Source organism: Heteronotia binoei, chromosome 17 (assembly GCF_032191835.1).
Source record: "Heteronotia binoei isolate CCM8104 ecotype False Entrance Well chromosome 17, APGP_CSIRO_Hbin_v1, whole genome shotgun sequence".
NCBI classification, from domain to species: domain Eukaryota; kingdom Metazoa; phylum Chordata; class Lepidosauria; order Squamata; family Gekkonidae; genus Heteronotia; species Heteronotia binoei.
Genome location: NC_083239.1, coordinates 45545441 through 46049474, shown reverse-complemented (window position 1 = coordinate 46049474; position 504034 = coordinate 45545441). Strand labels below are relative to the sequence as shown.

Below are 504034 nucleotides of genomic sequence, written 5' to 3'. Positions count from 1 at the left end.
AGGCCCAAAGGCACCCGGGAAAACTTCACGGTTAGCTGGGAATTGAACCCGGATCTCCCAAGAACTGCTCAACTTCACATTGGCTCGGCAGTGTTTTCTGACACCCGTGAGATCAAGCTGGGGTCAAAGGCACAGGAGCACAGTCTGGGAAAGATGTTGGCAACTCTTCCCCCTGGCAGGGAGCTGGTATGGCGTCGTACTTAATGTGGTGGACTAGGCCTTGGGAGTCTTGGGCTCAAATCTCCACAAAAAGCTCCTTTGGTGCCTTTGGTCAGTTTCTCTAACCTGCCTCCCTGCCTCACAGGGTTATTGTGAGGCTAAAAGAGAAGGGAGAAGGATGTTATAAACTGCTTTGGGTCATCCTGGGGGAAAAAACGGGGTATCAATATGAAAATAATTTTTTTAAAAAAATACCGTTTGGGGGTGGGCGTTTCTCATCCTGCACTGCCAACAGGCCCGTAGCCAGAAAAATGTAGATGTGGGGGCCCAGGGGGATAAAAAATTAGGTAGGGAGGGCTGCAGGGCGAGTGAAAAGGTGGTGGGTGACTGAAAAAAGCAGTGGGTGGGCGAGAAGTCTGTGGGCGAGCGAGGAGGGTGGCAGGAGAGCAGTGGAGGGGCCAGAAAGGTAAAGCTAGGGGAAGATTAGTGGGGTCCCCCCATACCTATGAGCCTGGCTGCCAAACCTCGAACCAGTTGCTTATTAATGCAGAATTATTCTCAAAGGGGTACATCAAGCAATGATATCCTTCTCCTGCTGTCTGGAGCAGTGTTCCCTCTCAGCTGAGTTAGCGCGAGCTAGCTCACAGAATTTTAGCCTCCAGCTCACACATTTTTGTCTTAGCTCAGGAAGGATGACCCCCCCCCCCCTCCCAGAGCACACTAATTGATGCAGCAGCTCACCACCGTAATCCCAGGAGCTCACGAAGTCGAACTTTTGCTCGCAAGACTCTGCAGCTTAGAGGGAACCTTGGTCTGGAGAGGTGCAGGCCGCTCGACCGAGCCCTTCCGCCCGGCAGGCTGAAATCCAACAGGTGCTGCCTTTCTACAGCCCGCCGCAGCATTGGAAAACGAGCTGCAGGTGTCTCCGAGCAGCCTGGCTCACCGTCTTCCTGCACCTTAATGCCTGCAGCCACCCCACCTATCCTGTCTCTCTCTGTCGTCCCACGGTCTGACCAGTCGGGTCAGGTTTTGGATGTGTGGGTGAAGCAGCTCCAGGGAAAGGAAGACGGGGAAAGAGACGGAAGGAAAGAAGCAAACCCAGCGAGCCGCCGCCGCCAGGGCGCTCCGGGGGCTGTGTTGATCCGACCTTCTGCAGTGCAGGTGAGCGAGAGAGAAAGCGCTAGGGAGAGCAAAGGGGAGTGAGACATAGTGGTTATAGTAGGGGGGGGGGAGAGGGCGCTCTCTGTGGTGCAGTCCAATGCTCTGCTTTCCTTAGAAGTCATCTCTGCTGCGTTTTGAAGCATGAATTTCTGGGTCGCATTTCTGTGTTGAGGACTAGGGAAATTTGCCAGCTTCTGGCGATGGAGCAGGGGGTCACCGGGGATGTGGGGGGGGGAGGCAGTGGTGAGATTCTTGCATTGTGCAGGGGGTTGGACTAGATCAGGGGCAGCCAAACTTGCTTACTGAAAGAGCCATATAGAATAGATATCAGATGTTTGAGAGCCATGAGACAGGAAAGTCAAATGTTTGAGAGCAAGCAGGAAGGAAGAAGGAAAGAAGAAAAAGAAGAAGAATTGCAGATTTATACCCCTGCACAATGCGGGAAATTCACAGCTACCTCCTCCTCCACTTCCCTGGTGACCCCTGCTCTATGCCAAGAGGAAGGCAGAGAACTTCCAGGATCCCTGAGCCAATTTGGCTTGGAGGCAGATTCCTTCCCATCCCCAAAGTGGTGATCGCCAATCGGCATTACCCAGGGCATCCAAAATATCCCAGTCCTTCCTTCCTCCCTCCTTCCCAGTCTCCCTCTCTTTCTTTCTTTCTTTCTTTCTTCTTTCTTTCTTTCTTTCTTTCTTTCTTTCTTTCTTTCTTTCTTTCTTTCTTTCTTTCTTTCTTTCTTTCTTTCTTTCTTTCTTTCTTTCTTTCTTCCTTCCTTCCTTCCTTCCTTCCTTCCTTCCTTCCTTCCTTCCTTTCTTTCTTTCTTTCTTTCTTTCTTTCTTTCTTTCTTTCTTTCTTTCTTTCTTTCTTTCTTTCTTTCTTTCTTTCTTTCTTTCTTTCTTTCTTTCTTTCTTTCTTTCTTTCTTTCTTTCTTTCTTTCTTTCTTTCCTGACATACCAGTGGACCAGACCTCTCCAAATGTGAAGTATTAACAGACAACGGGGCCCCAGATCAGAGCACTTGTTTTTACCCACAAGTCATTGTCTCCTCTTCTTCCTAAAGGCCTGTTTTTGCAAGGCTAATGCAAAAGAGAAGAGAGGCCCTGGCTAGGGTAGGAAGGAATCCTGGTCAGATCCTAATCACCTTCTGGTGTTCCCTGCCTTGTAACTGGGGGAGGGCAGGAGAGCCTAGTGGCTAGAGTAAAGACCAGGGCTCTTCTCGGGTTCCAGAAGAGGGGATTAGGGTCTAGAATCCAGGGATCCAGGAGGAATCTTGACTCCCATTTCTGAAAAAGCAACTTCCCCGTGATTCTACCTCCTTGCCTCCTTTGCTCACCCTGGGGGCATAGAGGCCAGAACGCTCTTCGCTGGGGCAATCTGACTGTTTAAATATTCCAGGCTGTTGCTGGCAGCCTATGAGTCAGGCTCGAACGGGTTTGACGGCCTCAGTTGACGTTACGGATGCTTTTCTCACGCAGTCTGGCAAATACCCCACCACGAGAGCAGCCGGGTGGAAACAGCTCAGAGATTGGAGAGGGCATCGCCGTCCGGGATCGGGACCCGTCTCGCTGGAAGTGCGGAGCGCTGGATTCCCTGGGAGGATGGCACGAGGAAAGGACCCAGGCGTCCGGCTGGCCGCAAGGGACCACTTTTCTCTGTAGGGCCTCGCTCTTCCCTGGCTTGGCACCGAAGGTGGGCCTGGATTTACCTGTAACAAGGACCATGCGAGGATTTCAGAGCTGGGACCTCTTTGAGAAGGGGTTTCTCCTAGCAGGTGAGTGATAGACCCAGGGATAAGTTGACTTGGGGAGGGGCATCATTGGGTGGAGCTGACACAAGTGTTCCTTGCCAAATAGCTTGCAGGACTCCAGTGCTTTGAACAGGAACACGCTGTATAGGTGTTTGTCGGGGCAAATTTTCATGGCACGGAGTTTAACTTTAATTAATAGCTGGTCTACCCGTGGCACAGAGTGTTAAACCTGCAGTACTACAGTCTTAAGCTCTGCTCACGACCTGAGTTCAATCATCGGTGGAAGCTGGTTTTGAGGTAGCTGGCTCAAGGTTGACTCAGCCTTCCATCCTTCCGAAGTCAGTAAAATGAGTCCCCAGCTTGTTGAGGGGGAAGTGTAGATGACTGGGGAAGGCAACGGCAAACCACCCCGTAAAAAAAAAGTCTGCCGTGAAAACTTTTGAAAGCAACGTCACCCCAGAGTTGTTAATTTTCAATTTGTATCCTGCCTTTCTGCCCTCGCAAGGTCTAACGAGGTGGCTAATGATTAAAAACTTAACATGATTAAAAAACACATTCAGATAACTTTAAAATCAACACCCCCGACATGCATCCTTAAAATAACAACAAAAAAGTTAAAATGTACACAAAGACCAGGGCTTTTTTAAAAAAAAGCAGGAGCGCACAGGAATGCAGTTCTGGCTGGCTAATATGCAAATGAGCTCCTGCTGGGCTTTTTCTATACAAAAGCCATATGCACAGCAATGGTGACACCAGGGGGTGTGACCTAATATGCAAATACATTCATGCTGGGCTTTTTCTACAAAAAAAACACCCTGACACAGACATTAACACATAAGGAAGAGGGATTGCTGAGGGATATTGAGGCAGAAAAGTCTTCAGCATGGGTGGAATATAGCAATGGGAAAGGGAGAGACAAACCTCGCTGGGGAGAGAGTTCCAGAGCTTTGGGGCCACCACCAAGAAGGCACTGTCCCAGGTTGGCATCTTCCTAATCTCAGAAGGCGGGGGCTCTTCAAACCAGCCCTCTGAAGGAGACCATTGTTGTTGGGCAGGTTGATAAGGGGAAAAGGAGATCTTTGGGGTATGATCCCCTTAAGGCGCTACTGGGCTTGCCTACCAATTAATGGTAAGTACGCAGGATGAGCTGATTTGGGGTTGGGATATGGTGGCTGCAGGAAATACTTTCGGGTTTGGCATGTATTTACTTCTGACACCGTCAGATCTCTGGATCTGGGCTCCGTGAGCAGGAGTGTGTGTAGCAGAGTTGGCGGCACTCCCCTGTTTGATCAATCACCTTGGATGTGTAATAATTTCCATTGGTAAAAAGTCACAAAATCTGCATTTTATCTGAGAAAGAGACAAGGCAGGGATCCCCAACGTGGTGCCCGGGGGCGCCATGCCATCTACCACCTTTACTGAGCCTACCAAGTTTTTTTAGAAGTGGAGGAGCTAGGTGGGGTGTTTGCCCTGATTGACTGTATAGATTAAAAAGCATCCTGCTAAACAGAGGTTCTGCCTGAAATGCTGAAGAGGTGCTATTACAGTTATAGATATGGCTTTTTTAAAAGCAGGAATGCAGTTCCAGCTGGCTTGGTTTTAAGGGGTGTGGCCTAATATGCAAATGAGTTCCTGCAGGGCTTTTTCTACCTCAAAAGCCCTGTGTGGAACACTGGTGACACCAGGGGGTGTGGCCTAATATGTGAATGAGTTCCTGCTGGCATTTTCTACCCCAAAAGCCCTGGTTATAGATAACCTTGCTCCCTGACATTTTGTAGTTGGCTCCGCCTGCTTTGGCAGCCATTTTGTAATTGCGCTCACTGGCCTGTGCTAGAATTCCAAAGGTGTCTATGAGCTCTACGAAGCTCTTTTTTGTAAGCTCTTGGAGGATTGGTTACATCAAGGGGTGTGGCCTAATATGCAAAGAAGCTCCTGCTAGAATTTCACCCCTGCACAGGACTACAATTCCCAAGAGCCCTTGTTGGGAAGCCATGATAAACTGGATTTAAACTGGTATAAGGCTGCCCGTGCAGACGTGCTATATCCAGAAGCCCTCCCAGCAGGACATGGAGAATAAAACACAGAGGATCAAGTGTCACCAGGGATATGACCAGGTCTGGAAATGGGAACCTGAAGCTATCTTCTCTCCCTCCACAGCCTTTCTCCTGTGCTTCTGTCTTCTGCCTGCCCAAGGAGCCGACAACCTTCCCATTGTACTTATCCCTGAGAACCCAGTCGAAGGCCAGAATGTCACATTCTCTGTGGAAAACGTGACAGGCAACATTCGTCAGTTCGACTGGTATCGTGGGCTAGTGACGGACGGGGGAAGCAGGATTTTCACCTACTTTATCGGACAAAACAGGCGCCGCAGCGGAATGGGGTCCGCTCCACCAGCCGGGAGTTTGGCTACCCCAACGGGTCGCTTCTCATCCAAGGAGTCCAACAGAACGACAGCGGGTCCTACAGCGTGGTTGTTCTGGTCCGTCCAAAGGGAACCTTCAAGGGCACCGCTGTGCTTCAGCTGGCTAGTAAGCGGTTTTCTCTTTTGCTTCATCGCCGGATTTTGTGCCCCTCTCTCTTCCTTGTCTGGGGTTGCCTCTGTGCTGCAGGTTGAAATGACAATTTCCACTGCAATCCAGGACTCACCACCATGTGGTCCCAGATAACCTCTTAGCATCTGGACTGCAAGTGAAATGATAAATGTGTTCCTGAGCATGTACAAAGTGCCTTCTTCTTACTGCTGAGTTCCCCATATACCCGGGCTGGAGGGAAAGGACTTCCTGTAACTCTTAAGGTGGAGTCTCACCTTATTTGAGAGTTCAGTGAGGGTATTACGGTTTCCCCGCCCTGATTCTTGGGCTGGGAGCTGACAGTGACGCCCCACAATCCCCATTTCCCCGAGTGGAGAACAGTTCCTTGAAAAGGTTTCCACATTTGATTTGTGTGAGGCGAGGCAGCACTGAACAATGAAGACGTATTAGTTCTATTTCCTATTATTTAGAAACATGCAACTAGAGCCTCCCTGGAGAGCAGCTGCCAGTCAGAGCAGACAGGATTAAGCTTGTTGTGGGGTCTGATTCAGTTGAAGGCCGCGTCTTCATGTGACTACTGTCTAGCTGGTGCTGAAAACTGGCTTAATAAATTGGGCCAACTGTATTCTTGTCGGCGGCAGCTCCTGTGAAGCGCCAATCCCCTCAGTGGTGGCTCTTGTGAGGGGTCACTGTGCCAATCCCCTCAGTGGCAGCTCTTGTGAAGGGGTGCTGTGGTGATCCCTTCAGTGGTGGCTCTTGTGAAGGGACATAATGCTGATCCCCTCAGTGGCAGTTCTTGCGAGGAGTCACTGTATCAATCCCCTCAGTGGCAGCTTTTCTGAAGAGGTGCTGTGGTGATCCCCTCAGTGGTGGCTCTTGTGAAGGGCATTGCACCAATACCCTCAGTGGCAGCTCTTGTGAAGAGTCACTAGGCTCTTGTGGTCACTCTGCTGATCCCCTCAGTGGTGGACATGGTAGCTCTTGTGAAGGGTCACTGTGTGGATTCCCTCAGCAGCAGCTCTTGTGAAGAGTCACTATGCCGATCCCCTTAATGGTGGCTCTTGTGGTCACTCTCCTGATCCCCTCAGTGGTGGACATGGCAGCTCTTGTGAAGGGTCACTAGTGGATTCCCCCAGTGGCAGCTCTTGTGAAGGGTCACTAGCGGATTCCCTCAGCAGCAGCTCTTGTGAAGAGTCACTGTGTGGATTCCCTCAGCAGCAGCTCTTGTGAAGAGTCACTGTGTGGATTCCCTCAGCAGCAGCTCTTGTGAAGAGTCACTATGCCGATCCCCTTAATGGTGGCTCTTGTGGTCACTCTCCTGATCCTTCAGTGGTGGACCTGGTAGCTCTTGTGAAGGGTCACTGGTGGATTCCCTCAGCGGCAGCTCTTGTGAAGGGCCACTGTGTGGATTCCCTCAGCGGCAGCTCTTGTGAAGGACCACTGTGTGGATTCCCTCAGCGGCAGCTCTTGTGAAGGGTCACCGGTGGATTCCCTCAGCAGCAGCTCTTGTGAAGAGTCACTGTGTGGATTCCCTCAGTGGCAGCTCTTGTGAAGGGTCACTGGTGGATTCCCTCAGCGGCAGCTCTTGTGAAGGGCCACTGTGTGGATTCCCTCAGCGGCAGCTCTTGTGAAGGACCACTGTGTGGATTCCCTCAGCGGCAGCTCTTGTGAAGGGTCACCGGTGGATTCCCTCAGCAGCAGCTCTTGTGAAGAGTCACTGTGTGGATTCCCTCAGTGGCAGCTCTTGTGAAGGGTCACTGGTGGATTCCCTCAGCAGCAGCTCTTGTGAAGGGCCACTGTGTGGATTCCCTCAGCGGCAGCTCTTGTGAAGGGTCACTGGTGGATTCCCTCAGCGGCAGCTCTTGTGAAGAGCCACTGTGTGGATTCCCTCAGCGGCAGCTCTTGTGAAGGGCCACTGTGTGGATTCCCTCAGCGGCAGCTCTTGTGAAGGGTCACCGGTGGATTCCCTCAGCAGCAGCTCTTGGGAAGGGTCACTGGTGGATTCCCTCAGCAGCAGCTTTTGTGAAGGGCCACTGTGTGGATTCCCTCAGCGGCAGCTCTTGTGAAGAGCTACTGTGTGGGTTCCCTCAGCGGCAGCTCTTGTGAAGAGCCACTGTGTGGATTCCCTCAGCAGCAGCTCATGTGAAGGGTCACTGTGTGGATTCCCTCAGCGGCAGCTCTTGTGAAGGGGCACTGTGTGGATTCCCTCAGCGGCAGCTCTTGTGAAGAGCCACTGTGTGGATTCCCTCAGCGGCAGCTCTTGTGAAGGGTCACTGGTGGATTCCCTCAGCGGCAGCTCTTGTGAAGGGTGACTGTGTGGATCCCTTCAGTGGCAGCTCATGTGATCCCTTCGGTGGTAGCTCTTGTGATGGTTCACCATGCCAAGCCCAAACTTTCTTAAAAGTTGTTTTTGCTGCGGCAACTTCATGCAGCCTTCCAGAGTCACATCTTGGGAGTCTGATCCTCTTCCTGGGCCCCCAATTCCGAATCCTAACGCCTGCTTTCCTTCTTGCTTTTTAAAAAATAGGCTCAGCAACCGACGCACCTCCGACATCCCCACCCATGACAACTCTGCCGGCAAAGCCCCCTTCGATGCTGGGGTGGATTGTGGCTGGAGTCTTGGTTGGGATCCTGCTGGCAGGGGCATTGGGGGCCATCCTCGTATACCGATTTGTCTTACAGAAGGCAGAACCAGGCACCGGGTAATGGGGGCCATGGGGATTGTTTGGGGTGGTCAAAGAGGGAGCTCTCAGCAGGAACCAGAAGTCTTGGTGCCTCTCTCTCTCTCTGTCTATCATCTGTCTGTCTGTCTGTCTGTCTGTCTGTCTGTCTGTCTGTCTGTCTGTCTATCTCTATCTATCTATCTATCTATCTATCTATCTATCTATCTATCTATCTATCTATCTATCTATCTATCTATCTATCTGTCTGTCTGTCTGTCTGTCTGTCTGTCTGTCTGTCTATCTCTATCTATCTATCTATCTATCTATCTATCTATCTATCTATCTATCATCTGTCTGTCTACCTGTCTGTCTGTCTGTCCGTCCGTCTGTCTATCTACAGGGCTTTTTTTTTAGCAGGAACACACAGGAACACTCTTCTGGCTGGCTTTGGCGTCATGCGGTATGGCCTAATATGCAGATGAGTTCCTGTTGAGGCTTTTTCTACAGCAAAGCCCTGTGTGAAACAACGGTGATAACAAGCAGTGTGACCTAATATGCAAATGATATCCTGCTGGGCTTTTTTTTACAACAAAGCCCTGTCTGTCTGTTCATCTATCTATTGCATCATCATCATCATCAACTCTCTCTCTCATTCTCTCCCCCCCCCCCCCCTTCTTACTGTAAGATGTTTTAAAATTGGTTTAATAATTATGCTTTCTCCCCAGAGAATCTTGGGGACTGTAGTTTGGAGAATGTCCAGGGGGATCTTTAACAGATAATTCTCAGCATCCCCTTGAAACTACAATTCTCTTGGGCCGACCATGCTTGGTATAGAGCCAAATATAAATTTTGTAATGCCGCTCTGCTCTTAGGCACTGTTCTGATCACTATGACAAGAAGGGCTTTTTAAAGGATTGCCAGTTGGGTTTGGAAATACCTGGAGATTTGGGGGGGTGGAGCCTGAAGACAGCAGGGTTTGGGGAGGAGACAGACTTCAGTGGGATTCAATGACAGGGAGTCGACCTTCCATAGTGGCCATTTCCTCCAGAGGAACTGATCTCTGTTGCCTAGAAATCAGTTGTAATAGTAGATCTCCAACCACTACCTGGAATTTATTTTACAGCAACCACAGTTTCACATAGACAGGAAATATTAGCAAACTGTGTAGCACTATAATAGCAATTATATTATGACGACAACAAAGTCCTTAAAGGGAACCGTCCATGTCCAATTAGAAATACATTTTGTCTTGCTGCATAGAGAGTCTCATTACAAAGCCCAACAGAAGAATCAAGTCAATTTAAGGGACCGGTTTCGATTTCAAAGACCTTCATCAGGCAAGGCTTTAGCTTTGCAGTTTAGTGTATCATGGCTTCAAGCCACATAAAGAAAAGATAACTGGCTATTTGAAGCACTATTTGAAGCAATTGCCAGCCAGAAAACTTTTGTCCTAAACAGGAAGGACCTGTGCTTCAAATACCAAGTTACCTTTTCTTTATGTGGCTTGAAGCCATGATGTACTAAACTTGCAAAGAAGAAGAAGAAGAAGAAGATATTGGATTTATATCCCGCCCTCCACTCCGAAGAGTCTCAGAGCGGCTCAGAATCTCCTTTACCTTCCTCCCCCACAACAGACACCCTGTGAGGTGGGTGGGGCTGGAGAGGGCTCTCCCAGCAGCTGCCCTTTCAAGGACAACCTCTGCCAGAGCTATGGCTGACCCAAGGCCATTCTAGCAGGTGCAAGTGGAGTAGTGGGGAATCAAACCCGGTTCTCCCAAATAAGAGTCCGCACACTTAACCACTACACCAAACTGGCTAAAGCCTTGGCTGATGAAGGTCCTTGAAACCGAAACCGGTCCCTTGAATTGACTTGATTCTTGTATCGGGCTTATTTACATCGTGATGGAAGAAGACGAAATTTGAGATGAGATTCTCTGTGCAGCATGACGAAATGTATTTCTAATTGGATATGGACGTTTCCCTTTAAGGGCTTTGTTGTTGTCATAATATAATTGCTATTATAGTGCTACTACCTGGCAGGTGTTAGCTTTTTTGCTTTAGAGAGATTAAAATCTGTGCAAACACTTAGGAAATCATTGCAAATGAACTCTCACATTTCAAAGTTGCATCCCAAAATGTGATTAGCAATCTTGACTTTGGGACTGATGAAGAGCTACAGGAATTCTAGCTCTTACCTCTCCCCCTCCCCCCCCCCTCCCACCACAGAAAGGTTTCATCAGTGTAAATACAATTCTTTCATTATCTGGCCTCATGGAGTTTTGAATACTTTGCTGTAATGCGGAGCTGTAGAATTTTCCTTAGCCATAGAAGCAAATGCCTGCTTTCTTACATGAATGTCTGTGTGTGCGAGTGTGAGCATGATGTGTGTAAAGTTTACATATATGTGGAACTTCAGTTTGGTGTACTAGTTAAGTGTGCGGACTCTTATCTAGGAGAACCAGGTTTGATTCCCCACTCCTCCACTTGCAGCTGCTGGAATGGCCTAGGGTTAGCCATAGCTATTGCAGGAGTTGTCCTTGAAAGGGCAGCTGCTGGGAGAGCCCTCTCAGCCCCACCCTCTCACAGGGTGTCTGTTGTGGGAGGAGAAGATATAGGCGATTGTAAGCCGCTCTGAGTCTCTGATTCAGAGAGAAGGGCAGGGTATAAACCTGTAGTCTTCTTCTTTAAGGACAACTTGCTCATTTCGATTTCTCTTTAGGGTGCCAATTAAACTGGATCCGAGGGTGAAAAAAAACCCAGCATCCAAACGTGGTAAGTCAATGAAACTTGCTTTTAAACTACAGGGAAAGGGATAAATATTACAATGAATGAAAGGTTAGCAAATTTCCTGACCCTTTGAGGTGGTGGTGGGCAGTGCTGTTAAATCGTAGCCAACTTAATGGCAACTCCATGGGATTTTCAAGGCAAGGGTCATTCAGAGATGGCTTTTCATTGCCTGCCTTTGTATAGGGGCCATGGTATTCTTTGGGGGTCTCCCATCCAAATACTAGCCAGGGCCAACTCTGCTTGCAAAGGCTGATATCCTGGGATCAGAATATTAACCTAGTAACAAGCTACGTGGACAAGCCCTTAGAACAAAGGATTCTGGGAGCAAAGGATTCTGTGCACCCGTTTAGAAGAGGTCATCCAATGTTCCGTCTAATAGGGTTGCCAAGTCCAATTCAAGAAATATCTGGGGACTTTGGGGGTGCAGCCAGGAGACATTGAGGGTGGAGCTAGGAGCAAGGTTGTGGCAAATAGAATTGAACTCGAAAGGGAGTTCTGACCATCACATTTAAAGGGACTGCACACCTTTTAAATGCCTTCACTCCAATGGAAATAATGAATAGGGGTATTTCTTTTTGGGCTCATAAGACTGGACCCCTGGGTCCAATCCTTTTGAAACTTGGAGGGTATTTTGGGGGAGAGGCACTGAATGCTAAGCTGAGAATTTGGTGCCTCTCGCTCAAAAACCAGCCCCTCCAGAGCCCCAGAAACTAGCGGATCAATTCTCCATTATACCCTACAGGAATTGGTCTCCATAGGAAATAATGGGGTGCCCAAGAGACATTTCCCTCCCCACCACTTTTTGATGACCCTCCAAACTGAAGGATCCCCTGCCCCCACTTGGGGATTGGCAACCCCTACCCTCTAAGCCGAGTTAGTGTGAGCTAGCTCAGTATTTTAGCCTCCGGCTCACACATTTTTGTCTTAGCTCAGGAAAAATGCCCCCAGAGCAAGCTAATTGATGCTGTAGCTGACAACTTTAATGCCACAGTAGCTCAGAAAGTAGAATTTTTGCTCACAAGACTCGGCAGCTTAGAGGGAATGTTGCATTGTTGTGATCGACTGAGCAGAATGCAGCTCACCAGCCAAGTACGGCGGCCATTTTTGTGAAAAACAAGACCCAACCTGTCTTTCGAGTCACCTCTGGGCCACCTTAAGTTGCACACCTCCAGTGATCCAAAAGATATGGGTCCGGATTAAACAGCGAAGGCAGTGAGAGAAACTTTTATCGCCTGGCCTTTGCAGATGACACGGAGCCCATCTACGAGGTGATGGATTCGCCACTGGAATCGCCCCAGATGGCAGGGAAGACTCCGCCCCCCATTCCGGGACCCCTTCCTGTAAGTTCACGTGCTGACTGTAAGTATGGCCGCCAAGATGGAGGGACTGTGGGGGCAAAATTCTCAGGGCCCGCCCCAAGTCATCTGGCGCGCCTCTAAAACCAGCATGAATGCATCTTGATTTATTTGTAATGCAGTTCTACGCTGCAGCCGCTAGGGGCGCAACTTCAGAGTAAACAGCAGTGGCTCTGTTTTCTGATTGGCTATACCTTTCTACCAAGATTACTGTAAGGTGACAAAGACTCGTGTACCCAGGTCTGACTCAGGAAATATCTGGGGACTTCAGGGGTGGAGCCAGGAGACTTTGGGGGTGGAGCCAGGAGACTATGGGGGTGGAGCCAGGAGCAAGGGTGTGACAAGCACAACTGAAGTCCGAAGGGAGTTCTGGCCATCACATTTAAAGGGACTGCATGCCTTTTAAATGCCTTCCCTCCATTTGGAAACAATGAAGGATAGGGGCACCTTCTTTGGGGGATCGGAGAATTGGACCCCCTAGTCCAATCTTTTTGAAACTTGGGGGGTGTTTTGAGGAGAGGCTCCAAACGCGAAGTTGAAAATGCGGTGCCTCTACCTCAAAAACAGCCCCCTGAGCCCCAGATACCCGCAGATCAATTCTCCATTATGCTCTATGGGAACCGCTCTCCAAAGGGTATAATGGAGTGCCCAGTGGACATTCCCCCCCATTTTCTGATAATCCCTCCACGCCAGGGGATCCCCTGCCCCCAACTGGGGATTGGCAACCCTCATACCTTGCTTAAACCCATCAACCAAGCTGGTGCTGGAGGAAGGCGAGACCAGCCAGCGCTGCTCAGGGCTGCTGCAGTCATAGCCCAGCTGCACCCGCCTAACAAGGCTGTGGTTTCCAGCCGTCTGTTTCCCTCTTCCTTTTCCTTCTGCCCAGCTCCCTAGTTTTGTCTGCTCATCCAGATCTTCCGTGCTAGCGCATTTTCAAAAACAACCCTCTTTCTTTTATCCTTAATTCCTCTCCCTCTTTCCCACGCTTTTCTCCTTCCTTCATTTTGCTCTCTTCTTTTCATGATATGCCTTCATTTCTCTATCCCCCATTTCTAATTCCACTCCCCGCCCCCCTCCCCGTTTATCAGCCTTGATCTCAACTCATCCCTGTTTAGAGTTGCCTAGGGCTGCTAAGCCCCTGGGCGGGGCAGCGGTTCTCCCGCCCTGGAGGTTCCTGCCGGCCCACATTGGGCCAGCGGGGGAACCTCCCCTGACATCGGCAGCACAATGATGTCACCCGGAAGTGACGTCATTGCATGGGCGCTGTTGTTCACCGGCCGCTCTAGGCGTTTCTGGGAAAACTATATGGTTTTCCTGGACGCTCTAGTGATTTGGGAGGGAAAACTCTATGATACAATAGGTACCATAGAGTTTTTCTCTCCCAAATCACTAGAGCGTCTGGGACAACCATAGAGTTTCCCCAGAAACGCTTGGAACGACCGGTGAGCAACATTGCTAGTGCAATGATGTCACTTCTGGGTGACATCATTGTGCCGTGTGCACGAGAAAAGCCCCCCACCAGAGGCTGCGGGGGCTTGGGAACCCTAGAGTTGCCAGGTCCTCCTTGGCCCCTGTGAGGGGGGTGCTGAGATGGGGGGTAGCGTTGCCAGAACCAGATTTGGGAACTCCTGGAGATTTGAGGCTGGAGGCTGTGGAGGACAGGGACCTCAGTGGGATGTAATGCCATAGAGGCCACCCTCCAAAGCAGGGGTGGCCAAACTGTGTCTTTGGGAGCCACATGTGGCTCTTATATTGTGTTGCTCTTGGAGCCCCCACCACCCCATCGACCGGCTTGGAGAAGGCCTTTAAAGTCTCTTGAAATCACGTCTCCAAGCCAAGCTAGCTGGCGGCTTGGAGAATGCATTTTAAGTTAAGGTTGCTTTCATCCCCCTCTCTCTTCCTCCCCCATCTATTTGCTTTCCTTCCTTCCAGCTGTCAAACATGTGATGCTCACGTCTTGCAGCTTTCAAACATCTGATGTTTATTCCATGTGGCTCTTACCTTAAGCAAGTTTGGCTACTTCAAAGCAGCTGTTTTCTCCAGGGGAATTGATCTTTGTAGACTGCAGAAGAGCTGTAATTCTGGGGGATCCCCAGGTCCCACCTGGAGGCTGGCATAGCCATTTAAGTATAGCTACTATTATGATATAGTACACTTTATTAGTATGGTAGTATAGTTAATGCTAATAGTTAATATCAGCTCCCCTACCTCGTCCATTGAATAGTAGGTGCAGCTGCATAACGATCCCTGGATTAGGAAAGCGGGCAGCCAGCCAGCCACCAGGGGCTTTGCCACACCCCCAGCAGCCCTCATTAACCCCCGGAGAAGCCCGCAACACCCTTTCTCCACTTCTGATGTGATTTTTGGCTTGCTGGTCTTTTGACTGGGAGGGAGGGGAGTGGCCCAGGAAAGCCCCAGGCGAGCTGAGGTCTCTAGCCAGCCCAAGCAGACCTCGTTCACCCGGGGCTCTCCTTTCTTGCATCAGGTTGCTTTTGGCTGGGGGTGGTGGTGGCATATGCTAATGAGTTATGCTAATAAGCTCCGCCACCTATTTTTCTACAAAATGACCCCTGAACAGAAGTGTGTGTATGTCAATATTACCCCGTAATATTTCAGATTAGTAAACGAATACCCCCCTTACATGTATGGTGATGGAAAGTTAATCTGTTTTAACGGTTACCCATGAGGAACAAAAGTTTGAACTCCTTCTTCCCTGGATTAGATTTAATTACATTTTAGAAGAAGAAGAAGATATTGGATTTATATCCCGCCCTCCACTCCGAAGAGTCTCAGAGCGGCTCACAATCTCCCTTCCCTTCCTCCCCCACAACAGACACCCTGTGAGGTAGATGAAGATATTGGATTTATATCCCGCCCTCCACTCTGAAGAGTCTCAGAGCAGCTCACAATCTCCTTTCCCTTCCTCCCCCACAACAGAGGTGGGTGGGGCTGGAGAGGGCTCTCACAGCAGCTGCCCTTTCCAGGACAACTCCTGCCAGAGCTATGACTAACCCAAGGCCATTCCAGCAGATGCGAGTGGAGGAGCGGGGAATCAAACCCGGTTCTCCCAGATAAGAGTCCGCACACTTAACCACTACACCACACTTACTCTCCTCTTGCTTAAACACTGTTCAGGCTACGAGTTGTTGTTGTGCTGGTGGGCCATCTAACGTCCCTTTGGAAATACTGCTTTGCTGCCGTAGAGATTAAGCTGCACGTTATGTGACAAAGGGCATCATTTTTAAAAGCTGCGTCAGCCAAATCAATTCCAGGGACGGCAGTCCTTCTCAACCAGCGCCACTCCCTAATCCGTTTGCCCTGGCTTTTGTGCCAGGTAAAGGTAAAAGGGTAAACAGAAATAGGTTTCTTACTGATTTACTTACGAAAGATTTCTTGCGATGGGAAGTTTGCTGGGAACGACAGTCCCCTTCACCCTGTTTTGGTACGGAGAGGTATATGTGCACAAAAGTAAAATTACAAATTTAGTCATCACACAGGGCTTTTTTTTGTAGCAGGAACTGCTTTGCGTCTTAGGCCACACCCACCTGAGGTAGCCAATCCTCCTGGAGCTTAAAGTTGGTCTTGTACTAAGAACCCTGTAAGCTCTTGGAGGATTGGCTACATCAGGGGGATGTTGCCTAGAATCATAGAGTCGTAAGGGACCTCCAGGGTCACCTAGCCCAACCCCCTGCACAATGCAGTAAGTTCACAAATACAAAGGTAAAGGTAGTCCCCTGTGCAAGCACCAGTCGTTTCCGACTCTGGGGTGACGTTGCTTTCACAACATTTTCATGGCAGACTTTTTATGGGGTGGTTTGCCCTTGCCTTCCCCAGTCATCTACGCTTCCCCCCCAGCAAGCTGGGTACTCAGTTCACAAATACCTCTCCCTAAATTCACAGGATCTTCATCGCTGTCAGATGGCCATCCAGCCTGTTTAAAAACCTCCAAAGAAGGAGAGCCCACCACCTCCCAAGGAGGAAGCCTGTTCCACCGATTAGAGCGGTTCACTCTAATGGTCAGGAAGTTCCTCCTAATGTTGAGCCGGAAACTCTTTTGATTGAATTGCCTAATAGGCAAGGGAGTTCCTGCTACAAAAAAAAGCCCTGGGTGTCAGGGTTTGATCAGGGTCATAAGGAGGGGCCCAGGAGGAATCTTTGTCCAGGGACCTGTGGTGGTTCTCAGCGGCCCTGTCTGTACATCGCCACCAGTTATGTTCTCCTGTGTAAGGACAATTGGTCCAAACTAGGGATGCCAAGTCCCCTGCGTTCTCCAGCGGGGGGGGGGGGGGGGGGCTTTCGGGTGCGCTGCAATGACGTCACCTGGAAGTCCCGTCATCGCGCTGGCAGTGTTGCGCACGGCTACTCTAGACGTTTCCGGGAAAACTCTATGGTTTCCCCGGATGCTCTAGCCATTTGGGAGGGAAAAAACTCTATGGTACCTATTATAACATAGAGATTTTCCCTCCCAAATGGCTAGAGCGTCCAGGGATACCATAGAGTTTCCCCGGCAACACCTAGAGTGGTCACTGCGGGATGCCGCCAGCGTGATGTCACTCGCAGGCGACGTCATCGTGCCGGCGATGTCCGGGGTGGGGGCTGCCCGGACTGGACTGGGGGCTTAACAGCCCTAGTCCAGACTCGTTCTTGCCTACCATGTATCTCTGTGCCCTATTGCTTGACTTACAATATTCATCTCTCTCTGTTTTTATAGCCACTTGCTGAACCCTGCCCCAACCTAGAATCAAACTATATGGTAAGTGCATGCTGAAGAGCAGAGGTGTCAAACATAAGGCCCATGGGCCGGAACACTCCTGCCTGGGGTTCTGATCCCGCCCCCAAGCAGTTGAGCATTAGCTTTATTGCCAGATGACAGACACTGTGTATTCTTTCCTTGTATACTGTCCCAGCAGTAATGAGAAGAAGACTGCAGATTTATACTCCACCTTTCTCTCTGAATCAGAGACTCAGAGCAACTTACAATCTCCTTTGTCTCCTTCTCCCACCACAGACACCCTGTGAGGTGGGTGGGGCTGAGAGGGCTCTCACAGCAGCTGTCCTTTCAAGGACAGCGTCTCAGAGGGGCCTACAATCTCCTTTCCCTTCCTCCCCCACAACAGACACCCTGTGAGGTGGGTGGGGCTGAGAGGGCTCTCACAGCAGCTGTCCTTTCAAGGACAGCGTCTCAGAGGGCCTACAATCTCCTTTCCCTTCCTCCCCCACAACAGACACCCTGTGAGGTGGGTGGGGCTGAGAGGGCTCTCCCCGCAGCTGCCCTTTCAAGGACCCCCAGCCATTGGCCATGCTGTCTGGGGCTGATGGGAGTTCTAGGCAAAAAACATCTGGTGAGCTACCCTTGGCCAGCCCTGCGCTACCACCAAACTGGCTCTCTTGCCTTTACCTGCCTCACAGGTGGTCGTGAGGATAAAAAATGGAGGAAGCGAGGAGCATGGCTGCTTCCCGAGCTTCTTGAAAGCAAGGGCGAGATGAAAAACCCGTACCAAGCGAATACATATTGATGTTTGTTGGCCGTGACCAGGCAAATGGAGACGCTTCCGTGCCAGGAGCAGTCTAGCTGCAATTGCAATCGGGCACGGCTCTTTCCAGAAAGCGGGCCTTCCAGAAGCCAGCCGCTGCCGGGAGCAGACAGCAGGACTGGGTGAGCCCCTTCCCAGCATTGTCACGGTTGAGCAACACTGGAACTTGGCACTTCCCGGCTCCTGCTACTCCCTAACGCTGGCTCGATAAATCTTAACCTGCCACCAGAAGTTAAAAGGGAGGGCACCGTCTCAAAAGAGTGACTGGGTGCCAGCTCACTTCTATGCACAATTAAAGGCAAGGGCTATTGCTTGTCAATCCTTAACCGGATGAGAACCTGGAGGCTGCAAGAACCACCTGTTCCCATTTGAATGTCCAGAGGTGAGCTGGGATGCTAATAACACCTTGGAGAATTCTGAGTGGTTTCCATGTAAGGTCAGGGGTCCCCAAACCCCCGGGCCATGGACTGGGACCGGTCCGTGGCCTGTTAGCAACTGGGCCGTGAGTTGTATAATTATTTCATTGTATATTGCAATGTAATAATAGAAATAAAGTGCACAATTGTATAATCTTGAAACCATCGCCCTCCCCCCCGATCCGTGGAAAAATTGTCTTCCACGAACCGGTCCCTGGTGCTAAAAAGGTTGAGGACCACTGCTGTAGATCACCTGGAATAACAACTGGACTCCTGCTGACAGGGATCACTTCCCCTGGAGAAAATAGGGGAGGAACGGTGGCTCAGTGGTAGAGCATCTGCTTGGTAAGCAGAAGGTCCTAGGTTCAATCCCTGGCATCTCCAGTTCAAAAGACCAGGCAGGAGGAGATGGGAAAAACCCAGCCTTGAGACTCTGGAGAGCCATGAAGTGGGGGCTGTGGCTCAGTGGTGTAGAGCCTCTGCTTGGCATGCAGAAGGTCCCAGGTTCAATCCCGGCATCTCCAACTAAAAGGGGGTCCAGGCAAGTAGGCGTGAAAAACCTCAGCTTGAGACCCTGGAGAGCCATGAAGTGGGGCTGTGGCTCAGTGGTGTAGAGATTCTGCTTGGCATGCAGAAGGTCCCAAGTTCAATCCGCGGCATCTCCAACTCAAATGGGTCCAGGCAAGTAGGCGTGAAAAACCTCAGCTCGAGACCCTGGAGAGCCGCTGCCAGTCTGAGTAGACAATACTGACTTCGATGGACTGAGGGTCTGATTCAGTAGAAGGCAGTTTCATATGTACCACAAAAGGTAATTGTGACAAATAAAATATTGTGACCACAATTACTATGGATAATTATTGAAAACTGCAACAAACATCACTGTAATGATGATAACCCAAGCAGTCTGTAGAACAGGGATGGGGAACCTTTGTCCTGGGGGCCGTATACGGCCCTCGAGGTCACTTGGTGTGGCCCTTGGAGATTGCTGGGCCGAACCGAGCCATGTGGCAGCCTCCCTGGGGTCTGGCTGGCCAGTGAGGATCATGGGGCCCAGCCGCGCTGTGCAGCAGCCTCCTCAGGGCCAGGCAGGGATCACAGGGCCCAGATGTACTGTGCAGCAGACTCCCTGGGGCCTGGCTGGCCAGAATTGCTGCAGGGCCTGGAAAAGTGGCTGCCACAGTTCAGTTTGCACTTCATTATCCCAGAGGGTGTGGCCTAATATGCTAAAGAGTGTGACCTTATATGCTAATATTAGAGGATGTGGTCTAATATGCTTCTGAGTTCCTTCTGGGCTTTTTCTACAAAAAAGCCTAGGGTGGCGGGCCGGGTGGGTGTGGGTATGCCAGATTAGGCTCTCCCCACACGACTTCAAATAAAAGAAACAATTATTTGCATTAATTTTGCTGGCCTGAATCGTTCTCCCTCAGCGGAGCACTGTTTTTTAAGTTGTTAATTTTTTATGGCCCACGAATGATGTTATAAATATCCATATGGCCCTTGGCAGAAAAAAGGTTCCCCACCCCTGCCATAGAAGATCCTAAGCACTCACTCCCACCGTGCAAACAAATCAATTGGGGGATATCGTGCTTACAAACATCAGTGTCCATACGGCTCCCACGGCTTTTTTTTTGGGGGGGGGGGGTAGCAGGAACTCCTTTGCATATTAGGCCACACCCGCTGATGTAGGCAGTCCTCTTGGAGCTTCCAGTAGGCCCTGTACGAAGAGCCCTGTAAGCTCTTGGAGCATTGGCTACGTCAGGAGAGGGTGTGGCCTAATATGCAAAGGTTTCCTGCTACAAACCCCCCCCCCCCCCGATGGCTCCTGTTCAAAGCCTCCAACCCCGATGTCCAAATTCGGTCATAAAGGGATGTGCAATCCTCATTCCATGAAATGATAATGCAACCGGGATGCCGACTTTTTCTCCCGTTTCCAGAATCCTTCCTCAGCAAGGGATTAATCACGAATCCAATGCGCAGTAAAAATTCACTCGGGACCCAAGGTCTCTGCAGAGTTTCTATTCAGGCAACGCGCTTGAGCTGTTGCCTGTATGTTATTTCATGGGATTAAGGAACAAGGGCTGCACGTCCTTTTATGACGATTTCTTGACTTGGGTTGGGCAACCCCTAACCCTTGCTTGTCTCTTTTCATTTGAAAGGACTTGCTGCGCAGAGCAGAATCGATTTATTCCGAGATCAAAAGGTGATGCTGCAGTTTGGAAGAGGCCGCTTTCCCCACCCATCTCCCTCCCGGGGAAATGACCCTTTCCAGAATTTGGGGCTGTGAATTCTAATCCAACTCCTTTTTTTTCCCCTTGAGTTTTTCCCCTGGTGAGAGTCTCACAGGATTGTTTCCCCCCCGCCTCCCTTAAGACAGCGAATAAGCCGAGAAATAGGACAAGACCAGAAGCCGACCTGCCTGGCATCGTCTGCTAATGGAATGGAAGAGCTAAAATGGACTTTTCCTGGTGTGGGGCAGCTGACTTCTCTGCCCTGGGGAGGGTGGGGGGCTTTCTAATTCGGGGAGGCTGCGGGGAAGGGGGAATGCGTCCAATCCCTTGAAATGTGATCACAGACGATCGTTCCGGGTCCCGGATCACCCACGCCGAAACAGTTCGGGGTTCTTGTTCCTTGTGAGTGAATCTGGGGCAGACACCACTCTCCGACTGCTTGTTTTCCCTGGATGGGTAACTCAGAAGCAACAGAGGGCCAACAGCACCTTGGTCTCTGCCCCGAGTGCGAGTTCTGCTGCCTTGGACACTGCTTTGGCTACAGATCTTTGTAGCAGCCATGCCATCTTTTGGGGGTGGCGGGGGAGTGGATTTGGCAGAAGGGCCTGTCGTGGCTGATTTTTAGCGTCAAGCAGTGCGGGAGTGGGGGCTGCAGATGAAGTTTAAACCAGCTTTCCCCTGGAATCAACGTATATCATGCAAATGTAAAATATATTTACAGAGAGACATTCCTTTTGTCTTCTGCCTTCTTCCCTGTGTTCACGTTTGCATGCAATGGGGGGAGGGGACTACAATTCCCAGGATTCTCTGGGAAAGATTTTTGAAGGAGAGACCATAGTGCCCTGACCTGGATGCAGAGTTGCCAACCTCTAGGTGCTACCTGGAGATCTCCCACTGTTATAACTGATGTCCCGGTGACAGATATCGGTTTCCCGGACAAAATGGCCGCTCTGGAGCAGGGGGTGACCAAATTTGCTTAATGTAAGAGCCGCAGAGAATAAGCATCAGATGTTTGAGAGCTCAAGACATGAACATCAAATGTTTGAAGGAAGGAAAGTAGGAAGGGAGGGAGGGGTGGAAAGAAAGCAACTTTAAATGCATTCTTCAAGCTGCTGGGTGGCTTGGAGAAGTGATTTAAAGAGACAAGTGTGTGAAAGAGCCACATGTGGCTCTCGAGCCACGGTTTGGCCACCTCTGATCTGCAGGGTGGACTCTGGTATTCTACCCCACTGAAGTTCCACTCCAAACTCCACGCATTCCAGGCTCCTCTCTCTCAGTCTCCAGAAGTTTCCCTTTTATAATCCGGGTCGATTTGAGTATCTATATTCAGTCTAATTCAAATTGTTGCCAAAGCTCAAAGTTGCTCTTTGTCTTTTCGAAGCCGCATTCATGGGAAAGTTGGGGAGGGGGATCTGCCTCTTTCCCTTCCTTTGAACTGTCCCGTTTGTTGTTATGCAAAACGACCCATTAGCCGGTGGTATTGAAAGCAAGCTTACTTGCCGAGTAGAATTGCCGTGCTTGAGGTAGGAAAGCGATGCATCAGAAGCTTGTTAATTAAAAAAAAGAGCAAGCGGTCGGATGTTCACCTCTTCCTGCCGCAATGGCAATCACGGCAGCGGAGCTTCGGGGCATACAAGAAGGACAGGAACTGCGGCCGCTATGCCCCTGGCTTCTTGCAAAGCCCCATGTCGAAAGGAAATCCCTTCAGGGTCTCCCTGGAGATGCCACGTCTGTGGCACCTCTCCAACCACTTGATTCAAGGGGGCCGCTAGAGACGAGCTCCGCAGACCCCCACTGAGCTCAAGGCGACATAACCCAGAAGGCTCCAAGAGTTTCCCAACCTGGATCTGATGACACCCCCCCCCATGGGCTCTTTTGCATATTAGGCCACACACCCTGATGTAGCCAATCCTCTTGAAGCTTACAGTAGGCCCTGAACGAAGAGCTCTGTAAGCTCTTGGAGGATTGGCTATATCAAGGGGGAGTGGCCTAATACGCAAAGGCGTTCCTGCTACAAAAAAAGCCCTGTTGCCAGTCCTTGGATGGGAGCCCGGCAAGGAACTCTGGAGTTGCAGCGCAAAGGCAAGCAGTGGCCAACTCCCTCTGCTCGTCTCTTGCCTTGGAAACCCCACAAGGTCCCTTTTCAGACGGTTGTGACTTGAGGGCAGTTTCCACCACCAGGAACTGTATCGTCTTGCGGCGTCAACAGACTCTGCCTTACAAACCTCTCTTTCCCCAAGTCTCGCTTCAGGCTCTAGTTGCCAGTATCTGCACAACGAGCTCTCCCTGGGCGTCACTTTTCTCTGCTCCTAACTGCAACCTGCCTTCTTTTCCCCCCTCTGCAACTGTAAGTGTTGTTTTATCGGGTTAACCCTCAAAGCATCTTCGGAGCGGTAGTTTTATGGCGCATTTGAGCATTGAAGAGCTACAATTCCGAGAGCGGGGTGAGAGACAAATGACTCCTCAGCCTGCTGAAGTCTATATCGGGGGTCCCCACACTTTGGAGCCCATGAGCACCTGGGGAATTCTGACCCAGGTAGGCTTGCCGAGTCCAATTCAAGAACTATCTGGGGACTTTGGGGGTGGAGCCAGGAGCAAGGGTGTGACAATCATAATTGAACTCTAAAGGGAGTTCTGGCCAGCACATTTAAAGGGACCGCACACCTTTTTAAATGCCTTCCTTCCATAGGAAATAATGAAAGATAGGGGTACCGTCTTTGGGGGCTCATAGAATTGGACCCCCTGGTTCAGTCTTTTTGAATCTTGGGGGGTTTGTTGGGGAGAGGTGTTGGATGCTATGCTGAAGCTATGGTGCCTCTACCTCAAAAGACAGCCCTCCCAGAGCCCCAGATACTCATAGCTCAATTCTCCATTATTTCCTATGGGAATAAGTCTCCATGGGGAAGAATAGAGTTCCCAAAAACATTTCCCTCCCCTCCCCCTGCTTTCTGATGACCCTGTAGCGGGGGGGGGGAGGGCCTCCAAACCAGGGGATCTTCTGCCCCCACCTGGGGATTGGCACCCCTAGACCCAGGGCAGTGGGCACAAGGGCTTTTTTTGTAGCAGGAACGCCTTTGCATATTAGGCCACACCCCCTGATGTAGCCAATCCTCCACAGTAGGCTGTGTAAGAAGAGCGAGGTTTTATACATAACTATAAAGGAAATTCTTCAACATTTCAGGCCGAAGCCCTGTTTAAGTGGAAGCCGATTATTATGTACAGCTGATCAGAATCCGTGCTGGGCAAACACCACACCTAGCCCCTCCCACTTTCTAAAAACCAGGGCTCATTTTGTAGTAGGAACTCCTTTGCACATCAGGCCACACACCCCTGATGGAGCCAATCCTCCAAAAGCTTCCAGGGCTTACTCTAAGCGCCGGGAGGATTGGCTACATCAGAGGGGTGTGGCCTAATATGCAAAGGAGTTCCTGATATTTTAAAAAAAACCCTGCTAAAAACATTTGACAGGTACCAAGAAAGGTATTAGTTAGGCTTCCCAACCCTCCCGCCCTGGCGGGGGACCCCCCGAATTTTCAGCCTCCTCCCCCGCTCTTAAAAAATCTGGGGGCGGGGAGAGAACAGACCTGTAGGCATCATGTTGTTTTACAGCTTGGGATCCGTTTTTAAAATGTGTCCCTTTAAGGCTGCACAGGAAACAGGAACGGCCCCTCCCTTTCTTTTCCTGTGCAGCTTGCTTTCATTTTCACAGCGAGCAAATTCTGCTGGAAGAAGACCAAGTACGGTAAGTATTTGCGTGTGTGTGTGTGAGAGAGAGGGAGGGGGCAGGTAGGGGGGATTCCCTGGTATGGAGCCCCCCCCTTTAGAAATTGTGGTGGGGAGGGAAATGTCTACTAGGCACTCTATTATTCCCTATGGAGAACGAATCCCATAGAGAATAATAGGAAATTGATCCATGGGTATTGGGGGCTCTGGGGGGGGCTATTTTTTGAGATAGAGGCACCAGATTTTTAGTATAGCAGCTAGTGCCTCTCCCCCAAATACCCCCCAAGTTTCAAAAATATTGGACCAGAGGGTCCAATTCTATGAGCCCCAAAAGATGGTGCCCCTATCCTTAATTATTTCCTATGGAAGAAAGGCATTTAAAAAGGTGTGCTGTCCCTTTAAATGTGATGGCCAGAACTCCCTTGGAGTTCAATTATGCTCGTCACATCCTTGTTCCTGGCTCCGCCCCCAATGTCTCCTGGCTCCACCCCCAATGTCTCCTGACTCCACCCCCAAAGTCTCCTGGCTCCACCCCCAAAGTCCCCAGATTTCTCTTTAATTGGACTTGGCAACCCTAGTATCAGTAGATGCCTTTGGCGCCCACGGGCCCCAAGTTGTTTTTATTGTTTCTTGATCTGCTGGGGGGTGTGTGTGTGTGTGTGTGTGTGTTTTAATTTGGCAGCTGAGCCTGTCTTTTGGGAACTGGTCTTGATTGCATCTTTCCAGAAACAAAAAAGGGAGTCTACTGTGGCATGCATATGCCTGCTGAGGATATGCTTCACGCAGTTGCCAAAGAAGGCTTTGTAGCTCACAGGTGTTTCTGCCCCGATAAATATTTCAGCTTCTTCAAGTGCCATCAGCCGCCTCTTCAGTTTTGATGCCCGCGATAGGCTAACCCGGCCTGCCTTCTCTGGCGTTTGCATCCCTGTTCACAGAAGTTTCCCAAGATGGTTTGGAAGTCAACGAGGGCTGCTATTATGCGTCATCGGCTGCCTACAAAAACCAGCGGTCTTTGCTGTGGAATTTGGCACGGGCGATTCAGAGATAAGGAATGCTTGAACAGGTTCACAAAGCGTCAAGAGAATGATTCACTGAAAAGAGCTCTCTTTTTTTAAACATGCAGAGAAAGACAATTCCTTCTTGCAGGCCGGAGAGATGATAAAGGGACTGGTGGAAGGCCGCGAGGTAGGGTTGCCAGGTCTGTGTTGGGAAATATCTGGAGACATTGGGGGTGGAGCCAGGAGAGGGCGGGGCTTGGAGAAGGGAGGGGCCTCAGCAGGGTCCAATGCCATAGAGCCCACCCTTCCAAGCGGCCATTTTTCCGGGGGAGCTGATCTCTGCCAGCTGGAGATTAGTTGTCAAAGCGGGAGATCTCCAGCCTCTGCCTGGAGTTAGGGTTGCCAAGTCCGATTCAAGAAAAATCTGGGGACTTTGGGGGTGGAGCCAGGAGACATTAGGGGTGGAGCCAAGATCAAGGCTGCGACAAGCATAACTGAACTCCAAAGGGAGTTCTGGCCATCACATTTAAAAGGACGGCACACCTTTTCAATTCAATTCCTTCCTTCCATAGGAAATAATGAAAGATAGGGGCACCTTCTTTTGGGGCTCATAGAATTGGACCCCCTGGTCCAATCTTTTTGAAACTTGGGGGGTATTTTGGGGAGAGGCTCTAGATGCTATACTGAAAATTTGGTGCCTCTACCCCAAAAAACAGCCCCCCCCAGAGCCCCAGATACCCGCAGATCAATTCTCCATGATTTTCTATGGGAATAAATCTCCATAGGGAACAATAGAGTTCCCAGCAGACATTTCCCTCCCCTCCCCCCCCGCTTTCTGACAACCCTGAAGCGGGGGGAGGGCCTCCAAAGCGGGGGATCCCCTGCCCCCATTTGGGGATTGGCAACCCTACTGGAGGCTGGCAACCCTACTGCAAGGTCAGGTTTCAAACTGTGTCCTGTTTTTTTTCGTATTTAGGTCTTCTGTTCCCTATAGGGTTGCCAAGTCCCCAGCCTTCTCCAAAAGTGACATTATTGCGCCGGTGCCGTTGCTTGCGGCCGCTCTAGGTGTTTCTGGGAAAATCTATTGTACCATAGAGTTTTTCCTCCCAAATGGCTAAAGCGTCCGGGAAAACCATAGAGTTTTCCCTAAAACGCCTAGAGCTGCCGCCGCGCAACATCACAATGACGTCACTTCCGGGTGACGTCATTGTGCCGACGATGTTGGAGGAGGTTCCCCCCGCAGCCCAATTTGGGCCGGCAGGTTTGGAACCTCCCGGGTGGAGGAACCCTAAGAAACATGCAGTTTGGAGCTCTGAGGTGCTTTTGAGAAGGCTTTCCAGAGAGGGATTGGAAGAGTCCGTTGCTGATTGGTGGTAAGGAGGGGATGAAAGAATGTGCACAAACTGATGTCAGTTTGAAGAGGGTGGTGGGGGGGAATTGCATGAAAGCCAGACTACACTTAAATGTAGGAGAGGTTGTATGCAATTGAATGGGGGAAACATGAGAACACCCAACACACTAGAAGCAGAGAGAGGGGTGTGTGTGTGAATCCTACATTTCGTGTTTTCAAGGGCTTTTTTATAGCAGGAACTCCTTTGCATATTAGACCACACCCCCTTGATGTAGCCAATCCTCCAAGAGCTTCCAGGGCTCTTCTTACAGGGCCTACTGTAAGCTCCAGGAGGATTGGCTACATCAGGGGCTGTGGGCCTAATATGCAAAGGAGTTCCTGCGACAAAAAAAGCCCTGTGTGCAAAGTTCCCTCTTAACTGCAGAGTCTTGTGAGCAAAAATTTTACTTTGTGAGCTACTGGCGTTAAAGTTGCGAGCTACTGCATAAATTATTGTGCTCCGGGGTCATCCTTCCTGAGCTAAGACAAAAAGGTGTGAGCTGGAGGCTAAATATCTGTGAGCTAGCTCACGCTAGCTCAGAGGGAACGCTGCCTGTGTGTAAATAAACCTGCATTAAGCACAGAACCTGCTGTTCAAATACGCAGGCTCATTTGAATAATAAGCCACACCCCCGGTGCCAAGCCAATCGGAGTTGCGTTCCTTTGCTTACTGCTCAAAAAAGCCCTCCAAATATGCAATCTTTGTTCAAATCAGGGGCGGAATTCTAGCAGGAGCTCCTTTGCATATTAGGCCACATAGCCCTGATGTAGCCAATCCCCCAAGAGCTTACAAGGCTCTTTTTTGTAAGCTCTTAGAGAATTGGCTACATCAGGGGGTGTGGCCTAATATGCAAAGGAGCTCCTGCTAGAATTCCACCCCTGGTTCAAATAATCCAGCAATTTTATTAGGGGAGGGACAGTGGCTCAGTGGCAGAGCATCTGCTTGGGAAGCAGAAGGTTACAGGTTCAATCCCCGGCATCTCCAACTCAAAAGGGTCCAGGCAAATAGGTGTGGAAAACCTCAGCTTGAGACCCTGGAGAGCCGCTGCCAGTCTGAGTAGACAATGCTGACTTTGATGGACCAAGGGTCTGATTCAGTATAAGGCAGCTTCATATGTTCATATTGACGGCTGTCCATTGTGAAAATTCAGCTGGTAAAGGGTTACTGTTTTCCTGCTGGGAAAAGCCTCCTTGCCTGAGGGAGTTTTCGAGCAGAAAGGTGCCCCCCTCAAACTCCAAATTGCACTGTTATCTCCCGCAAATAGGGTAAAGTCCAGCGACCTGAGATCATAATGCCCATGAATGAATACATCTCCATTCCAGAACGAGCATTTCCTGCATTCCTCAGGTTTGGGTTAAGCAACCACCTCTGCGCTCCAGAGGTTTGCTTCTGGAATTTATTAACTGGCTCCGCTAATGATCAGCACCTCCCAGGCAATGAGGAAACTTCCAGGCGGGCGGGCATGAGTTCGAGGTTTCTTCCCGCTCTTTCTTGCTGCTGCAAAGCCGAGGAGCGGATCAGACAGACAGGTTTCCCCCTCCGATCTTCCAGTTTCCAGAAGGAGAGATTATTTTGGCCCACGGGCAGCTGGAAACTGGGCAATTGGTTTGCAAGAATTCTTTCCTCGGGCCTGGAAACAGGCTGCGAAAAGCTGCGCGTTGTAGATTTTAATAGGCCCCAATGCTGCTGAAGGCAGAAGTGCGGGGTAGGGTTGCCAATCCCCAGGCGGGGGCAGGGGATCCCCCGGTTTGGAGATCCTCCCCCCACTTTAGGGTCATCAGAAAGTGGGTGGGGAATGCCTACTATTATTTCCTATGGAGACTGATTCCCATAGGGAATCATGGAGAATTGATCCACGGCTATCTGGGGTTCTGGAGGGGGCTATTTTTTGAGGTAGTAGCACCAAATTTCCAGCATAGCATCTGATGCCTGTCCTCAAAACACCCTCCAGGTTTCAAAAGGAATAGGCCAGGGGGTCCAATTCTATGAGCCCCAAAAGAAGGTGCCCCTATCCTTCATTATTTCCAGCGGAGGGAAGGAATTTAAAAGGTGTGCGATCCCTTTAAATGAGATGGCCAGAACTCCTTTTGGAGTTCAATTCTGCTTATCACATCCTTGCTCATGGCTCCACCCCCAATGTCTCCTGGCTCCACCCCCAAAGTCCCCAGATATTTTTTGAATTGGACTTGGCAACCCTAGTGCAGGGCTAGGAACAAGAGAAGGGGTACGATTACAGGGTTGCCAACTGCCTGGAGGGGAAAAGGTCCCTTTCGCTTTTGCAGATCGTTTAATGGGATGCTATTTCCTGGCTGACTGTTCTTTACCTCCGCGCCCTATCCTTGCCGATTTCCACACATTAAGCCACAGTCAAAAGGTCAGGAGCCTTTTCTCCAGGCCTGCTGGCAGCTCTAGATAGGAAAGGCCATAGTGGCCAGAGCTGTGTTCGGATTCACCAATCATCCATCCAACTCAGTGGATAACCTCTGTCTGAATGTTCTAAGGCAGGGGTGTCAAACATGCTGCCCAAGGGCCGGATCAGGCCCCCGAAGGGCTCCTATCCTGCCTGCGAGCAACTCCCTGTCATCTGCTTCCTTCTCTCTCTCTTGCTTCCTTCTGCATCACAACTTCATCTGCCAGGCTTGCTCAATCACACAGCTGACTTTGTTTGCATTAAGTCACAGGTGACCCCTAGTGGCATATTCAAGGCCAGAGACAGGGCCGGATTAAACCCTGTGGAGGCTCCTAGGCGGTCGAAATCTTGGGGGCCCCCTCGCAAATTATCTCAGTCTGAGCACCTGCCCCACCGCCCACGGCCCCTGCTGCAGCCTGCAGGCCTCTTCTCAAAAGCCCCTTTGACTAAGCTGCGGGGAAGAGGCAGAGAGAGGCAAACTTGGCGAAGACACCAGCAGCCGCACCAGGTAAGTCGGGCAAAGAGCAGCTCAGTTGCTGGCTGTGCGTGCAGGCTGGGAGGGCTGCAAGCAGGGGGAAGAAGCTGCCCCAGGGCCCCTAAAAGCATGGGGGCCCGCAGGCCAGTGCCTACTTGGCCTCATTGTTAATCCGGCTTTGGCCAGAGACGTTTCAGAGGTGGTTTGCCATTGTCTGCTTAGCTTCTGAAATCTGATAGCAGCCTAACTGGGCCTTCCACGTCTGTTTCTAGAAGGTTTGCCAAAGAATTACAAAGGGTTACTGCGATCCCTTGTGTCAACTTCTTAAGTGGCAAAGGAACTGATGGTTCTGGGTCTCCTCAACACTTCCCGCTTCTGTTGAGCAAAGGACAGGATTGCAAATGTGGGGACGGGAGTCGGAAACTGGCTTGAGAACAGTTAAAGGGGGGGGGGGGGGGCAAAGTTGCAAGCCAGATCCCCTTCTGTGCCCTGAAATCTGCCACAGATGGGGCAGGTAGGCAGCCTAGACAAGGTTGTCCTAGAAGACATGGGAGGGGTGCAGGTTGGATGGCTGGACACGGTACGTCCCCTTTCCCCCAGAGCTTTTTTTGTAGCAGGGACTCCTTTGTATATTAGGCCCCACACCCCTGATGTAGCCAATCCTCCCAGAGCTTACAGTAGGCCCTGTACGAAAAGCCCTGTAAGGAATTCTAGCAGGACCTCCTTTACATATTAGGCCACACCCTCCTGATGTAGCCAATCCTCCTGGAGCTGTCAGTAGGCCCTGTACTAAGAGCCCTGTAAGGAATTCTAGCAGGACCTCCTTTGCATATTAGGCCACACCCTCCTGATGTAGCCAATCCTCTCAGAGCTTACAGTAGGCCCTGTACGAAAAGCCCTGTAAGGAATTCTAGCAGGACCTCCTTTACATATTAGGCCACACCCTCCTGATGTAGCCAATCCTCCTGGAGCTGTCAGTAGGCCCTGTACTAAGAGCCCTGTACGGAATTCTAGCAGGACGTCCTTTGCATATTAGGCCACACCCTCTTGATGTAGCCAATCCTACCGGAGCTTACAGTAGGCCCTGTACGAAGAGCCCTGTAAGCTGTTGGAGGATTGGCTACGTCAGGGGTGTGTGGCCTAATATGCAAAGGAGCTCCTGCTAGAATTCCACCCCATGTGGCCTAATATGCAAATGAGTTCCTGCTACAAAAAGAAGCCCTGCCTGCTCCGAGTGGTAGTTTTAAAAGAGAGCCTGTGCCTGTTGCATTACCAGGTAGGAAGAAGGCATACCTGTGAAAGTTCTCCCTCTTTGCCCTGACCTGGATGACCCAGGCTAGCTGATCCCGTCAGATCTCGGAAGCTAAGCAGGGGTCGATCCTGGCTAGTATTGGGGAGGGCAACCACCAAGGAATATCAGGGACACGACACAGAGACAAGCAGTGGTAAACCACCTCTGAAACATCTCTTGCCTAAAAAAACACACCAAGTCTAGTTCGCCACCTAGTGGCGCATAACGATAAAAGAAGAGGTGTCAAACGTCTGGCCCAGGGGCCAAATCAGGTCCCCGGAGGGCTCCTACCAGGCCCGCAAGCAAGTCTGCTTCCTTCTCCCTCTCTCTTGCTTCCTTCAGTTATCAAAGACTGTTAAATACATAAGAACATAAGACGGGCCATATTGGATCAGGCCAATGGCCCATCCAGTCCAACACTCTGGGTCACATAAGAACACAAGAGAAGCCATGTTGGATCAGGCCAAGGCCCCGTCCAGTCCAACACTCTGAGTCACATAAGAACATAAGAGAAGCCATGTTGGATCAGGCCAAGGGCCCATCCAGTCCAACACTCTGTGTCACATAAGAGAAGCCATGTTGGATCAGGCCAATGGCCCATCCAGTCCAACACTCTGTGTCACACAGTGGCCAGAAAAACCATGTTAAAACCATTATATATATATATATATATATTGCAAGAGTGCTAATCTTTTGGGCATGTATTACTTTTAGAGTTTAAAAAAAAATCTTTGTGTTTGTGTCTTTTATAAAATTCATGTCTCCGCTACCTGGTATTACATTTTATGACACACATGGTTCAACCTGACAAGGTCTCATTTATGTCAGATCTGGCCCTCATAACAAATGAGTTTGACATCTCTGAGCTAGAACTTCTGGCTGCCGGACAATCTTAGGAGCTCCTGGCTAGGCTACACGTAATGCCCTATGATAATTAATGAATTCTCCCTCCTTCCAACGCAACATGTTACCGGCCTCCTCCCTTCATTCCATCCCAGTGCTATAAACAGGAGTGGCCAACGGTAACTCTCCAGATGTTTTTTGCCTACAACTTCCATCAGCCCCAGCCAGCATGTAATCTCAAACGGAAGGGGTATGTTCCCTCTTGGGATGCTTTTTAAAAATCTGCAGAGCCAATCAAATCTCCAATAGCCAATCAGAAGCCTTGTTTGGCAAAAGTCCCACCAGGCCCTCCCACTTTCGGAAAACACTTTGCAGGCTTCAGGAAAGATACAAGCAGGCGTCCCGATTTCATATTTAGGTTTATTAACGACGCATGGCCAGTATGCACAAAAAGTACTACAACAATCGCACACAAAAAAGAAAACATTCTTACAGTTAAAAACACAAATTTACAACCAGGGGTGGAATTCTAGCAGGAGCTCCTTTGCATATTAGGCCACATACCCCTGATGTAGCCAATCCTCCAAGAGCTTACACGGCTCTTTTCTGTAAACTCTTGGAGGATTAGCTATGTCAGGGGGTGTGGCCTGATATGTAAAGGAGCTCCTGCTAGAATTCCACCCCTGTTTACAACTCTAGTAAAACAGATTGACAAATCAGGATCCCATATTTACTTGAGAATTATATACGGAGCAAAATTTTATTGCTTGAGCTCAAAACTTTGCTATTTTCTTCGTAGTCTCCATGTTCACATCAAAAAGAAGTTTATTAACTCATACAGAACCACCAAAAGCCCCCGTTGACCGTCCAGTTTGGCACTTGCTAGGCTTTGCAGATAACAACTTTAATTGGGGAAAAGCACTTTATTTTGGGGGGAAAGATCGGGACACAGCAAAAGAACAACCCAGCGCCGGATCTCTGTTCTTGCTTCGTTTTGGCTCATAAATAAAGACAGGGCAAAACTTCTTCTGGTTGTAGCAAGCCTCTTAAGTGGGAGAAGAAACTGTGGAGGAAATGCAGAGATTAGGAGGAAGAAATTAGGAATTGCGCAGACAGGTCCGGGGCTAGGGGTTCTGCCGCTCCTGACAGACCCCCGCGCCACCCCCCACCAAACTCCCTTTTAGATTTTATTTCTCATGCGCGTGTAGCACACCGATGACATCACTAGTGACATCATTGTGCAGGGTGGCATGCGGGGAGAGAGCAATGGGCGGCACACAAGAATGCTGCCACGCCACCGCTTTCCCCCTGCACTGCCTGGCTGCTTTCAAGCCAAAAGTGGCCGCCGTGCTCTTTGGAGTCTTCCTTGGACTAATAAACTTTTATTTGTATCCCGCCCTCCCCGCCAAAGCAGGCTCAGGGCGGCTAACAAGACATGGTATCCCATGATTTACATAAAACAATTTACATAAAACAGGAAGGAAGGAAGGAAGGAAGGAAGGAAGGAAGGAAGGAAGGAAGGAAGGAAGGAAGGAAGGAAGGAAGGGAGGGAGGAAGGGAGGGAGGGAGGGAGGGAGGAAAGAAGGGAGGGAGGGAGTAAGGAAGGGAGGAAGGAAGGAAGGAGGAAGGAAGGAAGGAAGGAAGGGAGGGAGGGAGGGAGGGAGGAAAGAAGGAAGGGAGGGAGGAAGGAAAGAAGGGAGGGAGGGAGGAAGGAAGGAGTAAGGAAGGAAGGAAGGGAGGGAGGAAAGAAGGAAGGGAGGGAGGAAGGAAGGGAGGGAGGGAGGGAGGAAGGGAGAGAGGGAGAGAGAGAGAGAGAGAGAGAGAGAGAGAGAGAGAAACTTTAATTTGAATGCATTCTCCAAGCTGCTGGCTGGCTTGAAGAAGTGATTTAAAGAGAGAGATGCCTTCTCCAAGCTGGCTGATGGGATGGTGGGACTGTGGGGGCTTTGAGGGCCACACAAGATGTGTGCTAGAGCCGCATGTGGCTCCCGAGCTGTAGTTTGGCCACCCCTGGTCTGTAGCATTGCTAAGTCCTGGCTGGGAAATACATGAAGTTTTTTGGGGTTGAGAGATTTGGGGAGGGGAGGGGCCTCAGTGGGATATAATACTAATATGATGGCCCATCTTCCAAAGTGGCTGTTTCCACCAGGGGAACTGACCTTTATCATCTAAAGATCAGGTGACAGGTCTATTTCTGGGAGATCACTGAGTCCCACCTGGAGATTGGCACCCCTTCTAAAAAAAAACTTCCCTGGCTGATTTCTTGCAGCTTAAGCAGGTGTTCAAGGCACAAGGACAGGTGAGGTCACTTTAGTTCTAATTCGTTGGCAACCCCAAAATTATGCTTTTATCAGCTGCATTTGGGGATTTGAGGACAAGGCTGCCACCTGGTGGCTATTATAGGACCTGCTGCCGGATACAGGGTTTTTCTCCAGTTATCAGTGACCAGATTTCTGCAATGTGAAGTGGACAAAGTTTGCATCTTTCTTTTGATGCAGAAGATTTGCCCCCAATTTCAGGTGTGTTCTTTGCTGATGCACTCTGTGCATGCTCAGAGGACCTGCAGAAGCTTTGCCTCACAATCCCAGGTGTGTTCTTTGTTGGTGCACTCTGTGCATGCTCAGAGGACCTGCAGAAGCTTTGCCCCACAGTCCCAGGTGTGTTCTATGCTGGTGCACTCTGTGTATGCTCAGAGGACCTGCAGAAGCTTTGCCCTGCAATCCCAGGTGTGTTCTTTGCCGGTGCACTCTGTGCATGCTCAGAGGACCTGCAGAAGGTTTGCCCTGCAATTCCAGGTGTGTTCTTTGCGGGTGCACTCTGTGTATGCTCAGTGGACCTGCATCATTCTGTGTTCTAGGTACTGGGCTCAGGTTTGGCTCTGAACGAACTGGGTTGTTATAGGGGTAGGATGAGGATGAAGCCTGCTGGCTCTCTTACCCATTTAGGAACAACTGTAATGGGGGAGGGGGCTTTGGAGTCATGGTTGGAGTGTTGGACTTGGATCTGGAAGCCCCAGGTTTGAATCCCCACTCATCCCAGCTTGCTGGGTGACCTTGGGTTGATCACACACTCTCAGCCTAACCTACCTCACAGGGTTGTTGTGAGGATAAAATGGAGGCGATGGGAAGGAGGTATACCACTGTGGGTCCCCGTTTAGGGGAAAGGCAGGGTATAAGTAAAGCAAATAATAAACAGACAATAAGTTTGCTCAGGGTAGAATTCTAGCAGGAGCTCCTTTGCATATTAGTCCACGTCCCCCTGCTGTAGCCAATCCTCCAAGAGCTTACAAAGTAAGTCAAAGTCTCCCAAAGTGTCCTGACTCCACCCCCAAAGTCTCCTGGCTCCACCCCCAAAGTCTCCTGGCTCCACCCTCCAAGTCCCCAGATATTTCTTGAATTGGACTTGGCGACCCTATGTCAAACTGGGTCCCCCACCAACATACCTTCCCAGCACAGAGGTTGTTGATCTTCACCTTTGACCTTCATCACAGAAGATGCCCAGGCCGAGATGAAGAGGCTGTAAAAGCAGGGAAATCGGGCTCATGCGCCTCGCTCATATTCTGCCCTTTCTCTGAGGAGCAACGGCCTACAGGCATTCTTATCCTATGCCTTTTTCATCTTCACAACTGCCTTGCGAGGTAGGCCTAGCCCCGAGAACTTCACAGTGGAGTGGCACTTCGAATTTACCTCTCCCTGGGCTAGGTCAAATGCTCTGTCTAGGGTTGCCAATCCCCAGGTGCGGACAGGAGATCCCCTGGTTTGGAGGCCAACCCCCCCACTTCAGGGTCATCAGAAAGCTCAGGAGGAATGTCTGCTGGACACTCCATTATTCCCTATGGAGAGTGATTCCCAGGGTATAATGGATAATTGATCTAATGGGTATGTGGGGCTCTGGGGGGGGCTGTTTTTTTGAAGTAGAGGCACCAAATTTTCAGCAGAGCATCTGGTGCCTCTCCTCAAAGCCCCCTCCAAGTTTCAAAAAGATTGGACCAGGGGGTCCAATTCTATGAGCTCCCAAAGAAGGTGTCCCTATCCTTCATTATTTCCAATGGAGGGAAGGCATTTAAAAGGTGTGGAGGAGAAGAGGCAGGATTTGGGAAGGGGGTGGGGACTGCAGTTGGGGACGGTGCCCTAGAGTCCTCCCTCCCTCCCTCCTAGGGTTGCCAAGTCCACTTCATGAAATATCTGGGGACATTGGGGGTGGAGCCAGGAAACGTTGGGAGTGAAGCCAACAGCAAGGTTGTGACAAGCATAACTGAACTCCAAAGGGAGTTCTGGCCATCAGATTTAGAGGGAGCACACACCTTTTAAATGCCTTCTCTCCACTGGAAATAATGAAGGATGGGGCACCTTCTTTTGGGGTCTCATAGTATTGGACCCCCTGGTCCAATCCTTTTGAAACTAAGAGGGTATTTTGGCGAGAGGCACTGGATGCTATGCCGAAAATTGGGTGCCTCCACCTCAAAAAACAGCCCCCCCCCAGAGGCCCAAATACCCGTGGATCAATTCTCCATTCTATCATATGGGAATCAGTCTCCATAGGAAATAATGGGGTGCCCAGGAGACATTTCCCTCTCCCCCCCTCCTTCCTGATGACCCTGAAGCAGGGAGAGGGCTTCCAAACCGGGGGATCCCCTGCCCCTACCTGGGGATTGGCAACTCTGCTCCCTCCCTCCCTCCCAAGCAGCTCTTTCCTCCAGGGGAAACTGATATCTGTCATTTGCAGATCAGTCATAATTCTGGGAGAGGGCCAGGCTTCACCTGGAAGTTGGTGTCTGGGAATCCTCTTCCGTGTACAAGTGGTGGGGGTGATACTCACAGCGGAGCCCATGGAAGAGGGAGGGAAACGTGTCCGTCCAGGTGAGAAAAACCAGCAAGGCTCCCACAACGATTCCTGCTGAGCAGCTCAGGCCGGCAGCTCCGCCTTTTTGCTGGTTTGTATCTGCAAGAGGAAATGCAATTGATGGAGTTGTTATCTGCACACCAACATTTATTTAGAATCATAGAATCCTAGAGTTGGAAGGGACATTCAGGGTCATCTAGTCCAACCCCCTGCGCAATGCAGGAAACTCACAAACGCCTCCCCCTAAATTCACAGGATAGAATCCTAGAATCATAGAGTTGGAAGGGACCCCCAGGGTCATCTGGTCCAACCCCCTGCACAATGCAGGAAACTCACAAACGCCTCCCCCTAAATTCACAGGATAGAATCCTAGAATCACAGAGTTGGAAGGGACCTCCAGGGTCATCTAGTTCAACCCCCTGAACAATGCAGGAAACTCACAAATACCTCCCCCTAAACTCACAGGATCTTCATCGCTGTCAGATGGCCATCTAGCCTCTGTTTAAAAACCTCCCAGGAAGGAGAGCCCACCACCTCCCGAAGAAGCCTGTTCCACTGAGGAACCACTCTAACGGTCAGGAATTTCAACCCATTGGTTCTGGTCCTACCTTCTGGGGCCACAGAAAACAATTCCACCCCATCCTCTATAGGACAGCCCTTCAAGTCCTTGAAGATGGTGATCGTATTTCTGTATTTGCTTCACTGAATCCCCGCCTTTCTCCTCAGTGGGGACTCGGCATAGCTTCCACTGTTCTCATTTTAGCCTCACCACAACTCTGTGAGGTAGGATAGATGGACAGAATGTGACTGGCCCAAAATCACCCAGCAAACTTCCATGAGAAGAGTGGGGATTTGAACCAGGGTCTCCCAAGAGCCCTGTGGTGCAGTGTTAAAGCTGCAACACTGCAGTCCTAAGCTCTGCTCACGACCTGAGTTCGATCCCCGGTGGAAGCTGGGTTTTCAGGTAGCCGGCTTGAGGTTGACTCAGCCTTCCGTCCTTCTGAGGTCGGTAAAATGAGTCCCCAGCTTGCTGGGGGGAAAGTGTAGATGACTGGGGAAGGCAATGGCAAACCACCCCGTAAAAAGTCTGCCGTGAAAACGTTGTGAAAGCGACGTCACCCCAGAGTTGGAAACGACTGGTACTTGCATAGGGGACCTTTCCTTTCCTCCCAATCCTAATTCAACGCTCTGACCTTGGGGTTCCCAGTGTGGTGTCTTTGGATGTGACAGAGCCCACTGACACTTTTAGAAAATGGGCAGGGCAGGGCTGCCAGCCTCCGGGTGGGCCCTGGAGATCTCCTGCTTTGACAACTGATCTCCAGCTGGCAGAGACCAGCTCCCCTGGAGAAAATGGCTCCTTGGGAGGGCGGGCTCTTTGGCATTGGGCCATGCTGAAACCCCTCCTCTCCCCAAACCTTCACAACTTGGCCTTGAGCCATTTCTGAGCTGCCGCCTGTTTGAATTTAGTTGGCTCTATGTCCCGTGATGAAACGTGGTGCGATTACTTTAGCGTTACATGGAAGAGGTTGTTGATACTGATTCACTGTGAAGCTGTATGAATTGTGGTTCGTGGATTATTTGATTTGAAGGAAAGGGGAGTAGAGCTTTCCATTGCTTGGTCGAAACAGGAGCTACAAGTTAACTCCCTGCAGTTTGGTGCTCTGCTATCTTCTGTGAATGCACTCTTCGAGAGTTTGGTCTACGTCTCTATGTATTTGTGTATTATCACCATTATCACATTATTGTATTGCTATATAGTCTTAGTAACTGTTGGTCACTATAACCATTTGTGGTTGTGTGTTTATTCAGTCCCCAGGTGGGGGCAGGGGATCCCCCAGTTTGGAGGCCCTCCCCCTACTTCAGGGTCATCAGAAAGCAGGGGAGGAGAGAGGGAAATATCTACTGGGCACTCCATTATTCCCTATGGAGACCTATTCCCATAGGGTATAATGGAGATGAGAATTGATCTGCAAGTATCTGGGGCTGTATTTTGAGGCAGAGGCACCAAATTTTCAGTGTAGCATCCCGTGCCTCTCCTCAAAACACCCTCCACGTTTCAAAAAGATTAGACCAGGGCATCCAATTCTACGAGCCCCAAAATTAGCTTTCATTATTTCCAACGGAAGGAGGGCACTTAAAAGTTGTGCAGTCCCTTTCAATGTGATGGCCAGAACTCCCTTTGTAGCTCAATTGTGCTTGTCACGACCTTGCTCCTGGCTCCACCCCCAAAGTCTCCTGGCTCCACTCCCAAAGTCTCCTGGCTCCACTCCCAAAGTCTCCTGGCTCCACCCCCAAAGTCTCCTGGCTCCACCTCCAAAGTCCCCAGATATTTCTTGAATTGGACCTGGCAACCCTAATAACAGGAGATCTGCAGGTGTCCCCTGGAAGTTGGCAACCCTCAGCTGCACTCACCTAAGGAAACTTTGTGCTTCAGGACAGCAACCTGAATTTGGGGACATCCTTAACTCCCAAACCATGGTGGCACGCTTCTGTGACCTTTCCCCCAAAACGTTGCGGGTCCCTGAAGGGACGGGGTACTTACTAGAGGGTTGGTTGACCCATAGTTCTACCTGGCCCCAATATTCCTGGATTCCACTGGGCTCCTGGGGTCGGCTTCCTGGGCCCGGCTGTTGCTGCCCCCAGCCCAAAAGAGCCTGGATCTTCACCGTGTAAGTGGCCGAGTCGTCGGCAGTGAGCTTCTTCATGCGCAAAGAGCAGTCTTGTCCCACGGTCACCCTTTCGTGCCTGCTGCTGTCGTCTCTCTGGGGATCCTGCTCTCTGGGAGTGTACCGGATGAGGGATTGGATGTTCCCGGAAGATCCCTCCTTGAACCACTCGCAGAACTCGATATCGCGGGGAATTCCTTGAGGGGTCAGGGTGACTTCCCCCCCTTGGTTGGGTTGCTGCGGGACGGCCCGGATAGTGATGGTGATTTGGTTTGTTGCTGCCAAAACAATCAAGAAGAATTTCACATGGCTTAGGAGCTGAGCAGTATTTCACACACACCAGACTTTGCAAAATTTCAAAGCCCTCTATGGGGTTTGGGAACAACGTATCTAGGTAGGGTTGCCAAGTCCAATTCAAGGAATATCTGGGGACTTTGGGGGTGGAGCCAGGAGACATTGGGGGTGGAGCCAGGAGAAAGGTTGTGACAAGCAGAATTGAAATCCAAAGGGAGTTCTGGCCATCACATTGAAAGGAACCACAGACCTTTCAAACACCTTCCCTCCATTGGAAAGGATGGAGTGAGGCACCTTCTTTTGGAGCTCATAGAATTGGACCCCCTGGTCCAATCCCTTTGAAACTTGGAGGGTGTTTTGAGGAGAGGAACCGAATGCTCTGCTGCAAATTTGGTGCCTCTGCCTCAAAATACAGCCCCCCTCCCCCGAGCCCCAGATACGTAAGGATCAGTTCTCCATTATTCCCCATAGGAATCAGTCTCCATAAGGAATAATGGAGTGCCCAGCAGACATTTCCCTCCACCTCCCCCCCCCCCGCTTTCTGATGACCCTGAAACGGGGGGAGGGTCTCCAAACTGGGGATCCCCTGCCCCCACCTGGGGATTAGCAAACACTATAAATAAACCACTGCGTTTTTATGATGCAAATAAATGCTTTCATAATGATGCAATTATATTATCATCATCACAAACCAAAATTCATTAAATGTCCATAGAAAAATCAAAAAGTTATGTGAAATCACATTCTGATTTTGGAAGTGCTACCTTACAAGAGTGGTGTGAAATAATATTCTGATTTTGGAAGTGCTACCTTACAAGAGGGGTGTGAAATCACATTCTGATTTTGGAAGTGCTACCTTACAAGAGTGGTGTGAAATAATATTCTGATTTTGGAAGTGCTACCTTACAAGAGGGGTGTGAAATCACATTCTGATTTTGGAAGTGCTACCTTACAAGAGGGGTGTGAAATCACATTCTGATTTTGGAAGTGCTACCTTACAAGAGGGGTGTGAAATCACATTCTGATTTTGGAAGTGCTACCTTACAAGAGTGGTGTGAAATAATATTCTGATTTTGGAAGTGCTACCTTACAAGAGGGGTGTGAAATCACATTCTGATTTTGGAAGTGCTACCTTACAAGAGTGGTGTGAAATAATATTCTGATTTTGGAAGTGCTACCTTACAAGAGGGGTGTGAAATCACATTCTGATTTTGGAAGTGCTACCTTACAAGAGGGGTGTGAAATCACATTCTGATTTTGGAAGTGCTACCTTACAAGAGTGGTGTGAAATAATATTCTGATTTTGGAAGTGCTACCTTACAAGAGGGGTGTGAAATCACATTCTGATTTTGGAAGTGCTACCTTACAAGAGGGGTGTAAAATCACATTCTGATTTTAGAAGTGCTACCTTACAAGAGGGGTGTGAAATCACATTCTGATTTTGGAAGTGCTACCTTACAAGAGTGGTGTGAAATCACATTCTGATTTTGGAAGTGCTACCTTACAAGAATGGTGTGAAATCACATTCTGATTTTGGAAGTGCTACCTTACAAGAGTGGTGTGAAATCACATTCTGATTTTGGAAGTGCTACCTTACAAGAGTGGTGTGAAATCACATTCTGATTTTGGAAGTGCTACCTTACAAGAGTGGTGTGAAATCACATTCTGATTTTGGAAGTGCTACCTTACAAGAGGGGTGTGAAATCACATTCTGATTTTGGAAGTGCTACCTTACAAGAGGGGTGTGAAATCACATTCTGATTTTGGAAGTGCTACCTTACAAGAGGGGTGTGAAATCACATTCTGATTTTGGAAGTGCTACCTTACAAGAGGGGTGTGAAATCACATTCTGATTTTGGAAGTGCTACCTTACAAGAGGGGTGTGAAATCACATTCTGATTTTGGAAGTGCTACCTTACAAGAGGGGTGTGAAATCACATTCTGATTTTGGAAGTACTACCTTACAAGAGTGGTGTGAAATCACATTCTGATTTTGGAAGTGCTACCTTACAAGAGGGGTGTGAAATCACATTCTGATTTTGGAAGTGCTACCTTACAAGAGTGGTGTGAAATCACATTCTGATTTTGGAAGTACTACCTTACAAGAGTGGTGTGAAATAATATTCTGATTTTGGAAGTGCTACCTTACAAGAGGGGTGTGAAATCACATTCTGATTTTGGAAGTGCTACCTTACAAGAGCGGTATGAAATAACTCTTCAGGGATTGGCTACCTCAGTGGGGTGTGGCCTAACATGCAAAGGAGTCCCTGCTACCAAAAAAGCCGTGGAGACAATCATTCATAGGCAGGAGTTGTTTAATAGCAAAAGAGGTGCCGGAGCTCATTAGCATAAGTCATTTGCGTGCTTCATTTGCATAGATGCCCTGCACTCCTGACATCACCGGAAGGTGTACTAAATGACATCAGCTCAGCATCTCCCTTCAAAGGCTTCTTGAATTAAATGGTCGTAATGAACCGTGACTCCTACTTCCTTTTTAAAATGACTTTCTGCTCGGTGGCCGCAGCGGCAGGAGGAAGATTTCCATCTGTCTGCTTTATACGTTTTGGTGATTTCTCCATTTTTTTTGTGTGTGTGGGGGGGGAATATTCGACAGTTTGTCCAGGCTTAGAGTTCAGCAAAAATTCTCCCAGGAGGTTTGAACCATGGAGCCCAGAAGCAAGTATTTTTTTTTTGTGGGGAGGGGGGGGGGTTAAGAAAGAAAGAGCACAGGGGAATGTAGAGGGTCCGGAGCTCTGCTCCTTTGAGCTCCTGCTCAAAACGAGGCCTGCTTATAGGGTTGCTGTAAGTGCCTTGTACTTAACACACATGTGCAGGGAATAGGGCTGCCAAGACTCCGGTCCGGTCTCCTGATCAGGAGGTTCTCAACCCGCCGCCCCACATTGGGCCGGCGGGGGGAACCTCCCTCGACGTCGTCGGCGCGACAGTTGGTCCCCTTCCTCGACCGTCGTGACCTGGCAACTGTGATCCATGCAATGGTTACCTCGAGATTGGACTACTGTAATACCCTCTACTTGGGGCTGCCTTTGTTGTGAACCCGGAAACTCCAGCTAGTGCAGAACATGGCTGCTAGGCTACTATTGGGGCGGCCCAAGTGGGAGCACATACAGCCAGCGCTGCAGGAACTGCACTGGCTACCAATAGCATACCGGATTAATTACAAGGTGCTAGTTATTACTTTTAAAACCCTGTATGGCCGAGGACCTGTTTACTTGAGGGACCGTCTGTCCCCACACGTTCCCCAGAGGATACTAAGATCTGGATCCCAACATCTCCTAGTGATTCCCGGGCAGAGGAAGGTGAGATTAGTGACCACCAGGGATCGGGCCTTTTCAGTGGCAGCCCCGTCCTGGTGGAATCAACTGCCGGAAGAGGTTAGGGCCTTGCGGGACCTCGCCCAGTTCCGCAAGGCCTGTAAGACCGTTCTCTTCCGGCAGGCCTTTAACCTACTGTAGGGGAATTCTGGAATATCCGCCATCCTGGAACTTTGAGGAACATCTAATGTGTTAGCACCAAGCTGTATATTGTTTTAATCTATGGTCATTTTCGCACTCACCTCCAGCCGGCGCGACCCCCCTCTTCACCGTGCAGGATCTGCACGGATTTCCCACTAAATGCCACGGAGCAGCCTTTTGCGCCGGAAACTCCCGGCACAAAAGCCGCTCAAACGTAAACCTCCAAAAAGCAGTTTCCGGCGCAAAATGCTTTTGCGACGGGAGTTTCCGGCGCAAAAGGCTTTTGCGACGGGAGTTTCCAGCGCAAAAGGCTGCTCCACGGCATTTAGTGGGAAATCCGCGCAGATCCTGCGCGGTGAAGAGGGGGGGTCGCGCCGGCTGGAGGTGAGTGCGAAAACGACCTGTGTGTTTTAACTTATATATTTAAATGGTTTTATTGTTTTTATGACTGTGATCATAGCATGCTATGACTCTGATGTAAGCCACCCTGAGCCCGCCTTGGTGGGGAGGTCGGGGTACAAATCGAATTCAACATAAACATAAACAAACCTGCAAATGCCGTCATCATGCTGGCAACGTCACAGGCCAACCGCTCTAGGCGTTTCCGGGAGAACTCTATGGCTTTCCCAGATGCTCTAGCCATTTGGGAGGGGAAACTCTATGGTGTACCATAGAGGTTTTCCTAGGGTTGCCAAGTCCAATTTAAGAAATATCTGGGTACTTTGGGGGTGGAGCCAGGAGACTTTGGGGGTGGAGCCAGGAGACATTAGGGGTGGAGCCAAGATCAAGGCTGTGACAAGCATAATTGAACTCCAAAGGGAGTTCTGGCCATCACATTTAAAGGGACGGCACACCTTTTCAATGCCTTCCTTCCATAGGAAATAATGAAGGATAGGGGCACCTTCTTTTGGGGCTCATAGAATTGGACCCCCTGGTCCATTCGTTTTGAAACTTGGGGGATATTTTGGGGAGAGGCACAAAATGCTGTACTGAAAATTTGGTGCCTCTACCTCAAAAAACAGCCCCCCAGAGCCCCAGATACCCGCGGATCAATTCTCCATTATTTTCTATGGGAATAAATCTCCCTAGGGAATAATAGAGTTCCCAGCAGACATTTCCCTGCCCTCCCCCCGCTTTCTGACGACCCTGAAGCGGGGGGAGGGCCTCCAAACCGGGGGATCCCCTGCCCTCACCTGGGTATTGGCAACCCTAGGTTTTCCCCTCCCAGAATGCTTGTTGTTGTAAGCCGCCCTGAGCCACTTGTGGGAAGGGCGGGATAGAAGTCACCAAATAAATATAAATAAATAAATAAATAGAGTGTAGAGTTTTCCCAGAACCATAGAGTTTTCCCGTGGGGGACTTGACAAACCCTAGCAGGAAACAGTATTCCCCAGCCTTGGCAACTCTAGCAGGAATACAGTATTCCCCAGTATTCGAAGGTAATTCATGCTTACCGGACACTTGCAGATAAACGGAACCTTCGTAAAACTCATCTGGTTGTTGGTCCGGTCTATGACCCGGTTCTTGCTTGGTCCGGTCCACTTCGAAGATGACAGTATAGTTCCCCGTGTCGGACTGTCTCAGATCGGTGATGCGCAAGGAGCAGTCGTCTCTCACCGTCTCCCGCCCGCTGCGGCCTGTGCCGTTTTTGTGCTGGGGGGACTGGCTCGGGGTATATTCGAGGATGATTTCGGCATCCCTGTTCCGGAGCTGTCGGTTCCACTCACACAGCTGGAACTTCTGGGGGCCGCGCCGCACGGCCAGGGTGACGTCCTGCCCCGCTTGAGGATTTGGGGGTTCCAGGATCAAGGAGACCTGTTTCTGCGCCGCCCCCAGGTGCAAAGCGCAGCTAAAAAGGATGCCTGCCGGAAGAACAGAGAACGGGATTCAATTGTATAATCTTTTAATTCTGCAGATGAAGGGTGTTTTGCTCACTTTGGACAACCTGCCTGTGTGCCACTGTGAAACGCCAGGTGGCAAACTGAAGGTTCCCAGGATTTCTCCCATCTAGGCACGATGGATCGATTGATTCAATTTATAAACAGCCCTCCCCTCAAGGGCTCAGGGCGGTGAAACAATGGGGTGGCCAAACAACAGCTTGGGAGCCACATGTGGCTCTTTCACACATATTGTGTGGCTCTCGAAGCCCCCACCGCCCCATCGGCCAGTATGGAAAAGGCATTTGTCTCTTCAAGTCACTTCTCCAAGCCAAGCTAGCCAGCGTCTTGGAGAATGCATTTCAAGTTAAAGTTGATTTCATTCCACCTCTTCCTTCCTCCTCGCTCCCCCCATCTATTCTCTTTCCTTCCTTCTTTCTTTGTTTTGTGGCTGACAAACATCAGATGTTCATGTCTTGCGGGCTACCGCTCTCAAACACCTGACGTTTATTCTGTGTGGCTCTTGTATTAACCTCCGGGGCGCAGAGTGTTAAAGCTGCAGTACTGCAGTCCTAAGCTCTGAGTTCGATCCCTGGCGGAAGCTGGGTTTTCAGGTAGCCGGCTAGAGGTTGACTCAGCCTTCCATCCTTCCGAGGTCGGTCAAATGAGTTGTAGATGACTGGGGAAGGCAATGGCAAAAAGTCTGCCGTGAAAACGTTGTGAAAGCAACATCACCCCAGAGTTGGAAACGACTGGTGCTTGCACAGGGGACCTTTCCTTTTCCTTGTATTAAGCAAGCTTGGCCACACCTCGACTGATTCATACCTCAGTCACTAGAGATCACACATGAACATACATGAAGCTGCCTTAGGCTGAACCAGACCATTAGTCCATCATGGTCAATATTGTCTACTCAGACTGGCAGCGGCTCTCCAGGGTCTCAGGATGGGGTCCTTTCATTTCACCTCCCACTTGACTCCTTTATCTGGAGATGCTGGGGATTGTACCTGGGACCTTCTGCCTGCCAAGCAGATGCTCTACCACTGAGCTACAGCCCCACTGCATGGCTCTCCAGGGTCTCAGGCAGAGGTCTTTCCCATCACCTACTGCCAGATCTTTTAACTGGAGATGCCGGGGATTGAACCTGGGACCTTCTGCCTGCCAAGCAGAGGCTCTACCACTGAGCTACAGCCCCACTGCATGGCTCTCCAGGGTCTCAGGCAGAGGTCTTTCCCATCACCTACTGCCAGATCTTTTAACTGGAGATGCCGGGGATTGAACCTGGGACCTTCTGCATGCCAAGCAGAGGCTCTTCCATAAAGCCATGGTCCCTCCCAAATATAGTAGCCTTATTGTGAGCCATACACTCGGTCTCTTAAGGATGATCTTGTCTGTTCTGACCAGCAGCCGTTCTTCAGGGCTGTCAGGCAGGGGTCCTTCATATCACTTGCAACCTGGTCCTTTTAACTGGAGATGCCAGGGATTGAACCTGGGACCTTCTGCATGCCAAGCAGAGGCTCTACGCCTGAGCTACAGCCCCACTTCATGGCTCTCCAGGGTCTCAGGCTGAGGTCTTTCCCATCACCTCCTACCTGGTTCTTTTAACTGGGGATGCCAGGGATTGAACCTGGGACCTTCTGCATGCGAAGCAGAGGCTCTACCCCTGAGCTACAGCCCCACTTCATGCCTCTCCAGGGTCTCAGGCTGAGGTCTTTCCCATCACCTCCTACCTGGTTCTTTTAACTGGGGATGCCAGGGATTGAACCTGGGACCTTCTGCGCACGAAGCAGACATTCTGCCACTGGGTCACAGCCCCACTTCATGGCTCTCCAGGCTCGGGGATTGAACCTGGGACCTTCTGCATGCCAAGCAGACATTCTGCCACTGAGCTACAGTCCCACTTCCTGGCTCTCCAGGGTCTCAGGCTGAGGTCTTTCCCATCACCTCCTGCCTGGTTCTTTTTAACAGGAGATGCCGGGGATTGAACCTTCTGCATGCCAAGCAGATGCTCTACCACTGAGCTACTGCCCCGCTTCATGGCTCTCCAAGGTCTCAGGCTGAGGTCTTTCCCATCACCTCCTGCCTGGTCCATTCAACTGGAGATGCTGGGGATTGAACCTGGGACCTTCTGCATGCCAGGCAGATGCTCTACCACTGAGTCATAGTTCTCATATCCCCCCTACCACACACACTGCCCCAAAGACCATTTTCAAAGGTTTCTTCCAAACCTAATTGTGCAAAAAAAAACCCAAAATACTAAAGGCAGGTTTATTACATGGGCAATCTGTGATCAGATCTTCCAGTTAAAAAAAAAATTAAAGCCATTGGGAGAAGAGTTCAAAGAGGATTTAGTCATCTCCTCCCATTTTCTCACTGCCCTGTTCCAAAGCAGTCTCCCCCCGTGGTTGCATTTCAATATTTTTAAAAAAATATATAACATGCCATGTGTGAAAATTCAAGATGCCCACTGCTTCTGGTGATGGGTACTGAGTTCGAGTCTTGCAGGGGGCTGATCTGAAACCACACCAAACCTTGTACTGGAAACGTCTCTAAAGGTTAAGCTGGTTTTAAATCTGTGGTATGGCTAGGTCCAGAGAGAAAAGAGGGGGGACAAAGTTAATCCCTGCAGTGTTGATAGAAAGCAGCTCCTGTGGCACAGAAGTCGGGAAACACATCTCTGGTCTGGAGGAGGAGGAGGAAGAAGAAGACGACGACTGCAGGTTTATACCCCACCCTTCTCTCTGAATCAGAGACTCAGAGCGGCTTACAATCTCCTTTACCTTCCTCCCCCATAACAGACACACTGTGAGGTGGGTAGAGCTGAGAGGGCTCTCACAGCAGTTGCCCTTTCAAGGACAACCTCTGCCAGAGCTATGGCTGACCCAAAGCCATTCCAGCAGCTTCAAGTGGAGGAGTGGGGAATCAAACCTGGTTCTCCCAGATAAGAGTCTGCCCTTTCAAGGACAACCTCTGCCAGAGTTATTGCTGATCCAAGGCCATTCCAGCAGATAAGAGTCCGCACACTTAACCACTACACCAAGTTGGCTCTCCTTTCTGAGTAACTCACCTGCCAGAACGAAAGCCTTTTGGGATCCCCTCCATCCCTTGAGGAGCTCTATCATCTTGGCTGCGCAAAATGAGCTGGTGATGCCTGCAGCAGAAAAGGGTAGCTGGAGCCTCCTTTCTGAGATCCTGAGTTCCTCTGGGCCAGAGGTCCCGTGGGCTGCCCTCTTTGTTCTTTCTGCTTCCTCTTTTCAGCCACACAGGAAGCCAGTCTCACATGTGATGTGCCGGTGTGCAAGAGCGCCACGGTCTTTTGCCTTCTTTGGTCCTCTCGGGACTTTGGGAGTTACATCATGATGAAGTGACGAAGGCGGCGTGGTGGAGGTGATGGTGCTGGCGGCGAAGGAGGAAGAGAAGTCCTGATGGGGAAGTGGTCACGGCAGGTTCCCAGATTTTTCTGGGGCACAGAGCTATCCCCACACCAAAGGTTTGCCCCCTAATTCCACACACACACACACCCCGCATCATTCCGTGAGATAGGTTGGGCTGTGTGCTTGGTGGTTGAGGGGGGATTTGAACTCGAGCCTTCCCACTCCAAGTTCACCCTGAAGAAGTAGGCAGCGATTCCCAGAAGCTCCTTCGCTGCCATAAAGGTTGTTAGTCTATAAACTGCTACTGAAGCCTTGCTCTTCTCGCCAAGTTCACCTTGTCTGAGAGTCAGTTTGGAGTAGTGATTAAGAGCAGGACTCTTATCTGGGAGAACTGGGTTGGATTCCCCACTCCTCCACATGCAGCTGCTGGGGTGACCTTGGGTCAATCACAAGTTCTCTCAGAATTGTTCTCTCAGAGCTCTCTCAGCCCCATCTACCACACAGGCTTACTGTTGTAGGGAGAAGAAGGGAAGGGGACTGTAAACTCTCTGAAACTCCAAGTGAAGGGTGAGGTATTAATCCAGCTCTTCTTCTTTTCTCCCCATAGAGTCCATTCCCACCAATTAGGGTTACCAACCTCCAGGTGGGAACCATAGTTCTCCCAGATTTGTAATTGACCTCCAGGGTATGGAGACCAGTTCCGCTGGAGAAAATGGCTGTGTCAGGGGCTATAATAATAATAATAATAATAATAATAATAATAATAATAATAATAATAATAATAATAATAATAAATTTAGAGGAGGAGGGGATTGGATTTATACACTGTCCTTCACTACCTGGAGTCTCAGAATAGCTTACAATCTCCTTCCCTTCCCCTCCCCACAACAGATACCTTGTGAGGTAGGCAGGGCTGAAAGAGCTCTGACAGAAACTGCTCTTGAGAGGGACAGCTCTGCGAGAACTTGTGACCGACACAAGGTCACTCCAGCAGGTGCACGTGGAGAAGTGGGGAATCAGACTCAGTTCTCCCAGATAAGAGTCCACGCACTTCACCACTACATCAGGGATGGCCAAACTTGCTTAATGTAAGAGCCACATAGAATAAATGTCAGATGTCTGAGAGTCACAAGACATGAATGTCAGATGTTTGAGACCTGCAAGGCACCTGGCCCGAAGCTTGCCAAGTCCAATTCAAGAATGATCTGGGGACTTTGGGAGTGGAGCCAGGAGCAGGGCTGGGACAAGCACAATTGAACTCCAAAGAGAGTGCGAAACGTCCTAGCTTGCGTAGTTGCCAATTCTGGGCTTGGAAATGCCTGAAGGATTGGGGGTGGAGTCAGGGGAGGGCAGAGTTTGGGGAGGGGAGGGTCTCACCTGCTAGAATGCACCTGCTGGAATGGCCTTGGGTCAGCCATAGCTCTGGCAGAGGTTGTCCTTGAAAGGGCAGACTCTTATCTGGGAGAACCGGGTTTGATTCCCCACTCCTCCACTTGCACTTGCTAGCATGGCCTTGGGTCAGCCATAGCTCTGGCAGAGGTTGTCCTTGAAAGGGCAGACTCTTATCTGGGAGAACCAGCTTTGATTCCCCACTCCTCCACTTGCAGCTGCTGGAATGGCCTTGGGTCAGCCATAGCTCTGGCAGAGGTTGTCCTTGAAAGGGCAGACTCTTATCTGGGAGAACCGGGTTTGATTCCCCCCTCCTCCACTTGCAGCTGCTGGACTGGCCTTGGGTCAGCCATAGCTCTGGCAGAGGTTGTCCTTGAAAGGGCAGACTCTTATCTGGGAGAACCGGGTTTGATTCCCCCCTCCTCCACTCGCAGCTGCTGGAATGGCCTTGGGTCAGCCATAGCTCTGGCAGGCCTTGGGTCAGTCATAGCTCTTGTCCTTGAAAGGTCAGCTTCTGTGAGAGCTCTCTCAGCCCCACCTACCTCACAAGGTGTTTGTTGTGGGGGAGGAAGATAAAGGCAGGGCCAGCGCATGGGAGTAGGCCAAGTAGGCAGCTGCCTAGAGTGCCACTTGAACTTGGGGCGCAACGAGGCGCCCCCTCTCCTCACGCCCACTGCCTTCCTGACTTCGCCGAGGCCTCCTGAGGCTCAGGAAGCCTCAGTGAAGTTGAGGGAGGGCGTGATGTCATCGGAGCGCATGCGTAAAGTGTGTGTGAATGGAACACTTGTGGTGGGAGCAGAGGTGCAGGGTTTGGCCTGAGGCGGAAGAACCCCTAGCTCAGGGCCTGGGTAAAGGAGATTGTGAGCCACTCTGAGATTCAGAGTGAAGGGCAGGGTATAAATCCAACATCGTCATTGTCTTCTTCTTCTTCTTCTTCTTCTTCTTCTTCTTCTTCTTCTTCTTCTTCTTCTTCTTCTTCTTCTTCTTCTTCTTCTTCTCCTTCTCCTTCTCCTTCTCCTTCTCCTTCTCCTTCTCCTTCTCCTTCTCCTTCTCCTTCATGCTACAGTATCAAACTGGGATCAGGGATTCCCCAGGTTCAACACCCCACCCCCGCCATAGGAACTCCCTGGATGGCCCAGGGTCAGTCACATTCGCTCAACGGAACCTACTTTGCAGGATTGTCATGAGGATAAAAAGGAAGGCAGGGAGTAAACACACTCCTTTGTGTTTCCGCTCCTTTGCGGAATGACAGGATAAACATGCACTTGATCAAAAGGTCCAGGGAGGGGAGGAAACGACCCGTACCCCACTTCATGTCAAAAGCAATGCTCCCCCCTCTAGTTAAGAACAGAAGAGAAGCCATGTTGGATCAAGCCAGTGGCCGATGCAGTCCAACACTCTGTGTCACGCAGAGGCAAAAAAAAAAACCATGTGCCATCCGGAGGTCCACCAGTGGGGCCAGGACACTAGAAGCCTTCCCACTGTCCCCCCCCCCAAACACCGAGAATACAGAGCATCACTGTCCCAGACATAAGGACATAAGAGAAGCCATGTTGGATCAGGCCAATGGCCCATCAGGTCCAACACTCTGTGTCACATAAGAACATAAGAGAAGCCCTGTTGGATCAGGCCAGTGGCCCATCCAGTCCAACACTCTGTGTCACATAAGAGAAGCCATGTTGGATCAGGCCAATGGCCCATCAGGTCCAACACTCTGTGTCACACAGTGGCCAAAAAAACAGGTGCCATCAGGAGGTCCACCAGTGGGGCCAGGACACTAGAATCACTCCCACTGTGCCCCCCTAAGCACCAAGAAGACAGAGCATCACTGTCCCAGACAAAGAGTTCCAACTATATCTTATGGCTAATAGCCACCGATGGACCTCTGCTCCATATGCTCATCCAATCCCCTCTTGAAGGTGTCTATGCTTGTAGCCTCCACCTCCTGCGGCAGTTCTCTTTCCTGTTGTTGTAGCAAATTGTGAAACAATAGCAACGTTGCGATGCCTTTACGGGGAAGGAATTTGGAAATTTTTGTTCGCTTGTTGCTCCATCTCAACATCAGCCGGCAGGTCAAAAATGGAGCAACATCCCATGGACTGAAGTGGCCAAAATAAAGGGGACAGAAGGGGACAAAGGAGCACTACAAACATGGAGAGTGGGCGACTGGGGTTCTGTCCCTCTCTGCTGCCACCTCCGAAAGGGCCTCTTGCTACGGTCATGTGCATGAAAGGCTCTCAAGTCACATTTGACTTCTGGCAACCCTATGAATGAAGGTCATATGAACATATGAAGCTGCCTTATACTGAATCAGACCCTCGGTCCATCAAAGTCAGTATTGTCTACTCAGACTGGCAGCAGCTCTCCAGGGTCTCAAGCTGAGGTTTTTCACACCTATTTGCCTGGACCCTTTTGAGTTGGAGATGCCGGGGATTGAACCTGGGACCTTCTGCTTACCAAGCAGATGCTCTGCCACTGAGCCACCGTCCCCCCCAAGGTCCTCCAAAACGTTTGGTCCTTAACCTCCTATTGCTCAGGTCTTGCAAACCGAGAGTCGCAGCTTCCTTGATTGGATCGTTTCATCTCCTGCTGGGTCTTGCTCTTTTCCGGCTGCTTTTGACATTTCCTCGCATGAGTGTCCCTTCCGGTGACTCACGTCTTCTCATAATGGGATCAAAGTACGATAGCCACGGTTGAGTCACTTGGGCTTCTGGGGAGAGTTGATTGGATCTAGAACCCCTTTCTGTGCCTTTTGGGTGGTCCACCACAGTATCCTAAAAACAACAACAACAACAGGGTTCTTGTCTTATGTTCAGAGTAAGAAAAAGAGCAAGGACATGGTAGGCCCATTGCGAGGGCAGGAAAGTGAAGTTGTAACAGGTAATGAAGAGAGGGCGGAACTGCTCAATTCCTACTTTTCCTCAGTCCTCTTCTGAGGGAAACGGTGCTCAACATGGCAAAAACAGAACATATAACGAGGGTATGAAGTTCCAACCTAGTTCCAGCATAGGGGTAGTACATAAACACCTAGTTTCTTTAAATGAAACTAAGGGCCAGATGAACTGCATCCAAGGGTTCTAAAAGAGCTTGCGGATGTAATTTCTGAGCCTCTGGCTATTATTTTTGAGAATTCTTGGAGAACAGGAGAGGTGCTGGAAGATTGGAGGCGGGCGAATGTTGTCCCCATCTTCAAGAAGGGGGAAAAGGAGGACCTGGGTAACTACTGACCCATCAGCTTGATGTCTATACCTGGAAAAGTTTTAGAACAAATCATCAAACAGTCAGTCCTGGAATATTTAGAAAGGATGGCTGTGATTACTAAAAGCCAGCGTGGTTTTCTCAAGAACAAGTAATGTCAGATTAACCTGATCTCTTTTTTTGAGAAAGTCACTACCTTGATGGATCAGGAGAATGCTGTAGACATCATTTATCTTGATTGCAGTAAGGCTTCTGATAAGGTTCCACATACTAACCTGGTTGACAAGTTGGTAAAATGTGGTTTGGATCCTGTTACCATTAAGTGGATCTGTAACTGGTTGACAGATCACACCCAAAGAGTGCTTGTGAATGGTTGCTCATCCTCTTGGAGAGGAGTGGCAAATGGAGTGCCTCAAGGATCTGTCCTGGGACCTGTTTTGTTCAACACTCTGAGTCACATAAGAACATAAGAGAAGCCATGTTGGATCAGGCCAATGGCCCATCCAGTCCAACACTCTGAGTCACATAAGAGCATAAGAGAAGCCATGTTGGATCAGGGCAATGGCCCATCCAGTCCAACACTCTGAGTCACATAAGAACATAAGAGAAGCCATGTTGGATCAGGCCAATGGCCCATCCAGTCCAACACTCTGAGTCACATAAGAACATAAGAGAAGCCCTGTTGGATCAGGCCAATGGCCCATCCAGTCCAACACTCTGAGTCACATAAGAACATAAGAGAAGCCATGTTGGATCAGGGCAATGGCCCATCCAGTCTAACACTCTGTGTCACATAAGAACATAAGAGAAGCCATGTTGGATCAGGCCAATGGCCCATCCAGTCCAACACTCTGAGTCACATAAGAACATAAGAGAAGCCATGTTGGATCAGGGCAATGGTCCATCCAGTCCAACACTCTGTGTCACATAAGAACATAAGAGAAGCCATGTTGGATCAGGGCAATGGTCCATCCAGTCCAACACTCTGTGTCACATAAGAACATAAGAGAAGCCATGTTGGATCAGGGCAATGGTCCATCCAGTCCAACACTCTGTGTCACATAAGAACATCAGAGAAGCCATGTTGGATCAGGGCAATGGTCCATCCAGTCCAACATTCTGTGTCACATAAGAACATAAGAGAAGCCATGTTGGATCAGGGCAATGGTCCATCCAGTCCAACACTCTGTGTCACATAAGAACATAAGAGAAGCCATGTTGGATCAGGGCAATGGTCCATCCAGTCCAACACTCTGTGTCACATAAGAACATCATCATCATCATCATCATCATCATCATCATCATCATCACTTTATTTTTATATCCCGCCCTCCCCCACCAAAGGCGGTCTCAGGGCGACTCACAGACATGGAATTCCATGATTCAAGTAAAACAATGTAGACAGTTTTAAATATAATCAATTACATAATAAATTTTAAAAATAGATAAAATATATAAATTAGGTGCTAAATACTGTAAATCATAATATCCACAAGATGGCTGGGTGGCCACACATAAGAGAAGCCATGTTGGAGCAGGCCAATGGCCCATCCAGTCCAACACTGTGTCACACAGTGGCCAAAAAAATTATATATATATATATATATACACACACACACATATATACACACTGTGGCTAACATGGCTTCTCTTACGTTCTTAATGCAAGGGTGCCCCTCATGAACTTTGAAACATTTTGTGAGAATTTTGTTTCCCAAAGAGGTTCCGGAACCCGTTCCACTGTGTCTTGCCCAGACGAAGTCATAGTGCTGCCAAACTTGTTGCAAACTTATTGAGCAAAGACAGTTGGCGTTCTTACCCATAACTGAAATTCTTTATGTAAAGCTTGAAGAAGCAAAAAGTGAAACGGGGAAATTAGTACAAACCTGTTGCACTACGGGCTGACGGGCTGCACAGCCTAGTGAATTTCTGGCTGTACACACTTGTTGCAATAGAACGGACTGAACGCTACTTTATTTCACCGGAACATTCCCAATCGAGCTACGACCTGTTTTGTGTGAGATAAAAAGGGACTGGCGTTCTGGTGGAACCGTTCCTTAGGTTGCACAGAAAATCTTATATTTGTTAAAATCAATACATGGATTTATTTTCTTATTCTGGACTAATTTGTATGATTTTCTGATAGAGGCTGGACTTCGCGGTAGCTTTCGCTTTGGATCACCTTACCTCGGTTTGCCACGGTTCTCTTTTGCGGTTGCACAAACTCCAGGCAGCCCCAGGAGGCCTCCCACAATCACAGCTCGTCTCCAGACTAGGGAGATTCCCTTGGAGAGAGGGGGCTGCTATGGAGGGAGGACTCTTTGGCATTACACCCCACAGAGGACCCCCCACTTCCCAAGCCCCATCCTCCCCAGGTCCTCCCCCAAGTCTCTTAACCCAGAGTTGGCAACTCCACATTCAAAACTGGTCCCTTGCAGCTGGCACTGACGGAATGCCCTCGCGCTTGGCTTTCTGAAAAATGGAGATGGCATGCAAAGCTCAGGGTACACAAATGCTGGATCTTTGTCGGATTTGGACAGCGTTGAAGGATGGCCTTTGGCCGGCCGTGTTTGCCAGGGCGTGGCACACCTGTTGCACCGTGTAGCAAAATGCCCTTTTTGTGCAGACGGCTTTTGCTTTGCATAGAGGGGACAGGTTTAGTTCATTTGCCTAGGCCTTTGGGTGGACGGCTAAGGTGGGACCTGGGGTATCTTATTTTCTCATCTGTCACACACACACCCCACCCCCCCCAAGAAGAAATCCGCCCCTCACACCTTAGCCGAATCTCTCAACAAACCGGGTGAGATGAAGCGAAACGGGCTCCCAGACTCCGTCACATGCTAATGTGTCAGGGAGGGGGCCTGTTAGATGAATGGCAACTCTGTGTTTCATCCCTGGGGATGTGAGAAGGGGAAAGAAGGGAAACTGGGTAGAGCGGCTTCTGCGACGGGTTTGGCCAGTTGGAACCCATCTTTGCTGGATCCGGACCCCCTCTGCTCTGACTGGAATCGCCCGGGCAGCGGGTGGGATGGCGATGAAGTGGCTCCTCAACTGCCTAAGGAAGAGCTCTTGGGAAAAGGCTCTCTTTGCAGGTAAAGGGGAGTGTTTGCTCCAGATGGACAAAGCAGAAAGTTATTAGGAAAGGAAAAAGATCAGTCAAATCCTTCCTTCCTCCCTCCCTCCCTCCCTCCCTCCCACCTTTCTTTCTTTCTTTCTTTCTTTCTTTCTTTCTTTCTTTCTTTCTTTCTTTCTTTCTTTCTTTCTTTCTTTCTTTCTTTCTTTCTTTCTTTCTTTCTTTCTTTCTTTCTTTCTTTCTTCCCTCCCTCCCTCCCCCCTCCCTCCCCCACTCTCTCCCTCCCTCCCTTCCTCCCCACTCCCTCCTTCCCTCCCTCCCTTCTTCCTTCCCTCCCTTCTTTCTTCCCTCCTTCCCTCCTTCCCACCCTCCTTCCCTCCCTGCCTCCCTCCCTGAGTCCCTGCCTCCCTCCTTACTTCCCTCCCTGAGTCTCTCTGTCTCTCCCCTGCAGCTTTGTCAAAGGGGCTTTTAAGAAGGTTCCTGCAGGCTGCAGCGGGGTCTGGGCTATGGGTAGTGGGGCAGGCACTCAGACTCTGAGATAATTTGCAAGGGGGCCCCCAAGATTTCAACTGCCTAGGGCAGAGGTATTGAACATGCAGTTTGGGGGCCAAATCAGGCCCCTGGAGGGCTCCTATCAGCCCCCTGAGCAATTGGCTGTCATCTGCTTCCTTTTCCCTCTCTCTTGCTTCCTTCTGCAACACAGCTTGCTTTGCAAGGCTTGCTCAACTGCACAGGTGCTACAGAGCAAAACCTCTATTTTCTCCACTGGCTGAGACTCCTCCCTTGGGGAGGAAAAAGGGAGGGAGAGTTTGCTTTGCCAGGCTCTCTTAATTGCACTGCAGAGCTACTGAGCCAAGCCTCTCTTCCTTCAATTGGCTGAGGCTCCTTCCCCCCCCCCCTCCAGTCCCCTGGGGAAGGAAGGAAAGAGCCAGAGCTTCCTTTGCCCACTTCCCTGGATCCCCTGGGAGAAATACAAAGAAAGCATCTTTAAAACCAATGAGTGCTAACATTTTAAGTATGTTTTAAGTTTTTAAAATATATATATATTTGTGTTTGTCTGCGTTCTTTTCAAAATTTTTATCGCTGCTACCTAATCTGAAATAGATACACACATGGCCTGGCCCAGCATGGCTCGGCCCAACCCAGCATGACCCGCCCCTCAAGGTCTCATCTATGTCAGAACCAGCCCTCATAACAAATGAGTTTGACACCCCTGGCCTAGGGGCCTCCACAGGGTTCAATCCGGCACTGCCTAGCCAGGGCTGACCCTTCATCGCTTCCAAGATCTGATGAGATCCGGCTAGCCTGGGCCGCCCAGGTCAGGGCTTTCCAAGGTGTGGATCACGGAATCTCTTTCCTTCATCCACCTTTTCTTGTATTCTTGCAGCTGCGACTCTTCTGAGCTGCTCCTTCGCCACCGTTCTGGCTCCAGGACGAGATTGCCGAGGTGGGCCATTTTTCTCAATTCCCCCCCCCCCGCCCCCCCGTCCAAGGATGTTCTTCCTTTTCATGCACAACTTCCATTTTTCATTTAAAACATCAATCACTTTCTTTAAAAAAAAAAGAAACGATTTGAATGGAAAGCCTGCTTTGGTGTTCCACCCAGTCTGGGTGAAATTTCCTGGGATGGGTTCCTTTTCTGCAAAGGAGGGGGTTTTTTTTCTGGTAGCAGGAACTCCTTTGCATATTAGGCCACACCCCCTGATGTAGCCAATCCTCCGAGAGCTAACAGTAGGCCCTGTATGAAGAGCCCTGTAAGCTCTTGGAGAATTGGCTACATCAGGGGGTGTGGCCTAATATGCAGGGGTGGAATTCTAGGAGTTCCTTTGCATATTAGGCAACACCCCCTGATGTAGCCAATCCTCCGAGAGGTAAAAGTAGGCCCTGTAAGAAGAGCCCTGTAAGCTCTTGGAGGATTGGCTACATCAGGGGGTGTGGCCTAATATGCAGGGGTGGAATTCTAGGAGTTCCTTTGCATATTAAGCCACACCCCCTGATGTAGCCAATCCTCCGAGAGCTAACAGTAGGCCCTGTAAGAAGAGCCCTGTAAGCTCTTGGAGGATTGGCTACATCAGGGGGTGTGGCCTAATATGCAGGGTGGAATTCTAGGAGTTCCTTTGCATATTAGGCCACACCCCCTGATGTAGCCAATCCTCCGAGAGCTAACAGTAGGCCCTGTAAGAAGAGCCCTGTAAGCTCTTGGAGGATTGGCTACATCAGGGGGTGTGGCCTTATATGCAGGGGTGGGATTCTAGGAGTTCCTTTGCATATTAGGCCACAACCCATGATGTAGCCAATCCTCCGAGAATGGAAAAACATCCAAAATTTTTCCACATCAAGACTATATCATTCAGTGTGATATTAAAAATTCATCTTTCCCAACCTTAAACGAGACCCCAATGTTAAACGGAACATAAGTGTGCACTGAACTCTAACCCTAACCCTTACCCTATGGGCCCATTCACTCTAATGAATCTCATAGGCTATAATGGAGAATGGAAAAACATCCAAAATTTTGCCCCATCAAAGGTATACCATTCAGTGTGATATTAAAAATTCATCTTACCCAACCCTAAACCAGACCCCAATTTTAAATGGAACATAATTGTGTCCTGATCTCTAACCCTAACCCTAACCCTTACCCTATGGGCCCATTCACTCTAATGAATCTCATAGGGTATAATGGAGAATGGAAAAACATCCAAAATTTTTCCACATCAAGAGTATACCATTCAGTGTGATATTAAAAATTCAACTTTCCCAAACCTAAACGAGACCCCAATGTTAAATGGAACATAAGTGTGTCCTGAACTCTAACCCTAACCCTAACCCTTACCCTATGGGCCCATTCACTCTAATGAATCTCATAGGCTATAATGGAGATTGGAAAAACATCCAAAATTTTTCCCCATCAAGGGTATACCATTCAGTGTGATATTAAAAATTCATCTTACCCAATCCTAAACCAGACACCAATTTTAAATGGAACATAATTGTGTCCTGAACTCTAACCCTAACCCTAACCCTTACCCTATGGGCCCATTCACTCTAATGAATCTCATAGGGTATAATGGAGAATGGAAAAACAACCAAAATTTTTCCACATCAAGAGTATACCATTCAGTGTGATATTAAAAATTCAACATTCCCAAACCTAAACGAGACCCCAATGTTAAATGGAACATAAGTGTGTCCTGAACGCTAAAACTTACCCTAACCCTTACCATATGGGCCCATTCACTCTAATGAATCTCATAGGCTATAAAGGAGAATGGAAAAACATCCAAAATTTTTCCACATCAAGAGTATACCATTCAGTGTGATATTAAAAATTCATCTTTCCCAACCCTAAACGAGACCCCAATGTTAAATGGAACATAAGTGTGTCCTGAACTCTAACCCTAACCCTTACCCTATGGGCCCATTCACTCTAATGAATCTCATAGGCTATAATGGAGAATGGAAAAACATCCAAAATTTTTCCCCATCAAGAGTATATTATTAAGTGTGATATTAAAAATTCATCTTTCCCAACCCTAAACGAGACCCCAATGTTAAATGGAACATAAGTGTGTCCTGAACTCTAACCCTAACCCTAACCCTAACCCTTACCCTATGGGCCCATTCATTCTAATGAATCTCATAGGCTATAATGGAGAATGGAAAAACATCCAAAAATTTTCCACATCAAGAGTATACCATTCTGTGTGATATTAAAAATTCATCTTTCCCAACCCTAAACGAGACCCCAATTTTAAATGGAACATAAATGTGTCCTGAACTCTAACCCTAACCCTAACCCTTACCATATTGGCCCATTCACTCTCATGAATCTCATAGGCTATAATGGAGAATGGAAAAACATCCAAAATATTTCCACATCAAGAGTATACCATTCAGTTTGATATTAAAAATTCATCTTTCCCAACCCTAAACGAGACCCCAATGTTAAATGGAACATAAGTGTGTCCTGAATTCTAACCCTAACCCTAACCCTTACCCTATGGGCCCATTCACTCTAATGAATCTCATAGGCTATAATGGAGAATGGAAAAACATCCAAAAATTTCGCCCCATCAAAGGTATACAATTCAGTGTGATATTAAAAATTCATCTTACCCAACCCTAAAACAGACCCCAATGTTAAATGGAACATACATGTGTCCTGAACTCTAACCCTAACCCTAAGCCCTACCCTATGGGCCCATTCATTCTAATGAATCTCATAGGCTATAATGGAGAATGGAAAAACATCCAAATGTTTTCCACATCAAGAGTATACCATTCAGGGTGATATTAAAAATTCATCTTACCCAACCCTAAACCAGACCCCAATTTTAAATGTAACATAATTGTGTCCTGAACTCTAACCCTAACCCTTACCCTATGGGCCCATTCACTCTAATGAATCTCATAGGCTATAATGGAGAATGGAAAAACATCCAAAATATTTCCCCATCAAGAGTATACCATTCAGTGTGACATTAAAAATTCATCTTTCCCAACCCTAAACGAGACCACTATGTTAAATGGAACATAAGTGTGTCCTGAACTCTAACCCTAACCCTAACCCTTACCATATTGGCCCATTCACTCTAATTAATCTCATAGGCTATAATGGAGAATGGGAAAACATCCAAAATTTTTCCACATCAAGAGTATACCATTCAGTTTGGTATTAAAACTTCATCTTTCCCAACCCTAAACGAGACCCCAATGTTAAATGGAACATAAGTGTGTCCTGAACTCTAACCCTAACCCTTACCCTATGGGCCCATTCACTCTAATGAATCTCATAGGCTATAATGGAGAATGGAAAAACATCCAAAATTTTTCCACATCAAGAGTATACCATTCAGTGTGATATTAAAAATTCTTCTTTCCCAACCCTAAACGAGACCCCAATGTTACATGGAACATAAGTGTGTCCTGAACTCTAACCCTAACCCGAACCCTTACCCTATGGGCCCATTCACTCTAATGAATCTCATAGGCTATAATGGAGAATGGAAAAACATCCAAAATTTTTCCACATCAACAGTATACCATTCAGTGTGATATTAAAAAATTCATCTTTCCCAACCCTAAACGAGACCCCAATGTTAAATGGAACATAAGTGTGTCCTGAACTCTAACCCTAACCCTTACCCTATGGGCCCATTCACTCTAATGAATCTCATAGGCTATAATGGAGAATGGAAAAACATCCAAAATTTTTCCCCATCAAGAGTATATTATTAAGTGTGATATTAAAAATTCATCTTTCCCAACCCTAAACGAGACCCCAATGTTAAATGGAACATAAGTGTGTCCTGAACTCTAACCCTAACCCTAACCCTACCCTTACCCTATGGGCCCATTCATTCTAATGAATCTCATAGGCTATAATGGAGAATGGAAAAACATCCAAAAATTTTCCACATCAAGAGTATACCATTCTGTGTGATATTAAAAATTCATCTTTCCCAACCCTAAATGAGACCCCAATTTTAAATGGAACATAAATGTGTCCTGAACTCTAACCCTAACCCTAACCCTTACCATATTGGCCCATTCACTCTAATGAATCTCATAGGCTATAATGGAGAATGGAAAAACATCCAAAATATTTCCACATCAAGAGTATACCATTCAGTTTGATATTAAAAATTCATCTTTCCCAACCCTAAACGAGACCCCAATGTTACATGGAACATAAGTGTGTCCTGAACTCTAACCCTAACCCGAACCCTTACCCTATGGGCCCATTCACTCTAATGAATCTCATAGGGTATAATGGAGAATGGAAAAACATCCAAATTTTTTCCACATCAACAGTATACCATTCAGTGTGATATTAAAAATTCATCTTACCCAACCCTAAACCAGACACCAATTTTAAATGGAACATAATTGTGTCCTGAACGCTAAAACTTACCCTAACCCTTACCATATGGGCCCATTCACTCTAATGAATCTCATAGGCTATAAAGGAGAATGGAAAAACATCCAAAATTTTTCCACATCAAGAGTATACCATTCAGTTTGATATTAAAAATTCATCTTTCCCAACCCTAAACGAGACCCCAATGTTAAATGGAACATAAGTGTGTCCTGAACTCTAACCCTAACCCTTACCCTATGGGCCCATTCACTCTAATGAATCTCATAGGCTATAATGGAGAATGGAAAAACATCCAAAATTTTTCCCCATCAAGAGCATATTATTAAGTGTGATATTAAAAATACATCTTTCCCAACCCTAAACGAGACCCCAATGTTAAATGGAACATAAGTGTGTCCTGAACTCTAACCCTAACCCTAACCCTAACCCTTACCCTATGGGCCCATTCATTCTAATGAATGTCATAGGCTATAATGGAGAATGGAAAAACATCCAAAAATTTTCCACATCAAGAGTATACCATTCTGTGTGATATTAAAAATTCATCTTTCCCAACACTAAATGAGACCCCAATTTTAAATGGAACATAAATGTGTCCTGAACTCTAACCCTAACCCTAACCCTTAGCATATTGGCCCATTCACTCTAATGAATCTCATAGGCTATAATGGAGAATGGAAAAATATCCAAAATATTTCCACATCAAGAGTATACCGTTCAGTTTGATATTAAAAATTCATCTTTCCCAACCCTAAACGAGACCCCAATGTTAAATGGAACATAAGTGTGTCCTGAACTCTAACCCTAACCCTAACCCTTACCCTATGGGCCCATTCACTCTTATGAATCTCATAGGCTATAATGGAGAATGGAAAAACATCCAAAAATTTCGCCCCATCAAAGGTATACAATTCAGTGTGATATTAAAAATTCATCTTACCCAACCCTAAAACAGACCCCAATGTTAAATGGAACATAAGTGTGTCCTGAACTCTAACCCTAACCCTAACCCCTACCCTATGGGCCCATTCATTCTAATGAATCTCATAGGCTATAATGGAGAATGGAAAAACATCCAAATGTTTTCCACATCAAGAGTATACCATTCAGGGTGATATTAAAAATTCATCTTACCCAACCCTAAACCAGACCCCAATTTTAAATGTAACATAATTGTGTCCTGAACTCTAACCCTAACCCTTACCCTATGGGCCCATTCACTCTAATGAATCTCATAGGCTATAATGGAGAATGGAAAAACATCCAAAATATTTCCCCATCAAGAGTATACCATTCAGTGTGACATTAAAAATTCATCTTTCCCAACCCTAAACGAGACCAGTATGTTAAATGGAACATAAGTGTGTCCTGAACTCTAACCCTAACCCTAACCCTTACCATATTGGCCCATTCACTCTAATTAATCTCATAGGCTATAATGGAGAATGGGAAAACATCCAAAATTTTTCCACATCAAGAGTATACCATTCAGTTTGGTATTAAAACTTCATCTTTCCCAACCCTAAACGACACCCCAATGTTAAATGGAACATAAGTGTGTCCTGAACTCTAACCCTAACCCTTACCCTATGGGCCCATTCACTCTAATGAATCTCATAGGTTATAATGGAGAATGGAAAAACATCCAAAATTTTTCCACATCAAGAGTATACTATTCAGTGTGATATTAAAAATTCTTCTTTCCCAACCCTAAACGAGACCCCAATGTTAAATGGAACATAAGTGTGTCCTGAACTCTAACCCTAACCCTAACCCTTACCCTATGGGCCCATTCACTCTAATGAATCTCATAGGGTATAATGGAGAATGGAAAAACATCCAAATTTTTTCCACATCAACAGTATACCATTCAGTGTGATATTAAAAATTCATCTTACCCAACCCTAAACCAGACACCAATTTTAAATGGAACATAATTGTGTCCTGAACGCTAAAACTTACCCTAACCCTTACCATATGGGCCCATTCACTCTAATGAATCTCATAGGCTATAAAGGAGAATGGAAAAACATCCAAAATTTTTCCACATCAAGAGTATACCATTCAGTTTGATATTAAAAATTCATCTTTCCCAACCCTAAACGAGACCCCAATGTTAAATGGAACATAAGTTTGTCCTGAACTCTAACCCTAACCCTTACCCTATGGGCCCATTCACTCTAATGAATCTCATAGGCTATAATGGAGAATGGAAAAACATCCAAAATTTTTCCCATCAAGAGTATATTATTAAGTGTGATATTAAAAATTCATCTTTCCCAACCCTAAACGAGACCCCAATGTTAAATGGAACATAAGTGTGTCCTGAACTCTAACCCTAACCCTAACCCTAACCCTTACCCTATGGGCCCATTCATTCTAATGAATCTCATAGGCTATAATGGAGAATGGGAAAACATCCAAAATTTTTCCCCATCAAGAGTATACTATTCAGTGTGATATTAAAAATTCATCTTTCCCAACCCTAAATGAGACCCCAATCTTAAATGGAACATAAGTGTGTCCTGAACTCTAACCCTAACCCTAACCCTTACCATATGGGCCCATTCACTCTAATGAATCTCATAGTCTATAATGGAGAATGGAAAAACATCCAAATTTTTTCCACATCAAGAGTATACCATTCAGTGTGATATTCAAAATTCATCTTTCCCAACCCTAAACGAGACCCCAATGTTAAATGGAACATAAATGTGTCCTGAACTCTAACCCTAACGCTTACCCTTACCATATGGGCCCATTCACTCTAATGAATCTCATAGGCTATAATGGAGAATGGAAAAACATCCAAATTTTTTCCACATCAAGAATATACCATTCAGTGTGATATTAAAAATTCATCTTTCCCAACCCTAAATGAGACCCCAATGTTAAATGGAACATAAGTGTGTCCTGAACTCTAACCCTAACCCTTACCCTATGGGCCCATTCACTCTAATGAATCTCATAGGCTATAACAGAGAATGGAAAAACATCCAAAATTTTTCCCCATCAAGAGTATACCATTCAGTGTGATATTAAAAATTCATCTTTCCCAACCCTAAACGAGACCCCAATGTAAAATGGAACATAAGTGTGTCCTGAACTCTAACCCTAACCCTAACCCTTACCCTATGGGCCCCATTCACTCTAATGAATCTCATAGGCTATAATGGAGAATGGAAAAACATCCAAAATTTTTCCCCATCAAGAGTATACCATTCAGTGTCATATTAAAAACTCATCTTTCCCAACCCTAAACAAGACCCCAATGTTAAATGGAACATAAGTGTGTCCTGAACTCTAACCCTAACCCTAACCCTTACCCTATGGGCCCATTCACTCTAATGAATCTCATAGGCTATAATGGAGAATGGAAAAACATCCAAAATTTTTCCCCATCAAGAGTATACCATTCAGTGTGATATTAAAAATTCATCTTTCCCAACCCTAAACGAGACCCCAATGTTAAATGGAACATAAGTGTGTCCTGAACTCTAACCCTAACCCTAACCCTTACCCTATGGGCCCATTCACTCTAATGAATCTCATAGGCTATAATGGAGAATGGAAAAACATCCAAAATTTTTCCCCATCAAGAGTATACCATTCAGTGTGATATTAAAAATTCATCTTTCCCAACCCTAATCCAGACCCCAATGCTAAATGGAACATAAGTGTGTCCTGAACTCTAACCCTAACCCTTACCCTATGGGCCCATTCAATCTAATGAATCTCATAGGCTATAATGGAGAATGGAAAAACATCCAAAATTTTTCCCCATCAAGAGTATACCATTCAGTGTGATATTAAAAATTCATCTTTCCCAACCCTAAACGAGACCCCAATGTTAAATGGAACATAAGTGTGTCCTGAACTCTAACCCTAACCCTAACCCTTACCCTATGGGCCCATTCACTCTAATGAATCTCATAGGCTATAATGGAGAATGGAAAAACATCCAAAATTTTTCCCCATCAAGAGTATACCATTCAGTGTGATATTAAAAATTCATCTTTCCCAACCCTAAACGAGACCCCAATGTTAAATGGAACATAAGTGTGTCCTGAACTCTAACCCTAACCCTAACCCTTACCCTATGGGCCCATTCACTCTAATGAATCTCATAGGCTATAATGGAGAATGGAAAAACATCCAAAATTTTTCCCCATCAAGAGTATACCATTCAGTGTGATATTAAAAATTCATCTTTCCCAACCCTAGACCAGACCCCAATGTTAAATGGAACATAAGTGTGTCCTGAACTCTAACCCTAACCCTTACCCTATGGGCCCATTCAATCTAATGAATCTCATAGGCTATAATGGAGAATGGAAAAACATCCAAAATTTTTCCCCATCAAGAGTATACCATTCAGTGTGATATTAAAAATTCATCTTTCCCAACCCTAAACGAGACCCCAATGTTAAATGGAACATAAGTGTGTCCTGAACTCTAACCCTAACCCTAACCCTTACCCTATGGGCCCATTCACTCTAATGAATCTCATAGGCTATAATGGGGAATGGAAAAACATCCAAAATTTTTCCCCATCAAGAGTATACCATTCAGTGTGATATTAAAAATTCATCTTTCCCAACCCTAGACCAGACCCCAATGTTAAATGGAACATAAGTGTGTCCTGAACTCTAACCCTAACCCTTACCCTATGGGCCCATTCAATCTAATGAATCTTATAGGCTATAATGGAGAATGGAAAAACATCCAAAATTTTTCCCCATCAAGAGTATACCATTCAGTGTGATATTAAAAATTCATCTTTCCCAACCCTAAACGAGACCCCAATGTTAAATGGAACATAAGTGTGTCCTGAACTCTAACCCTAACCCTAACCCTTACCATATGGGCCCATTCACTCTAATGAATCTCATAGGCTATAATGGAGAATGGAAAAACATCCAAATTTTTTCCTCATCAAGAGTATACCATTCAGTGTGATATTAAAAATTCATCTTTCCCAACCCTAGACCAGACCCCAATGTTAAATGGAACATAAGTGTGTCCTGAACTCTAACCCTAACCCTTACCCTATGGGCCCATTCAATCTAATGAATCTCATAGGCTATAATGGAGAATGGAAAAACATCCAAAATTTTTCCCCATCAAGAGTATACCATTCAGTGTGATATTAAAAATTCATCTTTCCCAACCCTAAACGAGACCCCAATGTTAAATGGAACATAAGTGTGTCCTGAACTCTAACCCTAACCCTAACCCTAACCCTTACCCTATGGGCCCATTCATTCTAATGAATCTCATAGGCTATAATGGAGAATGGGAAAACATCCAAAATTTTTCCCCATCAAGAGTATACTATTCAGTGTGATATTAAAAATTCATCTTTCCCAACCCTAAATGAGACCCCAATCTTAAATGGAACATAAGTGTGTCCTGAACTCTAACCCTAACCCTAACCCTTACCATATGGGCCCATTCGCTCTAATGAATCTCATAGGCTATAATGGAGAATGGAAAAACATCCAAATTTTTTCCACATCAAGAGTATACCATTCAGTGTGATATTCAAAATTCATCTTTCCCAACCCTAAACGAGACCCCAATGTTAAATGGAACATAAATGTGTCCTGAACTCTAACCCTAACGCTTACCCTTACCATATGGGCCCATTCACTCTAATGAATCTCATAGGCTATAATGGAGAATGGAAAAACATCCAAATTTTTTCCACATCAAGAATATACCATTCAGTGTGATATTAAAAATTCATCTTTCCCAACCCTAAATGAGACCCCAATGTTAAATGGAACATAAGTGTGTCCTGAACTCTAACCCTAACCCTTACCCTATGGGCCCATTCACTCTAATGAATCTCATAGGCTATAACGGAGAATGGAAAAACATCCAAAATTTTTCCCCATCAAGAGCATACCATTCAGTGTGATATTAAAAATTCATCTTTCCCAACCCTAAACGAGACCCCAATGTAAAATGGAACATAAGTGTGTCCTGAACTCTAACCCTAACCCTAACCCTTACCCTATGGGCCCATTCACTCTAATGAATCTCATAGGCTATAATGGAGAATGGAAAAACATCCAAAATTTTTCCCCATCAAGAGTATACCATTCAGTGTGATATTAAAAATTCATCTTTCCCAACCCTAAACGAGACCCCAATGTTAAATGGAAGATAAGTGTGTCCTGAACTCTAACCCTAACCCTAACCCTTACCCTATGGGCCCATTCACTCTAATGGATCTCATAGGCTATAATGGAGAATGGAAAAACATCCAAAATTTTTCCCCATCAAGAGTATACCATTCAGTGTGATATTAAAAATTCATCTTTCCCAACCCTAAACGAGACCCCAATGTTAAATGGAACATAAGTGTGTCCTGAACTCTAACCCTAACCCTTACCCTATGGGCCCATTCACTCTAATGAATCTCATAGGCTATAATGGAGAATGGAAAAACATCCAAAATTTTTCCCCATCAAGAGTATACCATTCAGTGTGATATTAAAAATTCATCTTTCCCAACCCTAAACCAGACCCCAATGTTAAATGGAACATAAGTGTGTCCTGAACTCTAACCCTAACCCTTACCCTATGGGCCCATTCAATCTAATGAATCTCATAGGCTATAATGGAGAATGGAAAAACATCCAAAATTTTTCCCCATCAAGAGTATACCATTCAGTGTGATATTAAAAATTCATCTTTCCCAACCCTAAACGAGACCCCAATGTTAAATGGAACATAAGTGTGTCCTGAACTCTAACCCTAACCCTAACCCTTACCCTATGGGCCCATTCACTCTAATGAATCTCATAGGCTATAATGGAGAATGGAAAAACATCCAAAATTTTTCCCCATCAAGAGTATACCATTCAGTGTGATATTAAAAATTCATCTTTCCCAACCCTAAACGAGACCCCAATGTTAAATGGAACATAAGTGTGTCCTGAACTCTAACCCTAACCCTAACCCTTACCCTATGGGCTCATTCACTCTAATGTATCTCATAGGCTATAATGGAGAATGGAAAAACATCCAAAATTTTTCCACATCAAGAGTATACCATTCAGTGTGATATTAAAAATTCATCTTTCCCAACCCTAAACGAGACCCCAATTTTAAATGGAACATAAGTGTGTCCTGAACTCTAACCCTAACCCTAACCCTTACCATATGGGCCCATTCACTCTAATGAATCTCATAGGCTATAATGGAGAATGGAAAAACATCCAAAATTTTTCCCCATCAAGAGTATACCATTCAGTGTGATATTAAAAATTCATCTTTCCCAACCCTAGACCAGACCCCAATGTTAAATGGAACATAAGTGTGTCCTGAACTCTAACCCTAACCCTTACCCTATGGGCCCATTCAATCTAATGAATCTCATAGGCTATAATGGAGAATGGAAAAACATCCAAAATTTTTCCCCATCAAGAGTATACCATTCAGTGTGATATTAAAAATTCATCTTTCCCAACCCTAAACGAGACCCCAATGTTAAATGGAACATAAGTGTGTCCTGAACTCTAACCCTAACCCTAACCCTTACCCTATGGGCCCATTCACTCTAATGAATCTCATAGGCTATAATAGGGAATGGAAAAAGATCCAAAATTTTTCCCCATCAAGAGTATACCATTCAGTGTGATATTAAAAATTCATCTTTCCCAACCCTAGACCAGACCCCAATGTTAAATGGAACATAAGTGTGTCCTGAACTCTAACCCTAACCCTTACCCTATGGGCCCATTCAATCTAATGAATCTCATAGGCTATAATGGAGAATGGAAAAACATCCAAAATTTTTCCCCATCAAGAGTATACCATTCAGTGTGATATTAAAAATTCATCTTTCCCAACCCTAAACGAGACCCCAATGTTAAATGGAACATAAGTGTGTCCTGAACTCTAACCCTAACCCTAACCCTTACCATATGGGCCCATTCACTCTAATGAATCTCATAGGCTATAATGGAGAATGGAAAAACATCCAAATTTTTTCCTCATCAAGAGTATACCATTCAGTGTGATATTAAAAATTCATCTTTCCCAACCCTAGACCAGACCCCAATGTTAAATGGAACATAAGTGTGTCCTGAACTCTAACCCTAACCCTTACCCTATGGGCCCATTCAATCTAATGAATCTCATAGGCTATAATGGAGAATGGAAAAACATCCAAAATTTTTCCCCATCAAGAGTATACCATTCAGTGTGATATTAAAAATTCATCTTTCCCAACCCTAAACGAGACCCCAATGTTAAATGGAACATAAGTGTGTCCTGAACTCTAACCCTAACCCTAACCCTTACCATATGGGCCCATTCACTCTAATGAATCTCATAGGCTATAATGGAGAATGGAAAAACATCCAAAATTTTTCCCCATCAAGAGTATACCATTCAGTGTGATATTAAAAATTCATCTTTCCAAACCCTAAACGAGACCCCAATGTTAAATGGAACATAAGTGTGTCCTGAACTCTAACCCTAACCCTAACCCTTACCATATGGGCCCATTCACTCTAATGAATCTCATAGGCTATAATGGAGAATGGAAAAACATCCAAATTTTTTCCACATCAAGAGTATACCATTCAGTGTGATATTCAAAATTCATCTTTCCCAACCCTAAACGAGACTCCAATGTTAAATGGAACATAAATGTGTCCTGAACTCTAACCCTAACGCTAACCCTTACCATATGGGCCCATTCACTCTAATGAATCTCATAGGCTATAATGGAGAATGGAAAAACATCCAAAATTTTTCCCCATCAAAAGTATACCATTCAGTGTGATATTAAAAATTCATCTTTCCCAACCCTAAACGAGACCCCAATTTTAAATGGAACATAAGTGTGTCCTGAACTCTAACCCTAACCCTAACCCTTACCATATGGGCCCATTCACTCGAATGAATCTCATAGGCTATAATGGAGAATGGAAAAACATCCAAAATTTTTCCCCATCAAGAGTATACCATTCAGTGTGATATTAAAAATTCATCTTTCCCAACCCTAAACCAGACCCCAATGTTAAATGGAACATAAGTGTGTCCTGAACTCTAACCCTAACCCTTACCCTATGGGCCCATTCAATCTAATGAATCTCATAGGCTATAATGGAGAATGGAAAAACATCCAATATTTTTCCCCATCAAGAGTATACCATTCAGTGTGATATTAAAAATTCATCTTTCCCAACCCTAAACGAGACCCCAATGTTAAATGGAACATAAGTGTGTCCTGAACTCTAACCCTAACCCTAACCCTTACCCTATGGGCCCATTCACTCTAATGAATCTCATAGGCTATAATGGAGAATGGAAAAACATCCAAAATTTTTCCCCATCAAGAGTATACCATTCAGTGTGATATTAAAAATTCATCTTTCCCAACCCTAGACCAGACCCCAATGTTAAATGGAACATAAGTGTGTCCTGAACTCTAACCCTAACCCTTACCCTATGGGCCCATTCAATCTAATGAATCTCATAGGCTATAATGGAGAATGGAAAAACATCCAAAATTTTTCCCCATCAAGAGTATACCATTCAGTGTGATATTAAAAATTCATCTTTCCCAACCCTAAACGAGACCCCAATGTTAAATGGAACATAAGTGTGTCCTGAACTCTAACCCTAACCCTAACCCTTACCATATGGGCCCATTCACTCTAATGAATCTCATAGGCTATAATGGAGAATGGAAAAACATCCAAATTTTTTCCTCATCAAGAGTATACCATTCAGTGTGATATTAAAAATTCATCTTTCCCAACCCTAGACCAGACCCCAATGTTAAATGGAACATAAGTGTGTCCTGAACTCTAACCCTAACCCTTACCCTATGGGCCCATTCAATCTAATGAATCTCATAGGCTATAATGGAGAATGGGAAAACATTCAAAATTTTTCCCCATCAAGAGTATACCATTCAGTGTGATATTAAAAATTCATCTTTCCCAACCCTAAACGAGACCCCAATATTAAATGGAACATAAGTGTGTCCTGAACTCTAACCCTAACCCTAACCCTTACCATATGGGCCCATTCACTCTAATGAATCTCATAGGCTATAATGGAGAATGGAAAAACATCCAAAATTTTTCCCCATCAAGAGTATACCATTCAGTGTGATATTAAAAATTCATCTTTCCCAACCCTAAACGAGACCCCAATGTTAAATGGAACATAAGTGTGTCCTGAACTCTAACCCTAACCCTAACCCTTACCATATGGGCCCATTCACTCTAATGAATCTCATAGGCTATAATGGAGAATGGAAAAACATCCAAATTTTTTCCACATCAAGAGTATACCATTCAGTGTGATATTCAAAATTCATCTTTCCCAACCCTAAACGAGACTCCAATGTTAAATGGAACATAAATGTGTCCTGAACTCTAACCCTAACGCTAACCCTTACCATATGGGCCCATTCACTCTAATGAATCTCATAGGCTATAATGGAGAATGGAAAAACATCCAAAATTTTTCCCCATCAAAAGTATACCATTCAGTGTGATATTAAAAATTCATCTTTCCCAACCCTAAACGAGACCCCAATTTTAAATGGAACATAAGTGTGTCCTGAACTCTAACCCTAACCCTAACCCTTACCATATGGGCCCATTCACTCGAATGAATCTCATAGGCTATAATGGAGAATGGAAAAACATCCAAAATTTTTCCCCATCAAGAGTATACCATTCAGTGTGATATTAAAAATTCATCCTTCCCAACCCTAAACCAGACCCCAATGTTAAATGGAACATAAGTGTGTCCTGAACTCTAACCCTAACCCTTACCCTATGGGCCCATTCAATCTAATGAATCTCATAGGCTATAATGGAGAATGGAAAAACATCCAAAATTTTTCCCCATCAAGAGTATACCATTCAGTGTGATATTAAAAATTCATCTTTCCCAACCCTAAACGAGACCCCAATGTTAAATGGAACATAAGTGTGTCCTGAACTCTAACCCTAACCCTAACCCTTACCCTATGGGCCCATTCACTCTAATGAATCTCATAGGCTATAATGGAGAATGGAAAAACATCCAAAATTTTTCCCCATCAAGAGTATACCATTCAGTGTGATATTAAAAATTCATCTTTCCCAACCCTAGACCAGACCCCAATGTTAAATGGAACATAAGTGTGTCCTGAACTCTAACCCTAACCCTTACCCTATGGGCCCATTCAATCTAATGAATCTCATAGGCTATAATGGAGAATGGAAAAACATCCAAAATTTTTCCCCATCAAGAGTATACCATTCAGTGTGATATTAAAAATTCATCTTTCCCAACCCTAAACGAGACCCCAATGTTAAATGGAACATAAGTGTGTCCTGAACTCTAACCCTAACCCTAACCCTTACCCTATGGGCCCATTCACTCTAATGAATCTCATAGGCTATAATGGAGAATGGAAAAACATCCAAAATTTTTCCCCATCAAGAGTATACCATTCAGTGTGATATTAAAAATTCATCTTTCCCACCCCTAAACGAGACCCCAATGTTAAATGGAACATAAGTGTGTCCTGAACTCTAACCCTAACCCTAACCCTTACCATATGGGCCCATTCACTCTAATGAATCTCATAGGCTATAATGGAGAATGGAAAAACATCCAAATTTTTTCCTCATCAAGAGTATACCATTCAGTGTGATATTAAAAATTCATCTTTCCCAACCCTAGACCAGACCCCAATGTTAAATGGAACATAAGTGTGTCCTGAACTCTAACCCTAACCCTTACCCTATGGGCCCATTCAATCTAATGAATCTCATAGGCTATAATGGAGAATGGAAAAACATCCAAAATTTTTCCCCATCAAGAGTATACCATTCAGTGTGATATTAAAAATTCATCTTTCCCAACCCTAAACGAGACCCCAATATTAAATGGAACATAAGTGTGTCCTGAACTCTAACCCTAACCCTAACCCTTACCATATGGGCCCATTCACTCTAATGAATCTCATAGGAAATAATGGAGAATGGAAAAACATCCAAAATTTTTCCCCATCAAGAGTATACCATTCAGTGTGATATTAAAAATTCATCTTTCCCAACCCTAAACGAGACCCCAATGTTAAATGGAACATAAGTGTGTCCTGAACTCTAACCCTAACCCTAACCCTTACCATATGGGCCCATTCACTCTAATGAATCTCATAGGCTATAATGGAGAATGGAAAAACATCCAAATTTTTTCCACATCAAGAGTATACCATTCAGTGTGATATTCAAAATTCATCTTTCCCAACCCTAAACGAGACTCCAATGTTAAATGGAACATAAATGTGTCCTGAACTCTAACCCTAACGCTAACCCTTACCATATGGGCCCATTCACTCTAATGAATCTCATAGGCTATAATGGAGAATGGAAAAACATCCAAAATTTTTCCCCATCAAAAGTATACCATTCAGTGTGATATTAAAAATTCATCTTTCCCAACCCTAAACGAGACCCCAATTTTAAATGGAACATAAGTGTGTCCTGAACTCTAACCCTAACCCTAACCCTTACCATATGGGCCCATTCACTCGAATGAATCTCATAGGCTATAATGGAGAATGGAAAAACATCCAAAATTTTTCCCCATCAAGAGTATACCATTCAGTGTGATATTAAAAATTCATCTTTCCCAACCCTAAACCAGACCCCAATGTTAAATGGAACATAAGTGTGTCCTGAACTCTAACCCTAACCCTTACCCTATGGGCCCATTCAATCTAATGAATCTCATAGGCTATAATGGAGAATGGAAAAACATCCAAAATTTTTCCCCATCAAGAGTATACCATTCAGTGTGATATTAAAAATTCATCTTTCCCAACCCTAAACGAGACCCCAATGTTAAATGGAACATAAGTGTGTCCTGAACTCTAACCCTAACCCTAACCCTTACCCTATGGGCCCATTCACTCTAATGAATCTCATAGGCTATAATGGAGAATGGAAAAACATCCAAAATTTTTCCTCATCAAGAGTATACCATTCAGTGTGATATTAAAAATTCATCTTTCCCAACCCTAGACCAGACCCCAATGTTAAATGGAACATAAGTGTGTCCTGAACTCTAACCCTAACCCTTACCCTATGGGCCCATTCAATCTAATGAATCTCATACGCTATAATGGAGAATGGAAAAACATCCAAAATTTTTCCCCATCAAGAGTATACCATTCAGTGTGATATTAAAAATTCATCTTTCCCAACCCTAAACGAGACCCCAATGTTAAATGGAACATAAGTGTGTCCTGAACTCTAACCCTAACCCTAACCCTTACCCTATGGGCCCATTCACTCTAATGAATCTCATAGGCTATAATGGAGAATGGAAAAACATCCAAATTTTTTCCTCATCAAGAGTATACCATTCAGTGTGATATTAAAAATTCATCTTTCCCAACCCTAGACCAGACCCCAATGTTAAATGGAACATAAGTGTGTCCTGAACTCTAACCCTAACCCTTACCCTATGGGCCCATTCAATCTAATGAATCTCATACGCTATAATGGAGAATGGAAAAACATCCAAAATTTTTCCCCATCAAGAGTATACCATTCAGTGTGATATTAAAAATTCATCTTTCCCAACCCTAAACGAGACCCCAATGTTAAATGGAACATAAGTGTGTCCTGAACTCTAACCCTAACCCTAACCCTTACCATATGGGCCCATTCACTCTAATGAATCTCATAGGCTATAATGGAGAATGGAAAAACATCCAAAATTTTTCCCCATCAAGAGTATACCATTCAGTGTGATATTAAAAATTCATCTTTCCCAACCCTAAACGAGACCCCAATGTTAAATGGAACATAAGTGTGTCCTGAACTCTAACCCTAACCCTAACCCTTACCCTATGGGCCCATTCAATCTAATGAATCTCATAGGCTATAATGGAGAATGGAAAAACATCCAAATTTTTTCCACATCAAGAGTATACCATTCAGTGTGATATTAAAAATTCATCTTTCCCAACCCTAAACGAGACTCCAATGTTAAATGGAACATAAATGTGTCCTGAACTCTAACCCTAACCCTTAACATATGGGCCCATTCACTCTAATGAATCTCATGGCTGTAATGGAGAATGGAAAAACCTCCAAATTTTTTCCACATCAAGAATATACCATTCAGTGTGATATTAAAAATTCATCTTTCCAAACCCTAAATGAAACCCCAATGTTAAATGGAAGATAAGTGTGTCCTGAACTCTAACCCTAACCCTTACCCTATGGGCCCATTCACTCTAATGGATCTCATAGGTTATAATGGAGAATGGAAAAACATCCAAAATTTTCCCCCATCAAGAGTATACCATTCAGTGTGATATTCAAAATTCATCTTTCCCAACCCTAAACCAGACCCCAATTTTAAATGGAACATAAGTGTGTCCTGAACTCTAACCCTAACCCTTACCCTATGGGCCCATTCACTCTAATGAATCTCATAGGCTATAATGGAGAATGGAAAAACATCCAAAATTTTTCCCCATCAAGAGTATACCATTCAGTGTGATATTAAAAATTCATCTTTCCCACCCCTAAACGAGACCCCAATGTTAAATGGAACATAAGTGTGTCCTGAACTCTAACCCTAACCCTAACCCTTACCATATGGGCCCATTCACTCTAATGAATCTCATAGGCTATAATGGAGAATGGAAAAACATCCAAATTTTTTCCTCATCAAGAGTATACCATTCAGTGTGATATTAAAAATTCATCTTTCCCAACCCTAGACCAGACCCCAATGTTAAATGGAACATAAGTGTGTCCTGAACTCTAACCCTAACCCTTACCCTATGGGCCCATTCAATCTAATGAATCTCATAGGCTATAATGGAGAATGGAAAAACATCCAAAATTTTTCCCCATCAAGAGTATACCATTCAGTGTGATATTAAAAATTCATCTTTCCCAACCCTAAACGAGACCCCAATATTAAATGGAACATAAGTGTGTCCTGAACTCTAACCCTAACCCTAACCCTTACCATATGGGCCCATTCACTCTAATGAATCTCATAGGAAATAATGGAGAATGGAAAAACATCCAAAATTTTTCCCCATCAAGAGTATACCATTCAGTGTGATATTAAAAATTCATCTTTCCCAACCCTAAACGAGACCCCAATGTTAAATGGAACATAAGTGTGTCCTGAACTCTAACCCTAACCCTAACCCTTACCATATGGGCCCATTCACTCTAATGAATCTCATAGGCTATAATGGAGAATGGAAAAACATCCAAATTTTTTCCACATCAAGAGTATACCATTCAGTGTGATATTCAAAATTCATCTTTCCCAACCCTAAACGAGACTCCAATGTTAAATGGAACATAAATGTGTCCTGAACTCTAACCCTAACGCTAACCCTTACCATATGGGCCCATTCACTCTAATGAATCTCATAGGCTATAATGGAGAATGGAAAAACATCCAAAATTTTTCCCCATCAAAAGTATACCATTCAGTGTGATATTAAAAATTCATCTTTCCCAACCCTAAACGAGACCCCAATTTTAAATGGAACATAAGTGTGTCCTGAACTCTAACCCTAACCCTAACCCTTACCATATGGGCCCATTCACTCGAATGAATCTCATAGGCTATAATGGAGAATGGAAAAACATCCAAAATTTTTCCCCATCAAGAGTATACCATTCAGTGTGATATTAAAAATTCATCTTTCCCAACCCTAAACCAGACCCCAATGTTAAATGGAACATAAGTGTGTCCTGAACTCTAACCCTAACCCTTACCCTATGGGCCCATTCAATCTAATGAATCTCATAGGCTATAATGGAGAATGGAAAAACATCCAAAATTTTTCCCCATCAAGAGTATACCATTCAGTGTGATATTAAAAATTCATCTTTCCCAACCCTAAACGAGACCCCAATGTTAAATGGAACATAAGTGTGTCCTGAACTCTAACCCTAACCCTAACCCTTACCCTATGGGCCCATTCACTCTAATGAATCTCATAGGCTATAATGGAGAATGGAAAAACATCCAAAATTTTTCCTCATCAAGAGTATACCATTCAGTGTGATATTAAAAATTCATCTTTCCCAACCCTAGACCAGACCCCAATGTTAAATGGAACATAAGTGTGTCCTGAACTCTAACCCTAACCCTTACCCTATGGGCCCATTCAATCTAATGAATCTCATACGCTATAATGGAGAATGGAAAAACATCCAAAATTTTTCCCCATCAAGAGTATACCATTCAGTGTGATATTAAAAATTCATCTTTCCCAACCCTAAACGAGACCCCAATGTTAAATGGAACATAAGTGTGTCCTGAACTCTAACCCTAACCCTAACCCTTACCCTATGGGCCCATTCACTCTAATGAATCTCATAGGCTATAATGGAGAATGGAAAAACATCCAAATTTTTTCCTCATCAAGAGTATACCATTCAGTGTGATATTAAAAATTCATCTTTCCCAACCCTAGACCAGACCCCAATGTTAAATGGAACATAAGTGTGTCCTGAACTCTAACCCTAACCCTTACCCTATGGGCCCATTCAATCTAATGAATCTCATACGCTATAATGGAGAATGGAAAAACATCCAAAATTTTTCCCCATCAAGAGTATACCATTCAGTGTGATATTAAAAATTCATCTTTCCCAACCCTAAACGAGACCCCAATGTTAAATGGAACATAAGTGTGTCCTGAACTCTAACCCTAACCCTAACCCTTACCATATGGGCCCATTCACTCTAATGAATCTCATAGGCTATAATGGAGAATGGAAAAACATCCAAAATTTTTCCCCATCAAGAGTATACCATTCAGTGTGATATTAAAAATTCATCTTTCCCAACCCTAAACGAGACCCCAATGTTAAATGGAACATAAGTGTGTCCTGAACTCTAACCCTAACCCTAACCCTTACCCTATGGGCCCATTCAATCTAATGAATCTCATAGGCTATAATGGAGAATGGAAAAACATCCAAATTTTTTCCACATCAAGAGTATACCATTCAGTGTGATATTAAAAATTCATCTTTCCCAACCCTAAACGAGACTCCAATGTTAAATGGAACATAAATGTGTCCTGAACTCTAACCCTAACCCTTAACATATGGGCCCATTCACTCTAATGAATCTCATGGCTGTAATGGAGAATGGAAAAACCTCCAAATTTTTTCCACATCAAGAATATACCATTCAGTGTGATATTAAAAATTCATCTTTCCAAACCCTAAATGAAACCCCAATGTTAAATGGAAGATAAGTGTGTCCTGAACTCTAACCCTAACCCTTACCCTATGGGCCCATTCACTCTAATGGATCTCATAGGTTATAATGGAGAATGGAAAAACATCCAAAATTTTCCCCCATCAAGAGTATACCATTCAGTGTGATATTCAAAATTCATCTTTCCCAACCCTAAACCAGACCCCAATTTTAAATGGAACATAAGTGTGTCCTGAACTCTAACCCTAACCCTTACCCTATGGGCCCATTCACTCTATTGAATCTCATAGGCTATAATGGAGAATGGAAAAACATCCAAAATTTTTCCCCATCAAGAGTATACCATTCAGTGTGATATTAAAAATTCATCTTTCCCAACCCTAAACGAGACCCCAATGTTAAATGGAACATAAGTGTGTCCTGAACTCTAACCCTAACCCTAACCCTTACCCTATGGGCCCATTCACTCTAATGAATCTCATAGGCTATAATGGAGAATGGAAAAACATCCAAAATTTTTCCCCATCAAGAGTATACCATTCAGTGTGATATTAAAAATTCATCTTTCCCAACCCTAAACGAGACCCCAATGTTAAATGGAACATAAGTGTGTCCTGAACTCTAACCCTAACCCTAACCCTTACCATATGGGCCCATTCACTCTAATGAATCTCATAGGCTATAATGGAGAATGGAAAAACATCCAAAATTTTTCCCCATCAAGAGTATACCATTCAGTGTGATATTAAAAATTCATCTTTCCCAACCCTAAACGAGACCCCAATGTTAAATGGAACATAAGTGTGTCCTGAACTCTAACCCTAACCCTAACCCTTACCATATGGGCCCATTCACTCGAATGAATCTCATAGGCTATAATGGAGAATGGAAAAACATCCAAATTTTTTCCACAACAAGAGTATACCATTCATTGTGATATTAAAAATTCATCTTACCCAACCCTAAACCAGACCCCAATTTTAAATGGAACATAAGTGTGTCCTGAACTCTAACCCTAACCCTTACCCTATGGGCCCATTCACTCTATTGAATCTCATAGGCTATAATGGAGAATGGAAAAACATCCAAAATTTTTCCCCATCAAGAGTATACCATTCAGTGTGATATTAAAAATTCATCTTTCCCAACCCTAAACGAGACCCCAATGTAAAATGGAACATAAGTGTGTCCTGAACTCTAACCCTAACCCTAACCCTTACCCTATGGGCCCATTCACTCTAATGAATCTCATAGGCTATAATGGAGAATGGAAAAACATCCAAAATTTTTCCCCATCAAGAGTATACCATTCAGTGTGATATTAAAAATTCATCTTTCCCAACCCTAAACGAGACCCAATGTTAAATGGAACATAAGTGTGTCCTGAACTCTAACCCTAACCCTAACCCTTACCCTATGGGCCCATTCACTCTAATGAATCTCATAGGCTATAATGGAGAATGGAAAAACATCCAAAATTTTTCCCCATCAAGAGTATACCATTCAGTGTGATATTAAAAATTCATCTTTCCCAACCCTAAACGAGACCCCAATGTTAAATGGAACATAAGTGTGTCCTGAACTCTAACCCTAACCCTAACCCTTACCCTATGGGCCCATTCACTCTAATGAATCTCATAGGCTATAATGGAGAATGGAAAAACATCCAAAATTTTTCCCCATCAAGAGTATACCATTCAGTGTGATATTAAAAATTCATCTTTCCCACCCCTAAACGAGACCCCAATGTTAAATGGAACATAAGTGTGTCCTGAACTCTAACCCTAACCCTAACCCTTACCATATGGGCCCATTCACTCTAATGAATCTCATAGGCTATAATGGAGAATGGAAAAACATCCAAATTTTTTCCTCATCAAGAGTATACCATTCAGTGTGATATTAAAAATCATCTTTCCCAACCCTAGACCAGACCCCAATGTTAAATGGAACATAAGTGTGTCCTGAACTCTAACCCTAACCCTTACCCTATGGGCCCATTCAATCTAATGAATCTCATAGGCTATAATGGAGAATGGAAAAACATCCAAAATTTTTCCCCATCAAGAGTATACCATTCAGTGTGATATTAAAAATTCATCTTTCCCAACCCTAAACGAGACCCCAATATTAAATGGAACATAAGTGTGTCCTGAACTCTAACCCTAACCCTAACCCTTACCATATGGGCCCATTCACTCTAATGAATCTCATAGGCTATAATGGAGAATGGAAAAACATCCAAAATTTTTCCCCATCAAGAGTATACCATTCAGTGTGATATTAAAAATTCATCTTTCCAACCCTAAACGAGACCCCAATGTTAAATGGAACATAAGTGTGTCCTGAACTCTAACCCTAACCCTAACCCTTACCATATGGGCCCATTCACTCTAATGAATCTCATAGGCTATAATGGAGAATGGAAAAGCATCCAAATTTTTTCCACATCAAGAGTATACCATTCAGTGTGATATTAAAAATTCATCTTACCCAACCCTAAACCAGACCCCAATTTTAAATGGAACATAAGTGTGTCCTGAACTCTAGCCCTAACCCTAACCCTTACCATATGGGCCCAATCACTCTAATGAATCTCATAGGCTATAATGGAGAATGGAAAAACATCCAAAATTTTTCCCCATCAAGAGTATACCATTCAGTGTGATATTAAAAATTCATCTTTCCCAACCCTAAACCAGACCCCAATGTTAAATAGAACATAAGTGTGTCCTGAACTCTAACCCTAAACCTTACCCTATGGGCCCATTCAATCTAATGAATCTCATAGGCTATAATGGAGAATGGAAAAACATCCAAAATTTTTCCCCATCAAGAGTATACCATTCAGTGTGATATTAAAAATTCATCTTTCCCAACCCTAAACGAGACCCCAATGTTAAATGGAACATAAGTGTGCCCTGAACTCTAACCCTAACCCTAACCCTTACCCTATGGGCCCATTCACTCTAATGAATCTCATAGGCTATAATGGAGAATGGAAAAACATCCAAAATTTTTCCCCATCAAGAGTATACCATTCAGTGTGATATTAAAAATTCATCTTTCCCAACCCTAAACGAGACCCCAATGTTAAATGGAACATAAGTGTGTCCTGAACTCTAACCCTAACCCTAACCCTTACCATATGGGCCCATTCACTCTAATGAATCTCATAGGCTATAATGGAGAATGGAAAAGCATCCAAATTTTTTCCACATCAAGAGTATACCATTCAGTGTGATATTAAAAATTCATCTTACCCAACCCAAAACCAGACCCCAATTTTAAATGGAACATAAGTGTGTCCTGAACTCTAACCCTAACCCTTACCCTATGGGCCCATTCACTCTATTGAATCTCATAGGCTATAATGGAGAATGGAAAAACATCCAAAATTTTTCCCCATCAAGAGTATACCATTCAGTGTGATATTAAAAATTCATCTTTCCCAACCCTAAACGAGACCCCAATGTAAAATGGAACATAAGTGTGTCCTGAACTCTAACCCTAACCCTAACCCTTACCATATGGGCCCATTCACTCTAATGAATCCCATAGGCTATAATGGAGAATGGAAAAACATCCAAAATTTTCCCCATCAAGAGTATACCATTCAGTGTGATATTAAAATTCATCTTTCCCAACCCTAAACGAGGCCCCAATGTTAAATGGAACATAAGTGTGTCCTGAACTCTAACCCTAACCCTAACCCTTACCCTATGGGCCCATTCACTCTAATGAATCTCATAGGCTATAATGGAGAATGGAAAAAACATCCAAAATTTTTCCCTATCAAGAGTATACCATTCAGTGTGATATTAAAAATTCATCTTTCCCAACCCTAAACCAGACCCCAATTTTAAATGGAACATAAGTGTGTCCTGAACTCTAACCCTAACCCTTACCCTATGGGCCCATTCACTCTATTGAATCTCATAGGCTATAATGGAGAATGGAAAAACATCCAAAATTTTTCCCCATCAAGAGTATACCATTCAGTGTGATATTAAAAATTCATCTTTCCCAACCCTAAACGAGACCCCAATGTTAAATGGAACATAAGTGTGTCCTGAACTCTAACCCTAACCCTAACCCTTACCATATGGGCCCATTCACTCTAATGAATCTCATAGGCTATAATGGAGAATGGAAAAACATCCAAAATTTTTCCCCATCAAGAGTATACCATTCAGTGTGATATTAAAAATTCATCTTTCCCAACCCTAAACGAGACCCCAATGTTAAATGGAACATAAGTGTGTCCTGAACTCTAACCCTAACCCTAACCCTTACCATATGGGCCCATTCACTCGAATGAATCTCATAGGCTATAATGGAGAATGGAAAAACATCCAAATTTTTTCCACAGAGTATACCATTCATTGTGATATTAAAAATTCATCTTACCCAACCCTAAACCAGACCCCAATTTTAAATGGAACATAAGTGTGTCCTGAACTCTAACCCTAACCCTTACCCTATGGGCCCATTCACTCTATTGAATCTCATAGGCTATAATGGAGAATGGAAAAACATCCAAAATTTTTCCCCATCAAGAGTATACCATTCAGTGTGATATTAAAAATTCATCTTTCCCAACCCTAAACGAGACCCCAATGTTAAATGGAACATAAGTGTGTCCTGAACTCTAACCCTAACCCTAACCCTTACCATATGGGCCCATTCACTCTAATGAATCTCATAGGCTATAATGGAGAATGGAAAAAACATCCAAAATTTTTCCCCATCAAGAGTATACCATTCAGTATGATATTAAAAATTCATCTTTCCCAACCCTAAACGAGACCCCAATGTTAAATGGAACATAAGTGTGTCCTGAACTCTAACCCTAACCCTAACCCTTACCATATGGGCCCATTCACTCTAATGAATCTCATAGGCTATAATGGAGAATGGAAAAGCATCCAAATTTTTTCCACATCAAGAGTATACCATTCAGTGTGATATTAAAAATTCATCTTACCCAACCCTAAACCAGACCCCAATTTTAAATGGAACATAAGTGTGTCCTGAACTCTAGCCCTAACCCTAACCCTTACCATATGGGCCCAATCACTCTAATGAATCTCATAGGCTATAATGGAGAATGGAAAAACATCCAAAATTTTTCCCCATCAAGAGTATACCATTCAGTGTGATATTAAAAATATATCTTTCCCAACCCTAAACCAGACCCCAATGTTAAATAGAACATAAGTGTGTCCTGAACTCTAACCCTAACCCTTACCCTATGGGCCCATTCAATCTAATGAATCTCATAGGCTATAATGGAGAATGGAAAAACATCCAAAATTTTTCCCCATCAAGAGTATACCATTCAGTGTGATATTAAAAATTCATCTTTCCCAACCCTAAAAGAGACCCCAATGTTAAATGGAACATAAGTGTGCCCTGAACTCTAACCCTAACCCTAACCCTTACCCTATGGGCCCATTCACTCTAATGAATCTCATAGGCTATAATGGAGAATGGAAAAACATCCAAAATTTTTCCCCATCAAGAGTATACCATTCAGTGTGATATTAAAAATTCATCTTTCCCAACCCTAAACGAGACCCCAATGTTAAATGGAACATAAGTGTGTCCTGAACTCTAACCCTAACCCTAACCCTTACCATATGGGCCCATTCACTCTAATGAATCTCATAGGCTATAATGGAGAATGGAAAAGCATCCAAATTTTTTCCACATCAAGAGTATACCATTCAGTGTGATATTAAAAATTCATCTTACCCAACCCAAAACCAGACCCCAATTTTAAATGGAACATAAGTGTGTCCTGAACTCTAACCCTAACCCTTACCCTATGGGCCCATTCACTCTATTGAATCTCATAGGCTATAATGGAGAATGGAAAAACATCCAAAATTTTTCCCCATCAAGAGTATACCATTCAGTGTGATATTAAAAATTCATCTTTCCCAACCCTAAACGAGACCCCAATGTAAAATGGAACATAAGTGTGTCCTGAACTCTAACCCTAACCCTAACCCTTACCATATGGGCCCATTCACTCTAATGAATCTCATAGGCTATAATGGAGAATGGAAAAACATCCAAAATTTTCCCCATCAAGAGTATACCATTCAGTGTGATATTAAAAATTCATCTTTCCCAACCCTAAACGAGGCCCCAATGTTAAATGGAACATAAGTGTGTCCTGAACTCTAACCCTAACCCTAACCCTTACCCTATGGGCCCATTCACTCTAATGAATCTCATAGGCTATAATGGAGAATGGAAAAACATCCAAAATTTTTCCCTATCAAGAGTATACCATTCAGTGTGATATTAAAAATTCATCTTTCCCAACCCTAAACCAGACCCCAATTTTAAATGGAACATAAGTGTGTCCTGAACTCTAACCCTAACCCTTACCCTATGGGCCCATTCACTCTATTGAATCTCATAGGCTATAATGGAGAATGGAAAAACATCCAAAATTTTTCCCCATCAAGAGTATACCATTCAGTGTGATATTAAAAATTCATCTTTCCCAACCCTAAACGAGACCCCAATGTTAAATGGAACATAAGTGTGTCCTGAACTCTAACCCTAACCCTAACCCTTACCATATGGGCCCATTCACTCTAATGAATCTCATAGGCTATAATGGAGAATGGAAAAACATCCAAAATTTTTCCCCATCAAGAGTATACCATTCAGTGTGATATTAAAAATTCATCTTTCCCAACCCTAAACGAGACCCCAATGTTAAATGGAACATAAGTGTGTCCTGAACTCTAACCCTAACCCTAACCCTTACCATATGGGCCCATTCACTCGAATGAATCTCATAGGCTATAATGGAGAATGGAAAAACATCCAAATTTTTTCCACAAGAGTATACCATTCATTGTGATATTAAAAATTCATCTTACCCAACCCTAAACCAGACCCCAATTTTAAATGGAACATAAGTGTGTCCTGAACTCTAACCCTAACCCTTACCCTATGGGCCCATTCACTCTATTGAATCTCATAGGCTATAATGGAGAATGGAAAAACATCCAAAATTTTTCCCCATCAAGAGTATACCATTCAGTGTGATATTAAAAATTCATCTTTCCCAACCCTAAACGAGACCCCAATGTAAAATGGAACAAAAGTGTGTCCTGAACTCTAACCCTAACCCTAACCCTTACCCTATGGGCCCATTCACTCTAATGAATCTCATAGGCTATAATGGAGAATGGAAAAACATCCAAAATTTTTCCCCATCAAGAGTATACCATTCAGTGTGATATTAAAAATTCATCTTTCCCAACCCTAAACGAGACCCAATGTTAAATGGAACATAAGTGTGTCCTGAACTCTAACCCTAACCCTAACCCTTACCCTATGGGCCCATTCACTCTAATGAATCTCATAGGCTATAATGGAGAATGGAAAAACATCCAAAATTTTTCCCCATCAAGAGTATACCATTCAGTGTGATATTAAAAATTCATCTTTCCCAACCCTAAACGAGACCCCAATGTTAAATGGAACATAAGTGTGTCCTGAACTCTAACCCTAACCCTAACCCTTACCATATGGGCCCATTCACTCTAATGAATCTCATAGGCTATAATGGAGAATGGAAAAACATCCAAAATTTTTCCCCATCAAGAGTATACCATTCAGTGTGATATTAAAAATTCATCTTTCCCAACCCTAAACGAGGCCCCAATGTTAAATGGAACATAAGTGTGTCCTGAACTCTAACCCTAACCCTAACCCTTACCCTATGGGCCCATTCACTCTAATGAATCTCATAGGCTATAATGGAGAATGGAAAAACATCCAAAATTTTTCCCTATCAAGAGTATACCATTCAGTGTGATATTAAAAATTCATCTTTCCCAACCCTAAACCAGACCCCAATTTTAAATGGAACATAAGTGTGTCCTGAACTCTAACCCTAACCCTTACCCTATGGGCCCATTCACTCTATTGAATCTCATAGGCTATAATGGAGAATGGAAAAACATCCAAAATTTTTCCCCATCAAGAGTATACCATTCAGTGTGATATTAAAAATTCATCTTTCCCAACCCTAAACGAGACCCCAATGTTAAATGGAACATAAGTGTGTCCTGAACTCTAACCCTAACCCTAACCCTTACCATATGGGCCCATTCACTCTAATGAATCTCATAGGCTATAATGGAGAATGGAAAAACATCCAAAATTTTTCCCCATCAAGAGTATACCATTCAGTGTGATATTAAAAATTCATCTTTCCCAACCCTAAACGAGACCCCAATGTTAAATGGAACATAAGTGTGTCCTGAACTCTAACCCTAACCCTAACCCTTACCATATGGGCCCATTCACTCGAATGAATCTCATAGGCTATAATGGAGAATGGAAAAACATCCAAATTTTTTCCACAAGAGTATACCATTCATTGTGATATTAAAAATTCATCTTACCCAACCCTAAACCAGACCCCAATTTTAAATGGAACATAAGTGTGTCCTGAACTCTAACCCTAACCCTTACCCTATGGGCCCATTCACTCTATTGAATCTCATAGGCTATAATGGAGAATGGAAAAACATCCAAAATTTTTCCCCATCAAGAGTATACCATTCAGTGTGATATTAAAAATTCATCTTTCCCAACCCTAAACGAGACCCCAATGTAAAATGGAACAAAAGTGTGTCCTGAACTCTAACCCTAACCCTAACCCTTACCCTATGGGCCCATTCACTCTAATGAATCTCATAGGCTATAATGGAGAATGGAAAAACATCCAAAATTTTTCCCCATCAAGAGTATACCATTCAGTGTGATATTAAAAATTCATCTTTCCCAACCCTAAACGAGACCCAATGTTAAATGGAACATAAGTGTGTCCTGAACTCTAACCCTAACCCTAACCCTTACCCTATGGGCCCATTCACTCTAATGAATCTCATAGGCTATAATGGAGAATGGAAAAACATCCAAAATTTTTCCCCATCAAGAGTATACCATTCAGTGTGATATTAAAAATTCATCTTTCCCAACCCTAAACGAGACCCCAATGTTAAATGGAACATAAGTGTGTCCTGAACTCTAACCCTAACCCTAACCCTTACCATATGGGCCCATTCACTCTAATGAATCTCATAGGCTATAATGGAGAATGGAAAAACATCCAAAATTTTTCCCCATCAAGAGTATACCATTCAGTGTGATATTAAAAATTCATCTTTCCCAACCCTAAACGAGGCCCCAATGTTAAATGGAACATAAGTGTGTCCTGAACTCTAACCCTAACCCTAACCCTTACCCTATGGGCCCATTCACTCTAATGAATCTCATAGGCTATAATGGAGAATGGAAAAACATCCAAAATTTTTCCCTATCAAGAGTATACCATTCAGTGTGATATTAAAAATTCATCTTTCCCAACCCTAAACCAGACCCCAATTTTAAATGGAACATAAGTGTGTCCTGAACTCTAACCCTAACCCTTACCCTATGGGCCCATTCACTCTATTGAATCTCATAGGCTATAATGGAGAATGGAAAAACATCCAAAATTTTTCCCCATCAAGAGTATACCATTCAGTGTGATATTAAAAATTCATCTTTCCCAACCCTAAACGAGACCCCAATGTTAAATGGAACATAAGTGTGTCCTGAACTCTAACCCTAACCCTAACCCTTACCATATGGGCCCATTCACTCTAATGAATCTCATAGGCTATAATGGAGAATGGAAAAACATCCAAAATTTTTCCCCATCAAGAGTATACCATTCAGTGTGATATTAAAAATTCATCTTTCCCAACCCTAAACGAGACCCCAATGTTAAATGGAACATAAGTGTGTCCTGAACTCTAACCCTAACCCTAACCCTTACCATATGGGCCCATTCACTCGAATGAATCTCATAGGCTATAATGGAGAATGGAAAAACATCCAAATTTTTTCCACAAGAGTATACCATTCATTGTGATATTAAAAATTCATCTTACCCAACCCTAAACCAGACCCCAATTTTAAATGGAACATAAGTGTGTCCTGAACTCTAACCCTAACCCTTACCCTATGGGCCCATTCACTCTATTGAATCTCATAGGCTATAATGGAGAATGGAAAAACATCCAAAATTTTTCCACATCAAGAGTATACCATTCAGTGTGATATTAAAAATTCATCTTTCCCAACCCTAAACGAGACCCCAATGTAAAATGGAACATAAGTGTGTCCTGAACTCTAACCCTAACCCTAACCCTTACCCTATGGGCCCATTCACTCTAATGAATCTCATAGGCTATAATGGAGAATGGAAAAACATCCAAAATTTTTCCCCATCAAGAGTATACCATTCAGTGTGATATTAAAAATTCATCTTTCCCAACCCTAAACGAGACCCCAATGTTAAATGGAACATAAGTGTGTCCTGAACTCTAACCCTAACCCTAACCCTTACCCTATGGGCCCATTCACTCTAATGAATCTCATAGGCTATAATGGAGAATGGAAAAACATCCAAAATTTTTCCCCATCAAGAGTATACCATTCAGTGTGATATTAAAAATTCATCTTACCCAACCCTAAACCAGACCCCAATTTTAAATGGAACATAAGTGTGTCCTGAACTCTAGCCCTAACCCTAACCCTTACCATATGGGCCCAATCACTCTAATGAATCTCATAGGCTATAATGGAGAATGGAAAAACATCCAAAATTTTTCCCCATCAAGAGTATACCATTCAGTGTGATATTAAAAATTCATCTTTCCCAACCCTAAACGAGACCCCAATGTAAAATGGAACATAAGTGTGTCCTGAACTCTAACCCTAACCCTTACCCTATGGGCCCATTCACTCTAATGAATCTCATAGGCTATAATGGAGAATGGAAAAACATCCAAAAGTTTTCCCCATCAAGAGTATACCATTCAGTGTGATATTAAAAATTCATCTTTCCCAACCCTAAACGAGACCCCAATGTTAAATGGAACATAAGTGTGTCCTGAACTCTAACCCTAACCCTAACCCTTACCCTATGGGCCCATTCACTCTAATGAATCTCATAGGCTATAATGGAGAATGGAAAAACATCCAAAATTTTTCCCCATCAAGAGTATACCATTCAGTATGATATTAAAAATTCATCTTTCCCAACCCTAAACGAGACCCCAATCTTAAATGGAACATAAGTGTGTCCTGAACTCTAACCCTAACCCTAACCCTTACCCTATGGGCCCATTCACTCTAATGAATCTCATAGGCTATAATGGAGAATGGAAAAACATCCAAAATTTTTCCCCATCAAGAGTATACCATTCAGTGTGATATTAAAAATTCATCTTTCCCAACCCTAAACGAGACCCCAATTTTAAATGGAACATAAGTGTGTCCTGAACTCTAACCCTAACCCTAACCCTTACCATATGGGCCCATTCACTCTAATGAATCTCATAGGCTATAATGGAGAATGGAAAAACATCCAAAATTTTTCCCCATCAAGAGTATACCATTCAGTGTGATATTAAAAATTCATCTTTCCCAACCCTAAACGAGACCCCAATGTTAAATGGAACATAAGTGTGTCCTGAACTCTAACCCTAACCCTAACCCTTACCCTATGGGCCCATTCACTCTAATGAATCTCATAGGCTATAATGGAGAATGGAAAAACATCCAAAATTTTTCCCCATCAAGAGTATACCATTCAGTGTGATATTAAAAATTCATCTTTCCCAACCCTAAATGAGACCCCAATCTTAAATGGAACATAAGTGTGTCCTGAACTCTAACCCTAACCCTAACCCTTACCATATGGGCCCATTCGCTCTAATGAATCTCATAGGCTATAATGGAGAATGGAAAAACATCCAAATTTTTTCCACATCAAGAATATACCATTCAGTGTGATATTAAAAATTCATCTTTCCCAACCCTAAATGAGACCCCAATGTTAAATGGAACATAAGTGTGTCCTGAACTCTAACCCTAACCCTTACCCTACGGGCCCATTCACTCTAATGAATCTCATAGGCTATAATGGAGAATGGAAAAACATCCAAAATTTTTCCCCATCAAGAGTATACCATTCAGTGTGATATTAAAAATTCATCTTTCCCAACCCTAAACGAGACCCAATGTTAAATGGAACATAAGTGTGTCCTGAACTCTAACCCTAACCCTAACCCTTACCCTATGGGCCCATTCACTCTAATGAATCTCATAGGCTATAATGGAGAATGGAAAAACATCCAAAATTTTTCCCCATCAAGAGTATACCATTCAGTGTGATATTAAAAATTCATCTTTCCCAACCCTAAACGAGACCCCAATGTTAAATGGAACATAAGTGTGTCCTGAACTCTAACCCTAACCCTAACCCTTACCCTATGGGCCCATTCACTCTAATGAATCTCATAGGCTATAATGGAGAATGGAAAAACATCCAAAATTTTTCCCCATCAAGAGTATACCATTCAGTGTGATATTAAAAATTCATCTTTCCCACCCCTAAACGAGACCCCAATGTTAAATGGAACATAAGTGTGTCCTGAACTCTAACCCTAACCCTAACCCTTACCATATGGGCCCATTCACTCTAATGAATCTCATAGGCTATAATGGAGAATGGAAAAACATCCAAATTTTTTCCTCATCAAGAGTATACCATTCAGTGTGATATTAAAAATTCATCTTTCCCAACCCTAGACCAGACCCCAATGTTAAATGGAACATAAGTGTGTCCTGAACTCTAACCCTAACCCTTACCCTATGGGCCCATTCAATCTAATGAATCTCATAGGCTATAATGGAGAATGGAAAAACATCCAAAATTTTTCCCCATCAAGAGTATACCATTCAGTGTGATATTAAAAATTCATCTTTCCCAACCCTAAACGAGACCCCAATATTAAATGGAACATAAGTGTGTCCTGAACTCTAACCCTAACCCTAACCCTTACCATATGGGCCCATTCACTCTAATGAATCTCATAGGCTATAATGGAGAATGGAAAAACATCCAAAATTTTTCCCCATCAAGAGTATACCATTCAGTGTGATATTAAAAATTCATCTTTCCCAACCCTAAACGAGACCCCAATGTTAAATGGAACATAAGTGTGTCCTGAACTCTAACCCTAACCCTAACCCTTACCATATGGGCCCATTCACTCTAATGAATCTCATAGGCTATAATGGAGAATGGAAAAGCATCCAAATTTTTTCCACATCAAGAGTATACCATTCAGTGTGATATTAAAAATTCATCTTACCCAACCCTAAACCAGACCCCAATTTTAAATGGAACATAAGTGTGTCCTGAACTCTAGCCCTAACCCTAACCCTTACCATATGGGCCCAATCACTCTAATGAATCTCATAGGCTATAATGGAGAATGGAAAAACATCCAAAATTTTTCCCCATCAAGAGTATACCATTCAGTGTGATATTAAAAATTCATCTTTCCCAACCCTAAACCAGACCCCAATGTTAAATAGAACATAAGTGTGTCCTGAACTCTAACCCTAAACCTTACCCTATGGGCCCATTCAATCTAATGAATCTCATAGGCTATAATGGAGAATGGAAAAACATCCAAAATTTTTCCCCATCAAGAGTATACCATTCAGTGTGATATTAAAAATTCATCTTTCCCAACCCTAAACGAGACCCCAATGTTAAATGGAACATAAGTGTGCCCTGAACTCTAACCCTAACCCTAACCCTTACCCTATGGGCCCATTCACTCTAATGAATCTCATAGGCTATAATGGAGAATGGAAAAACATCCAAAATTTTTCCCCATCAAGAGTATACCATTCAGTGTGATATTAAAAATTCATCTTTCCCAACCCTAAACGAGACCCCAATGTTAAATGGAACATAAGTGTGTCCTGAACTCTAACCCTAACCCTAACCCTTACCATATGGGCCCATTCACTCTAATGAATCTCATAGGCTATAATGGAGAATGGAAAAGCATCCAAATTTTTTCCACATCAAGAGTATACCATTCAGTGTGATATTAAAAATTCATCTTACCCAACCCAAAACCAGACCCCAATTTTAAATGGAACATAAGTGTGTCCTGAACTCTAACCCTAACCCTTACCCTATGGGCCCATTCACTCTATTGAATCTCATAGGCTATAATGGAGAATGGAAAAACATCCAAAATTTTTCCCCATCAAGAGTATACCATTCAGTGTGATATTAAAAATTCATCTTTCCCAACCCTAAACGAGACCCCAATGTAAAATGGAACATAAGTGTGTCCTGAACTCTAACCCTAACCCTAACCCTTACCATATGGGCCCATTCACTCTAATGAATCCCATAGGCTATAATGGAGAATGGAAAAACATCCAAAATTTTCCCCATCAAGAGTATACCATTCAGTGTGATATTAAAAATTCATCTTTCCCAACCCTAAACGAGGCCCCAATGTTAAATGGAACATAAGTGTGTCCTGAACTCTAACCCTAACCCTAACCCTTACCCTATGGGCCCATTCACTCTAATGAATCTCATAGGCTATAATGGAGAATGGAAAAACATCCAAAATTTTTCCCTATCAAGAGTATACCATTCAGTGTGATATTAAAAATTCATCTTTCCCAACCCTAAACCAGACCCCAATTTTAAATGGAACATAAGTGTGTCCTGAACTCTAACCCTAACCCTTACCCTATGGGCCCATTCACTCTATTGAATCTCATAGGCTATAATGGAGAATGGAAAAACATCCAAAATTTTTCCCCATCAAGAGTATACCATTCAGTGTGATATTAAAAATTCATCTTTCCCAACCCTAAACGAGACCCCAATGTTAAATGGAACATAAGTGTGTCCTGAACTCTAACCCTAACCCTAACCCTTACCATATGGGCCCATTCACTCTAATGAATCTCATAGGCTATAATGGAGAATGGAAAAACATCCAAAATTTTTCCCCATCAAGAGTATACCATTCAGTGTGATATTAAAAATTCATCTTTCCCAACCCTAAACGAGACCCCAATGTTAAATGGAACATAAGTGTGTCCTGAACTCTAACCCTAACCCTAACCCTTACCATATGGGCCCATTCACTCGAATGAATCTCATAGGCTATAATGGAGAATGGAAAAACATCCAAATTTTTTCCACAAGAGTATACCATTCATTGTGATATTAAAAATTCATCTTACCCAACCCTAAACCAGACCCCAATTTTAAATGGAACATAAGTGTGTCCTGAACTCTAACCCTAACCCTTACCCTATGGGCCCATTCACTCTATTGAATCTCATAGGCTATAATGGAGAATGGAAAAACATCCAAAATTTTTCCCCATCAAGAGTATACCATTCAGTGTGATATTAAAAATTCATCTTTCCCAACCCTAAACGAGACCCCAATGTTAAATGGAACATAAGTGTGTCCTGAACTCTAACCCTAACCCTAACCCTTACCATATGGGCCCATTCACTCTAATGAATCTCATAGGCTATAATGGAGAATGGAAAAACATCCAAAATTTTTCCCCATCAAGAGTATACCATTCAGTATGATATTAAAAATTCATCTTTCCCAACCCTAAACGAGACCCCAATGTTAAATGGAACATAAGTGTGTCCTGAACTCTAACCCTAACCCTAACCCTTACCATATGGGCCCATTCACTCTAATGAATCTCATAGGCTATAATGGAGAATGGAAAAGCATCCAAATTTTTTCCACATCAAGAGTATACCATTCAGTGTGATATTAAAAATTCATCTTACCCAACCCTAAACCAGACCCCAATTTTAAATGGAACATAAGTGTGTCCTGAACTCTAGCCCTAACCCTAACCCTTACCATATGGGCCCAATCACTCTAATGAATCTCATAGGCTATAATGGAGAATGGAAAAACATCCAAAATTTTTCCCCATCAAGAGTATACCATTCAGTGTGATATTAAAAATATATCTTTCCCAACCCTAAACCAGACCCCAATGTTAAATAGAACATAAGTGTGTCCTGAACTCTAACCCTAACCCTTACCCTATGGGCCCATTCAATCTAATGAATCTCATAGGCTATAATGGAGAATGGAAAAACATCCAAAATTTTTCCCCATCAAGAGTATACCATTCAGTGTGATATTAAAAATTCATCTTTCCCAACCCTAAAAGAGACCCCAATGTTAAATGGAACATAAGTGTGCCCTGAACTCTAACCCTAACCCTAACCCTTACCCTATGGGCCCATTCACTCTAATGAATCTCATAGGCTATAATGGAGAATGGAAAAACATCCAAAATTTTTCCCCATCAAGAGTATACCATTCAGTGTGATATTAAAAATTCATCTTTCCCAACCCTAAACGAGACCCCAATGTTAAATGGAACATAAGTGTGTCCTGAACTCTAACCCTAACCCTAACCCTTACCCTATGGGCCCATTCACTCTAATGAATCTCATAGGCTATAATGGAGAATGGAAAAACATCCAAAATTTTTCCCTATCAAGAGTATACCATTCAGTGTGATATTAAAAATTCATCTTTCCCAACCCTAAACCAGACCCCAATTTTAAATGGAACATAAGTGTGTCCTGAACTCTAACCCTAACCCTTACCCTATGGGCCCATTCACTCTATTGAATCTCATAGGCTATAATGGAGAATGGAAAAACATCCAAAATTTTTCCCCATCAAGAGTATACCATTCAGTGTGATATTAAAAATTCATCTTTCCCAACCCTAAACGAGACCCCAATGTTAAATGGAACATAAGTGTGTCCTGAACTCTAACCCTAACCCTAACCCTTACCATATGGGCCCATTCACTCTAATGAATCTCATAGGCTATAATGGAGAATGGAAAAACATCCAAAATTTTTCCCCATCAAGAGTATACCATTCAGTGTGATATTAAAAATTCATCTTTCCCAACCCTAAACGAGACCCCAATGTTAAATGGAACATAAGTGTGTCCTGAACTCTAACCCTAACCCTAACCCTTACCATATGGGCCCATTCACTCGAATGAATCTCATAGGCTATAATGGAGAATGGAAAAACATCCAAATTTTATCCACAAGAGTATACCATTCATTGTGATATTAAAAATTCATCTTACCCAACCCTAAACCAGACCCCAATTTTAAATGGAACATAAGTGTGTCCTGAACTCTAACCCTAACCCTTACCCTATGGGCCCATTCACTCTATTGAATCTCATAGGCTATAATGGAGAATGGAAAAACATCCAAAATTTTTCCCCATCAAGAGTATACCATTCAGTGTGATATTAAAAATTCATCTTTCCCAACCCTAAACGAGACCCCAATGTAAAATGGAACAAAAGTGTGTCCTGAACTCTAACCCTAACCCTAACCCTTACCCTATGGGCCCATTCACTCTAATGAATCTCATAGGCTATAATGGAGAATGGAAAAACATCCAAAATTTTTCCCCATCAAGAGTATACCATTCAGTGTGATATTAAAAATTCATCTTTCCCAACCCTAAACGAGACCCAATGTTAAATGGAACATAAGTGTGTCCTGAACTCTAACCCTAACCCTAACCCTTACCCTATGGGCCCATTCACTCTAATGAATCTCATAGGCTATAATGGAGAATGGAAAAACATCCAAAATTTTTCCCCATCAAGAGTATACCATTCAGTGTGATATTAAAAATTCATCTTTCCCAACCCTAAACGAGACCCCAATGTTAAATGGAACATAAGTGTGTCCTGAACTCTAACCCTAACCCTAACCCTTACCATATGGGCCCATTCACTCTAATGAATCTCATAGGCTATAATGGAGAATGGAAAAACATCCAAAATTTTTCCCCATCAAGAGTATACCATTCAGTGTGATATTAAAAATTCATCTTTCCCAACCCTAAACGAGGCCCCAATGTTAAATGGAACATAAGTGTGTCCTGAACTCTAACCCTAACCCTAACCCTTACCCTATGGGCCCATTCACTCTAATGAATCTCATAGGCTATAATGGAGAATGGAAAAACATCCAAAATTTTTCCCTATCAAGAGTATACCATTCAGTGTGATATTAAAAATTCATCTTTCCCAACCCTAAACCAGACCCCAATTTTAAATGGAACATAAGTGTGTCCTGAACTCTAACCCTAACCCTTACCCTATGGGCCCATTCACTCTATTGAATCTCATAGGCTATAATGGAGAATGGAAAAACATCCAAAATTTTTCCCCATCAAGAGTATACCATTCAGTGTGATATTAAAAATTCATCTTTCCCAACCCTAAACGAGACCCCAATGTTAAATGGAACATAAGTGTGTCCTGAACTCTAACCCTAACCCTAACCCTTACCATATGGGCCCATTCACTCTAATGAATCTCATAGGCTATAATGGAGAATGGAAAAACATCCAAAATTTTTCCCCATCAAGAGTATACCATTCAGTGTGATATTAAAAATTCATCTTTCCCAACCCTAAACGAGACCCCAATGTTAAATGGAACATAAGTGTGTCCTGAACTCTAACCCTAACCCTAACCCTTACCATATGGGCCCATTCACTCGAATGAATCTCATAGGCTATAATGGAGAATGGAAAAACATCCAAATTTTTTCCACAAGAGTATACCATTCATTGTGATATTAAAAATTCATCTTACCCAACCCTAAACCAGACCCCAATTTTAAATGGAACATAAGTGTGTCCTGAACTCTAACCCTAACCCTTACCCTATGGGCCCATTCACTCTATTGAATCTCATAGGCTATAATGGAGAATGGAAAAACATCCAAAATTTTTCCACATCAAGAGTATACCATTCAGTGTGATATTAAAAATTCATCTTTCCCAACCCTAAACGAGACCCCAATGTAAAATGGAACATAAGTGTGTCCTGAACTCTAACCCTAACCCTAACCCTTACCCTATGGGCCCATTCACTCTAATGAATCTCATAGGCTATAATGGAGAATGGAAAAACATCCAAAATTTTTCCCCATCAAGAGTATACCATTCAGTGTGATATTAAAAATTCATCTTTCCCAACCCTAAACGAGACCCCAATGTTAAATGGAACATAAGTGTGTCCTGAACTCTAACCCTAACCCTAACCCTTACCCTATGGGCCCATTCACTCTAATGAATCTCATAGGCTATAATGGAGAATGGAAAAACATCCAAAATTTTTCCCCATCAAGAGTATACCATTCAGTGTGATATTAAAAATTCATCTTACCCAACCCTAAACCAGACCCCAATTTTAAATGGAACATAAGTGTGTCCTGAACTCTAGCCCTAACCCTAACCCTTACCATATGGGCCCAATCACTCTAATGAATCTCATAGGCTATAATGGAGAATGGAAAAACATCCAAAATTTTTCCCCATCAAGAGTATACCATTCAGTGTGATATTAAAAATTCATCTTTCCCAACCCTAAACGAGACCCCAATGTAAAATGGAACATAAGTGTGTCCTGAACTCTAACCCTAACCCTTACCCTATGGGCCCATTCACTCTAATGAATCTCATAGGCTATAATGGAGAATGGAAAAACATCCAAAAGTTTTCCCCATCAAGAGTATACCATTCAGTGTGATATTAAAAATTCATCTTTCCCAACCCTAAACGAGACCCCAATGTTAAATGGAACATAAGTGTGTTCTGAACTCTAACCCTAACCCTAACCCTTACCCTATGGGCCCATTCACTCTAATGAATCTCATAGGCTATAATGGAGAATGGAAAAACATCCAAAATTTTTCCCCATCAAGAGTATACCATTCAGTATGATATTAAAAATTCATCTTTCCCAACCCTAAACGAGACCCCAATCTTAAATGGAACATAAGTGTGTCCTGAACTCTAACCCTAACCCTAACCCTTACCCTATGGGCCCATTCACTCTAATGAATCTCATAGGCTATAATGCAGAATGGAAAAACATCCAAAATTTTTCCCCATCAAGAGTATACCATTCAGTGTGATATTAAAAATTCATCTTTCCCAACCCTAAACGAGACCCCAATTTTAAATGGAACATAAGTGTGTCCTGAACTCTAACCCTAACCCTAACCCTTACCATATGGGCCCATTCACTCTAATGAATCTCATAGGCTATAATGGAGAATGGAAAAACATCCAAAATTTTTCCCTATCAAGAGTATACCATTCAGTGTGATATTAAAAATTCATCTTTCCCAACCCTAAACGAGACCCCAATGTTAAATGGAACATAAGTGTGTCCTGAACTCTAACCCTAACCCTAACCCTTACCCTATGGGCCCATTCACTCTAATGAATCTCATAGGCTATAATGGAGAATGGAAAAACATCCAAAATTTTTCCCCATCAAGAGTATACCATTCAGTGTGATATTAAAAATTCATCTTTCCCAACCCTAAACGAGACCCCAATTTTAAATGGAACATAAGTGTGTCCTGAACTCTAACCCTAACCCTAACCCTTACCATATGGGCCCATTCACTCTAATGAATCTCATAGGCTATAATGGAGAATGGAAAAACATCCAAAATTTTTCCCCATCAAGAGTATACCATTCAGTGTGATATTAAAAATTCATCTTTCCCAACCCTAAACGAGACCCCAATGTTAAATGGAACATAAGTGTGTCCTGAACTCTAACCCTAACCCTAACCCTTACCCTATGGGCCCATTCACTCTAATGAATCTCATAGGCTATAATGGAGAATGGAAAAACATCCAAAATTTTTCCCCATCAAGAGTATACCATTCAGTGTGATATTAAAAATTCATCTTTCCCAACCCTAAATGAGACCCCAATCTTAAATGGAACATAAGTGTGTCCTGAACTCTAACCCTAACCCTAACCCTTACCATATGGGCCCATTCGCTCTAATGAATCTCATAGGCTATAATGGAGAATGGAAAAACATCCAAAATTTTTCCCCATCAAGAGTATACCATTCAGTGTGATATTAAAAATTCATCTTTCCCAACCCTAAATGAGACCCCAATGTTAAATGGAACATAAGTGTGTCCTGAACTCTAACCCTAACCCTTACCCTACGGGCCCATTCACTCTAATGAATCTCATAGGCTATAATGGAGAATGGAAAAACATCCAAAATTTTTCCCCATCAAGAGTATACCATTCAGTGTGATATTAAAAATTCATCTTTCCCAACCCTAAACGAGACCCGAATGTAAAATGGAACATAAGTGTGTCCTGAACTCTAACCCTAACCCTAACCCTTACCCTATGGGCCCATTCACTCTAATGAATCTCATAGGCTATAATGGAGAATGGAAAAACATCCAAAATTTTTCCCCATCAAGAGTATACCATTCAGTGTGATATTAAAAATTAATCTTTCCCAACCCTAAACGAGACCCCAATGTTAAATGGAACATAAGTGTGTCCTGAACTCTAACCCTAACCCTAACCCTTACCCTATGGGCCCATTCACTCTAATGAATCTCATAGGCTATAATGGAGAATGGAAAAACATCCAAAATTTTTCCCCATCAAGAGTATACCATTCAGTGTGATATTAAAAATTCATCTTTCCCAACCCTAAACGAGACCCCAATTTTAAATGGAACATAAGTGTGTCCTGAACTCTAACCCTAACCCTAACCCTTACCCTACGGGCCCATTCACTCTAATGAATCTCATAGGCTATAATGGAGAATGGAAAAACATCCAAAATTTTTCCCCATCAAGAGTATACCATTCAGTGTGATATTAAAAATTCATCTTTCCCAACCCTAAACGAGACCCCAATGTTAAATGGAACATAAGTGTGTCCTGAACTCTAACCCTAAAACTAACCCTTACCCTATGGGCCCATTCACTCTAATGGATCTCATAGGCTATAATGGAGAATGGAAAAACATCCAAAATTTTTCCCCATCAAGAGTATACCATTCAGTGTGATATTAAAAATTCATCTTTCCCAACCCTAAACGAGAACCCAATGTTAAATGGAACATAAGTGTTTCCTGAACTCTAACCCTAACCCTAACCCTTACCATATGGGCCCATTCACTCTAATGAATCTCATAGGCTATAATGGAGAATGGAAAAACATCCAAAATTTTTCCCAATCAAGAGTATACCATTCAGTATGATATTAAAAATTCATCTTTCCCAACCCTAAACGAGACCCCAATGTTAAATGGAACATAAGTGTGTCCTGAACTCTAACCCTAACCCTAACCCTTACCATATGGGCCCATTCACTCTAATGAATCTCATAGGCTATAATGGAGAATGGAAAAGCATCCAAATTTTTTCCACATCAAGAGTATACCATTCAGTGTGATATTAAAAATTCATCTTACCCAACCCTAAACCAGACCCCAATTTTAAATGGAACATAAGTGTGTCCTGAACTCTAGCCCTAACCCTAACCCTTACCATATGGGCCCAATCACTCTAATGAATCTCATAGGCTATAATGGAGAATGGAAAAACATCCAAAATTTTTCCCCATCAAGAGTATACCATTCAGTGTGATATTAAAAATTCATCTTTCCCAACCCTAAACCAGACCCCAATGTTAAATAGAACATAAGTGTGTCCTGAACTCTAACCCTAACCCTTACCCTATGGGCCCATTCAATCTAATGAATCTCATAGGCTATAATGGAGAATGGAAAAACATCCAAAATTTTTCCCCATCAAGAGTATACCATTCAGTGTGATATTAAAAATTCATCTTTCCCAACCCTAAACGAGACCCCAATGTTAAATGGAACATAAGTGTGTCCTGAACTCTAACCCTAACCCTAACCCTTACCATATGGGCCCATTCGCTCTAATGAATCTCATAGGCTATAATGGAGAATGGAAAAACATCCAAATTTTTTCCACATCAAGAATATACCATTCAGTGTGATATTAAAAATTCATCTTTCCCAACCCTAAATGAGACCCCAATGTTAAATGGAACATAAGTGTGTCCTGAACTCTAACCCTAACCCTTACCCTACGGGCCCATTCACTCTAATGAATCTCATAGGCTATAATGGAGAATGGAAAAACATCCAAAATTTTTCCCCATCAAGAGTATACCATTCAGTGTGATATTAAAAATTCATCTTTCCCAACCCTAAACGAGACCCCAATGTAAAATGGAACATAAGTGTGTCCTGAACTCTAACCCTAACCCTAACCCTTACCCTATGGGCCCATTCACTCTAATGAATCTCATAGGCTATAATGGAGAATGGAAAAACATCCAAAATTTTTCCCCATCAAGAGTATACCATTCAGTGTGATATTAAAAATTAATCTTTCCCAACCCTAAACGAGACCCCAATGTTAAATGGAACATAAGTGTGTCCTGAACTCTAACCCTAACCCTAACCCTTACCCTATGGGCCCATTCACTCTAATGAATCTCATAGGCTATAATGGAGAATGGAAAAACATCCAAAATTTTTCCCCATCAAGAGTATACCATTCAGTGTGATATTAAAAATTCATCTTTCCCAACCCTAAACGAGACCCCAATTTTAAATGGAACATAAGTGTGTCCTGAACTCTAACCCTAACCCTAACCCTTACCCTACGGGCCCATTCACTCTAATGAATCTCATAGGCTATAATGGAGAATGGAAAAACATCCAAAATTTTTCCCCATCAAGAGTATACCATTCAGTGTGATATTAAAAATTCATCTTTCCCAACCCTAAACGAGACCCCAATGTTAAATGGAACATAAGTGTGTCCTGAACTCTAACCCTAAAACTAACCCTTACCCTATGGGCCCATTCACTCTAATGGATCTCATAGGCTATAATGGAGAATGGAAAAACATCCAAAATTTTTCCCCATCAAGAGTATACCATTCAGTGTGATATTAAAAATTCATCTTTCCCAACCCTAAACGAGAACCCAATGTTAAATGGAACATAAGTGTTTCCTGAACTCTAACCCTAACCCTAACCCTTACCATATGGGCCCATTCACTCTAATGAATCTCATAGGCTATAATGGAGAATGGAAAAACATCCAAAATTTTTCCCAATCAAGAGTATACCATTCAGTATGATATTAAAAATTCATCTTTCCCAACCCTAAACGAGACCCCAATGTTAAATGGAACATAAGTGTGTCCTGAACTCTAACCCTAACCCTAACCCTTACCATATGGGCCCATTCACTCTAATGAATCTCATAGGCTATAATGGAGAATGGAAAAGCATCCAAATTTTTTCCACATCAAGAGTATACCATTCAGTGTGATATTTAAAATTCATCTTACCCAACCCTAAACCAGACCCCAATTTTAAATGGAACATAAGTGTGTCCTGAACTCTAGCCCTAACCCTAACCCTTACCATATGGGCCCAATCACTCTAATGAATCTCATAGGCTATAATGGAGAATGGAAAAACATCCAAAATTTTTCCCCATCAAGAGTATACCATTCAGTGTGATATTAAAAATTCATCTTTCCCAACCCTAAACCAGACCCCAATGTTAAATAGAACATAAGTGTGTCCTGAACTCTAACCCTAACCCTTACCCTATGGGCCCATTCAATCTAATGAATCTCATAGGCTATAATGGAGAATGGAAAAACATCCAAAATTTTTCCCCATCAAGAGTATACCATTCAGTGTGATATTAAAAATTCATCTTTCCCAACCCTAAACGAGACCCCAATGTTAAATGGAACATAAGTGTGTCCTGAACTCTAACCCTAACCCTAACCCTTACCATATGGGCCCATTCACTCTAATGAATCTCATAGGCTATAATGGAGAATGGAAAAACATCCAAAATTTTTCTCCATCAAGAGTATACCATTCAGTGTGATATTAAAAATTCATCTTTCCCAACCCTAAACGAGACCCCAATGTTAAATGGAACATAAGTGTGTCCTGAACTCTAACCCTAACCCTAACCCTTACCATATGGGCCCATTCACTCGAATGAATCTCATAGGCTATAATGGAGAATGGAAAAACATCCAAAATTTTTCTCCATCAAGAGTATACCATTCAGTGTGATATTAAAAATTCATCTTTCCCAACCCTAAACGAGACCCCAATGTTAAATGGAACATAAGTGTGTCCTGAACTCTAACCCTAACCCTAACCCTTACCATATGGGCCCATTCACTCGAATGAATCTCATAGGCTATAATGGAGAATGGAAAAACATCCAAATTTTTTCCACAAGAGTATACCATTCATTGTGATATTAAAAATTCATCTTACCCAACCCTAAACCAGACCCCAATTTTAAATGGAACATAAGTGTGTCCTGAACTCTAACCCTAACCCTTACCCTATGGGCCCATTCACTCTATTGAATCTCATAGGCTATAATGGAGAATGGAAAAACATCCAAAATTTTTCCCCATCAAGAGTATACCATTCAGTGTGATATTAAAAATTCATCTTTCCCAACCCTAAACGAGACCCAATGTTAAATGGAACATAAGTGTGTCCTGAACTCTAACCCTAACCCTAACCCTTACCCTATGGGCCCATTCACTCTAATGAATCTCATAGGCTATAATGGAGAATGGAAAAACATCCAAAATTTTTCCCCATCAAGAGTATACCATTCAGTGTGATATTAAAAATTCATCTTTCCCAACCCTAAACGAGACCCCAATGTTAAATGGAACATAAGTGTGTCCTGAACTCTAACCCTAACCCTAACCCTTACCATATGGGCCCATTCACTCTAATGAATCTCATAGGCTATAATGGAGAATGGAAAAACATCCAAAATTTTTCCCCATCAAGAGTATACCATTCAGTGTGATATTAAAAATTCATCTTTCCCAACCCTAAACGAGGCCCCAATGTTAAATGGAACATAAGTGTGTCCTGAACTCTAACCCTAACCCTAACCCTTACCCTATGGGCCCATTCACTCTAATGAATCTCATAGGCTATAATGGAGAATGGAAAAACATCCAAAATTTTTCCCTATCAAGAGTATACCATTCAGTGTGATATTAAAAATTCATCTTTCCCAACCCTAAACCAGACCCCAATTTTAAATGGAACATAAGTGTGTCCTGAACTCTAACCCTAACCCTTACCCTATGGGCCCATTGACTCTATTGAATCTCATAGGCTATAATGGAGAATGGAAAAACATCCAAAATTTTTCCCCATCAAGAGTATACCATTCAGTGTGATATTAAAAATTCATCTTTCCCAACCCTAAACGAGACCCCAATGTTAAATGGAACATAAGTGTGTCCTGAACTCTAACCCTAACCCTAACCCTTACCATATGGGCCCATTCACTCTAATGAATCTCATAGGCTATAATGGAGAATGGAAAAACATCCAAAATTTTTCCCCATCAAGAGTATACCATTCAGTGTGATATTAAAAATTCATCTTTCCCAACCCTAAACGAGACCCCAATGTTAAATGGAACATAAGTGTGTCCTGAACTCTAACCCTAACCCTAACCCTTACCATATGGGCCCATTCACTCGAATGAATCTCATAGGCTATAATGGAGAATGGAAAAACATCCAAATTTTTTCCACAAGAGTATACCATTCATTGTGATATTAAAAATTCATCTTACCCAACCCTAAACCAGACCCCAATTTTAAATGGAACATAAGTGTGTCCTGAACTCTAACCCTAACCCTTACCCTATGGGCCCATTCACTCTATTGAATCTCACAGGCTATAATGGAGAATGGAAAAACATCCAAAATTTTTCCCCATCAAGAGTATACCATTCAGTGTGATATTAAAAATTCATCTTTCCCAACCCTAAACGAGACCCCAATGTAAAATGGAACATAAGTGTGTCCTGAACTCTAACCCTAACCCTAACCCTTACCCTATGGGCCCATTCACTCTAATGAATCTCATAGGCTATAATGGAGAATGGAAAAACATCCAAAATTTTTCCCCATCAAGAGTATACCATTCAGTGTGATATTAAAAATTCATCTTTCCCAACCCTAAACGAGACCCAATGTTAAATGGAACATAAGTGTGTCCTGAACTCTAACCCTAACCCTAACCCTTACCCTATGGGCCCATTCACTCTATTGAATCTCATAGGCTATAATGGAGAATGGAAAAACATCCAAAATTTTTCCCCATCAAGAGTATACCATTCAGTGTGATATTAAAAATTCATCTTTCCCAACCCTAAACGAGACCCCAATTTTAAATGGAACATAAGTGTGTCCTGAACTCTAACCCTAACCCTAACCCTTACCATATGGGCCCATTCACTCTAATGAATCTCATAGGCTATAATGGAGAATGGAAAAACATCCAAAATTTTTCCCTATCAAGAGTATACCATTCAGTGTGATATTAAAAATTCATCTTTCCCAACCCTAAACGAGACCCCAATGTTAAATGGAACATAAGTGTGTCCTGAACTCTAACCCTAACCCTAACCCTTACCATATGGGCCCATTCACTCTAATGAATCTCATAGGCTATAATGGAGAATGGAAAAACATCCAAAATTTTTCCCCATCAAGAGTATACCATTCAGTGTGATATTAAAAATTCATCTTTCCCAATCCTAAACGAGACCCCAATGTTAAATGGAACATAAGTGTGTCCTGAACTCTAACCCTAACCCTTACCCTATGGGCCCATTCACTCTAATGAATCTCATAGGCTATAATGGAGAATGGAAAAACATCCAAAATTTTTCCCCATCAAGAGTATACCATTCAGTGTGATATTAAAAATTCATCTTTCCCAACCCTAAACGAGACCCCAATGTTAAATGGAACATAAGTGTGTCCTGAACTCTAACCCTAACCCTAACCCTTACCATATGGGCCCATTCACTCTAATGAATCTCATAGGCTATAATGGAGAATGGAAAAGCATCCAAATTTTTTCCACATCAAGAGTATACCATTCAGTGTGACATTAAAAATTCATCTTACCCAACCCTAAACCAGACCCCAATTTTAAATGGAACATAAGTGTGTCCTGAACTCTAGCCCTAACCCTAACCCTTACCATATGGGCCCAATCACTCTAATGAATCTCATAGGCTATAATGGAGAATGGAAAAACATCCAAAATTTTTCCCCATCAAGAGTATACCATTCAGTGTGATATTAAAAATTCATCTTTCCCAACCCTAAACGAGACCCCAATGTAAAATGGAACATAAGTGTGTCCTGAACTCTAACCCTAACCGTTACCCTATGGGCCCATTCACTCTAATGAATCTCATAGGCTATAATGGAGAATGGAAAAACATCCAAAATTTTTCCCTATCAAGAGTATACCATTCAGTGTGATATTAAAAATTCATCTTTCCCAACCCTAAACGAGGCCCCAATGTTAAATGGAACATAAGTGTGTCCTGAACTCTAACCCTAACCCTAACCCTTACCCTATGGGCCCATTCACTCTAATGAATCTCATAGGCTATAATGGAGAATGGAAAAACATCCAAAATTTTTCCCCATCAAGAGTATACCATTCAGTGTGATATTAAAAATTCATCTTTCCCAACCCTAAATGAGACCCCAATCTTAAATGGAACATAAGTGTGTCCTGAACTCTAACCCTAACCCTAACCCTTACCATATGGGCCCATTCGCTCTAATGAATCTCATAGGCTATAATGGAGAATGGAAAAACATCCAAATTTTTTCCACATCAAGAATATACCATTCAGTGTGATATTAAAAATTCATCTTTCCCAACCCTAAATGAGACCCCAATGTTAAATGGAACATAAGTGTGTCCTGAACTCTAACCCTAACCCTTACCCTACGGGCCCATTCACTCTAATGAATCTCATAGGCTATAATGGAGAATGGAAAAACATCCAAAATTTTTCCCCATCAAGAGTATACCATTCAGTGTGATATTAAAAATTCATCTTTCCCAACCCTAAACGAGACCCCAATGTAAAATGGAACATAAGTGTGTCCTGAACTCTAACCCTAACCCTAACCCTTACCCTATGGGCCCATTCACTCTAATGAATCTCATAGGCTATAATGGAGAATGGAAAAACATCCAAAATTTTTCCCCATCAAGAGTATACCATTCAGTGTGATATTAAAAATTAATCTTTCCCAACCCTAAACGAGACCCCAATGTTAAATGGAACATAAGTGTGTCCTGAACTCTAACCCTAACCCTAACCCTTACCCTATGGGCCCATTCACTCTAATGAATCTCATAGGCTATAATGGAGAATGGAAAAACATCCAAAATTTTTCCCCATCAAGAGTATACCATTCAGTGTGATATTAAAAATTCATCTTTCCCAACCCTAAACGAGACCCCAATTTTAAATGGAACATAAGTGTGTCCTGAACTCTAACCCTAACCCTAACCCTTACCCTACGGGCCCATTCACTCTAATGAATCTCATAGGCTATAATGGAGAATGGAAAAACATCCAAAATTTTTCCCCATCAAGAGTATACCATTCAGTGTGATATTAAAAATTCATCTTTCCCAACCCTAAACGAGACCCCAATGTTAAATGGAACATAAGTGTGTCCTGAACTCTAACCCTAAAACTAACCCTTACCCTATGGGCCCATTCACTCTAATGGATCTCATAGGCTATAATGGAGAATGGAAAAACATCCAAAATTTTTCCCCATCAAGAGTATACCATTCAGTGTGATATTAAAAATTCATCTTTCCCAACCCTAAACGAGAACCCAATGTTAAATGGAACATAAGTGTTTCCTGAACTCTAACCCTAACCCTAACCCTTACCCTATGGGCCCATTCACTCTAATGAATCTCATAGGCTATAATGGAGAATGGAAAAACATCCAAAATTTTTCCCAATCAAGAGTATACCATTCAGTATGATATTAAAAATTCATCTTTCCCAACCCTAAACGAGACCCCAATGTTAAATGGAACATAAGTGTGTCCTGAACTCTAACCCTAACCCTAACCCTTACCATATGGGCCCATTCACTCTAATGAATCTCATAGGCTATAATGGAGAATGGAAAAGCATCCAAATTTTTTCCACATCAAGAGTATACCATTCAGTGTGATATTAAAAATTCATCTTACCCAACCCTAAACCAGACCCCAATTTTAAATGGAACATAAGTGTGTCCTGAACTCTAGCCCTAACCCTAACCCTTACCATATGGGCCCAATCACTCTAATGAATCTCATAGGCTATAATGGAGAATGGAAAAACATCCAAAATTTTTCCCCATCAAGAGTATACCATTCAGTGTGATATTAAAAATTCATCTTTCCCAACCCTAAACCAGACCCCAATGTTAAATAGAACATAAGTGTGTCCTGAACTCTAACCCTAACCCTTACCCTATGGGCCCATTCAATCTAATGAATCTCATAGGCTATAATGGAGAATGGAAAAACATCCAAAATTTTTCCCCATCAAGAGTATACCATTCAGTGTGATATTAAAAATTCATCTTTCCCAACCCTAAACGAGACCCCAATGTTAAATGGAACATAAGTGTGTCCTGAACTCTAACCCTAACCCTAACCCTTACCATATGGGCCCATTCACTCGAATGAATCTCATAGGCTATAATGGAGAATGGAAAAACATCCAAATTTTTTCCACAAGAGTATACCATTCATTGTGATATTAAAAATTCATCTTACCCAACCCTAAACCAGACCCCAATTTTAAATGGAACATAAGTGTGTCCTGAACTCTAACCCTAACCCTTACCCTATGGGCCCATTCACTCTATTGAATCTCATAGGCTATAATGGAGAATGGAAAAACATCCAAAATTTTTCCCCATCAAGAGTATACCATTCAGTGTGATATTAAAAATTCATCTTTCCCAACCCTAAACGAGACCCAATGTTAAATGGAACATAAGTGTGTCCTGAACTCTAACCCTAACCCTAACCCTTACCCTATGGGCCCATTCACTCTAATGAATCTCATAGGCTATAATGGAGAATGGAAAAACATCCAAAATTTTTCCCCATCAAGAGTATACCATTCAGTGTGATATTAAAAATTCATCTTTCCCAACCCTAAACGAGACCCCAATGTTAAATGGAACATAAGTGTGTCCTGAACTCTAACCCTAACCCTAACCCTTACAATATGGGCCCATTCACTCTAATGAATCTCATAGGCTATAATGGAGAATGGAAAAACATCCAAAATTTTTCCCCATCAAGAGTATACCATTCAGTGTGATATTAAAAATTCATCTTTCCCAACCCTAAACGAGGCCCCAATGTTAAATGGAACATAAGTGTGTCCTGAACTCTAACCCTAACCCTAACCCTTACCCTATGGGCCCATTCACTCTAATGAATCTCATAGGCTATAATGGAGAATGGAAAAACATCCAAAATTTTTCCCTATCAAGAGTATACCATTCAGTGTGATATTAAAAATTCATCTTTCCCAACCCTAAACCAGACCCCAATTTTAAATGGAACATAAGTGTGTCCTGAACTCTAACCCTAACCCTTACCCTATGGGCCCATTCACTCTATTGAATCTCATAGGCTATAATGGAGAATGGAAAAACATCCAAAATTTTTCCCCATCAAGAGTATACCATTCAGTGTGATATTAAAAATTCATCTTTCCCAACCCTAAACGAGACCCCAATGTTAAATGGAACATAAGTGTGTCCTGAACTCTAACCCTAACCCTAACCCTTACCCTATGGGCCCATTCACTCTAATGAATCTCATAGGCTATAATGGAGAATGGAAAAACATCCAAAATTTTTCCCCATCAAGAGTATACCATTCAGTGTGATATTAAAAATTCATCTTTCCCAACCCTAAACGAGACCCCAATGTTAAATGGAACATAAGTGTGTCCTGAACTCTAACCCTAACCCTAACCCTTACCATATGGGCCCATTCACTCGAATGAATCTCATAGGCTATAATGGAGAATGGAAAAACATCCAAATTTTTTCCACAAGAGTATACCATTCATTGTGATATTAAAAATTCATCTTACCCAACCCTAAACCAGACCCCAATTTTAAATGGAACATAAGTGTGTCCTGAACTCTAACCCTAACCCTTACCCTATGGGCCCATTCACTCTATTGAATCTCATAGGCTATAATGGAGAATGGAAAAACATCCAAAATTTTTCCCCATCAAGAGTATACCATTCAGTGTGATATTAAAAATTCATCTTTCCCAACCCTAAACGAGACCCCAATGTAAAATGGAACATAAGTGTGTCCTGAACTCTAACCCTAACCCTAACCCTTACCCTATGGGCCCATTCACTCTAATGAATCTCATAGGCTATAATGGAGAATGGAAAAACATCCAAAATTTTTCCCCATCAAGAGTATACCATTCAGTGTGATATTAAAAATTCATCTTTCCCAACCCTAAACGAGACCCAATGTTAAATGGAACATAAGTGTGTCCTGAACTCTAACCCTAACCCTAACCCTTACCCTATGGGCCCATTCACTCTAATGAATCTCATAGGCTATAATGGAGAATGGAAAAACATCCAAAATTTTTCCCCATCAAGAGTATACCATTCAGTGTGATATTAAAAATTCATCTTTCCCAACTCTAAACGAGACCCCAATGTTAAATGGAACATAAGTGTGTCCTGAACTCTAACCCTAACCCTAACCCTTACCATATGGGCCCATTCACTCTAATGAATCTCATAGGCTATAATGGAGAATGGAAAAACATCCAAAATTTTTCCCCATCAAGAGTATACCATTCAGTGTGATATTAAAAATTCATCTTTCCCAACCCTAAACGAGACCCCAATGTTAAATGGAACATAAGTGTGTCCTGAACTCTAACCCTAACCCTAACCCTTACCATATGGGCCCATTCACTCTAATGAATCTCATAGGCTATAATGGAGAATGGAAAAGCATCCAAATTTTTTCCACATCAAGAGTATACCATTCAGTGTGACATTAAAAATTCATCTTACCCAACCCTAAACCAGACCCCAATTTTAAATGGAACATAAGTGTGTCCTGAACTCTAGCCCTAACCCTAACCCTTACCATATGGGCCCAATCACTCTAATGAATCTCATAGGCTATAATGGAGAATGGAAAAACATCCAAAATTTTTCCCCATCAAGAGTATACCATTCAGTGTGATATTAAAAATTCATCTTTCCCAACCCTAAACGAGACCCCAATGTAAAATGGAACATAAGTGTGTCCTGAACTCTAACCCTAACCCTTACCCTATGGGCCCATTCACTCTAATGAATCTCATAGGCTATAATGGAGAATGGAAAAACATCCAAAATTTTTCCCTATCAAGAGTATACCATTCAGTGTGATATTAAAAATTCATCTTTCCCAACCCTAAACGAGACCCCAATGTTAAATGGAACATAAGTGTGTCCTGAACTCTAACCCTAACCCTAACCCTTACCCTATGGGCCCATTCACTCTAATGAATCTCATAGGCTATAATGGAGAATGGAAAAACATCCAAAATTTTTCCCTATCAAGAGTATACCATTCAGTGTGATATTAAAAATTCATCTTTCCCAACCCTAAACCAGACCCCAATTTTAAATGGAACATAAGTGTGTCCTGAACTCTAACCCTAACCCTTACCCTATGGGCCCATTCACTCTATTGAATCTCATAGGCTATAATGGAGAATGGAAAAACATCCAAAATTTTTCCCCATCAAGAGTATACCATTCAGTGTGATATTAAAAATTCATCTTTCCCAACCCTAAACGAGACCCCAATGTTAAATGGAACATAAGTGTGTCCTGAACTCTAACCCTAACCCTAACCCTTACCATATGGGCCCATTCACTCTAATGAATCTCATAGGCTATAATGGAGAATGGAAAAACATCCAAAATTTTTCCCCATCAAGAGTATACCATTCAGTGTGATATTAAAAATTCATCTTTCCCAACCCTAAACGAGACCCCAATGTTAAATGGAACATAAGTGTGTCCTGAACTCTAACCCTAACCCTAACCCTTACCATATGGGCCCATTCACTCGAATGAATCTCATAGGCTATAATGGAGAATGGAAAAACAACCAAATTTTTTCCACAAGAGTATACCATTCATTGTGATATTAAAAATTCATCTTACCCAACCCTAAACCAGACCCCAATTTTAAATGGAACATAAGTGTGTCCTGAACTCTAACCCTAACCCTTACCCTATGGGCCCATTCACTCTATTGAATGTCATAGGCTATAATGGAGAATGGAAAAACATCCAAAATTTTTCCACATCAAGAGTATACCATTCAGTGTGATATTAAAAATTCATCTTTCCCAACCCTAAACGAGACCCCAATGTAAAATGGAACATAAGTGTGTCCTGAACTCTAACCCTAACCCTAACCCTTACCCTATGGGCCCATTCACTCTAATGAATCTCATAGGCTATAATGGAGAATGGAAAAACATCCAAAATTTTTCCCCATCAAGAGTATACCATTCAGTGTGATATTAAAAATTCATCTTTCCCAACCCTAAACGAGACCCAATGTTAAATGGAACATAAGTGTGTCCTGAACTCTAACCCTAACCCTAACCCTTACCCTATGGGCCCATTCACTCTAATGAATCTCATAGGCTATAATGGAGAATGGAAAAACATCCAAAATTTTTCCCCATCAAGAGTATACCATTCAGTGTGATATTAAAAATTCATCTTTCCCAACCCTAAACGAGACCCCAATGTTAAATGGAACATAAGTGTGTCCTGAACTCTAACCCTAACCCTAACCCTTATCATATGGGCCCATTCACTCTAATGAATCTCATAGGCTATAATGGAGAATGGAAAAACATCCAAAATTTTTCCCCATCAAGAGTATACCATTCAGTGTGATATTAAAAATTCATCTTTCCCAACCCTAAACGAGACCCCAATGTTAAATGGAACATAAGTGTGTCCTGAACTCTAACCCTAACCCTAACCCTTACCATATGGGCCCATTCACTCTAATGAATCTCATAGGCTATAATGGAGAATGGAAAAGCATCCAAATTTTTTCCACATCAAGAGTATACCATTCAGTGTGATATTAAAAATTCATCTTACCCAACCCTAAACGAGACCCCAATGTTAAATGGAACATAAGTGTGTCCTGAACTCTAGCCCTAACCCTAACCCTTACCATATGGGCCCAATCACTCTAATGAATCTCATAGGCTATAATGGAGAATGGAAAAACATCCAAAATTTTTCCCCATCAAGAGTATACCATTCAGTGTGATATTAAAAATTCATCTTTCCCAACCCTAAACGAGACCCCAATGTAAAATGGAACATAAGTGTGTCCTGAACTCTAACCCTAACCCTTACCCTATGGGCCCATTCACTCTAATGAATCTCATAGGCTATAATGGAGAATGGAAAAACATCCAAAAGTTTTCCCCATCAAGAGTATACCATTCAGTGTGATATTAAAAATTCATCTTTCCCAACCCTAAACGAGACCCCAATGTTAAATGGAACATAAGTGTGTTCTGAACTCTAACCCTAACCCTAACCCTTACCCTATGGGCCCATTCACTCTAATGAATCTCATAGGCTATAATGGAGAATGGAAAAACATCCAAAATTTTTCCCCATCAAGAGTATACCATTCAGTATGATATTAAAAATTCATCTTTCCCAACCCTAAACGAGACCCCAATCTTAAATGGAACATAAGTGTGTCCTGAACTCTAACCCTAACCCTAACCCTTACCCTATGGGCCCATTCACTCTAATGAATCTCATAGGCTATAATGGAGAATGGAAAAACATCCAAAATTTTTCCCCATCAAGAGTATACCATTCAGTGTGATATTAAAAATTCATCTTTCCCAACCCTAAACGAGACCCCAATTTTAAATGGAACATAAGTGTGTCCTGAACTCTAACCCTAACCCTAACCCTTACCATATGGGCCCATTCACTCTAATGAATCTCATAGGCTATAATGGAGAATGGAAAAACATCCAAAATTTTTCCCTATCAAGAGTATACCATTCAGTGTGATATTAAAAATTCATCTTTCCCAACCCTAAACGAGACCCCAATGTTAAATGGAACATAAGTGTGTCCTGAACTCTAACCCTAACCCTAACCCTTACCATATGAGCCCATTCACTCTAATGAATCTCATAGGCTATAATGGAGAATGGAAAAACATCCAAAATTTTTCCCCATCAAGAGTATACCATTCAGTGTGATATTAAAAATTCATCTTACCCAACCCTAAACCAGACCCCAATTTTAAATGGAACATAAGTGTGTCCTGAACTCTAGCCCTAACCCTAACCCTTACCATATGGGCCCAATCACTCTAATGAATCTCATAGGCTATAATGGAGAATGGAAAAACATCCAAAATTTTTCCCCATCAAGAGTATACCATTCAGTGTGATATTAAAAATTCATCTTTCCCAACCCTAAACGAGACCCCAATGTTAAATGGAACATAAGTGTGTCCTGAACTCTAACCCTAACCCTTACCCTATGGGCCCATTCACTCTAATGAATCTCATAGGCTATAATGGAGAATGGAAAAACATCCAAAAGTTTTCCCCATCAAGAGTATACCATTCAGTGTGATATTAAAAATTCATCTTTCCCAACCCTAAACGAGACCCCAATGTTAAATGGAACATAAGTGTGTTCTGAACTCTAACCCTAACCCTAACCCTTACCCTATGGGCCCATTCACTCTAATGAATCTCATAGGCTATAATGGAGAATGGAAAAACATCCAAAATTTTTCCCCATCAAGAGTATACCATTCAGTATGATATTAAAAATTCATCTTTCCCAACCCTAAACGAGACCCCAATCTTAAATGGAACATAAGTGTGTCCTGAACTCTAACCCTAACCCTAACCCTTACCCTATGGGCCCATTCACTCTAATGAATCTCATAGGCTATAATGGAGAATGGAAAAACATCCAAAATTTTTCCCCATCAAGAGTATACCATTCAGTGTGATATTAAAAATTCATCTTTCCCAACCCTAAACGAGACCCCAATTTTAAATGGAACATAAGTGTGTCCTGAACGCTAACCCTAACCCTAACCCTTACCATATGGGCCCATTCACTCTAATGAATCTCATAGGCTATAATGGAGAATGGAAAAACATCCAAAATTTTTCCCTATCAAGAGTATACCATTCAGTGTGATATTAAAAATTCATCTTTCCCAACCCTAAACGAGACCCCAATGTTAAATGGAACATAAGTGTGTCCTGAACTCTAACCCTAACCCTAACCCTTACCATATGGGCCCATTCACTCTAATGAATCTCATAGGCTATAATGGAGAATGGAAAAACATCCAAAATTTTTCCCCATCAAGAGTATACCATTCAGTGTGATATTAAAAATTCATCTTTCCCAATCCTAAACGAGACCCCAATGTTAAATGGAACATAAGTGTGTCCTGAACTCTAACCCTAACCCTTACCCTATGGGCCCATTCACTCTAATGAATCTCATAGGCTATAATGGAGAATGGAAAAACATCCAAAATTTTTCCCCATCAAGAGTATACCATTCAGTGTGATATTAAAAATTCATCTTTCCCAACCCTAAACGAGACCCCAATGTTAAATGGAACATAAGTGTGTCCTGAACTCTAACCCTAACCCTTACCCTATGGGCCCATTCACTCTAATGAATCTCATAGGCTATAATGGAGAATGGAAAAACATCCAAAAGTTTTCCCCATCAAGAGTATACCATTCAGTGTGATATTAAAAATTCATCTTTCCCAACCCTAAACGAGACCCCAATGTTAAATGGAACATAAGTGTGTTCTGAACTCTAACCCTAACCCTAACCCTTACCCTATGGGCCCATTCACTCTAATGAATCTCATAGGCTATAATGGAGAATGGAAAAACATCCAAAATTTTTCCCCATCAAGAGTATACCATTCAGTATGATATTAAAAATTCATCTTTCCCAACCCTAAACGAGACCCCAATCTTAAATGGAACATAAGTGTGTCCTGAACTCTAACCCTAACCCTAACCCTTACCCTATGGGCCCATTCACTCTAATGAATCTCATAGGCTATAATGGAGAATGGAAAAACATCCAAAATTTTTCCCCATCAAGAGTATACCATTCAGTGTGATATTAAAAATTCATCTTTCCCAACCCTAAACGAGACCCCAATTTTAAATGGAACATAAGTGTGTCCTGAACTCTAACCCTAACCCTAACCCTTACCATATGGGCCCATTCACTCTAATGAATCTCATAGGCTATAATGGAGAATGGAAAAACATCCAAAATTTTTCCCTATCAAGAGTATACCATTCAGTGTGATATTAAAAATTCATCTTTCCCAACCCTAAACGAGACCCCAATGTTAAATGGAACATAAGTGTGTCCTGAACTCTAACCCTAACCCTAACCCTTACCATATGGGCCCATTCACTCTAATGAATCTCATAGGCTATAATGGAGAATGGAAAAACATCCAAAATTTTTCCCCATCAAGAGTATACCATTCAGTGTGATATTAAAAATTCATCTTTCCCAATCCTAAACGAGACCCCAATGTTAAATGGAACATAAGTGTGTCCTGAACTCTAACCCTAACCCTTACCCTATGGGCCCATTCACTCTAATGAATCTCATAGGCTATAATGGAGAATGGAAAAACATCCAAAATTTTTCCCCATCAAGAGTATACCATTCAGTGTGATATTAAAAATTCATCTTTCCCAACCCTAAACGAGACCCCAATGTTAAATGGAACATAAGTGTGTCCTGAACTCTAACCCTAACCCTAACCCTTACCATATGGGCCCATTCACTCGAATGAATCTCATAGGCTATAATGGAGAATGGAAAAACATCCAAATTTTTTCCACAAGAGTATACCATTCATTGTGATATTAAAAATTCATCTTACCCAACCCTAAACCAGACCCCAATTTTAAATGGAACATAAGTGTGTCCTGAACTCTAACCCTAACCCTTACCCTATGGGCCCATTCACTCTATTGAATCTCATAGGCTATAATGGAGAATGGAAAAACATCCAAAATTTTTCCACATCAAGAGTATACCATTCAGTGTGATATTAAAAATTCATCTTTCCCAACCCTAAACGAGACCCCAATGTAAAATGGAACATAAGTGTGTCCTGAACTCTAACCCTAACCCTAACCCTTACCCTATGGGCCCATTCACTCTAATGAATCTCATAGGCTATAATGGAGAATGGAAAAACATCCAAAATTTTTCCCCATCAAGAGTATACCATTCAGTGTGATATTAAAAATTCATCTTTCCCAACCCTAAACGAGACCCAATGTTAAATGGAACATAAGTGTGTCCTGAACTCTAACCCTAACCCTAACCCTTACCCTATGGGCCCATTCACTCTAATGAATCTCATAGGCTATAATGGAGAATGGAAAAACATCCAAAATTTTTCCCCATCAAGAGTATACCATTCAGTGTGATATTAAAAATTCATCTTTCCCAACCCTAAACGAGACCCCAATGTTAAATGGAACATAACTGTGTCCTGAACTCTAACCCTAACCCTAACCCTTACCATATGGGCCCATTCACTCTAATGAATCTCATAGGCTATAATGGAGAATGGAAAAACATCCAAAATTTTTCCCCATCAAGAGTATACCATTCAGTGTGATATTAAAAATTCATCTTTCCCAACCCTAAACGAGACCCCAATGTTAAATGGAACATAAGTGTGTCCTGAACTCTAACCCTAACCCTAACCCTTACCATATGGGCCCATTCACTCTAATGAATCTCATAGGCTATAATGGAGAATGGAAAAGCATCCAAATTTTTTCCACATCAAGAGTATACCATTCAGTGTGATATTAAAAATTCATCTTACCCAACCCTAAACCAGACCCCAATTTTAAATGGAACATAAGTGTGTCCTGAACTCTAGCCCTAACCCTAACCCTTACCATATGGGCCCAATCACTCTAATGAATCTCATAGGCTATAATGGAGAATGGAAAAACATCCAAAATTTTTCCCCATCAAGAGTATACCATTCAGTGTGATATTAAAAATTCATCTTTCCCAACCCTAAACGAGACCCCAATGTAAAATGGAACATAAGTGTGTCCTGAACTCTAACCCTAACCCTAACCCTGAGCCCGCCTTCTGGTGGGGGAGGGCGGGATATAAAAATAAAATTTGCTTTGCTTGCTTTGCTTTGCTAACCCTTACCCTATGGGCCCATTCACTCTAATGAATCTCATAGGCTATAATGGAGAATGGAAAAACATCCAAAAGTTTTCCCCATCAAGAGTATACCATTCAGTGTGATATTAAAAATTCATCTTTCCCAACCCTAAACGAGACCCCAATGTTAAATGGAACATAAGTGTGTTCTGAACTCTAACCCTAACCCTAACCCTTACCCTATGGGCCCATTCACTCTAATGAATCTCATAGGCTATAATGGAGAATGGAAAAACATCCAAAATTTTTCCCCATCAAGAGTATACCATTCAGTATGATATTAAAAATTCATCTTTCCCAACCCTAAACGAGACCCCAATCTTAAATGGAACATAAGTGTGTCCTGAACTCTAACCCTAACCCTAACCCTTACCCTATGGGCCCATTCACTCTAATGAATCTCATAGGCTATAATGGAGAATGGAAAAACATCCAAAATTTTTCCCCATCAAGAGTATACCATTCAGTGTGATATTAAAAATTCATCTTTCCCAACCCTAAACGAGACCCCAATTTTAAATGGAACATAAGTGTGTCCTGAACTCTAACCCTAACCCTAACCCTTTCCATATGGGCCCATTCACTCTAATGAATCTCATAGGCTATAATGGAGAATGGAAAAACATCCAAAATTTTTCCCTATCAAGAGTATACCATTCAGTGTGATATTAAAAATTCATCTTTCCCAACCCTAAACGAGACCCCAATGTTAAATGGAACATAAGTGTGTCCTGAACTCTAACCCTAACCCTAACCCTTACCATATGGGCCCATTCACTCTAATGAATCTCATAGGCTATAATGGAGAATGGAAAAACATCCAAAATTTTTCCCCATCAAGAGTATACCATTCAGTGTGATATTAAAAATTCATCTTTCCCAATCCTAAACGAGACCCCAATGTTAAATGGAACATAAGTGTGTCCTGAACTCTAACCCTAACCCTTACCCTATGGGCCCATTCACTCTAATGAATCTCATAGGCTATAATGGAGAATGGAAAAACATCCAAAATTTTTCCCCATCAAGAGTATACCATTCAGTGTGATATTAAAAATTCATCTTTCCCAACCCTAAACGAGACCCCAATTTTAAATGGAACATAAGTGTGTCCTGAACTCTAACCCTAACCCTAACCCTTACCATATGGGCCCATTCACTCTAATGAATCTCATAGGCTATAATGGAGAATGGAAAAACATCCAAAATTTTTCCCCATCAAGAGTATACCATTCAGTGTGATATTAAAAATTCATCTTTCCCAACCCTAAACGAGACCCCAATGTTAAATGGAACATAAGTGTGTCCTGAACTCTAACCCTAACCCTAACCCTTACCCTATGGGCCCATTCACTCTAATGAATCTCATAGGCTATAATGGAGAATGGAAAAACATCCAAAATTTTTCCCCATCAAGAGTATACCATTCAGTGTGATATTAAAAATTCATCTTTCCCAACCCTAAATGAGACCCCAATCTTAAATGGAACATAAGTGTGTCCTGAACTCTAACCCTAACCCTTACCATATGGGCCCATTCGCTCTAATGAATCTCATAGGCTATAATGGAGAATGGAAAAACATCCAAATTTTTTCCACATCAAGAATATACCATTCAGTGTGATATTAAAAATTCATCTTTCCCAACCCTAAATGAGACCCCAATGTTAAATGGAACATAAGTGTGTCCTGAACTCTAACCCTAACCCTTACCCTACGGGCCCATTCACTCTAATGAATCTCATAGGCTATAATGGAGAATGGAAAAACATCCAAAATTTTTCCCCATCAAGAGTATACCATTCAGTGTGATATTAAAAATTCATCTTTCCCAACCCTAAACGAGACCCCAATGTAAAATGGAACATAAGTGTGTCCTGAACTCTAACCCTAACCCTAACCCTTACCCTATGGGCCCATTCACTCTAATGAATCTCATAGGCTATAATGGAGAATGGAAAAACATCCAAAATTTTTCCCCATCAAGAGTATACCATTCAGTGTGATATTAAAAATTAATCTTTCCCAACCCTAAACGAGACCCCAATGTTAAATGGAACATAAGTGTGTCCTGAACTCTAACCCTAACCCTAACCCTTACCCTATGGGCCCATTCACTCTAATGAATCTCATAGGCTATAATGGAGAATGGAAAAACATCCAAAATTTTTCCCCATCAAGAGTATACCATTCAGTGTGATATTAAAAATTCATCTTTCCCAACCCTAAACGAGACCCCAATGTTAAATGGAACATAAGTGTGTCCTGAACTCTAACCCTAACCCTAACCCTTACCATATGGGCCCATTCACTCTAATGAATCTCATAGGCTATAATGGAGAATGGAAAAACATCCAAAAATTTTCCCCATCAAGAGTATACCATTCAGTGTGATATTAAAAATTCATCTTTCCCAACCCTAAACGAGACCCCAATGTTAAATGGAACATAAGTGTGTCCTGAACTCTAACCCTAACCCTAACCCTTACCCTATGGGCCCATTCACTCTAATGAATCTCATAGGCTATAATGGAGAATGGAAAAACATCCAAAATTTTTCCCCATCAAGAGTATACCATTCAGTGTGATATTAAAAATTCATCTTTCCCAACCCTAAACGAGACCCCAATTTTAAATGGAACATAAGTGTGTCCTGAACTCTAACCCTAACCCTAACCCTTACCATATGGGCCCATTCACTCTAATGAATCTCATAGGCTATAATGGAGAATGGAAAAACATCCAAAATTTTTCCCCATCAAGAGTATACCATTCAGTGTGATATTAAAAATTCATCTTTCCCAACCCTAAACGAGACCCCAATGTTAAATGGAACATAAGTGTGTCCTGAACTCTAACCCTAACCCTAACCCTTACCCTATGGGCCCATTCACTCTAATGAATCTCATAGGCTATAATGGAGAATGGAAAAACATCCAAAATTTTTCCCCATCAAGAGTATACCATTCAGTGTGATATTAAAAATTCATCTTTCCCAACCCTAAATGAGACCCCAATCTTAAATGGAACATAAGTGTGTCCTGAACTCTAACCCTAACCCTAACCCTTACCATATGGGCCCATTCGCTCTAATGAATCTCATAGGCTATAATGGAGAATGGAAAAACATCCAAATTTTTTCCACATCAAGAATATACCATTCAGTGTGATATTAAAAATTCATCTTTCCCAACCCTAAATGAGACCCCAATGTTAAATGGAACATAAGTGTGTCCTGAACTCTAACCCTAACCCTTACCCTACGGGCCCATTCACTCTAATGAATCTCATAGGCTATAATGGAGAATGGAAAAACATCCAAAATTTTTCCCCATCAAGAGTATACCATTCAGTGTGATATTAAAAATTCATCTTTCCCAACCCTAAACGAGACCCCAATGTAAAATGGAACATAAGTGTGTCCTGAACTCTAACCCTAACCCTAACCCTTACCCTATGGGCCCATTCACTCTAATGAATCTCATAGGCTATAATGGAGAATGGAAAAACATCCAAAATTTTTCCCCATCAAGAGTATACCATTCAGTGTGATATTAAAAATTCATCTTTCCCAACCCTAAACGAGACCCCAATGTTAAATGGAACATAAGTGTGTCCTGAACTCTAACCCTAACCCTAACCCTTACCCTATGGGCCCATTCACTCTAATGAATCTCATAGGCTATAATGGAGAATGGAAAAACATCCAAAATTTTTCCCCATCAAGAGTATACCATTCAGTGTGATATTAAAAATTCATCTTTCCCAACCCTAAACCAGACCCCAATGTTAAATGGAACATAAGTGTGTCCTGAACTCTAACCCTAACCCTTACCCTATGGGCCCATTCAATCTAATGAATCTCATAGGCTATAATGGAGAATGGAAAAACATCCAAAATTTTTCCCCATCAAGAGTATACCATTCAGTGTGATATTAAAAATTCATCTTTCCCAACCCTAAACGAGACCCCAATGTTAAATGGAACATAAGTGTGTCCTGAACTCTAACCCTAAAACTAACCCTTACCCTATGGGCCCATTCACTCTAATGGATCTCATAGGCTATAATGGAGAATGGAAAAACATCCAAAATTTTTCCCCATCAAGAGTATACCATTCAGTGTGATATTAAAAATTCATCTTTCCCAACCCTAAACGAGACCCCAATTTTAAATGGAACATAAGTGTGTCCTGAACTCTAACCCTAACCCTAACCCTTACCATATGGGCCCATTCACTCTAATGAATCTCATAGGCTATAATGGAGAATGGAAAAACATCCAAAATTTTTCCCCATCAAGAGTATACCATTCAGTGTGATATTAAAAATTCATCTTTCCCAACCCTAAACCAGACCCCAATGTTAAATGGAACATAAGTGTGTCCTGAACTCTAACCCTAACCCTTACCCTATGGGCCCATTCACTCTAATGAATCTCATAGGCTATAATGGAGAATGGAAAAACATCCAAAATTTTTCCCCATCAAGAGTATACCATTCAGTGTGATATTAAAAATTCATCTTTCCCAACCCTAAATGAGACCCCAATGTTAAATGGAACATAAGTGTGTCCTGAACTCTAACCCTAACCCTAACCCTTACCATATGGGCCCATTCGCTCTAATGAATCTCATAGGCTATAATGGAGAATGGAAAAACATCCAAATTTTTTCCACATCAAGAATATACCATTCAGTGTGATATTAAAAATTCATCTTTCCCAACCCTAAATGAGACCCCAATGTTAAATGGAACATAAGTGTGTCCTGAACTCTAACCCTAACCCTAACCCTTACCCTATGGGCCCATTCACTCTAATGAATCTCATAGGCTATAATGGAGAATGGAAAAACATCCAAAATTTTTCCCCATCAAGAGTATACCATTCAGTGTGATATTAAAAATTCATCTTTCCCAACCCTAAACGAGACCCCAATGTTAAATGGAACATAAGTGTGTCCTGAACTCTAACCCTAACCCTAACCCTTACCCTATGGGCCCATTCACTCTAATGAATCTCATAGGCTATAATGGAGAATGGAAAAACATCCAAAATTTTTCCCCATCAAGAGTATACCATTCAGTGTGATATTAAAAATTCATCTTTCCCAACCCTAAACGAGACCCCAATGTTAAATGGAACATAAGTGTGTCCTGAACTCTAACCCTAACCCTAACCCTTACCCTATGGGCCCATTCACTCTAATGAATCTCATAGGCTATAATGGAGAATGGAAAAACATCCAAAATTTTTCCCCATCAAGAGTATACCATTCAGTGTGATATTAAAAATTCATCTTTCCCAACCCTAAACGAGACCCCAATGTTAAATGGAACATAAGTGTGTCCTCAACTCTAACCCTAACCCTAACCCTTACCCTATGGGCCCATTCACTCTAATGAATCTCATAGGCTATAATGGAGAATGGAAAAACATCCAAAATTTTTCCCCATCAAGAGTATACCATTCAGTGTGATATTAAAAATTCATCTTTCCCAACCCTAAACCAGACCCCATTGTTAAATGGAACATAAGTGTGTCCTGAACTCTAACCCTAACCCTTACCCTATGGGCCCATTCAATCTAATGAATCTCATAGGCTATAATGGAGAATGGAAAAACATCCAAAATTTTTCCCCATCAAGAGTATACCATTCAGTGTGATATTAAAAATTCATCTTTCACAACCCTAAACGAGACCCCAATGTTAAATGGAACATAAGTGTGTCCTGAACTCTAACCCTAACCCTTACCTTATGGGCCCATTCACTCTAATGAATCTCATAGGCTATAATGGAGAATGGAAAAGCATCCAAATTTTTTCCCCATCAAGAGTATACCATTCAGTGTGATATTAAAAATTCATCTTTCCCAACCCTAAACGAGACCCCAATGTAAAATGGAACATAAGTGTGTCCTGAACTCTAACCCTAACCCTAACCCTTACCCTATGGGCCCATTCACTCTAATGAATCTCATAGGCTATAATGGAGAATGGAAAAACATCCAAAATTTTTCCCCATCAAGAGTATACCATTCAGTGTGATATTAAGAATTCATCTTTCCCAACCCTAAACGAGACCCCAATGTTAAATGGAACATAAGTGTGTCCTGAACTCTAACCCTAACCCTAACCCTTACCCTATGGGCCCATTCACTCTAATGAATCTCATAGGCTATAATGGAGAATGGAAAAACATCCAAAATTTTTCCCCATCAAGAGTATACCATTCAGTGTGATATTAAAAATTCATCTTTCCCAACCCTAAACGAGACCCCAATGTTAAATGGAACATAAGTGTGTCCTGAACTCTAACCCTAACCCTAACCCTTACCCTATGGGCCCATTCACTCTAATGAATCTCATAGGCTATAATGGAGAATGGAAAAACATCCAAAATTTTTCCCCATCAAGAGTATACCATTCAGTGTGATATTAAAAATTCATCTTTCCCAACCCTAAACCAGACCCCAATGTTAAATGGAACATAAGTGTGTCCTGAACTCTAACCCTAACCCTAACCCTTACCCTATGGGCCCATTCACTCTAATGAATCTCATAGGCTATAATGGAGAATGGAAAAACATCCAAAATTTTTCCCCATCAAGAGTATACCATTCAGTGTGATATTAAAAATTCATCTTTCCCAACCCTAAACGAGACCCCAATTTTAAATGGAACATAAGTGTGTCCTGAACTCTAACCCTAACCCTAACCCTTACCCTATGGGCCCATTCACTCTAATGAATCTCATAGGCTATAATGGAGAATGGAAAAACATCCAAAATTTTTCCCCATCAAGAGTATACCATTCAGTGTGATATTAAAAATTCATCTTTCCCAACCCTAAACCAGACCCCAATGTTAAATGGAACATAAGTGTGTCCTGAACTCTAACCCTAACCCTTACCCTATGGGCCCATTCACTCTAATGAATCTCATAGGCTATAATGGAGAATGGAAAAACATCCAAAATTTTTCCCCATCAAGAGTATACCATTCAGTGTGATATTAAAAATTCATCCTTCCCAACACTAAACTAGACCGCAATGTTAAATGGAACATAAGTGTGTCCTGAACTCTAACCCTAACCCTTACCCTATGGGACCATTCACTCTAATGAATCTCATAGGCTATAATGGAGAATGGAAAAACATCCAAAATTTTTCCCCATCAAGAGTATACCATTCAGTGTGATATTAAAAATTCATCTTTCCCAACCCTAAACGAGACCCCAATGTTAAATGGAACATAAGTGTGTCCTGAACTCTAACCCTAACCCTAACCCTTACCCTATGGGCCCATTCACTCTAATGAATCTCATAGGCTATAATGGAGAATGGAAAAACATCCAAAATTTTTCCCCATCAAGAGTATACCATTCAGTGTGATATTAAAAATTCATCTTTCCCAACCCTAAACGAGACCCCAATGTTAAATGGAACATAAGTGTGTCCTGAACTCTAACCCTAACCCTAACCCTTACCCTATGGGCCCATTCACTCTAATGAATCTCATAGGCTATAATGGAGAATGGAAAAACATCCAAAATTTTTCCCCATCAAGAGTATACCATTCAGTGTGATATTAAAAATTCATCTTTCCCAACCCTAAACGAGACCCCAATGTTAAATGGAACATAAGTGTGTCCTGAACTCTAACCCTAACCCTAACGCTTACCCTATGGGCCCATTCACTCTAATGAATCTCACAGGCTATAATGGAGAATGGAAAAAACATCCAAAATTTTTCCCCATCAAGAGTATACCATTCAGTGTGATATTAAAAATTCATCTTTCCCAACCCTAAACGAGACCCCAATGTTAAATGGAACATAAGTGTTTCCTGAACTCTAACCCTAACCCTAACCCTTACCATATGGGCACATTCACTCTAATGAATCTCATAGGCTATAATGGAGAATGGAAAAACATCCAAAATTTTTCCCCATCAAGAGTATACCATTCAGTGTGATATTAAAAATTCATCTTTCCCAACCCTAAACGAGACCCCAATGTTAAATGGAACATAAGTGTGTCCTGAACTCTAACCCTAACCCTAACCATATGGGCCCATTCACTCTAATGAATCTCATAGGCTATAATGGAGAATGGAAAAGCATCCAAATTTTTTCCACATCAAGAGTATACCATTCAGTATGATATTAAAAATTCATCTTACCCAACCCTAAACCAGACCCCAATGTTAAATGGAACATAAGTGTGTCCTGAACTCTAACCCTAACCCTAACCCTTACCATATGGGCCCATTCACTCTAATGAATCTCATAGGCTATAATGGAGAATGGAAAAGCATCCAAATTTTTTCCACATCAAGAGTATACCATGCAGTGTGATATTAAAAATTCATCTTACCCAACCCTAAACGAGACTCCAATGTAAAATGGAACATAAGTGTGTCCTGAACTCTAACCCTAACCCTAACCCTTACCCTATGGGCCCATTCACTCTAATGAATCTCATAGGCTATAATGGAGAATGGAAAAACATCCAAAATTTTTCCCCATCAAGAGTATACCATTCAGTGTGATATTAAAAATTCATCTTTCCCAACCCTAAACGAGACCCCAATGTTAAATGGAACATAAGTGTGTCCTGAACTCTAACCCTAACCCTAACCCTTACCCTATGGGCCCATTCACTCTAATGAATCTCATATGCTATAATGGAGAATGGAAAAACATCCAAAATTTTTCCCCATCAAGAGTATACCATTCAGTGTGATATTAAAAATTCATCTTTCCCAACCCTAAACGAGACCCCAATGTTAAATGGAACATAAGTGTTTCCTGAACTCTAACCCTAACCCTAACCCTTACCATATGGGCCCATTCACTCTAATGAATCTCATAGGCTATAATGGAGAATGGAAAAACATCCAAAATTTTTCCCCATCAAGAGTATACCATTCAGTGTGATATTAAAAATTCATCTTTCCCAACCCTAAACGAGACCCCAATGTTAAATGGAACATAAGTGTGTCCTGAACTCTAACCCTAACCCTAACCCTTACCCTATGGGCCCATTCACTCTAATGAATCTCATAGGCTATAATGGAGAATGGAAAAACATCCAAAATTTTTCCCCATCAAGAGTATACCATTCAGTGTGATATTAAAAATTCATCTTTCCCAACCCTAAACGAGACCCCAATGTAAAATGGAACATAAGTGTGTCCTGAACTCTAACCCTAACCCTAACCCTTACCCTATGGGCCCATTCACTCTAATGAATCTCATAGGCTATAATGGAGAATGGAAAAACATCCAAAATTTTTCCCCATCAAGAGTATACCATTCAGTGTGATATTAAGAATTCATCTTTCCCAACCCTAAACGAGACCCCAATGTTAAATGGAACATAAGTGTGTCCTGAACTCTAACCCTAACCCTAACCCTTACCCTATGGGCCCATTCACTCTAATGAATCTCATAGGCTATAATGGAGAATGGAAAAACATCCAAAATTTTTCCCCATCAAGAGTATACCATTCAGTGTGATATTAAAAATTCATCTTTCCCAACCCTAAACGAGACCCCAATGTTAAATGGAACATAAGTGTGTCCTGAACTCTAACCCTAACCCTAACCCTTACCCTATGGGCCCATTCACTCTAATGAATCTCATAGGCTATAATGGAGAATGGAAAAACATCCAAAATTTTTCCCCATCAAGAGTATACCATTCAGTGTGATATTAAAAATTCATCTTTCCCAACCCTAAACCAGACCCCAATGTTAAATGGAACATAAGTGTGTCCTGAACTCTAACCCTAACCCTAACCCTTACCCTATGGGCCCATTCACTCTAATGAATCTCATAGGCTATAATGGAGAATGGAAAAACATCCAAAATTTTTCCCCATCAAGAGTATACCATTCAGTGTGATATTAAAAATTCATCTTTCCCAACCCTAAACGAGACCCCAATTTTAAATGGAACATAAGTGTGTCCTGAACTCTAACCCTAACCCTAACCCTTACCCTATGGGCCCATTCACTCTAATGAATCTCATAGGCTATAATGGAGAATGGAAAAACATCCAAAATTTTTCCCCATCAAGAGTATACCATTCAGTGTGATATTAAAAATTCATCTTTCCCAACCCTAAACCAGACCCCAATGTTAAATGGAACATAAGTGTGTCCTGAACTCTAACCCTAACCCTTACCCTATGGGCCCATTCACTCTAATGAATCTCATAGGCTATAATGGAGAATGGAAAAACATCCAAAATTTTTCCCCATCAAGAGTATACCATTCAGTGTGATATTAAAAATTCATCCTTCCCAACACTAAACTAGACCGCAATGTTAAATGGAACATAAGTGTGTCCTGAACTCTAACCCTAACCCTTACCCTATGGGACCATTCACTCTAATGAATCTCATAGGCTATAATGGAGAATGGAAAAACATCCAAAATTTTTCCCCATCAAGAGTATACCATTCAGTGTGATATTAAAAATTCATCTTTCCCAACCCTAAACGAGACCCCAATGTTAAATGGAACATAAGTGTGTCCTGAACTCTAACCCTAACCCTAACCCTTACCCTATGGGCCCATTCACTCTAATGAATCTCATAGGCTATAATGGAGAATGGAAAAACATCCAAAATTTTTCCCCATCAAGAGTATACCATTCAGTGTGATATTAAAAATTCATCTTTCCCAACCCTAAACGAGACCCCAATGTTAAATGGAACATAAGTGTGTCCTGAACTCTAACCCTAACCCTAACCCTTACCCTATGGGCCCATTCACTCTAATGAATCTCATAGGCTATAATGGAGAATGGAAAAACATCCAAAATTTTTCCCCATCAAGAGTATACCATTCAGTGTGATATTAAAAATTCATCTTTCCCAACCCTAAACGAGACCCCAATGTTAAATGGAACATAAGTGTGTCCTGAACTCTAACCCTAACCCTAACGCTTACCCTATGGGCCCATTCACTCTAATGAATCTCACAGGCTATAATGGAGAATGGAAAAACATCCAAAATTTTTCCCCATCAAGAGTATACCATTCAGTGTGATATTAAAAATTCATCTTTCCCAACCCTAAACGAGACCCCAATGTTAAATGGAACATAAGTGTTTCCTGAACTCTAACCCTAACCCTAACCCTTACCATATGGGCACATTCACTCTAATGAATCTCATAGGCTATAATGGAGAATGGAAAAACATCCAAAATTTTTCCCCATCAAGAGTATACCATTCAGTGTGATATTAAAAATTCATCTTTCCCAACCCTAAACGAGACCCCAATGTTAAATGGAACATAAGTGTGTCCTGAACTCTAACCCTAACCCTAACCATATGGGCCCATTCACTCTAATGAATCTCATAGGCTATAATGGAGAATGGAAAAGCATCCAAATTTTTTCCACATCAAGAGTATACCATTCAGTATGATATTAAAAATTCATCTTACCCAACCCTAAACCAGACCCCAATGTTAAATGGAACATAAGTGTGTCCTGAACTCTAACCCTAACCCTAACCCTTACCATATGGGCCCATTCACTCTAATGAATCTCATAGGCTATAATGGAGAATGGAAAAGCATCCAAATTTTTTCCACATCAAGAGTATACCATGCAGTGTGATATTAAAAATTCATCTTACCCAACCCTAAACGAGACTCCAATGTAAAATGGAACATAAGTGTGTCCTGAACTCTAACCCTAACCCTAACCCTTACCCTATGGGCCCATTCACTCTAATGAATCTCATAGGCTATAATGGAGAATGGAAAAACATCCAAAATTTTTCCCCATCAAGAGTATACCATTCAGTGTGATATTAAAAATTCATCTTTCCCAACCCTAAACGAGACCCCAATGTTAAATGGAACATAAGTGTGTCCTGAACTCTAACCCTAACCCTAACCCTTACCCTATGGGCCCATTCACTCTAATGAATCTCATATGCTATAATGGAGAATGGAAAAACATCCAAAATTTTTCCCCATCAAGAGTATACCATTCAGTGTGATATTAAAAATTCATCTTTCCCAACCCTAAACGAGACCCCAATGTTAAATGGAACATAAGTGTTTCCTGAACTCTAACCCTAACCCTAACCCTTACCATATGGGCCCATTCACTCTAATGAATCTCATAGGCTATAATGGAGAATGGAAAAACATCCAAAATTTTTCCCCATCAAGAGTATACCATTCAGTGTGATATTAAAAATTCATCTTTCCCAACCCTAAACGAGACCCCAATGTTAAATGGAACATAAGTGTGTCCTGAACTCTAACCCTAACCCTAACCCTTACCCTATGGGCCCATTCACTCTAATGAATCTCATAGGCTATAATGGAGAATGGAAAAACATCCAAAATTTTTCCCCATCAAGAGTATACCATTCAGTGTGATATTAAAAATTCATCTTTCCCAACCCTAAACGAGACCCCAATGTTAAATGGAACATAAGTGTGTCCTGAACTCTAACCCTAACCCTAACCCTTACCCTATGGGCCCATTCACTCTAATGAATCTCATAGGCTATAATGGAGAATGGAAAAACATCCAAAATTTTTCCCCATCAAGAGTATACCATTCAGTGTGATATTAAAAATTCATCTTTCCCAACCCTAAACCAGACCCCAATGTTAAATGGAACATAAGTGTGTCCTGAACTCTAACCCTAACCCTTACCCTATGGGCCCATTCACTCTAATGAATCTCATAGGCTATAATGGAGAATGGAAAAACATCCAAAATTTTTCCCCATCAAGAGTATACCATTCAGTGTGATATTAAAAATTCATCCTTCCCAACACTAAACTAGACCGCAATGTTAAATGGAACATAAGTGTGTCCTGAACTCTAACCCTAACCCTTACCCTATGGGACCATTCACTCTAATGAATCTCATAGGCTATAATGGAGAATGGAAAAACATCCAAAATTTTTCCCCATCAAGAGTATACCATTCAGTGTGATATTAAAAATTCATCTTTCCCAACCCTAAACGAGACCCCAATGTTAAATGGAACATAAGTGTGTCCTGAACTCTAACCCTAACCCTAACCCTTACCCTATGGGCCCATTCACTCTAATGAATCTCATAGGCTATAATGGAGAATGGAAAAACATCCAAAATTTTTCCCCATCAAGAGTATACCATTCAGTGTGATATTAAAAATTCATCTTTCCCAACCCTAAACGAGACCCCAATGTTAAATGGAACATAAGTGTGTCCTGAACTCTAACCCTAACCCTAACCCTTACCCTATGGGCCCATTCACTCTAATGAATCTCATAGGCTATAATGGAGAATGGAAAAACATCCAAAATTTTTCCCCATCAAGAGTATACCATTCAGTGTGATATTAAAAATTCATCTTTCCCAACCCTAAACGAGACCCCAATGTTAAATGGAACATAAGTGTGTCCTGAACTCTAACCCTAACCCTAACGCTTACCCTATGGGCCCATTCACTCTAATGAATCTCACAGGCTATAATGGAGAATGGAAAAACATCCAAAATTTTTCCCCATCAAGAGTATACCATTCAGTGTGATATTAAAAATTCATCTTTCCCAACCCTAAACGAGACCCCAATGTTAAATGGAACATAAGTGTTTCCTGAACTCTAACCCTAACCCTAACCCTTACCATATGGGCACATTCACTCTAATGAATCTCATAGGCTATAATGGAGAATGGAAAAACATCCAAAATTTTTCCCCATCAAGAGTATACCATTCAGTGTGATATTAAAAATTCATCTTTCCCAACCCTAAACGAGACCCCAATGTTAAATGGAACATAAGTGTGTCCTGAACTCTAACCCTAACCCTAACCATATGGGCCCATTCACTCTAATGAATCTCATAGGCTATAATGGAGAATGGAAAAGCATCCAAATTTTTTCCACATCAAGAGTATACCATTCAGTATGATATTAAAAATTCATCTTACCCAACCCTAAACCAGACCCCAATGTTAAATGGAACATAAGTGTGTCCTGAACTCTAACCCTAACCCTAACCCTTACCATATGGGCCCATTCACTCTAATGAATCTCATAGGCTATAATGGAGAATGGAAAAGCATCCAAATTTTTTCCACATCAAGAGTATACCATGCAGTGTGATATTAAAAATTCATCTTACCCAACCCTAAACGAGACTCCAATGTAAAATGGAACATAAGTGTGTCCTGAACTCTAACCCTAACCCTAACCCTTACCCTATGGGCCCATTCACTCTAATGAATCTCATAGGCTATAATGGAGAATGGAAAAACATCCAAAATTTTTCCCCATCAAGAGTATACCATTCAGTGTGATATTAAAAATTCATCTTTCCCAACCCTAAACGAGACCCCAATGTTAAATGGAACATAAGTGTGTCCTGAACTCTAACCCTAACCCTAACCCTTACCCTATGGGCCCATTCACTCTAATGAATCTCATATGCTATAATGGAGAATGGAAAAACATCCAAAATTTTTCCCCATCAAGAGTATACCATTCAGTGTGATATTAAAAATTCATCTTTCCCAACCCTAAACGAGACCCCAATGTTAAATGGAACATAAGTGTTTCCTGAACTCTAACCCTAACCCTAACCCTTACCATATGGGCCCATTCACTCTAATGAATCTCATAGGCTATAATGGAGAATGGAAAAACATCCAAAATTTTTCCCCATCAAGAGTATACCATTCAGTGTGATATTAAAAATTCATCTTTCCCAACCCTAAACGAGACCCCAATGTTAAATGGAACATAAGTGTGTCCTGAACTCTAACCCTAACCCTAACCCTTACCCTATGGGCCCATTCACTCTAATGAATCTCATAGGCTATAATGGAGAATGGAAAAACATCCAAAATTTTTCCCCATCAAGAGTATACCATTCAGTGTGATATTAAAAATTCATCTTTCCCAACCCTAAACGAGACCCCAATGTTAAATGGAACATAAGTGTGTCCTGAACTCTAACCCTAACCCTAACCCTTACCCTATGGGCCCATTCACTCTAATGAATCTCATAGGCTATAATGGAGAATGGAAAAACATCCAAAATTTTTCCCCATCAAGAGTATACCATTCAGTGTGATATTAAAAATTCATCTTTCCCAACCCTAAACGAGACCCCAATGTTAAATGGAACATAAGTGTGTCCTCAACTCTAACCCTAACCCTAACCCTTACCGTATGGGCCCATTCACTCTAATGAATCTCATAGGCTATAATGGAGAATGGAAAAACATCCAAAATTTTTCCCCATCAAGAGTATACCATTCAGTGTGATATTAAAAATTCATCTTTCCCAACCCTAAACGAGACCCCAATGTTAAATGGAACATAAGTGTGTCCTGAACTCTAACCCTAACCCTAACCCTTACCCTATGGGCCCATTCACTCTAATGAATCTCATAGGCTATAATGGAGAATGGAAAAACATCCAAAATTTTTCCCCATCAAGAGTATACCATTCAGTGTGATATTAAAAATTCATCTTTCCCAACCCTAAACCAGACCCCATTGTTAAATGGAACATAAGTGTGTCCTGAACTCTAACCCTAACCCTTACCCTATGGGCCCATTCAATCTAATGAATCTCATAGGCTATAATGGAGAATGGAAAAACATCCAAAATTTTTCCCCATCAAGAGTATACCATTCAGTGTGATATTAAAAATTCATCTTTCACAACCCTAAACGAGACCCCAATGTTAAATGGAACATAAGTGTGTCCTGAACTCTAACCCTAACCCTTACCTTATGGGCCCATTCACTCTAATGAATCTCATAGGCTATAATGGAGAATGGAAAAGCATCCAAATTTTTTCCCCATCAAGAGTATACCATTCAGTGTGATATTAAAAATTCATCTTTCCCAACCCTAAACGAGACCCCAATGTTAAATGGAACATAAGTGTGTCCTGAACTCTAACCCTAACCCTAACCCTTACCCTATGGGCCCATTCACTCTAATGAATCTCATAGGCTATAATGGAGAATGGAAAAACATCCAAAATTTTTCCCCATCAAGAGTATACCATTCAGTGTGATATTAAGAATTCATCTTTCCCAACCCTAAACGAGACCCCAATGTTAAATGGAACATAAGTGTGTCCTGAACTCTAACCCTAACCCTAACCCTTACCCTATGGGCCCATTCACTCTAATGAATCTCATAGGCTATAATGGAGAATGGAAAAACATCCAAAATTTTTCCCCATCAAGAGTATACCATTCAGTGTGATATTAAAAATTCATCTTTCCCAACCCTAAACGAGACCCCAATGTTAAATGGAACATAAGTGTGTCCTGAACTCTAACCCTAACCCTAACCCTTACCCTATGGGCCCATTCACTCTAATGAATCTCATAGGCTATAATGGAGAATGGAAAAACATCCAAAATTTTTCCCCATCAAGAGTATACCATTCAGTGTGATATTAAAAATTCATCTTTCCCAACCCTAAACCAGACCCCAATGTTAAATGGAACATAAGTGTGTCCTGAACTCTAACCCTAACCCTAACCCTTACCCTATGGGCCCATTCACTCTAATGAATCTCATAGGCTATAATGGAGAATGGAAAAACATCCAAAATTTTTCCCCATCAAGAGTATACCATTCAGTGTGATATTAAAAATTCATCTTTCCCAACCCTAAACCAGACCCCAATGTTAAATGGAACATAAGTGTGTCCTGAACTCTAACCCTAAAACTAACCCTTACCCTATGGGCCCATTCACTCTAATGGATCTCATAGGCTATAATGGAGAATGGAAAAACATCCAAAATTTTTCCCCATCAAGAGTATACCATTCAGTGTGATATTAAAAATTCATCTTTCCCAACCCTAAACGAGACCCCAATTTTAAATGGAACATAAGTGTGTCCTGAACTCTAACCCTAACCCTAACCCTTACCATATGGGCCCATTCACTCTAATGAATCTCATAGGCTATAATGGAGAATGGAAAAACATCCAAAATTTTTCCCCATCAAGAGTATACCATTCAGTGTGATATTAAAAATTCATCTTTCCCAACCCTAAACCAGACCCCAATGTTAAATGGAACATAAGTGTGTCCTGAACTCTAACCCTAACCCTTACCCTATGGGCCCATTCACTCTAATGAATCTCATAGGCTATAATGGAGAATGGAAAAACATCCAAAATTTTTCCCCATCAAGAGTATACCATTCAGTGTGATATTAAAAATTCATCTTTCCCAACCCTAAATGAGACCCCAATGTTAAATGGAACATAAGTGTGTCCTGAACTCTAACCCTAACCCTAACCCTTACCATATGGGCCCATTCGCTCTAATGAATCTCATAGGCTATAATGGAGAATGGAAAAACATCCAAATTTTTTCCACATCAAGAATATACCATTCAGTGTGATATTAAAAATTCATCTTTCCCAACCCTAAATGAGACCCCAATGTTAAATGGAACATAAGTGTGTCCTGAACTCTAACCCTAACCCTTACCCTATGGGCCCATTCACTCTAATGAATCTCATAGGCTATAACGGAGAATGGAAAAACATCCAAAATTTTTCCCCATCAAGAGTATACCATTCAGTGTGATATTAAAAATTCATCTTTCCCAACCCTAAACGAGACCCCAATATAAAATGGAACATAAGTGTGTCCTGAACTCTAACCCTAACCCTAACCCTTACCCTATGGGCCCATTCACTCTAATGAATCTCATAGGCTATAATGGAGAATGGAAAAACATCCAAAATTTTTCCCCATCAAGAGTATACCATTCAGTGTGATATTAAAAATTCATCTTTCCCAACCCTAAACGAGACCCCAATGTTAAATGGAACATAAGTGTGTCCTGAACTCTAACCCTAACCCTAACCCTTACCGTATGGGCCCATTCACTCTAATGATTCTCATAGGCTATAATGGAGAATGGAAAAACATCCAAAATTTTTCCCCATCAAGAGTATACCATTCAGTGTGATATTAAAAATTCATCTTTCACAACCCTAAACCAGACCCCAATGTTAAGTGTGTCCTGAACTCTAACCCTAACCCTTACCCTATGGGCCCATTCACTCTAATGAATCTCATAGGCTATAATGGAGAATGGAAAAACATCCAAAATTTTTCCCCATCAAGAGTATACCATTCAGTGTGATATTAAAAATTCATCTTTCACAACCCTAAACGAGACCCCAATGTTAAATGGAACATAAGTGTGTCCTGAACTCTAACCCTAACCCTTACCATATGGGCCCATTCACTCTAATGAATCTCATAGGCTATAATGGAGAATGGAAAAACATCCAAAATTTTTCCCCATCAAGAGTATACCATTCAGTGTGATATTAAAAATTCATCTTTCCCAACCCTAAACTAGACCCCAATGTTAAATGGAACATAAGTGTGTCCTGAACTCTAACCCTAACCCTTACCCTATGGGACCATTCACTCTAATGAATCTCATAGGCTATAATGGAGAATGGAAAAACATCCAAAATTTTTCCCCATCAAGAGTATACCATTCAGTGTGATATTAAAAATTCATCTTTCCCAACCCTAAACGAGACCCCAATGTTAAATGGAACATAAGTGTGTCCTGAACTCTAACCCTAACCCTAACCCTTACCCTATGGGCCCATTCACTCTATTGAATCTCATAGGCTATAATGGAGAATGGAAAAACATCCAAAATTTTTCCCCATCAAGAGTATACCATTCAGTGTGATATTAAAAATTCATCTTTCCCAACCCTAAACGAGACCCCAATGTAAAATGGAACATAAGTGTGTCCTGAACTCTAACCCTAACCCTAACCCTTACCCTATGGGCCCATTCACTCTAATGAATCTCATAGGCTATAATGGAGAATGGAAAAACATCCAAAATTTTTCCCCATCAAGAGTATACCATTCAGTGTGATATTAAAAATTCATCCTTCCCAACACTAAACTAGACCGCAATGTTAAATGGAACATAAGTGTGTCCTGAACTCTAACCCTAACCCTTACCCTATGGGACCATTCACTCTAATGAATCTCATAGGCTATAATGGAGAATGGAAAAACATCCAAAATTTTTCCCCATCAAGAGTATACCATTCAGTGTGATATTAAAAATTCATCTTTCCCAACCCTAAACGAGACCCCAATGTTAAATGGAACATAAGTGTGTCCTGAACTCTAACCCTAACCCTAACCCTTACCCTATGGGCCCATTCACTCTAATGAATCTCATAGGCTATAATGGAGAATGGAAAAACATCCAAAATTTTTCCCCATCAAGAGTATACCATTCAGTGTGATATTAAAAATTCATCTTTCCCAACCCTAAACGAGACCCCAATGTTAAATGGAACATAAGTGTGTCCTGAACTCTAACCCTAACCCTAACCCTTACCCTATGGGCCCATTCACTCTAATGAATCTCATAGGCTATAATGGAGAATGGAAAAACATCCAAAATTTTTCCCCATCAAGAGTATACCATTCAGTGTGATATTAAAAATTCATCTTTCCCAACCCTAAACGAGACCCCAATGTTAAATGGAACATAAGTGTGTCCTGAACTCTAACCCTAACCCTAACGCTTACCCTATGGGCCCATTCACTCTAATGAATCTCACAGGCTATAATGGAGAATGGAAAAACATCCAAAATTTTTCCCCATCAAGAGTATACCATTCAGTGTGATATTAAAAATTCATCTTTCCCAACCCTAAACGAGACCCCAATGTTAAATGGAACATAAGTGTTTCCTGAACTCTAACCCTAACCCTAACCCTTACCATATGGGCACATTCACTCTAATGAATCTCATAGGCTATAATGGAGAATGGAAAAACATCCAAAATTTTTCCCCATCAAGAGTATACCATTCAGTGTGATATTAAAAATTCATCTTTCCCAACCCTAAACGAGACCCCAATGTTAAATGGAACATAAGTGTGTCCTGAACTCTAACCCTAACCCTAACCATATGGGCCCATTCACTCTAATGAATCTCATAGGCTATAATGGAGAATGGAAAAGCATCCAAATTTTTTCCACATCAAGAGTATACCATTCAGTATGATATTAAAAATTCATCTTACCCAACCCTAAACCAGACCCCAATGTTAAATGGAACATAAGTGTGTCCTGAACTCTAACCCTAACCCTAACCCTTACCATATGGGCCCATTCACTCTAATGAATCTCATAGGCTATAATGGAGAATGGAAAAGCATCCAAATTTTTTCCACATCAAGAGTATACCATGCAGTGTGATATTAAAAATTCATCTTACCCAACCCTAAACGAGACTCCAATGTAAAATGGAACATAAGTGTGTCCTGAACTCTAACCCTAACCCTAACCCTTACCCTATGGGCCCATTCACTCTAATGAATCTCATAGGCTATAATGGAGAATGGAAAAACATCCAAAATTTTTCCCCATCAAGAGTATACCATTCAGTGTGATATTAAAAATTCATCTTTCCCAACCCTAAACGAGACCCCAATGTTAAATGGAACATAAGTGTGTCCTGAACTCTAACCCTAACCCTAACCCTTACCCTATGGGCCCATTCACTCTAATGAATCTCATAGGCTATAATGGAGAATGGAAAAACATCCAAAATTTTTCCCCATCAAGAGTATACCATTCAGTGTGATATTAAAAATTCATCTTTCCCAACCCTAAACGAGACCCCAATGTTAAATGGAACATAAGTGTTTCCTGAACTCTAACCCTAACCCTAACCCTTACCCTATGGGCCCATTCACTCTAATGAATCTCATAGGCTATAATGGAGAAAGGAAAAACATCCAAAATTTTTCCCCATCAAGAGTATACCATTCAGTGTGATATTAAAAATTCATCTTTCCCAACCCTAAACGAGACCCCAATGTTAAATGGAACATAAGTGTGTCCTGAACTCTAACCCTAACCCTAAACATATGGGCCCATTCACTCTAATGAATCTCATAGGCTATAATGGAGAATGGAAAAACATCCAAATTTTTTCCACATCAAGAGTATACCATTCAGTGTGATATTAAAAATTCATCTTTCCCAACCCTAAACGAGACCCCAATGTTAAATGGAACATAAGTGTGTCCTGAACTCTAACCCTAACCCTAACCCTTACCATATGGGCCCATTCACTCTAATGAATCTCATAGGCTATAATGGAGAATGGAAAACCATCCAAATTTTTTCCACATCAAGAGTATACCATTCAGTGTGATATTAAAAATTCATCTTACCCAACCCTAAACGAGACTCCAATGTAAAATGGAACATAAGTGTGTCCTGAACTCTAACCCTAACCCTAACCCTTACCCTATGGGCCCATTCACTCTAATGAATCTCATAGGCTATAATGGAGAATGGAAAAACATCCAAAATTTTTCCCCATCAAGAGTATACCATTCAGTGTGATATTAAAAATTCATCTTTCCCAACCCTAAACGAGACCCCAATGTTAAATGGAACATAAGTGTGTCCTGAACTCTAACCCTAACCCTAACCCTTACCCTATGGGCCCATTCACTCTAATGAATCTCATAGGCTATAATGGACAATGGAAAAACATCCAAAATTTTTCCCCATCAAGAGTATACCATTCAGTGTGATATTAAAAATTCATCTTTCCCAACCCTAAACGAGACCCCAATGTTAAATGGAACATAAGTGTTTCCTGAACTCTAACCCTAACCCTAACCCTTACCATATGGGCCCATTCACTCTAATGAATCTCATAGGCTATAATGGAGAATGGAAAAGCATCCAAATTTTTTCCACATCAAGAGTATACCATTCAGTGTGATATTAAAAATTCATCTTTCCCAACCCTAAACTAGACCCCAATGTTAAATGGAACATAAGTGTGTCCTGAACTCTAACCCTAACCCTTACCCTATGGGACCATTCACTCTAATGAATCTCATAGGCTATAATGGAGAATGGAAAAACATCCAAAATTTTTCCCCATCAAGAGTATACCATTCAGTGTGATATTAAAAATTCATCTTTCCCAACCCTAAACGAGACCCCAATGTTAAATGGAACATAAGTGTGTCCTGAACTCTAACCCTAACCCTAACCCTTACCCTATGGGCCCATTCACTCTAATGAATCTCATAGGCTATAATGGAGAATGGAAAAACATCCAAATTTTTTCCACATCAAGAATATACCATTCAGAGTGATATTAAAAATTCATCTTTCCCAACCCTAAATGAGACCCCAATGTTAAATGGAACATAAGTGTGTCCTGAACTCTAACCCTAACCCTTACCCTATGGGCCCATTCACTCTAATGAATCTCATAGGCTATAATGGAGAATGGAAAAACATCCAAAATTTTTCCCCATCAAGAGTATACCATTCAGTGTGATATTAAAAATTCATCTTTCCCAACACTAAACGAGACCCCAATGTAAAATGGAACATAAGTGTGTCCTGAACTCTAACCCTAACCCTAACCCTTACCCTATGGGCCCATTCACTCTAATGAATCTCATAGGCTATAATGGAGAATGGAAAAACATCCAAAAATTTTTTCCATCAAGAGTATACCATTCAGTGTGATATTAAAAATTCATCTTTCCCAACCCTAAACGAGACCCCAATGTTAAATGGAACATAAGTGTGTCCTGAACTCTAACCCTAACCCTAACCCTTACCATATGGGCCCATTCACTCTAATGAATCTCATAGGCTATAATGGAGAATGGAAAAGCATCCAAATTTTTTCCACATCAAGAGTATACCATTCAGTGTGATATTAAGAATTCATCTTACCCAACCCTAAACCAGACCCCAATGTTAAATGGAACATAAGTGTGTCCTGAACTCTAACCCTAACCCTAACCCTTACCCTATGGGCCCATTCACTCTAATGAATCTCATAGGCTATAATGGAGAATGGAAAAACATCCAAAATTTTTCCCCATCAAGAGTATACCATTCAGTGTGATATTAAAAATTCATCTTTCCCAACCCTAAACGAGACCCCAATGTTAAATGGAACATAAGTGTGTCCTGAACTCTAACCCTAACCCTAACCCTTACCTTATGGGCCCATTCACTCTAATGAATCTCTTAGGATATAATGGAGAATGGAAAAGCATCCAAATTTTTTCCACATCAAGAGTATACCATTCAGTGTGATATTAAAAATTCATCTTACCCAACCCTAAACCAGACCCCAATTTTAAATGGAACATAAGTGTGTCCTGAACTCTAACCCTAACCCTTACCCTATGGGCCCATTCACTCTATTGAATCTCATAGGCTATAATGGAGAATGGAAAAACATCCAAAATTTTTCCCCATCAAGAGTATACCATTCAGTGTGATATTAAAAATTCATCTTTCCCAACCCTAAACGAGACCCCAATGTTAAATGGAACATAATTGTGTCCTGAACTCTAACCCTAACCCTAACCCTTACCATATGGGCCCATTCACTCTAATGAATCTCATAGGCTATAATGGAGAATGGAAAAGCATCCAAATTTTTTCCACATCAAGAGTATACCATTCAGTGTGATATTAAAAATTCATCTTTCCCAACCCTAAACTAGACCCCAATGTTAAATGGAACATAAGTGTGTCCTGAACTCTAACCCTAACCCTTACCCTATGGGACCATTCACTCTAATGAATCTCATAGGCTATAATGGAGAATGGAAAAACATCCACAGTTTTTCCCCATCCAGAGTATACCATTCAGTGTGATATTAAAAATTCATCTTTCCCAACCCTAAACGAGACCCCAATGTTAAATGGAACATAAGTGTGTCCTGAACTCTAACCCTAACCCTTACCCTATGGGCCCATTCACTCTAATGAATCTCATAGGCTATAATGGAGAATGGAAAAACATCCAAAATTTTTCCCCATCAAGAGTATACCATTCAGTGTGATATTAAAAATTCATCTTTCCCAACCCTAAACGAGACCCCAATGTTAAATGGAACATAAGTGTTTCCTGAACTCTAACCCTAACCCTAACCCTTACCATATGGGCCCATTCACTCTAATGAATCTCATAGGCTATAACGGAGAATGGAAAAACATCCAAAATTTTTCCCCATCAAGAGTATACCATTCAGTGTGATATTAAAAATTCATCTTTCCCAACCCTAAACGAGACCCCAATGTTAAATGGAACATAAGTGTGTCCTGAACTCTAACCCTAACCCTAACCATATGGGCCCATTCACTCTAATGAATCTCATAGGCTATAATGGAGAATGGAAAAGCATCCAAATTTTTTCCACATCAAGAGTATACCATTCAGTATGATATTAAAAATTCATCTTACCCAACCCTAAACCAGACCCCAATGTTAAATGGAACATAAGTGTGTCCTGAACTCTAACCCTAACCCTAACCCTTACCCTATGGGCCCATTCACTCTAATGAATCTCATAGGCTATAATGGAGAATGGAAAAACATCCAAATTTTTTCCCCATCAAGAGTATACCATTCAGTGTGATATTAAAAATTCATCTTTCCCAACCCTAAACGAGACCCCAATGTTAAATGGAACATAAGTGTGTCCTGAACTCTAACCCTAACCCTAACCCTTACCCTATGGGCCCATTCACTCTAATGAATCTCATAGGCTATAATGGAGAATGGAAAAACATCCAAAATTTTTCCCCATCAAGAGTATACCATTCAGGGTGATATTAAAAATTCATCTTTCCCAACCCTAAACGAGACCCCAATGTTAAATGGAACATAAGTGTTTCCTGAACTCTAACCCTAACCCTAACCCTTACCATATGGGCCCATTCACTCTAATGAATCTCATAGGCTATAATGGAGAATGGAAAAGCATCCAAATTTTTTCCACATCAAGAGTATACCATTCAGTGTGATATTAAAAATTCATCTTTCCCAACCCTAAACTAGACCCCAATGTTAAATGGAACATAAGTGTGTCCTGAACTCTAACCCTAACCCTTACCCTATGGGACCATTCACTCTAATGAATCTCATAGGCTATAATGGAGAATGGAAAAACATCCAAAATTTTCCCCCATCAAGAGTATACCATTCAGTGTGATATTAAAAATTCATCTTTCCCAACCCTAAACGAGACCCCAATGTTAAATGGAACATAAGTGTGTCCTGAACTCTAACCCTAACCCTAACCCTTACCCTATGGGCCCATTCACTCTAATGAATCTCATAGGCTATAATGGAGAATGGAAAAACATCCAAAATTTTTCCCCATCAAGAGTATACCATTCAGTGTGATATTAAAAATTCATCTTTCCCAACCCTAAACGAGACCCCAATGTTAAATGGAACATAAGTGTGTCCTGAACTCTAACCCTAACCCTTACCCTATGGGCCCATTCACTCTAATGAATCTCATAGGCTATAATGGAGAATGGAAAAACATCCAAAATTTTTCCCCATCAAGAGTATACCATTCAGTGTGATATTAAAAATTCATCTTTCCCAACCCTAAACGAGACCCCAATGTTAAATGGAACATAAGTGTTTCCTGAACTCTAACCCTAACCCTAACCCTTACCTTATGGGCCCATTCACTCTAATGAATCTCATAGGCTATAATGGAGAATGGAAAAACATCCAAAATTTTTCCCCATCAAGAGTATACCATTCAGTGTGATATTAAAAATTCATCTTTCCCAACCCTAAACGAGACCCCAATGTTAAATGGAACATAAGTGTGTCCTGAACTCTAACCCTAACCCTAACCATATGGGCCCATTCACTCTAATGAATCTCATAGGCTATAATGGAGAATGGAAAAGCATCCAAATTTTTTCCACATCAAGAGTATACCATTCAGTATGATATTAAAAATTCATCTTACCCAACCCTAAACCAGACCCCAATGTTAAATGGAACGTAAGTGTGTCCTGAACTCTAACCCTAACCCTAACCCTTACCCTATGGGCCCATTCACTCTAATGAATCTCATAGGCTATAATGGAGAATGGAAAAACATCCAAATTTTTTCCCCATCAAGAGTATACCATTCAGTGTGATATTAAAAATTCATCTTTCCCAACCCTAAACGAGACCCCAATGTTAAATGGAACATAAGTGTGTCCTGAACTCTAACCCTAACCCTAACCCTTACCATATGGGCCCATTCACTCTAATGAATCTCATAGGCTATAATGGAGAATGGAAAAGCATCCAAATTTTTTCCACATCAAGAGTATACCATTCAGTGTGATATTAAAAATTCATCTTACCCAACCCTAAACGAGACTCCAATGTAAAATGGAACATAAGTGTGTCCTGAACTCTAACCCTAACCCTAACCCTTACCCTATGGGCCCATTCACTCTAATGAATCTCATAGGCTATAATGGAGAATGGAAAAACATCCAAAATTTTTCCCCATCAAGAGTATACCATTCAGTGTGATATTAAAAATTCATCTTTCCCAACCCTAAACGAGACCCCAATGTTAAATGGAACATAAGTGTGTCCTGAACTCTAACCCTAACCCTAACCCTTACCCTATGGGACCATTCACTCTAATGAATCTCATAGGCTATAATGGAGAATGGAAAAACATCCAAAATTTTTCCCCATCAAGAGTATACCATTCAGGGTGATATTAAAAATTCATCTTTCCCAACCCTAAACGAGACCCCAATGTTAAATGGAACATAAGTGTTTCCTGAACTCTAACCCTAACCCTAACCCTTACCATATGGGCCCATTCACTCTAATGAATCTCATAGGCTATAATGGAGAATGGAAAAGCATCCAAATTTTTTCCACATCAAGAGTATACCATTCAGTGTGATATTAAAAATTCATCTTTCCCAACCCTAAACTAGACCCCAATGTTAAATGGAACATAAGTGTGTCCTGAACTCTAACCCTAACCCTTACCCTATGGGACCATTCACTCTAATGAATCTCATAGGCTATAATGGAGAATGGAAAAACATCCAAAATTTTCCCCCATCAAGAGTATACCATTCAGTGTGATATTAAAAATTCATCTTTCCCAACCCTAAACGAGACCCCAATGTTAAATGGAACATAAGTGTGTCCTGAACTCTAACCCTAACCCTAACCCTTACCCTATGGGCCCATTCACTCTAATGAATCTCATAGGCTATAATGGAGAATGGAAAAACATCCAAAATTTTTCCCCATCAAGAGTATACCATTCAGTGTGATATTAAAAATTCATCTTTCCCAACCCTAAACGAGACCCCAATGTTAAATGGAACATAAGTGTGTCCTGAACTCTAACCCTAACCCTTACCCTATGGGCCCATTCACTCTAATGAATCTCATAGGCTATAATGGAGAATGGAAAAACATCCAAAATTTTTCCCCATCAAGAGTATACCATTCAGTGTGATATTAAAAATTCATCTTTCCCAACCCTAAACGAGACCCCAATGTTAAATGGAACATAAGTGTTTCCTGAACTCTAACCCTAACCCTAACCCTTACCTTATGGGCCCATTCACTCTAATGAATCTCATAGGCTATAATGGAGAATGGAAAAACATCCAAAATTTTTCCCCATCAAGAGTATACCATTCAGTGTGATATTAAAAATTCATCTTTCCCAACCCTAAACGAGACCCCAATGTTAAATGGAACATAAGTGTGTCCTGAACTCTAACCCTAACCCTAACCATATGGGCCCATTCACTCTAATGAATCTCATAGGCTATAATGGAGAATGGAAAAGCATCCAAATTTTTTCCACATCAAGAGTATACCATTCAGTATGATATTAAAAATTCATCTTACCCAACCCTAAACCAGACCCCAATGTTAAATGGAACGTAAGTGTGTCCTGAACTCTAACCCTAACCCTAACCCTTACCCTATGGGCCCATTCACTCTAATGAATCTCATAGGCTATAATGGAGAATGGAAAAACATCCAAATTTTTTCCCCATCAAGAGTATACCATTCAGTGTGATATTAAAAATTCATCTTTCCCAACCCTAAACGAGACCCCAATGTTAAATGGAACATAAGTGTGTCCTGAACTCTAACCCTAACCCTAACCCTTACCATATGGGCCCATTCACTCTAATGAATCTCATAGGCTATAATGGAGAATGGAAAAGCATCCAAATTTTTTCCACATCAAGAGTATACCATTCAGTGTGATATTAAAAATTCATCTTACCCAACCCTAAACGAGACTCCAATGTAAAATGGAACATAAGTGTGTCCTGAACTCTAACCCTAACCCTAACCCTTACCCTATGGGCCCATTCACTCTAATGAATCTCATAGGCTATAATGGAGAATGGAAAAACATCCAAAATTTTTCCCCATCAAGAGTATACCATTCAGTGTGATATTAAAAATTCATCTTTCCCAACCCTAAACGAGACCCCAATGTTAAATGGAACATAAGTGTGTCCTGAACTCTAACCCTAACCCTAACCCTTACCCTATGGGACCATTCACTCTAATGAATCTCATAGGCTATAATGGAGAATGGAAAAACATCCAAAATTTTTCCCCATCAAGAGTATACCATTCAGGGTGATATTAAAAATTCATCTTTCCCAACCCTAAACGAGACCCCAATGTTAAATGGAACATAAGTGTTTCCTGAACTCTAACCCTAACCCTAACCCTTACCATATGGGCCCATTCACTCTAATGAATCTCATAGGCTATAATGGAGAATGGAAAAGCATCCAAATTTTTTCCACATCAAGAGTATACCATTCAGTGTGATATTAAAAATTCATCTTTCCCAACCCTAAACTAGACCCCAATGTTAAATGGAACATAAGTGTGTCCTGAACTCTAACCCTAACCCTTACCCTATGGGACCATTCACTCTAATGAATCTCATAGGCTATAATGGAGAATGGAAAAACATCCAAAATTTTCCCCCATCAAGAGTATACCATTCAGTGTGATATTAAAAATTCATCTTTCCCAACCCTAAACGAGACCCCAATGTTAAATGGAACATAAGTGTGTCCTGAACTCTAACCCTAACCCTAACCCTTACCCTATGGGCCCATTCACTCTAATGAATCTCATAGGCTATAATGGAGAATGGAAAAACATCCAAAATTTTTCCCCATCAAGAGTATACCATTCAGTGTGATATTAAAAATTCATCTTTCCCAACCCTAAACGAGACCCCAATGTTAAATGGAACATAAGTGTGTCCTGAACTCTAACCCTAACCCTTACCCTATGGGCCCATTCACTCTAATGAATCTCATAGGCTATAATGGAGAATGGAAAAACATCCAAAATTTTTCCCCATCAAGAGTATACCATTCAGTGTGATATTAAAAATTCATCTTTCCCAACCCTAAATGAGACCCCAATCTTAAATGGAACATAAGTGTGTCCTGAACTCTAACCCTAACCCTAACCCTTACCATATGGGCCCATTCGCTCTAATGCATCTCATAGGCTATAATGGAGAATGGAAAAACATCCAAAATTTTTCCCCATCAAGAGTATACCATTCAGTGTGATATTAAAAATTCATCTTTCCCAACCCTAAACGAGACCCCAATGTTAAATGGAACATAAGTGTGTCCTGAACTCTAACCCTAACCCTTACCCTATGGGCCCATTCACTCTAATGAATCTCATAGGCTATAATGGAGAATGGAAAAACATCCAAAATTTTTCCCCATCAAGAGTATACCATTCAGTGTGATATTAAAAATTCATCTTTCCCAACCCTAAACGAGACCCCAATGTTAAATGGAACATAAGTGTTTCCTGAACTCTAACCCTAACCCTAACCCTTACCTTATGGGCCCATTCACTCTAATGAATCTCATAGGCTATAATGGAGAATGGAAAAACATCCAAAATTTGTCCCCATCAAGAGTATACCATTCAGTGTGATATTAAAAATTCATCTTTCCCAACCCTAAACGAGACCCCAATGTTAAATGGAACATAAGTGTGTCCTGAACTCTAACCCTAACCCTAACCATATGGGCCCATTCACTCTAATGAATCTCATAGGCTATAATGGAGAATGGAAAAGCATCCAAATTTTTTCCACATCAAGAGTATACCATTCAGTATGATATTAAAAATTCATCTTACCCAACCCTAAACCAGACCCCAATGTTAAATGGAACGTAAGTGTGTCCTGAACTCTAACCCTAACCCTAACCCTTACCCTATGGGCCCATTCACTCTAATGAATCTCATAGGCTATAATGGAGAATGGAAAAACATCCAAATTTTTTCCCCATCAAGAGTATACCATTCAGTGTGATATTAAAAATTCATCTTTCCCAACCCTAAACGAGACCCCAATGTTAAATGGAACATAAGTGTGTCCTGAACTCTAACCCTAACCCTAACCCTTACCATATGGGCCCATTCACTCTAATGAATCTCATAGGCTATAATGGAGAATGGAAAAGCATCCAAATTTTTTCCACATCAAGAGTATACCATTCAGTGTGATATTAAAAATTCATCTTACCCAACCCTAAACGAGACTCCAATGTAAAATGGAACATAAGTGTGTCCTGAACTCTAACCCTAACCCTAACCCTTACCCTATGGGCCCATTCACTCTAATGAATCTCATAGGCTATAATGGAGAATGGAAAAACATCCAAAATTTTTCCCCATCAAGAGTATACCATTCAGTGTGATATTAAAAATTCATCTTTCCCAACCCTAAACGAGACCCCAATGTTAAATGGAACATAAGTGTGTCCTGAACTCTAACCCTAACCCTAACCCTTACCCTATGGGACCATTCACTCTAATGAATCTCATAGGCTATAATGGAGAATGGAAAAACATCCAAAATTTTTCCCCATCAAGAGTATACCATTCAGGGTGATATTAAAAATTCATCTTTCCCAACCCTAAACGAGACCCCAATGTTAAATGGAACATAAGTGTTTCCTGAACTCTAACCCTAACCCTAACCCTTACCATATGGGCCCATTCACTCTAATGAATCTCATAGGCTATAATGGAGAATGGAAAAGCATCCAAATTTTTTCCACATCAAGAGTATACCATTCAGTGTGATATTAAAAATTCATCTTTCCCAACCCTAAACTAGACCCCAATGTTAAATGGAACATAAGTGTGTCCTGAACTCTAACCCTAACCCTTACCCTATGGGACCATTCACTCTAATGAATCTCATAGGCTATAATGGAGAATGGAAAAACATCCAAAATTTTCCCCCATCAAGAGTATACCATTCAGTGTGATATTAAAAATTCATCTTTCCCAACCCTAAACGAGACCCCAATGTTAAATGGAACATAAGTGTGTCCTGAACTCTAACCCTAACCCTAACCCTTACCCTATGGGCCCATTCACTCTAATGAATCTCATAGGCTATAATGGAGAATGGAAAAACATCCAAAATTTTTCCCCATCAAGAGTATACCATTCAGTGTGATATTAAAAATTCATCTTTCCCAACCCTAAACGAGACCCCAATGTTAAATGGAACATAAGTGTGTCCTGAACTCTAACCCTAACCCTTACCCTATGGGCCCATTCACTCTAATGAATCTCATAGGCTATAATGGAGAATGGAAAAACATCCAAAATTTTTCCCCATCAAGAGTATACCATTCAGTGTGATATTAAAAATTCATCTTTCCCAACCCTAAACGAGACCCCAATGTTAAATGGAACATAAGTGTTTCCTGAACTCTAACCCTAACCCTAACCCTTACCATATGGGCCCATTCACTCTAATGAATCTCATAGGCTATAATGGAGAATGGAAAAACATCCAAAATTTTTCCCCATCAAGAGTATACCATTCAGTGTGATATTAAAAATTCATCTTTCCCAACCCTAAACGAGACCCCAATGTTAAATGGAACATAAGTGTTTCCTGAACTCTAACCCTAACCCTAACCCTTACCATATGGGCCCATTCACTCTAATGAATCTCATAGGCTATAATGGAGAATGGAAAAGCATCCAAATTTTTTCCACATCAAGAGTATACCATTCAGTGTGATATTAAAAATTCATCTTTCCCAACCCTAAACTAGACCCCAATGTTAAATGGAACATAAGTGTGTCCTGAACTCTAACCCTAACCCTTACCCTATGTGACCATTCACTCTAATGAATCTCATAGGCTATAATGGAGAATGGAAAAACATCCAAAATTTTCCCCCATCAAGAGTATACCATTCAGTGTGATATTAAAAATTCATCTTTCCCAACCCTAAACGAGACCCCAATGTTAAACGGAACATAAGTGTGTCCTGAACTCTAACCCTAACCCTTACCCTATGGGCCCATTCACTCTAATGAATCTCATAGGCTATAATGGAGAATGGAAAAACATCCAAAATTTTTCCCCATCAGGAGTATACCATTCAGTGTGATATTAAAAATTCATCTTTCCCAACCCTAAACGAGACCCCAATGTTAAATGGAACATAAGTGTGTCCTGAACTCTAACCCTAACCCTTACCCTATGGGCCCATTCACTCTAATGAATCTCATAGGCTATAATGGAGAATGGAAAAACATCCAAAATTTTTCCCCATCAAGAGTATACCATTCAGTGTGATATTAAAAATTCATCTTTCCCAACCCTAAACGAGACCCCAATGTTAAATGGAACATAAGTGTTTCCTGAACTCTAACCCTAACCCTAACCCTTACCATATGGGCCCATTCACTCTAATGAATCTCATAGGCTATAATGGAGAATGGAAAAACATCCAAAATTTTTCCCCATCAAGAGTATACCATTCAGTGTGATATTAAAAATTCATCTTTCCCAACCCTAAACGAGACCCCAATGTTAAATGGAACATAAGTGTGTCCTGAACTCTAACCCTAACCCTAACCATATGGGCCCATTCACTCTAATGAATCTCATAGGCTATAATGGAGAATGGAAAAGCATCCAAATTTTTTCCACATCAAGAGTATACCATTCAGTATGATATTAAAAATTCATCTTACCCAACCCTAAACCAGACCCCAATGTTAAATGGAACGTAAGTGTGTCCTGAACTCTAACCCTAACCCTAACCCTTACCATATGGGCCCATTCACTCTAATGAATCTCATAGGCTATAATGGAGAATGGAAAAACATCCAAATTTTTTCCCCATCAAGAGTATACCATTCAGTGTGATATTAAAAATTCATCTTTCCCAACCCTAAACGAGACCCCAATGTTAAATGGAACATAAGTGTGTCCTGAACTCTAACCCTAACCCTAACCCTTACCATATGGGCCCATTCACTCTAATGAATCTCATAGGCTATAATGGAGAATGGAAAAGCATCCAAATTTTTTCCACATCAAGAGTATACCATTCAGTGTGATATTAAAAATTCATCTTACCCAACCCTAAACGAGACTCCAATGTAAAATGGAACATAAGTGTGTCCTGAACTCTAACCCTAACCCTAACCCTTACGCTATGGGCCCATTCACTCTAATGAATCTCATAGGCTATAATGGAGAATGGAAAAACATCCAAAATTTTTCCCCATCAAGAGTATACCATTCAGTGTGATATTAAAAATTCATCTTTCCCAACCCTAAACGAGACCCCAATGTTAAATGGAACATAAGTGTGTCCTGAACTCTAACCCTAACCCTAACCCTTACCCTATGGGACCATTCACTCTAATGAATCTCATAGGCTATAATGGAGAATGGAAAAACATCCAAAATTTTTCCCCATCAAGAGTATACCATTCAGTGTGATATTAAAAATTCATCTTTCCCAACCCTAAACGAGAACCCAATGTTAAATGGAACATAAGTGTTTCCTGAACTCTAACCCTAACCCTAACCCTTACCATATGGGCCCATTCACTCTAATGAATCTCATAGGCTATAATGGAGAAAGGAAAAACATCCAAAATTTTTCCCCATCAAGAGTATACCATTCAGTGTGATATTAAAAATTCATCTTTCCCAACCCTAAACGAGACCCCAATGTTAAATGGAACATAAGTGTGTCCTGAACTCTAACCCTAACCCTAAACATATGGGCCCATTCACTCTAATGAATCTCATAGGCTATAATGGAGAATGGAAAAACATCCAAATTTTTTCCACATCAAGAGTATACCATTCAGTGTGATATTAAAAATTCATCTTTCCCAACCCTAAACGAGACCCCAATGTTAAATGGAACATAAGTGTGTCCTGAACTCTAACCCTAACTCTAACCCTTACCATATGGGCCCATTCACTCTAATGAATCTCATAGGCTATAATGGAGAATGGAAAACCATCCAAATTTTTTCCACATCAAGAGTATACCATTCAGTGTGATATTAAAAATTCATCTTACCCAACCCTAAACGAGACTCCAATGTAAAATGGAACATAAGTGTGTCCTGAACTCTAACCCTAACCCTAACCCTTACCCTATGGGCCCATTCACTCTAATGAATCTCATAGGCTATAATGGAGAATGGAAAAACATCCAAAATTTTTCCCCATCAAGAGTATACCATTCAGTGTGATATTAAAAATTCATCTTTCCCAACCCTAAACGAGACCCCAATGTTAAATGGAACATAAGTGTGTCCTGAACTCTAACCCTAACCCTAACCCTTACCCTATGGGCCCATTCACTCTAATGAATCTCATAGGCTATAATGGACAATGGAAAAACATCCAAAATTTTTCCCCATCAAGAGTATACCATTCAGTGTGATATTAAAAATTCATCTTTCCCAACCCTAAACGAGACCCCAATGTTAAATGGAACATAAGTGTTTCCTGAACTCTAACCCTAACCCTAACCCTTACCATATGGGCCCATTCACTCTAATGAATCTCATAGGCTATAATGGAGAATGGAAAAGCATCCAAATTTTTTCCACATCAAGAGTATACCATTCAGTGTGATATTAAAAATTCATCTTTCCCAACCCTAAACTAGACCCCAATGTTAAATGGAACATAAGTGTGTCCTGAACTCTAACCCTAACCCTTACCCTATGGGACCATTCACTCTAATGAATCTCATAGGCTATAATGGAGAATGGAAAAACATCCAAAATTTTTCCCCATCAAGAGTATACCATTCAGTGTGATATTAAAAATTCATCTTTCCCAACCCTAAACGAGACCCCAATGTTAAATGGAACATAAGTGTGTCCTGAACTCTAACCCTAACCCTAACCCTTACCCTATGGGCCCATTCACTCTAATGAATCTCATAGGCTATAATGGGGAATGGAAAAACATCCAAATTTTTTCCACATCAAGAATATACCATTCAGAGTGATATTAAAAATTCATCTTTCCCAACCCTAAATGAGACCCCAATGTTAAATGGAACATAAGTGTGTCCTGAACTCTAACCCTAACCCTTACCCTATGGGCCCATTCACTCTAATGAATCTCATAGGCTATAATGGAGAATAGAAAAACATCCAAAATTTTTCCCCATCAAGAGTATACCATTCAGTGTGATATTAAAAATTCATCTTTCCCAACCCTAAACGAGACCCCAATGTAAAATGGAACATAAGTGTGTCCTGAACTCTAACCCTAACCCTAACCCTTACCCTATGGCCCCATTCACTCTAATGAATCTCATAGGCTATAATGGAGAATGGAAAAACATCCAAAAATTTTTTCCATCAAGAGTATACCATTCAGTGTGATATTAAAAATTCATCTTTCCCAACCCTAAACGAGACCCCAATGTTAAATGGAACATAAGTGTGTCCTGAACTCTAACCCTAACCCTAACCCTTACCATATGGGCCCATTCACTCTAATGAATCTCATAGGCTATAATGGAGAATGGAAAAGCATCCAAATTTTTTCCACATCAAGAGTATACCATTCAGTGTGATATTAAGAATTCATCTTACCCAACCCTAAACCAGACCCCAATGTTAAATGGAACATAAGTGTGTCCTGAACTCTAACCCTAACCCTAACCCTTACCCTATGGGCCCATTCACTCTAATGAATCTCATAGGCTATAATGGAGAATGGAAAAACATCCAAAATTTTTCCCCATCAAGAGTATACCATTCAGTGTGATATTAAAAATTCATCTTTCCCAACCCTAAACGAGACCCCAATGTTAAATGGAACATAAGTGTGTCCTGAACTCTAACCCTAACCCTAACCCTTACCTTATGGGCCCATTCACTCTAATGAATCTCATAGGATATAATGGAGAATGGAAAAGCATCCAAATTTTTTCCACATCAAGAGTATACCATTCAGTGTGATATTAAAAATTCATCTTACCCAACCCTAAACCAGACCCCAATTTTAAATGGAACATAAGTGTGTCCTGAACTCTAACCCTAACCCTTACCCTATGGGCCCATTCACTCTATTGAATCTCATAGGCTATAATGGAGAATGGAAAAACATCCAAAATTTTTCCCCATCAAGAGTATACCATTCAGTGTGATATTAAAAATTCATCTTTCCCAACCCTAAACGAGACCCCAATGTTAAATGGAACATAATTGTGTCCTGAACTCTAACCCTAACCCTAACCCTTACCATATGGGCCCATTCACTCTAATGAATCTCATAGGCTATAATGGAGAATGGAAAAGCATCTAAATTTTTTCCACATCAAGAGTATACCATTCAGTGTGATATTAAAAATTCATCTTTCCCAACCCTAAACTAGACCCCAATGTTAAATGGAACATAAGTGTGTCCTGAACTCTAACCCTAACCCTAACCCTTACCATATGGGCCCATTCACTCTAATGAATCTCATAGGCTATAATGGAGAATGGAAAAACATCCAAAATTTTTCCCCATCAAGAGTATACCATTCAGTGTGATATTAAAAATTCATCTTTCCCAACCCTAAACTAGACCCCAATGTTAAATGGAACATAAGTGTGTCCTGAACTCTAACCCTAACCCTTACCCTATGGGACCATTCACTCTAATGAATCTCATAGGCTATAATGGAGAATGGAAAAACATCCAAAATTTTTCCCCATCAAGAGTATACCATTCAGTGTGATATTAAAAATTCATCTTTCCCAACCCTAAACGAGACCCCAATGTTAAATGGAACATAAGTGTGTCCTGAACTCTAACCCTAACCCTAACCCTTACCCTATGGGCCCATTCACTCTATTGAATCTCATAGGCTATAATGGAGAATGGAAAAACATCCAAAATTTTTCCCCATCAAGAGTATACCATTCAGTGTGATATTAAAAATTCATCTTTCCCAACCCTAAACGAGACCCCAATGTAAAATGGAACATAAGTGTGTCCTGAACTCTAACCCTAACCCTAACCCTTACCCTATGGGCCCATTCACTCTAATGAATCTCATAGGCTATAATGGAGAATGGAAAAACATCCAAAATTTTTCCCCATCAAGAGTATACCATTCAGTGTGATATTAAAAATTCATCCTTCCCAACACTAAACTAGACCGCAATGTTAAATGGAACATAAGTGTGTCCTGAACTCTAACCCTAACCCTTACCCTATGGGACCATTCACTCTAATGAATCTCATAGGCTATAATGGAGAATGGAAAAACATCCAAAATTTTTCCCCATCAAGAGTATACCATTCAGTGTGATATTAAAAATTCATCTTTCCCAACCCTAAACGAGACCCCAATGTTAAATGGAACATAAGTGTGTCCTGAACTCTAACCCTAACCCTAACCCTTACCCTATGGGCCCATTCACTCTAATGAATCTCATAGGCTATAATGGAGAATGGAAAAACATCCAAAATTTTTCCCCATCAAGAGTATACCATTCAGTGTGATATTAAAAATTCATCTTTCCCAACCCTAAACGAGACCCCAATGTTAAATGGAACATAAGTGTGTCCTGAACTCTAACCCTAACCCTAACCCTTACCCTATGGGCCCATTCACTCTAATGAATCTCATAGGCTATAATGGAGAATGGAAAAACATCCAAAATTTTTCCCCATCAAGAGTATACCATTCAGTGTGATATTAAAAATTCATCTTTCCCAACCCTAAACGAGACCCCAATGTTAAATGGAACATAAGTGTGTCCTGAACTCTAACCCTAACCCTAACGCTTACCCTATGGGCCCATTCACTCTAATGAATCTCACAGGCTATAATGGAGAATGGAAAAACATCCAAAATTTTTCCCCATCAAGAGTATACCATTCAGTGTGATATTAAAAATTCATCTTTCCCAACCCTAAACGAGACCCCAATGTTAAATGGAACATAAGTGTTTCCTGAACTCTAACCCTAACCCTAACCCTTACCATATGGGCACATTCACTCTAATGAATCTCATAGGCTATAATGGAGAATGGAAAAACATCCAAAATTTTTCCCCATCAAGAGTATACCATTCAGTGTGATATTAAAAATTCATCTTTCCCAACCCTAAACGAGACCCCAATGTTAAATGGAACATAAGTGTGTCCTGAACTCTAACCCTAACCCTAACCATATGGGCCCATTCACTCTAATGAATCTCATAGGCTATAATGGAGAATGGAAAAGCATCCAAATTTTTTCCACATCAAGAGTATACCATTCAGTATGATATTAAAAATTCATCTTACCCAACCCTAAACCAGACCCCAATGTTAAATGGAACATAAGTGTGTCCTGAACTCTAACCCTAACCCTAACCCTTACCATATGGGCCCATTCACTCTAATGAATCTCATAGGCTATAATGGAGAATGGAAAAGCATCCAAATTTTTTCCACATCAAGAGTATACCATGCAGTGTGATATTAAAAATTCATCTTACCCAACCCTAAACGAGACTCCAATGTAAAATGGAACATAAGTGTGTCCTGAACTCTAACCCTAACCCTAACCCTTACCCTATGGGCCCATTCACTCTAATGAATCTCATAGGCTATAATGGAGAATGGAAAAACATCCAAAATTTTTCCCCATCAAGAGTATACCATTCAGTGTGATATTAAAAATTCATCTTTCCCAACCCTAAACGAGACCCCAATGTTAAATGGAACATAAGTGTGTCCTGAACTCTAACCCTAACCCTAACCCTTACCCTATGGGCCCATTCACTCTAATGAATCTCATAGGCTATAATGGAGAATGGAAAAACATCCAAAATTTTTCCCCATCAAGAGTATACCATTCAGTGTGATATTAAAAATTCATCTTTCCCAACCCTAAACGAGACCCCAATGTTAAATGGAACATAAGTGTTTCCTGAACTCTAACCCTAACCCTAACCCTTACCCTATGGGCCCATTCACTCTAATGAATCTCATAGGCTATAATGGAGAAAGGAAAAACATCCAAAATTTTTCCCCATCAAGAGTATACCATTCAGTGTGATATTAAAAATTCATCTTTCCCAACCCTAAACGAGACCCCAATGTTAAATGGAACATAAGTGTGTCCTGAACTCTAACCCTAACCCTAAACATATGGGCCCATTCACTCTAATGAATCTCATAGGCTATAATGGAGAATGGAAAAACATCCAAATTTTTTCCACATCAAGAGTATACCATTCAGTGTGATATTAAAAATTCATCTTTCCCAACCCTAAACGAGACCCCAATGTTAAATGGAACATAAGTGTGTCCTGAACTCTAACCCTAACCCTAACCCTTACCATATGGGCCCATTCACTCTAATGAATCTCATAGGCTATAATGGAGAATGGAAAACCATCCAAATTTTTTCCACATCAAGAGTATACCATTCAGTGTGATATTAAAAATTCATCTTACCCAACCCTAAACGAGACTCCAATGTAAAATGGAACATAAGTGTGTCCTGAACTCTAACCCTAACCCTAACCCTTACCCTATGGGCCCATTCACTCTAATGAATCTCATAGGCTATAATGGAGAATGGAAAAACATCCAAAATTTTTCCCCATCAAGAGTATACCATTCAGTGTGATATTAAAAATTCATCTTTCCCAACCCTAAACGAGACCCCAATGTTAAATGGAACATAAGTGTGTCCTGAACTCTAACCCTAACCCTAACCCTTACCCTATGGGCCCATTCACTCTAATGAATCTCATAGGCTATAATGGACAATGGAAAAACATCCAAAATTTTTCCCCATCAAGAGTATACCATTCAGTGTGATATTAAAAATTCATCTTTCCCAACCCTAAACGAGACCCCAATGTTAAATGGAACATAAGTGTTTCCTGAACTCTAACCCTAACCCTAACCCTTACCATATGGGCCCATTCACTCTAATGAATCTCATAGGCTATAATGGAGAATGGAAAAGCATCCAAATTTTTTCCACATCAAGAGTATACCATTCAGTGTGATATTAAAAATTCATCTTTCCCAACCCTAAACTAGACCCCAATGTTAAATGGAACATAAGTGTGTCCTGAACTCTAACCCTAACCCTTACCCTATGGGACCATTCACTCTAATGAATCTCATAGGCTATAATGGAGAATGGAAAAACATCCAAAATTTTTCCCCATCAAGAGTATACCATTCAGTGTGATATTAAAAATTCATCTTTCCCAACCCTAAACGAGACCCCAATGTTAAATGGAACATAAGTGTGTCCTGAACTCTAACCCTAACCCTAACCCTTACCCTATGGGCCCATTCACTCTAATGAATCTCATAGGCTATAATGGAGAATGGAAAAACATCCAAATTTTTTCCACATCAAGAATATACCATTCAGAGTGATATTAAAAATTCATCTTTCCCAACCCTAAATGAGACCCCAATGTTAAATGGAACATAAGTGTGTCCTGAACTCTAACCCTAACCCTTACCCTATGGGCCCATTCACTCTAATGAATCTCATAGGCTATAATGGAGAATGGAAAAACATCCAAAATTTTTCCCCATCAAGAGTATACCATTCAGTGTGATATTAAAAATTCATCTTTCCCAACACTAAACGAGACCCCAATGTAAAATGGAACATAAGTGTGTCCTGAACTCTAACCCTAACCCTAACCCTTACCCTATGGGCCCATTCACTCTAATGAATCTCATAGGCTATAATGGAGAATGGAAAAACATCCAAAAATTTTTTCCATCAAGAGTATACCATTCAGTGTGATATTAAAAATTCATCTTTCCCAACCCTAAACGAGACCCCAATGTTAAATGGAACATAAGTGTGTCCTGAACTCTAACCCTAACCCTAACCCTTACCATATGGGCCCATTCACTCTAATGAATCTCATAGGCTATAATGGAGAATGGAAAAGCATCCAAATTTTTTCCACATCAAGAGTATACCATTCAGTGTGATATTAAGAATTCATCTTACCCAACCCTAAACCAGACCCCAATGTTAAATGGAACATAAGTGTGTCCTGAACTCTAACCCTAACCCTAACCCTTACCCTATGGGCCCATTCACTCTAATGAATCTCATAGGCTATAATGGAGAATGGAAAAACATCCAAAATTTTTCCCCATCAAGAGTATACCATTCAGTGTGATATTAAAAATTCATCTTTCCCAACCCTAAACGAGACCCCAATGTTAAATGGAACATAAGTGTGTCCTGAACTCTAACCCTAACCCTAACCCTTACCCTATGGGCCCATTCACTCTAATGAATCTCATAGGCTATAATGGACAATGGAAAAACATCCAAAATTTTTCCCCATCAAGAGTATACCATTCAGTGTGATATTAAAAATTCATCTTTCCCAACCCTAAACGAGACCCCAATGTTAAATGGAACATAAGTGTTTCCTGAACTCTAACCCTAACCCTAACCCTTACCATATGGGCCCATTCACTCTAATGAATCTCATAGGCTATAATGGAGAATGGAAAAGCATCCAAATTTTTTCCACATCAAGAGTATACCATTCAGTGTGATATTAAAAATTCATCTTTCCCAACCCTAAACTAGACCCCAATGTTAAATGGAACATAAGTGTGTCCTGAACTCTAACCCTAACCCTTACCCTATGGGACCATTCACTCTAATGAATCTCATAGGCTATAATGGAGAATGGAAAAACATCCAAAATTTTTCCCCATCAAGAGTATACCATTCAGTGTGATATTAAAAATTCATCTTTCCCAACCCTAAACGAGACCCCAATGTTAAATGGAACATAAGTGTGTCCTGAACTCTAACCCTAACCCTAACCCTTACCCTATGGGCCCATTCACTCTAATGAATCTCATAGGCTATAATGGAGAATGGAAAAACATCCAAATTTTTTCCACATCAAGAATATACCATTCAGAGTGATATTAAAAATTCATCTTTCCCAACCCTAAATGAGACCCCAATGTTAAATGGAACATAAGTGTGTCCTGAACTCTAACCCTAACCCTTACCCTATGGGCCCATTCACTCTAATGAATCTCATAGGCTATAATGGAGAATGGAAAAACATCCAAAATTTTTCCCCATCAAGAGTATACCATTCAGTGTGATATTAAAAATTCATCTTTCCCAACACTAAACGAGACCCCAATGTAAAATGGAACATAAGTGTGTCCTGAACTCTAACCCTAACCCTAACCCTTACCCTATGGGCCCATTCACTCTAATGAATCTCATAGGCTATAATGGAGAATGGAAAAACATCCAAAAATTTTTTCCATCAAGAGTATACCATTCAGTGTGATATTAAAAATTCATCTTTCCCAACCCTAAACGAGACCCCAATGTTAAATGGAACATAAGTGTGTCCTGAACTCTAACCCTAACCCTAACCCTTAACATATGGGCCCATTCACTCTAATGAATCTCATAGGCTATAATGGAGAATGGAAAAGCATCCAAATTTTTTCCACATCAAGAGTATACCATTCAGTGTGATATTAAGAATTCATCTTACCCAACCCTAAACCAGACCCCAATGTTAAATGGAACATAAGTGTGTCCTGAACTCTAACCCTAACCCTAACCCTTACCCTATGGGCCCATTCACTCTAATGAATCTCATAGGCTATAATGGAGAATGGAAAAACATCCAAAATTTTTCCCCATCAAGAGTATACCATTCAGTGTGATATTAAAAATTCATCTTTCCCAACCCTAAACGAGACCCCAATGTTAAATGGAACATAAGTGTGTCCTGAACTCTAACCCTAACCCTAACCCTTACCTTATGGGCCCATTCACTCTAATGAATCTCTTAGGATATAATGGAGAATGGAAAAGCATCCAAATTTTTTCCACATCAAGAGTATACCATTCAGTGTGATATTAAAAATTCATCTTACCCAACCCTAAACCAGACCCCAATTTTAAATGGAACATAAGTGTGTCCTGAACTCTAACCCTAACCCTTACCCTATGGGCCCATTCACTCTATTGAATCTCATAGGCTATAATGGAGAATGGAAAAACATCCAAAATTTTTCCCCATCAAGAGTATACCATTCAGTGTGATATTAAAAATTCATCTTTCCCAACCCTAAACGAGACCCCAATGTTAAATGGAACATAATTGTGTCCTGAACTCTAACCCTAACCCTAACCCTTACCATATGGGCCCATTCACTCTAATGAATCTCATAGGCTATAATGGAGAATGGAAAAGCATCCAAATTTTTTCCACATCAAGAGTATACCATTCAGTGTGATATTAAAAATTCATCTTTCCCAACCCTAAACTAGACCCCAATGTTAAATGGAACATAAGTGTGTCCTGAACTCTAACCCTAACCCTTACCCTATGGGACCATTCACTCTAATGAATCTCATAGGCTATAATGGAGAATGGAAAAACATCCACAGTTTTTCCCCATCCAGAGTATACCATTCAGTGTGATATTAAAAATTCATCTTTCCCAACCCTAAACGAGACCCCAATGTTAAATGGAACATAAGTGTGTCCTGAACTCTAACCCTAACCCTTACCCTATGGGCCCATTCACTCTAATGAATCTCATAGGCTATAATGGAGAATGGAAAAACATCCAAAATTTTTCCCCATCAAGAGTATACCATTCAGTGTGATATTAAAAATTCATCTTTCCCAACCCTAAACGAGACCCCAATGTTAAATGGAACATAAGTGTTTCCTGAACTCTAACCCTAACCCTAACCCTTACCATATGGGCCCATTCACTCTAATGAATCTCATAGGCTATAACGGAGAATGGAAAAACATCCAAAATTTTTCCCCATCAAGAGTATACCATTCAGTGTGATATTAAAAATTCATCTTTCCCAACCCTAAACGAGACCCCAATGTTAAATGGAACATAAGTGTGTCCTGAACTCTAACCCTAACCCTAACCATATGGGCCCATTCACTCTAATGAATCTCATAGGCTATAATGGAGAATGGAAAAGCATCCAAATTTTTTCCACATCAAGAGTATACCATTCAGTATGATATTAAAAATTCATCTTACCCAACCCTAAACCAGACCCCAATGTTAAATGGAACATAAGTGTGTCCTGAACTCTAACCCTAACCCTAACCCTTACCCTATGGGCCCATTCACTCTAATGAATCTCATAGGCTATAATGGAGAATGGAAAAACATCCAAATTTTTTCCCCATCAAGAGTATACCATTCAGTGTGATATTAAAAATTCATCTTTCCCAACCCTAAACGAGACCCCAATGTTAAATGGAACATAAGTGTGTCCTGAACTCTAACCCTAACCCTAACCCTTACCCTATGGGCCCATTCACTCTAATGAATCTCATAGGCTATAATGGAGAATGGAAAAACATCCAAAATTTTTCCCCATCAAGAGTATACCATTCAGGGTGATATTAAAAATTCATCTTTCCCAACCCTAAACGAGACCCCAATGTTAAATGGAACATAAGTGTTTCCTGAACTCTAACCCTAACCCTAACCCTTACCATATGGGCCCATTCACTCTAATGAATCTCATAGGCTATAATGGAGAATGGAAAAGCATCCAAATTTTTTCCACATCAAGAGTATACCATTCAGTGTGATATTAAAAATTCATCTTTCCCAACCCTAAACTAGACCCCAATGTTAAATGGAACATAAGTGTGTCCTGAACTCTAACCCTAACCCTTACCCTATGGGACCATTCACTCTAATGAATCTCATAGGCTATAATGGAGAATGGAAAAACATCCAAAATTTTCCCCCATCAAGAGTATACCATTCAGTGTGATATTAAAAATTCATCTTTCCCAACCCTAAACGAGACCCCAATGTTAAATGGAACATAAGTGTGTCCTGAACTCTAACCCTAACCCTAACCCTTACCCTATGGGCCCATTCACTCTAATGAATCTCATAGGCTATAATGGAGAATGGAAAAACATCCAAAATTTTTCCCCATCAAGAGTATACCATTCAGTGTGATATTAAAAATTCATCTTTCCCAACCCTAAACGAGACCCCAATGTTAAATGGAACATAAGTGTGTCCTGAACTCTAACCCTAACCCTTACCCTATGGGCCCATTCACTCTAATGAATCTCATAGGCTATAATGGAGAATGGAAAAACATCCAAAATTTTTCCCCATCAAGAGTATACCATTCAGTGTGATATTAAAAATTCATCTTTCCCAACCCTAAACGAGACCCCAATGTTAAATGGAACATAAGTGTTTCCTGAACTCTAACCCTAACCCTAACCCTTACCTTATGGGCCCATTCACTCTAATGAATCTCATAGGCTATAATGGAGAATGGAAAAACATCCAAAATTTTTCCCCATCAAGAGTATACCATTCAGTGTGATATTAAAAATTCATCTTTCCCAACCCTAAACGAGACCCCAATGTTAAATGGAACATAAGTGTGTCCTGAACTCTAACCCTAACCCTAACCATATGGGCCCATTCACTCTAATGAATCTCATAGGCTATAATGGAGAATGGAAAAGCATCCAAATTTTTTCCACATCAAGAGTATACCATTCAGTATGATATTAAAAATTCATCTTACCCAACCCTAAACCAGACCCCAATGTTAAATGGAACGTAAGTGTGTCCTGAACTCTAACCCTAACCCTAACCCTTACCCTATGGGCCCATTCACTCTAATGAATCTCATAGGCTATAATGGAGAATGGAAAAACATCCAAAATTTTTCCCCATCAAGAGTATACCATTCAGTGTGATATTAAAAATTCATCTTTCCCAACCCTAAACGAGACCCCAATGTTAAATGGAACATAAGTGTGTCCTGAACTCTAACCCTAACCCTTACCCTATGGGCCCATTCACTCTAATGAATCTCATAGGCTATAATGGAGAATGGAAAAACATCCAAAATTTTTCCCCATCAAGAGTATACCATTCAGTGTGATATTAAAAATTCATCTTTCCCAACCCTAAACGAGACCCCAATGTTAAATGGAACATAAGTGTTTCCTGAACTCTAACCCTAACCCTAACCCTTACCTTATGGGCCCATTCACTCTAATGAATCTCATAGGCTATAATGGAGAATGGAAAAACATCCAAAATTTTTCCCCATCAAGAGTATACCATTCAGTGTGATATTAAAAATTCATCTTTCCCAACCCTAAACGAGACCCCAATGTTAAATGGAACATAAGTGTGTCCTGAACTCTAACCCTAACCCTAACCATATGGGACCATTCACTCTAATGAATCTCATAGGCTATAATGGAGAATGGAAAAGCATCCAAATTTTTTCCACATCAAGAGTATACCATTCAGTATGATATTAAAAATTCATCTTACCCAACCCTAAACCAGACCCCAATGTTAAATGGAACGTAAGTGTGTCCTGAACTCTAACCCTAACCCTAACCCTTACCCTATGGGCCCATTCACTCTAATGAATCTCATAGGCTATAATGGAGAATGGAAAAACATCCAAATTTTTTCCCCATCAAGAGTATACCATTCAGTGTGATATTAAAAATTCATCTTTCCCAACCCTAAACGAGACCCCAATGTTAAATGGAACATAAGTGTGTCCTGAACTCTAACCCTAACCCTAACCCTTACCATATGGGCCCATTCACTCTAATGAATCTCATAGGCTATAATGGAGAATGGAAAAGCATCCAAATTTTTTCCACATCAAGAGTATACCATTCAGTGTGATATTAAAAATTCATCTTACCCAACCCTAAACGAGACTCCAATGTAAAATGGAACATAAGTGTGTCCTGAACTCTAACCCTAACCCTAACCCTTACCCTATGGGCCCATTCACTCTAATGAATCTCATAGGCTATAATGGAGAATGGAAAAACATCCAAAATTTTTCCCCATCAAGAGTATACCATTCAGTGTGATATTAAAAATTCATCTTTCCCAACCCTAAACGAGACCCCAATGTTAAATGGAACATAAGTGTTTCCTGAACTCTAACCCTAACCCTAACCCTTACCTTATGGGCCCATTCACTCTAATGAATCTCATAGGCTATAATGGAGAATGGAAAAACATCCAAAATTTTTCCCCATCAAGAGTATACCATTCAGTGTGATATTAAAAATTCATCTTTCCCAACCCTAAACGAGACCCCAATGTTAAATGGAACATAAGTGTGTCCTGAACTCTAACCCTAACCCTAACCATATGGGCCCATTCACTCTAATGAATCTCATAGGCTATAATGGAGAATGGAAAAGCATCCAAATTTTTTCCACATCAAGAGTATACCATTCAGTATGATATTAAAAATTCATCTTACCCAACCCTAAACCAGACCCCAATGTTAAATGGAACGTAAGTGTGTCCTGAACTCTAACCCTAACCCTAACCCTTACCCTATGGGCCCATTCACTCTAATGAATCTCATAGGCTATAATGGAGAATGGAAAAACATCCAAATTTTTTCCCCATCAAGAGTATACCATTCAGTGTGATATTAAAAATTCATCTTTCCCAACCCTAAACGAGACCCCAATGTTAAATGGAACATAAGTGTGTCCTGAACTCTAACCCTAACCCTAACCCTTACCATATGGGCCCATTCACTCTAATGAATCTCATAGGCTATAATGGAGAATGGAAAAGCATCCAAATTTTTTCCACATCAAGAGTATACCATTCAGTGTGATATTAAAAATTCATCTTACCCAACCCTAAACGAGACTCCAATGTAAAATGGAACATAAGTGTGTCCTGAACTCTAACCCTAACCCTAACCCTTACCCTATGGGCCCATTCACTCTAATGAATCTCATAGGCTATAATGGAGAATGGAAAAACATCCAAAATTTTTCCCCATCAAGAGTATACCATTCAGTGTGATATTAAAAATTCATCTTTCCCAACCCTAAACGAGACCCCAATGTTAAATGGAACATAAGTGTGTCCTGAACTCTAACCCTAACCCTAACCCTTACCCTATGGGACCATTCACTCTAATGAATCTCATAGGCTATAATGGAGAATGGAAAAACATCCAAAATTTTTCCCCATCAAGAGTATACCATTCAGGGTGATATTAAAAATTCATCTTTCCCAACCCTAAACGAGACCCCAATGTTAAATGGAACATAAGTGTTTCCTGAACTCTAACCCTAACCCTAACCCTTACCATATGGGCCCATTCACTCTAATGAATCTCATAGGCTATAATGGAGAATGGAAAAGCATCCAAATTTTTTCCACATCAAGAGTATACCATTCAGTGTGATATTAAAAATTCATCTTTCCCAACCCTAAACTAGACCCCAATGTTAAATGGAACATAAGTGTGTCCTGAACTCTAACCCTAACCCTTACCCTATGGGACCATTCACTCTAATGAATCTCATAGGCTATAATGGAGAATGGAAAAACATCCAAAATTTTCCCCCATCAAGAGTATACCATTCAGTGTGATATTAAAAATTCATCTTTCCCAACCCTAAACGAGACCCCAATGTTAAATGGAACATAAGTGTGTCCTGAACTCTAACCCTAACCCTAACCCTTACCCTATGGGCCCATTCACTCTAATGAATCTCATAGGCTATAATGGAGAATGGAAAAACATCCAAAATTTTTCCCCATCAAGAGTATACCATTCAGTGTGATATTAAAAATTCATCTTTCCCAACCCTAAACGAGACCCCAATGTTAAATGGAACATAAGTGTGTCCTGAACTCTAACCCTAACCCTTACCCTATGGGCCCATTCACTCTAATGAATCTCATAGGCTATAATGGAGAATGGAAAAACATCCAAAATTTTTCCCCATCAAGAGTATACCATTCAGTGTGATATTAAAAATTCATCTTTCCCAACCCTAAACGAGACCCCAATGTTAAATGGAACATAAGTGTTTCCTGAACTCTAACCCTAACCCTAACCCTTACCTTATGGGCCCATTCACTCTAATGAATCTCATAGGCTATAATGGAGAATGGAAAAACATCCAAAATTTTTCCCCATCAAGAGTATACCATTCAGTGTGATATTAAAAATTCATCTTTCCCAACCCTAAACGAGACCCCAATGTTAAATGGAACATAAGTGTGTCCTGAACTCTAACCCTAACCCTAACCATATGGGCCCATTCACTCTAATGAATCTCATAGGCTATAATGGAGAATGGAAAAGCATCCAAATTTTTTCCACATCAAGAGTATACCATTCAGTATGATATTAAAAATTCATCTTACCCAACCCTAAACCAGACCCCAATGTTAAATGGAACGTAAGTGTGTCCTGAACTCTAACCCTAACCCTAACCCTTACCCTATGGGCCCATTCACTCTAATGAATCTCATAGGCTATAATGGAGAATGGAAAAACATCCAAATTTTTTCCCCATCAAGAGTATACCATTCAGTGTGATATTAAAAATTCATCTTTCCCAACCCTAAACGAGACCCCAATGTTAAATGGAACATAAGTGTGTCCTGAACTCTAACCCTAACCCTAACCCTTACCATATGGGCCCATTCACTCTAATGAATCTCATAGGCTATAATGGAGAATGGAAAAGCATCCAAATTTTTTCCACATCAAGAGTATACCATTCAGTGTGATATTAAAAATTCATCTTACCCAACCCTAAACGAGACTCCAATGTAAAATGGAACATAAGTGTGTCCTGAACTCTAACCCTAACCCTAACCCTTACCCTATGGGCCCATTCACTCTAATGAATCTCATAGGCTATAATGGAGAATGGAAAAACATCCAAAATTTTTCCCCATCAAGAGTATACCATTCAGTGTGATATTAAAAATTCATCTTTCCCAACCCTAAACGAGACCCCAATGTTAAATGGAACATAAGTGTGTCCTGAACTCTAACCCTAACCCTAACCCTTACCCTATGGGACCATTCACTCTAATGAATCTCATAGGCTATAATGGAGAATGGAAAAACATCCAAAATTTTTCCCCATCAAGAGTATACCATTCAGGGTGATATTAAAAATTCATCTTTCCCAACCCTAAACGAGACCCCAATGTTAAATGGAACATAAGTGTTTCCTGAACTCTAACCCTAACCCTAACCCTTACCATATGGGCCCATTCACTCTAATGAATCTCATAGGCTATAATGGAGAATGGAAAAGCATCCAAATTTTTTCCACATCAAGAGTATACCATTCAGTGTGATATTAAAAATTCATCTTTCCCAACCCTAAACTAGACCCCAATGTTAAATGGAACATAAGTGTGTCCTGAACTCTAACCCTAACCCTTACCCTATGGGACCATTCACTCTAATGAATCTCATAGGCTATAATGGAGAATGGAAAAACATCCAAAATTTTCCCCCATCAAGAGTATACCATTCAGTGTGATATTAAAAATTCATCTTTCCCAACCCTAAACGAGACCCCAATGTTAAATGGAACATAAGTGTGTCCTGAACTCTAACCCTAACCCTAACCCTTACCCTATGGGCCCATTCACTCTAATGAATCTCATAGGCTATAATGGAGAATGGAAAAACATCCAAAATTTTTCCCCATCAAGAGTATACCATTCAGTGTGATATTAAAAATTCATCTTTCCCAACCCTAAACGAGACCCCAATGTTAAATGGAACATAAGTGTGTCCTGAACTCTAACCCTAACCCTTACCCTATGGGCCCATTCACTCTAATGAATCTCATAGGCTATAATGGAGAATGGAAAAACATCCAAAATTTTTCCCCATCAAGAGTATACCATTCAGTGTGATATTAAAAATTCATCTTTCCCAACCCTAACTGAGACCCCAATCTTAAATGGAACATAAGTGTGTCCTGAACTCTAACCCTAACCCTAACCCTTACCATATGGGCCCATTCGCTCTAATGCATCTCATAGGCTATAATGGAGAATGGAAAAACATCCAAAATTTTTCCCCATCAAGAGTATACCATTCAGTGTGATATTAAAAATTCATCTTTCCCAACCCTAAATGAGACCCCAATGTTAAATGGAACATAAGTGTGTCCTGAACTCTAACCCTAACCCTTACCCTATGGGCCCATTCACTCTAATGAATCTCATAGGCTATAATGGAGAATGGAAAAACATCCAAAATTTTTCCCCATCAAGAGTATACCATTCAGTGTGATATTAAAAATTCATCTTTCCCAACCCTAAACGAGACCCCAATGTTAAATGGAACATAAGTGTTTCCTGAACTCTAACCCTAACCCTAACCCTTACCTTATGGGCCCATTCACTCTAATGAATCTCATAGGCTATAATGGAGAATGGAAAAACATCCAAAATTTGTCCCCATCAAGAGTATACCATTCAGTGTGATATTAAAAATTCATCTTTCCCAACCCTAAACGAGACCCCAATGTTAAATGGAACATAAGTGTGTCCTGAACTCTAACCCTAACCCTAACCATATGGGCCCATTCACTCTAATGAATCTCATAGGCTATAATGGAGAATGGAAAAGCATCCAAATTTTTTCCACATCAAGAGTATACCATTCAGTATGATATTAAAAATTCATCTTACCCAACCCTAAACCAGACCCCAATGTTAAATGGAACGTAAGTGTGTCCTGAACTCTAACCCTAACCCTAACCCTTACCCTATGGGCCCATTCACTCTAATGAATCTCATAGGCTATAATGGAGAATGGAAAAACATCCAAATTTTTTCCCCATCAAGAGTATACCATTCAGTGTGATATTAAAAATTCATCTTTCCCAACCCTAAACGAGACCCCAATGTTAAATGGAACATAAGTGTGTCCTGAACTCTAACCCTAACCCTAACCCTTACCATATGGGCCCATTCACTCTAATGAATCTAATAGGCTATAATGGAGAATGGAAAAGCATCCAAATTTTTTCCACATCAAGAGTATACCATTCAGTGTGATATTAAAAATTCATCTTACCCAACCCTAAACGAGACTCCAATGTAAAATGGAACATAAGTGTGTCCTGAACTCTAACCCTAACCCTAACCCTTACCCTATGGGCCCATTCACTCTAATGAATCTCATAGGCTATAATGGAGAATGGAAAAACATCCAAAATTTTTCCCCATCAAGAGTATACCATTCAGTGTGATATTAAAAATTCATCTTTCCCAACCCTAAACGAGACCCCAATGTTAAATGGAACATAAGTGTGTCCTGAACTCTAACCCTAACCCTAACCCTTACCCTATGGGACCATTCACTCTAATGAATCTCATAGGCTATAATGGAGAATGGAAAAACATCCAAAATTTTTCCCCATCAAGAGTATACCATTCAGGGTGATATTAAAAATTCATCTTTCCCAACCCTAAACGAGACCCCAATGTTAAATGGAACATAAGTGTTTCCTGAACTCTAACCCTAACCCTAACCCTTACCATATGGGCCCATTCACTCTAATGAATCTCATAGGCTATAATGGAGAATGGAAAAGCATCCAAATTTTTTCCACATCAAGAGTATACCATTCAGTGTGATATTAAAAATTCATCTTTCCCAACCCTAAACTAGACCCCAATGTTAAATGGAACATAAGTGTGTCCTGAACTCTAACCCTAACCCTTACCCTATGGGACCATTCACTCTAATGAATCTCATAGGCTATAATGGAGAATGGAAAAACATCCAAAATTTTCCCCCATCAAGAGTATACCATTCAGTGTGATATTAAAAATTCATCTTTCCCAACCCTAAACGAGACCCCAATGTTAAATGGAACATAAGTGTGTCCTGAACTCTAACCCTAACCCTAACCCTTACCCTATGGGCCCATTCACTCTAATGAATCTCATAGGCTATAATGGAGAATGGAAAAACATCCAAAATTTTTCCCCATCAAGAGTATACCATTCAGTGTGATATTAAAAATTCATCTTTCCCAACCCTAAACGAGACCCCAATGTTAAATGGAACATAAGTGTGTCCTGAACTCTAACCCTAACCCTTACCCTATGGGCCCATTCACTCTAATGAATCTCATAGGCTATAATGGAGAATGGAAAAACATCCAAAATTTTTCCCCATCAAGAGTATACCATTCAGTGTGATATTAAAAATTCATCTTTCCCAACCCTAAACGAGACCCCAATGTTAAATGGAACATAAGTGTTTCCTGAACTCTAACCCTAACCCTAACCCTTACCATATGGGCCCATTCACTCTAATGAATCTCATAGGCTATAATGGAGAATGGAAAAACATCCAAAATTTTTCCCCATCAAGAGTATACCATTCAGTGTGATATTAAAAATTCATCTTTCCCAACCCTAAACGAGACCCCAATGTTAAATGGAACATAAGTGTTTCCTGAACTCTAACCCTAACCCTAACCCTTACCATATGGGCCCATTCACTCTAATGAATCTCATAGGCTATAATGGAGAATGGAAAAGCATCCAAATTTTTTCCACATCAAGAGTATACCATTCAGTGTGATATTAAAAATTCATCTTTCCCAACCCTAAACTAGACCCCAATGTTAAATGGAACATAAGTGTGTCCTGAACTCTAACCCTAACCCTTACCCTATGGGACCATTCACTCTAATGAATCTCATAGGCTATAATGGAGAATGGAAAAACATCCAAAATTTTCCCCCATCAAGAGTATACCATTCAGTGTGATATTAAAAATTCATCTTTCCCAACCCTAAACGAGACCCCAATGTTAAATGGAACATAAGTGTGTCCTGAACTCTAACCCTAACCCTTACCCTATGGGCCCATTCACTCTAATGAATCTCATAGGCTATAATGGAGAATGGAAAAACATCCAAAATTTTTCCCCATCAGGAGTATACCATTCAGTGTGATATTAAAAATTCATCTTTCCCAACCCTAAACGAGACCCCAATGTTAAATGGAACATAAGTGTGTCCTGAACTCTAACCCTAACCCTTACCCTATGGGCCCATTCACTCTAATGAATCTCATAGGCTATAATGGAGAATGGAAAAACATCCAAAATTTTTCCCCATCAAGAGTATACCATTCAGTGTGATATTAAAAATTCATCTTTCCCAACCCTAAACGAGACCCCAATGTTAAATGGAACATAAGTGTTTCCTGAACTCTAACCCTAACCCTAACCCTTACCATATGGGCCCATTCACTCTAATGAATCTCATAGGCTATAATGGAGAATGGAAAAACATCCAAAATTTTTCCCCATCAAGAGTATACCATTCAGTGTGATATTAAAAATTCATCTTTCCCAACCCTAAACGAGACCCCAATGTTAAATGGAACATAAGTGTGTCCTGAACTCTAACCCTAACCCTAACCATATGGGCCCATTCACTCTAATGAATCTCATAGGCTATAATGGAGAATGGAAAAGCATCCAAATTTTTTCCACATCAAGAGTATACCATTCAGTATGATATTAAAAATTCATCTTACCCAACCCTAAACCAGACCCCAATGTTAAATGGAACGTAAGTGTGTCCTGAACTCTAACCCTAACCCTAACCCTTACCCTATGGGCCCATTCACTCTAATGAATCTCATAGGCTATAATGGAGAATGGAAAAACATCCAAATTTTTTCCCCATCAAGAGTATACCATTCAGTGTGATATTAAAAATTCATCTTTCCCAACCCTAAACGAGACCCCAATGTTAAATGGAACATAAGTGTGTCCTGAACTCTAACCCTAACCCTAACCCTTACCATATGGGCCCATTCACTCTAATGAATCTCATAGGCTATAATGGAGAATGGAAAAGCATCCAAATTTTTTCCACATCAAGAGTATACCATTCAGTGTGATATTAAAAATTCATCTTACCCAACCCTAAACGAGACTCCAATGTAAAATGGAACATAAGTGTGTCCTGAACTCTAACCCTAACCCTAACCCTTACGCTATGGGCCCATTCACTCTAATGAATCTCATAGGCTATAATGGAGAATGGAAAAACATCCAAAATTTTTCCCCATCAAGAGTATACCATTCAGTGTGATATTAAAAATTCATCTTTCCCAACCCTAAACGAGACCCCAATGTTAAATGGAACATAAGTGTGTCCTGAACTCTAACCCTAACCCTAACCCTTACCCTATGGGACCATTCACTCTAATGAATCTCATAGGCTATAATGGAGAATGGAAAAACATCCAAAATTTTTCCCCATCAAGAGTATACCATTCAGTGTGATATTAAAAATTCATCTTTCCCAACCCTAAACTAGACCCCAATGTTAAATGGAACATAAGTGTTTCCTGAACTCTAACCCTAACCCTAACCCTTACCATATGGGCCCATTCACTCTAATGAATCTCATAGGCTATAATGGAGAAAGGAAAAACATCCAAAATTTTTCCCCATCAAGAGTATACCATTCAGTGTGATATTAAAAATTCATCTTTCCCAACCCTAAACGAGACCCCAATGTTAAATGGAACATAAGTGTGTCCTGAACTCTAACCCTAACCCTAAACATATGGGCCCATTCACTCTAATGAATCTCATAGGCTATAATGGAGAATGGAAAAACATCCAAATTTTTTCCACATCAAGAGTATACCATTCAGTGTGATATTAAAAATTCATCTTTCCCAACCCTAAACGAGACCCCAATGTTAAATGGAACATAAGTGTGTCCTGAACTCTAACCCTAACTCTAACCCTTACCATATGGGCCCATTCACTCTAATGAATCTCATAGGCTATAATGGAGAATGGAAAACCATCCAAATTTTTTCCACATCAAGAGTATACCATTCAGTGTGATATTAAAAATTCATCTTACCCAACCCTAAACGAGACTCCAATGTAAAATGGAACATAAGTGTGTCCTGAACTCTAACCCTAACCCTAACCCTTACCCTATGGGCCCATTCACTCTAATGAATCTCATAGGCTATAATGGAGAATGGAAAAACATCCAAAATTTTTCCCCATCAAGAGTATACCATTCAGTGTGATATTAAAAATTCATCTTTCCCAACCCTAAACGAGACCCCAATGTTAAATGGAACATAAGTGTGTCCTGAACTCTAACCCTAACCCTAACCCTTACCCTATGGGCCCATTCACTCTAATGAATCTCATAGGCTATAATGGACAATGGAAAAACATCCAAAATTTTTCCCCATCAAGAGTATACCATTCAGTGTGATATTAAAAATTCATCTTTCCCAACCCTAAACGAGACCCCAATGTTAAATGGAACATAAGTGTTTCCTGAACTCTAACCCTAACCCTAACCCTTACCATATGGGCCCATTCACTCTAATGAATCTCATAGGCTATAATGGAGAATGGAAAAGCATCCAAATTTTTTCCACATCAAGAGTATACCATTCAGTGTGATATTAAAAATTCATCTTTCCCAACCCTAAACTAGACCCCAATGTTAAATGGAACATAAGTGTGTCCTGAACTCTAACCCTAACCCTTACCCTATGGGACCATTCACTCTAATGAATCTCATAGGCTATAATGGAGAATGGAAAAACATCCAAAATTTTTCCCCATCAAGAGTATACCATTCAGTGTGATATTAAAAATTCATCTTTCCCAACCCTAAACGAGACCCCAATGTTAAATGGAACATAAGTGTGTCCTGAACTCTAACCCTAACCCTAACCCTTACCCTATGGGCCCATTCACTCTAATGAATCTCATAGGCTATAATGGGGAATGGAAAAACATCCAAATTTTTTCCACATCAAGAATATACCATTCAGAGTGATATTAAAAATTCATCTTTCCCAACCCTAAATGAGACCCCAATGTTAAATGGAACATAAGTGTGTCCTGAACTCTAACCCTAACCCTTACCCTATGGGCCCATTCACTCTAATGAATCTCATAGGCTATAATGGAGAATAGAAAAACATCCAAAATTTTTCCCCATCAAGAGTATACCATTCAGTGTGATATTAAAAATTCATCTTTCCCAACCCTAAACGAGACCCCAATGTAAAATGGAACATAAGTGTGTCCTGAACTCTAACCCTAACCCTAACCCTTACCCTATGGCCCCATTCACTCTAATGAATCTCATAGGCTATAATGGAGAATGGAAAAACATCCAAAAATTTTTTCCATCAAGAGTATACCATTCAGTGTGATATTAAAAATTCATCTTTCCCAACCCTAAACGAGACCCCAATGTTAAATGGAACATAAGTGTGTCCTGAACTCTAACCCTAACCCTAACCCTTACCATATGGGCCCATTCACTCTAATGAATCTCATAGGCTATAATGGAGAATGGAAAAGCATCCAAATTTTTTCCACATCAAGAGTATACCATTCAGTGTGATATTAAGAATTCATCTTACCCAACCCTAAACCAGACCCCAATGTTAAATGGAACATAAGTGTGTCCTGAACTCTAACCCTAACCCTAACCCTTACCCTATGGGCCCATTCACTCTAATGAATCTCATAGGCTATAATGGAGAATGGAAAAACATCCAAAATTTTTCCCCATCAAGAGTATACCATTCAGTGTGATATTAAAAATTCATCTTTCCCAACCCTAAACGAGACCCCAATGTTAAATGGAACATAAGTGTGTCCTGAACTCTAACCCTAACCCTAACCCTTACCTTATGGGCCCATTCACTCTAATGAATCTCATAGGATATAATGGAGAATGGAAAAGCATCCAAATTTTTTCCACATCAAGAGTATACCATTCAGTGTGATATTAAAAATTCATCTTACCCAACCCTAAACCAGACCCCAATTTTAAATGGAACATAAGTGTGTCCTGAACTCTAACCCTAACCCTTACCCTATGGGCCCATTCACTCTATTGAATCTCATAGGCTATAATGGAGAATGGAAAAACATCCAAAATTTTTCCCCATCAAGAGTATACCATTCAGTGTGATATTAAAAATTCATCTTTCCCAACCCTAAACGAGACCCCAATGTTAAATGGAACATAATTGTGTCCTGAACTCTAACCCTAACCCTAACCCTTACCATATGGGCCCATTCACTCTAATGAATCTCATAGGCTATAATGGAGAATGGAAAAGCATCTAAATTTTTTCCACATCAAGAGTATACCATTCAGTGTGATATTAAAAATTCATCTTTCCCAACCCTAAACTAGACCCCAATGTTAAATGGAACATAAGTGTGTCCTGAACTCTAACCCTAACCCTTACCCTATGGGACCATTCACTCTAATGAATCTCATAGGCTATAATGGAGAATGCAAAAACATCCAAAATTTTTCCCCATCCAGAGTATACCATTCAGTGTGATATTAAAAATTCATCTTTCCCAACCCTAAACGAGACCCCAATGTTAAATGGAACATAAGTGTGTCCTGAACTCTAACCCTAACCCTAACCCTTACCCTATGGGCCCATTCACTCTAATGAATCTCATAGGCTATAATGGAGAATGGAAAAACATCCAAAATTTTTCCCCATCAAGAGTATACCATTCAGTGTGATATTAAAAATTCATCTTTCCCAACCCTAAACGAGACCCCAATGTTAAATGGAACATAAGTGTGTCCTGAACTCTAACCCTAACCCTAACCCTTACCCTATGGGCCCATTCACTCTAATGAATCTCATAGGCTATAATGGAGAATGGAAAAACATCCAAAATTTTTCCCCATCAAGAGTATACCATTCAGTGTGATATTAAAAATTCATCTTTCCCAACCCTAAACGAGACCCCAATGTTAAATGGAACATAAGTGTTTCCTGAACTCTAACCCTAACCCTAACCCTTACCATATGGGCCCATTCACTCTAATGAATCTCATAGGCTATAATGGAGAATGGAAAAACATCCAAAATTTTTCCCCATCAAGAGTATACCATTCAGTGTGATATTAAAAATTCATCTTTCCCAACCCTAAACGAGACCCCAATGTTAAATGGAACATAAGTGTGTCCTGAACTCTAACCCTAACCCTAACCATATGGGCCCATTCACTCTAATGAATCTCATAGGCTATAATGGAGAATGGAAAAGCATCCAAATTTTTTCCACATCAAGAGTATACCATTCAGTATGATATTAAAAATTCATCTTACCCAACCCTAAACCAGACCCCAATGTAAAATGGAACATAAGTGTGTCCTGAACTCTAACCCTAACCCTAACCCTTACCCTATGGGCCCATTCACTCTAATGAATCTCATAGGCTATAATGGAGAATGGAAAAACATCCAAAATTTTTCCCCATCAAGAGTATACCATTCAGTGTGATATTAAAAATTCATCTTTCCCAACCCTAAACGAGACCCCAATGTTAAATGGAACATAAGTGTGTCCTGAACTCTAACCCTAACCCTAACCCTTACCCTATGGGCCCATTCACTCTAATGAATCTCATAGGCTATAATGGACAATGGAAAAACATCCAAAATTTTTCCCCATCAAGAGTATACCATTCAGTGTGATATTAAAAATTCATCTTTCCCAACCCTAAACGAGACCCCAATGTTAAATGGAACATAAGTGTTTCCTGAACTCTAACCCTAACCCTAACCCTTACCATATGGGCCCATTCACTCTAATGAATCTCATAGGCTATAATGGAGAATGGAAAAGCATCCAAATTTTTTCCACATCAAGAGTATACCATTCAGTGTGATATTAAAAATTCATCTTTCCCAACCCTAAACTAGACCCCAATGTTAAATGGAACATAAGTGTGTCCTGAACTCTAACCCTAACCCTTACCCTATGGGACCATTCACTCTAATGAATCTCATAGGCTATAATGGAGAATGGAAAAACATCCAAAATTTTTCCCCATCAAGAGTATACCATTCAGTGTGATATTAAAAATTCATCTTTCCCAACCCTAAACGAGACCCCAATGTTAAATGGAACATAAGTGTGTCCTGAACTCTAACCCTAACCCTAACCCTTACCCTATGGGCCCATTCACTCTAATGAATCTCATAGGCTATAATGGGGAATGGAAAAACATCCAAATTTTTTCCACATCAAGAATATACCATTCAGAGTGATATTAAAAATTCATCTTTCCCAACCCTAAATGAGACCCCAATGTTAAATGGAACATAAGTGTGTCCTGAACTCTAACCCTAACCCTTACCCTATGGGCCCATTCACTCTAATGAATCTCATAGGCTATAATGGAGAATAGAAAAACATCCAAAATTTTTCCCCATCAAGAGTATACCATTCAGTGTGATATTAAAAATTCATCTTTCCCAACCCTAAACGAGACCCCAATGTAAAATGGAACATAAGTGTGTCCTGAACTCTAACCCTAACCCTAACCCTTACCCTATGGCCCCATTCACTCTAATGAATCTCATAGGCTATAATGGAGAATGGAAAAACATCCAAAAATTTTTTCCATCAAGAGTATACCATTCAGTGTGATATTAAAAATTCATCTTTCCCAACCCTAAACGAGACCCCAATGTTAAATGGAACATAAGTGTGTCCTGAACTCTAACCCTAACCCTAACCCTTACCATATGGGCCCATTCACTCTAATGAATCTCATAGGCTATAATGGAGAATGGAAAAGCATCCAAATTTTTTCCACATCAAGAGTATACCATTCAGTGTGATATTAAGAATTCATCTTACCCAACCCTAAACCAGACCCCAATGTTAAATGGAACATAAGTGTGTCCTGAACTCTAACCCTAACCCTAACCCTTACCCTATGGGCCCATTCACTCTAATGAATCTCATAGGCTATAATGGAGAATGGAAAAACATCCAAAATTTTTCCCCATCAAGAGTATACCATTCAGTGTGATATTAAAAATTCATCTTTCCCAACCCTAAACGAGACCCCAATGTTAAATGGAACATAAGTGTGTCCTGAACTCTAACCCTAACCCTAACCCTTACCTTATGGGCCCATTCACTCTAATGAATCTCATAGGATATAATGGAGAATGGAAAAGCATCCAAATTTTTTCCACATCAAGAGTATACCATTCAGTGTGATATTAAAAATTCATCTTACCCAACCCTAAACCAGACCCCAATTTTAAATGGAACATAAGTGTGTCCTGAACTCTAACCCTAACCCTTACCCTATGGGCCCATTCACTCTATTGAATCTCATAGGCTATAATGGAGAATGGAAAAACATCCAAAATTTTTCCCCATCAAGAGTATACCATTCAGTGTGATATTAAAAATTCATCTTTCCCAACCCTAAACGAGACCCCAATGTTAAATGGAACATAATTGTGTCCTGAACTCTAACCCTAACCCTAACCCTTACCATATGGGCCCATTCACTCTAATGAATCTCATAGGCTATAATGGAGAATGGAAAAGCATCTAAATTTTTTCCACATCAAGAGTATACCATTCAGTGTGATATTAAAAATTCATCTTTCCCAACCCTAAACTAGACCCCAATGTTAAATGGAACATAAGTGTGTCCTGAACTCTAACCCTAACCCTTACCCTATGGGACCATTCACTCTAATGAATCTCATAGGCTATAATGGAGAATGCAAAAACATCCAAAATTTTTCCCCATCCAGAGTATACCATTCAGTGTGATATTAAAAATTCATCTTTCCCAACCCTAAACGAGACCCCAATGTTAAATGGAACATAAGTGTGTCCTGAACTCTAACCCTAACCCTAACCCTTACCCTATGGGCCCATTCACTCTAATGAATCTCATAGGCTATAATGGAGAATGGAAAAACATCCAAAATTTTTCCCCATCAAGAGTATACCATTCAGTGTGATATTAAAAATTCATCTTTCCCAACCCTAAACGAGACCCCAATGTTAAATGGAACATAAGTGTGTCCTGAACTCTAACCCTAACCCTAACCCTTACCCTATGGGCCCATTCACTCTAATGAATCTCATAGGCTATAATGGAGAATGGAAAAACATCCAAAATTTTTCCCCATCAAGAGTATACCATTCAGTGTGATATTAAAAATTCATCTTTCCCAACCCTAAACGAGACCCCAATGTTAAATGGAACATAAGTGTTTCCTGAACTCTAACCCTAACCCTAACCCTTACCATATGGGCCCATTCACTCTAATGAATCTCATAGGCTATAATGGAGAATGGAAAAACATCCAAAATTTTTCCCCATCAAGAGTATACCATTCAGTGTGATATTAAAAATTCATCTTTCCCAACCCTAAACGAGACCCCAATGTTAAATGGAACATAAGTGTGTCCTGAACTCTAACCCTAACCCTAACCATATGGGCCCATTCACTCTAATGAATCTCATAGGCTATAATGGAGAATGGAAAAGCATCCAAATTTTTTCCACATCAAGAGTATACCATTCAGTATGATATTAAAAATTCATCTTACCCAACCCTAAACCAGACCCCAATGTTAAATGGAACATAAGTGTGTCCTGAACTCTAACCCTAACCCTAACCCTTACCCTATGGGCCCATTCACTCTAATGAATCTCATAGGCTATAATGGAGAATGGAAAAACATCCAAATTTTTTCCCCATCAAGAGTATACCATTCAGTGTGATATTAAAAATTCATCTTTCCCAACCCTAAACGAGACCCCAATGTTAAATGGAACATAAGTGTGTCCTGAACTCTAACCCTAACCCTAACCCTTACCATATGGGCCCATTCACTCTAAAGAATCTCATAGGCTATAATGGAGAATGGAAAAACATCCAAAATTTTTCCCCATCAAGAGTATACCATTCAGTGTGATATTAAAAATTCATCTTTCCCAACCCTGAACGAGACCCCAATGTTAAATGGAACATAAGTGTGTCCTGAACTCTAACCCTAACCCTAACCCTTACCCTATGGGCCCATTCACTCTAATGAATCTCATAGGCTATAATGGAGAATGGAAAAACATCCAAAATTTTTCCCCATCAAGAGTATACCATTCAGTGTGATATTAAAAATTCATCTTTCCCAACCCTAAACGAGACCCCAATGTTAAATGGAACATAAGTGTTTCCTGAACTCTAACCCTAACCCTAACCCTTACCCTATGGGCCCATTCACTCTAATGAATCTCATAGGCTATAATGGAGAAAGGAAAAACATCCAAAATTTTTCCCCATCAAGAGTATACCATTCAGTGTGATATTAAAAATTCATCTTTCCCAACCCTAAACGAGACCCCAATGTTAAATGGAACATAAGTGTGTCCTGAACTCTAACCCTAACCCTAAACATATGGGCCCATTCACTCTAATGAATCTCATAGGCTATAATGGAGAATGGAAAAGCATCCAAATTTTTTCCACATCAAGAGTATACCATTCAGTGTGATATTAAAAATTCATCTTACCCAACCCTAAACCAGACCCCAATTTTAAATGGAACATAAGGGGGTCCTGAACTCTAACCCTAACACTTACCCTATGGGCCCATTCACTCTATTGAATCTCATAGGCTATAATGGAGAATGGAAAAACATCCAAATTTTTTCCACATCAAGAATATACCATTCAGAGTGATATTAAAAATTCATCTTTCCCAACCCTAAATGAGACCCCAATGTTAAATGGAACATAAGTGTGTCCTGAACTCTAACCCTAACCCTTACCCTATGGGCCCATTCACTCTAATAAATCTCATAGGCTATAATGGAGAATGGAAAAACATCCAAATTTTTTCCCCATCAAGAGTATACCATTCAGTGTGATATTAAAAATTCACCTTTCCCAACCCTAAACGAGACCCCAATGTAAAATGGAACATAAGTGTGTCCTGAACTCTAACCCTAACCCTAACCCTTACCCTATGGGCCCATTCACTCTAATGAATCTTATAGGCTATAATGGAGAATGGAAAAACATCCAAAAAATTTTTCCATCAAGAGTATACCATTCAGTGTGATATTAAAAATTCATCTTTCCCAACCCTAAACGAGACCCCAATGTAAAATGGAACATAAGTGTGTCCTGAACTCTAACCCTAACCCTAACCCTTACCATATGGGCCCATTCACTCTAATGAATCTCATAGGCTATAATGGAGAATGGAAAAACATCCAAAATTTTTCCCCATCAAGAGTATACCATTCAGTGTGATATTAAAAATTCATCTTTCCCAACCCTAAACGAGACCCCAATGTTAAATGGAACATAAGTGTGTCCTGAACTCTAACCCTAACCCTAACCCTTACCATATGGGCCCATTCACTCTAATGAATCTCATAGGCTATAATGGAGAATGGAAAAACATCCAAAATTTTCCCCCATCAAGAGTATACCATTCAGTGTGATATTAAAAATTCATCTTTCCCAACCCTAAACCAGACCCCAATGTTAAATGGAACATAAGTGTGTCCTGAACTCTAACCCTAACCCTTACCCTATGGGCCCATTCAATCTAATGAATCTCATAGGCTATAATGGAGAATGGAAAAACATCCAAAATTTTTCCCCATCAAGAGTATACCATTCAGTGTGATATTAAAAATTCATCTTTCCCAACCCTAAACGAGACCCCAATGTTAAATGGAACATAAGTGTGTCCTGAACTCTAACCCTAACCCTAACCCTTACCATATGGGCCCATTCACTCTAATGAATCTCATAGGCTATAATGGAGAATGGAAAAACATCCAAAATTTTTCCCCATCAAGAGTATACCATTCAGTGTGATATTAAAAATTCATCTTTCCCAACCCTAAACGAGACCCCAATGTTAAATGGAACATAAGTGTGTCCTGAACTCTAACCCTAACCCTAACCCTTACCCTATGGGCCCATTCACTCTAATGAATCTCATAGGCTATAATGGAGAATGGAAAAACATCCAAAATTTTTCCCCATCAAGAGTATACCATTCAGTGTGATATTAAAAATTCATCTTACCCAACCCTAAACCAGACCCCAATTTTAAATGGAACATAAGTGTGTCCTGAACTCTAACCCTAACCCTTACCCTATGGGCCCATTCACTGTATTGAATCTCATAGGCTATAATGGAGAATGGAAAAACATCCAAAATTTTTCCCCATCAAGAGTATACCATTCAGTGTGATATTAAAAATTCATCTTTCCCAACCCTAAACGAGACCCCAATGTTAAATGGAACATAATTGTGTCCTGAACTCTAACCCTAACCCTAACCCTTACCATATGGGCCCATTCACTCTAATGAATCTCATAGGCTATAATGGAGAATGGAAAAACATCCAAATTTTTTCCACATCAAGAGTATACCATTCAGTGTGATATTAAAAATTCATCTTTCCCAACCCTAAACGAGACCCCAATGTTAAATGGAACATAAGTGTGTCCTGAACTCTAACCCTAACCCTAACCCTTACCCTATGGGCCCATTCACTCTAATGAATCTCATAGGCTATAATGGAGAATGGAAAAACATCCAAAATTTTTCCCCATCAAGAGTATACCATTCAGTGTGATATTAAAAATTCATCTTACCCAACCCTAAACCAGACCCCAATTTTAAATGGAACATAAGTGTGTCCTGAACTCTAACCCTAACCCTTACCCTATGGGCCCATTCACTCTATTGAATCTCATAGGCTATAATGGAGAATGGAAAAACATCCAAAATTTTTCCCCATCAAGAGTATACCATTCAGTGTGATATTAAAAATTCATCTTTCCCAACCCTAAACGAGACCCCAATGTTAAAGAGAACATAATTGTGTCCTGAACTCTAACCCTAACCCTAACCATATGGGCCCATTCACTCTAATGAATCTCATAGGCTATAATGGAGAATGGAAAAACATCCAAATTTTTTCCACATCAAGAGTATACCATTCAGTGTGATATTCAAAATTCATCTTTCCCAACCCTAAACGAGACCCCAATGTTAAATGGAACATAAGTGTGTCCTGAACTCTAACCCTAACCCTAACCCTTACCTTATGGGCCCATTCACTCTAATGAATCTCATAGGATATAATGGAGAATGGAAAAGCATCCAAATTTTTTCCACATCAAGAGTATACCATTCAGTGTGATATTAAAAATTCATCTTACCCAACCCTAAACCAGACCCCAATTTTAAATGGAACATAAGTGTGTCCTGAACTCTAACCCTAACCCTAAACATATGGGCCCATTCACTCTAATGAATCTCATAGGCTATAATGGAGAATGGAAAAGCATCCAAATTTTTTCCACATCAAGAGTATACCATTCAGTGTGATATTAAAAATTCATCTTACCCAACCCTAAACCAGACCCCAATTTTAAATGGAACATAAGGGGGTCCTGAACTCTAACCCTAACACTTACCCTATGGGCCCATTCACTCTATTGAATCTCATAGGCTATAAGGGAGAATGGAAAAACATCCAAATTTTTTCCACATCAAGAATATACCATTCAGAGTGATATTAAAAATTCATCTTTCCCAACCCTAAATGAGACCCCAATGTTAAATGGAACATAAGTGTGTCCTGAACTCTAACCCTAACCCTTACCCTATGGGCCCATTCACTCTAATAAATCTCATAGGCTATAATGGAGAATGGAAAAACATCCAAATTTTTTCCCCATCAAGAGTATACCATTCAGTGTGATATTAAAAATTCATCTTTCCCAACCCTAAACGAGACCCCAATGTAAAATGGAACATAAGTGTGTCCTGAACTCTAACCCTAACCCTAACCCTTACCCTATGGGCCCATTCACTCTAATGAATCTTATAGGCTATAATGGAGAATGGAAAAACATCCAAAAATTTTTTCCATCAAGAGTATACCATTCAGTGTGATATTAAAAATTCATCTTTCCCAACCCTAAACGAGACCCCAATGTAAAATGGAACATAAGTGTGTCCTGAACTCTAACCCTAACCCTAACCCTTACCATATGGGCCCATTCACTCTAATGAATCTCATAGGCTATAATGGAGAATGGAAAAACATCCAAAATTTTTCCCCATCAAGAGTATACCATTCAGTGTGATATTAAAAATTCATCTTTCCCAACCCTAAACGAGACCCCAATGTTAAATGGAACATAAGTGTGTCCTGAACTCTAACCCTAACCCTAACCCTTACCATATGGGCCCATTCACTCTAATGAATCTCATAGGCTATAATGGAGAATGGAAAAACATCCAAATTTTTCCCCCATCAAGAGTATACCATTCAGTGTGATATTAAAAATTCATCTTTCCCAACCCTAAACCAGACCCCAATGTTAAATGGAACATAAGTGTGTCCTGAACTCTAACCCTAACCCTTACCCTATGGGCCCATTCAATCTAATGAATCTCATAGGCTATAATGGAGAATGGAAAAACATCCAAAATTTTTCCCCATCAAGAGTATACCATTCAGTGTGATATTAAAAATTCATCTTTCCCAACCCTAAACGAGACCCCAATGTTAAATGGAACATAAGTGTGTCCTGAACTCTAACCCTAACCCTAACCCTTACCATATGGGCCCATTCACTCTAATGAATCTCATAGGCTATAATGGAGAATGGAAAAACATCCAAAATTTTTCCCCATCAAGAGTATACCATTCAGTGTGATATTAAAAATTCATCTTTCCCAACCCTAAACGAGACCCCAATGTTAAATGGAACATAAGTGTGTCCTGAACTCTAACCCTAACCCTAACCCTTACCCTATGGGCCCATTCACTCTAATGAATCTCATAGGCTATAATGGAGAATGGAAAAACATCCAAAATTTTTCCCCATCAAGAGTATACCATTCAGTGTGATATTAAAAATTCATCTTACCCAACCCTAAACCAGACCCCAATTTTAAATGGAACATAAGTGTGTCCTGAACTCTAACCCTAACCCTTACCCTATGGGCCCATTCACTGTATTGAATCTCATAGGCTATAATGGAGAATGGAAAAACATCCAAAATTTTTCCCCATCAAGAGTATACCATTCAGTGTGATATTAAAAATTCATCTTTCCCAACCCTAAACGAGACCCCAATGTTAAATGGAACATAATTGTGTCCTGAACTCTAACCCTAACCCTAACCCTTACCATATGGGCCCATTCACTCTAATGAATCTCATAGGCTATAATGGAGAATGGAAAAACATCCAAATTTTTTCCACATCAAGAGTATACCATTCAGTGTGATATTAAAAATTCATCTTTCCCAACCCTAAACGAGACCCCAATGTTAAATGGAACATAAGTGTGTCCTGAACTCTAACCCTAACCCTAACCCTTACCCTATGGGCCCATTCACTCTAATGAATCTCATAGGCTATAATGGAGAATGGAAAAACATCCAAAATTTTTCCCCATCAAGAGTATACCATTCAGTGTGATATTAAAAATTCATCTTACCCAACCCTAAACCAGACCCCAATTTTAAATGGAACATAAGTGTGTCCTGAACTCTAACCCTAACCCTTACCCTATGGGCCCATTCACTCTATTGAATCTCATAGGCTATAATGGAGAATGGAAAAACATCCAAAATTTTTCCCCATCAAGAGTATACCATTCAGTGTGATATTAAAAATTCATCTTTCCCAACCCTAAACGAGACCCCAATGTTAAAGAGAACATAATTGTGTCCTGAACTCTAACCCTAACCCTAACCCTTACCATATGGGCCCATTCACTCTAATGAATCTCATAGGCTATAATGGAGAATGGAAAAACATCCAAATTTTTTCCACATCAAGAGTATACCATTCAGTGTGATATTCAAAATTCATCTTTCCCAACCCTAAACGAGACCCCAATGTTAAATGGAACATAAGTGTGTCCTGAACTCTAACCCTAACCCTAACCCTTACCTTATGGGCCCATTCACTCTAATGAATCTCATAGGATATAATGGAGAATGGAAAAGCATCCAAATTTTTTCCACATCAAGAGTATACCATTCAGTGTGATATTAAAAATTCATCTTACCCAACCCTAAACCAGACCCCAATTTTAAATGGAACATAAGTGTGTCCTGAACTCTAACCCTAACACTTACCCTATGGGCCCATTCACTCTATTGAATCTCATAGGCTATAATGGAGAATGGAAAAACATCCAAAATTTTTCCCCATCAAGAGTATACCATTCAGTGTGATATTAAAAATTCATCTTTCCCAACCCTAAACGAGACCCCAATGTTAAATGGAACATAAGTGTGTCCTGAACTCTAACCCTAACCCTAACCCTTACCATACGGGCCCATTCACTCTAATGAATCTCATAGGCTATAATGGAGAATGGAAAAGCATCCAAATTTTTTCCACATCAAGAGTATACCATTCAGTGTGATATTAAAAATTCATCTTTCCCAACCCTAAACGAGACCCCAATGTTAAATGGAACATAAGTGTGTCCTGAACTCTAACCCTAACCCTAACCCTTACCTTATGGGCCCATTCACTCTAATGAATCTCATAGGATATAATGGAGAATGGAAAAGCATCCAAATTTTTTCCACATCAAGAGTATACCATTCAGTGTGATATTAAAAATTCATCTTACCCAACCCTAAACCAGACCCCAATTTTAAATGGAACATAAGTGTGTCCTGAACTCTAACCCTAACCCTTACCCTATGGGCCCATTCACTCTATTGAATCTCATAGGCTATAATGGAGAATGGAAAAACATCCAAAATTTTTCCCCATCAAGAGTATACCATTCAGTGTGATATTAAAAATTCATCTTTCCCAACCCTAAACGAGACCCCAATGTTAAATGGAACATAATTGTGTCCTGAACTCTAACCCTAACCCTAACCCTTACCCTATGGGCCCATTCACTCTAATGAATCTCATAGGCTATAATGGAGAATGGAAAAACATCCAAATTTTTTCCACATCAAGAGTATACCATTCAGTGTGATATTCAAAATTCATCTTTCCCAACCCTAAACGAGACCCCAATGTTAAATGGAACATAAATGTGTCCTGAACTCTAACCCTAACACTTACCCTTACCATATGGGCCCATTCACTCTAATGAATCTCATAGGCTATAATGGAGAATGGAAAAACATCCAAATTTTTTCCACATCAAGAATATACCATTCAGAGTGATATTAAAAATTCATCTTTCCCAACCCTAAATGAGACCCCAATGTTAAATGGAACATAAGTGTGTCCTGAACTCTAACCCTAACCCTTACCCTATGGGCCCATTCACTCTAATAAATCTCATAGGCTATAATGGAGAATGGAAAAACATCCAAATTTTTTCCCCATCAAGAGTATACCATTCAGTGTGATATTAAAAATTCATCTTTCCCAACCCTAAACGAGACCCCAATGTAAAATGGAACATAAGTGTGTCCTGAACTCTAACCCTAACCCTAACCCTTACCCTATGGGCCCATTCACTCTAATGAATCTTATAGGCTATAATGGAGAATGGAAAAACATCCAAAAATTTTTTCCATCAAGAGTATACCATTCAGTGTGATATTAAAAATTCATCTTTCCCAACCCTAAACGAGACCCCAATGTAAAATGGAACATAAGTGTGTCCTGAACTCTAACCCTAACCCTTACCCTATGGGCCCATTCACTCTAATGAATCTCATAGGCTATAATGGAGAATGGAAAAACATCCAAAAATTTTTTCCATCAAGAGTATACCATTCAGTGTGATATTAAAAATTCATCTTTCCCAACCCTAAACGAGACCCCAATGTTAAATGGAACATAAGTGTGTCCTGAACTCTAACCCTAACCCTAACCCTTACCATATGGGCCCATTCACTCTAATGAATCTCATAGGCTATAATGGAGAATGGAAAAGCATCCAAATTTTTTCCACATCAAGAGTATACCATTCAGTGTGATATTAAGAATTCATCTTACCCAACCCTAAACCAGACCCCAATGTTAAATGGAACATAAGTGTGTCCTGAACTCTAACCCTAACCCTAACCCTTACCCTATGGGCCCATTCACTCTAATGAATCTCATAGGCTATAATGGAGAATGGAAAAACATCCAAAATTTTCCCCCATCAAGAGTATACCATTCAGTGTGATATTAAAAATTCATCTTTCCCAACCCTAAACGAGACCCCAATGTTAAATGGAACATAAGTGTGTCCTGAACTCTAACCCTAACCCTAACCCTTACCCTATGGGCCCATTCACTCTAATGAATCTCATAGGCTATAATGGAGAATGGAAAAACATCCAAAATTTTTCCCCATCAAGAGTATACCATTCAGTGTGATATTAAAAATTCATCTTACCCAACCCTAAACCAGACCCCAATTTTAAATGGAACATAAGTGTGTCCTGAACTCTAACCCTAACCCTTACCCTATGGGCCCATTCACTGTATTGAATCTCATAGGCTATAATGGAGAATGGAAAAACATCCAAAATTTTTCCCCATCAAGAGTATACCATTCAGTGTGATATTAAAAATTCATCTTTCCCAACCCTAAACGAGACCCCAATGTTAAATGGAACATAATTGTGTCCTGAACTCTAACCCTAACCCTAACCCTTACCATATGGGCCCATTCACTCTAATGAATCTCATAGGCTATAATGGAGAATGGAAAAACATCCAAATTTTTTCCACATCAAGAGTATACCATTCAGTGTGATATTCAAAATTCATCTTTCCCAACCCTAAACGAGACCCCAATGTTAAATGGAACATAAATGTGTCCTGAACTCTAACCCTAACACTTACCCTTACCATATGGGCCCATTCACTCTAATGAATCTCATAGGCTATAATGGAGAATGGAAAAACATCCAAATTTTTTCCACATCAAGAATATACCATTCAGAGTGATATTAAAAATTCATCTTTCCCAACCCTAAATGAGACCCCAATGTTAAATGGAACATAAGTGTGTCCTGAACTCTAACCCTAACCCTTACCCTATGGGCCCATTCACTCTAATAAATCTCATAGGCTATAATGGAGAATGGAAAAACATCCAAATTTTTTCCCCATCAAGAGTATACCATTCAGTGTGATATTAAAAATTCATCTTTCCCAACCCTAAACGAGACCCCAATGTAAAATGGAACATAAGTGTGTCCTGAACTCTAACCCTAACCCTAACCCTTACCCTATGGGCCCATTCACTCTAATGAATCTTATAGGCTATAATGGAGAATGGAAAAACATCCAAAAATTTTTTCCATCAAGAGTATACCATTCAGTGTGATATTAAAAATTCATCTTTCCCAACCCTAAACGAGACCCCAATGTAAAATGGAACATAAGTGTGTCCTGAACTCTAACCCTAACCCTTACCCTATGGGCCCATTCACTCTAATGAATCTCATAGGCTATAATGGAGAATGGAAAAACATCCAAAAATTTTTTCCATCAAGAGTATACCATTCAGTGTGATATTAAAAATTCATCTTTCCCAACCCTAAACGAGACCCCAATGTTAAATGGAACATAAGTGTGTCCTGAACTCTAACCCTAACCCTAACCCTTACCATATGGGCCCATTCACTCTAATGAATCTCATAGGCTATAATGGAGAATGGAAAAGCATCCAAATTTTTTCCACATCAAGAGTATACCATTCAGTGTGATATTAAGAATTCATCTTACCCAACCCTAAACCAGACCCCAATGTTAAATGGAACATAAGTGTGTCCTGAACTCTAACCCTAACCCTAACCCTTACCCTATGGGCCCATTCACTCTAATGAATCTCATAGGCTATAATGGAGAATGGAAAAACATCCAAAATTTTCCCCCATCAAGAGTATACCATTCAGTGTGATATTAAAAATTCATCTTTCCCAACCCTAAACGAGACCCCAATGTTAAATGGAACATAAGTGTGTCCTGAACTCTAACCCTAACCCTAACCCTTACCCTATGGGCCCATTCACTCTAATGAATCTCATAGGCTATAATGGAGAATGGAAAAACATCCAAAATTTTTCCCCATCAAGAGTATACCATTCAGTGTGATATTAAAAATTCATCTTACCCAACCCTAAACCAGACCCCAATTTTAAATGGAACATAAGTGTGTCCTGAACTCTAACCCTAACCCTTACCCTATGGGCCCATTCACTGTATTGAATCTCATAGGCTATAATGGAGAATGGAAAAACATCCAAAATTTTTCCCCATCAAGAGTATACCATTCAGTGTGATATTAAAAATTCATCTTTCCCAACCCTAAACGAGACCCCAATGTTAAATGGAACATAATTGTGTCCTGAACTCTAACCCTAACCCTAACCCTTACCATATGGGCCCATTCACTCTAATGAATCTCATAGGCTATAATGGAGAATGGAAAAACATCCAAATTTTTTCCACATCAAGAGTATACCATTCAGTGTGATATTCAAAATTCATCTTTCCCAACCCTAAACGAGACCCCAATGTTAAATGGAACATAAATGTGTCCTGAACTCTAACCCTAACACTTACCCTTACCATATGGGCCCATTCACTCTAATGAATCTCATAGGCTATAATGGAGAATGGAAAAACATCCAAATTTTTTCCACATCAAGAATATACCATTCAGAGTGATATTAAAAATTCATCTTTCCCAACCCTAAATGAGACCCCAATGTTAAATGGAACATAAGTGTGTCCTGAACTCTAACCCTAACCCTTACCCTATGGGCCCATTCACTCTAATAAATCTCATAGGCTATAATGGAGAATGGAAAAACATCCAAATTTTTTCCCCATCAAGAGTATACCATTCAGTGTGATATTAAAAATTCATCTTTCCCAACCCTAAACGAGACCCCAATGTAAAATGGAACATAAGTGTGTCCTGAACTCTAACCCTAACCCTAACCCTTACCCTATGGGCCCATTCACTCTAATGAATCTTATAGGCTATAATGGAGAATGGAAAAACATCCAAAAATTTTTTCCATCAAGAGTATACCATTCAGTGTGATATTAAAAATTCATCTTTCCCAACCCTAAACGAGACCCCAATGTAAAATGGAACATAAGTGTGTCCTGAACTCTAACCCTAACCCTTACCCTATGGGCCCATTCACTCTAATGAATCTCATAGGCTATAATGGAGAATGGAAAAACATCCAAAAATTTTTTCCATCAAGAGTATACCATTCAGTGTGATATTAAAAATTCATCTTTCCCAACCCTAAACGAGACCCCAATGTTAAATGGAACATAAGTGTGTCCTGAACTCTAACCCTAACCCTAACCCTTACCATATGGGCCCATTCACTCTAATGAATCTCATAGGCTATAATGGAGAATGGAAAAGCATCCAAATTTTTTCCACATCAAGAGTATACCATTCAGTGTGATATTAAGAATTCATCTTACCCAACCCTAAACCAGACCCCAATGTTAAATGGAACATAAGTGTGTCCTGAACTCTAACCCTAACCCTAACCCTTACCCTATGGGCCCATTCACTCTAATGAATCTCATAGGCTATAATGGAGAATGGAAAAACATCCAAAATTTTCCCCCATCAAGAGTATACCATTCAGTGTGATATTAAAAATTCATCTTTCCCAACCCTAAACGAGACCCCAATGTTAAATGGAACATAAGTGTGTCCTGAACTCTAACCCTAACCCTAACCCTTACCCTATGGGCCCATTCACTCTAATGAATCTCATAGGCTATAATGGAGAATGGAAAAACATCCAAAATTTTTCCCCATCAAGAGTATACCATTCAGTGTGATATTAAAAATTCATCTTACCCAACCCTAAACCAGACCCCAATTTTAAATGGAACATAAGTGTGTCCTGAACTCTAACCCTAACCCTTACCCTATGGGCCCATTCACTGTATTGAATCTCATAGGCTATAATGGAGAATGGAAAAACATCCAAAATTTTTCCCCATCAAGAGTATACCATTCAGTGTGATATTAAAAATTCATCTTTCCCAACCCTAAACGAGACCCCAATGTTAAATGGAACATAATTGTGTCCTGAACTCTAACCCTAACCCTAACCCTTACCATATGGGCCCATTCACTCTAATGAATCTCATAGGCTATAATGGAGAATGGAAAAACATCCAAATTTTTTCCACATCAAGAGTATACCATTCAGTGTGATATTAAAAATTCATCTTTCCCAACCCTAAACGAGACCCCAATGTTAAATGGAACATAAGTGTGTCCTGAACTCTAACCCTAACCCTAACCCTTACCCTATGGGCCCATTCACTCTAATGAATCTCATAGGCTATAATGGAGAATGGAAAAACATCCAAAATTTTTCCCCATCAAGAGTATACCATTCAGTGTGATATTAAAAATTCATCTTACCCAACCCTAAACCAGACCCCAATTTTAAATGGAACATAAGTGTGTCCTGAACTCTAACCCTAACCCTTACCCTATGGGCCCATTCACTCTATTGAATCTCATAGGCTATAATGGAGAATGGAAAAACATCCAAAATTTTTCCCCATCAAGAGTATACCATTCAGTGTGATATTAAAAATTCATCTTTCCCAACCCTAAACGAGACCCCAATGTTAAAGAGAACATAATTGTGTCCTGAACTCTAACCCTAACCCTAACCCTTACCATATGGGCCCATTCACTCTAATGAATCTCATAGGCTATAATGGAGAATGGAAAAACATCCAAATTTTTTCCACATCAAGAGTATACCATTCAGTGTGATATTCAAAATTCATCTTTCCCAACCCTAAACGAGACCCCAATGTTAAATGGAACATAAGTGTGTCCTGAACTCTAACCCTAACCCTAACCCTTACCTTATGGGCCCATTCACTCTAATGAATCTCATAGGATATAATGGAGAATGGAAAAGCATCCAAATTTTTTCCACATCAAGAGTATACCATTCAGTGTGATATTAAAAATTCATCTTACCCAACCCTAAACCAGACCCCAATTTTAAATGGAACATAAGTGTGTCCTGAACTCTAACCCTAACACTTACCCTATGGGCCCATTCACTCTATTGAATCTCATAGGCTATAATGGAGAATGGAAAAACATCCAAAATTTTTCCCCATCAAGAGTATACCATTCAGTGTGATATTAAAAATTCATCTTTCCCAACCCTAAACGAGACCCCAATGTTAAATGGAACATAAGTGTGTCCTGAACTCTAACCCTAACCCTAACCCTTACCATACGGGCCCATTCACTCTAATGAATCTCATAGGCTATAATGGAGAATGGAAAAGCATCCAAATTTTTTCCACATCAAGAGTATACCATTCAGTGTGATATTAAAAATTCATCTTTCCCAACCCTAAACGAGACCCCAATGTTAAATGGAACATAAGTGTGTCCTGAACTCTAACCCTAACCCTAACCCTTACCTTATGGGCCCATTCACTCTAATGAATCTCATAGGATATAATGGAGAATGGAAAAGCATCCAAATTTTTTCCACATCAAGAGTATACCATTCAGTGTGATATTAAAAATTCATCTTACCCAACCCTAAACCAGACCCCAATTTTAAATGGAACATAAGTGTGTCCTGAACTCTAACCCTAACCCTTACCCTATGGGCCCATTCACTCTATTGAATCTCATAGGCTATAATGGAGAATGGAAAAACATCCAAAATTTTTCCCCATCAAGAGTATACCATTCAGTGTGATATTAAAAATTCATCTTTCCCAACCCTAAACGAGACCCCAATGTTAAATGGAACATAATTGTGTCCTGAACTCTAACCCTAACCCTAACCCTTACCCTATGGGCCCATTCACTCTAATGAATCTCATAGGCTATAATGGAGAATGGAAAAACATCCAAATTTTTTCCACATCAAGAGTATACCATTCAGTGTGATATTCAAAATTCATCTTTCCCAACCCTAAACGAGACCCCAATGTTAAATGGAACATAAATGTGTCCTGAACTCTAACCCTAACACTTACCCTTACCATATGGGCCCATTCACTCTAATGAATCTCATAGGCTATAATGGAGAATGGAAAAACATCCAAATTTTTTCCACATCAAGAATATACCATTCAGAGTGATATTAAAAATTCATCTTTCCCAACCCTAAATGAGACCCCAATGTTAAATGGAACATAAGTGTGTCCTGAACTCTAACCCTAACCCTTACCCTATGGGCCCATTCACTCTAATAAATCTCATAGGCTATAATGGAGAATGGAAAAACATCCAAATTTTTTCCCCATCAAGAGTATACCATTCAGTGTGATATTAAAAATTCATCTTTCCCAACCCTAAACGAGACCCCAATGTAAAATGGAACATAAGTGTGTCCTGAACTCTAACCCTAACCCTAACCCTTACCCTATGGGCCCATTCACTCTAATGAATCTTATAGGCTATAATGGAGAATGGAAAAACATCCAAAAATTTTTTCCATCAAGAGTATACCATTCAGTGTGATATTAAAAATTCATCTTTCCCAACCCTAAACGAGACCCCAATGTAAAATGGAACATAAGTGTGTCCTGAACTCTAACCCTAACCCTTACCCTATGGGCCCATTCACTCTAATGAATCTCATAGGCTATAATGGAGAATGGAAAAACATCCAAAAATTTTTTCCATCAAGAGTATACCATTCAGTGTGATATTAAAAATTCATCTTTCCCAACCCTAAACGAGACCCCAATGTTAAATGGAACATAAGTGTGTCCTGAACTCTAACCCTAACCCTAACCCTTACCATATGGGCCCATTCACTCTAATGAATCTCATAGGCTATAATGGAGAATGGAAAAGCATCCAAATTTTTTCCACATCAAGAGTATACCATTCAGTGTGATATTAAGAATTCATCTTACCCAACCCTAAACCAGACCCCAATGTTAAATGGAACATAAGTGTGTCCTGAACTCTAACCCTAACCCTAACCCTTACCCTATGGGCCCATTCACTCTAATGAATCTCATAAGCTATAATGGAGAATGGAAAAACATCCAAAATTTTTCCCCATCAAGAGTATACCATTCAGTGTGATATTAAAAATTCATCTTTCCCAACCCTAAACGAGACCCCAATGTTAAATGGAACATAAGTGTGTCCTGAACTCTAACCCTAACCCTAACCCTTACCTTATGGGCCCATTCACTCTAATGAATCTCATAGGATATAATGGAGAATGGAAAAGCATCCAAATTTTTTCCACATCAAGAGTATACCATTCAGTGTGATATTAAAAATTCATCTTACCCAACCCTAAACCAGACCCCAATTTTAAATGGAACATAAGTGTGTCCTGAACTCTAACCCTAACCCTTACCCTATGGGCCCATTCACTCTATTGAATCTCATAGGCTATAATGGAGAATGGAAAAACATCCAAAATTTTTCCCCATCAAGAGTATACCATTCAGTGTGATATTAAAAATTCATCTTTCCCAACCCTAAACGAGACCCCAATGTTAAATGGAACATAATTGTGTCCTGAACTCTAACCCTAACCCTAACCCTTACCATATGGGCCCATTCACTCTAATGAATCTCATAGGCTATAATGGAGAATGGAAAAGCATCCAAATTTTTTCCACATCAAGAGTATACCATTCAGTGTGATATTAAAAATTCATCTTTCCCAACCCTAAACGAGACCCCAATGTTAAATGGAACATAAGTGTGTCCTGAACTCTAACCCTAACCCTAACCCTTACCCTATGGGCCCATTCACTCTAATGAATCTCATAGGCTATAATGGAGAATGGAAAAACATCCAAAATTTTTCCCCATCAATAGTATACCATTCAGTGTGATATTAAAAATTCATCTTTCCCAACCCTAAACGAGACCCCAATGTTAAATGGAACATAAGTGTGTCCTGAACTCTAACCCTAACCCTAACCCTTACCCTATGGGCCCATTCACTCTAATGAATCTCATAGGCTATAATGGAGAATGGAAAAACATCCAAAATTTTTCCCCATCAAGAGTATACCATTCAGTGTGATATTAAAAATTCATCTTTCCCAACCCTAAACGAGACCCCAATGTTAAATGGAACATAAGTGTTTCCTGAACTCTAACCCTAACCCTAACCCTTACCATATGGGCCCATTCACTCTAATGAATCTCATAGGCTATAATGGAGAATGGAAAAACATCCAAAATTTTTCCCCATCAAGAGTATACCATTCAGTGTGATATTAAAAATTCATCTTTCCCAACCCTAAACGAGACCCCAATGTTAAATGGAACATAAGTGTGTCCTGAACTCTAACCCTAACCCTAACCATATGGGCCCATTCACTCTAATGAATCTCATAGGCTATAATGGAGAATGGAAAAGCATCCAAATTTTTTCCACATCAAGAGTATACCATTCAGTATGATATTAAAAATTCATCTTACCCAACCCTAAACCAGACCCCAATGTTAAATGGAACATAAGTGTGTCCTGAACTCTAACCCTAACCCTAACCCTTACCCTATGGGCCCATTCACTCTAATGAATCTCATAGGCTATAATGGAGAATGGAAAAACATCCAAATTTTTTCCCCATCAAGAGTATACCATTCAGTGTGATATTAAAAATTCATCTTTCCCAACCCTAAACGAGACCCCAATGTTAAATGGAACATAAGTGTGTCCTGAACTCTAACCCTAACCCTAACCCTTACCATATGGGCCCATTCACTCTAAAGAATCTCATAGGCTATAATGGAGAATGGAAAAACATCCAAAATTTTTCCCCATCAAGAGTATACCATTCAGTGTGATATTAAAAATTCATCTTTCCCAACCCTGAACGAGACCCCAATGTTAAATGGAACATAAGTGTGTCCTGAACTCTAACCCTAACCCTAACCCTTACCCTATGTTTATTTAAGGGTTTAAATGGTTTTAATGGTTTTATGAATGTTTATCCGTTTTAGATGTATTTAAATGGTTTTAATGGTTTAAATGGTTTAATGGTTTCAGATGTATTTAAATGGTTTATGAATATGTGTGTTTGATGTGTTGGTATGTTTGTGGAAGAGCACCTCATTTCGTTGCTCTCTTTTTGTTGAGAACAATGACAATAAATTCATCTATCTATCTATCTATCTATCTATCTATGGGCCCATTCACTCTAATGAATCTCATAGGCTATAATGGAGAATGGAAAAACATCCAAAATTTTTCCCCATCAAGAGTATACCATTCAGTGTGATATTAAAAATTCATCTTTCCCAACCCTAAACGAGACCCCAATGTTAAATGGAACATAAGTGTTTCCTGAACTCTAACCCTAACCCTAACCCTTACCATATGGGCCCATTCACTCTAATGAATCTCATAGGCTATAATGGAGAAAGGAAAAACATCCAAAATTTTTCCCCATCAAGAGTATACCATTCAGTGTGATATTAAAAATTCATCTTTCCCAACCCTAAACGAGACCCCAATGTTAAATGGAACATAAGTGTGTCCTGAACTCTAACCCTAACCCTAAACATATGGGCCCATTCACTCTAATGAATCTCATAGGCTATAATGGAGAATGGAAAAGCATCCAAATTTTTTCCACATCAAGAGTATACCATTCAGTGTGATATTAAAAATTCATCTTACCCAACCCTAAACCAGACCCCAATTTTAAATGGAACATAAGGGGGTCCTGAACTCTAACCCTAACACTTACCCTATGGGCCCATTCACTCTATTGAATCTCATAGGCTATAATGGAGAATGGAAAAACATCCAAATTTTTTCCACATCAAGAATATACCATTCAGAGTGATATTAAAAATTCATCTTTCCCAACCCTAAATGAGACCCCAATGTTAAATGGAACATAAGTGTGTCCTGAACTCTAACCCTAACCCTTACCCTATGGGCCCATTCACTCTAATAAATCTCATAGGCTATAATGGAGAATGGAAAAACATCCAAATTTTTCCCCCATCAAGAGTATACCATTCAGTGTGATATTAAAAATTCATCTTTCCCAACCCTAAACGAGACCCCAATGTAAAATGGAACATAAGTGTGTCCTGAACTCTAACCCTAACCCTAACCCTTACCCTATGGGCCCATTCACTCTAATGAATCTTATAGGCTATAATGGAGAATGGAAAAACATCCAAAAATTTTTTCCATCAAGAGTATACCATTCAGTGTGATATTAAAAATTCATCTTTCCCAACCCTAAACGAGACCCCAATGTAAAATGGAACATAAGTGTGTCCTGAACTCTAACCCTAACCCTAACCCTTACCATATGGGCCCATTCACTCTAATGAATCTCATAGGCTATAATGGAGAATGGAAAAACATCCAAAATTTTTCCCCATCAAGAGTATACCATTCAGTGTGATATTAAAAATTCATCTTTCCCAACCCTAAACGAGACCCCAATGTTAAATGGAACATAAGTGTGTCCTGAACTCTAACCCTAACCCTAACCCTTACCATATGGGCCCATTCACTCTAATGAATCTCATAGGCTATAATGGAGAATGGAAAAACATCCAAAATTTTCCCCCATCAAGAGTATACCATTCAGTGTGATATTAAAAATTCATCTTTCCCAACCCTAAACAAGACCCCAATGTTAAATGGAACATAAGTGTGTCCTGAACTCTAACCCTAACCCTTACCCTATGGGCCCATTCAATCTAATGAATCTCATAGGCTATAACGGAGAATGGAAAAACATCCAAAATTTTTCCCCATCAAGAGTATACCATTCAGTGTGATATTAAAAATTCATCTTTCCCAACCCTAAACGAGACCCCAATGTTAAATGGAACATAAGTGTGTCCTGAACTCTAACCCTAACCCTAACCCTTACCATATGGGCCCATTCACTCTAATGAATCTCATAGGCTATAATGGAGAATGGAAAAACATCCAAAATTTTTCCCCATCAAGAGTATACCATTCAGTGTGATATTAAAAATTCATCTTTCCCAACCCTAAACGAGACCCCAATGTTAAATGGAACATAAGTGTGTCCTGAACTCTAACCCTAACCCTAACCCTTACCCTATGGGCCCATTCACTCTAATGAATCTCATAGGCTATAATGGAGAATGGAAAAACATCCAAAATTTTTCCCCATCAAGAGTATACCATTCAGTGTGATATTAAAAATTCATCTTACCCAACCCTAAACCAGACCCCAATTTTAAATGGAACATAAGTGTGTCCTGAACTCTAACCCTAACCCTTACCCTATGGGCCCATTCACTCTATTGAATCTCATAGGCTATAATGGAGAATGGAAAAACATCCAAAATTTTTCCCCATCAAGAGTATACCATTCAGTGTGATATTAAAAATTCATCTTTCCCAACCCTAAACGAGACCCCAATGTTAAATGGAACATAATTGTGTCCTGAACTCTAACCCTAACCCTAACCCTTACCATATGGGCCCATTCACTCTAATGAATCTCATAGGCTATAATGGAGAATGGAAAAACATCCAAATTTTTTCCACATCAAGAGTATACCATTCAGTGTGATATTAAAAATTCATCTTTCCCAACCCTAAACGAGACCCCAATGTTAAATGGAACATAAGTGTGTCCTGAACTCTAACCCTAACCCTAACCCTTACCCTATGGGCCCATTCACTCTAATGAATCTCATAGGCTATAATGGAGAATGGAAAAACATCCAAAATTTTTCCCCATCAAGAGTATACCATTCAGTGTGATATTAAAAATTCATCTTACCCAACCCTAAACCAGACCCCAATTTTAAATGGAACATAAGTGTGTCCTGAACTCTAACCCTAACCCTTACCCTATGGGCCCATTCACTCTATTGAATCTCATAGGCTATAATGGAGAATGGAAAAACATCCAAAATTTTTCCCCATCAAGAGTATACCATTCAGTGTGATATTAAAAATTCATCTTTCCCAACCCTAAACGAGACCCCAATGTTAAATGGAACATAAGTGTGTCCTGAACTCTAACCCTAACCCTAAACATATGGGCCCATTCACTCTAATGAATCTCATAGGCTATAATGGAGAATGGAAAAGCATCCAAATTTTTTCCACATCAAGAGTATACCATTCAGTGTGATATTAAAAATTCATCTTACCCAACCCTAAACCAGACCCCAATTTTAAATGGAACATAAGGGGGTCCTGAACTCTAACCCTAACACTTACCCTATGGGCCCATTCACTCTATTGAATCTCATAGGCTATAATGGAGAATGGAAAAACATCCAAATTTTTTCCACATCAAGAATATACCATTCAGAGTGATATTAAAAATTCATCTTTCCCAACCCTAAATGAGACCCCAATGTTAAATGGAACATAAGTGTGTCCTGAACTCTAACCCTAACCCTTACCCTATGGGCCCATTCACTCTAATAAATCTCATAGGCTATAATGGAGAATGGAAAAACATCCAAATTTTTCCCCCATCAAGAGTATACCATTCAGTGTGATATTAAAAATTCATCTTTCCCAACCCTAAACGAGACCCCAATGTAAAATGGAACATAAGTGTGTCCTGAACTCTAACCCTAACCCTAACCCTTACCCTATGGGCCCATTCACTCTAATGAATCTTATAGGCTATAATGGAGAATGGAAAAACATCCAAAAATTTTTTCCATCAAGAGTATACCATTCAGTGTGATATTAAAAATTCATCTTTCCCAACCCTAAACGAGACCCCAATGTAAAATGGAACATAAGTGTGTCCTGAACTCTAACCCTAACCCTAACCCTTACCATATGGGCCCATTCACTCTAATGAATCTCATAGGCTATAATGGAGAATGGAAAAACATCCAAAATTTTTCCCCATCAAGAGTATACCATTCAGTGTGATATTAAAAATTCATCTTTCCCAACCCTAAACGAGACCCCAATGTTAAATGGAACATAAGTGTGTCCTGAACTCTAACCCTAACCCTAACCCTTACCATATGGGCCCATTCACTCTAATGAATCTCATAGGCTATAATGGAGAATGGAAAAACATCCAAAATTTTCCCCCATCAAGAGTATACCATTCAGTGTGATATTAAAAATTCATCTTTCCCAACCCTAAACCAGACCCCAATGTTAAATGGAACATAAGTGTGTCCTGAACTCTAACCCTAACCCTTACCCTATGGGCCCATTCAATCTAATGAATCTCATAGGCTATAACGGAGAATGGAAAAACATCCAAAATTTTTCCCCATCAAGAGTATACCATTCAGTGTGATATTAAAAATTCATCTTTCCCAACCCTAAACGAGACCCCAATGTTAAATGGAACATAAGTGTGTCCTGAACTCTAACCCTAACCCTAACCCTTACCATATGGGCCCATTCACTCTAATGAATCTCATAGGCTATAATGGAGAATGGAAAAACATCCAAAATTTTTCCCCATCAAGAGTATACCATTCAGTGTGATATTAAAAATTCATCTTTCCCAACCCTAAACGAGACCCCAATGTTAAATGGAACATAAGTGTGTCCTGAACTCTAACCCTAACCCTAACCCTTACCCTATGGGCCCATTCACTCTAATGAATCTCATAGGCTATAATGGAGAATGGAAAAACATCCAAAATTTTTCCCCATCAAGAGTATACCATTCAGTGTGATATTAAAAATTCATCTTACCCAACCCTAAACCAGACCCCAATTTTAAATGGAACATAAGTGTGTCCTGAACTCTAACCCTAACCCTTACCCTATGGGCCCATTCACTCTATTGAATCTCATAGGCTATAATGGAGAATGGAAAAACATCCAAAATTTTTCCCCATCAAGAGTATACCATTCAGTGTGATATTAAAAATTCATCTTTCCCAACCCTAAACGAGACCCCAATGTTAAATGGAACATAATTGTGTCCTGAACTCTAACCCTAACCCTAACCCTTACCATATGGGCCCATTCACTCTAATGAATCTCATAGGCTATAATGGAGAATGGAAAAACATCCAAATTTTTTCCACATCAAGAGTATACCATTCAGTGTGATATTAAAAATTCATCTTTCCCAACCCTAAACGAGACCCCAATGTTAAATGGAACATAAGTGTGTCCTGAACTCTAACCCTAACCCTAACCCTTACCCTATGGGCCCATTCACTCTAATGAATCTCATAGGCTATAATGGAGAATGGAAAAACATCCAAAATTTTTCCCCATCAAGAGTATACCATTCAGTGTGATATTAAAAATTCATCTTACCCAACCCTAAACCAGACCCCAATTTTAAATGGAACATAAGTGTGTCCTGAACTCTAACCCTAACCCTTACCCTATGGGCCCATTCACTCTATTGAATCTCATAGGCTATAATGGAGAATGGAAAAACATCCAAAATTTTTCCCCATCAAGAGTATACCATTCAGTGTGATATTAAAAATTCATCTTTCCCAACCCTAAACGAGACCCCAATGTTAAAGAGAACATAATTGTGTCCTGAACTCTAACCCTAACCCTAACCCTTACCATATGGGCCCATTCACTCTAATGAATCTCATAGGCTATAATGGAGAATGGAAAAACATCCAAATTTTTTCCACATCAAGAGTATACCATTCAGTGTGATATTCAAAATTCATCTTTCCCAACCCTAAACGAGACCCCAATGTTAAATGGAACATAAGTGTGTCCTGAACTCTAACCCTAACCCTAACCCTTACCTTATGGGCCCATTCACTCTAAGGAATCTCATAGGATATAATGGAGAATGGAAAAGCATCCAAATTTTTTCCACATCAAGAGTATACCATTCAGTGTGATATTAAAAATTCATCTTACCCAACCCTAAACCAGACCCCAATTTTAAATGGAACATAAGTGTGTCCTGAACTCTAACCCTAACACTTACCCTATGGGCCCATTCACTCTATTGAATCTCATAGGCTATAATGGAGAATGGAAAAACATCCAAAATTTTTCCCCATCAAGAGTATACCATTCAGTGTGATATTAAAAATTCATCTTTCCCAACCCTAAACGAGACCCCAATGTTAAATGGAACATAAGTGTGTCCTGAACTCTAACCCTAACCCTAACCCTTACCATACGGGCCCATTCACTCTAATGAATCTCATAGGCTATAATGGAGAATGGAAAAGCATCCAAATTTTTTCCACATCAAGAGTATACCATTCAGTGTGATATTAAAAATTCATCTTTCCCAACCCTAAACGAGACCCCAATGTTAAATGGAACATAAGTGTGTCCTGAACTCTAACCCTAACCCTAACCCTTACCTTATGGGCCCATTCACTCTAATGAATCTCATAGGATATAATGGAGAATGGAAAAGCATCCAAATTTTTTCCACATCAAGAGTATACCATTCAGTGTGATATTAAAAATTCATCTTACCCAACCCTAAACCAGACCCCAATTTTAAATGGAACATAAGTGTGTCCTGAACTCTAACCCTAACCCTTACCCTATGGGCCCATTCACTCTATTGAATCTCATAGGCTATAATGGAGAATGGAAAAACATCCAAAATTTTTCCCCATCAAGAGTATACCATTCAGTGTGATATTAAAAATTCATCTTTCCCAACCCTAAACGAGACCCCAATGTTAAATGGAACATAATTGTGTCCTGAACTCTAACCCTAACCCTAACCCTTACCCTATGGGCCCATTCACTCTAATGAATCTCATAGGCTATAATGGAGAATGGAAAAACATCCAAATTTTTTCCACATCAAGAGTATACCATTCAGTGTGATATTAAAAATTCATCTTTCCCAACCCTAAACGAGACCCCAATGTTAAATGGAACATAAATGTGTCCTGAACTCTAACCCTAACCCTAACCCTTACCCTATGGGCCCATTCACTCTAATGAATCCCATAGGCTATAATGGAGAATGGAAAAACATCCAAATTTTTTCCACATCAAGAGTATACCATTCAGTGTGATATTCAAAATTCATCTTTCCCAACCCTAAACGAGACCCCAATGTTAAATGGAACATAAATGTGTCCTGAACTCTAACCCTAACACTTACCCTTACCATATGGGCCCATTCACTCTAATGAATCTCATAGGCTATAATGGAGAATGGAAAAACATCCAAATTTTTTCCCCATCAAGAGTATACCATTCAGTGTGATATTAAAAATTCATCTTTCCCAACCCTAAACGAGACCCCAATGTTAAATGGAACATAAGTGTGTACTGAACTCTAACCCTAACCCTAACCCTTACCCTATGGGCCCATTCACTCTAATGAATCTCATAGGCTATAATGGAGAATGGAAAAACATCCAAAAATTTTCCCCATCAAGAGTATACCATTCAGTGTGATATTAAAAATTCATCTTTCCCAACCCTAAACGAGACCCCAATGTTAAATGGAACATAAGTGTGTCCTGAACTCTGTGTCCTTTTCCCCTTACCCTATGGGCCCATTCACTCTATTGAATCTCATAGGCTATAATGGAGAATGGAAAAACATCCAAAATGTTTCCCCATCAAGAGTATACCATTCAGTGTGATATTAAAAATTCATCTTTCCCAACCCTAAACGAGACCCCAATGTTAAATGGAACATAAGTGTGTCCTGAACTCTAACTCTAACCCTTACCATATGGGACCATTCACTCTAATGAATCTCATAGGCTATAATGGTGAATGGAAAAACATCCAAATTTTTTCCACATCAAGAGTATACCATTCAGTGTGATATTAAAAATTCATCTTCCCAACCCTAAACGAGACCCCAATTTTAAATGGAACATAAGTGTGTCCTGAACTCTAACCCTAACCCTTACCCTATGGGCCCATTCTTTCTAATGAATCTCATAGGCTATAATGGAGAATGGAAAAACATCCAAAATTTTTCCCCATCAAGAGTATACCATTCAGTTTGATATTAAAACTTCATCTTTCCCAACCCTAAACGAGACCCCAATGTTAAATGGAACATAAGTGTGTCCTGAACTCTAACCCTAACCCTTACCCTATGGGCCCATTCACTCTAATGAATCCCATAGGCTATAATGGAGAATGGAAAAACATCCAAAATTTTTCCCCATCAAGAGTATACCATTCAGTGTGATATTAAAAATTCATCTTTCCCAACCCTAAACGAAACCCCAATGTTAATAGGAACATAAGTGTGTCCTGAACTCTAACCCTAACCCTAACCCTTACCCTATGGGCCCATTCACTCTAATGAATCTCATAGGCTATAATGGAGAATGGAAAAACATCCAAAATTTTTCCCCATCAAGAGTATACCATTCAGTGTGATATTAAAACTTCATGTTTCCCAACCCTAAACGAGACCCCAATGTTAAATGGAACATAAGTGTGTCCTGAACTCTAACCCTAACCCTTACCATATGGGCCCATTCACTCTAATGAATCTCATAGGCTATAATGGAGAATGGAAAAACATCCAAAATTTTTCCCCATCAAGAGTATACCATTCAGTGTGATATTAAAAATTCATCTTTCCCAACCCTAAACGAGACCCCAATGTTAAATGGAACATAAGTGTGTCCTGAACTCTAACCCTAACCCTAACCCTTACCATATGGGCCCATTCACTCTAATGAATCTCATAGGCTATAATGGAGAATGGAAAAACATCCAAAATTTTTCCCCATCAAGAGTATACTATTCAGTGTGATATTAAAAATTCATCTTTCCCAACCCTAAACGAGACCCCAATGTTAAATGGAACATAAGTGTGTCCTGAACTCTAACCCTAACCCTTACCCTATGGGCCCATTCACTCTAATGAATCTCATAGGCTATAATGGAGAATGGAAAAACATCCAAAATTTTTCCCCATCAAGAGTATACCATTCAGTGTGATATTAAAAATTCATCTTTCCCAACCCTAAACGAGACCCCAATGTTAAATGGAACATAAGTGTGTCCTGAACTCTGTGTCCTTTTCCCCTTACCCTATGGGCCCATTCACTCTATTGAATCTCATAGGCTATAATGGAGAATGGAAAAACATCCAAAATTTTCCCCCATCAAGAGTATACCATTCAGTGTGATATTAAAAATTCATCTTTCCCAACCCTAAACGAGACCCCAATGTTAAATGGAACATAAGTGTGTCCTGAACTCTAACCCTAACCCTAACCCTATGGGCCCATTCACTCTAATGAATCTCATAGGCTATAATGGAGAATGGAAAAACATCCAAAATTTTTCCCCATCAAGAGTATACCATTCAGTGTGATATTAAAAATTCATCTTTCCCAACCCTAAACGAGACCCCAATGTTAAATGGAACATAAGTGTGTCCTGAACTCTGTGTCCTTTTCCCCTTACCCTATGGGCCCATTCACTCTATTGAATCTCATAGGCTATAATGGAGAATGGAAAAACATCCAAAATTTTTCCCCATCAAGAGTATACCATTCAGTGTGATATTAAAAATTCATCTTTCCCAACCCTAAACGAGACCCCAATGTTAAATGGAACATAAGTGTGTCCTGAACTCTAACCCTAACCCTTACCCTATGGGCCCATTCACTCTAATGAATCTCATAGGCTATAATGGTGAATGGAAAAACATCCAAATTTTTTCCACATCAAGAGTATACCATTCAGTGTGATATTAAAAATTCATCTTTCCCAACCCTAAACGAGACCCCAATGTTAAATGGAACATAAGTGTGTCCTGAACTCTAACCCTAACCCTAAACATATGGGCCCATTCACTCTAATGAATCTCATAGGCTATAATGCAGAATGGAAAAGCATCCAAATTTTTTCCACATCAAGAGTATACCATTCAGTGTGATATTAAAAATTCATCTTACCCAACCCTAAACCAGACCCCAATTTTAAATGGAACATAAGTGTGTCCTGAACTCTAACCCTAACCCTAAACCTTACCATATGGGCCCATTCACTCTAATGAATCTCAAAGGCTATAATGGAGAATGGAAAAACATCCAAATTTTTTCCCCATCAAGAGTATACCATTCAGTGTGATATTAAACATTCATCTTTCCCAACCCTAAACGAGACCCCAATGTTAAATGGAACATAAGTGTGTCCTGAACTCTAACCCTAACCCTAACCCTTACCATATGGGCCCATTCACTCTAATGAATCTCATAGGCTATAATGGAGAATGGAAAACCATCCAAATTTTTTCCACATCAAGAGTATACCATTCAGTGTGATATTAAAAATTCATCTTACCCAACCCTAAACGAGACTCCAATGTAAAATGGAACATAAGTGTGTCCTGAACTCTAACCCTAACCCTAACCCTTACCATATGGGCCCATTCACTCTAATGAATCTCATAGGCTATAATGGAGAATGGAAAAGCATCCAAATTTTTTCCACATCAAGAGTATACCATTCAGTGTGATATTAAGAATTCATCATACCCAACCCTAAACCAGACCCCAATGTTAAATGGAACATAAGTGTGTCCTGAACTCTAACCCTAACCCTAACCCTTACCCTATGGGCCCATTCACTCTAATGAATCTCATAGGCTATAATGGAGAATGGAAAAACATCCAAAATTTTTCCCCATCAAGACTATACCATTCAGTGTGATATTAAAAATTCATCTTTCCCAACCCTAAACGAGACCCCAATGTTAAATGGAACATAAGTGTGTCCTGAACTCTAACCCTAACCCTAACCCTTACCTTATGGGCCCATTCACTCTAATGAATCTCATAGGATATAATGGAGAATGGAAAAGCATCCAAATTTTTTCCACATCAAGAGTATACCATTCAGTGTGATATTAAAAATTCATCTTACCCAACCCTAAACCAGACCCCAATTTTAAATGGAACATAAGTGTGTCCTGAACTCTAACCCTAACCCTTACCCTATGGGCCCATTCACTCTATTGAATCTCATAGGCTATAATGGAGAATGGAAAAACATCCAAAATTTTTCCCCATCAAGAGTATACCATTCAGTGTGATATTAAAAATTCATCTTTCCCAACCCTAAACGAGACCCCAATGTTAAATGGAACATAATTGTGTCCTGAACTCTAACCCTAACCCTAACCCTTACCATATGGGCCCATTCACTCTAATGAATCTCATAGGCTATAATGGAGAATGGAAAAACATCCAAATTTTTTCCACATCAAGAGTATACCATTCAGTGTGATATTAAAAATTCATCTTACCCAACCCTAAACCAGACCCCAATGTTAAATGGAACATAAGTGTGTCCTGAACTCTAACCCTAACCCTAACCCTTACCATATGGGCCCATTCACTCTAATGAATCTCATAGGCTATAATGGAGAATGGAAAAACATCCAAATTTTTTCCACATCAAGAGTATACCATTCAGTGTGATATTAAAAATTCATCTTACCCAACCCTAAACCAGACCCCAATTTTAAATGGAACATAAGTGTGTCCTGAACTCTAACCCTAACCCTTACCCTATGGGCCCATTCACTCTATTGAATCTCATAGGCTATAATGGAGAATGGAAAAACATCCAAAATTTTTCCCCATCAAGAGTATACCATTCAGTGTGATATTAAAAATTCATCTTTTCCAACCCTAAACGAGACCCCAATGTTAAATGGAACATAATTGTGTCCTGAACTCTAACCCTAACCCTAACCCTTACCATATGGGCCCATTCACTCTAATGAATCTCATAGGCTATAATGGAGAATGGAAAAACATCCAAATTTTTTCCACATCAAGAGTATACCATTCAGTGTGATATTCAAAATTCATCTTTCCCAACCCTAAACGAGACCCCAATGTTAAATGGAACATAAATGTGTCCTGAACTCTAACCCTAACACTTACCCTTACCATATGGGCCCATTCACTCTAATGAATCTCATAGGCTATAATGGAGAATGGAAAAACATCCAAATTTTTTCCACATCAAGAATATACCATTCAGAGTGATATTAAAAATTCATCTTTCCCAACCCTAAATGAGACCCCAATGTTAAATGGAACATAAGTGTGTCCTGAACTCTAACCCTAACCCTTACCCTATGGGCCCATTCACTCTAATAAATCTCATAGGCTATAATGGAGAATGGAAAAACATCCAAATTTTTTCCCCATCAAGAGTATACCATTCAGTGTGATATTAAAAATTCATCTTTCCCAACCCTAAACGAGACCCCAATGTAAAATGGAACATAAGTGTGTCCTGAACTCTAACCCTAACCCTAACCCTTACCCTATGGGCCCATTCACTCTAATGAATCTCATAGGCTATAATGGAGAATGGAAAAACATCCAAAAATTTTTTCCATCAAGAGTATACCATTCAGTGTGATATTAAAAATTCATCTTTCCCAACCCTAAACGAGACCCCAATGTTAAATGGAACATAAGTGTGTCCTGAACTCTAACCCTAACCCTAACCCTTACCATATGGGCCCATTCACTCTAATGAATCTCATAGGCTATAATGGAGAATGGAAAAACATCCAAAATTTTTCCCCATCAAGAGTATACCATTCAGTGTGATATTAAAAATTCATCTTTCCCAACCCTAAACCAGACCCCAATGTTAAATGGAACATAAGTGTGTCCTGAACTCTAACCCTAACCCTTACCCTATGGGCCCATTCAATCTAATGAATCTCATAGGCTATAATGGAGAATGGAAAAACATCCAAAATTTTTCCCCATCAAGAGTATACCAATCAGTGTGATATTAAAAATTCATCTTTCCCAACCCTAAACGAGACCCCAATGTTAAATGGAACATAAGTGTGTCCTGAACTCTAACCCTAACCCTAACCCTTACCATATGGGCCCATTCACTCTAATGAATCTCATAGGCTATAATGGAGAATGGAAAAACATCCAAAATTTTTCCCCATCAAGAGTATACCATTCAGTGTGATATTAAAAATTCATCTTTCCCAACCCTAAACGAGACCCCAATGTTAAATGGAACATAAGTGTGTCCTGAACTCTAACCCTAACCCTAACCCTTACCCTATGGGCCCATTCACTCTAATGAATCTCATAGGCTATAATGGAGAATGGAAAAACATCCAAAATTTTTCCCCATCAAGAGTATACCATTCAGCGTGATATTAAAAATTCATCTTACCCAACCCTAAACCAGACCCCAATTTTAAATGGAACATAAGTGTGTCCTGAACTCTAACCCTAACCCTTACCCTATGGGCCCATTCACTCTATTGAATCTCATAGGCTATAATGGAGAATGGAAAAACATCCAAAATTTTTCCCCATCAAGAGTATACCATTCAGTGTGATATTAAAAATTCATCTTTCCCAACCCTAAACGAGACCCCAATGTTAAATGGAACATAATTGTGTCCTGAACTCTAACCCTAACCCTAACCCTTACCATATGGGCCCATTCACTCTAATGAATCTCATAGGCTATAATGGAGAATGGAAAAACATCCAAATTTTTTCCACATCAAGAGTATACCATTCAGTGTGATATTCAAAATTCATCTTTCCCAACCCTAAATGAGACCCCAATGTTAAATGGAACATAAATGTGTCCTGAACTCTAACCCTAACACTTACCCTTACCATATGGGCCCATTCACTCTAATGAATCTCATAGGCTATAATGGAGAATGGAAAAACATCCAAATTTTTTCCACATCAAGAATATACCATTCAGAGTGATATTAAAAATTCATCTTTCCCAACCCTAAATGAGACCCCAATGTTAAATGGAACATAAGTGTGTCCTGAACTCTAACCCTAACCCTTACCCTATGGGCCCATTCACTCTAATGAATCTCATAGGCTATAATGGAGAATGGAAAAACATCCAAAATTTTTCCCCATCAAGAGTATACCATTCAGTGTGATATTAAAAATTCATCTTTCCCAACCCTAAACGAGACCCCAATGTTAAATGGAACATAAGTGTGTCCTGAACTCTAACCCTAACCCTAACCCTTACCATATGGGCCCATTCACTCTAATGAATCTCATAGGCTATAATGGAGAATGGAAAGGCATCCAAATTTTTTCCACATCAAGAGTATACCATTCAGTGTGATATTAAAAATTCATCTTACCCAACCCTAAACCAGACCCCAATTTTAAATGGAACATAAGTGTGTCCTGAACTCTAACCCTAACCCTAACCCTTACCATATGGGCCCATTTACTCTAATGAATCTCATAGGCTATAATGGAGAATGGAAAAACATCCAAAATTTTTCCCCATCAAGAGTATACCATTCAGTGTGATATTAAAAATTCATCTTTCCCAACCCTAAACGAGACCCCAATGTTAAATGGAACATAAGTGTGTCCTGAACTCTAACCCTAACCCTAACCCTTACCCTATGGGCCCATTCACTCTAATGAATCTCATAGGCTATAATGGAGAACGGAAAAACATCCAAAATTTTTCCCCATCAAGAGTATACCATTCAGTGTGATATTAAAAATTCATCTTTCCCAACCCTAAACGAGACCCCAATGTTAAATGGAACATAAGTGTGTCCTGAACTCTAACCCTAACCCTAAACATATGGGCCCATTCACTCTAATGAATCTCATAGGCTATAATGCAGAATGGAAAAGCATCCAAATTTTTCCACATCAAGAGTATACCATTCAGTGTGATATTAAAAATTCATCTTACCCAACCCTAAACCAGACCCCAATTTTAAATGGAACATAAGTGTGTCCTGAACTCTAACCCTAACCCTTACCCTATGGGCCCATTCACTCTATTGAATCTCATAGGCTATAATGGAGAATGGAAAAACATCCAAAATTTTTCCCCATCAAGAGTATACCATTCAGTGTGATATTAAAAATTCATCTTTCCCAACCCTAAACGAGACCCCAATGTTAAATGGAACATAATTGTGTCCTGAACTCTAACCCTAACCCTAACCCTTACCATATGGGCCCATTCACTCTAATGAATCTCATAGGCTATAATGGAGAATGGAAAAACATCCAAATTTTTTCCACATCAAGAGTATACCATTCAGTGTGATATTCAAAATTCATCTTTCCCAACCCTAAATGAGACCCCAATGTTAAATGGAACATAAATGTGTCCTGAACTCTAACCCTAACACTTACCCTTACCATATGGGCCCATTCACTCTAATGAATCTCATAGGCTATAATGGAGAATGGAAAAACATCCAAATTTTTTCCACATCAAGAATATACCATTCAGAGTGATATTAAAAATTCATCTTTCCCAACCCTAAATGAGACCCCAATGTTAAATGGAACATAAGTGTGTCCTGAACTCTAACCCTAACCCTTACCCTATGGGCCCATTCACTCTAATGAATCTCATAGGCTATAATGGAGAATGGAAAAACATCCAAAATTTTTCCCCATCAAGAGTATACCATTCAGTGTGATATTAAAAATTCATCTTTCCCAACCCTAAACGAGACCCCAATGTTAAATGGAACATAAGTGTGTCCTGAACTCTAACCCTAACCCTAACCCTTACCATATGGGCCCATTCACTCTAATGAATCTCATAGGCTATAATGGAGAATGGAAAGGCATCCAAATTTTTTCCACATCAAGAGTATACCATTCAGTGTGATATTAAAAATTCATCTTACCCAACCCTAAACCAGACCCCAATTTTAAATGGAACATAAGTGTGTCCTGAACTCTAACCCTAACCTTACCATTACCATATGGGCCCATTTACTCTAATGAATCTCATAGGCTATAATGGAGAATGGAAAAACATCCAAAATTTTTCCCCATCAAGAGTATACCATTCAGTGTGATATTAAAAATTCATCTTTCCCAACCCTAAACGAGACCCCAATGTTAAATGGAACATAAGTGTGTCCTGAACTCTAACCCTAACCCTAACCCTTACCCTATGGGCCCATTCACTCTAATGAATCTCATAGGCTATAATGGAGAACGGAAAAACATCCAAAATTTTTCCCCATCAAGAGTATACCATTCAGTGTGATATTAAAAATTCATCTTTCCCAACCCTAAACGAGACCCCAATGTTAAATGGAACATAAGTGTGTCCTGAACTCTAACCCTAACCTAAACATATGGGCCCATTCACTCTAATGAATCTCATAGGCTATAATGCAGAATGGAAAAGCATCCAAATTTTTTCCACATCAAGAGTATACCATTCAGTGTGATATTAAAAATTCATCTTACCCCAACCCTAAACCAGACCCCAATGTTAAATGGAACATAAGTGTGTCCTGAACTCTAACCCTAACCCTAACCCTACCATATGGGCCCATTCACTCTAATGAATCTCAAAGGCTATAATGGAGAATGGAAAAACATCCAAATTTTTTCCCCATCAAGAGTATACCATTCAGTGTGATATTAAAAATTCATCTTCCCAACCCTAAACGAGACCCCAATGTTAAATGGAACATAAGTGTGTCCTGAACTCTAACCCTAACCCTAACCCTTACCATATGGGCCCATTCACTCTAATGAATCTCATAGGCTATAATGGAGAATGGAAAACCATCCAAATTTTTTCCACATCAAGAGTATACCATTCAGTGTGATATTAAAAATTCATCTTACCCAACCCTAAACGAGACTCCAATGTAAAATGGAACATAAGTGTGTCCTGAACTCTAACCCTAACCCTAACCCTTACCATATGGGCCCATTCACTCTAATGAATCTCATAGGCTATAATGGAGAATGGAAAAGCATCCAAATTTTTTCCACATCAAGAGTATACCATTCAGTGTGATATTAAGAATTCATCATACCCAACCCTAAACCAGACCCCAATGTTAAATGGAACATAAGTGTGTCCTGAACTCTAACCCCTAACCCTAACCCTTACCCTATGGGCCCATTCACTCTAATGAATCTCATAGGCTATAATGGAGAATGGAAAAACATCCAAAATTTTTCCCCATCAAGACTATACCATTCAGTGTGATATTAAAAATTCATCTTTCCCAACCCTAAACGAGACCCCAATGTTAAATGGAACATAAGTGTGTCCTGAACTCTAACCCTAACCCTAACCCTTACCTTATGGGCCCATTCACTCTAATGAATCTCATAGGATATAATGGAGAATGGAAAAGCATCCAAATTTTTTCCACATCAAGAGTATACCATTCAGTGTGATATTAAAAATTCATCTTACCCAACCCTAAACCAGACCCCAATTTTAAATGGAACATAAGTGTGTCCTGAACTCTAACCCTAACCCTTACCCTATGGGCCCATTCACTCTATTGAATCTCATAGGCTATAATGGAGAATGGAAAAACATCCAAAATTTTTCCCCATCAAGAGTATACCATTCAGTGTGATATTAAAAATTCATCTTTCCCAACCCTAAACGAGACCCCAATGTTAAATGGAACATAATTGTGTCCTGAACTCTAACCCTAACCCTAACCCTTACCATATGGGCCCATTCACTCTAATGAATCTCATAGGCTATAATGGAGAATGGAAAAACATCCAAATTTTTTCCACATCAAGAGTATACCATTCAGTGTGATATTAAAAATTCATCTTACCCAACCCTAAACCAGACCCAATTTAAATGGAACATAAGTGTGTCCTGAACTCTAACCCTAACCCTAACCCTTACCATATGGGCCCATTCACTCTAATGAATCTCATAGGCTATAATGGAGAATGGAAAAACATCCAAATTTTTTCCACATCAAGAGTATACCATTCAGTGTGATATTAAAAATTCATCTTACCCAACCCTAAACCAGACCCCAATTTTAAATGGAACATAAGTGTGTCCTGAACTCTAACCCTAACCCTTACCCTATGGGCCCATTCACTCTATTGAATCTCATAGGCTATAATGGAGAATGGAAAAACATCCAAAATTTTTCCCCATCAAGAGTATACCATTCAGTGTGATATTAAAAATTCATCTTTTCCAACCCTAAACGAGACCCCAATGTTAAATGGAACATAATTGTGTCCTGAACTCTAACCCTAACCCTAACCCTTACCATATGGGCCCATTCACTCTAATGAATCTCATAGGCTATAATGGAGAATGGAAAAACATCCAAATTTTTTCCACATCAAGAGTATACCATTCAGTGTGATATTCAAAATTCATCTTTCCCAACCCTAAACGAGACCCCAATGTTAAATGGAACATAAATGTGTCCTGAACTCTAACCCTAACACTTACCCTTACCATATGGGCCCATTCACTCTAATGAATCTCATAGGCTATAATGGAGAATGGAAAAACATCCAAATTTTTTTCCACATCAAGAATATACCATTCAGAGTGATATTAAAAATTCATCTTTCCCAACCCTAAATGAGACCCCAATGTTAAATGGAACATAAGTGTGTCCTGAACTCTAACCCTAACCCTTACCCTATGGGCCCATTCACTCTAATAAATCTCATAGGCTATAATGGAGAATGGAAAAACATCCAAATTTTTTCCCCATCAAGAGTATACCATTCAGTGTGATATTAAAAATTCATCTTTCCCAACCCTAAACGAGACCCCAATGTAAAATGGAACATAAGTGTGTCCTGAACTCTAACCCTAACCCTAACCCTTACCCTATGGGCCCATTCACTCTAATGAATCTCATAGGCTATAATGGAGAATGGAAAAACATCCAAAAAATTTTTCCATCAAGAGTATACCATTCAGTGTGATATTAAAAATTCATCTTTCCCAACCCTAAACGAGACTCCAATGTAAAATGGAACATAAGTGTGTCCTGAACTCTAACCCTAACCCTAACCCTTACCATATGGGCCCATTCACTCTAATGAATCTCATAGGCTATAATGGAGAATGGAAAACATCCAAAATTTTTCCCCATCAAGAGTATACCATTCAGTGTGATATTAAAAATTCATCTTTCCCAACCCTAAACGAGACCCCAATGTTAAATGGAACATAAGTGTGTCCTGAACTCTAACCCTAACCCTAACCCTTACCATATGGGCCCATTCACTGTAATGAATCTCATAGGCTATAATGGAGAATGGAAAAACATCCAAAATTTTTCCCCATCAAGATTATACCATTCAGTGTGATATTAAAAATTCATCTTTCCCAACCCTAAACCAGACCCCAATGTTAAATGGAACATAAGTGTGTCCTGAACTCTAACCCTAACCCTTACCCTATGGGCCCATTCAATCTAATGAATCTCATAGGCTATAATGGAGAATGGAAAAACATCCAAAATTTTTCCCCTTCAAGAGTATACCAATCAGTGTGATATTAAAAATTCATCTTTCCCAACCCTAAACGAGACCCCAATGTTAAATGGAACATAAGTGTGTCCTGAACTCTAACCCTAACCCTAACCCTTACCATATGGGCCCATTCACTCTAATGAATCTCATAGGCTATAATGGAGAATGGAAAAACATCCAAAATTTTTCCCCATCAAGAGTATACCATTCAGTGTGATATTAAAAATTCATCTTTCCCAACCCTAAACGAGACCCCAATGTTAAATGGAACATAAGTGTGTCCTGAACTCTAACCCTAACCCTAACCCTTACCCTATGGGCCCATTCACTCTAATGAATCTCATAGGCTATAATGGAGAATGGAAAAACATCCAAAATTTTTCCCCATCAAGAGTATACCATTCAGCGTGATATTAAAAATTCATCTTACCCAACCCTAAACCAGACCCCAATTTTAAATGGAACATAAGTGTGTCCTGAACTCTAACCCTAACCCTTACCCTATGGGCCCATTCACTCTATTGAATCTCATAGGCTATAATGGAGAATGGAAAAACATCCAAAATTTTTCCCCATCAAGAGTATACCATTCAGTGTGATATTAAAAATTCATCTTTCCCAACCCTAAACGAGACCCCAATGTTAAGTGGAACATAATTGTGTCCTGAACTCTAACCCTAACCCTAACCCTTACCATATGGGCCCATTCACTCTAATGAATCTCATAGGCTATAATGGAGAATGGAAAAACATCCAAATTTTTTCCACATCAAGAGTATACCATTCAGTGTGATATTCAAAAATTCATCTTTCCCAACCCTAAATGAGACCCCAATGTTAAATGGAACATAAATGTGTCCTGAACTCTAACCCTAACACTTACCCTTACCATATGGGCCCATTCACTCTAATGAATCTCATAGGCTATAATGGAGAATGGAAAAACATCCAAATTTTTTCCACATCAAGAATATACCATTCAGAGTGATATTAAAAATTCATCTTTCCCAACCCTAAATGAGACCCCAATGTTAAATGGAACATAAGTGTGTCCTGAACTCTAACCCTAACCCTTACCCTATGGGCCCATTCACTCTAATGAATCTCATAGGCTATAATGGAGAATGGAAAAACATCCAAAATTTTTCCCCATCAAGAGTATACCATTCAGTGTGATATTAAAAATTCATCTTTCCCAACCCTAAACGAGACCCCAATGTTAAATGGAACATAAGTGTGTCCTGAACTCTAACCCTAACCCAAACCCTTACCCTATGGGCCCATTCACTCTAATGAATCTCATAGGCTATAATGGAGAATGGAAAAGCATCCAAATTTTTTCCACATCAAGAGTATACCATTCAGTGTGATATTAAAAATTCATCTTACCCAACCCTAAACCAGACCCCAATTTTAAATGGAACATAAGTGTGTCCTGAACTCTAACCCTAACCCTTACCCTATGGGCCCATTCACTCTATTGAATCTCATAGGCTACAATGGAGAATGGAAAAACATCCAAAATTTTCCCCATCAAGAGTATACCATTCAGTGTGATATTAAAAATTCATCTTTCCCAACCCTAAACGAGACCCCAATGTTAAATGGAACATAAGTGTGTCCTGAACTCTAACCCTAACCCTTACCCTATGGGCCCATTCACTCTAATGAATCTCATAGGCTATAATGGAGAATGGAAAAACATCCAAATTTTTTCCACATCAAGAGTATACCATTCAGTGTGATATTAAAACTTCATCTTACCCAACCCTAAACCAGACCCCAATTTTAAATGGAACATAAGTGTGTCCTGAACTCTAACCCTAACCCTTACCCTATGGGCCCTTCACTCTAATGAATCTCATAGGCTATAATGGAGAATGGAAAAACATCCAAAATTTTTCCCCATCAAGAGTATACCATTCAGTTTGATATTAAAACTTCATCTTTCCCAACCCTAAACGAGACCCCAATGTTAAATGGAACATAAGTGTGTCCTGAACTCTAACCCTAACCCTTACCCTATGGGCCCATTCACTCTAATGAATCCCATAGGCTATAATGGAGAATGGAAAAACATCCAAAATTTTTCCCCATCAAGAGTATACCATTCAGTGTGATATTAAAAATTCATCTTTCCCAACCCTAAACGAAACCCCAATGTTAAATGGAACATAAGTGTGTCCTGAACTCTAACCCTAACCCTAACCCTTACCCTATGGGCCCATTCACTCTAATGAATCTCATAGGCTATAATGGAGAATGGAAAAACATCCAAAATTTTTCCCCATCAAGAGTATACCATTCAGTGTGATATTAAAAATTCATCTTTCCCAACCCTAAACGAGACCCCAATGTTAAATGGAACATAAGTGTGTCCTGAACTCTAACCCTAACCCTAACCCTTACCATATGGGCCCATTCACTCTAATGAATCTCATAGGCTATAATGGAGAATGGAAAAACATCCAAAATTTTTCCCCATCAAGAGTATACCATTCAGTGTGATATTAAAAATTCATCTTTCCCAACCCTAAACCAGACCCCAATGTTAAATGGAACGTAAGTGTGTCCTGAACTCTAACCCTAACCCTAACCCTTACCATATGGGCCCATTCACTCTAATGAATCTCATAGGCTATAATGGAGAATGGAAAAGCATCCAAATTTTTTCCACATCAAGAGTATACCATTCACTGTGATATTAAAAATTCATCCTACCCAACCCTAAACCAGACCCCAATTTTAAATGGAACATAAGTGTGTCCTGAACTCTAACCCTAACCCTTACCCTATGGGCCCATTCACTCTATTGAATCTCATAGGCTATAATGGAGAATGGAAAAACATCCAAAATTTTTCCCCATCAAGAGTATACCATTCAGTGTGATATTAAAAATTCATCTTTCCCAACCCTAAACGAGTCCCCAATGTAAAATGGAATATAAGTGTGTCCTGAACTCTAACCCTAACCCTAACCCTTACCCTATGGGCCCATTCACTCTAATGAATCTCATAGGCTATAATGGAGAATGGAAAAACATCCAAAATTTTTCCCCATCAAGAGTATACCATTCAGTGTGATATTAAAAATTCATCTTTCCCAACCCTAAACGAGACCCCAATGTTAAATGGAACATAAGTGTGTCCTGAACTCTAACCCTAACCCTAACCCTTACCATATGGGCCCATTCACTCTAATGAATCTCATAGGCTATAATGGAGAATGGAAAAACATCCAAATTTTTCCCCATCAAGAGTATACCATTCAGTGTGATATTAAAAATTCATCTTTCCCAACCCTAAACGAGACCCCAATGTTAAATGGAACATAAGTGTGTCCCTGAACTCTAACCCTAACCCTAACCCTTACCCTATGGGCCCATTCACTCTAATGAATCTCATAGGCTATAATGGAGAATGGAAAAACATCCAAAATTTTTCCCCATCAAGAGTATACAATTCAGTTTGATATTAAAAATTCATCTTTCCCAACCCTAAACGAGACCCCAATGTTAAATGGAACATAAGTGTGTCCTGAACTCTAACCCTAACCCTAACCCTTACCATATGGGCCCATTCACTCTAATGAATCTCATAGGGTATAATGGAGAATGGAAAAGCATCCAAATTTTTTCCACATCAAGAGTATACCATTCAGTGTGATATTAAAAATTCATCTTACCCAACCCTAAACCAGACCCCAATTTTAAATGGAACATAAGTGTGTCCTGAACTCTAACCCTAACCCTTACCCTATGGGCCCATTCACTCTATTGAATCTCATAGGCTATAATGGAGAATGGAAAAACATCCAAAATTTTTCCCCATCAAGAGTATACCATTCAGTGTGATACTAAAAATTCATCTTTCCCAACCCTAAACGAGACCCCAATGTTAAATGGAACATAAGTGTGTCCTGAACTCTAACCCTAACCCTAACCCTTACCCTATGGGCCCATTCACTCTAATGAATCTCATAGGCTATAATGGAGAATGGAAAAACATCCAAAAATTTTCCCCATCAAGAGTATACCATTCAGTGTGATATTAAAAATTCATCTTTCCCAACCCTAAACGAGACCCCAATGTTAAATGGAACATAAGTGTGTACTGAACTCTAACCCTAACCCTAACCCTTACCCTATGGGCCCATTCACTCTAATGAATCTCATAGGCTATAATGGAGAATGGAAAAACATCCAAAAATTTTCCCCATCAAGAGTATACCATTCAGTGTGATATTAAAAATTCATCTTTCCCAACCCTAAACGAGACCCCAATGTTAAATGGAACATAAGTGTGTCCTGAACTCTGTGTCCTTTTCCCCTTACCCTATGGGCCCATTCACTCTATTGAATCTCATAGGCTATAATGGAGAATGGAAAAACATCCAAAATGTTTCCCCATCAAGAGTATACCATTCAGTGTGATATTAAAAATTCATCTTTCCCAACCCTAAACGAGACCCCAATGTTAAATGGAACATAAGTGTGTCCTGAACTCTAACCCTAACCCTTACCATATGGGACCATTCACTCTAATGAATCTCATAGGCTATAATGGTGAATGGAAAAACATCCAAATTTTTTCCACATCAAGAGTATACCATTCAGTGTGATATTAAAAATTCATCTTCCCAACCCTAAACGAGACCCCAATTTTAAATGGAACATAAGTGTGTCCTGAACTCTAACCCTAACCCTTACCCTATGGGCCCATTCTTTCTAATGAATCTCATAGGCTATAATGGAGAATGGAAAAACATCCAAAATTTTTCCCCATCAAGAGTATACCATTCAGTTTGATATTAAAACTTCATCTTTCCCAACCCTAAACGAGACCCCAATGTTAAATGGAACATAAGTGTGTCCTGAACTCTAACCCTAACCCTTACCCTATGGGCCCATTCACTCTAATGAATCCCATAGGCTATAATGGAGAATGGAAAAACATCCAAAATTTTTCCCCATCAAGAGTATACCATTCAGTGTGATATTAAAAATTCATCTTTCCCAACCCTAAACGAAACCCCAATGTTAAATGGAACATAAGTGTGTCCTGAACTCTAACCCTAACCCTAACCCTTACCCTATGGGCCCATTCACTCTAATGAATCTCATAGGCTATAATGGAGAATGGAAAAACATCCAAAATTTTTCCCCATCAAGAGTATACCATTCAGTGTGATATTAAAACTTCATGTTTCCCAACCCTAAACGAAACCCCAATGTTAAATGGAACATAAGTGTGTCCTGAACTCTAACCCTAACCCTAACCCTTACCCTATGGGCCCATTCACTCTAATGAATCTCATAGGCTATAATGGAGAATGGAAAAACATCCAAAATTTTTCCCCATCAAGAGTATACCATTCAGTGTGATATTAAAACTTCATGTTTCCCAACCCTAAACGAGACCCCAATGTTAAATGGAACATAAGTGTGTCCTGAACTCTAACCCTAACCCTTACCATATGGGCCCATTCACTCTAATGAATCTCATAGGCTATAATGGAGAATGGAAAAACATCCAAAATTTTTCCCCATCAAGAGTATACCATTCAGTGTGATATTAAAAATTCATCTTTCCCAACCCTAAACGAGACCCCAATGTTAAATGGAACATAAGTGTGTCCTGAACTCTAACCCTAACCCTAACCCTTACCATATGGGCCCATTCACTCTAATGAATCTCATAGGCTATAATGGAGAATGGAAAAACATCCAAAATTTTTCCCCATCAAGAGTATACTATTCAGTGTGATATTAAAAATTCATCTTTCCCAACCCTAAACGAGACCCCAATGTTAAATGGAACATAAGTGTGTCCTGAACTCTAACCCTAACCCTTACCCTATGGGCCCATTCACTCTAATGAATCTCATAGGCTATAATGGAGAATGGAAAAACATCCAAAATTTTTCCCCATCAAGAGTATACCATTCAGTGTGATATTAAAAATTCATCTTTCCCAACCCTAAACGAGACCCCAATGTTAAATGGAACATAAGTGTGTCCTGAACTCTGTGTCCTTTTCCCCTTACCCTATGGGCCCATTCACTCTATTGAATCTCATAGGCTATAATGGAGAATGGAAAAACATCCAAAATTTTTCCCCATCAAGAGTATACCATTCAGTGTGATATTAAAAATTCATCTTTCCCAACCCTAAACGAGACCCCAATGTTAAATGGAACATAAGTGTGTCCTGAACTCTAACCCTAACCCTTACCCTATGGGCCCATTCACTCTAATGAATCTCATAGGCTATAATGGTGAATGGAAAAACATCCAAATTTTTTCCACATCAAGAGTATACCATTCAGTGTGATATTAAAAATTCATCTTCCCAACCCTAAACCAGACCCCAATTTTAAATGGAACATAAGTGTGTCCTGAACTCTAACCCTAACCCTTACCCTATGGGCCCATTCACTCTAATGAATCTCATAGGCTATAATGGAGAATGGAAAAACATCCAAAATTTTTCCCCATCAAGAGTATACCATTCAGTTTGATATTAAAACTTCATCTTTCCCAACCCTAAACGAGACCCCAATGTTAAATGGAACATAAGTGTGTCCTGAACTCTAACCCTAACCCTTACCCGATGGGCCCATTCACTCTAATGAATCCCATAGGCTATAATGGAGAATGGAAAAACATCCAAAATTTTTCCCCATCAAGAGTATACCATTCAGTGTGATATTAAAAATTCATCTTTCCCAACCCTAAACGAAACCCCAATGTTAAATGGAACATAAGTGTGTCCTGAACTCTAACCCTAACCCTAACCCTTACCCTATGGGCCCATTCACTCTAATGAATCTCATAGGCTATAATGGAGAATGGAAAAACATCCAAAATTTTTCCCCATCAAGAGTATACCATTCAGTGTGATATTAAAACTTCATGTTTCCCAACCCTAAACGAGACCCCAATGTTAAATGGAACATAAGTGTGTCCTGAACTCTAACCCTAACCCTTACCCTATGGGCCCATTCACTCTAATGAATCTCATAGGCTATAATGGAGAATGGAAAAACATCCAAAATTTTTCCCCATCAAGAGTATACCATTCAGTGTGATATTAAAAATTCATCTTTCCCAACCCTAAACGAGACCCCAATGTTAAATGGAACATAAGTGTGTCCTGAACTCTAACCCTAACCCTAACCCTTACCATATGGGCCCATTCACTCTAATGAATCTCATAGGCTATAATGGAGAATGGAAAAACATCCAAAATTTTTCCCCATCAAGAGTATACTATTCAGTGTGATATTAAAAATTCATCTTTCCCAACCCTAAACGAGACCCCAATGTTAAATGGAACATAAGTGTGTCCTGAACTCTAACCCTAACCCTTACCCTATGGGCCCATTCACTCTAATGAATCTCATAGGCTATAATGGAGAATGGAAAAACATCCAAAATTTTTCCCCATCAAGAGTATACCATTCAGTGTGATATTAAAAATTCATCTTTCCCAACCCTAAACGAGACCCCAATGTTAAATGGAACATAAGTGTGTCCTGAACTCTAACCCTAACCCTTACCCTATGGGCCCATTCAGTCTAATGAATCTCATAGGCTATAATGGAGAATGGAAAAACATCCAAAATTTTTCCCCATCAAGAGTATACCATTCAGTGTGATATTAAAAATTCATCTTTCCCAACCCTAAACGAGACCCCAATGTTAAATGGAACATAAGTGTGTCCTGAACCCTAACCCTAACCCTTACCCTATGGGCCCATTCACTCTAATGAATCTCATAGGCTATAATGGAGAATGGAAAAACATCCAAAAATTTTCCCCATCAAGAGTATACCATTCAGTGTGATATTAAAAATTCATCTTTCCCAACCCTAAACGAGACCCCAATGTTAAATGGAACATAAGTGTGTCCTGAACTCTAACCCTAACCCTAACACTTACCCTATGGGCCCATTCACTCTAATGAATCTCATAGGCTATAATGGAGAATGGAAAAACATCCAAAAATTTTCCCCATCAAGAGTATACCATTCAGTGTGATATTAAAAATTCATCTTTCCCAACCCTAAACGAGACCCCAATGTTAAATGGAACATAAGTGTGTCCTGAACTCTAACCCTAACCCTAACCCTTACCCTATGGGCCCATTCACTCTAATGAATCTCATAGGCTATAATGGAGAATGGAAAAACATCCAAAATTTTTCCCCATCAAGAGTATACCATTCAGTGTGATATTAAAAATTCATCTTTCCCAACCCTAAACGAGACCCCAATGTTAAATGGAACATAAGTGTGTCCTGAACTCTGTGTCCTTTTCCCCTTACCCTATGGGCCCATTCACTCTATTGAATCTCATAGGCTATAATGGAGAATGGAAAAACATCCAAAATTTTTCCCCATCAAGAGTATACCATTCAGTGTGATATTAAAAATTCATCTTTCCCAACCCTAAACGAGACCCCAATGTTAAATGGAACATAAGTGTGTCCTGAACTCTAACCCTAACCCTTACCCTATGGGCCCATTCACTCTAATGAATCTCATAGGCTATAATGGTGAATGGAAAAACATCCAAATTTTTTCCACATCAAGAGTATACCATTCAGTGTGATATTAAAAATTCATCTTCCCAACCCTAAACCAGACCCCAATTTTAAATGGAACATAAGTGTGTCCTGAACTCTAACCCTAACCCTTACCCTATGGGCCCATTCACTCTAATGAATCTCATAGGCTATAATGGAGAATGGAAAAACATCCAAAATTTTTCCCCATCAAGAGTATACCATTCAGTTTGATATTAAAACTTCATCTTTCCCAACCCTAAACGAGACCCCAATGTTAAATGGAACATAAGTGTGTCCTGAACTCTAACCCTAACCCTTACCCGATGGGCCCATTCACTCTAATGAATCCCATAGGCTATAATGGAGAATGGAAAAACATCCAAAATTTTTCCCCATCAAGAGTATACCATTCAGTGTGATATTAAAAATTCATCTTTCCCAACCCTAAACGAAACCCCAATGTTAAATGGAACATAAGTGTGTCCTGAACTCTAACCCTAACCCTAACCCTTACCCTATGGGCCCATTCACTCTAATGAATCTCATAGGCTATAATGGAGAATGGAAAAACATCCAAAATTTTTCCCCATCAAGAGTATACCATTCAGTGTGATATTAAAACTTCATGTTTCCCAACCCTAAACGAGACCCCAATGTTAAATGGAACATAAGTGTGTCCTGAACTCTAACCCTAACCCTTACCCTATGGGCCCATTCACTCTAATGAATCTCATAGGCTATAATGGAGAATGGAAAAACATCCAAAATTTTTCCCCATCAAGAGTATACCATTCAGTGTGATATTAAAAATTCATCTTTCCCAACCCTAAACGAGACCCCAATGTTAAATGGAACATAAGTGTGTCCTGAACTCTAACCCTAACCCTAACCCTTACCATATGGGCCCATTCACTCTAATGAATCTCATAGGCTATAATGGAGAATGGAAAAACATCCAAAATTTTTCCCCATCAAGAGTATACTATTCAGTGTGATATTAAAAATTCATCTTTCCCAACCCTAAACGAGACCCCAATGTTAAATGGAACATAAGTGTGTCCTGAACTCTAACCCTAACCCTTACCCTATGGGCCCATTCACTCTAATGAATCTCATAGGCTATAATGGAGAATGGAAAAACATCCAAAATTTTTCCCCATCAAGAGTATACCATTCAGTGTGATATTAAAAATTCATCTTTCCCAACCCTAAACGAGACCCCAATGTTAAATGGAACATAAGTGTGTCCTGAACTCTAACCCTAACCCTTACCCTATGGGCCCATTCAGTCTAATGAATCTCATAGGCTATAATGGAGAATGGAAAAACATCCAAAATTTTTCCCCATCAAGAGTATACCATTCAGTGTGATATTAAAAATTCATCTTTCCCAACCCTAAACGAGACCCCAATGTTAAATGGAACATAAGTGTGTCCTGAACTCTAACCCTAACCCTTACCCTATGGGCCCATTCACTCTAATGAATCCCATAGGCTATAATGGAGAATGGAAAAACATCCAAAATTTTTCCCCATCAAGAGTATACCATTCAGTGTGATATTAAAAATTCATCTTTCCCAACCCTAAACGAGACCCCAATGTTAAATGGAACATAAGTGTGTCCTGAACTCTAACCCTAACCCTAACCCTTACCCTATGGGCCCATTCACTCTAATGAATCTCATAGGCTATAATGGAGAATGGAAAAACATCCAAAATTTTTCCCCATCAAGAGTATACCATTCAGTGTGATATTAAAAATTCATCTTTCCCAACCCTAAACAAGACCCCAATGTTAAATGGAACATAAGTGTGTCCTGAACTCTAACCCTAACCCTAACCCTTACCCTATGGGCCCATTCACTCTAATGAATCTCATAGGCTATAATGGAGAATGGAAAAACATCCAAAATTTTTCCCCATCAAGAGTATACAATTCAGTTTGATATTAAAAATTCATCTTTCCCAACCCTAAACGAGACCCCAATGTTAAATGGAACATAAGTGTGTCCTGAACTCTAACCCTAACCCTAACCCTTACCCTATGGGCCCATTCACTCTAATGAATCTCATAGGCTATAATGGAGAATGGAAAAGCATCCAAATTTTTTCCACATCAAGAGTATACCATTCAGTGTGATATTAAAAATTCATCTTACCCAACCCTAAACCAGACCCCAATTTTAAATGGAACATAAGTGTGTCCTGAACTCTAACCCTAACCCTTACCCTATGGGCCCATTCACTCTATTGAATCTCATAGGCTATAATGGAGAATGGAAAAACATCCAAAATTTTTCCCCATCAAGAGTATACCATTCAGTGTGATACTAAAAATTCATCTTTCCCAACCCTAAACGAGACCCCAATGTTAAATGGAACATAAGTGTGTCCTGAACTCTAACCCTAACCCTAACCCTTACCCTATGGGCCCATTCACTCTAATGAATCTCATAGGCTATAATGGAGAATGGAAAAACATCCAAAAATTTTCCCCATCAAGAGTATACCATTCAGTGTGATATTAAAAATTCATCTTTCCCAACCCTAAACGAGACCCCAATGTTAAATGGAACATAAGTGTGTCCTGAACTCTAACCCTAACCCTAACACTTACCCTATGGGCCCATTCACTCTAATGAATCTCATAGGCTATAATGGAGAATGGAAAAACATCCAAAAATTTTCCCCATCAAGAGTATACCATTCAGTGTGATATTAAAAATTCATCTTTCCCAACCCTAAACGAGACCCCAATGTTAAATGGAACATAAGTGTGTCCTGAACTCTAACCCTAACCCTAACCCTTACCCTATGGGCCCATTCACTCTAATGAATCTCATAGGCTATAATGGAGAATGGAAAAACATCCAAAATTTTTCCCCATCAAGAGTATACCATTCAGTGTGATATTAAAAATTCATCTTTCCCAACCCTAAACGAGACCCCAATGTTAAATGGAACATAAGTGTGTCCTGAACTCTGTGTCCTTTTCCCCTTACCCTATGGGCCCATTCACTCTATTGAATCTCATAGGCTATAATGGAGAATGGAAAAACATCCAAAATTTTTCCCCATCAAGAGTATACCATTCAGTGTGATATTAAAAATTCATCTTTCCCAACCCTAAACGAGACCCCAATGTTAAATGGAACATAAGTGTGTCCTGAACTCTAACCCTAACCCTTACCATATGGGCCCATTCACTCTAATGAATCTCATAGGCTATAATGGTGAATGGAAAAACATCCAAATTTTTTCCACATCAAGAGTATACCATTCAGTGTGATATTAAAAATTCATCTTCCCAACCCTAAACCAGACCCCAATTTTAAATGGAACATAAGTGTGTCCTGAACTCTAACCCTAACCCTTACCCTATGGGCCCATTCACTCTAATGAATCTCATAGGCTATAATGGAGAATGGAAAAACATCCAAAATTTTTCCCCATCAAGAGTATACCATTCAGTTTGATATTAAAACTTCATCTTTCCCAACCCTAAACGAGACCCCAATGTTAAATGGAACATAAGTGTGTCCTGAACTCTAACCCTAACCCTTACCCGATGGGCCCATTCACTCTAATGAATCCCATAGGCTATAATGGAGAATGGAAAAACATCCAACATTTTTCCCCATCAAGAGTATACCATTCAGTGTGATATTAAAAATTCATCTTTCCCAACCCTAAACGAAACCCCAATGTTAAATGGAACATAAGTGTGTCCTGAACTCTAACCCTAACCCTAACCCTTACCCTATGGGCCCATTCACTCTAATGAATCTCATAGGCTATAATGGAGAATGGAAAAACATCCAAAATTTTTCCCCATCAAGAGTATACCATTCAGTGTGATATTAAAACTTCATGTTTCCCAACCCTAAACGAGACCCCAATGTTAAATGGAACATAAGTGTGTCCTGAACTCTAACCCTAACCCTTACCCTATGGGCCCATTCACTCTAATGAATCTCATAGGCTATAATGGAGAATGGAAAAACATCCAAAATTTTTCCCCATCAAGAGTATACCATTCAGTGTGATATTAAAAATTCATCTTTCCCAACCCTAAACGAGACCCCAATGTTAAATGGAACATAAGTGTGTCCTGAACTCTAACCCTAACCCTAACCCTTACCATATGGGCCCATTCACTCTAATGAATCTCATAGGCTATAATGGAGAATGGAAAAACATCCAAAATTTTTCCCCATCAAGAGTATACTATTCAGTGTGATATTAAAAATTCATCTTTCCCAACCCTAAACGAGACCCCAATGTTAAATGGAACATAAGTGTGTCCTGAACTCTAACCCTAACCCTTACCCTATGGGCCCATTCACTCTAATGAATCTCATAGGCTATAATGGAGAATGGAAAAACATCCAAAAATTTTCCCCATCAAGAGTATACCATTCAGTGTGATATTAAAAATTCATCTTTCCCAACCCTAAACGAGACCCCAATGTTAAATGGAACATAAGTGTGTCCTGAACTCTAACCCTAACCCTTACCCTATGGGCCCATTCAGTCTAATGAATCTCATAGGCTATAATGGAGAATGGAAAAACATCCAAAATTTTTCCCCATCAAGAGTATACCATTCAGTGTGATATTAAAAATTCATCTTTCCCAACCCTAAACGAGACCCCAATGTTAAATGGAACATAAGTGTGTCCTGAACTCTAACCCTAACCCTTACCCTATGGGCCCATTCACTCTAATGAATCCCATAGGCTATAATGGAGAATGGAAAAACATCCAAAATTTTTCCCCATCAAGAGTATACCATTCAGTGTGATATTAAAAATTCATCTTTCCCAACCCTAAACGAGACCCCAATGTTAAATGGAACATAAGTGTGTCCTGAACTCTAACCCTAACCCTAACCCTTACCCTATGGGCCCATTCACTCTAATGAATCTCATAGGCTATAATGGAGAATGGAAAAACATCCAAAATTTTTCCCCATCAAGAGTATACCATTCAGTGTGATATTAAAAATTCATCTTTCCCAACCCTAAACAAGACCCCAATGTTAAATGGAACATAAGTGTGTCCTGAACTCTAACCCTAACCCTAACCCTTACCCTATGGGCCCATTCACTCTAATGAATCTCATAGGCTATAATGGAGAATGGAAAAACATCCAAAATTTTTCCCCATCAAGAGTATACAATTCAGTTTGATATTAAAAATTCATCTTTCCCAACCCTAAACGAGACCCCAATGTTAAATGGAACATAAGTGTGTCCTGAACTCTAACCCTAACCCTAACCCTTACCCTATGGGCCCATTCACTCTAATGAATCTCATAGGCTATAATGGAGAATGGAAAAGCATCCAAATTTTTTCCACATCAAGAGTATACCATTCAGTGTGATATTAAAAATTCATCTTACCCAACCCTAAACCAGACCCCAATTTTAAATGGAACATAAGTGTGTCCTGAACTCTAACCCTAACCCTTACCCTATGGGCCCATTCACTCTATTGAATCTCATAGGCTATAATGGAGAATGGAAAAACATCCAAAATTTTTCCCCATCAAGAGTATACCATTCAGTGTGATACTAAAAATTCATCTTTCCCAACCCTAAACGAGACCCCAATGTTAAATGGAACATAAGTGTGTCCTGAACTCTAACCCTAACCCTAACCCTTACCCTATGGGCCCATTCACTCTAATGAATCTCATAGGCTATAATGGAGAATGGAAAAACATCCAAAAATTTTCCCCATCAAGAGTATACCATTCAGTGTGATATTAAAAATTCATCTTTCCCAACCCTAAACGAGACCCCAATGTTAAATGGAACATAAGTGTGTCCTGAACTCTAACCCTAACCCTAACACTTACCCTATGGGCCCATTCACTCTAATGAATCTCATAGGCTATAATGGAGAATGGAAAAACATCCAAAAATTTTCCCCATCAAGAGTATACCATTCAGTGTGATATTAAAAATTCATCTTTCCCAACCCTAAACGAGACCCCAATGTTAAATGGAACATAAGTGTGTCCTGAACTCTAACCCTAACCCTAACCCTTACCCTATGGGCCCATTCACTCTAATGAATCTCATAGGCTATAATGGAGAATGGAAAAACATCCAAAATTTTTCCCCATCAAGAGTATACCATTCAGTGTGATATTAAAAATTCATCTTTCCCAACCCTAAACGAGACCCCAATGTTAAATGGAACATAAGTGTGTCCTGAACTCTGTGTCCTTTTCCCCTTACCCTATGGGCCCATTCACTCTATTGAATCTCATAGGCTATAATGGAGAATGGAAAAACATCCAAAATTTTTCCCCATCAAGAGTATACCATTCAGTGTGATATTAAAAATTCATCTTTCCCAACCCTAAACGAGACCCCAATGTTAAATGGAACATAAGTGTGTCCTGAACTCTAACCCTAACCCTTACCATATGGGCCCATTCACTCTAATGAATCTCATAGGCTATAATGGTGAATGGAAAAACATCCAAATTTTTTCCACATCAAGAGTATACCATTCAGTGTGATATTAAAAATTCATCTTCCCAACCCTAAACCAGACCCCAATTTTAAATGGAACATAAGTGTGTCCTGAACTCTAACCCTAACCCTTACCCTATGGGCCCATTCACTCTAATGAATCTCATAGGCTATAATGGAGAATGGAAAAACATCCAAAATTTTTCCCCATCAAGAGTATACCATTCAGTTTGACATTAAAACTTCATCTTTCCCAACCCTAAACGAGACCCCAATGTTAAATGGAACATAAGTGTGTCCTGAACTCTAACCCTAACCCTTACCCTATGGGCCCATTCACTCTAATGAATCCCATAGGCTATAATGGAGAATGGAAAAACATCCAAAATTTTTCCCCATCAAGAGTATACCATTCAGTGTGATATTAAAAATTCATCTTTCCCAACACTAAACGAAACCCCAATGTTAAATGGAACATAAGTGTGTCCCGAACTCTAACCCTAACCCTAACCCTTACCCTATGGGCCCATTAACTCTAATGAATCTCATAGGCTATAATGGAGAATGGAAAAACATCCAAAATTTTTCCCCATCAAGAGTATACCATTCAGTGTGATATTAAAACTTCATGTTTCCCAACCCTAAATGAGACCCCAATGTTAAATGGAACATAAGTGTGTCCTGAACTCTAACCCTAACCCTTACCCTATGGGCCCATTCACTCTAATGAATCTCATAGGCTATAATGGAGAATGGAAAAACATCCAAAATTTTTCCCCATCAAGAGTATACCATTCAGTGTGATATTAAAAATTCATCTTTCCCAACCCTAAACGAGACCCCAATGTTAAATGGAACATAAGTGTGTCCTGAACTCTAACCCTAACCCTAACCCTTACCATATGGGCCCATTCACTCTAATGAATCTCATAGGCTATAATGGAGAATGGAAAAACATCCAAAATTTTTCCCCATCAAGAGTATACTATTCAGTGTGATATTAAAAATTCATCTTTCCCAACCCTAAACGAGACCCCAATGTTAAATGGAACATAAGTGTGTCCTGAACTCTAACCCTAACCCTTACCCTATGGGCCCATTCACTCTAATGAATCTCATAGGCTATAATGGAGAATGGAAAAACATCCAAAATTTTTCCCCATCAAGAGTATACCATTCAGTGTGATATTAAAAATTCATCTTTCCCAACCCTAAACGAGACCCCAATGTTAAATGGAACATAAGTGTGTCCTGAACTCTAACCCTAACCCTTACCCTATGGGCCCATTCAGTCTAATGAATCTCATAGGCTATAATGGAGAATGGAAAAACATCCAAAATTTTTCCCCATCAAGAGTATACCATTCAGTGTGATATTAAAAATTCATCTTTCCCAACCCTAAACGAGACCCCAATGTTAAATGGAACATAAGTGTGTCCTAAACTCTAACCCTAACCCTAACCCTTACCCTATGGGCCCATTCACTCTAATGAATCTCATAGGCTATAATGGAGAATGGAAAAACATCCAAAATTTTTCCCCATCAAGAGTATACCATTCAGTGTGATATTAAAAATTCATCTTTCCCAACCCTAAACGAGACCCCAATGTAAAATGGAACATAAGTGTGTCCTGAACTCTAACCCTAACCCTAATCCTTACCATATGGGCCCATTCACTCTAATGAATCTCATAGGCTATAATGGAGAATGGAAAAACATCCAAATTTTTTCCACATCAAGAGTATACCATTCAGTGTGATATTAAAACTTCATCTTACCCAACCCTAAACCAGACCCCAATTTTAAATGGAACATAAGTGTGTCCTGAACTCTAACCCTAACCCTTACCCTATGGGCCCCTTCACTCTAATGAATCTCATAGGCTATAATGGAGAATGGAAAAACATCCAAAATTTTTCCCCATCAAGAGTATACCATTCAGTGTGATATTAAAACTTCATCTTTCCCAACCCTAAACGAGACCCCAATGTTAAATGGAACATAAGTGTGTCCTGAACTCTAACCCTAACCCTTACCCTATGGGCCCATTCACTCTAATGAATCCCATAGGCTATAATGGAGAATGGAAAAACATCCAAAATTTTTCCCCATCAAGAGTATACCATTCAGTGTGATATTAAAAATTCATCTTTCCCAACCCTAAACGAAACCCCAATGTTAAATGGAACATAAGTGTGTCCTGAACTCTAACCCTAACCCTAACCCTTACCCTATGGGCCCATTCACTCTAATGAATCTCATAGGCTATAATGGAGAATGGAAAAACATCCAAAATTTTTCCCCATCAAGAGTATACCATTCAGTGTGATATTAAAAATTCATCTTTCCCAACCCTAAACGAGACCCCAATGTTAAATGGAACATAAGTGTGTCCTGAACTCTAACCCTAACCCTAACCCTTACCATATGGGCCCATTCACTCTAATGAATCTCATAGGCTATAATGGAGAATGGAAAAGCATCCAAATTTTTTCCACATCAAGAGTATACCATTCAGTGTGATATTAAAAATTCATCTTACCCAACCCTAAACCAGACCCCAATTTTAAATGGAACATAAGTGTGTCCTGAACTCTAACCCTAACCCTTACCCTATGGGCCCATTCACTCTATTGAATCTCATAGGCTATAATGGAGAATGGAAAAACATCCAAAATTTTTCCCCATCAAGAGTATACCATTCAGTGTGATATTAAAAATTCATCTTTCCCAACCCTAAACGAGACCCCAATGTTAAATGGAACATAAGTGTGTCCTGAACTCTAACCCTAACCCTTACCCTATGGGCCCATTCACTCTAATGAATCTCATAGGCTATAATGGAGAATGGAAAAACATCCAAAATTTTTCCCCATCAAGAGTATACCATTCAGTGTGATATTAAAAATTCATCTTTCCCAACCCTAAACGAGACCCCAATGTTAAATGGAACATAAGTGTGTCCTAAACTCTAACCCTAACCCTAACCCTTACCCTATGGGCCCATTCACTCTAATGAATCTCATAGGCTATAATGGAGAATGGAAAAACATCCAAAATTTTTCCCCATCAAGAGTATACCATTCAGTGTGATATTAAAAATTCATCTTTCCCAACCCTAAACGAGACCCCAATGTAAAATGGAACATAAGTGTGTCCTGAACTCTAACCCTAACCCTAATCCTTACCATATGGGCCCATTCACTCTAATGAATCTCATAGGCTATAATGGAGAATGGAAAAGCATCCAAATTTTTTCCACATCAAGAGTATACCATTCAGTGTGATATTAAAAATTCATCTTACCCAACCCTAAACCAGACCCCATTTTTAAATGGAACATAAGTGTGTCCTGAACTCTAACCCTAACCCTTACCCTATGGGCCCATTCACTCTATTGAATCTCATAGGCTACAATGGAGAATGGAAAAACATCCAAAATATTTCCCCATCAAGAGTATACCATTCAGTGTGATATTAAAAATTCATCTTTCCCAACCCTAAACGAGACCCCAATGTTAAATGGAACATAAGTGTGTCCTGAACTCTAACCCTAACCCATACCCTATGGGCCCATTCACTCTAATGAATCTCATAGGCTATAATGGAGAATGGAAAAACATCCAAATTTTTTCCACATCAAGAGTATACCATTCAGTGTGATATTAAAACTTCATCTTACCCAACCCTAAACCAGACCCCAATTTTAAATGGAACATAAGTGTGTCCTGAACTCTAACCCTAACCCTTACCCTATGGGCCCCTTCACTCTAATGAATCTCATAGGCTATAATGGAGAATGGAAAAACATCCAAAATTTTTCCCCATCAAGAGTATACCATTCAGTGTGATATTAAAACTTCATCTTTCCCAACCCTAAACGAGACCCCAATGTTAAATGGAACATAAGTGTGTCCTGAACTCTAACCCTAACCCTTACCCTATGGGCCCATTCACTCTAATGAATCCCATAGGCTATAATGGAGAATGGAAAAACATCCAAAATTTTTCCCCATCAAGAGTATACCATTCAGTGTGATATTAAAAATTCATCTTTCCCAACCCTAAACGAAACCCCAATGTTAAATGGAACATAAGTGTGTCCTGAACTCTAACCCTAACCCTAACCCTTACCCTATGGGCCCATTCACTCTAATGAATCTCATAGGCTATAATGGAGAATGGAAAAACATCCAAAATTTTTCCCCATCAAGAGTATACCATTCAGTGTGATATTAAAAATTCATCTTTCCCAACCCTAAACGAGACCCCAATGTTAAATGGAACATAAGTGTGTCCTGAACTCTAACCCTAACCCTAACCCTTACCATATGGGCCCATTCACTCTAATGAATCTCATAGGCTATAATGGAGAATGGAAAAGCATCCAAATTTTTTCCACATCAAGAGTATACCATTCACTGTGATATTAAAAATTCATCTTACCCAACCCTAAACCAGACCCCAATTTTAAATGGAACATAAGTGTGTCCTGAACTCTAACCCTAACCCTTACCCTATGGGCCCATTCACTCTATTGAATCTCATAGGCTATAATGGAGAATGGAAAAACATCCAAAATTTTTCCCCATCAAGAGTATACCATTCAGTGTGATATTAAAAATTCATCTTACCCAACCCTAAACCAGACCCCAATTTTAAATGGAACATAAGTGTGTCCTGAACTCTAACCCTAACCCTTACCCTATGGGCCCATTCACTCTATTGAATCTCATAGGCTATAATGGAGAATGGAAAAACATCCAAAATTTTTCCCCATCAAGAGTATACCATTCAGTGTGATATTAAAAATTCATCTTTCCCAACCCTAAACGAGACCCCAATGTTAAATGGAACATAAGTGTGTCCTGAACTCTAACCCTAACCCTTACCCTATGGGCCCATTCACTCTAATGAATCTCATAGGCTATAATGGAGAATGGAAAAACATCCAAAATTTTTCCCCATCAAGAGTATACCATTCAGTGTGATATTAAAAATTCATCTTTCCCAACCCTAAACGAGACCCCAATGTAAAATGGAATATAAGTGTGTCCTGAACTCTAACCCTAACCCTTACCCTATGGGCCCATTCACTCTAATGAATCTCATAGGCTATAATGGAGAATGGAAAAACATCCAAAATTTTTCCCCATCAAGAGTATACCATTCAGTGTGATATTAAAAATTCATCTTTCCCAACCCTAAACGAGACCCCAATGTTAAATGGAACATAAGTGTGTCCTGAACTCTAACCCTAACCCTAACCCTTACCATATGGGCCCATTCACTCTAATGAATCTCATAGGCTATAATGGAGAATGGAAAAACATCCAAAATTTTTCCCCATCAAGAGTATACCATTCAGTGTGATATTAAAAATTCATCTTTCCCAACCCTAAACGAGACCCCAATGTTAAATGGAACATAAGTGTGTCCTGAACTCTAACCCTAACCCTAACCCTTACCCTATGGGCCCATTCACTCTAATGAATCTCATAGGCTATAATGGAGAATGGAAAAACATCCAAAATTTTTCCCCATCAAGAGTATACAATTCAGTGTGATATTAAAAATTCATCTTTCCCAACCCTAAACGAGACCCCAATGTTAAATGGAACATAAGTGTGTCCTGAACTCTAACCCTAACCCTTACCCTATGGGCCCATTCAGTCTAATGAATCTCATAGGCTATAATGGAGAATGGAAAAACATCCAAAATTTTTCCCCATCAAGAGTATACCATTCAGTGTGATATTAAAAATTCATCTTTCCCAACCCTAAACGAGACCCCAATGTTAAATGGAACATAAGTGTGTCCTAAACTCTAACCCTAACCCTAACCCTTACCCTATGGGCCCATTCACTCTAATGAATCTCATAGGCTATAATGGAGAATGGAAAAACATCCAAAATTTTTCCCCATCAAGAGTATACCATTCAGTGTGATATTAAAAATTCATCTTTCCCAACCCTAAACGAGACCCCAATGTAAAATGGAACATAAGTGTGTCCTGAACTCTAACCCTAACCCTAATCCTTACCATATGGGCCCATTCACTCTAATGAATCTCATAGGCTATAATGGAGAATGGAAAAGCATCCAAATTTTTTCCACATCAAGAGTATACCATTCAGTGTGATATTAAAAATTCATCTTACCCAACCCTAAACCAGACCCCATTTTTAAATGGAACATAAGTGTGTCCTGAACTCTAACCCTAACCCTTACCCTATGGGCCCATTCACTCTATTGAATCTCATAGGCTACAATGGAGAATGGAAAAACATCCAAAATTTTTCCCCATCAAGAGTATACCATTCAGTGTGATATTAAAAATTCATCTTTCCCAACCCTAAACGAGACCCCAATGTTAAATGGAACATAAGTGTGTCCTGAACTCTAACCCTAACCCATACCCTATGGGCCCATTCACTCTAATGAATCTCATAGGCTATAATGGAGAATGGAAAAACATCCAAATTTTTTCCACATCAAGAGTATACCATTCAGTGTGATATTAAAACTTCATCTTACCCAACCCTAAACCAGACCCCAATTTTAAATGGAACATAAGTGTGTCCTGAACTCTAACCCTAACCCTTACCCTATGGGCCCCTTCACTCTAATGAATCTCATAGGCTATAATGGAGAATGGAAAAACATCCAAAATTTTTCCCCATCAAGAGTATACCATTCAGTTTGATATTAAAACTTCATCTTTCCCAACCCTAAACGAGACCCCAATGTTAAATGGAACATAAGTGTGTCCTGAACTCTAACCCTAACCCTTACCCTATGGGCCCATTCACTCTAATGAATCCCATAGGCTATAATGGAAAATGGAAAAACATCCAAAATTTTTCCCCATCAAGAGTATACCATTCAGTGTGATATTAAAAATTCATCTTTCCCAACCCTAAACGAAACCCCAATGTTAAATGGAACATAAGTGTGTCCTGAACTCTAACCCTAACCCTAACCCTTACCCTATGGGCCCATTCACTCTAATGAATCTCATAGGCTATAATGGAGAATGGAAAAACATCCAAAATTTTTCCCCATCAAGAGTATACCATTCAGTGTGATATTAAAAATTCATCTTTCCCAACCCTAAACGAGACCCCAATGTTAAATGGAACATAAGTGTGTCCTGAACTCTAACCCTAACCCTAACCCTTACCATATGGGCCCATTCACTCTAATGAATCTCATAGGCTATAATGGAGAATGGAAAAGCATCCAAATTTTTTCCACATCAAGAGTATACCATTCACTGTGATATTAAAAATTCATCTTACCCAACCCTAAACCAGACCCCAATTTTAAATGGAACATAAGTGTGTCCTGAACTCTAACCCTAACCCTTACCCTATGGGCCCATTCACTCTATTGAATCTCATAGGCTATAATGGAGAATGGAAAAACATCCAAAATTTTTCCCCATCAAGAGTATACCATTCAGTGTGATATTAAAAATTCATCTTACCCAACCCTAAACGAGACCCCAATTTTAAATGGAACATAAGTGTGTCCTGAACTCTAACCCTAACCCTTACCCTATGGGCCCATTCACTCTATTGAATCTCATAGGCTATAATGGAGAATGGAAAAACATCCAAAATTTTTCCCCATCAAGAGTATACCATTCAGTGTGATATTAAAAATTCATCTTTCCCAACCCTAAACGAGACCCCAATGTTAAATGGAACATAAGTGTGTCCTGAACTCTAACCCTAACCCTTACCCTATGGGCCCATTCACTCTAATGAATCTCATAGGCTATAATGGAGAATGGAAAAACATCCAAAATTTTTCCCCATCAAGAGTATACAATTCAGTTTGATATTAAAAATTCATCTTTCCCAACCCTAAACGAGACCCCAATGTTAAATGGAACATAAGTGTGTCCTGAACTCTAACCCTAACCCTAACCCTTACCATATGGGCCCATTCACTCTAATGAATCTCATAGGCTATAATGGAGAATGGAAAAGCATCCAAATTTTTTCCACATCAAGAGTATACCATTCAGTGTGATATTAAAAATTCATCTTACCCAACCCTAAACCAGACCCCAATTTTAAATGGAACATAAGTGTGTCCTGAACTCTAACCCTAACCCTTACCCTATGGGCCCATTCACTCTATTGAATCTCATAGGCTATAATGGAGAATGGAAAAACATCCAAAATTTTTCCCCATCAAGAGTATACCATTCAGTGTGATACTAAAAATTCATCTTTCCCAACCCTAAACGAGACCCCAATGTTAAATGGAACATAAGTGTGTCCTGAACTCTAACCCTAACCCTAACCCTTACCCTATGGGCCCATTCACTCTAATGAATCTCATAGGCTATAATGGAGAATGGAAAAACATCCAAAATTTTTCCCCATCAAGAGTATACCATTCAGTGTGATATTAAAAATTCATCTTTCCCAACCCTAAACGAGACCCCAATGTTAAATGGAACATAAGTGTGTCCTGAACTCTAACCCTAACCCTAACCCTTACCATATGGGCCCATTCACTCTAATGAATCTCATAGGCTATAATGGAGAATGGAAAAGCATCCAAATTTTTTCCACATCAAGAGTATACCATTCACTGTGATATTAAAAATTCATCTTACCCAACCCTAAACCAGACCCCAATTTTAAATGGAACATAAGTGTGTCCTGAACTCTAACCCTAACCCTTACCCTATGGGCCCATTCACTCTATTGAATCTCATAGGCTATAATGGAGAATGGAAAAACATCCAAAATTTTTCCCCATCAAGAGTATACCATTCAGTGTGATATTAAAAATTCATCTTACCCAACCCTAAACCAGACCCCAATTTTAAATGGAACATAAGTGTGTCCTGAACTCTAACCCTAACCCTTACCCTATGGGCCCATTCACTCTATTGAATCTCATAGGCTATAATGGAGAATGGAAAAACATCCAAAATTTTTCCCCATCAAGAGTATACCATTCAGTGTGATATTAAAAATTCATCTTACCCAACCCTAAACCAGACCCCAATTTTAAATGGAACATAAGTGTGTCCTGAACTCTAACCCTAACCCTTACCCTATGGGCCCATTCACTCTATTGAATCTCATAGGCTATAATGGAGAATGGAAAAACATCCAAAATTTTTCCCCATCAAGAGTATACCATTCAGTGTGATATTAAAAATTCATCTTTCCCAACCCTAAACGAGACCCCAATGTTAAATGGAACATAAGTGTGTCCTGAACTCTAACCCTAACCCTTACCCTATGGGCCCATTCACTCTAATGAATCTCATAGGCTATAATGGAGAATGGAAAAACATCCAAAATTTTTCCCCATCAAGAGTATACCATTCAGTGTGATATTAAAAATTCATCTTTCCCAACCCTAAACGAGACCCCAATGTAAAATGGAATATAAGTGTGTCCTGAACTCTAACCCTAACCCTAACCCTTACCCTATGGGCCCATTCACTCTAATGAATCTCATAGGCTATAATGGAGAATGGAAAAACATCCAAAATTTTTCCCCATCAAGAGTATACCATTCAGTGTGATATTAAAAATTCATCTTTCCCAACCCTAAACGAGACCCCAATGTTAAATGGAACATAAGTGTGTCCTGAACTCTAACCCTAACCCTAACCCTTACCATATGGGCCCATTCACTCTAATGAATCTCATAGGCTATAATGGAGAATGGAAAAACATCCAAAATTTTTCCCCATCAAGAGTATACCATTCAGTGTGATATTAAAAATTCATCTTTCCCAACCCTAAACGAGACCCCAATGTTAAATGGAACATAAGTGTGTCCTGAACTCTAACCCTAACCCTAACCCTTACCCTATGGGCCCATTCACTCTAATGAATCTCATAGGCTATAATGGAGAATGGAAAAACATCCAAAATTTTTCCCCATCAAGAGTATACAATTCAGTGTGATATTAAAAATTCATCTTTCCCAACCCTAAACGAGACCCCAATGTTAAATGGAACATAAGTGTGTCCTGAACTCTAACCCTAACCCTTACCCTATGGGCCCATTCAGTCTAATGAATCTCATAGGCTATAATGGAGAATGGAAAAACATCCAAAATTTTTCCCCATCAAGAGTATACCATTCAGTGTGATATTAAAAATTCATCTTTCCCAACCCTAAACGAGACCCCAATGTTAAATGGAACATAAGTGTGTCCTAAACTCTAACCCTAACCCTAACCCTTACCCTATGGGCCCATTCACTCTAATGAATCTCATAGGCTATAATGGAGAATGGAAAAACATCCAAAATTTTTCCCCATCAAGAGTATACCATTCAGTGTGATATTAAAAATTCATCTTTCCCGACCCTAAACGAGACCCCAATGTAAAATGGAACATAAGTGTGTCCTGAACTCTAACCCTAACCCTAATCCTTACCATATGGGCCCATTCACTCTAATGAATCTCATAGGCTATAATGGAGAATGGAAAAGCATCCAAATTTTTTCCACATCAAGAGTATACCATTCAGTGTGATATTAAAAATTCATCTTACCCAACCCTAAACCAGACCCCATTTTTAAATGGAACATAAGTGTGTCCTGAACTCTAACCCTAACCCTTACCCTATGGGCCCATTCACTCTATTGAATCTCATAGGCTACAATGGAGAATGGAAAAACATCCAAAATTTTTCCCCATCAAGAGTATACCATTCAGTGTGATATTAAAAATTCATCTTTCCCAACCCTAAACGAGACCCCAATGTTAAATGGAACATAAGTGTGTCCTGAACTCTAACCCTAACCCATACCCTATGGGCCCATTCACTCTAATGAATCTCATAGGCTATAATGGAGAATGGAAAAACATCCAAATTTTTTCCACATCAAGAGTATACCATTCAGTGTGATATTAAAACTTCATCTTACCCAACCCTAAACCAGACCCCAATTTTAAATGGAACATAAGTGTGTCCTGAACTCTAACCCTAACCCTTACCCTATGGGCCCCTTCACTCTAATGAATCTCATAGGCTATAATGGAGAATGGAAAAACATCCAAAATTTTTCCCCATCAAGAGTATACCATTCAGTTTGATATTAAAACTTCATCTTTCCCAACCCTAAACGAGACCCCAATGTTAAATGGAACATAAGTGTGTCCTGAACTCTAACCCTAACCCTTACCCTATGGGCCCATTCACTCTAATGAATCCCATAGGCTATAATGGAGAATGGAAAAACATCCAAAATTTTTCCCCATCAAGAGTATACCATTCAGTGTGATATTAAAAATTCATCTTTCCCAACCCTAAACGAAACCCCAATGTTAAATGGAACATAAGTGTGTCCTGAACTCTAACCCTAACCCTAACCCTTACCCTATGGGCCCATTCACTCTAATGAATCTCATAGGCTATAATGGAGAATGGAAAAACATCCAAAATTTTTCCCCATCAAGAGTATACCATTCAGTGTGATATTAAAAATTCATCTTTCCCAACCCTAAACGAGACCCCAATGTTAAATGGAACATAAGTGTGTCCTGAACTCTAACCCTAACCCTAACCCTTACCATATGGGCCCATTCACTCTAATGAATCTCATAGGCTATAATGGAGAATGGAAAAGCATCCAAATTTTTTCCACATCAAGAGTATACCATTCACTGTGATATTAAAAATTCATCTTACCCAACCCTAAACCAGACCCCAATTTTAAATGGAACATAAGTGTGTCCTGAACTCTAACCCTAACCCTTACCCTATGGGCCCATTCACTCTATTGAATCTCATAGGCTATAATGGAGAATGGAAAAACATCCAAAATTTTTCCCCATCAAGAGTATACCATTCAGTGTGATATTAAAAATTCATCTTACCCAACCCTAAACGAGACCCCAATTTTAAATGGAACATAAGTGTGTCCTGAACTCTAACCCTAACCCTTACCCTATGGGCCCATTCACTCTATTGAATCTCATAGGCTATAATGGAGAATGGAAAAACATCCAAAATTTTTCCCCATCAAGAGTATACCATTCAGTGTGATATTAAAAATTCATCTTTCCCAACCCTAAACGAGACCCCAATGTTAAATGGAACATAAGTGTGTCCTGAACTCTAACCCTAACCCTAACCCTTACCCTATGGGCCCATTCACTCTAATGAATCTCATAGGCTATAATGGAGAATGGAAAAACATCCAAAATTTTTCCCCATCAAGAGTATACAATTCAGTTTGATATTAAAAATTCATCTTTCCCAACCCTAAACGAGACCCCAATGTTAAATGGAACATAAGTGTGTCCTGAACTCTAACCCTAACCCTAACCCTTACCATATGGGCCCATTCACTCTAATGAATCTCATAGGCTATAATGGAGAATGGAAAAGCATCCAAATTTTTTCCACATCAAGAGTATACCATTCAGTGTGATATTAAAAATTCATCTTACCCAACCCTAAACCAGACCCCAATTTTAAATGGAACATAAGTGTGTCCTGAACTCTAACCCTAACCCTTACCCTATGGGCCCATTCACTCTATTGAATCTCATAGGCTATAATGGAGAATGGAAAAACATCCAAAATTTTTCCCCATCAAGAGTATACCATTCAGTGTGATACTAAAAATTCATCTTTCCCAACCCTAAACGAGACCCCAATGTTAAATGGAACATAAGTGTGTCCTGAACTCTAACCCTAACCCTAACCCTTACCCTATGGGCCCATTCACTCTAATGAATCTCATAGGCTATAATGGAGAATGGAAAAACATCCAAAATTTTTCCCCATCAAGAGTATACCATTCAGTGTGATATTAAAAATTCATCTTTCCCAACCCTAAACGAGACCCCAATGTTAAATGGAACATAAGTGTGTCCTGAACTCTAACCCTAACCCTAACCCTTACCATATGGGCCCATTCACTCTAATGAATCTCATAGGCTATAATGGAGAATGGAAAAGCATCCAAATTTTTTCCACATCAAGAGTATACCATTCACTGTGATATTAAAAATTCATCTTACCCAACCCTAAACCAGACCCCAATTTTAAATGGAACATAAGTGTGTCCTGAACTCTAACCCTAACCCTTACCCTATGGGCCCATTCACTCTATTGAATCTCATAGGCTATAATGGAGAATGGAAAAACATCCAAAATTTTTCCCCATCAAGAGTATACCATTCAGTGTGATATTAAAAATTCATCTTACCCAACCCTAAACGAGACCCCAATTTTAAATGGAACATAAGTGTGTCCTGAACTCTAACCCTAACCCTTACCCTATGGGCCCATTCACTCTATTGAATCTCATAGGCTATAATGGAGAATGGAAAAACATCCAAAATTTTTCCCCATCAAGAGTATACCATTCAGTGTGATATTAAAAATTCATCTTTCCCAACCCTAAACGAGACCCCAATGTTAAATGGAACATAAGTGTGTCCTGAACTCTAACCCTAACCCTTACCCTATGGGCCCATTCACTCTAATGAATCTCATAGGCTATAATGGAGAATGGAAAAACATCCAAAATTTTTCCCCATCAAGAGTATACAATTCAGTTTGATATTAAAAATTCATCTTTCCCAACCCTAAACGAGACCCCAATGTTAAATGGAACATAAGTGTGTCCTGAACTCTAACCCTAACCCTAACCCTTACCATATGGGCCCATTCACTCTAATGAATCTCATAGGCTATAATGGAGAATGGAAAAACATCCAAAATTTTTCCCCATCAAGAGTATACCATTCAGTGTGATATTAAAAATTCATCTTTCCCAACCCTAAACGAGACCCCAATGTTAAATGGAACATAAGTGTGTCCTGAACTCTAACCCTAACCCTAACCCTTACCATATGGGCCCATTCACTCTAATGAATCTCATAGGCTATAATGGAGAATGGAAAAGCATCCAAATTTTTTCCACATCAAGAGTATACCATTCAGTGTGATATTAAAAATTCATCTTACCCAACCCTAAACCAGACCCCAATTTTAAATGGAACATAAGTGTGTCCTGAACTCTAACCCTAACCCTTACCCTATGGGCCCATTCACTCTATTGAATCTCATAGGCTATAATGGAGAATGGAAAAACATCCAAAATTTTTCCCCATCAAGAGTATACCATTCAGTGTGATACTAAAAATTCATCTTTCCCAACCCTAAACGAGACCCCAATGTTAAATGGAACATAAGTGTGTCCTGAACTCTAACCCTAACCCTAACCCTTACCCTATGGGCCCATTCACTCTAATGAATCTCATAGGCTATAATGGAGAATGGAAAAACATCCAAAAATTTTCCCCATCAAGAGTATACCATTCAGTGTGATATTAAAAATTCATCTTTCTCAACCCTAAACGAGACCCCAATGTTAAATGGAACATAAGTGTGTCCTGAACTCTAACCCTAACCCTAACCCTTACCCTATGGGCCCATTCACTCTAATGAATCTCATAGGCTATAATGGAGAATGGAAAAACATCCAAAAATTTTCCCCATCAAGAGTATACCATTCAGTGTGATATTAAAAATTCATCTTTCCCAACCCTAAACGAGACCCCAATGTTAAATGGAACATAAGTGTGTCCTGAACTCTAACCCTAACCCTAACCCTTACCCTATGGGCCCATTCACTCTAATGAATCTCATAGGCTATAATGGAGAATGGAAAAACATCCAAAAATTTTCCCCATCAAGAGTACACCATTCAGTGTGATATTAAAAATTCATCTTTCCCAACCCTAAACGAGACCCCAATGTTAAATGGAACATAAGTGTGTCCTGAACTCTAACCCTAACCCCTACCCTATGGGCCCATTCACTCTAATGAATCTCATAGGCTATAATGGAGAATGGAAAAACATCCAAAATTTTTCCCCATCAAGAGTATACCATTCAGTTTGATATTAAAACTTCATCTTTCCAAACCCTAAACGAGACCCCAATGTTAAATGGAACATAAGTGTGTCCTGAACTCTAACCCTAACCCTTACCCTATGGGCCCATTCACTCTAATGAATCCCATAGGCTATAATGGAGAATGGAAAAACATCCAAAATTTTTCCCCATCAAGAGTATACCATTCAGTGTGATATTAAAAATTCATCTTTCCCAACCCTAAACGAAACCCCAATGTTAAATGGAACATAAGTGTGTCCTGAACTCTAACCCTAACCCTAACCCTTACCCTATGGGCCCATTCACTCTAATGAATCTCATAGGCTATAATGGAGAATGGAAAAACATCCAAAATTTTTCCCCATCAAGAGTATACCATTCAGTGTGATATTAAAAATTCATCTTTCCCAACCCTAAACGAGACCCCAATGTTAAATGGAACATAAGTGTGTCCTGAACTCTAACCCTAACCCTAACCCTTACCATATGGGCCCATTCACTCTAATGAATCTCATAGGCTATAATGGAGAATGGAAAAACATCCAAAATTTTTCCCCATCAAGAGTATACCATTCAGTGTGATATTAAAAATTCATCTTTCCCAACCCTAAACGAGACCCCAATGTTAAATGGAACATAAGTGTGTCCTGAACTCTAACCCTAACCCTAACCCTTACCATATGGGCCCATTCACTCTAATGAATCTCATAGGCTATAATGGAGAATGGAAAAGCATCCAAATTTTTTCCACATCAAGAGTATACCATTCACTGTGATATTAAAAATTCATCTTACCCAACCCTAAACCAGACCCCAATTTTAAATGGAACATAAGTGTGTCCTGAACTCTAACCCTAACCCTTACCCTATGGGCCCATTCACTCTATTGAATCTCAAAGGCTATAATGGAGAATGGAAAAACATCCAAAATTTTTCCCCATCAAGAGTATACCATTCAGTGTGATATTAAAAATTCATCTTTCCCAACCCTAAACGAGACCCCAATGTTAAATGGAACATAAGTGTGTCCTGAACTCTAACCCTAACCCTAACCCTTACCCTATGGGCCCATTCACTCTAATGAATCTCATAGGCTATAATGGAGAATGGAAAAACATCCAAAAATTTTCCCCATCAAGAGTATACCATTCAGTGTGATATTAAAAATTCATCTTTCCCAACCCTAAACGAGACCCCAATGTTAAATGGAACATAAGTGTGTCCTGAACTCTAACCCTAACCCTAACCCTTACCATATGCGCCCATTCACTCTAATGAATCTCATAGGCTATAATGGAGAATAGAAAAACATCCAAAATTTTTCCCCATCAAGAGTATACCATTCAGTGTGATATTAAAAATTCATCATTCCCAACCCTAAACCAGACCCCAATGTTAAATGGAACATAAGTGTGTCCTGAACTCTAACCCTAACCCTAACCCTTACCATATGGGCCCATTCACTCTAATGAATCTCATAGGCTATAATGGAGAATGGAAAAGCATCCAAATTTTTTCCACATCAAGAGTATACCATTCACTGTGATATTAAAAATTCATCTTACCCAACCCTAAACCAGACCCCAATTTTAAATGGAACATATGTGTGTCCTGAACTCTAACCCTAACCCTTACCCTATGGGCCCATTCACTCTATTGAATCTCATAGGCTATAATGGAGAATGGAAAAACATCCAAAATTTTTCCCCATCAAGAGTATACCATTCAGTGTGATATTAGAAATTCATCTTTCCCAACCCTAAACGAGACCCCAATGTTAAATGGAACATAAGTGTGTCCTGAACTCTAACCCTAACCCTTACCCTATGGGCCCATTCACTCTAATGAATCTCATAGGCTATAATGGAGAATGGAAAAACATCCAAAATTTTTCCCCATCAAGAGTATACCATTCAGTGTGATATTAAAAATTCATCTTTCCCAACCCTAAACGAGTCCCCAATGTAAAATGGAATATAAGTGTGTCCTGAACTCTAACCCTAACCCTAACCCTTACCCTATGGGCCCATTCACTCTAATGAATCTCATAGGCTATAATGGAGAATGGAAAAACATCCAAAATTTTTCCCCATCAAGAGTATACCATTCAGTGTGATATTAAAAATTCATCTTTCCCAACCCTAAACGAGACCCCAATGTTAAATGGAACATAAGTGTGTCCTGAACTCTAACCCTAACCCTAACCCTTACCATATGGGCCCATTCACTCTAATGAATCTCATAGGCTATAATGGAGAATGGAAAAACATCCAAAATTTTTCCCCATCAAGAGTATACCATTCAGTGTGATATTAAAAATTCATCTTTCCCAACCCTAAACGAGACCCCAATGTTAAATGGAACATAAGTGTGTCCTGAACTCTAACCCTAACCCTAACCCTTACCCTATGGGCCCATTCACTCTAATGAATCTCATAGGCTATAATGGAGAATGGAAAAACATCCAAAATTTTTCCCCATCAAGAGTATACAATTCAGTTTGATATTAAAAATTCATCTTTCCCAACCCTAAACGAGACCCCAATGTTAAATGGAACATAAGTGTGTCCTGAACTCTAACCCTAACCCTAACCCTTACCATATGGGCCCATTCACTCTAATGAATCTCATAGGCTATAATGGAGAATGGAAAAGCATCCAAATTTTTTCCACATCAAGAGTATACCATTCAGTGTGATATTAAAAATTCATCTTACCCAACCCTAAACCAGACCGCAATTTTAAATGGAACATAAGTGTGTCCTGAACTCTAACCCTAACCCTTACCCTATGGGCCCATTCACTCTATTGAATCTCATAGGCTATAATGGAGAATGGAAAAACATCCAAAATTTTTCCCCATCAAGAGTATACCATTCAGTGTGATACTAAAAATTCATCTTTCCCAACCCTAAACGAGACCCCAATGTTAAATGGAACATAAGTGTGTCCTGAACTCTAACCCTAACCCTAACCCTTACCCTATGGGCCCATTCACTCTAATGAATCTCATAGGCTATAATGGAGAATGGAAAAACATCCAAAAATTTTCCCCATCAAGAGTATACCATTCAGTGTGATATTAAAAATTCATCTTTCCCAACCCTAAACGAGACCCCAATGTTAAATGGAACATAAGTGTGTCCTGAACTCTAACCCTAACCCTAACCCTTACCATATGGGCCCATTCACTCTAATGAATCTCATAGGCTATAATGGAGAATGGAAAAGCATCCAAATTTTTTCCACATCAAGAGTATACCATTCACTGTGATATTAAAAATTCATCTTACCCAACCCTAAACCAGACCCCAATTTTAAATGGAACATATGTGTGTCCTGAACTCTAACCCTAACCCTTACCCTATGGGCCCATTCACTCTATTGAATCTCATAGGCTATAATGGAGAATGGAAAAACATCCAAAATTTTTCCCCATCAAGAGTATACCATTCAGTGTGATATTAAAAATTCATCTTTCCCAACCCTAAACGAGACCCCAATGTTAAATGGAACATAAGTGTGTCCTGAACTCTAACCCTAACCCTTACCCTATGGGCCCATTCACTCTAATGAATCTCATAGGCTATAATGGAGAATGGAAAAACATCCAAAATTTTTCCCCATCAAGAGTATACCATTCAGTGTGATATTAAAAATTCATCTTTCCCAACCCTAAATGAGTCCCCAATGTAAAATGGAATATAAGTGTGTCCTGAACTCTAACCCTAACCCTAACCCTTACCCTATGGGCCCATTCACTCTAATGAATCTCATAGGCTATAATGGAGAATGGAAAAACATCCAAAATTTTTCCCCATCAAGAGTATACCATTCAGTGTGATATTAAAAATTCATCTTTCCCAACCCTAAACGAGACCCCAATGTTAAATGGAACATAAGTGTGTCCTGAACTCTAACCCTAACCCTAACCCTTACCATATGGGCCCATTCACTCTAATGAATCTCATAGGCTATAATGGAGAATGGAAAAACATCCAAAATTTTTCCCCATCAAGAGTATACCATTCAGTGTGATATTAAAAATTCATCTTTCCCAACCCTAAACGAGACCCCAATGTTAAATGGAACATAAGTGTGTCCTGAACTCTAACCCTAACCCTAACCCTTACCCTATGGGCCCATTCACTCTAATGAATCTCATAGGCTATAATGGAGAATGGAAAAACATCCAAAATTTTTCCCCATCAAGAGTATACAATTCAGTTTGATATTAAAAATTCATCTTTCCCAACCCTAAACGAGACCCCAATGTTAAATGGAACATAAGTGTGTCCTGAACTCTAACCCTAACCCTAACCCTTACCATATGGGCCCATTCACTCTAATGAATCTCATAGGCTATAATGGAGAATGGAAAAGCATCCAAATTTTTTCCACATCAAGAGTATACCATTCAGTGTGATATTAAAAATTCATCTTACCCAACCCTAAACCAGACCGCAATTTTAAATGGAACATAAGTGTGTCCTGAACTCTAACCCTAACCCTTACCCTATGGGCCCATTCACTCTATTGAATCTCATAGGCTATAATGGAGAATGGAAAAACATCCAAAATTTTTCCACATCAAGAGTATACCATTCAGTGTGATACTAAAAATTCATCTTTCCCAACCCTAAACGAGACCCCAATGTTAAATGGAACATAAGTGTGTCCTGAACTCTAACCCTAACCCTAACCCTTACCCTATGGGCCCATTCACTCTAATGAGTCTCATAGGCTATAATGGAGAATGGAAAAACATCCAAAAATTTTCCCCATCAAGAGTATACCATTCAGTGTGATATTAAAAATTCATCTTTCCCAACCCTAAACGAGACCCCAATGTTAAATGGAACATAAGTGTGTCCTGAACTCTAACCCTAACCCTAACCCTTACCCTATGGGCCCACTCACTCTAATGAATCTCATAGGCTATAATGGAGAATGGAAAAACATCCAAAAATTTTCCCCATCAAGAGTATACCATTCAGTGTGATATTAAAAATTCATCTTCCCCAACCCTAAACGAGACCCCAATGTTAAATGGAACATAAGTGTGTCCTGAACTCTAACCCTAACCCTAACCCTTACCCTATGGGCCCATTCACTCTAATGAATCTCATAGGCTATAATGGAGAATGGAAAAACATCCAAAAATTTTCCCCATCAAGAGTATACCATTCAGTGTGATATTAAAAATTCATCTTTCCCAACCCTAAACGAGACCCCAATGTTAAATGGAACATAAGTGTGTCCTGAACTCTAACCCTAACCCTAACCCTTACCCTATGGGCCCATTCACTCTAATGAATCTCATAGGCTATAATGGAGAATGGAAAAACATCCAAAAATTTTCCCCATCAAGAGTATACCATTCAGTGTGATATTAAAAATTCATCTTTCCCAACCCTAAACGAGACCCCAATGTTAAATGGAACATAAGTGTGTCCTGAACTGTAACCCTAACCCTAACCCTTACCATATGGGCCCATTCACTCTAATGAATCTCATAGGCTATAATGAAGAATGGAAAAACATCCAAAATTTTTCCCCATCAAAAGTATACCATTCAGTTTGATATTAAAAATTCATCTTTCCCAACCCTAAACGAGACCCCAATGTTAAATGGAACATAAGTGTGTCCTGAACTCTAACCCTAATCCTTACCCTATGGGCCCATTCACTCTATTGAATCTCATAGGCTATAATGGAGAATGGAAAAACATCCAAATTTTTTCCACAACAAGAGTATACCATTCAGTGTGATATTAAAAATTCATCTTTCCCAACCCTAAACGAGACCCCAATGTTAAATGGAACATAAGTGTGTCCTGAACTCTAACCCTAACCCTAACCCTTACCATATGGGCCCATTCACTCTAATGAATCTCATAGGTTATAATGGAGAATGGAAAAACATCCAAAATTTTTCCACATCAAGAGTATAACATTCAGTTTGATATTAAAAATTCATCTTTCACAACCCTAAACGAGACCCCAATGTTAAATGGAACATAAGTGTGTCCTGAACTCTAACCCTAACCCTTACCCTATGGGCCCATTCACTCTAATGAATCTCATAGGCTGTAATGGAGAATGGAAAAACATCCAAAATTTCCCCCCATCAAGAGTATACCATTCAGTGTGATATTAAAAATTCATCTTTCCCAACCCTAAACGAGACCCCAATGTTAAATGGAACATAAGTGTGTCCTGAACTCTAACCCTAACCCTAACCCTTACCCTATGGGCCCATTCACTCTAATGAATCTCATAGGCTATAATGGAGAATGGAAAAACATCCAAAAATTTTCCCCATCAAGAGTATACCATTCAGTGTGATATTAAAAATTCATCTTTCCCAACCCTAAACGAGACCCCAATGTTAAATGGAACATAAGTGTGTCCTGAACTCTAACCCTAACCCTAACCCTTACCATATGGGCCCATTCACTCTAATGAATCTCATAGGCTATAATGGAGAATGGAAAAGCATCCAAATTTTTTCCACATCAAGAGTATACCATTCAGTGTGATATTAAAAATTCATCTTACCCAACCCTAAACCAGACCGCAATTTTAAATGGAACATAAGTGTGTCCTGAACTCTAACCCTAACCCTTACCCTATGGGCCCATTCACTCTATTGAATCTCATAGGCTATAATGGAGAATGGAAAAACATCCAAAATTTTTCCCCATCAAGAGTATACCATTCAGTGTGATACTAAAAATTCATCTTTCCCAACCCTAAACGAGACCCCAATGTTAAATGGAACATAAGTGTGTCCTGAACTCTAACCCTAACCCTAACCCTTACCCTATGGGCCCATTCACTCTAATGAATCTCATAGGCTATAATGGAGAATGGAAAAACATCCAAAAATTTTCCCCATCAAGAGTATACCATTCAGTGTGATATTAAAAATTCATCTTTCCCAACCCTAAACGAGACCCCAATGTTAAATGGAACATAAGTGTGTCCTGAACTCTAACCCTAACCCTAACCCTTACCATATGGGCCCATTCACTCTAATGAATCTCATAGGCTATAATGGAGAATGGAAAAGCATCCAAATTTTTTCCACATCAAGAGTATACCATTCACTGTGATATTAAAAATTCATCTTACCCAACCCTAAACCAGACCCCAATTTTAAATGGAACATATGTGTGTCCTGAACTCTAACCCTAACCCTTACCCTATGGGCCCATTCACTCTATTGAATCTCATAGGCTATAATGGAGAATGGAAAAACATCCAAAATTTTTCCCCATCAAGAGTATACCATTCAGTGTGATATTAAAAATTCATCTTTCCCAACCCTAAACGAGACCCCAATGTTAAATGGAACATAAGTGTGTCCTGAACTCTAACCCTAACCCTTACCCTATGGGCCCATTCACTCTAATGAATCTCATAGGCTATAATGGAGAATGGAAAAACATCCAAAATTTTTCCCCATCAAGAGTATACCATTCAGTGTGATATTAAAAATTCATCTTTCCCAACCCTAAATGAGTCCCCAATGTAAAATGGAATATAAGTGTGTCCTGAACTCTAACCCTAACCCTAACCCTTACCCTATGGGCCCATTCACTCTAATGAATCTCATAGGCTATAATGGAGAATGGAAAAACATCCAAAATTTTTCCCCATCAAGAGTATACCATTCAGTGTGATATTAAAAATTCATCTTTCCCAACCCTAAACGAGACCCCAATGTTAAATGGAACATAAGTGTGTCCTGAACTCTAACCCTAACCCTAACCCTTACCATATGGGCCCATTCACTCTAATGAATCTCATAGGCTATAATGGAGAATGGAAAAACATCCAAAATTTTTCCCCATCAAGAGTATACCATTCAGTGTGATATTAAAAATTCATCTTTCCCAACCCTAAACGAGACCCCAATGTTAAATGGAACATAAGTGTGTCCTGAACTCTAACCCTAACCCTAACCCTTACCCTATGGGCCCATTCACTCTAATGAATCTCATAGGCTATAATGGAGAATGGAAAAACATCCAAAATTTTTCCCCATCAAGAGTATACAATTCAGTTTGATATTAAAAATTCATCTTTCCCAACCCTAAACGAGACCCCAATGTTAAATGGAACATAAGTGTGTCCTGAACTCTAACCCTAACCCTAACCCTTACCATATGGGCCCATTCACTCTAATGAATCTCATAGGCTATAATGGAGAATGGAAAAGCATCCAAATTTTTTCCACATCAAGAGTATACCATTCAGTGTGATATTAAAAATTCATCTTACCCAACCCTAAACCAGACCGCAATTTTAAATGGAACATAAGTGTGTCCTGAACTCTAACCCTAACCCTTACCCTATGGGCCCATTCACTCTATTGAATCTCATAGGCTATAATGGAGAATGGAAAAACATCCAAAATTTTTCCACATCAAGAGTATACCATTCAGTGTGATACTAAAAATTCATCTTTCCCAACCCTAAACGAGACCCCAATGTTAAATGGAACATAAGTGTGTCCTGAACTCTAACCCTAACCCTAACCCTTACCCTATGGGCCCATTCACTCTAATGAGTCTCATAGGCTATAATGGAGAATGGAAAAACATCCAAAAATTTTCCCCATCAAGAGTATACCATTCAGTGTGATATTAAAAATTCATCTTTCCCAACCCTAAACGAGACCCCAATGTTAAATGGAACATAAGTGTGTCCTGAACTCTAACCCTAACCCTAACCCTTACCCTATGGGCCCATTCACTCTAATGAATCTCATAGGCTATAATGGAGAATGGAAAAACATCCAAAAATTTTCCCCATCAAGAGTATACCATTCAGTGTGATATTAAAAATTCATCTTCCCCAACCCTAAACGAGACCCCAATGTTAAATGGAACATAAGTGTGTCCTGAACTCTAACCCTAACCCTAACCCTTACCCTATGGGCCCATTCACTCTAATGAATCTCATAGGCTATAATGGAGAATGGAAAAACATCCAAAAATTTTCCCCATCAAGAGTATACCATTCAGTGTGATATTAAAAATTCATCTTTCCCAACCCTAAACGAGACCCCAATGTTAAATGGAACATAAGTGTGTCCTGAACTCTAACCCTAACCCTAACCCTTACCCTATGGGCCCATTCACTCTAATGAATCTCATAGGCTATAATGGAGAATGGAAAAACATCCAAAAATTTTCCCCATCAAGAGTATACCATTCAGTGTGATATTAAAAATTCATCTTTCCCAACCCTAAACGAGACCCCAATGTTAAATGGAACATAAGTGTGTCCTGAACTGTAACCCTAACCCTAACCCTTACCATATGGGCCCATTCACTCTAATGAATCTCATAGGCTATAATGAAGAATGGAAAAACATCCAAAATTTTTCCCCATCAAAAGTATACCATTCAGTTTGATATTAAAAATTCATCTTTCCCAACCCTAAACGAGACCCCAATGTTAAATGGAACATAAGTGTGTCCTGAACTCTAACCCTAATCCTTACCCTATGGGCCCATTCACTCTATTGAATCTCATAGGCTATAATGGAGAATGGAAAAACATCCAAATTTTTTCCACAACAAGAGTATACCATTCAGTGTGATATTAAAAATTCATCTTTCCCAACCCTAAACGAGACCCCAATGTTAAATGGAACATAAGTGTGTCCTGAACTCTAACCCTAACCCTAACCCTTACCATATGGGCCCATTCACTCTAATGAATCTCATAGGTTATAATGGAGAATGGAAAAACATCCAAAATTTTTCCACATCAAGAGTATAACATTCAGTTTGATATTAAAAATTCATCTTTCACAACCCTAAACGAGACCCCAATGTTAAATGGAACATAAGTGTGTCCTGAACTCTAACCCTAACCCTTACCCTATGGGCCCATTCACTCTAATGAATCTCATAGGCTGTAATGGAGAATGGAAAAACATCCAAAATTTCCCCCCATCAAGAGTATACCATTCAGTGTGATATTAAAAATTCATCTTTCCCAACCCTAAACGAGACCCCAATGTTAAATGGAACATAAGTGTGTCCTGAACTCTAACCCTAACCCTAACCCTTACCCTATGGGCCCATTCACTCTAATGAATCTCATAGGCTATAATGGAGAATGGAAAAACATCCAAAAATTTTCCCCATCAAGAGTATACCATTCAGTGTGATATTAAAAATTCATCTTTCCCAACCCTAAACGAGACCCCAATGTTAAATGGAACATAAGTGTGTCCTGAACTCTAACCCTAACCCTAACCCTTACCATATGGGCCCATTCACTCTAATGAATCTCATAGGCTATAATGGAGAATGGAAAAACATCCAAATTTTTTCCACAACAAGAGTATACCATTCAGTGTGATATTAAAAATTCATCTTACCCAACCCTAAACCAGACCCCAATTTTAAATGGAACATAAGTGTGTCCTGAACTCTAACCCTAACCCTTACCCTATGGGCCCATTCACTCTAATGAATCTCATAGGCTATAATGCAGAATGGAAAAACATCCAAAATTTTTCCCCATCAAGAGTATACCATTCAGTGTGATATTAAAAATTCATCTTTCCCAACCCTAAACGAGACCCCAATGTTAAATGGAACATAAGTGTGTCCTGAACTCTAACCCTAACCCTAACCCTTACCCTATGGGCCCATTCACTCTAATGAATCTCATCGGCTATAATGGAGAATGGAAAAGCATCCAAATTTTTTCCACATCAAGAGTATACCATTCACTGTGATATTAAAAATTCATCTTACCCAACCCTAAACCAGACCCCAATTTTAAATGGAACATAAGTGTGTCCTGAACTCTAACCCTAACCCTTACCCTATGGGCCCATTCACTCTATTGAATCTCATAGGCTATAATGGAGAATGGAAAAACATCCAAAATTTTTCCCCATCAAGAGTATACCATTCAGTGTGATATTAAAAATTCATCTTCCCAACCCTAAACGAGACCCCAATGTTAAATGGAACATAAGTGTGTCCTGAACTCTAACCCTAACCCTTACCCTATGGGCCCATTCACTCTAATGAATCTCATAGGCTATAATGGAGAATGGAAAAACATCCAAAATTTTTCCCCATCAAGAGTATACCATTCAGTGTGATATTAAAAATTCATCTTTCCCAACCCTAAACGAGTCCCCAATGTAAAATGGAATATAAGTGTGTCCTGAACTCTAACCCTAACCCTAACCCTTACCCTATGGGCCCATTCACTCTAATGAATCTCATAGGCTATAATGGAGAATGGAAAAACATCCAAAATTTTTCCCCATCAAGAGTATACCATTCAGTGTGATATTAAAAATTCATCTTTCCCAACCCTAAACGAGACCCCAATGTTAAATGGAACATAAGTGTGTCCTGAACTCTAACCCTAACCCTAACCCTTACCCTATGGGCCCATTCACTCTAATGAATCTCATAGGCTATAATGGAGAATGGAAAAACATCCAAAAATTTTCCCCATCAAGAATATACCATTCAGTGTGATATTAAAAATTCATCTTTCCCAACCCTAAACGAGACCCCAATGTTAAATGGAACATAAGTGTGTCCTGAACTCTAACCCTAACCCTAACCCTTACCCTATGGGCCCATTCACTCTAATGAATCTCATAGGCTATAATGGAGAATGGAAAAACATCCAAAAATTTTCCCCATCAAGAGTATACCATTCAGTGTGATATTAAAAATTCATCTTTCCCAACCCTAAACGAGACCCCAATGTTAAATGGAACATAAGTGTGTCCTGAACTCTAACCCTAACCCTAACCCTTACCCTATGGGCCCATTCACTCTAATGAATCTCATAGGCTATAATGGAGAATGGAAAAACATCCAAAAATTTTCCCCATCAAGAGTATACCATTCAGTGTGATATTAAAAATTCATCTTTCCCAACCCTAAACGAGACCCCAATGTTAAATGGAACATAAGTGTGTCCTGAACTGTAACCCTAACCCTAACCCTTACCATATGGGCCCATTCACTCTAATGAATCTCATAGGCTATAATGAAGAATGGAAAAACATCCAAAATTTTTCCCCATCAAAAGTATACCATTCAGTTTGATATTAAAAATTCATCTTTCCCAACCCTAAACGAGACCCCAATGTTAAATGGAACATAAGTGTGTCCTGAACTCTAACCCTAACCCTTACCCTATGGGCCCATTCACTCTAATGAATCTCATAGGCTATAATGCAGAATGGAAAAACATCCAAAATTTTTCCCCATCAAGAGTATACCATTCAGTGTGATATTAAAAATTCATCTTTCCCAACCCTAAACGAGACCCCAATGTTAAATGGAACATAAGTGTGTCCTGAACTCTAACCCTAACCCTAACCCTTACCCTATGGGCCCATTCACTCTAATGAATCTCATCGGCTATAATGGAGATTGGAAAAACATCCAAAATTTTTCCCCATCAAGGGTATACCATTCACTGTGATATTAAAAATTCATCTTACCCAACCCTAAACCAGACCCCAATTTTAAATGGAACATAATTGTGTCCTGAACTCTAACCCTAACCCTAACCCTTACCCGATGGGCCCATTCACTCTAATGAATCTCATAAGCTATAATGGAGAATGGAAAAACATCCAAAATTTTTCCACATCAAGAGTATACCATTCAGTGTGATATTAAAAATTCATCTTACCCAACCCTAAAACAGACCCCAATGTTAAATGGAACATAAGTCTGTCCTGAACTCTAACCCTAACCCTAACCCTTACCCTATGGGCCCATTCACTCTGATGAATCTCATACGCTATAATGGAGAATGGAAAAACATCCAAAATTTTTCCCCATCAAGAGTATACCATTCAGTGTGATATTAAAAATTCATCTTTCCCAACCCTAAACGAGACCCCAATGTTAAATGGAACATAAGTGTGTCCTGAACTCTAACCCTAACCCTAACCCTTACCGTATGGGCCCATTCACTCTAATGAATCTCATAGGCTATAATGGAGAATGGAAGAACATACAAAATTTTGCCCCCTCAAAGGTATACCTTTCAGCGTGATATTAAAAACTCATCTTACCCAACCCTAAACCAGACCCCAATTTTAAATGGAACATATTGTGTCCTGAACTATAACCCTAACCCTTACCCTATGGGCCCATTCACTCTAATGAATCTCATAGGCTATAATGGAGATTGGAAAAACATCCAAAATTTTTCCCCATCAAGGGTATACCATTCTGTATAATATTAAAAATTCATCTTTCCCAACCCTAAACGAGACCCCAATGTTAAATGGAACATAAGTGTGTCCTGAACTCTAACCCTAACCCTTACCCTATGGGCCCATTCACTCTAATGAATCTCATAGGCTATAATGGAGAATGGAAAAACATCCAAAATTTTTCCCCATCAAGAGTATACCATTCAGTGTGATATTAAAAATTCATCTTACCCAACCCTAAACCAGACCCCAATTTTAAATGGAACATAATTGTGTCCTGAACTCTAACCCTAACCCTAACCCTTACCCTATGGGCCCATTCACTCTAATGAATCTCATAGGTTATAATCGAGAATGGAAAAACATCCAAAATTTTTCCACATCAAGAGTATACCATTCAGTGTGATATTAAAAATTCAACTCTCCCAACCCTAAACGAGACCCCAATGTTAAATGGAACATAATTGTATCCTGAACTCTAACCCTAACCCTAACCCTTACCCTATGGGCCCATTCACTCTAATGAATCTCATAGGCTATAATGGAGAATGGAAAAACATCCAAAATTTTTCCCCATCAAGAGTATACCATTCAGTGTGATATTAAAAATTCATCTTTCCCAACCCTAAACGAGACCCCAATGTTAAATGGAACATAAGTGTGTCCTGAACTCTAACCCTAACCCTAACCCTTACCGTATGGGCCCATTCACTCTAATGAATCTCATAGGCTATAATGGAGAATGGAAGAACATACAAAATTTTGCCCCCTCAAAGGTATACCTTTCAGCGTGATATTAAAAACTCATCTTACCCAACCCTAAACCAGACCCCAATTTTAAATGGAACATATTGTGTCCTGAACTATAACCCTAACCCTTACCCTATGGGCCCATTCACTCTAATGAATCTCATAGGCTATAATGGAGATTGGAAAAACATCCAAAATTTTTCCCCATCAAGGGTATACCATTCTGTATAATATTAAAAATTCATCTTTCCCAACCCTAAACGAGACCCCAATGTTAAATGGAACATAAGTGTGTCCTGAACTCTAACCCTAACCCTTACCCTATGGGCCCATTCACTCTAATGAATCTCATAGGCTATAATGGAGAATGGAAAAACATCCAAAATTTTTCCCCATCAAGAGTATACCATTCAGTGTGATATTAAAAATTCATCTTACCCAACCCTAAACCAGACCCCAATTTTAAATGGAACATAATTGTGTCCTGAACTCTAACCCTAACCCTAACCCTTACCCTATGGGCCCATTCACTCTAATGAATCTCATAGGCTATAATCGAGAATGGAAAAACATCCAAAATTTTTCCACATCAAGAGTATACCATTCAGTGTGATATTAAAAATTCAACTCTCCCAACCCTAAACGAGACCCCAATGTTAAATGGAACATAATTGTATCCTGAACTCTAACCCTAACCCTAACCCTTACCCTATGGGCCCATTCACTCTAATGAATCTCATAGGCTATAATGGAGAATGGAAAAACATCCAAAATTTTTCCCCATCAAGAGTATACCATTCAGTGTGATATTAAAAATTCATCTTTCCCAACCCTAAACGAGACCCCAATGTTAAATGGAACATAAGTATGTCCTGAACTCTAACCCTAACCCTAACCCTTACCCTATGGGCCCATTCACTCTAATGAATCTCATAGGCTATAATGGAGAATGGAAAAACATATAAAATTTTGCCCCATCAAAGGTATACCTTTCAGTGTGATATTAAAAACTCATCTTACCCAACCCTAAACCAGACCCCTATTTTAAATGGAACATATTGTGTCCTGAACTCTAACCCTAACCCTTACCCTATGGGCCCATTCACTCTAATGAATCTCATAGGCTATAATGGAGATTGGAAAAACATCCAAAATTTTTCCCCATCAAGGGTATACCATTCACTGTGATATTAAAAATTCATCTTACCCAACCCTAAACCAGACCCCTATTTTAAATGGAACATATTGTGTCCTGAACTCTAACCCTAACCCTTACCCGATGGGCCCATTCACTCTAATGAATCTCATAGGCTATAATGGAGAATGGAAAAACATCCAAAATTTCTCAACATCAAGAGTATACAATTCAGTGTGATATTAAAAATTCATCTCTCCCAACCCTAAACGAGACCCCAATGTTAAATGGAACATAATTGTATCCTGAACTCTAACCCTAACCCTAACCCTTACCCTATGGGCCCATTCACTCTAATGAATCTCATAGGCTATAATGGAGAATGGAAAAACATCCAACATTTTTCCCCATCAAGAGTATACCATTCAGTGTGATATTAAAAATTCATCTTTCCCAACCCTAAACGAGACCCCAATGTTAAATGGAACATAAGTGTGTCCTGAACTCTAACCCTAACCCTAACCCTTACCCTATGGGCCCATTCACTCTAATGAATCTCATAGGCTATAATGGAGAATGGAAAAACATCCAACATTTTTCCCCATCAAGAGTATACCATTCAGTGTGATATTAAAAATTCATCTTTCCCAACCCTAAACGAGACCCCAATGTTAAATGGAACATAAGTGTGTCCTGAACTCTAACCCTAACCCTAACCCTTACCCTATGGGCCCATTCACTCTAATGAATCTCATAGGCTATAATGGAGATTGGAAAAACATCCAAAATTTTTCCCCATCAAGGGTATACCATTCACTGTGATATTAAAAATTCATCTTACCCAACCCTAAACCAGACCCCAATGTTAAATGGAACATAAGTGTGTCCTGAACTCTAACCCTAACCCTTACCCGATGGGCCCATTCACTCTAATGAATCTCATAGGCTATAATGGAGAATGGAAAAACATCCAAAATTTTTCCCCATCAAGAGTATACCATTCAGTGTGATATTAAAAATTCATCTTTCCCAACCCTAAACGAGACCCCAATGTTAAATGGAACATAAGTGTGTCCTGAACTCTAACCCTAACCCTAACCCTTACCGTATGGGCCCATTCACTCTAATGAATCTCATAGGCTATAATGGAGAATGGAAGAACATACAAAATTTTGCCCCCTCAAAGGTATACCTTTCAGCGTGATATTAAAAACTCATCTTACCCAACCCTAAACCAGACCCCAATTTTAAATGGAACATATTGTGTCCTGAACTATAACCCTAACCCTTACCCTATGGGCCCATTCACTCTAATGAATCTCATAGGCTATAATGGAGATTGGAAAAACATCCAAAATTTTTCCCCATCAAGGGTATACCATTCTGTATAATATTAAAAATTCATCTTTCCCAACCCTAAACGAGACCCCAATGTTAAATGGAACATAAGTGTGTCCTGAACTCTAACCCTAACCCTTACCCTATGGGCCCATTCACTCTAATGAATCTCATAGGCTATAATGGAGAATGGAAAAACATCCAAAATTTTTCCCCATCAAGAGTATACCATTCAGTGTGATATTAAAAATTCATCTTACCCAACCCTAAACCAGACCCCAATTTTAAATGGAACATAATTGTGTCCTGAACTCTAACCCTAACCCTAACCCTTACCCTATGGGCCCATTCACTCTAATGAATCTCATAGGCTATAATGGAGAATGGAAAAACATCCAACATTTTTCCCCATCAAGAGTATACCATTCAGTGTGATATTAAAAATTCATCTTTCCCAACCCTAAACGAGACCCCAATGTTAAATGGAACATAAGTGTGTCCTGAACTCTAACCCTAACCCTAACCCTTACCCTATGGGCCCATTCACTCTAATGAATCTCATAGGCTATAATGGAGATTGGAAAAACATCCAAAATTTTTCCCCATCAAGGGTATACCATTCACTGTGATATTAAAAATTCATCTTACCCAACCCTAAACCAGACCCCAATGTTAAATGGAACATAAGTGTGTCCTGAACTCTAACCCTAACCCTTACCCGATGGGCCCATTCACTCTAATGAATCTCATAGGCTATAATGGAGAATGGAAAAACATCCAAAATTTTTCCACATCAAGAGTATACCATTCAGTGTGATATTAAAAATTCATCTTACCCAACCCTAAAACAGACCCCAATTTTAAATGGAACATAAGTGTGTCCTGAACTCTAACCCTAACCCTTCCCTATGGGCCCATTCACTCTAATGAATCTCATAGGCTATAATGGAGAATGGAAAAACATCCAAATTTTTTCCCCATCAAAGGTATACCATTCAGTGTGATATTAAAAATTCATCTTACCCAACCCTAAACCAGACCCCAATTTTAAATGGAACATAATTGTGTCCTGAACTCTAACCCTAACCCTAACCCTTATCCTATGGGCCCATTCACTCTAATGAATCTCATAGGCTATAACGGAGAATGGAAAAACATCCATAATTTTTCCGCATCAAAGGTATACCATTCAGTGTGATATTAAAAATTCATCTTACCCAACCCTAAACCAGACCCCAATTTTAAATGGAACATAATTGTGTCCTGAACTCTAACCCTAACCCTTACCCTATGGGCCCATTCACTCTAATGAATCTCATAGGCTATAATGGAGAATGGAAAAACATCCAAAATTTTTCCACATCAAGAGTATACCATTCAGTGTGATATTAAAAATTCATCTTTCCCAACTCTAAACGAGACCCCAATGTTAAATGGAACATAAGTGTGTCCTGAACTCTAACCCTAACCCTAACCCTTACCCTATGGCCCCATTCACTCTAATGAAACTCATAGTCTATAATGGAGAATGGAAAAACATCCAAAATTTTTCCCCATCAAGAGTATACCATTCAGTGTGATATTAAAAATTCATCTTACCCAACCCTAAACCAGACCCCAATTTTAAAAGGAACATAATTGTGTCCTGAACTCTAACCCTAACCCTAACCCTTACCCAATGGGCCAATTCACTCTAATGAATCTCATAGGCTATAGTGGAGAATGGAAAAACATCCAAAAATTTTCCACATCAAGAGTATACCATTCAGTATGATATTAAAAATATATCTTTCCCAACCCTAAACGAGACCCCAATGTTAAATGGAACATAAGTGTGTCCTGAACTCTAACCCTAACCCTAATCCTTACCCTATGGGCCCATTCACTCTAATGAATCTCATAGGCTATAATGGAGAATGGAAAAACATCCAATTTTTTTCCACATCAAGAGTATACCATTCAGTGTGATATTAAAGATTCATCTTTCCCAACCCTAAACGATACCCGAATGTTAAATGGAACATAAGTGTGTCCTGAACTCTAACCCTAACCCTTACCCTATGGGCCCATTCACTCTAATGAATCTCATAGGCTATAATGGAGAATGGAAAAACATCCAAATGTTTTCCCCATCAAAGGTATACCATTCAGTGTGATATTAAAAATTCATCTTACCCAACCCTAAACGAGACCCCAATGTTAAATGGAACATAAGTGTGTCCTGAACTCTAACCCTAACCCTTACCCTATGGGCCCATTCACTCTAATGAATCTCATAGGCTATAATGGAGAATGGAAAAACATCCAAAATTTTTCCCCATCAAGGGTATACCATTCACTGTGATATTAAAAATTCATCTTACCCAACCGTAAACCAGACCCCAATTTTAAATGGAACATAATTGTGTCCTGAACTCTAACCCTAACCCTAACTCTTACCCTATGGGCCAATTCACTCTAATGAATCTCATAGGCTATAATGGAGAATGGAAAAACATACAAAATTTTGCCCCATCAAAGGTATACCATTCAGTGTGATATTAAAAACTCATCTTACCCAACCCTAAACCAGACCCCAATTTTAAATGGAACATAATTGTGTCCTGAACTCTAACCCTAACCCTAACCCTTACCCTATGGGCCCATTCACTCTAATGAATCTCATAGGCTATAATGGAGAATGGAAAAACATCCAAAAATTTTCCCCATCAAGGGTATGCCATTCACTGTGATATTAAAAATTCATCTTACACAACCCTAAACAAGACCCCAATTTTAAATGGAACATAATTGTGTCCTGAACTCTAACCCTAACCCTAACCCTTACCCTATGGGCCCTTTCACTCTAATGAATCTCATAGGCTATAATGGAGAATGGAAAAACATCCAAAATTTTTCCCCATCAAGGGTATACCATTCACTGTGATATTAAAAATTCATCTTACCCAACCGTAAACCAGACCCCAATTTTAAATGGAACATAATTGTGTCCTGAACTCTAACCCTAACCCTAACCCTTACCCTATGGGCCCATTCACTCTAAGGAATCTCATAGGCTATAATGGAGATTGGAAAAACATCCAAATTTTTTCCACTTCAAGAGTATACCATTCAGTGTGATATTAAAAATTCATCTTTCCCAACCCTAAACTAGACCCCAATGTTAAATGGAACATAAGTGTGTCCTGAACCCTAACCCTAACCCTTACCCTATGGGCCCATTCACTCTAATGAATCTCATAGGCTATAATGGAGAATGTAAACCATCCAAAATTCTTCCACATTAAGAGTATACCATTCAGTGTGATATTAAAAATTCATCTTACAGTAGGCCCTGTAAGAAGAGCCCTGTAAGCTCTTGGAGGATTGGCTACATCAGAGGGTGTGGCCTAATATGCAAAGGAGTTCCTGCTTCAAAAAAAGCCCTGCTGTAAAGTTTCCTCCTTGCTAGAATTCAGATGGGGTGGGTGGGGGAGGGGACTGATTGATAGGTAGAGGTGCCAGGTCTGGTTTGGGAAATACCTGGAAAGTCTGGGAGTGGAGCCAGAAGAGAGCAAGGTTTGGGGGGGAGCAACCTCATTGGATTATGTCATAGACTCCACCTTCCAAAGCAGCCATTTTCTCCAGGTGAACTGATCTTTGTCACCTGGAGTTGTAATCTCAGGAGATCTCCAGCCACCGCCTGGTGGTTGGCAACCTTATCTATAGGCCACAGTGGCCGCAGATCCTCGGGCCATTATCTTGGGAAGAAGCCCCACTGAATAACATGAGGCTTGCATTTGAGTAGAACTGTTTTGGCTTGCATCCAACGTTCCCTCTAAGCTGTGGGGTCTTGTGAGCAAAAATTCTGCTTTTTGAGTGACTGGCATTAAAGTGGTGAGCTAATGCAGAAATTAGCTTGCTCTGGGGCCATCCTTCCTGAGTTAAGACAAAAATGTGCGAGCCAGAGGCTAACCCCCCCCCCCACCATGAGCTAACTCACACTCACTCAGCTCAGAGGGAACACTGCTTGCATCCCACTTACAGAGACAAAATTGCAGAAGGACTGAGTGCCTCCGAGTTCATTGCATGGGGATTTCTAGCTAGATGAGGTCAGATCTCTCAGGGTGAAGGAATACAGGGCTGAATCATTTCCTACTCAGTGCCCCTGAATCATATTTCCACCCTGCCCTTCCTTCATTGAGCTCAGGGTGGTAAAAGTTGGTCCCCTTCTCCCTTTTCTCCCCAACAACAACCTTGCAAAGTAGGCTAGGTGAGATTGCGAAAAACCACCCAGTAGTGGGGATTTGAGCCTGAGTCTTTGCAGGCCAAATCTGCAGGGGCCGGTTCACACTCCAAGTGACCCCAGAGGTTCCTTGAGGTACCAAACTGGCAAAGGGGCATGGCATTTGAACACGCCTTTTGCTTGTCTTCACCACCTGGGCTGGGTTCAAAGCAGCCTGCAGATTCTCTGTATGCAGTCCAGACCGGGAGTGACTCAGGGGGAACAGCACACTCTCCCTGAAGCCCATCCGGTGAGGAATTGTAGGAGAAGACATGCCCTCTCTCTTCTATCACCCAGCTCTAAATCAGACCCTCAGTCCATCAAGATCAGTCTTGTCTATGCAGCATCTCTCTAAGATCTCAGACTGAGGTCTTTCCCGTCACCTCCTGCCTGGGCTTTTGAACTGGAGATGGCGGGGATTGAACCTGGGACCTTCTGCCTGCCAAGCAGAGGCTCTTCCACTGAACCACAGCCCCAACTTCATGGCTCTCAAGGATCTCAGGTAGAGTCTTTCATATCACCTCCTGTCTGGTCCTTTTAACTGGAGATGCCAGGGATTGAACCTGGGACCTTCTGCATGCCAAGCAGAGGCTCTACCACTGAACCACAGCCCCACTTCATGGCTCTCCAGGGTCTCAGGCAGAGGTCTTTCATATCACCTCCTGCCTGGTCCTTTTAACTGGAAATGCCAGGGATTGAACCTGGGACCTTCTGCCTGCCAAGCAGAGGCTCTTCCACTGAACCACAGCCCCGCTTCATGGCTCTCCAGGGTCTCAGGTAGAGGTCTTTCATATCACCTCCTGCCTGGTCCTTTTAACTGGAAATGCCAGGGATTGAACCTGGGACCTTCTGCCTGCCAAGCAGAGGCTCTTCCACTGAACCACAGCCCCGCTTCATGGCTCTCCAGGGTCTCAGGTAGAGGTCTTTCATATCACCTCCTGCCTGGTCCTTTTAACTGGAGATGCCAGGGATTGAACCTGGGACCTTCTGCCTGCCAAGAAGAGGCTTTACCACTGAGCTACAGCCCCGCTTCATGGCTCTCCAGGGTCTCAGGTAGAGGTCTTTCATATCACCTCCTGCCTGGTCCTTTTAACTGGAGATGCCAGGGATTGAACCTGGGACCTTCTGCCTGCCAAGAAGAGGCTTTACCACTGAGCTACAGCCCCACTTCATGGTTCTCCAGGGTCTCAGGTGGAGGTCTTTCCCATCACCTCCTGCCTGGTCCTTTTAACAGCCAATCAAATCTCCAGTGGCCAGTCAGAAGTCTTGCTCGGCAGAAGCCCCACCCACTTTCTGAAAACCCAGAGAAGGTATCCGCGTGTGTCCCAGTGCCCACAAACACCGCGTTAGAGACCCCTATTGTCCATTGTTTGTTTGTTGATTAGGTCTGAATTCTTTTGGCTTGGCAAGTGATTTTTTTTTCTTGACCCACAGAAAATCTGCCAAAACCAAGAGTAATGGCCTCGCATACTCTTGTACTTCCGAACAAGCCTCTGAATCTCACCTGCCTGCCCCAGGGTGATTTCACCAGCATCCAGTGGCTGAAGGAGAACCAGTATCTTCAGCACAACCATCAACTGCATTCGTCTGATGGCAACCAGACTCTTGTTCGTACAGGGGTCACCTTAGCCGATTCAGGGGCCTACCAGTGTGAAGTCAGAAACCTGGCCAACTGCAGCAGCAGCGACCCTGTGGTCATCTCTGTAGCCTGTAAGTAACTGTAGGCCCCAGATTCAGCAGGAGCTCACAGGAGCACAGCTCCTGAACTTTTCTGAGGGTTCCCTCTCTTCCTCCCCGCCTACCTACCTTGTCCATAGAATAGCAGGTGCAGCTGCATAACAATCCCTGGATTAGGAGAGCGGGCAGACAGACAGCCACCAGGGGCTTTGCCACGCCCCCAGCAGCCCTCGTTAACCCCTGGAGAAGCCCACACCACCCTTTCTCTACTTATGTGATTTTGGGCAGCGGGTGGCTTGCTGGCCTTTTGACTGGGGGGTGGTGACCTAGGAGAGCCTCAGGAGAGTGAGGCCTGCTTGGGCTGGCTGGATCTCTGGGGCTCACCTGGGGCTCTCCTTTCTTGCATTGGGTTGCTTTTGGCAGGGGTGGCATATGCGAATGAGTTATGCTAATGAGCTCCGCCACCTGTTTGTCTACAAAATAACCTCTGAGTAACTCTGACCCATGAAGCCAAAGGTTCCCCAGACTCCTCAACCTTAAACATTTGCTTGGGTGTGTGTCTGCACCTGGAAGTCATGGTGCCCTCTGGGATTGACCCCTACTGGGAGCCTGAAAGATATTCAGGGAAGTGGCTGAATATAGCCTGCCCCTGCCCTCTCGACTGCTGGTATTCCAAAGAGGTCTCCCCTCCAACTACTTGCCAGAGTCTGTCCTGATTTAAAAGGGCCAGGTTGTAGACGATGTTGAAAGACCTCTGCCTGCAGTCTGAGTAGACAATACTGACCCGGGCGGACTGAGGGTCTGATTCAGGCAACATCCTGGGTCTGTTTGTAAGGAAAGGGCCATGGCTCAGTGACAGATTCAATCTCCGACATCTCCCGTTAAAGATGTCCAGGCCCGGGAGGTTTGGGTAGCAGGAAGTCCTTTGCATATTAGGCCGCACACCCCTGATGTAGCCAATCCTCCAAGCATTTACAGGGCTCTTCTTTCAGGGCCTACTGGAAGCTCCAGGAGGATTGGCTGCATCAGGGATGCGTGGCCTAATATGCAAAGGAGTTACTGCTACAAAAGAAAGCCCTCCCAAAACCACACCTATGTTTCACAACAAACAAAAAGGAATGGGGAGTATTCAAGGAGGGAACTGATCGATCACAGGGGGACTGGGCTGTTAAACTCCCCAGGGGCTAGCCAAGAAAGTCACACAGCCAGAGCAGGGCAAGGTGAAAGCATGCCAACTCAAATTGGCATATGGCCTTCGTTTTCCTTGCTGCTGGCTAGCTCTGAACCAGTGCTCATCCCATATCACTTGCCACAACCAAGGTCTTCTGCTACACCAGGGGTGGGGAACGTCTGTCCCAAGGGCCGGTTACGGCCCTCGAGACCACTTGGTCTGGTCCTCGGGGATTGCTGGACTGAGCCGAGCCACATGACAGCCTCCTTGGGCCCCAGCTGGCCAGTAAGAATCGTGAGGCACAGACACACTGTGCAGTGGTCTCTCCAGGGGCTGACTGGCTGGCAGGGATTCCTTTATTTCCCTTTCTTCCCTACACTTCTTTATTTCCCTTTATTCTACTTTCTTTCCCACTCCTCCACTTGCGCCTGCTGGAATGGCCTTGGGTTAGCCATAGTTCTGGCAGAGGTTGTCCTTGAAAGGGCAGCTGCTGTGAGAGCCCTCTCAGCCCCACCCACCTCACAGGATGTCTGTTGTGGGGGGAGAAGATAAAGGAGATTGTAAGCCACTCTGAGTCTCTGATTCAGAGAGAAGGGTAGGGTATAAATCTGCAATTCTTCTTCTTGTTCTTCTCCCTTACAATTCTTCTCCCTCCCCCCTTTCTTTATTTTCCTTTATTACCCAGCTACCACCAGTTCAGTTTGTGCTTGATTATCCCAGATGGTGTGGCCTAATATGCTAATGAGTGAATGACCTAATATGCTAATATTAGGGGATGTGGTCTAATATGCTAATGAGTTCCTTCTGGGCTTTTTCTACCAAAAAAAGCCCTGGACCTTAGCATTTGCCTAGGGCAGTGGGTCGTGTGTGTGTGTGTGCCAAATTAGGCTCTCCCCACATGACTTCAAATACAGACTATTTGCATTCATTTTGCCGGCCTGAATCATTCTCCCGTGGCAGAGCACTGTTTTTTAATCTGATAATTTTGTATGGCCCGCGAATGATGTTATAAATATCCAAATGGCCCTTGGCAGAAAAAAGGTTCCCCACCCCTGTGCTGCACAAACAACTCAGCCACCTAAGAACACAGTTGTTATGTAATTCCTTGACTGGTTATCAAACCATTACTACCCAACCTTTCTCTTGCTGGTGAAAGATCCCAGCATGCAATAAAATATTAAGAACTAGGATTGCCAGCTCCAGGAGATTTTGAGGGTGGAGCTTGAGGAGGGAAGGGTTTGGGGAAGGAGGGGAGGGACTTCAATGAGGTATACTGTCATAGAGCCCACCTTCCAATGCAGCCATTTCTCTCCAGGGGAAATGATTTCTGTCTCCTGGAGATCAGGTGTAATAGTGGGAGATCTCCAGGCCCCACCTGGAGGTTGGCAACCTTATAACTAGTGGCCATCCAGAGAGATTATTCAGCCCAGAACCGAGTCTTAGGGTGGCTCCTTTACGATTGATCTTCCTGTTCTGTTTTTGTTCTTTGCAGATGGACCGGACGCCGTTGAAATAAGCCCCTCTGGAAACATAACCCAGCTCTTCGGTTCCCCTTTGAATCTAACTTGCAGTGCCGATTCTGTCCCTGCTGCCGAATACAGCTGGTTTTTCAATAACACCCTTGTGGGTCTTGGGAGAGTCATGACCATTAATTCCACAGCCTGGACACATGAGGGGATTTACGAATGTTGGGCGTACAACGCTCTAACCAACCTCACAGGCCGGGCCTTGGTTACGGTATCAGTGGTGATTGTAGCAAGCCAAGGTGAATTTCTAGAGCGTCTACTCTTTCTGGTCCAGAAATAAAGGGGATGGAGGAATCTTCTCTAAGACCTTTGAGAGATCCAATCAATCTCTGTCCATTCAGTCTACCTTGTAAGGGTGTTATGGAGGTGAAAAATGATGCTGTCTTTGGATATCACCTTCATCTCTTGAGAGACAGGACTGGATAGAGCTGGGGGGAGGTCAATAAATGGTTGTCATTCATCATTGCTGAATTTCTCTGTGTTTCTTTCCCAGAATCCCCTTCTGTTCAGCCGACATTAATTCCAAGAATCATTTCAGGCACCGTTATTGGAATACTGGCGGGAGTGGTTTTAATCGTGATCCCCGTGTACTGTTTCTGTGAGTAACATCCCAGAATGGGAACAATCCAGGCTCCTGGGTTCTGATTCTCTCAGAATCAGAAGCAATAACTCAGAACAGGGAAGACTTGATCTTCTGCTTTCAATGGATAATTTGCAGCTTTCCTTCAAGCTAGGCTGCTCATTCATAATCCTGTTGTTACTGCAAGGCCGCAGGTCCTAAGCCAGTGAAACAACAGTACAGAAAACCTCTAAACTAGAGGTACAGTACAGAAAACCTCTAAGCTAGAGGTTCGCCAACCTTTTTGGGCCAGCTGACACCTCTGGAATTCTGACATGGTATGGTGGGGGGCACAGCCGCAAAATGGCTGCCACAAAATGGGCTATCGCAGGAGGCCAAGCCAGCCACAAAATGGCTGCCACAAAAGAGCTGCCAGAGGAGGTGAGGCCAACCACAAAATGGTTGCCACAGCTTACTTCAGTCACAGTGAAGATATTGCGGAAGCAGTTGCTGCCAGAGGAATTGTTTTAAAATGACTGCCCAGCCAATCAAATCTCCAGTGGTCAATCAGAGGCCTAGCTGGGCAGAAGTCCCACCCAACTTCACCCACTTTCTAAAAACATTTGGTGGGCACTAGGAAAGGTATCGGCTGGTGCCCAGGCACCAAGTTAGAGCCTCATATTCTATCTCCTCTTGGACCTATCAACCACCAGGTTCTTCAGGGACACCTTGTGACTGGAGAGATGTGCTCAGTTTATCTCTCTCTGTGTTTGTTAAATCTACACTTTGAAACTGAACCCAACAGCAGGTCGGCTGGCCTCATTTTAAGCATGGTTCCCTTTTCCCCAGGTGTCCGTGTTCAGAGTCAGAAGCCTCCACAGGTCCCGCCAATTGTGTCCCAGTGTGACAAGAAGCCCCCTGACATACCAGCAAAGCATGGGGTGAGTATTAGAGAGACGGCTGCTGCTTCTAGTTTGGTGTAGTGGTTAAGTGTGTGGACTCTTATCTGGGAGAACTGGTTTGATTCCCCACTCCTCCACTTGCAGCTGCCAGAATGGCCTTGGGTTAGCCTTGAAAGGGCAGCTTCTGTCAGAGCTCTCTCAGTCCCACCCACCTCACAGGGTGTCTGTTGTGGGTGAAGAAGATAAAGGAAATTATAAGCCACTCTGAGACTCAGATTCAGAGAGAAGGGTGGAGTATAAATCTACGGTTTCTTCTTCTTCTTCTTCTACTTCTTCTTCTTATTCTACGATTCCACTTTTATCTAGGGAAATAACAGTGGCCAAGAGACAGAGACAAGGCAGTCCCAAATTTGAATTTGGCCTATGGCAGGAAATTGTTAGCAACCTTTAGCCTCTCCGTCTCCAGCTCCCCACCTGCTTTTCTGTGTTTGGTTTTATTTATTTATTTAGAATTTATATCCCGCCCTTCCCACGAATGGCTCAGGGCGGCACTGAACATCCGGCTTGATGCAGCATTCTGCAGATGTCAGAAGTTTTTTCTCTGTCCTGATATAAGGTGTTACATTATTTTTAGAGAACAGAGTTAGAGTTCAGTGGCACCTTTAAGATCAACAAAGTTTTATTCAAGGTATGAGCTTTCGTGTGCATGCACACTTCCTCAGATACATAGAAATGGAAGATAACTTTTCAGACTTGTAGACAGAGGCTGAAGAGCAAATTAGCATGTAACATGCTGAAGATATTTTAAGATACGCCAAGGCAAAACAGGAATAACAGGTATTTGGGGTCAACAGTTGTTTGGGTTTAATTAAGGGGAGCAACAGTGAAGTAATAAATATGTCAAAATAGGAGGTAAATGCATAAGAGAATCCTTTCTAATTGTTGGAAGTTAACTGAGATGCTCCATTAGTCTCCTCTCAAGCATGAAGGTAGCAAACAGCATTTTTTTTCTTTTGTTGAGCTGGGGTGCAGTGTTATGTGGGGATATATATATATATATATATATATATATATATATATATATATATATATATATATATATATATATACACACACACACACATTTTCATTGCATTACATGTGGTTACGTATACTATTTCCCCCAGTATGAATTCACACAGAGTGTTCAGGAAAAGAGTTAAATCTCAAATCCACCCCCATCCTTCTTAGGGTCAAAAAACCCACAGCAGGGCAGTGGGGTGGGGAGTAGATTGGCCCTTAAATGTTAAGAGACTACAGGAGCCATTTCGTAGAAAAAGATATGCCAGAGCTCATTAGCACAACTCATTTGCGTATGCCACACACCCTTGACATCACCGGAAGGTGAACTAAATTGTATCAGCTCAGCATCTACCTTAAATGCTTCTTGAATTATAATGGTCATAGTGAAACCTTACTCTCATCATACTTTTTAAATGACTTTCTCCTATGTGGCCACAGTGGCATGAGGAAGATTTCCATTTCTCTGCTTTGTATGTTTTAGTTATCTTCCCTTTTTTGTGGGAGGAAATATTAGAAAGTTTGTCAAATCTTAAGAGTTCAGCAAAATTCTCCCAGGGGGTTTCAACAATGGAGCCCTGAAGCAAGGGTTTGGGGGGTTTTTGGGTGGGGGAGGCGGGTTAAGAAAGAAAGAGCACAATAAAGTTTTAGAGGGTCCGGAACTCCACTCCTCCTGCCCAAAACAAGGCCTGGTAGACTCCCAGTGTTCAGTGGGTAGCTATTCAGTACCCTGGAGAGCTCCTAGAATTACATAATGTCTGTGAGACAGTTCTGTAGGAGAGAATCTAATGTATACAGATCACAGACTGGTTTTTTTTTTTCTGAGTGCAATTCACAGTGGGGGTGTCTCTAATTGTGCAAGAGACCCACTGAGCAATTAACATTTCTTTTTCTCTTTGTCTCCAGCCAAAGCTGGAAAACTCCCCTGATCCAAACTCCATGTATCAGGTAAATACCTATTCTCCCTCCCCACCAGCGAACTGGGCATGGCAAGGGAGGGAAAGGCCAAGCCAAAGGTGGGAAAAAACACAGTCCTGCTTTGGTTTTGGCCAGAATGTTGAATTGTGCTTCATCTGGATGGCCCAAGCTAGCCCAGTCTTGGTAGATCTCGGAAGCTAAGCTAGGTCAGCCCTGGTGAGTGTTTGGATGGGAGACCACCAAGGAAGTCCAGGGTCACCACGCAGAAACAGGTAACGGCAAATCACCTGCGTTCCTCTCTTGCCTTGAAAACCCTAAGACAGGGGTTTCAAACATGTGGCCCGGGGGCTGAATCAGGTCCCCAGAGGGCTCCTAGCAGGCCCTCGAGCAACTGGCTGTTACCTGCTTCCTTCTCTCCCTCTCTCTTGCTTCCTTCTGCATAACAGCTGGCTTTGCAAGGTTTGCTCAATCACATAGGAGCTACAGAGCAAAACCTCTGTTTTCTCCATTGGCTGAGGCTCCTCCCTTGGAGAGGAAGAGGGGACTGCGGAGCTTGTTTTTCCAGTCTCTCTCAGTCACACAACAGAGCTACTGAGCCTAGCCTCTCCTCTTTTCCCCTCCTGGTTCCCTGGGGAGGGAAGGAAGGAAGGAAGGAAAGAGCCAGAGCTTCCTTTGCCCAGTTCCCTGGATCCCATGGGAGAGATACAAAGAAAGCACCTTTGATACCAACAACTGCTAACGTTTTAAGCATGTTTTAAGGTTTTGTTTTTTTAAAAAAAAATTAACTGTGTTTGTCTGTGTCCTTTATAAAGTTTATATCTCTGCTACCTAATTTTAAATAGTATACACATTGCCTGGCCCAACATGACACGGCCCAACATGACATGGCCCGGCCCAACTAGAATTCATTTATATCAGATCTGGCCCTTATACCAAATGAGTTTGACCATGCCCTAAGACGTCACCATAAGTTACTTGTGAGTTGGCAGCTCTTTCCATTGCTAAAGTATCTCTACAGCCATTTGCCCTCTTTGTAAGCTGTAGCCTCTTGTTTCCCAAGGCAGGCAACCAAATGTTTCTCTTATGAAGCTCCTAATTTAGGACACAAAGGGCAGGAGCAACTTGGTCATTTGCGGCTGAGCCCGTACCATGCAAGAAATTATTCTGAATTATTTAGCTGGACTTGGGATGTGGTTTCCCCTTTATGCCATAACAGAGACTGGTAAGCTTACAGCAGGGGTCATCAACCTTTTTAAAGCCTGCGGGCATCTTTGGAACTCAGACACAGTGTGGTGGGTGCAGCCACAAAATGGCCATCACAGCAGGCAGAGCCAGCCACAAAATGGCTGCCACAGCAGGCCAAGCCAGCCACAAAATGGCTGTCACAGCTTACCTTCAGTCACCCCATGAAGACCCTTGTGCTATGGCGGCAGCTGCTGCCAAAGCAACATTTAAAAAAAAAAAAACTGTACAACCAATCAGAGGCCTTGATGGAGAAAAGCCCCACCTGGCCATGCCCACCTTAAAAAAATACTTGACAAGCTCCGGGAAAGGTATCAGTGGATACCATGGTGCTCACAAGTGCCACTTTGGGGACTCTGGCTTAGAGGATCTCCAGGCATGGAAAGATTTCTGAGGCTAGAGGGGTTGCGGTGGTGAAGTTTCTCACAGCCGTTGTGTAAGGCCATGTTTTCTCCTAGTGTTGTGTGATACAGGATTAGTGCAGTGAGGGCAGATGACTCAGATCTGATGAGTGACTTTTACTCAGGATTTGATGGCTCATTACCCTCAGGAATAGAGAAAGTGTGGTGTAAATTCTGTCAAGTGACAGGATATGGGCTCAGTGGCAGAGCCTGGACGTCATGAAGGGCAGGAAAGCGTGAGCCAGGCAGACTGGAGGGTGATTATTTCCCCTTTTCAGAATTTGTTGTTGTTGTTCAGTCTCACAGTCAAGTCCAACTCTTTGCGACACCATGGACCAAGTCACGCCAGGCCCTCCTGTCTTCTACCATTCAGAAATTTCAGAATTTACCTGAGGTTAGATATGGAATTTGGGAGCTAAAAGATGGAACTCTTCAGATTTTGAGGTTTTAAACCTTGGTCAAAATGTGACAGGGATCAGCAAGCAGACCAAATTTATGTCACCCAGGAGGCCTCCTGATTTCTAGGGCCTATGTGAAGTGAAGGCTACGGAGGAGAAGGTGGGTATTAGGGTGGGGAAGAGGGCTTGGGAGGTCATGCTCCACCAATTCCCACCCCCTCCTTAGAATAGCCCTCCAACAACACTAGCTGTCAGCCTGACCAACCCAGCAGAGCACCAGTGTCTCTCAGGATGACCAAATTCTGACAGGAAAAGTATCCAAAAAAATGGCCGGCTCACGTGTCAAGACCTGCCTCAATTACTGCACAATTTCAGCATGATTTTCAACAGCCAGGCTCTAAAAAGGGGTTCCAATGGATTCCAGATTCCAAGCTGAATTGTCTTTCATTTTCTCCTCAGGAACTCCAGTGTGGAGATGAGGCTTTATACCAAGAGCTGGAAAGGTAAATGAAGCCAATCACTGCCTCCTCCCCTTCTCCAGATCTAATTTCTGGACAAGAGAGGTGTTGGATCTTGCCCATGTCTTAAAGGTGTCCCTGCTGCCCCAAACATCCTGCCCTTCAGTCCCAGATAGAGGGGAGGTCGTTTCTGTTACCCAGAGGGAGCAGGCACTCTGTGCATGCTCAGAGGAGCCCTCCGTTTCCACAGAGGTGCTAAAAATACATTCTGGCACCGCGAGCTTTTATGTTGGCCAGACTCGACATATTTCCATCATCCATGGTCTCTGGTAGATATAAGGGCAGGGCCTTTTTTGTAGAAAAAGGCCAGCAGGAACTCATTTTCATATTAGGCCATACCCCCTGACATCACCATTGTTTTGCATAGGGCATTTTTGTAGAAAAACCCCAGCAGAAGCTTGCTTGCATATTAGGCCACACCTCTTGATACCAGAATAGCCCTGTGGTGCAGAGTGTTAAAGCTGCAGTTCTGCAGTCCTAAGCTCTGCTCATGACCTGAGTTTGATCCCCAGCAGAAGCACATTCTATTAGACTTCCCGTTACTTACCCATCCATCACCCAATGCCGTCTAATCAAACCTCTCCTCTTAACCCCCAACTTGGTGACAAGCAAAAGGGTAGAGTTTTTGTTGGCTGACAAGTGTCCCCCAATTACTGAGCAGGTTGCAGATTTTCTGGCCCTAGCAGTGAATGAGAAATTGAAAATGGAGGAATACCTCGCTCCACTTTTCTTAGTTAAGTTTCGCTTATAACCTTGAATTCCCATGTTGGTTGGGCTTGCAAATTACTGTGGTTTGTATGTCCCATTTTGAAGTTCCTTTGGACCTTATATTTCTTTTCTGTTATGCCAATAAAGGTTATGTCTGTCTGTTCTTGGCCTGACTCTAATGCAGGTCAAGTCCTGATTCCCAGCACCGCCTCTCCCACTCCTCAGATTTATTTATTTATTTCATCTCAAAGTTGTGAGGGACCCCTCAGGGTCATCTAGTCCAACCCTCAGCCACTGAAGGAACTATAATTATAATACCCCTGAGAACTTTTATATCCCAATTGAGACTTTAAAACCTCCACTTACAAAGAATCCACCACCTCACAAGGAAGGCTGTTCCGGCATTGAATCTCACCATCAGGAAGTTCTTCCTCAAATTTAAATGAGACCTCCTTCGCTGTAGTCTCTATCCATTAGTCTGAGTCCTGTCACCCAGTCCCACTGAAAATATGCCCCCCCTCATCTTCACATGGCATCCCTTTGGGTAATTGACAGGATCTTTAGGTAATTGACAAAGTGAGAATGGTGTAGTGCAGGGGTCATTTTGTAGAAAAAGAGGTGTTGAAGCTCATTAGCAGAACTCATTTGCACCTGCCACACACCCCTGACATCACCAGAAGGGGTACTAAATTATATCAGCTCAGCATCTACCTTACAAAGCTTCTGGAATTAGAATTGTCATCATAAAACCTCACTCCCATCATGCTTTTAAAATGACTTTCTCCTATGTGGCCCCAGTGGCACGACGAAGATGTCCCTTTGTCTGCTTGATATATTTAGGCTATTTTCCCATTTTTTGTGGGGGAAAATATTAGGAAGTTTGTCAAATCTTAAAGCAAAATTCTCACTGGGGGTTTGAGCAATGGAGCCCAGAACCAAGTAGGGGGGGTGGGGGGAGAAAGAAAGAGCACAATGAAATTTAGAGGTTCCAGAGCTCCGCTCCTGTGAGCTCCTGCCCAAAATGAGGCCTGGTTATGAGGATAAAACAGAGTAGAGGAGAACGATGTAAGCTGCTCAGCGTAATAAAATAAAATAACTCTTTTGCAGGTGACTTCCTCTGAGCCGTACAGGGGCAAGAGGCGGCCGCTTTCCCCGCCCTGCAATAGCCCAACTGGATGCTTCTCCGTTCAATGCCTTCTGCTTTAAAAGGGCTGGCCTGGCGCAGTTTGAAATGGCATCCAGTATATGTGTATAAACCATGGCTGTTATATGGCTGCCAACCTCCAGGTTTGGCCTGGAGATCTCCCAGCATGACAACGGCTCTCCAAATGACAAAGATCACTTCTCCTGGAGGAAACAGTGGCTATGGAAGGTGGACTCTATGGCATCATACCCTGCTGAGGGCCCTCCCCAGACTCCACCCCCATGAATTTATTCACCTGGAGATGATAACATGAGGCTATTTTGGGGTATTTTTTTTTCTTCCCCAGATGAGAAAGTATGCTTCAACGTAATAAATTCTGTTGGTGTAAAATCTGGAATGGAAAGATTTTCTTTTAGACACTCCTCCCCTACAATCAAAATGCAAAAATGATGATGATGATATTGATTTATACCCTGCCCTTCATTCTGAACCTGTCCTCCCAAGTTCGTGTAGTGGTTAAATGTGTAGACTCTTATCTGGGAGAACCGGGTTTGATTCCCCACTTCTCCACTTGCAGCTGCTGGAATGGCCTTGGGTCAGCCATAGCTCTTGTAGAAGTTGTCCTTGAAAGGACAGCTGCTGTGAGAGCCAGTTTGGTGTAGTGGTTAAATGTGCAGACTCTTATCTGGGAGAACCGGGTTTGATTCCCCACCCCTCCACTTGCAGCTGCTGGAATGGCCTTGGGTCAGCCATAGCTCTGGCAGAGGTTGTCCTTGAAAGGGCAGCTTCTGGGAGAGCTCTCTCAGCCCCACCCACCGCACAGGGTGTCTGTTGTGGGGAAGAAGATAAATAAGATTGCAAGCCACTCTGAGATTCAGAGTGAAGGGCAGGGTGAAAATCCAGTATCATCTTTCTTCTTCTTCTTCTTCTACTCCTCCTCCTGGGTTAATATGAACCTGGTGTGTTGGGGGAGGGGTTTGACCCAAATAAACGCCATCTTCTAGACTAGACCCAGCTGCAGCAGTGGTTTGTATAGACCAGAAATCCCCAACAGTGCCTGACTGCTGGGGAGGGTGGGAGAGATAGGGTAGTCTCTTTGCTTTGAGGAAGAGATTGGTTGGCAAAGAAAGGGGAAGGTTTGGTCAACACGAGGCCGCAAGGAGAAGTTGCCAAGTTGGAGTCTGTCTCTAGAAGTATGCTGAGGACATGCAGCTGTGTTGTGTGCGTCTGGGATGAGCTCATCATCTGGTGGGTAAACATGAAGCAGGGCAAAGGGCTCTTTAACTCTCTCCTTCCCAGCATGAACTGGTAATCAAGAGCTCTCTTCCTTTTAGTCACCTTTGGACAGCATTCCCCATTGGCTTGCGTTTGGGCAGAAATGCACAATAACCGGATACTCCCTGCAAGATTCTGTTGCTATTTTCATGGGGAGGAGGGAATGAAAGAATCCTGTGGGTTTAACCACCATTCACAGAGTAGGTTTAACCACCATTCTCAGGGAACCCTGGGAAATATAGTTCTGTTGGGAGGGGTGATAAGTCTCTATCAAACAGGCACCAGTTTACCAAACTACGACTCCCAGGATTCTTAGAAGGGGGCAGCCATCACAATTGGTATAAAGTCAGTATAGTACATGGATGTGCTTAAAGAGGGAAGGTGGCATGATAGAACCCGAAGAACAAAGTCTGAGTCCAGTGGTACCTTTAAGACCAACAAAGTTTACTTCTGGGTATCAGCTTCTGAGTGCACGCCCACTTCTTTAGATACAAGTGTGCACACACCAGAATTAAGCTGCTGTATGCTCCAGACCAACACAGTGAGCCAGCTGAATGGTATAACCTGAATGGTTCAGCCTGGGGCGCCAGAACCCCTAGCACTGGGCGTGTTTATAGTTTGCTTGTCCTGATTGTAATAAATAGTGTATGATTTTTAGTAACTTTGCTCACAGTCACCTTTGGGTTTAGGTTGTTGGAATTCCCAGGTGGGTGCAGGGGGTCCCCTGGTTTGAAGGCCCTCCCCCCACTTCAGGGTCATCAGAAAGTGGGGAGGGGGAGAAAATGTCTGCTGGGCACTCCATTGTTCCCTATGGAGACCGATCGCCATAGGGGATAATGGAAAATTGATCAGTGGGGATCTGGGGGGGTCGCTGTTTTTTGAGGAAGAGGCACCAAATTTGTAGTATAGCATTCGGTGCCTCTCCTCAAAACACTCTCCAGGTTTCAAAAAGATGGGACCGGGGGGTCCAATTCTGTGAGCTCCCAAAGAAGGTGCCCCTATCCTTCATTATTTCCAATGGAGGGAAGCCATTTAAAAGGCATGCAGTCCCTTTAAATGTGATGACCAGCACTCCCTTTGGAGTTCAATTATGCTTGTCACACCCTTGCTCCTGGCTCCACCCCCAAAGTCCCCAGATATTTCTTGAATTGGACCTGGCAACCCTAACTCACATAAAATTAGGACGTACCCCCATTCACTGTGATATATAAATAGGACCTGCATTGCCAAACCTCTGGGATTATCAAGGGCTAAAAAAGCAGTCGTGGGTTGATTTGTCTGTTTTAAAAGACTCCCTCGTTACACTGGCTCATCGTTGTAATAACTTTTTCCCTCAAAGAATTATCTCACAACAAGTGGGAACCTGCAAGCACTTGGGGGAAGCGTCTCATTTTCTCTCCCCCCCCCCTTTCCTTTCCCTTTCTCGAAAGCGTCCATAGCCTCTCCCCTGTCTAGCTTCCTTCTCGCCTTCTGAGGCTAAGCTGAGGATCTCTTGGAAATGAATCACAGTGGATCTCCCAACTACAGAGATCATTTCCCCTCAGGGTTATTTTTAACATCGTTTTGAAATGTGTACAAACATTGACAATTTCACACAGTTACACAGTTCGTATGTAGCTTTGAGCCTCAATTGTTGGAGAAATCGGGGTATAAATGCTTGAATAAGTAAATATCCCTTACCTGTGGTGAATCAGGTGTGTTCTACTCCTGAGTCACAGTAAAATAAAAGCATCTGTAGCTTTGACAACATCACAACCTTTCACCGAAAACCTTTTTTGGCAGGTGACTTGGCATTGAAATGGTCTCTTCTCCCTTCCCTTCTTCCGAACCACACCTTCACTTAAGTAAAGGACCATTTTCTGAATGACTCATGAAGTACTTCTTCACCCAAAGTGGTGATTGACACATGGAATTCGGTGCCACAGGAGGTGGTGGCAGCTACAAGCCTAGATGGCTGGAAGAGGGGGTTGGATAAACACATGGAGCAGAGGTCCATCAGTGGCTATTAGCCACAATGTATAGATGGAACTCTGTCTGGGACAGTAATGCTCTGTATTCTTGGTGCTTGGGGGGCCACAGTGGGAGGGCTTCTAGTGTCCTGGCCCCACTGATGGACCTCCTGATGGTGCCTGTTTTTTTGGGCCTCTGTGTGACACAGAGTGTTGGACTCTATGGGCCATTGGCCTGATCCAACATGGCTTCTCTTATGTTCTTCTGTAGAGCAGAGGTCCATGAGTGGCTATTAGCCACAAGGTACAGATGGAACTCTCTGCCTGGGGCAGTGATGCTCTGTATTCTGGGTCCTGGGGGGCGGGTTAGGAGGGCTTCTAGTGTCCTGGTCCCACTGATGGACCTCCTGATGGCACCTGGGTTTTTTTGGCCACTGTGTGACACAGAGTGTTGGACTGGAAGGCCAATGGCCTGATCCAACATGGCTTCTCTTATGTTCTTATGTGACACAGAGTGCTGGACTGGAGGGCCAATGGCCTGATCCAACATGGCTTCTCTTATGTTCTTAGGTGACTCAGAGTGTTGGACCGGATGGGCCATTGGCCTGATCCAACATGGCTTCTCTTATGTTCTTATGTGACTCAGAGTGTTGGACTGGATGGGCCATTAGCCTGATCCAACATGGCTTCGCTTATGTGACTCAGAGTGCTGGACTGGAGGGCCAATGGCCTGATCCAACATGGCTTCTCTTATGTTCTTATGTGACACAGAGTGCTGGACTGGAGGGCCAATGGCCTGATCCAACATGGCTTCTCTTATGTTCTTATGTGACACAGAGTGTTGGACCGGATGGGCCATTGGCCTGATCCAACATGGCTTCGCTTATGTGACTCAGAGTGCTGGACTGGAGGGCCAATGGCCTGATCCAACATGGCTTCTCTTATGTTCTTATGTGACTCAGAGTGCTGGACTGGAGGGCCAATGGCCTGATCCAACATGGCTTCTCTTATGTTCTTAGGTGACTCAGAGTGTTGGACCGGATGGGCCATTGGCCTGATCCAACATGGCTTCTCCTATGTTCTTATGTGACTCAGAGTGTTGGACTGGAGGGCCAATGGCCTGATCCAACATGGCTTCTCTTATGTTCTTATGTGACTCAGAGTGTTGGACTGGAGGGCCAATGGCCTGATCCAACATGGCTTCTCCTATGTTCTTATGTGACTCAGAGTGTTGGACTGGAGGGCCAATGGCCTGATCCAACATGGCTTCTCTTATGTTCTTAGGTGACTCAGAGTGTTGGACCGGATGGGCCATTGGCCTGATCCAACATGGCTTCTCCTATGTTCTTATGTGACTCAGAGTGTTGGACTGGAGGGCCAATGGCCTGATCCAACATGGCTTCTCTTATGTTCTTATGACTCATTCTTGTGTATCAGAAAAAGCCATTCTTTGTAGAATACAGACCACGCGTATGCTGCTTGTGGTCTGCAGAGAATTTTTTTTTAAGTCTCTTGACGGTTTGGAGGGGTTGATGGCCCTAAAAGTGAAACCTGAATCTCGGGACCAAAAGTCAGTCCTACAATTAAATCTCTTTGGTTTTGATTTCTTTTGCTTCCATTCTGCCCTCCTCCCCGGCTCTATACTGGCTGTTTCTAAAAGCTGAGGAAGTTCTTCTAATTGCTGCAGTTTAAGGCTGCTGTTCTTATTTCTTAGATTGTTTTATGCTCTTTTTAAAATTATTATATTGCCTTTTTATGGCATTTGCATTGTAAACTACCCCCCCAAAAGGACAGCATGTGATTTTGAACAAATAAATTTTATCCGAAAGAATTTAGAATAGCACTTGAGTTTGCATTGAGGAGCAAACATACGATGGGGTGAAGGAGTGCAGTATAGAGATTGTGTCAAAGGCAATACTCCCTCTAAACTGTGGAGTCTTTTGTGCAGAAATTCTACTTTGTGAGCTACTGGCATTATTGTTGTGAGGTACTGGGTTGACTCAGCTGGCTCAAGGTTGACTCAGCCTTCCATCCTTCCGAGGTCGGTCAAATGAGGACCCAGCTTGCTGTGTGTGGGGGGGAGTGTAGATGACTGGGGAAGGCAAGGGCAAACCACCCTGTTAAAAAAAGTCTGCCATGAAAACGTCATGATGCGACGTCACCCCTGAGTCGGAAACGACTGGCGCTTGCACAGGGGACTACCTTTACCTTTTTACTGCATAAATTAGGTTGCTCTGGGGGGCCATTTTTCCTGCGCTAAGACAAAAATGTGTGAGCCGGAGGCTAAAAACCTGTGAGCAAGCTCACACTAACTCGGCTTAGAGGGAACACTGGTCAAGGGTATAATGCTGAAGTGTGCATAGATTGCCCTCTGTACAGCTCTCCATGATTCAGGAGTTTTATTTGCTTATTTATTTATTTTCTATTTATATCCTGCCCTTCCCACCGAAGTGGCTCAGGGCAGCTCACAGCATATAAAACTAACATAAAAATATTAAATTTAAACATTTTACACAGTTAAAACATTAAAAAACATAACAGCAGTCTATTTAAACTACACTCAGTTTCCAGTGCCGGTTAGTTCTAAGCCAGCCGAAAGAGGGCTGTCTTACAGGCCCTGTGGAACTGGGCAAGGTCCCGCAGGGCCCTCACCTCTTCCGGCAGCAGGTTACACCAGAAAGGGGCCGTTACAGAGAAAGCCCTTTCCCTGGTAGATTTCAGGCGGACTTCCTTTGGCCCGGGGACAACGAGCAGATTTTGAGTTCCCGATCTCAGTACTCTCTGGGGAACATGTGGGGAGAGACGGTCCCTCAGGTAGGCAGGTCCTAGGCCATATCAACATTGGGAACAACATTGGGAAGCAGTGGCGAGATGACTATTTTCCTAGATCAACCCAGAACACTGAGATGGAATGAATGGACAGGGGTCAGATTTACAGTAGAGGTTGATATGTGTGGAAACTGGGCATCTGCTGGACCAGGGGTGACCAAACTGTGGCTCGGGAACCACATGTAGCTCTTCCACACATATTGTATGGCTCTCAAAGCCCCCATGTTGGACAGCTTGGAGAAGGCATCTATTGGTGGCTTGGAGAATGCATTTAAAATTGCTTACTTTTTACCTCTCTCTCCCCATCTATTCCTTCCTTCCTTCCATCCTTCTTGTGGCTCTCAAACATCTGCCATTCATGTCTTGTGGCTCTCACACATCTGGTGTTTATTCTATGTGACTCTTACGTTAAGCAAGTTTGGCCACCCGTGCTGGACGGAGAATCCAAAGATAACAAATGGGAAACATGGTGTAAAGGCTAATCATACTCAGAACCCACTGTGTGGGAAATGGCTTAAATGTTAGCACTAATGCAACTACAATTAACCACTGGAGTTTTCTTTAAAACTTCCTTCGTATATTTCTTTGAGTTAACATTATCCAATCTTTAGGAAGACACCACCGAATGTAACAAAAACCCTTCAAGGCTTAACAATACAATGTTAGCGGCTACTGTATGTTATAAACCCAGGGGTCGTTTTGTAAAGAAATAGGTGGCGGACCTCATTAGCATAACTCAGCATATTGCCCCCCAGCCAAAAGCAACTCAATGCAAGGAAGGAGAGCCCTGGGTGAGAAAGGCCTGCTTGGGCTGGCTAGAGATCCAGCCAACCCAAGCAGGCCTCGCCACCTGGGGCTCTCCTGGGCTGCCCCCCCCCCCAGTCAAAAGGCCAGCAGGCCACCTGCCGCCCAAAATCAAATAAGAAGTGGAAAAGGGTGGTGCGGGCTTCTCCAGGGGTTAATGAGGGCTGCTGGAGGCATGGCAAAGCCCCTGGTGGCTGGCTGGCTGGCTGCCCGCTCTCCTAATCCAGGGATTGTTATGCAGCTGCACCTACTATTCAATGGACAGGGTAGGTGGGGAGGAGGAGGGGGAACCCTCAGAAAGGTTCAGGAGCTGTGCTCCTGTGAGCTCCTGCTGAATCTGAGGCCTGTATAAACCTTATTAGCTGTGTGGGAACTGTATAATGAGAGTGGCAAAATAGTAAAGAGTCCAGTGGCACCTTTAAGATGAACAAATTTTATTGTAGCAGAAGTTTTTAAGAGCTACAAGCTTCTGCTACAAGTTTTTAAAAGCTTCTGCTACAATAGAATTTGTTCGTCTTAAAGGTGCCACTGGACTCTTTAATTATCTTGCAGTAACAGACTGACACAGCTAACTCCTCTGGGGAACAGAGCTGGTTTTGTTAAGTATTGATTTGTTAAACATTGTTAAGCATGGAAGTGGTCCTGTTACATTTAGTTTGGTTTTGTTCAGGGTTCTTTTTGGAACAGGAGCTCCTTTGCATATTAGGCCACACAGGCCTGATGTAGCCAATCCTCCGAGAGCTAACAATAGGCCCTCTAAGAAGAGCCCTGTAAGCTCTTGGAGGATTGGCTACATAAAAGGGGTGTGGCCTAATATGCAAAGGAGCTCCTGCTGCAAAAAAAGCCCTGGTTTTGTTAAGCAATGATTTGTTAAAGATTGTTAAGCACTGCTATGCTTTGAAGGGTTCTCATTAAATTGGATATTGTCTTCCTAAAGCAGGGATGGTCAAACTTGTTTAACATAAGAGCCACACAGAATAAACGTCAGGTGTTTGAGAGCCTCAAGACGTGAACATCAGATGTTTGAGAGCCTCAAGACGTGAACATCAGATGTTTGAGTTGAGCAAGACAAGGAAGGAAGGAAGGAAAATAGATGGGGAGGGAGAGATGAAAAGAAAGCAACTTTAACTTTAAATGCATTCTCCAAGCTGCCAGCTGGCTTGGCTTGGAGCAGTGATTTGAAGAGAGAAATGCCTTCTCCAAGCCAGCCAACAAGATGGTGGGGTCTTTAAGAGCCACACAGCATGTGTGAAAGAGCCACATGTGGCTCCCATGCCACAGTTTGGCTGCCCCATCCTAAAGTTTGGACAAGGAAACCTCAGCTATCTTGAATTCCCCTTACGTATAATCTCTCAAGCAATAAGATCACTACAATCCAGTTGGCCTTCGGAGATCTATTGCTACAACTGTGCTGTCACCTTTGCTGTCATTTCATATGACAGGGGGAGTGGCTGGAATCCAGAAGAGCTTTTCTTATACCAAGAATAATATTTTATCAGTCTTCGAGGTGCCGCTGGGCTCAAACTTTGTTCCACTGCTTCAGACCAAGACGGCGACCCACCTGCATCGATCCTTTTTCTCTTCATTTGTCCTGTGCCATTCCCCACCCCCCCCACCCCGCCAGAGCCCACCTGTGTTGGAATGACTTAATCTAAGGGCAAACGGGGGAACTCTTAGGCTTGGAGGAAATGTAGTTGAACCCCCACTGGAAACTGAATCCTCAGAGGAGGTGGCAGCATTGACGGTGCAGACGTCCTACACATCGTTTCCAAGGAGCACACGGAGTTTGTGTGGCACGGAAGGCGGACGAAAGAATCTTGGTTTCCGACTGACATCTTCGACGGAGCAGCCCCTGACACGATGGGCCGGACATGCGACACCCTTAGATGGAAGAGTTCTTGCCAAGTGGTGCTTTTAGCAGGTAAGGGAGCAGGGCTGTTCTGCGGGAAAGGGTCCCGCAATGACCAGAGACGTAGAGCAGAGGTCCCCAACCCCCGGGCTGTGCGCCGGTACCAGTACATGTCCTGTTAGCAACTGGGCTGTGAGTTGTATAATTATTTCATTATATATTACAATGTAATAATAATAAGATGACGGCATTGGATTTATATCCTGCCCTCCGCTTCAGATTTCAGAGTCTCAGAGTGGCTCACAATCTCCTTTACCTGCCTCTCCCACAACAGACACCCCATGAGGTGGGTGGGGATGAGAGAGCTCTCCTCAGAAGCAGCCTTTTCAAGTACAACCTCTGCCAGAGCTATGGCTGACCCAAAGCCATTCCAGCAGCTGCAAGTGGAGGAATGGGGAATCAAACCCGGTTCTCCCAGATAAGAGTCTGCCCTTTCAAGGACAACCTCTGCCAGAGCTATGGCTGACCCAAGGCCATTCCAGCAGCTGCAAGTGGAGGGGTGTGGAATCAAACCTGGTTCTCCCAGATAAGAGTCTGCCCTTTCAAGGACAACCTCTGCCAGAGCTGTGGCTGACCCAAGACCATTCCAGCAGGTGCAAGTGGAGGAGTGGGGAATCAAACCCGGTTCTCCCAGATAAGAGTCTGCCCTTTCAAGGACAACTTCTGCCAGAGCTACAGCTGACCCAAGACTATTCCAGCAGCTGCAAGTGGAGGAGTGGGGGAATCAAACCCGGTTCTCCCAGATAAGAGTCTGCCCTTTCAAGGACAACCTCTGCCAGAGCTATGGCTGACCCAAGGCCATTCCAGCAGGTGCAAGTGGAGGAGTGGGGAATCAAACCCGGTTCTCCCAGATAAGAGTCTGCCCTTTCAAGGACAACCTCTGCCAGAGCTATGGCTGACCCAAGGCCATTCCAGCAGCTGCAAGTGGAGGGGTGTGGAATCAAACCCGGTTCTCCCAGATAAGAGTCTGCCCTTTCAAGGACAACCTCTGCCAGAGCTATGGCTGACCCAAGCCATTCCAGCAGCTGCAAGTGGAGGAGTGGGGAATCAAATCAAATTGTTTTCCACAAAACCGGTCCCTGGTGCCAGAAAGGTTGGGGACCGCTGACCTAGAGGGGCAGAAATTGAGCATGAGTGAATTGCTGGGATAGCCCTTGGATGAGTGCCGCATGCCCCAATCTCCCTTTAAAAATCCTGACCGTGTGAACCTCTTTTGGGGTTTCCTCCTCTGCAATAGGTTACTATTGATATTATCAAAGTATTTTTAAGTTAAAGAAAAGGTCGCGCATTGGTTTCCAGCACCGCTGACCAATGGTGCAGTAAAGACTGGGAAGGCGACGAAGATGGTGAGGGGTCTGGAGACCAAGTCCTATGAAGAAAGGTTGAAGGAGCTGGGCATGTTTAACCTGCAGAGGAGGCAGCTGGGAGGTGATAGGATCACCATCTTCAAGGACTTGAAGGGCTGTCTTACAGAGCAGGGGTGTCAAACTCATTTGTTATGAGGGCCGGATCCGACATGAACGAGACCTTGTTGGGCCGGGCCATGTTGCGTTGGGCCGAGCCATGCCGAACCGGGCCATGTGTGTACTTATTTAAGATTAGGTAGCAGAGAGATAAATTTTATAAAGAACACAGACAAACCCAAATATATATTTTAAAAAACTTAGAACATGCTTAAAACATTACCGCTCATTGGTTTTAAAGATGCTTTCTTTGAATTTCTCCCCTGGGATCCAGGGAACTGGGTAAAGCTGTGGCTCTTTCCTTCCTTCCCTAGGGGACTGGTGTGTGTGGGGGGGGGGGAGGAGCCTCAGCCAATAGAAGGAAGAGAGGCTGGCTTAGTAGCAATTGAGGGAGCCTGGCTCAGTAGCAATTGAGAGAGCCTGGCAAAGCAAGCTATTCCTCCCCACCCTTCCTCTCCAAGGGAGGAGCCTTAGCCAGTGGAGAAAATAGAGGTTTTGCTCTGTAGCTCCTGTGGTGTTGAGCAAGCCTGGCAAAGCAAGCTGTGATGCAGAAGGAAGCAAGAGAGAGGAAGAAGGAAGCAGATGACAGCCAGTTGCTCCGGGGCCTGATTTGGCCCCCAAACTGCTTGTTCAACACCCCTGATATAGAGGGTGGTGTGGAATTGTTTTCTGTGGCCCCAGAAGGTAGGACCAGAACCAATGGGTTGAAATTAAATCAAAAGAGTTTCTGGCTCAACATTAGGAAGAACTTCCTGCCCATTAGAGCGGTTCCTCAGTGGAACAGGCTTCCTCAGGAGGTGGTGGGCTCTCCTTCCTCGGAGGTTTTTCAACAGAGGCTAGATGGCCATCTGACAGCAATGAAGATCGTGTGAATTTAGGGGGAGGTATTTGTGATTTTCCTGCATTGTGCAGGGGGTTGGACTAGATGACCCTGGAGGTCCCTTCCAATTCTTTGATTCTATGACTGGGAAACATTTGCATAGACTTGTGAAACTTCCGCATTTCCAAAGGTTCAGAGTCCAGTCTAAACATATCGGATTAGATTTAGATGAAGGTGCTTTGCAGATAGGGTTGCCAGATCCAGGTCTGGAGATTCCTGGAGGGCAGAGTCTGAGGAGGACAGGGACTTCAACGAGGTGTAACCCCATCGAGTCCCCCGTCCGACTTCTCCGGGGGAACTGAATCTCTGTAGTCTGGAGACGAACTGCAATTCTGGGGGATCCCCAGGTCCCACCTGGAGACTGGCAACCCTAGGTTATACCTGAGTTCCGGGTGTCTCTGTTTTCACTACTTAGTGAAGGATTCTTTCTCTCCCCACCCTTTCTCCCTTCAGCCGCCATCCTGAATTCTGCCTTCCTGCTGACTCAGGCTCAGGAGGAGATCCCTGTTACGGCAGAACCACCACAGCCATCAGAAGGACAGGACAGCCATCAGAGGACAGGTATGGTTTGTTCCCTCTGTCTTATCTCTCTCAGGAGTCAAGTCGCACCTTTAAGTCCAACAAAGTTTTATTCAGAATGTAAGCTTTCGTGCGCTAAAAGCACACTTCTTCAGTACCTGATCCCTTCGTCTGAAGTGTGCTTTTAGCGCACGAAAGCTTACGTTCTGAATAAAACTTTGTTGGACTTAAAGGTGCGACTTGACTCCTGCTTTGCTCAACTGCTTCAGGCCAGCACGGCTGCCCACTTGGATTTATCTCTCTCAGTGTGGTGGTTAAGTGTGCGAACTCCTATCTGGGAGAACCGGGTTTGATTCCCCACTCCTCCACCTGCACCTGCTGGAATGGCCTTGGGCCGGCCATAACTCTCGCAGAGCTGTCCTTGAAAGGGCAGCTGCTGTGAGAGTCCTCTCAGCACCACCCATCTCACAGGGTGTCTGTTGTGAGGGAAGAAAATATAGGCGATTGTAAGCCGCTCTGAGTCTCTGATTCAGAGAGAAGGGCGGGGTATAAATCTGCAGGCTTCTTCTTCTTCTCAGCCCCACCCACCTCACAGGGTGTAGTGGTGAAGTGCGTGGACTCTTATCTGGGAGAATTGGGTTTGATTGCCTACTCCTCCACTTGCACCTGCTGGCATGGCTTTGGGTCAGCCATAGCTCTCGTAGGAGTTGTCCTTGAAAGGGCAGCTGCTGGGAGAGCCCTCTCAGCCCCACCCACCTCACAGGGTGTCTGTTGTGGGGGGGGAGAAGATATAGGAGCTTGTAAGCCGCTCTGAGTCTCTGATTCAGAGAGAAGGGTGGGGTATAAATCTGCAGTCTTCTTCTTCAACCCCTGCTTCAGAGCATTCTCTCTGCTCAGCCTCAGGAGGGTTTCTCCAAAGCACCAACCAAAGGACACAACTGCTTCCAGGAGTCACCCTCCGTGGGTCTCATCCCTTGTCAACGGGTTAATCAGGATGAACGAGGACACAGAAAGAACACTGTGATAGGGTTGCCAGCCTCCAGGTGGGAGCTGGAGATCTCCCACTATGACGCCTGATCTCCAGGCCAGAGAGAGCAGCTCCCCTGGAGAAAGCGGCCACTTTGGAAGGTGGAATCTGTGGACGCAGGGCTTTTTTTGAGCAGGAACGCAGTTCTGGCTGGCTTGGCATCAGGGGGCGTGGCCTGATATGCCAATGAGCTCCTGCTGGGCTTTTTCTACAGAAGAAGCCCTGTATAGAAGTATAACCCCCTGAAGTCACTCACCTCCCCAAACCTCGTCTATCTCAGGATCTACAACCAAAATTTCCAGGTATTTCCAAATCTGGGGCTGGTACCCCTAAAGAACAGAGAACTGGCTATGTAGATTTTTCTTTTTCATTGAAGGCTCTTACAAATCTCAACATTTTGGTGGGCATCCTATAAAAGCAACCTGCCTAAACTGCATTATTAATTGTATTGATTGACGCTGTTTGTAGTCCAGCTTTCTCACCCAGACTGAAAATGGATTGTGCAATGTACATTGATATACACAGAAGGATACATCTCATACAAAGGGCATTTTTTGTAGCAGGGGCTCCTTTGCATATTAGGCATCGTCCCCCTGATGCAGCCAATCCTCCAGGCGCTTACAGGGCTTTTAGTGCAAAGCCTCCTGTAAGCTCCAGGAGGATTGGCTACATCAGGAGTGTGTGGCCTAATATGCAAAGGAGCTCCTGCTACAAAAAAAAGCCCTGCTCATAAGCAATGCAGTAGGACTAATTGTAAAATTTTTGAAACAGGGATGCCATTTGCCTGATTTGGATGTGGGGAGCAGAGGAAATCTATCAAAGTGTATTGCTGTTAGGGGAGGGGCCAAAGCTCAGTGGCAGAGCATCTGCTTGGCATGCATAAGGTCCCAGGTTCAATCCCCACCATCTCCAATTAAAAGGACCAAGCCGGAGGAGATGGGAAAGACCTCAGCCTGAGACCCTGGAGAGCCATGAAGTGGGGCTGTAGCTCAGTGGTAGAGCCTCTGCTTGGCATGCAGAAGGTCCCAGGTTCAATCCCCACCATCTCCAATTAAAAGAACCAGGCAGGAGGAGATGGGAAAGACCTCAGCCTGAGACCCTGGAGAGCCATGAAGTGGGGCTGTAGCTCAGTGGCAGAGTGTCTGCTTGGCATGCAGATGGTCCCAGGTTCAATCCCCACCATCTCCAGTTAAGAGGGTACCAGGCAGGAGGTGATGGGAAAGACCTCAGACTGAAACCCTGGAGAGCCACGAAGTGGGGCTGTAGCTCAGTGGTAGAGCATCTGCTTGGCATGCAGAAGGTCCCAGGTTCAATCCCCACCATCTCCAATTAAAAGGACCAAGCAGGAGGAGATGGGAAAGACCTCAGCCTGAGACCCTGGAGAGCCATGAAGTGGGGCTGTAGCTCAGTGGCAGAGTGTCTGCTTGGCATGCAGAAGGTCCCAGGTTCAATCCCCACCATCTCCAGTTAAGAGGACCAGGCAGGAGGGGATGGGAAAGGCCTCTGCCTGAGACACTGGAGAGCTGCTGCCAGTCTGAGTAGACCATAGTGACCTTGATGGACAAATGCTTTGATTTGGTACTAGGCAACATCATAAGTTCACATGTTCCAGAACAAGAAAGAATGAATGAAAGGGCAGATATAGCTAAGATGAGGCCTGGAGATCTGCTGGAATTACAGTTGATCTCCAGATGAGAGAGATGAAAGAAAATGGCTGCTTTGGCGGGTGGGCTGTATGTATTACACCCTCCCCAAATCCCACCTCCCCAGGCCCCACCCCACCCAATCTCCAGGCACTTCCCAACCCAGAGTTGACAACCCTTCCTGATGCACACCTGTCTAAATCACTGACAGTAACCTTGGATCTTTTCCACCCGCAGAGATGCTCTCCAAACCGACCGTTTCGGCCTTCCCCTCCTCTTACCTCGTGGAGTTCACTGATTCCATTACTCTAACCTGTGAGATCCGCTCCGGAGCCACCAAAGTCCGCTGGTTCAAGAACGGCAGACCGTTGAGGAAGAGTGATCATATCAGCCTTTCTAGTGATAACCGGACTCTCTCCATCCCGAGCATAACCCGAGACGATGCCGGGGAGTACCAATGCGAAGTGTCCAACTCAGCGAGCACCAGAATCAGTGACATCCAATACGTCGATGTGATTTGTGAGTTGACATGTCTCCTTTATGGCTCTTGGGTGGTGTTCATGGGGACGCCCACTGTTCTTCTACAGGGGTGGCCAAACTGCGGCTCGGGAGCCACAAGTGGTTCTTTCACAAATATTGTGTGGCTCTTGAAGCCCCCACCGCTCCATTGGCCAGCTTAAATCACTTCTCCAAGTCAAAACCAGTCGGCAGCTTGGAGAATGCACTTAAAGTTAAAGTTGCTTTCTTTCCACCTCCACTTCCCCCATCTATTTGCCTTCCTGCCTTCTTTCCTTCACCCCTTCCCTCCCTCCCTCCTTCCTGTCTTGCAGCTCTCAAACATCTGACATTTATTCTATGCGCCTCTTGTGTTAAGTAAGTTTGGCCACCCTTGTTCCAGACCTTGGCTCAAGAAGAAGGGGAAACCAGGGACTAGCTGCTTAGACAGGTAGAGCAGAGACCCTTGACCTTTTTTGTTTGTTTGTTTCGGTATTTTTTTATTTGTGCGTGTGTGTGTCCCTGGAAGTCAAGACAACCGCTGGTGCTGACCCCCTACTGGGGGCCTGGAGGATATTGACGGAGGTGGCTGAATAAAGCCTGCCCCTGCCCTCCCGACTGCTGGTATTCCAAGCTCTCCTCCCATCCAAGTACTTGCCAGAGTTGAACCTGCTTAGCTTCCAATATCTGACCAGGAGATCAGGCTGGCCTAGGCTATCCAGATCACGGCAGACCCTTGACCTTTCTGAGCTGATGCACACCTTTGGAGATCGGACACGGGGTGGTGGTTAGCACAGTCACAAAATGGCTGCAGCAGGGGGCGGAGCCACCCCAAAATGTCGAGAAGTGAGGTTACACATAACTCATCTCTAACTGTAGTTTGTCAGCATTTCGGGGGGGGGGGGAGTTCTGTTCAATGAAATGCTTTTAAAAATGACATCGTTTTAGGCAGGGCTTTTTTATTTTTAAAGCAGGAACACAGTTCCAGCTGGCTTAGCATCAGGGGGTGAGGCCTAATATGGACTCTGTGAAACAAAGGTGATATCGGGGTGTGTGGTCTAATATGCAAATGAGTTCCTGCTGGGCTTTTGCTACCCCAAAAGCCCTGTGTGAAACAATGGTGACTTTGGGGGTGTGGCTCATCATGCAAATGAGTTCCTGCTGGGCTTTTGCTACCCCAAAAGCCCTGCACGAAACAATGGTGACTTTGGGGTGTGTGGCTTATTATGCAAATGAGTTCCTGCTGGGCTTTTGCTACCCCAAAAGCCCTGTGCGAAACAATGGTGACTTTGGGGGTGTGGCTATTATTCAAATGAGTTCCTGCTGGGCTTTTGCTACCCCAAAAGTCCTGGCTTTAGGATATTTTCTCTCCTACCCACAACTATGCATAAGAAAGACTCATCTGGCAACATCTAGAGGATTCCTGATGGTCAATCAGAAGCTCTGCTGGCCCCACCCACTTCCCAGAATCCCTCATTGAGTGCCACGGTATCCAGGGGCAGCACGTTGGAAGATCTGTGTCAGCGTGTGGAAATGGTTGACTATATATAAAAATAGCTATCAATTCTGAGTGTATTTTGGTCCCTGCCTCTAAGGGGCTTAGGAGGTCACTCACGGTTTCCCCTTCTCCAAGTTATCCACACAACAACCCTGTGAGGTGGGTTCAGCTGAGGATGAACAACTGGTCCCAACGTCTCCCAGTGAGCTCCCAGGCAGAGAAGGGATCTGAGCCGGGTCACACAGTCCAACCATTTAGGGTTGCCAACAAGTGATCTCTAGCTGGCAGGGATCAGCTCCCCTCGAGAAAATGGCTGCTTGGAAGGGTGGACTCTAGGGCAGGGGCGGCCAACGGTAGCTCTCCAGATGTTTTTTGCCTACAACTCCCATCAGCCCCAGCCAGCATGGCCAATGGCTGGGGCTGATGGGAGTTGTAGGGGGAAAAACATCTGGAGAGCTACCATTGGCCACCCCTGCTCTAGGGCATTGGACTATGCTGAGGCCCCTCCCCAAACCCTACCCTCTCCGGGATCCGCCCCCAAAGCCTCGAGGTATTTTCCAAGACAGACCTGCCAACTCTAGAACCATTACACCCTAATTCTTCTCGGAGAAAAAGAGCATCCTTATTTTGACAGTGTAGGGTGGGGCGCAGAATCTCTTAAGGCATCTCCGTGGAAACCGAAAACTGAAAGCTATAAGAACAGAAAAATAAAAAATATAACCATAAAGCCGGCCTATATAACAATAAAGGCACAGAACAGACAATTGAAGACAGTAAGAATAGAAACAGCAACAATAAAAACATAACCATAAAGCCCTCTCCCAACTTCAGGGTTATCGGAAACTGGGGAGGGAAATATCTACTGGCCAGTCCATCACGCCCTATGGAGACCGATTCCCATAGGGTATAATGGAGAATTGATCCGTGAGTATCTGGGGCTCAGGGGGGGCTGTTTTTTTGAGATAGAGGCACCAAATGTTCAGCATAGCATCTGGTGACTCTCCTCAAAACACCCTCCAAGTTTCAAAAAGTTTGGACCAGGGGGACTAACTGTATGAGCCCCCAAAGAAGGTGCCCCTATCCTTCATCGTTTCCAAATGGAGGGAAGGCATTTAAAAGGCCCTTTGGAGTTCAATCATGCTTGTCATACCTTTGCTCCTGGCTCCACCCCCAAAGTCCCCACTCCCCAGCTATTTCTTGAGTTGGACTTGGCAACCCTAGAGGATAGGTCCCTGTCCTCCTCAAGTTCCACCCCCAAATCTCCAGGAGTTTCCCAACCTGGAGCTGGCAAATAAATAAATAAGTCCCCAGTTTGGTGTAGTGGTTAAGTGCGCAGACTCTTATCTGGGAGAACCGGGTTTGATTCCCCACTCCTCCGCTTGCAGCTGCTGGAAATGGCCTTGGGTCAGCCACAGCTCTCGTAGGAGTTGTCCTCGAAAGGGCTGCTTCTGTCAGAGTTCTCTCAGCCCCACCTGCCTCACAGGGTGTCTGTTGTGGGGGGGGGGGAGAAGATAAAGGAGATTGTAAGCCATTCTGAGTCTTTGATTCAGAGAGAAGGGCGGGGTATAAATCTGCAGTCTTCTTCTTCTGCCAGTGGGTGTGGGAACCTGGCTGCCCCTAACCCAAGGCTACCCTGAGTTTCTAACCCCCGTGTCAGGTTGGCTTCCAAGTTATTATTCACCACCACCCTGGCCTTGTTTCTCATTAACTCAGCATATGTTTAGTTTTCAGGCCGATTCCCTTCAAACTAACTTCTTTGGGTCAAAGGGCACCAGGTACGAGGGAGGGACACCCAGAAGGAGCCAAATTCTTTCCCGCTGGTGAAAGAAAACAGTGATTAAAAATGTTCTTAGAACGTACAAAAGAGAGTGGGGGAGGCGCTGCAAGCATTTTCTGAGTGTCCATGAGATGAGGGGGCCTTTCCCCCTTTTCGTTGCTGTGATACGTTTGGTGGGGCCATTTTGTGCCTTCCCCATCTTGTCTCTGTCCCTCCCAACATCATCACCAGGGGAGAAATGCTACATGCAGGGGTGGAATTCTAGCAGGAGCTCCTTTGCATATTAGGCCACACACCCCTGATGTAGCCAATCCTCCAGGAGCTTACAAGGCTCTTTTTTGTAAGCTCTTGGAGGATTGGCTACATCAGAGGGATGTAGCCTAATATGCAAAGGAGCTCCTGCTATAATTCCACCCTGGCTACATGTGAAGTGATAAGCCAGAAGAGGGCTTCCTGGGGTATGGGAGTCTGGGTTCTCCAACAGGGTGCCCACCGACGCCTTTTCTGATGTTTGCCAAGTATTTTCAGAAAGTGGGAGGGGTCAGGCAGGGCTTTTGTCTAGCGGAGTTTCTGATTGCCTGTGGCAGACCTGATTGACTGTTCAGATTTTTCTTTTAAACGTTGCTTCAGTTGCGGTATGCTCTGTGTATTCAAGAAAACATTTTTAACAATATGTTCGTTGTACAGGACGTCCTGTTAAAACAGAGCTTTGGCCTGAAATGTTGAACAGTAGTGTTTCCAGCTCTGGGTTGAAACATACCCGGAAATCTGGGGGTGGAGCCCGGAGAGGGAGGGGTTTGGAGAGGGGAGGGATCTCAGCACGGTATGATACCATGGAGTCTATCCTTCCACACAGCCAGTTTCACAAGGGGAGCTGATCTCGGTTGTCTGGAGATCTGTTGTAACAGCAGGAGAAGCCAAACCTATCGAAGAGTTACTAGTAGAGTTTGGTGTGACTTCACACAGGTTGGCCTGCATCTTATGGAATCATAGAATCACAGAGTTGGAAAGGGCCATACAGGCAATCCAGTCCAACACCCTGCGGAATGCAGGATCAGCCTAGAATGTAGAACAGGGGTGGCCAAACTGCAGCTCAAGAGCCACACGTGGCTCTTTCACACAGATTGTGTGGCTCTCAAAGCCCCCACAGCCCCGTCAGCTAGCTTGGAGAAGGCATTTAAAGTCTCTTTAAATCACTTCTCCAAGCCAAGCCAGCTAGCAGCTTGGAGACTGCATTTATAATTACAATTGCTGTCTTTTCCACCTCTTCCTTCCTCCCTCCCTCCCTCCCTCCCTTCCTTCCTTCCTGGAGAGCCAGTTTGGTGTAGTGGTTAAGTGTGCAGACTCTTATCTGGGAGAACCGGGTTTGATTCCCCACTCCTCCACTTGCACCTGCTGGCATGGCCTTGGGTCAGTCATAGCTCTGGCAGGGGTTGTCCTTGAAAGGGCAGCTGCTGTGAGAGCCCTCTCCAGCCCCACCCATCTCACAGGGTGTCTGTTGTGGGGGAGGAAGGGAAAGGAGATTGTGAGCCGCTCTGAGACTCTGTCCTTGAAAGGGCAGCTGCTGTGAGAGCCCTTTCCAGCCCCTTGAAAGAGCAGCTGCTGTGAGAGCCTTTTCCAGCCCCACCCACCTCACAGGGTGTCTGTTGTGGGGGAGGAAGGTAAAGGAGATTGTGAGCTGCTCTAAGACTCTTCGGAGTGGAGGGCAGGATATAAATCCAATATCATCATCATAATCTTCTTCTTCTTCTCCCTCCCTCCCTCCCTCCCTCCCTCCCTCCCTCCCTTCCTTCCTTCCTTCCTTCCTTCCTTCCTTCCTTCCTTCCTTCCTTCCTTCCTTCCTTCCTTCCTTCCTTCCTTCCTTCCTTCCTTCCTTCCAACATCTGCCGTTCATATCTTGTGGTTTATTCTATGTGGCTCTTACGTTAAGCAAGTTTGGCCCCCGCTCTAGAGCATAGAAGCATAGAATCATAGAGTTGGAAGGGGCCTCCAGGGTCGTCTAGTCCAACCCTCTGCACAATGCAAGAAACTCACAAACACCTCCCCCTAAATTCACAGGATCCTCATTGCTGTCGGATGGCCATCTAGCCTCTGTTGAAAAACCTCCAAGGAAGGAGAGCCCACCCCCTCCCGAGGAAGCCTGTTCCACTGAGGAACCCCTCTAATGGTCAGGAGGTTCTTCCTGATGTTGAGCATCACTGACGAGTGCTTGTCCAGCTGCCGCTTAATGGCTGCCAGTGAGGGGAAGCTCACCCCCTCCCTAGGTGGCCTCACAGCCTCTTGAGGCAGCCATTTTACATTTGTGCCACAAAATTCCAAAAGACTCCCTCAGGCTCAAAAGGTTTTGGGGACTCCTGATACGCAAATTGTGTTTGCTTTCCCTGCAGCATACAAACCCTCCCACCCTCCTTCTCGAAATCTCAGGACAGCTTGGAGGGGGTTACCCCATTTTATACACCCAGCAGAGGATAGCCAGGTTGGGTGATTCTCGGTGTGCATGTCACTCTCTCAAATATGTCTGACTGGATTCTCAGTGCAGCACCAACCGAGGTCTGGCAGTTCAGGCAGCAAGACTTCCATGGTCTTTGGAGGTTCCATTGCCTTCTGCTGCTGGGAACTGGTGAGGGGAGAGAATTGGGTTTACCACTGGTTTAGTGTCCACCCTCCTGCCTTCACTGAAGGTCTTTAAGGGGAATTTGGACAACCCACCTGTCCGCCCATTAGATGCTCTGCACTCAGCAGGGGGTTGGACTAGATGACCTCTATGACACCCCCAACCTATTTATTTACAAAACTTGTATATCACCTTTCTGTCCTTTTGAGGCCCACCCAGGTGGCTAACAATTTACAACACAGGTGATCCACTCACATTTTTTTTTAAAAAAAAAGCATTACAATCAAGAACCCACTCCAAACACACATCATTAAAACAATCAAAATAACAGAGTGTAAACACCTAACTTAAAAAACCCATTTTTAAAAACTGTTAGCATCAGGGCCACAAACTAGGTGATTGCCTAGGGCGCCGGCCTTCTGGGAGTACCAAATTGGGCAACCCCATGTGACTCAGTGATGTCATCAGTGGGGAGGGGGCACTGAGGGAATGGAGGGGCCCCTGAGGGAATGCTGAGGAAAACAAGAAAGATATCAGCCACTGGTGGAAGATGGCAACAGAAAGGGACTGATGAATCTCCTCGGGGAGAGATTTCCAGAGCTTTGGTGCCACAACTGAGAAGGCCATGTCCGGAGTTGCCACCCGCCTAATCTCCAAAGGTTCCTGAACAGGGGTGGAATTCTAACAGGAGTGCCTTTGCATATTAGGCCACACACACCCTGATGTAGCCAATCCTCCAAGAGCTTACAAAAAAGAGCCTTGTAAGCTCTTGGAGGACTGGCTACATCAGGGGTGTGTGGCCTAATATGCAAAGGAGCTCCTGCTAGAATTCCACCCCTGCTCCTGAAGCAGGGCCTCCAAAGACGACCAGAGTGGTTGCGCAGGTTCAACTTGAACCCTATTCACCTCTAGCTTAAGTACCCACAGTGACGCACCCTGTGTTTCCTCTAGATGGACCTGAAACTCCCGTGATCCACACAACTGAGGAGAGTTCAGACCTCAAGCTGACTTGTGAAGCCGACACATTTCCGGATGCCCATTATGCCTGGTTTTTCAATGGGAGGGAATGTGGTACAGGATCCCCTCTGGTCATCCAGAATGCCACCCCAGAGCATTCTGGGAGTTACGTTTGCCTAGCCTGGAACGTTCTGACTCTCCAGAAGAGGAATAGCACACTGGATGTTGTGGTAGGAGGTAAGTAACCATTAGGGGGCCGCAGGATCCATCCTGACCATTCTGCTGGGACTTGGGCAGTCTCAGAAGAGGTCAGGTCCTTTAACTTCAGGAGGATGCCAAGTCCAGAGGACCATGGGTGGCCCAGGACAAGCTGTGCCAAGGGCTGGCAATCCTGTTGGAAGTTTTTCCTCAATCTTTGGTCTACTAGGAGGGGGCTGTGGCTCAGTAACAGAGCCTCCGCTTGGCATGCAGAAGGTCCAAAGTTTGATCCCCAGCATCCCTAGGTGAAAAAGGACCAGGCAGGAGGTGATGGGAAAGACCTCTCTGCCTGAGACTCCGGAGAGCTGCAACACTCACCTTGAGGGACCACAGGGGGACTCCGCAGATCAACCGGGTCCAGCTGGTTTGCTTTTCTGATTCACTGGCAGTGGCAACATAAATTGTGCCTCCAGTAATGTAGAGAGGAGTGGCCATGGCTCAGTGGTAGAGCTTCTGCTTGGCAGGCAGAAGATCCCAGGTTCAATCCCCGGTATCTCCAGTTAAAAAGGACCAGGCAGGAGGGGATGGGAAAGACCTCAACCTGAGACCCTGGAGAGCCAGGAAGTGGGGCTGTAGCTCACTGGAAGGGCCTCTGCTTGGCATGCAGAAGGTCCCAGGTTCAATCCCCGGCATCTCCAGTTAAAAGGACCGGGCAGGAGGGGATAGGAAAGACCTCAACCTGAGACCCTGGAGAACCAGAAAGTGCAGCTGTAGCTCAGTGGTAGAGCATCTGCTTGGCATGCAGAAGGTCCCAGGTTCAATCTCTGGCATCCCCAGTTGAAAGGAACAGGCAGGAAGGGATGGGAAAGACCTCAGCCTGGGACCCTGGAGAGCCAGGAAGTGGGGCTGTAGCTCAGTGGAAGGGCCTCTGCTTGGCATGCAGAAAGTTTCAACCCCTGGCATCTCCAGTTAAAAGGACCAGGTAGGAGGGGATGGGAAAGACCTCAACCTGAGACCCTGGAGAACCGGGAAGTGGGGCAGTAGCTCACTGGAAGGGCCTCTGCTTGGCATGCAGAAGGTCCCAGGTTCAATCTCCGGCATCCCCAGTTGAAAGGAACAGGAAGGAGGGGATGGGAAAGATCTCACCCTGAGACCCTGGGGAGCCAGGAAGTCGGGCTGTAGCTCAGTGGAAGGGCTTCTGCTTGGCATGCAGAAAGTCCCAGGTTCAATCCCTGGCATCTCCAGTTAAAAGGACTAGGTAGGAGGTGATGGGGAAAGACTTCAGCTTGAGACTGAGGGAACTTTGTGTGTGTTCATGTGCCCAGGAGCCAGACAGTTGGCTAATGCATTAAAATCTCTCCAAAATGCTGTGGTTTTCTCTGGTGGCAACTATGGTGAGGAAATTCCTGGAGATTTAGAGGAGAAGCCAGGGGAAGGGAGGGCCATAGAGTCTCCCCCTCCAAAGCAGCCATTTTCTCCAGGGCAACTGATCTCTGTCATCTCATAATCCTGGAGGCTGGCAACCCCATCTTGTGCTCTTCCATTTCTGTCTGCATGCACCCAGCAAGTCCTCACCCTTAACCGAAACCCATTCGCCTCTTCAACTTTTCTATCCCTGCAGCTGAAGTGCGTGACGTCACAGTCACTGGCCCCTCTGTCGCCACTGAAGACCAGCCTGTCACTTTGACATGCACTGCTGTGGGCAGCTCAGTTTCTTACTCCTGGTTTAAGGGGGACCAGAGCCTAGAACCAGGACATTACACCGTACTGACCAACAACAACCAGAATCTCATGTTCAGTCCGAGTCACCGGAGTGACTCTGGGGACTATACCTGCAGAGGGTCCAACAGTTTCTCTTCTGACGTCAGTGAGCCTCACCGGCTGGATATTCTGTGTAAGTCTGGACTCTGTAAGTCAGTGTAAGGCTGTCTATGGCAGTTGTTGGTAACCGGAAGCCCATAAATCCAGCCTGGCTTGTAATCACTTCTTATTGGTCTTCTAGGGTTGCCAAGTCCAACTCAAGCAATATCTGGGAACTTTGGGGGTGGAGCCAGGAGCAAGGGTGTGACGAGCATAATTGAACTCCAAAGGGAGTTCTGGCCATCACATTTAAAGGGACCACACGCCTTTAAAATGCCTTCTCTCCATAGGAAATAATGAAGGATAGGGGCACCTTCTTTTGGAGCTCATAGAATTGGACCCCCTGGTCGGATCCTTTTGAAACGTGGAGGGTATTCTGAGGAGAGGGATTGGATGCTATGCTGGTAATTTGGTGCCTCTACCTCAAAAGACAGCCCTCCCAGAGCCCCAGATACCCGCAGATTAACTCTCCATTATACCTTATGGGAATCGGTCTCCAATAATGGAGTGCCCAGCAGACATTTCCCTCCCCCTCCCCCATTTTCTGATGACCCTGCCCCCACCTGGGGATTGGCAACCCTATGGTCTTCACATGCATTTAGAATGCATTCTTCTTCTTCACATGCATTTATACTTCCTAAACACCCCTTTCTCCCTAGCTGATAGAACTGGCAGCTCTAGGCTGAGAAATATCTGGAGATTTGGGGGTGGAGCCTGGGGTGGGTGGGATCTGGGGAGGGGAGGGACCTCAGCAGGGTATGATACCACAGAGTCCACCCTTCGGAGCCGCCATTTTCTCCCAGGCATAAGAGGAGATCTCCTAGCGCCACCTAGAGGTTAACAAAAAAATTAATCTGCTAGAAAGGTCATTGCATTATTAAGCTGCGCCTTGCCAGAGAGCTAAAGGGCTCTTGGCCTGTGGCTCTTAGCCTGGGGGCTGTGTAAGGACCAGGAACCCAGATTCCTTGTGTTCCCAATAAGGTAAGTAGACTCTCCAGGCGGGGAGCCACATAAACAAGCTATCATGAAGGTAGAATGCCAGCAGGGGGGTGGAGGCTTTCCAGTGTTTTGCATTGAGTGTCACATGTATGACTATCTGCCCACAGGACAGAAGTCTTGGGTGTGTGCTCAATGCAAGTTGCTCCTGGTCCTCAGGGAACGAGTTCGTACCCTTGAGGCTGAGGTGACTGACCTGGAGAAGCAGAGACAGTCAGTTGGGCACTCGGAGAAGACTCTCGGGGACGTGATAGATGAGCCCCGCTCTGAACGTGGCAGCCCCGTTGCCGCCAGGGAGCATGAGGGTCGAGAGGGAACAGGGCACCGGGCTGAGGATAAGGGGAATGTGCCCTCCGAAGGGACCTCTTCTTCAGTTGGTGAACGGAAATTCTTTCGCGCCAAGGAACCATCCCTGGGCAGGGAGAGAGGGGGGGTCTTGGTAGTTGGTGATTCGATCCTTAGGCAAGTAGACAACCGCGTACTGATCGTATGATGACTTGCCTGCCTGGTGCGAAGGTAGCGGACATTACACGTGTAGTAGATAGACGGTGCTGGGGAGGAGCCAGTGGTCGTGGTGCATGTTGGCACCAACGATGTGGGGAAATGCAGTCGTGAGGTCCTGGAGGAAAAATTTAGGCTGCTAGATGGGAAACTTAAGGCCAGGACCTCCAAGGTAGCCTTCTCAGAAGTGCCACCTGTTCCACGTGCAGGGCAGGAGAGACAGGCACAAATTAGAAGTCTCAATGTGTGGATGAGACGATGGTGTAAGGAGGAAGGGTTTAAGTTTGTTAGGCACTGGGATGCTTTCTGGAACAAGCGGGAGCTGTACAAAAGAGACGGTCTCCACTTGTCCCCGGATGGAACCAGGCTGCTGGCGCTTAAAATCAAAAAGGTGGCAGAGCAGTTTTTAAACTAAATCTTGGGGGAAAGCCGACAGGAGATGAAATGTCTCTGGTAAGCAGTGGAGTGCCGCAGAGCTCAGTATTGGGTCCCGTACTCTTTAACTTGTTCATAAGTGATTTGGAGTTGAGAGTAAGCAGTGAAGTGGCCAAGTTTGCAGATGACACTAAAATGTTCAGGGTGGTGAGAACCAGAGAGGATTGTGAGGAACTCCAAAGGGATCTGTTGAGGCTGGGTGAGTGGACGTCAACGTGGCAGATGAGGTTCAGTGTGGCCAAGTGCAAAGTAATGCACATTGGGGCCAAGAATCTCAGCTACAAATACAAGTTGATGGGGTGTGAACTGGCAGAGACTGACCAAGAAAGAGATCTTGGGGTCGTGATAGATAACTCACTGAAAATGTCAAGAGAGTGTGCGAATGCAATAAAAAAGGCCAACGCCATGCTGGGAATTATTAGGAAGGGAATTGAAAACAAATCAGCCAGTATCATAATGCCCCTGTATAAATCGATGGTGCGGTCTCATTTGGAATACTGTGTGCAATTCTGGTCACCGCACCTCAAAAAAGATATCATAGCATTGGAAAAGGTGCAGAAAAGGGCAACTAGAATGATTAAAGGTTTGGAACACTTTCGCTATGAAGAAAGGTTAAAATGCTTGGGGCTCTTTAGCTTGGAGAAACATCAACTGCGGGGTGACATGATAGAGGTTTACAAGATTATGCATGGGATGGAGAAGGTAGAGAAAGAAGTACTTTTCTCCCTTTCTCACAATACAAGAACTCGTGGGCATTTGATGAAATTGCTGAGCAGTCGGATTAGAATGGATAAAAGGAGGTACTTCTTCACCCAAAGGGTGATTAACATGTGGAATTCACTGCCACAGGAGGTGATGGTGGCTACAAGCATAGCCAGCTTCAAGAGGGGGTTAGATAAAAATATGGAGCAGAGGTCCATCAGTGTGTGTGTACACACACACACACACACACACACACACACACACACACACATATATATATATATATATATATATATATATATATATATATATATATATATATATATATATATATATATAAATATTTTGACACAGAGTGTTGGACTGGATGGGCCATTGGCCTGATCCAACATGGCTTCTCTTATGTTCTTATGTGACCCAGAGTGTTGGACCGGATGGGCCATTGGCCTGATCCAACATGGCTTCTCTTATGTGACCCAGAGTGTTGGACTGGATGGGCCATTGGCCTGATCCAACATGGCTTCTCTTATGTTCTTATGTGACCCAGAGTGTTGGACCGGATGGGCCATTGGCCTGATCCAACATGGCTTCTCTTATGTTCTTATGTGACCCAGAGTGTTGGACTGGGTGGGCCATTGGCCTGATCCAACATGGCTTCTCTTACGTTCTTATGTCAGAGAATCACCAAATGCTATTCAACAAATATTATGAAACGTATGATAAATGGTAATAATGTGTAGCGACATAAAGTTGACAACAGAAAGTTCAGAAGCACATAAGGTTGCATGAAGGACTACAGGAGGTCCATCCTGTTTCTCCATTTCCAACACTCTTCTTCATGTCCGGAGCGGAATAATATAACTAAAATATTTTCATACCTTCATATTATAGTCAGGCTTGACTGTAATATTCATAGGTTTTACAAATCCTTAAGACAACATCTCTTCAGCAACGTCTCAGAAATTTTCTAGTAGCAGCAGCTTACATTTACTCTTAGATAACTCTACCAGCTGACCCCCTTAACACTAACTTAGAGAGGGGAGTGCTGTGGCTCAGTGGTTAGAGCGGGAGTGTTGAGACTCATGAGGGCTGGATCTGACATAAATGAGATCTTGTCAGCTGGGCCATGTCAGGTCAGGCCGTGTGTGTACCTATTTAAGATTAGGTAGCAGAGATATAAATTTTGTAAAGGACACAGACAAACACAATTAAAGATTTTTCTTTTTTAAAAAAAACCCTTAAAACATGCTTAAAACATTAGCACTTGTTCTTAAAGGTGCTTTCTTTGTATTTCTCCCATGGGATCCAAGGAACTGGGCAAAGGAAGCTCTGGCTCTTTCCTGCCTTCCCCAGGGGACCAGGAGTGGGGAGGAGCCTCAGCCAATACGCAAGAATGAATCATAAGAACATAAGAGAAGCCAGGTTGGATCAGGCCAATGGCCCATCCAGTCCAACACTCTGTGTCACACATAAGAACAGAAGAGAAGCCATGTTGGATCAGGCCAGTGGCCCATCCAGTCCAACACTCTGTGTCACATAAGAACATAAGAGAAGCCCTGTTGGATCAGGCCAGTGGCCCATCCAGTCCAACACTCTGTGTCACATAAGAACATAAGAGAAGCCCTGTTGGATCAAGCCATTGGCCCCTCCAGTCCAACACTCTGTGTCACATAAGAACATAAGAGATGCCATGCTGGATCAGGCCAATGGCCCAGCCAGTCCAACACTCTGTGTCACATAAGAACATAAGAGAAGCCATGTTGGATCAGGCCAATGGCCCATCCAGTCCAACATTCTGTGTCACACAGTGGCCAAAACTTAGGTGCCATCAGGAGGTCCACCAGGAGGGCCAGAACTTGTACTGTTGCCTTCCCAACACCAAGAATACAGAGCATCACTGTCCTAGTCATAAGAACATAAGAGAAGCCATGTTGGATTAGGCCAATGGTCCATCCAGTCCAACACTGTGTCACACAGTGGCTAAAAAATCCAGGTGCCATCAGGAGGTCCATCTACAAAGGCCAAAGAATGGCTTTTTCTGATACACAAGAATGAATCATAAGAACAAGAGAAGCCATGTTGGATCAGGCCAATGGTCCATCCAGTCCAACACTCTAGTGTCACACAGCGGCCAACACTCTAGTGGCCAATGGTCCATCCAGTCCAACACTCTAGTGTCACACAGCGGCCAAAACCCAGAGACCAACAGGAGGTCCATCAGTGGGGCCAGGACACCAGAAGTCCTCCCATTGTGCCCCTCCAAGCACCAAGAATACAGAGCATCACTGCCCCAGACAGAGAGTTCCAACAATACGCTGTGGCTTATTGTTTTCCCCTGCTTGTCTGCTGCAGATGGACCCGATCCTCCCGTCATCCATGAGGTTTTTGACCGGGGCCGTTTCAAGCTCAAGTTCTCCTGCCGATCTGACTCGTATCCCGCGGCAAGTTATGTCTGGTTTCTCAATGAGAAGTTTCTCTCTGACCAACAAAATCCCCTCGTTCGGGATCTTGCCACTGAGAATGGCGGGAATTATACTTGCCAAGCCGAAAACAGAAGCACCCGACAGAAGAGAAATACCACCCTGGAGCTTGAAGTGCAGGGTAAGTACGCCATGAATTCAGCCGGAGCTCACAGGGTTGCAGCTGCTGAACCTTTCTGAAGCCCCCCTCCTCTTCCCCACCTACCTTGTCCCTTGAATAGCAGTGCAGCTGCATAACAACCCCTGGATTAGGAGAGCAGGCATTCAACCAGCCACCAGGGGCTTTGCCACACCCTCAACAGCCATCATTAATCCCTGGATAAGCCCACGCCACCCTTTCTTCACTTCTGATGTGATTTTGAATGGGTGGCTTGCTGGCTTTTTGACTGGGGGGAGGGTGGCCAAGGAGAGCCCCAGGTGAGCGAGGCCTGCTTGGACTGGCTGCATTTCTAGCCAGCCCAAGCAGGTTTCGCTCACCTGGGGCTCTTCTTTCTTCTGTTGGGTTGCTTTTGGCTGGGGGTGGGCGGGCATATACTAATGAGTTATGCTAATGAGCTCCGTCACCTATTTTTCTACAAAATGACGCCCCGAGGGTAAGTAAATAGAAATTCGGCCAGCAATACCACCTGATCGCTGGTTCAGAATGATCAGCCACTAATCTCTGCAGAAATCGCTCTCCATCTGCCATGAATCTGGGATGTGATCCATCAGCACTTGACCAGACTCTATTCTGGGGTCCCCAAGCTTTTTAAGCCTGCAGGCCCCTTAGAATTTCAGCACAGTGTAGTGGGTGCAGCCACAAAATGGCTGTTGCAGGAGGCGGAGTCAGCCACAAAATGCCTACCACAGCATACCTTCATTCATACAACAAAGATTCTTGTGCTGTAGTGGCAGCTGCTGCCAAAGCAACGCTTTTTAAAAACTCTGCACAGTTGATCAAATCTCCAACAGCCAATCAGAAGCTGTGCTAGGCAAAAGCCCTGCCTGGCCCTGCCCACTTTCTAAAAACATTTGCTGGGCACCAACTTGGAGACCCTTTGCTCTGTTCTCTCTTGGACTAATCAACAGCCATCTGTTCATCGGTAGGGTTTCCGGGTCCAGTTCAAGAAATATTTGGGGACTTTGGGGGTGGAGTCAGGAGACATTGAGGTGGAGCTGGGAGCAAGGGTGTGACAAGCACAATTGAACTCCAAAGGAAGTTCTGTCCATCACATTTAAAGGAACCACACAACTTTAAATGCCTTCCCTCCTTTGGAAATAATGAAGGATAGGGGCACCTTCTTTTGGGGCTCATAGAATTGGACCCGCTGGTCCAATCTTTTTTGAAACTTGGGGAGTGTTTTGAGGAGAGTTACCGGATGCTATGCGGAAAATGTGGCGCTTCTATCTCAACAAACAGCCCCACCCGAGATACCCACAAATCAATTCTCCATAGGGAATTGATCTCCATAGGGAATAATGGAGTGCCCAGCAAACATTTCCCTCTCTGCCCCCACTTTCTGATGATCCTGAAGTGGGGGGAGGGTCTTCAAATTGGGGGATCCCCTGCCCCCACCTGGTAATTGGCGACCCTATTCATTGGGGTCACCCTGTGAATCAGTCTGCTTAGAGCATACCAAAGCTTACCTTCTGAATAAAACTTAGTTGGTCTTAAAGGTGTGACTTGTCTACTGCTTTGTTCTGTCGCTTCAGACCAACACGGCTGCCCACTTGAATATCTCTCTGTGTTTGTTATTTACATAGGACGGTGGATGTAATCAAGAAACCCTGAGCGATTTGGACCACGGTGAGTACCAATGCAGAATGTCATGAGTTTTCCCTTTACATGGCCCCGGGGTTGCCAGAACAAAAAGTTACTTCTGCTATCAACAAGAAAGATGGCGTCTCTCGTGATTATGGCCATGGAGAGCCAGTTTGGTCTAGTGGTTAAGTGCGCGGACTCTTATCTGGGAGAATCGAGTTTGATTCCTCACTCCTCCACTTGCAGCTGCTGGAATGGCCTTGGGTCAGCCATAACTCTGGCAGAGGTTGTCCTTGAAAGGGCAGACTCTTATCTGGGAGAACCGGGTTTGATTCCCCACTCCTCCACTTGCAGCTGCTGGAATAGCCTTGGGTCAGCCATAGCTCTGGCAGAGGTTGTCCTTGAAAGGGCAGACTCTTACCTGGGAGAACTGGGTTTGATTTCCCTCTCCTCCACTTGCAGCTGCTGGAATGGCCTTGGGTCAGCCATAGCTCTGGCAGAGGTTGTCCTTGAAAGGGCAGCTGCTGTGAGAGTCCTCTCAGCCCCACCCACCTCACAGGGTGTCTGTTGCGGGGGGAGAAGCTATAGGAGATTGTGAGCCACTCTGAGTCTCTGATGTAGAGAGAAGGGCGGGGTATAAATCTGCAGTCTTCTTCTTCTTCTATGTGGGGTGGGAAGGGGGAAGTTTGACTCCAGATGCATTGTGGGATATTCCATTCAATCATGAGAGAAGATGCTACTGCATCAGTATGGCCTGGGGACATCACGTGGTTTTCTCTCTCCCTCTTGGCAGGGATTGACCTGGCGCACGTGTGAATGTGTCACTCCTGGGATTTCTGACATACCGTCAGATTGTGAAGAAAACCACAGTCACGCCAGAGAAACAGAAGCAGATGACAGGAGGGAGACTAAACTACAATATGGAAGAATGAACCCGTGTCCCCTGCTTAATTTCTCTTGATATTCATTCAGCCCTCCCCTCACCCAATACTACAAATAGCCTCTTGGTTCAAGACTCATTGCAGACCAACTTACCTAAATAGATTCTCTAACACACCAAAGCACGAGCTTCGATCTTCTGCAACCCATCAGAGATTGTTTTCAGTGACTGGTCCAATATGCATACGATCACCTTCACCCGTTGGCTTGCATCAATCAAACCCCAAACCCCCCAGGTTTGAGATCTTCTCTGGGCAACACCTTCTTTTTCTGCTCCTCCTGTATCGTGAACACACCGACATCCAGTGGCGGAATTCTAGCAGGAGCTCCTTTGCACATTAGGCCACACACCCCTGATGTAGCCAATCCTCCAAGAGCTTACAAGGCTCTTTTTTGTAAGCTCTTGGTGGATTTGCTACGTCAAGGAGGTGTGGCCTCATATGCAATGGAGCTCCTGCTAGAATCCCACCCCTGCCGACATCCACTCAAATTCTGCCCTGATTCACCAGCGAGTGGTGATCTACAGCATCCTTCTTTCACTCTGCCGTTAGGCATCTGCTGGATCTCCTCAGAAATCAACAACTATTTAAATTCCCTATTTAATAAAATGTTATTTAAATTGCAATCCTCTCCATGCGCAACTACGCAACACTCGTGCTGTGAGACATCTCTTGGTCACAGCCTAAATTGCAGGAAAAGGACAACTAGAATGATTAAAGGGTTGGAACGCTTTCTCTATGAAGAAATGCTAAAGTGCCTGGGGCTCTTTAGCTTGAAGAAACGTCGACTGAGGGGTAACGTGATAGAGGTTTACATGGGATAGAGAAGGTAGAGGAAGAAGTCCCTTTCTCACAATACGAGAACAAGTGGGCACTCCATGAAATTGCTGAGCAGGCGGGTTAGAACGGATAGAAGGAAGTCCTTCTTCACCCAAAAGGTGATTAACATGTGGAATTCACTGCCACAGGAGGTGGCGGCGGCTGCAAGCATAGCCAGCTTCAAGAGAAGATTGGATGAACATCTGGAGCAGATGAACAAAGCAGGAGTCAAGTTGCACCTTTAAGACCAACCAATTTTTTTTAGAACTCAAGCTTTCATGTGCTTAAGAGCACACGAAAGCTTACGTTCTAAATCAAAATTGGTTGGTCTTAAAGGTGCAACTTGACTCCTGCTTTGTTCAACTGCTTCAGACCAACACGGCTGCCCGCTTGGATCTATCTGGAGCAGAGGTCCATCATCCACATGGAATAAATAGAACTCTCTGTCTGGGGCAAGTGATGCTCTGTATTCTTGGTGCTTGGGGGGAGAGGAACAGTGCGGGGGGGCTTCTAGTATCCTGGCTCCACTGATGGACCTCCTGATGGCACCTGGGGTTTTTTAGGCCACTGTGTGACACAGAATGGTGGACTGGATTGGTCGTTGGCCTGATCTAACATGACTTCTCTTATGTTCTTATGTCAAGATCTCTGGAGCAAGTCCACATCTGTTAGAGAGGAGGCACGCGGCCAGAACCCTGGGATGGGGACACGGTGGTTCTGGCAGGGGTGGGGTAACGCCATGAGCGTGGGGGATATCCCCTAAGTATTTTGACAGGGACATAGCCATCCCCTCTCCCCGTCCTGGCTGAAACAGCTGACTGTTTCAGATCACGGAGGGTGGAGGGCGTCAAATTAGCTTTGATATTTTCTCAGATTGGAGCTGCCGGTCTTTTTCCGGGGGTGGAGGGAGGCGTTACGGAATAAGGATGTGGCGCTTTGCGGAAAACCCCAAAACATTGAGCTTGTGTTTATTTATAGTCCACCTTTCGCAAAAGAACTTCAAGGACAATGACACAGAGTGAGTCAGTGCGGTCCACAAACTGGGACATGCATTAGAAGATGAGAAGTCTGGAACCGCCGGAAAGAAACAGTATCCACGATGACACGTGAACCGGTGCAGAAATGACATAATAGGAACCTACTCACAAGAAGCTATCTGCAGCAGTATGGATTGCAGTCCCTCGTCGGTTATCCGAGCAAGTTTGTAAAACCAGTTTGGGGCAATGCAAACCCAAGGACCTGTGCCGAAACGCCCTCAGGAAAAGTTAATAGAAGCACAGAGTTGGAAGGGACTTCCAGGATCATGTAATCTAACCCCCCGGCACAGTGCAGGAACTTCACAAATACCTTCCCACCCCCGCCCCCCACACACATTCATGACCCCTGTTCCATGCCCAGAAGATGGGGAAAACCTCCAGAATCCCTGGCCAAACTGGCCCAGAGAGAAAAATTGCTGCCTGATCCCAAAGAGAGAGCCAGTTTGGTGTAGTGGTTAAGTGCGTGGACTCTTATCTGGGAGAACCGGGTTTGATTCCCCACTCCTCCACTTGCACCTGCTGGAATGGCCTTGGGTCAGCCATAGCTCTGGCAGAGGTTGTCCTTGAAAGGGCAGACTCTTATCTGGGAGAACCGGCTTTGATTCCCCACGCCTCCACTTGCACCTGCTGGAATGGCCTTGGGTCAGCCATAGCTCTGGCAGAGGTTGTCCTTGAAAGGGCAGACTCTTATCTGAGAGAACCGGGTTCGATTCCCCACTCCTGCACTTGCACCTGCTGGAATGGCCTTGGGTCAGCCATAGCTCTGGCAGAGGTTGTCCTTGAAAGGGCAGCTGCTGTGAGAGCCCTCTCCAGCCCCACCCACCTCACAGGGTGTCTGTTGTGGGGGGAGAAGATAAAGGAGATTGTGAGCCGCTCTGAGACTCTTCGGAGTGGAGGGCGGGATATAAATCCAATATCATCAAAGTGGCAATCGGCATTTCCCTGGTTGTATAAAAAAGGGCCAGGAGAACTAAACCCTGATGCAGCCCTTCCGGTCCTCCTTCTCATGATCTGCCTAATTCACAAGATCAGAATACAATCCGAGAGAGGTCACTATAATGGATTACACAACAAAAAAATGCAAGCTAGTGACCAGTTTACTAAGAAATATATAGAAAACCGGTCCAAAATGTGTACATTCAAGTCCCAAAGTAGGGTGGTGACAAGCCAATCGATTAAGGACTTGTTTCTTTCCAGTCTTCATCAGACCTGATGAAGCACGTGGACGGCAGGTGTTGATTTCCCTCATGTGCTGGTGGTCCCCTGCAGAAGCCCCCAGCTGACCTGAGCAAAGTCGTCTTGGGGGAGCCCAGGGGGAAAGGCAGCCCTGCAAATAAGAGGGGCCCAGGCCATGAAGGCTTTGTATGGGATAACCAGCCCCTTAGACTGAGCCCAGGAAAACATCAGCAGACCTGATGAAGACTGGAAAGAAACAAGTACTTAATCGATTGGCTTGTCACCACACTACTTTGGGACTTGAATGTACATGTTTTGGACATTTGGACTGGTTTCTATATATTTCATAGTAAATTTGTCACGAGTTTGTATTTTTTTTGTTGTGTAATTCACAGGATCTTCATCCTGTCTCATTCTGTTGCAGGGAACAGAATCCAGCTCCTGTATTTCTGTGGAAGGAGGATATAAAAGTTTTCTGATAAGTTCAGATTGCTGAGAAATAACAGATTTCAAGGGATTCCGTCCCACAAAGACACCTACTATCACCTGGTTCTTTAAATCTGTTAAAAATCCCGTCTCAGGGCACACAGTCATTTCTACAGAGTGGGCTGCAAACATTTCAAAACGCTTCTAGCAAAGGGAAGTCCGCAACTCAGGAAATGAAGAAAGAGGCCTGTTGGTCTGGAAAAACTGACGACTTTCTTGAACTTCCTAGAAGTAGCAAATACAAATTAGAGGGGGGGGGTGGAGTTTCCCTCCTGTGCAAAAGATGCACAATAATAATAAGTCTTAAGAAACAACTGGGTGTTCTGGGCACAGAGCAAAACACACCAGCTCAGCTTCTGAAGAACCTGCAGAAGATTCCAGCAAGAATCGTGCAAAGATACATTTGCAGCTCCTCAAGGCTCGCCTAGATCTCAAACTGTAGACCATCTGCCAGTCAGGGCTTTTTTGTAGCAGGAACTCCTTTGCATATTAGGTCACACACACCCCTGATGCAGCCAATCCTCCAAGAGCTTACAGGGCTCTTCTTGCAGGGCCTCTTGTAAGCTCCAGGAGGAATGGCTACATCAGAGGGCGCGGCCTAATATGCAAAGGAGTTCCTGCTACCAAAAAAAAAAAGCCCTTGTGACAATTATTCATCCTTCTCAAAAGTCGTCAGGTTTGGAAGTGAGTTCTTGGTGACCCCTCGTGGGGTTTTCAGGGGTGATTTCCCATGCCCTGCCTCTGCGTAGCGACCCCGGGCTACCTTGGGGGCCTCCCATCCAAGCACTAACCAAAACCGAACCTGCTGAGCTTCTGAGAGCCAGCAAGATTGGACTAGTCAGGAAAAAGAAAAAAGATCTATTTCCACCCCCCCCCCCAAAAAAAAATGCCTTCTATTCGATGCCCCAAAGGAAAGCCTGTGAAAGATTTTGCAGAACCAGTTTTGAGTCCGGGGCCCCTTTAAGACTAACAAAAGTTTATTCAAGCAAGAGCTGTCGTGAGCTGGCACTTTTTCAAACAGCCACTAGAGGGCCACACAGCCCTACCTAATTCCAAAGGTTTAAAATGAACCGCGGGGGCAAGCGAGATCCTTTCATTTCAATAGGGGGTTTTTTTTAGGCGAAGGTCGCGGTGCGATTCTGCCCTGGGGTAAACGGCAGGGGTGGGGTTGGGGATAGGATTATTTGCTCTTCCGCTACAGGCCCCCAAATGGCTGGGCGCCCTCCCTCGGGGTAACCAACGTTCCCTCTAAGCTGCAGAGTCTTGTGAACAAAAATTCTACTTTGTGAGCCTCTGGTATTAAAGCTGTGAGCTGCTGGCATGAAAGTCGTGAGCTGCGGCGTCAATTAGTGTGCTCTGAGGTCACCCTTCCTGAGCTAAGGCAGAAAAGTGTGCGCTGGCGGCTAAACATCTGTGAGCTAGCTCGCGCTAACTCAGTTTAGAGGGAGTCACGACCTACATTTGGCCCGGATCGTCTTTCAGTTGCTGCAGCCGCCGAGATTTCCCTTTATTTCCTTCCCCAGATCTTTCACGAGTATTGGGAGTGTTGAAGCACCCCTCTCCGTTAGGTTTCTGCCCATTCCTCTGTCCCTAGTCTCCTCCATCCCGCCTTGGGACGGGTTCGAGACTCCCTGGGGGCCGCCTCCTCCATCTCCCTCTCTCCCGCTATCTTTCCTTTTTTTATTCGTTTATTTATTCTTACTTATTTATTGCTTGCTATTTATTTACTTACTTACTTACGGATTTTTTTAAAAAAATTAACTTTTGTTCGCCGCCTTTCTCCAGGCAGCTCGCAAACACAGATTTTGTTTTAAAAGAAGAAGAAGAAGATATTGGATTTCCATCCCGCCCTCCACTCCGAAGAGTCTCAGAGCGGCTCACAATCTCCTTTACCTTCCTCCCCCAGAACAGACACCCCGTGAGGTGGGTGGGGCTGAGAGGGCTCTCGCAGCAGCTGCCCTTTCAAGGACAACCTCTGCTAGAGCTATGGCTGACCCAGGGCCATTCCAGCAGGTGCAAGTGGAGGAATCAAACCCGGTTCTCCCAGATAAGAGTCCGCACACTTAACCACTACACCAAACTGGCTCTCCTGAGGAGAGGCCTGAGGAGGTCTACTCGGAAGTAAGTCGCCTGTTACACAGTGGAAGGAAGTTTGAGTGCAGTGGCATCTTTGAGACCAGCGAAGTTTAATTCTGGGTCGAAGCTTTCCCCTTGCGGCTGAAGAAGTGCTAGAGTTGCCAAGTCCAATTTAAGAAATACCTGGGGACTTTGGGGGTGGAGCCAGGAGACTTTGAGGGTGGAGCCAGGAGCAAGGGTGTGACAAGCATCACTGAACTCCAAAGGGAGTTCTGGCCATCACATTTAAAGGGACCACGCACCTTTTAAATGCCTTCCTTCCATAGGAAATAATGAAGGATAGGGACACCTTTTGGGGGGGCTCATAGAATTGGACCCCCTGGTCCAATCCTTTTGAAACTTGGATGGTATTTTGAAGAGAGGAATTGAATGCTATACTGAAACTTTGGTGCCTCTACCTTAAAAAACAGACCCCCCCCCAGATATCCGTGAATCAATTCTCCATTGTTTTCTATGGGAATAAGTCCCCATGAGGAATAATAGAGTTCCCAGCAGACATTTCCCTCCCCTCCCCCCCCCCGCAATCTAATGACCCTGAAGTGGGGCGGGGGAGGGCCTCCAAACCAGGGGATCCCCTGCCTCCACCTGGGGATTGGCAACCCTAAGAAGTGCGCATGTGCACAGAAGCTTATACCAGGAATAAAACTTTGCTGGTTTTAAAGGTGCCATGGAACTCAAACTTTATTCTGCTGCTTCAAAGCAACATGACTGCCCACCTAATGGTATTCAGTGAGGCGTACTCCCAGGAAAGGACCCTTGGGAGCGCAGCCTCTTCTTTCTCCTTCTTCATGTTTATGCTTCCTTCACCCTCTCTCTTGCTTCCTTCTGCATCACAGCTTGCTTTGTCAGGCTTGCTCAATTGCTCAGGAGCTACAGAGCAAAGCCTCTGTTTTCTCCATTGGCTGAGGCTCCTCCCTTGGGGAGGAAGGGGGGGAGGGATAGCTTGCTTTGCCAGACTGTCTCAATCGCACAGCAGAGCTACTGAGCCAAGCCTCTCTTCCTTCTATTGGCTGAGGCTCCTTCCCCCCAGTCCCCTGGGGAAGGACGGAAAGAGCCAGAGCTTCCTTTGCCCAGTTCCCTGGATCCCATGAGAGAAATACAAAGAAAGCATCTTTAAGAACAATGAGCGCTAACGTTTCAAGAGTTTTTAAAATATATATATTTGTGTTTGTCTTCTTTATAAAATGTATATCTCTGCTACCTGATCTTAAATAGGTATGTACACAGCATGGCCCGACATGGCTCAGTCCAACCCGACATGGTCCGGCCCCAAAAGGTCTCATTTACGTCCGAACCGGCCCTCCTGACAAATGAGTTTGACATCCCCGGTCTGGAGCTTCGTGATCGGTTGCCACTCAGCAGTCTCTCTTTCTAACCTCCCTTGGAAATTGCTTAGAAAGCGACTGCTGAACCGCAAGCCGCTCTCCAAGATCCAAGGACGACACACTCCCATTCTAGCTGCGTCTGAAGAAACGAGCAGGGACTCCCGACAGCGCCTCCCTGCGGCCAGTTGTGTTAGTCTTTACAGGAGTGGCCAAACTTGCAGAACGGGAGAGCCACAGGAAATAAACTCCAGATCTTTGAGAGCTGCAAGAACATAAGAGAAGCCATGTTGGATCAGGCCAATGGCCCATCCGGTCCAACACTCTGAGTCACATAAGAACAGAAGAGAAGCCCTGTTGGATCAGGCCAATGGCCCATCCAGTCCAACACTCTGAGTCACATAAGAACAGAAGAGAAGCCCTGTTGGATCAGGCCAATGGCCCATCCAGTCCAACACTCTGTGTCACATAAGAACATAAGAGAAGCCATGTTGGATCAGGCCAATGGCCCATCCGGTCCAACACTCTGTGTCACACAGTGGCCAAAAAAACCCCCCAAACCCAAGTGCTATCAGTGGGGCTAGAAGCCCTTCCACTGTGCCCCCCTCCCCAAGCACCCAGAATACAGAACATCACTGCCCCAGACAGAGAGTTCCAACGATAAGCTATGGCTAATAGCCACTGATGGACCTCTGCTCCAGATGCTGATCCAATCCCCTCTTGAAGCTGGCTATGCTTGTAGCCGCCGCCACCTCCTGTGGCAGTGAATTCCACGTGTTAATCACCCTTTGGGTGAAGGAGGACTTCCTTTATCCATTCTAACCCGACTGCTCAGCAATTTCATTGAGTGCCCACGAGTTCTTGTGTTGTGAGAAAGGGAGAAAAGTATTTCTTTCTCTGCCTTCTTATCCCGTGCATAATCTTGTCAACCTCTTATCATGTCACCCCGCAGTCGACGTTTCTCCAAGCTAAAGAGCCCAAGGGTTTTAACCTTGCTTCATAGGGAAGAAGACTTGAACGTCAGTTGTTTGCGAGCCACACCACGTGTGTGAAAGGAAGCTGAACCGCAGTTGGGCCACCCCTAGCTCTTTTAAGGCGCTCCCAAACTCTTGCTCTGGCCAGTTTGGTGTAGTGGTTAAGTGTGCAGACTCTTATCTGGGAGAGCCGGGTTTGATTCCTCACTCCTCCACTTGCACCTGTTGGAATGGCCTTGGGTCAGCCAAAACTCTTGCGGAGTAGTCCTTGAAAGGGCAGCTGCTGTGAGAAGAAGATATTAGATTTATATCCCGCCCTCCGCTCCGAAGAGTCTCAGAGCGGCTCACAATCTCCTTTACCTTCCTCCCCCACAACAGACACCCTGTGAGGTGGGTGGGGCTGAGAGAGCTCTCACAGCAGCTGCCCTTTCAAGGACAACCTCTGCCAGAGCTATGGCTGACCCAAGGCCATTCCAGCAGCTGCAAGTGGGGGAGCGGAGAATCAAACCTGGTTCTCTCAGATATGAGTCCGCACACTTAACCACTACACCAAACTGGCTCTCTCAGCCCCACCCACCTCACAAGGTGTCTGTTGTGGGGGGAGAAGATATACGAGATTGTGAGCCGCTCTGAGATTCTGATTCGGAGAGAAGGGAGGGGTATAAATCTGTAATTCTTCTTCTTCTTCTTCTTCTTCTTCTTCTTCTTCTTCTTCTTCTTCTTCTTCTTCTTCTTCTTCTTCTTCTTCTTCTTCTTCTTCTTCTTCTTCTTCTTCTTCTTCTTCTTCTTCTTCTTCTATTGTAGACAGACAGACAGACAGACAGACAGACAGGGGCCCCCTCTTGCATGGCAAAAAGTCTTCTCTCTCCCCCACCCCTTGCCTTCCTCTCTCTCCGCCTTGGGGGCCAGGCGAGCCCTGCTCTGCCCTCCCTTTCCTCGCCCCCGGCCGCTTCCTTCCCCATTCCCTTCTGCCGGAGCTGCGCCTCGGCTCCCTCCCGACCCGGCAGGGCAAGGCCGGCGGAGGCCCCCCGAGAGAGCAGGCAGCCCAGCCAGGGGGGCAGCCAGGCGTCCGACCATGGAGACCAGGAGGCGGAAGGAGGCTTCCAGGCGGGCTTGGAAGAGCTCCCTGCAGGTGGCGCTCTTCGCAGGTGAGAGGAGGGGGGGGGGGGTCCGGGAGACCGGGGGGGGGGAGAGCCAGAGGTGGGAGCGGGGGGTCTTTCAGCCTCCTGTTGGGGATGAATCTCCCCCCACGGCCGCCCTACAACTAGGGTTGCCAAGTCCAATTCAAAAAATAGCTGGGGACTTTGGGGGTGGAGCCAGGAGACATTGGGGGTGGGGCCAGGAGACATTGGGGGTGGGGCCAGGAGACTTTGGGGGGTGGGGCCAGGAGCAAGGGTGTGACAAGCATCATTGAACTCCAAAGGGAGTTCTGGCCACCACATTTCAAGGGACCGCACACCTTTTAAATGCCTGCCCTCCATTGGAAATAATGGAGGATAGGGGCACCTTATTTGGGGGCTCATAGAATTGGACCCCCTTGTCCAATCCTTTTCAAACGTGGAGGGTGTTTTGTGGACAGGCATCAGATGCTATGCTGGAAGTTTGGCGCCTCTACCTCAAAAAATATCTCCCCAAGAGCCCCAGATACCTGAGGATCAATTCTCCATTAATCCCTATGGGAATCGTTCTCCATAGGGAATAATAGAGTACCCTACCTACAACCCACCTTAGGGTTGCCAATCCCCAGGTGGGGGCAGGGGATCCCCCGGTTTGGAGGCCCTCCCCACACTTCAGGGTCATCAGAAAGCAGGGGGGAGGGAAATGTCTGCTGGGAACTCCATGATTCCCTATGGAGACCGACTCCGATAGGGAATAATGGAGAATTGATCTGTGGGTAGCTGGGACTCTGGGGGAGCTATGTTTTGAGATAGAGGCACCAAATTTCCAGCATAGCATCCAGTGCCTCTCCTTATAATACCCTCCAGGTTTCAAAAGGATTGGACCGGGGGGTCTGATTCTTTGAGCCCCCAAAGAAGGTGGCTCTATCCCTCATTATTTCCAATGGAGGGGAAGCATTTAAAAGGGGTGCCATCCCTTTAAATGTGAAGGCCAGAACTCCCTTGGGAGTCCAATGATGCTTGTCACAAGCTTGCTCCTGGCTCCACCCCCAATGTCTCCTGGCTCCACCCCCAAAGTCTCCAGATATTTCTTGAATTGGACATGGTGACCCTAACCCACCTTCTCTTGGGCTCTTATGATTTTGCAAGGCAAGTGAGGTGCAGAGGTGATTCCCTGACTCTGCATAGCGACCCTGGACCCCTTTGCTGGTCTCCCATACAAGGACTAACGAGGGCTGAAACCCTGCTTAGCTTGGAAGAATGATGAGACCGGGCTAGCCTGGGCTATCGAGGGCAGGCCGGGAGCCAGTGTGGTTAAGTGTGCGGAATCTTATCTGGGAGAACCGGGTTTGATTCCCCCACTCCTCCACTTGCACCTGTTGGAATGGCCTTGGGTCAGCCATAGCTCTGGCAGAGGTTGTCCTTGAAAGGGCAGACTCTTATCTGGGAGAACTGGGTTTGATTTCCCACTCCTCCACTTGCAGCTGCTGGAATGGCCTTGGGTCAGCCATAGCTCTCACAGGAGTTGTCCTTAAAAGGGCAGCTTCTGTCAGAGCTCTCTCAGCCCCACCCACCTCACAGGGTGGCTGTTGTGTGGGAAGGAGATAAAGGGGATTGTGTGAGCCACTCTGAGACTCTGATTCAGAGAGAAGGGCGGGGTATAAATCCGTTTATTTTAGTTTATTTTAGATAATTTATATTCTGCTCTTTCCCAGATGGGCTTGGGGTGGATAACGACATTTTAAAACAGTAAAACAACAATTAAAAGCAATAAAAGCAGGCAATACAATTTGGCGGCTCAGTTGGGCACATCATAATATACTGATCATCAGATAGTATAAAGTCAGTATTTCAGCAGGGGCGGTATCGCAGCATACAGTCAGCAAATGGGATAGGACACCCACCACCTCAATCAAATGTCTGGCAGAATAGCTCCGTCTTACAGGCCCTACGAAAAGGTAACGATTCAGTAAGGGCCCGGATCTCTGAGGGGAGCTGATTCCACAAGGCTGGGGCCAAGGCTGAAAAGGCCCTGGCCCTGGTCGAGGCTAGTCGGACGTCCTTCAGGCCACAGACGGTCAGCAGATGTTGAGTGCCAGATCGTATTGTTCTCCGGGGCATATATGGGGAGAGGCGAACCCATAGATATGTTGGTCCCAGGCCGTGTAAGACCGTGGTCGTCTTCTTCTTACTGGCCTGTTAAGATTCCTGCCTCCCTGCCCTAGGGAATCCCTTGGGGAGCCAGGGGAACTCCCCTCCCCATGACAGGGGTCATATTTGTTTGGTTTCACCAAGGTGAGGATTCTAGTCCTGCTTAGACACAGCTGGTCTGACTCAGAGGGACATGGATATATATACGGAATGAGGAACTTCCACAAATAAATAAGAGAACAGCGTGTGGGGTGGGGGAGCAGATCCAGAGGGCCAGGGGAAAGTGAGGCTGGCGGGTGAGCTGCTGGTCTCTTTCCCCTACATCTAGTAATGCCATGAACTATTATGCCCTTATTTTATTTTGTTTCTTTTTTGGTTTGTCCCTAGTGATGCAGTCCAAGCAAGAGAAAGTGGTACCATCCAACAAGCTTTGTTTGGTGTCAGAAGTTGTACAGTCCAACAAGCTGTACAACAGAAGTTGTACAGTCCAACAGGCATTTTTGTTTGTTGTTAGAAGTAGTATAGTCCAATCGCGTGGTGGTTTGTCTGCTTGCCAGAAGTGGTATAGACCAGCAAGAGAAAGGGATACAGCAGCAGAAGAAGAAGACTGCAGATTTATACCCTGCCCTCTTTTCTGAATCAGGGACTCAGAGCGGCTTACAATCTCCTATATTTTCTTCCCCCACAACGGACACCCTGTGAGGTGGGTGGGGCTGAGAGGGCTCTCACAGCAGCTGCCTTTTCAAGGACAGCTCTGCGAGAGCTATGGCTGACCCAAGGCCATTCCAGCAGGTGCAAGTGGAGGAGTGGGGAATCAAACCCGGTTCTCCCAGATAAGAGTCTGCCCTTTCAAGGGCAACCTCTGCCAGAGCTATGGCTGACCCAAGGCCATTCCAGCAGCTGCAAGTGGAGGAGTGGGGAATCAAACCCGGTTCTCCCAGATAAGAGTCTGCCCTTTCAAGGACAACCTTTGCCAGAGCTATGGCTGACCCAAGGCCATTCCAGCAGCTGCAAGGGGAGGAGTGGGGGAATCAAACCTGGTTCTCCCAGATAAGAGTCTGCCCTTTCAAGGACAACCTCTGCCAGAGCTATGGCTGACCCAAGGCCATTCCAGCAGCTGCAAGTGGAGGAGTGGGGAATCAAACACGGTTCTCCCAGATAAGAGTCTGCCCTTTCAAGGACAACTCCTGCCAGAGCTATGGCTGACCCAAGGCCATTCCAGCAGCTGCAAGTGGAGGAGTGGGGAATCAAACCCGGTTCTCCCAGATAAGAGTCTGCCCTTTCAAGGACAACCTCTGCCAGAGCAATGGCTGACCCAAGGCGATCCCCGCAGCTGCAAGTGGAGGAGTGGGGAATCAAACCTGGTTCTCCCAGATAAGAGTCTGCCCTTTCAAGGACAACCTCTGCCAGAGCTATGGCTGACCCAAGGCCATTCCAGCAGGTGCAAGTGGAGGAGGGGGGAATCAAACCCGGTTCTCCCAGATAAGAGTCTGCCCTTTCAAGGACAACCTTTGCCAGAGCTATGGCTGACCCAAGGCCATTCCAGCAGCTGCAAGGGGAGGAGTGGGGGAATCAAACCCGGTTCTCCCAGATAAGAGTCTGCCCTTTCAAGGGCAACCTCTGCCAGAGCTATGGCTGACCCAAGGCCATTCCAGCAGCTGCAAGTGGAGGAGTGGGGAATCAAACCCGGTTCTCCCAGATAAGAGTCTGCCCTTTCAAGGACAACCTCTGCCAGAGCTATGGCTGACCCAAGGCCATTCCAGCAGCTGCAAGTGGAGGAGTGGGGAATCAAACCCGGTTCTCCCAGATAAGAGTCTGCCCTTTCAAGGGCAACCTCTGCCAGAGCTATGGCTAACACAAGGCCTTTCCAGCAGGTGCAAGTGGAGGAGCGGGGAATCAAACCCGGTTCTCCCAGATAAGAGTCTGCCCTTTCAAGGACAACCTCTGCCAGAGCTATGGCTGACCCAAGGCCATTCCAGCAGCTGCAAGTGGAGGAGTGGGGAATCAAACCCGGTTCTCCCAGATAAGAGTCTGCCCTTTCAAGGTCAACCTCTGCCAGAGCTATGGCTGACCCAAGGCCATTCCAGCAGCTGCAAGTGGAGGAGTGGGGATTCAAACCCGGTTCTCTCAGATAAGAGTCTGCAGACAACCACTACACCAAACTGGCTCTCAATAGGTATTCTTTGTTGTCAAAAAATGGTACAGTCCAATAGATGTTCTGTTTGTTTAGCGAGAGAAAGTGGTACAGTCCAATAGGTTTTGTTTGTTGTCAGAAGTGGTATAGTCCACTAAGAGAAAAGGTGCAGTCCAATAGACATTTCTGTTTGTGTTGTTAGGAATGGTAGTATGGTCGAATAGCATGGTTGGTTGACTGCTTGCCAGAAGTGGTATAGTCCAGCAAGAGAAAGGGGTACTGTACAATAGGCATTCTCTGTTGTCAAAAGTGGTATAGTCAAATAGGCATTTTGTTTGCTGTGCTTACCTGAAGAAGTAGAGTCCAGCAAGACAAAGTGGTACAGTCTAATAGGTTTTGTTTGTTTTCAGAAAAAGGGTGCAGTCCAATAGACATTTTAGTTTGCATTGTTAGGAGTAGTAGTATAATCCAATAGCATGGTTGTTTTGTCTGCTTGCCAGAAGTGGTATAGTCCAGCAAGAGAAAGGGGTGCCTTACAATAGGCATTCTCTGTTGTCAAAAGTGGTATAGTCAAATAGGCATTTTGTTTGTTTGTTGTCTGAAGTGATATAATCCGGCAAGAGAAATGGGCACAGCCCTGTAGGCATTCTTTGTTGTCAGAAGTGGTATAGTCCAGCAAGAAAAAGGGTGTAGTCCAGTAGACATTTTTGTTTGTGTTGTTAGGAATAGTAGTATAGTCCAATAGCATGATGGTTTGTCTGCTCGCCAGAAGTGGTATAGTCCAACAAGAGAAAGGGATACAGTACAATAGGCATTCTTTGTTGTCAAAAGTGGTATAGTCCAATAGGCATTTTGTTTGTTTACCTGAAGAGGTATAGTCCAGCAAGAGCAATTGGTACAGTCCAATAGGCATTTTTGATTGTTGTCTGAAGTGGTATAGTCCAGCAAGAGAAATAGGTACAGTCCAATAGGATTTCTTGTGTGTGTCTGAAGTGGTATAGTCCAGCAAGAGGAAGTGGTACAGTCTCCAGCAGTAGCAGTCCAATAGGGATTTTTGTGTGTCTGAAGTGGTATAGCCCAGCAAGAGGAAGTGGTACAGTCTCCAGCAGTAGCAGTCCAATAGGGATTTTTGTGTGTCTGAAGTGGTATAGGCCAGCAAGAAAAAGTGGTACAGTCTCCAGCCGTAGCAGCCTGGAACGGGCTGCCCCGAGAGTCAGCAGAGAAATCTTATAAACAAACAAAGAAGTCCAGTCACCTGAGGTCTTCCCGTCTGCCCTCCCCACAGCTTTCATCCTGTACCCTCACGTCCTGCTGACGCAAGCTTCCATTTGGGCTGAAGCGGAAATCCTGGTCACCTGGGAACCTTCTCGGCCCCAAACCAGAGACAACCTCACCTTGACCCCGGGGGGAACCCTCACAACGCTGTTGTCCTGCAGCTGGTACCGCGGGAGGACAACAGCCGAGGAGAAGAAGATCCTTTCCAGTTCCCTTATTCAACGCAAGAAAGGGAAATCCTACACGGGAAGGGAGACGGACGGCCCCAACTGCTCCCTTCACATCAGGAATCTAACGGTCCTGGATTCTGGGAATTATACCGTGAAAAAGAAGGGAATCTTTAGATCGGAAATAGGGCACGCTTACGTGGAGATCTCAGGTAGGAAACCGCTGAATTAGAATTCAGGAAATTGAATACGCCAAGCCCTCCTGGCTTAAACAGAGACTTGGATTTCCTTATTCCCCTTAGTCTCTTAACTGCTGGACCAGCTTTTTAGAACTCTTAGGTGGGCTGATATTGGTGAGTTTGATCAGGCAACCTTCTTCCCAATATCAGTCAATTTTCACTTAAGTGTCAGAGGACTTCTCCCAGAGCTGACTTTGTCACCTTGCTCAGAAATCTCCAACATTTTTTGAGTTTGCGGGCAGCTTTGGAATTCTGCCACAGCGTGGCAGGTGGAGCCACGGAAGGGCTCTCACAAAATGGCTACCCTGAGAGTTGGAGTTTTCATGTGCCCGCAGACTTCTTCAGATACTTTGAAATAAGCCTTTTTCTTTTCTTTTTTAAAAAATTGCACAACTTTATTAATTAGAGTCAACATTACAAATATAAAACAATCATACAGACTCTGGGCTCTTTTTTTTTTTTTTAGCAGGAACGCAGTTCCAACTGGCTTGGCTTCAGGAGGTGTGGCCTAATATGCAAATGAGTTCCTGCTCGGCTTTTTCTACTGGGTTTGATTCCCCACTCCTCCACTTGCAGCTGGTGGAATGGCCTTGGGTCAGCAATAGCTCTGGCAGAGGTTGTCCTTGAAAAGGCCCCATGGGAAACAATGGTGATGTCAGGGGTGTGGGCTAATATGCAAATGAGTCCCTGCTGGATTTCTCCCCCTTACAAAAAAAACCCTGTACAGACTTCGTACTGAGGACACATTAATCTGAAAATGAAAATAGGTAACCAACATAAACTTAAATCACAAAATATGTATTAAATACTTATTTAATTAAATTAAATTAAATATACGGTATCAGAAGAGATAAGAGTGCTTTTACAATACAAAATTCTATAATGATAATATTTCTTTATGTCTTGTGTTCTTATTAAAGGAGTTAATATATAAAGGTTCGGTATCAATTTTTCCTAGTATTGGGAACCACTTGGATACAGACTTGGAGCCTTTTTCAACCATTATGTATAATTGGGGGCAGGGTTAGTTGCCAGGAAGGGCTAGTTAGAGTCAAGAGGCGTATATATAGCAGCAAATTAGCATACAAATAAAAGGGTTAAACAGATGTGAGAACTAAGTTTGAGTCAAATGGCACCTTTAAGACCAGGGGTGACCACACTTGCTTAATGTAAGAGCCACGTAGAGTAAACATCAGATGTTTGAGAGCCGCAAAACACGAACATCAGATGTTTTAGAGCCGCAAGACATGAATGTCGGATGTTTGAGAGCCCCAAGGAAAGCAAGGTGGAAAGGACGCAAATAGATGGGGGGGGGGGGGGAGAAGTGGGAAGAAATCAACTTTAACTATAAATGCATTCTCCAAGCTGCCAGGTGACCTGGCTTGGAGAAGCAATTTAAAGAGAGAAATGCCTTCTCCAAGTTGGCCTTTGGGGCGGTGAGGGCTTTGAGAACCGCACAATATCTGGCCACCCCTGTTTAAGACCAATGACGTTTAATTCTGGGTATAAGCTTTTGGGTGCATCCACCCTTCTTCGCCTACATTGAAACACGATTTCCTTAGCCATTACATATTGTAGGGAGGGGGATTGGTTGCCAGGAAAGCATAGTTAGGGCCCAGATGTATAAATACTGTATAAATAACTGAGTGATAAGTATAGCTAAAATTGGATTCGAGCAGTTTGTGGGACCGGTGAAGAGCAGCAAACTGGCAGACAAATAAAAGAGTTAACAGACAGATGTGAGAACCAAGTCTGAGTGCAGTGGCACCTTTAAGACCAACTAAGTTTGATTCTTATGTTTCTGTAAAATTCGCATCCGTATTTTATGTTCATTAATATGGTACATGTTACGTTCTGTGTAAATGTATTGATCTTAAGTAAACTTTTAAAAATTAAAAAACAAATGAAGTGAAAAGAAAGTGGGACACAACGCTTCACAAATAGTAATGAGCTTTATTTGGAAGAAGTCAGTTCTTGTTCTAAGTAGCCACAGAAGTACCCTCAATTGTTGTTTGTTCTCTGGCATCCGACTGGGTAGGTCAATATGGATTTTGAATAATCTCCTATATATATTTCTTGTACCAGATCCTTCTCTTTCGAAATTGTCTCCTGGCATCATTTCTGGGATTGTTCTTGGATTATTCTTGGCCATGACGGCAGGGATCGGGGCCATCCTGTACTTCTTTCTCCGTGAGTAACGTGCAGCAGCTGGGAGCTTGTTGGGGCGGGCTTTTTTGTAGCAGGAACTCCTTTGCATATTGGGCCGCACACACCCACACCCCTGATGCAGCCAATCACCCTGGAGCTTAAAGTAGGCTAAGAGCCCGGGAAGCACTTGCCTTTCACAGAAACTGTAGCCCTCGCTGCAAGTTACAAGGAACACAAGTCAAATCCACATTCAATGTGCAGCTGGTATTTCTTTATACGTGCATCAAGTCATTCTCACGTTACATTCAACATTGGCACAGTTCAATCCAAAATCCTGGAGTTATCCAGGGGGATGTATATCTAAAGTCCTGTCTGGTTGAAGCTGAATTAACGGCAACCTTGTTCTTCCTTCTTCTTCTTCTTCTGCTTCTTCTTCTTCTTCTTCCTCCTCCTCCTCCTCTTCTTCCCCCTCTTCTTCTTCTTCCTCCTCCTCCCCCTCTTTCTCCTCTTCTTCTTCCTCTTCCTCCTCCTCCTCTCCCCCTCCAAATACTGTCCATACTTAGTTGCCCATTTACAAGGCTTTTTTTGAGCAGGAGCACACAGGAGCGCAGTTCCAGCTGGCTTGGCGTCAGGGGTGTGTGTCCTAATATGCAAATACGTGAAACAATGGTGATGCCAGGGGGTGTGGCCTAATATGCAAATGAGAAGAAGATATTGGATTTATATCCTGCCCTCCACTCCGAAGAGTCTCAGAGTGGCTCACAATCTCCTTTACCTTCCCGTCCCCCACAACAGACACACTGTGAGGGCTCTCACAGCAGCAGCCCTTTCAAGGACAGAGTCTCAGAACGGCTCACAATCTCCTTTACCTTCCTCCCTCACAACAGACACCCTGTGAGGTGGGTGGGGCTGAGAGGACTCTCACAGCAGCGGCCCTTTCAAGGACAGAGTCTAAGAGCGGCTCACAATCTCCTTTACCTTCCTCCCTCACAACAGACACCCTGTGAGGTGGGTGGGGCTGAGAGGGCTTTCACAGCAGTGGCCCTTTCAAGGACAACCTCTACTAGAGCTATGGCTGACCCAAGGCCATCCCAGCAGCTGCAAGTGGAGGAGTGGGGAATCAAACCCGGTTCTCCCAGATAAGAGTCTGCCCTTTCAAGGACAACCTCTGCCAGAGCTATGGCTGACCCAAGGCCATTGCAACAGCTGCGAGTGGAGGAGTGGGGAATCAAACCTGGTTCTCCCAGATAAGAGTCCACGCACTTAACCACTACACCAAACTGGCTCTCCAAGTGAGTTTCGGCTGGGCTTTTTCTACAAAAAAAGCCCTGCCCATTTAGAAGAGGGGGACACCCTGTCCGCCTTTTTTCAACTAAAAAAACCATTATCAAGCCAGTCGCACATTCTGGAGTCAGACGCTGCTGTGTAGTGAACTAACAAGACGGTGTTTTGACCCTTCCCAGGCGGGAGGAACCACGGCTCATGGTGGAGCATTAAATGGAATGGCCCCACCCTGGCTCCGGCCCAACCTGCGAGCAACCTTTATCAAAGCAACGAGACGACAACGTCTGTTTCAACTTATTTGACGTATGAGTGCATGCTGCCCTCCACTCGAGAGGAGCCGTGGGTGAGTGAGGAAGGGCCTGCCCTTTGGTTGGGTGTTACTTAACTGCTTAAGGGCTGACCGGGGAATGTGAATGCACTGATCCGCTCACCCCCTGCTATTTTCTGTCTGGTGCAGGAATTCCCTGGCACACAAAGGCCTTTCCAGGCATCTGCTGGCATAGATACTTTAATGCAGAGGTTCCCAACCCCTGGGCGGTGGACTGGTACCAGTCCATGGCCTGTTAGCAACTGGGCCATGAGTCGTATAATTACTTCATTATATATTACAATGTAGTAATAATAATAATAATACCTTGGATTTATTTTTATTTTTTTATTTTTTTAAGATTTGTATCCCGCCCTTCCCACTAGTGGCCAACTAGTGGCTCACTATATCCTAGCTTCCACTCCAAATCCCAGAGTGGCTCACAATCTCCTTTATCTTCCACCCTCACAACAGACACCCTGTGAGGTGGGTGGGGCTGAGAGGACTCTCACAGCAGCTGCCCTTTCAAGGACAACCTCTGCCAGAGCTCTGGCTGACCCAAGGCCATTCCAGCAGCTGCAAGTGGAGGAGTGGGGAATCAAACCCGGTTCTCCCACATAAGAGTCTGCCCTTTCAAGGACAACCTCTGCCAGAGCTATGGCTGACCCAAGGCCATTCCAGCAGCTGCAAGTGGAGGAGTGGGGAATCAAACCCGGTTCTCCCACATAAGAGTCTGCCCTTTCAAGGACAACCTCTGCCAGAGCTATGGCTGACCCAAGGCCATTCCAGCAGCTTCAAGTGGAGGAGGGGGGAAGCAAACCCAGTTCCCTCAGATAAGAGTCTGCCCTTTCAAGGACAACCTCTGCCAGAGCTATAGCTGACGCAAGGCCATTCCAGCAGGTGCAAGTGGAGGAATGGGGAATCAAACCCGGTTCTCCCAGATAAGAGTCTGCCCTTTCAAGGACAACCTCTGCCAGAGCTATAGCTGACCCAAGGCCAGTCCAGCAGGTGCAAGTGGAGGAGTGGGGAATCAAACCCGGTTCCCCCAGATAAGAGTCTGCCCTTTCAAGGGCAACCTCTGCCAGAGCTATGGCTGACCCAAGGCCATTCCAGCAGCTGCAAGTGGAGGAGTGGGGAATCAAACCCGGTTCCTCCAGATAAGAGTCCGCACACTTAACCATCACGCCAAAATAAAGTGCACAATTGTATCATCCCAAAACCATCTCCCACTCCCTGGTCCATCTTCCACAAAACCAATTCCTGATGCTTTACTCCACGGATGTCTTTTCACCCCAATGGCTGCTGTGATACATTTATTGTATACGGGTATGTATGCAATTGAACAGTCCACTCCTCTTCTAGTTATCTCACTGACAAAGGCTGCAATCGCAAGCGGATTGAAATGCACTTTCAAGCCACTTTTGGCGCCCTTTCCGACTAGATTTTGCCAGTTTATGCAGTAGACTCCAGTTGGAAAGTCCACTGAAAGTGGATTGAAAGTGCGCTCTTTAGTGCGGGTGATTTGAGCCTCAGTTTGGTCCTCTTGGGTGGAGCTCTTGTTTCAGTTTAACGTTCTTTATGTCAGCTGAAGTGGTCTGTGGTGGGGAAGTGGTCTCCTTGCAAAGAAACGGCCGATGCTTTAAGCCAGCTTGTCTCTGCTGAGGGGACCTGCAAACGGGTGCCTGAGTGAGCCGTCTCACCTGGGAACCCACAGCTAAAGGGGACATTACAGCTCAGCTCCCTTGATTAGAATGTTCAGAACTCAACACCCTCGCTGTGTCTGACCACAAACAAGGCTTTCAAAGGGTCAGCCATTAACATCTTTCTCTCTCTGACTCTCTCTCAGACCCAGGTTGAATCCAGTAATGCCTTTGATGGCACCCAGGCATACCAGGTAAGGGGACGCCCCACCTTTCTGGGGAGGGGGGGCAGGGCCGTAATCAGGAGGATTTCATGTCTGGTGGGGCCCATAGCATGATCTGTTGTTTGAGGGGGCTGGGGGGCATCCAGTTTGGTGGCCCTAGGCTCAGTAACCTGCCTTGAGTTCCGCAAGCTAACACCCCTTAACTTGGGCAGTTACAACAGCTTTGCTTCCCCCCAGCCCTTTCTGATGTGCCCCTCTCGCAGAGAGACAAAGACCTCTTGAACTGGGGGGTGGGGGAGAAAGGGCTGAGATATGAGGAATAAAGACACATGTGCCACAAACTGTACAAATGATGATGTCAAGGATACTTGTGTAATCCAGCCCACCATGGATTAGGAAAAACCAGCATCTCTTTGCTGCTAAGAACATAAGAGAAGCCATGTTGGAGCAGGCCAATGGCCCATCCAGTCCAACATTCTGTGTCACACAGTGGCCTAACACACACACACACACACATATACACACTGTGACTAATAGCCACTGATGGACCTCTGCTCCATATTTTTATCTAACCCCCTCTTGAAGCTGGCTATGCTTGAAGCCGCCACCACCTCCTGTGGCAGTGAATTCCACATGTTAATCACCCTTTGGGTGAAGAAGTACTTCCTTTTATCTGTTCTAACCCGACTGCTCAGCAATTTCATCGAATGCCCACGAGTTCTTGTATTGTGAGAAAGGGAGAAAAGGACTTCTTTCTCTACTTTCTCTATCCCGTGCATAATCTTGTAAACCTCTATCATGTCACCCCGCAGTCGACGTTTCTCCAAGCTAAAGAGCCCCAAGCGTTTTAACCTTTCTTCATAGGGAAAGTGTCCCAACCCTTTAATCACTCCAGTTGCCCTTATCTGGACTTTTTCCAATGCTATAATATCCTTTTTGAGGTGCGGTGACCAGAATTGCACACAGTATTCCAAATGAGACCGCACCATGCTGCTTCAGAACTGGCTCTACTCTCAAGGCCTGCGTGTTTCCCCATATTATGATCATTTCAATACAATCCCCTCCTTTCCACCTACAGAGCACGGAGAGAGTTAAATGAAACGGTTCTGTATTGTTTCGTTCGGAGAAGCCAACGGGTTGGGCCTGACCAGAGGGCTTTAGCTGTGCAGGGATTTGAACCCTCCCACTGCTTAAAATACCTGGATTGTTTTGGCAAGGGAGGAAGCTGAAACCCTGGATTAGGGAACTATTTCTGGCCACTTAAGAGCGAAGCATTCAGCAAGTGGACGCTTCTCCATCGGGGAGGTGAAATCACGGTGCAAGCTTTGCCTGTTGGATTTCTGCCTGCCAGGCAGCTCCTAAAGGTACAGCATCTCTGACTGCTAAATGGGGATCCTTCCCATATGCCTGGTAACCAAGAAAACAGCCCCCCCAAAAAAGGATGCCTTTGAGAGGGGTTTTGAATGGGTTTTCCACAGCTGTACCTCCATTCTCTTTCCAGATACTCGAAGTGAAACACGGGAGCCAGGATGTATACCACGACCTGAGGAAACCCCATCCTCCACCTCCTGGGTCTTCCACCTGGCCCCCTGTCCTCTTCTGACAGTCTCATCGTGTGGTCCATTGAAGCTAGAGGCCCCCCTCCCACAGTCCTCGGCCCATGATCTAGAACTCCTAGCTCCAGTTGTAAACTTTTGAGCTAGGCTCATTCCCATCAAGGATGGCAAATCCTGGGACAGGTGCATGATGGAAATATCTCCCTGCAGCAGCCAAGGAAGAGGAGCATCATCTGGGCCTCTGGGCATGAGATCCTCACGGGTGCCCCCAAAGTTTCCCAGCCTTCAAAGAGATACCGCCGTGCAGCTCACACAAATACAAAACTTGTTTGCAGGAACCTGCAATTGCTCACACAGCCACAAGAGGGCAATATAATCCGCAATGGCTCTCAAGAGTCCAGTTTCCCCTGAATTCTTACTAGGGAAGAGTTTTCAAAGCCAGCTGCTACCAAAAAGTTTGGGTTTTTTTCTTGTGATGTGGTTTGTATTCCTTGCGAGCAATTTGAAGAATGCAGAAACGGGTAAAGGATTTACTCCAGTGGCTCTCCTGTTTGATCCTTCAGGCTAAACAAACAAACAAACAAACAAAAAAACAGAGAGCGGTGGGGGAATGCAACAGCCGTAAATAAGAATAACAAAATGACTCTAGTGGTACCTGTAAAGAGCCAGTTTGGTGTAGTGGTTAAGTGTGTGGATTCTTATCCGGGAGAACCGGGTTTGATTCCCCCACTCCTCCGCTTGCAGCTGCTGGAGTGTCCTTGGGTGAGCCATAGCTCTCGCAGGAGTTGTCCTTGAAAAGCTCTCTCAGCCCTACCTACCTCACAGGGTGTCTGCTGTGGTGGAGGAAGGTAGAGAGAAGATTGTAAGCCGCTCTGAGATGCTGAGATTCAGAGCGTAGGGTAGGGTATAAATCCAATATCATAATCATCGTCTTCATCATCATCATCATCATCTTCCCAACAAAGTTTAATTCTGGGTATAAGTGAGAACTGAGTGACTTAGCACGTGTAAATGCACACTTCTTCAGATACATCGAAACAGACTTCCTCAATCCTCACTTATAGGCAGAAGCTGTCCATTGCCAGCAAGGACTAGTTAGAGACACCACGCATAAGTAACCGAGCGATAAATATAGCTAAATTGGATTAACACAGTTGGTAACACCTGTAAAAAGAGGTAAAGGTAGTCCCCTGTGTAAAACACCAGGCGTTTCTGACTCTGGGGTGACATTGCTTTCACGTTTTCACGGCAGACTTTTCACCGGGTGGTTTTGCCATTGCCTTCCTCGGTCATCTATACTTCTCCCCCCCACCCCCAGCAAGCTGGGTACTCATTTTACAACCTCAGAAGGATGGAAGGCTGAGTCAACCTCGAGCCGGCTACCTGAACCCAGCTTCCACCAGGATCGAACTCAGGTCGTGAGCAGAGAGCTCGGACTGCAGCACTGCAGCTTTACCACTCTGCACCACAGGGCTGCGGTAAGGCCTGTGGAGAGCAGCAAATTAGCAGATAATAAAAGTTGACGAGATGTGAGAATGAAGTGTGAGTCCGGCGGTACCTTTAAGACCAAGAAAGTTTAATTCTGGGTCAAAGCAAGAACAAAAGTGACTTGGCATCTGCCCCTGGACTCAGACTTCGTTCTGCTGCTTCAGGCTAACATGGCGAGCCGCTTGAATTGAGATATAACCATGTAACTCTGTCAGTCTGTTGTCGGAAGGCATCGGAGAAAGACCAGTAGAACAGCTGAAAGTGTTTCCAAGTGCTGTCCCCAAAACAAGCATCTTTGCACTAGCTTTTGGAAACCAGATGTGATGCGAAGTAGGGGGACACATGTTCCCCGCTGCCTAAACCCTTGTCCGTCAGCAGTGGCACCTCTGTTATGGAATAACACTCCACAAAGATATGCTTTCGTAGCCTTAAGCACAAAGGGAAGCCTTGTCTTCAATTACCGAGGTCTTGTATGGGCTTGATTCAAACGGCCTAACGGAAGAGGGTTTGCTTTCAATCGTTTTGCGCGCGGTGCTTTATTGTTGTTTTAAGAAGAAAACTTCGTTAATCCAGGTCACTGTTTTTACTATGCATTTGTTCAGTGGCTCATCAGCGCGCTCTTGGAATGAATCGTTCTTGGTTCCACGATTTCAGTCAGCCTCTGTCTCTGTCTCTCTGGCATTTCTGGGCGGTGAAGATATTTTAAAACGGCTTTGAATTGTTTAATCATAACTCTTCAGTGCTTGCAAGCCACACGCCTCCCCCACGCTGCCCCGGCATGCATTTGTTTGTTTGTTTATTGGGATTAAGGGGGGGCTTTTAGAGCCCCGTGGTGCAGAGAGTTGTAAGCCGTACAAGCAGTCCAAGCGCTGCTCATGACCTGAGTTCAATCCCAGCAGAAGCTGGGCTCATACATGAATGTCAGATGTTTGAGAGCAGGCAGGCAGGCAGACAGGAAGGGGGAAAAAGGGAAATAAATGGGAGGAGGGAGAGATGGGAAGAAAGCACCTTTAACTTTAAATGCGTTCTCCAAGCTGCCGGCTGGCTTGGCTTGGAGAAATGACTTAATAATAACAACAACAACATTTTATTTATATCCCACCCTCCCCGCTGCAGCAGGCTCAGGGCGGCTCACAAAATATGGCATAAATACAAGGTTACAATAGTAAAAGCATTATATCATGCAATATACTAGTCACAATATCTGCTATTGCATTAAAAACATTATAATTAAAACCATCCGTTAATTAAAATCTAACATTTCCCGACGCTATGTTCTCGACGTTCTCCTCTTGTAATTTATGACGACCGTATATAATAGGCTAGGATCCACATTAAGAGAAGGCCAGCTGAAGAGTCTCGCAGGCCCGATGCAATGGAACAAGACTCTAAAGAGAGCTGCTTTCTCCAAGCTGGCCAACGGGGGCTTTGAGAGCCACACGATATGTGTGAAAGAGCCGCGTGGGGCTCCTGAGCCGCAGTTTGGCCACCCGACTGAGGAAGCCCGAGGTTGCTACGCAGAGGCAGGCCGTGGCCGACCGTCTCTGAATGTCTCTTCCCTGACTTGGATGGCCCAGGCTAGCCTGATCTCATCAGATCTCACAAGTTTAAGCAGGGTCAGCCCTGGTTAGTTGGGTTTTTTTTTTTGTGAGAGACCACCCAAGAAGTCCAGGGTTGCTTTGCAGAGGTAGGCAACGGATGTCTTCAGAACATCTTTTGCCTTGAAAACCCATCAGCTGTGGCTCGACAGCAAGAAAGGAAAAGCTGGTCTTGAGAGGCCACCCAAGACTTTGGTGACTCTGCCTGGCATCTGGGTTAAACCTTTCTCCACCGAGCTCCGGCAGTGTTGGGTTTTCTGATGCAATTTCACTTCCTGTTGTCATGAGTTAATTAAATTAGGGTTTGTAGAACCTTTCGGGCTCAAGTGCCGTGTTCTACTGGAGAAAGTTTCCCTGGAGAGAGCCAGTTTGGTGTAGTGGTTAAGTGTGTGGACTCTTATCTGGGAGAACCGGGTTTGATTCCCCACTCCTCCACTTGCAGCTGCTAGCATGGCCTTGGGTCAGCCATAGCTCTGGCAGAAGTTGTCCTTGAAAGGGCAGCTGCTGTGAGAGCCCTCTCCAGCCCCACCCACCTCACAGGGTGTTTGTTGTGGGGGAGGAAGGTAAAGGAGATTGAGAGCCGCTCTGAGACTCTTCGGAGTGGGGGGTGGGATATAAATCCAATATCTTCTTCTTCTTCTTCCAGACGTTTTGTTCTCAGCTGCGGAGAACATCCTCAGTGGCGTTGCAGCCGGAGCAGGCGCTCTGACCTTCTTGGCTGCTGTGCATTGAGTGGGGCCAGGGCTGCTGGAGAGCTGCCGTTTCTAGGCTGGAGGGGGTGTGGTGAAAGGGCAATTGGTTTGTGGATGTGCCCATTGTTTGGTGGGGCTTCCTGGAAGGGTAGTGAAAAGTGATAAGTTAATTAAATGTTTGTATATGCATGCTGATGTTTACCCAGTGAGTAGGTAGAGCCAACGAGAATGTCTGCACGTACTTCCCGCCAAGGCTAGGTGTCAATATGCATAGCGACCATTGAGGGAGAGCCCTAATAGGCTAATCCATATATTTGGGTGGTGGTCTAAGGGAAATCATTTGGTCAGTTTTATTGTCCTTTGTGTAAAGCCCTTAGATCTCCAGGCAGTTGAAGTTAGGACTTGAGACAGTCGAGATGTAGCCTAGAAGCTAGACAAGATATTGAATCCTTCTTTGTTTTCTAGAAATCCCAGTCATACTTTTCCTCATTAGTAAAGTAAAACTACTTTGTATCTTAAGCTAAACCGTGTGCCTGGCTTTTATTCGTGGTTATCTCCATGTTACTCTGCTAATAGTATAACTAAACCCCAAGAGGCAGGCAGGTGGTTCTCCTCTCCTCCAGGTATAAGTGAGCCTAAGGTTAGACCGGCTGCTGGTCCCAGATCACCCCGCCAGCCGCACAGCAGAAAGGCGGCCTGAACCCGTTCTCAGCTCTGCAGACTTGGTCCTGAGGCTCCAATCCACAGGGCATGTAAGCCTCACGCCTTTGGCTTGGCTTCAGATGTTCCCAAACCGGACTGCTTGAAAAGCGTCTCGTTGGAAGCCAAGCCCATGCAAAACACACATCTCTCATCCTAAAGTCATCTCCATGTCTTGGCCTTTGTTGTGGCTAGAGATGTAAAATTTCCGAAAATTTTGAAGCTCAGGCGGAAAAAAATCCAGTTTTTCCCCGGAAAAAAAAAATGGAAATTTTTGGAAAAATTGAAAAAAAAAATCTACATTAGTACTTCTTTTTTCTTTTTCAGATTGGGAGTCATTCTGTTACTTTAAAAGGGTAAAAAGGTAAAGGTCATCCCCTGTGCAAGCACCAGTCGTTTCCAACTCTGGGGGGACGTTGCTTTCACGTTTTCATGGCAGACTTTTTACAGGGTGGTTTGCCATTGCCTTCCCCAGTCATCTACACTTCCCCCCCAGCAAGCTGGGTCCTCATTTGACCGACCTCGGAAGGATGGAAGGCTGAGTCAACCTGGAGCCGGCTACCTGAACCAGCTTCCGCTGGGATCGAACTCAGGTTGTGAGCAGAAGGCTCCGACTGCAGTACTGCAGCTTTACCACTCCGCGCCATGGGGCAAGTCCTGTTACTTTAGGAACATAAAATGTGACTATGGGCAATTTTATTTGGCATGAAATTATCACAACTAGCATATTAAACATATAGTGTATCCAAACAAGTATCATAAACAGAATTTACTTTTAAAAATAATATTTATTTGTAATTTTAACAAATAGAGCAACCATCTCCTGAACTGTTTACTAGTTTATGTGGAACAGACAAAAAAACTCCACAAAACAATTTTTAAAAATCCGGAAGTAACAATTATTCCTATTTCCTCTCCACAGTATTAAATAATTTTTTTTTTTTTTTTAAAAGCACTGTTGGGGTTTTACAGATAGTTTAGCAGAGTTGCGTGGAGAGAACCACAATAAACAAGCCAGGCACACGTTTTAGCTTAAGAATAAAGTAGTTTACTTTTACTATGAGGAAAGGGTAACTGGGATTACTAGAAAACAAATAAGGACTCAATATCCTTACTAGCTTCTAAGCTACATCTCGACTCTATGGAGTCCGAACTCTAACTGCATGGAGATCTGAGGGCTTACACAAAGGGCAATAAAAACTGACCAAATGATTTCCCCCGGACCACCTCCCAAATATATGGATTAGCCAATTAGGGCATTGCTTCAATGGTCACTATACATATTGACACCTAGCCTGAGCGGGAAATACATGCACTCATTCTCATTGGCTCTATCTGTCACTGGCTAAGCATCAGCATTTAATTCATTCTAATTAATTAACTCATGACAACAGGAAGTGAAATTGCAATAGAAACCCAACAAGCACATTCTCATAAAAAGAACTGAAGAGGGGGGAAGCGTATAGGAGAGAGGGTAGGACTAAGTTTCAATGAATGGGCATGACCTAGGACTCGCTTGTCCTCAGTGCCCAGAAATTAGAATAATTTGACACCATACGTATTTTTCACAAATGATTTGGAAAATATTCGAACACCTTGTTTAAAAAATATTTTATTCATCATGCTAAAATAAAATGCTGCATAATCATTTTTTTTTCCTTTTCTCTTCTTCAATTTTTCCAATTTTTTGGGGAAAAAAACAAAAAAAGGCTTCAGGAAAAAAATGGGGGGAGGAAGGTTTTTTTTCTGAATTTTTCCAGGGTTTTTCTCAAGTCTTCACACCTTTAGTCATGGCCAGGCCTGTTCCTCGGTCTCCTCTTCCTCCCAAGCAGAGGTGGAATTTTAGCAGGAGCTCCTTTGCATATTAGGCCAAACCTCCCGATGTAGCCAATCCTCCAAGAGCTTACACGGCTCTTTTTCGTAAGCTCCTGGAGGATTGGCTACATCAGGGGTGTGTGGCCTAATATGCAAAGGCGGTCCTGCTAGAATTCGTCCCCTGCTCCCAAGTATATCTTGCCAAGACACTTCCGCACTAGACTTTTAATCCTGGTTTACCCCTGTCCCAAACTGAAATTCTCTACTTGAATCATGGGATCATAGAAACCAACTCTATGAGTTCATAATTCTATTATTCTAGAGTAGAAAATCAGTCTGGGGACAGGGCTGGACCAGGATTAACGGTCTAGTGCGGAATTGGCCCTTTGTGAGCTACTGGCATTAAAGTTGTCGGCTCACTGCATCAATTTGTTTGCTCCGGGGCCATTTTTCCTGAGCGAAGACAAAAATGTGTGAGCCGGAGGCTAAAAAACGGGGAGCTGGCTCACCCTAACTCAGCTTAGAGGGAACACTGCTGGAGATTGAATTCTCCCGGATGGCGGGCTCCAGCTTTTCTGCCTTGCACTTCTTGTTTCCAGAGCCTGCACAACTGGAGCAGCTTAAGCCCATCCCTGGACTTGAGGCTTGCCATCTTCCAGGCGAGGCCTGGAGAGCTCCTGGGCTTTCAACCGCTGTCCACACGACAGAGGCCGGTTCCCCTGGAGAAGTCCTCAAGGTGCTGCTGGACTCTCTTGCTTGCCCCCAAACTCTGCCCTCCTCTGGCTCCAACCCCCCCTCGTAGCAGAATCTCCCGGGATTCTCCCGCCCGGAGTTGGCAACCGCCCTAGGCTCCCGCGGCCCGCCCTCTCTCCGCCCTGCCCAGCAGCCCCGCCCGGGCCACTGCCTCTTCCGACGGCTCCGACGGCCGCCTGCCCCCAGCAGGAGAGAAGAAGGCAGCGCAGCCTCCTCGCCGCCCTGTCGGACTGCCTGAGGCTCCCTCGGCGACTGGCAAGGAGGCGCGCCAGGGAGCCGGGCGTCGGGCGGAGCGCTCCCTCGGGGTGCATGGGGAGGCGGCAGGAAGAGCGGCCACAGGGCCCGGCTGCGTGGGGACCCCCGGGGGGACCGAGCTTCTGGCAGGCGGCGGCGCTGCTCGCGGGTAAGAGGGATCCGGAGCATGCAAGGAAGAGGTGGGGGGAGCGGAGCCGGAGGGGAAAGTGGGGCGAGGAATTTCCCTAGCCTGGCCCTTGATATTTCCCCCCACTATAAAGCAGGAAGGGATTTTGCGCCGCCCCCCTCTCCCCAATCCACTTTTGCTTTGGGTCAGTGGTGGAAGAGCCTCCCCCATCCCGCAGGAAAATCCCCCCTACGCTGCCATTGCCAGCTTTCCGCTAACTAGACTCTGCTCAGAAAGCTTTGGGGGCCCAGAGGACTAGAAACCCGCCTCTTCGACCAAGGGAAGGGAGCAGGTGAAGTCTGCAGAGAGCTTGGACGAGGGATCTCACCCTCCAGGTTTGACCTGGGGAATCTCCCGGAATAACTACTCATCTCCAGACAACTTCATCTCCAGACAACGGTGATCAGGTCCTCTTGGAGAAAAGCGATAGTGGACTCTCGTGCAGAGGTTTCAAACATGTGGCCTGGGGGCCGAATCAGGCCCCCGAAGGGCTCCTATCAGGCCCCCAAGCAACTGGCTGTCATCTGCTTCCTTCTCCCTCTCTCTTGCTCCCTTCTGCATCTCAGCTTGCTTTACAAGGCTTTCTCAATTGCACAGGAGAAATTTTCTCCATTGGGTGAGACTCCTCCCTTGGAGAGGAAGAGCTTGCTTTCCCAGGCTCTCTCAATCGCACAGCAGAGCTACTGAGCCAAGCCTCTCTTCCTTCGGTTGGCTGAGGCTCCTCCCCCTGGTCCCCTGGGGAATGAAGGAAAGAGCCAGAGCTTCCTTTGTCCAGTTCCCTGGATCCCATGGGAGAGATACAAAGAAAGCACCTTTCAGACCAACAAGCTGATGTTTTAAGCATGTTTTATTTTAAGTTAAAAAAAAAAAAAGCTTTAGTTGTGTTTGTCTGTGTCCTTTAAAAAGTTTATATCGCTATAGGTACGCACATGGCCCCGCCCGACAAGGTCTCATTTATATCAGATCCGGCCCTCATAACAAATGAGTTTGACACCCCTGCTCTAGAGCACTTAGGTCCCTGTTCTCAATAAGGCTCCATCCCCAAATCTCCAGGAGTTTCCCGACTTGGAGCTGGCAACCGGAAAGGGCATGCCGTTATTATCACCCAAGATGGTTCGTTTTAGTCCAGCGTCCTGTTTGCCAAAGCAAGCAACTGGGAGAACGGTGTTTGATTCCCCACTCCTCCACTTGCAGCTGCTGGAATAGCCTTGGGTCAGCCATAGCTCTCACAGGAGCTGTCCTTGAAATGGCAGCTTCTGGGAGAGCCCTCTCAGCCCCACCCACCTCACAGGGTGTCTGTTGTGGGGGAGGAAGGTAAACAAGATTGTGAGCCACTCTGAGATTCAGAGTTGAGGGCAGGATATAACTCCAGTGTTGCCGTCTTCTTCTTCTTCTTCTTCTTATTATTACTACATTGTAATATATAATGCAATAATTATACAACTCACGGCCCGATTGCTAACAGGCCACGGACCAGGACCAATCCATGGCCCGGGGGTTGGGGACCTCTGGGCTACATGAACAGGGAGACAATTTAGGAGGCACATTACTATCGACTGTACCATCCAAGCTGTCCTCTCACTGGCTTTGATTCTGTACTCCTTCACATGCAGCCAGTTGGGTTGCCTTGGGTCAGTCACAATTCTTGAAAGAGCTGCTCTCAGCCCCATCCCCCTTCAAAGGGTCTCTGTTGTGGGGAGAGGAAGGGAAGGAGTTCGTAAGCTGCTCTGAGACTCTGAGTGAAGGGCGGGGTATAAATCCAATCATTTTGTCTTCATCATCTCTTCCCCCTGTCTCTGGGTATAAAGTTTGGACATAGCCAGAGGGCCCCCACACACACACACATTTAGTCCCTTGCTCTGAAGCCTTGGACTAGCTGTCGATTGGACCTAGGACTAACCCAAGATATAGCCAGCTATTCTTCCTTTTAAATCAGGGGTCCCCAACCCCCGGGCCATGGACTGGTACCGGGCCATGAGTTGTATAATTATTTCATTATATGTTACAATGTAGTAATAATAATAAGACAACATTGGATTTATATCCTGCCCTCCACTCTGAACCTCAGAGTGGCTCACAATCTCCTTTACCCTCCTCCCTCACAGCAGACACCCTGTGAGGTGGGTGGGGCTGAGAGAGCTCTGACAGAAGAAGAAGAAATTGGATTTATATCCCGCCCTCCACTTTGAGTCTCAGAGTGGCTCACAATCTTCTTTATCTTCCTCCCCCACAACAGACACCCTGTGAGGTGGGTGGGGCCGAGAGGGCTCTCCCAGCAGCTGACCTTTCAAGGACAACCTCTGCCAGAGCTATGGCTGACCCAAGGCCATTCCAGCAGCTGCAAGTGGAGGAGGGGGGAATCAAACCCGGTTCTCCCAGATAAGAGTCTGCCCTTTCAAGGACAACCTCTGCCAGAGCTATGGCTGACCCAAGGCCATTCCAGCAGCTACAAGTGGAGGAGTGGGAAATCAAACCTGGTTCTCCCAGATAAGAGTCTGCCCTTTCAAGGACAACCTCTGCCAGAGCTATGGCTGACCCAAGGCCATTCCAGCAGCTGCAAGTGGAGGAGTGGGGAATCAAATCCGGTTCTCCCAGAGGAGAGTCTGCCCTTTCAAGAACAACCTCTGCCAGAGCTATGGCTGACCCAAGGCCATTCCAGCAGCTGCAAGTGGAGGAGTGGGGAAGCAAACCCCGTTCTCCCAGATAAGAGTCTGCCCTTCCAAGGACAACTCCTGCAAGAGCTATGGCTGGCCCAAGGCCATTCCAGCAGCTGTAAGATTGGGGACCGCTGTTTTAAACTGTACTGGCTTTTGATTTTTTGAAAAAAAACAAACAAACCTGTAAATCGCCGTGGTGGGTTCCCTTCAGTGAGCAAAGCATGGAATAAATCTTCTAAGGAACTGGTGGGGAAACCGGCTAGACATTTCGTGCCTTGGTTCTGCATGGATTGGTGCTGTTTGTGCTGCCCAAAGAGAGGTATTTAGAAAAGTTTCCACTCTTTCGCAAAATGCTGGCTTGCTGGGCGTTGTGTCCGCGGCATCAGCATGGAACCGTCAGCATTGTTCCAAGAAATCCCCAAGTGTAGTTCCTCTTTTGAGAAGGGATCTTCCTCTTTTGCGTCCCGCTCCGCAGGCAGAAATGGTAGGATTATTGAGCTAATCCTACAGGGGGAGCCCTGAGGTAAAAACATGCATGGGATGGAGAGAGTCAATGAAGAGAACTTTTTCTCCCTCTCCCAAAAGACTAGAACAGGGATGTCGAACTCATCTGTTATGAGAGCCGGATCTGACATAAATGTGACTTTGTCAGGCCAGGCCATGTCTGGCTGGGCCATGAGTGTACCTATGTAAGATTAGGTAGCTGAGATATAAGAGCCCCGTGGCGCAGCGTGGTAAGCTGCAGTACTGCAGTCCTAAGCTCTGCTAACGACCTGAGTTCTATCCTGGTGGAAGCTGGGTTCAGGTAGCCGGCTCCAGGTTGACTCAGCCTTCCTTCCTTCTGAGGTCGGTAAAATGAGTCCCCAGCTTGCTGGGGGGGAAAGCATAGATGACTGGGGAAGGCGAGGGCAAACCACCCCGTAAATGTCTGCCGTGAAAATGTCGCGAAAGCAACATCACCCCAGAGTGAGAAATGACTGGTGCTTGCACAGGGGACTACCTTTATCTTTAGCAGAGATATAAACTTTATAGAGGACACAGAGAAACACAATTAAATACTTTTGTAAAAAACTTAAAATAAAACATTTAAAACATTAGCATTCGTTTGTCTTAAAGGTGCTTTCTTTGTATTGCTCCCCTGGGATCCAGGGAACTGGGCAAAGGAAGCTCTGGCTCTTTCCCTCCCTCCCCAGGGGACCAGGAGGGGGAGGAGCCTCAGCCAATAGAAGGAAGACAGGCTTGGCTCAGTAGCTCTGCTGTACGATCGAGAGAGCCTGACAGCGCAAGCTCTGCCTACCATCCTTCCTCCCCAAGGGAGGAGCCTCAACCAATGGAGAAAATAGAGGTTTTGCTCTGTGGTTCCTGTGCAATTGAGCAAGCCTTGCAAAGCCAGCTGTTATGCAGAAGGAAGCAAGAGAGAGGGAAATGGAAGCAGATGACAAGCAGTTGCTCAGGGGGGCTGATAGGAGTCCTCCAAGGGCCTGATTCGACCCCCGGGCCGCATGTTTGACACCCCTGTTTTAAAAGATCCTAAGCTGCCTTGAGTTCCGCAAGGGAGAAAGGGGGCCGATCGATGTTTCAAAGAAACCAACCAACCAAAGCACTCCCTTTCCTCCTCCCTCTGCAGTTGTCACCATGACTTCCGGCTTCCTGCGAACCCTGGCCCAGGAGAATATTAATGTTACGGTGAAACCATTACGGCCGTTGGAAGGCCAGAACATCACGCTGACTCCGGGAGGAAAAGCTGACATTGTTCAGTGCGGCTGGTACCGAGGAGAACCGACTGAAGCCAACTGGATCTTGACATATGTTCTGGTACTTTCACCTCCTGAGGAGCAGAAGGGTTCAGGCTTCACTGGGCGGGAGACGGCAGGTCCCGACTGTTCCCTGCACATCAGGAGTCTGACGTTGAACGACACTGGAACCTATACAGTGAGAAAGACTGTGCCTGGCCGTTCTGAAAGGGGGCATGTGCGTGTAGAAGTCTCAGGTATGGCTTGCTCCCTCTTTCTTGTCTCTCTTATATTTAACCCAGGGGTGTCGAACTCATTTGTTATGAGGGCTGGATTTGACAAATGAGGCTTCGTTGGGCCAGGCCATGTCAGGCTGGGCCATGTGTGAACCTATTTAAGATTAGGTAGCAGAAATATAAATCTTATAAAGAACACAGACAAACACAAGCTTAAAACATTAGCACTCGTTGGTCTTAAAGATGTTTCTTTGTATATCTCCCATGGAATCCAGGGAACTGGGCAAAGGAAGCTCTGGCTCTTTCCTTCCTTCCCCAGGGGACTGGGGGGGAGCCTCAGCCAACAGAAGGAAGAGAGGCTTGGCTCAGTAGCTCTGCTGTGCTATTGAGAAAGCCTGGCAAAGCAAGCCATTCCTCCCCCCCTTCTTCCCCAAGGAAGGAGCCTCAGCCAATGGAGAAAGTCGAGGTTTTGCTCTGTATCTCCTATGTCATTGAGGAAGCCCGGCAAAGGAAGCCAGAGAGAGGGAGAAGGAAGCAGATGACAGCCAGTTCCTCAGGGGGGGCTGATAGGAGCCCTCTGGTGGCCTAATTCAGCCCCTGGGGGAGGAGCCTCAGCCAATTGAGAAAATAAGACGTTTTGCTCTGTCGCCCCTGTGCAATTGAGTAAGCCTTGCAAAGCAAACTTATGCGGAAGGAAGCAAGAGAGAGGGAGAAGGAAGCAGATGACAGCCAGTTGCTCGGGGGGCTGATAGGAGCCCTCCGGAGGCCTGTTTCGGCCCCCAAACTGCTTGATACCCCTGATTTAACCCCTAATTCAGAGCTTTCTCCTCTGCTCAGCCTCAGGTAGGTTTTTCCAAAGCGCCAAACGAAGGGCACACGACTTCCAGGAACCACCTCTGTGGGTCTCAGCCCTTCTCAACGGGTTAAACGTGACAAATGGGGGAGACAGAAAAAACACGTAGGGGGCTGGAGTTCTCCCACTGTTGGACCTGATCTCCAAGCCGCAGAGATTAGCTCCTTTGGAGAAAACAGCAGTACAAGAGAGAATCGCGGACAAGCAATCCAAAGCAAAAGGGAAATCCGTGAAAAATAACTAGCGCAATTTTTACTATAATAGAATTTCAATGTTATTATTCACACAATTCATAAATAATTTCACAAAACATTCATCAATATAAGACGTTTACAGTCGCATTAAAGCTGCATAATGTCTTCAACAGCGACAAGGTGCTAGTATAAATCCAAAAGTCCTTTTTCAGCATATTCCAAATGGAGTAGACATTCCAAACAGCCCTCTACGTGGATAGCAGCATATTCTACACATTTCAGTGTGGGGACATCTTCGTCCAGGAGGGAATGTTGTCAAACATGCGGCCCAGGGGCCGAATCAGGCCTCCGGAAGGCTCCTATCAGGCCCCGAGCAACTGGCGGTCATCTGCTTCCGTCTCCCTCTCTCTTGCTTCCTTCTGCATAACAGCTTGCTTTGCCAGGCTTCCTCAATCACACAGGAGCTACAGAGGAAAACCACTATGTTCTCCATTGGCTGAGGCTCCTCCCTTGGGGAGGAAGTGGGGGAGGCAGAGCTTGCTTTGCCAGGCTCTATCCATCACTCAGCAGCTACTGAGCCAAGCCTCTCTTCCTTCTATTGGCTGAGGCTCCCTCTCTCTTGGTCCCCTCGGGAGGGACGGAAAAAGCCAGAGCTTCCTTTACCCAGTTCCCTGGATCACACAGTAAAAATACAAAGAAAGCACCTTTAAAACCAAGTGCTAATGTTTTAAGTAGCTTTTAAGCTTTTTTTTTTTTTTTTAATCTTTCATTGTGCTTGTCTGTGTCCTCTGTAAAGTTTCTATCTCTGCTACCTAATCTTAAATAGGTACACACACGGTCTGGCCCAGCATGGCTCGACCCAACCCAACATGGCCCGGCTCAACAAGGTCTCATTTATGTCAAATCCGGCCCTCATAACAAACGAGTTTGACACGCCTGGTTTAAACAGTCCACAAGGAAAAGGAAAGGTCCCCTGTGCAAGCACCAGTCGTTTCCAACTTTGGGGTGACGTTGCTTTCACAACGTTTTCACGGCAGACTTTTTACAGGCTGGTTTGACATTGCCTTCCCCAGTCATCTACACTTTCCCCCCAGCAAGCTGGGGACTCATTTAACCGACCTCGGAAGGATGGAAGGCTGAGTCAACCTGGAGCCGTCAACCTGAAAACTCAACTTCCACTCAGATCGTGAGCAGAGAGTTCGGATCACAGTGCTGCAGTACTGCTGCTTTACCACTCTGCACCACGGGGCCTCTAAACAGTCCACAAGCTGTCAAGTATTTTTCTTTACAGGGTATCTAGCACAGTGTCTTGTACCAGACTTATTTACCTGGAATTGGCAACGCCCCCCCCCCACCTCCCACAAGTGGCTTTGGACAGGCCTGGCGTGTGGGGTTCTGCTACTCCAGGCAGCCTCCTGTGCCACGCCCCCCCCCCCAAAGCTCTGGTCAATTGTGCAGGGCCACCTGGCTCCTCAGAGGCGTCCTTGGAAACCTCCGAAGAGCTTGGGGGTTTAGCAGTGACCAGCCGCTTTCAGATTGAAAGCGGTCAAGCGGCACCTTCATGCAAAGGTGCCGTAGTGGCAGCTTTCAACCCATAAAGCGGCCGGGTGCAGCTCAAACAATGGCGCTCGTCTGAGAGTGTGGTGTTTTAGCGGTGCCCGGCTGCTTTCGGGTTGAAAGAGGCGCCTTTGCATGAAGGCGCCGCTCGGCCGCTTTCAACCCCAAAGTGGTGGGGTGCTGCTAAAACGCCGTGCTCTTTGGAGAGCACCACGTTTTAGCAACGCCAGGCCACGTTCGGGTTGAAAGTGGCCGGGTGCCACTAAAATGCCATGCTCGTGTAGGGGAGTACGCATGCTGGAATGCCACACTCGTGTAGGGGAGTTCGCATGCTGAAACGCCACACTCCGTTATGGGGAGGGACGGTGGCTCAGTGGTAGAGCATCTGCTTGGGAAGCAGAAGGTCCCAGGTTCAATCCCCGGCATCTCCAAAAAAGGGTCCAGGCAAATAGGTGTGAAAAACCTCAGCTTGAGACCCTGGAGAGCCGCTGCCAGTCTGAGAAGACAATACTGACTTTGATGGACCAAGGGTCTGGTTCAGTATAAGGCAGCTTCATATGCCTTCCCTCCATTGGAAATAATGAAGGATGAGGGCACCTTCTTTGGGATCTCATCGAATTGGAGCCCCTGGTCCCATTCTTTTAGGGGAGGGACGGTGGCTCAGTGGTAGAGCATCTGCTTGGGAAGCAGAAGGTCCCAGGTTCAATCCCCGGCATCTCCAAAAAAAGGGTCCAGGCAAATAGGTGTGAAAAACCTCAGCTTGAGACCCTGGAGAGCCTCTGCCAGTCTGAGAAGATAATACTGACTTTGATGGACCAAGTGTCTGATTCAGTATAAGGCAGCTTCATATGTTCATATGTTCATATGTGTAGGGGACCTAGCAAACCTCGGCCACACCTTGCGTTCTATCGCTCTGTAGGAGGGAAACTGAAAAGCTGGCTTAGGCAGTATCTGTTACCCTTGGGCTAACTTGGCCGACCTATAATGAGGACATCGGAAGAACAGTAAAACAAAGGAACAAAGTAGGAGTCCAGCGGCACCTTTAAGACCAACAGCCTTTTATTCAGAATGTCGGCTTTCGTACGCATGCATCCTTCTTCAGGCAATGGAATGGGGTACAGCGAGCAGAGCTACATATAGCTGATGGGCGGTGGTTTGGAAGGTAAAGTGGCACAAAGTTAGAATCCAATGGCAACATCGTGAAATTAACAAACTGAAAGAACAAAGCAGAAGTCAAGTTGTACCTTTAAGACCAACAAAGTTCTATTCAGAATGCAAGGTTTCGTGTGCTCTCTAAGCACACTTCTTCAGACGAGGGGATCAAGTGCAGTGGGCTGAAATACATGTAGTTGCCTTTTTATTACCTTTTATGGCTACCCAGACCAAATGGCCTTCTAAATTGTCACACTGTTCCACTATGTGATCCCAGCCAGTTTGCCCTCTTCATCAACAAACTACATGAATTTCAGCCCGCAGAACCTGATCCCCCTCGTCTGAAGAAGTGCGCTTACGTTCTGAATAAAACTTTGTTGGTCTTAAAGGTGCCACTTGACTCCTGCTTTGTTCAACTGCTTCAGACCAACACGGCTGCCCGCCTGGATCAAACTGAGAGAACATTTGGTCTGGATATTATTTGCATGGGAAACCGATAAAAGGTAATCAGAGCCGCGGGTTTGATGCCCCGCTTTTTGCTCTGTCTCCAGTCAAGCTACTCCCGCCAGTTCTGTGGCCTGCAGAGACCTTTGTGGAAGAGCACGCAAATGCCATCTTGAAGTGCATCACCTCAGAACACTCCGGCGTCACCGTCTTCTGGTTCAAGGGCGCGGAAGCCGTCTCAGCTAAGGCAGTCCTTTCCGAGCGGGATCGAGTCCTCACCATTCCTGACGTCAGCAGAGAAGACGAGGGGACGTATACGTGTCAAGCCAGGAACTTTGCGATCACCGGCAGCAGCAACCCTAGTAAAATAGTTGTGACACGTGAGTAAACCCACAAGCTGAATTATGCCGCTGGCTCCTTTGTTCTTAGCTCTTGCTGCCTCCAGGAGGTGGCTTGAGGTCTCCTGGGATTACAGTTAGAATCATAAGAGTTGGAAGGGACCTCCAGGGTCATCTAGTCCAACCCCCAGGAAACTCACAAATACCTCCCCCTAAATTCACAGGATCTTCATTGCTGTCAGATGGCCATCTAGCCTCTGTTTAAAAAACTCCAAGGAAGGAGAGCCCACCACCTCCCAAGGAAGCCTGTTCCACTGAGGAATTGCTCTAACGGACAGGAAGTTCTTCCTAATGTTGAGCCGGAAACTCTTTTGATTTAATTTCAACCCGTTGGTTCTGGTCCTACCTTCTGGGGCCGCAGAAAACAATTCCACACCATCCTCTATAGGACAGCCCTTCAAGTACTTGAAGATGGTGATCCTATCACCTCTCAGCCGCCTCCTCTCCAGGCTAAACATCCCCAGCTCCTTCAGCCTTTCTTCATAGGACTTGGTCTCCAGACCCCTCACCATCTTCATCGTCCTCCTCTGGACCCGTTCTAGCTTGTCTGTATCCTTCTTGAAATGTGGTGCCCAAAACTGAACACAATACTCCAGGGGAGGTCTTACCAGAGCAGAGTAGAGTAGAGTTGAGCTCAGAGTGGAGCCGAGCTCCAGCTGGCAGAGATCAGCTCCCCTGGAGAAAAGGGCCACTGTGGAGGGTGGGCTGTATGGTGTTATACCCTGCAGTGGTCCCTCTCTTCCCCAAGCCCCACCCTCCTCAAGCTCCACCTCCAGATTCTCCAGGAGTTTCCCAACCTGGAGCTGGCAACCCTACGTGCCCATCCATAGCAAGGAGGAGCAGATATGATTGCTAATGGGAATTCCCCTTGGCAGGGGTGGAATCTAGCAGGAGCTCCTTTGCCTATTAGGCCACACACCCCCTGATGTAGCCAATCCTCCAAGAGCTTACAAGGCACTTTTTGGTAAGCTCTTGAAGGATTGGCTACATCAGGGGTGTGTGGCCTGATATGCAAAGGAGCTCCTGCTAGAATTCCACCCCTGCCCCTCAGTTTCTGTGAAGTGAAGATGCTGGGGCTGCAACCTGTCTGGAGGCTTCCATGCTGATGTTTCCCTAACTCATTCTAACTCTCCTCTCTAACTATGGAGAGCCAGTTTGGTGTAGTGGTTAAGTGTGCGGACTCTTATCTGGGAGAACCGGGTTTGATTCCCCACTCCTCCACTTGCAGCTGCTGGAATGGCCTTGGGTCAGCCATAGCTCTGGCAGAGGTTGTCCTTGAAAGGGCAGCTGCTGTGAGAGTCCTCTCAGTCCCACCCACCTCACAGGGTGTCTGTTGTGGGGGAGGAAGAGGAAGGAGATTGTAGGCTGCTCTGAGACTCTGTCCTTGAAAGGGCAGCTGCTGTGAGAGTCCTCAGCCCCACCCACCTCACAGGGTGTCTGTTGTGGGGGAGGAAGAGAAAGGAGATTGTGAGCTGCTCTGAGATTCGGAGTGGAGGGCAGGATATAAATCCAATATCTTCTTCTTCATTTGATTCCATTTAATTTAACCGAATATAAGCTATTTATATCCTGCCCTCTCTGCAGTCTCTGGTTGCCTCACCAGGTCCCTCCTGACAACCGGTTGGAGGGGATATACCAGGAGAAAGAGCAATGTCAGGCCACATTGCCAGCATTGCACAGGAAGTGACACCATCAGGGCTTTTTTGTAGCCGGAACTCCTCTGCATATTAGTCTATACCCACCCTGATGTAGCCAATCCTCCAAGAGCTTACAGGGCTCTTCTTCCAGGGCCCACTGCAAGCTCCAGGAGGATTGACTACATCAGAGGGGTGTAGCCTAATATGCAAAGGAATTCCAACTACAACCCGCCCCACCGGACATCATCATAGCAGCAACTTCCAGGGCAGTGTTCTAGTCCAGCGTCCTATCTTGCACAGCAGTTGACCAGTTCCTCTGGAGAGCCAACCACCAGGCACAGAGGGTGACGCCTTCCCCTGATATTGCCTCCTGGCAGCAGTATTCAGAGGCTGACTGGGAAGAAGAAGAAACAGAAGAACAGGGAAGAAGAAGAAAAAGAAGACCCCGTCCCTCTCACCCCTTAGTCACCGTGACCCATTGCCTCATGGATGTCTAAGTACAGATCCTCTTTGCCCGGGCTGTTTGCTGCGTTTTTTCATTGCCCTCTCAAGTCCTTGAAAAGATATTTTCTTTTTACAGCTTTGGCACAGAAGCCCTCCGGCTCACCTGTGGGAGCCATTTCTGCGATCGTTCTTGGGTCCTTGGTTATAGCGGCTTTGGCAGGAATGTTGCTGTACTGTTTCCTCTGTAAGTAAGAGCCAGAGAGCCAGGGAGAGAAGCATGAGATTGTCCTTTCAGAGTTTCAGGCCTCAGGAGAGCCAGTTTGGTGTAATAAGTGTGCGGACTCTTATCTGGGAGAACCGGGTTTGATTCCCCACTCCTCCACTTGCACCTGTTGGAATGGCCTTGGGTCAGCCATAGCTCTAGCAGAGGTTGTCCTTGAAAGGGCAGACTCTTATCTGGGAGAACCGGGTTTGATTCCCCACTCCTCCACTTGCAGCTGCTGGAATGGCCTTGGGTCAGCCATAGCTCTGGCAGAGGTTGTCCTTGAAAGGGCAGCTGCTGTGGGAGCCCTCTCCAGCCCCACCCACCTCACAGGGTGTCTGTTGTGGGGGAGGAAGGTAAAGGAGATTGTGAGCCGCTCTGAGACTCTTCGGAGTGGAGGGCGGGATAGAAATCCAATATCTTCTTCTTCTTCTTCTTCTTCTTCATTGGTGCGTTTTTGGCCACTGTGTTAGGGCTGCCAAGCCTCCGGTCCGGAAGTGATGCCATTGCACTGGCGCCATTGCGCGGTGGCCACTCTAGGCATTTCCAGGAAAACTCTATGGTTTTCCTGGACGCTCTAGCCATTTGGGAGGGAAAACTCTATAGTTCAATAGCTTTCCCTCCCAAATGGCTAGAGCGTCCGGGAAAACTCTTCGCATCAGAAACACCTAGAGCGGCTGCGAGTGCCGTCGCCGTTGCGATGAAATCTCTTCCGGGTGACATCATTGTGTCGTGTGCCGCCTTGCACGTGCACGAAAGTCCCCTGCCGGAGAGTGGAGGGGACTTTGCAACCCTACATGCAGTCAGTCTTTAGGAGAGTTACAGCAATTGACTTTAACGGACTTAGAGGTGCATAATGCTGACCTAGAGGTCCCTGGCTAGCCCAGTCTCAATAGCTCTGATGCTAAGCAAAATCAGCACTGGTTAGTCTCAAGTTGCAGCCGACTTAAGGCCTGGGAACCAAATCAGGCCCCCGGAGGTCTCCCATCAGGCCCCTGAGCAACTGAGTGTCATCTGCTTCCTTCTCCCTCTCTCTTGCTTCCTTCTGCACCACAGCTTGCTTTGCCAGCCTTGCTCATTCGCACAGGAGTTGCAGAGCGAAGTGTCTGTTTTCTCCATTGGCTGAGGCTCCTCCCTTGGGGAGGAAGGTGGGGGGGAGGGAGAGCCTGCTTTGCCAGGCTCTCTCAATCGCACAGCAGAGCTACTGAGCCAAGCCTCTCTTCCTTCTGTTGTCTGAGGCTCCTCCCTCTCCTGCTCCTGTGGGGAAGGAAGCAAAGTGCCAGAGCTTCCTTTGCCCCGTTCCCTAGGTCACACAGGAGAGATACAAAGAAAGCACCTTTAAGACCAACGAATGCAAATGTTTTAAGCTTGTTTTATTTTAAGGTTGTTGTTTTTTTAAAAAAATTTCATTGTGTTTGTGTCTTTTATAAAATGTATATCTCTGCTACCTAATCTTAAATAGGTACACATGGCTCAGCCCAATATGGCCCAGACCGACAAGGTCTCATTCAGGTCAGATCCGGCCCTCATAACAAATGGGTTCAACACCCCTACAGTAGAGATTTCAAGGCAGGTCAGTGCTTGGATCGAGACCACCCAGGAAGTCCAGGGACTCTACACAGAGGCAGGCGATGGGAAGCCACCTCTGAACATCTCTTGCCTTCAAAATCCTAAGGGGCCTGTAAGACCACACTCTTCCAGCGTGCTTTTAGCTGACCTTTGAGACCTATATCAGCAGGAGGAATCCGGGAAATACTGACATCATAACTGAATAACACCAAAATGTTGTTAACACCAACTGTTTTAAATTGTTTTTATTAATTAATTGATTTTATTATCATGAGGTGCTAGTGTGTTAGTCTTTTATTGTTATTATGACTAATGTTGTAAGCCGCCCTGAGCCTGCCTTGGCGGGGAGGGCGGGGTATAAATTTAATAAACTAAACTAAACTATGGGGTCTCCTTAAATCGGCTGCCACTTGAGGGCATTTTCCACCACCAAAGCCGCTTAGAGTTATTTAGCAGAGTAAGTGAAGCAAGGCAGAATAATGCAGCACAGAAATGTGTGTGTATAACTTCTAAAAAGGGGGAAGGAGTCTAAGAAGGGAAAGGATTACAATGGAAAGAAAACAACAGCAGTCCAGCTAACTCATCTTTCTAGTTCTGATCTATTCTGTCGTGTTTTTTTCATCCCTCTGACCAGGACTCTTTTTGTAGAAAAACCTATTTGCATATTAGGCCACACCCCCTGATAGCACCGTTGTTTCACTCAGGGCTATTTTTGTGGGAAAAGCCTAGCAGGGGCTCATTTGCATATTAGGCTACACCCCTGATGCCACCATTGTTTCACACAGGGCTCTTTTTGTAGAAAAAGCCTAGCAGGGGCTCATTTGCATATTAGGCCACTCCCCCGATGCCACCATTGTTTCACACAGGGCTCTTTTTGTAGAAAAAGCCTAGCAGGGACTCATTTGCATATTAGGCCACACCCCCTAATGTCACCATTGTTTCACGCAGGGCTCATTTTGTCGAAAAAGCCCAGCAAGAATCCATTTGCATATTAGGCCACACCACCTGGTGTCACCATTGTTTCACACAGGGCTCTTTTGTAGAAAAAAGCCTAGCAGGAACTCATTTGCATATTAGGCCACAGACCCCTGATGTCACCATTGTTTTACGCAGGGCTCTTTTTGTAGAAAAAGCCCAGCAGGATTCCATTTGCATATTAGGCCACACCCCTGATATCACCATTGTTTCACACAGGGCTTTTTGTAGAAAAGGGTCAGCAGGCAGGGCCGGCTCACCCACTAGGCAAACTAGGTGGCTGCCTAGGGCACCGGGAGGTAGGGGGCACCGAAGTGGGCTCCACCTGCTAGTGCCCATGGCAAACGCATAGTTTGCCTCCCTCCCTGCCTCCCTTCCTGCTGCCGCTGCAAGCTCGCCGCCACCCTCCTTCCCTTTGTGGCACTGCCAGGCAGTGCCGCGCTCCGCCGCCGCCGCCCCCCCCCCCACGCTCGCCACACTGCTCTGCGAAACCGGAAGTGAGGGGGAGCAAAGTCTCCTCTCACATCGCGGGCTGTTCAAAGAAGTAGAAGCCGCGCCAGCTGTATAGAAGCTGAGCCTGCTTCGGCAGGGAGGGCAGGATACAAATAAAATTTATTATTATTATTGTTATTATTATTAGAAGCCAGTAAGGACCAGCCTCAGTGCAGCGTGGTGTGTGTGGGGGGGCGGCAGTGGCGTGGGGGCGGCAAGCAGGGAGCCTTCCTGGGCCACCATGCGCTGGCGCTGCCAGCTGGAACTCATTTGCAAATTAGGCCACACCCCCTGATGTTGCCATTGTTCCGCACAGGACTTTTCCTCTAGAAAAAAGCCCAGCAGGAACTCATTTGCATATTAGGCCACGCCCCCTGACAGCAAGCCAGCCGGAACTGCATTCCTGAGCGTTCCTGCTCAAAAAAAGCCCTGCCTCTGATCCTAAGAAGAAAGGAATGGCAGTTTCCCCACAAAGCTCCACCCCTTGTGTGCTTGCAGAATAGCATAGACTATCTCCAATATATTGATTAGCCAATAGGCAATCTTAATGTCATCTCACTACAAATAAAACCTCTCCTTTTTTTGGTTTGAAGAATCTACTGTACACCTAAACTTGCTGTTATTGGCTGAAAGAAACTTCAGCTTAACCCTTTCATGACTGAAGGGAGGATACTTGCAAACACCCAACGGCCGACTTCTGAGTGTTCTGTCTCTTTCTTGATTCTCCACTCCTCCACTTGCAGCTGCTGGAATGGCCTTGGGTCAGCCATAGCTTTCATAGGAGTTGTCCTTGAAAGGGCAGCTTCTGTGAGAGCCCTCTCAGCCCCACCCACCTCACGGAGTGTCTGTTGTGGGGGGGTGGGAAGATTAAGGAGATTGTGACCGCTCTGAGATTCGGAGTATAGGGCGGGATATAAATCCAGTATCATCTTCTTTCTCAGGTGCTCAGAAGAAGAAGCGTTCCAAGCAGATGAATCCAGCTCCACCCAATTATGAGAATACACTCTCTTTTGAGCAGGTAAGACACTGAGGTGAACGATGGAACATTTCCTTTTCAACACTGCGGCTCAGTCTATTCATTTGTTCAGCCTATTTCAACACTAGGGTTGTGGGAATTGGGAAGCATGTGGCTTCTTGTTTGAAATGGACAGCTCCCCGTTCAAAGCATCTGGGTCTATAGCTGGTTTGCATGAAGAGGCGGCCATTTTAAAGTAAAATGCCACACATGTGCTTAGTCAAACAGTGGAGTGCTTTTGCCTCACTGACATCTCCTTTCAGTCTGTCTGTCTGTCTGTCTGTCTGTCTGTCTATCTATCTATCTATCTATCTATCTATCTATCTATCTATCTATCTATCTATCTATCATCTATCTATCTATCTATCTATCTATCTATCTATCTATCTATCTATCTATCTATCTATCTATCTATCTATCTATCTATCTATCTATCTATCTGTCTGTTGACTACATCATAGTCAAACAATAAAAACACTATGATTAAAACTAATCAGATCACTGCAGTGAAAACAGGTAATCTCTGGATTACAGAGAATCAGTACAATTTCTAGCTGAACCGTAAATCAGATGATATCATGTTATAAATAGGCCATCAGATGGTGGACTCCTGCACACTGCAATAGACTTCAGCATATCAAAGATTTCAGGTTTTCACGGCTGGTAACATCATTAGGGTTTGTAGAATCTTTCGGGATCAAGTGCCGTGTTCTACTGGAGAAAGTTTTCCTTCCAGACGTTTCGTTCTCAGCTGCGGAGAACATCCTCAGTGGCGTTGCAGCCGGAGCAGGCGCTCAGACCTTCTTGGCTGCTGTGCATTGAGTGGGGCCAGGGCTGCTGGAGAGCTGCTATTTCTAGGCTGGAGGGGGTGTGATGAAAGGGCAATTGGTTTGTGGATGTGCCCATTGTTTGGTGGGGCTTCCTGGAAGGGTAGTGATAAGGAAACTGGCTGTTGAATGTGACCATTGTTCTGTGTTAATTGCTGGGAGGGTTGGAAGGGGTTTGAAGATAAGGAAGATGGTTGTTGACTGTGCTGATTGTTCTGTGGAATTTGCTGGTTGTTCTGAGACTTTCTGCAATTTATAGTCTGTAGGCACCTGATCCCGAAAGATTCTACAAACCCTAAAAACGAAGAGTTAGTGCATGGCCAATGGCTGGGGCTGATGGGAGTTGTAGGCAAAAAAAAACATCTGGAGAGCTACCATTGGCCACCCCTGCTATAGGGTATAATGGAGAATTGATCCATGAGTATCTGGGGTTCAGGGTGGTGCTGGTCCTCGGGCACATGGCGCCCCAGGCAGGCTTCCTGCCCGGTGCCCCCACCTCCTGCCCTCCCTCCCTCCATCCCCCACCTCCTGCTCTAACCAGAGCATGTTCCGCCAGGCTGGGGCCAGAGCAGAAAAGTCCCTGGCCTTAGTCGAGGCTAATAAGAGGACATCCCAAGAATTGGGAACAACCAGCAGATGATGGTTCTCTGAGCGTAGAGCCCTAGAGGGCACATATGGGTAGAGGCAGTCCCTCAGATATGTGGGTCTCAGGCTACACAGGACTTTAAAGGCCTTGGTGAGGTGTTCTTATATAAAATGGAGACCCAGAGCTTGACAGTGAAAGTACAGACTAGAATAGAGGTTCCCAACCCTTTTCATTCTACAGTCACTTTGGGAATTCCAACACAGCCTGGGGGGGCCACAGCGACAAAATGGCTGCTGCAAGAGGAGGAGCTAGTCCCAAAATGGCTGCCGCAGCCTTCAGTCACACAATGAAGTGATTTGAGCTGTGGTGGCAGCTGCTGCCAGAGCAGTATGTTTAGAATTCTGCACAACTGATCGAATCTCCGGCAGCCAATCAGAAGCCTTGTAGGGTGAAAGCACCACCTAGCTCCACCCACTTTTAAAAAAAAACTTGCTGCCAAAGAAACATTTCTTAAAAGAAAACTGGCACAGCCAATCAGATCTCCAGTGGCCAATCAGAAGCCTTGCTGGGCAAAAGCCTCAACTGGGCCATGCCCATTTTTGTTGAAAAAAAACCTCTTGAAGGGTACCAGGAAAAAGTGCCAGCAAGTGCCACAGCGTCCATGCTGGGCACCTCAATACTATGACTTGAAGGCATCTAATGAAGCTGATGGGTGGTAGATTCAGAACGGAAACAAGGAAATACTTCTTTACACAGAGAGTGATTCAAACATGGAATTCCCTGCCAAAGGATGTAGTCAATTACCATAGGAATCAATAACTTCAAAAGGTGATTCTTGGTCTATCCGTGGCTACTAGCCATGGTGGCTAAGGGAAAACTCCGCATTCAGAGGCACTAAGCCTCTCAATCCCAGAGCCAGGAGACAACATTGGGGAGGGCTTTGACCTCTCTGTCCTGCAGTTGGCACTCCAGAGGAATTGGCTGGCCACTGTGTGATATAGGATGCTGAACTAGATGGACCACTGGTCTGATCCAGCGGGGCTCTTCTTAAGTTCTCCTCAGGGGGGAAGGCCTGGGCCTCCATGCCCTGTTGTTGGCCCTCCAGAGGAACTGGCTGGCCACTGTGTGAGGCAGGATGCTGAACTAGATGGACCACTGGTCTGATCCAGCGGGGCTCTTCTTAAGTTCTCCTCAGGGGGGAAGGCCTGGGCCTCCATGCCCTGTTGTTGGCCCTCCAGAGGAAATGGCTGGCCACTGTGTGAGGCAGGATGCTGAACTAGATGGACCACTGGTCTGATCCAGCGGGGCTCTTCTTAAGTTCTCCTCAGGGGGGAAGGCCTGGGCCTCCATGCCCTGTTGTTGGCCCTCCAGAGGAAATGGCTGGCCACTGTGTGAGGCAGGATGCTGGACTAGATGGACCACTGGTCTGATCCAGCGGGGCTCTTCTTAAGTTCTCCTCAGGGGGGAAGGCCTCAGCCTCCATGCCCTGTTGTTGGCCCTCCAGAGGAACTGGCTGGCCACTGTGTGAGGCAGGATGCTGGACTAGATGGACCACTGGTCTGATCCAGCGGGGCTCTTCTTAAGTTCTCCTCAGGGGGGAAGGCCTGGGCCTCCATGCCCTGTTGTTGGCCCTCCAGAGGAAATGGCTGGCCACTGTGTGATATAGGATGCTGAACTAGATGGACCACTGGTCTGATCCAGCGGGGCTCTTCTTAAGTTCTCCTCAGGGGGGAAGGCCTCAGCCTCCATGCCCTGTTGTTGGCCCTCCAGAGGAACTGGCTGGCCACTGTGTGAGGCAGGATGCTGGACTAGATGGACCACTGGTCTGATCCAGTGGGGCTCTTCTTAAGTTCTCCTCAGGGGGGAAGGCCTCAGCCTCCATGCCCTGTTGTTGGCCCTCCAGAGGAACTGGCTGGCCACTGTGTGAGGCAGGATGCTGGACTAGATGGACCACTGGTCTGATCCAGCGGGGCTCTTCTTAAGTTCTCCTCAGGGGGGAAGGCCTCAGCCTCCATGCCCTGTTGGCCCTCCAGAGGAACTGGTTGGCCACTGCGTGAGGCAGGATGCTGGACTAGATGGACTACTGGTCTGATCCAGCGGGGCTCTTCTCATGTTCTTATATTCTTATCTTCCTTAGCCGACCCAGGCCGTGCCAGTGAGTTCTTTACATATCAGCCCCGTATACGAGGTAAGTGGAGGAATCTCAGGCCCCGAAAGGTAGAAGACCGCCAAGTAACTCTGGAATATGCTTGAGTGTCAGAGGGAGGGGCTACTGTGGCTTCTTTCAGGCAGGGATGCCTGGGGATAGAAGGGATCCACATTTGATGCAGAGGAAGCCCAGCTTTGCCTGTGGAATCAAGGAATCAGATTTGAAATGTTTGCTACTCTTTGCTCCTGTTTCATAAGCACATTCTGCTTTCCAGCACAGATGGCATCAGCCCTATTAGCAGAATTAGGATTAGTGTTGCGAAATCCCACCATCTCCCAGCCAGGGATGGGGGCATAGGGTTGCCATCTCCGGGTTGGGAAACTCCTGGAGATTTGGGGGTGGAGCCTGATGAGGACAGAGACCTTGGTGGGGTATGAAAGGTAAAGGTAGTCCCCTTTGCAAGCCCCAGTCATTTCCGACTCTGGGGTGATGTCACATCACGACGTTTTCACGGTAGACTTTTTAACGGAGTGGTTTGCCATTGCCTTCCCCAATCATCTACACTTTCCCCCCAGCAAGCTGGGGACTCATTTTACTGACCTCGGAAGGATGGAAGGCTGAGTCCACCTTGAGCTGGTGACCTGAACCCGGCTTCTGCCAGGATCAAACTCAGGTCGTGAGCAGAGCTTGGACTGCAGTACTGCGGCTGACCACTCTGTGCCACGGGGCTCGTCACGGTACAATGCCATAATGTCCACCTTCCAAAGCATCCATTTTTAAGACCTGTCCTTCGGAAAGGATAGTCAACTGTAAATTCAAAACCTAAGGCAAAATAGAACAATTCTGTCATCAACCAAAACTGACCACAGAACCGGTTGTCTGCCAACTCATGAGCAAGCCTTCTGGTACTCCAGGTACTGATTCCGCCTTAGGTCCTTTAACCTCATGCTCTGTGGCCATCATATCCGCAGTGGTTTGAAACACTGATGACCCTTTAAAAATTACTATTTCAGGGAACTGATTTCTGTAGTCTGGTGATGGGGTGTAAAACTGGGGCATCCCTAATTGCCAATCTTGTATTGGGAAAGCCGTGGAGATTTGGGTGTGGATCCTGGGGAGAGGGAAGAGGCTTGAGATCTCAGCAGGTTACAATTTCCCCCCTCCAAAATTGCCATTTCTTAGGGGAAATGATCCCCATTGATTGGAGGTCAGTTGTAATCCCAGGGGATCGCCAGGCCTAAACTGGGTGCTCAGGAAAACAAACACACAAAATGGCTTCCATCTGGACATTCCCTGTTGACATCTCTCAACTTTCTCTCCAGGAGCTACAACATGGAAGCCAGGCAGAGTACGATCAGCTGAGGTGGTGACAGAGGGGACCATCCCACTGGAATGGAAGTTGACGCCTCAGTCCAGTGGGTCTGCTCCTTGGCCCTCAAACCCTTTGACTCTATCCGGGCCTTTCAACTGGCCTAACGGTTTTAGGGAACAACCAGGCTGTGACGGTTCAGGAACTCCTCACCCACATTCTGAGAAGAAGAAGAGCAGATTATTGTATCCTGCTTTTCTCTACCTTCCGGAGTCACAAAGTGGCTTACAATCACCGTTCCCTTCCTCTCCCCACAACTGGCACCTTGTGAGGCAGGTGGGGCAGAGAGTGTTGTGAGACAACTGTGGCTGGTCCAGGGTCACCCGGCAGGCTTCCCATGGAGGAGGAGGACTGGGGAATCAAACTCTGCTCTCCCCTTTAGAGTCTGCCACTCTTAACCACTACAATATCCTGGCTCTGAGGAAACAAACCTGCCTCGGCACCCAAGAGGCTCCAGTGGCTGATGGGGAAAGACTTGTAGAGATGGAAACAAAAGTCTGAGATCAAAAAGGGAGCAAAGGTGTGCAGCTGAGTGTGGGCTTTCGCATGAAGATGGCTCCGGGTTCAACAATCCCCCAGGCCCTCTCCTCTGAAGAACCTCATGTGGCCAGGCAAGGTGAAATCCCTGAGGGCCTTGAGGGACCAGATCGATGGATGGTCTGCCACAGCCCCTCCCACCTATTCCTTCAGCAGCCAGATGATTTCTGCAGGGACGGTTCTAAATATTTTTGCACTCCCAAGTAGGGTTGCCAACTCAAGGTTGGGAAATACCTGGGGGCGGAGGCTGTGGAGGGTAGTGTTGGGGAGGGCGGGAACCCCCATGGTTTAATGCAGGGGTGGGGAAACTTTTTTCTGCCAAGGGCCATATGGATATTTAAAACATTCACAGACTCAGTGCAGGCGGAATATAAATCCAATTTCTTCTTCTTCTCCCTTCCCTGGACGGCTGGGGACTGATATAGAGATGTGAAGGCCCGGGAAAAAAATGGAAAAATTGGGGCGGAGAAAGGGTTGGGGTTTTTTTTTGTTTTTTCCCTGCAGCCTTGTTTTTTTTCTGAAAAATTGGACAAATTGAAGAAAGGAAAAGAAAAATTGATTCTGGATTGTTTTATTTTAACATGATGAATAAAATATTTTAAGACGAGGCGTTCAAATAGCTTCCAGAACATCTCTAAAAAATATGTATGGTATCAGATTATTCTAATTTCCGTGCACTGAGGACAAACAAGTCCTAGGCCATGCCCATTCACCGAAACTTAGTCCTACACTCCCTTCTGTACACTTCCCCCCAATTCTTTTTATGAGAATGCATTTTTTATTTTTATTTAATAATGTGGAGAGGAAATATGAACAATTGCTACTTCTGAATTTTTAAAAATTGTTTTTGTGGAAGTTTTTTTGTCTGTTCCACAAAAACTAGTAAACAGTTCAGCAGATTGTTGCTTCATTTGTTACAATTACAAATAAATATTATTTAAAAAGTCAATTCTGTTTGTAATAATGGTTTGGATACACTAGATGTGCTAGTTGTGATATTTTCATGCCAAGTAAAATTGTCCATAGTCATATCTCATGTTCCTAAAGTAACAGAATGCCTTTCAATCTGGAAAAGAAAAAAGAAGTGCTAAAGTAGCAAATTTCCGGTTTTTTTCTGGGCGGGGGGGGGGGAACGGAAAAAAACTGGGGTTTTTCCCGAGCTTCAAAATTTCCAGGAATTTTACATCTCTAAGACGCAATTCTCAGGGGCCGGCTGGCTCCAGCCTCTCCCACCTGCCCTTCTAGCCTCCAGGGCCTGCACAGCTGGAGTAACTTAAGCCTATCTCCGGATTTGAGGATTGCCATCTTCCAGCTGTGGCCAGGAGATCTCCCAGGATTTAAACCAAGCTCCAGAGGACAGAGATCATTTCCCCTGGAGGAAGGAGCAGTGGCTGCCGAAAGCTCCTCCCCAACCACAAGCTGCGTTCGTCCTCAAGGCGCTGCTGGACTCTCTTGCTCTTTTGCGTTGGAGGGAGAACTCTGCCCTGCCTCCCCCCAACTCCGCCCTTCTCAGGGTCCAGCCCACCCTGCACCAAAATCTCCAGGAATTCCACCGCCAGGAGTTGGCAACCTTCCTGGGCTCCTGCGGGGGGCTCCCCCTCCTAGGGAGGGACCTCCAGGGTCATCTAGTGCCAGGGGTGGCCAACGGTAGCTCTCCAGATGTTTTTTGCCTACAGCTCCCATCAGCCCCAGCCATTGGCCATGCTGGCTGGGGCTGATGGGCGTTGTAGGCAAAAACATCTGGAGAGCTACCGTTGGCCACCCCTGGCCTAGGCCAACCCCCTGCACAATGCAGGAAACCCACAAATACCTACCCCAAATACCTCCTGCTGCTCTAGGGTTGCCAATCCCCAGGCAGGGCAGGTAGAAAGCACTAAAGCGTCCTCGACAAACCAGCCTCGAGAATAAATAATTTCTATTCATATACAAAACATAGGAACCTTGTGCAATAATTATTACAAAGGTGCAATGGTATCACATCCCAGTCCCAAAAGTTCAAATTCACGACGAAAAGTTCTTGTTTTTGTAGGAAAAGGTCCGGAATGCGATAAGACAAGGCGTGAAAACAGAGTCCAACGCTCCAGTTCTTCTCTAGAAGGAGCCCGTGTAGATCATATCAACAGCAAGGCACGGCTGTTGTTACCGGGCAGAAAGGATTGAGCTATTGCTATGTATAATGTTATAAAAGATACTGAAGCTTGCAGAAGCCACGTGTGAAACAGGGCGTCGGCATGGGGAGGCGGCTGGCGCAACATCCCTGTTGCGCCAATGTGCCTTGCTGTTGATATGATCGACACCCGGCTACTTCTAGAGAAGAATCGGAGCGTTGGACTCTGTTTTTGCGGCTTGTCTTATCGCATTCCGGACCTATTTCTACAAAAACAAGAACTTTCATAGTGAATTTGAACTTACGGGACTCGGATGTGATACCATTGCACCTTCGTAATAATTATTGCATAAGGTTTCTATGTTTTGTATATGAATTAGGGTTGCCAATCCCCAGGTGCGGGCAGGGGATCCCCCGGTTTGGAGGCCCTCCCCCGCTTCAGGGTCGTCAGAAACCGGGGGGAGGGGAGGGAAATGTCTGCTGGGAACTCTGTTATTCCCTTTGGAGATTTATTCCCATAGAAAATCATGGAGAAATGATCTGCGGGTATCTGGGGCTCTGGGGAAGCTGTTTTGGGGGGTTGAGGCACCAAATTTTCAGTATAGCATCTAGTGCCTCTTCCAAAAATATCCCCCAAGTTTCAAAAAGATTGGACCACGGGGTCCAATTCTATGAACCCCAAAAGAAGGTGCCCCTATCCTTCATGATTTCCTATGGAAGGAAGGAATTGAAAAGGTGTGCCGTCCCTTTAAATGTGATGGGCAGAACTCCCTTTGGAGTTCAATTATGCTTGTCACAGCCTTGATCTTTGCTCCACCCTTATGGTCTCCTGGCTCCACCCCCAAAGTCTCCTGGCTCCACCCCCAAAGTCTCCTGGCTCCACCCCCAAAGTCCCCAGATATTTCTTGAATTGGACTTGGCAACCCTAATATGAATAGAAATTATTTATTCTCGAGGCTGGTTTATCGAGGACGCTTTAGTGCTTTCTACCTGCACCATTTCCCACGTTACTCTTTTTGGGTCTTTCCAATCCACAGGCGGGGGAGGGGAGGGAAACGTTTGCTGGGCACATTACATAAGGTGTAATGGAGAATTGAACCGCTGGGGCTCTGGGAGGGGGCGGGGTGCTGCTTTGTGAGGCAAAGGCACCAAATTTGCAGCACAGCATCCGATGCCTCTCCTCAAAAGGCGTTCAGGCAGAGAAATTCCGCTCAGGAGCCGTCAGAAGAATTTTGTTCCGGATTTAAAGCAGTATCAAATTAGTCCGCGCCCCAGTCGTCTCAACGCGGGACTCGAACGAGCTAACCACCATTCGCAGATGCCGACGTTTGGACAACCGCTTAAAATCCGACATGCTTCCGCACGCCACTCATGCCCGTAGCGGGATTTTATGAACGTTTGACCTCAGGTTTCAAAAAGATTGGTCCTCAGGGAAACTAGTAGGGGGTCCAATTCTACGGGGCCCCCAAAGAAAGTGCCCCTATCCATTTGAAAGGTGTGCCATCCCTTTAAATGTGATGGCCAGAACTCCCTTTGGGGTTCAATTTCGCAACTTTGCTCCTGGCTCCGCCCCCAAAGTCTCCCGGCTCCACCCCCAAAGTCCCCAGCTATTTCTTCAATTGGACTTGGCAACCCTACGCTGCGCACTCCCCAGCCGGCCCTTCCTCTCTCCGCCCTTCCCAGCAACCGCGCCTGGGCACCGCCTGTTCCTCTTCCGACGGCTGCCCGGCTGCCTCAGTAGGGGAGAAGGCGGCAAAGCAGCCTCTTCGCCGCCCCGTCGGACCTGCCTGAGCCTCTTTCTTCCTCCTGGGGGGCTGGGAAGGAGGCGCGCCAGGGAGCCGGGAGCCGGGCGGAGCGCGCCGTCGGGGCGTCGGCATGGGGAGGCGGCTGGAGGAACAGCGGGGACGCCCTGCTCAAGGACCCCCGGGGGGACGGAGCTCCTGGCAGGTGGCGGCGCTCCTCGCGGGTAAGAGGGATCTCGGGGAGCCTAAAGGGGGGGAGCAGAGCAGAGGGGGAGAGGAATGTCCCTAGCCTGGCCCTTGATTTCTCCCCCCGCCCCATAAAGCAGGAAGGGATTTGGGCTCCCAGCCGTCCACGTTTTGCAGAACGTTGGCTTGGGCCAGTGCAAGAGGCGCTTCCCGGACGCCGGAGTCGCCCCCCCCGCCCCCGTCATCCCGCAGAAAAATCCCCCCTGCCAGCTTTCGGCTCCCCGGCAATAGCCCCTCTAAGTATTGTGAAGTCTTGTGAGCGAGAAGCCAACTTGGTGATCTCCTGGCGTTAGGGTTGCCGAGTCCAATATCTGGGGACTTTGGGGGTGGAGCCAGGAGACATTGAGGGCGGAGCTAGGAGCAAGGAGAATTGAACGTCAAGGAAGTTCTGGCCATCTCATTGAAAGGGATCGCACACTTTTTTAAATGCCTTCCTTCCATAGGAAATAATAAAGGATAGGGGCACCTTCTTTGGGGGCTCGTAGAATTGGACCCCTTGGTCCAACCTTTTTGAAACCTGGGGGGGTATTTTGGGGAGAGGCACTGGATGCTATGCTGCAAATGTGGTGCCTCTACCTCAAAAAACAACCCCCGAGCCCCAGACACCCGCAAATCAATTCTCCGTTATTTCTTATGGGAATAAGTCTCTATAGGGAATAATAGAGTTCCCTCCCCTCCCCCCCGCTTTCTGATGACCCTGAAGTGGGGGAAGGCCTCTAAACAGGCGGATCCCCTGCCCCAACCTGGGGATTGGCAATCCTACATAAACAGGTTCCTATACAAGGACTCTGAAAACAATGCAAAACAAGCACAGAGACACACCTTCTTTCTTTCTTTCTTTCTTTCTTTCTTTCTTTCTTTCTTTCTTTCTTTCTTTCTTTCTTTCTTTCTTTCTTTCTTTCTTTCTTTCTTTCTTTCTTTCTTCTTTCTTTCTTTCCCTCCCCTCCCCTCCCCTCCCCTCTCCCCTCCCCTCCCCTCCCCTCCCCTCCCCTCCCCTCTCCTCTCCTCTCCTCTCCTCTCCTCTCCTCTCCTCTCCTCTCCTCTCCTCTCCTCTCCTTTCCTTTCCTTTCCTTTCCTTTCCTTTCCTTTCCTTTCCTTTCCTTTCCTTTCCCGGACACACACACTTAACTGTCTCTGGTGCCTCCACAACAAGGTCTGAAAGGTACAGGGGCTACAGCTGCTCTCTTTTACACACACACTCACTTGCTGCTGAAAAGAGAGCAAAACAAACGGAGGAGCTGTGCTCTGACAACATCTGCTGTTGCTGACCCTTCCCTATGAAGTACTTCCTGCTCCAATTTAAAGGCGCGCACACACACACACTTTAAAACCGAACTTGTTTGCATCTCCTGCCGGAGATCTACAGGTACATGGTGGCTGTGGGGGAGGGGCTCCCCCCCCCCCCGGCTGGCCAGCTGGCTGGAGGCAGAGGGAAGCCTGTAAAACCGGGGGATTCCCCCGCTGGGACCTGCAGATTGGGAAGCCAACTTGGTATCAAAGATGTGAGCGACTGCATGAATTTGTTTGCTCTGGGGCCATTTTTCCTGAGCTGAGACAAAAAGGTGTGAGGCAGAGGCTAAAAAATGGTGAGCTGACTCACACTAACTCAGCTTAGAAGGCATACTGCTCCCCAGACCCTGCTCAGAAACCCTGTGCAGGGCTGGATTAACAATTAGGCCAAGTAGGTACTGGCCTATGGGCCCCCACACCTTGAGGGGCCCCAGGGCTGACTTCTCCAGATTTTCCCCCTGCTTGCAGCCCTCCCAGCCTGCACGCGCAGCCAGCAACTGAGCTGCTCTTTGCCAGACTTGCCTGGTGCGGCTGCTGCTGGCGTTGTTGCCAAGTTTGCCTCTCTCTGCCTCTGCCCCGCAGGTTTGTCAAAGGGGCTTCGGAGAAGGGGCCTGCAGGCTGCAGCGGAAGCCATGAGTGCTCCAATTCTGAGATAATTTGCAAGGGGCCCGCCAAGATTTTGACTCCCTAGGGGCCTCTACAGGGTTTAATCCTGTGGAGCCTGAGGACTAGAAACCTTTTTCTTTGCACAGCGGAAGTTAGCTGGGGAATTGGGATGCCAGCCTCCAGGTGGGACTGGTCACCTGGGAATCCCCTGGAATTACAAGCTCATCTCCAGACCACGGAGATCCATTCCCCTGGAGAAAGTGATACTTCTGAGAGTGGACATTGTATCCCACAGAGGTCCCTGTCCTACACAGGCTCCATCCCTAAATCTTCAGGAGTTTCCTGACCTGGAGATGGCAACCCTAAGGGGCATGCGGTTATGGTCTGTTCGCTGAAGCCACCAACTAAATGCTTCTGGACCTGGGATCCCTTCGGCATCTTCACCTGGTTCCTAGCGACTGAGCCAGTGTCATGTAGTCGTTAAGAGTGGCGGACTCTAATCTGGAGAACTGGGTTCGATTCTCCCCCACCCCGAGTCCTAGCGACTGAGCCAGTGTCGGGTAGCGTTAACAGTGGCAGACTCTAACCAGTTTCAATTCCCACTTCTCTTCTTGAAGCCAGCTGGGTGACCCTTAGGGAACTAGCAACACTCCTGGCGATTCCACACACAATGCCATACCATCATTTCAGTTTTTCCATTGCCGTAGCAACTGGGGGACATCCACTGCCTCTAAACATGGTGTTTCCTTCCAGCAGCTCCTCCACGACTTGGGTTGCCACCCTCAGGTGGTGTCTGGAGATCTCCCAGAATGACCTCCGATCTCCAGGGATCAGCTCCCCTGGAGAAAATGGTCACTTTGGAAGGTGGACTCTGTGGCAACTGAACCCCACTGTCCCCCCTGTCCTCCCCAGCCTGGATCTGGCAACCCTACTCCTTCCCCAGACTCCCCCTATCCCAAGACCTTCCCCAATCTGCAGGATCTTCCAAAGCTAGAGAGGGCAACCCTCCTTAAAAGATAAGGATAGTCCCCTGTGCAAACACCAGTTGTTTCCGACTCTGGGATGACGTTGTTTTCACGGCAGCCTTTTTTACAGGGTGATTTGCCATTGCCTTCCCCAGTCATCTACACTTCCTCCCCCCCCCCCCCAGCAAGCTGGGGACTCATTTTACTGACTCTCGGAGGATGGAAGGCTGAGTCAACCTGGAGCTGGCTACCTGAACCCAGCTTCCGCTGGGATCGAACTCAGGTCATGAGCAGAGCTTAGGACTGCAGTACTGCAGCTTTACCACTCTGTACCATGGGGCTCTGTAATCCTCCTTAGAATCACAGAATCATAGAATGATAGAGTTGGAAGGGACCTCCAGGGTCATCTAATCCAACCCCCTGCACAATGCTTTTCTTCCAGATCTATCACAGTCATGAAAGTGACCAGGCTTCCATTGAGGGGTAAGCAGGCCAAAGAATATGGCACAGAAACCTGAGCCGTGACTTCCCACTGGTGATCTCTCCTGCCCTTTCTGGAACCCTGAACCTACTGGGCAAGAAGCTGCTGTCTGGACGTGCCCTGGGTTCAGGTCCAGTTCTCTTGAGGGTTTCTATTTTTTTTTTGCATCTTTGATTTGGGTTCCCTCTTCATCTGCTTTGCTTGGCCAGGCGCTGTATGAACAGGGGAGACATTTTAGGAGGCATGTTGCTATCCACTGTAACCAGCGGCAGACTTGCCAGGGTGTCAGCTTGCCCGATGGCAAGTGGGGCCCCTTAAACATTAGGCAATATGTTAAAAATGTTCATGCCCTTTTAGCAGCTTGGAAATATAATAGAAGTTCCAATATTACTACTGCAATGCAACTGAAATTTGCACTGTATTTAGGGTTGCCAGCCTCCAGGTGAGGCCTGGGGATCTTTCGCTTTTGCAACTGATCTCCAGCTGGCAAGAGATCAGCTCCCCTGGAGACAATGCAATCTGTATTTACATTTAGTATCCACTGCCTACTGCCAGGAAAATGTACAGTACATGTACACTGTAATTACTAATATATATATATATATATATATATATATATATATATATATATATATATATATATATATATATATATATATATAAACCGCCGGGCATTCTCTTTGGCCAGCAAAGTAAGGAATAAGATTTCCTAAGGAAGCGGTGGGAAAACTCGCTGGATATTTCGTGCCTTGGTTTAGCATAGATCAGCTGTTTGTGCTGCCAGGAGACAGGCATTTGGAGAAGTTTCCGTTCCTTTGGAAACATCTGCTTCATTTCGAGAAACCTCTGAGTTTGGTTCCTCTTTCAAGATGAGAATTTCCCCCTTTTGTGTCCTGCTCCTCGGGCAGAAATTGTAGGATTACTGAGCTAATCCCAAGGAAGCAATAGGGCAGGGGTGTCAAACATGTGGCCAGTGGTCTGAATCAGGCCCCCGAACAACTGGCTCTTGTCTGCTTCCTTCTCCCCCTCTCTCGCTTCCTTCTGCATCTCAACTTGCTTTGCAAGGCTTGCTCGATTGCACAGGAGCTACAGAGCAAAACCTCAATTTTCTCCATTGGCTGAGGCTCCTCCTCCTCCTGGTCCCCTGGGGAGGGAGGGAAAGAGCCAGAGTTTCTTTTGCCCAGTTCCCTGCATCCCCTGGGAGAAATACGAAGAAAGCACCTTTAAACCCAACAAGTGCTAATGTTTTAAGTATGTTTTATTTCAAGGTTTTAAAGAAAAATCTTTAGTCGTGTTTGTCTGTGCCCTTTAAGAGGTTTATATCTCTGCTACCTAATCTTAAATCGGGACACATATGGCCTGGCCCAACAAGGTCTCATTTCTGTCAGATCTGGCCCACAGAACAAATGAGTTCGACACCCCAGCCCTTAGGGTAAAATTACACATGGGGTGGATAAAGGTGACAAAGAGAGCTTTCCATCCCTTTACAAAAAACGTTAGCACTCGAGGGCATTCAATGAAACTCCTGGGCAGGAAGTTCAGGAAGGGCAAAAGGAAAGACTACTTTACACAGAGATTCATTCAGATTTGGAATGCGCTATCAGAGGATGCAGTGATGGCCATAGGAATAAACTGTTTTTGAAAGGGGATTTAGATAGATCCTTTATTTATTTATTCATTTATTACCTTTAATTTTTATCCCACCCTCTCCGCAAGCGGTAGGGTTGCCAATCCCAGGTGGGGGCAGGGGATCCCCCGGTTTGGAGGCCCTCCCCCCGCTTCAGGGCTGTCAGAAAGCAGGGGGAGGGAGGGAAATGTCTCCTGGGCACTCCATTATTCCCTAGGAAGATATCTGGGGCTCTGGGGGAGCTGTTTATTGAGTTAGAGGCACCAAATTTTAAGTACAGCATCTAGTGCCTCTTCCCAAAATATCCCCCAAGTTTCAAAATGATTGGACCAAGGGGTCCAATTCTGTGAGCCCCTAATGAAGGTGCCCCTATCCTTCATTATTTCCTATTGAAGGAAGGCATTGAAAAGGTGTGCCGTCCCTTTAAATGTGATGGCCCGAACTCCCTTTGGAGTTCAATTATGCTTGTCACAGTCTTGAACTTGGCCCCACCCCTAATGTCTCCTGGCTCCACCCCAAAGTCTCCTGGCTCCACCCCAAAGTCCCCAGATATTTCTTGAATTGGACTTGGCAACCCTAGCAAGCGGACTCAGGGTGGCTATCACTCAGTTCGAAACTCCAACCAACAAATACAATTAAACAGTTCAAAACTTCAAACAGTAAAAACAATTAAAACATTTTTAAAACATTTTATGGTGCTGTTAAGCAACATCCTAGGCGGGATCGCCCTTTACTGTGAGCCGGTAGTGATTCCAACTTCTCAGTAGTGTAGGGTGACAGTCCTCTCCCGGTTTAGGTGCCAAAGGCCTGTCAAAATAACTTGGTTTTGCAGGCCCTGTGGAATTGAGAGAGGTCCTTCAGGGCCCTTATGGCCTCCGGGAGTGCATTCCATATTTCAGGTGCTGCCACCGAGAAGGCCCTGGACCACGTAGAGCACAGCCTGGCCTACCTTGGTCCAGGGATGGACAATAGATGTTGAGTCTCTGAACGTAGTGCTCTCTGGGGAACATGTGGAGAAAGGCGGTCCCAAAGATAGACAGGCCCCTGATCATATAGGGCTTTAAAGGTCAATAAAAAAAGGAAAGGTAGTCCCCTGTGCAAGCACCAGTCGTTTCCGACTCTGCCCCAGATGGGGGCAGGGGATCCCCCGATTTGGAGGCCTACCCCCCGCTTCACGATCATCAGAAAGTGGGGTGGGGGAGGGAAATGTCTGCTCCATTATACTCTATGGAGATTGATTCCCATAGGGTATAATGGAAAATTGATCTGTAGCTATCTGGGGCTCTGGGAAGGCTGTTTTTGAAGGTAGAGGCACCAAATTTTCAGCATAGCATCCAATGCCTCTCCTCAAAACACCCTCCTAGTTCCAAAACGATTGGACCATGGGTTTCTCAGGCTACAAGCTCCCAAAGAAGGTGCCCCTATCCTTCATTATTTCTAATGGAGGGAAGGCATTTAAAGTGTGCGGTCCCTTTAAACATGATGGCCAGAACTCCCTTTGGAGTTCAGTTGTACTTGCCACAACCTTGCTCCTGGCTCCACCCCCAAGTCTTCTTGCTCCACCCCCAAAGTCTCCTGGCTCCACCCCCAAAATCCCCAGATATTTCTTGAATTGGACTTGGCAACCCGATCCGTGGCTGAGGCCCCTCCCCAGGTGCCTGGCCAGACTCGCCTCGCCACAGCTGCTTTACCTGAGAGGTGGGGCAGAAGTGTGGCACGACCTGGCTGCTATCCGGACTCATGCACACCACCTCTGCCGCCCCTTCCCTCCCAGGTGATTTAAAACACACAGGAGGGCACAGGTGAAAGGGCCTGCAGATTGGTGGATTGGCTGGGCCTTTATCTGCAAGCAGGATGGGCAGCGGCTCTCTTGCTCCTCCTACCCACCACCTGGAAGGGAAGGTGCCCAATCTAGCGATCCCCACCTAGGTTTCTTGAGAGTCCCTTTGACTACAAGAAGATCCAATCAGTCAGTCCTAAGGGAAATCAACCCAGACTGTTCTCTGGACGGTCAGATGCTGAAGCTGAAGCTCAAAGACTTTGACCACCCAATGAGAAGGGAGCACTCCCCGGAGAAGGCCCTGATGCTGGGAAAGACAGAAGGCAAAAGAAGAAGGGGACGGCAAAAGAGGAGATGGCTGGACAGCGTTACTAATGTAACAAACATGAATTTGAGCAGACTTTGCAGGATAGTAGAAGACAGGACGGCCTGGCGTGATTTTGTCCATGGGGTTGCAAGGAGTCAGACTCGACTGTGTGATTAAACAACAAACCTAGGGTTGCCTAATGGACATGCTGGTCGTGGTTGATTATCCTGCATGTAGAGAACTAGTTGCCAGGGAAGAAGGTACAGTGCTAACTTCCTATGCGCGGGAAATTTATTATTTTTGTATGGATGCAATGAGGGAAGCCCCTCTCCCAACCGCCCATCAGCAGCTTGAATCTCCTGTTAAACTCTTCTTGGGGGGGAGGCATTCTGGGTTAGTAGAAAGGCAGGCCAGGGGCTTGAGATCTCTTGTGTCTTGGATGGGGCTTCACTCCCCTTAAAAAGCCGGGTTTGCCACTTGGGAGTGCTGCTTGACACCTTAGAAAATCAGGCAGGATGCAATGGCTCAGAGTGCGTTTGTCCAGCTCCAGCTGGTGCATCAGCTGTGTCTGTTCCTGATTCAATTAGATCTAGACTGGACTACTGCAATGTGCTCTGCTTGGGGCTCCCCTTGAAGACTGTTCGGAAGCTGCAGCTATTTTATTATTATTTTTTATTTTATCAAATTTATATCTCGCCCTCCCCTAATGGGCTCAGGGCAGCTAACAACAACAAATTAAACCACATAAACATTAAAAAACAAAATACATAATAAAATAATTCATACAATTTACAACCCTAAAACCAAGATGTGCATTTCTAATTTCTCTGATGTTCTTGTTTCAATTATAAAATTCTGTGGGATTGTCGGTGCTGTGGAGTAATAGCTACCTCCCTTCAACCGTTAAAAGCGAGTTTAAATAATTCGGTCTTACAGGCCCTGCGGAACTGTGGCGGGTCCCACAGGGCCCTGATGTCTTTGGGGAGGGCATTCCACAAAGTGGGGGCTATTAATGAGAACACTCTGGCTCTAAAGCTGGACAGTCAAGCCTCTTTTGGTCCGGGGATCTTAAGGAGGTTTTGAGACCCTGAACGGAGTGCTCTCTGGGGCACATATGGGGAGAGGCGGTCCCAAAGGTAGTGCAGAATGGTGTGGCGAGACTGATGGTCAAGGCCAGCCACCCCACAGTATATATCCACAATAGTACAGCAATTACACAGACTCCCAATCTGCTCCCAAAACCAATTCAAGGGACTGCTTTTGATCCTTAAAGCCCTGCGTGGTTTTAAAGGACAATCTCCTCCTACATGTTTCTGCCCAGGAATTAAGATTTCAGGGAGAGGCCCTTGTGCGTGTCTCACCGCTCAAAGAAGCTCATCTAGAGGGCACACAAGACAGGGCCTTTTTGGTGGCAGCCGCACAATTGTGGAGCAGCCTCCCCAGAAAGGTGCCCCTGGCACCGCATGTTCAATCTTCAGGAGACAGTTGAAGGCTGATATATTTAAGACTGGGTTTGATGGATTTCTTTTTTTTTTATTAGCGCTCCTGAATAGGTGTTTTTTTTCCCCAAATTGTGACTTTATACGGGTTTTGTAATTGTTATTATTGTGTTTTTTATAACATTTTATTTAGGTCCTAAGCTGCCTTGAGTTCCACAAGGTGCCGGTGCGTGGGAGTAGGCCAAGTAGATGGCCACCTTGGGTGCTACTTGGCCTAGGGGTGCCATGACCGCCCCCTCTCCCTGCGCCCGCTGCCGCCCTCTGCCTCCCCGTGCCCACCGCTGGCCTCCACCTCCACACACATGCTGCTGTCCTCTGCCTCCCCCCTGCCATCGCAAGGTCGGGGTGGGGGGACGTGGCAGCAAGCATGCTCAGAGCCGACTGCAGCCTTTCAGACACTGCTGAGGATTCCCGGGGCACTACACCTGTTGAATTACTCTACAAGGAGGAGCAGTCAGTTTGGTGTAGTGGTTAAGTGCGTGGACTCTTATCTGGGAGAACCGGGTTTGATTCCCCACTCCTCCACTTGCATCTGCTGGAATGGCCTTGGGTCAGCCATAGCTCTGGCAGAGGTGGTCCTTGAAAGGGCAGCTTCTGTCAGAGCTCTCTCAGCCCCACCCACTTCACAGGGTGTCTTGTTGTGAGGGGAGAAGATCTAGGAGATTGTGAGCTGCTCTGAGTCTCTGATTCAGAGAGAAGGGCGGGGTATAAATCTGCAGTCTTCTTCCACTTCTTCTCAGCCCCACCCACCTCACAGGGTATCTGTTGTGGGGGGAGAAGATATAGGAGATTGGGAGCCCCTCTGAGTCTCTGATTCAGAGAGAAGGGTGGGGTATAAATCTGCAGTCTTCTTCCACTTCTTTTCAGCCCCACCCACCTCACACGGTGTCTGTTGTGAGGGGAGAAGATATAGGAGATTGTGAGCTGCTCTGAGTCTCTGATTCAGAGAGAAGGGAGGGGTATAATTCTGCAATTCTTCTTCTTCTTCAGTCTGGTCTACTCGCGTCCTTCAACAAAAGGATGAGAATGACAGCAGAATTTGTACTTGACAACATTTGAAACTTTGTGTTTCAACAACAAACTGAATTTTTGCTTTTAACATCTAGGCTTATAGGAATTGTTCTATGATATTGTTTGAGTAAAGAGTGTGCGTGTGATCACATTGCAACATATGGCTACGCAGTGTTTTTCTCGTCTTTCCTAAATTCCACATGGCAAGCTTTCTGATTATCTTATTTCCCACCTGGGGATTGGCAACCCGCACCCCTAGCACCGGGCTGGGCGGGGGGAGGGGGGACTGACAAGTGTTTGAAACCAACCAACCAAAGCGCTCCCTCTCCCCCTTACTCTGCAGCTGCCGTCCTAAGTTCTGGCTTTCTGAGAACCCAGGCCCAGGAGGAAATCCCGGTTCTGGTGGAACCATCGCAGCCTTTGGAAGGACAGGACGTCACTCTGATTCCAAGAGGAAGCCGCAACAGCGCTCTGTGCAGCTGGTATCGAGGAGGAGAAGCTGAAACAAACCGAATTTTGACATCAAGGCAGCAAAACGGTCCAGGCTTTATTGCGAGGGAGACCGCAGCTCACGGTCCAGGCTTTACTGGGAGGGAGACCATGGGTCAAGGCTGTTCCCTGCGCATCACAAATCTGACGATGAGTGACACTGGAATGTATATCGTGTCCAGTGCTTTTCTGTTTGCTTCTCAAACTGGGCGTGTGCATGTAGAAGTCTTAGGTATGGTTTGTTCCCTCTTTTCTCATATTGAGCCAGTTTGGTGTCGTGTTTAAGTGCGCGGACTCTTATCTGGGAGAATCGGGTTTGATTCCCCATTCCTCCACTTGCACCTGCTGGCATGGCCTTGTGTCAGCCAGAGCTCTGGCAGAGCAGAGGTTGTCCTTGAAAGGGCAGACTCTTATCTGGGAGAACCGGGTTTGATTCCCCCACTCCTCCACTTGCACCTGCTAGCATGGCCTTGGGTCAACCATAGCTCTGGCAGAGGTTGGCCTTGAAAGGGCAGACTCTTATCTGGGAGAATGGGGTTTGATTCCCCCACTCCTCCACTTGCAGCTGCTGGAATGGCCTTGGGTCAGCCATAGCTCTGGCAGAGGTTGTCTTTGAAAGGGCAGACTCTTATCTGGGAGAACTGGGTTTGATTCCCCACTTCTCCACTTGCACCTGCTGGAATGGCCTTGGGTCAGCCATAGCTCTGGCAGAGGTTGTCCTTGAAAGGGCAGACTCTTATCTGGGAGAATGGGGTTTGATTCCCCACTCCTCCACTTGAAGCTGCTGGAATGGCCTTGGGTCAGCCATAGCTCTGGCAGAGGTTGTCCTTGAAAGGGCAGACTCTCATCTGGGAGAACCGGGTTTGATTCCCCACTCCTCCACTTGCAGCTGCTGGAATGGCCTTGGGTCAGCCATAGCTCTGGCAGAGGTTGTCTTTGAAAGGGCAGACTCTTATCTGGGAGAACTGGGTTTGATTCCCCACTTCTCCACTTGCACCTGCTGGAATGGCCTTGGGTCAGCCATAGCTCTGGCAGAGGTTGTCCATGAAAGGGCAGACTCGTATCTGGGAGAACCGGGTTTGATTCCCTCCTCCTCCCCTTGCAGCTGCTGGAATGGCCTTGGGTCAGCCATAGCTCTGGCAGAGGTATGTTGGCCTGGCCCAACAAGGTCTCTTTTATGTCAGATCTGGCCCTCATAGCAAATGACTTTGACACCCCTGGCTTAGCAAGTATCTGTTACCCTTGAGCTAACTTGGACAACCCATAATGAGGACAGTGGAAGAACAGTAAAACAAAGAGTCTGACACCCTGGTTTCTGTTCTGTGTCCAGAAAAGCTGTTCCCACCACTTCTGTGGCCTGCAGACAGCTCTGTGGAAGAGCACACGGACGTCGTCTTAAAGTGCATCACCTCTGAATACTCTGGGGTCACCGTCTCCTGGTTCAAGGATGGGAAAGCCATCCCAGCTAAGGCAGTCCTTTCCGAGCAGAACCAAACCCTCACCATTCCTGACGTCGGCAGAGACGATGAGGGAATGTATACCTGTGAGGGCAGGAACCGGGCATCCAGTGCCATGAGCAACCCTAGTAAAATAGCCATGACACGTGAGTAAACCCAGTAGCTGAATTATGCTGCTGAGCCCTTTGTTCTTAGCTCTTGCTGTCTCCAGATGGTGTCTGAAGATCTCCTGGCAGAGATCAGCTTAGGGTTGCCAAGTCCCCCACGTTCTCTGGCGGGGGACTTTCATGCGTGTGTGACGCAGTGTTGTCACCCAGAAGTGACGTCATCGCAACATCGCTCGCAGCCACTCTAGGCATTTCCGGGAAAACTCGATGGTTTTCCCCGGACGCTCTAGCCATTTGGGAAGGGGAAACTCTGTGGTCCCTAGAGTTTCCCCCTCCCAAATGGCTAGAGCATCTGGGGAAACCATAGAGTTTCCCCGGAAATGCCTAGAGCGACCGTGAGCAATGTCGCCAGCACGATGACATCACTTCCGGGTGATGTCACCGTGCGGACGTCAGGGTTGGCAGCCCTAGATCAGCTCCCCTGGAGAAAAGGGCCACTTTAGAGGGTGGGCTCTGTGGTAGTGTTACCCCACTGAGGTCCCTCCTCTCCCCAAACCCCGCCCTCTTCAAGCTCCACCTCCAGAATCTCCAGGTGTTTCCCAACCCGGAGCTGGCAACCCTACGTGCCCATTCACAGCAAGGAGGGGCAGAAATGATTGCTAGTGAGAATTCTCCTCCGTTTCTGTAAAGTGAAGACGCTGGGGCTGCAACCTGTCTGGAGGCTTCCATGCTGATGTTCCCCTACTCCTTTTTTTGATTCCATTTAATTGTACTAAATTAAATATTATGTCCTGCTCCCTCTGCAAACGCTGGTCGCCTCACCACTCGCCAGGTCCCTCCTGACAACTGGTGGGGATCATTTGCGGGGGCGGGGGGAGAACTTACCAGGGGAAAGTACAAGGCCCAGGCCACATTGCCAGCATCACACAGGAAGTGACATCGTCAGGGCTTTTTTTTTGGTAGCAGGAACTCCTTTGCATATTAGTCTTTGCCCCCCTGATGGAGCCAATCCTCCAAGAGCTTACAGGGCTCTTCTTACGGGGCCTACTTTGAGCTCCAGGAGGATTGGCTACATCAGGGGTGTGAGGCCTAATATGCAAAGGAGTTCCTGCTACAAAAAAAAAGAACAACCCTGGACATCATCGTACCAGCAACCTCCAGGGCAGTGTTCTGGTCCAGCATTTGACCAGGTCCTCTGGAGGGCCAGCCACAGAGGCTGAGGCCTTCCCCTGATGTTGCCTCCCGCCAGCGGTATTCAGAGGCTGACTGCCTCTGAACAGGGAGGTTCCCCTTTATCACCATGACCAGTTGCCACATGGATGTCTAAGTACAGATCCTCTTTGCCTGGGCTGATCACTACCAGTTTTTTAATTGCCCTCTCAAGTTCCTTAAAAAGATATTTTCTTCTTACAGTTTCGACACGGAAGGACTCCATTTCAGCCGCGGGAGCCATTTCTGCGATCGTTCTTGGGTCCTTGGTTATAGCAGCTTTGGCAGGAACTCTACTGTTCTGCTTCTTCCGTAAGTAAGAACTGGAGAGCCGGCGAGAGAAGCATGACATTGTCCTTTCGGTCCTTCGTTGGTACGCTTTTGGCCACTGCGCTTCTTTGGCTGCAAAGGCAAGATGTAATTTTTTTAAAACAGTCCTTAACAAAGATAAAACTCTCCATGCTAAAACACATGACTTTGTCATGAGTATACAGTATCGAAATGCAAAAAGAGTATCAACAATATACAACATACTGCACCTCAAAAAAGATATTATAGCATTGGAAAAAGTGCCGGAAAGGGCCACTAGAATGATTAAAGGGTTGGAACACTTTCCCTATGAAGAAAGGTTAAAAAGCTTGGGGCTCTTTAGCTTGGAGAAACATCGACTGCGGGGTGACGTGATAGAGGTTGACAAGATTATGTATGAGACAGAGAAGGTAGAGAAACAAGTACTTTTCTCCCTTTCTCACAATACAAGAACTCATGGGCATTCAATGAAATTGCTGAGCAATTGGGTTAGAACGGATGAAAGGAAGTCCTTCTTCACCCAAAGGGTGATTAACATGTGGAATTCACTGCCACAGGATGTGGCGGTGTCTACAAGCATAGACAGCTTCAAGAGAGGAATGGATAAGCATATGGAGCAGAGGTCCATCAGTGGCTATTAGCCACAGCTTATTGTTGGAACTCTCTGTCTGGGGCAGCGATGCTCTGTATTCTTGTGCTTGGGGGGAGGGCACAGTGGAAAGATTTCTAGCCCCACTGATGGACTTCTTGATGGCACTTGGTGTTTTGTTTTGGTTTTTTGCCACTGTGTAACACAGAGTGTTGGACTGGATGGGCCATTGGCCTGATCCAACATGGCTTCTCTTATGTTCTTATATCAGTCATGCCTAAAGTTAAAACCTCATTAGTTGCACAATGCTATTACTGTCCTTGTATGACACAAAGCCACTATATTATATTCCAGTGTTATATATGAAAAAGGTCCAATGTAGAACCAGTCTGCTCAGCAAGCCGTTTCGGATCTCAAATCCTTCTTCTGGGGACCAATCTTCTATATTATGTGCCATTTTCTAGATCCAGTAGTGCCAAAAATTATACAGTCAACATCTGTGTCAATCCAGAATTCTAGCTTTCGCTAATTTTCGCTCGTAATAGCGGGAACTCCATAGTTAGCACGTTCCTTGTCAGCAAAATAGGCACCTAACACATAACATACAAGATTGGTCCCCAGAAGAAGGATCTGAGATCCGAAACAACTTGCTAAGCGGACCGGTTCTCTGTTGGACCCTTTTTCATATATAACACTGAAATATAATATAGTGGCTTTGTGCAATACCAGTAGTAGCATTGTGGAACTAATGAGGGTTTAACTTTCTGTATGACTGATATGTTTTGCATGAATGATACTCTTTTTGTATTCTGATGCTATATATTTATTGCACAGTCAGAATTGTGTTTTAGCATGGCGAGTTTTGTCTTTGTTGTGGTTTCACAGCTCCTCCGTGGTCCCGGTAACACTGTGGTGCAATCAGTCCTTAGCAGAGTTCTACCAATTGACTTTAACGGACTTAGAAGTGCATAATGCTGATCTGGAGTGCCCCGGCTAGCCCAATCTCGATAGCTCTGAGGCAAAGCAAGGTCAGCACAGGTTAATCTCTAGTTGCAGTCAACTTAAGGTATCCTTGTAGAGCAGGGGTGTCAAAGATATGCTCGGGAGCCAAATCAGGCCCCTGGAGGGCTCCTGTCAGACCCTGGAGCAACTGGCTGTCATCTGCTTCCTTCTCCTTTTCTCTTCTTTCCTTCTGCATCACAGCTTGCTTTGCCAGGCTTGCTCAATTGCACAGGAGCTGCAGAGCAAAACTTCGACTTTCTCCATTGACTGAGGCTCCTCCCTTGGGAAGGAAGGGGTGGGGGAGGAAGAGCTTGCTTTGCCAGGCTCTCTCAATCGCACAGCAGAGCTACTGAACCAAGCCTCTCTTCTTTCTGTTGGCTGTGGCTCCTCCCCTTCCTGCTCCACTGGGGAAGAAAGGAAAGAGCCGCGGCTTTCTTTGCCCAAGTTCCCTGAATCCCATGGGAGAGTTACAAAAAAAGCACCTTTAAGACTAACAAGTGCTGATTAAAACATGCTGTTTTAAGCATGTTTTAAGGTTTGTTTGTTTTTAAAAAAACAAACCTTTAATTGTGTTTGTCTGTGTCCTTTATAAAGTTTATATCTCTGCTACCTAATTTTAAATAGGTACACACACAGTCTAGCCCGACAAGGTCTCATTTATGTCAGATCCGGCCCTCATAACAAATGAGTTTGATATCCCTGCATAGAGTTTTCAAGGCAGCTCAGTGCCTGGATCGAGGCCACCCAGGAAGTCCAGGGAGCCTACACAGAGGCAGCAATGGCAAACCACGTCTGAACATCTCTTGCCTTGAAAACCCTAGGAGGGGTGTCAAACATGCAGTTCGGGGGCCGAATGTGAAAGCTTACATTGTGGATAAAACTTCGTTGGTCTTAAAGGTGCCACTGGAGTCCTACTTTGTTCTACTCCAATCTATTGATTAGCCAATAGTCAATCTTAACATCACCTCACTAAGAACGAAACCTCTCCCTTTTGTGGTTTGAAGAATCTACGCCTAAACTTGCTATTATTAGCTGAAAAGGAACTTCAGCTTAACCCTTTCTTGACTGAAGGGAAGATACTTGCAAACACCCAACGGCCGACTTCTGAGTGTTCTGCCTCTTTCACAGGGGCTCAGAAAAAGAAGCCTTCCAAGCAGATGAATCCAACTTCTCCAGTATATGAGAATACGCACCCTTCTGCACAGGTGAGACGTTGGGTGGAAGCTAGTGAACATTTTCTTTTCAACACTGCGGCTCAATCTATTTATTTATCGGCGGGCCATTTCATAGAAAAAGAGGTGCTGGAGCTCATTGGCACAACCCTTTGGCATCTGCCACCCACCCCTGAAATCACCAGAAGGTGTACTAAATTAGTTAATATATAATAATATAATAATAATAAATTTTATTTATATCCCGCCCTCCCCGCCTAGGCAGGCTCAGGGCGGCTAACAACAGGTTCAATAAAAATTATACAATATACAGTAAGTTTAAAACAGCATTTCAGCCAACATCTGCCTTCCAATGCTTCTTAAATAATAATGGTCGTAATCAAACCTCCCTCCCATCATGCTTTTTAAATTACTTTCGCCTAGGTGGCCACAGAGGGATGAGGAAGATTTCCATCTGTCTGCTTTACATATTTGGTGATTTCCCCATTTTTGATGGGGAAAAATATTAGAAAGTTTGTCCAGTCTTAAGATTCTCACAGGGGGGGTTGCACAACGGAGCCCAGAAGCAAGGATGTTTTGGGGGGAGGGATAAGAAAGAAAGAGCACAATGAAAGTTAGAGGTTCTGAAGCTCCGCTCCTGTGAGCTCCTGCCCCAAATGAGGCCTTTTTATTGAGCCTATTTCATCATTAGGGCTGTGGGACTTTGGAAGCGCGTGGCCTCTTGTTTAAATTGACGGCTCCCCTGCATCTATAGCGAGTTTGCACGAATAGGCAGTAGGGTTGCCAATCCCCAGGTGGGGGCAGGGGATCCCCCTGGTTTGGAGGCCCTCCCCCTGCTTCAGGGTCATCAGAAAGCGGGGGGAGGGGAGGGAAATGTCTGCTGGGAACTCTGTTATTCCCTATGGAGACATATTACCCTGTTGTTGGCCCTCCAGAGGAACTGGTTGGCCACTGTGTGAGGCAGGATGCTGGACTAGATGAACCACCGGTCTGATCCAGCAGGTCCTTATGTTCTTCTGAGGTCCTTATGTTCTTATCTTCCTTATCCGACCCAGGTCATGCCAGTGAGTTCTTCACAGATCAGCAACACATATGAGGTAAGTGGAGGAATCTCAGGTGTCATCCCCAGAAAGGTAGGAGACTCCCAAGTAACTCCAGAATATGCCTGCGGAAACACTAACAAATCTGGCTAAGGTTGGAGATCCCCAGTTGGAGCCCCCCCTGCCCCCTCCCTGTTTCAGGGTTATCAGAAAGTGGGGGGGGGATGTCTACTGGGCACTCCATTATTTCCTAAGGAGACTGATTCCCCTAAGGTATAATGGAGAATTGATCCATGAGTATCTGGGGCTCTGGGGGGCTGTTTTTTGAGGCAGAGGCTCCAAACTTTTCCAGTGCCTCTTCTCAAAACATTCCCCAAGTTGCAAAAAGATTGGACTAGGGGGTCCAATTCTATGAACCCCAAAAGAAGGTGCCCCTATCCTTCATTACTTCCAGATGGAGGGAAGGCATTTAAAAGGCATGCGGTCCCTTTAAATGTGATGGCCAGAACTCTGTTGGGAGTGCAATCATGTTTGTCGCAACCTTGCTTCTAGCTCTACCCCCAAAGTCTCCTGACTTCACCCCCAAAGCTTCCTGACTTCACCCCCAAAGTCCCCAGATATTTGCGTTGAGCCTGGCAGCCCTAAATCTGGTAGGGCTCTAACCTCCAACAAGAGCATGTTCCACCAAGCCTGGGCCAGAGCAGAAAAGTCCCTGGCCATAGTTGAAGCTAAGCAAACATCCCTAAGGCCAGGAACAACCAGGAGATTATGGTTCTCGGAGAGTACAGCCTTTCGGGGCACATACGTGTAGAAACAGTCCCTCAGATATGTTGGTCCCAGGCCTCACAGGCTCTAAAGGCCTGGGTGAGGTGTTCTTATATAAAATGGAGGCCCAAATCTTGACCCAGTGAGTGTAAAGTCTAGAACGGGGTCCCAGCCCTTTTCAGCCTGCAGGCACCTTAGGAAATCCAGTACAGCATGGGGGGCCATGGCCACCACAAAATGGCTGCTGCAAGAGGAGAAGCCAGCCCCAAAATGGCTGCCACAGCTTACCTTCAGTCACACAATGAAGAGACTTGTGCTGTGGTGACAGCTGCTGCCAGAGCAATATGTTTAGAATTCTGCGCAGCTAATCATATCTCCAGCAGCCAATCAGAAGCCTTGTGGGGTAAAAGCTCCACCTAGCCCCACCCACTTTAAAAAACTTGCTGCCAAAGAAACATTTCTAAAAAAAAAACTGGCACAGCCAATCAGATCTCCAGTGGTCAATCAGAAGCCTTGCTGGGCAAAAAGCCTCAACCGGGCCATGCCCATTTTTGCTTTAAAAAAAAACACACCTCTGGATGGGTGCCAGGAAAAAGTGTCAGCAAGTGCCACAACATCCATGGGCACAGCATTGGGCACCCCAATACTATAACTTGAAGGCATGGGCGGTAGATTCAGAATGGAAACAAGGAAATACTTCTTTACACAGAGAGTGATTCAAATGTGGATGTAGTCAGTTGCCACAGGAATCAAAAGCTTCAAAAGGTGATTGGACAGATTCTAGCCATGGTGGCTGAGGGAACCTCCACATTCAGAGGCACTAAGCCTCTGAATCCCAGAGCCAGGGGACGACATCAGGGGAAGGCCTTGGCCTCTATGCCCTGTTGCTGGACCTCCAGAGGAATTGGTTGGCCACTGTGTGAGACAGGAGGCTGGACAAGATGGACCTTCATTGGCCTGATCCAGCAGGGCTCTTCTGATGTTCTTATGAAGGCCTCGGCCTCTCTGCCCTGTTGTTGGCCCTCCAGAGAAACTGGTTGGCCACTGTATGAGATCGGATGTTGGACTAGATGGACCACTGGTCTGATCCAGCAGGGCTCTTCTGATGTTCTTATGAAGGCCTCGGCCTCTCTGCCCTGTTGTTGGCCCTCCAGAGAAACTGGTTGGCCACTGTATGAGACCGGATGTTGGACTAGATGGACCACTGGTCTGATCCAGCAGGGCTCTTCTGAGGTCCTTATGTTCTTATGAAGGCCTTGGCCTCTCTGCCCTGTTGCTGGACCTCCAGAGGAATTGGTTGGCCACTGTGTGAGACAGGAGGCGGGACAAGATGGACCTTCATTGGCCTGATCCAGCAGGGCTCTTCTGATGTTCTTATGAAGGCCTCGGCCTCTCTACCCTGTTGTTGGCCCTCCAGAGAAACTGGTTGGCCACTGTATGAGACCGGATGTTGGACTAGATGGACCACTGGTCTGATCCAGCAGGGCTCTTCTGATGTTCTTATGAAGGTCGAGGCTTCTCTGCCCTGTTGTTGGCCATCCAGAGGAACTGGTTAGCCGCTGTGTGAGGCAGGATGCTGGACTAGATGGACCACTGGTCTGATCCAGCAGGGCTCTTCTGAGGTCCTTATGTTCTTATGAAGGTCGAGGCTTCTCTGCCCTGTTGTTGGCCATCCAGAGGAACTGGTTGGCCGCTGTGTGAGGCAGGATGCTGGACTAGATGGACCACCAGTCTGATCCAGCAGGGCTCTTCTGAGGTCCTTATGTTCTTATCTTCCTTATCCGAACCAGGTCGTGCCAGTGAGTTCTTCACAGATCAGCAACACATACGAGGTAAGTGGAGGAATCTCAGGAGTCATCCCCAGAAAAGTAGGAGACCCCCAAGTAACTCTGGAATATGCCTGAGTGTCAGAGGGAGGAACTACTGTGTCTTCTTTCAGGCAGGGATGCCTGGGGATAGACGGGATGCACATTTGATGCAGAGGAAGCCCACCTATGGAATAAAAGAATCAGATTTTAAAATTCAGTCAAGTCAGTTTATTCATATGGCACCAAGCCAACTAAAAGCCTAATAATTAGACAAATTTAAACATTGAATGGCAAAATTATCAGTGGTTAAAACAGGATAGTAAAATTAATAAAAGTATCAATGAAATCAAGAGATATATGCCTTTCTAATACAGAGACAAGCATTGCAAAACTTAGCTACCTGTTTTGTGATATTCTGATTGGCATCTGAGACGAGATAGATTACCTGAGCAGATTCTGTTAGCCCTGGTTAGGGTTGCCAATCCCCAGGTGGGGGCAGGGGATCCCCTGGTTTGGAGACCCCACCCCCGCTTCAGGGTCGTTAGAAAGCAGGGGGAGGGGAAGGAAATGTCTGCTGGGAACTCTATTATTCCCTATGGAGATTTGTTCCCATAGAAAATCATGGAGAATTGATCTGCGGGTATCTGGGGCTCTGGGGGGGGCCTGTTTTTTGGGGTAGAGGCACCAAATTTTCAGTATAGCATCTAGCACCTCTCCCCAAAATACCCCCCAAGTTTCAAAAAAGATTGGACTTGGGGGTCCAATTCTATGAGCCTCAAAAGAACGTGCCCCATGATTCATTATTTCCTATGGAAGGAAGGAACTGAAAAGATTCCATTTAAATGTGATGGCCAGAACTCCCTTTGGAGTTCAATTGTGCTTGTCACAGCCTTGATCTTGGCTCCACCCCTAATGTCTCATGGCTCCACCCCCAATGTCTCCTGGCTCCACCCCCAATGTCCCCAGATATTTCTTGGATTGGACTTGGCAACCCTAGCCCTGGTTTAGCCTTAACCCAAGGGAGAATATATTTAGCACGGGCTAAAGTATACCAGGGACATCTTAGAAACACATGTTCGATCGTTTCTATTTCTTGTAACTCATCCCCTGAAAAGTAGGAGACCCCCAAGTAACTCTGGAATATGCCTGCATGTCAGAGGGAGGGGCTACTGTGGCTTCTTTCAGGCAGGGATGCCTGGGGATAGAAGGGATCCACATTTGATGCAGAGGAAGCCCACCTGCGGGAAAAAGAATCAGATTTCAAATGTCTGCCACTATTTGCTCCTGTTTCATAAGCACGCTCTGCTTTCCAGCACAAAAGGCATCAGCCCTATTAGCAGGATTAGGATCAGGGTTGCCACGTCCCCCTGGTGCTGGCCAGGGACGGGGGCATAGGGTTACCATCTCCAGGTTGGGAAAATCCTGGAGATTTGGGGGTGGAGCCTGGGGAGAACAGGGATCTTGGTGGAGTACAATGTTATAGAGTCCACCCTTCAATGCAATCATTTTTCTAAAAAGGGAACTTATCTTTGTAGTTTGGAGATGGGGTGTAATTCTGGGGCATCTCCAGGCCTTTCCTGGAGGCTATGTAACAAAAAGGGATCACGTAAGTGGGATAGGCAATAGACGTTAAGCAACTACTGTGATGGTAAGTAAACAAGGACTATAATAACCATTAAAAAACTACCATATATTTTAATGCTCAACATTTTAAATTTTACAAACTTCATGTCATAATAAAAATCCAATTTAAATATCCATTCATATAGTTCATATTGTAAATAAGGCATACTTCATGTTATAATAGAGGTCCAATATTAACATTTCCATATTGCAAAAAAAGTCTATGAGCACCCGGATATAGGCCCATTTCATCAGTAGACTTCCTCGGGAGTAATGCCTTTCTATGTTTTTTCAGGAGTAACAGCCACTAGTACTGACTGATGTTTATGATTCTTCTTATCACATCTTTACTCTCAATCACTCCAAGACACTTAAGTGTGTACATTTTCCATATAGGAGCTAGAGCCAGGTCAAATTGATACATTCAACCAGATGCTAAAACCTTCTGAAGTTTGCTGGCCTGCAGCCCTCTATGAATATATTAGGCAAGCTGTTCTTTAGATGGCCATTTGCTCTTATTTACTTAATTAATATATTTTTATATATTATATATTATTTATATATATATTTGCAGCAATTTTAGCTCGAAACACTTAAGTGTATGGTTGCAAACATACCAGTGCTGTGTCTATTCTGAATTAAATACCTCTTAGAATTGAAATTGAATTTTTATTATGACATGAAGTTTGTAAAATTTAAAATGTTGAGCATTAAAATATATGATAGTTTTTTAATGGTTACTATATTCCTTGTTTACCATCTCAGTAGTTGTTAAACTTCTATTGCCTTTCCTGGAGGCTGGCATCCCTGATTGCCAATCCTGGATTGGGAAATTCCTGGAGATTTGGGGGTGGAACCTGAGGAGGGGGAGGAGCTTGAGATCTCAGCAGGTTATAACGCCATTTCTTCTAGGGGAAGTGTGGTCCCCATCGATTGGAGGTTAGTTGTAATCCCAGGGGATCGCCAAACCTAAACTGGGTGCTCAGGAAAACAAACACACAAAATGGCTTCCATCCAGGTGTTCCCTGTTGATATCTCTTCAACTTTCACTCCAGGAGCTGCAACATGGAAGCCAGGCAGAGTACGATCAGCTGAGGTGGTGACATAGCGGACCGTCCCATTTGAGTAGAAGTTGACGCCTCAGTCCAGTGAGTCTGCTCCTTCGCCCTCAACCCCTTTGACTCTATCTCGGCCTCTGACCGGCCTCACAGTTTTAGGGAGCAGCCAGCCTGTGATGGTTGTCATTCAGGAACTCCTCTCCACCATTCTGAGAAGAAGAGTAGGTTTTTGTATTCTGCTTTTCTTTACCATCAAGAGAACCAGAGTGGCTTACAGTGGCCTTTGCCCTCCCTGCAAAAGACACCCTGCGAGGTAGATGGGGCTGAGAGAGTTCTGAGAGAACAGTTGAGTGAACTGTGACTGGCCTGAGGTCACCCAGCTGGCTGCATGTGGAGAAGTGGGGAATCAAACCCAGTCCCCCAGATTAGAGTCTACCACTCTTAACCACTACACCATGCTGGCTTTGGGCCGGCAAGCCCACCTCAGTACCCAAGAGGCTCTCATGGTTGAAGGGGAAAGACTTGGAGAGACAGCAACAAAAGTGTGAGATCAAAAAGGGAGCAGAGCTCTGCAACTGAGCGTGGGCTTTTACATGAAGGTGGCTCCGGGTTCAACAATCCCCCAGGCTCTCTCCTCTGAAGAACCTCAGATGGCCGGACAAGGTGAAATCTCTGAGGGCCTTGAGGACTAGATGGCTGGATGGTCTGCCACAGCCTCTACTGCCTGTTCCTTTATCCGCCAAATAATATCCAAGGGTGTCGAACTCATTTGTTATGAGGGCCAAATCAGACATAAATGAGACCTTGCTAGGCCAGGCCATGTCGGGCTGGGTCATGTGTGTTCCTATTTAAGATTAGGTAGCAGAGACACAAACTTTATAATGGACATAGGCAAACAGAAGTATAGATTTTTTAAAAAATACTTAAAACATTAGCACTCGGTCTTAAAGGTTATTTCTTTGTATTTCTCCCGTGGGATCCAGGGAACTGGGCAAAGGAAGCTCTGGCTCTTTCCTTCCTTCCCCAGTGGAGCCTCAGCCAATAGAAGGAAGAGAGGCTTGGCTCAGTAGTTCTGCTGTCCAACTGAGAGTTTGGAAAAGCAAGCTCTCCCTCCCCCTTCCTCCCCAAGAGAGGAGCCTCAGCCAAAAGAGGAAACAGAGGTTTCACTCTATAGCTCCTGTGCAATTGAGCAAGCCTGGCAAAGCAAGCTGTGATGCAGAAGGAAGCAAGAGAGAGGGAGAAGGAAACAGACAACAGTCAGTTGCTCAGGGGGCTGATTTGGCCCCTGGGCCATGTGTTTGACACCCCTGGACTAGATTGTTGGCTGGTCTGCCATGGCCTGTACTGCCTGTTCCACAGGCTCAGTTCTAAATATTTTGCCACCCCAAGTAAGGCTGCCAATTCTAGGTTGGGAAATACCTGGGACAGAGGCTGTGGAGGGTAGTGTATAGGAGGGAAGGAACCTCCATGGTTTAATGCCCTAGAGTCCACCCTCCAAAGCAGCCATGTTCTCCAGAGGAATTCATCTTTGTGGTCTGGAGATCAGCTGGAATTCCAGGAGGTTTCCAGGCCCCATCTGGAGGCTGGCAACCCAAGCTAGGCATACCCATCCCCCCCCCCCCGGGGTCTGCATTAGTGTCGTCAACCTCCAGGTGTCATAATAACGAACAAAGCAGGAGTCAAGTTGCACCTTTAAGACCAACCAAGTTTTATTATAATAACGAACAATCGCCTATAAATGTTTTTGTAACAATTTCCACAACAACGTTGTATAATAAAGTGAATAAATACAACAATTACAGTTGCGTCCAGAACTAATTTTTCTACCAAAGTCAGCAGACATCCACAATGTTGACAGCCGATACAGCTCCAATGTCTAATCCGTATGGAACGCTCAGTCCAAACTCAGACGCTTAGTCTCAATTCAAAAATCCAACGTAGCAATTTAAAGTCCCCCAAATGTCCCTAAGTGAGCTGTGATGCATGTAGCAACTCACTGAAGCGATTGAAAGTCCCAAGAACTATTCCAGATGAACTGAGGTGCATGCAGCAGCCAGAAATAGAAGAAAGTGCTTCATGATAGCTTCTAAACAATGGCCAGGCTCCTTGCTGCAACTCTAATGGAGGCCTGCTGGCTAAAAGGAACGCACTGCTTCTGACATTCCTTTACCAAAGAGCGGTCCAGGCAGCCCTACAGCTTCTTGTAACCACAACACAACTTTCACAAACACAATATACTGGAGTACTAAGCACTGATGCAACCCTCCCTGCCCTCCTTCTCGTGAACACATGAAGCTGCCTTCTACTGAATCAGACCCGGGGTCCATCAAAGTCAGTATTGTCTACTCAGACTGGCAGCGGCTCTCCAGGGTCTCAAGCTGAGGTTTTTCACGCCTATTTGCCTGGACCCTTTTTAGTTGAGATGCCAGGGATTGAACCTGGGACCTTCTGCCATGCTGGCTGGGGCTGATGGGAGTTGTAGGCAAAAAACATCTGGAGAGCTACCATTGGCCAACCCTGCTCTATAGGACAGGCCTTCAAGTACTTGAAGATGGTGATATCTCCTCTCAGTCGTCTCCTCTCCAAACAAAACAAGCCCAGCTCCTTAGACCTTTCCTCATAGAAGTTGGTCTCCTGACCCCGCACCATCTTGGATGCCCTCCTCTGGACATGTTATGAGATATGAGAGGTGATATGAAGGGGACATTTGCCTGTCTCCAATCTTCCAGCACCTCACCTGTTTGCCAAGAAATCAAAATAAATAAATCTTGGCCAGAAACTACATCTACAAGTTCTTGGGAGTCCTCTGTCTGGCCTCAAGGACTTGGTTTCATTTAAAGAGGGATTTAGGTACTATCCCTATGCCAATTCCAGGTTCCTTCCCTTCCCGGGGCTTCTGGGGATTGAATTCTCAGGGGTGGGCTGGCGGGAAAGAGAAGGAAGAAGAGTGCACATTTATGCCCCGCCCTTCTCTCTGAATCAGAGCTTCAGAGAGGCTTACAATCTCCTTTATCTTCTCCTCCTGTGAGGTGGGTGGGGCTGAGAGAGCTCTGACAGCAGCTGCCCTTTCAAGGACAACTCCTGCGAGAGCTATGGCTGACCCAAGGCCATGCCAGCAGTTGCCTGGGGGAGGAGTAAGGAATCAAATCCGGTTCTCCCGGATAAGAGTCGGCGTACTTCACCACAACACCAAACCAAAGCTCCTCCCCTGCCACAACAAATCGTGTTCGTCTTAAAGGCGCCCCGGGACTCTTCCTCTTTTTCGCCTGGGACAGTGTCTGCTTGGGAGGCTGGACTCTGGCCCCCACCCCCAATTCGGCCCTCCCACAATCTCCAGGAATTCCCCCCGTCGGGAGCTGGCAACCTCCCCGGGCTCCTCGGCCCGCGCCCTTCCTCTCCGCCCTTCCCAGCAGCTGCGACTGGGGGCCTTTTTCTCTTCCGACGGTCGGCTGCCCAGGAGGGAGAGAGGCCTTCCGCGCCGGGGAGAAGAAGGCAGAGAGAGGCGCCTCCTCGCCGCCCCGTCGGACCTGCCTGAGACTCCCTCCTCCTCCGCTTCTTCGGGGGCTGAGAAGGAGGCGCGCCAGGGAGCCGGCCCGTGCGTCAGGCGGAGCGCGCCCTCGGGGTGGCGGCATGGAGAGGCGACAGGGACCCCCGGGGGGACGGAGCTCCCGGCAGGCGGCGGCGCTCCTCGCGGGTAAGAGGGATCGGGAGCCCGCAAGGGTCGGGAGAGGGAGGGGAACAGTTACATGGGAGAGGGGATTCCCTAGAATTCCAGAAATCCTATTGTCACCTATGCTACCAGTGGGCTTTGGAAACAAAAGTGAAAATAGTTTGAGCACCACTTTGTTAGCCATCCCTAGGATGGTAATTGCCTGGCAGGAACTCATTTGCGTACCAGGCCACACACCCCTGACATCACCATTGTTTCACGCAGGGCTTTTGGGCAGAAAAAGCCCAGCAGGGACTCATTTGCATGTCAGGCCACACCCCCTGGCATCACCATTGTTTCATGCAGGGCTTTTGGGCAGAAAAAGCCCAGCAGGAACTCCTTTGCATATCAGGCCACACCCCCTGATGCCGAGCCAGTTGGAACTGTGTTCCTGTGCGTTCCTGCTAAAAAAGCCCTGGTGATTGCTACAAAATGGGGAGATAAAAGCTCAGAGGTGCCCCCCCCCCAGTCCCTTGCTCTGAAGTCTTGGATGAGTTCCAATAGGACCTAGGACCAACCCCAGATATAGCTGAGTATTGCCCCTTTTAAACTGTACTGGATTGGGCGGAGTTTTGGGGAGGGGGGGATAGAAACAGCTGGCGGTTCCCTTCGGCCAGCAAAACGAGGAATAAATCTTCTGAGGGAGTACCAGAAAAACTGGCTAGATATTTCCTGCCTTGGTTCAGCATGGATTGGTGCTCTTTGTGCCTCCCAGAGAGAGGCGTTTGGAGAAGTTTATATTCTTTTGCAAAATGTTGGCTCGCTGGGGGTCGAGTCCCTGGCATCACCGTGCAGATGTCAACATCATTGTTGCTTCATTCCGAGAAATCCTCAAGTTTAGTTCCTCTTTCGAGAAGGGAATTTCCCTTTTGTATCCTGCTCCTTGGGTAGAAATTGTATGAATACTGAGCTAATCCGACCAGGAAGCACCAGAGAAAAACTAGGTATGGGGTGGAGAGAGTCAACAAAGAAAGCTTTTTCTCCCTCTCCCAAAACACTAGAACTCGAGGGCATCCGGTGAAGCCGATGGGCAGTAGGTTCAGGAGAGACAAAAGGAAATACTACTTTACACAGAGAGTGATTAAAATGTGGAATTTGCTACCAGAGGAGGTAGTGATGGCCACTTTAAAAGGGATTAGACAGATTCATGGAGGACGAGTCTATCCATGGCTACTAGCCATGGCGGCTGACGGGAACCTCCACGTTCAGAGGCACAAATCCTCTGAATCCCAGAGCCAGGAGGTAACATCGGGGGAAGGCCTCAGCCTCTCTGCATTGTGGCTGGCCCTCCGGATAAATTGGTTGGCTGCTGAGATGGGATGTTGGACTAAATAGACTATTAGACTTCTTAATGTCTCTTGAAAAGTAATAGCACTGGAGCACTTCAGAGAGGTGAGGGGAATATATAGTTGAATATCCTGCATGTAGAGAACTAGTTGCCAGGGGAGAAGGCACAGTGCTAATCTACGTGCGGGGAATTTATTATTTTTGTACAGTTGCAATCCAGACCTGTACCTCCACCTCCCATCTGCAGCTTGAATCTCCTTTTAAACTCTCCTGAGGGGGAGCATTCTGGATTAGTAGAAAGGCAAACCAGGGACATGAGATCTCTCCTGTCTGGGATGGGTTTCACTCCCCTGGAAAAGCCGGGTTCGCCACTTGGGAGTGCTGCTTGACACCTTAGAAAACCAGGTGGGATGCGATGGCTCAGAGTGTATTTGCCTGCGTCCTTTCCTGGTTTAATTAGATCTCGCAATCTGTGCTTTGGTTATATCTAGACTGGACTACTGCAATGTGGTATACTTGGGGCCACCCTTGAAGAGCGTTCAGAAGCTGCAGCTACTGCAGAATGGTGCCGCTTGACTGATGGTCAGTCAACCCTGTAGCATGTATCTCAAATACTACAACAATTACATTAGCTATCAGTCATCTCCAAAGCCCAGTTCAAGGGATTGCTTTTGACCTTTAAAGCCCTATGTGGTTTTAAAGGACCATCTTCTCCTACATGCCCAAGAATTAAGATTTCTGCCTGGGAATTAAGATTGCAGGGAAATGCCCTCCAGACTGTCCCAGCACTCAAAGAAGCTCATCTGGTGGACACACAAGACAGGGCCCTTTTGGTGGCAGCCCCACAATTACGGAACAGCCTCCCCAGGAAAGTGAGCCTGCCTCCCTCACTTTCAGTCTTCAAGAGGCCGTTAAAGACTGTTTTATTTAGGAGTGCATTTGATTGATTGATTTTTAATTATTATTTTTATTTGGTGCTCCTACATAGGAGTTTTTCAGATTTTTTTTGTTATATGGGTGCCCAACGCCTGAGGCGGGGCTGGACTCCAACAGCTGTCTACAACAGCTTCTGATCCTTCAGGCCCCAAAATCTCTGGTTGAACCCACTGTGGAGAGGCCACCCAGCCTTTGGGTCCAGCCCAACCCGGCATGAACCTCCCAGACAGGAGCTTAGTTGGGCTGCAGGGATCACTGCAAAGGGAGGAAAATTAGGAGGAACACCAAGACACCAACCTTCAAGCAAAAGCGTCAAGGAGGTATGCTGCCCCCAGTCTGCCCCAGTCTCGGCTAATGGGAAAGCACCCGGGGAGGGGGAATGGAATCACCTGGGGGTGCAGGGATGGGACGACATGTATACAGGAGGGGAGCGGACCCCAGGCCGAAGAGGAACCACACTTGCTATACTCACGAGTGAGGAAACCCAGTCCTGGACAGATGGTGGGGGGGGGGGGGGAGTACCAGCTGGCTGTGAATTTGTAATCAGAGAACTGGTGACTTAGCCACCTCTCTCTCGATTACTGAGGCCAGTAAGGATCTCGCTGTTCCTGCCTAAGAATACCCAAATCCTGGAGACAGCTCAACCCCCATGTACCACCCAGAGGAGAAGGAGGAAGAAGAAGACGATATTGGATTTATATCCCACCCTATACTCTGAATCTCAGAGTCTCAGAGCAGTCACAATCTCCTTTACCTTCTTCCCCCAGCAGCAGACACCCTGTGAAGTAGGTGGAGCTGAGAGAGCTCTGACAGAAACTGCCATTTCAAGGACAACTCCTGCAAGAACTATGGCTGATAAGAGTCTGCCCTTTCAAGGACAACCTCTGCCAGAGCTATGGCTGACCCAAGGCCATTCCAGCAGCTGCCAGTGGAGGAGTGGGGAATCAAACCACGTTCTCCCAGATAAGAATCCATGCACTTAACCACCACACCAAACTGGCTTTTGAGCCTGGGAACTGACAGTGGGTTTTGTAATTGTTGCTTCTGTTGTGTTTTTATGATGTTTTATTTATATCCTAAGCTGCCTTGAGTTCTGCAAGAGGGAAAGGTGCCTAAAAATGTTTTAAATAAACAACCGAAGTGCTCTCTTCACCCCCCCCCCCCAATCTTCCTCTGCAGCCGCCGTCCTGAGTTCCGGCTTCCTGCTGACCCAGGCCCAGGAGGAGATCCCTGTTACAGCGGAACCACCGCAGCCATTGCAAGGACAGGACATCACCTTGACTCCGGGAGGAAAACCTGACATTGTTCAGTGCGTCTGGAATCGAGGAGAACCAAGTTTATCAAACCAGATCTTGACATATATTCCATCATTGTCACCGCCTGAGCAGATGGAAGGTGCAAGCTTTACTGGGCGGGAGACTGCAGGTCCCGGCTGTTCCCTGCACATCAGGAATGTGATACTGAATGACACTGGAACCTATACAGTGCTAAAGACTGTGCGTGGTGGTGCTGAAGTGGGGCGTGTGCGTATAGAAGTCCTAGGTATGGCTTGTTCCCTCTTTCTCATCTCTCTTATTTATAATTCCTAACTTTGAGCATTCTTCTTGGCTCAGCCTCAGGCGGGTTTCTCCGAAGCACCACCTGAAGGGCACAGCTGCTTCCATGGGATTCATCCATTGCCAGCAGGTTAATCATGATGAATGGGGAGACAGAAAGGGTTGCCATCCTCCAGATGGGGGCTGGGGATCTCCCAGGATTACACCCGATCTCCACACCACAGAGATCAGGAGAAAAGGCTGATTTGAAAGGTGGACTCTGTGGCATTCTACCCCATTGAGGTCCCTCCCCTCCCCAAGCCCCGCCTCCCTTAGGCTCCACCCCCCCAGGTATGCTTTGTTTACTGGTTCTTATTTTTCAGGTATTTTGACCTTTTTAATCTGTCCAGAGCAGGCTTAATTGGTGTCCAATGAGCAGGGAAGAAGAAGAAGATATTGGATTTATATCCCACCCTTCACTCTGAATCTCACACTCTCCTTTACCTTCTCCCCCCACAACAGACACCCTGTAAGGAGGGTGAGGCTGAGAGAGCTCCCACAGCAGCTGCCCTTTCAAGGACAACCTCTGCCAGAGCTATGGCTGACCCAAGGCCATTCCAGCAGGTGCAAGTGGAGGAGTGGGGAATCAAACCCGGTTCTCCCAGATAAGAGTCTGCCCTTTCAAGGACAACCTCTGCCAGAGCTATGGCTGACCCAAGGCCATTCCAGCAGGTGCAAGTGGAGGAGTGGGGAATCAAACCCGGTTCTCCCAGATAAGAGTCTGCCCTTTCAAGGACAACCTCTGCAAGAGCTGTGGCTGACCCAAGGCCATTCCAGCAGCTGCAAGTGGAGGAGAGGGGAATCAAACCCGGTTCTCCCAGATAAGAGTCCGCGCACTTAACCACTACACCAAACTGGCTCTCTCTCTCTCAACTTGAATGCCAGAATGGCCCCAGAGAAGTAGGGTAAGAGGAAAAGGGGGTGTTGCTGCCCACCCCCACTTGCCCATGGAGGGGGTGGGGAGGGAGCAGAATCCCTGCCATGCCTGCTTGGCTTGTGCTCACCCACACTGTAAGTGCTGGGGGCTGCTCCCACCCACCTTGCGTGGGTTTGGCAGTGGGCTTTGGCTAGTTTGGTTCAGTGGCTTAGTGTGGAGACTTTTATTTGGGGGGAACCAGGTTTGAGTCCCCACTCCTTCACATGCAGCTGCTGGAGTGACCTTGGGTCAGTCACAAGTTCTCTCATTGCTGTTTTCTCAAAAGCAGCTCTCAAAAGAGCTCTCTCAGCCCCACCTACCTCCCAGGGTATCCATTGGGGGAGGGGAAGGGAAAGGAGACGGTAAACCGCTTTGAGATTCTAAGTGAAAGGCAGGGTATAAATCCAGTCTCTTCTTTTTCTCTTCTCCTGCAAGCTTGCAGTGGTGGATCTTCGTACTGAGTCAGTAGTGCCCGCAGGAACGCTGCCGCCATATCTAGTTCCGGGCTTCGGGTTTCATAGAGGCTCACGTACCATCTCTTGGCGGCGCCTTTCAGTTTGGATCCTAAGTAATCCCCTCGGCTAAACTCATCGGGGAAGATGTGCCCCCAGTAGTACATAAAGTTATTAGCTTGTATCGAAAAGTATTCCACCTCCTCGGGGTCCCCGTCAAAGGTGGCATCCAACTCGCGGCCCCTACAGTAATCTCCTGGCCTTGGCGGCTGGGGTTGTTGAGGTTGGGGTGGAGGGGGTTGTTATGGTTGCCCCCCTCTCGGCACTGGTGGTTGTAGCGCCTGGTCAAGCTGCCTCCTCACTTCTTTAGTCATGAAGGCGTTGTTTCCTCAAGGAGAGTTCTGGCCATCTCCACCATCTCCAACCTCATCATTTGGAGGAAGTCCCGTGGGTCAGGATCTTGCTCCTCCTCCTCCTTGTCCGGGATCCGATCGGTACCCCAATCTTCTCTACTGTCACCCCCACTTGCCTCAGAGGTGCCTTGATCACTGTCGTCCCCCATCCGTGTGCGTAGGGGGGGCAGCGCTAAGATCGCTTCCCTCCGAGCAGGTGCTTCATCCATCAGACTAGTAGACCTTCTGGGGCCCCAATCCATTGGGGTTATAAACAGTTGCAGTATGTGCAGCGGGGACCCTCTCCCCGCTGGCCTCCTGACATTGAGTACGTGCCACAGAGGTTGCCTTGGGACTGTGTCGGGTCCTTGATCGCCAGCCGGCCTTTCTGGGTTGTCGGGGGCCTCTCTGTTATCTGGAGCTCTCTCTGCCATCATGGTAGAAAGTTTCCAATTCGGTTAAGTTCCCAGGTAGGATTACTCCCAAAATGTCAAGCACCGATATTTCTCAATAACCAAGTCCTTTGTTTAGAATCAAAAGCAGGTTTATTGATAGAAGCTCAGGAGCTTTTCCAAGGACACAAGCCTTGGGAGTAATGGGGTACAAACAGTTACACAATTAGGGTTTGTAGAATCTTTCAGGCTCAAGTGCCGTGTTCTACTGGAGAAAGTTTTTCTTCCAGACGTTTCGTTCTCAGCTGCGGAGAACATCCTCAGTGGCGTTGCAGCCGGAGCAGGCGCTCTGACCTTCTTGGCTGCTGTGCATTGAGTGAGGCCAGGGCTGCTGGAGAGCTGCTATTTCTAGGCTGGAGGGGATGTGGTGAAAGGGCAATAGGTTTGTGGATGTGCCCATTGTTTGGTAGGGCTTCCTGGAAGGGTAGTGATAAGGAAACTGGCTGTTGAATGTGACCATTGTTCTGTGCACATCCACAAACCTAGTACGAAACGTCTGGAAGAAAAACTTTCTCCAGTAGAACACGGCACTTGAGCCCGAAAGATTCTACAAACCCTAATGATGTTACCAGCCGTGAAAACCTGAAATCTTTGATAGTTACACAATTGCTATATAGGATGTCAGCAAAAGTTACATTACAGATGCATACTTGAGTCACGGGTTCAGAGGTTACTAGGCAACTATCTATTTTATTACTAAGGAATTTTAGGCTATTGGAAACATCAAACCTTCTCATACTTCTTTGTAGAGAGATAAGTATTGTCTGTGTGAAACCGGGGGAGAGGCGACTTGGAGGTACCAACGGCCAGCCTGTAATATAAACATCCCAGGGCCAGATGGTTTTGCTATGTGCCCGCTGGCTGTAAATAAGGGGGGGAGAGGTGGAGAGCTGATGACCTGCTCTCTACATAGAAAAATGTGGTCCAGAAATGAGCGCGCTTGACATACTGCCCCCCCTAAGCCCCCCTTCTGGGCTTTGAAGGATATTTAGCATAGAATTGTTTAATTAATGCTGGGGCTCTTACATTTGAACTAATTACCCATTCGTCGTGGCCCGTTGAGAAATGTTTCCACCTAATTAAAAAGTACAACACCCCCCGCTTCAGCTTAGCATCTAGGATTTCTTTTACTTCATGGTGATTCTGATCTCCCACCGGGATAGGATCTGGAGCTTTTGGTCTAGGGTGCCAGGGCGTCACTCCAGGGTCTTTTCGAAGTAAGCTGCAATGAAAGATGGGGTGTATCTTACTAAACAATTTTGGCAATTCTAGTTCCACAGTCACTTTATTGATTATACGTTTTATACGAAAAAGTCTCAAAAACTTGTAGGCCAGTTTTTTGAGGTTTGTGGTAGTGGCAAGTTCTTGGTGGACAGGAATACTGTATCTCTCACTTTAAAGTCCCAAGCAGGTGAGTGATGCTTGTCATAATGTTTTTGTATGTCTCTTTAGCCAATTCTGGGCAAAATGAAGGTCTGTTCATTCCTGCAACAACTTAAAAGATCTCTTCCCTACAATGCCCCCAGCAGGGAGGGCAAGCCCCCCCCAGCCACTGGCCTGGAAGAACATTTCCAGGTGGCCTAAATGACCAGTCCTCCCCTGGCAGCATGGGTGGTGTTGGGAAACCGAAAGTAGCATTCTGCTAGCATTTGCAGTCTAGCTTTCGCTCTCTAGCAATGGGCTGTTCCGCAGGTTCATTTTCTTTGCATCCTGTGGCTTCAGAGGTGGGAGGTTCTGTTCTGTGCATGTTTTGCTCCCTCTAGTGGTCAGTTTGATATTACATTGGTTTATGTCAGCTTACAGAAACAGATGTAATATCAAATTGACCACTAGAGGGAAAAACTGTGCAGAAGGGGGTGTGGGGTGGGGGAGAAACCCTTTGAAAACCCAGGAATTTACAAGTCAGGGAAATGAGAACCCGGAAAAGCCCTTTATAAGCAAGCTTTGAGTAGACCTCAGATGGAGGCAAGGGGTTGCAATTGTGCTAAAACAACTCAAATGTGGCACTTGGAGAAAAGCTGGATTCTATAGCCTGGAGAAATGGTGCACATTAAGTACAATAGCTGAAATACCTCCACTATTTATTCTCCACTTTGGGGTATGCAACTTATCATCACTGCAGGGAGATTAAATTCCTTTCTGTATCATCTCTTGCCGCACTCAGCTCCCCTATGCACAAAGCTTTAAGGTCTCCCTTAAAAGGTTGCCCAAATGCTTCAGTCTTATGGAGAATTTATATTCCCCCCTCACACTTTCTTTATAGATATGCTCAGAAACGTCACTGAACAGGTTTATCCCCTTTGCATGTGGTGAGCTTAGTTGGAATCATCCCAGTTTGGGTTGTTTCTGTTTGCTTAACTGAGGGGGTTGGTTTTATTCACGCACATTGGCTGTAGCTTCAGCTGCGTTCCCTGGCTGGTATGGTGGGCAGGGCGGGCTAGAGAAGAACTGCAGCGAAAGTTGGCGCTTCTGGATTAAAAATCAAAGTCCCTCTCTGCCCCCTTGGCAGCAGAAACTTCCTGGAATCCATCTGAGAAGCAGACCGAGAGCACATTTCCTCTAAGCGTCCAGTGACTTCACCTTGCTTTTATTTCCTTAAACTGACCCATGATTGGCCAGGGCTTTCTTTTGTAGCAAGAGCTCCTTTGCATATTAGGCCACACCCCCTGATGTAGCCAATCCTCCGAGAGCTGACAGGGCTCTTCTGACAGGGCCTACTCTAAGCTCCAGGAAGATTGGCTACATCAGGGAGGTGCGGCCTAATATGCAAAGGAGCTCTTGCTACAAAAAACCCCTGATGACTGCTAACCTCAAGGTGGCACCTGGAGACCTCCTGGGGTTTCAACTGATCTCCAGGCGACAGAGATCCATTCCTACGTAGAAAATGGCTGCTTTGGAAGGCTGGACTCTCTGGCATTGTACGCTACTGGGGCCCCTCCCTCTGCCCAGCCTCCTGGAGAGCCGCTGCCAGTCTGAGGAGACAAGACTGAGCTTGGTGCGCTGGGTGTCTTGTTCACGGTAAGGCAGCTTTAGGTGCACAGGGCCTCCCATTAGGACTAAGCAAGCCAGGTGGGAACTGGTGGAAGGTGCCAAACCTGCAAGGGGTGCCAGAGACGGTGCTTGCATTTTGGAGAAGGGTGAGAGGAGTCATGCATGCAGGGCTTTCTTTGTAGCAGGAACTCCTTTGCATATTAGGCCACACCCCTAGGGTTGCCAAGTCCAATTCAAGAAATATCTGGGGACTTTGGGGGTGGAGCTGGGAGACATTGGGGGTGGAGCCAGGAGAAAGGTTGTAACAAGCATAACTGAACTCCAAAGGGAGTTCTGGCCATCACATTGAAAGGGACGGCACACCTTTTTAATGCCTTCCCTATATTAGAAATAATGGATAGGGACACTTTCTTTGGGGGGCTCATAGAATGGGACTCCCTGGTCCAATCCTTTTGAAACTTGGCAGGTGTTTTAAGGAGAGGCACTGAATGCTATGCTGAAAATTTGGTGCCTCTACCTCAAAACACAGCCCCCCAGCACCCCAAATACCCACGGATCAATTCTCCATTGCTCTCCATAGGGGATGATGGAGTGGCCAGCAGACATTTCCTCCCCCCCCCCCAGCTTTCTGATGACCATGAAGTGGGGGGAGGGCTTCCAAATCAAGGGATCCCCTGCCCCCACCTAGGGATTGGCAACGCTACACACACCCCTGATGTAGCCAATCCTCCAAGAGTTTACAGGGCTGTTCTTACAGGGCCTGCTGTTGCCTGTCTGTTGTGGGGAAAGAAGATATAGGAGATTGTAAGCCGCTCTGCGTCTCTGATTCAGAGAGAAGGGCGGGGTATAAATCTGTAGTTCTTCTTCTTCTGTAAGCTCTAGGAGGATTGGCTACATCAGAAGGGTGTGGCCTAATATGCAAAGGAGTTCCTGCTACAAAAAAGACAAGCCTTGCATGCATGTCTCCTTCCCATTTGTGCATCAACCCCCCAGCTTCAGTGGGATTTCTGAGCCTCTCCGCAGCCGACCTTGGAGCCAGTTATGGGCGAAAGGGAGGAAGGGCAGAGCCAAGGTGGCGTAGTGGTTAAGAGCAGTGTTCCCTCTAAGCTAAGTTAGTGTGAGCTAGCTCACAGGTTTTTAGCCTCCAGCTCACACATTTTTGTCTTAGCTCAGGAAAAATGACCCCAGAGCAAGCTAATTTATGCAGCTGCTCACAACTTTAATGCCAGTAGCTCACAAAGTAGAATTTTTGGTCACAAGACTCCGCAGCACTACAGCTTTGAGGGAGTATTGGTTAAGAGTGTCAGACTAGTACCCATATTGTTTATGTTTTATATAATTTTTTGCTTTGCAATTAGTGGTTATATGTTTTAGTTATATTTTATTGGCCTGGTGCCATAATAACGTATCTGTATCTATGTCAAACTACTTTGCCCTGACCTGGGTTGCCCAAGCAAGCCCGATCTCATCACATCTCAAAAGCCAAGTAGGGCCAACTCGCTGTTCCTGCCTAAGAATACCCAAATCCTGGAGACAGCTCAACCCCCACATACCACCCAAAGGAGGAGGAAGAAGAAGATATTGGATTTATATCCCACCCTATACCCTGAATCTCAGAGCAGTCACAATCTCCTTTACCTTCTTCCCCCAGCAGCAGACACCCTGTGAAGTAGGTGGGGCTGAGAGAGCTCTGACAGAAACTGCCATTTCAAGGACAACTCCTGTGAGAGCTATGGCTGACCCAAGGCCATTCCAGCAGCTGCAAGTGGAGGAGCGGGGAATCAAACCCAGTTCTCCCAGATAAGAGTCTGCCCTTTCAAGGACAACCTCTGCCAGAGCTATGGCTGACCCAAGGCCATTCCAGCAGCTGCAAGTGGAGGAGGGGGGAATCAAACCCGGTTCCCCCAGATAAGAGTCTGCCCTTTCAAGGACAACCTCTGCCAGAGCTATGGCTGACCCAAGGCCATTCCAGCAGGTGCAAGTGGAGGAGTGGGGAATCAAACCCGGTTCTCCCAGATAAGAGTCTGCCCTTTCAAGGACAACCTCTGCCAGAGCTATGGCTGACCCAAGGCCATTCCAGCAGCTGCAAGTGGAGGAGGGGGGAATCAAACCCGGTTCCCCCAGATAAGAGTCTGCCCTTTCAAGGACAACCTCTGCCAGAGCTATGGCTGACCCAAGGCCATTCCAGCAGGTGCAAGTGGAGGAGTGGGGAATCAAACCCGGTTCTCCCAGAAAAGTGTCTGCCCTTTCAAGGACAACCTCTGCCAGAGCTATGCCTGACCCAAGGCCATTCCAGCAGCTGCAAGTGGAGGAGTGGGGAATCAAACCCGGTTCTCCCAAATAAGAGTCTGCGCACTTAACCACTGCACCAAACTGGCTTTTGAGCCTGGGACCTGACAGTGGATTTTGTAATTGTTGCTTCTGTTGTGTTTTTATGATGTTTTATTTATATCCTAAGCTGCCTTGAGTTCTGCAAGAGGGAAAGGTGCCTAAAAATGTTTTAAATAAACAAGCAAAGTGCTCTCTTCACCCTCCCCACCCCCATCTCCCTCTGCAGCCGCCATCCTGAGTTCTGGCTTCCTGCTGACTCAGGCCCAGGAGGAGATCCCTGTTACAGCAGAACCACCGCAGCTATTGCAAGGACAGGACGTCACTCTGACTCCAGGAGGAAAACCTGACATTGTTCAGTGCACCTGGTATCGAGGAGAACCAAGTTTACCAAACCAGATCTTGACATATGTTCTGTCATTTTCACCGCCTGAGCAGCTGGATGGTGCAAACTTTACTGGGCGGGAGACTCCAGGTCCCGGCTGTTCCCTGCACATCAGGAGTCTGACGCTGAATGACACTGGAAACTATACAGTGGTAAAGACTGTGCGTGGTGGTGCTGAAGTGGGGCATGTGCATATCGAAGTCCTAGGTATGGCTTGTTCCCTCTTTCTCATCTCTCTTATTTATACCGTAATTCCTAATTCTGAGCATTCTTCTTGGCTCAGCCTCAGGCGGGTTTCTCTGAAGCGCCACCTGAAGGGCATAGCTGCTTCCATGGGATTCATCCATTGCCAGCAGGCTAATTGTGATGAATGGGGAGACAGAAAGGGTTGCCATCCTCCAGTTGGGGGCTGGAGATCTCCCAGGATAAGATCTGATCTCCAGGCTACAGAGATCAGGATGAAAGGCTGATTTGAAAGGTGGACTCTGTGGCATTCTATCCCATTGAGGTCCCTCCCCTCCCCAAGCCCCGCCTCCCTTAGGCTCCACCCCCCAGGTATGCTTTGTTTACTGGTTCTTATCTTTCAGGTATTTGACCCTGTCCAGAGCAGGCTTAATTGGTGTCCAATGAGCAGGGAAGAAGAAGATATTGGATTTATATCCCGCCCTCCACTCTGAATCTCACAGTCTCCTTTACCTTTCTTCCCCACAACAGACACCCTGTAAGGAGGGTGGGGCTGAGAGAGCTCTGAGAGCAGCTGCCCTTTCTCCCGGGATAAGAGTCCGCGCACTTAACCACTACACCCAACTGGCTTTTCAGCCTGGGACCTGACAGTGGGTTTTGTAATGATTGCTTCTGTTGTGTTTTTATAATGTTTTATTTATATCCTAAGCTGCCTTGAGTTCTGCAAGAGGGAAAGGTGTCTAAAAATGTTTTAAATAAACAACCAAAGTGCTCTCTTAACCCCCCCCCCCCAATCTCCCTCTGCAGCCGCCGTCCTGAGTTCCGGCTTCCTGCTGACCCAGGCCCAGGCAGAAATTCCTGTTACAGCGGAACCACCACAGCCATTGCAAGGACAGGACGTCACTCTGACTCCGGGAGGAAAACTCGACATTGTTCAGTGCACCTGGTATCGAGGAGAACCAAGTTTACCAAACCAGATCTTGACATATGTTCCATCATTTTCACCGCCTGAGCAGCTGGATGGTGCAAGCTTTACTGGGCGGGAGACTCCAGGTCCCGGCTGTTCCCTGCACATCAGGAGTCTGATGCTGAATGACACTGGAACCTATACAGTGGTAAAGACTGTGCGTGGTGGTTCTGAAGTGGGGAGTGTGCCTATAGAAGTCTTAGGTATGGCTTGTTTCCTCTTTCTCATCTCTCTTATTTATAATTCCTAATTCTGAGCATTCTTCTTGGCTCAGCCTCAGGCGGGTTTCTCCGAAGCGCCACCTGAAGGGCACAGCTGCTTCCCCGGGCCACAGAGATCAGGAGGAAAGGTTGATTTGAAAGGTGGACTCTGTGGCATTCTACCCCATTGAAGTCCCTCCCCTCCTCAAGCCCCACCTCCCTTAGGCTCCACCTCCCAGGTATGCTTTGTTCACTGGTTCTTATCTTTCAGGTATTTGACCCTGTCCACAGCAGGCTTAATTGGTGTCCAATGAACAGGGAAGAAGAAGATATTGGATTTATATCCCGCCCTCCACTCCGAAGAGTCTCAGAGCGGCTCACAATCTCCTTTACCTTCCTCCCCCACAACAGACACCCTGTGAAGTGGGTGGGGCTGAGAGGGCTCTCACAGCAGCTGCCCTTTCAAGGACAACTCTGCGAGAGCTATGACTGACCCAAGGCCATGTTAGTAGGTGCAAGTGGAGGAGTGGGGAATCAAACCCGGTTCTCCCAGATAAGAGTCTGCGCACTTCACCACTACACCGAACTGGCTCTCTCTCTCAACTGGGATGCCAGAATGGCTCCAAAGAAGAAGGGTAAGAGGAAGTGGGGGTGAGACTGCCCCCCACTTGCCCATTGAGGGTGTGGGGAGGGAGCAGAAGCCTGCTTGGCTTGTGCTCACCCACACTGTAAGTGATGGGGGCTGCTCTCACCCACCTTGCGTGAGTTTGACAGTGGGCTTTGGCTAGTTTGGTGCAGTGATTAAGTGTGAAGACTTTTATTTGGGGGAACCAGGTTTGATTCCCCACTCCTTCACATGCAGCTGCTGGAGTGACCTTGGGTCAGTCGCAAGTTCTCTCAAAAGCAGCTCTCAAAAGAGCTCTCTCAGCCCCACCTACCTTCCAGGGTGTCCATTGTGGGGAGGGGGAGGAAAAGGAGACAGTAAGCCGCTTTGAGACTCTGAGTGAAGGGCAGGGTATAAATCCAGTCTCTTCTTTTTCTCTTCTCTTGCAAGCTTGCAGTGGTGGATCCCATCTGCCATGCGTCTCCAGTCCTGTCCAGGGTGGACTAGAAATGAGAGAACTCACAGCGAGAGAAAACACAACCACAAGGTTATAGTGACTGAATTTGAAATGACTTATCGCTGCAATAGTATGCATGAGCAAAATCCACCAAACTAATGGTAGAGTGAACGAGCAGGTGTGTTTTTCTAGACTGTCCAGGGTGGAGGCAGCTCGCTGGCTGCGATGGCAGCTCCTGCCCCCCTTTGTGTGAGAAGGGGGCAGCCAGGTCATCAGTGGCTCCTTCCCCTCTCATGTGGCTGTAAGTTGCAGGGTTGGATTCTCTTCTGTGATACCTGGCTCCCGAATCCACACACACAAATCCAGCAGATCAGGCAAAACAGTTTTATTATCATCCAAGATGCAAATAGCCTGGATTAGCAATAAATAGCCAGGCTACTGAGCTTCAACGTCAAGTGAAGCATGAATTGCAATAAAAACCAGGGAAAACTTACTCAAATTCAAAAGGCATGGGAGTGCCCTGCCTCAGACGACAGGCACGATGATAAAACTCCCCCCCCTTGTCTTTTATCCTTAAAGCCAAACTTTTAACAGGCTGCAGCACTGCGGTCCTAAACTCTGCTCACGACCTGAGTTCAATCCCCGGCGGAAGCTGGGTTTTCAGGTAGCCGGCTCCAGGTTGACTCAGCCTTCCATCCTTCTGAGCTCGGTAAAACGAGGTCCCAGCTTGCTGGGGGGAAAGTGTAGATGGCTGGGGAAGGCAATGGCAAACCACCCTGTAAACAGTCTGCCGTGAAAACGTTGTGAAAGCAACATCACCCCAGAGTCAGAAACGACTGGAGTTTGCACAGGGGACCTTTCCTTTTCCTTTCCCTCCCTCTCATCCAGTCCAGCTGTTAATCAAGATGACTCAGCTCGGTAATTCTGGTCTGGGTAAAATGAAGGTCAGTTCATTCTGGTCTGGGCAAAATGAAGGTCAGTTCATTCCTGCAACAACTTAAAAGGTCTCTTCCCTACAATGGCCCCAGCAGGGAGGGCAAGCCCCACCCCTCCATTTCCAGGTGGCCTAAATGACCAGTCCTCCCCTGGCAGCATGGGTGGGGTCGGGAAACTGAAAATAGCATTCTGCTAGCATTTGCAGTCTAGCTTTCGCTCATTAGCACTGGGCTGTTCCGCAGGTTCATTTTCCTTTCATCTAAGTTCCTGTGTCTTCAGAGGTGGGAGGTTCTGTTCTGCGCATGTTTTGCTCCCTCTAGTGGTCAGTTTGATATTACATTGGTTTATGTCAGTTTACGGAAACAGATGTAATATCAGATTGACCAGTAGAGGGAAAAACTGCATGGAGGGGTGGGAGGAGAAACCCTTTAAAAACCCAGGAATTTACAAGTGAGGGAGATGAGAACCTGGAAAAGCCCTTTATAAGCAAGCCTTGAGTACACCTCGGATGGAGGCAAGGGGTTGCATTTGTGCTAAAACAACTCAAATGTGGCACTTGGAGAAAAGCTGGATTCTGTAGCTTGGAGAAATGGTGCACATTAAGTACAATAGCTGAAATACCTCCACTATTTATTCTCCACTTTTGGGTATGCAACTTATCATCACTGCAGGGAGATGAAATTCCTTTCTGTATCATCTCTTGCCGCACTCAGCTGCCCTATGCACAAAGCTTTAAAAGGTTGCCCAAATGCTTCAGTCTTATGGAGAATTTATATTCCCCCCTCACACTTTCTTTATAGATATGCTCAGAAACGTCGCTGAACAGGTTTATCCCCTTTGCGTGTGGTGAGCTTAGTTGGAATCATCCCAGTTTGGGTTGCTTCTGTTTGCTTAACTGAGGGGGTTGGTTTTATTCACACGCATTGGCTGTAGCTTCAGCTGTGTTCCCTGGCTGGTATGGTGGGCAGGGCGGGCTAGAGAAGAACTGCAGCAAAAGTTGGCGCTTCTGGATTAAAAATCAAAGTCCCTCTCTGCCCCCTTGGCAGCAGAAACTTCCTGGAATCCATCTGAGAAGCAGACCTAGAGCACATTTCCTCTAAGGGTCCAGTGACTTCACCTTGCTTTTATTTCCTTAAACTGACCCATGATTGGCCAGGGCTTTGTTTTGTAGCACAAACTCCTTTGCATATTAGGCCACACCCCCTGACATAGCCAATCCTCCAAGAGCTGACAGGGCTCTTCTTACAGGGCCTACTCTAAGCTCCAGGAAGATTGGCTACATGAGGGAGCTGCGGCCTAATATGCAAAGGAGTTCCTGCCACAAAAAAGTCTTGATGATTGCCAACCTCCAGGTGGCACCTGTAGACCTCCTGGGATTTCAACTGATCTCCAGGCAATAGAAATCCATTCCTATGGAGAAAATGGCTGCTTTGGAAGGCTGGACTCTCTGGCATTGTACACTACTGGGGCCCCTCCTCCTGCCCAGCCTGCTGGAGAGCCGTTGCCAGTCTGAGTAGACAAGACTGAGCTTGGTGTGTTGGGTCTCTTGTTCACGGTAAGGCAGCTTTGTAGGTGCACAGGGCCTCCCATTAGGACTAAGCAAGCCAGGTGGGAACTGGTGGAAGGTGCCAAACCTGCAAGGGGTGCCGATGCATGCAGGGCTTTCTTTGTAGCAGGAACTCCTTTGCATATTAGGCCACACCCCTAGGGTTGCCAAGTCCAATTCAAGAAATATCTGGGGACTTTGGGGGTGGAGCTGGGAGACATTGGGGGTGGAGCCAGGAGAAAGGTTGTAACAAGCATAACTGAACTCCAAAGGGAGTTCTGGCCATCACATTGAAAGGGACGGCACACCTTTTAAATGCCTTCCCTATATTAGAAATAATGGATAGGGACACCTTCTTTGGGGGGCTCATAGAATGGGACTCCCTGGTCCAATCCTTTTGAAACTTGGCGGGTGTTTTAAGGAGAGGCACCGAATGCTATGCTGAAAATTTGGTGCCTCTACCTCAAAACACAGCCCCCCAGCACCCCAAATACCCACGGATCAATTCTCCATTCTACCCTATGGGAATCGCTCTCCATAGGGGATGATGGAGTGGCCAGCAGACATTTCCTTCCCCCCCCCCCCAGCTTTTTGATGACCATGAAGTGGGGGAGGGCTTCCAAATCAGGGGATCCCCTGCCCCCACCTGGGGATTAGCAACGCTACACACACCCCTGATGTAGCCAATCCTCCAAGAGTTTACAGGGCTCTTCTTACAGGGCCTACTGTAAGAGAGCCAGTTTGGTGTAGTGGTTAAGTGAGTGGACTCTTATCTGGGAGAACTGAGTTTGATTCCCCACTCCTCCACTTGCACCTGCTGGAATGGCCTTGGGTCTGCCATAGCTCTGGCAGAGGTTGTCCTTGAAAGGGCAGCTGCTGTGAGAGCCATCTCAGCCCCACCCACCTCACAGGGTGTCTGTTGTGGGGGGAGAAGATATAGGAGATTGTAAGCCGCTCTGAGTCTCTGATACAGAGAGAAGGGCGGGGTATAAATCTGCAGTTCTTCTTCTTCTGTAAGCTCTAGGAGGATTGGCTACATCAGAAGGGTGTGGCCTAATATGCAAAGGAGTTCCTGCTACAAAAAAAAGCGTTGCATGCATGTCTCCTTCCCGTTTGTGCCACAACCCCCCAGCTTCAGTGGGATTGCTGAGCCTCTCCGCAGCCGACTTTGGAGCCAGTTGTGGGCGAAAGGGAGGAAGGGCAGAGCCAAGGTGGCGTAGTGGTTAAGAGCAGTGTTCCCTCTAAGCTAAGTTAGTGTGAGCTAGCTCACAGGTTTTTAGCCTCCAGCTCACACATTTTTGTCTTAGCTCAGGAAAAATGGCCCCAGAACAAACTAATTTATGCAGCAGCTCACAACTTTAATGCCAGTAGCACACAAAGTAGAATTTTTGGTCACAAGACTCCGCAGCTTTGAGGGAGTATTGGTTAAGAGTGTCAGACTAGTACCCATATTGGTTTATGTTTTATATAATTTTTTTGCTTTGCAATTAGTGGTTATATGTTTTAGTTATATTTTACTGGCCTGGTGCCATAAAAACGTATCTGTGTCAAACTACTTTTCCCTGACCTGGGTAGCCCAAGCAAGCCCGATCTCATCAGATCTCAAAAGCCAAGTAGGGCCAACTCAGGCAAGTACTTCGATGGGAGACCTCCAGGGAATACCAGAGCTGGGAAGCAGGGGCAGGCTTTATTTATTGGGAGAGCCAGTTTGGTGTAGTGGTTAAGTGTGAGGACTCTTATCTGGGAGAACCGGGTTTGATTCCCCACTCCTCCACTTGCACCTGCTGGAATGGCCTTGGGTCAGCCATAGCTCTGGCAGAGGTTGTCCTTGAAAGGGCAGCTGCTGTGAGAGCCCTCTCCAGCCCCACCTACCTCACAGGGTGTCTGTTGTGGGGGAGGAAGGTAAAGGAGATTGTGAGCCGCTCTGAGACTCTTCGGAGTGGAGGGCGGGATATAAATCCAATATCATCATCATCATCATCATTTATTCAATCACCTCTCTGAATATCCTCTAGGTTCCCAATAGGGGTCAGTTGTCACAGGTCATTACAATTTCCAAGTGCACACACACGCACATAAAATTACAAAAAGATAAAAAGATAAGTATTTGCGTGACCCGGGTTCAAATCCCAGCTTGTGCTGTGGAGGCTCACTGGGTGACCTTGGGCCAGCCACACTCTCGCAGCCTCACCTACCTCACAGGGTTGTTGTGAAGAAAAACTGGAGGACCAGAGAACAATGTATGCTGCTTTGGGTCCTCATTGCAGGAAAGGTGGGGCATAAATGAATTAAATCAATCAAGGGACTCACTGTTACTGCTCCAATCTGACTCCCAATACATTCCACACACGCACACACAGAGTTTGTGCTCCCACTACTTGCGGGTGCAGGAAAAGTTGATCCTATCCTACTTCTGTTTCCCCTTCTCCAAAGTTGTGGGGGAGACTCCCAGATTACCACATGACTCCCAGATTGCCAGCCCGCTCCTGTTGGAACCTGGGGATCCCCCAGAATTATAGCTCATCTCCAGACAACAGAGATGAGTTCCCCTGGAGAAAATGGCTGCTTTGGAGGGTGAAGTGTATGGCATTGTGCCCCACGGAGGTCCCTGTCTTCCCCAGGCTCCACCCCATAATCTTCAGGAGTTTCCCAACCTGGATCTGGCAACCTACCCCCCATCCCTCCCCCACCACTGGTCCCTGGGGAGGACCTGGAAACCCTCAGCCATGCCTTGTGACTGTGGTCTCTCGCTGTGATGCAGGGAAACCAAAAAGTTGGCTTAGCCAGTATCCATTAGCCTTGAGCTAACTTCGACAACCTGGTCATGCTCACAGTGACGAAGACGGTGGAAGAGCGGTGAAACAAAGGGGTTGACTTGACCCCTCTTTCAGTTTTGTGTCCAGAAATGCTGTCCCCACCAAATCTGTGGCCTGAAGAGGTCACTGTAGAAGAGCACGAGAACATCACCATAAACTGTGCTACCTCCAAAGGTTCCAATGCCAACGTCTACTGGCTCAAGGATGGGAAGCCCATCCCAGTTAAGTCAGTCCTTTCCGACCTGAACCGAACCCTCACCGTTCCTGACGTCAGCCGAGACGATGGGGGGACGTATACATGTCAGGTCTGGAATCCAGCTAACAGCGCCACGAGCAACCCTAGTTATATAACCGTGATGCGTGTAGGGATCGAAAATGGTCAGTAAAATCAATAAAAGTCAGTTTTTTTCATTTTAGTCATTGATTTGCCAGGTTTTTTTAAAAAATTTATTTTTAATGTCCAGTAAAGTCAGTATTTCTTTGTTTTTGTGATTGCAATTTGTGTGGGGGAGGGGGGTTGTTTGTTTTTGTTATTCCATTTTGGGGGAAAGAAGAGGACAAGAAAAAAAATGCTAGTGGATGCAGTGCAGAAAACTGTTGAGAAACGAAAGAGTTCATTAATAAGTTCTTTTTTCAGCAAAAAAGATAAAGTAAGAACAAGTCTTACCTTACCATGATTATGTTTTGTTCGCATAACAGTTACTTTGTGTATGATTTTAATATTTTTATTCTTAATTAAATTTGATTTTTATATCACCCATTCCTCGTAAACAGGCTTCAGGGTGGTGTACAACACTAAAGAACCCCAAAACTGATGGGGTGGCATCCAGCCGGCCATCTATCAACAGATATAGCCCAAAACCATTTTGCTGTTTTATTACCTGCAATATGCAGTTATTTTTTTTAAAAGGAATCTCTTTTTTTTGCCTTCAGTTTTGTACGATAATGAAAACATTGCCTTATCTTCATAAAAAAAAATTCAATTTAAAAAAAAGGGTGCGATGGCTGGCTATGGGGACAGTGGAAGGCAGATGATATTTTTTTAAAAAAACGAAGTCCCAGTTTTACTTTAACGTATCAATTGACTGAAATTAAATTTTTCAGTAATTTGTCAATTTGGGGCCAGGTTTTTTGGGGGGGAATTTTGGTCAGTAAAATTAGTTTTGACCCTTTGACTAGTTTCCGCCCTTTTGCCCGAGTAAACCCAGTAGCTGAATTAGATTGCTGGTCCCTTTGTTCTTAGTTCTCGCTGTCTCCAGGTGATGGCTGGAGATCTCCAGGGACTACAGCTGATCTCCAGACTACACGGATCAGTTCCCCCTGGAGAAAATGGCTGCTATGGAGGGTGCGCTCTGTGACCTTGTACCCCACTGAGATCCCTGTCCTCCCCAGGCCCCACCTCAAAATCTCCAGGACTTTCCCAACCTGGATCTGGCAACCCTACCCCCTCACACACAGGTGGCTGGGGAGGACCTGGCAACCCTAAGTTACACCTTGTGACTGCAGGGAAGCTGAAAAGTTGCCTCAGCAAGTATCCATTAGCCTTGCGCTAACTTAACGACCCAGTCATGCTCACAGTGAGGAGGACAGTGGGAGAGCGGTGAAGACAAAGGGATTGAACCCTCTTTCTGTTTTGTGTCCAGAAAAGCCTTTCCCGCCAAATCTGTGGCCTGAGGAAGTCTCTGTGAAAGAGCACGAGAACGTCACCTTGAAATGTACAGCCTCTGCAAGCTCCAGTGTCAGCATCTACTGGTTCAAGGATGGGGAACACATCCCAGCTAAGTCAGTCCTTTCCCAGCAGAACCGAACCCTCGCCATTCCTGACATCAGCCAAGACGATGAGGGGTCGTATACATGTCAGGCCTGGAATCCAGTTAACAGCGCCACGAGCAACCCTAGCAAAATAACCGTGATACATGCAGAGGTGGGAAATGGTCAGTAAAATTTGTAAAATTCAGTTCTTTTCATCTCAGTTGTCAGTGTTTTTCAATTAAAAAATTGGTGAGTAAGGTCAGTATTTCTTTGGTTTTGTGACTGCAATTTGTTGGGGAGGGGTAGTTATTGTATTTTGGAGGAAAGAAGTGGACAAGGAAAAAATGCTTGCAGATGCAGAAAACAGTGCAGAAAACTGTTGAGAAATGACAAGAGTTCATTAATAAGTTCTTTTTTCAGCAAAAAACCCCACAAAAGATAACGCAAAACAGAGACAAGCCTTACCTTGCAATGATAAGGTGTGTTGTTTGCATAATGATTACTTTATGTATGATTTTAATGTTTTGTTGTTTATTTATTTCTTAAATTTGGGCTTTTAAAAAAAAAAATACTGCCCATTCCTTGTAAACAGGGCTTCGGGTGGTGGACAACAATAAATAACCCCTAAACTGATAGGGTAGTATCCAGCCAGGCACCCATCAGCACATATAGCCCAAAACCATTTTGCTGCTTTATTATCTGCAGTATGCAATTTTTAAAAAAAGGAATCCTTTTTTTGCCTTAAATTTTGTACAATAATGAAAACGTTGCCCTGTCTTCATAAAATATATAGGTAAAGGTAGTCCCCTGTGCAAGTACCAGTCGTTTCCGACTCTGGGGTGACGTTGCTTTCACGTTTTCACGGCAGACTTTTTACGGGGTGGTATGCCATTGCCATTAGAAAGAGCCCCGTGGTGCAGAGTGGTAAAGCTGCAGTACTGCAGTCGGAGCCCTTTGCTCACGACCCGAGTTCAATTCCCACGGGAGCTGGTTCAGGTAGCCGGCTCCAGGTTGACTCGGCCTTCCATCCTTCTGAAGTCTGTAAAATGAGTCCCCAGCTTGCTGGGAGGGAAGTGTAATGACCAGGGAAGGCAATGGCAAACAACCCCGTAAAAAGGTCTGCCATGAAAAGGTTGTGAAAGCAGCGTCACCCCAGAGTTGAAAACGGCTGGTGCTTGCACAGGGGACCTTTCCTTTTCCTTGCCATTGCCTTCCCCAGTCATCAACACTTCCCCCCCCAGCAAGCTGGGTACTCATTTTACTGACCTCGGAAGGATGGAAGGCTGAGTCAACCTGGAGCCAGCTACTTGAACCAGCTTTCGCTGGGATCAAACTCAGGTTGTGACTGAGCAGAGGGCTCCGACTGCAGTACTGCAGCTTTACCACTCTGCACCAACCCCCGATCCGTGAACCAGCCCCGGTCCATGGCCTGTTAGCAACTGGGCCATGAGTTGTTTAATTATTTCATTATATATTACAATGTAGTAATAGTAGTAGTAGTAATAATAATAATAATAATAATAATAATAATAATAATAATAATAATAATAACAACAACAACAACAACAACATTGGATTTATATCCTGGCTTCACAATCTCCTTTATTTTCTCCCCCCACAACAGACACCCTGTGAGGTAGGTGTGGCTGAGAGAGCTCTTACAGCAGCTGCCCTTTCAAGGACAACCTCTGCGAGAGCTTTGGCTGACCCAAGGCCATTCCAGCAGCTGCAAGTGGAGGAGTGGGGAATCAAACCTGGTTCTCCCAGATAAGAGTCTGCCCTTTCAAGGACAACCTCTGCCAGAGCTATGGCTGACCCAAGGCCATTCCAGCAGCTGCAAGTGGAGGAGTGGGGAATCAAACCCGGTTCTCCCAGATAAGAGTCTGCCCTTTCAAGGACAACCTCTGCCAGAGCTATGGCTGACCCAAGGCCATTCCAGCAGCTGCAAGTGGAGGAGTGGGGAATCAAACCTGGTTCTCCCAGATAAGAGTCTGCCCTTTCAAGGACAACTCCTATGAGAGCTATGGCTGACCCAAGGCCATTCCAGCAGCTGCACGTGGAGGAGTGGGGAATCAAACCCAGTTCTCCCAGATAAAGAGTCCACACACTTAACCACCACACCAAAATAAAGTGCACAATTGTTTCATCCTGAAACCATCTCCCTGCCCCTGTAGTCTGTGTGGAAAAATTGCTTTCCACAAAACCGGTCCCTGGAGCCAAAAAGGTTGGGGACCACTGGCCTAGGGGCCATTTACTTCCATTTTTAATTGCTCTCTCCAGTCCCTGAGAAGATCATTTCTTGTTGCAGAACAAGACTCCGGTTTGACTGCAGGAGCCATTTCTGCGATCGTTCTGGGATCCTTGGCTATAGCAGCCTTGGTGGGAACTCTGCTGTTCTGCTTCTTCCGTAAGTAAGAACCGGAGAGCCGGGGACAGAAGCGTGACGTTGTCCTTTCAGGCCTTCATTGGTACGCTTTTGACTGCTGCTCTTCTTTGCCTGCAAAGGCAGGATTTAATATTTTTGGGAAATGTTAGAGCTGCTGGGCAGTCAGTCCTTAGCAGACTTAACACTGTGGACCTCAGTGGAAAGAAGAAGAGGAAGAAGAAGAAGACTGCAGATTTATACTCCGCCCTTCTCTCTGAATCAGAGTCTCAGAGCGGCTCACAATCTCCTTTATCTTCCTCCCCCACAACAGACACTCTGTGAGGTGGGGCTGAGAGGGCTCTCACATCAGCGGCCCTTTCAAGGACATCTCTGCCAGAGCTATGGCTGACTCAAGGCCATGCTAGCAGGTGCAAGTGGAGGAGTGGGGAATCAAACCCGGTCCTCGCAGATCAGAGTCCGCACACTTAACCACGACACCAAACTGGTGTAATGCTGACCTGGAGGGTCCCAGTTAGCCCGATCTCGATAGCTCAGATGCTGAGCAAGATTGGCCCTGTTTCGTTTTTAGATGGGAGATCACTGGTAAAGTCCAGGGTCACTGCACAGAGACAGGCAACAGACCACCTCTCTTTGTCTCTGCCCTGACCTGGATGGCCCAAACTAACCCAGTCTTTCCCTATGAACACTTTCCCTATGAAGAAAGGTTAAAACGCTTGGGGCTCTTTAGCTTGGAGAAACGTCGACTGCGGGGTGACGTGAAAGAGGTTGACAAGGTTATGCATGGGATAGGGAAGGTAGAGAAAGAAGGACTTTTCTCCCTTTCTCACAATACTAGAACTCATGGGCATTCAATGAAATTGCTGAACAGTCGGGTTGGAACGGATAAAAGGAAGTCCTTCTTCACCCAATGGGTGATTAACAAGTGGAATTCACTGCCACAGGAGGTGGTGGCGGCTGCAAGCATAGCCAGCTTCAAGAGGGATTTGGATAAAAATATGGAGCAGAGGTCCATCAGTGGCTATTAGCCACAGCGTATTATTGGAACTGTCTGGGGCAGTGATGCTCTGTATTCTTGGTGCTTGGCGGGGGGGGGGGGTTTAAAGTGGAAGGGCTTCTAGCCCCACTTGTGAACCTCCTTTTTTTTTGGCCACCGTGTGACACAGAGTGTTGGACTGGATGGGCCATTGGCCTGATTCAAGATGGCTTCTCTTATGTTCTTATGACACAGAGTGTTGGATTGGATGGGCCATTGGCCTGATCCAACAGGGCTTCTCTTATGTTCTTAATCTTGTCAAGATCTTGGAAGCGGAGCAGGGTCAGCATTTTCAGTGGTTGGATGGGAGACCACCAAGGGACTATGCAGAAGCAGGCACCTCTGCTTGTCCCTGCCCTGACCTGGATAGTCCAGGATAGCCTGATCTCCTCAGAAGCTCAGCAGGTTAGCACTTGATTGGGAGACCACCAGGCAAGTCCAGGATTCCTATACAGAGGCAGGCAATGGCAAACCATATCTGAATGTCTCTTGCCTTGGAAACCCTATCCAGGGGTGCCGAACTCATTTGCTATGAGGGCCGAATCTTGACCTTGTCGGGTGTGTCATAAAATGTAATGCCACGTCAGGGAGATATAAACTTTATAAAGGACGCAGACAAACACACACACTCAGCCTAATCCATTTCACTGGCTTGCTGAGCCTCAATCAACAGAAGGAAGGGAGGCTTGGCTCAGTAGGTCTGCTGTGCGATTGAGGGAGCCTGACAAAACCAGCTCTCCTTCCCCCACTTCCTCCCCAAGGGGGGGGGCTTTGCTCTGTAGCTCCTGTGCGATTGAGCAAGCCTGAAAAAGCAAGCAGTGATGCAGAAGGAAGCAAGAGAGGGAGAAGGAAGCAGATGGCAGTGAATTGCACAGACTGCATGTTTGACACCCTGGCCCTATGGGGACACCTGAAATTGCCTGCAACTTGATGCCACTTTCCACCACCGATCGTCAGTCTTAAGGTCATCTCATTAAGAATAAAATCTCTTCTTCTTTTGGTGGGAAGAATCAACTATACGGAAGTGATTCTGTGCTACACTTGCTATTATTAGTTTACAGAAACTTCAGCTTCACCCTTTCATGACTGAAGGGAGGATACTTGTAAAACCCCAACAATGGCCAATTTCTGAGTGTTCTGCCTCTTTCCCAGGTGCTCAACATCAGAAGAATAAGCGTTCCAAGCAGAATAATCCTACTTCTCCAGTATATGAGAATACACTCCCTTCTGCGCAGGTGAGACATTGGAAGCCACTGAATGTTCTCTTTTCAACACTGAATCTCCATCTATTTATTTGTTTTTCAAATTTCCACACTAGGGCCACGGGACTTTGGAAGCCCCATGGCTTCTCGTTTATATTGAACCACTCGCTGTTCAAAACAGCTGGGTCTGTAGTGGATTCGCACAAACAGGCGTCGATTCTTAATTAAGAAGACGCCTATGTGCCAAGTCCCACAGCTAAGAGCTTTTGCCTCACTGACGTCTCCTTTCAATTTAGACCTTGGTGAGGTGTTCGTATATAAAGTGGAGAGGCAGATCTTGGCCCAGTGAATGTACCGTCTAGAACAGGGGCCTCCAACCGTTTTCATCCTGCAGGCACCTTGGGAATTCCGATACAGCATGGGGGGCCAAAGCCACAAAATGGCCACCACAAAATGGCACTACAGGTGGTGGAGCCAGACACAAAATGGCTGCCCACACAAAATGGCTGCCGCACCTCACTTTCAGTCACACAATGAAGAGACTTGTGCTTCAGTGGCAGCTGCTGCTAGAGCAATACGTTTACAAATTTGCACAACAAATCAAATCTCCAATAGCCAATCAGAAGCCTTGTGGGGTAAAATCCCCACCTGGCCCCACCCACTTAAAAAAGAACTTGCTGCCAATGCAACATTTTAAAAAAAAATTGGCACAGCCAATCAAATCTCCAGTGACCAATCAGGAGCCTTGGTGGGCAAAGCTTCAACCTGGCCCTGCCCATTTTTGCTAAAAACTTTGTGGGTGCCCAGAAAAAGTGTCAGCGAGTGTCACGGTGCCCAGGGGTGCAATGTAGAGTATCCCGATAGTTGAACTCAAAGGTATCTAATGAAGTTGATGGGCAGTAGATTTCAAGTGGAGAAAAGGAAATACGACTTTACACAGAGAGTGATTCAGATGTGGAATCTGCTGCCAGAGGATGTTGATAAGGCAATTCTCTGGCAGTGAAGAGAAGTAGGCAGATTCATGGAGGACAAGTCTGTCAATGGCTACTAGCCGTAGCGGCTGAGGGAAATCTCCACATTCAGAGGCACTGAGCTACTGAATCCCAGAGCCAGGAGGCAACATCAGGGGAAGGCCTCAACCTCTCTGCCCTATTGCTGGACCTCTAGAGGAACTGGCTGGCCACTCTATGAGACAGGATGCCGGACTAGATGGACTATTGGGCTGGTCCAGCTAGGCTCTTCTAATGTTCTTGTCAGGGGAAGGCCTCAGCCTCTCTGCCCTGCTGTTGGCCCTCCAGAGGAACTGGTTGGCCACTGTGTGAGGCAGGATGTGGACAGGATGGACCTTCAGTGGTCTGATGCAACAGGGCTCTTCTCACATCCTTATGTTCTTATCTTCTTTATCTGACCCAGGTCATGCCCGTGAATTCTTCACAGATCAACCACACATACGAGGTAAGTGGAGGAATCTCAGGCGTCATCCCCAAAAGGTAGGAGACCGTATAAAATAACTCTGGGATATGCCTGAATGTCAGAGGGAGGGGCTTCTTTCAGACAGGGATGCCTGGGGATGGCAGCCATCCCCATTTGATGCAGAGAAAGCCCAGCTTCGCCTGTGGAATCAAGGAATCAGATTTTAGATGATTGCTAGTACTTGCTCCTGTTTCTTAAGCACACTCTGCTTTCCAGCACAAATGGCATCAACCCTATTAGCATGATTAGGATTAAGGTTGCCAGGACCCCCTGATACTGGCCAGGGGTGGAGGAGTTAGGTTGCCATCTCTAAGTTGAGAAACTCCTGGAGATTTGGGGTGGGGAGCCTGAGGAGGACAGGGACCCTGGTGGGGTAAAATGCCGTAGAGTCCACCTTCCAAAGCATCCATTTTTCGCCAGGGGAATTTATCTCTAGTCTGGAGATGTGGTGTAATTCTGGGGCATTCCCAAGCCTCTCCTGGAGGTTGGTATTCCTGATTGGGAAGTTCCTGGAGATTTGGAGGTGGATCCTGGGGAGAGGAAGGGTCTGGGATCTCGACAGGTTTTAATGCCACCCTCCAAAATCGCCATTTCTTCTAGGGGAAGTGATCCCTGGTCAGTTGTAATTCTAGGAACTCACCTGGCAACACTAAACTGGGTGCTCAGGAAGACAAACAAACAAAATGGCTTCCATCTGGATGTTCCCTGTTGACATCTCTCAACTTTCTCTTCAGGAGCTTCAACTTGGAAACCAGGCCGTGTACGATCAGCTGAGGTGGTGACAGAGCGGGACCGTCCCACTTGAGTGGAAGTTGACACCTCCGTCCAGTGGATTTGCTCCTTGGCCTTCAACCCCTTTGATTCTGTCTGGGCCTTTTGACCAGCCTAACAGTTTTAGGGAGCTACCAAGCTGTGATGGCCCTCCTTCAGGAACTCTTGACCCACATTCTGAGGAGAAGAGTAGGGTTTTGAACCCTGCCTTTCTCTGTCTTCAGGAGTCTTAAAGTGGCTTACAATCGCTTTCCTTTCCTCTCCCCACAGCAGGCACCTTGTGTGGTAGAGAACTGTGACTGACCCAAGGTCACCCAGCTGGTTGCATGCAGAGGAGGTGTGGGGAGTCAAACCCGGCTCTCCAGAGTAACCACTGCAACACTCTAGCTCTGAGCCAGAAAGCTGGCCTCAGTACCCAAGATGCTCCTATGGTTGAAGGGAAAAAACTTGTAGAGACGGAAACAAAAGCCTAAGATCGAAAAAAAAGCAGAGGTCTGCAGCTGAGCGTGGACTTCTGCATAAAGATGGCTCCGGGTTCAACAATCCCCCAGGCTCTCTCCTCTGAAGAACCTCAGATGGCCAGACAAGGTGAAATCTCTGGGGACCTTGAGGACTAGATGGATGGATGGTCAGGAGAGAACAGGAGAGAAGCCATTTGGATCAGGCCAGTTGCCCATCCAGTCCAACGCTCTGTGTCACACAGTGGCCAAAAAACCAGGCACCATCAGGAGGTCCATCAGTGGGGCCAGGACACTAGAAGCCCTCCCACTGTGCCCCCCCCAAGCACCAAGAATAGAGCATCACTGCCCCAGACATAAGGACATAAGAGAAGCCATGTTGGATCAGGCCAGTGGCCCATCCAGTCCAACGCTCTGTGTCACACAGTGGCCAAAAAAAACCCCAAGTGCCATCAGGAGGTCCACCAGTGAAGCTAGAAGCCCTCCCACTCTGCTCCCCCGCTCCCTCGAAGCACCAAGAGTACAGAGCATCCCTGCCCCAGACAGAGAGTTCCAACAATACGCTGTGGCTAAGAGCCACTGATGGACCTCTGCTCCATATGCTTATCCAATCCCCTTTTGAAGCTGGCTATGCTTGTAGCCACAGCCTCTATTGCCTGTTCCTTCAGCAGCCAAACAATTTCCATGGGACCTGTTCTAAATATTTTGCGTCCCCAAGTAAGGTTGCCGACTCTGGGAAATACCTGGGGGGCAGAGACTGTGGTGAGTCATGTTTGGGAGGGAAGAAACCTCCGTGGTTTAATGCCATAGAGTCCGCCCGCCAAAGCAGCCATTTTCTAGAGGAATTCATCTTTGTGACCTGGAGATTAGTTGTAATCCCAGAAGATCTGCAGGCCTCATCCAGAGGATAAAGCAATAATATCACCATGGGATAATAACGAGCAAGATTCACACTAAAGTTTTGATAGGCTATTCCAAAATTACAAAGGTCTTTAGTAATTTCAAACACACGCGAATTGCGATAAGCGCAATACGAACAACATTCATTCAATTTTCAAAGTCCATTTCCGACTGGCTCTCCATATTTCCTTGATCCCGCCTTGATATGGTTCTTCAAGATAATTAAATTTTCTCATGGGAAACCTTCCAATATTCCAACAAAGTATTTCCAAAACTCATGCGTGGATCGTGATGAGCCTCTGACAGGAACGCCAGCCTTGGATTTAAACTTTGATTTAATTTGATTTGAATTAGGTGGACAAGAACATCACTATCCAATGTATTTCTCTTTTAGCTGTATTGACATAAATACGGATATTGGCTGCTTATCCCATTACATACACTAAACCCATCTTCCACTGTATTGTAATGTATTTTTCTAGTGGCAAACGATATGTACATATGTTACATGTTAAAAGGTAAATTAGTTGGATGGGAAAAACCTCTGAGAAAGAAATGCCCCCAGTTTGGCCCAGGCTTATAACAATAGAGTGATTAACAGACATTCTCACATTTTGGCCCTGTTCAGACACACAGTGTAATCAGATGTCGCTGCTGTTTCGATCCAGATTTAAAGTGGCTGATCAGACAGCAACATCTGCTTCCCAGTATTAACTTGTGGTAGCCCTCCCCAATCCTTCTCAGAACTGGATTATTTTGTTACCTGCTCCTTTGCAGAGTTTTTTAAGTTCTCCAGTTTCACCTCGTAGTTTTCTCCATCTGGATAGTTCTGCTGCGATATTAACCAACTTCCGGATGTCTGAAGGCTGTCCCAGAGCGAAAGGAGCCTCAGACATCCAGTTTACGGTCGCCATTTTTTTTACTACTTAGCGATATGCACATAACCACATAATGTTTTAACCTATGCGCATGTGTGCATATGCGCACAATGCTCGTATGGACATAATGCATGCATGTGCATAATAGTGGCAAAAAAAGAACTGCATGGTGCTGTCGTGTGGACGGTTTCACTGCAGAGTGATTCAAATTGCGGTATGGCAGTCTGATCGATAATATCCGGAACAAAGATATTTGGAACAGAACTGGGTCAGTTTAACACAGGCTCAACATGCTGTGTGAACAGGGCCTTTGACATGTTACTGTTTTATTGGTTTCTCACACTCATATTACCCGGGTCAAAGGTTTGCTCAATTTGTTAATTTTACTATTCTGTCATTGGATCTTAAATTTGTACCGTTTTGCATTCTAAACCACTGCCTACCAGCTCTATGCAGCTCTGCTCACTGTACCTGATTCGTCTGATGAACTGTGCTTAGAGCACATGAAAGCTTACATTCTGAATAAAACTTTGTTGGTCTTAAAGGTGCAACTTGACCCCCACTTTGTTCTACTGCTTCAGACCACTTGGATCTAGCCTTCGATCCCATTTTTTATGGATCACTTTATCAAAGAGGCCTACAGAGTGACCACCATTAAACAGACCTCATCTTTCCAGCACAATTCATGGAGAAGGCTCCTTCCCACTCCCCAAACTCCACCCTTCTGAGACTATTGGAATATATCCTGTTCCTTTTTTTTTCTTCTTTTTTGTGTTAATGACCTAAAGATTTTTATGAAGCTGGATTATAATCATAATTTTTTGGATTTTTTTTTTTAATGAAGTATGATTCTTTAGTAGCTAAAGTTTTACCTCTTTAATGGATTAAGTAAGAGACACTGCCGGGGGTCACCAAAAGGGGGGAGGGATGGAGAAAATGTAACATATATGTATTAATCTTTAATAACAAATGATAATGTGCTATTACTATGTATATTACAGTATAATAAATTGTTTTAAACCAAGCACGTTTTAAGTTTTTTAAAATATATATATTTGCATTTGTCTGTGTTCTTTATAAAATTCATATCTCTGCTACCTAATCTTAAATAGGTACACACATGGCCCAGCCCGACATGGCCCGGCCCAACAAGGTCTCATTTATGTCAGATCCAGCCCTCATAACAAATGAGTTCGACACCCCTGCTCTAGTCCAAGTGTCCTCAACGCTGTGCCCACTCGCATAGGCCAGGGCCAGCCCTAGACCGTCTGGCACCCCAGGCAAGGCTAACTTCTGCCCTCCCCCCTGCACTGATAACGTCACCGAGTCACATGGGGGTATCCAATTTCTTACCCCTAGAAGGCTGACGCCCTAGGCAATCACCTAGTTTGCCTAGCGGCAGGGACGGTCCTGCAAGGGCAGACTGCAGAGATCACTTCCCCCGGAGAAAAATGGCTGCTTGGGAGGGTGGAGTCTTATGACACTACCCCACTGAAGTCCCTGTGCTGGTCCTTCCCTCATTCTCCCTCCCCACTTCCCTGGGCGGCTGGGGACTGAATTCTCAGGGGTTGGCTGGCTCCACCCAGGCCCGGCACTAGGGGTTCTGCCGCTCAAGGCAGACCCCTGCGCCATGCCTCCTCCCCACCGCTTCAGTTACGTCATCGTGCAGGACAACACTGCTCTTCAGAGGCTTCCTAGCCTGCGAAGAGCGAGGCATTTTAGCAGCGTTTTAGCGGTGCCCCACTGCTTTTGGGTTTAAAGTGTCCGGGCGTCACTAAAATGCCGCGCTCTTCGGAGGCTTCCAAGGAAGTCTCTGAAGAATGTAGGGGAGTAAGGAGGCAATGCCCTAGGCAGCCACCTACCCCTCCTACTCCCATGTGCTGGCCCTGGAGCCACCCTCTCTGACTGGCTCTTCTGGCCTCTACAGCCTGCACGATTGGAGAAACTTAAGCCTATCCCTGCGCTTGAGGGCCACACTCCCTCAAGCACACACTCCCTATCCCTCCCCTTGAGGGCCAGGGGTGGGGAACCTCCATCCCGAGGGCCGTATACAGACCTCGAGGTCACTTGGTGTGGCCCTCGGGGATTGCTGGGCCGAACCAAGCCATGTGGCAGCCTCCCTGGGGCATGGCTGGCCAGTGAGGATTGTGGGGCCCAGCTGCACTGTGCAGCAGCCTCCCCAGGGCCAGGCAGGGATTACCGGGCCCAGATGTACTGTGCGGCAGCCTCCCTGGGGCCTGGCTGGCCAGCCAGAATTGTTGTGGGGCCTGGAAAAGTGGCTGCCACAGTTCAGTTTGCACTTGATTCTCCCAGAGGGTGTGGCCTAATATGCTAATGAGTGTGACCTAATATGACAATATTAGGGGATGTGGTCTAATATGCTACTGAGTTCCTGTGGGACTTTTTCTACAAAAAAGCCCTGGACCTATGCATTTGCCTAGGGCAGTGGGCCGGGTGTGGGTGTGTGTTTGTGTGCCAGATTAGGCTCTTTCCACATGAGTTCAAATAGCAAAACAATTATTTGCATTAATTTCGCTGGCCTGAATCATTCTTCCTCGGCGGAGCACTGTTTTTTAAGTTGATCATTTTTAATGGCCCGCGAATGCTGTTATAAATATCCATATGGCTCTTGGCAGAAAAAAAGTTCCCCACTGCTGCTCTAAGCTGTGGAGTCTTGTGAGCAAGGGTTTTTTTTGGGGGGGAGGGGTAGAAGCCCAGCAGGAACTCATTAGCATATTAGACCACATCCCTGACATCACCATTGTTTCACACAGGGCTTTTTGCAGAAAAAAAGCTCAATAGGAACTCATTTGCATATTAGGCCACACCCCCTTATATAAGGCAGCCGGAACTGTGTTCCTGTGCGTTCCAGCTTTTAAAAAGCCCTGCTTGTGAGCAAAAATTCTACTTTTGTGAGCTCTTGGCATTCAAGTTGTGAGCTTCTGCATCAATCAGTGTGCTCTGGGGCCATTTTTCCTGAGCTGAGGCAAAAATGTGTGAGCCGGAGACGAAAAGAACTGTGAGCTAGCTCCCGCTAACTCAGTTTAGATGGAACGCTGCGCGAGAGTTGCCATCTTCCAGGCGAGGCCTGGAGATCTCCCGGGGTTTCAACCGATCGCCCGACGACAGCGGTCAGTTCCCCTGGGGATGGGAGCAGCGGCTCCCCCCAAAAACTCCTCCCCTGCCTTCGATGGCGCAAGTCTTTCAGGTGCTCCGGGACTCTTCACTCTTTTCTGCCTGGAGAAACTGTCTGCTTTGGAGGGGGAACTCTGACCCCCTCCCCCAACTCTGCCCTCCACAGGCTCTCCACCCCTCCCGGAATCCCCTGCCCAGAGTTGGCAACCTCCCTGGGCCCCTCCCGCCCGGCCCTTCTTTCCCGCCCTTCCCAGCAACCGCGCCTGGGCACCGCCTGTTCCTCTTCCGACGGCTCGGCTGGTCGGCTGCGCCGGGGAGAAGGAGGCAGAGCAGCCTCTAGCCGCCCCGTCGGACCTGCCTGAGGCTCCCGCGCCAGGGAGCCGGGCGCCCTCGGGGTGGCGGCATGGGGAGGCGGCTGGAGGAGCAGCTGGGGAGCCCTGCGCGGGGACCCCCGGGGGGACGGAGCTCCTGGCAGGCGGCGGCGCTCCTCGCGGGTAAGAGGGAACCTGCAAGGGGGGGTGGAGCAGGCGGGCAGAGTGGGGGAGGATCCCTTAGCCTGGTTCAGCAGACCCTGCTCACAAACCCTCCGGCCCCTGACTAGAAGAAGAAGAATTGCAGATTTATACCCCGCCCTTCTCTCTGAATCAGAGACTCAGAGCGGCTTACAATCTCCTAGATCTTCTCCCCTCACAACAGACGCCCTGTGAGGTGGGTGGGGCTGAGAAGAAGTGGAAGAAGACTGCAGATTTATACCCCGCCCTTCTCTCTGAATCAGAGACTCAGAGTGGCTCACAATCTCCTGTATCTCCTCCCCCCACAACAGACACCCTTTCAAGAACAACTCCTATGAAAGCTGTGGCTGACCCAAGGCCATCCCAGCAGCTGGAGGAGTGGGGATTCAAACCCGGTTCTCCCAGATAAAGAGTCCACATACTTAACCACTACACCAAACTGGCTCCTTGCCCAAGGGAGGTTAGCAGGTGGATTCTGCAGGCAGCGGACTGAGGGATGCCAGCCTCCAGGTGGGGTCTGGGGATCCCCTGGAATTACTGCTCATCTCCAGACCAAAGAGATCAGTTCTCTTGAGAGAACAGACCACAGAGGCATCGCAACCCACTGAGGTCCCTCCCCTCCCCAGGTTCCATCCCCAAACCTCCAGGAATTTCCCAACCTGAAGCTGGCAACCCCATGCCCCCGGTCCCTCAGGGGGGACCTGGCAACCTTACTCTTTCCCCAAGCTTTGCCCATCCCAACACCTGCTCCTCAAATCTCCAGGACCTTCCAAAGCTAGAGAGGGCAAATCCACATTTGAGTTTGATCCCCGGCGGAAGCTGGGTTTTCAGGTCGCCAGCTCGAGGTTGACTCAGGCTTCCATCCTTCCGATGTCGGACAAATGAGTCCCCAACTTGCTGGGGGGGAAAGTGTAGATAACTGGGGAAGGCAATGGCAAACCACCCCGTAAAAAGTCTGCCGTGAAAGCATCGTGATGCGACGTCACCCCAGAGTCGGAAACGACTGGTGCTTGCACAGGGGACCTTTCCTTCCATAGCCATGAAAGTGACCAGGCTTCTACTGAGGGGTAAGCAGGCCAACAGAATGTTGCACAGAAACCTGAGCTGTGACTTCTCACTGGGAACCTCTCTTGCCCTTCCTGGAACCCTGAACAAGAAGCTGCTGTCTGGACGTGGCCTGGGTTCAAGTCCCCTTCTCTTGAGTCCTTCCCCTTGTTGCAGCTGCTGTTTTGGTTGCTTCCTCATCTACTATACTTGAAAGGAAAGGAAAGGTCCTCTGTGCAAGCACCAGTCGTTTCCGACTCTGGGGTGACGTTGCTTTCACAATGTTTTCACGGCAGATTTTTTACGAGGTGGTTTGCCACTGCCTTCCCCGGTCATCTACACTTTCCCCCCAGCAAGCTGGGGACTCCTTTGACCGACCTTGGAAGGCTGAGTCCACCTCGAGCCGGCTACCTGAAAACTCAGCTTCCGCCGGGGATCAAACTCAGGTCGTGAGCAGAGCTTAGGACTGCAGTACTGCAGCTTTAACACTCTGCGCCATGGGGCTCTTTACTATACGTGACCAGGGCTTATAAGAACAGGGCAGAGAATTTACCAGGACATATTGCTGTGGGCTATAACATCCGAGCTGTCCTCATTTCCTCTTCTTTTTTCTGGGTATTAAGTTTGGGCATGGCCAGACCCCACCCGCCCCCTTAGTCCCTTGCTCTGAGGCCTTTGATCAGACCCAGGACTGACCCAAGATATAGCCAGCTATTGCGGCTTTTAAACCATACTGGATCTGGGTTTTGGGGGGGAAATGGTAAACCGCTGTGGGTTTCCTTCGGTGAGCAAAGCAAGGAATAAATCTTCTAAGGAACCAGTGGAGAAACTGGCTCGACATTTCATGCCTTGGTTCAGCATGGATTGGTGCTGTTTGTGCCACCAGGAGAGAGACAGTTAAGAGAAGTTTCCATTCTTTTGCAAACATCTGCTCCATTCCATGAAATCACCAAATTTGGTTCCTTTTTCAAGAAGGGAATTTCTCCTTTTGTGTCCTGCTCCTCAGGCAGAATTTGTATGATTATTGAGCTTATCCTATGAGGATGGAGTAGAGCAGCCCCAACCTTTTTGGCACCAGGGACCGGTTTTGTGGAAGACAATTTTTCCAGGGGCGGGGGGATGGGATGGCTTCAGGATGATACAATTGTGCACTTTATTTCTATTCGTTGGTGTGGTGGTGAAGTGTGCAAACTCTTATCTGGGAGAACTGGGTTTGATTTTCCACTCCTCCACTTGCAGCCGCTGGAATGGCCTTGGGGCAGCCATGGCTTTCACGGAGTTGTCCTTGAAAGGGCAGCTTCTGGGAGAGCTCTCTCAGCCCCACCCACCTCACAGGGTGTCTGTTGTGGGAGAGAAAGGTAAAGGAGATTGTGAGCCGCTCTGAAATTCAGAGTGGAAGGCAGGATATAAATCCAATGTATTACTACATTGTAATATATAATGAAATCATTATACAACTCACAGCCCGGTTGCTAGCAGGCTGTGGACCCCTGGGATAGAGACCCCAGGAGTTGGGGACCCCTGGGATAGAGAGCACTGACAAAGAGAACTTTTCTTCCCTCTCCCCAAAGACTAGAATGTGAAGGCATGTGATGAACCTGATGGGCAGTAGGTTCAGGACGGACAAAAGGAAATACTTTACCCAGAGAATGATCCAAATGTAGAATTTGCCGCCAGAGGATGCGGTGATGGCCACAGGAATAAGCAGTTTTAAAAGGGGAATTAGATAGATTCATGGAGGATAAATCTGGCTACTAGCCATTGTCGATAAAGGGAACCTTCACATTCAGAGGCACCAGATCTCTCAAGCCCGGGGCCAGCAAGCAACATCAGGGGAAGCCTTCGGCCTCCATGCCTGGTTGGTGGACCTCCTGAGGAACTGGTTGCCCACTGAGTGAGACAGGATGCTAGACTAGATGGACCATTGGTCTAACCCAGCAGGGCTCTGCTTGTAAGAACATATGAACATATGAAGCTGCCTTCTACTGAATCAGACCCTCCTTGGTCCATCAAAGTCAGTATTGTCTACTCAGACTGGCAGCGGCTCTCCAGGGTCTCAAGCTGAGGTTTTTCACGCCTACTTGCCTGGACCCTTTTTAGTTGGAGATGCCAGGGATTGAACCTGGGACCTTCTGCTTCCCAAGCAGATGCTCTACCACTGAGCCACTGTCCCTCCCCAAAGGTAAAGGTAGTCCCCTGTGCAAGCACCAGTCTTTTCCAACTCTGGGATGACGTTGCATTTCTGGGACGTTTTCATGGCAGACTTTTTATGGGGTGGTTTGCCATTGCCTTCCCCAGTCATCTGCACTTTCCCCCCAGCAAACTGAGTACTCATTTTACCGACCTCAGAAGGATGGAAGGCTGAGTCAACCTCAAACTGGCTACTTGAACCCAGTTTCTGTCGGGCTCAAACTCAAGTCGTGAGCAGAGCTTAGGACTGCAGTACTGCAGCTTTACCACTCTGCGCCCCAGGCAGAAGAAGAAGAAGATATTGGATTTATACCCTGCCCGTCACTCTGAATCTCAGAGTGGCTCACAATCTCCTTTACCTTCCTCCCCCCACAACAAACACCCTGTGAGGTGGGTGGGACTGAGAGAGCTCTCACAGAAGCTGCCCTTTCAAGGACAGCTCTGCGAGAGCCATGGCTGACCCAAGGCCATTCCAGTAGCTGCAAGTAGAGGAGTGGGGGAATCAAACCCAGTTTTCCCAGATAAGAGTCCGCACACTTAACCACTGCACCAAACTGGCTATGTTCTTAACATCTCATGAAAAGAGGCTGAAGTAATAGGACAGAAGTACTTCAGAGTGGAGGTGAGGGGACTATACGGTTGAATATCCTGCATGTAGAGAACTAGATGTCAGGGAAGAAGGCAAAGTGCTAATTTTCTATGTGCGGGGAATTTATTATTTTCTTTGGATGCAATCAGAAGAGCCCCCCACACACATGCACCCCTCCCATCTGCAGCTTGAGTCTTCATTTCAACTCTCCTCCGGTGGGGGAGGCATTCTGGGTTAGTAGAAAGGCAGGCCAGGGACCTAAGATCTGTACTGTCTTGGATGGGGTTTCACTCCTCATGCAAAGCCAGGTTTGCCGCTTGGGAGTGCTGCTTGACAGCACAGCAGGGCCTTGTTTATAGCAGAAACTCCTTTGCATATTAGGCCGCACACTCTTGATGTAGCCAATCCTCCTGGAGCTTACAGTAGGCCCTGTTAAAGAGCCCTGTAAGCTCTTGGAGGATTGGCTACATCAGGGGCGTGTGGCCTAATATGCAAAGGAGTTCCTGCTACAAAAAAAGCCCTGCGGACCACCTTATAAAATCAAGGGGTGGTTCAATGGCTCGGAATCCATTTGCCCAGCTCCAGCTGCATCCATTCCTGGTTCAGTTAGATCTAGCCACAGTGATCCATGCCTTGGTTATGTCTAGACTGGACTACTGCAATTTGCTCTCTTTGGGGCTACCCTTGAAGAGTGTTCGGAAGCTGCAGCTAGTGCAGAATGATGTGACTAGACTGATGGTCAAGGCCAGCCACCCCTCTGTATAGTTCCCCAATAGTACTGCGATTACACGGACTCCCAATCTGCTCCCAAGCCCAATTCAAGGGGTTGCTTTTGACCTTTAAAGCCCTGTGTGGTTTTAAAGGACCATCTTCTCCTATATGTTCCTGCCCAGGAATTAAGATTGCAGAGAAAGGCCTTCTAGAGTGTCCCACTGCTCAAAGAAGCTCATCTGGAGGGCACCCGAGACAGGACCTTTTTGGTGGCAGCCCTACTATTATGGAACAGCCTCCCCAGGAAGGTGCCCCTGGCCCCCTCACTTTTGATCATCAGGAGGCAGTCAAAAACTGTTTTATTTAGGACTGCATTTGATTTATTTAGTCTTTATTATTGGTGCTCCTAAATAGGAATTTCTCAAATAGTGGCTTTTTATGGGTTTCGCAATTGTTTTTATTGTGTATTTATAACATTTTATTTGGCTCCTAAGCTGCCTTGAGTTCCATCGCAGCCATTGGAAGGCCAGAAAGGTGGCTGATCAATGTTTTAAGTCAGGGGTCCCCAGCCCCCGGTCCGTGAACCGGTACTGGTCCGTGGCCTGTTAGCAACTGGGCTGTGAGTTGTATAATTATTTCATTATATATTACAATGTAGTAATAATAATAAGAAGAAAAAGACATTGGATTTATATCCTGCCCTCCGCTTAAAATCTCAGAGTGGTTCACAATCTCCTTCATCGTCCTCCCCCACAACAGGCCCCCTGTGAGGTGGGTGGGGCTGAGAGAGCTTTCCCAGAAGCTGCCTTTTCAAGGACAACTCTGCGAGAGCTTTGGCTGACCCAAGGCCATTCCAGCAGCTGCAAGTGGAGGAGGGGGGAATCAAACCCGGTTCTCCCAGAAAAGAGTCTGCCCTTTCAAGGATAACCTCTGCCAGAGCTATGGCTGACCCAAGGCCAATCCAGCAGCTGCAAGCGGAGGAGTGGGGAATCAAACCCGGTTCTCCCAGATAAGAGTCCGCACACATAACCACCACATCAAAATAAAGTGCACAATCGTATCATCCCAAAACTATCGCCCCTCCTCCCCCAGTCTGTGGAAAAATTGTCTTCCACAAAACCAGTCCCTGGTGCAAAAAAGGTTGGGGACCATTGTTTTAAATTACGTAACCAACCAATGTGCTCCCTTTCCCCCTCACTCTGCAGCTGCCGTCCTGAGTTCCGGCTTCCTGCTAACCCAGGCCCAGGAGATTTCCATTTTGATGTATCCATCGCAGCCATTGGAAGGCCAGAACGTCACTCTGCTTCCAAGAGGAAAATTGAGCTTTCATCAGTGCAGCTGGTACCGAGAAGAAGAAGCTGAAGCAAACCGGATCTTGACATACAAGCCGTCACCATCGCCGCCTGAGCAGAACGGTCCAAGCTTCACTGGGCGGGAGACTGCCTCTCTAGGTTGTTCTCTGTGCATCATTAGCCTGACGGCGAGTGACACTGGAATTTATATAGTGTCAAAGGCTGTGAGCGGTGGCCGTGAAATGGGGTATAAACGTATAGACGTTTTAGGTATGGTTTGTTCCCTCTTTCTTGTCTCTCGTATATATATTTTTTAATTTTTATTTGAAATATTCGAATCTTGCTTCCATATAACTCAAACATTACATAACATATATCAATATATCAAATACTCCTTTCTCCCCTTTTTCCTTTCCATTCCCTCCCCCCACAAAACGACCAGTAATAATACCTTATTTTATATCTGTAGCCAGGAGCACACCTTTTGGAGTTTAACCAATATATTATTGTTGGCCGCTCCTGCTTTTACCCATCCGATATACTCCGGCCACCTCTTCTTCTTTTCTTTTTTAAATTTTTTTTTACAAGTTTATTGAAAAAAATGCAAAACCATACGTAGTACAGTATTGTGATCAGGTTACAGGAGTTAATGAGAAGAATAACCAAAATTTTAACAGTCTCATGTAGGATTAATGGCAAATGTGATTTACAGACAGGAACTAAAACAGTAGGTTGCAGATTGAGTTAATACTAGGGTTGCCCCAAGTTCAATTCAAGAAATATCTGGGGACTTTGGGAGTGGAGCCAGGAGACTTTGGGGGCGGAGCCAGGAGACATTGGGGGTGGAGCCAGGAGCAAGGGTGTAACAAGCATAATGGAACTCCAAGGGAGTTCTGGACATCACTTTGAAAGGGACCGCACGCCTTTTTCAATGCCTTCCTTCCATAAGAAGTAATGAAGGATAGGGGCACCTTATTTTGGGGCTCATAGAATTGGACACCTTGGTCCAATAATTTTGAAAATTGGGGGGTACTTTGGGGAGGGGCACTGGATGCTATACTGAAAATTTGGTGCCTCTACCTCAAAAAATAGCCCCCCCCCCAGGTCCCAGATACCCGTGGATCAGTTCTCCATAATTTCCTATGGGGATGTCTCTATACGGAATAATGGAGTTCCCAGCAGAAATTTCCCTCCCCTCCCCCCGCTTTCTGATGACCCTGAAGCAGGGGGGCCTCCAAACAGGGGGATCCCCTGCCCCCACCTGGGGATTGGCAACCCTAGTTAATACCATCATGAAGAGGTGGCAGTAAAATGAGGATTAAGCAGTTAAATAAGCATCAGAAAGATGATAATAATAATAAGTCATAACAGCAGTAATAAGGAAGCAAAGACCACGTTTATATTGTAAAATCATCTTTATATCTCCGGTATCTCGTGTTACATTTTATGTGTGGCTTAGCCCAACAAAGTGACCTTTATGTCAGATCCGGCCCTCTTCATCAATGAATTTGCCATCCCTACTTTAAAGTTTCCTTTACAAGGCTGCCCAAATATGGAGTCTTATGGAGAATTCATATCCCCCCCTTTCTTTATAGATATTCTCAGAAACATTGATGAACAGGTGGATTGCTTTAACGTGATGGGGTTAGTTGGTGTCATCCCAGTTTGGGTTGTTTTTGTTTGCTTAACTGAGGGATAAGAACATAAGAGAAGCCATGTTGGATCAGGCCAACGACCCATCCAGTCCAACACTCTGTGTCACACAGTGGCAAAAAATTTTATATATACACACACACTGTGGCTAATAGCCACTGATGGACCTGTGCTCCATATTTTTATCTGAACCCCTCTTGAAGGTGGCTATACTTGTGGCCGCCACCACCTCCTGTGGCAGTGAATTCCACATGTTAATCACCCTTTGGGTGAAGAAGTACTTCCTTTTATCCGTTTTAACCATTCAATTTCATCGAATGCCCACGAGTTCTTGTATTGTGAGAAAGGGAGAAAAGGACTTCTTTTTCCATCCCATGCATTATCTTGTAAACCTCTAGCATGTCACCCCGCAGTCGACGTTTCTCCAAGCTAAAGAGTCCCAAGCGTTTCAACCTTTCTTCATAGGATTTGGTTTTATTCACACACGGATGCTCAAGGAACTTAACACTGGGGTCACGGAACTAGATGTTGGCTATAGCTTCGACTATGTGCCCTGGGTGGTATAGTGGGAAACAACAATTGTGTACAAAGTGCACCATAAAAAATATATAAAGTAATTCTTAGTGTCTATGCTAGTTTCCACTAATACCAAATACACAGTCTATCAAAAAGTTTCTCAAAAGGAAAGGGTTCCACAGTATTTCAGTGTCCAGAGAATCTCCAGTCCTTCTTCCTTCTTGTTCTATCCCGTGTGGTATCCAAATTATTGGAAAGTAACATAAATCCTGGCTCCAAAGGTGATGTTCCCTTTATGTGCCTATCAAGTTGGATCACGTTTCACATGCAATGCTTCCTTGAAGAGCCAATCTGCTCAATTTTTCTTTTTGGCGTCAACTAAGACCGCTTGATCAAATTTCCAATAGGCACTAGCTCAAACTTCATCACCTTTGGAGTCAGGATTTGTAAGGAATTTGGATACCACGCAGGATGGAATGAGGAGGGGGAAGGACTGGACATTCTCTGGACATTGAAATATTGTGGATCCTTTCCTTTTGTGAAACTTTTTGATAGACTGTGTATTTGGTATTATTGGTAACTAACACAGACAATAAGAATTGCTTTGTATATATATTTTATGGTGTGTTTTGTACACAGTTGCTGCTTTCTGCTATAGACTGGATTGCCACTTTTGTATGGTGTAACTCTGGGTAGTATAGTGGGTAGGGCGGACTAGAGGAAAGCTGTAACAAAAGTTAGCAGTTCCGAATTGAAACTCAAAGTCCCTCTCTGCCTCCTTGGCAGCAGAAGCTGTGCTTTCTGAAATCCATCTGGCAAGCTGACCTAGAGCCCGTTTCCTCTTAGGGTTCCGGTGACTTCACCCAAACCCCACTTTTATTTCCTGAGACTGGCCCACGATGACCAACCTCCAGATGGCCCTTGGAGACCTCCCGCCAGGGCTCTATTTCTAGCAGGACCTCCTCTGCATATTAGGCCATGCCCCCTGATGTATCTAATCCTCCTGGAGCTTACAGTAGGCCCTGTATGAAGAGCCCTACAAGCTCTTGGAGAATTGGCTACATCAGGCCCAATATGCAGAGGAGCTCCTGCTAGAAAAAAAGCCCTGCCTCCCACTATTACAATTGATCTCCAGAAGGCCAAGATCAGTCCCACTAAAGAAAATGGCTGCTTTGGAGGGTGGACTCGATGGCATGGATCCCAGATGAGGTCTCTCCCCCTCCCCAAATCCTGCCCTCTTCAGACTCCATCCCTCGAATCTCCAGATATTTCCCAAATTCAGAGATGGCAACCCTTGACTGGGGGATGGAGACCAGCATGGTGACCCACCTGAATCAGTTTTCAGGATGTGAAGCTGTGAACAGAATCCCCCAATGCAACGGTGAATCAGGCTACTCCGAGCATGTGTCTGTAGGAAGGATTCATTTCTCGACCCCTGTCTTTTTCTTTTTTCCTTTCCTTTCTCCCAGTGGCGCTTGTCCAGAGGGTGACGGTTCAGGAGGTGGTCACCGGCTACGTGGGGCAAGAAGTCACCCTGCCCTGCAACTTTGTCAGCACCAGCCCGGACATCAAGGTCAGCCGGGTCACCTGGATGAAGGAGATGGGCACGAGGAAGCAGGCTGTGGCCGTGTACAACCCCTACTTTGGAACCTGGTACCTGATGGAGAGAGGCAGCGGGCGCATCCGTTTCCAGGCTCCGTCCCTGCAGGACGCCACCCTGGTCATCGGGCCCCTGCGCATGAGTGACGAGGGCATCTACACCTGTGAGTTTGCCACGTACCCGCTGGGCAACGAGGAGGGCGTCACCCATCTGGTGATACTGGGTAAGGGTGCAACTTTTTGCTATGAGAGCAGACCTTTGCGTCGGCGCTGTCGTGTCCGTTCAAGACAGGCAGGTTGGCTATTTGTATTGACCAATAGCTCAGCTAAAAAAAGACATAAGAACATAAGAACATAAGAGAAGCCATGTTAGATCAGGCCAATGGCCCATCCAGTCCAACATTCTGTGTCACACAGCGGCCAAATATATATATATATATACACACACACACACACACACTGTGGCTAATAGCCACTGATGGACCTCTGCTCCATATTTTTATCTAACCCCTTCTTGAAGGTGGCTATGCTTGTGGACGCCACCACCTCCTGTGGCAGTGAATTCCACATGTTAATCACCCTTTGGGTGAAGAAGTACTTCCTTTTATCCGTTTTAACCTGTCTGCTCAGCAATTTCGTCGAATGCCCACGAGTTCTTGTATTGTGAGAAAGGGAGAAAAGACAAATGTGACCGCGCAACAAGCGGAGCTGTATAGTAAATGCCCTTCTTCCATGGAGATTGGAGCGGTGTGTCATATGTAGTTCTTCCTCCTCACCTGCACAATATGTGGTAGGTGATGCTGTAAGAGAGGGTCTGGTGCAAGATTTGCCAGCGAGCTTTGCGGCAGAAGGGAGACCCCAGTTTCCCAGATGCCGGTCTAAATCTCTAGCCCAGTCTAAATCTCTTAACTAAATCTCTAAGTGGCCACCTCTAGAATTCTGACATGGGGTGGTGGGTACAACCACAAAATGACCAACGTAGGAGGTGCGTCACAAAATAGCCGCCATGGGAGGTGGCGCCAACCACACAAAAACGGAGGAAGTCCAAGTGCAGGGGACAGGAGGGGATAATTTTCAAAACATACATTGCGAAATAAGTGTGTGTGCAGGGGTGACCCAATGCCCCATGGCGCCCTGGGCAGACTCACTGCTTGGTGCCCCCCCAGCACCCCTGATCCTCCCCCTGCCACACCCCCTTCCCCCCCCCGCGCCTCCTCCTCCCTCCCTTCGGACCCTTCCCCCCCCCGGTGTCATTTTCAACGCCGGAACCGACTCTAGTGCGGCATTCCGGCTCTTTAAAGCCCCCCCCCCCAGCCGAACACTCGAAATGCGGCTAAAACCACACCGCAGGGGCGGGGCGCGCTCACCTTCTCACAGGAACAGTGCCCTGAAAGGGCGACCCCCGCTGCTACTGACGCCTCTCTCCCATACAGGAAGTGGGGATGGGAGAGTAGCAGCAGGGGTCGTCCTTTCAGCACGCTCTTCCTGAGAGTCAGTGAGCACACCCCGCCCCTGCGGCGTGGTTTTAGCCGTGTTTCCAGTGTTCGGCCGGGGAGGGGGGGCTTTAAAGAGCCGGAACGTGACACTAGAGCCGGTTCCGGCATTGAAAATGACGCAGGAGAGAAGGGTCCGAACTCCAAAGGGAGGGAGAAGGAGGCACGGCTGGTGGGGGGGGGGAGGCGAAGGGAATGGAGGGGTGGGTGGCGGCAGCGATGTTGGCAGGCGGCGGTAGCGGCGGGGAAGACAGGCAGGCAAACTAGGTGCTTGCCTAGGGCACCGGGAGGGGGGGTGGGGAGCCCAATTTGCCGCCCCCACCCTCCCGGCGCCCTAGGCAACTGCCTAGTTTGCCTAGTGGGAGGGCCGGCCCTGTGTGTGCATGTGAGAGAGAGAGAGAGAGAGTAAAAGTAAAATGGTAGTGGCAGCTGCTGCTGAAATGATGTGATTTTAACCTACAGATCCAGCAGCCAGTCAGAAGCCAGTTGCCATCTATTTGCCGTCCTTCCTTCCTTCCTCCCTCCCTTCCTCCTACCAGACATTCGATGTTCATGTCTTGTGGCTCTCAAACATCTGCCATTTATTCTATGTGGCTCTTACATTAAGCAAGTTTGGTTACCCCTGGTTTAAACAATAAAAACACACTAATTGCCTAAGAGATGACATTAAAGAATGCCAGTAGCACCACTGCTGCATGGGGTGCGGTGGGGGCAGGGGATGGGATGGGCCATTTGCCTGATCCATTTGCCCCCCCTCAAAAAACATGTAGATCCGGTCCTGGCTTGGGGGGGCAACAGTGAAAGGGCTTCTAGTGTCCTGATCCCACTGATGGACCTCCTGATGGCACCTGGTTTTTTGACCTCTGTGTGACAGAGTGTTGGGCTGGATGGGTCATCGGCCTGATCCAACATGGCTTCTCTTATGTTCTTATGTGACACAGAGTGTTGGACTGGATGGGCCATTGGCCTGATCCAGCATGGCTTCTCTTATGTTCTTATGTGACACAGAGTGTTGGACTGGATGGGCCATTGGCCTGATCCAACATGGCTTCTCTTATGTTCTTATGCGACACAGAGTGTTGGACTGGATGGGCCATTGGCCTGATCCAACATGGCTTCTCTTATGTTCTTATGTGACACAGAGTGTTGGACTGGATGGGCCATTGGCCTGATCCAACATGGCTTCTCTTATGTTCTTATGTGACACAGAGTGTTGGACTGGATGGGTCATCGGCCTGATCCAACATGGCTTATGTTCTTATGTGACATGGAGTGTTGGACTGGATGGGCCATTGGCCTGATCCAACATGGTTTCTCTTATGTTCTTATGTGACACAGAGTGTTGGACTGGATGGGCCATTGGCTTGATCCAACAAGGCTTCTCTTATGTTCTTATGTGACTCAGAGTGTTGGACTGGATGGGCCATTGGCCTGATCCAACATGGCTTCTCTTTTGTTCTTATGTGACTCAGAGTGTTGGACTGGATGGGCCATTGGCCTGATCCAACATGGCTTCTCTTCTGTTCTTCTGTGACTCAGAGTGTTGGACTGGATGGGCCATTGGCCTGATCCAACATGGCTTCTCTTTTGTTCTTATGTGACTCAGAGTGTTGGACTGGATGGGCCATTGGCCTGATCCAACATGGTTTCTCTTATGTTCTTATGTGACACAGAGTGTTGGACTGGATGGGCCATTGGCCTGATCCAACAAGGCTTCTCTTATGTTCTTATGTGACTCAGAGTGTTGGACTGGATGGGCCATTGGCCTGATCCAACATGGCTTCTCTTCTGTTCTTCTGTGACTCAGAGTGTTGGACTGGATGGGCCATTGGCCTGATCCAACATGGCTTCTCTTTTGTTCTTATGTGACTCAGAGTGTTGGACTGGATGGGCCATTGGCCTGATCCAACATGGTTTCTCTTATGTTCTTATGTGACACAGAGTGTTGGACTGGATGGGCCATTGGCCTGATCCAGCAAGGCTTCTCTTATGTCTGGGGCAGTGATGCTCTGTATTCTTGGTACTTGGGGGGGGGGGACAACAGTGGGAGGGCTTCTAGTGTCCTGGCCCCACTGGTGGACTTCTTGATGGAACCTGGTTTTTTGGCCACTGTGTGACACAGAGTGATGGTCTGGATGGGCCATTTCCTGATCCAACATGGCTTCTCTTGTGTTCGTATGTTCTTATTGTCCTATCTGTATTTTTTTAAAAAATCAATAAAAAAGTGTGTGATGACTGGCTATGAGGATAGTGGAGGCCAGATAATACTTTAATGAAGTCCCAGTTTTACTTTTTCAATTGGCTGTTCAGTAATTTCTAAGTTTGGAGCCAGTTTTTTTAAAAATAAAAATCTGATCAATAAAACCAGTAGTTTTGACACTTTGACTAGTTTCCACCCCTGTGTGTGAGTAAACCCAGTAGATGAATTATGCTGCTGAGCCCTTAGCTCTTGCCGACTCCAAATGATGGCTGGAAATCTCCAGGGATTGCATCTGATCTCCATAGAATCATAGAGTTGGAAGGGACCTCCAGGGTCATCTAGTTCAACCCCACACACACAATGCAGGAAACTCACAAAGACCTCCCCCTAAATCCACAGGATCCTCATAGTTGTCAGATGGCCATCCAGCCTCTGTTTAAAAACCTCCAAGGAAGGAGAGCCCACCCCCTCCCGAGGAAGCCTGTTCTACCGAGGAACCGCTCTAACAGTCAGGAAGTTCTTCCTAATGTTGAGCCGGAAACTCATTTGATTTAATTTCAACCCATTGATTCTGGTTCTACCTTCTGGGGCCACAGAAAATAATTCCACACCATCCTCTAGATGACAGCCCTTCAAGTCCTTGAAGATGGTGATCCTATCACCTCTCAGCCGCCTCCTCTCCAGGCTAAACATGCCCAGCTCCTTCAACCTTTCTTCATAGGACTTAGTCTCCAGACCCCTCACCATCTTTGTCACCCTCCTCTGGACCCGTTCCAGCTTGTCTACACCCTTCTTAAAATGTGGTGCCCAAAACCGAACACAATACTCCAGGTGAGGTCTTCTTACCAGAGCAGAGTAAAGCAATACCATCACTTCACGTGACCTGGACACTATACTTCTGTTGATACAGCCCAAAATTCGATTTGCCTTTTTAGCCACCACATCACTCATATACAGCATGTGGTCTACCCCTAGATCCTTTTTGCACATACTACTGCTAAGACAGGTCTCCCCCATCCTATGGGGGGCGTTTGGCATTGGAATTTCCCTACCTAAATGCAGAACTTTACATTTATCCCTGTTAAAATTCATTTTATTGGTTTCAGCCCAGTAGGGTTGCCAAGTCCAATTAAAGAAAAATCTGGGGACTTTGGGGGCGGAGCCAGGAGACTTTGGGGGTAGAGCCAGGAGACATTGGGGGTGGAGCCAAAAACAAGGATGTGACAAGCATAATTGAACTCCAAGGGAGTTCTGGCCATCACATTTAAAGGGACTTTTTAAATGCCTTTCTTCCATAGGAAATATGGACCGCTTTTGGGGCTCATAGAATTGGACCCTCTGGTCCAATCGTTTTGAAACTTGGGGGGTATTTTGGGGAGAGGCACTAGATGCTATACTAAAAATCTGGTGCCTCTACCTCAAAAAATAGCCCCCCCCAGAGCCCCCAATACCCACGGATCAATTCCCTATTATTCCCTATGAGAATCGTTCTCCATAGGGAATAACAGAGTGCCTAGTAGACATTTCCCTCCCCCTACGCTTTGTAAAGGGGGGGAGGGCCTCCATACCAGGGAATCCCCCCTCCCTGCCCCCTCCCTCTCTCACACACACAAATACTTACCCTACTTGGTCTTCTTCCAGCAGAATGTGCTTGCTGTGAAAACGAAAGGAAGGCTGCACAGGAAAAGAAAGGGAGGGGCTGTTCTCCATGGAAACTGTTACTTTCCCATGAAGCCCTTCCTGTTTCCTGTGCAGCCTTAAAGGGACACATTTTAAAAAGGGATCAGAAGCTCTACAACATGATGCCTCAAGGTATGTTCTCTCTCTCCCCCGCCCCCAGATTTTTTGAGAGCGGGGGAGGAGGATGCAATTTCGGGGGTCCCCCGCCAGGGCGGGGGGTGGGGGTGGGGAAGCCTACAGCCCAGTTTCCCAGCTTGTCAAGATCATCCTGTATCCTGTTTCTGTCTTCTACTGTATTTGCAACCCCTCCCAGAGACCAGTTCCCCTGGAGAAAATGGCTGCTTTGGAGGGTGGGCTTTATGGCATGATTACCCCACTGAAGCCCCTTCCATTCCCCAAACCTCGCCTTCCTCAGGATCCACATCCAACATTTCCAGGTGTTTCCCAAGCCGGAGCTGGCACCTCTGCTGGCCATCCACAGCAGGGAGGGACAGAATTGATCACTAACGAAAATCCCCCTCGGTTTCTGTAAAGCGAAGACGCAGGGGCTCCAGCCTGCCTGGAGGCTTCCATGCTGATGTCCCCCTACCCCTTGATTCGATTCCATTTAATTTAACTTAATTTAAAATAATTATCCCCTGCCCTATCTGCAAACTAGGGTTGCCAGGTGGCACCTGGCAATTGGTAGAGGATTGGGTGGGGGGGACTTAACCAGGAGAAAGAGAAAGGCTGGCATCACAAAGGAAGTGACGTCATCACACCAATTTCTGGTCCAGCATCCTGTTCTGCACAGCGGCTGACCAGTTCCTTTAGAGGGCCAACCACTGGACACAGAGGGTGAGGCCTTCCCCTGATAAGAACATAAGACGAGCCCTGCTGGGTGAGACCAGTGGTCCCTCTAGTCCAGGGATCCTCAACCCCCGGTCTGTGGACTGGACCCGGTCCGTGGCCTGTTAGCAATCGGGCCGTGAGTTGTATAATTATTTCATTATATATTACAATGTAGCAATAATAAGACGACGACATTGGATTTATATCCTGCCCTCCACTCCAAATCTCAGAGTCTCAGAGCGGCTCACAATCTCTTTTACCTTCCTCTCCCACAATAGACACCCTGTGAGGTAGGTGGGGCTGAGAGAGCTCTCAGAGAAGCTGCCCTTTCAAGGACAGCTCTGCGAGAGCTATGGCTAACCCAAGGCCATTCCAGCAGCTGCTAGTGGAGGAGCAGGAAATCAAACCCAGTTCTCCCAGATAAGAGTCCATGCATTTAAGCACCATGCCAAACTAACAGAAATAAAGTGCACAATTATATCATCCCAAAACCATCCACACCCCTCCCCGGTCCCTGGAAAAATTGTCCTCCACAAAACCGGTCCCTGGTGCCAAAAAGGTTGGGGACCCCTGAGTCTAGTCCGTCATCTGTCTCACACAGTTCCTACGGAGAACCACCAACAGGGCACAGAGGCCAAGGCCTTCCGTTGATGTTGCCTCCTGTCAGTGGAATTCAGAGGCTGACAACTTCTGAACATGGAGGTTCCACGTAGTCACCATGACCAGTAGCCACTGATGGAGGTATAAGTACAGAACCTCTTTGCCCAGGCTCTTTACTACCAGTTTTTATTTGCACTCTCCAGTCCCTGAGAAGATCTCTTCTCGTTGCAGAACAAGACTCCGGTTTGACTGCGGGAGCCATTTCTGCGATCATTCTGGGTTCCTTGGCTATAGCAGCCTTGGCGGGAACTCTGCTGTTCTGCTTCTTCCGTAAGTAAGAACCGGAGTGCCGGGGACAGAAGCGTGACGTTGTCCTTTTAGGCCTTCATTGGTGTGCTTTTCGCTGCTGCTCTTCTTTGCATGCAGAGGCAGGATTTAATATATATATATTTTTAAATGTTAGAGCTGCTGTGCAGTCAGTCCTTAGCAGACCTACACGGTTGACTTCAACAGACTTAGAAGTGCGTAAGGCTGATGTAGGGTTGCCAAGTCCAATTTAAGAAATATCTGGGGACTTTGGGGGTGGAGCCAGGAGACTTTGGGGGCGGAGCCAGGAGACATTGGGGTGGAGCCAAGATCAAGGCTGTGACAAGCATCATTGAACTCCAAAGGGAGTTCTGACCATCACATTTAAAGGGACGGCACACCTTTTCAATTCTTTCCTTCCATAGGAAATAATGAAGGATAGGGGCACCTTCTTTTGGGGCTCATAGAATTGGACCCCCTGGTCTAACGTTTTGAAACTTGGGGGATATTTTGGGGAGAGGCACTAGATGAAGTACTGAAAATTTGGCGCCTCTACCTCAAAAAACAGCCCCCCCAGAGCCCCAGATACCCACAGATCAATTCTCCATGATTTTCTATGGGAATAAATCTCCCTAGGGAATAACAGAGTTCCCAGCAGACATATCCCTCCCCTCCCCCCGCTTTCTGACGACCCTGAAGCAGGGGGAGGGTCTCCAAACCGGGGGATACCCTGCCCCAACCTGGGGATTGGCAACCCTGTGCTGACCTGAAGGGCCCTGGATAGCCTAATTTCAGTAGCAAAGATGCTAAGCAAGTAGGGCTGCCAAGCTCCCGGTCCAGGCAGGGAATCCCCAGCTCGGGAGGTTCCTAACCCCCCAACCCACATTGGGCCAGTGGGGGGGAACCTCCCCCTACATTGATGGCATGATGACATCACCCAGAAATGATGTCATCAAAATGACGGTGCCTCTACAGGGCTGCTCTAGGCATTTCCTGAAAAAACTCTATGGTTTTCCCAGATGCTCTAGTCATTTGGGAGAGAAAACTCTATGGTACAATAGGTACCATAGAGTTTTTACCTCCCAAATGGCTAGAGCGTCTGGGAAAACCATAGAGTTTCCCCGGAAACACCTAGAGCGGCCCCCGCACGGGGCTAGGGTTGCCAAGTCCAATTCAAGAAATATCTGGGGGCTTTGGGGGTGGAGCCAGGAGACATTGGGGCAGAGCCAGGAGCAAGGGTGTGACAAGCATAATTGAACTCCAAGGGAGTTTTGGCCATCACATTTAAAGGGACAGCACACCTTTTTAAATGCCTTCCTTCCATAGTAAATAATGAAGGATAGGGACACCTTCTTTTGGGGCTCATAGAATTGGACCCCTGGTTCAATCGTTTTGAAACTTGGGGGATATTTTGGGGAGAGGCACTAGATGCTCTACTGAAAGTTTGGTGCCTCTACCTCAAGAAACAACCCCCCCAGAGCCCCCGATATCTCCAAATCAATTCCCCATTATACCCTATGAGAATCGATCTCCACATAGGGAATAATGAAGTGCCCAGCAGACATTTCCACCCCACCACCATTTCTGGTGACTCTGAAGCAAGGGATTGGCGTCTCTACTCACGAGTTGCTGCCAACTTCTTCAAAGAAACACAGCCACACCATCCCAAGAGGAAGCCTTTCCTAGCGGAGTCTGAAGCCTCCAGAGGTATAAAGTCACATGGTGGCTGTGGGGGCGGGACTTCCTCCCGCCGGCCAACTGACTGGGGGTAGGAAGGAGCCTGGGAAAGCAGGAGAACCCCTGCTGGGACCTGGGGATTGGCAAACCTACATGGGGCACTGCCATTTTGATGACGTCACTTCTGGGTGACATCACAGCGAAGCGCGCGTGCAGTGCGCACACGAAAGTCCCCCGCTATGGGAAGCTGGGGACTTGGTAACCCTATAAGCAAGGTCGGCTCTGGTTAGTATGTAGTTCAAGGTCACTACACAGAGACAGGCAACAGACCACCTCTCTTTGCCTCTGTCCTGACCTGGATGGCCCAGGCGAGCCCAATCTGGTCAGATCTCAGAAGCTAAGCAGGGTTGGCCCTGCTGGTCAGGGCTTTTTTTTGTAGCAAGAGCTCCTTTGCATCTTAGGCCACACCCCTTTGATGTAGCCAATCCTCCCAGAGCTTACAGTAGAGCCTGTACGAAGAGCCCTGTAAGCTCCAGGAGGATTGGCTACATCAGGGGTTTGTGCTACAAAGGATATGCAAAGGAATTCCTGTTACAAAGAAAGCCCTGGCCTGGTTTGTACTTGGATGAGACACCACCGAGGAAGTCCAGGGTTGCTAAAGAAGAGGCAGGCAATGGCAAACCTCCTCTGATTGTCTTTTGCCTTGAAAATCCTACAGGGTCACCTAAAATCGGCTGCAACGTGATGCCACTTTCCACCCCCACTTTCCACCCATCTTAAGATCACCTGTTTAGAATCAAACCCTCTCCCTTTTTTGGTAGGAAGAATCCACTCTACGCCTAGGTGGTTCCATGCCAGGGGTGGCCAAACGGCAGCTTGGGAGCAACATGTGGCTCTTTCACACATATCGTGTGGCTCCCAGAGCCCACACCACCCGTCAGCCGTGTCGGAGAAGGCATTTCTCTCTTTAAATCACTTCTCCAAGCCAAGCCAACTTGGAGAATGCATTTAAAGTTGCTTTCTTTCCATTTCTCCCTCTCTGCCCTCCTTCCTTCTTTCTTTCAAACATCTGACATTCATGTCTTGCAGCTCTCAAAACATCTGACGTTTATTCTATGTGGCTCTTACATTATGCAAGTTTGGCCACCTTTGTTCTATGCTAAACTTGCTATAATTAGCTTACGGAAACTTCAGCTTAACCCTTTCATGACTGAGGGGAGGATGCTCGCAAAAACCCAACAATGGCCAACTTCCAAGTTGAGTGTTTCGCCTCTTTCTCAGGGGCTCGAAGGCAGAAGAATAAGCATTCCAAGCAGCTGAATCCAACTTCTCCAGTATATGAAAATGCATGCCCTTCTGCACAGGTAAGATGTTGGGTGAAAATGGGAGTTCCTGAACAATTTCTTTTCAACACTGAGGCTCAATCTATTTATTTTATTTGTTTATTTGCTTTCAATTTATATCCTATTTCAACACTAGGGCTGTGAGACTTTGGAAGCACGTCTCCTTGTTCAAATAGAATGGGTACTCATTCAAAACACCTGTATCTTTAGCTGGTTTGCATGAATAGGCATCCATTTTCAATTAAGAAGCTGCCTCTGTGGTAAGTCCCACAGCAGAGTGCATTTGCCTCACTGACATCTCCTTTCAATTTAGGCCTTGGTGAGGTGTTCTTGTATAAAATGGAGACCCAGTGAATGTACAGGCTAGAAGAGGGGTCCCCAACTCTTTTCAGTCTTCAGGCACCTTGAGAATTCTGACACAGCATAGGGGGCCACAGCCACAAAATGGCCACCACAAAATGGCTGCTGCAAGAGGAAGAACTAGCCCCAAAATGGCTGCCACAGCTTACCTTCAGTTACACAATGAAGAGACTCGTGCTGTGGTGGCAGCTGCTGCCAAAACGGTATGTTTAGGTCCATGAACTGACTCAAAAAATATTGAAACTGTCAATACCATTTAAAACTGAGTTATTTCTGTTAAATATGTTCTTAACTAAGATAGACACATCGGCAAAATAGATGATAATTCACATAATAACAGCTGCAAGAATTCTATTTGCGAAATGCTGGAAGAAAAAAGAGATTCTGACTATTGATGACTTGATTGTAAAGATAATGGATATAATAGAAGTAGATGAGTTGACGTATAAGCTCAACACTCAAACATCTAAGAATAAAGTACAGGATTGGTCAAAATTTTATGAATGGTTATGTAAATGTAAGCGTAAATGAAAATGTGAATGTAAATAATATAAAATGAGAAGGGTTGAAGGCTAAGAATAGGGGGCGAATAAGAGAAGCACATAAGATGAGATGGAAAGGAGAAACTGCTTACCTCACCTTTTTTGTTGTTGTTTTGTTTTATGTGTTAAGTTTGTTGTTTGTGTTATACCTTATATTATGTGAAACTTTGAATACAGTATTTGAACATGAAAAAAAAAAAGAATTCTGCACAACTAGTCAGATCTGTAGCAGCCAATCAGAAGCCTCGTGGGGTAAAAGCACCACATAGCTCCCCACTTAAAAAAAAACTTGCTGCCAAAGAAACATTTATAAAAGAAAACTGGCACAGCCAATCAAATCTCCAGTAGCCAATCAGAAGCCTTGCTGGGCAAAAGTCTCAACCGGTCCCTGCCTATTTTTGCTAAAAAGTCTTGATAGGTGCCAGGAAAACATGTCAGTAAGTGCCAAGGCCAGGACCGGCCCGAGCCCTTCTGGTGCCCTAGGCAGCACAACTTGCGAGTAGCCCTGCGCCTGCCAGCCCAAAGGCAGGCGCCTCCCCCTCGCTCCCGGAAAACCCCTGAGGCCTACCAGCCCCAAGGTCTGTGGGTGTTTTGAAGAGACCTCTGGAGGAAGTTTCTCCCCCCTCCTTTCCAGAAAGAAGGGGGAAGAAACTTCCTCCAGAGGTCTCTTCAAAACACATGCAGACCTCGGTGCTGGTATGTTTCTTGTGGCCAGGAGGGAGCTGGCTGCGGCAGCAGGGCAAGCTTGGGGGGGTGGGAGGGAGGGAGCTGGCTGCGGCGGCAGGGTGAACTTGGGGGGGGATGGGAGTGAGGTGACTGTGGGGGGTGGCAGGGCAAGTTTTGGGGGCGGGCAGCAGCAGGGTGAGCTTTGAGGGTGGGAGGGAGGGAGCTGGCTGCAGTAGGGCAGGGCAAGCTTTGGGGGCAGCAGGGCAAGCTTCTGGGGGCGGGAGCGTGGCAGATGGGAGAGAGCTGGCGGCGGGGGGAGGCAAATTAGGCGGTTGTCTTGGACACGGGGGGGGAAGCCCAATTCGGCACCCCTTCGCTCCTGGCGCCCTAGGCAACCGCCTAGTTTGCCTAGTGGGTGAGCCGGCCCAGGCCATGGCACAACATTGAGTACCCTGACATTAGAATTCAAAGGCATCTAATGAAACTGATGGGTGGTAGATTCAGAACAGAGAAAAGGAAATATAACTTGATATAATTCGCTGCCTGAGGATGTAGTGATGGCCACAGGAATCAACAACTTTAAGAGGAGTTTAGACAAATTCATGGAGGGGAGATCTGTCAATGGCCACTAGCTGTAGCGGCTGAGGAAAACCTCCACATTCAGAGGCACTAATACGCCGAATCCCAGAACCAGGAGGCAACATCAAGGGAAGGCCTCAGCCTCTATGCCCTGGTGTTCGCTCTCCAGAGGAACTGGATGGCCACTGTGTGAGACAGGATGCTGGACTAGATGGACCCTCACTGGTCTGATCCAGCAGGGCTCTTCTGATGTTCTTAAGGCCTCGGCCTCCATGCCCCGTTGTTGCCCCCCTCAGAGGAACTGTGTGAGACAGGATGCTGGACTGCGTGGACCACTGGTCTGATCCAGCAGGGCTTTTCTGATGTTCTTATGAAGACCTTGGCTTCTCTGCCCTGTTGTTGGCCCTCCAGAGAAGCTGGTTGGCCACCGTGTGAGACAGGATGCTGGACTAGATGAACCATTGGCCTGATCCAGCAGGGCCCTTCTGATGTCCTTATGTTCTTATCTTCTTCATCTGACTCAGGTTGTGCCGGTGAGTTCTTCACAGATCAGCAACACATATGCGGTAAGTGAAGGAATCTCAGGCGTCATCCCCCGAAAGGTAGGAGAACCCCAAGTAACTCTGGAATATGCCTGAGTGTCAGAGGGAGGGGCTTCTTTCAGACAGGAATTTCTAGGGTTGTCAACAATACACATTTGATGCAGAGGAAGCCCAGCTTCAAGGAATCAAGGAATTAGATTCTAAATGTTTGCTATTATTTGCTCCCGTTTCATAAGCACACTCTGTTTTCTAGTGCGAAAGGCATCAACCCTATTAGCAGGATGAGGATCAGGGTTGCCAAGTCTCCCCCGCCCCCCCCCCCCCCCGCCCCCGCTACTGAACTCCATGTTGGGAAACTCCTGGAAACTTGGGGATGAAGTCTGGGGAGAAAAGTCAGTGGGGGAAAAGGCCATAGAACCACCCTATGAAGTACCCATTTTTCTCCAGGGGAACTGATTTCTGTAATCTGGAGAGAAGGTGTTATTCTGGGGCATCCCCAGGTTTCACCTGAGAGTCGGGATCCCTAATTGCAGATCCTGGGTTGGTAAATTCCTGGAGCTTTGGGGATGGTTCCTGAAGAGGAGAAAGAGTTTGGGATCTCGGCAGTAAGGTTGCCAATCCCCAGATGGGGACAGGGGATCTATTGGTTTGGAGGCCCTCCCCCCGCTTCAGGGTCATCAGAAAGTGGGGGGAGGGAGGAAAATGTCTGCTGGGGGCTCTGTGGGGGGGGGCTGTTTTTTGAGGTAGAGGCACCAAATTTTCAGTATAGCATCCAGTGCCCCTCTCCAAAATACCCCCCACGTTTCAAAAAGATTGGACCAGGGGCTCCAATTCCATGAGCCCCCGAAGAAGGTGCCCCTATCCCTCATTATTTCCTATGGAAGGTAGGCGTTTAAAAAGGTGTGCAGTCCCTTTAAATGTGATGGAGTTCAATTGTACTTGTTACATCGTTGCTCCTGGCTCCACCCCCAATGTCTCCTGGCTCCACCCCCAAAGCCCCAAGATATTTCTTGAATTGGACTTGGCAACCCTAATCGGCAGGTTATAATGCCACCCTCCAAAGTTGCTTTTTCTTCTAGGAGAAGTGGTCCTCATTGATTGGAGGTTAGTTGTAATCCCGGGGGATCACCAGGCCTAAACTGAGTGCTCAGGAAAACAAACACACAAAATGGCTTCCATCCAAGCGTTCCCTGTTGACGTCTCACAACTTTCTCTCCAGGAGCTGCAACATGGAAGCCAGGCAGAGTACGATCAGCTGAGGTGGTGACAGAGGGGACCGTCTCACTTGAGTGGAAGTTGACACCTCGGTCCAGTGGGTCTGCTCCTCAGCCTTCAATGCCTTTGACTCTATCCAGGCCTTTCAATTGGCCTAACGGTTTTAGGGAGCAACCGGGCTGTGACAGTTCACCTACGTTATGAGAAGAAGAAGAGTAGATTTCTGTATCCTGCCACAGACACCTTGTGAGGCAGGTGGAGTTGACAGAATACTGAGAGAACCGCGACTGGCCCCAAGTTCACCCAGTAGACTTCACGTGAAGGAGGAGTGGGGAAGCAGACCCAGCTCTCCCCCTTAGAGTCTGCCACTCTTAACCACTACAATACCCTGGCTCTGAGCCCGCAAGCCCTTTTCAGTACCCAAGATGGCTGACGGAGAAAGACTTGTAGAGACAGAAACAAAAGCATGAGAGCAAAAAGGGAGCAGAGGTCTGCAGCTGAGCTTTCACATGAAGACGGCTCCGGGTTCAACAATCCCCCAGGCTCTCCTCTCTGAAGAACCTCAGGTGGCCAGGCAAGGTGAATTCTCTGGGAGCCTTGAGGACTAGATGGATGGATGCTCTGCCACGGCCTCAACAGCTTGTTCCTTCTTCAATCAAATGATTTTGGGAGAGCCAGTTCTAAATATTTTCCCATCCGAAGAAGTGTTGCTAGGCCAGCTGAAGGTTGGGAATACGTAGGCCAAGCGTCCCCAATGCTGTGTCTATGGGCACGGGTGCCATGGCGTCTACTGATGCTTTTCCAAGCACCCTCCAAGTTGTTGTTTTTTAAGGAAGTGGGCAGACTGTAGAGATCAGTTCCCTTGGAGAAAATGGCTGCTTGAGAGGGTGGAGTCTTATGGCGCTGTACCCCATTGAAGTCCCTATGCTGGTCCTTCCCTCATTCCGCCTCACCACACACACACACACTTCCCTGGGCGTCTGGGGCCTGAATTCTCAGGGGACGGCTGGCTCCAACCTCTGACCAGCTCTTCTTGCTTCCAGTTGGAGAAACTGAGATTTTCCTGAGCTAAGACAAAAATGTGTGAGCTGGAGGCTAAAAAACTGTGAACTAGCTCACACTAACTCAGCTTAGAGGGATCCAGGTGGGCTGACATGTTACTGTTTTATGGTTTCCCAGGCTAATGCAAGCCAGATTAAAGGTTTTCTGAATTTGTTAATTTTACTATTCTGCTATTGGACTTTGTGCCACTTTGCGTTCTAAACAACACCAGCTGTATTACTGTACCTCATTCCTTGTCTGAAGAAGTGTGCATGCACACGAAAGCTTACATTCTGAATAAAAGTTTGTGGGTGGTAAAGGTGCTACTGGACCTCCTGCTTTGCTCAGCTGAGAGGGAACACTGCTGGAGGGTTGCCATATTCCAGGCAAGGCCTGGAGATCTCCCGGGGTTTCAACTCCTGCTTTGCTCAGCTGAGAGGGAACACTGCTGGAGGGGTGCCATCTTCCAAGCGAGGCCTGGAGATCTCCCGGGGTTTCAATCGACAGTGGTCAATTCCCCTGGAGAAGGGAGCAGCGGCTCCCCCAAAACTCCTCACCTGCCTTCAACTATGCTAGTCTTTCAGGTGCTCCGGGACTCTTCCCTCTTTTCGACCTGGTGGAGAAGCTGTCTGCTTTGGAGGGGGGAACGCTGCCCCCCCTCCCCAACTCTGCCCTCCCCAGGCTCCGCCCCTCCCGGAATCCCCCGCCCAGAGTTGGCAACCTCCCAGGGCCCCTCCCCCGCCCTCCCCAGCAGCCGCGCCTGGGCACCAGCTGTTCCTCTTCCGAGGGCTCCGTTGGCCGGCTGTTCCAGCAGGGAAGGAGGGTTAGGGAGGCCTTCCGCGCCGGGGAGAAGAAGGCAGAGCAGCCTCTAGCCGCCCCTTCGGACCCACTGAGGCTCCCTCTTCCTCCCGGGGGGCTGGCAAGGAGGCGCGCCAGGGAGCCGGGCGTCGGGCGGAGCGCGCCCTCGGGGTGGCGGCATGGGGAGGCGGCAGGGACCCCCGGGGGTACGGAGCTCCCGGCAGGCAGCGGCGCTCCTCGCGGGTAAGAGGGATCTCCGGGAGCCTGCGAGGGGGCGGGGGAAGCAGGAGGGGAGGGGGGAGGAGGCGATTCCTTAGCATGGCCCAGGGTTGCCAATCCCCAGGTGGGATCGGGGATCCCCCAGATTGAAGGCCCTCTCCCCACCCCCGCTTCAGGGTCTTCAGAAAACGGGGGGGGGGGAATGTCTGCTGGGCACTCTATTATTCCCTATGGAGACTGATGCCCATAGGAAATAAAGGAGAATTGATCTGCGAGTATCTGGGGCTCAGGGAGAGGGCTGTGTTTTGAGGTAGAGGCACCCAACTTTCAGCATAGCATCCAGTGCCTCTCCTCAAAAGACCCTCCAAGTTTCAAAAAGATTGGACTAGAAGGTCAAGTTCTATGAGCCCCCAATGAAGGTGCCCTTATCCTTCATTATTTCCTATCGAAGGAAGGCATTTAAAAGGTGTGCAGTCCCTTTAAATGTGATGGCCAGAACTCCCTTTGGAGTTCATTTATGCTTGTCACACCCTTGCTCCTGGCTCCACCCCCAAAGTCCCCAGATATTTCTTGAATTGGACTTGGCAACCCTAGCCTGGCCCTTGATTTCTCTCCCCCCTCTCCCCCGCCGTCTAAAGCAGGAAGGAATTTGCACTTTCGCTTTGGACAGTGGAAGAAAGGGCTTCCCAGATGCCAGAGTCCCTCCCATCCCGCAGAAAATCCCCCCCCCCTCCTCTGCTGCCAGCTCTCTGCTTCCCAGAGTCCTGCTCACAAACCCTCGGGGGCCCTGAGGACTAGAAACCTGCCTCTTCACCCAAGGGGAGTTGGCAGGTGGATTCTGCAGGCAGCGGACCGAGGGTTGCCATGCCAGCCTCCGGGTGGGACCTGGAGATCCCCTGGAATGACCGCTCATCTCCAGACGACAGAGCTCAGTTCCCTTGAAGAAAAGGGAGGCTTTGGTGGGTGGGCTCTTCTAGACCATTACATTCCTCTGAGGTCCCTGCCCTCCCGAGGTTCCATCCCCACATCGCCAGGAGTTTCCCCAGCCTGCAGTTGGCAACCCCAAAGGGCATGCAGTAATCACCCAAGATGGTCTGCTTTAGACCAGCAGCCTTTTTGCTAAAGCCACCGACTGAACGCTTCTGGAATCTCCCTTAAATCATGTTGGAAGCAATGTTCCCTCTAAGCTGAGTTAGCGTGAGCTAGCTCACAGGTTTTTAGCCTTCCAGCTCACACATATTTGTCTTAGCTCAGGAAAACTGACACCAGAGCACAATGATTTATGCAGTAGCTCACAACTTTAAGGCCAGTAAAAAGTAGAATTTTTGCTCACAAGACTCTGCAGCTTAGAGGGAACATTGGTTGGAAGCTTGTGATTGCTCCTGCCGCCCCTCCCACACAATTTAGACCCCTGGAGAAGACTCTGGAGAGTCCCTCGGACTGCAAGAAGATCCATTCAGTCAGTCCTAAGGGAAATCAACCCAGACTGTTCCCTGGAAGGTCAGATGCTGAACCTGAAGCTCAAATACTTTGGCCACCCAATGAGAAGGGAGCACTCCCTGGAGAAGACCCTGATGCTGGGAAAGGCAGAAGGCAAAAGAAGAAGGGAACGGCAAAAGAGGAGATGGCTGGACAGCGTTACTGATGTAAACTAACATGAAATTGAGTGGACTTCGGAGGTTGGTGGAAGACAGGACGGCCTGGCGTGACTTGGTCCAGGGGGTTGCAAAGAGTCAGACACGACTGTGCGACTGAACAGCAACGAGCAGCTGATTTGTGGGCCCTTTAAATGGCATGGGAGGGGCAGCAGCCGCTCCTGGGTACCCCTCCCATGTAGTTTAAATCATTCAGAAGAGAGAGGAGGAGCAAAAAAAACCCCCACAAAACTGTCGGGGCAGTGTCCCTCCTAAGCCCAGTTAGCATGAGCTAACTCACATTTTTTATCTTCCGGCTCACACATTTTTGTCTTGGCTCAGGGGAAATGGCCCCAAAGCAATCTAATGTATGCAGTAGCTCACAGCTTTGATGCCTGATCCATGTGGGCAGCCGTGTTGGTCTGAAGCAAAAGAACAAAGTAGGAGTCCAGTGGCACCTTTAGGACCAACAAAGTTTTCTTCAGGATGTCCGTTTTTGTGTGCTAGAAGCACACTTCGTCAGACAATAGGATGGAATGGCCAACAGTCCTAACTATCGAGAAAGTGGGCCGTGAGTTAGTATGCAAAATCATGGAGATGTTTGTTAGCAGATGAAAAGAAGCATCTTTGATGCCAGTCAGTCACAAAGTAGAATTTTTGCTCACAAGACTCCACAACTTAGAGGGAGCAGTGATCAGGGGCCAGGCCTTTGAGCTCCAGGTTAGCTACGGGCCTGTGGGTTTTCCACATCCTCCCCTGGCTTCTCACAACTGAGCCAGCTGTGGCATTGTGGTTAAAGGCAACAGACTCGAATGTGGAGAGACAGTTTTGATTCCCACTTCCCTACTTGAAGCCAGCTGGGTAACCTTAGGGAAGGAGCCACACTCTCAGCCTGAGAAAAAGAAAAGGAAGATAAGCATCGCTCGCCTAAGGGGTATCTAAAAGGAGTTATAGCCAGACCCTCTGGGATCTCCTAGCTATTCCACACACGATGCCATACCATAATTTCACTTTTTCAATTTCCTAGCAACTGAGGGACATCCACTGCCTCTAAACGTGGTGTTTCCTTCCAGTGGGTCCTCCAACTTGCTTTAGAATAAACATTAGATGTTTGAGAGAGGAAGGAAGGAAGGAAGGAAGGAAGGAAGGAAGGAAGGAAGGAAGGAAGGAAGGAAGGAAGGAAGGAAGGAAGGAAGGAAGGAAGGAAGGAAGGAAGGAAGGTGGTAGAAAAAAGCAACTTTAAATGCATTCTTCAAGCCTCTGACTGGCTTGGCTTGGAGAAGTGATTTAAAGACAAATGCTTTCCCCAAGCCAGCTGATGGGGCAATGGGGGCTTCAAGAGCTATGCAATATGTGTGAAAGAGCCACATGTGGCTCCCGAGCCACAGTTTGGCCACCCCTGTCCTAGCTATTCCACACACAATGCCATATGATAATTTCAGTTTTTCCCCCCAGTTTCCTAGCAACTGGGAGTTGCTTTTTTCTACCACCTTCCTTCCTTCCATCACCTCTAAACATGGAGATTCCTTTCAGTAGATCCCCATGACTTGGGTTGCCAACCTCCAAGTGGTGGCTGGAGATCTCCCAGAATGACCTCTGATCTCCAGGCAACAGAGCTCAGCTCCCCCGGAGAAAATGGTCACTTTGGAAGGTGGACTCTGTGGTCTTGAACCCCACCAATGTCCCTGCCCTCCCCAGGCTCCATCCCCAAATCTCCAAGAGTTTCCCAGCCTGGATCAGGCAACCCTACCCTGCATGCCCCACAAGTGACCAAGGGGACCTGGGAACCCTACTCCTTCCCCAAACTTCCCCCATCCCAAGACCTGCCCCCAAGTCTCCAGGACCTTCCAAATCTAGAGAGGGCAACCCTCCATGAAAGTGACCAGGCTTCCACTGAGGGGAAAGCAGGTCACAGAATGTGGCACAGAAACCTGAACCGTGACTTCTCACTGGAAACTTCTCCTGCCCTTCCTGGAACCCTGCACCTATTTGAGCAAGAAGATGCTGTCTGGACGTGCCCTGAGTTCAAATCTCATTCTCTTGGAGTCCTTCCCCTTGTTGCAGCTGCTGTTTTGATTGCTTCCTCATCTACTAGGCTTGACCAGGGGGCTATATGAACAGGGGAGACAGTTTTAAGGGCACCAGGGGTGGAATTCCAGCAGGAGCTCATTTACATATTAGGCCACACACCCATGATGTAGCCAATCCTCTAAGAGCTGACAAGGCTCTTTTTTGTAAGCTCTTGGAAGATTGGCTACATCGGAGGGTGTGGCCTAATATGTAAAGGAGCTTCTGCTAGAATTCCACCCTTGAAGGGCACATTGCTGTCAGCTTAACATCCGAGCTGTCCTCTCATTTCCTCTTCCTTTTTCTGGATATTGGGCATGGCCAGACCCCACCCGCCCCCTTACTCCCTTGCTCTGAGGCCTTTGATGAGCTGTCAATCAGACCTAGGACTGACCCACGATGTAGCCAACTATTGCTCCTTTTAAACCATACTGGATTTGATTTTGGGGGGGGGGGAGTTGTAAACCGCTGTGGGTTTCCTTTGGTGGGCAAAGCAGGGAATAAATTTTCTGAGGAACCAGTGGAAAAACCAGCAAGACATCACGTGCTTCGGCTCAGCATGGATTGGTGCTGTTTGTGCTGCCAGGAGAGAAGCATTTAGAGAAGTTCCCATTCTTTTGCAAACATCTGCTCCGTTCTGAGAAATCACCAAAGTTTGGTTCCTCTTTCAGTAAGGGAATTTCCCCTTTTGTGTCCTGCTCCTTGAGCAGAAATTGTAGGATTACTGAGCTAATCCTACAGTGGAGCCCTAAATTAAAATGACACATGAGGTGGGGAGAGTTGACAAAGAGAACTTTTCCTCCCTCTTCCAAAATACTAGAAATTGAGGGCATCCAATGACCCTGTGGGGCAGTAGGTTCAGGACAGACAGAAGAAAAATACTACTTTACACAGAGATTGAGATTTGGAATTCGCTGCCAAAGGAATAAACAGTTTTAAAAGGGGATTAGATAGATCCATGGAGGATATCTGTCAATGGCTACTAGCCATGATGAATAAAGGCGAGCTTCACATTCAGAGGTACCAAATCTCTGAATTCCTGAGCCATGTGACCCGAAAAACCCATCTCTGAGAATTACACATAGTAGATTTATATATAAATATGCCTCCTTTCCCCCAAAGTATTACTTGCTACTATTATCTACTGAGTAATTTAAACTCTATAATGATTTAATATAATTTTGCAAATTGCATTTTGCTCTTTTTTGTTGTATATATCCATTTTCTATAATAAAGAAACATTTTGTGTTGGGGTGGGGGGGAATGAATTCCAGAGCCAGGAGACAACATCAGGGGAAAGCCTCGGCCTCTGTGCCCTGTTGCTGGCCCTCCAGAGGAAGTGGTTGACCACTGTGTGAGACAGAATGCTGGACTAGATGGACCACTGCTCTGATCCAGCAGGGCTCTTCTGATGTTCTTATGAAGGCCTCAGTCCCTCTGCCCTGTTGTTGGCCCTCCAGAGGAACTGATTGGCCACTGTGTGAGACAGGATGCTGGACTGGATGGACCACTGCTCTGATCCAGCAGGGCTCTTCTGATGTTCTTATGAAGGCCTCAGCCCCTCTGCCCTGTTGTTGGCCCTCCAGAGGAACTGATTGGCCACTGTGTGAGACAGGATGCTGGACTAGATGGACCACTGCTCTGATCCAGCAGGGCTCTTCTGATGTTCTTATGAAGGCCTCAGCCCCTCTGCCCTGTTGTTGGCCCTCCAAAGGAACTGATTGGCCACTGTGTGAGACAGGATGCTGGACTGGATGGACCACTGCTCTGATCCAGCAGGGCTCTTCTGATGTTCTTATGAAGGCCTCAGCCTCTCTGCCCTGTTGTTGGCCCTCCAGAGGAACTGATTGGCTGCTGTGTGAGATGGGATGCTGGACTAGAGGGACCACTGCTCTGATCCAGCAGGGCTCTTCTGATGTTCTTATGAAGGCCTCAGCCTCTCTACCCTGGCGTTGGCCCTCCAGAGGAACTGGTTGGCCACTGTGTGAGACAGGATGCTGGACTGGATGGACCACTGGCCTGATCCAGCAGGGCTATTCTTATGTCCTTAACGTCTCATGAAAAGAACCTAAAGTAATAGCACTGAAGCACTTCAGAGTGGAGGGGGGTGGGATATAAGGTTGAATATCCTGCATGTAGAAAACTAGTTATCAGGGAAGAAGGCACAGTGCTCATTATCTATGTGCAGGGAATTTATTGTTTTTGTAAGAATGCAATCAGAGGAACCCCCCCCACACACACCTCTCATCTGCAGCTTGAATCTCCTTTTAAACTCTCCTTTGAGAGGGGGAGGCATTCTGGGTTAGTAGAAAGGCAGGCTAGGGACCTGAGATCTGTACTGTCTTGGATGGGGTTTCACTCCCCTTGAAAAGCCAGGTTTGCCACTTGGAAGTGCTGCTTGACCCAGCAGTCACCTTAGAAAATCAAATGGGATGCAATGGTTCGGAGTGCATTTGTCCAGCTCCAGCTGCATCCATTCCTAGTTCAGTGAAATCTAGCCAAAGCAATCCATGCCTTAATTTTATCTAGACTGGACTACTGCAATGTGTTCCACTTGGGGCTACCCTTGAAGAGTGTTCAGAAGCTGCAGCTAGTGCAGAATGATGTGGTGAGACTGATGGTCAAGGCCAGCCACCCCATAGCATATATCACCAATGGTACAGCAATTACACTGACTCCCAATCTGCTCCCAAGCCCAATTCAAAGGGCTGCTTTTGATCCTTAAAGCCCTGTGTGGTTTTAAAGGGCCATCTTCTCCTGTATGTTTCTGCCAGGAATTAAGAACGCAGGGAAAGGTTCTCCTGACTGGACTACTGCAATGTGCTCTACTTGGGGCTACCCTTGAAGAGTGTTTGGAAGCGGCTGCTAGTTCAGAACAGTGTGGCTAGAATGATGGTCAGGTCCAGGCTCCCTATAGCATGAGTTTCTAATGCTACAGAAATTATAATGGCTATCAAGCCCAATTCAAGGGGTTACTTTTGACCTTTAAAGCCCTATGTGGTTTTAAAGGACCATCTTCTCCTACATGTTTCTGCCCAAGAATTAAGATTGCAGGGGAAGACCCTCATGACTATCCCACCACTCAAAGAAGCTTACCTCGAGGGCACACAAGACAGGGACTGATTTCCCACTCACCTTACGCCGCTGTCACGTTCCTCTTCTCAGCGGGGCTTCCTTCCGATTTCACACTATCTGCCCCGGGGCTGCAGCAAGCGTCGGCTTTTTTGTGTGGCAAATAGAAACTGGTTTTTAGAGGTTTCTGTTTGCCATGCAAAAAAGGTCGATGCTAGCTGCAGCTCCGGGGCAGATAGTGTGAAATTGGAAGGAAGCTGAGAAGAGGAATGTGAGAGCGGCATAAGGCAAGTGGGAAATCAGTCAGGGCCTTTTTGGTGGCAGCCCCACAATTATGGAGCGGCCTCCCTAGGAATGTGCCCCTGACCCTTCACTTTCTATCTCAAGGAGGAAGATGATTTTATTTGGGACTGCATTTGATTGATTTAGTTTTTATTAGAGGCACTCCTACATAGGAGTTTTTCAAATTGTGGCTTTTTATGGGGGTTTTTTTGGTAGTTGTTTTATTGTTCTGCAAAGGAGAAAGGGGGCCGATAAATTTTTTTAAAAAAACCAACCAACCAGGTGCTTGAGAAAATCACAGACTCAATCAGACAACAGGATTCTGAGCTCTATGAATCCAGCTTTATGAGCGTTTGGCTCCCTTATCTAGAATACCTTGCTTCTAATAAGCAATGCTTTTTGCAACTAGATGCAATACATGCTATCTATTAGGTATTCTTGTAACATTACAGCAGTCACACTTAGTATTAGCGATCAGTTGATTATTTCATTTGAATGATTTTCTTTCCTTTAGGTATTATCTAAAGTTTTATTTGTAATTCATCCTATCAAGACATTGTAAGCTCGATACCTATATGATAGCTTTTTCAATGAAACTTTATTATTCTTAATACAGCCAGTTTGGTGTAGTGGTTAAGTGTGTGGACTCTTATCTGGGAGAACCGGGTTTGATTCCCTACTCCGCCACTTGCAGCTGCTGGAACGGCCTTGGGTCAGCCATAGCTCTCGCAGAGGTGTCCTTGAAAGGGCAGCTGCTGTGAGAGCCCTCTCAGCCCCACCCACCTCACAGGGTGTCTTTTGTGAGGGGAGAAGATATAGGAGATTGTGAGCCGCTCTGAGTCTCTGATTCAGAGAGAAGGGGGGGGTATAAATCTGCAGTCTTCTTCCACTTCTTCTCAGCCCCACCCACCTCACAGGGTGACTGTTGTGAGGGGAGAAGATATAGGAGATTGTGAGCTGCTCTGAGTCTCTGATTCAGAGAGAAGGGGGGGGGTAATAAATCTGCAGTCTTCTTCCACTTCTTCTCAGCCCCACCCACCTCACAGGGTAACTGTTGTGAGGGGAGAAGATATAGGAGATTGTGAGCTGCTCTGAGTCTCTGATTCAGAGAGAAGGGCGGGATATAAATCTGCAGTCTTCTTCCATTTCTTCTCAGACCCACCCACTTCACAGGGTGTCTGTTGTGAGGGGAGAAGATATAGGAGATTGTGAGCTGCTCTGAGTCTCTGATTCAGAGAGAAGGGTGGGGTATAAATCTGCGGGCTTCTTCCACTTCTTCTCAGCCCCACCCACTTCACAGGGTGTCTGTTGTGAGGGGAGAAGATATAGGAGATTGTGAGCTGCTCTGAGTCTCTGATTCAGAGAGAAGGGGGGGGGGGGTAATAAATCTGCAGTCTTCTTCCACTTCTTCTCAGCCCCACCCACCTCACAGGGTAACTGTTGTGAGGGGAGAAGATATAGGAGATTGTGAGCTGCTCTGAGTCTCTGATTCAGAGAGAAGGGGGGGGGGGGTAATAAATCTGCAGTCTTCTTCCACTTCTTCTCAGCCCCACCCACCTCACAGGGTAACTGTTGTGAGGGGAGAAGATATAGGAGATTGTGAGCTGCTCTGAGTCTCTGATTCAGAGAGAAGGGGGGGGGGGTAATAAATCTGCAGTCTTCGACTGTTAAAGATTTTTTAAAAAAAAATTAAAAACCAATCAACCAAAGTGCTCCCTTTCCTCCTCCCTCTGCAGCCGCTGTCCTGAGTTCTGGTTTCCTGCTAACCCAGTCCCTGGAGGAGATTTCGGTTCTGGTGAAACCATCACAGCCTTTGCAAAGAAGGGACGTCCTTCTTCTTCCAAGAGGGAACCCCGACATTGTTCTGTGCAGGTGGTATCGCGGAGAAGCAGCTGAAGCAAACCGGATCTTGACGTATATCCCAACACTAACGATTCCTGAGCGGCAGACCGGCCCAGGCTTCACTGGGCGGGAGACCGTGGGTCGAGGCTGTTCCCTGCGCATCACAGATCTGATACTGAGCGACGCTGGAATGTACATCGTGTCCAAGATTCTGACTAGTGGTCTTGAAAAGGGGCATGCGCATGTAGAAGTCTTAGGTATGGTTTGTTCCCTCTTTCTTATCTCTCTCACACAGGGCTTATGTGGCAGGAAAAGCCCAGCAGGAACTCATTTGCATATTAGGCCACACCCCTGGTGTCACCACTGTTTCGCGCAGGGCTTTTGGGTAGGGAAAAGCCCAGCAGGAACTCATTTGCATATCAGGCCACACCTCCTGACACCAAGCCAGCTGGAACTGCGTTCCTGCTCAAAAAAAGCCCTGCTCTTATATTTAACCCCTTATTCAGAGCTTTTTCCTCCGCCCAGCCTCAGGCGGGTTTCTCCAAAGTGCCAACTGCAAGCCTCATTTTGGGCAGGAGTTCACAGGAGTGGAGCACCAGAACCTCTAAATGTCATTGTGCTCTTTCTTTCTTACCCTCCTCCCCACAATGCTTGCTTCTAGGCTCAATTCTTCAGCCCCCCTGTGAGAATTTTGCTGAACTCTAAGATTGGACAAACTTTCTAATATTTTCCCCCACAAAAAACGGGAAACACATGAAGCAGACAGAGGGAAATCTTCCTCATGCCACTGTGGCCACAGAGGAGAAGGTAAGTTCAAAAGTATGAGGGGATGTTCCCTCTAAGCCGTGGAGTCTTGTGAGGGAAAATTCTACTTTGTGAGCTACTGGCGTTAAACTTGTGAGCTGCTGTATCAGTTAGTTTGCTCTGGGGCCATTTTTTCCTGAGCTGAGACAAAAATGTGTGAGGCGGAAGCTAAAAAATTGTGAGCTAGCTCACACTAACTCAGCTTAGAGGGAACATTGGATAGGAATCAGGTTTTATTATGACCATTCTAATTCAAGAAGCATTTTAAGGTTGATGCTGAGCGGATATAATTTAGTACACCTTTGGGTGATGTCAGGGGTGTGTGGCATATGCAAATGAGTTATGCAAATGAGTTGTGCCAATGAGCTCCGGCACCTCTTTTTCTACAAAATGACCCCTGACCATTCAAAGAGCACAGGTCCTTCTGGGAACCCCCCTCTGTGAGCCTCATCCCTTGTCAGCAGCTTAATCATGATGAATGGGGAGACAGAACACGTAGGGTTGTCAGCCTCCAGGCGGGGCCTGGAGATCTCCCGTTGTTACGCCTGATCTCCAGGCTGCAGAGATCAGCTCCCCTGGAGGAAATGGACTTCCTACCCAGATGAAGTCTCTCCCCCTCCCCAATTCCTGCTCTCTTCAGACTCTACCCCCCAAATCTCCAGGTATTTCCCCAACTTAGAGATGGCAACCCTTGACTGGGAGATGGGGGACACCATGGCAACCCACCTGAATCTGTTTTCAGGATGTGAAACCAGAAATGGAATCTCCCAACCAACTGCAGATCAGGCTAGCCTGGGTTACCCAGGACTGGGCACATGTCCATAGGAAGGATTAATTTCTCTCTCTCTATCTCTCTCTCTGTGTCTCTGTGTCTCTGTGTCTCTCTGTGTCTCTGTCTCTCTGTGTCTCTCTCTTTCTGTGTCTCTGTCTCTCTCTCTGTCTCTGGGTCTCTCTCTCTCTGTGTCTCTCACTGTGTCTCTCTCTCCCTTCCTTCCTTCCTTCCTTCCTTCCTTCCTTCCTTCCTTCCTTCCTTCCTTCCTTCCTTCTGTCTCTCTCTGTTTCTTTCTTTCTTTAATGCCAGGTCTAGATTTTCCAGGGTACAGTCAGACTGGCCACCCATCAATAGGTAGAGCTGGGTGTCATCCGCATATTGGTGGCAACCCAGTCCATACCTCCTGACAATCTGGGCAAGGGGGCGCATATAGATATTAAATAGCATCGGGGATAGGACCGCTCCCTGCGGCACCCCACAACTAAGAGAGTGCCTCTGGGATGCTTCCTCCCCTATCACCACCCTTTGTCCCCGATCTTGGAGAAAGGAAGTCAGCCACTGCAAGGCAGATCCCTGAATCCCCACATCGGTAAGGCGGCTAGTCAGTAGCTGATGGTCAACCGTATCAAAAGCGGCTGACAGGTCTAATAACAACAGCACTGCAGAGCCTCCCTGATCCAGATGTCGCATAAGATCATCCATGAGAGCGACCAGAACTGTCTCCGCCCCGTGACCTGGCCGGAAGCCGGACTGGAATGGATCCAGTGCGGAAGTGTCCTCCAGGAATCCCTGCAGCTGAGTCGCCACCCGCCCGCTCTATGACCTTACCCAGAAAGGGAAGGTTTGACACCGGCCGATCAAAGGTGAGGAGGCCAGGTGCCTCATCCCTGGGGAAAGCATTCCACAAATCATGGGGCTGCCACCCAAAAGGCCCAGTCTGGTGTACCTATCAGTCTTTTGATTGATAGGACAGTCCAGAGGTAGGGTTGCCAAGTCCAATTCAAGAAATATCTGGGGACTTCGGGGGTGGAGTCGGGAGACTTTGGGGGTTGAGCCAGGAGACTGGGGGTGGAGCCAGGAGCAAGGTTGAGACAAGCATCATTGAACTCAAAAGGAGTTCCGGCCATCTCATTGAAAGGGACCGTACGCCTTTTAAATGTCTTCCCTCCATTGGAAAGAAAGAAGGATAAGAGCACTTTCTTTGGGGGCTTATAGAATGGGACCCCCTGGTCCAATCTTTTTGAAACTTGGAGAGTCTTTTAAGAAGAGGCACTGGGTGCTATCCTGAAAATTTGGTGCCTCTGCCTCAAAAACAGCCCCCCCCCCCCGTAGATACCCACAGATCAATTCTCCATTATACCATGGTAATTGATATCCATAGGGAATAATGGAATGCCCAGTAGACATTTCTGCCCCCCCGCCCACTTTCTGATGACTCCAAAGCGGGGGGAGGGCCTCCAAACCAGGGGATCCCCTGCCCCCACCTGGGGATTGCAAACCAAACAAATACCGTGATCCAGTAACAAAGAAACCATCAATTACACTTATACAAATTTATCAAAAACTCCATAAGTATAGTGATATCAATCACAATCACTTCGACATTAGTATAGTAAAGTAATTCATACAATTAGAACCATACACATAAACTGAGCACATACAAAACTTCTGGAGAATATACTTCTCTTGAATAAAGTGCTAAGTGCAAAAGGTGCTTGTATAGTAAATAGTAACAGTTCATTCTCTGAAGACTCCACAGGTTCACCTCCGACGGAGCCTGAAGCCGGATGATGCTTGCTGTGCCGTTTCAAATGCTTTTGTCAAAGAGGGGAGATAGAAGTTCTTCCAACAAGAAAATATTCAGAAGCACATAGAAGCACTCGCAAAACCTTCCAAGGGCGTATTACCGTGACGGAGGAGGTGGACCTGTGGAAGTGGACCTGTGGAGTCTTCAGAGAATGAACTGTTACTACTTACTATACAAGCACCTTTTGCACTCAGCACTTTCTTCATGAGAAGTATATTCTCCAAAAGTTTTGTATGTGCTCAGTTTATGTGTATGGTTCCAATTGTATGAATTACTGACTTTACTATAATAATGTCGAAGTGATTGTGATTGATATCACTATAATGGTATTTCTGATAAATTTGTATAAGTGTAATTGATGGTTTCTTCGTTATTGGATCATGGTATTGGTTTGGTTTGCTGACTCCCCGTGATTCTCCTTGTTTGTATCCCCCACCTTGGGATTGGCAGCCCTATCCAGAGGACCCCTCTCTGTGACCTTAATTTTGCCTAGCAGGGCTTCTGTTTGGCTGCTGGAGATTTAATTGTCCGTGAGCATTTTAAAAAAACATTGGTTTTGGCAGTTTTGTTGTTGTTCAGTCGCACAGTCGAGTTCGACTCTTTGCGACCCCATGGACAAAGTCACACCAGGCCCTCCTGTCTTCCACCATCCTCTGAAGTCTGCTCAAATTTGTGTTTGTTACATTAGTAACGCTGTCCAGCCATCTCATCTTTCGCTGTCCCCCTCTTCTTTTGCCTTCTGTATTTCCCAGCATCAGGGTCTTCTCCAGGGAGCGCTCCCTTCTCATTGGTTGGCCAAAATATTTGAGCTTCAGCATCTGACCTTCCAAGAACAGTCTGGGTTGGTTTCCCTTAGGGCTGACTTCAGTAGCTGCCACCAACACAGCGCAAGGATCTTCACTATGGCAGCCATTTTGTTGCTGACTCTGCTGCCTGTGGCAGCCATTTTGTGGCTGTGCTTGCCATGCTGGATCATAACTTCAGAAGTGCCCTCAGGTTCAAAATGGTTGGGGGATCCCTGTTGTAAGTAGCTTTGAGGCTCAGTGGTGGGGAGAAAAGGGGGCAGGAGGAGGAGAAGAAGAAGAAGATGACGACATTGGATTTGTATCCCACCCTCCACTCTGAGTCTCAGAGTGGCTCACAATATCCTTTACCTTCTCCCCCCCCCCCAAAGGCACCCTGTGAGGTAGGTGGGGCTGAGAGAAGTTCTCCCAGAAGCTGCCCTTTCAAGGACAACTCCTATGAGAGCCATGGCTGACCCAAGACCATTCCAGCAGTGGCAAGTGGAGGAGTGGGGAATCAAACCTGGTTCTCCTGGATAGAAGTCAATGGCTGCATGGCCAATGTCTGGGGCTGATGGGAGTTGTAGGCAAAAAACATCTGGAGAGCTACTGTTGGCAACCCCTGCAATACAGAATGAACAAAGACTGAATTCAGCGGCACCTTTAAGACCAACAAAGTTGTATTCAAGGTATAATCTTTCATGCTCATGCCCCCTTCTTCAGAGAAGCACAGAATGATAGCTCTGTGTATTTTCCATTTAATTTTCATAAGGAGTGTTCTCTACCCTTCTTCCCACCTCAAGTGATGATGAAATTTAGTACTGCGCAAATGATAGCTTTTATGCTTAAAAATCTAATCTAGCGTAATGGTTAGAGTGTTGGACTATGCCCTGGGAGACTCAGGTTCGAATCCCTGTTCAGCCATAACAGCTTTCCGGGTGAACTAGGGTCAATTTTTCTTGGGCTAACCTACCTTACAGGGTGGTGGTTATGTTAAAATGTGGGGAGAGTAATATAACCTGCTTTGGATCCCCACTCTTCTCATTTCAGGCATAAAATTTCATCCAGTATTTTCTTGTTTCTTCTTTAGGTTTCCCAGCCAACAGCTGGGTAGAAAGTCCAGCTCTGCTGTGTCAGGCCATGCTTCATTGAAGTTATTGATCCTTTATGATCATGTTTATTCTATGCTTACTAATACCATTGCTGAATAAAATGCTATGCCACTAATACATGTGCTCTGCGAGACAGAGAGGAGGGGTGGGAATGAAGGTGCCAAAACTCCAAAGGCCAGTGAAAGCCTTTGAAGTGCAGAGCGCCAAGCTCGCCTCTCTGGCGCCTCCCGAGCGAAGCAAGGAAAACCTGTCAGAACTTGTATCTGTTATGTATGCTGAGCTTGGTATTCTTAGCCTGACCGACTCCATATTGCAGCCACTTACTAATACTTGCTCTTGTAATAAAACCTACTAACCAGATGCCTTGCATTTCAAACAAACTGTAACCACTGAAGGGTGACAGATAGCCTCTGGAAAACATCTGCAGGTGTCCTTTGAAGCTGGCCTGCCAGGGCAGCGCAGCAGGGCTCCTTCCTCCAACATGAAGATAAGGGACCCTGGGAACAGACAACTGTCTCCCAGAGTGTGAGAAATGGTTTTATTGTTGCTGTTACAATGCCTTAAAGAGTGTATCAATAACTGAACCTGTTATCAGAGTCAAAATGTCAGAACTTGAAGAACTTCAAACAACACCACGGGAGAGACCGATCGAGCCCGGAGTGACGGTCGTGAGGCGTAAGGTGAAAGAACCGGCACATTTCTCCATGCTCCTTTTTACCCCTAGGAGCTGGAGCCTGCGAAAGTCAACCACGCTCATGGACGCGGCGGACGAACGCTACAAAACATTGGTGGCGGGCACCGGGGCCGAGCTGAATCCCGAGGGAGAGGAGGGCCCGATCCCACGCAGGGAAGACCCCACACAGTCGCTGCGAAACGAACTGTTCCAGTGGGTGAGGGAAATCCACGACGAGGTTCATGAGAGTCGCGTTCAACTCGCCGGGGAACTACACCGGCAGATGGACGCCATCCAGGAGCAGATCCGGGTGCTGCAGGGAGTGGGGGCACCCGGCGGAGGGGCACCGGCTGGGGCCCCTGACGGAATACCAGACCAACCAGTGGCGGCGCCCGATGGGGCGCCGGGGCACCCGCCGGCGCCAGGTGGGGGAGCGCCACCAGGCCAACCCGCGGCCCCGTCAGGAGACGGGGGGGCCCCGCGGGACCGCCGGGAGGAGCCCCGGGCAGCCAGCCCGTGGGACCCCCGGCGGGGCAACCACCGGGGCCGGCACCCGCGGGGCCGGTGGCACCGGGCGCCCCAGGAGCCGGAGAGGGGGCGAGACACCGAGAATTGCAGATCACCTTCGACGGGGACGCGGAGGAGGTGGAGTACTTCACCATCCAGTGTAACAACTTCATGACCCACTGGGAAGCGAGCTTCCCGTCGGAGGCCAGCCGGGTAGATCACATAGCCTCCAGGCTGAAGGGGGCCGCCAGAAAATGGTACGTGGGACTGTACACCGGGAGGAAGCCCGAGCTAGCAACCGTGGCGGAATTCCTCCAGGCGATGCTGCGGCAGTACGGAGACCCCCTGAAGGAGGTGAAGGCCATAGAAGCCCTCCAGAGAATCGAGCCCTCTCAGCAAGCGGACTCAGGGCGAGTTACAACATTCATTTACACAAATTAAGAACAGTAAGTCAATAAAATCTATAAAACATTAATACAATTTAAAAAATTTTTAAAAAGCTATTTCATGGTGCTGTATCATTACTATATTGGCAGTTCTGCTTTTCAGACGGCGATCACCAAGTACTCAACTGATGTCAGGTGGCAGCTCTCTCTCGGTTTAAACAATTCGGTCTTACAGGCCCTGCGGAACGTAAGAAGGTCCCGCAGGGCCCTTATGGCCTCTGGGAGAGCATTCTATAATTCTGGTGCTGCCACCGAGAAGGCCCTGGCTCGTGTCAAACGCAACCTGGCCTCCTTTGGTCCAAGGATGGACAACAGATTTTTTGTTCCTGAACGCAGTGCTCTCTGGGGAATATATGGGGAAAGGCGGTCCCACAGATAGACAGGTTGTGTCCTGTTGTGTCCTAGGCTCAAATGGGAGAACTGTTACTTTGGAGGGAAGCCGAACAGGCCAGAGCTGGAACTACACACCAGGGTTCCAGAGAAGTCCTAAGCGTGCCCAATCAGGGGAAGGTGAAACATAAGTAGCCAATCAACATCCAGGCTCATACTGTACCCTGATAGGCCCTTAGGGCCCTGTAAATAGCCAATCCGTGTAGATAGTTAAGGACCAATCAGAAGGGAGCAAGAATTGTATAAAAGAGCGGGCAGTTTGAACTGGGGTTTGTTCCTGAAGTAAAGCTTGCTGAAATCACTCTCCGACTCTGGTCTATTACTGCGCCGACCCCAGGACTTCACACTGGCGACGAGGATGGGATGCCAGTAAGAACCAGCAACAGAACCAGGAACACGGGAAGCGGCTAAATCCGAGCCATCTGGGTCACACCCCTGCTCGCAAGCCGCCCAGACGCGCTGCCAAGAATGGAGGCTCCAGCCAACCTCCTTCAGCCCTTTAGCATCGATCGCCCCGAGCTGTGGGACTCGTGGGTCGAAGGCTTCCAGTCATACCTGACCTTCTGGAATATTACAGAGGCCACCATGCAGAGAGCTCTGCTTATCAGTACGTGTGGCACGGAGACCATGGACTTAGCCAGGGCACTGCTCCAACCCAGGAAGCTCTCAGAGATGCTGGTGGACGAAATCATCAGCGCTCTGGAGAAGTACTTCCAGCCCCAGCCAACCAAGCTCACCCAGCACTGGGACTTCCGACAAAGGACACAGAAGGCAGGCGAAATCGCCATGGTGTTCTTAACAAGTCTGCGCCGGGTGGCAAGCCGATGCAGTTTCGCAGACCTCAACGAAGCCCTTCTCGACCAGTTTGTATGGGGCTTGAGGGACGAAAAACTAGTGCGGAAACTCCTGTCCCTCTCTGATTGCGACTTAACAAAGGCAATCGACGTGGCCACCAGCTGGGAGAAGGGCAGATCAGCAGAGCCACGGGCGACAAGACAGGCTGCGGCACACCAGATCAACCCTGAACCATCTACTGAGGACTGGGACGAGGACAGAGCTCTACAAACTGGGTATCGTGCAGCAGGAAGGAAGACTACCCACATCCCACAAGGCATGAGACACAAGACACCACCTGCTTGTGCAAGTTGCGGGGGCCAGCACGAGCAGAAGTCCTGCCGATTCCGGAATGCCACCTGTCGACTCTGCAACAAGGACGGCCACATCGCCTGCGCCTGCAGATCCAAATCCCGAGCATGCGGCCCGCAAAGATCTGCGCTCTCCAAGGGCCAGCCAGACTTCAAGATAGACGCTCTCCACACCCACCGATACCCGGTACAGTACCTACCCTCGCCAGTTAGGCCCTCCAAAATCCGGGTCAATGTAGGGATCGGGGGGGTGCCCTGCCAAATGGAGGTGGACTCTGGGTCAGCATCATCCATCATAGCGGCAGAGACATTTTTTAAAATTCCCACCAGGCTGAGGCCTCGTCTCAGGGACCCGGGGTTTACCTTAGTGGACTTCTAGAAAAATAAGGTGCCTATCTTGGGAGTGGGGCCGGTCCCAGTCCAATACAAGGGGTTCAAGGGCCAGCTGCAGGTGCTAGTGGTCAAGAACCACCTTACAAACCTTTTGGGTCTCGACTGGTTCAAGCCCCTGGGACTAGAGATCAGGGGGGGTCAATAAGACTGTCGGAGTTTGCGAAGAGTTCTCAGCCGTTTTCGACGGCACTTTGGGCTGCTACACGGGTCCCCTAGTCTCACTACACCTCGACCCCACAGTGCGGCCTATTAGGCTTAAAGCGCGGCGAGTTCCATTCACGCTCAAGCCTAAAATTGAGGAGGAACTGGATAAACTGATTGCACAAGGAATACTAGAGCCTGTCACCCACGCAACCTGGGAAACTCCCATCGTGACCCCAGTCAAGCCCAGTGGGGAGGTGCGGATTTGTGCAGACTACAAGTGCACTCTCAACAAGGCTCTTCAGGCCCACGCATACCCTGTGCCCATTGTCAGCCACGTTCTAGCCACCCTAGCCGGCGCAAAAATTTTCGGCAAGTTGGACTTGGCCCAAGCTTACCAACAGCTGCCGGTGGATGAGGCCACGGCCAACGCCCAAACAATTGTGACCCACCGGGGGCCCTTTAGAGTGTGACTCCGGGGTTGTTCCAAGAACTAATGGACTCTCTTCTAAAAGGACTTCCCGGAGTCACTCCATTCTTTGATGATGTGCTGATCGCGGCAGCCTCGCCTGAAGAATTCGCCGCCCGCCTTAGAGGAGTCCTACAACGTTTTGAAACAGCCGGCCTCAAAGTTAAACGGGAGAAGTGCCTCCTGGGCGTGGATTGGGTGGAATTCCTGGGGTTCTCCATCGATGCCCAGGGGGTCCACCCCTCCGACGCCAAGCTGCGTGCCATCAGAGATGTTCCAGCGCCCTCCAAAAGCAAGAACTCCAGGCCTTCCTCGGCCTCCTAAATTTTTACCATGCTTTTCTTCCCCACAAGGCAGCAGTGGCCGAACCTCTGCACCGGCTTCTAGACAAGAAGCGCCAGCACGCTAAAGCCTTCCAGGATATCAAGGGCCTCCTGATGTCCAACTCCGTCCTTGCTCATTTCGACAAGACCCTGCCCTTGGTCCTTGCATGCGACGTATCCCCTTATGGTGTGGGGGCAGTTCTGGACCACCGACTCCCTGATGGGACCGAAGTCCCTATCGCGTACTACTCACGGACCCTCTCTTCGGCGGAATGGAACTACGCCCAGGTCGACAAAGAAGGGTTGGCTGTCGTGGCCGGCGTCAAAAAATTTCATGATTACATCTACGGCTGGCCCTTTACCCTCTATACGGACCACAAACCCCTCTTGGGCCTCTTTGCATCGGACCGGCAGACCCCTCAGGTGTTGTCCCCACGGGTTCTCCGTTGGTCCATTTTTCTAGCCGGCTACACTTACACCCTAGTGCATCGCCCAGGCAAGGCAATGGGCCATGCTGACACCCTGAGCCGCTTGCCCTTGCCTGACGTGGATCTAGATCCAGCCCCGGCTCATCAGATCCTACTGATGGACATGCCTCCGGACAGGCCATTGCTCGCCCGCGACATTGCTGCCCGCTCCGCTCGTGACCCAGTCCTCTCCTGTGTTTTGGACTGGGTGGGGAGGGGGTGGCCCAAGGACTCGACTGGGCCGGAATTTACTCCGTTTGCAGCCAGGAAAGATGAACTATCCACCCACAAAGGCTGCCTACTATGGGGCAACAGAGTTGTCATCCCCAAACCCTTGCAAGACCAAGTGCTGAGAGCCCTGCACGAGGCACACCTGGGCTTAGTCCGCATGAAGGCTCTCGCATGGAGCTATGTCTGGTGGCCTGGCCTCGATGCAGTAATTGAAGCTTGGGTTAAAAGGTGCCCGACGTGCCAGGTGTCAAGGCCTGACCCCCACGTGGCCCAGTGCAATCATGGGAATCCACCAAAACCCCTTGGTCAAGACTGCATATGGACTTTGCTGGCCCTTTCCATGGGCAGACTTTACTCATATTAGTGAATTCATACTCCAAGTGGTTGGAGGTGGTCCAGGTGCCCTCGCCATCGTCGCAGGCGACCATCAGGGCTCTGACCATCTTTGCAACCCACGGTTTGCCAGAAACAATCGTCACCGACAACGGCACAGCATTCACATCCGCAGTGTTTCAGGACTTCTTGGCCAGGAACCTCATCAGGCACATTTGCCCTGCCCCGTTTCATCCAACCACCAATGGCCAGGCAGAGCGGATGGTGCGCATGGCAAAGGAGGCCTTGAACCGTCTGGGCCCCTCAGACTGGCCAAAAGACATGGCGTGTTTCCTAATGGCCTACCGGACCACACCCACCGCCTCCACAGGTCACAGTCCAGCAGAACTCCTCATGGGCCGCCGCATCAGCACCCTGCTGGACAAGCTGCACCCTGACCGAGCCCCAGACAGACGACCGACGCCGGAACACATTAAGGCCCCCAGAGGGTTCTACCCAGGTGAGATAGTGTGGGCACGGAACTATGCCACCACTGGCCCCGCCTGGCTCCCTGGAAAGGTGGACCACGTCACCGGACCGGTCTCCTATGCAGTGACCTTGGAGGGTGGACATCTCCTGAGGCGACACATCGACCAACTCCGGAGTCGCCTGCCTGCCGGGGAGCCAAGGTCAGAGGCTCCAGATCCGGACAACGTAAGTCCCCGAGAGCCTGACACAGAACAGGGTTCCGTGGAGCCCACTTCAGCCCAGCAGGAGACCCCCGACAGTGCAGCTGAACCCAGGTCTCCCGGGACCGCCATCCCAGATGTCTCCAGCTCTGCAGCAGCGGAACCACCAACCGAGTCTGAATGCCCAGCCCCCTCGGAGCTCCGACGCTCGACACGAGACCACCGCCCTCCGGCATATCTCCAGGACTATGTCACCTGATAGCTGGAACTATGGGGGGAGGGGTGTTGTGTCCTAGGCTCAAATGGGAGAACTGTTACTTTGGAGGGAAGCCGAACAGGCCAGAGCTGGAACTACACACCAGGGTTCCAGAGAAGTCCTAAGCGTGCCCAATCAGGGGAAGGTGAAACATAAGTAGCCAATCAACATCCAGGCTCATACTGTACCCTGATAGGCCCTTAGGGCCCTGTAAATAGCCAATCCGTGTAGATAGTTAAGGACCAATCAGAAGGGAGCAAGAATTGTATAAAAGAGCGGGCAGTTTGAACTGGGGTTTGTTCCTGAAGTAAAGCTTGCTGAAATCACTCTCCGACTCTGGTCTCTTATTGTGCCGACCCCAGTACTTCACACTGACCATAAAGGGCTTTAAAAGTCAATATCAACACCTTGAAACAGATTCAGAACACAATAGGTAGCCAGTGCAGCTCTTTCAGCACTTGCTGAATGTGCTCCCATCGAGGGAGCCCCATTAACAGCTGTGCTGCAGCATTGTGCACTAACTGTAGTTTCCGAGTCGGCGTCAAGGGTAGCCCCATGTAGAGAGCATTACAGTGATCTATTCTTGAGGTGACCGTAGCATGGATCACCATTGCTAAGTCATTGTGCTCCAGAAAAGGAGCCAGCTGCCGCATCCGCTGAAGATGAAAAAAGGCGGATCTAATAGTGGCTGCTACCTGGGCCTCCATTGTAAGGGAGGACTCAAGGAGCATGCCCAAGCTCTTGACCTTAGGGGCCGGTAACAATGGCACCCCGTCAAGAGCCGGGGTAGAATTTTTGCTCGCAAGACTCTGTAGCTTAGAAGGAACTTATGACAATTCTAATTCGAGAAGCATTTTAAGGTAGGTGCTGAGCTGATTGCGTACACCTTCCAGTGGTGTCAGGGGTGTGTGGCATATGCAGATGAGCTATGCCAATGGGTTGTGCTAATGAGCTCTGGCACCTCTTTTTCTACAAAACGACCCCTGCCTAGCAGTTAAAATGACTAAACTGAAGACATTTTCTTTGGATCACATCGTGAGAAACCAGGAGTCACTGGAAAAGGCAATCATGCTAAGAAAGGTCAAAAGCAGCAGGAAACGGAGAAAAGACCCAACAGGAGATGAGTTGTCTCAATCAGGGGACAGTTTTTAGAAAAAGAGGTGCTGGAGTTCATTAGCGTGGCTCATTTGCATAACTGATTTGCATCTGCCACACACACCCTGACATCACTAGGAAAGGAAAGGTCCCCTGTGCAAGCACCAGTCGTTTCCGACTCTGGGGTGACGTTGCTTTCACAACGTTTTCACGGCAGACTTTTTATGGGGTGGTTTGCCATTGCCTTCCCCGGTCATCTACGCTTCCCGCCCCCCCAGCAAGCTGGGTCCTCATTTGACCGACGTCGGAAGGATGGAAGGCTGAGTCAACCTCGAGTCAGCTACCTGAAAACCCAGCTTCCCCCGGGGATCGAACTCAGGTCGTGAGCAGAGCTTAGGACTGCAGTACTGCAGCTTTAACACTCTGCACCACGGGGCTCAATGACATCACCAGAAGGTGTACTAAATTATATCCGCTCAGCATCTACCTTAAAAGGCTTCCTGAGTTTGAATCGTGATAGTAAAAGCTTTATTCCCATCAGACTTTTTAAATGACTTTCTCCCATGTGCCCACAGCGGCATGAGGAAGATTTTCATCCGCCTGTTTTATATGTGTTGGTTCTTTCCCCATTTTTGGTAAGTAAAAATATTAGAAAGTTTGTCAAATCTTAAGAGTTCAGCAACATTCTCACCGGGTTGGGGGGTGGGGGAGTGGAACAATGGAGCCCAGAAACAAGTATTTGGGGAGGCAAGAGTAAGAAAGAAAGAGCACAATAAAATGTAGAGGTTCCGGAGTCCTGTTCATGTGAGCTCTTGCCCAAAACGAGGCCTGGTCTCTATCAAGGAAGCCACTCCCCTGAGTGGGCAAGAAGAGCCAGTTTGGTGAGCCTGTTTGGTGTAGTGGTTAAGTGTGCGGACTCTTATCTGGGAGAACCGGGTTTGATTCCCCACTACTCCACTTGCACCTGCTAGCATGGCCTTGGGTCAGCCATAGCTCTGGCAGAGGGTGTCCTTGAAAGGGCAGCTGCTGGGAGAGCCCTCTCCAGCCCCATCCACCTCACAGGGTGTCTGTTGTGGGGGAGGAAGGTAAAGGAGATTGTGAGCCGCTCTGAGACTCTTCGGAGTGGAGGGTGGGATATAAATCCAATATCTTCATCTACCTCACAGGGTGTCTGTTGTGGGGGAGGAAGGTAAAGGAGATTGTGAGCTGCTCTGAGACTCTTCGGAGTGGAGGGTGGGATATAAATCCAATATCTTCTTCTTCATCATCATCTTCTTCAAGAACTGAGCAAGACTTCATGTATAGGGCATTTCGGAGGATGTTAATTCATAGGGTCCCCCCTGGGGTTGTTTTGCAGAAAAATAGGTGGTGGAGCTCATTAGCATAACTCATAAGCATATGCCGCCACCACCCCACCAGCCAAAAGGGGGAGGTATTTGTGAGTTTCCTGCATTGTGCAGGGAGTTGGACTAGATGACCCTGGAGTTCCCTTCCAACCAGTGTTCCCTCTAAGCTGAGTTAGTGTGAGCTGGCTCACAGTTTTTTAGGTTCTGGTTCACACATTTTTGACTTAGTTCAGGGGAAAAAAGGCCCCAGAGCACACTAATTGATGCAGTAGCTCACAGCCTTAATGCTTGTAGCTCACAAAGTTGCATTTTTTCTCACAAGACTCCACACCAGTGGCCTAGGTGAGGGGTGATCAACGGTAGCTCTCCAGATGTTTTTTGCCTACAACTCCCATCAGCCCCAGCCATTGGCCATGTTGACTGGGGCTGATGGGAGTTGTAGGCAAAAAAAATATAAGAACATAAGAGAAGCCATGTTGGATCAGGCCAATGGCCCATCCAGTCCAACACTCTGTATCACACAGTGGCCAAAATAACAAATGAGTTCTGTATCACACACACACAGTAGCTAATAGCCACTGATGGACCTCTGCTCCATATTTTTATCCAATCCCCTCTTGAAGCTGGCTATGCTTGTAGCTGCCACCACCTCCTGTGGCAGTGAATTCCACATGTTAATCACCCTTTGGGTGAAAAAGTACTTCCTTTTATCCGTTCTAACCTGACTGCTCAGCAATTTCATCGAATGCCCATGAGTTCCTGTATTGTGAGAAAGGGAGAAAAGTACTTCTTTCTCTACTTTCTCCATCCCATGCATAATTTTGTAAACCTCTACCATGTCACCCTGCAGTCGACGTTTCTCCAAGCTAAAGAGCCCCAAGCGTTTTAACCTTTCTTCATAGGGAAAGTGTTCCAAACCTTTAATCAGTCTAGTTGCTCTTTTCTGCACTTTTTCCAATGCTATAATATCTTTTTTGAGGTGCAGCGACCAGAACTGCACACAGTATTCCAAATGAGACCGCACCATCGATTTATACAGGGGCATTATGATATTGGCTGATTTGTTTTCAATTCCCTTCCTAATAATTCCCAGCATGGCGTTGGCCTTTTTTATTGCAATCGCACACTGTCTTGACATCTGAAGAGCTACCGTTGGCCACCCCTGGTTTAGGCGATGTTTCCCACAGGTAGTTTGTACAATCGCTCCCTCCGGTTCTATACTCAACAGTTTTAAAGCAAGATGAAAAAGTGCAGTCTTGCAGGCCTTGTGGAGCTGGGAGAGGTCCTGCAAGGCTCGAACCTCATCCGTTCCACCAATAGGGTACTGAAAAAGCTCTGACTCTAGTTGTTTGTTGCTTCTTTTGGCCCAGGGATTGACAAAAGATTTTGAGTTCCTGAACATAGTACCCTCTGGGGAATGTGTAGAGAAAGGTGGTCCCTAAGATAAACAGGTCCCAGGCTATACTCCCTCTAAGCTGTGGAGTCTTGTGAGCAAAAATTCAACTACCGGCATTACAGTTGTGAGCTGCTGCATAAATTAGTGGGCTCTTGGGCCATTTTTACTGAGCTAAGACAAAAATGCGTGAGCCAGAGGCTAAAAAACTCCCTGTTAGCTAGCCTCACACTAATTCAGCTTAGAAGGAACATATAGGGCTTTAAAGGTAATAACCAGAACCTTGTAGTGAATTCGGTATGCAACAGGCAGCCAATATAGCACTTTTAATCCAGGTTGTATGCACTCCCACATGGAGAGCCCCAGCAGACATTGAGCTGCTGGATTTTGCGCCAGCTGTGGCTTCTGGATTTGAGACAAAAGCAGCCCCATGTAGAGGGCATTACAGTAGTCCAGTCTAGTGGACTTCCTGTTTGGACTGAAAGACAATGCTGCTGCCCTCTAGTAAGGGGGATTTTTTTTTCTTCTGTTCAGGGTATGAAAGACCCTTCTGGGGGGGTCTATGCCCATCAATCTTAGTAAAAGATTAATCCAAGATGACGTCAAGCACCTTTAGCTGTTGATTTCGGTTTTTGGGAAGGTGGGTAGCTGCCTTTTTTAAAAATCTTGAAATCCGGCCATAAAGGGAAGCGTCTAATACTCATCTGCAGAGGATTAAAAGTCATTAATTTGACTTAAGCCTGTCGGAATCCAGACACTTAAAGACTGATTTATAATTGCAAGATAACGGAAGCCGGAGTACCAAAGAATATCTCTTTAAGGTACTTTGATCTATTTTTATTTCTACTCCGAGAGTCTTTGAACTTTATCGAAACGTTGTGGAGATTATAAACAGACTGAGCTGAAGCGTAATTGAATGAAAATGATTGCCTGCCAAGTTTGAATTTTGTAAATATAAGGGCTCCAGCAGAATTGGGAAAAAGAAGGTAATGTTTTGACTATCTGCGGTTTGTGGCGGGTGACGCAGAATTCTTTTTGCTGATGTCCTATACTCCTACAAGTTTTAAAAGTTGCTGGAATTTATAAATAGATTGAACTAAGGCATAATTGAATGAAGATACAGCTGGCCAAAACTGAACTTTGCTAATTTTATTTTTTTATTTTTATTTTATTTATTTTATTTTATTCGATTTATATCTCGCCCTACCCCACCGAGGCGGGCTCAGGGCAGCTTCAAAAGAACTCAGAGAAAAGAGAAAGATGTTTTGAATATTTGTGGCTTGTGGCTGGTGACGAAGACTATTTCTATACATTCCCACAAGTCTCAAAGGCTGCGATACTAGACACGAGAATGGGGCAACCTGAACCAGAAAGTAAAAGTGACTGACCAATCAAACAAAGTCTATAAGGATTACAAAAGCTGTGACATCTGAACTAGGAAGGAATTAAGACCAAGATCAAGAAGGACCTCTCTAGGAACTGTGTTTAACCATAGAGAAAGAACGATTGCCATTTTAAAAGGAAGAAAAACTGTCAAATTTGTTAAAAATCAATATCTCAGCCTAGGAAGCTAGGAGAAAAACAAAATTAGTCTTGTTTGAAACAGCATGTTCTAAGCTATTGGACTTGGTGTTGAATTTTAGTTGGAAAACCTTTTAAGTTTCGGTGATTGTTTTGTATGTCAGAAGGGAGGGTAACTCGTGCAAGGGCCCACTCATTTGACAAAATGCAATTCCAATTTGATGCTCTGGAATCAAGAATGTTAAAAGCAATGGACAAAATGCAACTGGCAATGAAAAAAGAATTTTAAAAAGAAGTTGGAGATCTTAGAAAAGATATTGAGGGCTTTAAAGATGAGGTCAAAGATAGAGTTAAAGAGGTAGAGGAAAAAGTGGATACACATGCTTCCATTTTGTTAAAACTCCAAGAGAAGGTTACAATACATGACTGCAAGCTGATGGAAACACAAGTTCGTTTGAGAGGAATACCTGAAAGGGAGGAGGCAGATTTAATGGACTACGTGGTGAATATTATCACTGAGTACTTAGAGGAAGATCCTGAAAAAGTATGTTGGATGGTGCTTATAGAGTCAATTCAGTATACGCAAAGGACAAAGGCCTGCCAAGAGACATTGTTATAAAACTAAGATCTAAAGATCTGGCAGGAAAAATCTTAAACAAAGGTTTTCAAAAAGCTTGGATTATAGAAGGGAGCAAACTCAAAATAATGAAAGAGTTACCAAGACAAGTGATCAATGACAGGAAGAAATACAAGAAATTAATAGACAAGCTGCATGCAGAGGGCACAAGATACAGATGGATATTACCTGAAGGTCTTGGCTTTGAACAACATGGAAAAAGGATTACAATAAAGAGTGAACAAGAGATGCATAGCTTTTTTGAAGAGAATAAAGCGTCTGCATCATAATAGAGTACAAGTTACTATCTTGGAATATAAATGGACTAAATTCACCACAAAAAAGAAGAACAACATTTCATTGGATTAAAAAAACAAAAATGTAACATAATTTTTCTACAGGAAGTTCATATACAACAAAAAGATCATAAATTTTTGTGGAATAGAAATTTGGGGTTGGAATTTTTTTCACTAGCAGAACAAAAGAAAAGAGGGGTAGTCTTTTATATCAAAGAACAACTAGAACCTAAGTAATATTTAAAGATAAAGAAGGAAGATATATTGCAGTAGAAGTGACAATTGAGGCGAAAAAAACATTGTTACTAGGACTATATGCGCCCAATGGAGCGAAAGATAAGTTTTTTAAAGATATTAATCGGCAATTAGATGAGAAGACGTATGATCAGATTTTGATGATGGGCGATTTCAATGGGACAGTACAAAATAATATTGACAGATCAAGCCAAAAGAAGAATGACAAAGAAGGGAAACTACCAAATTCTTTCTTTGAGTTGATCAAATAAGAAAACTTGGAAGATATCTGGAGAAAATTCAACCCTGAAGTAAGAGACTATACCTTCTTCTCAGCGAGACATAACTCTTTCTCTAGAATAGACATGTTATGGGGTTCCAAAAGTTTGGCCCTCATAACTAAAAAAATAGAGATTCTACCGAGGTTTGTGCCGACCATAATCCAATATGCTGGTCTACAAAATTGCAAAAGAAAACAAGAAGATGGAGAATTAATGAAGACTTGCTACAAGATAAAGACATTGTGACATTTTTAGAAAAAGAGACTACAGCTTTTTTCCAAATAAATGAAACTGAGGATATGGAATTTCAAACAGTATGGGATACCTACAAAGCAGTAATGAGAGGACTGTTAACTACATTGAATAATAAAGATAAGAGGGCCAAAGAAGAACGGTTGTTAGCATTACAAAATGAAATAAATAAAAAAGAAAGAGATTTGAAAAAAAGGCCAGGAAAAAGAAGTTAATAAAAGAAATTACAATATTACAATCTCAAGTCAAACATTTGCTGAACAAAGAACTAGAATGGAATTTAAAAAGTTTGAAACAGAAATCGTTCGAATGTGCGAATAAACCTGGAAAATATTTGGCTTGGCAATTGAAGAAAAAGAAAGAAAATAAAACTATTAATAAAATTATGGCAAATGGAAAAGCAATAGTAGATCAAGAAGGCATCAAAAGAGAATTTTTCAAATATTATGCAAATTTATTTAAAGGTGTGAAAATTAAGAAAGAAAAAATGGAAGAGTATCTACGGAATATCCAGGTGGTACCTTTGACTGAGTATATGAAAAAGATTTTAAATGACCCAATAGAGAAAATCGAAATTGAAGCGGCAATAAAAGCAATGAAAGAAGGTAAGGCTCCTGGGCCAGATGGATTTACATCTAAATTTTACAAAACCCTTAAAGATGAGATAACAACCAAACTGATGAAATTGTTAAACACGATAAGAGAAAAAGGAAAAATTCCAGTTCTTGGAGGGAAGCTGTAATTTCTTTGATTCCTAAAGAAGACAAAGATACCACAAATGTAAAGAACTATAGACCAATTTCACTGCTGAACAATGATTATAAGATCTATACAAGAATTCTGGCAGAACGATTGAAGCAATATTTGATTAATTTTATAAAAAAAGACCAAGCCGGATTTCTTCCTAAAAGACAAATAAGAGACAATGTAAGAGCTGTCATTAATGTTGTGGAATATTATGAGAAGCATCCAGGAAAGGAAGCGGCCTTATTTTTTGTAGACGCAGAAAAAGCCTTTGATAATGTGAGAATTGGGACTTTATGTTTGCAGTAATGGAAAAAATAAACTTAGGGGAACATTTTATAAAAATGACGAAAGCAATATACACGGAACAACAAGCAAAATTGTGTATAAATGCAGATCTTACAAAAGAATTGAAGGTAAGCAAAGGTACAAGACAAGGATGTCCGTTATCACCATTGTTGTTTATAATGACTCTTGAAATTTTATTACAACAAATACAAAATGATAAAGAAATAGAAGGATTAAAAATTAGAGGATTCTCTTATAAATATAAAGCTTTCGCAGATGATATTGTGTTCATAATAGAGAATCCGATCCAAGTGTCACCATTGCTGTTAGCTAAGATACAAGAATATGGAGAGCTAGCAGGACTATATATAAACAAAGAGAAATCGAAATTTTTATGTAAAAATATGCAACCAAACAGAATTAAAGAATTGCAAAATGTGACAGGCTGTGAAGTCACTACTAAAGTTAAATATCTTGGATTGGAAATAACTATGAAGAATATTGATTTGTTCAAAAATAATTATGAAAAATTATGGTGTAAGATGGACAAAAATTGGATGAAATGGAATAGACTTAACTTGTCCTTGCTGGGCAGGATAGCTGCAATCAAGATGAATATCTTGCCAAGAATAATGTTCTTGTTCCAAACCATCCCGATTGTGAAAGATAGCAAACAATTCAATAAATGGCAAAGGAAGATCTCTGATTTTGTACGGGCCGGAAAGAAACCAAGGATTAAGATGAAGATTTTAATAGATGCCAAAGAGAGAGGTGATTTTCAGCTCCCGGATTTAAGATTGTATCATGATGCAGTTTGTTTGACATAGATCAAAGATTGGATAATGCTGTTAGATAAAAAAACCTTTATGGTTAGAAGCTTATGGAATAAATTCGGCTGGCACGCGTATTTGTGTTATGGGAAGAGTAAGATGGACGTTTTTTTCTCTCATCACTATATCAGAAATAGTTTATTAAACACTTGGATAAAATATAAGAAATATGGAGACGAGAGAAAACCGCTTTGGATAGTGCCAGCAGAAGTAATAAAAATAACAGCTGAATCTGATGAAGAAAGAGTGATGTCATATAATCAACTGCTCAAGATTCAAGGAGACAAAATTGAATTAAAATCTGCAGAAGAGTTAAATAATAAATGACTGGTTTCAAATGCAACAAATTAAAAGCTTGTTGGAAAATGATATTAAATCGGATGGAATCAGACGTGAGCAAACAGAACTGGAAAGGGTCCTGCTTGGAGACAATGAAAAATTAATATCGAAAGTATATAAATTATTATTGAAATGGTCTACAGAAGAAGTAGTAAAGTCTCAAATTGTCAAATGGGCAATCAATGTGAATAGAGAACTACAAATGGATTAGTGGGAGCACCTTTGGAAGAACTCGATGAAGATCTCAACCTGTCAGAGTATTAAAGAGAACTGTTTTAAGATGATGTATAGGTGGTATATGACTCTGAAAAAGCTGGCTAGGATGAGTAAGAAGATGTCAGATAGATGTTGGAAATGTAGAAAACATGAAGGTTCTTTCTTTCACATGTGGTGGACTTGTGAAAAAGCAAAAGAATTTTGGAAGATGATACAACAAGAAATCTCCAAAATGTTGGGTTATGATTTTAAGAAAACTGCAGAGACTTTTTTGCTTGGATTACAATTAGAAAAATTTCCAAAGGAAGACAGGACTTTAATTTGGTACTTGCTCTCAGCTGCTAGCACATTGTATGCGCAGCTGTGGAAACAGGGAAAAATACCAGAGAAATGGGACTGGATTGTGAAAGTTTTATCATGGAGTGAGATGGACAAATTAACTAAAACTTTAAGAGACTATGATTTAGATATATTCAAAAAGGAGTGGAAGAAATTTAAAGGATATATGGAGAAAGAATGGAATATAAAAAGTTATTGGACAATTTTTTAGTATTAATGAGAGAAGAAAAATATTGAACTTTGATTGGTTAGCGGTACCTTTGTAATTGAACTTAAATTTATAACTTCGGGGAAGTCAAATATTGGAGGGAGGGGGGTTGAAATATCATATGGGTTAGCATAGAAAAGAGACAATTAATTATTGTAACCATATGTTATTAATAAATTGTTAAAACCACAGTAGTCCAGTCTAGTGATCTAGATATGAGGCAAATCTCCTTATGGACAGTGGCCTCACAAGTGAGTCAGAGCTTTCCAAACACTCGGTTAACTTCACTTGGAAAAAAGATCACACAAAGACGAGTTCACACAACTAAAGTGATAAATGAAGTAGTGAGTTATGTGTTGATGCTGTGGTCCCCAATGTTGTGGAGCCAGTGGGCATTTGGAATTTTGGGGGCAAGGTGGCAGTTCCACCACAAAATGGCTACTATGGCAGACAGCAGGGCTAGTCACAAAATGGCCACCATGGATTGGCTCTCGGCTTTGAAGAAGAGATGCTGTTTGGATTTGGTTTCCAAGGAATGGGGCAGTTTTGTGCCTTGCACAGCAATGCCTAAGTGCAGAGAATAAGGAAGTCTGTGTGTCTAAGGCCCAGTCATGAGTACACAGTAGGCTTCCCAACCACCACCACCCCGCCCTGGCGGGGGACCCCTGAATTTGCAGCCTCCTCCCCCGGTCTCCAAAAATCCGGAAGTGGGGGGGGGAGAACATGCGTGTAGGCATCATGCAGTTGTAGAGCTCCTGCAGGTTTAGAAACCTGCAAACTGATCCGTTTAAGGCTGTTCCTTTAAGGCTGTGCAGGAAACAGGAAACAGGAAGGGCTTCATTGGAAAGGGTCAGTAATAGTTTCCATGGAGAATGGCCCCTCCCTTTCTTTTGCTTTCGTTTTCACAGCAAGTAAAGTTCTGCAGGAAGAAGATCTAGTAAGTATTGGTGTGTGAGAGAGAGGGAGGGGGCAGGGGATTCCCTGGTTTGGAGGCCCTCTCCCCCCCCCCCACTTTAGAAAGCGTGGGGGGGAATGTCTACTGGGCACTCTATTATTCCCTATGGAGAACGATTCCCATAGGGAATAATAGGGAATTGATCTGTGGGTATTGGGGGCTCTGGGGGGGCTATTTTTTGAGGTAGAGGCACCAAATTTTTGGTATAGCATCTAGTGTCGCTCCCCAAAATACCCCCCAAGTTTCAAAACGATTGGACCAGAGGGTCCAATTCTATGAGCCCCAAAAGATGGTGCCCCTATCCTTAATTATTTCCTATGGAAGAAAGGCATTTAAAAAGGTGTGCTGTCCCTTTAAATGTGATGGCCAGAACTCCCTTGGAGTTCAATTATGCTTGTCACACCCTTGTTCCTGGCTCCACCCCCAAAGTCTCCTGGCTCCGTCCCCAAAGTCCCCAGATTTTTCTTTTATTGGACTTGGCAACCCTAGTACACAGCTGCTATGCACGAGCCTGACAATACGCTTTCCTGTTTCAGACACTGTTCCAGACCCTGCTTCAGACCCTGTTTTAGAGCATCCTGCAAACAAGGGAGTGATCACTGGCCTCACAGTTGGGGCCTTGGCTGGCGCTGTGCTGATCGGAGTCCTGTTTTAATGTCGCTTCTGTGAGTAAGATGTCAGGGCCTGGCAGTTCTGTTCCTAACTTACGGGACAGGAATGGCCACCGGGGCCAGAAGGGGAACCAGAGGATGTGGATTTTCCATTGCTCACAGAAAGAAGGGGCGCCGCCACTGAAAAGGCCCTGTCTTGTGTATTCAAAAGATGGCCTTCCTTGATTGACTAGGCAGTTTCTAAAATCCTTACTCCTGGGCAGGAACGCATGGCAGAAGACAGTCGAAATCCATCAGAGACTCCAGTCACAAACTATGTTGAGCTTTTCAGGCACTTTGAATCGAGTTCGGGCAACGGCTGCCAATTTTCAGGAAATACGTGTGAGAGAAGGGCTAGGAATCAGGTTTGACAGGCTCCAGGTGGCACCCAGAGATCTCCTGCTATTACAATTGATCTTCAGACAGGGCCAGCCGTAGACTGTCTGGCACCCCAGGCATGGCTAACTTCTGGTCCCCCCCCCCTCCCATCCCACTGTACTGATAACTTCGCCGCTGCGACAGGAGACTTGTGCCTCACATGTGCAGAGTGTGCGCAGCACAATGACATCACCCGGAAGTGATGTCATTGTGCTGAGGACGCTGTGCCAGGGATGCTCTAGGACTCCAATTGTAAGGTCCTAGAGCATCCCTGGCACAGCATCCCCAGCACGATGAAATCACTTCTGGGTGATGTCATCATGCCGTGCGTGCTTCGTACGCGTACCATAGAATTTTACCACAATTCCGAGAACATGACACTGGAAATGCTCTAGGATTCGCGGTAAAACTCCATGGTGCCATAGAGTTTTAGCACGAGTCCTAGAGCAGCCCCAGGATGATGATGTCACTTCCGGCTGACATCAAAGCACTGGGGATGGCGTGCACCAGTGGAGCTCTTCAGGGACGGGACTCCCCCTGGCAGCCTGCTCCCTGCTGGCAGGTTGGGGCCTTCCAGAGCAGGGGATCCCCCACCCCGAGCAGGATCTTAAACACTATAAATAAACCATTGCGTGTTTTATGTTGCAAATAAATGCTTAAGCAGTTTCTTTCATAATGATGCAATTATATTATCATCACAAACCAAAATTCATCAAATGTCCATAGAAAAATCAAAAGGTTATTTTACACTACTCTTGTAAGGTAGTACTTTCAAAATCAGAATGTTATTTCACACCACTCTTGTAAGGTAGTACTTCACAGTCCACTGTCTCAGTTCTCCTTTGCTTGAAAGACGTAGACAATACCACGCTTGTATGTGATTCCTCCTATGGGTAGCAGACTGAAGTCTGATAGGTGTGGCGGCGACACAGGTCCTGGGTTCAGTTCTGTGTTTCGTTCACCTTCCACTGGCCGCTTTTCTTTTAGCTAAAGGCAATTGCTCACACACTACAATACAATGTTACTTTGCAGCTTGCACGGATGGTTCTCAAAAGGATCTTGGCAGCCATACCTGTCCTCCCTGGACTCTGCCCTCCAAACCTCCAGGTGTTTCCCAGCCTGGAGCTGACAACCCTCTTAGGGACTGAGAACCGGCCAGTGGAGAGACTTGGAGGGTTCTAAGGATGCCTCCCAAATCCCTTCTCCTTCGGGAGACTCACAAGTCCGGCTTTCAAACTTTCCAACACGTTTCAAACTTGTCAACCTTGTGGGGAGGACAACAGGTTCGTGTTTGCGGAACCTGAACTTCCCTTTTCTGTCCCGCCAGGTCAACCGAAGCTGGGAAGGGATTCTCGATATCTTGGCCGTGATGAAAAAGAAATGGATGCAACTGAGAGAAGAAAAGGAGAAGAGGAGATATTTCGCCACCAACAGGAATGATCACACTGTGACTTTTAAACCACAAACATTGGTTGATTTTTTTGTTATATTTTAAAAAAAATGTTTTCTACCTTGCTCTTCCTTCTAGCTCAGAGGGGCTCCAGAAGGTTCAGAGAGACATATCCCGTGCAGTCAGCAACCAGCCGTGTGTTGCAGTAAAGGGACATGCTTTGGGGAGAATATAAAGCGGGGAATGGTGGTTTTGTACCAGCTTTTGAAGATTTGTACATGAGCCTCCCCCTCCCCTTACTTTCTGTAAAGCTCCTTAGGGCTCCTTATATAGTTTAATACGGTCAAAGACCAATCAATTAAATACAAATAACTTAATAAGATACAGTCAGGCAATAGTAAAATGGGAATAAAACATACACAGTATAAAATATAATTAGGCAATCACTTTCCCTATGAAGAAAGGTTGAAACGCTTGGGACTCTTTAGCTTGGAGAAACTGCAAGGGTGACATGATAGAGGTTTACAAGATAATGCATGGGATGGAGAAAGTAGAGAAAGAAGTCCTTTTCTCCCTTTCTCACAATACAAGAACTCGTGGGCATTCGATGAAATTGCTGAGCAGACAGGTTAAAACGGATAAAAGGAAGTACTTCTTCACCCAAAGGGTGATTAACATGTGGAATTCACTGCCACAGGAGGTGGTGGCGGCCACAAGTATAGCCACCTTCAAGAGGGGTTTAGATAAAAATATGGAGCACAGGTCCATCAGTGGCTATTAGCCACAGTGTATGTGTGTATATAACATTTTTTGCCACTGTGTGACACAGAGTGTTGGACTTGATGGGCCGTTGGCCTGATCCAACATGGCTTCTCTTATGTTCTTATGTTCTTATAATGAGAATAAAACATAGACAGTATAAAATATAATTTCCTCCCCAAAACACTGATTAAATTCCAGAACCAAGGCGTTCAATTGGGTATTCCCCTTAAGAATTGCTTCCGGAGACTTATGGCTCGCGAAGCAAACTTTGCCACACATAAAGTGGTTCCTTTGTTCCTAATAAATAAATAACGCCGTTCACTCCCACAGGAGAGCAATTTTTGTGTATATTGCTGTAAAGCAATATACACAAAAATTGCTCTCCTGTGGGAGTGAACGGCGTTATTTATTTATTTATTTCGATTTATATCCCGCCCTACCCCACCGAAGCCGGCTCAGGGCGGCTCACAACATAAAATTCTAACAATGAAACAAAGATTAAAAATACATTAATAATTTACGCATAAATTAAAAACACAATTTGGTAAGAACATGGGTAAGATCCCTAATTTCTTGCAGTGCTTTTAGACTTCTGGTATCATTAAACGTTTAAAAAAAAAATCATCCTGCCATTTCCGTGTTTCTAATTTTATGGAGTAGAACGAGGGTTGTCAAGTCTAGATTGGGTAACGCCTGGAGACTGGCGTAGGGGTGGAGCTCCCTGGTGTAATTTTTTAAAAAGGGGGAAGAGGTGAGTTTCGCCAGTTTTGTATCTCTGATGGGGGGGGGGGGGGAGAGAGAGAGAGAGTCCCACAAGGGGGATCTGTTCGTGTGAAAACGACACCCGGGTCCAAGTGGTCTCTCCTCTTTAACTCAGCGGGCCAAAGCTCGGGACGCTGATCCGGATTCAATCCACAGAACTGCGGAGTCCCGCAAAGCCAGTGGCGTTTAAGACCCCCTCCCCCCACCACACACACCGCTCGCCCCAGCAAGGAGAAGCCGGGCAGCGGGAAGATTCGAATCAGAGAATCGCAGAGTTGGAAGGAAGGTTCGCTCCCTTCTCTCCGCCCGTTGGAGCGCCGGATCTCGCCGCCGGCCCAGCCGTTCTCCTCCTCCACGGGAAGGGAGCCAGACTCGCCTCCTGGCAGGCCCAGATGGGGGGGCGGCGCTGGGGCCCCCTGGGGTGGCTGTCCGCGCTCCTTGCAGGTGAGGCGGATCGGGACCCTCCAAGAGGCGGAGGGAGCCGACGGGAGGGGGAGTCAGTGGAGGGTCGTCCTTCGGCCAACGACCTGGGCTCCCGGAATCTCCCGGTCTCCTCGGGAGCTTATTCCGCACGGCAGATCATTACCAATCCCAGGTTTTATCCATGCCCATGGGGGGGGGGGGGGCGGCGGGAGACAGTTGGCAAGGAGACCCCCTGGGAGGAAAGCCCCCGCCTCGCTCACCCTCGCAGCCGCCTGACTCGCCTCCTGGCCGGCCCAGATGGGGGGGCGGCGCTGGGGCCCCCGGGGGTGGCTGGCCGTGCTCCTCGCAGGTGAGGCGGATCGGGACCCTCCAAAGGGCGGAGGGAGCCGAAAGGCAGGGGGGGGTCGCCTCTTCGCCAACGACCTGGGCTCCCGGAATCTCCCGGTCTCCTCGAGAGCTTATTCCGCACAGCGGCTCATTACCAATCCCAGGTCTTCTCCATGCTATCCCGGGGCATCAAACCCGGATTCCCTCTTTGGGGTCGCATTTAAAGTTAAAGTTGTTTTCTTTCCACCTCTCACCCCCCCCAAATCTATTTACCTGCCGGCCTGCCTTGCAGCTCTCCAACATCTGACGTTCATGTCTTGGCTCTCAAACATCTGATGTTTATTCTGTGTGGCTCTTATATTAAGCAAGTTTGGCCAGCCCTGGCTTAGACCCTGAAAGTTTTGTTGGTTTCTCAGGTGCTTCAGGAACCCCAGGTTCCTCCCCCCCTCCCGCTCCAGCAGCCACCAGCAAGGGATGTGGGGTGGGTGGGGTTGCCAGATCCAAATTGGGAAACTCCTGGAATCATAGAATCGTAGAGTTGGAAGGGAACCAACAGGGTCATCGAGCCCAACCCCCTGCACAATGCAGGAAACTCACAAATCCCTCCCCCTAAATTCACAAGATCGTCATTGCTGTCAGGTGGCCCTCTAGCCTCCATTTAAAAACCTCCAAGGAAGGAGAGCCCACCACCTCCCCAGGAAGCCTGTTCCACTGAGGAACCGCTCTAACTGTCAGGAAGTTCTTCCTCATGTTGAGCCGGAAACTCTTTTGATTTGATTTCAACCCATCGGTTCTGGTCCTACCTTCTGGAGCCACAGAAAACAATTCCACACCATCCTCTATATCAGGGGTGGCCAACTGTAGTTCTCCAGATGTTTTTTTGCCTACAACTCCCATCAGCCCGTCAGCATGGCCAATGGCTGGGGCTGATGGGAGTTGTAGGCAAAAAAACATCTGGAAAGCTACCGTTGGCCACCCCTGCTCTATACGACAGCCCTTCAAGTACTTGAAGATGGTGATCATATCACCTCTCAGCCGCCTCCTCTCCAGGCTAAACATCCCCAGCTCCTTCAACCTTTCCTCAAAGGACTTGGTCTCCAGACCCCTCACCATCTTCATCGCCCTCCTCTGGACCCGTTCCAGCTTGTCTATATCCTTCTTAAAATGTGGTGCCCAAAACTGAACAGAATACTCCAGGTGAGGTCTTAACCAGAGCAGAGTAAAGGGATACTATCACATCACGTGATCTGGACACTGTACTTCTGTTGATACAGCCCAAAATGGCATTTGCCTTTTTAGCCACTGCATCACACTGTTGACTCATGTTAAGCGTATGATCCACTAAAACCCTTAGATCCTTTTCACACACACTACTGCTCAAACAAGTCTCCTCCCAGATGAATAGTTGTGGATCTTTTTGGACCTGATCTCTCCTTAGAATGGCTTATTGATCTTCTTCCAATCTGATTTCTCCCTAGGTGTGAAAATGACTAAACTGAGGACACTGTAGTTGGGTTACATCGTGAGAAGACAGGACTCACTGGAGAAGACAACCACGCTAGGAAAAGCTGAAAGCAGCAGGAAGAAGAGAAAAGACCCAACAGGAGATGGATTGTCTCCATCGCGGGTGGAATTCTAGCAGGAGCTCCTTTGCATATCACGCCACTCAGCCGTGATGTAGCCAATCCTCCTGGAGCTTACATGGCTCTTTTTTGTAAGCTCTTGGAGGATTGGCAGGGTGTGTGGCCTGGTATGCAAAGGAGCTCCTGCTAGCATTCCACCCCTGGTCTCCATCAAGGAAGCCACCGCCCTGAGTGGCAAGAACAGAGCAAGAGTTAATGGATAGGGCAGGAGTGGCCAACGGTAGCTCTCCAGATGTTTTTTTTGCCTACAACTCCCATCAGCCCCAGCCAGCATGGCCAATGACTGGGGCTGATGGGAGTTGTAGGCAAAAAAACATCTGGAGAGCTACCATTGGCCACCCCTGGGAAAGGGCTTTTGGAAGGACATTAATTCATAGGGCCCCCTATGTTGGAAGCTAGATTGCCAGCTCTGAGTTGAGAAATACCTGAAGATATAGGGAGTGGAGCCTGGTGAAGGCAGGGTTTGTGGGGGGCCTCAGCTGGGGCCAATGCCAAAGTGTCTACCCTCCAAAGCAGCCATTTTCCCCAGGGGAACTGATCTCTGTCACCTGGAGATAAGTCGTAATAGTGGGAGATCTCCAGGCCCCACCTGGAGGTTGGCAAATCTAGTCAGAAGGGGCTCAGTGACCCTTGACCCAAGGTCTTCCCAAGAGAAGAATCCCAAGTCTGGATGATTCTGTTGTTGTTGTTGCCTAGTGACAGCGTCTTTCTTTCTCTTCCCACCCCCCTCCACTCAGCCGCCATCTTGAATGCTGATTTCCTGCTCACCCAGCCCCCAAAGGATATCCCTATTACAGTGGAACCATCACGACTCTTGAAAGAGCAGGACGTCATTCTGATACCAGGAGGAAAAGCCAAAATTATTCAGTGCACCTGGTTCCGAGGAGTCCAACACACTGAAGTAGAACGGATCTTTACTTATGTTCTAGTGTTTTCCACTCCTGAGCAGCAAAATGGTCCTAGCTTTACTGGGCGGGAGACCGGAGCACCAGACTGTTCCCTGCATATCAAGAATCTGGAGCTGAACGACACTGGGATCTACACAGTGGCAAAGACCGTGAGTGGCGGTCTTGAAGCTGGGAGCGTGCAAATAGAAGTCTTAGGTATGGTTTGTTCACCGTTCATTATACCTCACATATTTAACCGCTTAAGTCAGGGGTGTCAAACTTGCAGTTTGGGGGCCAAATCAGGCCCCTGGAGGGCTCCTATCAGACCCCCGAGCAACTGGCTGTCATCTGCTTCCTTCTCCCTTTCTCTTGCTTCTTTCAGCATAACAGTGTGCTTTGCCAGGCTTGCTCAATTGCACAGGAGCTACAAAGCAAAACCTCTATTTTCTCCATTGGCTGAGGCTCCTCCCTTGGGGAGGAAGCAGGGAGGAAGAGCTTGCTTTTCCAGGCTCTCTCAATCGCACAGCAGAGCTACTGAGACAAACCCCTCTTCCTTCTATTGACTGAGGCTTCCCACCTACCCCAGTTCCTGGGGGAGGAAGGAAAGAATCAGAGCTGCCTTTGCCCAGTTCCCTGGATCCCATGGGAGAAATACAAAGAAAGCACTTTTAAGTCCAATGAGTGCTACCGTTTTAAGCATGTTTTAAGTTTTAAAATATATATGTATTTATGTTTGTCTGTGTTCTTTATAAAATTTATATCTCTGCTACCTAATCTTAACTAGGTACACAGATGGCCCAGCCCGACATGGCTCAGCCCACTTGACATGGCCCGGCCCCTCAAGGTTTCATTTATCTCAGATCCGGCCCTCATAACATATGAGTTTGACATCCCAGGCTTAAGTCATTCAAAGCCATCTCTTCTGCTCAGTCAAAGGAAGGAAGGAGGTCAGAACAACATGAGCAGGGTCAAGCATTGCAAAGAATTATCCTCCTAAGGGGGTTGGGTTGCCAATCCCTAGGTGGGCAACCGACGACATAAACCCAAAGGTTACTGTGACCAGGGCTTTTTTTGAGCAGGAACGCACAGGGACACAGTTCTTGCTGGCTTGGTGGCAAGGGGTGTGTCCTAATGTGCAAATGAGTTCCTGCTGGGCTTTGTTGTGCGAAACAATGGTGGCATCAGGGGGTGTGGCCTAATATGCACATGAGTTCCTGCTGGGCTTTTTCTACAAAAAAAAGCTCTGCCTGCGGCCAAAATTACTAAAATGCATGCCACATGTATCTAAAAATCTAAAGATCAATAGAGCACTTGAAATGTTTTGATATTTTTAGGATTTGATGTTTTTATGTCTTAATGAATTTTTATATTTCATGTACATACATGAGAACATGTAAGTCACCATGAGTCTGCCTTGGCGGGGAGGGCGGGATGTAAATTGAACAAATGAATAAATAAATTTATTACACCAAGGACAGACAAACCATAGAAATATTATTCACGCAAAGAAATTCTCCGTCCAATCCTTCTGAATACAGTTCACAGTGCTCCTGTAGAATTCATAGTACCCCTGAAGATATCAATGTATCCCGTACATGTAGCAATGTTCCATCTCCATAAATCCCATGAAAATATAATGGGTGCAACAGGATGGCCGGTATGTCAATTCCTGTTTCAATAATGCTTTGAGGGTGGAGCCAGGAGACGTCGGGGGTGGAGCCAGGAGACTTTGGGGGTGAAGCCAGGATCAAGGGTGTGACAAGCATGATTCAATTCCAAAGGGAGTTCTGGCTGTCCCATTTAAAGGGTCCACACACCTTTTAAATGCCTTCCCTCCACTGGAAATAATGAAGGATAGGGGCACCTTCTTTGGGGGCTCATAGAATTGGACCCCCTGGTTCAAACTTTTTGAAACTTGGAGAGTGTTCTGAGGAGAGGCATTGGAGGTGAAGCTGAAAATTTGGCACTTCTACCTCAATAAACAGCCCTCTCAGAGCCCTAGATTACCCTGGATCAATTCTCCATTATACCCTTTTAATATTATACACAAGAGCTTGCTTTGGCCCCATTCCAAAAGTGATAACTATTATTAAGATTGTAAGTTCTCTGGCGTCCAGGTTAAAGGTCCCATTCAATGTGATACCAAGACTATATATTTATCCATTCATCTTTGGACCTGAAGAAGGTTTGAAACGGTGCACTTTGGATCGACCCACTGTTGTCCGTATACTTGTCAATAGATTTGCAGTATATTTTTGATTTGGATTCTCCACCCAGCAGTCCCTTCCCCGTGGGGATTGGCAACCTGAGGCTTGCTGCTTCAGAAGAGAAGTACAGCAAGGGAGAGGAGTGCAACGCTGGTGTTCCAGAGTCCTGACGATATGCTTTCCTGTTTCAGACACTGATTCAAAGCCTCCTTCAGACCCTGTTTTAGAGCATCCTGCAAACAAGGGAGTAATCGCTGGCCTCACAGTCGGGGCCTTGGCTGGCGCTGTGCTAATTGGCATCCTGTTTTAATGTCATTTCCGTGAGTAAGTCATCGGGGCCTGGCACTTCTGTTTCTAACTTACAAGACAGGAACGGCAACTGGGGCCAGAAGGGGAACCAGAGGATGTGGATTTTCCACTGGCAACAGGAAGAAGGGGGGCTGCCACTGAAAAGGCCCTGTCTTGTATACCCAAAAAACGGCCTTCCTTGATTGATTGGGCAGTCACTGAAATCTTTACTCCTGGGCAGGAATGCATGGGAGAAGACAATCCAACTCCTTCAGAAACTCCAGTCACAAACTATGTTGAGCTTTTAAGGTCAAAGCCAACACCTTGAATTGGGTTCAGGTGGCGGCTGCCAATTTTCAGGCAGCACCTCCTGGAGATCTCCTTCTATTATAATAGATCTCCAGTAGAGCAAGATCAGTTCAGCTGGTGAAAATGGCACTTTCTGGCATTATACCCTTCTGAGGTGCTTCCCCCAACCCCACTGTCCCTAAAGTCCACCTCCAAAATCTCCAGGCATTTCTCAACCCAGAGCTAGGAACCCAGCTGTGGAGTCCTAGAGTGTCCCCTGGCACAGTGTCCCCAGCATGATGAAATCACTTCAAGGTGATGTCATCATGCCACGCACACTCCGCACGCGTACCATAGAATTTTACTACAATTCCTAGAACATCACACCAGAAACACTCTAGGATTCGAGGTACAACTCTATGGTACCATAGAGTTTTTAGCGTGAGTCCTAGAACATCCCTAGTGCAATGATGTCACTTCCAGATGATGCCATCTCACCAGGGATAGCATGCGCCAAAGGGGCTCTTTGGGCGACGAGAATCTTCCAGGCGGCCTGCTCCCTGCTGGTGGGTTGCAGCCCTCCAGGGCAGGGGATCCCTTTCCTCCCGATGGGAGCTTGGCAGTCCTACCTGTCCTCCCTGGACTCTGCCCTCCAAACCACCAGGTATTTCCCAGCCTGAAGTTGACAACCCTCTTAGGGATTGAGAACTGGCCAAGGGGGAGACTTGGAGGTTTCTAAGGATGCCTCCCAAATTCCTTCTCCTTTGGCCTCGGCTTCGGGAGACTCACAAGGAGGGGTGGAATTCTAGCAGGAGCTTCTTTGCATGTTAGGCCACACCCTCCTGATGTAGCCAATCCTCCAAGAGCTGAGAAGGCTCTTTTTTGTAAGCTCTTGGAGGATTGACTACATCAGGAGGGTGTGGCCTATTACGCAAAGCAGCTCCTGCTAGAATTCCACCCCTGTTCACAAGTCCAGCTTTCAAACTTTACTTTGTTTGGGGGGGATAACGGGTTCCTATTGGTGGAACCTAAACTTCCTTTTTCTGTTCCACCAGGTCTGAAATGGTCAACCGAAGCTGGTAAGGAATTCTCGATACGTACCGGACGTTGGCTGTAATGGAAAAGAAATTGCTATGACTGAAAAAAAGAAAGGAGAGAGAAATTTTGACAGCAACAGGAGTGATCACACCGAGTCTCTTAAAAACATACATTGGTTGATATTTCTTTTTATTTAAACATGCTTTCTACCCTGCTCTGCCTTCCAGCTCAGAGGGGCTCCAGATTGTTCAGAAGACCATATCCAGTGCAATCAGCAACCAGCCACATATTGCAGTAAAGTGACGTGCTTTGGGTAGACTATAAAGCAGAGAATGGTGGTTTTGAACTTGAACGTCTCCCCCTAACACCTTTACCACCTTACTTTCTGTAAAGCAATCGACACATACAGTATCTTGCTCTCATTTGGGAGTAAACGTCATGGGTAAGATTCTTAATCTTTGCAGTGGATTCAGACTTCTGTTATCATTAAATGTACAAAAATTATCCTGCCGTTTCCAGGTCTCTAATTTTATGGGGTAGAACTAATTTTTTTTTATTTTTTTTTATTTATTTGATTTGATTTATATCCCGCCCTACCCCACCAAGGCGGGCTCAGGGCGGCTCACAACATAAAAGTTCTAACAATAAAATTTTAAGAATTAAAATACAATACAATAATAATTTACATAATTAAAACGCTAATATCAGTATTACAGTCAGTGTCAATGTGCCAGCTTATAGTCTTCCTTCAGAATATTTCAATGCCGGTCAATTATAGGCCAACCGGAAGAGAACTGTCTTACAGGCCCTGCGGAACTGTCCAGGGCCCTGACCTCCTCCGGTAATTGGTTCCATCAGCAAGGGGCTGTGATTGAGAAGGCCCTGTCCCTAGTTGACTTCAACTGGGCCTCCTTTGGCCCGGGGATTACAAGCAGATTTCGAGAGACGGATCGCAGCACACTCTGGGGGGCAAATGATGATGATATTGGATTTATATCCCGCCCTCCACTCCAAATTTCAGAGTCTCAGAGCGGCTTACAATCTCCTTTACCTTCCTCCCCCACAACAGTCACCCTGTGAGGTGGGTGGGGCTGGAGAGGGCTCTCACAGCAGCTGCTCTTTCAAGGACAACCTCTGCCAGAGCTATGGCTGACCTAAGGCCATTCCAGCAGGTGCAAGTGGAGGAGTGGAGAATCAAACCCGGTTCTCCCAGATAAGAGTCCGCACACTTAACCACTACACCAAACTGGCTCTCCATATGGGAAGAGACGGTCCCTAAGGTAGGCAGGTTCTAGGCCATATAGGGCTTTAAAGGTGATAACCAGCACCTTGTACCAAACTCGGTATATTATTGGCAGCGAATGCAGTCCCTGGAGCCCCGGCTGAATGCGCTCCCGTCTAGGGAGCCCTAATAACAGCCAAGCGGCGGCGTTCTGCACTAGCTGCAACGTCCGGGTTCGGCACAGGGGCAGCCCCATGTAGAGGGCATTACAGTAATCCAACCTTGAGGTGACCGTTGCATGGATCACTGTTGCCAGATCGTCATGCTCCAGGAAAGGAGCCAGCTGCCTTGCCTGCCTAAGATGAAAGAATGCGGACTTTGCAGTGGCTGCTATTTGGGCCTCCATAGTTAAGGCAGGCTCCAATAGTACCCCCAAGCTCTTGACCCTGTGCGCCATTGTCAGTGGCACACCGTCAAAAGCTGGTAGGGGAATTTCCCTTCCCGGACCACGGTGACCCAAGCAAAGGACCTCTGTCTTCGCTGGATTTAGTTTCAACCTACTCAGCCTGAGCCATCTAGCCACGGTTTGCCAAGTCTGGATTGGGAAATACCTGGAGATTGGGGTGGGAGTGGAGCCTATGGCAGGAGGAGTTTGAGGATGGGCAGAACCTCAGTGAAGTATAATGCCACAGAGCCCACCTTTCAGCGCAGCATCTTCTCCCAGTGAACTTCAGTCTTCGGTGACAGATACCATTAAGGGATAAGACAATGAGCCAATTCAGATGTTTGCGGGTCTCCCTTTTGTGCTCCTTCAAGTTTTTAAATTGTCGGCAGAAACTAGGGAGGGATTCTTAAAATATATATTCATCAGCAGCTGTCAATAATTAAAAAGAAGAAGTTGTGGACATCCAAATGAAGTATATTAGCAAGAAATGGAATGTCCAAATGATGCTGGAATGTACATATCATGTCCAATACTCTGAGCGGTGGTCTTGAAACTGGGCATGCGCATGTAGAAGTCTTAGGTGTGGTTTGTTCCCTCTTTCGCATCTCTCTTATATTTAACCCCTCCTTCAGAGCATTCTTCTCGACTCCGCCTCAGGTGGGTTTCTCCAAAGTGCCAACTTCAGGCCTCATTTTGAGCAGGAGCTCACAGAAGCGGAGCTCCAGGATAGGGGTGGCCAAAGCTGCTTAATTAAAAGACCCATAGAATAAATGTCAGATGTTTGACAGCAGCAAGATATGAATAGCTGCATAGAGGGAAGGAGGGAGGAAGCAAGGAAGCGAGGAAAGAAAGAAAGAAAGAAAGAAAGAAAGAAAGAAAGAAAGAAAGAAAGAAAGAAAGAAAGAAAGAAAGAAAGAAAGAAGAAAGAGAAAGAAAGAAAGAAAAAGGAAGGAAGGAAGGAAGAAGGAAGGAAGGAAGGAAGGAAGGAAGGAAGAAAGAAGAAAGAAAGAAAGAAAGAAAGAAAGAAAGAAAGAAAGAAGAAAGAAAAGAAAGAAAGAAAGAAAGAAAGAAGAAAGAAAGAAGAAAGAAAGAAAGAAAGAAAGAAAGAAGGAAGGAAGGAAGGAAGAAGGAAAGGAAGAAGGAAGGAAGGAAGGAAGAAGGAAGGAAGGAAGGAAGGAAGGAAGGAAGAAGAAGGAAGAAGGAAGGAAGGAAGGAAGGAAGAAGGAAGAAGGAAAGAAAGAGAAGAAAGAAAGAAAGAAAGAAAGAAAGAAAGAAAGAAAAGAAGAAAGAAAAGAAAGAAAGAAAGAAAGAAAGAAAGAAGAAAGAAAGAAAGAAAGAAAGAAAGAAAGAAAGAAAGAAAGAAAGAAAGAAAGAAGAAGAAAGAAAGAAAGAAAGAAGAAAGAAAGAAAGAAAGAAAGAAAGAAAGAAAGGTTCCATTGTATTCAGGCTCTGCTCTTCAGGACGAATAGCTGGGAGACCCAGGTTCGAATTGCACACCTCTGCCATGGGAACTCGCTGCGTGACCTTGGGCCAGTCACGCTCTCCCAGCCTCCCCTACCTGGCAGGGTTGTTGGGAGGTTAAAACAGAAGAGAGGCGAGGGAAGTCAGTTGCCCCGGGTCCCCATCGGGGAGAAAGGGGTGTACAAAGGGGGTAAACATTTCAAAATAAAGCAACAACCCTGCTTCAGAGGTCATGAGCGTAATTTTGAGAAAAGAGGGGAGAGGGGAGTTTCGCCAGTTTTGTGTCTCTGATTGCCTGCAACAGGATCTGTTCGTGTGAAAATAAGACCCGGGTCCTCAGTTTAGCGGGCCAAAACCCAGAGGCATTAATCCGGATTCAGTCCACACAACTGCGCCGTCCGCAAAGCCAGTGGCGTTTAAGAAGAAGAAAAAGAACATATTGGATTTATACCCCGCCCTCCACTCCGAATCTCAGCGTCTCAGAGCTGCTCGCAATCTCCTTAATCTTCCTCCCCCACAACAGACACCCTGTGAGGTGGGTGGGGCTGAGAGAGCTCTCCCAGAAGCTGCCCTTTCAAGGATAACCCCTAGGAGAGCTATAGCTAACGCAAGGCCATTCCGGCAGCTGCAAGTGGAGGAGTGGGGAATCAAACTCGGTTCTCCCAGATCAAAGTCGGCAGACTTAACCACTACATCAAGCTACACCAAGACCTTCCCCAGTGCAAAGACGCCCAGAGCAGGGGAAAGAATGGAATCAGAGAATCGCAGAGTTGGAAGGAAGGTTCGCTCCCTTCTCTCCGCCCGTTGGAGCTCCGACGTTCTTCTCCGCGGGGAGAGATCCATTCCAGACTCGCCTCCTGGCTGGCCCAGATGGGGGGGCGGCGCTGGGGCCCTCGGGGGTGGCTGGCCGCGCTCCTCGCAGGTGAGGCGGATCGGGACCCTCCAAGGGGCGGAGGGAGCCGACAAGTAGGGGGGAGAGTCGCCTCTTCGCCAACGGCCTGGGCTCCCGGAATCTCCCGGTCCCCCTCGGGAGCTTCTTCCGCACGGCGGATCATGACCAATTCCAGGTCTTCTCCACGGAAATCAAATCGGGATTCCTTCTTTGGGGCCGCTTGGCCCAAGTCCCCCTTGGCTGGCTGACTCGCCCCATAGACGCTCATTGGGGGGGGCCGGGAGGCCGTTGGCAAGGAGGTCCCCTGGGAGGAAAGACCCTGCCTCGCTCGCCCTCGCAAGGGCCAGACTCCGCCCCACCCGCGCCTCTCTCTCTTCTCCCCCCCCCCCCTACTATCCTGGGAAGCCACTAAACTTCTCCTGCCGCGACGGGGGGGGGAGGGGGGTGAAAAGACGGTTAACCGATCCTCAGGGTTGCCAGCCTCCAGGTGGTGACCGGAGATATCCCGGGATGGCAACTGATCTCCAGGCAGCAAAGATGAGTTCTGCCAGAGAAAGCCGCCGTTTTGGAAGGGGGGGGGGGTCCCAGGGACCGGCCCCTCCCTGGCATTATGCCCCATTGAAGTCTTTCTGCTTCTCAGACCCCGCCTTCCTGAAGCTTCATCCCCCCCCCCCCCCACCACACACACACACACAATTCTCCCAGTAGGAGCTGGGAAAGTCTGACTGCCCAAGGGTAATTTGACGCTCCAGAGCTTAAACATGCAGTTCGGGGGCCGAATCAGGCTCCCGGAGGGTTCCTATCAAGCCTCTGAGCAACTAGCACCCGAAAAGCTTGCATTCTGAATAAAACTTTGTTGGTCTCAAAGGTGCCGCTCGACTCCTGCTTTGTTCCCCTTTAAGTCTTTCTTAAGAACCCCCTTTCTTAAAGTCTAAGGCAGGGGTGGCCAACAGTAGCTCTCCAGATGTTTTTCGCCTACAACTCCCATCAGCCCCGTCAGCATGGCCAATGACTGGGGCTGATGGGAGTTGTAGGCAAAAAAACATCTGGAGAGCTACCGCTGGCCACCCCTGGCCTAAGGCTTTAGCTGCCGCACCCGACTTTAGGTAGTTCCTTGAAGCCTTCTCGCCATGTCTCGATTGTGAAATACTCAGCTAGGGAAGAAGCAATTGTGATACAGGGACAATGGGGTACTATCCTGTCCACTGCATACCTCTTGTGCATGGCTGCATTTGGATCTTCGTGCGCCATTGGGTCTGGAAAGAACTTTGCAAGATTTGGATTCATATTTATTGGGCTTTAATGGACTTACTCTTTAATGAACTTTACTCTTCTCTGGTAAGAAGGCCTCACCTGGAGTACTGTGTTCAGTTTTGGGCACCACATTTTAAGAAGGATCTAGACAAGGTGGAACGGGGTGCAGAGGAAGGCGATGAAGATGGTGAGGGGTCTGGAGACCAAGTCCTTTGAGGAAAGGTTGAAGGAGCTGGGGATGTTTAGCCTGGAGAGGAGGCGGCTGAGAGGTGATATGGTCACCATCTTTAAATACTTGAAGGGCTGTCCTATAGAAGACGGTGTGGAATTGTTTTCTGTGGCCCCAGAAGGTAGGACCAGAACCAACGGGTTGAAATTAAATCAAAAGAGTTTCCGGCTCAACGTTAGGAAGAATTCCTGACTGTTAGAGCGGTTCCTCAGTGGAACAGGCTTCCTCGGGAGGTGGTGGGCTCTCCTTCCTGGGAGGTTTTTAAACAGAGGCTAGACGGCCCTCTGACAGCAGTGAAGATCCTGTGAATTTGGGGGAAGTGTTTGTGAGTTTCCTGCATTGTGCAGGGGGTTGGACTAGATGACCTTGGAGGTCCCTTCCAACTCTTATGATTCTATGACTTTATTTGATGGTGGTTTTCCCACTTTGTCAAATTCCTTCTTTCGTCATGATATGAGGCTTGTTTTATTATTATATGTGGCTTAATTTTCATTAAACGTGACTTGATCTCCAATATTTATGAGGCTTTCGTCGTTAGTATTGCATTTGGCTTGACGTTCTATATTTGGTGATTTCAAATAACATGAATTTCCTACTTCTTTGGTTTCTTATTTGAGGCTGGTTTCATGGAACTTGAGGTTCTCCTAATCCCACTTGGAGGCTGGCAACTCTAGCCAGAAGTGGCTCGAGGACACTTCACAGACACACAAAGGCTGTGATCACACACACTAAATAATGCGCTTTCAATCCACTTTCAATGCACTTTGCAACTGGATTTTACTGTGTGAACTGGCAAAACGCAATTGAAAAGCGCACTGAAAGCAGATTGAAAGTGCATTATTTAGTGTTTGCGATCACAGCTAAAATCTTCCCAAGAGAAGAATCCCAAGTCTGGATGATTCTGTTATTGTCATTGCCTAGTGACAGCGTCTTTCTCTCTCTTCCCCTCCTCTCCACTCAGCCGCCATCTTGAATTCTGGCTTCCTGCTCACCCAGGCCCAGATCCCTATTCTGGTGGAACCATCACGACCCTTGAAAGGGCAGGACGTCACTCTGACTCCAAGAGGAAAAGTCGAACTTAATCAGTGCAGCTGGTTCCGAGGATTCCAACGCGCTGAAGAAGAACGGATCTTTACTTATGTTCCAGCGTATTTCCCTCCTGAGCAGCAAAACGGTCCACGCTTTACAGGACGGGAGACCGCAGCGACAGACTGTTCCCTACATATCAGGAACCTGGGGCTGAACGACACTGGGATCTACACAGTGGCCTTGAGTGGGAGTCCCAAAAATGGGAGCGCGATAATAGAAGTCTTAGGTATAGTTTGTTCACCATTTATTATACCTCATGTATTTAACTGCTTATCGTTCACAGCCAAGAGCTCCGTGGCGCAGAGTGTTAAAGCTGCAGTACTGCAGTCCTAAGCTCTGCTCACGACCTGAGTTCGATCCCCGGCGGAAGCTGGGTTTTCAGGTAGCCGGCTCGAGGTTGACTCAGCCTTCCATCCTTCCGAGGTCGGTCAGATGAGTTCCCAGCTTGCTGTGGGGAAAGTGTAGATGGCTGAGGGAGGCAATGGCAAGGAAAAGGAAATGTCCCCTGTGCAAGCACCAGTTGTTTCCGACTCTGGGGTGACGTTGCTTTCACAACGTTTTCATGGCAGACTTTTTACGGGGTGGTTTGCCATTGCCTTCCCCAGTCATCTACGCTTTCCCCCCAGCAAGCTGAGGACTCATTTTACCGACCTCAGAAGAATGGAAGGCTGAGTCAACCTTGAGCCGGCTACCTGAAAACCCAGCTTCCACAGGTGATCGAACTCAGGTCATGAGCAGAGCTTAAGACTGCAGTACTGCAACTTTAACACTCTGCGCCACGGGGCTCTTATAGGCAATGGCAAACCAACCCGTAAAAAGTCCGCCGTGAAAATGTTGTGAAACCAACGTCACCCCCGAGTCGGAAACGACTGGTGCTTGTACAGGGGACCTTTCCTTTCCTTTCCCATTCAAAGCCATCTCTCCTGCTCAGCTAAAGGAAGGAAGAAGGTCAGATCAATGTGGTCAGGGCACAAGAAGAACAAAGATATTGGGTTTATATATAATCATAGAGTTGGAAGGGACCTCCAGGGTCATCTAGTCCAACCCCCTGCACAATGCAGGAAACTCACAAACGCCTCCCCTAATATCTCCCCCATATCCCACCCTTTACTCTGAATCTCAGAGTTTTAATCACCTTTTTCTTCCTCCCCCACCACAAACACCCTGTGAAGTAGATGGGGCTGAGAGAGCTTTTTACAGCAGCTGCCCTTTCAAGGACATCTCCTGTGAAAGCTATGGCTGACCCAAGGCCATTCCAACAGGCGTATGTGGAGGAATGGGGAATCAAACCCTGTTCTTCCAGATAAGAGCCGGCGCACTTAACCACTACACCACACTGGCTCTCATCTACACTTTACCCCCAAGCAAGCTGGGGACTCATTTGACCGACCTCGGAAGGATGGAAGGCTGAGTCAACCTCAAGCCGGCTACCTGAACCCAGCTTCTGCCAGGATCAAACTCAGGTCGTGAGCAGAGCTTGGACTGCAGTACTGCAGCTTTACAATAAGGACAGGCAAACCACAGAAACATTATCCGCACAAAGGAATTTCTCAGTCCAGTCCTTCTGAATACGGTTCACAGTACTCCTGTAGAATTCACAGTATTCCTGAAGATATCAATGTATCCTGGACATATAGCAATGTTT

The 504034-nt window shown here is 44.6% G+C and overlaps 3 protein-coding genes and 1 non-coding gene across 4 annotated transcripts; 3 read left to right on the top strand and 1 right to left on the bottom strand.

The window, feature by feature from the left end:
* Positions 1–25445: 25445 nt before the first annotated feature.
* Positions 25446–281713, top strand: LOC132586416 (carcinoembryonic antigen-related cell adhesion molecule 8-like). The gene is made up of 9 exons (XM_060258496.1): positions 25446–25488; positions 57285–57344; positions 270535–270810; positions 273441–273713; positions 273968–274072; positions 274883–274974; positions 276901–276942; positions 279413–279456; positions 281287–281713. The coding sequence occupies exons 3-9, from the start codon at positions 270558–270560 to the stop codon at positions 281288–281290; spliced, it is 813 nt and encodes a 270-aa protein (XP_060114479.1). The 5' UTR covers positions 25446–25488; positions 57285–57344; positions 270535–270557; the 3' UTR covers positions 281291–281713.
* Positions 46470–46541, bottom strand: TRNAA-CGC (transfer RNA alanine (anticodon CGC)). Its single transcript has one exon. It is a non-coding gene; the product is annotated as a tRNA-Ala (tRNA).
* An 8327-nt stretch (positions 281714–290040) lies between the features above and the next one.
* LOC132585862 (carcinoembryonic antigen-related cell adhesion molecule 5-like) lies at positions 290041–312936 on the top strand. The gene is made up of 8 exons (XM_060257739.1): positions 290041–290101; positions 292886–292993; positions 295859–296140; positions 302957–303199; positions 304782–305054; positions 310007–310255; positions 311878–311920; positions 312669–312936. The coding sequence occupies exons 1-7, from the start codon at positions 290041–290043 to the stop codon at positions 311889–311891; spliced, it is 1230 nt and encodes a 409-aa protein (XP_060113722.1). The 3' UTR covers positions 311892–311920; positions 312669–312936.
* Positions 312937–393477: 80541 nt separating this feature from the next.
* On the top strand, positions 393478–413754 carry LOC132585861 (carcinoembryonic antigen-related cell adhesion molecule 16-like). The gene is made up of 5 exons (XM_060257738.1): positions 393478–393541; positions 396959–397321; positions 405135–405497; positions 406281–406643; positions 413087–413754. The coding sequence occupies exons 1-5, from the start codon at positions 393478–393480 to the stop codon at positions 413383–413385; spliced, it is 1452 nt and encodes a 483-aa protein (XP_060113721.1). The 3' UTR covers positions 413386–413754.
* Positions 413755–504034: the final 90280 nt, after the last annotated feature.

Excerpts from the sequence above, each read along its gene's own strand:
- LOC132586416 (XM_060258496.1), top strand. The coding sequence starts at position 270,558 with ATGGCCTCGCATACTCTTGTACTTCCGAACAAGCCTCTGAATCTCACC. Across the intron at positions 274,073-274,882 it reads GATCCCCGTGTACTGTTTCT|GTGTCCGTGTTCAGAGTCAG; the intron begins GTGAGTAACATC and ends CCTTTTCCCCAG. Across the intron at positions 276,943-279,412 it reads ATCCAAACTCCATGTATCAG|GAACTCCAGTGTGGAGATGA; the intron begins GTAAATACCTAT and ends TTTTCTCCTCAG.
- LOC132585862 (XM_060257739.1), top strand. The coding sequence starts at position 290,041 with ATGGGCCGGACATGCGACACCCTTAGATGGAAGAGTTCTTGCCAAGTG. Across the intron at positions 292,994-295,858 it reads GGACAGCCATCAGAGGACAG|AGATGCTCTCCAAACCGACC; the intron begins GTATGGTTTGTT and ends TTCCACCCGCAG. Across the intron at positions 296,141-302,956 it reads CCAATACGTCGATGTGATTT|ATGGACCTGAAACTCCCGTG; the intron begins GTGAGTTGACAT and ends TGTTTCCTCTAG.
- LOC132585861 (XM_060257738.1), top strand. The coding sequence starts at position 393,478 with ATGGAGAGGCGACAGGGACCCCCGGGGGGACGGAGCTCCCGGCAGGCG. Across the intron at positions 393,542-396,958 it reads GGCGGCGGCGCTCCTCGCGG|CCGCCGTCCTGAGTTCCGGC; the intron begins GTAAGAGGGATC and ends CTTCCTCTGCAG. Across the intron at positions 406,644-413,086 it reads TGTGCCTATAGAAGTCTTAG|AAATGCTGTCCCCACCAAAT; the intron begins GTATGGCTTGTT and ends TTTTGTGTCCAG.